This window comes from Bombyx mandarina, chromosome 19, assembly GCF_030267445.1.
Source record: "Bombyx mandarina strain Sakado chromosome 19, ASM3026744v2".
Classification (NCBI taxonomy): Eukaryota; Metazoa; Arthropoda; class Insecta; order Lepidoptera; family Bombycidae; genus Bombyx; species Bombyx mandarina.
Genome location: NC_143225.1, coordinates 5531241 through 6075777, shown reverse-complemented (window position 1 = coordinate 6075777; position 544537 = coordinate 5531241). Strand labels below are relative to the sequence as shown.

General features: G+C 36.6%; 16 protein-coding genes across 38 annotated transcripts; 9 read left to right on the top strand and 7 right to left on the bottom strand.

The window, feature by feature from the left end:
* The first annotated feature begins 5805 nt into the window (after nt 1-5805).
* On the top strand, nt 5806-14384 carry Fps (farnesyl pyrophosphate syntase). Its single transcript, XM_028172611.2, has 6 exons — nt 5806-6614; nt 7308-7476; nt 8164-8304; nt 11712-11915; nt 13151-13390; nt 13564-14384. The coding sequence occupies exons 1-6, from the start codon at nt 6421-6423 to the stop codon at nt 13897-13899; spliced, it is 1284 nt and encodes a 427-aa protein (XP_028028412.2). The 5' UTR covers nt 5806-6420; the 3' UTR covers nt 13900-14384.
* Nucleotides 14385-17082: 2698 nt separating this feature from the next.
* On the top strand, nt 17083-22298 carry Fpps2 (farnesyl diphosphate synthase 2). 2 transcript variants are annotated; one of them, XM_089735162.1, is made up of 6 exons: nt 17083-17371; nt 18018-18177; nt 18486-18626; nt 19150-19356; nt 21229-21465; nt 21877-22298. In XM_089735162.1, the coding sequence occupies exons 1-6, from the start codon at nt 17304-17306 to the stop codon at nt 22210-22212; spliced, it is 1149 nt and encodes a 382-aa protein (XP_089591288.1). In that variant the 5' UTR covers nt 17083-17303; the 3' UTR covers nt 22213-22298. The 2 variants fall into 2 exon arrangements, with proteins under 2 accessions (XP_089591288.1, XP_089591289.1); XM_089735163.1 differs by lacking the exon at nt 17083-17371 and adding an exon at nt 17642-17743.
* Nucleotides 22299-25126: 2828 nt separating this feature from the next.
* Nucleotides 25127-36352, top strand: Fpps3 (farnesyl diphosphate synthase 3). Of its 2 annotated transcripts, XM_028175358.2 has the most exons (7): nt 25127-25196; nt 25336-25462; nt 28053-28218; nt 28414-28554; nt 29355-29558; nt 31761-32000; nt 34259-36352. In XM_028175358.2, exons 2-7 carry the CDS (start codon nt 25392-25394, stop codon nt 34592-34594), a joined length of 1158 nt encoding a protein of 385 aa, XP_028031159.2. In that variant the 5' UTR covers nt 25127-25196; nt 25336-25391; the 3' UTR covers nt 34595-36352. The 2 variants fall into 2 exon arrangements, with proteins under 2 accessions (XP_028031159.2, XP_028031166.2); XM_028175365.2 differs by having other exon boundaries at nt 25140-25462.
* Nucleotides 36353-37636: 1284 nt separating this feature from the next.
* LOC114244205 (uncharacterized) lies at nt 37637-49706 on the bottom strand. 2 transcript variants are annotated; one of them, XM_089735118.1, is made up of 8 exons: nt 48307-49706; nt 47484-47647; nt 46932-47084; nt 46636-46721; nt 44345-44502; nt 43726-44004; nt 42465-42697; nt 37637-42339 (listed from the first exon to the last, which is right to left on the bottom strand). In XM_089735118.1, the coding sequence occupies exons 1-7, from the start codon at nt 49484-49486 to the stop codon at nt 42501-42503; spliced, it is 2217 nt and encodes a 738-aa protein (XP_089591244.1). In that variant the 5' UTR covers nt 49487-49706; the 3' UTR covers nt 37637-42339; nt 42465-42500. The 2 variants fall into 2 exon arrangements, with proteins under 2 accessions (XP_089591244.1, XP_028031756.2); XM_028175955.2 differs by having other exon boundaries at nt 37637-42697.
* A 3399-nt stretch (nt 49707-53105) lies between these two features.
* On the top strand, nt 53106-61207 carry Rab2 (RAS oncogene family member Rab2). Its single transcript, XM_028174383.2, has 6 exons — nt 53106-53319; nt 56078-56237; nt 57431-57586; nt 58725-58905; nt 59363-59519; nt 60157-61207. Exons 1-5 carry the CDS (start codon nt 53274-53276, stop codon nt 59462-59464), a joined length of 645 nt encoding a protein of 214 aa, XP_028030184.1. The 5' UTR covers nt 53106-53273; the 3' UTR covers nt 59465-59519; nt 60157-61207.
* Nucleotides 61208-62179: 972 nt separating this feature from the next.
* On the bottom strand, nt 62180-65110 carry LOC114243402 (centromere protein L). The gene is made up of 5 exons (XM_028174886.2): nt 64777-65110; nt 64455-64663; nt 64101-64310; nt 63366-63520; nt 62180-62837 (listed from the first exon to the last, which is right to left on the bottom strand). Exons 1-5 carry the CDS (start codon nt 64859-64861, stop codon nt 62588-62590), a joined length of 909 nt encoding a protein of 302 aa, XP_028030687.2. The 5' UTR covers nt 64862-65110; the 3' UTR covers nt 62180-62587.
* Nucleotides 65111-65902: 792 nt separating this feature from the next.
* Nucleotides 65903-96696, top strand: LOC114242087 (peroxisomal multifunctional enzyme type 2). The gene is made up of 14 exons (XM_028173106.2): nt 65903-66336; nt 67505-67650; nt 68392-68543; nt 68654-68825; nt 70183-70289; nt 72660-72789; nt 74991-75087; nt 76922-77082; nt 86146-86272; nt 90951-91134; nt 95107-95229; nt 95377-95534; nt 95654-95860; nt 96214-96696. The coding sequence occupies exons 1-14, from the start codon at nt 66147-66149 to the stop codon at nt 96426-96428; spliced, it is 2169 nt and encodes a 722-aa protein (XP_028028907.2). The 5' UTR covers nt 65903-66146; the 3' UTR covers nt 96429-96696.
* On the bottom strand, nt 92161-94515 carry LOC149500826 (uncharacterized). The gene is made up of 2 exons (XM_089735125.1): nt 94038-94515; nt 92161-92416 (listed from the first exon to the last, which is right to left on the bottom strand). Exons 1-2 carry the CDS (start codon nt 94382-94384, stop codon nt 92302-92304), a joined length of 462 nt encoding a protein of 153 aa, XP_089591251.1. The 5' UTR covers nt 94385-94515; the 3' UTR covers nt 92161-92301.
* LOC114242095 (uncharacterized) lies at nt 96573-99160 on the bottom strand. The gene is made up of 2 exons (XM_028173118.2): nt 98832-99160; nt 96573-96939 (listed from the first exon to the last, which is right to left on the bottom strand). Exons 1-2 carry the CDS (start codon nt 99025-99027, stop codon nt 96752-96754), a joined length of 384 nt encoding a protein of 127 aa, XP_028028919.2. The 5' UTR covers nt 99028-99160; the 3' UTR covers nt 96573-96751.
* Nucleotides 99161-102676: 3516 nt separating this feature from the next.
* Nucleotides 102677-123895, top strand: LOC114242590 (growth arrest-specific protein 1). Its single transcript, XM_028173812.2, has 3 exons — nt 102677-103025; nt 118666-118905; nt 122479-123895. Exons 2-3 carry the CDS (start codon nt 118669-118671, stop codon nt 122956-122958), a joined length of 717 nt encoding a protein of 238 aa, XP_028029613.1. The 5' UTR covers nt 102677-103025; nt 118666-118668; the 3' UTR covers nt 122959-123895.
* A 27715-nt stretch (nt 123896-151610) lies between these two features.
* LOC114242599 (membralin) lies at nt 151611-257189 on the top strand. Of its 2 annotated transcripts, none has more exons than XM_028173824.2 (11): nt 151611-151768; nt 152131-152681; nt 154114-154393; nt 156448-156487; nt 157437-157671; nt 160548-160638; nt 169471-169528; nt 177514-177597; nt 207265-207397; nt 250406-250505; nt 256111-257189. In XM_028173824.2, exons 2-11 carry the CDS (start codon nt 152203-152205, stop codon nt 256780-256782), a joined length of 2172 nt encoding a protein of 723 aa, XP_028029625.2. In that variant the 5' UTR covers nt 151611-151768; nt 152131-152202; the 3' UTR covers nt 256783-257189. The 2 variants fall into 2 exon arrangements, with proteins under 2 accessions (XP_028029625.2, XP_028029632.2); XM_028173831.2 differs by having other exon boundaries at nt 151611-151840.
* A 465-nt stretch (nt 257190-257654) lies between these two features.
* On the bottom strand, nt 257655-329799 carry LOC114244377 (carboxypeptidase B1). The gene is made up of 7 exons (XM_089735507.1): nt 329255-329799; nt 328967-329062; nt 328213-328428; nt 326824-328116; nt 261742-261857; nt 261239-261407; nt 257655-257903 (listed from the first exon to the last, which is right to left on the bottom strand). The coding sequence occupies exons 1-4, from the start codon at nt 329408-329410 to the stop codon at nt 327505-327507; spliced, it is 1080 nt and encodes a 359-aa protein (XP_089591633.1). The 5' UTR covers nt 329411-329799; the 3' UTR covers nt 257655-257903; nt 261239-261407; nt 261742-261857; nt 326824-327504.
* A 138-nt stretch (nt 329800-329937) lies between these two features.
* Nucleotides 329938-338486, bottom strand: LOC114243092 (carboxypeptidase B). Its single transcript, XM_028174463.2, has 7 exons — nt 338306-338486; nt 333796-333847; nt 333097-333312; nt 332259-332340; nt 331953-332103; nt 330847-331007; nt 329938-330589 (listed from the first exon to the last, which is right to left on the bottom strand). Exons 1-7 carry the CDS (start codon nt 338328-338330, stop codon nt 329993-329995), a joined length of 1284 nt encoding a protein of 427 aa, XP_028030264.2. The 5' UTR covers nt 338331-338486; the 3' UTR covers nt 329938-329992.
* Nucleotides 338487-345465: 6979 nt separating this feature from the next.
* Nucleotides 345466-368636, bottom strand: LOC114241335 (uncharacterized). The gene is made up of 9 exons (XM_028172144.2): nt 368077-368636; nt 351375-351485; nt 350022-350237; nt 348801-348851; nt 347577-347634; nt 347133-347495; nt 346231-346470; nt 345900-346088; nt 345466-345636 (listed from the first exon to the last, which is right to left on the bottom strand). The coding sequence occupies exons 1-9, from the start codon at nt 368148-368150 to the stop codon at nt 345466-345468; spliced, it is 1473 nt and encodes a 490-aa protein (XP_028027945.2). The 5' UTR covers nt 368151-368636.
* Dg (Dystroglycan) lies at nt 365595-448303 on the top strand. Of its 17 annotated transcripts, none has more exons than XM_089735107.1 (22): nt 365595-365747; nt 383471-383518; nt 410368-410415; nt 424372-424531; nt 425807-425953; nt 427415-427582; nt 428756-428920; nt 429685-429798; nt 430605-430760; nt 433257-433397; nt 435194-435352; nt 435900-436046; nt 436824-437144; nt 437833-437972; nt 438465-438605; nt 438958-439309; nt 440384-440602; nt 441088-441258; nt 441628-441869; nt 442417-442790; nt 445505-445676; nt 446473-448303. In XM_089735107.1, the coding sequence occupies exons 4-22, from the start codon at nt 424427-424429 to the stop codon at nt 446585-446587; spliced, it is 3549 nt and encodes a 1182-aa protein (XP_089591233.1). In that variant the 5' UTR covers nt 365595-365747; nt 383471-383518; nt 410368-410415; nt 424372-424426; the 3' UTR covers nt 446588-448303. The 17 variants fall into 17 exon arrangements, with proteins under 17 accessions (XP_089591233.1, XP_089591229.1, XP_089591235.1 ...); XM_089735103.1 differs by having other exon boundaries at nt 435113-435352; XM_089735109.1 differs by having other exon boundaries at nt 435113-435352; nt 445505-445692.
* Nucleotides 448304-453300: 4997 nt separating this feature from the next.
* LOC114243700 (angiogenic factor with G patch and FHA domains 1) lies at nt 453301-504043 on the top strand. 3 transcript variants are annotated; one of them, XM_028175294.2, is made up of 11 exons: nt 453301-453678; nt 453752-454126; nt 455056-455208; nt 455495-455545; nt 455630-455939; nt 456507-456673; nt 457769-457897; nt 459239-459344; nt 460073-460280; nt 461984-462083; nt 503322-504043. In XM_028175294.2, exons 1-11 carry the CDS (start codon nt 453502-453504, stop codon nt 503511-503513), a joined length of 1968 nt encoding a protein of 655 aa, XP_028031095.2. In that variant the 5' UTR covers nt 453301-453501; the 3' UTR covers nt 503514-504043. The 3 variants fall into 3 exon arrangements, 2 of the variants coding, with proteins under 2 accessions (XP_028031095.2, XP_089591226.1); XR_016324652.1 differs by having other exon boundaries at nt 453309-453678; nt 460076-460280; XM_089735100.1 differs by lacking the exon at nt 455630-455939 and having other exon boundaries at nt 453309-453678; nt 455495-455573.
* Nucleotides 504044-544537: the final 40494 nt, after the last annotated feature.

Here is a 544537-nt window from a genome sequence, read left to right as displayed (position 1 = left end):
TTAGCTATGAAGGAGTGACTGAGCCATACTTTTGTGAAAAAGGTATCAAAACATCGGCACAAGTTTATCAAGATACCATTCTTGAGAAGGCAGTGAAGCCCCTTAACAACACCATGTTCAATAATCAAGAATGGTCCTTCCAGCAAGACTCGGCGCCAGGTCATAAAGCTCGGTCTACGCAGTCTTGGTTGGAAACGAATGTTTCGGACTTCATCAGAGCTGACGACTGGCCGATATTAATCCGCTGGATTATGATTTATGGTCAGTTTTAGAGAGTACGGCTTGCTCTAAACGCCATGGTAATTTGGAGTCCCTAAAATAATCCGTACAATTGGCAGTGAAAAATTTTCCCATGGAAAGAGTGCGTGCTTCTATTGATAACTTGCCTCAACGTTTAAAGGACTGTATTGCAGCCAATGGAGACCACTTCGAATAAGCTTTTTATACTTTAAATTGTTTTATATTTATGTATTAAACTAACACACTGTAAAAGTAATAAATGTTATTTGCATTAGATTTTTTTTTTTCCTGTGTCTCAGTATTTATGGCAAGACTAGGTATACATAAATACACTGATTCTTTTATTTTATGTTTTATTGACTTACTGGGTCAAATAACGATAACTTGAAAATGTAAATATTTAAATACATATAGAGTTATAGATTCACCTGGTTTTAAGTTGTCATCGGAGCTTAAAGACAGCATCTAGATTTCCGCTACTTTGTAACATCAGACCTCTACAATAAATTAGCCTCAAGTCGAACCCCGAAATTTGAGGCAAAGAACAATAAAAAATTCAAGGTTAATTACGTAAATTATCAATTTGAATTTATTCAGTCATCAAATTGTGAATACTTAACATCTAAAACATACAACATATAACAACATATACCATTCATAAAATTAACACCACAATGCTGATTCCGAAACAAATATACGTATTTTATCGCGTGTATCGCGTAATCAAATTTGACTACGTTAAACAAATAGCTATTTTAATTTAGTTTGTAATGGAAAATACTGCGATATGAAGGATACAGATTTCTTTTGTGGATAAAGTACAGAAGTGTGTGAAAAGGGTGTGAGACGTAGCCTGAGCTACGCGGCTTTTAATATTGGTATCTTAAGAAATATAACGTTCTAAATTTTAAAAAAAATTGCCATTGTAGGCAGACGAGCATACAGCCCACCTGATGGTGAGTGGTTACCGTCGCTCATGGACGTCAGCAATGTCAGGGACAGAGTCAAGCCGCTGCCTAAAGTTTAAAGAATTGAAATATCCCTAAATTACGATTTTTTTATTGCTTATATGGGTGGACGAGCTCACAGCCCATCTGGTGTTAAGTGGTTACTGGAGCCCATAGTCATCTACAACGTAAATGCGCCACCCCCCTTGAGATATAAGTTCTAAGGTCTAACTAGTGAAAGGTGAAACTAGAATTACTCGTAGTAATAAAATAGAAGAATATTTTTTGAACACAACGGTGCAAGAAGTAAATGCTATGGTAGTAAAACTATCGTTAATAGATAGACGTTGCAATGGGCGGGACCTTTGAATTTCGAATGGAAAATTTCTTTTCATAAAAAAACAAACAGCTATTTTTGAACAGACCAGCACTTTTGATGACGCTTCCTCAGTGCTGGACGTGATTGAAATACTTATTTTATTGGTTAGATTGATGGACAAATTCACACGGCCTATAGACATTAATAACGCAAATATCGGCACCCGCATGCCTTGATACATGAGTCCTAAGCCTCATTCGCGAAGCAGCTGCTCTTGAGTTGTGAGGTCTCCTTAGGAGGCGCTCGGGAAGCTGTTAGCAAACCCCACCCCGCTTGGCTGAGCTTTTGCTCGCCCACCTGTCCTGGTGAAACTGGAAATGCCTCCGGGCCACCAGTAATCCTTCAATACAAAAAAAAGCCGAAACGCATTACTGCTTCCCTTATCCGTGGTGGTACCTACCCGTGCGGACTCACAAGACGCCCTACCACCAGTGATTACGCAAAACACACATTTTGCGAGTTTGATTTTTATTACACGGTGTTATTCCTTCACCGCGGTAACCGTTCTTGATCATTTGTTAAGCACGTATTTTATTGGAAAAATTGGTACCTGCATGCAGGATTCTATCACGGACACAGTTGTATCTTTCGATACGTATGCACCAATTTTTATTAGTAGTAACTTTTTATTTCCGTCCGAACGTAGCTGGAATAACCCCTTAGGCTATCAGCAATTAGATAGGAAAAAAAATAATTACTATTATAAGGTAATTAACATATCATTCAATAAATCGAATTTTGTAGATACATAGCTTTTTCTATTATTTTTTTATTGCTTAGATGGGTGGACGAACTCACAGCCGACCTGGTGTTAAGTGGTTACTGGAGCCCATAGACATCCAAAACGTAAATGCGCCACCCACCTTGAGATATAAGTTCTAAGATCTCAAGTAAATGTAGTTACAACGGCTGCCACCCTTCAAACCGATACGCATTACTGCTTCACGGCAGAAATAGGCAGGGGGTGATACCCACCCGCGCGGACTCACAAGAGGTCCTACCACCAGTAATATTATAATTAATTATAATAGTATAGTATTATTATAATTAATTATAATAACTATTCTCAATTAACAGTTTCTTGTTACCAATTGCCGGTGATTATAACTATTATTTTTACCGAGCATATTCTAAAAAATCACAGTATTATTTTGATCATTTTTAATAGGTACTTTAACATTTGAGCTACTATAGTATTCTTGAAAGTAGGTATGTGCGTCTAGTTCGCTTAGTATTGTTTTTTTTCGAAAATAACTTTTTGTTGTTTCACATTCATTCAAGGTTACTTATTATTATCTATAATAAGACCTTTTAAGAGTTTTTGTGTTCCGAAATATACTAAAAACGAGTTGTCACGTGTCAAACTATATTTGTTAGTGCTTTTATTTATAGCTATTCAAAGTTGAATTAAAGATAAAAAACGACTACAAAAAACAACGTAGACTCGTTTAAAACAAGTTCATTTGCAATCATTTTGCATTCACAATACACGCCTTGAACTTGGCAGAACGATTTGCACGTTACATGCGCGTGATTCCATTGTGTATATCTTCACGAAGTTCAATATGCTCTTTCTAAGTTTCGTCCCCCACCTAATGTTCTGACGCGACAACGAAGTAAGCAGATACAAAAATGTCGTAAACACATGTTATATTTCAATAAAACGCCTTTTTTTTTGTTTATTGCTTAGATGAGTGGACGAGCTCACAGCCCACCTGGTGTTAAGTGGTTACTGGAGCCCATAGACATCTACGACGTAAATGCGCCACCCACCTTGAGATATAAGTTCTAAGGTCTCAATATAGTTACAACGGCTACCCCACCCTTTAAACCGAAACGCATTACAGCTTCACGGCAGAAATAGGCGGGGTGGTGGTACCTACCCGTGCGGACTCACAAGAGGTCCTACCACCAGTAATTACGCAAATTATAATTTTGCGGGTTTGATTTTTATTACACGATGTTATTCCTTCACCGTGGAAGTCAATCGTGAACACTTGTTAAGTGCGTATTTCATTAGAAAAATTGGTACCCGCCTGCGGGATTCGAACACCGTTGCATCGCTCGATACGAATGCACCGGACGTCTTAGCCTTTAGGCCACGACGACTTCAAAACGCCTTTTATGAGCTTTTCTTTTATAATTTCCAGTGTCCCTTAATTGTTTCTTTTTAAGGACCAGCAGTAATGTACCATCATGCGGCGATCCCACCAACCCCGATACCTTTCTTCCATCACTTTTAGATCCTGATGGAGCCGCTCTCCCTGTTCCTCACTATAATTTTGTAAAATTTTAATTTATTCAAATGATTGCGGAGATAGTGTAACTTGATACAACGTCCATTAAATAGTGGAGAAATCAATAATAAATTACAGTTTCCGAAGCGAAGCGAGGGCGGGTCGCTAGTAAATAATAAAATATGCAATAATCCTAAAAACAAAAGTAGATTCAATACTTTCATGAATTAAATTCGTATTCTGGGCATTAGAATACACAGGAAAACATCAAAATATGCTAAGATATCTACGGCCACTTTTTTTTTTTGTGTAGCTGTGTAATTTGTTTATTTAAATACACTCAAGTATGTCATTGAGTACATACGTGATGTTCAAGCTATCGCAGTTCACGATTACGAAATATGTAAAAACAAAGTAGTTCCTACCAAAACACACGATAATCTTACGTAATGTGCATCAAAACAAGGCTCTATTTTATTTCTAATGGTGCTTAAATATTTATCTTCTCGAGAAGCGATGCGATTCTATGAGACATTTTTCTTTTTTTTTTTTTCTTTCATGTTTGATTCGAATTTGAAAATCCCTTAAAATTATTAGTGTTGCGAAATGGGCTATCTCTGTTACATTTTTTAAAATTCTTGATTTCAAAATAATGAAATGAAATATTAATGATAACCGGCATTATAATACCAATAATAAATGTACTGATGCAATAATCAACATGATAGCTCAAACTGGGGATCAGTATTCTTGTGGTAGTATTTATAGTCTAGATTACTCGAGATCATTATTGCCTAACTATACTAATACTGTGATGACCGATAATGTGTAATAAATAAATAAAAAATAACGTAATAATATGCTGAGCAGCGCGAGTTATTTTTTTTTCTTAAGGCGGCATTTGTTAATAGATATTTAAACAAATAACAAACAATCTTTTGCGTTTGATGTTCACCAAGCAATTCGTACTGACTCGTTTGACTGAACCGCTTTCTCGAAGCCAATAAATATAATTTTTGCAGCAGTTTCACTGTCAGATACTTAGCCAGTTTTCCAATTATTGCACGATTACGAAAATGCATCGAGAACAAACTTTTTATAAATTATACTGCCGTTACAACACCAACATCTTTTTGTACACGACGGCACGCTGTCGAAACACTAGATTCCCCTCTTTTTAAATAAACTTTTGGGTCAAATCTTGAAAACAGATCAGCAGATAAAGAAACTAGGTCACGATTCAAAATTGTCTTATTGGTTTGTGACATTGATGACAGATTAGCAGTTCCAAAACAATGCGTTGTTTTTTTTTTTTATCTTATCTGGCCCGATATGATTGAAGTTCGGTTCATTGCTTTTCACATGGGGACCTCGTGTTTGATTTATGTACAGGTAGGTAGGTGAACCGGTTACAGTCTCAAAAATAGTTAAGTATGTTGCGATTTTGCATGAAGTTAAATTTTGTATCTTATCTTTCCGTGTATTGACAGTTGGTGAGATTCCGATCGACCCGGTAAACTAGCTAAAATCAGAGCATAAATTTCGAAGTATAACTAACTCCTGCCACCTACTTCGAGAGATAGCTGATAGAAATAACAGCTTTCCTATTCTTCCTTCTTTACTGTGGGATTATTCGCGATTGACGACAGCGATACTACTGACATGAGCACACATACAAAACTTCTTATTGTCAGCAAGCCGCAATATGTAACTATGTATGTACTTATTAATAGTTGCACTCAATTTTTATGCGCTTTACCTAATCTATGTGTGTTTTCCTGTATATCGACTACTTGATAAGAAAGCCGGCGGATACTTGTTCAATATTTTGAGACCATGACTGAGGGGCGATACGCCTGTTGCAGCTCTTTGCGAAGCAAAATATAATATTATAATACAATAGTCGCCGGGTGCGTACGTGACAACGGCCGCGTGGCAAGAAACCGAGGCGGGGGGAGTAGAGCCGGTTTATTTTGCTGCGTGCGCATTGACTAGTGTTGAAAAGTGTCGAAACCACAAATTTTTTTAATTCACTTTGTGAAAAATGTTTGATGCAAAATTATTGTCCATACGTTACGTTACACTATCAACTACCTTAATTCACGCTTTTGGCAGACATAATGAATGGACCGATTTCTAATTTTCAAGTCCGTTTTATGTTTTCATTTTCTTACATTCTCTTGTTGTATTTTAGTTCATTTAAGATATCAGGGGTTTTTTTAATTGTTTATGACAGAAATATATTTTTTCATAAGTAACTGGAATTCATAAATGAAATACTTTTGATCCACAAATGAATTGTTTTAAAACAATCGTTATATTCTTGGATTTATCAAATATGTAAGAAATTTAAAATTATTAGTAAAATAGTGTTTAAATCAGCTATCGATAACAAATGTAAACATTATAGACAGCACTATGCTGGAACTGGTAAGAAGGCGAAGCAAAACACAAACAAAGATCAGTCGGTCATAAATACTCACAGTAAACGGACGCTACGAAGTATAGTTGGATAAAAATAAAAGTTTATTGAATTAAATACCATCAAATATTTTTTTTTAAAGAAACTTTAAGAGAAGACAGATTCTAGTTTATAACGTATTGAAGTACTACAAAAATGTTCTCGACAAAGAAAAGCTTAGAAAAGTTTATGCACGCCTACAAAAATGAAGTACGCCGGCACATCAGCAAGACAACTAGCGTCACCAATTCTGATGCCATGGCCCCGAGGCTGGACCAGTCGGCGAGCAAGTCACCACAGGCTGAGGAAACCGGACCGAAGAGACTGCTGAAGCTGCAAAAATATCACAGGTCAGTGAACTCGAATGAACTCAACTAACACAGTTTGCGTAATGAACGAAGCCGTACACAACATAACAGTATACACTTCGTAACTTATCTCACCGTAATTACTTAAACCAATAATCTAAACAGATATCCTAAGAATGCACACATTTTTTATCCATTTAAAAATAGCTAATTTAGATAAATTATTTCTGGTAGAATTTTGAGTTTCAACATGCACCCGCATCGGGTGCAAGCGTTGACCGTGTTAAAAATAAACATACCTAGTTAGAGACAGTTTATTTACAAACAAGAGTGTTAAAGTAAGACAAAATACGCCAGCCATATAGTTACAATACTACTGAGAATGGACTAATTTGAATGAATTGAAATAAACGCACTTATTAGGACTAAAAAGCGAGTTCAAGGGTGACCTAATTTTATATAGTAAGTAAAGTATAAAAAATTATACAACCACACTTTTTTCTGTAAGAATAAGATAATTTTTGGACACACGAATACCGCTGTTTATAAATCACCGCCGTATGTATCAAACAAAGAAATTATAATTTTAATAAATTACATCTTGAAAACAATTCTGAAACGTATTTACCATCATTAATTTTTAGTATTTTCGCTTCAATAAAATAGTAATTGTTTGATGCATTCGACTGTAATTGGTAAAGTGCTTTGCCAAACGGTAACTTTTTTTATCCCTAGATTCCTGTCGACCCTGACTCCTCAGGAAATGCCGATGGCTACCCGAGGACTGGCCGTTTCCAAGGACCAGTCCCGGGAGTTCATGGCTGTCTTTCCGGACATCGTCAGGGATCTCACTGAGACTGGCAAGCACATTGATGTTCCGGAAGCCAGCAAATGGTTGGCTAAGGTACGTTGTGTTGCTAATGTCAGTCGTAAGTGAAGTGTTTATTTTTTGTAACGATGCAAAAACTAGATAACAAAAAGCACTATATAATACTCTGTTAATAAAAAATGAAATGACATTCATTGCCTGCCTGCTCTATACCTGGACTTTGGAACTTGCTTGCAGAAACACATTTTTTGCAACGTGCTATGAATGGTTAAAATGTTCTTTCTTTGTATTCAAATGATACGTTTTTTTTGCGTATTTATCGTGTACATGTGTAGGATATTGTAGGTTTACAAATGATTATCAAATTTAATTTAATTTGATGAAACTTGCAGGTGAAACTAATTACATAATTATCAATTATTTTCGTGGAATTTTCAATTATTTAAAAATTAGATTATAACGTGTATTTACATATTTTCAATAACATGAAATCAATTACAACTAATAATGAAGTAATGAATTGTTAATGCAATTTTAATTTAATATTATGTGCTGTGTTGTCTCAAAAATTGTTTTAACATATTATATCAATACAGAAACTGCGTCGCTTATATGAAGCCGACTCTGTTATTTGTTTTGACGGCTAACACACCCGATGATATCACTCCGATCCGTATAACGTTCTTATTAAGTCAAACATAAAAACCTCCTTAGCCTTGCTTTGTTCAAAGCAAGTTGATAATGTGAATAATTTTGTTGCAGCTGTTGCAATATAATGTACCAAACGGTAAGAAGAATAGGGGACTGGCCACGATCCTAGCTTACAAAATGCTTGAGAAGAAAGAAAATTTAACGCCAGAGAACATTCTGCTTGCAAACGTTATGGGATGGTGCGTCGAAATGGTAAGATTATAAATACAGCTAATTACCTTACTGTCGACGCCGCAACGTAGCCAAACTAATATCTATTTATGCAAAGAGCATAAAACTATCATTTTTTATTTATTGCTTAGATGGGTGTACGAGCTCACAGCTCACCTGGTGTTAAGTAGTTACTGGAGCCCATAGACATCTACAACGTAAATGCGCCACCCACCCTGAGATATAAGTTCTAAGGTCTCAGTATAGTTACAACGGCTGCTCTACCCTTCAGACCGAAACGCATTACTGCTTCACGACAGAAATAGGCAGGGCGGTGGTACCTACCCGCGCGGACTCACAAGAGGTCCTACCACCAGTATTCTTTTGTTTTTTAATTAAAATTAGTCTATTAGCTTGTCGTTCGGAATGATCAAAATTTTGTAATCTTGTTATATTTACTATATGAAACTCGGTCACCGGACTCGCTAAATGTATGGAGAATATAAATTCTTTGAAGCTACTCGTGTGCCATGCCTTGTCTTACCTTGAAAACAATTATGTAGGCACTTATTGTCATGTTATATAATACATTGTGATGTTTCATTAAAATACGTTTAGTACTGTTTGCGTGAAAGAGTAAACAAACATACATCCACACAAATATTTATAATATTAGTACGATTTTGTTTGTTTGTTGTTTAATATTTAGAACACGTGGATTATGAAAATTATAGAAAGAACCTGTTCAATAATAATGCGCTCAATAAAACAATGCTTCCATTGAATCCATTGAATAAATTAAGTTCCATGTCACGTGGAAGCCACATACGTCTGAGGCTGCTCCAAAATATAAAATCTCAAACAAGTTTACAGACCAACTCTCTATTTAGTTCCACGTTCTATGACAGCTTGTTCTGATATTAGCTTTACATATTACATAAACCCGTTTTTTTTTATCTATTATACATGTAAAATGTTGTAAAATTAACGTAAAAGTAAGACCGGATTAGGATATAAAAAATTAATATGGAAACAAAATTCTAAAACAAAACTCAGCTACGCAACGTGCATTTTTGTGATTAATGTTTATCCTTCTGTATAATTTAACATGCTTCACAAAACTTGTTCATGTATTATCGCTATTTTATAGTGTCCTAATAATAATTACAACACCGTGATATCTGGTATTAAACAAGCGTAACTTATGATATTATATTATTTAGAAAACTTACGATACGATACGTAAATTTTGATATTATAATATTCATAGGATATTCTAATGTTTATAGAAAAAAACCCTATATTTTTTCTCCATACATATTATAATATCATAAGGAACGAAGCGTAAAGAACATTATGAGCGTTCTTAAGGTACTTACAAATCAAACGAATTCTAAAATATGTTTGAAGAATTAAACAATGGTGGTAGGTGTTTTTGCATTTAACTCAAAAACACTGATAAGCAGTTACATTTAAATTCAAAGCTAGCTACAGTCACAGCAATATCAAGGAAATGCCGTGGCCTTGATTTCATCCATATTAAAGCTGATATGTAAATATGCGTAAAGCTTCAAAATACATATTTTTTATTTAGTTGGAATTTAAATTTGAAGTACACCATTGAAAAAACATTAATTTACTTGTATTTTAGTAGTTCATCGATTTTCTATTCAATAATAATAATAATATTCAACTAGCTGACCCGGCAGACTTCGTAGTGCCTCAATCGATAAATAAAAGACCTAAACTTTTATATAAAATAAACTTAAAACAAACAAAAGGAATCCGTCCGACGGGGGACACATCAAAGGAAAAACAAAATTGTTTATGTATATTGTATTGTTTATGTAAATTTATTTAATTCCGAGCATTTCCATATTTATCTACCTTTCAAACCTTCTCTGGACTTCCACAAATAATTCAAGACCAAAATTAGGCAAATCGGTCCAGCCGTTCTCGAGTTTTAGCGAGACTAACGAACAACAATTATTTTTTTATATATATATAGATTTATCAGTAGTCCATCACCACGAAAACTGTAAATCATTTGAAACGTCGGAAATAACGAGAATAAAAAAGGCGAGATTAAACCGTAAAAGTCTTTTTAATTATTAATTTAGCAATTTCAGAGCATGCCTTATATGCGGTTAGTTTTAAGTAGCGCGTTATAAAACTACAATCAGTATCTATAGTCTATTTCATAGATATAGTACACTCAACCCAAATACCCAGTGAAATACCAAAATAATCAGTCTTGATAAATATTTACGTCACTATTTAATTTTGTCGTTACGCGTTGTTGTCAAGCTCAATATTCGTGGTTTAATCAAATTGGTATCGTCGTAATTAGTTATTAAAAACCAATTCAGGATAAGAACGGACGCGATCGTTAGATACATGTACAATCAATTACATACTTGTTATTTCATTCATGATATTCATTAGAAAGTCCTTTTAAAGATTTATTTCCTTTTCATTTATACGCAATTGCTTTTTTTCATTAATAATTTCTGGAAAATGCAATTTAAAATAATTACTACACAATCTATTTAATTACTTCCGAAGGCAGCGAAGGATCGACCCACTTTATTGATCACCGTCACTCATGGACATTAGTTACACTTGGAGCATAGCCCTCTGCCTGTATCGCAGTGCTCCTTTGAAACCACATTGGAAAAAGGAAATGTCATAGTGTACAATTCAAACGGCACGGGAGCTATATATATTTTTTTATAGCTTTGATGGATGGACGAACTCACAGGCGACATGGTGTTAAGTGGTTACTGGAGTCCATAGACATCTACACGGTAAATGCGCCACCCACCTTGAGATATAAGTTCTAAGGTCTCAGTCCAGTTACAACGGCCACCTCACCCTTCAAACCGAAACGCATTACTGCTTCACGGCAGAAATAATTCATTACAAAGATAGATAGTGCGATGAAGAAATGATCTCTTAAAACGCACAGTGGGTGACAATAGTACCAGCTAGTATAGGTGCTTTCTGCTCCATGAGCTTTTATACCGGTCATCTTAACTATTACGGACACTTCGAGATCATAATTGCTATGCATACGTAATTTACAGTGATGGATTTAGGCTTGAAGCTGCTCTAGGCCAGGTTATCGCGCCGCTCTTAATGTTAGATTTTTATTTTTATTTTGAGGCAATATTTTTATTTTAAATTTAAAATAACTTTATATTTTTTTTATAAAAATTAATCTGAACTAATTTTCAAAGGAGTTTTTACTTTTTTTTCGTCTCTGAAATTCTGGCATTTCAAAAATTTTTGGCGCGCCTCATATCGTGCCGCCCTAGGCCCAGAGCTCACGGGCCTAAGCGTAAATCCATCACTGGTAATTTATAACATTAGAAAAAGGAGTAGTACGTGCTTAAAGGGCAAAATGAAGGCTTAAGGCATGACTAAATTAAGAGTGTATTTTCTTTCAGTTCCACACCCACCAACTTCTACTGAACGACATCATGGAAGGTACCACGATGCGTCGCGGCGTTCCGTGCTGGCACCGACGGCCCGACGTCGGTCTAAACGGCATCAACGACGCTGCCCTGATCCAATCCGCAATGTATACCAGTCTGAAGCGGCACTTCAACTCCAAGCCATATTACAATTACGTACTTGAAACCTTCAATGAGGTTAGACTGGAAATTATAATTGAATATATATGTTTTATTCTGCACAGTATTAAGTTATATAGATTAACTAACCGTACTCGCCCGCTTCGCTGGGCATTTAAAATTAACATTTTTATTTATTGTCATTATTATTAGGGAGTCCAACACTCATATAAATATAAGCCTATCCATTAAGTACATGCATTTTCTACATGGATACCAAGTTTCAAGTCAATCGGATGCATGGTTCACTAGTTATATCGGAACATCCTTAAAAACCACTGTAGATATATATATTAGTATAGATAGGTTAAAACAAGGTATTTTACTTTTTTGTTTATCTTTTGAAGACATCGTGTCGGAATCGTCAGAAGCAACCATCGGGAAGTGGTTAACGGAATTAGCAAAAATCTCCAAAATACATGTCGTTTTTTTTAACATATAGAAATGTGTATAAATATTTTAGCTTCCAGGGAACTGAATTCCGAACAGAATCTATTTTCAATTACCACTAATCGATTATATTATTAATTATAGGTACATTATGTCATGTACGCATTTATCTTTGAAATGTTTATCAAAACTTTCTGTTTTGTTTTTCATTTTAAAGATATCGCCTTGAATCGACCTCGATACGATAACATAAATATTTGTAGCCTAATTACACTGAGGCTTAACGAACTATTTGCCTGATCTCATTAATACGTGTAATAATATTACGCACATTTTGAAATACTTCAATTTAAAATACGATTTTCAGTTAACACTAGTTCGGTATTTAATATCCATTGATTGACTATTTATAAACTGACTTTAAAATTAACTATGTTGTTTATGGATGGAGGTCCGTACTGTGATTTCGATAGATAGGTCAACGGTGCTAATTTGGATCATCCGCTATACAAAACAAACGAGACTTCGGCTTCGTGTCTCGGATGGGCAATGGCAATAACTAGGTCATACCCACATTTATTTATTTTTGGTAAGGAGGAAATCGCCGGACTCCCTCTACTGGGGATGGCGGGCGGGGTATGTCGGAGTCAAACTGACTAAAACCTCCTTTTGCTCAACAATCAACGGTCGAACCTCGCATGAGACAGAACTCATGAAAAGGGGCAAAGGGGGCAAAGTGAAGCATTTAGTGCGGAGCACATTTCTCCCATCACCTTCCCCCTCAGGTCATACTCATAGAGTCCGTTACAGTCTTTATAAAATAAACTTAAGAAAAATCAATATATATTTCGTATTGCTCACAGATGCTGATGAAATGTTCAATGGGTCACTACGTTCAAAAATTAATGTTGAAAACCGATAAGCCAGACTTATCTCTGTTCACAATGGAGAAATACGAAGCGATCACTAAATACAAGACTTCTTATTACACATTCCAAATGCCCGTCTCGTTGGCATTGCTAATGACCGGCATCGACGATCCAGAGACCCACAGACAAGCTAAAACTATTCTGCTGAAGATGGGAGAGTTCTTCCAAATTCAAGTAAGATTCTATAATAAATTTACCTTATTTGACATCACGCATCACGTTTAAAATGTGATAAAATAATTTATTTAGAGTTCTAAAATATGAATTACGTACTACCATTTTAATTGTATTGCCGTCGGTGCACGATTCGTCATTAAAATGTGCTGTAACTTATTTTCATTTCATAGGATGATTTTCTGGACTGCTTCGGGGACCCCACGGTGACCGAAAAGTACGGTACCGACATTCAAGATGGAAAATGCACTTGGCTGGCAGTCGTTGCACTGCAGAGGGCAACTCCTGCCCAAAAACAAATCATGGAAGACAATTACGGAGTCAATAAACCTGAAGCTATCGCCAGGATTAAAGATCTCTATGAAGAACTTCAGCTACCTCATACGTACTCGGTCTTCGAAGAAACTACCTACGATCTCCTCAGAACGCAGATCCAGCAAGTCACAAGGGGACTACCTCACGAATTGTTCTTCAAAATCTTAGACAACATCTTCAGGCGAAGCGTTTAAATGTTGTGACTATATAACGCATATGTATATTAGAAATTAAAACTAGTCTATATCTAGATGTACCAATTATTGATAAGGATAAGTTTAATAAAAATGTAGATGACGATCTCAAACTCTTTGCAGATTATTGTATGTTTTGGCACCGGCGCTAGATTTGATGAAAGCGCAAGAAAAAAAATTGTAATCAAAATCAAGAAACGAGTGATTTATCGAAATTGTTCTCGAAATATTAGCTTAGACATTATATGATCGTTGGTAGTATTAGAAATGTAATGTATAAATCAATGCACCTGATTGTAGCGATTGATTGTAGTTAAAACTGTTATTTGCTAAAACAATAGTTTAACTGTTCGTTGTATTATAGTTTTCGTTATTTAAAATGTTCATCTTCAAAGCACACAATTCGAAAAACTGCAAATTAGTGTAAGCATTTATATTAACTAGATTAAGTACTATTGATAATAAAACAAACAATTACATTAAAATGTGACTATTTTTTAATTGAAAACCTGCAGAATCGTTGTGTTTCGAATTCGGCTGATACCAAAAAGCGACATAAAAAAGAAACAATTATCAATATGGTAAATGTATCATGCGAATGCGATGGCGATGATGTGAGGAATGAAATCGAAAGTTTTGGAGGTTTATCTTCTATCGAGTTTCAATTTCATATGTTCTTATGACATATCATCAAACTATTAAGGTTGTCTAAATTAGTCCTAGATGCTGCTCCTCTTTCCAGGATTACCTGATCACGCTCGACCTCCCTAAATTTTTTTCCGTCCACCTAAGTAGAGTCCAGATAATTATTAGGAACTATAACGAATTGAATTTCACAGCAAAATAGCTGTTATCGTACCTTCAATGAATGCCCAGAATATATTATATCATACAGTTTATGTATGTAATGTACAATTAATTACTCTCCTTACAGATTAATAGGGAAAAGTGAGATGCTGCGGCGACCCCGCATGACAAAGGAAATCAGGGTAAAATAAAAAAGAATACGTACCTAAATAAGTGAGCAAAAGTTAAAGAAAATTAACCATTAGCAATCTATTTATGCATTTAGCTGTCTATCTGAGGAAATAAAATTTATCGTCATTGCCAAAGACTTTTTTACGATATGCCGAACAAAAATTTTTATTGTTTCCTACATATGGCCTCAACTATTAATTGAATCCTTGCCACGAAACCTTACATAGAGAAACATCCTCGTCTTAATGAACTAATTGCATTATCGTCCACGGCCCACCTGATGTTAGGTAATTAATTATCTGAATTCATAAGCATGGGTATCCCGACATTTTGAGACATGAAGTCGATGTTTTAACTACAGCACCACCCTTATACTGAAATGCATGACTGCTACGCAACAGAAATACATTGAGTGGCGGTACCAACTGGCGTAGGCTTACAATACGCCTTACAACCAATAGATGGCCTTTTTCCCCTACGTTTGCTGATAGCCTTGAAGGCTATATCAGCGTTACCTTAGGGTACATGCTAGGTAAGCTCTTTGTAGGTGAACTCTCGGGGCTCAAACCGGAGGTGTTGCTAACACTGGCCCTAGCTAGAGCAGTGCTTCGCAGAATCTACCACCGGTTCGCAAACGCGATCCACTGAGAAGATCCGGCAAGAAACTCAGTGGGTTAATAGATGCCGGCTCACGAGCGTAGTACGGTGTAATGTGCGCGGTAATAACGGTACATTAAAATTTGTTGTACAAATTCAGGGCTGTCATCGAACACTTGAAAACTAATTGCGACTTAGATTTTTGTAATATTTTAAAGTAGTCTACAGTGATGATACTATAGTCATATTTCGGCTTTATATCCTTTGTGGGACCCCTGTATAATTGTAGTTGTCGTGTTGTAAAGGATAAGTTACGCGTTGCATTTGTATCGAGTAATGCGACTACCACTGTTCCAATACCGCAGGTACAAAATTTTCTAATGAAATGCGTACTTAACAAATGTTCACGATGAACTTCCATGGTCAAGGAATAGCATCCAGTAATAAACTCTCCCGGGTTCTTTTTCGGCGGGGTTCGGCCGAAAGAGCTGAGGAGTACTTTGGTGCACCGGCATTCTGGCAGTCCCATACCACATGCGCCCCCTACGCTCGGAGACTTAGTAAATATAAATAAAAAAGTGTAGGTGGTGAAATTTTGTTTCTTCTGAATATTAGCTACAGAAAGTGTTGGCATGAGTTCATGGATTGAAATGAACTCCACACTACAATGTTTCCCGTCCACAGTTACACGTAGGTACATATATTTCTTCTTCTTCATAATAATTGTAGAATAGGGATCGCAGTGCATAAAATAAAACTATCACTGATCCAAAATCGTCTGTTATAATAATAATAATAAATTAATTAACACTTTTATTTCGGCTTGCTAATTTTTTAGTCGTCGTCGCCATAATATATTAAGTGTATAATCTATGGTCGCCATCTTCCTTTTCTCCTTTTCTGTCATTCTCTTTTCCCTTTCTTATCGTTTTCTCTCTCACATCTTAACGTTCCGTTCCACACTCTTTCATACGTTCCGTTCTTTCCAAACCTACATAATGTTCAGCAGCAGATGCAATTGTAGTAGTAATACCTTACCATCGACTATCAACCAAACCTGCTTACATTACCGCTGTTACATTACATTTAGAGAGGTCGATAAATTTTGTAATTGAATTGAAAAAAATATTTTCCATTTCAAACAAAATTGCATCCTCATTTTTCGTGTTGCAATACATAAATGCTGATTTCATATACACCATTAAAACCCGGTCGTGCTTAGCAGTCACAAAAATACCTATGAAATACAACCAATTTTTTAAACTAAGTACGCGCCAACTACTGTTGGTCAATTGTGGTCTGCCCATAACCTTCGCAAGTGAAAACAATTAGTTCGCAATCGGTTCAACGACGTAGCAGCGGACAAAATACGAACAAACAAACATTAATTTTTATATCTTATCTAACTTGTAAATTATACATTATTCATACATCTTTGTGCGGCCATTATCACCGATCTGGGTCTGAGGATGACTTAACATATCAAAAGCGCACAACTTTTCTGTTTTAAATTTAAATAAAACAACAAAGGAACAAAACAACTCATAAATTTCAAATGGGATTTTCAACTTACTTATTTATCCCATATGTATGTTTTATGTAATAAGTACCTCATTTTGGTGTATTCCTTTCTGTAGTATAGACATCTTCCTCCTTGCGTCGATAATCCTCAATGCTGAGAATTGTGGTCTCCACTAATAACTTTCTCCTGGATTATCCTACGCCACTACTGCCTATCCTCGGCTGTGTGGATAGCAACGTGGATTGAAGTGTTGAAAGTGGAACGTATCTGGTTCTACTAGCGCATTAGACTTCATGACATAGTAGACATGAGTGTATTTAATTTTCTCAAAATTACCCGTAAAGTTACATACAAATATTGGCCACAACTGATCAGGGAAGTATCATCGACATATTAGTATGTATTTAAAATAAAAAATATTATTTTTTTTATCAATTATTATTTTATACATTTCTCTGTCTAACAGCGAAGACACTCATAAAACAATATAAACCAATATCTAAAGTAGGTCCTTTTGTGATGTTTTCACGATTTACAGGCGTGATTTCATTTGCGTGTTTTTTTTTAATTGCCTTTTTAAGCAGACGTTGGACTCCAGCATCAATGTCGCTATCCACTGCGCGAGGACAGGAAGGAATGTAGGAACATAGTCGAAGCAAAAGTGCTCCGTGAAGGTCACGACGACCTTCAGCACTGAGGAACTCACGATGCAAGGAGTAAGCAGAAAAACATACGGCCCACTTGATGGTAAGTAGTCACCGTCGCTCATAGACATATTCGCGCATATTCCTCAACGGAATGTCTTCATAATGAAGTACCAAAAAGTATAACTGTAGCCATACACAAAATACTATAAGTCCTTATACAATTTCCATCTAATGTTAACAGTTTTAAAACAAGAGTAGTCAAAAACAAGAGAGGCAACTCCACTTAACACTCATTCAGTGTTAAAGAGAAATCACAATAAACATGTCCCTATTCAATTTGAGGTTATTTTTAACATAAATTTCATCAAATACAGATATAACAATAATAGCGCAAATATGACGACAGCCTCAAAAAATCTAGAAATAATTAATGAAAAGAAAATGTTCGACGATCTCCTCCCTGAAGTAATTATGACACTACAAAACAAATCCAAGTTATCTGAAGTGCCTCAAATAGGGGATTGGTTGAAAAAGGTGAACCGATTTTTTTTGCTATTTTAGAATAGATAGAAAACATTCTTTTATTTTTAACAACAACGTTAATTGTCGATTTCCACATTTGAATACCGCTTACCCAAGTAAAAGGTTTGGTCTTTACTCCGTTTTTATCATGAATCCTATATTTGTTATGAAACTGAAAACTTACACACCCTAACTAGAACCTAATTACCGTTACTACCCATCATATCGAAGTTTAAAAGTCTAAGTCAGCCCAAAGTAAATCAGACAATAACTAATGAAATATTGGGAAAAAATCAATATTTCCATTTACTCTTGAACAGATGCTTCATTACAATTTGGTTGGCGGTAAACATACAAGAGGAATAACTACTGTGATTTCATACAAAACAATTGAAAAACCGGAAAAAGTCACCGAACATACTTTGAAAATGGCTTGTAAACTGGGATGGTGCGTCGAAATGGTAATATTGTAATTTTTTTTATATTTAAGGTGATTGATGATACTCAAATCATTTAGGTATGTAAATGAACGTGATTTATCACCGATTTTGCGGCGAATTATTTTATACATACTAGCAATAACTAATAGCATCGATTAATATTGCAAAAGGGACTGATAAAATCGCACTGCAGCTATCTATAGCTCATATCTATTGTACTATCCTTGACATCATTTTCTACCTTAACCCCTCCCCTCTGATTCTCGACTTAAATTACCACACTAAGGCAAATATTTTCTAAGTGTTCATGTCACACATAGCTTGTAAATAAACGTGAGGACATTTAATTGACTCTCAGTAACTAATTATTATTATAACTACGAACACTATAATTATGTTACGCTGCTGACCTTCCACGGTCATTAAAAACTATCAAGTTTGTCGTAGTATCGTAAATTAAAAGATAAAACAAATCAGAGAATGCATAAAACCAAAAACAGTAATAAGGTTTTATTGAAATCATATTTAAAATTAAAAATAATAGTTTCAGGCATATTGCATTGTGCTGGATGACATTATGGATGGTTCAAGCGTCCGACGCGGCATGCCCTGTTGGTATCGGCGTCCGGAAGTGGGCATCACATGCGCCTTTAACGACTCTCTTTTGATACACAGTTCTTTATTTGAATTTCTAAAAACTAATTTCAGGACCAATCCTAATTATATGAAAATGTTTGAGCTCTTTAATGAAGTGAGTGCCTTTTTTATTATATTATTTTTAGTATTACGTTTTTAAACCACTTCTTATCTGAAGATTAATCTGTTACCCGCCCTCGCTTCGCTTCGGAAACTGTTATTTATTATTAATTTCTCCACTATTTAATGGATGTTATTATACATATAAACCTTCCTCTTGAATCACTCTATCTATTAAAAAAAACCGCATCAAAATCCGTTGCGTAGTTTTAAAGATTTAAGCATACATAGGGACAGACAGATATAGGGACAGAGAAAGCGACTTTGTTTTATACTATGTAGTGATTTCGTTAGAGAGACGGGTTCAAGGCCTGACGAGATTAGTATGAAGCGGTTGGCGAGAAAACTTGAAGCGAAAATCTTAATTCCATTTGGATAACGTAGAAACGAATTGAGGGCAGTCACCAATATTGAACTGTATAATCAAGATTTTTAAATCAGAATGCAAGTTTGCTGTGCGGCAAAAAAATAATTTTTTTCCCCGACCTAATCGTTGGTAGCCTAAGGGGGTAATCCAACTTCACGCGGACTGGTAGGTGAGCTCACGGGCTCAACCTGACAGAATTGCTGACACTGACCCTAGAAAGAACAGTGCTTCGCTGAATCTACTACCGGATCGAAATCGCGACGCACTGAGAAAATCCGGCGAGAAAATCAGTAGGTTGTGTCTATGGCCTAGTTCGCACGTCGAATTCTTCGAGTTCTCGATCACATTCGCCTTCCTAGTAGAACTCGTAGTCGACAGTAAAAAAGTATTTTTATTACACTAGCTTGTATTGAGCATTTATGAGACGCCCAAATATATATAAAAAAACAAGTCTAGATAACCAGATTAGCCTATACCAGGTCTAGTTTGAGGTAGGCTTACAATAACCATTCCAGCATAATAGGCAGTCGATAAAATGGCCAGCGCTATACAAGTCTAGGGCCTATATGATGATGATGATGATTCATCCGACCGATTTCGGCCATGGCGACCACTTTGACTCCTATCCGTCGATTTGGCGCTCGTGTGCTCGAAGATGGCTTATATAGCCTATCTTTGCGGCAAAACTCCTTGCGCATTGAGGGCACATAAGCACGCCGTTCTCATAATTATAGGTTATGGCAGCAGGTAGGCGGGCCTTCAACTGGTCGCGTTTGTAATCAAGGTCAGCTTTACGCTGATCCTCGAACTCGCGTAATTTGCTGTTCACCATCCTGCGCCATTCTAGCCGCTGTGTTGCCAAGCGCTCCCATTGAGAGGGCTCTATATCACATCTCTTCATGTGTCGTTTCACGACATCCTTGTACCGCAGGAGTTGTCCGCCATGCTTTCGCTTGCCATCCTGCAATTCAGAGAAGAAGATGCGCTTCGCCACTCTTTCCTCCGTCATGCGTGATACATGACCGCACCATCGAAGCTGCCGACGCATTAAATAGGTCTCAATGCCACCAACATTGGCACGTCGCAAGACTTCGGTATTTGGCACTCTATCAGACCATCTGATTTTCATGATGGCACGAAGGCATTTAAGGTGGAAGCGATCCAGAGTGCGAATGTGGCGGCGGTACACACACCACGACTCGGAGGAGTATAGGAGGCTTGGCAGCACAATTGCCATGTAAACTGAGATTTTAGTGGCCAACTTAAGTTCGTGTGAGCAGAAGACCTTGGAATATAGCAATATATATAATTACCTTTAGCACCAAGCTGACAATAACGACGCTCGCTTTAGAAAATTAAAATTGTATCACTCAATCTCACAAATCCACACAATCTCCATATTCAAAAGACTTGTAGAAATAAATGTTTGCCCTTTCGATTTTTAAAATCTTAAACCAAATGATCGTCATTAGACTGAAAAAAAATAATATTTTTTTACAGACTTTATGGCGCACTTCAATGGGTCAACATTTAGATCATGTAACAGGAAATCGAAAAACAGACTATTCTTCATTTACTCTGGATCGTTACTACACTATTATAAAATACAAGGCCGCATATTACACCTACAATTTACCCGTTTCCCTTGGTTTACTACTAGCTGAAAATGTGGATGAAAAAATTTATAAATCTGCTCAAGACATTTGCTTGGAAATAGGAACGATGTTCCAAATTCAGGTTAGTTTGTATATAACAAACGATCACTCACTTTTGCTTAGAAATAACTTTCTGAAAAAAACTGGTGGTAGTACCTCTTGTGAGTCCGCACGAGTAGGTATCACCACCCTGCCTGTTTCTGCCGTGAAGCAGTAATACGTTTGGGTTTGAAGGCTGGGGCAGCCGTTATAACTATACTAAGGCCTTAGAACTCATATCTCAAGGTAGGTGGCGGCATTTACGTTGTAGATGTCTATGGGCTCTAAATATGAATTAATTAAACGTTTTATTAAATATAATGTATAATGACCGAAATAATTCTTCTAACCAATCATTATATTCGAAAGAAATGTATAACATTAGTCAAATAAGCAAACTTTATTTGGTAGTTGCTTATTTAAAATTCGCATTAATAATACAATGTGATTTTAGGACGATTTCATAGACTGCTTCGGTGATGAAATAAAAACTGGTAAAGTTGGTACAGATATACAAGAGCGCAAATGTACTTGGTTGGCAGTTCAAGCGCTGCAGCGCTGTACTGAAGCACAACGTACAGTATTCAAAGCCTGTTATGGTAGCAGTGAACCAGCACATGTGGAACGCATAAAACGACTTTACGAAGACCTTCACCTCCCGCAGATATACAAGCATCAAGAAAAAGCGATGTACGACAATATTCTAAGACAAATTGAAAATATACCAATAGAGGCCGCCCGCGTTCTCTTTAAAAAGTTGTTGGATATTACGTACAATAGGCAACATTAAGCAATAATATAATATATTCTACACAATGCCTTTATTTACCACTGTTTGTCTGAGCATGTTAAACAATAAATAACTAAATAAAATAATTTCGAGTTTCAATGTTCAAGATTTCCTTTTGACGTTCTGCCATGCTTAATATTCTCTCTGATTTTTTAAAATTAAGAGTAGAAGAGTGTTTTGTAATAACGGTAGGGGAGCGACATAATAAATCACTGGGCTGAAAGTGTTCAGCAGCTGTTTAGGAAAGCGTAAGGAAAAGAAGGAAAGTCTTTTTTTTAAAATCAAGCATCAGTCTGTGGTCTATGGAGTCTAATGCAAAATACGACCACAAAAATAAATTGACTGTGTAGCTTGATGTAAAACTCCCTGTAAAACTTTTAAAACTATATTTCAATATTTATTAATGGTGGTTTACTAGCTGCTTAGCATCTGTAAAAATGCAAAAATAAAACAAAGCTGCTAGACGTAACTTCTCGGGTTCCTCTAAAAAGTTCACAGAAAATGATTACTAAATAATCACCACTTTACTGAGACTTTATTTCATCTCATCTCGTTTCATTTAATTTCATCACAATGAATTAATCAACATCATCTTATTTCCTTTCATACTACTTCTCTATGACAGCATGTCAGAAGATAATATAAGACTTAAAGGCTTAGTGATCTCGTTACTAGGCTATAAAATCTTTTAAAAAAAACTTTAGTCAATGTGAAATGTGTCAAATAAGGTCAAATGCATAGACCTCATAGACCTATATAGTAGGGACACGACATATTGTTCTATACGTACAATTGCTTATATAAATAGCACCCATTTTGAAGGCACATACATAAACATATATCTATCTCGCTCTTACTCAGCACTTTAACTCGCAGGAAAACAATATAACAGTATTTCAGTGCGTACATAAAATGAAACATGAATATACGTAAATGTCTCCGTCTCCGTCTAATGAGGCCGAAAATCCGCCATGTTTAGCGCGCCAAATGTCATTGTCACGTCAGTTCGACCGTCTGTTTTGGGTTGTACATTATTTATTGACTTTGATATCGATTTAATATGATTGCTTATATAAAATTTCTTATTTTATCATGCTTAAAACATACAAAAATAATAATTAAAACATATTTTATAGGATCTCAAGAAATTCGTCGGAACTATTTAAATAAAATAGTTTTATAACACTATTGTCAACTCGTTAAATATTTATTAATTAAGTGATTTTAGAGAGGAAGTCACAAGGAATGACGTTTGTAATTTTATTAACGAATAAATGTTCTGTAGGTGTTTTTTTTTATCAGGCGGTCCCTTGATAAGTTTAAAATTTGAATCACTCTCAAGTGAGAGTGATTCAAATGGTGCGGCGTACCTTCCTTGAGGTGCGCTGCGGTAATGTGTTACGGACTTTAGAGTCAGCAAAACAATTAAAATAGATTGTAATAGTCTAAGAAAAACACGTACTCAAAATACGATAACATTCAGCATGCTAGAAATGGGCAGATGGCACTGTACTACGCCATATCTTTATGTTTTGCGGCAAACGACAACTTTATAAAATCAGTGTAGCAAATTTTAAAAATCGTCATATCGTTTACTTGGCAAATTTGAAGCACGAACTCGTCTTAGATTTCACATAATATCTAAATCACATCATCTTTGCACATAACAATATACTTACTTCCTATTAAGTATAAATTCTACAAATACATTCACTCAACAATATTTAAAATAAAATGAGCCAAGAACGTTTATCGATAAAACCTACTAACATTATAATCTTCTGGGCAGCACTAAAACCGCCATGTTTTGTGGCCAGATGACGTCACAGTGTCACGAATTTTTTGTTGACGTTTCATTTCCATAGGTTTCCTACTTCAGTGATAGACCTTTAATCAAATGCCATACAGTGACATAAATGCCAGTTAAAATATTTAGGGGTACCAGATCTCACTATAGACCACGTAGAGTGAATAAATTGTTGATTTTTGTACCAATTTTAATTGTAAGATAAGTTTTCCCTACCTAATCACTGGTAGTATATGGGACTATTCCAGCTCCTCACGGACTGATAGGTAAATCCTGGGACTCAACCTGAGAGAATTTGCTAATTCTCACCGGATCGGAATACAACCTACTGAGTAGATCAATTGATCAATCAGAAGATTAATTGGATATAAGAATCTAACTTATGTGAACCAATATTTTTTATGCATATATAAATAAACAAACTCACAATTCACCGAGTATTAACTGACCAAAGGAGCTCTTAACATTAGTATGGTAGTGTTTGTTAATTTAACTATCAAAATGATGCTGCCTGTAGACAGGTGCTTGTACCTGTATTTTTGTCATTTTACATACAATTTACAATTCAAAGTTTGTCTTATGACAATTCTTATTTAGTAATATTGATTTTCCCAAGCGACTTAAAGTGTATTTTTAGTGACCAAGTGGTACAACACAAGTTCAATCTACTGGCAGCCCTGTAAAAATTTTAAGTATCAAACAGGACTTTTTGGCGGGAACGCGAGGAGTGAGGAGAATTTGTTTTATTTGGTCTATTTAGTGTTTCGTCAGGTTTAAATGTATAATAATGGTGGTTTATTAACTTTATTAACGTCTGTGAAAGTGAACAAATGTGGGAAAATGAAACAAAGCCGCTGACCATAACTTCTCAGGATTCTCCGAAAATTCCACTGAGAAAATCTTAGTAAATAACCACCATTTTATTGAGATTATATTTCATCCTATATCATCTCATCTCATTTCATTTCATTTGATGCCATGTTTCTTAATAATCAACTTCATTTCGTTTCATATTATCATCTTTCATAATAATATTATATTAAAATAAGACATGACTTAAAGGTCTTAGTTATCAGGTCATAATATCCCATAAGTATCAAACTTGGCCTAAAGGTCTACTATACTATACCAAAAGTAAAAAGTATAGAATCAAACTCGAAAAAAAATTGTTTCGGAGGTAAACACGAAATAATTTAGTACGTTGCAGATTTCTAGTTAAATTTTAAAGAATTTTTTTCCTTATAATTCTAACAAACGATACCTAATCTTCTTCCGTTTATAAATAATTTAGGTTATAGAATTTGTTTAATTCATAGAAATTCTCACTTTATTGGATGTGGAATTCGGTCAGTGAAAGTGAAGAAGTCTCAACATGAACACCACATCGATGTTTCTACGATTAATTAACAGAACAAGAAAAATATATCCAATAAACAGCATAAGGTTAGTTTCTTTCATTCAAAAATCTTAATTACTTTCGATAAAGCCGTAGATTAAATTACATTGACCTGTACGTGCATTCTTTTAAGTCATTAAAAAAACAGGAACTTATTTCTATTGCCTTAGAAGCAAACAAGCTTACGGTACAATCACTCATGGGCATCAGAAATCCCATAGACACAGTGAAACTATAACAACTACTTTTTTTGCCTACCTATTTTCAGTAACCTGAAGGGCTCTTTACCAACAACCCTCAAACTATACACATATCTCGCATGAGGCCCCAAATTGGATTTTCTTGATTATTCTTTTCAAATTGAATATTTTTAATTGTGAAAATATGATTTTTGTTTTTATTGCTTAGATGTGTGGACGAGCTCACAGCCCACCTGGTGTTTAGTGGTTACTGGAGCCCATAGACATCTACAAAGTAAGTGCGCGACCCACCTTGAGATATAAGTTCTAAGCTCTCAGTACAGTACAGTACTCATAGTTACAACGGCTACCCCACCCTTCAAACTGAAGCGCATTACTGTTTCACGGCAGAAGTAGGTGGGGTGGTGGTACCTACCCGTGTGGACTCACAAGAGGTCCTACCACCAGTAAAGTGGTAGGACCAAGTGGTAGGGTGTTGTTGATAGGAGTATAGGACAATGTGGGCCCGCAAATGTAGCTCTGACTATTTTTGCCGCAAATAGTAACCATACAATACCAGGTGGCCCAAGAGCTGGTTTGCCTCTGAAAGCAGTAAAAAATTAATAAAAGTAATGAAATATGAAGAGTAAGTAAAATTAAAATACGTCTACAAATTGCATATTGTACTATCATATGCTATCGTGCAAAGAAATTCACCACAATTCGCTCATAATGAAAATATAAGAGTACCAAAATGTGCTTTATATATTATTAGAGAATAGTTTTTTCCCTTAATGTTATCACATTGTAAGGTTATCACATTGTAATGTTATCACTATATGAGTCGACTATTATCAAAGCCGGCAATGTGACTTTTGGACAATTATTGGTAAATCAGAAAAACGAATTATTGACTTTGTATTCCATTGGCAGTCACAAAACTCTTCTGAACGACATCTTAGATAAATAACAGGTTAAGTATTAACCTTTATTTAATGCAGGTTTTGAACCGTATTCTTTAAAGGAGACGATTATATTCAAATCAATCTGTATTGACATATCAATAAAATTTTTTTGTCCAAATGCACAGATTGCCACCTTTGATAATAGACGACTCATATATCCATTGCTAACAGGAAAACCTTTAAACCCCACATTTAAAACTGCTTTTAAAAAAGAATATTATTGAGCAGAAATTTTGTTACCTAGCTGAAATTACAATTGTTATTATATTAGACAAAATATAATATATAGTGCAGTGTAAAAATTAAACCTTGTATTAATGGTTGATTCTTCAACTACATAAACATAATTTTGACATGCATGTTTAAGATGAAACAACTGTTTAACATATATTATTATATAACTATATATTATCAATATACTACTCTAATCTAAAAAATATAGAAAATATACTTTATGTGTAATTTCATCCCTAAAGGATAAGTTAAGCCTGATTTTGTTTTCGATTCTGGCAGGGCATTCTGATCCTTTACCGCTAAGTAACACGCTCTGCATATTGTTACCACAACGCGTCATGTGTTCTGATTTGCAGAGTAGAAGATGTAATAAATAAAAATATTGCTTATATCGGTGAATGAGCTCACCGCCCACTTGGTGTTAAGCGGTTACCTTAGCCTGTAGACATCACGTCAATGCCGTCACTCACCTTGAGGTATGGCCGTTGCAGTGTAAAACTGAGACTCTAAGTTCGGCTCACGCTTGAAACTGGAATGCATTATTGCTTCGCTGCAGAAATATCCAGGGTGGTGGTATGGGTATACAGGCTCACAAGACGCCCCAACACCAGTAATTACGCAAATTATACGTTTTGTGGGTTTAATTTTTATTACGCGATATTATTTCGTCATAGTGGAAATTATTTGTGAATTTGCGTTAAGTATTTCATTAGAAAAATTGATACCTGCCTGCGGGATTCGATAGCCAATACAATTGCTTCGCTAGATACGAATGCACCGAACGAGTATTATCTTTTTAGTGACGATGACTTCAAAGCAATTGAGACCTTATTGTCTTTAGACGTGAGGTGACATGTGAAAACCGCCACCCGCTTTAAGATATAAATTCGAAGTCTGAATTGCATTACACAACAGCTATCCGGTCATCGAATCTGGTACACAACACTATTCCACACCTGTTTGCTTAGTGCGATTTTTTTAAGTTCTCGATATCGTAAAAGTTAACTCAAATTTGTATGCAGTTGGAACAGCACCTCTAGCGACAAACGTAGGCAAACGTTCCAACTCCATACAGATTTGAGTTAACTTTTACGCTATCGAGAACGTTAAAAAACTCCCACCAAGCACGCTGACCTATCGTTAGGAAGGCCCAGTCCAAGAACCCATCCAGTTTTATTGCCATAGCTATAACTAATATTGACATTTCTGTCTTTACTGTTTGCTGTGTTCTCAAAATATGAATTTTTTTTGGCGTGTAGTTTTCAATCAGCTGGATGCAGGTGTAGTTCAGCATATGCAGCTAGTGTTTCGCAAATAGCAAAAGAAAGGGAAACATTCCAAGATGCCTGGAAAGGTATTATCGACAATCTAACGACAAATAAGAAATTCACACAGCTACCAGAACTCGGAAGCTGGGTTAAAAAGGTGAATACACAACATATGTATTTAAAAATATGCAACACGAACAAAGATCACAGCTTTCTCAGGTTTTCAAGATCTAATCTCTGTTTAAAAATAACTATACGCTTATCTTTTGTTAATTTTTTTTTGTGCCATACAACTTTATGCTTAAGGACGTGTTATGTGAAGTCCTGTGCTTCAAAACAAATGTTTTTTTAGGTTTTAGAATACAATGTCAAAGGTGGTAAGAAAATCAGGGGCATAACAACGGTGCTCGCTTATGAATTATTCGAGAAACCGGAAAACGTTACCGAAGAGATTGTGAGGTTAGCACGTGTCGCCGGTTGGTGTACGGAAATGGTAAGCTTATACAATTAAGTACGTTGCAGTTTGATTATTAAAATTTGTGACCATCATGGCCTTTTCTGCCGCGAAGCAGTCATTATTTCTGATTTTAAATTGTCATAATAAAACTGTAAAAAGTGCAATTGCGGCTTCAACCTCATGTCAAGTTGGCGCCTCTAAAGTTGCGGCGCTTATGACTTCTAGAAGTCGTTTCTAAACTACGCAGCCAATTTTAACGATTAGCGATAAATAATTAAGGTATACTCAATATGATTTGTAAATGCTTTTATTTGTATAATCTAATTTCTAAGAACTTCTATATCATCAGAGAGGTGAGCGGCAAAATAGCTTAAAAAAAATGATGAAAAATTACTCAACAAAAACTCGAGATTAAATCGTAGTTTTTTTTTTATCTTGTTCACGACTCGTAAATACCGAAAATAGCACATTAACAAATAATACATTAACAAATTCAATTATAATTTATATTTAATTTGCTTCAAAAACTCCCAACTTTATATAAAAAAAAGCTGTCTTACGCAAAAAAATAAAACTGCTTTTTTTGTGTGCATCACACATCTGTACTAATATATAAATCTACACTGGTTTTTACGGATGTTGTTATAACTACTGAACCATGCATCCGATTGACTTGAAACTTGGTATCCATGTAGAAAATACGTGTACTTAATGGATAGGCTAATATTTATATGAGTGTTATAATAATGACAATAAATAATAATGTTAATTTTAAATGCCCAGCGAAGCGGGCGAGTACGGCTAGTAATATCATAAAATGTATCGTGTCCACTCAGCTGCAGGCGTACTTGATAATGAACGACGATATAATGGACGGGTCGTCGACCCGGCGCGGAGTCCCGTGCTGGTACCGCATGCCCGACGTGGGCCTCGGCGCCATCAACGACGCCATACTCGTCTACGGTTCTATATACGAAATACTCAAGATATATTTCGGGAAAGCTAAAGAATACGCAGACATCCTGGACATTTTCAACGAGGTACGTTCGTTTTTCGAATATTGAAGTATTTTTTTATTGCTTAGATAGGTGGAGGAGCTCACAGCCCACCTGGTGTTGAGTGGTTACCGGAGCCCACAGACATCTGCAACGTAAATGCGCCACGTAAAAGTTCTAAAGTCTCAAGTATAGTTACAATGGCTGCCCCACCCTTCAAACCGAAACGCATTACTGCTTCACGGCATAAATAGGCAGGGTGGTGGTACCTACCCGCGCAGACTCACAAGAGGTCCTACCACCAGTAAAAAGTAGTCAAGGGTAGCAGACTCGTGGTATTCCCGATGTCCATGGCGATAGTGATCGCTTTTATAATAATAAATGTAGTGAATAATAGAGAATTGCAGTGCACGCTAATGTTAAGTCAGAATGATTAAACACGACCGAACCGTCGTAGCCACGGTGCCGTGTTGCTTTTATTTTTCCTACCTATGCTGATAGCCTTGAGAGGCTATATCAGCATCACCCTAGCGTGTAGGTGAACTCTCGGGGCTCAAAGGGGCTATTTAAGATAAGGGACCGGCGGGCTATGTGGGTTTCAGTGAAGGGACTTAGCAAACGACTCCCCTGCACTAGTAATTCGTAAGATCTTCCAAGCCACGCCTGTTGTAGGTCGTGAAGTCGAGCGTAAGCTGTTTTGATACTAATGCCTCGACGTCGGTGCGGAGAGAAGATCTTATGCTCTCTTTCCCTCTCTCACGTACTATCAAGTATCATCTTCCAAGATTCTTAGCTACATTATAGCCCACTGAGTTTCTCACCGCATCTTGTCAGAGGGTCGCGTTTCCGATCCGGTCGTAGATTCTGTGAAGCACTGCTTTTGCTAGGGCTAGTGCTAGTAAATTCTCTCAGGTTGAGCCTGGGAGCTCACCTACCCGTCCGGGCGTAGCTGGAACAGTCTCTTAGATTACCAGCGAAGAAATATAATAAATATCCCAGAAAAATAGAAATTCACAGGTTGCCAATGTCATCGCAACGTGAATATCGTCCAGATATTTAGATGTGAGATCGAAGTTTCTATTGTATAGTAGAACGAACATCCAACCTTTTAAATTTGAACGCATGTTGGCTTTGTCGGTCGAAACAAACAGTTTTTTTTCCTACCTAAGTTGAGCCTTGAGAGACTATATCAGCGTAGCCTTAACTAGTAGGTGAGCTCACGATGCTTAAACCTGACGATGTTGCTAATACGAACACTAGCAAGAGCCGTGCTTCGCAGAATCTACCACCGGATCGGAAACGCGACCCACTGAGAAAATCCGGCGAGAAACTCAGTGAGCTGTGTCTGAGGGCACAAACAGTACGGTAGTATCTACCCGCGCGGATTTACTATAAACAAATGCCTGTGTGCGATCGCGCTACTTCGGGTTTCTGAGCTCACATTATACGTGAAGCAATTTGTATTAGATGTAAAAATACTCACGATATGACGTAATGGCTATGTTCAGTTTCCGAACGTAAAAATATCAGCGAGCGACGTCCGCCATGACACAAAACCTTTTTCAAATCCAGCCGCCAAGAGCAACGCATACGATATACGATAGTTTTCTTAAATGAAGTCGTTAATATGTCATTTATAGGTACAATAAATATATCAAACAATAAATACAGTCCACGCTCAATTACCACAACGCATTGGAATTTGACTTGTACTAGTGGTCACCCGATAGTCGAAATTCGACTATAATTAATTGAAATTATAAGTTTGTACACTATTATGATTCCGTTTTCAAAGACTATTAAACTTCTATAATCACAAATTTCGCCAAGACGACACTATAGAAAAATATTAATAAAGACAAACACTATTTAATCTATTCTCAATTTGACCCTTCAATGATTTGACCACAGACGTCAAGAACAAAAGTTTGACAATTAATAAAATATAGTATGCATGCGTGTGTGCGTTAAATACTTGGTAGTGTGTGTAATGTTTTCTTTATTGATTAAATGTATCTTTTATGCATTATTTTAAAAAAATATTAGCATTGTGCACTTCTTTTCTATATTCTCTATAAGTGTGGAAAATTTCATACTCCTCCGTCCGCGCAATTTTCGTAAAAAGGGATACAAAGTTTTTGCTTTACGTATTAATATATAGATAGGGTTTGATGTCGCTCGCTGACATTTTTAAGTTCAGAAACTGAATATGTATGTCAATAGAAATGTCCGATAACCGTTTGACAGGCTCTTCTCTATACGAGCATGGGACAGCATTTAGATTACGCCATGGCGCACCGCAACAAACAAGACTACAGTCTGTTCACGACGGAGCGATACTATTCCATCGTTAAATACAAGACCTCGTATTACTCAATCAAGTTGCCGGTTTTTCTCGGCTTGATCTTGACCCAGAACGGGCAGAATGCGCCTATCGAAGACATTGAAGGAATATGTTTTGAGATAGGCAAGCTGTTTCAAATTCAGGTACGTATTTTTTTTTTAACGAAACAGTAATATTTTGTATAAAGAAAACGAGAACGGTGCTTCACGATTTAGTTTCCCTTTGCGCACGACGATAAATACGTATACAGATAATGACGCGTTTAAAGAAAGTTGATATGAGAAAATGTATTAAGTTTAAATCTTGTGGTGTCTGTTGACTATAGTCTAATTTTAATCAGACTAGACTGATACGAATACGAGGGCTGCACTAAAAGTATCGGGAATGGAATATTTCCACTGTTCCTGTCATATTAAAATCTTTTTAATTGAAAACTCCTTGGTTTTAAAAATCGAATACCATTTATTTATTTTAAAAAAGATTCTCGGTCTTGTCAAACTTGTTTAGTCGTTGAGAAAATGGAATTGACTCGAGAAAATTCAAGAGCGATGATTTATTATGACTTTCGAAGTGGTTTAACACAAAAACAGTGTGTTGACCGGATGATTTCTGCATTTGGTGATGAAGCCCCATCCAAAACCACAGTTTATCGCTGGTTTGCTGAGTTTCAACGTGGACGTGTCAAGCTCAGTGATGATCCCCGTCAAGGTCGTCCAAAAACTGCAGTCACCCAAGAAAACGTTGATGCTGTGCGTAAGCTGATTGGGGAAGATCGACATGTGACATACCGCGAAATTCAGGCAACTTTAGACATTGGCATGAGTCAAATACAAATAATCTTGCATGAACAATTAGGTGTAAAAAAGTTGTTTTCCCGATGGATACCGCATTCGCTCTGTCAAGAGCAAAAAGCGGCTCGCGTTACTTGGTGCGTCAGAACTCTCGAAAGATTCCACGCAGGATCCACAAATGCTGTATACAACATTGTATCAGGTGACGAATCCTGGATCCTGGATACGAACCCGAATCAAAAAACCAGTCACGAGTTTGGGTGTTCGAAAATGAGTTAAAGCCAACAAAAAGTATTCGTTCACGGAGTGTTGCAAAACAAATGGTGGCCACGTTTGTCTCCAAAACCGGCCATGTTACGACTATTCCTCTTGAGGGACAAAGAACGGTTAATGCAGAATGGTATGCTAGCATTTGTTTGCCACAGGTCGTTTCTGAACTCCGTAAAGAGAACTGCAACCGCCGCATCATCCTCCATCACGACAATGCGAGTTCTCACACCGCGCACAGAACAAAAGAGTTTTTAGAGCAAGAAAACATAGAACTATTAGACCATCCGCCGTACAGCCCCGACCTAAGCCCTAATGATTTCTATACTTTCCCTAAAATAAAGAATAAATTGCGTGGACAGAGATTTTCATCACCTGAAGAAGCTGTGGACGCCTACAAAACGGCCATTTTGGAGACCCCAACTTCCGAATGGAATGGTTGCTTCAATGATTGGTTCCATCGTATGGAAAAATGTGTCAAATTTCGCGGAGAATACTTCGAAAAGCAATAAATACATTTTTAAATAGTAATGTTGTGTCACTTCGTTAATTCCCGAAATTTTCAGTGCCGCCTAGGTACAAACTAATAAAGGTTTTTCGAGAATATTCAATGGTAGGTAGCGACTTGACTGCGTCCTTAGCCTAGCTGACGTTCTATGAACGACGGTAGTCACTCAATAAACCGTGGGCTGTATGCTCGAACGCCTACTAAGGAAACAAAAGAAAAAAAAATTAAACATCAATTGAGGTGCCTTAGTGAATTCTGTCCGTCCTCTACTAAATCAAACAAAATTTAGAGGAAAAAAAAAACTTGTGTTTCATACTCTGTAGAAGTGGAAGTTTGAGAAGTATTCTTATTTCATTCTTTCTTAGGCTAAATCATATAGATGTGTATGTTTGTCTCTTTTTTTGTGTGTCGCCTACATACTAATAGTAGCCTCGAGAGGCTATTCTGGCTTGATCGGGTGTGTAGGCGCCCGCGCGGTTCAGCCAAAGAGACTTTGCTAACATTAACTCTAGCATGAGCAGTGCTTCGCTAAATCTACCACCGGATCGAAATCGCGACCCACAGAGAAGATCCGTCCAAACCCAATGGGTTGTGTTTCTCTTCAAAAAAAATATCGTTTTGATCTTACCTACATAGGTAGTAAGGTCACGAAAAACAATATTTTTATAAATAAGACACGATGTATGTACATCATAAACAAAATTGTATGTGATATACATATATACAGAATGTTTTATTTTCCAAATCTTGTCGTGTCTACTTCCACCTTTCTTTTTAGACGACGTTACGAGATCTATCGAATCGCTAGCACTACATAGCTTTCTCTCTCTTACAGGACGACTTCATGGACTGCTTCGGCAACGAATCAGTTACAGGGAAAAAAGGGACCGACATCCAAGAAGGCAAGTGCTCTTGGCTGGCGGTTAATGCACTGCAACGGTGTAACGACGCGCAACGAACGCTGTTCGCACAGAACTACGCGAGCAAAGACCCGGACGACGTCGCGTCGATAAAGCGACTTTACGAAGACTTGCAGTTGCCAAAGCTATACAAAGAACAAGAGGACGAAATACACAGCGGCATCTTAAAGAAGATTAACGCGCTACCCTCTAGTACGTCGCCTGCGATTTTCTTTAAACTCCTCGATATGATATTCAAGAGAAGTTATTAATTCGTGCTCGCGTGTTCCGGGACGAGGCTAGTCATAATATTGTTGAGTATGAATGTTCAACTATTTATTAAAATTCTTAACAGTTAGTGATTCCAATATGTAGTAGAGTAGGAGGAAATAGACGGGGATAAAAAAAAACACTGAAAATGTGAAAAGATATAAAATTTCCGATAAAAAAGAATAATATGTTCCTTTGTTCAGGGATGTATGAAAATGCGCTTATTTCAGAAATTAAGCGAGCCAGACATAATGGGAAAAACAACACGCTGTACTTTCATGGCATGGCAGCTATGGGTCTATTTAATTTCTGTGTAATTTAAAAAACAACCATCCGAAAAACCTTTATAAAATACGAATAACATTTTACAGTTGTTGCATTTAAACTAAAAAAATAACTTTGTTGTTATATTGATATAAATCTTCACTGTAGTATGAAATTTAACCAATGAATAAAGATCCCACGCAGAACTTTCATTCAGCATTCAAAAAAACTCCGTGCTTGTAGATTGTATAAAAAATCTAATCTTGATACATAATTGACATTCTGTCAGAGTAATTTTAAATAATTTTACTAATTGAACCTCATAACGTTTAGAAGGCTGAAAACACTCTTAAAGTATTCGGAGTTTGCGCGTTTATTGGAAACATCTCAAAAATTTGAAATCGGTTGTTCTTATTTATACAAACACATAAATATTTTTTTGACCTATAAATAGTTATATATTCCACCTTTTTAACAATATGTGAATTCAACGACACGCATCGGAAGTCTGTTTCTCGGAAATACAATAATAAAATGTGGTTTAAAAAAAACTCAATAAACCTGAGGGAATTTTAATTGGCGTACATACATATTGAAAAAACTACAAGTATTATTATTACTCGTCTCAAATTTGCGCATTCTATTTTATAAGACAATTGTTAAATTTAGTCTTACGATTTTAATATGTACGTAATATAAAATAAAAACCGGTCAAATAAAAGTAATTAAAGTTAATTCATCACGATATCTAATTCTAATCGCATTTAAAATGAACAATAAAACAGTTAAGCCTTTTTACGTGTGCAGTTTTAGATACGCCGTGCCTCGTAAGTCAATCAGTGAATGAACGAGTGAACGAATGAATGAACGAACATATAAGTACACTATTCACTATCCTTCATCTTTCGTAGTGTACGACGTATCGGGTCTTGCGTTCATACTATTTCAAAATGACTGCTCTGTTGCAATAGAGTGATCGCTTGAACCATGTATTACTCAGGAATAAACGAAAGAGCTTATACGAGTTTTTTATTACCCTTGTAGGCAAGCGATCATACGGCTATAATGATGGTGAGTGGTTACCGTCGCTCGTGAACTTCAGCAATACCAGGGACAAAGCCAATCTACCAGAAGCCGACTTATAGCGTATGTCGATTAGTCGGTAGACTAGTGCACGCGGAAAATAAATAAATAATATCTAAATTGTTAAATTTACGAATAATCGTTCACTTTCGTGAGGAACACGGGTAAATATATTTTAATTCTAGCTATGATATAATTCATTATATAGATTGTAAAATGTAAAATTAATAAAATAACGAAGATACATTTTATATTTTTATACACATTAGAACGATAAGTATGGATGGTGGTAAATGGTTATTGGAAAATCATATTTTTTTTGTTTTTTGTTGTACTAATAAATTATTTTATTGTGGTGAAAGTATTAAGCATGTTAATTGTGTGTAAATAATAAATGAATTATTGAGAATTAACATTGGTTATTTTATTTTATAGTGTGGAGACAATTAGAAAATTTGGGAACGCGATAAATATTGAATGAAAATAAAATTCATTTAAAATTTACTCGTGTCATGTCATCGAGCTAAACAGGCAAAACAGAAGCTTAAAGTAACTGCTTGGAAAATGAAACACATTTCAAAGTGTGTTTCAGTTCTCCTTAAACTATATTAGTAGGGTTTTGCATACCATAAAAATCTCGAAATATTTTGTCATCAAATGACTGCAATACCTACAAGAAGCCGGCCCGAACCCGAAACAGAAAAAAAATGCTCCTGTGGTTACGTAACTGAGCCGATTTGGTGTAATTGTTTTCTCTTTAATAAGATGAAAGCTTGTTAATACTGGTGAATACAATAACGGGAGTACAGCTGACTATCGCTCCCTTCATACCGATATCGCGTAACACATGTAATTTCTTACATTACGTGTTATGCAAAAAAAACCATTGCTAAATTATATTTCGGTGGTCGTCATCTCATTAGTACCGGAGCAGAGTTCATCCACACCACCCAGAACCACTTCCTTCACCCACGGTGAGTTTCCAGGGTTCCGATTTGCTTTGTACTATCTGGCTTTGGAATTAACTAGGTACCCTCTTCGCTGTTTCTGTTTCCCGAGCGCCACGACGTGACGATCTTCAGACAAGGAGTGTAGTCAGCGGTAGGCATTAGTTTGGCATTGCTGACGTCATGAGCGACCAATAACCATCAAATAGGTCGTATGCTCGTTGCCTGCCTTCTTAGGCAAAGCAATTACAAAAAAGTTGATTAGTTTCGAAACATTCACTAGCTCTCCTGTTTGATTTATTTTGTGGATCAGTTCCAATACAGCCTATATGTGGTTTTGTTCCAGAGCCCTTGAATTGGATTATTATTTTGTAATAAAAAAAAAACGAACTGAAGTGACGACTGATATTAATATGATAAAACTAAACAAATGTGTGATTAAATTGTTTCGATTTTTTTTTAATTTCTTTATATAATATCATGTTTAGATAAATATTTTATTTTAAAATATATAAAATTAAACAAGCAAATTTTTAAACATCGAACTACCGCCGTCTCTTGAGATTACGGTTATTAATCGGCGACTTTTAAAAAATTTTAAACTTTTGATTACTTTTAATTATTGAACAACCAAAAGTAATGCATTCATTATAATGAAATGGGTTTAGTATTTATTATAATGGTATTAGTGTATTTAAGTAATTGGAGCAAAAACAACACAAATATTAAAGGTTATGAAATAAAATAAGATTCATGTCTATCATAGTATAATCCAAAAATATAATGTTATACATAACATTGCTTTCGTGTAGTGAAGATATTATACATACAATAGCTTAACAATCCCAATTTATACAGCCATTCACAGTTTAACGTTAAATCTATAGTATGGAAAAAAATATTGGTACATACATCAACAAATTACACCTAAAAGGGTTATAAAAAATTACATAGGCGACCTTAATATATAAAAACTGAATTGAAAATTTTAACTGAGTCTCGCTTTATAATTTACTAAAAGATTGGTGATCAATTTTTTTTTTTACTTTATTACAGAGCACAATGTTTTTCCGCACGGACAGCCACTAACATAATGCCTATTTTGACAGTGAAACAATTTTGTGTCCAGTTTAAGGGGGGACATCTGTTAGAATACCTCGTGTCATTCAACTTGCTAACTCTATGGGCTCCGTAATTATTTATGGCAATAAAATCATTCTAATGTAACTGAAACGACCGAATAGAATATCTCAAGGGGAATGCACGTTATGGTGTCTTCGGGGTACTTCAAGTAACTGCTTATCATCATATGGGCGGTAAGCAGCTCGTCTACTTAATTACGCAGAAAAAAAGCTGAAATATACAAAAATGTATACATACCTACTTAAATAGATAATAAACTATGTTGAATAATGTGAACACCACCTACAATGTATTTATTAAAACTACAAATTACATTAATATCATATTTTGCTTTCCAGAGACGCCGCTTTGTTTACAAAAATTATAGTCGTGTGTCTACATATATGTGCTAATATAATTTTGACTAGTAAGCACCAATTTACTAATATTTATCAATATATTATTATATTTCACACAAGTATTCTTAAATTAAATATTTACACTGTTCGATTCACAAAATTTAAACGAGCAAATCTTAAAACAAGTCTTCCATAACTATAATTAAACTTAAAACATTTTGAGCGTCAATACAAGCAATAAAAAATAACGTGTGGGACTTAAAAAGCCCAGTGTGTATTATTTTGGGGATAATCTAAAACATCGAACGTTGAAGGTATATGTATGTAAATGACATTCAAATTAAACTTTTTTTTCTCAATCTAATCGTGTCATTCGGTTGTAAATCGATGCTTTTCTAATATCGATCATCCATAGCATCAATTGTATTTTTTTTTCACTGTAAAGAAACCAAATTCCGTTCACATAGCCCTAAACTTTATTAACACTAAGCATACCATAACCGGTCCTTAAATTTTTGTACAAAAAATGCGCATATCATATTATCTCTTTAGCACCTTTGACTTTATGACATTTTTTATTAATTATTATAATATATAAAATTAGTATTCTATTATTAATTTTTTTAACACTTGTAGTTTACCTATAGGCACAACCGGTCAAATGAACTGGATCACAATTTATTGCCTTTTAGGGTTATCATATAAAAAAATATGATGCAAATTAATATTCGACAAATATTGCATTCAATTTGTTGCTATTTCGGCAAATATTTCCTTAGTTATTTGAATGAAAATAGTTGGGATTAAAATTTCAAGAAAGTAACAAAAGCTTCCGACAGAAAGAAAAATTTTAGTGTAAGAAAAGGTTAATACAGTATATATACTGTATAAATCTGATAAAATCTTGATAAGATATTATAATATCTTATCAAGATTTTATCAGATTTCTTTTTACCCAGAAGAATATCCCAGGAAAATATGTCTTGTGGGTTACAAGTACTTTTCAATCTCTTTAATTACGTTGGTGTAAAGGCCTGGATTTGTTCAAGCAAACGACCTGAGAAAATTTATCGAGAAAAAACTTTTTCCTTACTCCGGTTAGGAATTGAACTTGCCGCCAACCTTCCAGAAAATAATGAACAACCAGAAACAACAACTAATACGAAAGGATCATCGCTAAGTCCACTAAAGATTGGTATTAACGACAGTCGGGAAAAAAATTTTTTAGGTTATTTTTTTGTTTAGGTTATTGACACGAAAATAAATGTGTTCTAAATGTGAAAAATATGTTTACTTACGGAAAAAGTTTATTGAAGAAACGTATTAAATTAAAATTCTTATACTTTATCCAATGATGTTATAGTAAAAAGAGGTAGATAAGTTACTTGAGTTCGTAAAGTGGCGCCGTAAAACTGAGCTAATTAGCGCACTCAAGCTTAGTCTCGTGAAAGCATTGGTAACGTTGACTGTGTTTTTTGTTCCGCGAAATTTCTTTAAAATGCCGTCCTGTGTTATGCGACACTGTAGAAACTATACAAGAAAGACTCCCAAAAGTCTAGGGATGACATGTCATGCGAAAGTATTAATTTTAAATTGATTTGCTTTTATATTGTTTAAGAAATCCAAAATATTAGCTTAAATTTATTAAAAAAGGCTCGAGTGCGACGGCATATACTCCGGTCACCGAGTGTAAGAGAGATGTCTGTCAAGATTAAAAAGAGTAATGTAACAGAAAGGACATTTCCATGATATTGCCTACACATTAGCTCACAACAACCGAGAAATGAATTAACAAATTTGATATTATTTTTAAAGGTTTCCGGCAAATGTATTAAGATGTAACCAATGGATAAATATTGTACGTAGACAAAGACATGAAGAGGATTGGCCAAATAATAATGAACTAAATGAAAATAAAAAAATAAAATTATTTGTCCTTTGCTGTTTTATTTCTTAAAAGAATAGTCAGGAGTTCATTTTAAATATATCAATTCTGCTTACTAAACCGTAGGCATCAAATAATTTTATGTTAGTTCTGTGACATTTTAATTGTTAATCTATGAAGTAAGTCGTGACATCGCAACGACACTGCGTAATATATATTCGTCTTGTTTACGGTCTTGCTAGTTAGCATGCTATCTTTTTCACACATTACAACCTTGTCAAGTTAACTCTGCTCACGCGGCTATATGATATTATCATCAACTAATTGTCGATTTAATTCGTCCGCATAATATCGTATAGTTTAGTGTGTTTATAAATATATATAGGTACATACGCCGCGGACAAGCTTGACTTCGTATTAGTACTAATATAACGTATCTACCTCTTTTTACTATAACATCATTGACTTTATCTTATACTTTTAAACGAACAATTCTTGTATATTAATATATATGTATATAATCTGAATCTCGAAAACGGCTTCAACGATTTTCATAAAATTTAGTATACAGGGGATTTCAGGGGCGATAAATCGATCTAGCTACGATTTATTTTCAGAAAATGTTGTTTTATTCGTGTTTTCAATAATCAACTCTTCCCGACATCTATTGGCGAATAATAATACTATTTTTCTTAATTAAGGACAACTAACCGCTTTAAAGATACAGCATGGCGTTATCAAAAAAAAAAACATCGGTCATCATCTAGTTTTTATAATAGACATTGACAATATACATTTTCGTTTAATTAAATAATAATGATTCATATTTCATACATTCAATCGGGAAAGATAAGGACCGGTCATCTCACTTGCTGTGGTACGAATCGGTATGCATTAAGTGTAGGCATATAAAGTGTTGAATCAAAGGGCTAATGCTTTCGTTTTTTAACAGAAACAAAAAACTCGGTGGTAAGATAATGAAATTGTTACGTGGGCAAATAAAAAATCACGGGGTGTTAAGAAAATTCAAAATACATGTAATAATGATAATAATATGAATATATTATAATCTATTTCGACTTAAATGAAGTTTAGAGGATGAATAAATGTCTTTTCTTCTCAGTCGTGTTCTATGATAAATTTGATGCTTTTATCAAATTTATCATAGACATATTACAGTTTAGACAGATTCACAATCTTCTTCACAAGGCATCAGTATTATTCCTCAAAAAATTATAGTAACTCGGGGAAGGAGAACATTCCTTCCCCGAGTTACTTTAGCAAAGGTAATACTATATATACTCTTATAACAATATGTTAATTATATAACATAAGGCTTAAATATGGTGCTTGCTTTACGATGCGACAATTAGCCTCCATTTTAATTCAATGTTGCTAATTTACAAATAATATAAGATGCCAATCAAGATGTAATCAACTGTCATAGTTTTCTTTAATGTATAAAATTATTTTATAATATTCGCGTTTTGACCAAAAATAGCTGACTACAAAAAACCAGCCTCCATTCACATACCTCGTCTTACTATTTAAAGTACAGTTTAGAAAGATGTTGCTGGAAGGAAAACATGGAAAATTCTAAATATTTCTATTGTTACATAATTAATACATTTCTAAAATCGTTTGCCTCTGCCTTGCTATACGAATCTATATTCCCATGAAGCAAGCCGGCAAAAGCTCTAAACATAGCATCTCGTATTTTATTGATTTAAGACATCAAACCACAAAATGATATCTTTTGTGTACCTTTATATGTATCTTTATTATATTGTTTTCCTTCCAAAAAACCTTATTACCGCTTAAATCTTTAAATATCATATCAATAGATACAATAATCTAAGGAGTCTAATTTACACGATATTTTACTCTTTACAGTGTACTAGTTTATCTGCCGTCTGGTGTAGTGGTAAGTGACATGGTCACTACACAAGGAGGTCGCGGGTTCGAATCCCGCCAAGGTAGGATATTTGTATGATAAATATAAAATGTCTTTTCCAGGGTTATGGATGTATACTAAATATATGTATTTGTATAATAAAAATCTTACATTTATTTCCGTTACCTGGTACCTGTAACACAAGTTCTTTATGAACTTAGCACGGGCAGTTGACGTGGCGTGATCGTTAGTAAATATTTATTATTTAGTGCAGTTTCCTTGATGCTATAAACACGATGGAACTTTTAAAAAACGTACCGTAGGTCTTTTTGCGTTGTGCTTCTGTAGTCCCAATCATTCCTGACCGTTCTGCGGCGTTATGACGGGCAGCTGTCGCGCCGCGTTCAGTCGCCGGTGAGCCTCGGAGCCGGTGAGGGCGGCCACCGTGACGCCGGCCTGGTACGAGGCCGGGACGCGCACGTGACGAGTCCTCGTCGAACGTTCCACCCAGCCGGCGGCTCGCCATTCCCGTATTAAGTTCACGACTTGACCTGTCAAATGCGACGTAGGTACGATGCATTCCGGTAATCGACCGGTACGAGAGCCGTTTTACCTCTTGTGGGTCTGCACGTGAAGCATTTCTGCCGATGCGTTTCGGTTTGAAGAGCGGGGTAGTCGTTGTAACTATATTGAGACCTTAGAACTTATATCTCGAGGTGGGTGACGCATTTACGTTGTAGATGTCTATGGGCTCCGGTAAGCACTTAACACCGGGTGGACTGTGAAATCGTCCACACATCTAAGCAATAAAAAATAATAAAAAATTACTGTTGGTAGGGCGTGTTGTGAGTCGGCACGGCTAGGTACCACCACCTTGCCTATTTCTGCCGTGAATCAGTAATGCGTTACGATTTGAAGAGTGGGACAGTCGTACTATACAACTGAGACTTCTAACTCATGTCTCATTGTGGATAGCGCAATGACATTGTTGATGTCTATGGGCTCCGGCGACCACTTACCACCAGGTGTGCCTTGAACTCGTCCAACCATCTAAGGAACAAAAAATATCAAAGTAGAAAAAACATGGAACTTGCAGAACACACGAGAGAACAGAAGTCCATTTTTAGACCGAGAGGTATAATAGGTTGGGGAAAAGTTTCTTCCTATTTTGTGGTAAGTGGTTGACATCAAAATTTCCGGATTGAAAATGTTTAAACCAAATTTATGCTTCTCTCACAGACACTTCACTAGGTCTAAAACATCGCTAATTTTTTTCGCGGCTTGCGTTGCATTTTTACCTTTTTTGTAGTAAAATTTTAAAATGTATTGAATTTCTTCATTAGATTCACTCATCTTGACAGTACGAAAAAAAAAAAAATTACACATTTTCCTAATTTGAATTTGGAATTATCTTTAAAATTTAAACTTTTAATGATACTAAAACCAGCCAGATACAAGTAGTATAGCCAAAGAGATTTTATTACTACTTCATACATACTATATAATGCGAAAAGACTTTTTCCCCAACCTATTAGATTATGTTTGTTTCAAAAAAATTAAATATTACAATAAAACTCACCAAAGACATTGTACGTGTGAAACCGCCGATCTGGCACAAACATGAGCGGCGTGAGGTCCGTGTCAGGTGTGTATCTGCTAAGGATATCGCGGCTGCGGACTAACAGCACTGACGGCGACACCAATCGGGCCCACAGGACGTGCTCGCGGACACACTCCACGGGATTACACAAGTAAACCCCTCGCGGTGACACCCCAAACACCATCTGATGGTGCCACGCATCTGGCAAGTCTCCTTGACAGCCCATTTGAAGATTTAGCGTTAGGATCGGTATAGCTCCTGGAAAGAAGAAAAAAAACATTTGCAATGTTATGAACTTCCTAAGTAATGAAATCATTATGGGACTGACATAAATGATATGTTAATCTAAAGACATATAGTTAAAAAAATCTTAAGCTCAAAATAAACAGTACATTTTTTTTATTACTTCGTTCTTGTTAATATTGTTTGGTAGTCGCGATTTCGAATACAAATAACCAGAGTAAGTCGTATTTTTTAAAAGCCAATTAAACGTCTATTGGCCATTCCACACAAATCTGTATTTATGGCTTGAGTGTGGCCAGACTTCGAACGCCTTATTCCCAATTATTCATTTACTGAGATATAAGTAAATTATTACCTAAACTTATCCAATCAGCTAACCAGTGCGAGAGCGAGACGGCACGTTCAGGATAGGTTGGGAAAAACCTCGCCGTGACCAGGCCGTCAGAAGCTCTCTGTATGCCGGTGATCAAATCAGCTGCAGTGCAACCGGCGACCGCGCGGCTTAAAATGTACCTAGAATTAATTACTTACATATTATTCTAGTATAGTAACCGGCAAACTTCGTGAGCAAATGACCTTGACTGCGCAGAACCGAATTTTAGATCACTTTGGTGGTGAGGGTGAGGCGCGACGGCAGGGGAAATCGTATCGAGCGCGTTATTGGTAGATCAGTTGAACCTTGCGTCCCGCACCGCGCCCTTCCACCGCGCCGTTCCGCTTGCTCCCAAAAGTACGCTTGCGTACAGTGAAAAGTTTATCGTTATTAATCGTTAAGTTATTTGTTATAATTGCTTGTTGACTTTGTTGCCATTGCTATATGTTGAGTGTTTGTTGATTTTTTATAAAAAATACACTATGCCGCGACAAACTGGTGTAGTATTCAAAAGAAAGGGTAGAAAAATTGTGTACGACGTATATTGCTTCATTATAAAACAGGGGAAGAATTATATGGAAAAAGTAAAACAGACTTCGGAAGCAAGAAAAACATCAGTAAGTACTGTTAGGTGCATTATTAACGAAGCTAAAGGCTCTGGCTTGCTCGCCGTGTTTCGAACTCCGGGTAAGAAAAGATCAGGGAAGAAGAAAGTTACCGGAATGGATAGTTTCGTTCAATCTGTAATAAAAAGATGTAATCATAATAACTACATAACAAGCAGCGAAACTCCGTACCGTAGAAAGGCTTAGAAAAATTTAAAGAAGGTATAAATTTGAATGGCTCGGAATGAAGCTTACGACGAATTATAAAAGAGCTAGGCTTCAGATGGAAAAAAAACAGAAAGTAATCGGAAGCTGGTAATTGAAAAAAGTAACATTCGATTACTACGAATCGAATATCTTCAAAAAATAATTAATTATAGACAAAAAAGAAGACCGAACCGACCGAGTTGTAAACTACACCGATGAGCCCTATGTCGACTTATCACGATGATAGCGACTCGGGTGATGAAAACAGTGATGATGATGATGGTCAAGATTATGATAACGAAAAAAAAATTACAAATACCAGCTTTGCTTCAACTGAACGAAGACCTGGCAACAGCTCTAGTTTTGACTTAATAGAAGGAATATCTATTTTACCAAAAGATTAAATTATTACACTTATTAACCTATATTTTTTGTTGATGTTCTAATAAATATATAAATAAATACATAATATGTTGATTTTAATAATTTAATAGCATTATGACGCAGAGTAAATAATGTTTTTGCACGTGAGTGTACCATGCGCGAACTTACCCCCACTACGTCGACAAATGCTCAAGAAGTTTGCCGGCTATTATACCTCAATCCTCAAAATTATTTTCTAAGGCAATTTCAATGGTTTATTTATCGCAAAATTAGACTGAAAACAGTAACCTTGGATATAGTAAAATGTTCATTTCGCGCCTTATTAATTTCACATAGTACATCAATAATCAATAATATACAATTATAAAGTATTTAAATTAATATTGAATTAATAATAAAATGAATAAGACAGTGAGGGAATGGTGGCCAAGATTAGGTCGTAGAGGTACCGGAAGTCTCAGTGCACGATGGACTAATGGACAGTTATGATGGGTGGACGTGGATAAAAATGGGGAGCGATCAAACATTACGACATTAAAAAGGGTAGGCCTATACCCAGCAATGGGTATCATAAATAAACGTAAATAAAACTGCGAAAGAAATTTCATTCTAAAAATGATTTTAAATGCCTAAATGTCTAAGATAATTGTAGGTCTACTACTGTCGGATGAATGTGTTGTATGAGATATACTTATGATAGTTAAAATTACACTCCTGATGTGTATTCAACGATAATGAAATAATGAGTTATCTGGCTTCATGAACATTTTGTATAAATTATTAACTTCTATCTGACTTCTGGAAATACAAAGTTCATTTACTTTTTGGAATTGCTTTAGATGAGTAGATACGTTTTTTTTGGTCTTGACTTTTAATATAATATATTTAGGTATCAAAAAAACAATAAATATCATCACACAGATGGATACATACATTAGATATAATTAAAATTTTAAAAGTTTAACTCATGCATATTGTATTATATAATTACAATGGGTACCAGTGGTAGAACCTTATGCCTTATAACTATAACATTAAGATTAAGGTTGTTCAATAGTTATCTTTTGTACACGTTACCTTGGTATTGGTGCATTGTTAGCTCTTAGTCTTGTACCAACAGCTGAAGTGATTTTTTCTATATTCACTGGCACACCCAGAGCAATCTGAAAATTTCATTAGTTTTTGTTGATGTAGGTGGTAGATCACAGATAACTAGTGTGATACACCTGGCCACTTGAGACATTATGTCCATTCCTATCTACCTTTTAAATATTTTTCACCTTCAAACTAGGTTAAACATTCTCAATTGTGAATACAGCATATCCAAATTTGATCATTGTTCATTTAAGCTAATTATTGTTTAATCCACTCACAAAAACATTAATAACTGCTGTCGCGCCACAAGCTGAGGTGCCGATTTGTGTGACCTGTCGCTCACAGGCTTCTCGCTCTGACCAGACCATGCAACGTGGTAGCTCCGCACATACATTACTTGAAGTTGTGGCCTGTTCTGTTGTGTCATTCTCCTAAGAATTCAAAATTAAATTAAAAAATTTCAAAATTATAGTAAAACCTTTTCAATATTATTATAATAACATATTATGTATTTATACTTCTATATTCTTCGTTTGTAAATAGTAGTCATAAAACATCATTAAGATTATATTTCATACATACTCATCAACTAAATTGCTCAAGCATACATTTTTTTTTGGAAATCTGTTAATTTAAGTTTGCAGATGAGAAACCTTATGTCTCCATACAAAGACCCTTTATCATAGGCATGTTTTGCAAAGCAAAAAAACTATCGAGACCATAAATTAGTAATCTATATTCATCATATAGTATAGCTGTGGAACATAATCTTACACAAGTGTCTAGCAAAGAGAAAAACAAAATTTATTTAATCAAGTTACATATTTTACCTTTGTTGGAATGTGACTATCACTGTCTGGTTTCGTCTTTTCTTCTGTAGAATTTTTAGCTATTTTGAGATGGTATACAGAAGATAAATTATTGGGATCAACTCTTCGTGAGTGTCCTTTGTGGTACTCATATAAAATACCATCTGGATATTCTTCTTCATCACCTAGAACATGAACTTTTATCTTTATCTATTCTTAAACATTAAGCAGGCCGAATGCAGGCAACATTGGAGGAAGCTGGTGCAAAAACTGGACCAAGGTGGTCTCGACCCTCAGTAATGAGGAAACGACAAAGAAGAAGAAGAAGAAGAATTCTTAAACATTTTAACTCTGTCAGACATTATGACATTATTTTTACCAGAAACCACATCTGCAATTGTAGAGGCAAATTGTAAAATTGGTTCAATATTAAAACAACCATATTAAATAATTTCGGATTTCATCTGCATGGTATTCAGTTGGAAATGCACTTTCCTACTAATTAATGTAACATAACCAAAAATCGATTCATAAAACTAATATTATCCATATAATATAACTACTGTATATAGCCTTTGTAAATATGTACATATAACCTTTAATATTTATGTTCCATGGTAATATCATGAAAATATGTTTTTTATATAAAGTAAAAATTGTTGGTAAAAGTTGCTTTATTAACAATTAAATTAAAAAAAAACGTAATAATTAAATATTATTAAGTATTTTTTAATCTTATCTATCTAAATAATTATTTAGTTGCATGATGAGCACACAATAGCAGACCTGTCTCATTGTATGCTATATGCTCTACTGATTAAAAAAAATTTATAAAAAATCTTACTGTTTAACATTTCACTCAGGCAAACCAAGTCTCCAGTTGTTGCATGATGACAGGCAAGTCCACTGGTTGGCCAAAGTGACATAGTCCTGCGGACTAATAATTCCTCTCCTCTTGCATTAGATTGCATTATATAAGGACCATATAAACTAGTTGACTCAACCACATCCCCTTGCCCAGTGTTATCGTTACTTGTAGAGGGTATGTCATGTGAATAAGCTTCAAGATCATTGTGCGAAGAAGCACTTGGCAAATTTACTGAGTTAGCTCTGGGAGCTGAAACATTCTCTGGTGAAGGTGACATCATTACTGGTTCATTCTCCTCTGGCATGTTACTAGCTGCTTCTATTTCAGCATCGGGTATGGATTCATCACCAGTATCCATTTCGCAAGAAGGCCCCGGGTCAAAATCCATTTCAAGGAAATCCATATCTGGACTAGAGGCACGTGAACCTTGCTCTCTTTGGCCTTGCTGTGGAACAGGGTAATTTGGCGGCAAGGGTAGATGATTATCCAGTGGCAGCCCCATATCCAAGCTGAAGAATGAACTTGGTAGATCAGCCAAATGCTCACCACCTCTATATGTATATATACAGCCATCTTCAGAGCCTAAAGAATAATCATCATTACCTGTATCACTAGAACTATCATCAGCATCAAAATTAGGCCTGTTGAGTTTTAAACTGGAAGGTCTTTTTCTGCTTTCTCTGCAATTACTGTCAGGTTCATTAACTCTGTTAATACCACTTGTTGAGGGAACGTTAGGGCTGTTGGCAGCCAGATCTTGACAAATCTTGTGTTTTTGACATGACAACACATCTTGGTTGAGCTCAACTCCGTTATCGTACACCTTTTTCGAAGAAATTACGTCTTTGTCGTTACACGAATTCATCTTCACATTTGACTGATTTGTACATACAATTTTTGAACTCTCTGCGTTACTTTCAGCTAAGCTATTCGATGAAACAACTTCATTATATGATAAACAATTGGTTTGTTTTGATCTAGGTCCGTTTAGCGACAAAAGACTTGAACTTTGATTGGGAGTCGATGTAAACATATTTTCCAAGTTCGTATTGTCACTTCCTTGTACGGGACTCCCTTTTCCTTTTATATCCTTTGCGCCATTACATTCTAAAGTATTTGAGCTTATCAATGACGACGATTCTTGATGAGGTTCCATGATCACAATTCACAAGTATAACGTAACCGTTGTTCCACACTTTAAACTTTATTTAAGGTTGGTTATGCAAATTAGGGATCAAATGAGTCGATATTCTAAACAAACCCATAACGTTTATAAGTTAAATGCGCCCGGCAAACTACACTAAAATAATTCTAAAATAATAACAAACAAATCCGTAATTTTTATCAAAGAATATTTGACAACTGCTTGACATTTCAGGAAAACATAAATTTTTTTAAGGGATTTTATGACCTGGTAACTAAGATCTTTAAGTCAAATCTTATTTAGAAAATGTTCATTACAACTCGACCGAGCTAAGTTTGCACCTCGCTTGAATGCGGCGCTCTGCCCACTTCCCCGCTCACCTTCCCGCGATCGCCCTGTCGCGTCAGTACAGTTAGCATCTTTGTCACCGACACGCGTCAGACGAGCTTTCGTCTCCCTATCCGTTGAATTTTTAATTTTTTTATTGTTCTTATTAGATTTTTTGTTAAAGTTTAGTTTTAATCCCTGTTTTCCAATTACAGCACTAGAGCGCATTATACGGCATAATGCTCAACGTTGAATGTTCCAACTACAGCAACGCTTCGCACAATCGAGTAGTCTCAAGCACAATTCGGCATTGTGCGCCACTGAGTCGCATTATGTCGCATTATGCTCTGTAATTGGAAAACAGGGATTATTGGACTATTTTTGTTAAGTTTTTGTTGAACTGTTGTTACTGAACGCTTAACGTTCATTTTTTTTACTTTGAGAGTATTATTGTGGGCAACAAAATGAAAGGAAAGGTGATACACAGTGAAGGGAGAAACATAATCCTGAAAAAGAAACATAATGGAAAATTATTACTGAGCAATTGGGATACAAATTTAAAAAGTGCAAGAACGTCCGGGTGGTCTTAATACAAAAACCCGATATCGCTATATTCTAATGTACCTATGTATAATATATTGTTAAAAACAACAAAAGAAAAGTAAAATCTAACAAACATTTGTTTACATTTTTAAAGTCATAGCGAATCCCTTTTTCAGACCATACCTAAGTGGAAGTGTGAGGTAATCGATGCGAGGTGCAAACTTAGCTTGGTCGAGCTGTACTTTGGGGGTCCAGGAAAACATTACCTAACGAAACACAGATTATTAATTTCTTCTTCTTTTTTTAATTATGGCATGTAGCTTCTTGGGATGCCTTTGTTTCCAGGGTTGAGTTTAAGAAATCTTCAATTAATAAAAACAGACATGTATAACTAATTTTATTGAAAAATGACTTAAAGCGAAAAGCGGTAAAGTTGATTAATTGGTGACTAATCAATTGTGATGAAATTAAAATGATCGAGATGAAGTGGGTTGGAATAAAGTTTAAAAAATATAATGGTTATTTACTGATATTTCCGCGGTCTTTTTGAAAAACTCGAGAAATTACGTCCAATAGCTTTGCTTTTTCTACACTTGTCCATTTTCACAGATGCTGAATTGTTAATAAAAACCATTGTTACATATTTAAGCCCGAAGAAACACTATATTAAAAATATATTATAAAATGATTCACACAATTTTGATCTTCACATTCCCGCCAAAAATCCAGATTAATTAAGTGTTAAAGTATGAAATTGCTGTTCTATTGTAATAGGTACTTCGAATTGACATAGAACCTTCATGATTTGAGATTTTAGGTGAAACTTTTTGAAACTCAGACGGTGCCTATGAGGTTCTTCTTTTAAAAAATGTGCAACATTCGATTAGGTATCGATTTTCATTTTTTTTATTATTCAGCTTATACAAGAAAGATGTTATTACGAAAATTCGAGTGATTTTTGAATACGAGTTCCGGCGTGGAACTAACGCTGCTGAAACAGCTCGTAATATGTGCGTAGCACATGTGATTGACAATGAATTGAAAGAGAAGGTGGAAGCCGATCTAAGCCAAACCACCCAGTAATTAGCGGCATGATTTAACGTTACTTTACCAACAATATTGATTCATTTGCGTCAAATCAATAAAATAAAAAAATATGAAAAATGGGTGAACTGTGAAAATATGAATGATAGCAAAAATTGCAGTGGAACAGCCCCGACTCATGAATCGATCTTCACCATTATTGCTCCATCATAACGCGAGACCTCATACAGCTCGAGAAATAATTTTAACTCTACAGAAACTGAAATTAGAAACCATTTGTCACCCTCCATATTTGTTAGACCTTGCACCAACGGACTACCATTTTTTCGAGATTTAGACAATTTTCTACTGTATAAAAAGTTTTCTTCCCAGGAGGCAGTACAAAATGCTTTCATACAGTTTGTAGAATCTAGATCATCAGAGTTCTATCGCAAAGGTATAATTAATGACCTTCCTATGAGATGGCAACAATGTATAGATAATAATGGTAGATATTTTTATTAAATAAAAATGTTAAATGACCAAACAAAATGAATTTCAATTCAGTACAAATTGGCAATCTCATACTTTAACCCCTAATATTTAGAAGCTCTAGTTATTTAACTATGATACTGTAACGTGGTCGCTGAACTTTGAATGAGACAACCAATAGCCGGATACAAAATATTGTCACTCTCCAATCCAATATTGTCCCCAATCACAAATTAGGGTTACGCTACTCTGGGCATTAGTGGATAAACTGCAATAAACACCACCAGTCCACCCTGTGACGATGGTTCAATTCAGCTTCTGAATTTTTTACAGCAACATAAAGGGATTTGGATATTTTATTATTTGACTAATAAAGGCAGATGAGTTTACAATCTACCCAATGATGGCTGTTCACACTAGTGATTACTGGCAATTCCAGATCCACAGCCAAAGGTGGACCACTACCCACTGCTACAAGCCTTGTATAAATGAGTTCATTTCATAGCAGCGGGGAAACTTTGCGGAAAGAAATTCATTTCAGAACTGAATGGCATCTGACAAAAATAATTTAAAAATGCAAGTTTAGTTTCTTTTTGCATAAATGGGTGTACGAGCTATCCCCGGATCCCATATCTACAACGTAAATACCTGGCGGTACCCACCTTAACACGTGAGTTCTAAATCTTAGTTAAATAGTACAAAGGCTGCCCCACTCTTGTAACCAGAATGCATTCCTGCTTCGCTGCAGAAATATACAGGGTAGCAGTATCCCTTGATTGTACCCATACAAAGTCATAAAACGCCTTACTGCCAGGAATTATGCAAATTATAATATTTGCAAGTTTGATTTTTTTGCAGCCCACGCACTTCCACTGCTTCGGAATTTTATTATCCAATGTTATTCCTGCACCGTTGGGGCTATTCGTGAACGTTGTCAAGTATGCGTTTCACCAGCAAAATTGGTATCTGCATACCGCGACAGGTATCCGCATCGTTCGATACGAATACACATCTTTAGACCACGATGACTTCGTTAAAAACTAGGATATCAATACCTACTTCATTAGGTAATAAACATATTCCACTAATACTCATAATCAAACTTGTCGTATTCACGTGCCATGTCATTTCAGATCGAAAATATAATTTTATTACAACAAACTTGGGCGGTTTTTTGGCAATGAAAATTAAATTCGAAATAACATTGCGGAAATTTTCATAGATTATAGACTTCTGGCAACCCTCTTTCGTAATGACAATTGATGACAAATTGATTCAAGTTTCAATCAACCAGCTGTAGAAGTTCTAAAATTGCGTATAATTTTGTTAGAAATAATTGAAAATTCGTTTTGTATTGCTACTTATTGAAGAAACTAAATTACTTTTGTAATCCGTTTACTAACATTGTGTTAAAATGGCATACGCCTATCTTTTTAAATACATCATCATTGGGGACACAGGTATTGATTATATTTCCTGAAATTTGTTTGACGTATTTTTGTGTATACCTTTGTTTATTTGCAGCTTTGACACACAGCAATAAAAAAACGTTGACATTGAGACACCTCAATAACAAAAAATATAAATCATGTTTTCTTTAGTATTGCTATTAGTAAATAGGCTAGAACTAGGGTAATTGCTATCAGATAATTCCGCCTACGCTTTTACGCATCTTCAAAGAAACATTTTAAATGCGTATTAATACAAACCACTAATATTCAAAGGTACAGTTCTTAGATGATAGTAAACAACAAACAATGTCTGATTGCTATTTCAAGGACATCCTTTGTTTGTTTTCAGCAAATCTTAATTCTGAAAGAAATCTTATTTTGCTGTTTTAGCTGATATCTTTGCTATAATATAATAATAATGAACATTAATTTGTAATATGAAGAAAATATATATTTGTAACTACTTGGAAGCTCCCTTTCAATTAATAAATGGTTAATAAATTAAATTCAGCTTAGGTAACATATTTTTTATCAGATTAAGCTTGTGATCATATAAATAATCCAAAAACATAGTCTATGTAATAACATATCATAGTCTATAAAAAGCACTGCCTTCTAAGATATATGCAAAATAGTTTTAAATTAGGGGGCGTAGATATGTACAAAATTTCACATTTATACTTTGTATAATTTTACATCATCATATATTATTATATTGTCTCTGACTGCATGATAAATTAGGATATGAGTGTAAATTCGACTTACTACTTCACTCTGACAGATGTGAGACTACCTAATTTTGAACTTAATTTTGGTTTTTATACAAGAATCCAAAAAACATAAATGTTACACCTTCAACAGGTCCAAGTTAACATTTTCTCATATGTTATGGGTATTGGAGATACACATACAAGATAATAAAGAGTAGACTTAGACCAATGCCAAATGTCTTTAATAAAGACTGACTGAGAACCAAACATGGTCACCTCAATATAGTAGTTACTAACTTACCTAACAGTTAGTGACCCTAACTAACTAATTATCTAATGAATAACAAGCTAATTATATAGATTTAACAATAAAATGCCTACTCTATTGAAGAATTATCTTCTATCTGATTATACATAAAACAGTAAGTCAACTATCAATAGCACCTAAATATATAATCTGATGTTGACACTAACTCAGATACCTTCTCAATTGTCTGGACAAATGACTCGCTAAAGATACATAAAAAATAAATAAATAAAACCATTCATTTTGTCCTTTGGTGTTTATTTCTCAAAGTTCATTTACATACATAAAAAGGCAGGGATAAAAAAGATAAGCACGAAACTTTGTATTGTTTTGTTACATGTATCAATGAGTTCAATAAACAGTCATCATAAATATTAAAACAGAATGAGTTTGTAACATTTTAAAAATGAATATGCAAGCATGTAATAAGTAGTCATGTCATGAACAATGAAATAGTGAAAACATTGAAAGTGGAGCATATTTACTTTCATATTTTGCATTTCATTAGAGATTTAATTGAAGAAAATTGTAATTTCAAAAAATGTTATAGTTGAGCAAACATGTACCCAGCACAGCCCACCTGAGGTTCAGTGCTTACAGAGCTACTCAGTTTTATGTTTTTTTTTTCTTTTAAAGGCTGAATTAATTTTTTAGGTACAAATAAATAATTTAGTTAAAAAATATGTAATTTAAATATAATCTAAAATTTATCTACAATGTTTGTTAAGAAGTTGAGGTACTGTAATTTCTGTGGGTACTGACCTATGTTAAACACAAATTGTATATTAAAGACAGTGTAAATTTTTCTCTAATAACACTTAATCTCTGCCAAAGATCAGTTTTATATTTGATGCAATATTTTATTTATTTATTTATGAGTTGATTTTCTTTCGTATGGACATGTGTATAGTAGTACTCAGGTCACACTTGGCCCAGATTATCATCCAGCATAAGGTGGGGTGATTCAATAAATAATTTTATTTTTTTATTGCACAGATGAGTGGACGAGCTCACATCCCACCTGGTGTTAAATGGTTACCGGAGCCCATATACATCTACAACGTAAATGCCACCACCCACCTTGAAACATAAGTTCTAAGGTCTCAGTATAGTTATATTTTGGTAGGACCTCTTGTGAGTCCGCGTGAGTGGGTACCACCGCCCTGCTTATTTCTGCCGTGAAGCAGTAATGCGTTTCGGTTTGAAGGGTGGGGCAGCCGTTGTAACTATACTTGAGACCTTAGAACCTATATCTCAAGGTGGGTGGCGCATTTACGTTGTGGATGTCTATGGGCTCCAGTAACCACTTGACACCAGGTGGGCCGTGAGCTCGTCCACCCAGCTAATCAATAAAAAAAAATTTGGAATACATTCCCTTGTTTGTAATAATAATAGCACTTGTGGTTACTATCAACATACAATGCTCTTATCAAATAATTATGAATAATTTTGACATTCTTCTTATAACAGACTTATATAGCTCTGATAATTTATTATGAAGAGAACAAAGACCATCAATCACCCTAAAAATACATTTGTACAAATAATATATTTCTTTAAAAATATGTAATAATATTTTAACACAAAAAATAAGGACCCTCATTTTTGTTAATTGAATGATTGATGATACAAATTAATATACTGTCAAAATATAAGATATACTTTACTACAAAATAAATAACTATAGCCATAACATAAAAAGATTATTTATTTTAATTTTTTTACCACAGCTGTTTATTTTCCTTCCCAGGTGTGGGTAAATCATGTTTACTCCTTCAATTCACGGACAAAAGATTCCAACCGGTGCATGATCTCACTATTGGTGTTGAATTTGGTGCTCGGATGATCACAATTGATGGCAAGCAGATCAAGTTGCAGATTTGGGACACAGCTGGTCAAGAAGCTTTTAGGTAAAAAAGAAACCAGTGCAGTTCAAGCGGACCAATAGTTTTGTTTAGTTTTATATTGGGGGTGGAGTAATGTAGGGGAAAATACTAGCGCCTTTCGTTTTTAATCTCGAAGCCCTAATTTTCCAGTATTGAGAATAAGAGCTCATGTCTTGATGTTCACTTTAAGATGTCTATAGGCTTTTTTATCCAATTAACAACTAGTGGCCCGTGAGCTCGATCACGTATCTTTGCAATAAATATTACAAAACATAAAAAAAATTTATAAGAAATAATCTTTAGATCACATTAGGTGAACGACATTGCACTCATCGATTCAAGTGTTATTACAGAAAAATAATGCTTATGGATAAGTTTTCTAATGTGTCCATGTATATGGGACATGTTTATTAAATGCAAATATAATCTATCGTATAAAGAGCAACGACTCGATCCGATATTGCCGAGATTCAACTAATTATGTAGTAACAACTATTTATATTGAATTTTTGTTGTGTAAACTAAAAGTGCAGTTAAGGAATTAAAATTACTTTTATAGTTTAAATTAAGTGTTTTTATAATTTTATCACGTAAGTATGACTCTTTAATAGTCCGTGACCACGAAAGATGTAATAAAAATACATACGTCCGGAACGTCTAACGACTGCGACCACGGCAGCTTAAAACTGAATTAACGGCTGTCTATTTTAATATTTATAGCAAAAATATAATTAGGTACTATTTTTATATTATGAATGATCAAGTGATGCTATACCCATGTATCATGGAAAGATAAGTGTGAGGCAAGTACGAAGTATCGCAATGTTCCAAAGCCATTACAGTCTAGACTGTAGACATGTCGAAAGTCTTGATTTCTAACTAAACTATCGACATCCATCAAGGTTGAATGAAACATCTCAGGTTTGTAATGGTTTTAAATAATGAATTATATTTTAATGTTAATTAAACTAAGATAAAAATGAACATGTGAGTGTCTTTGAAAGTAAACGACCACACAACTTCGTCGATCATAGACATGAAAACTGCTAAGGCATAGCTGCTTCCTGCATTTGCGTTGTAGATGACTATGGGCTCCAGTAACCACTTAACACCAGGTGGGCTGTGAGCTCGTCCACCCAACTAAGCAACAAAAAAAAAGCATTTCTACTTTTTTTTAAGTTTTTGAATTGAAAGAACCGATCTTCGTATTGTTTTAGGTCCATCACCCGATCGTACTACCGGGGCGCGGCTGGCGCTCTGTTAGTTTACGACATCACCAGACGGGAGACTTTCAATCATCTCACAACGTGGCTCGAGGACGCGCGACAACATTCCAACTCGAATATGGTCATTATGCTTATTGGTAACAAGAGGTACGTAACATTGGTATGATAAAGGTGAACGTAAATAAATATATATTTATAGCTTAAAAATTGCTAGCAAATTCAAATTGTCTAAAGAAAAAAAAATTTAGGCAATTTCTGGTGTGCATTTATGGTAGTAGTCGGTATGTTTAGATTATTTTAAACTGTTCTCCTAATTCTTTAAAGTTGTTATAGTCTGTTCATGATGAATTTCGATTACTATGAAGAGTTCCACGTGCAACCTAACTCATACACACAACCCACCGAGCTTCTCATCAAATTTATTCACTGGGTCGTGATTCAACGAAGCACTGCTCTGGCTAGGGCTAGTGTTAGCAATTCTCTCAGGATGAGCCCGTGGGCTGACCTGCCCGTCCGAGCGTACTTACAGTAGGCGCGCGAGTTCACGTCTATCCTAAGGAATGCGGTAGTGCTGTGACCTAGTTAATTATGGTAATGTCGATAATAACTACCGATTTAGTCAACAGCTGTCAATTTGCTTTAATATAACTTAAGGTAATTTTGCCAATTATTAAATAAAACAAATGTGATAAGTCCTAATTACTTGTTTATTTCTAATAGAGAAAAATATTTTTTAAATTCCGATTCAATCACTATCAAATGAAAGGACAACCGACAGATTACAGTCGGAATCAGTATGTATATTTTTTTAGTAGTTTTTTTTTTTTCTATCTGAACTCGTTGGAAGCGGAGTAGTAATGGTTAAATAACACAATAGCGTTAGCGTAAATTATCGATATCGTCACGGGCAACACTCGACGTCAGACAAATGCGGGGAGGCGGGCAAAGGTGGGGCGAGCTGTCCCCCGCGCGTCGCCCCGTGCCCCGATGGACATGAACTCGCGCGCATACAGTAGAATAGGCCCTCTAGTTTTGGCGCTATCGCATTTCTAATTCACATTTTTAACTAATTTCAACAGCAAAGCAAACACGCAGTTAGGCTTGAAGGGATTGAGATTCGGATCTCGTACCGATTTCAGCAATTAAAATATACAATTACCCTATTTAGTTATATTACCTACTCGTTTGAATAATTTAATATTTATAACTTTCTTGAGATAGTACGATTTTAAACATATTTAACTACACAACTAGGTACTAAACTAAACGACGGATTGTTTTTCAGCGATCTCGAATCCCGACGTGAAGTGAAGAAGGAAGAAGGCGAAGCGTTCGCTCGCGAGCACGGCCTCGTCTTCATGGAGACGTCTGCTAAGACTGCCGCCAACGTCGAGGAGGCTTTCATCAACACCGCCAAAGAGATCTATGAGAAGATACAGGAAGGAGTGTTTGATATCAATAATGAGGTATGGGTCGAACCTATTTACTCAGTAATCAGTTTTTTTTTTTAAATTGCATTTATTTCTTTCATAAGTTGGCTGGTTGGTTCGGTGAATTCGTTGATGTGGTACTCGAACCAATATTTAGTGTCAACGTTATTTCCAATTAGAGAATAAATCACGGCATCGACTCTCATTAACCTAAATGTCATGATTGCTACAAAGTCTGAAAGCCGTTTGCGTTTACTCTGTTTTATTCTATTATTTATCTATTTTATTGGGACTTTTTGGTGGGAACGCGAGGTGTGAAGTTGTGCAATTTGTTTTATTTTGTCTATTTAGTAAACGACCGCCATTTTACTGAGATTATATTTCATCCTATATCATCTCATCATCATAAAAGATTAGGCTGTATGGTTTGATAGCTTTGCTTTTCCATTTGGAAAAATAAAACTACTGCTACTCTATTTTATTGTTGCTTCAGGCGAACGGCATCAAGATAGGTCCTCAGCACTCGACGGGCGCCGGGGCGGGCGGCGCGGGGGGCGCGGGCGCGGGCGGCGCGTCCTCCGGTGGCTGCTGTTAGGTGTTGCGCTGCACACACTGACCGGACACTGCTCTACCAAACGTACACTCCGCAGGTAACTATTCATGAGGCCGTCAGCGCAAAAGGGGCCTAAGCTTACCATAGTAATCATTTGTATGAAGATAATAATTATGTTAGAATTTTTTTATTTTTTTTATTGCTTAGATGGGTGGACGAGCTTACAGCCCACCTGGTGTTAAGTGGTTACTGGAGCCCATAGACATCTACAACGTAAATGAACCTCCCACCTTGAGATATAAGTTCTAAGGTCTCAGTATAGTTACAACGGCTGCCCTACCCTTCAAACCGAAACACATTACTGCTTCACAGAAATAGGCAAGGTGGTGGTACCTACCCGCGCAGACTCACAAGATGTCCTACCACCAGTAATTACGCAAATTATAATTTTTATTACACGACGCCTTCAGAATTTACGACGAATTTACTTTTACACTGCTTCGTATCGTAGGCAAAAGCAATACCCGCAAAAATAATGTCTACTAAGCCATCTGTTATCTATGGGTGAAACTAGGGATAGGCCGGTTTTGCATCAAAATTTATTATGTTTTAAATAAATTGAAATATATATAGCGCGAATATGAAAAATCGTGGGTTAGGCCACTTTTACGCTGACGGCTTCATATAATATGTTTCAACACTGGAAACGTCATTAACTAACTAATATGTTACAGACGGGGCGCAGCTGTGTGCAACGACAGATTAGTACGAATATTCAAAATGCCGGACTACAAAACATTATAAATGCTAAAAAATAGCTTGCGTTTGAACCTAAATATACAAAATTAAACAATTTAAGATTTAATACTTAGAATCAAAAAATGATTAAATTCAATAGTTATTAGAAACATAGATTACTTCTGTGATTTAAATATTTGCTTCCTATAATAAAATTAGATCATTTGTACCAACCGGTAAATTAATATTTCTAATCATTTTTCTTGATGAAAAAAAAGCACTGTCCACACAATTTATATTCAGTAGTATCATTCATCTCATAAAATTATATAGTAATTAGTGCTTATATATTTCGGTGTATATGTATTATTATATTTTTAATTTGCGGATATCTTTAGTATCACTAATCGAGCATTTACTTGTAAAACATATAATCCTAAGTAGTGCCGATTTTATATTATCTAATACAGAGAATTGTGATTAATGTATTGTATCAGTTCAGATGTTTCAATTTATTTATATATTTTAGTTTATCATGTTAAATGTTCAGTCCAAATAAAGTTTATTTATTTAATGTCATCTCAAATTAGGTGAATATTTAAAAAATATTATGTACTAGATATTTGTTTTTGAAACAATTGTGATTTATTTGCTAGTTACAGTATTTACCTTGCACTGTATTTGTGATGACCTTTAAAATGGCGACGTAACCAAGAACTGTATCTCGTTTATATGTCTCGACAATTTTTATTCGAGTCGGCAGGACAATGTTCAAACAATTACGAGACTAAAATATGCCAGTTAAGAAAATTAGGTGGTGGTCTAGAATAATTGCACAAGTATGGAACTGAAATGTTTCAATATGAAATGGAATCGCAACCTAAAGATGACTGCTTGCAAGGTACTGAAAGACATGATTACAAAATAGGTTTATGTTTAAGTTTAGCCCATTGTAATGATACGATAAAAATATTTTGTAAGGTTACATAATATATGCAGACACATTTGTAAGGTGTAATTCATGAGAATAAAAGTTGAAAAATGTTATTGTATTTTTTTTTTTTTTAAATAACGTATCAAACATTTCCTCTCTTTTTGTAGAGGGAGACTGACATCTCTCTTTTTTACTTTACAAGATCCATATTACACAATAATTAAATACTATTTTAAATTTATTTTATTAAGTCCAAGTCTGGTTATATGTATGATGATATGATAATATGATACCTAATGACAAAAAGAACAGATAATTTAATATTTTAAAAAACTATACTACTAATTACTAATAATAATACTAATTTATTTATTTTCGGGTGGAATAAATTAAAACGAATTTCTATTGAAAAAGATCACATCAATTAGATTAAGCTAAAATACATCTCGGTAACAATAAAGATAAATGTAATGCCTGAGCACATCTGAAGTAGTTATATACATCTGAAGCCAGTGTATCGATTGTATTTGTATTGTATGTATATATGTCTGTATGTTATACACATATATACATGTATTGTTTCATATTTTCATACTGATGAAAGAGGATAATTTGTTATAAAATTGTTAGTGTTGCATCATTTGTCAATATATGATAATGTTCTAGAATATTCAAAGAAGAATAGTTAAAAGTCAAAACAGCATGTACCTAGGCGTCAGTAATTTCATTAATGTGCGATTATAGGTAAGGATAATTATCTGTGGGTATAACTATTTATTCTTAAAAATGTCACAGGAGAAGAGAAATTTTGGCCGCTGATCGGAGCGAGATGCAAGTTGCAGTTGTCCCTGTCGAGCTCTTTTCCTTTAGAACTTTTAAAACTTGGATCATTTATATTATTATCACAACAAAATATTACATTGGACATAACATACATATATAAAAAACTGTTTGTTTTTAGTGAGTCATAGGCATAATGTATTCATTGTGAATAATTAAACTAGACTTGTTATGAACTTATGGAGATTGTAGTAGCAATTGCAATAGAAACCTATACAGATGTGTCAGATTAAATGAACTCCAAATTATAAATAATTATATCTTTATTTTTCGCAATAATGAAATAACACATTTTTTTAAACATATTATTATACGCAACACCCTTCGTCAGATTATAGAAAGAGAGTTATCAGCAACATGCTTCGTCAAAAAGTACAATATTTACTTTGAGCTAGAAGCGTCGTCATTATTGTGTCGTATCTTACTTTTCTAATTTTGATTAAGTATTGTTAAGTGACACTTTATTGATACAATAATTTGAAATTGATCACAGGTCAATTAACAGTGTGTTATCTTGATGCCCCAAGCATTACAGTCATCTACTGCTAGCGACTCTGGGGCTAGATTTGTTGGAACTGTCATTTTGTATATTAAAACTTACAAGATGAATTACCATCTTACTTTTTAAGCACAATAGTATGATAATGTTATGGTCACTCTGTAATGTTCAAATCCTGCCATAAATCACAGCAAATTTCATTTAAAACAGTGAATACGCAGTTCACAATTTCTGGCGTTTTCATTTTCACACCTCCATTGCATTTTATTTCTGCTTTTGTTAAATTGATTTCACTCAAATCGAATACAGTAACATCCAGGTAACCCAAACTGAATATTTGATTTTGTAATATCTGGTATGCCAGGATTATTAAGTCTGCTTTCTTTGTTGTTTCATCTTTTATTCTGCAATAATAGAAAATTATTATAAGCTCGTACAATAACAGTAATCTTCAGTTATTTGGAATCAAAATTCTATAAAACAGTTATTATTACATGTATTTTTGAATTTTATTATCTTATCATGAAATACTTTTTTTTAAATTGACTTTTATGTTACATTAATTTCTTAAAAGTCAACTCGGTTAATTCAAGTCATCTAAAATGTAACTTATTTAATCATATAAAATAGTATTAATTTCATATATCTTGATGAGTATATTTGAGTTGATTGGGTGCTTGTGAAAAACAAATGACATGTTTGACAATGGTTGATTTTGTGTATATTGTACAAATGGGTGATTTAGCTCACAGCCCAACTGTAAGTAGTTAGCTGAGTCCATGAGTCAAAGGACAGGATGTCAGTTCCAACAATTTTAAAAAAGCCAGTATTTGAATATTTCTGCAAATTAGTCTGGTAATTCATATCCAGTATATATATTTTATTTGTATAACCAACTATGCCCAAAAAAGAAAATAATAAATAGCATTTACCCATTCCAAATCAGTCTCACATCTCCTATGTCAAATGATAGACTTAATTTACTTTTGACTTCAGTCTGTGGGCTTCTATACACAAGTGTAAATTGATCATTTGACCGGGATGTATCACTGTCTATAAAACTGTAACCAAAGTTCAAAAGTTGGTGCTGAAAGAAAAAAAAAATTATTTACTATATGCTACTATGATGTTTGCTTCTACAATATATTTTAATGCACTATAAAGTGTCACTAATTAATACTAGTCATGGAAAATTAAATTGTTCTTTTTTAACACACTATGTTTACTATGCATAAACTGAAATAACAAATGTTATTAGTTGCACTTATTATGCTTGTTAATAGCCAAGAGGCCAAATCAGAAACTAAGACTTAAGTATAACTTAACTTATGAATAGCTTTTAAATCAATCACAAATGATTTTTAACTATTATTTTATCTAGCATATTTATTCATTGATGTTAGAAATAAACTGAAATAGTACTTTTTTTTAGTCAATAATGATAAGATGATAAGTTCTTGTCCACTATTTGAGCAATTTTTTTTCCTACCTAAGCTGATAGCCTTGAGAGGCTATATCAGCGTCGCCTTAACTAGTAGGTGAGCTCACTGGGCTCAAACCTGATGACGTTGTTAACGTGAACCATAGCAAGAGTCGTGCTTCGCAGAATCTAATAATTTTCCATCAGTGATATCTAAAATATGCAAATGATCGATGATTGTACTTACTTGAGTAAAACTAAACTGTTTAATGTTGCAATCAAAAGCAGTCTGCAAAATTGTTTTTACAACTGTTCCAACTCTCTGTTCACCTCGTTCTAGCATATAAGGTAGATGTATTGCATTTTCCATACTAATGCTTATACCCCAAGACAATAATATAGCAACATATGCAACTTTTTTAGTATTGCTGTCCTCTTGTGATGATCTAACTGTTATCTGTGAAAATGATAAAATTCCAAGATATAAAATTATTGGCTGGTTTGGTTTCTAAAGTCTGTACCATGTTTTAATTCTTTTTTTAATGATTGAAGGAGTTTTCCTTAATTATGTTGCAACTAATTTAATTGAAAATGTACTCACTAGTATTCCACTAGAATCTTCTTCGGAGTATTTCAGTAGTGGTAGTTCTTCAAGTACTACAGTGTATTTTGCTGTATTACTCATTTGCAATGAGCTGACGAGTGCCTGAAGGATTTTAGAGCCATACTGCTTCAACTTAATACCATTGTATTGAAAATTGTACAAGGGAGATACTTTGTTTATTTTCCAAAGGCCTTCATTATATATTACTGAAAAACAATTTAAACATATTTAGTTAAATATTTTATTATTTTTGACCCACAAGATACCGTTTTATGCATGTACCACGACGTAAGGATTTTGTTTACAATTTTTTACGTACAGGCTATTGGATCGCCAGTTACATGACGACTTGTGTTACCGTCTTCCTCTTGTTCCCAGCACGAATCTAAACGTAAGCTAGACATTATATTCAACTTTATATGTACGAACAACAACTTTAAAATATAATCAGTTATAATTTGTATATTCAGGTGTAGTTCCCTTTTCTATTTCGGTATTTTATAGAGCATACACGATATTATCCATTTGGATAAAGTCAAGTTATTAGATATCAAATTTGCCTAATATTTACAATAAATTAATCACTAAATTAAAATTTTATGTGGTCTAAGTACGGTACTCAATTTTAAAAATATTTCATAACGTCGAATAGTGTCATATGTTTATTAGAATAGTTATATTTTCCAATTGGAAAGGCAAAGATAATCACACAATACAGCCTAATCTTTTTTATATTCAGATTTATGAAAGATGATATTGAGACATTAATCAACTGAATTCATTATAGGAATTGAATTAAAAGAGACCAGATGATATGAGATGAAATATAGTCATAGTAAATTTGTGGTTATTAACTGAGACTTTTAAAGCGGCCTTTTTTAAAAATCACGAGAAGCTACGTCCAGCGGCTTGTAATTCCTAATATTCAAAATTTCAGATTGTTTAATTTTATTGATTCGTCCATTGGATAGACAAAGGTAATAAGAATTTACATCTACTACTTGTTGTAAATGTGTAACACTACACTGTTATACATTTACAACATTTTATATTTATAGTCCTAGGACGTTTCACTATCCTTGTCTAGATGAGAAGTATGTTGTTATAACAAAAGACAATCATCTGTTTTAACATTTAAACATTTAATTATACATTCCGATATTCGAAAATTGTCACTTCACATATGACAAGTGCTGCCTCCATTACTTACACATTCAAACTCCAATAAAATATAATAAGTAATTAATTTAATTTCATTTAACCCAATATCTACTGTGTTGTCTTATTTTACCTCATGTAGTTACTTTCTATTTCATTTTATACCATCCTAGTCCCTTTTCCTTTTTGCTCAACAGACATGGCTTCCGTCTTTGTAATAAAATATTTAACAACAAAAGAAAATGTCATTGTGGTTTTACGTGCTGCATTTCCTTTGCGCAATTAACAGACTGATCAGACCAGAAAATCTATGAAAGCAAGTCATTGAACTTATGCGCACTGAGCAAGTAATCACTACGTTTTACTTATGCGCATAGATAATATAAATTATCCAAACAAGTAAATTATCATTTATCATTCTTTAACTTGTTTTGTTCCGCAATCACTCAGCTGGACTTTGATACCGGTTTTCTCTAAGTGCGTCAATTGTGAATTATAAACTTATCATTTCGTTTCTGTACATCGCCGAGGATGGATCAATTGCGTTTCGACGGACGTGTAGCAGTAGTAACTGGTGCTGGAGGAGGTTTAGGGAAAGCCTACGCTCTGCTCTTAGCATCCCGTGGTGCTAAAGTTGTCGTCAATGACCTAGGCAGTGCCAGAGACGGTGCCGGAAAGTCCAATGCAGCGGATGCTGTTGTTAAAGAAATCAAAGATAAAGGTATGTTTTAAAACAATTTTCAAATTTTATCATATTTTTACAAAAAGATAGGTAGTTTTTTGATAGAAAAATGGAGTGTACGTGTCGAGGTGGTCGAGGTCTTTGTGATGTTAATGAGCACCGCCAAACCCAGCCATAGTAATGAAAAATTATACTACTTTATCTATTAATTTCTAAATAAAAATACAACTATATCTTTTAATACTAAATGGAAATTGATACTTTCATGAAGATTGACATGAAAATTATTTCAGGAACTTTAATAAAGATCAAAGTCACTACAACTAATTATCTTTCGGGTGGGGTGGGTATTAAAAACAGGACCAAACAAAGAATGCCTAAATATATCTCTAAATGTACTCTAACTGTTAATTTTGACACCATTTCTAACAAATTTCTAAAGCAGATAGGGAACTCTACTGCACCTAAGTGCTTTATTTACTAGCAAGTTAATTTAAAAAGAAATGTTTCAATAAAAAATTCAAAAAAAATTCAAAAAAAAATCTTATTCCCGTTTAATTAAAGGTCTCCAAAGATTTTAGTCTTGTGTACTGCTAGTCATATTTTTTTATTGTTGGTAGACTTTTTGGCTGTTTAGTTGTGTTTCAAGAACACTCAATTTAAAATTACAAGTTGAAATTTTAGCAATAAAAAGATTTTTAAATTGATGCACTAACTCTATTTATTAACTTAAAAATGTTGAATGAAAGTTAAAAAATGTTTAGAATGAAATATGCAATTTCGAAAAGGGCACACCTCTGAAAATGTAAAATGTTCAGGAAATGAAAAAAAATTGATTATTTTCTAAAGCAGTGTAAAATTTAAAATAGTAACTTTTGAGATATGTTTTAGTGTTAATTAGCAATTGAAAATTACTGGAATTATTATAAAATGGGTGTAGGTAAGCCTTAAAACTACATGTATATGAAAAAATGTATTTGACAAAATATGCGACATGTGCCGTTTTCGAAATTGCATATTTAATTAGATTGTGCAAACGAAAAAGATAGTGTTGGAGTGTTTTTCAAAAGGAACAAATATTTATTGTTCTATAAATTTTAACAGTCTTGATAAATTAAATTTGAATGTCTTAAATGTAATCTAACTTGCAACATGAAGTTAGACAAAATGTAATTGGAATTATTTTAATGTGATAAAATAATTTAAGGTGGAGTAGCTGTAGCTGATTACAACTCTGTCGTCGAAGGGGAGAAACTAATAAAAACGGCAATTGATAATTTTGGGAGGATTGATATTCTTATCAACAATGCTGGCATTCTCCGTGATAAGAGCTTCACTAAAATGACTGAGCAGGTAGATTTATCTATGTATCTAGGAAATATTTTGATAGAGTTTATGAAGGTACAAAGTTCAATGTGCAATAAATGCAGAGAGGTCAATATAACAAGAGCCCAAATGGGTTTTTGTAAAATTTCCAAGAAGCTTGAGACTTCATAGATTAAACTTTGGTAATTGAAAATTACATTTGATTTGATGCCAAAACTTGCATGTAATAACATAATATTATATCAAATATGTATTTCATTACAAAATTCAATAAATGCCTGTGGGATTTGAATACTGGCACTCACATTACTCAATATGACTGCGCCGGGCGTCTTATCCTGTAGGCAATGACGACTTTAGAACTTCTATGAGTAATAAATGACATTTTGTAGTAAAAACATCTCAAAAAATTATAAGGATGTAATTACCGATGATATATATGAACAGTATTGTGTAACCTAGCACGGGGAGATACCACCATCCTACCTACTTTTACTGGGAATCACTTGTTCACTATGTTGTCAGTGATCTCCGGTAACCCCTTAATATGAGGAGGTCATGAGCTGTATATATACTATGTTAATTATTATGTTTTATTATTGAATAATGAACTTAAGCACATGTGTTCGGTAACAAATCAGTTCATTGTGTGTCTGTGTTTATGAAACCCGCACTTAGCAATCCTTTTATTAAAAGGAGAACAAGTACCCTCACTAATACACTACATTAAAGGTATAAAAACTAAAAATAACCAAGTAAAATTTTTAGGACTGGGACTTAATCCAAGCTGTCCATTTAAAAGGTGCTTTTAAGACAACTCATGCAGCATGGGAAACATTCAGAAAACAAAAATATGGTCGCATTGTAATGACCTCAAGCAATGCGGGCTTGTTTGGGAACTTTGGTCAGGCTAATTACAGGTAATTAATCAAGAAATAATCAAGTTTAAATTCAAATTAAATTAATTTATAAATAATTATCATTTTGTAACATTGAATTTTATTACTATTATTTCATTATTTTATTTTAGTGCTGCTAAACTTGGTTTAGTTGGTTTAGCTAACACATTGGCCATTGAAGGCGCAAAATACAATATCAAGGTGAACACAATTGTCCCCACGGCGGCGTCTCGTCTCACTGAAGATATCCTCCCGCCAGAGATGTATGAGGCCATGAAGCCGGAATTAATTGCTCCAGTTGTTGTGAGTATAGCTTTGAATTTTATTTTTTTTAAAAGAATTACTTAATTCTGTTGTGGAATAGCACTTTTGAGACCAAGTTTTCTTTGTAGGCATGACATTCTATGTCTGTCATTCATAGAGTCTAAAGCTATTTTAATATGATCATAAAAATAGTGATATATAGATTTTTTATTATAAAAAAACAGTAATATGATCTCAGATAATTATGAAAATGTCTGTATTATTACATACTGACGCATTTGACGTTCGATGACGTAATTAGTAATAAAATAAATAGTGACTTATAATACGAGACTAACTTGTTGTTAAAAATGTAACTTACAATCAATGCTAGTAAAGATTTTCAAAGTTGAAGGTTCAAAGTTCAAAGTTCAAAGTTGATTGCTTATTTATCAATATATCTTGTTTTGTAAACATTTTGTAAACAAGTAGTAGCGTTAAGGATAAGAAAAAGGCTCGGTGGATTGGTATCGATTGATGCGAGTGTCCTGGTGTTCGAATCTCGCAGACAGGTACCAATTTTTCTAATGAAATATGCACCTGACATATGGTCACGAATTACTTCCACAATGAAGGAACAACATTGTGTAATAAAAATGAACCTGGCACAGATTATTATTTATGTAATTATGATTAGGTAGTAGGACCTCGTGGAGGTCGTGCGTCAAGCCTCAGTTCGCAAACTAAGGAGAACATCTATCAAGGCCTTAATAAACAAGAATTCCACATGGCCATGACTGCTCTGCCAAGACTTACTTATGATGAGTAGGACTCTTGTGAGTGGGTGCAACACAGACGTGCAGGACCCTGCGCCCATTAACAGTACTAGAGATCAGTATTGCCACCTACCATTGGCCACGGCAATGAAATTGTTTCCTCAGTATTTAATGTTTAATTTCCTGAATTGGATTTTTTACGCGCGGACGAATAGGAGATGGACTCCACCTGAGAGGCAGGCCGCGGCTTGGCTCTGCCCCTGTCATTGCTGAAGTCCATGGGCGACGGTAACCACTCACCATCAGGTGGGCCGTATGCTCGTCTGCCTATAAGAGCGATAAAAAAAGAATTTGCTAACACTAGTCCCCAAGAGCAGTGCCTTGCAGAGTCTACCACCGTATTGGGATCGCGACCCACTGAGAAGATCGCGCGAGAAACTCAGTGGGCTGTGTCTAGGGTTAGTTCGCTCGTCGCACTCTTCGTCGAAGATCTGGGTGATCCGAAAAGACATGTTTCAGGTGGCGGCAGCTTTGCGTTGCCCCGTCGCCCAGGTCGGATGTGAGAATTGGACAAAACTCTCTCTCTTACATAAAAATACTTCCAAGATTCCTGTTGTTATATTAACAATTATTATTCACAGGCGTACATGGCACACGAGTCCTTCAACGATACCGGTGCTATCATCGATTCCACATTGGGTTTCGCAACCAAAGCACAATTATTTAGGAGCAATGGAGCCCCACTCAAGTGAGTATTGATTCGTTAGTGAGCTTAGATTCGGTAGTTAAAACGATTTCATACATCCAAACTCGCAAGCGGGTAGGAGAACAATATGTTTATGGTTTAATTTCACCCTTTTTTTTATTATCTTTATATTATTTCTGATGTTTCGAATGCTATACAGTTTTGTCTCTCTAAAACTCTAGCAAGATCTGTCGTGTGTAGGTGGTAGGCGGTTTTCCTATTCAGATTTAGATAGTATATTTTCAGAATGCGGGCCAAGCTTATAAGGTCTGAGAACCGTTGGCCGTAAATAATTTAATTTTTTTTACAAAAAGACAAAATTAACATTTAAATAAAATACTCCACTTTTATTTGCACTTAAAAAAACAATTAATCATTATTTTTAATCGTTGGCCGTAATTTTTTTTAAAAAATGTTACAAAAAGACAAAATTAGCACTTAAATAAAATACTTCAGTTTTATTTGCACTTAAAAAACAATTAATCAATATTTTTATATTTGTAAATAATAACACGTAAAGTAAAATAATTCAGCTTTCTTACAGTTTTTTGGCTGGTAGAAAAAAAAAAACAGTTTCAGTAAATAGAATTGTGTATGGTAAATAAATGTTGGTGTTATAACATACAAGTTGAATTGAAGCATAGGAGTCATCGAAATCTATTAATGTGTTTATGAAGAGAATAAATCATAATATAATTAGACTTCAAAATCATAAAAAAATAAGTACCTATATCTCCATTCGGCTACATATTAACATGACCATATCTATTATATCATAGTATCACTATCTACACCATTCCTTTTTATCTTATTATTTTTTTATATCTAAGTTTATTCTGCGATTGTTTTATGAGCATGTATTTGATCAAAATGGATTTCGTTTTGAATGTTATAAAGATTTAAAAAAAAAAAAATTATTACAATACCGAATTGTGAATAAAAATTCATCAAAATCAGTCTAGCTGTTTAGAAGGAATTCACTAACATACACACGGACAGAATTAGAAATTAGATCAATTAATAAATCAGTTAATAAGAATTATGAATATTAAGATTATATTTACATGTTCGTGTAATTTTTAACAATGTTATGTTAATGTTACATAACTTTTTTACATATCGGGCATTATAGTACGTCGAAACTTGGAAAGATTGATTCGTCCGAAAAAAAATTTTTTATTGCTTAGATGGGTGGACGAGCTCACAGCCCACCTGGTGTTAAGTGGTTACTGGAGCCCATAGACATCTACAACGTAAATGCGCCACCCACCTTGAGATACAAGTTCTAAGGTCTCAAGTATAGTTTCAACGGCTGCCCCATCCTTCAAACCGAAACGCATTACTGCTTCAAGGCAGAAATGAGTGGGGTGGTGGTACCTACCCGCGAGGACTCTCAAGAGGTCCTACCACCAGTTAAACAAGTTTTCAACCATTACTAAAACTATATCTGACCAAACGTCTACTACAAGTTATATGATTATAAAATTATATAATAATATAATACAGCACAATACAAATTATATAATTATAAAATTACAAATAAATGGTAAATACATATCGAAACTTGAAAGGCAAACGTGACTAAGCGACAATGCGTGAACTTTACAGTAGACTAATTTACAGTTGAAATAACTGAAAAAAAGAAATATTTTAACGAATCTAGCTGTAGTAGAATCTAGCTAGTAGCTGTAGGATTGAAGTGATTTTAATAGATCTAGAAATAAAATTTTTTTGCGCATCGAATATGGTTATTGCCTATCATTTATGTACAAAGCAGTTATTGTCGCTTAGTCACGTTTGCCTTTCAGGCGTCGATATAATTAATTACCAGGAGGCCGGGCTGGGCTGAGCTCGTCTGTGTGCTTAGTGCGAGTTTCATAAATCGAATCGAATGACTCGAACCGAGTGTACGTTCTTCACGGTGAAAAGTGCAAATCTCTGAGTGCTAGTAGACACAAGTTACTCGACTTGCAGGACGTTTATTCATCTTGGGCAGCGATAGTTTTTTCTCTTATATTGGTAGCACGCAGCGTTTTTTCTTTAAGGCGTTCAAATTAAATACAAAGCTGTCTAACGATATTTATAATTAATCGGGAAATGGGAAATGTCACTGTGCTTAGTGTGAGTTTTTTTAATTACTCAGTCGATTTGAAATTAGTCATTTTACGATGTCATTTTGATTTCAAATATATGGACCTACGTTCGCAAGGACAAATATCAAATAAAAAAAAAATTTGAAAGGAAAAACCGTTATTTACCTTCAAGCGATTTCGAGAACTGTCCCTTTATACGTACCATATTTACTGGTTTTTGTTACACGAAATTAGTCTTATCATCATTGGAACCCCATTTTATAGTCGTTTTTCTCTATAGGAAGAGACCTTCAGACCCAGTCACGATCGAATCGGTCAAAGAGAATTGGTCCAAAGTCGTGGACATGAGAGGCGCCAAACATTTGGAGAAGATCGCAGATGTCACGCTAGAACTTGTCGACAAACTTCAGGTGAGAGATAAAGACTATTTAATGTTCTGTTCGAAGAATGCAATATATGAACTTAGAGTTAGTTAAATATAGCTTGATACAAATGGCACAAAGGACAGGTGGCACGTCAAAAAAAATAAAAATAAAACATGCGATTTTTATATAAAAAAATCCAAATTAAAAAAAAAACACTCGACTTTGGTATTTTGTTGTAAATTTAAAACTATATCGACGCTTGAAAGACAAACGTGACTAAGCGACAATAACTGCTTTATACATAAATGATAGGCACTAAGGTAAGGATAGGCATACATAAATGATAGGCAATAAGGTAAGGATAGGCAGTTCTATTAAAATCATTTCAATTCTACAGCTAGATTCGTTAAAATATAATTTTTTTCAGGTATTTCATCTTTAAATTAGTCTACTGTAAAGATCACGCATTGTCGCTTAGTCACGTTTGCCCTTCAAGCGTCGATATGTACATATTTCTTAGAATATCAGTATACCAGTCGAAGAGTGAAAAGCTATTTGGTTTAAGCGACATTTTTGCAACATTACAAAAGAGCCATTTAAAGTTTAAAATTTGGAAAATATATATTATTATGTAATAACAAAAAAGCTTCTTCAGCTATTTGAATGGAGTAAAGTTAATTAAAGTTCAATAATAATTAAAAACGTATTAAATGTCGTTTAAACCAAAAAACCTTTCACCCCTCGTTATGTCTAAATTATTGACACGCTAGGTAGGCAGCGGCATGGCTCTGCCCCTGGCATTGCTGAAGTCCATGGGCTACGTTAACCACTCACCATCAGCTGGGCCGTATGCTCGTCTGCCTACAAGGGCAATAAAAAAAAGCTGTTTTATTGTAGTTTATATTAGTCAAATTCACATTTGTCATTTCAAAACTCAAAAGTAGAAAATTTATTTATCTTTTTTTATCATGCCACAACGGAGTCATCATTATCTTATCTGTTTCTTAATGATATGCGTGGCGTGAGTACCGCGCATATCAAAAGATATTCATATTACATAAGTAATATATCGGCTTTACGTACATAAGAGACTTTAGAGAAGATTTTATTAAGAGGATAAGAATGTTCTACCACAGTAATTCTCTACCTATTTATTACTACTACCTATTCATTTATGGGTTTAATTTTGAAAATATTACGACCCAGTAAAATCATTTGTAAACGTGAAAATTATATTAAAATTACGAGGTAGTTCAACTAATGAGAAAGTACTGTGCCTATATTATATCGATTTATTTAATATTACATTATGTAATGTCAGAGAAAGATTTTGATCTTTTATGTTAAGTATAATGCGCGATTCTAAATCAAAATTCTGATGTTCAAAAACTGTAATATAAAGTTTGAGAATTAAAACGTGCAAATAAAAATGTGCACGTAGCTAAAAGGTTTTTTTTCTTTGTTTCTAAATTATAATATCTATATAAACTTAATTGCTATTTTTGTATTGTCGTGGGAATTTTTAAAGTATGAACATTGTTACAATTAAAATTTGTTTTGTTTCTTTTGTAATAAAAAGTAACCTTTTGTCGCTTAGCAGACAACGCAAGTTAATTGTGTATTTTTTTTTAATACAAAAACACCAGGGAAGAATAACTCGATATCACCTAAAGATTTATCGGATTTATGTGTTGATTTAATTTCATTATTTATATGTATTTGGAGGCTAGGGTACGGATTAAAACTGGCTACTAGACCTCTCCCATACACAAACCTATCTAGAGGATCTGGTGTGGCTTGCTAATGCACTAGCATTATTACTAACAAGCATTCTCGTCGAACCTGTCCTTTGCGACGAAGGGTTCGGCGAGTAAACTAACCCATAGACACAGCCCACTGAATTTCTCGCCGGACCTTCTCTGTGGGTCGCGTTTCCGATCCGGTGGTAGATTCTGCGGAGCACTGCTTTAGCTAGGGTTAGTGTTAGCAACGCCTCTAGGTTTGAGCACCGTAAGCTCACCTACTTGTTAAGTTACGCTGATATAGCCTCTTAAGGCTATCAGCTTAGGTAGGGAAAAAATATATTAACAAACAAGTAGGCAGAAGCTTGGCTGTGTTCCTGGCATTGCTGACTCCAGAAGTAACTACTTATTTTCCATCAGATTGGCCGCATCCTCGTCTACCTTTGTAATCAATGAAAAGAAAGATATTTAAGCTTGATTTAAAAACATGTTGTATTTGTAAAGGAATTTGAAGAACGTTCCAAACTGGACGGCGACAGGGACTCGTACTGGACAACGTACGACTACAACGCAAAGGATTTAGTCATCTACGCCCTGGGAGGTGAGTTGTGTGACGTGTCAAATGTATATAATAGTACTATAATCAGAGGCGGATTATCCGTAAGGCAAACTAGACACGTGCCTAGGGGCGTGCGAGCTCAGATTTTTTAAATAAATAAAGAAAATAATATATCGACAATTAAGAACTAAATGCTGATCTATAATCTAAATCTTCTGTCGTCCCCCTTGATTTCTTCACAGTTATAACGTCATATTTCATTCGCGCATTAGCGTAAGTACAAGGGTCTTGGTCTACTTAAAGTCTAGGGTTTGATGATACAACGTCATCGTAATTGCAAAAACAACTATAAGTTATATGACTATAGTTAAAATTTATAGTATTATGATGGCCATTTATGGCCGGTACAGGGCCGCCGCGGCGCCGATAAAGTGATTGCCTAGGGCGCTCTGGACCTTTAATCCGCCACTGACTATAATCATATTTGTATATAACTAATAAACTGAATAATGATAGTTTCATTCATTTGTGAAATAAAAATAATTCGATTGCCGTCAAAAATGTTATTAATCGTAAATAATATTATAATAATTGTGTTTTATCATCATCTGTAGTAATGAATACGATTCTAACACTAATATTTTTTTACGTTACCAGAAATAGATATCTAGAACATATACATACTTAAATTCTGTACAAAATCCAAAGCTGACCTTAACTAAAGTATAAATTTGGCATAATTTTTCCAATGGCTTTTATTTATCAGATCATATAATCATCTGATTTGGTAGAGCAGTGGTCAGAGCCCCTAACCGCTAGGCCCGAGGGTCGTAAGTTCGATTCCCACAACGGACAAACACTCATGTGATGTAAATGTTTTACTTTTATTGTCTAGATTGGTGAACGAGATCACGGCCCACCTGATGTTCAGTGGTTACCGGAGCCCATAGGCGTCTACAACGTAAATGCCGCCACCCACCTTGAGATATGAGTTCTAAGGTCTCAATATAGTTACAACGGTTGCCCCGCCCTTCAAACCGAAACGCATTACTGCTTCACGGCAGAAAATAGGCGGGGTGGTGGTACCTACCCGTGCGGACTCACATGCGGTCCTACCACCAGTTCACAAGAGGAGGTTGTTTGCGCTGTCTTGGTTGTTTAATATCTGTATATGTATCTATTTAAACGTATATAATAACTACGTACATAATATATCGGTCTCTGGTTTTATCATAGTACAGGGAATCCTAGTTTCGGGCTGGATAAAAATAATATCGAAATGTATCATATATTTTGACAGATATAGAGTCAGATTAATACATTATGAAAGATAGTTTAATAACCTAAAAGTACATATTATTATCTGCAACACGCTTCGTCAGATTATAGAAACAGAGTTATCAGCTTCGTAAAAAATTACAATATTTATTTATTTATTTACACACAAAAAAGAAGACATAGTACAGAGTAATAGGAAAATTATGTACAAAGGCGCTGCTTATTTCTTTGAGAAATGTCTTCTGGCAAACCTGCGAGAGGATTATAGAATAATAATTAAAAGTGATGATTGTGTGTAGAACAGCTAAAATAACAAATACAACATGAGAATTATAGTAATGCACATACACATAGCAAATATTGTTAAACTTGAATACAAAATATTATAAGTAACACAGTATATACGAAGAGTATAGAACAATTATCATTGTATATAGAGTAGGTATAGAACAATACTTATTTTCAGCTACAAGCGTCCTCTATAAGTGAATGTGTGTGACTTTTCTTCGGTTATTATTAACATCTATAGGTCAGATAATATCTAAGAGCCGCTATAGGAGAGAGTGCTGATCGAAATGAATGTGGTTGTACGTTTTAGTGGGAGCTTCGGTCGAGAACCCGACCGATTTGAAGTTCCTTTACGAGAGCCACGAGAATTTCTCTCCCTTACCCTCGTTCTTCATACTGGCTGGAATGTGCATGGAGGCTCCGATCGTAGCTAACGCCATGCCCCCGGGCAAATTCGCTGATTTCACTAATGTGAGTAAACACAATAACCTTTTGACGTGACAACGTCTTATAATTCGATGTAGCCGGCTGTACGCACGAAAAAACATGACTCATTGAGGCGTTCCATTTAAGGCTTGAAGTGCAAGCGAGAGCGCGCAACGAGCGACAAAGAGGCACAATCGGCCTCCGCGTTCGGCAGAGCTGGACATCTGTCTCTCTTCTACTTGAGTGAGCGATGCATCCGCGTGGACAGCTGCTATACAATAATACATTTACATGTTTTCGTCAAGTATGAAGTTCAGTGAAAAGTGAATGTAGTGTCAATTGTTTATAGCAACGATAATTGCGTTAATTGAAAAATGAAATCATTCCATCAGTATTTTCTTATGACGTTGTCACGTTAAACTATCGTCAGTAAACCGACTTTACAGACAACCGATTTTTTTTTATTGCGTACATGGGAGGACGAGCTCACAGCCCACCTGGTGTTAAGTGGTTGGTTACTGGAGCCCATAGACATCTAAGACGTAGATGTGCCACCCACCTTGAGATATAAGTTCTATGATCTCAAGTATAGTTACAACGGCTGCCCCGCCATTCGAACCGAAACGCATTACTGCTTCACGGCAGAAATAGGCGGGATGGTGGTACCTACCCGCGTGGACTCACTCACAAGAAACGCCAGCTATACATCTTGTTCATAATGTAATGCTTATCGAAGGTTTAAATCGTTTATATTTATCGAACGCTTAATGGGGTTTGATTTAACATTGAGTCATTCGAGTTCTGTCGAAATAATTCGAGTAACATTATCTAACGGTTCATATCGAGCTCTCATAAATCTCCCGATAACTAATGAGTATTATCCATAATGATGGATAACACTATATCAGTGATTCTCAACCTTTTATTTGTTGCGGCACATATTTAACGATTTTAAAATTTGGCGGCACACAAAGAAAAATATTTAAACTATTTACTTTCTAAAACACTGCATAAAACGTTTATAAAAAAACATTAAATATACGAAATAAACTAATATATGCTTTAATAATATTGAAACGTTTAAAAAGGGATTAATTACAAGCTAATAATAAAAAAAAAATTTTTTGATATAATTTGATAATATTAACATCATTATATTATATTGGCAAAATTTGGCGGCACACTTGAAATTTCGCGGCACACAAAAGTGCCGCGGAACAGTGGTTGAGAATCACTGCACTATATTATAAGGTTACTTACTAGCACTAGCTGCTACTACTAACGTATTAAATAAGAATTATGTTAAATTAAAAATCAGTTTGAATTGTTGCACTATCACAGACTACGCACTGCTAAATTTTGAGGTTTTGATTTTTATTACATGATGTTATTATTCCCTCATCGTGGTAGTAAGTGCTGGTTTACTTAACTGTTCCATAGACATATCATTCGACATGAATCCGTCGGACGTCTCAACCATTAGGCCAACGATCCTTTTAAATGCGTGATGGTAGTTTGTGCAAGATAACCGTTAATTTCTTTATTGTAAATAACTTTAATTTTATTTCAAATATTCCGCCGCTTCAAGTATTTGCAAAAAAATACGTAAATAGAAAACAGAATATTTATTGAGAAAAAAAAAATCGACTGCTGGCAACTTCCATATGATCCAGAAACGATCAATCAAAAGATTACAATCAATGTCAAATAGATAGATTCAAAATGTTATCTAGTTACGAAGTAAATCTTTATTGAAAACAATAGAGATTGGGACCTATGATATATGTCGGAGGAGAAACGCCGAAGGAATGTTTTTAAAAAGTGTGACGTCACCATTGCTGACGTCACGGTCATTAAGTTCTCGACGATGACTCATGTTTGGGCTTCCAAAACAAAACTTCACCAGAACTTCACAATAACTGCGTATATTTCACGAGAAGCGTGACAACGTTCAGAGAAATCCGTACTGTACTACGGCTCGGACACGAATGAATAAACGCTTTTTTTTTTTTTTTTTTTTTTTTTCCTACCTAAGCTGAGAGCCTTGAGAGGCTATGTCAGCGTAACCCTAACTTTTGTAGGTGAGCTCACGGGGCTCAAACCTGATGACGTTGCTAACACGAACCCTAGCAAGAGTCGTGCTTCGCAGAATCTACCACCGGATCGGAAACGCGACCCACTGAGAAGATCCGGCGAGAAACTCAGTGGGCTGTGTCTGAGAGTTAATTTACTCGTCGAGCCCTTCGTCGCAAGCGACGGGTTCGACGAGAACGGTGACCGGTGCTTGAAGTACCTAAAAGCACCGTTAGTGGATCGGGAGGATCCGAGATAACGTGTTTTGGGCGACGTCGACTGCTTTCCATTCTGTCCGCAGGATCGGGAATGTAGTTACCGGCGGCCACGATGAGAGGGTTCTCGTGTCGTGCCGCTTTATCGAAGTGGCGCATGGACGCCGACTGAAGATACTTACTGATGGACTCTAAGTCCAGGTCGTCATGGAGGTCGACGTTCCTGACGAACCACGGGGCTCCGACGGCTATCCTGCAAAAACGGGATTGAATAATTTGAAATGTTTTTAGGTGTATGCGGGCCGCGTGAGCGAACACTACACTTGCATAGGTCATGACGGGGCGTATGCAAGTTTTGTAGAGTGTCACCTTATTTCTAAGGGACATTTTACTTCGCCTACATATCATCGGGTAGAGACGTCCTAGAATGAAGGCGGCACGGTCGCGTACCGTCTTAATGTGGGGGCGGAATGTCATCCTACTGTCGAGGGTGACGCCTAAGTACTTGACCTTCGGGGCCCACGGTATGGGCTGGTCGAACATCGTGATTGGGCGAACGGCGGGGGCGGGGGTGTTGACGCGCCTAGTCGGGAGAGGGATGCTCAGCGTGGTGTTCGGAGGGCGACCCCTTTTGAAGAGCACCGCTGTGCTTTTCGTGGGGTTGATGTCGATGCGCCACTTCCGGAACCACTGTCCCATGGTGGTAGCTGCGGTCTGAAGTCGTCGATGAAGCAACGCCTTCTTCCTACACGAGTAGTAGATGGCGGTGTCATCGGCGAAGAGCGCCAGATGGGTCTCCGGAGACCGGGGTATATCATTGATATACAAACTGAATAGTAACGGGGAGAGGGCGGAGCCTTGCGGGACTCCGGCTGTGACGTGACGGGGCCGGGAACGCGTTCCCTCGACTCGATATCGGAACGAACGGTTCGACAAGTAGTCTCGTATGATGAGCACGAGTCTGTCTGGCACTCCCATGTTATACAGTTTGTATATCAAACCGTTGTGCCAGACTTTGTCGAACGCCTTCGCTATATCGAAGAAGAGGGCTCCTGTCGGAATGGGTTTCCGCCTGTTCAGCCCTAGTAAGATGTGCTCCGTGAGGCGGTGCACTTGATGGACGCACGAGTGTCTGGCGCGGAATCCAAACTGCTCGTCTATAAGAATTTTATTCGCGGATACGAAATCCCAGAGGCGTTTACGAAGGAGCCGTTCGTATAATTTGCCTATCGCCGGGAGGAGACTGATGGGGCGGTAACTCGCGGTTTCGTTATTCGGTTTGCCCGGCTTGTGTATGCCGATAACGTCCGCTTCTTTCCACGCCGCGGGAAAGATGCAGTTCGTCATAGCAGCATTTAATATCGTGGCCAACATCGTTATCAGTTGGGCTGGTAACAGTTTTAGCGCGCGGTTGCGGATGCCGTCGGAGCCGGGAGCTTTCCGTGGTTGTAGGCTATCGATCGCCTCCTTAACCTCGGAAGTGGTAATGGGGGGTAACGCGTCCGAGGGCGGCAGGGAAGCTCTGCGCTCGACCTCCCTGTCGACGAACTCGGTGTGTTCGGGGTCCGCGTGTTGAGTGCTGGTGGTGCACTGCTCTTGCAGTGCATCGGCCAGCAACTCTGCCTTGTCATCGTCATCGTAAGCCGGTGGTTGGCCTGAGGGGCGTACGAGAGGCGGCATAGTGACGATAGTTTCGGACTTGAGGGTCCTAGCTAGTCGCCAGTATGCTTGGTGAGTGGGCGCGAGTTCTTCTAAATAACTATCCCAGTTTTCGTTTCGGGCGTCGCTTAAGCGGGATTTGACCTCCCGCTGTAAGCGACGCATCCGAGTCCGGTTTGAATCCGTGGGATATCGATCGTAGGCCCGGATTGCCGCGTTCCTAACTCTTACGAGGTCCCTAAGATCGGGGGAAAGTCTGATGCGGTGGAAGCAGTCCTCCACATCGACTTGTTTCGAGGATCTTATGATCGCCGTCGAGACGTGATCAGTGAAGATGTTTATGGATTCGACGGTATCCTCGGGGGATGGAGTTGAATCCGGGCCGCAAGGGAGGATTGGTGGAGCGGTGTCAGCTAAGCACGTGCCCAGCTTCTTCCAATCCACCATGGTCCTCGTATCTGGTTCGCGGTTGAGTGGGCGACCGAGCTGCATGACTACAGGTCGGTGGTCTGAGTCGAGTTCTGACATTGCCTCGATGGAGCGTAAGCGCAGAGTTACGTTCCTCAGCAGTGCCAGATCTATTGTGCTCGGACGACGCGCGGCGTTGTACGGATAGCACGTGGGGGTCGGGGGGTTGAATATTTCGAATGTGAGGTCGTCTATGAACGCGTCGAGACGCCTACCGTTCACATTCGTGCGATGGCAGTTCCACCTAGTGTGGTGGCAATTTAAATCGCCTGCCAGGATGACCGCGTCCCCCATACCGAGCAGTGTCTCGAGGTCACTGCTCAGGAGGGGTTTGTCAGGGGGGAGATAGACGGATGCGATGACGATCGGCTGGTGTCCCGTCAGCGCGATGCGGCACACTGACGCCTCGATATGTAAGAGCGAGGGAGTATCGAGAGGGACGCAGTGCAGGGCCCTCCTATAGTAAATGACAGTCCCGCCCTTGCGGGTGGAGAGTCTGTCATTCCTAACCATGACGTAATTCGCGACTTTGGGGTCGCGACGCGAGGGCTTTAGGAAGGTCTCCTGCACCAGAAGGATGTCGATGAGATTGTCACGGAGAAACTCATATACTTGGTCGCGCTGACGCGCGAGTCCGTTAGCATTATAAAATGCTAACTTTAAGGAACGCGGTTTTACCCTACCGTTGTTGGCCATTGATTACCGGTAATCAAGCCAGCGTACGCTGGACGGACTCGATGACGTCCATATGGTCGAACGTCGCGTATAGGCGGTCATCGGCCGTGACCGCCCTGCGCATGGCGTCGGCGAACGAGCGCATGCGATCTATATTTATCGCGGCGATATAATCCCGCACGATTGAAAAATCGTTTACGGCAGGCCGCGCGGGGCCGGGGCGAGGCGCGGGACCGGGCGCGAGGGCGGGGCGCGGCGCGAGCAGGGGCTGGGGTGCCGGTGGTTTCCCTGCCAACGTGAGCGGCAGCGGTTTTGCCCACGCGGAGACGGTGGGCACCGGTGCCGGCACGAAGGCAGGTTTCGGCGCGCGGGGCGCCGAAGTCTTTGGGCCGACGGTTTTCAGTGGCGCGTTGGCCAGACGCTTCCGCGGGGCCTTGGGGCATCCGCGGTAGTTGGCCGTGTGACCCTGCTTTTGGCAGAGCACACAGCTCGGCGGTTCGGTCGCGGTCTCCTTGACCCGCGAGCAGTCGGCTGTCGCGTGGTCACCGAGGCACTTTACGCACCGCGGACGCGCGTGGCAATTGCGCGCGGAGTGGCCATAAAGTTGGCACCTATGGCACTGCCCGGGAGTGCCTTTTTTGTGTGGGGCCTCGACGGTGACCCCTGATAAACCGCAAACGGTGCGGAGACTTGAGGCGATCCGTTTGCCTTCCGGAGTAGGTTCTAGCGCGACGAGAACCATGTTATACGGGAACTTGTCCCGACCGCTGTGCATACGGTGCACACTTACTATCGGGTACGCCTGCCCGATTAGGTTTTCCTTAATTAGCTCGACGTCGAGCTCCTTTGGTACTCCGCGTATTACTACGCGGAGCTCGCGGTCCTCCTGGAGTGCATAGGTGTGGTAACCTATGCTCTCTTTTCGGAGGTAAGATGTGAGGGCCCTATGGTCGCCCGGCGTTGCGACCTTAATTTGAATCCCGTGCGCGAGATTACGCGCTTGGGAGTAATTTATTTTATTGGCCGTAAGGGCCTGGGATACCCGGTTCCACGCTGATTTTTCCCGTAGGATTACGGGCGGGGGCGCGGTAATTTTATTGACGGGCGCGGGTTTCGGCGACGGGGTTGCGCGGCGAGGGGAGTCGGGTGAGACCACGACTTTAGGTCGCGACGCGTTCGCGGCCTTGGGCTGTTTTGGCGCTGTGGACGGTTCCACGGCACGGGCGCGTTTTTTGCCGCGCGTGACGGTTTTGAACCCATCGGAGGTTCCGGGCTGCGGGCTCGTCGCGGACTCGAAGTCCATCTCCGATCCGGTATCGGAGTCTGAACCGGAGTTGGCGATTGACGACGCGACGGACGAGATCGGTGTAAACGTCGCGGGTGCGTTAGGCGCCTCGCTGGCGCTAGGCGCTTCATGAGTCGCTACGTGAATACGTGCGCTCGAAATGGATTTGGGGGCGGGGCATGTTTGTGCGGCTCTGAACGACGCGGCGAGGGACGCGGGCGGGGGGGAACTTGCGCGGGCGGCCCTGTAGGCCGCGAATTCGGCCGTGAGGTTAGATAGGACCGGGTACTTCTCGGCAAGTAACCCGAGAAACCCTAATAACTCTTCTTCCATGGTTTCTTTTGCCCGGGGGGGGCGTCCCCGGGACTTAAGGCACACTCGCCGAAAGGCGAGTCCCCTGAGTAGGAGTTCACCCCCTGAGCTTTACCAGCTCCAAGGGGGGGGAGTGCCTTTGCCGTGAAAACGGCAGTCGGCTGGGAATTGGGGTGGAAGTTGGGAAGGTAGGGCTCCACTGGGTTGTGAGAATGCCACAACAAGCGGTGATCTCAGTGGAGTTTTAGTCTCGAAAGAGACTGTTTTTCACGCCGAATAAATAATTAAATTTAATAAATGAGATGAGTGAAATGATAGTGTGAAGTTGTCGTTGCGAGTGCACAATCAACAAGCTCGAATCGCTTTTACGACACAAGGTCGCGACGCCAGCGATAGTGCGTCAAGAATTCGCAACAATGCCGCGATCGGTGCGACAACGACAATGCAACGAAACTCGAGACACAAGATCGCGACGGCAGCGACAATTTTTCGTAAAAACGCGTCCGGACTGTACGGCGATGCAATCGGAACTGAATAAACGCTTTTTTTTTTTTTTTTTTTTTTTTTTTCCTACCTAAGCTGATAGCCTTGAGAGGCTATGTCAGCGTAACCCTAACTTTAGTAGGTGAGCTCACGGGGCTCAAACCTGACGATGTTGCTAACACGAACCCTAGCAAGAGTCGTGCTTCGCAGAATCTACCACCGGATCGGAAACGCGACCCACTGAGAAGATCCGGCGAGAAACTCAGTGGGCTGTGTCTGAGAGTTAATTTACTCGTCGAGCCCTTCGTCGCAAGCGACGGGTTCGACGAGAACGGTGACCGGTGCTTGAAGTACCTAAAAGCACCGTTAGTGGATCGGGAGGATCCAAGATAACGTGTTTTGGGCGACGTCGACTGCTTTCCATTCTGTCCGCAGGATCGGGAATGTAGTTACCGGCGGCCACGATGAGAGGGTTCTCGTGTCGTGCCGCTTTATCGAAGTGGCGCATGGACGCCGACTGAAGATACTTACTGATGGACTCTAAGTCCAGGTCGTCATGGAGGTCGACGTTCCTGACGAACCACGGGGCTCCGACGGCTATCCTGCAAAAACGGGATTGAATAATTTGAAATGTTTTTAGGTGTATGCGGGCCGCGTGAGCGAACACTACACTTGCATAGGTCATGACGGGGCGTATGCAAGTTTTGTAGAGTGTCACCTTATTTCTAAGGGACATTTTACTTCGCCTACATATCATCGGGTAGAGACGTCCTAGAATGAAGGCGGCACGGTCGCGTACCGTCTTAATGTGGGGGCGGAATGTCATCCTACTGTCGAGGGTGACGCCTAAGTACTTGACCTTCGGGGCCCACGGTATGGGCTGGTCGAACATCGTGATTGGGCGAACGGCGGGGGCGGGGGTGTTGACGCGCCTAGTCGGGAGAGGGATGCTCAGCGTGGTGTTCGGAGGGCGACCCCTTTTGAAGAGCACCGCTGTGCTTTTCGTGGGGTTGATGTCGATGCGCCACTTCCGGAACCACTGTCCCATGGTGGTAGCTGCGGTCTGAAGTCGTCGATGAAGCAACGCCTTCTTCCTACACGAGTAGTAGATGGCGGTGTCATCGGCGAAGAGCGCCAGATGGGTCTCCGGAGACCGGGGTATATCATTGATATACAAACTGAATAGTAACGGGGAGAGGGCGGAGCCTTGCGGGACTCCGGCTGTGACGTGACGGGGCCGGGAACGCGTTCCCTCGACTCGATATCGGAACGAGAATAAACGCTAGACAGCACGGCCGTATTTATAGGACTTTACACGTCAGCGTGTTGACAAGTATTAAACACGTGAGCGTGTTTACAAGATTTTAAAGTATTGAAATTACAATAAAAGGGACTGTTTAACATCAATTTCTTATCACAGAGTAATTAGTTGATGATCAGTAGGTAAATAGTCATATTTGCGCCGACATATAAATATTAAGAAAAGGAATAATCGAAAATGTTCTTGATTTAGACATGGTATGAAAGTAAAAAAAAAATGTTTTTATTTATTTCTTAAAATAACCAGTATGCGATCTTCATAGAAACTCGAGCTACTTCGACGGCTTGCGCTTTATCAGTTTGCAGTAATAATTTCTTTAAATGTTTACTAACTAAACCGTGCCACTAATATCGTATTCAGATCTTCCAATACCAACAGCGATCGACTTAAAATTCGAATTATATTAATAATGTTACTCTAAAGCTATGAAGACAATAAAAAAAAAACTTGCAGTTCAATTTGACAGTAAATGTTTTGTGACGTCATTAACGTCAAATGATCACTTTAAGCGCGTTAGAGGGAAATCATAAAAATGGCCGTCCGCGCGTAGCTAGAATAACCCTTTAGGCTATTATTTGGGCGGAAAAAAAACCAAATCGATTTTTTTTTATTTTCAGGTGCTTCACGGAGAGCAATACATTGAATTCGTCGGCGACTTCCCTGGAACCGAAGGAGTGTTCACAACCCGTTGCTATGTCGTCGATGTCCTGGACAAGGGCTCCAGCGCCGTGGCCATTGTGAACAGTAAGCATTACGTAGTAGTTAAATATTTGGAATTTTTAATCTCAATTATGACTGAATAATTAAGTGTCATCTATACTAATATATACATCTACAGTAGTTTTACGGATGTTCCGTTATAACTACTGAACCATGCATCCGATTGACTTGAAACTTGGTATCCATGTAGAAAATACATGTACTTAACGCATAGGCTAATATTTATATGAGGATTGGACTACCTAATAATAATGACAATAAATAATGATGTTAATTTTAAATGCCTAGCGAAGAGGGCGAGTACGGCTAGTTGTTAACATGTGTGAGGTATTTTAATGACAGACAGATTCACCGTGTGTTAGTGTTACAATGCGGAGGTCTTAAGACTGGAAGCATGGTTTTCATGATTGGTCTGTAGTGAATGCACTGGCTGATATCGCTGCCTTGCTACTTTATAGCTCGAATAATTGAACATAGGGTCAGTGTTAGCAATTCTCCGGTTTGAGCCCCGTGAGCTCATCTACACAAGCTAGGGTAAGCTGAAATAGCCTCTCAAGGCTATCAGCATAGGTAGGAAAAAAAAAATTGAAAAAATGAGTGGATGAAGAGGATATTATGCAATTTGTTAATTTTGAGAATACAGGTAACAAACTTTTGTTACTTGTACTTTTTCTTCGTACACAACTCCTTCATCACATGCAATTTCTAAAAATAGCCTTTAAACCCGGAGTTTTAGATCTAATATGGTTTATAGGCACATAATACCTTCATTCGATGTTAAAACCCAAAAATATAAAAAATGATACCTAACCCCTTCATTCACTCGTGTCTTCAATTTATACTTTGTGGTCGATTAGTTGAAGTCTCATCGTTCGAATTTAGATCACCGTACGCGCCTCACTGTGGGATTTACGCTGCGAATCAAAAAATTTCTTTTTCACGTACCCTCGTTTTGTTGCTTCATTATGATAGTAGTTCTTAACTCTTGCAGACGGTACTTAAAAATAATGTCCTAGGACTGAATCTACGTAAAGTCGCAGGACACGTCTTATCTGTGTCAATACAAATGCTGTTTAAAAGAAATGGTAATATTTGCAGTGAGGTCGCCCACTGAGTTTCACGCCGGATCTTCTCAGTGGGTCGCGTTTCCGATCCGGTGGTAGATTCTGCGAAGCACTGCTCTTGCTAGGGCCAGTGTTAGCACCACTCCGGTTTGAGCCCTGTGAGCTCACCTACATGTTAGGGCGAAGCTGATATAGCATCTCAAGGCTATCAGCATTTATAAAAAAAAAAGCAGTGAGGTCACTCACTATTTGAGGTAGATCTGTGGTAGAGACACCTGCTGTTAAACGCTACGAATGTTGCAATAGAATACACACTTTCTGGTCGGAACTTGAAAGTGCACGAATATTTTTTTTTTCAGTTTTCTCCGAAATCATATGTAGTATTATATAACATATAGTATTATATAATTCCCATGATTTCAATGTCACATGCGTTCATTCTAAACAAATTCTATAAAATCTTATCTCGGGTTTGTTTTAATGTTCGCTGTTATACAAAAGAAGAATTTTATCTATGCAACATAAAAATTCGATAAGAAATTTTTATCTTTGTATGTTGTGTATGTATGCTGATCCCCAAAACATCTGAAACAACTAGGATATTATTTCAGATGAGTGATTCACAGAGTCATTTTTGGAATAACATTTTGTGTTTGTCCTAATTTTTCGTTCGTTTGAGGTGTAAAATAAATGTTAATATAAATGCCACTCCACATCGTACGAAATATTAATATTTCACGTATATGAATTATGATTATCATGTAGATACCATTATCGCCCACTACATAATACGCTTCGAGTGTGATAAAAAACGTTATTTATCTGCGGCCGATACTGTTCATGATAAAGCTCATCGTATTGATATTATTATTGTTTACGTCCATAACTGTAAATGGATCTCAATATATCCATATTATATATGAAGTATTTTATTATTCTTTAATCACCACATTTAGAATAGTCCATATCATTATAAAACATCATTTAAAGCATTTATTTTCTACAATTTATTTTACACAGTATTCTTGAATTAAATAAAACTGAACTCGTCTTTTTTCTGAATGACACGAAAGTGCAGTCAATCTATATAAGAAAAACTCTTTTTAAGAAAAACTAGAAAGGTTTTATATGAAAATTACATAACAAAGCTTTTTCTTTACATATATGTTAATATCGATATATTACATTCTCTCAACACTAATAAAAAAATATCTCACATATAACCGAGCCCTCACATATAAATTATTATTATTATATTGTTCGCACGCTTTGCTTCTTTATTACACCTAAGTGTAGCCCCTAAAAGATTTCATAAGAAAATTACGTTCCACATTTAATACAGACCTCTTAATATTTTTCACAAGAATGGTAGTCAAGGTTCCACTCGATTACAGTTTATCTTGTCATGGCGTCGCATCAAATTGTTAGAGATTAAACCAAATCAAATATAATAATGTTCGCACTTAAAATATTATAGATAGTGTCATGACGTCTATGCTTGAGTAAGTCGTCGTGGCCTAAAGGATAAGACGTCTGGTGCATTCGTATATATGCGATGCAACGGTGTTCGAATCCCGCGATTCGAACACCGTTGCCAGGAGGGCCAGGCGGGTACCAAATTTTTGTAATGAAATACGTACTTATCAATTGTTAACGATTGACTTCCACGGTGCAGGAATAACATCGTGTAATAAAAATCAAACCCGCAAAATTATAATGTGCGTAATTACTGGTGGTAGGACCTCTTGTGAGTCCGCACGGGTAGTTAGCAGAGCCCCGCCTATTTTTGCCGTGAAGCAGTAATGCGTTTCGGCTTGAAGGGTGGGGCAGCCGTTGTAACTATACTGAGACCTTAGAACTTATATCTCAAGGTGTGTGGCGCATTTACGTTGTAGATGTCTATGGGTTCCCGTAATCACTTAAAACCAGGTGGGCTGTGAGCTCGTCCACACATATAGGCAATAAAAAAAAAAAAAATTAAGTAAAATAAAATATGACAAAAAATGGTTGTGTAAATATTTGAAATAATTATACAAAATACTAGCCCGAGCCAAAGATCTTTCTATTCCATTTCTGTTACGCAATAAACCCTGAAATTTTTCGTGATATACCTACCCACCATTTAATATATTATTTGCATTGCAATTTAAACAATAAAATACACTATTAATTGTATTCAAATTCATCGTTAAATCAATATTCAGTCGCAAGACTTTGTATTGTCATTGCCGTCAAATGGATTTGGAATTAAATAAACGTCGAATATTTACATACTGAGTGACTATTATTAAGAATCTGTAGGTAACGACGACCTCATACAAAAATGACTATGTACTTTTTATTCGTATTTAATTCGGTCGCGCATTTATCAGACATTGTAAATATGGTCTTCATAGGGGTTCTGGTGTTCAAAGGAATATAAAGAGTTAGTATCGAAGGTAAAAAAAAAAAAAAAAAAACAATGAATTACTGTATCATTTTTACTCTACAAGGATCTCCTTGTATAAGAAAAGTCGAAAACAACTATCAAAAAATATTACGACATAGAATAGGAATTAAAACTTGTAACGCGAATTAAAAGAACACTGCGCAGATTATTAATATGTAAATATAAAAAAAAAACAACTTGGATATGATTTGAATTATAATAATACTAGCGACCCGTCGTCGCTTCGCTTCGGGGACTGTAATTTATTAATGATCTTATTGAAATTTCTCTCTTCTTCTTTCATAATATCGCACAGTCAGTTGGTAATAGTCATAATTCCAATATTTGTCCAAATGATGTAGCGTAAAAGAAAAGGTTTAACTACTTTAAACACCAGATGCGATAAAAGTATTTATTTTGATATAAAGACATGCTTGAGATACAGGTCTTTTCATACCGACACTTATCGTTATATTTTCGATGCCTCCAATGAACACTACGCTAACTCCAAATTCGTAGATTTGCAGGAAGAGCGTTTAAACGAAAAAAGTTGATAAAATCTTTATTATTGCAGATATATTTATGGTTTTTTTGTGTAACTAGCTGATTTACTCTTGCTTCGAACCCCATCAATTATGATTAATTGTAATACTTTTAACACAGTGAAGCAAGTTGCGTGGAAAACCAACATTTCAAATTTTTGAGTTAGAGTAGTGTTCACTGGAGGCATCGTTTTGATTAATTCACACAATATCTTTATAAATTATAGCCTATGTGTTATTTTGATGTATTGTAAAGTTTCATCATAATCCATCCAATAATTTCTTTTTATTTTTTATTGCATAGATAGGCGTACGAGCTTACAGCCCACCTGGTGTTAAGTAGTTGCCGGAGCCCATAGACATCTACAACCGAAATACTGCCACCCACCTTGAGATATGAGGTCTAAGGGCTCAGTATAGTTACAAACCGAAACGCATAACTGTTTCACGGCAGAAATAGACAGGGCGTTAGTACCTACCCGTGCGGACTCACAGGACGTCCTACCACCAGTATTTTTTTTTTTTTATTACACGATGTTATTTCTTCACCGTGGAAGTAAATCGTGAAAATTTGTTAAGTACATATTTGACGACGACTTCAATTTTTTGTGTGAAAGAGTAACAAATAAGTTAGTAGGATTATATTACATAATATGTTTTATTGACAGGTGAAATATTCCAAAATAAGCAATTGGTATGCCGAACCCAGCAGCACATTTTCGTGCTAGGCCAAGGAGGTTTCGGTGGACCCCGCAATAGCAAGAACGCTATCGGCGTCGCAAACGCACCGAAGAGAAATCCTGATGCCTTCGTGGAACAACGCACCGCCGAAGACCAGGCCGCTCTGTACAGGTAATAATTCTCTAGAAATTATGAATAAATTCCCTTTGATATTTTTTTGAAGTGAAACTTCTTTAGGCACGTTGAGAGTAAAATTTAACTCACGACAGATTCGTTACGGCTAGAGAAAACAGATGCAATTTAAGACGAACGAGAATGAGAAAATAGACAGCGTCTCGCGAACCACTCGCCCTTGGAGAGGGAGAAAGCGAGCTAGGTCGTTTCTCTTATATAGATTCTGTTTACAGGCGTCTGCCACTAGATGGCTTGTTATTAATTTCTCATTGCTCCTCTAGATAGCAGTAATATATTAACTATATTGGATTAAAAAAAAAAAAGTATTTTTTTCTATAATTTAAAATATATATAAATGGTGAAGAGGTCGCTTCCCATATACAAGATTATTTTTATTTATGGATGAAAAATGAAGAAAAACTTAATACTACACATCGCAAAAGATGTTGCATTTTCACGTGCACCATTTTTTAATTTAAATTTATTTAATATGTTTGTAATTTTTTTTTATGAACAATCGAGATTCTATTTTGGATGATAATATTTTTTATTTGTTAATTTGAATGTAAATAAGTGCTAGAATTACACTACCTAGATACAAATCAGGACTCGATCCACGAAAAGAAACACCTTAATAAACTATGTTTGAAAATAATCTTGGCATTGCTGCAGTCATGTAATCATCATGGGTTCCGATTTGAATATGACTGCCAGTAGTACATAAGTAGTATAAACGGATCCTCAGGGTGGCGGAGACAATTGAGACAATTTACATCCACACGAAATATTATATTCTCTTTAGTACACGTTACAGTGGGTAGAATACGAATGCAATCGAGATATGCTAACCGCCGGTATTTATACAATCATCTTGACCTATTTAAATACAAACTTAGTAGGTAATATTAAACATTGTTGATCTTAATTATTCTGCTGATTATTTACGTACAATTATTATTTAATAATATCGAATTATGTAACATAAATAGCATTAAGGCTTATTGCGCCGTAAGGTTTATTGCGCCGGAAGCTGTCAAGCGGAAGGCGCCAATAAAATATTATAAGTATAAAGAAATATGAATGAACTATTTACTTGATTATGAAATTACTAATTATATTATAAGACAATAATAAGTTCTATATATTTCCTAAGTTCGTAAATAATTAATTATGTGAGGCCGGAAGTGTTGCTCGATAACATTCGGCCATCCTGTGTATGCCGTGTCCCACGGCGATCAGCGCTGCTATTGGCGCCTGCTTTGTCGCTGGTGTTTGGCACCTGAAATTTACATGTTTAAGCAGTAATTATATCTTATATTATCTAATTCACACACCTTTTGTTTGTTGTACATCACACACCTTTTGTTTGTTGTACATCACACACCTTTTGTTTGTTGTACATCACACACCTTTTGTTTGTTGTACATCACACACCTTTTGTTTGTTGTACATCACACACCTTTTGTTTGTTGTACATCACACACCTTTTGTTTGTTGTACATCACACACCTTTTGTTTGTTGTACATCACACACCTTTTGTTTGTTGTACATCACACACCTTTTGTTTGTTGTACATCACACACCTTTTGTTTGTTGTACATCACACACCTTTTGTTTGTTGTACATCACACACCTTTTGTTTGTTGTACATCACACACCTTTTGTTTGTTGTACATCACACACCTTTTGTTTGTTGTACATCACACACCTTTTGTTTGTTGTACATCACACACCTTTTGTTTGTTGTACATCACACACCTTTTGTTTGTTGTACATCACACACCTTTTGTTTGTTGTACATCACACACCTTTTGTTTGTTGTACATCACACACCTTTTGTTTGTTGTACATCACACACCTTTTGTTTGTTGTAGATCACACAGATTTCATCAGTTGTAGATCACACAGATTTCATCAGTTGTAGATCACACAGATTTCATCAGTTGTAGATCACACAGATTTCATCAGTTGTAGATCACACAGATTTCATCAGTTGTAGATCACACAGATTTCATCAGTTGTAGATCACACAGATTTCATCAGTTGTAGATCACACAGATTTCATCAGTTGTAGATCACACAGATTTCATCAGTTGTAGATCACACAGATTTCATCAGTTGTACATCACACAGATTTTATCAGTTGTACATCACACAGATTTTATCAGTTGTACATCACACAGATTTTATTTATAACTTATGCAGCCTCTATCCTGAAGTAGTTTGATTTTGTGTTATAATTTCCACGCGTGCTTATTAATCAATTATATTTCCATTCAATGATTTTGTCTCAGATATTAATTATTTTTTAAAAAGCAATCTTTCGACCTTACAAGTCCACCCAAAATAGGATATACAGCCCAGCTCATAATATATAGAATTCACAAGAAATGTTTCATTAGTGTTAATATTGAGATAAACTTGTACCAAAGCAGCACTTTACTGTGGTATTATACAGCTGTGTCCTAAATACATTCGACAAGTCTGTCATGTAATGTTATCTCACTAAGAGTACTATTAAAAGTATCACTACTACCCACGAATTTAACAGAATTTTGTGATATTGATATTAGGTTGATTTATCATGATTCTTCGATTATTAAATCTATATCAGCGATGTCGTAATTCGTTATTTCCACAAAGCCACAATAATGTTGTCTATATGAACATTCACGGGGGACGTTCCTAAAGAGGTCGACGGGTATGCGCCTCCAAAACCTTTCATTGTAACCACGGAAGACTTAATCTTTAATTTTTTAACTTATCAGCATATGCCACACAGAATATTTAATTCGCTGCCAGTGTCTATGTATGCAATGAGACTAGAGCCATTAATTAACACTATCTTTTTGTGCAAATCTATGCATATGCTGTATGTTATAAATAAGATATTACTCACTTTTGGGTGTGAAGAGCTGGCCGCATACCATCAGCTGGCCGACGTAGTGTCCCGGGCGATGGCACACCTCGCAGCGCGACCTTCTCTTCGGCAGGCGTAACTTTTCTTCGGTTGAAAGTCGGTCCCTCTTGCAACTGGAGCAACAGCACCTTCTCTTCTCCATGTGGTAGCCAGTCGCAGATGTGTAGTGTAGTTGCGGTGTATCGCACATTCTCTAGCCGACCCACGAAGACATCTGTCTTTGTTGTCCCATCCATACACGTGTTCCAACTGGTCGATCTTGTGCAGCCATCCCTTGACGTTGCTAGATTTTTCATCCGGCCCGAACGTTGGAATAACCTCCGCATCGGTTTGGGTGACACGTCGCATTTTGTATCGCCTGTGTTTCTCAGCGGTCTCAAATCCGTCAATGTATGGGCCTGGCATAATCCCGCTTCTGAAGTATAAACGGATCCTCAGGGTGGCGGAGACAATTGAGACAATTTACATCCACACGAAATATTATATTCTCTTTAGTACACGTTACAGTGGGTAGAATACGAATGCAATCGAGATATGCTAACCGCCGGTATTTATACAATCATCTTGACCTATTTAAATACAAACTTAGTAGGTAATATTAAACATTGTTGATCTTAATTATTCTGCTGATTATTTACGTACAATTATTATTTAATAATATCGAATTATGTAACATAAATAGCATTAAGGCTTATTGCGCCGTAAGGTTTATTGCGCCGGAAGCTGTCAAGCGGAAGGCGCCAATAAAATATTATAAGTATAAAGAAATATGAATGAACTATTTACTTGATTATGAAATTACTAATTATATTATAAGACAATAATAAGTTCTATATATTTCCTAAGTTCGTAAATAATTAATTATGTGAGGCCGGAAGTGTTGCTCGATAACAGTAGTTTGAACTTCAGAATGTCAATATTTTCAAGGGGGCCAGGGGCAAGGTGTTTATGTGCTAAAGTTATTTAGCGTTAAAGTAATGAAAGTAATTAGCAGGCAGTCTTCATGATTCTATAATTATTTTTCAAATAAAATTTGTTTATTTTATAGAATGTCTGGTGACCTCAATCCTCTGCATATTGATCCCAACGTTGCGACCGCAAGTGGACACAAGAAGCCGATTCTCCATGGACTCGCATCCCTTGGTTTTTCAGCTAGACATGTTCTAGCTAAGTGAGTTCCTATACTTTTTTCACATCTTTTGACCAATCATTGTTATATTATATAGTTAATACCTAGTTTTTATAAATTGATCAAAGTTAATTCAAAATAAAGACAAAGTTATTCAATTCATTAAGAAAACTATATTCTTTTTACCAGATTTGGTGGAAACGACTCCAGCAATGTGAAAGCCTTAAAGGCCCGTTTTGTGAAACCAGTAATGCCTGGTGAAACCCTTGTTACCGAGATGTGGGTAGAAGGCAAGAGAGTTCATTTCCAGACCAAAACTAAAGAAACTGGCAACACAGTGATTGCTGGTAAGTTTTACATAAATAGGCATAAACATTGCCAATTTTAACAATGCATTTATGATGTCCGTATGTCTAATGTTTTGTATATTCGTTAAGAATCAACTCTAATAGTGATATTCTTTTAGGTGCATACATTGATTTCAAGAATGTGGTATCAGCTGGTGGGTCCCCATCTGCAGCAGCACCATCCACTGCGTCTGGCACTTTAAAGAGTGATGCACTCTTTGCAAAAATCCAAGACGAAGTAAAAAAGAATCCTGACAAAGCTAAGACAGTTGGTGGTGTTTTCTTATACAACATCACTGATAACGGAAAAACAGTGAAACAATGGAGTAAGTTTTGTGCTAAAGTTAGCTATCTATAATAATACATTTCCTAATAATTTTGAAATTACTTACTTTCCTCCAATTGCATCTTGATTGTTTATGTACACTTATCGAAATTATTCAAAGTACGTACTAGCAAACGTCAGGCTGTACCTTTAAGTGACGTTTAATATTTTTTACTAATGTAAAGAGGGGTGGCATTCTGCATTTTGAGCTTGCATTATAGTTTGAAATTCTATTCTACAGTGTTATATCATTAGTGAAACATTAGTTGAAATGTTGTTCAATTCGACCCATTGTGTTTCAAAGTTCAACACTTAATCAAGCGGTGCTTAAATTTAATTTTTTTTTGTTTTTAGCTCTAGACCTCAAGTCCCCAGTTGTTCACGACGGAGCACCGAAGAGTGGAAAGGCAGATACGACTATGACAATTGCAGATGCTGATTTAGTGCAAATTGCATCTGGAGCTCTCAATCCTCAAGTTGCATACATGAAAGGAAAACTTAAAATCGCAGGCAACATCATGCTCGCCCAAAAACTTGGACCTTTACTCAAATCAGATGCTAAATTGTGAAACTATCAATTTAACTATAAAGAACAATTTGGGTGTCAGGGTTTTTGCATTGGTTCATTTATTAATTTTGTTATAAGATAAAGTGGAAACTCCTATTTTCTGTTATCAAAATGTTGTTAAATAAAACAGATATGAAAAGATATGTAAACTGTGATAAATGTTATTTTTTTTATTGTACTGGCAAATTTCTATTTATATTCCATTAACTACTTATAAATGTAAACTGATTACTTGTGGTGGAGGAGTAATACACCAGTTTTCTATCAGATAGTGTTGTTTTTTTTTTTATTGAGGTCAATCATAAATCATCAATGGTCATATTGTTATAATTTATGACAATCCTCAATGTTAGGTATTAACTTCCCTTCTAAAAATAGATTAGCTTCATTCACTTCGATCTCCCATGAACTTTTCATCTCAGGTTGTGAACTCAAATCAATGAATTTATAAGCTTGAACTTCAGGTACACCTTTTGTTTTAACAGCTGTCCCAATTATACAGCAGTATGTTCCTGGAATGTGAGTAATATAAATTAAGGCCCATCAATTCCACTGATACAGCACGCAAAATGTTACTCATTGTCTGGTGCCAGTACTTTAGTATAGTTTGAATTATATTCCAAATGACGAATTCGGTGAAAGCCATGGCTGTTAACTGATTGATATGAATTTTTTTTATTTTTTTTATTGCTTAGATGGGTGGACGAGCTCACAGCCCACCTGGTGTTAAGTGGTTACTGGAGCCCATGGACATCTACAACGTAAATGCGCCACCCATCTTGAGATATAAGTTCTAAGATCTCAGTATAGTTACAACGGTGAATCAGACGAAGAGGCCGATGCACTATGATCAGACTGATTTGTGGAAGATCAATTAGGAATTTGGAAGATGAGAGTAGAAATCTACATATTTCTGAACAACACATGAGACATTGAAATAAGTAAAATTATTTATTGGGAACAATTTATCCATACATTTTAGAAGCAAAACAACAAGCACTGCAATCAAAAATTCCAAAAGGAAACTAGATAAAGAAGGGTCTTGTTTGATAGTCCCATGGTAGCCGAGCTCAGGAAATTGTTTAGGCTGAGAATTTAAAAAGGAAGAACAGATAATTATTGATCCACAAATCTGTTTATATAAGCTAATATTTCAGGAAATGTTTCATAACAGATTCAGGCAAATATTGTCATTTCTACAGTATAATATTACTATTTTACAGTATAATAAAATACAGTAAGAGTATATATCGAAGGAAGAAAGCGGAATTGTCGTAACTTGAAAAAAACTATTTTGTACTAGAACCATATATATTATATGATAAGGTACAAAGTAGTTTAGCCCAAAATGTAAGTAACGACATTTCCACTTTCTCCCGCCGATATATATCGAGGGGTTTTAGGCTATTTGGTTTTTTAAGTGAAATTTCAACATATGACATACTATGTAACATTTATCTTTGTCATTAAAGTAAGTACTTGAATGAACTTCAATTCTGTTTTTCCCAATAATGAAATAGCTGAAGTTTTTTCTATGATTTTTTCTTCCAAATTTAAAACTTTAAACTCTTTAAAGTTAGAAAAATGTCACTTAGAACAAATATCTTTTCACCTCTTGATATAATTAGTTACTACTTGTTATCGTTGCCAATCAAATTGTAATACTCAGCATTATCACTGCTACAAATATTAACTTCAAGAACCTCAATAATTCCATGAACTTTTTTTTTCCAATAACTATAAAGTTCACATGTAATAATTATTGAATTATAATATAATTTAATATATTATATGAGAATATATAATAATAATGTAGTAAAGCTGATTATAAAAGGATAACAATCCAAAACCACACCTTATTAGGTAAAATAGCTGTTAATAATATAAATAGAATCTGCATGAACTGAGTGCAGCCCATCAGTAGACACAATAATGATATGAAGTGCTATAATGCATTCTTTAAACAATGAGAAAATGCTCTAAATTAGTGAAACCTTGTCATGTTTTCCTGTGACTATAGTTAATTGTATGAAGAGGTTAGAGTTCTTGAAATTACTCCCGTTTCTTATGACAAAACCATTCTCTGGAGAGCCAACCGCAAGCAACTGCAGGAAGTTTTATCACTATCAGATGTATTACTTAAGAATGCATAACCTCTATATTATCTGGATATTATTACTGGAAAGATTAAAAGCAAATAATAGCTTCAGATGGCTGTGGTTGCACACCCATGGAAATAATCTGTAACTACTAATTGAGTTCATATATCAGAATGTATCTATTAACACACGAAATGAAACAATAAAAGGATTTCCATATCATTATTGCGGTTAATAACTTAATTTGCCTATGATAGTCGTAAATCTTGAGTATGAAATTGCATAATGTTGACATTAATATCTACCTGTTTTTATGGAATTTTTATCAATAACCCCGTCAGCCGTTTCACATTTGGTGATTTTTGCCCGTCCAAACGTATCGGAAATTATTAAAATATCGCGGCCTACAGTCTGTTCGATTGTTCCTTGCAACCATACATCGATGGGAGTTGGTTTGTTTATGAGGTCTTTAATAAAGTATTTCCTTGGACATATTGACATATTAATAGGTTTGTACTGCAGAGCAAATGGTAGATAAACAGCGTATTGAGTAAGTTTTAACTATTTTATTAAGTTAAGAAAAATGTACAATACTTTTCACGATCATGAAGGGATTATTTATAAATTTCATTTTCCTTCAACTTTTTTTTCTTTTTTTCTTTTTTAGCTTGCATGGTTTGTGCATTTAGCCACATACAAGAGTAAAGGTAGGGAAACAGGAGAAAAAGAAAAAAACGGATAATTAAAAAGAATGGATCAGGTAGGTATTTATATATATAATAATAATTTGATATTATGTTTCAGGATAAAATTTGAAATACATAAATAAATATCATAGTTCATAGTACACAGCAAAGTATTAATAGAAGTCGGGAGTGGAATACCAAGGGATGTTAATAAATCAATAAATGAGTAACAGTCATTTAAGGAGCACGCGAAAAAAATATGATTTAAATTGCCAACATCAGCGCCGCAATCCCTTCACCTTTTACAATTTATAAATTACATTTTACAGTTCTTTTAACATTCGTTCACTAAAGAGGCAAACGGAATACAGCCCATACATCAAAAAGAAATAGAACTGTGAATGAAATTGATCTTAGATTTTTTAATTTTATTGAGGTGAGAAACACAATGCCGTAAATGTTGAATGAGATTATCATGTTTTTGGCCACCTATGCTGGTAACCTCGAATAGGCTTCTTGCGAGGCCGTTGTTGCTAGTGTTGAGATTATAAATTCTTCAATTTTGCCTAACCAAAGTCCGCCCGGCACTATCAATCGGGCTCTTGGCCCGTCGACCGAGGGAACCGGCGGTCATGTTGCTGGCGGCCGCCGGTCCGGCGTCTGGGGGACTGCGGGATGGATGTAATGTGCTCTGCGTAAACCCTGTCCCGCCGTCTCAATAGCTCCGACCGGGTTCCCGCCCGGTCCGGGGTAGGGCGCCGGCTGTGAGCGGCAGGAGTTTTTAGTGAGGTTGGACTCCCACATACCCCACCAGCCGTGCGGGTGGGGATCCGGCGATTTTCTCCTGTGGTAAAAAAAAAAACCAAAGTCCGCCTACACTGCACCATCTAACTCCAAATTTACGTTTTAAGTTTCCGGTACCAGACCGGACAATAAATTTGGGCCAGATCGGACAGATACCTGATGGTTGTATGATATCTATTACATTCGTAGTTCTCGCTCCGGCGACCCGGGGGTCCCATTGAGCCAAACGAATGTCTAGTTTCGTAGTGGACATAAGTGAGATGTATTTCTCATATTTTTCTGTAGCGAAAAATTTCTGTTCGAAGTCGTCGTGGCCTAACGGATAAGACGTCCGGTGCATTCGTATCGAGCGATGCACCGGTGTTCGAATCTCGCTGGCGGGTAACAATTTTTCTAATGAAATACGTACTCAACAAATGTTCATGATTGACTTCCACGGTGAAGGAATAACATCGTGCAGTAAAAATGAAACCCGCAAAATTATAATTTGCGTAATTACTGGTGGTAGGACCTCTTGTGAGTCCGCACGGGTAGGTACCACCGCCCCGCCTATTTCTGCCGTGAAGCAGTAATGCGTTTCGGTTTGAAGGGTGGGGCAGCCGTTGTGACTATACTGAGACCTTAGAACTATATTTCAAGGTGTGTGGCGCATTTACGTTGTAGATGTCTATCTAAGCAATAAAAAAAAAAGCTATTACAATACCTACTAGCGTTCGCTGTTCGCTCAATGATCAAATTTGACCTAACTGACCGTCTTAAGATTTAGATTCATTATAAATACTTAGTGTATTTTTTAATGTCTTTTATGATTCCGACTAGTTAATATTTCCTAATATAAATCAACTATAAGCTTTTATATTTTAATGATAGCCCTATAACTTGTGTATCTGTAACCTGGTGTTCCGCAGGGTGGCGTTTTAGGTCCATGGCTGTTCGGGATAATAAATATTTAATAATAAATAATAATAAATAAATAATAATAAATCTAATAATAAACGATCTCGACATTTATATGCAAGCCCGACTGGAAACTTTGTCTGTTGCTTTACTACAATAAACAATGATTTCATTCAATAATTCAATTAAATTGTAGTAAATCCTATGGGTTGCAAGTAAATCCTACAAAAACTCAGGCTATTGTTGCTGTTACATCTAAAAGGTTCGTCGGAGTTTCTTTGATGGATCGAGTCAGAAATGAGGAAATACGTCAAAGAACCAAAGTAACCGACATAGCCCTAAAGATTAGCAAGCTGAAGTGGCAATGGGCCGGATATACGTGTCGCAGAAATGTTGGCCGATGGAGTAGACGCGTTCTGAACTGGAGACCACGTACCGGCCCAGCCTGGTGGACCGATGACTTGCGGTGATATGCTGGGAAAGATTGCATGCGAAAGGCGGAGGATCGCTCATTGTGGCGGACTATGGGAGAGGCCATCCAGCAGTGGAGAGATACAGGCTGATGATGATGATGAAATTCGTCAAATTTCACTTAATGGAGCTTCTATATACCTATAGGTACTGAATCTTTTTTCACCCATTTCCAGATTTGGAGCTTACCCAGTGTGTTATTGGGCTCTCTCAATTTTTAGTATTTAATTGAGAACATAACAAAGGAAATAAAACCAGTGACCATAAGTGTAGCATTTAAAACGTAATTATAACGTTAATTTAAAAAAAACAGTTGCTGTGAACATTCGTTTGATTTGTAATTTTAAGAAAATATATACACCTTGTAATTGTAAAAATCTTTCGTAACACCCACAGCGAATGGCTACCCATTAGTTGTATACTTGTATACAATATATTTAAAACATATACAGATTAATGTAGAGATTTATTCGTATATTTTTATGTTCATAAATTAATTGTTGGCGGGAGCTCGAAGTTACCTACTAAATAATTTTCGAAGCCGTATAAAACAACTCAATCAACGTAGCTTTCAGATTAACTTTTTATGATACACGACCACGGGGCACTCTCACAAAAAAAAAAGTTATCACGTGGTATAGCAAGTGAAGGTGGTGTAGGTCAATAATAACTGGTGGGTGATAGATAGATCCACTTACCTGTGTAACCATCGACATTTAAATGTTTTGTTTTAATTAAATCTGTAGTATCCGAAAGTTTGTACAATTGTTTATTGTATTCTTTTGAGGATTACAAAAAATCATATTATGATCTATTAGGTTAGATAAGCAAACAAGGAAGGTCAGCGGTTAGTGTAGCAGAATATGACCGTATGAAGTTTCAATCAAGTTCATGCAATGAAGCTTCAATCAAATCACGGTGGTACCAAATACCGTGGTATCAAATACCAATTCGAATAGTTTATCATTACCGTTTACCTATCCATGGTATTCTGAATTACGTTAACATTACCAGTAATTTTGCCCTTTTAAAATCTTATGTAAACATTTTTTCGTAACATTTTTCATCTACATAGTTTCAATTGCAGTAGGCGCATTTCTAAACTTTATCATTCGTCTTATAAAGCCAGCAGAGTCGAAGACAGTTTATTTGAACCGGTCGTTTGATAAATAAAAAATAAAATAAAAATGCAACAAGTCTATTTCGTGTACGCTTATCCCGGTGGGGTAAAAGGGGCCGGGGACTGAGGAGATGAAGCTGTCATCTGGCGGAGCGGACGGTGCACACGCACCATATACACATACACATACACAACGCAGCACAACTGAAACAACTCAATCCGACTCGATCCTCAATTTTGTATCTTTCGTCTTTCCTCAAACGGCGACGCGCGCGCGAACTTAACGGACGTCTCGTCGTTTTAACTTAAAAACAGCTGGTACTTTTATCGCAAATCTAAACCAAACCTAGCACTTGCGTGTCTTTTTGCTGTTACTCTAAGTGAATGAATTAGTGATGGTTTTATGTGATGTTCTCAGTGATTTGAACGTGAAATAGCCTGAAAGTGATTAAAAACAGGAGGGTTCCCGACTTTCCAATGAACGTGAGCCATGTGACCACGAGAACGGAGAACCAACATTTGTAAGGGCATTTATCTTATTTTAGCTCCTATATGCTTTATTGTAATATTTCTATTATTAGAGAAGTGGATGTTGTATTTATCAATTCCAGTACCTATTCGCTGTTCTATTTATAAAACAGATATTATTATGCATGCTGCTGTGAACTATTAAATCAGTTGCGATAGTTAACTTATGTCGAAATTTCATGACTTGAAAGTATTGTTCGTTGAAATCGAGGTTTCTTAATATTCGTCTAATTTTAAATGATGGTAAACAGAAAGCGGAGAATTGAAAATATCTTATCAATCAATCACTCATAAAAGAAATTATAATTATTTACGTTTTAAAAATTATAAATAAAAAATTTACGATACCATCGGCATGACATTGGTTAAAGTTAAAAATTAAATAAGGAACAAGACGTTATTTGGCGTACTTCAATCTATTCCACAGTTATAACATTAGCATAGTCGTGTTGTTGCATAGAAATGACTCAATTGGTCAAGTTAACAACGGAGGCAGTACATCATTGTCTTTCCCGTGTCCTTAGCTGTTGTGTGGACGTGAAGAGCACTAATGAGATGTCCTACTAACTGTCTGACGTAAATATATCACTCAATCACCGTCACAATCATTTGCAAGCCGCCTTTTGTTGTTTTTTCGAAAAACAAAAAAGCAATTTGAACTTGAGAATTCTTCTTTTACTTTCATGATCAGCAATGAATCTTTGCATCATTATTATTACAGCTTATTTTAGGCCACCGTCAAATATGGAGAGAGACCTATGGAATGGAGAGAGACCTATCTCCAGGCACCCCATGCGTCCCGCTCCTAGGCTTGTCGTCTCCATCTACTGCCCGCAATTTGCGTATATCATCGCTTCACCATACTACTGGGCGTTCTACACTTCGGTAACCGGTCCGCGGTCTCCAACGCGATTCCCACCTGATAGTAGATTCAGCGAAGCACTGCTCTTGCTAGGGCTAGTGTTAGCAATTCTCACAGATTGAGCCCGTCAGCTCACCTACCAGTCTGCGCGAAGTTGGAATAGCATCTTAGGCTACCAACGATTAGGTAGGAAAAAAAATCCACTCCAGAACTCGGCTAGACCAACGGTTATCGGTTCTCTGACAGACATTACCGGCCCATAGCCACTTCAGCTTGCTTAAATATTGAGCTATTTATAAAGCTATAAGAATATTTGCATGGAGAAGGTTAATCCAAAAGCTACACTAAATTAATTACATTACAAATGTGAATTATTCTCGGTATTTTTTCTGAATTACGTAAATTTTCTAACGGAATTTTATTGCACACAAATATAATTCCAACCGTGATATTGTTGATTTGTGGTTTTATGCCCTAACATCTTTTAATTCATAAAAAAAGGAGTTTTATTCTAAATTAATTACAAATTGAACGCAGGTGAAACCGCTTCGCAATTAGTGTATAAATTTAATTAAAATCTTCTTTGTAATTAAATGTGATTTATTGCAATATCTAAATAATTATCTTTAATCGTTTTATGTGTTCCTGAACGGATTATATTCTTCCTTTCGAGTATACATATTATGACAAACTAAATGCCACTAGAATATTTTTACTTTATTTCTCTAACTTGAGCGTCCTGCTAATAATAAACTAGATATAGTATGTCTTGAGAATAACCCGACCGGACCGGTACAGAACTAGACTTTCTATCCCGATTCTCGTTCATCGGTGAGTCATGCTAATTACTTCTAGGTGCAAATACAATGTACTCAACTGGAATTTAGTTGGTAATTACCGCACAATATTATCGTAATAAGGATATATGTTTATTTTTTATTTATTTATTGTTAATGCACAAGTAGAAACAACTATAATTTGCATCTGTGCTTGAACTAGGTGATAAAACATAAAACCTGTATCTAAAGCAGCAGTGCTCCTCGTACCAAGAATACAACAGCTTTACTTCAGATACACAGAAATAGAAAATTACTTGATAAAAGTGACAATAAGTGAGCTTAAAATATTACAATAAATAAAAATATTAAAATGTGTGATTGCTTTGCGGGATTTAATTTTCTAGAATCGTAACAAGACGATTAAATATCGGAATACAAACTTTAGTATAATAATCGTCCAGGTAATGAAGTCAGTAAAATTGTTTGTCAAATTATTAATGACGTAAACTCTGGTGTTTAGTTAGGTAAGCAATAAACTGCGTTCATGATACATATTTCCAAGGGCGGATCCAGCTTTGGCGCCAGGGGGGGGTCACATAGTCAAATTTAGATGCGTTCGTTCCCAAACGTTTGCCATTATACAAAGTTATTATATTATATTAAATGAATTAAATATTGAAGGTATGTAGTTACATAAAATCTGTATGGTGACAAAATATATAAATAAAATCATTATATTCGATTAGTGGTTCACCTAAGTTCTGGAACCAGCTCAGGGGGTGGTCATGACCCCCATGACCCGCCCCCCCCTGGATCCGCCATTGCATATTTCACAACTGTTATTGTGAAATTCCTTTCAAATAGTTTGATAGAGAAAAAACGATTAGTTAAAATAATTATCTACTAGTCAAAAACTTTATTTATTGAACGCCACATGCATTTCACGTCCAAAAAAGTTTATAAGTTAATTAAATTTCTTAACTGTGGTCTTCATTGCGTATATGCGCAGAAACCAGGTGAAATCCATCCTGCATATTTCTGCCGAGCAGTAGACATGCGTTCCACTTTGAAGGGTTTTACAGCTATTATGAAATGCAATTTAGACTTAGACCATGGTTTAAGTTTGTATTCTCATTATGATGTAAATTGGCTTCCATTCAGTCCATCTATATATTAAACTAGCGACCCGCCCTCGCTTCGCTTCGGAAACTGTAATTTATTATTGATTTCTCCACTATTTAATGGATGTTATTATACATATAAACCTTCCTCTCCAATCACTTTATCTATTAAAAAAAAACGCATCAAAATACGTTGCGTAGTTTTAAAGTTTTAAGCATACATAGGGATATAGGGACAGAGAAAGCGACTTTGTTTTATACTATGTAGTGATAATATGCTCACAGAGATACGTTTCATATTGTATATTTAAGAAAATCTCAAAATTTAACAACTGATGACGCAAGACCGCGCCTTATAATACACGTTCTGCCTATAAACTAAATCATCGTCGAGGAGTGATTTATTACCTCACGTTGCCCATAGTAATGTTGTTTGTCTAACTCTTTTTAATTTCTGGCGAGTACCGACTCCTAACTACGACTTCAGAGGAATGTCTTGGAATACATAATGAAACAATATGTATTGGATCGATAGACACAATATATTTTGATTGGACGTACATCTAAATTTGTATTTGCGAGGCAATACTACATTTTTAAAATCCTACGTGACAATGTAGAACACAATACAAACGATAATAACGTAGGAATATAGGAATCATGTTTTATTCGATTGCAATAATATTATAATTTCAACAATGCTTCCTGAAAAGCGTTAATTTATGATCTTAAAATAAGTCCTGATTCTTCATGCACACTTGTATGTTAATAGCAAGAATACTTCACTCCATTAGCAGCGTTTGTGAAAGAATTGTAGTTTATTATAATGCAAAACAAAAGATAGGCGGTGAAAATCACAGTTGAAAACGCTAGTCTAGTTGATTACTGAGACCGTTGGGTTCGGAGAATCGTGTCTAGTAGAAAATTATGATAACTGCAGATGTAAAGATGACGTTATCGGTTAAAGGAGAATTAATACACGAGTAAGAAAATGTCCGCCTCAATTTAACTTTGCAACTCAATTTGCAGGATTATTTTGTTTCGGTAAGCGTTTTTGAAATTATATTGAAGTTATACTTCTTTAGGCGCGTTATGAAAAATTGATGAGAGTGAAGTTTTACGATACGCGCGCACCGTGACACAAAATTAACAGAACAGAAGTTGCCCACAAGTGCTCCAATACAATTGAGGTTAACTATCCGTATGTATTATTTAGTAATATAAATGACAAAATTAGTATTTAATATTAATACATACTAAATATTATTTTTTTTCTTAACAGAACAAACACCTCCGAAATGTCACCTATCTATTTATAGTTCAGTAAATCTCATTAAACTGGTATTCTGTTCCTCAAGAATATAACGTTACAGAGTTCATTACGGTACACTTTATTCTTATTTTGCGATTGTTGTTTGCGTAAAGTGACTTCCAAACACGTGATTTTTCATTTCGTTCAAATGGAGGAGTGCAATTCAATTTACGCGAAACCAAAGTATGGTGTATTAACGAGGTGTCACAGTATGAAAACGTAATACGGCCTCAAGTTTTAACGACCTTTTTATCGAGTTAGCTACCAAAACTGATCGCGTTATATTCGTACATTGTTTTGATTTTGGTCACGCGCATTCGAAATAAGCGCTTTCCTGTTTTCGGAAATCGATTTTTATTTTTTGTTGTTGTTTTTTTTTTTACAAACTAGCAACATCTCGGTGCAGCTGCCAGCCACATGTCCACAATTTGTCTCTCAAACCAATATTTTCGGGTGATTTATGATCACGGCCCGCCTTCTACTCGATCCTTTTGCATCCGACTCCAAACGAACCGTTCCGATCATTTCTTGCGCCTTAAAGATATTCTGGATTTATTTATACTCAAAAGGTATTGAATCTCTTTGAAGAGTACATAATAGTATTCCTAGTTTAAAATAAAATAGTGAGATTATCATTGTTAGCAGTTTTAAGTAGTTGCTAATGTGTTTCCTGTGAATGCACATCTGAACAATTTTAATAAAGTGTTACAGCTACTACCTGCGCGGCCCTTTGGAAGTGTTTTTTTTTTTTTTTTGTTGCCTGCTACCGACTTTCTGGCAAAGATTCTGAAGATTTCTACTAAAAAATTTCTGGTTTGTGCCACTTCTTGATTTATGTCAAAAAAAAAAATCGATGCATATGCGTAAATTTGGAATCGTAACATTTGATAGTGTAGTAATAAAAATAATGTGTAATTAACTTTTCAATACTTTGCATGAGCTCGCAACCGGCCTGTTATTAAGCGGATACTGAAAACTATAGTCATCATGATGACCAATTTTATATATATTTTTTGCTCCGTATGTCTTGAATACGGCTGTGATGTGTATGTATGGATTGCTCGCCGGATCTTCTCAGCGGGTCGCGATTCCGGTCCGGTAGTAGATTCATTCGCGAACCAGTTGCTCTTGAGTTATTAGGTCTCCTTTAGAGAAGCTCGGGCAGTTGTTAGCAAATCCCACCCCTACTGCTTGTGTCTTTGCTCGCTCACATGTCCTGATGAAACTGGAAACGTCTCTGGGCCACCAGTAATCCCACATTCACACGAAAAGCATGACTGCTTCGCGACAGTAACAGATGCTGGTAAAACCCGTACAGACAATTCATCTCAACAACGGTAAATCAAAACAATACAACAGTTTGATTGTTTTTACAAAACGTGAATCGTTTTCTTTGGTATGTATATTCATATCCCCCGTAGGAGGCACATCGGGTACCTAGTACCTATCCATTTGGGGCACTGACGCTATAGTAGATTTTTTTTTATTGTGATTCATCCTGGAGCGGAGCTCGTTCCAAAGCCGGATGGTACGTGGCAGTACGCAGTGGCTCCAAATAGTATGAATTTAGGGAAATATCAGAATTCATCACCTTACTGCTTCAAAATTATTGTTTCGACTATCTACATGAACAATATTAAGTATCATATCTACGTAGGTACATGTTTATTACGATTTTTTTTTGTTTTTTCCCACCTATGCTGATAGCCTTGAGTGGCGATATCAGCATTACCCTAGCGTATAGGTGAGCTCTAGGGGCTTAAACCGGAGGTGTTGCTAACACTGGCCCTACCAAGAGCAGTGCTTCGCAGAATCTACCACCTGATCGGTAACGCGACCCATTGAAAAGATCCGGCGCGGCGAGAAACTCAGTCGGCTGTGTCTGTGGGTTAATTTACTCACCGAGCCATGCTTTGCAAGTGATGGGTTCGACGAGGAATACGACTAGTACGGCGTCTTCCAATGTGATTGCCGTAGCATAATTTCCATTAACACATTGACTGCCATGTAGGTCACCAGTGACCTATGTGTCGCACTGAAGTAATTATGTCGATTTCTCTCTTCGATCTTCTTACTAAAGTGCCAGAATTTCTAGTAGATTCTGGGAAAGGTGAATCTGAACATACTGAAAATAATTATATTTCTAAGTGACCTAAAAGACTATTCTAATACATATTAACATACAAAAGAAGTTACGTAATCCAGGCGCTTAGTAACAGAAATCGACACAATTACTTCAATGCGCCGCGTAGGGCACCGGTGACCTACGTGGCAGTCATTGTGTTAAATAACACGTCTAGCCAATTACCTGTTGGTTCTACGACATGTTTGTTTAACCCTAATAGGATCGGTCCACAATAATTAGTGAGATGAAATTTTTTGAGTGAATGTTGTCGCCGAAATTTATTTCCCTAAAATAAATGACGCATAAGTACGTTCTACGGTATTTGCGAGTCACGGACACACAGATTAAAATTACTTTTTAAAAGTACGTTGGATAGTCGTTATCAAAAAAAAAAACTGTAAAGTACATATTCGAAACCTTGGAAATATTAAAATGACAGTAAAAACGCGCAATTAAATCGTAAAAGTTTAGTAGTAGTTTTAGTTAAATGTCACATATGAAAGTTCTAGAATCTAGAAGAACACTTACTAGAATTTAAAAACATAATTTACCAATGACTGCACTGACGATATAAAGAGCTAACGCCTGCTATTCTCAGAGGCAGGCCAGGCAGGTACTATACGTTCAATGTTTATGATAATATGCATTCTTGGAAACTAAGGCGGGATATTATATTAATCCACCAGATATTATTACTAGCTGTAATCAATACTGGAATTGGATTGAGGTTTCGCTAAGCAGTATAATTTATGACGTTATTTGTTTCAAGAGCTATCTATACTCTATACTAATATTATAAAGAGGAAAGATTTGTTTGTTTGTTTGTTTCGAATAGGCTCCAAAACTACTGGACCGATTTGAAAAAATATTTTTCCATTAGAAGCCGACATTGTCCCTGATGAACATAGGCTACTTTTTTTTATTATTTTTTTATTATTTTTTTTGGTTTCATGTGTGTTTTAATGTTTCCGAAGCGAAGCGAGGGCGGGTCGCTAGTAAATAATATTTTAATCTCTGGTAGGAAACTGTAGATTTATTTCATTTCAAATCGAATAGTTAGTTATTTTGGTGATTCGTATTTACTATTTTCACTCCTTTTTAATATACGTTAGTAATAAGACGAGTACATTTATAATTCACACGAGGAAGATAGTTGTAGTGTGTAAAAATGTTTTATATTATATAATCTGGTCAAGTCAAAGGTATGCATTCGATCTAGTAGGTATCTCAATCGAACTCCCGCCGGGGTAAGAGATGCTATCAATGTTTTATGGTAGCCCTAAAATGCAAGGACTCGTTACAATGAAGGCAATCAGCCAAGACAAACAACACAAGCGATAACCTCATTCTGTGTGATACGACAAACGCCGACATTTTATTATAATGGCTGCTAATTTTGTGATAAGTCTAACATCAGCGCGTTCGCCAGCATAGCTTGACCCTGGAGTCTGATCAATGGTCGTATTAAAATGCTTTTGTTAGTACATATTTCATATTTGCACACGAAAATTGATCGCGACGGTAAAATTGCTAGTTTTATTAAGCCATTTTTCTTGATTCAACGCCGCGGAACTGATGGCAATGAACTCAAATTATGGTCCAATTCGAGTTTGCAGCAGTTGACGAAGCTCATAGATCTCATGGCGTGAACACCGTCGCACGGCTTGTGATGTGAGGTCAAAGAACCAGCTGGTTTGATGTAAGGGCTACATACCTCTAGGGAAAATATATAATCGATCTAGAATACGTTATAAATTTTTCTTTACGTCTCTAGATTCGCCAACTCTAATAGGAACTCTAAAGTGGTAAATGTACCAAATTGAGCTTCTCCTAATTTTACCAGTTAGAGTACCTAAAAATTTGATTGTGTAAGTAATAAAAGCTAGGAGATTCAAATGTCCATATCATATTTGTATATTTTTTGATCCGGTATTTTTTTGTACATAAAAATGGAGCCACACACATCTTCAATATGCATTAATGTGTTTTTATAAAAGAATTGATTAAACAAGAATCTATTTTGTTGAAAATGTCACGTAGCTATTATTACTCGAATAATAAAAAAATCACAATATAAGTCCTTCATTAATTTCATTCATGCTAACAGGTTAGACTGGTTAGAGATCTAATTAAATCGGTCAAATGTTATATAGTATGTTACAGACTGTCGCAAATGATGATAACGGCTATCTTAATCACTTGTATTCTAGTAATTATTGCACGTTTTCTTACGTAAATCATATTTGTGATAATGTTAGTGTCGTTTGTCGGTTGTCCATAAATTTAAAGTTGGAGATGTAATTTAGAATTTAAAAGACTTTTATGATAAATATAATAATTCCATGATCCGACTGCTTCGAGGTAATAGGTCCTCTATTCTTGGACACGTCCGTGTTCTTTGCTATTTTATATGTTACGTTTTGTATCCAGAAGTAGATTATAAGCAGCATAATTTTTTATTGTTCTAGAAAGTAGAATAGCGATGGTGAACGCTTATAGATATTGTCAATGTTAGGGGCACAGTCGAGCCACTACTTATAGTTCAGATTTTGTTTATAAAGTTGAAAAAAGACATATCATAGCGTTATGTTGATATGTTGTATGAATGAAGTACCGGATCATACGTGGCTTCAGTGATCTATGGAGACGCAGTGTAGATAAATTCCAGCGGTTTTAATAGTAAGAGTAAAGCGTTCGCTGAAAGTTTGTTATTTAAAAAAAAATGTGGTTTCAAACAAGTCCTCAGAGCATCTACAAAATACAGAGAGCAGAGAGCAACAAATCCTCTTTGTATTTTATTTGACTACTACCTTTATTAATTACATTAAGCTGTATTGTTACCCAAGCAAAATGTTAACACTTTTTAAGATATAGGAATATCCCAAGGCATATAAAGTCTGAATTTCAATGCTTTTTATTTTTCTATAATTATTTTGCGTACACTATACATGCTTGAGATGGCCAATTGTACTTTTTTGTATTTAATGTTTCGTATTGTTTATTTTATTTTTTCAAATTTTATTATTCGGACACGGCTATAATTACCGCTTAGGATTTTATTAAAAGCTTATTTTAAAAAATATTGTCATTCATTAAAAAATATGTTGCATTTTTAGAAGCATTACTAAATCTCGTTTGAATATCCTTCTACAACATGAGATATATAGGGAATTCCTTGGGCATACCTTTGAAAAGGTTGTTTGATGTGTCTGTTAGCGCCTAACGACACGCCATAATGAGCCGCGGGGAATACTGCGTGTTTGTGGTACTAGTTAAGAGTAATATGACTTATAGTATACACGTTTTAAAAATTCTTCAAAAATTTTACACTGCAGAATATTAAATAATTAGATTTCATAACTATATATAATTTTAAAATCATTTTATTAACATATGCAGCTTTTGTTGTATTTAAAAAAAAAACTAGTTCTAAGCGAATGCTATGTACCAAATTTTGTACTAGGTTTTTTTTTGTTCGTCCTCCTGTCATTGTCGTACCTCCATCGCCGGAATAAGTTTATTGACTGCCAGCAATTACTAAGGGCTTTTCACACTTCCACGCTAACCGCTTGCCGTTTGAATTACTAACGTAGAATGTCGCAGGGGTCCACCATTCCAAAAAAAAAAGAAGGTACTGCCAACATAAAATTGTATGAAGATTTCGTGTAAAAATCAAGCGTCACGCATGAACGTCACGACCTACTATTGACATTAGATTTTATCTAAAATGCGCACGAACAGTTACTTGTTGTCAACAAATCAGATGGTTGAGTAAGATTTCCGGGTATCGGCATCGAGTTCTGTATTAAAGTCGTGAGAGGAAGCGTATTGAGGCCAATAAAGAGGTTCTGAAGTATGCTAGCACTTAAACATAAAACAGATGAAGCGACAAAATGTATTTCGGTTCGAAATAAGGAACAAATGGTCAATAATAATCATTCCTTCTTCTCAGTCGTTCCTTGATTGATGAGGATTGTGACTCTTCTGTATTCTTCTCACTTTTTTTTTCCTACCTAGCTGAGAGCCTTGAGAGGCTATATCAGCGTAACCTTAACTAGTAGGTGAGCTCACGGGGCTCAAACCTGACGACGTTGCTAACACGAACCCTAGCAAGAGCCGTGCTTCGGAGAATCTACCACCGGATCGAAAACGCGACCTACAGAAGATCCGGCGTGAAACTCAGTGGGCTGTGTCTGTGGGTTAATTTACTCGTCGAGCCCTTCGTTGCAAGCGACGGGTTCGACGAGAACGATGACCGGTGCTTGAGGTACCTAAAAGCACCGTTAGTGGATCGGGAGGATCCGAAATGACGTGCTTGGGGCGACGTCGACTGCTTTCCATTCTGTCCGCAGGATCGGGAATGTCTTCTCACTCTTTCTCTGTATATTTATTCTTATCTTTTGTCCGGTGCAGAGCTTCGTTGATCGGCATTTTTAGCTGTTGCGTATTTCACATCCGATGACTCGAGTATCAATGGGCGCTAAGAGTCAGTCGGGTCGTTCAACGTTACCGTTTGTCAAGTATGGACGTTCATTTTAAAGAATATCCAGATCAAAAGATCTGAATTTTATCTTATTTTTATTTTTTATTTTTTTATCGCTTAGATGGGTGGACAAGCTCACAGCCCACCTGGTGTTAAGTGGTTACTGGAGCCCATAGACATCCACAACGTAAATGCGTCACCCACCTTGAGATATAAGTTCTAAGGTCTCAAGTATAGTTACAACGGCTGCTCCGCCCTTCAAACCGAAACGCATTACTGCTTCACGGCAGAAATAGGTAGAGTGGTGGTGCATGCAAATTGGGAAATACTGATATTTCAACAGAGATAATTGGTGTTTATCTAAAGTCTGGATTTTAAATCTTAAGGGCAAGCAGTTATGAAATTGTAAGTAGATCTTAGTTGTGAAAAGTATCAAGTGATTCGATTCAAATCATTCAAATGGATTTAAATTATGAACAGTATAATTTTAAAATAGCTTAACTTAATCGAAAAAAGTTTTTTCATTTTGTCTAAAACCTGCGCAAATCTGAGAGAACTACTTTGTTTCGTAACTCTTTTCTTCTTCGTCTTCCTGTAGGGTTTGTGGAGTATTTAAAAAGATTCATTTCTTACGACAGTTTCTTCCCTCTTAATGTATTGAGTAATCGAAGACGATATGACGTAGCAACATATCCTAAGAACGAAAGTCATGGATAGAGGTGGTTACGACCCTCAGGTATGAGGAACACGATTGGAGGCGGAGGAGGAATGTATCACCAAATACTACTAACAAACCAGTTCAGCCATCACAGAAATGTACAACATAAAAATACTTTTAGTCTACGTACACTAAACGTCTTTTTATAGCTGTACATTGGAAGAACCATTAAATTAAATTATCTATATACGTGAAGCAAAAACTTTGTATCCCTTTTTACGAAAATTGCGCGGACGGAGGAGTATGAAATTTTCCACACTTATAGATAATATAGAGAAGAAGTGCACAATGCTAATATTTTTTTAAAATAATGCATAAAAGATACGTTAAATCGTTAAAGAAAACATTACACACACTACATACCATGTATTTGACGCACACACGCATGCATACTATTTATTGTCAAACTTTTGTTCTTGACGTCTGTTGTCAAATTGAGATTATAAATATTGTTTGTCTTTGTTAATATTTTTTATAGTGTAGTCTTGGCGAAATTTGTGATTATAGAAGTATAAAATACAATCATAATAGTGTACAAACTTACAATTCCAATTAATTATAGTCGAATTTCGACTACTGCGGGACCTCTAGTTTTTACTAAAGTAGTAACACACCTGTGATAACTCACAGTAGCATTTATTAATTTAGGAGTTTCAAAAACAATTTACAAAGTAACTCTTAATAAAATTTAAGAGTGTTTGTAGTGTAATTATGATAACAAAATTGTCGAAATCTAATTTTATTAAGTAACCAAATAATATTGTCAAATATGAATTTCGATGCCAAACGAAATTCGTTCTTAAGCAACAAACCGTACAGAGTATTTCTGAATGTGTAATCAGTGTTATTGTAATATAACACTTGAGTAAGCAAGCGAGAGTGGCGGACATCTTAACTTGTCACTTTGTTTTCTTTTTGCATCACGGACGCTTCTTGGGACGATGACCCTACTACTATGATTCGATCTCTATGGCGCGGCGGCTTAGGGTTGACACGCAGTATTCGGTAGTGGGGTAGCCGAGTTACTATACTGAGACCTTAGAACTTATATCTCAAGGTGAGTGGCGCATTTACGTTGTAGGTATCTATGGGCTCCAGTAACCACTTAACACCAGGTGGGCTGTGAGCTCGTCCACCCATCTAAGCGATAAAAAAAAAGGGTTACAGTGTAGTATATTCTGGGGTTTCACGAGTTTCATATTTAGATTAATCAGGCTTATTGTTTTGTTCTAAGAGGCGGTGAACACGAACATTTTTAAGTCTTGGACATGTGGGAAACGTAAAAGTAGCGAGACAAAAGTAAATTCAGAACTTCTTTTCCTACCTATTCTAGTAGCCTCGAGAGGTTATTCTAAATTCACCGAATTAGTAGCCGAGTTCACGGGTCTCAAACCTGACGACGTTGTTAACACTAATCCTAGCAAGAATAGTGCTTCGCAGAAACTACCACCGGTTCGGAAACGCGACCCACTGAGAAGATCCGGCTAGAAACCTAGTGGGCTATGTCTGTGGGTTCATTTACTCGTCGAGCCCTTCGTCGCAAGCGACGGGTTCGACTATATATATAAAAACTGAAACGCTAATAATAGTCCGTCCGGCGATTTCTTGGACTATGCTCTTAATTCTTTCTCCTTTCAAAATTCATTTCACCCTCCGCCCTTAATTCAATTATTATAATATTTGACTTATTTTATTTATGGCAAGGCGTATGTGGTAAAGTCTAAACAGTTCACAATGTTATTGAGATTTTGATCTTATTTATTTGGATATACCCGGGAACCAGGTCAACTGTGAGATCATCTGCTCATCGCTACTGTAAAATAAAACAATCAACGAATTTCGTGTTCTAGATTTTTTAAAATTCGAATTATTACAAAACTAGATCATAACAACCTGGCAACCCTATATACCAATGTGTCTGTTACGGTAACGTGTAAGTTAGTAGCGAGCGAGAAGTGGACGCGAGGCGATTCTGTTTGTTTTCCGAAAGCCGTCGGAGCGCGGCCCGTTCTTGGAACAACTCTTCTTTGCCACAATGGGCCGTAACAACCTCCTTAATCTACATAACGAATAAACTTTTCTCTTTTTATGTACGAGTATAAGTAAGTACAGTTTTTTTTTTAAAGTCTCAATCGAAAAATTCTTTAGAATTGTATCGGGTTGGCGTCTGATCAATTTTATGGTACTATCGATAATAATGTGTTGATATCTTAGCAATAGAGATACACATAAACAGCTACCAGTTGTAATGGGGTTACGTGTAATGGGATTCGCTCGGTGACAATTAAATCGCGGCACTATATAATTCACTTTTGAAACTACTGATAATTATCAAAACAATCGCGAAACAGTGTCAAAAAAATATATACGTAAATTTTTCTTCTCCTCTATGTCAATCCAAGAGGTTATTAGTCCCTTAAAATAATATTATTTTAGTTTAGAAATGACACTTCTCTACTAGATAATACAGTTGTGATAATATTAAAACAATCTTCGTGAAATAACAAAAAAATATTGATATTTTGTTTTACTGTTAATTTAGCTCAAAGGAATTTCAAAGTACGACCATAGAACAAGGACTTTTTTCCTACCTATTCTAGTAACCTTGAGGGGCTATTCTAGATTTATCGAGCTAGTAGGTGAGCTCCCGGCCCAAAACGGGAGTGTTGCTAACACTGGCCCTAGCAAGAGCAGTGCTTCGCAGAATCTACTACCAGATAGGAAACGCGACCAACTGAGAAGATCGGGCGAGAAACTCAGTGGGCTGTGTCTATGGGCTAATTTACTCGTCGAGCCTTCTACGCAAGCGACTGGTTTGGCGAGGACGGTGACCGGAGAACCGCTAATAACGTTTAATAAGCTCTTCGTAGGCCAGCCGTACATTGGTAAATTCTATAATGCTTAGTTTGGTAAATATGTATATAGTATAGTGTGTTTAGTATACTATAGGGTAGAATAGTGAATATGTATCACGTACAGTATTGAATAGCTCACGTCACTATATGTATGGCAGTGGAAGCATTAACCATGATTCCAACTATTTAAATTGAAGACAGTAGAACCAGGATCGCTTATAATATGCAATCAGAGGTGGGCGTCTATATATACAGGGGTAGAGATAAACAAAAATTTTTGGAAATGAACGGCCTTTATAATATTTTATATTAGTGTACAATATAACTTGTAATACATTCGAGACTATCAAATTCATGAAATGTTATTATAGGCGATAATAGAATCTCTTATAGATGTCTCAGATATATTTTATAGAGTTTGTGTTTTTAAGCACCGATAAAAATGCAGAATAATTTAGATCTGATTTGCGTCATTATCATCATCATCATCTCAGCCTGTCGACTGTCGATTGCTGTACATAGGCCTTTCCAACTGATGTCCAGAAATTTTACTGTAATCAATTGAAATTAATGTTTTTATTATAATTTCTCGATTTAATTTTTATTAGCACTATTTTTTGGAACGAAGTTCTTTATGGGACGATGCGGAGGGGTACCCCCGTCCCATAACGTAACCGGGAATAAACGTCCGTAACGTAAGATTTTTATTATTTATGTATAGTCTTAGTATGATGGCTATACAATAGTCTACGTGATGACGGTTATTATTATTATTTATATAAATAGCTGTTTCTTTGTATATTATTATTATATATTTTTTATAAATCATTGTGAATAAAATAAAGTTGATAACTTTGTAAAGTAGTTTTTTTTATCAATAAAAAATCATAATAAAAAATGTATACCCGAATAATTATTTTATTACACCTCTAATAGAAATTAAAATTAATATTTTTCTAATAAGGAACTTCGTTCCTATCCGGTGTCCCACGACACCACACATCTTTTTTTTTATTGCCCGAGCAGGCAGACGAGCATACGGCCCACCTGATGGTAAGTGGTTACCGTCGCTCATGGACTTTAGCAATGCGAGGGGCAGAGCCAAGCCGCTGCCTACAAGTTATCTATACTAATATATAAATCTACAGTAGTTTTTACGGATGTTCCGTTATAACTACTGAACCATGCATCCGATTGACTTGAAACTTGGTATCAATGTGGAAAATACATGTTCTTAATAGATAGGCTAATATTTATATGAGTGTTGGACACCCTGCACCAGTTGAGGGGGCGTTAATGATGAGAATCTTTGTGCGGTCGGGTAAAGCTATTTATTTATATTATTATTATAGTTCTAACAGATCTTCTTTGTTTGCAGGTGATGTGGGTGGTGGCCGCGTTGCTGGCGGCATCGGCGGCGGCGGTGGCGTCCATGCCGTGCACGGAGGCCCGCAACCGCTGCATGTACCGGACCGGATGCGGCGCCGCGCTCTCCAACTACATGATGATGTGCGAACGAGTGCTCACAACCGACTTGCCCCCCACGGCATGCCCAAACGAATGCAGTAATGCTCTTATCGCGCTCACATCCACGGAAGAAGGAAAGGAGCTCATGAGTGTGAGTTCTTAATACGCTTTTATTAGCTTCCGACGTATGTATGTTAGAGTGTAACGGAATCTTTGATCATGATTTTCGATCTCCTTCAAAACGTGGGATTAATTTGAAATTTGGTATTAAGGACCGATGACAATTCAATATTTAAAAATTGAAAAAAAGTATTGAAGAAATTGAAATTCAACTAAAAAATGAAAAATAAATAATAGTTTAAAAAAACTAACAAAATACGCTTTATAGAAAATCCAACTAAAAAATAGAGAATAAATTTTAATAAATTCGAATTAAAAATAGTGTAAGAAAAAATGATTTTATTGTAACTATACTGAGACCTTAGAACTCATATCCCAAGGTGGGTGGCGGCATTTACGTTGTAGATGTCTATGGCTACACTAACTTAACACCAGGTGGGCTGTGAGCTCGTACACCCATGTCGGAAAAAAACCTAAATATTAGTAGAACTGCTGTGGCGGGTAGCCATCATACAACGCAAGATATTTGACAGATGCCTGAATCTCGCTTACGACATTTTCAAGACAAGCTTGCATATATACAAGTTCCGAACAACAACATTAGGACCGTCGGTCTACCGAGCAATATCACCCGCTCGGTGGAAGATCTTCCTTTCGTCGTCATATAAACCTCCAAACTGCGAATAAATATGTACAGAATTAAGTAAACTACTGCAGTCTGTGTTTTGTTTATACTTGATGCACAACCTGAAGCTCACATACAATGTGAATTGCAGATATGTATATGTAGAATAATGATACAGAATAGATGTAGAATAATGTCTGTATAATAATGATACTTAACCTCGCCATATGTCCAAATGCAACCCACTCAGTAAAATATAAATATTTTTCGTTTTACGCTTAATTAAACTATAGAAAATATTATTCGAGTTATTACGTTTACTATAGGTATGATACACGCATTACGATTGATAAATCAAATTGTGGGAATCGTGCCGTAGTCAATATATTTCTACAATGAACCTTATCGCAAATAATGTGTTGGTATAAACAAAATGTACTTACGTTGTTGTAAGCTAGTGAGCTGTATGGGTCAAAAGGATCGCCTCGTGCATTATCAGGTCATTGTTATCTCTTAGGAATAATACAAATACAATACAAATAATAACACGAATATACATATTTAACAAAAAAATAAAATCGATTTCAGCCAAATAATAAAATGAGATTATCATTAGCGTAGTCGAATTCAATATGCCTTATTGCATCCTCATTGACGTGAAAAGCACTAAGCTTTAAATAAATAAATAAATAATCAATATCGGAACAGACAAAAAATACAATCGAATTCAGAATCGCCTCCTTTTTGTTTCTAAGCCAATTAAAAAACAGTTCTTAATACCCCATTTAATGATGTGACTTTTTGATTGAGCATTGTTTATAAATTTAGTTTCTCAGAACAAATTGAGTAGTCAAGCAGAGCTGTCACAATTTCATTGCGGCTGTTTATGGGTTGGTTCTCAGTCAATTGAAGGTAAAATTCCAATGGCCGTTGAACCACGGCCAACTGTGTTTTAGTTTACTAAACGTGTCGTGTAAAATTGGTTATGTTCTGTGGATGTGTGCCGTACAGACGCCATGCAATAAAATCTAATTTAGACATTGTCGGGAAGATTTGTCCGTGGCGAGATGCATCGGGTGGGGTTTTGTGATTGTCAGCGACGAAGCTTTCTCGAAACTTTATCGCGGTTAAGACGTGTATAACTAGTTAGCTACAATTTAAATAAAATTTAAATCGTAATAGAATAACCTATAAAACATTAAACAATTTGTTATTATTATTTTCTTAGATGGGTGGGCGAATTGACTGTCCATATTTTATAGTGTTAAGGGGCTACCTGAGCCCATAGGCATCTATAACGTAAATACCCCCATCCGCCTTGTGACATGAGTTCAAGGTCTCAGTTTTTTCAGTACATGATATCGTTGTGAAGAAAATTTAATAAATAAATAAAAATTAAAAATATGAATGCGCATAATACACAATTCGTCTTCTCGCATTAAAATTGTATAATCTCAAAACTTACTAACTTTACAGGAGAGTGTTTTAAAGGTTTAACATGTAATATTTTTAATATTAATCATCTTTATAACATTAATTTTTAATATTTTACCAGTTACATTATCTGTCTTTTAAAGTAAGATAAAATTATGTATTAATTTTGTTAATAGTAATCAAAACATAGGTAAACTAAAAACTAAAACTAAAACTAAACTACGCTCTTTTGACAGTATTTATGAGAAAAATACTGGTGATACCAAATGTTTGCGCATATTCACTCAATTTCGAATATTTTTGGAAATTGTACACTTTTAATGCGAAAAGGCGAATTGTCTTAGTGAAATTACGAATGAATCGATACAACCTTTTCGTACGATCGAACGTTTAAGTATTTATTATATTTTCCAAGGAAACGAATCCAGTTGATTCAACAAAAACATTGACACTATGACATACGGACGGACCTCCCCGGTCGCGCAGCTGCTTTCATCGAACTCAATTACAGAAAATAACAGAATTTTGTTTCTACTTCTTCGATGCAAATGGCAATATAATAAATTTTGCATATAAAAAACGTTTTAAAATGGCTTAAAAGAGCTGAATGTCAACAGACTGTGGTATCGGCAAATACATTGTTAATAAAAATCGAAACTCTAATTAATTACAAGTTATTATCACGACAAATGATTGTCTGCGTAGTAGAGACATGAAAAATTATAAATCTTTTAAATTGATTTGAATTATTTGAAAGCAATGATTAAAATGTTGGGCACAGTGTTTCGAAAGAGCACAGCAAAGGAACGGCCCGCATTCAGCCTTGAGATTTGACGTCTTGATCGGGACCTACCGCAGCGTCGGTTTCTTGTGCAGGTGTTACAACCTCCTCATAAAAAAAAAAACAACAACAACGCGTAAGACGAGCGGCCGTGTCTTCATTAATCTAGAAAACGAATATCTGTTAAATTGACCTTTAAAATTGGAAAGCATAACGAATTCTAACAGATTACTTCGAGATACAAAATCATCGATGCCCTCGCATTTTATTATCTGTATGTAAAAGTTTATAGCTACTCGCTACTCGGCTTTATAATTGTGATTGATAAAATATATAAATAGAAAATGTATTCAAAAGCAAAATTAATTGTTGATTGTACAATATTTATGAACATTATTTCGTGATCGCGGCTATGTTTTGATAGTCGATGCAGGAATGTTTTGGCCTCGTAAAATATTTTACGGACGCGATACATTATTATGTGTTATGGTCCGTGGCGATTTATGAGTTTCCTTAAAATTTTACTGGTTCACTAGTTTTTATGGGACTGCTTCGGGATACGGGTCGGACGTTTTGTTAGTGAAAATGTCTTCTACATCGAAAATATTACGTTTTCGTAATTCGATATCGAAATATGAGACGAAGGTTTTACTTCAACGTAAACAAATATAAATAGTAAAAAGCATTCTAATAAATATGCATAGAATTTAATTGTCGTTTTGAATGAGAAAAATACATGTTTTCTTTTTTTTTTGTTGTTGCAGTGTGAATGCGAAGACGACTATTGCATAGAGGCAAAGGACAGGATTGACGTGTGTCGGTCACAAGTAATGAAGGGCGCTTCGGATGTCATACCATCCTGCAGTCTCTCCCAACTAATATGCTTGGCGGACGCCCAGTGTTCGACTGCTTTACAATACTACCATCATCTATGCCGTTCAATGTTCCGAGGAAGAAAATGCTCAAAAAAATGCATTAACTCCATTGAAATTCTAAGGAAACAGGAAAAGGCCGCAGCGTTGACAGTTTGCCAATGCGACGGCACCGAAGACTACGATTGCCCTACAATGCAGGAGAATCTGGCTAGGTTGTGCTTCCACAAACATAAGAATCACACGCGAAGTCATGACCGACACGGAGAGAAACATAAGAAAGTCAATGAAGTAGTTTATGCGAGTGCTTCCAGTCTCAGTGATATATCGCTGTTGTTATTCTTGACTTGTATTCTGAGTGCTTTCTCATGATAGTTCAAGAAACACTGCATCTACATAGTGTGTTTTTATAATATCTTTAATTCGTTTAGTGATGTAGAAATGTAAAAAAAAATTGTATTATACGACACGTTAGATAAGTCAAGTTAGAAGCACGTAATTTTGATATTTTCGTTCATTTAAAGTATTCAAAGAGGATTGAATCTATCGGAGACGTAGCTGCGCCGCCCACGGCTTGCGCGGGTGTTGCTATAAATACGGCGGCGCCGGTGGTCCGTTGACAAATGCTGGCTTGTTCCCGATGGCGCCACGCCGATTGATCTAGCTGTTCCGGTAACACGTCATACACGGCATGTTAAAGAATTCACCCTTTATCCATCCCTTTTAGTATACTTGAAATAGTAAGAGACGAAAGCTCTGCGGAATCAGGGAAGTGTTCTGAAGTATCGCTGGCTAATTTTGTAGTGACACTAATCGTTTTGTGCCGCGGCCCAGTAAACGCTCGCATATTACCGCCGCGCTTTGGTGTTCAGTCATATTTTCTTGTTTCACATCCGCTACGAATGATGAGTTTAGTAGCTAATGACTTCCGTGCTTCACTCGAGTTTCTATGTTTTTTTTTTTCAGTCAATGATCAAGGGATGTTAACGTGTGAAATTTTATCGAAATAAAAAAAATACTGGTGGTTTTCACTGGTGGTAGGGCCTCTTGGGAGTCCGCACGGGTAGGTACCACCACCCCGCTTATTTCCGACGTGAAGCAGTAATGCGTTTCGGTTTGAAGGGTGGGGTAGCCTTTGTAACTATACTGAGACCTTAGAACTTATATCTTGAAGTGGGTGGCGCATTTACGTTGTAGACGTCTATGGGCTCCAGTAACCACTTAACACCACGTGGGCTGTGAGCTCGTCCACCCATCTAAGCAATAAAATAAAAATAAACTTTTTTATTATATTATAATAACAAAAAAATTGATATGATTAAAAGAAGATGCAGAACTATTTGGCATGTTCGATTCAGAAATTAAAAAAAAAAAACATCGGTTCAATCCTGCCTGTGACACGGGGAAAACTACTTATTACCAAAATAACAGACGCGAAACGATCATAAGAAATCTTTTATTTTGTATTGCCTTCGATAATAAGATAACTTAAGATCCTATTGATGCTACGGTTGTCAGAAGCTGCCACGTGCCATTTTGTGTCCATATATAAATATATCTTATTTGGTATCGGAAAACCGTTCTCGATACACTGGTAATGAAGAGATTCGACGTACGGAACCGGTTTCGTTAGGGCCTCACGGATAGACACGATTGCGGCAAACGGTTTTAAATATTTATAACAAACTACCGAGTCTCGGCCGCGCCCCGTTGTCACTATCCATAAAAATGAGGCACGATCTTAAATTATCAAAAGTCTTAACTTGAAATATTTAAGTTATATAACTCATTAGTTTGTAGAGGAAAATAATAGGTTGTAATAATTGTCGATTTGTTTTTGGCTAAACTATAAAAGAGACAAATCAGTGTGAAAATTTAATCTAAGCTAAAAGAAAAAACAACCGGATAAATTTTAGTCAAATCCCAAAAAATATATTGGAAAATAGCTAGAGAGATTTGGTTGTAAAAGTATTTAGTGCCAGATTCATTATACATACATCATATACTTATGCTGCCATACGTAAAATTTTAAAGAATATAATATTATTAACCTATTTTAAGCCTACGTTTCTTACGAGCCATAATAGCCTCGAGTATGTTCAAGATAGGACCCTTTTTACAATCCATTGGATTCAATTTTGAAGTAATATCGTATCTATATCAAAACTTTTCTAAACCGACATTTTTCGGTAAAAGTCTAAAATATTGCTTAGAAGCTTAATTAATACTTAGAAGTATTAATTATTTATTTGTCTTGATTTAAAAGTACCGTTAAGGAGCTCGCGTTGCAAGCTTACGGTTCCCGCTGTACAAGATATTAATTAAACTCCCGCTGATTGAATGATTTTTTTAATTTTTATCACGATTCGTTTTATACTCTTTTAATGCTGATCAGTAAAAAGGTCATCCGTCATTTGAACATAAAATATTCCCAAAAAGGAATTATCGAAAAATAAACCAATCGGACAAGTTTTCGGAGCTGTCTTCTTAGAACGGACTTGACACTTGACAGTTGATTAAAATATTCTTAGAAACGTCAAAAGCTCGGACGTGACTAAAAGATTTTTTTGTTGTTTTTAGTACTAAAAATTTGATAAGACTTGTTTTACATTTGGGCAAACACGAGGTCACGGCCTATCAAATGTTAAATATCACTAAATACCATAGATACAAAAATGTAAATCTCGCTATGAGACATGTATTTTTTTTAAAGTAAACAGAAATTTTGAAGTGTGGGGTAGTCGTTGTAACTATACTGAGACCTTAGAACTCACATCTCATAGTAAGTGGTGGCATTGTAGATGTCTATGGGCTCCGGTGACCATTTAACATTAGGTGGGCCGTGAGATCGTCTACCCACACCTAAGCAATAAAAAAAGTAATATGTATCCGCTATCTCACTGGTGGCAGAAATTACAGGAAGGCGGTAATTAGTAGGCGGACTCGAGCTCTCTGTAACAAAAATACAGAAGTATTGAGAAAAATCTTTAATTGTTGCGATGTTATGCCAGGGGGTTGTGACAGCTATAGCGAGACCGCAACACGTTTACTCGTATGCTTTTCACATCATTACTTGTACACACACTTCTGAAGAATTTTGTTATTGCGTAGATTAGTGAACTAGCTGGTATACCACCTGGTTTTACATGGTTGTTGGCGCCCATAGACATCATAACTTTGTTCAAACGTCTATCTGCCAACTGTCAACAGCACTACCATCGAGAGAGGGACGTCAGCGACACAACTTCCGCTTCCGACTGGTGGATCAGCGTTCAGTTCAAAAAAGTGCCGTTTTAGAGCAAGTCCACTGACAACGCCCTAGGTTTTACTGTCTCTTTAAGTTTTATTTTAAACCAATTCGTTCTTTACAATTCTAACAGCGTTTATTATAACGATCGTATCAAAATTCAAGCCGGAACGCATGACTGCTTGGCAGAAACTAACTAAGCGGCAGAAACGCACTGGATATTGGTACCTCAAAAGGATGTTTCACGGATTATTACGCTACATAATTTCCGCCGATTTTTTCTTTATTCGGAACCAATAAAACTCATTACCTAGACTGGTGACAATTGACATTCAGTTGCAGACATCACGCAGCGAACAATGACAATATGCAGGAGTTTAGAGCCTTAATAAAAACTATAAATCACAAAGGAACTATAAGGTAGCCTCATATTATTCTACACATTTAGATTTGTATTCAGCTTGCGGAGTTCTTACTTATGTTTCGTCGCCAAATCATGTCGCTGTAATCCATTATGCAACGATTAGCGTAATGTGAAGAATAACATTTTTAATACGCTTTTATTAGCTTGCCATGTATGTAAACTTATTTGTCTGTCTTCGTGTTTAGTAAATTGAAATAGAAAAATCATAAATTTGCGTTTCGCTGACTTCAATACGTCTAATTGACTTGAAACTTTGCACACGCCTCAAGAATCGATGACAAAATAATAATTTTACAACGACGCTCTAATATTCTGACAAGTCTTTACAGGATAAAAAAAAAAGAAATTAATTGTTAGCGCGGTTTGATATTTTTTTGTTTTTAAACTATATACATATTTATTTTATATATGTTATTCGAAATATTTCAAAGCTAGACAATAGATTCGTAATAATAGATAACTAATTTAGGATTAAAATATTGAAAAGTCTTTGGTGCATTATTTTATGAATGCTTATATCATGAAAAATAATAAATATTTTTTACTATAGATGTTCATCGCTTGTGCGTATATACTTCTCATATTGATGGTATAGTTTAATGTTACCGAAACAAATTTGATTTTTTTTTTGTATTTGTAATGTTAATCATAAGATTGTAAATAAGTAAAACAAAGGTATCGTTAATTCTATGTAATTTTAAGTCGTTCAAATCGTAGAAAACCAATAAGCTAATTATATATAGGTTATTATTATTTATTTCTTAATAGATATACCTCAAATTGTATCGGTTTGTGTAATTGTGTGTTTGTTATTCTATGACTTTTTTAATTACCTTTAACAATCATGTTTTATGAAAACGCATTCATAAAATCAGAGCAAAAAAGGTTTTTTTTTAGATTACATGCCAATACATTCCGAGTTGAATTTGAAATCGTTTCCAAAAACGAATGCATTTGCGAGTGCAGAAGATTTAAAATTTATAAGTGAAATTGCGCTCAATGTAACGCAAATGAAATCAACTGGCGCGCTCGGTCAACGGTCTCATTTCAGGCGGGGAACGTGGTGTCCACGAGCTACCTAACTTCATTTTAGATTGCGCGTTCAGAAAATGTGAAATTTCAAAACGATAAGCAGGTAATGCATAAGTTAGCAATTATTTAATACTTAAGAATTATAAACATTTATTTTGGTTTTAAATCTGAAAATTAATCCTTCAAACATCGTAATTTTTCTTAATTTTGCATATTAAAATTCTCGATATCAGTGTGAAATGCTAAATATTAAGTTTTAATTTTTTCTGTCTTGGTGGTAAATTTAAATCCGATTTATTAAAAAAAATGGTTTTGGTAGACAATTGGCAATTATTGCAACTTTGTAGCTTATTAAAAGTAATATTTCTATACGTGTGTAGAAAATTTTAATAGAGCGTTCACAGTTTAAATATTACGTAATGAAAAAAAATCGCGATTATTACGGTCCGATATCGAAGCCTCGAAGGCACTGTCGGCCGGGCGTCCTTAGAGTGAGCCGCGTGCCCGGTTGCAGTGTTGACCGTGGTAACCCCCTTACCCTGCCCGGGTTCTGACTTCCGAGGACTCGGACGCTTGGCGAGAGTGCGAGGAAATCCGTTTAGTGGGTAGGGCCCTAAATACCATCCTTGAGCCCGCGATCCGCTCCCAACATCTGCGAATCGTCCAGTCCCACGTGCCCCGCGCGGGGACCACGTAGGAAATCGGAACTCCGGCCCAGAGAGAAAAAAAGGCTCCGATATCGAAAATTCAAAATTTCAAGGAACTAATAGATAATTTTAACCTTGCTGTAGCGTGCCGAAATTTACAGCTTACTTTTATAATCAATAGTGAATTTATACTTTTTTAATCAAATCCAATCGTATTTCTAGATGTTTCGTGGTATTCGAAGCACCTGGTTCATTGTCAGTACATTCATAGATATTAATTTAAATTATTTAAGTAAATCATGAAACTTGATAACCACAGTTTACCAAAGTGAGATTACTAGAACTACGAAATTAGTGTAAATATTAAGAAGTTTACTTTTAATTAACTGTGTATTTTCTTTCTTTCTTTCTTAATATCGTACAAACTATTGTAAGCTATTCTCATTTTCGATTATTTATTGAAACATATTTAGTGGAATTATGTATTATATTGTGAAATATTGTTGCATTTGCCTCGTTTTAGGTAAAATTATTTTAGGTATTTGTGGTAATTAGTTATATGTATTTATTTAACAAATTTTGAAATAAATGTTTGTTTTCTGAAAGGTGTTGAATTTTTAACGATGCTCCCTTTTCCGTACTCCCGTGTGATAAACAAGCAATCGTACATAGTAAGTAAGTATACGTCCATAGTACATAGTAAGTACGTATATATATATATATATATATAAGTATACATAGTAGATAAGGTACAGATCAATCGAACTAGAAATTATTGATTTTCTTGCGTTTGTATTCGTGTGGACGTAAGCAAAGAAGGTACGTTATGTAAAATGAAATCAGGTAATGAACATTCTACTCTAGCACGAGAGCTGATATTAATATGTTTTTTCCTAAGATACTTGAAATAAATTTTGATTTTCCAACACAAAGTAGTACATATGTGATAAAGATATTTCGGAACAAATCACACACGATCATAAGACCCCAAACTGGGATTCACTATAGTACAAAAACCATGGACTGATAAACGTGTTAAGATACACTAAAATGAATACGCTTATAGTTATTACATACTTAGACAAAGAGCAAACAAACTTGTCAATGAAAGGAATGTTTGCTCGATTTGGTAATAGTGGTGTACACGTATCGAGCGATGCGACTGAGGGGATTCAAATCCCGCAGACAGCTACAATTTTTTGTAATAAAATACGTCAGACTTCCACGTAGAAGGAATAACGTAGTGTAATAAAAATCAAACCTCAGTATTAAAAATTTTATTATAAGTATACAACGGAGGTGTATACTTCATCAAGTCTCACGTTTCTCGCTGGATGTTCTCAGTGGGTCCCGATTAAGATCCGGCGGTATATTCAGTAAAGCACTGCTTCTGTTAGGGCTAGTGATAGCAAAGTACTCCCATCCATTTCGAGAAAGCGGCACGACACGAAAACCCTCTCGTCGTGGCTGCCGGTAACTACATACCCGTTCTTGCGGACCGAATCGTAAACAGTCGACGTCGCCCTAAGCACGTCATTTCGGATCCTCCCGATCTACTAACGGTGCTTTTAGGTACCTCAAGCACGGGTCATCATTCTTGTCGAATCCGTCACTCGCGACGAAGGGCTCGCTGAGTAAATTAACCCACTAACTGAATTGCTTTATAATGAGTGAATATAAAGTGTTGAATTATGTGCAGAATATCGTAACTTACATAGTTGATTTGTGACACTATTTGTTTATTGTAATCGTGAAATGACTCTCAATCAATTTTAATTAGTAAATTTTGCTAAATTAGCTATTAAGGTTTTTGTTAGCGTATTGTGTCAATTCGAGATGCCAGATAAAAACCAACGCTTATGATTTTTCTCCGCCAGCGTACTGAGTCTAGATCAGATTAATACTAAAACACAACTTTTTTTTTTATTTTTTTTTTTATTGCTTACATGGCTGGACGATCTCAGAGCCCACCTGGTGTTAAGTGGTTACTGGAGCCCATAGACATCCACAACGTAAATGCGCCACCCACCTTGAGATATAAGTTCTAAGTCTCAGTATAGTTACAACGGCTGCCCCACCCTTCAAACCGAAACGCATTACTGCTTAACGGCAGTAATAGGCAGGGCGGTGGTACCCACCCGCGCGGACTTACAAGAGGTCCTACCACCAGTAATAACGCAAATTATAATTTTGCGGGTTTGATTTTTATTACACGATGTCATTCCTTCACCGTGGAAGTCAATCGTTGAACATTTCTTGAGTACGTATTTCATTACAAAAATTGGTACCCGCCTGAGATTCGAACATCGGTGCATCGCTCAACACGAATGCATCGGACGTTTTATCCGTTAGCCCACGACGACTTCAAAGTTAGTTAAAAAATCTTGATACATTCAATTTACGTATATGTCTAAACATTTTCCTGGTGGTTCTCCATATACATAATTATATAGATGGTGTAATTCAGGAGTGCTAACTATTTTTACCCCCAGGCATTCATGTGCCTTAGTCTGAAAAGTAATATAGCGGATTGATTAAAGCAGCGACACATTGGTTTTTCCAAGCTCATGTCAAGTGTGACGCGAGATTTACAAAAAACATATGTTTATTGCATATCTCTTTCTCTTCTCTTCTTCAACCCGTGTTCACCCAATGCTGAATGTATGTAGTTCTCTTTATGCGTACTCCATTCTTTTGATCTCTCGAATTTTCATAGTATCTATGATAGTTCGTCGCTGAGTAAAAAGTTTGGGAGCCGCTGTATTTTACTCTTGAGACTGGCGTATGGCTCAAGGTAGGCTGCGGAATTCTTATTATATGGGCTCCAGCAGTTAATATCTATGGCAAACAAAAAAAAAACTATAAGCAATGTACAGCTGCACAGATGGGAAAAATGTCGTTCAAATTACTAGTATTTTTTTATTTATTGCATAGAATAGTGGACAAGCTCACAGGCCACCCAGTGAAGTAGTTACAGGAGCCCATAGACATCTACAACGTAAATGCCGCCACCCACCTTGAGATATGAGTTCTAAGATTTCAGTATAGTTACAACGGCTGCCCCTCCCTTCAAACCGAAACGCATTACTGCTTCACGGCAGAAATAGGCATGATGATGGTACCTGCCTGTGCGGACTCACACGAGGTCCTAGCACCAGTAATTACGCAAATTATAATTTTTGCGGGTTTGATTTTTATTAGACGATGTTACTCCTTCACCGTGGAAGTCAAACGTGAATATTTGTTAAGTACGTATTGCATTAGAAAAATACCTGCCTGGGATTCGAACACCGATGCATCGCTCAACACGAATGCATCGGACGTCTTATCCGTTGGCCACGACCACTTCATAATAATAATATAAAAATAAAAAGTAGGTGTAGTAGTTGTATTCCCTGAAACAAATGGCTCCTCTTTTATTTATCAACAATTTATTCCATATTTGAAAATCGATCAAACGTAATGCCTTCGTTTATTTAAAACAAATCATATAACATAGAGTTTTATCGTCATTGCCAACTTCATCCACTTAGTATAGAGCTTTTTGCACTCAAAGTTTTTGTGCTATTCCTACAAAGTTCCATTAGTTGGCACATCCGTTCCCAGGCTATGCAGAGGCAAGCTCTTCAGTTAATAACACGTTTAACCAATCAAAGGCACCTCTTTAGTGTTTCATCCTCAATTGAACTCGAGGGCTCATACTTGGCACTTGGCTCGGCGAATAACTTACTTCCTGAAGTGCAGAGGGGTAGGCCGTGTGAAAATGTAAAGTAATCCATTTAGGTGCTTATTTTGAAATTTGTGGAATAAATTTACTGTGTTAACGTAGTGAAGCAAGGCTGGTTTTACAAAATCTATTGACGATGTCATAATAAAATATATTTTTAATACGCTTTTATTATCTTCACACGTATGTATGTTAGTATGTAACGGAATCTTTGAACGTGATTTTGATTCCCTTCAAAACGTCGGATTAACTCGAAATTTGGTATATTTATTAAGAACCGATGACAATTCAATATTTAAAAAAATATTGAAAAAATTTAAATTCAACTAATAAATGAAAAATAAATAATAGTTTAAAAAAACTAAAATGAGGTGGGGTGCTTTTCAGGATATTATCAAAATAATCCTTCTACTCATATGTGTTTATAAAATATTTAGGTATAACTATTGATACCATGCACCCTACGCTTTTATTTCAATAAAATAATTTTTTCTTACACTTATTTTTAATTCTAATTTTATTAAGATTTTTTTTATTTCTTTTGTGGGATTTTCTATAAAATTTCGTATTTTTTTTTAGTTTTTTTCAACTATTGTTTATTTTAAGTTACTTTAGTACTGTGTTACTTCTTTGGCAGCAGTTAAAAAAATGTGGTTAGTGAATGTGTCTTTCGCGCAGTAGGTTTTCGCAATTTAATAATTTCACTGGCCGAATTCGCATTAGTATTGTTCCGTTCGTGACCGCAGCTTAGGCTTCACGGGTGGTCTCGATTTTAAGTTGCTTTTCCACGTACATCTTACGTAATTATTACCGCTACAAATAAAGAAGGCTGTTGTTCCACGCGAACAAATATTATTAGATTATAATTCAACTGTGCAGTATAATTATGTTATCTAATGATGATAAAGAATTTCTAAATTGACTTCGTTATTTCAGTCACGCTACGCGCAGCGAAGTATGTACAGTCGCTTCAGTGGATAGCCCCATAATATGTAAATTGTGTTAGCTTATTTTTTTTAAATCAAATACACGAATAGCTCACTGTCATACAATTTAGAATTGAAAACTGTGGACAATCGTTATTAGATTGCATATTATTATGATTTTTTTGCTGGAAATGTACCTATGTGAAAAGATCCACGAAAGTAATTGTAGATTGTAATGTTATTTCTTGTTTTTTGTTATTAACCGGCTTTATCGAAATAGCATTCAAATCTGTTTACACGATAGGCTATGGTCAAAGAAATACAGTCAATAATTATAGATTTGCGTAATACGACGTGATTTGAACCGGTAAGGCTAGGTAAGTATTACACCGATCGGCGTATTTTTACTGCGAAGCACCCTTGCGTTCTGATTTGAAGGTTGGTACGTTATAAATATACAATTGACAGTACGACCTCGTGAGCTAAGATGGACGACGGTATTCCCGATCTGATGTCTATAGGCTCCAGTATCTGCTAAGCTCGAGGTAGTTCACACAGCAACGCAAAAATAATAATCGAATGAAAATTGCAATAAAACCGCCGGACCACCAAGTCAGCCTCCAAGACTATAGACATTGAAGCATGATGTTCCACGCCTATTCGATTCGTTTTTCCGTTGCACGAAACCTCATCAATGTTTTGTTACTCTAACATGTTTTAATCACAGTTAAGACATTCTCTGCACAATTGTGGTAAAAGGACAATAATTACGCTATTTTTTGATTATGTATATCAAATGAAAATTACAATTATATTTAATTAAATATACTATTTCAATTATGTAGAGGACATTAATACGTGAAGCAAAAACTTTGTATCTCTTTTTACGAAAATTGCGTGGACGGAGGAGTATGAAATTTTCCACACTTACACAGAATATAGAGAAGAAGTGCACAATGCTAATATTTTTTTTAAATAATGCATAAAAGATACATTAAATCAATAAAGAAAACATTACACACACTACAAACCATGTATTTGACGCACACACGCATGCATACTATTTATTGTCAAACTCTTGTTCTTGATGTCTGTTGTCAAATTGAGAATAGAATATGGTATGCCTTTGTTAATATTTTTTATAGTGTAGTCTTGGCGAAATTTGTGATTATAGAAGTATAAAATACAATCATAATAGTGTACAAACTTACAATTCCAATTAATTATAGTCGAATTTCGACTACTGCGGGACCTCTAGTAATTTTAATTGATTGCATTGCTAGCTTGTTAGATAGCGTACATATAATCTTGTCGATATTTGCAGGTGAAGAAAACGTCGACAACTGACAGCTATCACGACATCGTGATAGCTGTCAGTTGTCGGTCAAGACATGAAAGGAAACTCTGAAGATTGCATAAAAGTGAGAAGACTAATAGTTAAGCAACGACGAACAACGAGAACGAGAAGTCTTGAATAATAATAATAATATACGAATTTTTTTTCTTCAGTAAAATCAAATTAGACCAAATCAATTTAGGCAACGACCTGGCTTAGGCAGCGGCTTGGCTTTTAGGCAGCGGCTTGGCTCTGCCCCTGGCATTGCTGAAGTCCATGGGCGACGGTACCCACTCACTATTAGATGGACCGTGTGCTCGTCTGCCTACAAGGGCAATCAAAAAAACCGAAAATACCTCTTCACCTTAAAAAAAAAACCAATAAACTAATAATCCTGCCTAATATTTTTGCTGACAATGACAAAATGTACATATACAAACACATTGAAGTGATTTAGGACATATAAGATGATTTGGTATAGAATGGAAATTATCATAGTTGAATTTCATGCGTGTACTAACTTAATGTGTATAAGAAGTTAGATAAAAATGTGTGGTCAGTTTTCGTGGGTGGGCTCCCGTCACCAGACATTAGCCGTTCTCGTAATATCGTTACATACGTATGTACCTGTAATGACCGCTGATGATGCATCTCCTCACAAATAATTACACTCCGAAAGCGAATGGTTTCCTCATTGTTGCGCCATTGCTTTGCTTCGTGTGTGGTGCGCCCGGAAATGTTGGATATCCTTCGTACTGCATCTCGCGAGTTTGATTGACATTGGTGAGCTCTCGTGACGTTATCTTCGTTGACTGCAGCTAAAGAGCTTGTATCAATGAACTTGTAATATAACGTATACAGAGCACCTGGACACATATTGTGTGTTGAACTGGAATACATAGGTACGAATTCCAGAATTTTGTCGCCCTTTGGACAATTGTTTGTAAGAGACCAATTTATTTTACTTTAGTACGTTAATACGGGCTGTACACTGCCTAGTATATAACTATTATACATCCCCCATCATTATTCTGCCCTTCTCTCAGTTACCTGGGGTCGGCGCACCATGTTTTCTCCTTCCATACTCCTTTATCGGTCCGTGTAAGTCCGTGTCCGTTACGTATGTAAATACATACTCACCTACAAAACATGAAAGCTTGTTAAGAAAATCGATTACAGAACTTAAGTTAACGTTAGGCTGAAACTTTCATTCCGATAATATGATAGGTTCAAAGATTTAGCGACAACCAATTCAAAAATGAATAAAAAAAACAATTCTGGAACTGGTGATACATATATGTTTATCCCGATGTCGTAATTATACCCATGAAATAAACACGACACGATTTATTATGAAATTATAAATCGGCATAATCAATCACAACATATTCTATAATTTATCACTCGACCAAAACATGGCTTCTGATATTACAGTGACGAAAGTCGCGCACGATTCATCCAGACTCGACAATCGTGGTAATTACCTATTGTTCCGGACAAAATTGGAGCAAACCACAGATACAGAGTATTGTAATCGTGCCCAGTTGAGATTAAATTTTGAATAATAGGTTTTACCAATGTTCTAAAATAACTAAAGTACCAATCTATCTTCTGGCTTTATATTTTAAAGAAACAAAATGTGTTTTCTTTAACCAATTTAGTGAAATTGTGTGTCACTAAGGAATATTATGTGGATCAAAGTTATCGGATATTCTAAATTATTATCAAGTTTAAAGACCGATTCGATCTATTTTATTATCCAATATTTAATGGAAAACGTAATCGAATCTTATTTACATATTTTGTTCTCATGGTGAAACAATATTTTTTAACAAATTTATTGGCTTACTAATTACTAAAAAAAAAGATAAATTCAAGAAACGACTGGTAACCTTGTTGTATTTCTAACTTAAAGCTTTGTACGACTATAGTGTTGTTATTGGTTTTTTAATCGATTAAACTATTCGAAGTATTTCATTATTTTTGAACTGATACAGCATCGTTTCTACAAATTAAGTAAGAACATAAAGGATCTATTGTAAAATTTGCTATTAAATCTAAATCGAATTCAAAGGGAATTACAGTAAAACTTTATTTGGAGTGGCTTTGACAGCTAGTGATTTCTACTTGTCCAAGTAAGTATTTAGCGATGTTTTTGTAGTTGCGTTCATATCCTACAACCATTGTAAGCGTTTTGAATAAGAAGCTTCCTTCTAAATCTATTACTATTGGCTGTTACTAGAAATTTTACTTGAAAATGTCTGTGGCATCTTTGAGTCTTGTTTCATTTTTCACTTTCATATTTTTTTAAATATTGTAACGGAATTTTACAATACATATTATTATCTATATGCTATTATAATAGCTATATAAGGGCCCAGATGTAACCTTCACAATGTTTTAAACTAAAGTGTAGTCCAGTTTTATTAAGTAACAAAAAATAACAAAATTAAAATTAAATTTAAATTTTTAAAAATTTGAGGTAGATCGGCAGATATAGGCTATCATACAAATGTACATGTCTGTACATCCTAAGGAAGTCTATGAAGTGAAGTACATAGTTATTGTTTCTTTAAAATGTACAAAACCTGAATATTTAAGTGGGTTTCTTTCCAAATGTTCGAAAATATCTGAGAATTTAAATACTTAGTAACAGTGGTGTGAAATTCACAGATTGATTTGTGAAAACTATTATTTTTATGACAACAAGCGGTCGTTCTGTCTGTCATAAATCGTTGAGTGTCATAATTTGTGTGTTAGGGTCAAATGTGGTCAAATGGGTAATATCGGTTTTGATGGACTCATCAATGCTCAAAGCCGAAGTGTTGTGGAAATAAATTATCGGGTTTTATAAAGGCATCATCGTGTCTTGTATTGTCACCACATACGGTACAGAGGCGGTGACTTCAAAGCGAACGTATCTTTGTTGAGCCGACAGCGCGAGTGCGTCTTAGAAAGCTTCATTAAAATCTCTGAGCTCGCTCGGCCTATCCTGTGATGGTCATCGGTCACCGGTTCGATGGTATAGAAATAAAATACTTTATTTTATGTATGTGTCTGAATCGAAATGTGGTTAACTGGAAAATATGTGTTAAGAAATCTGTAACGTGTTATGTAATGCCTTTGTAAATTATGTATGAATGTGTTTCCATATCGTGGAAGGCTATTTTTTCATTTTTTTACTGCTTAGATAGGTAGACGAGCTGACAGCCCGCCTGGTGTTAAGTGGTTACTGGAGCCCATGGACATCTACGACGTAAATGCGCCACCCACCTTGAGATATAAGTTCTAAGGTCTCAAGTATAGTTATAACGGCTGCCCCACCCTTCAAACCGAAACGCATTGCTATGCTTCACGGCAGAAATAGGTTGGGTGGTGAAACCTACCCGTGCGGACTCACAAGAGGTCCTACCACCAATAATTATGTAATGCCTTTGTAAATTATGTATGAATGTGTTTCCATATCGAGGTGTAGAAGGCTATTTGGTTTAAGCGACACTTTGTCTAACACGCGACATTTATCTTTGTAATTAAAGGTGAGTTTTATTTGGTATTTTGATGCTATCAGCAGTTCGATCTTTTTAATTAAACTGTTTTTTTCACATTAACACAATTTTTTTCTAAACTTTAAAATGTAAATGGCTCTCTTGTAAAGTTTCGAGAATGTCGTTTAAGGCAAATAGTTTTTCACCCTTCGATATCATGCATTAATTTTCATCAAAAAGTTTATCAGAAATTTACAAAAGAATTAAAAAAAAAAAACCATAAAATCCATAGCAGCTCAGGATGAAAAACTCTTATTTTTAATCTTAACTTATTTTCAATAAATTCAGTTTTAATCTATACTAATTTCATTACGTAAGACAAAACAAATTAACTAAAATATTTCTATGTTTTTCTTCGTTATATTATAAATTTGTTGTCGCAAGTGAACGCGTTTGCATCGCTCAGAATGGAAATGTTTTAATTTTAAAGTTAGTTTGACTTGCACAGATTGAGGGCATGCATGTGGTTGTAGAAAAAGCGAAGGGAGGCGGACTAAGCGGGCTCTGGCCGCCTCACCGCCGCCGATAGAGTCATTATGCTCCATTATTTCTCAATGTTTCTCAAACTATTTACTTTTAAATATTCATTTTATACTTCAAAGCACTATTTTATTATTGGCCGTGGCTTCATGATTTTATGTATATTAACTTTTTTGCTTTGATTACATAAATAATTAACAAAGACTGGCCATGCCCGAACTACTTGTTTCTATTCATTAAATTTGATTGAGGATTTCTAAAAGAAGGCAACTACAACAATAACACTTGGTGATGTGCTGAGAACGCATGTGCGTGATGCTACAAAGCTGCTGTAGATGACGACCGAATATAACTAAAGAACAATAAGCAACGGTCGTCGTTCTCGCCGAACCCGTAGCTTGCGACGAAGGGCTTGACGAGTAAATTAACCCATAGGCACAGCCCACTGAGTTTCTCGCCGGATCTTCTCAGTGGGTTGCGATTCCGATTTGGTGGTAGATTCTGTGAAGCACTGCTCTTGTTTGGGCCAGTGTAAGCAACATTTCCGGTTTGAGCTCCGAGAGCTCACCTACACGCTAGGGTAAGCCTGAAATAGCCTCTCAATCAGCATTAAAAAAAAGGTGACGCACTGAATATAACTAAAGACCAATATGATATAAAACGACATTGGTTCTGAATTACTTTTGGTTGTTTCGTTCGGTGTTACTACTTTTCAAAAAAGAAAAAAAAATATATAATAACTGTTTCAAAGAAATGAAATTATAAACTTTGAGTGCCACCGGTTCCGGCTGATTAACTCGTCGAGATCAGCGCTTGCGGCCGTGCGGGTACGGCCCGCCACAGTACCTAAATAATAGCTCAATGGGTAGGTACGGTACCGAGCACGTTGCATTATATAGGTAATAGGTATATCATTTTCTTTCGTTTTTTTTCTGTTCTTTTAATGTTTCATTTCGGTATGCGGGTAGCTACCGACGATATTATCGAGAAATTTTGTTGTACATTTTTCTTTTTCCTAATCATCGATTTCCTACGGCATGTTTCTATAGAAATGGATCCAGTAAAACAATTTTTTTTTTATTTACTGTAACTTTACGAGTACTCTGTTTAACTCGCATATTAAATGGTTATAGGAGTCTATAGCATCTATCTATCCCTCTTCTTAAAATTGGAACGTAGCATTGCGAGAGAAACAGCCAGGATGATGATAATTACGCTTGCGGGCTCATTATACGTCCCATCATTAGTAAATACCGAATGGTAATCTGACTGTGTTGGTTTAATACTTAAGAGAAAGCTACTGTCCATTTTCCGGTTCATCCACCCATCACCGCTTATAACATTTACCGGTTGAAATAGGTTGCTTTTTTTCTAGGGCGACAACACACAAGTATTTAGAGATCAAGTAATAGCTTTAGCAACTGGCGAGACAAGAAAATGAATTATATTATTTTGATTGACAGCCAGATAGAGAAATACAGATCTGCCAGTATTGATCTTAATTAAAACAAAATCGTTGAACTTTTGACATTCTCTGTAAAAATACATTTGCATTACTCGCGCAGACTATTTGGTATGCTATAACAACAATTTTTTTTGCGGCATTATTAAAACGCATACAAAAATTAAATATATAAGTTAGATGTTATTTATTTAGATTTATTTACTGGTGGTAGAACCTCTTGTTAGTCCGCGCTGCTTATTTCTGCCGTAAAGCAGAAATGCGTTTCGGTTTGAATGGTGGGGCATCCGTTGTAGCTATACTTGAGATGTTAGAACTTATATCTGAAGGTGGGTAGCGCATTTATATCGTAGACGTCTATGGGCTCCAGTAACCACTTAACACCAGGTGGGCTGTAAGCTCGTCTACCCAACTAAGCAATAAAAAAAATTTGTACGTAATTAAAATTGAATGGCAGCATCAGAGATATGTACCTTCTAGATTCTTATCGCCTACCTAGAGCACACGAGACTCGGAGATTAAAATAGTGAGAGTGGGTGCTCGCCGTCCGACGCCTCAACCTACGCGACACACGTGTCCCGGATGTGGAATTACGGGATTTGAAGATAATAAAATAACAAGAGAAATAAAAAAGCATTTATTGCTTATTTTATTGCGTCTTGAGCCGACGAGATTATGTTATTAAGGTCCGTAAAATACACGTTATTTATGTGTACGTATCGAAGTGTCTGTATAAGGTAAGTTCTTTTTTTTAAATTTGCATTTCGACGGTTCGCCTCGCAAGCATTAAACGCCTTGTTGCTGGTAGCGTTTGATCCCTGAGCGACGATTGTTAAGGTATTACATTTGATTAGATAAAATAAAGTAAACAATTGGAAAACATATTAATACTTTAAAACACCAGATTGGTCCTCTAGGGCACTAAAACGGAATCCGGTAACTGTTATTATATTAAGTTTTAATTAAAAAATAAAATCTCGGTCAATATCGACCGGCGCGGCAGTTCAGCACAAAACGTCGTCGTAATATAACAAAAAAAGAGGTGTGAGGGTCCGCTTGTTACAACTTCATTGGCGCTAACGAGCAATCGACCAAACCTGTTCCACCGCGGTGCCATTATCGAGGCCTTCAATCTACAGGCTTACCTTAAAAACATCTTACACTTCTTGTAACTTTAATGGGATACTCTAAAAATATTTGGGAAAGAGAGAGAGAGTTTTTTTTCCTACCTAGCTGAGAGCCTTTAGAGGCTATTTCAGCGTAACCTTAACTAGTAGGTGAGCTCACGGGGCTCAAACCTGACGACGCTGCTAACACGAACCCTAGCAAGAGCCGTGCTTCACAGAATCTATCACCGGATCGGAAACGCGACCCACTGAGAAGATCCGGCGAGAAACTCAGTGGGCTGTGTCTGAGGGAGAATACACTTTATTGCATACCAAAATACAATTTTCATTCAAAAAACAGTCAAAAAGCAGATATATTTGTACAATAGGCGGTCTTATCACTAAAAGCGATTTCTTCCAGACAACTGTTTAATTTACAGAAATTCTGGAAAATATAACAATATAGCAGGTATGTTGCGGTGTACTAAACAATACATTATTATACAAAATATATACATACACACACTAAACAGATATATACCGTTTACATATAATATGAAATATGTAGCTAACTGATTTATATACCAATATACAGTCAAACCTGGATAAGCGAGAGTTCAGCTTTTATTTTAATATTATTATATTTTTAAACTTTTTTTATTTTAAGTTACAACTTAGAGCTATTTTAAATAATTTTTGACACTAACAATTATTCAATAAATCATTAATTCGCGTTGATGTCTTTTGTACGCACCAAAGGATTAATGAGGCTTGAAATAAAAACTAAAATTCGTAACATTTGATCTGTTAAATTAATAATTAAATAAAAATATACGTTATTTTTAGATATTTAATATACAAATACATTTTATATAGAACGTTAAAAAAAGTCTTTCTCAAGAAATGTGCATAATTGAGCAAGATGAATTATTATTTTTATTTATATTCCGAGCATTTTCATATTTATCTACCTTTTAAACCTTCTCTAAGCTTCTATAAATAATTCTAGACCAAAATTAGCCAAATCGGTCCAGCCGTTCTCGAGTTTTAGCGAGACTAACGAACAGCAATTCATTTTTATATATTTATAGATTTTAATTATTGTACTAAATACAAGCTGAAGAAAATTGATCTTTTTCTACAATAGCGATCATCGCACTTCTTAGCTTTTTGCTGGTAGAGTAGGCAGGCCCCATTGTGTCCGTGTTATAGTCATCCGAGTCTGTACAGGGGTAAGAACTATGTTCAAAGTATCTGACTGATTTCGGGGTGAATAATCGTTGGTTACATTTTAACATTTATTAATGCAAATTTTAGTATTTACTTCTGTTTTCGCGAGCCTATCTACTATAGATATAAGTAGACTACTTTTACGGCTTATTAATCTCGAGTTTATTATTTTCATTTTATTATTACCGACGTTTCAAATGCTTTTACAGTTGTCGTGGTCACGGAAGACTTCAGTGCTATTCCTAGACATTCGTATTAAGCGTTAGCTTTTATGGAAAATTAGACTGCTGTTAAAATTAATAAGCTCTAGATGAAACCGTAAAAGTAGTATTATATTTACAAGAATATATTACAAAAGAATGGTGGCTTACTTATTTTTTATAAATATATTAGACGAACTGAAGGCACTTCGCTTAAATAATATTATTTATTTATAAAAAATATCTATTTACTTACTTAAATATGAGTCAACGATTTCTAAGGGCTCTATGCAGCGAAAATAAAGTCACAAATGTATTAATGATACATACATCGCATTATGTACATATTGAGACTGCGGTTTTATTATGTGATTTCAAAACAAAAATATTTTTTTTTTTTTAAATATTTATTTAAGCCACGATGTTGTTAACTTCTGTTCTGTGTTCCTCTCGCATCCAGCTGCGATATCTTCATTTGGCGGCCGGCAGGTGTCACGTGGTGCTTCTTCCATCTCTTTCTAGCTCGCGTTAAATCCTTTGCTATCTCTATACGTTATTGTGTTAGCTTTATGAAAGTTTAGTAAAGATTTTTAAAGAAAAAGCTTTTGTTGTTTTGAGTTCTTGACGTAACGATTTCTAAACGTGCCTGAACCGCTTATTAACCCTAATATCTAATACACACTTGTCATATATTATAATTGGATTCATAATATTGAATTTCCTACATTTTAGTGCACAAATAATAAATTTGTGATAATAGGGAAAGGATTGAAACTGTTGTAAATTTACAATAGTCACTATTTTTTTATTTTTCTATATTAGCAGACCAGCTCAAGATTTATCCGATTTTAAGCGATTACCGAAGCTCAAAGATTAGGATAGTTCGAAGTTAGGTAGATCGAAGTTTCAGATGGTCGTTTCCAGGAAGAACTAGATAGCATTGTAGTGGAAGTTGTCTGCGAACAAGTGTAAAATATATTAAATAAAACGTTGCCTATCAGAGAATTTGAACGCTGGAGCGATGCAACTCACCCTCCATAAATTAATGTTTCACATTTGAATACGATAAGACAACATTAAATAAAGATTAGCGACACTCCGAGAAAATGAAAGACGAAACCCTTCATTTTGTCTTACGACATTTTTAAATGCAGTCTCTCAGAATGTTAAATCTAATCGCAACCTTATTGCGATAGCCGAAGAACTATATTGAATTTAAGTTTTGACCGAGAAACGTTGGGTTGTTCGAAACGTAGTTTATAAAGTGTTGTGTAAATATTTGTAGAGTGCAAGGCCAAACATTGAGATGTAATCTGAGCAATGTTGATACTTTGCAGATTATCTCATTCACAGGGATTCGTATTCCGGAAGCTTCTCACATTACGTGAAGTTATTTACTTAAGTACTTAAGTGTTTTGTTATACATGTCATTTAATCCATATAGGTAGGCGTGTTTCACGACCCGCTTAACATAAGATATCACAATGTTTTTTTTTGTGTAGGAAGGATTACTGGTAGCCCGGGGGCCTTTTCAGTTTCACCAGGACAGGTGAGCGATCACAGGCTCAGCCAGGAGGGACGGAATTTGCTAACAGCTGTCAGACCGCCTCCGGAGACCTAAAAACTCAAGGACAGCTGCTTTGCGAATGAATCTACTGCCGGATCGGAATTGCGACCCGCTGACAAGATCCAGCGAGAAACTCAGCGGGCTATACTTATCACGTGAATGGAACTGAGTATATTTACATTTCAGATTACTGCTTGAGTTATTGCATTGCATTATTATTGCACTATGTAATGACCTACTAGCAACCCGCACTCACTTCGCTTCGGGGATTATAATTTATTATTGATATTATTGAATTTTTTTTTATACAAATCTAAAACTGAGAAAATGGTGTAATATTTTTTTTATTGCTTACCCCACCCAGCCCACCTGGTGTTAAGTGGTTACTGTAGCCCATAGACATCTACAGCGTAAATGCGCCACACACCTTGAGATATAAGTTCTAAGGTCTCAGTATAGTTACAACGGCTGCCCCACCCTTCAAACCGAAACGCATTACTGCTTTACGGCAGAAATAGGCGGGGCGATGGTACCTACCCGTGCGGACTCACAAGAGGTCCTACCACCAGTTATTATGCAAATTATAATTTTGCGGGTTTGATTTTTATTACACGATGTTATTCCTTCACCGTGGAAGTCAATCGTGAGTATTTGTTAAGTACTTATTTCATTAGAAAAATTGGTACCCGCCTGCGGGCCGGTGCATCGCTAGATACGAATGCACCGGACGTCTTATCCTTTAGGCCACGACGAATTTAATATAGGATATTGTATAGCGAATTATTTGTAGTACTACCATGAGGCTCTACCAGGTGGCTCTCAAAATATTTTTTCAGTACTGCGATTCAACTTTTTTAAACACAGTCACTTCTGGCCCCTTCTGGCAATTCACAGAGCTATAAACGTACTTTACGCCCTTTCAGCTAAGTAAATTGTCCTTTCGTAATAAGGTGACCCTCTACAAAACTTGCGTACGCCCCGTCATAACTTATGCAAGCGTAATGTTCGCTCACGCGGCCCGCACCAACTTGAAACGCTTTCAAGTCATTCAATCCTGTTTTTGCAGGATAGCCGTCGGAGCACTATGGTTCCTAAGGAATGTGGATCTCCATGATGACCTGGAGCTTGACTCAGTCAGTAAGTATTTACAGTCGGCATCATTACGCCACTTTGAGAAGACGACACGACACGAAAATCCACTTGTGACCGCCGGAAATTACATGCCCGATCCTGTGGACCGAATGGTAAACAGTCTACCTCGCCCTAAACACGTGATTACGGATCCTCCGATCCATTAATGGTGCTTTTAGGTACCTCAAGTACCGGTCACCGTCCTCGCCGAACCCTTCGCTTGCGACGAAGGGCTTGACGAGTAAATTAACCCATAGACATAGCCCACTGAGTTTCTCGCCAGATCTTCTCAGTGGGTCGCGTTTCCGATCCGGTGGTAGATTCTGCGAAGGACTACTCTTGCTAGGACCAGTGTTAGCAACATAACCGGTTTGAGCCCCGTGAGCTCACGTCAAGGAGAAGCTGAAATAGCCTCCCCAGGCTATCAGCATAAGAAGGGGGAAAAAAACACATTTTAGTAAAATTGCATTGTTTTCTCTTATGTATAGTCGTATATATTATCAATATAACCGACCGAAGGATTTGTTTTAACGGTATTCAGTTTTTTTGCATCCTCTTTGAGATATCTGCAGCACGCATTCTGTCAATGTTATGTCAAACGCCATAAGGTTACATTAGAAAATTGAATATAGTGGTTAAATATTCTTAGATTTCAAATAGGTCAGGAGGAAATCGCCGCACTTCCGCCCTCCCCTGGGGATGGAGGTCATGTCAGAATCGAACTGACTAAAACCTCTGTCCCTCAATAACCCACGTCCGAGCCTCATATGAGACAAAACTCATGAAAAGGCAAAAGGGGGCAAGTGAAGTGTTCAATGCGAAGCGCATCTCTCCCGTCACCCTCTCCCTCGGGACGCCGGACCGGCGGTCGTCGGCGCCACGACCACCAGCCCTCGCGGTCGGCTGGCTATCCGGAGCGCACCTAGATGGCGCCGGTTAGAATGGGTTATCCTACGGAATATCCCGCTGGGTCAGAACGAGCGTAGGTCGAGATGGTGCACTCGCAGAAGTCGAGCATCACCTTCTATGAGTCATGGCTGCCGAGCATCAATGCTACAGCACTCGGCAACGACAAGTCGTTTCCTATTTTTGGGACGAGGTCACGGCGCCAACCCTCCTATGTGGGGCAGGTGACGAGCGTGTGATCCACCGTGTCCAAGTCGCAACCACAGTGGTGGCACTCTGCCGTCGGCTCGGCTCTCATCCGGTGCAGGAACTCACCGAAGCAACCATGCCCAGTGAGCACCTGCGTGAGCCGGAAATTGAGGCATCCTCTGTCGCGATTCACCCAGTCCACAAGTGCTGGCCGAATCGCCTCGACGGTCCTACGACCAGCCGAAGCACCGGCCAGCCGCCTGGACTATGACTCCAGCATTTTACACCCTTGAGGGTAAAACTTTTACAAATTACAAATGTCATATTTATGTGTATATCAAATCCACAGCCTAAAAATAAGTTTTAAGATTTTAGCTTTAAAAATGACGATAATTTCATGCAACCCTTTTTTCGCCTTATAAAGTAACCTATGTCCTCTCTCAGACTCTAGACTATCTGGATACCAAATTTCATTTACATCGGTTCCGTAGTTTTGGCATAAGAGCGCGAACGACAGAGTTACTTTCGCATTTATAATATTAGTATGGATTCGCCTTGAAGTGCTCCCCGAAGCCTACATATTTTTAATTAAAAGGGTATTCTAGATCCTTATCATTACTACCATATCTTAAGAATTCAAGTACCTACTCAGATACATACAAGACAAAATCCCTAATCATTCTTAAGCTGTTGAATAAAATAAACCACGATAGAGATCACTCCTGATAGAGCCGATAGACAATGAAAAAAAAACCCTTCACAATCTGGTTCATTTCTAAAATAAAGGTACAAATTGCTTTTTAAAAAAAACCCGACAACGGATTCGTGAGACGATTAATCATTCGGACGGACTTATCAACGGCGATGTATCAGCATAGTTCGACATAAGGCTCAAGGCAAAGGAAGCTCTTGTTCTACGCTCGTGTATTTGTTTTGTTTTCAAATGGCACGCACGTTGACTTCATAACCATTTTGATTTTTCAGTAAATTGTAATCTGTACTAGCACAGTATTGGTTCGGAGTATATTTATATCAAATCAACAAATTACATTTTTCAAGATTATTGATTTTAATACACATTTTTCTGATATTAGGAATCGACTTTTAAGCTGAATTTAGAAACTCCTTTAGTCTCTCACTTTTGGAGGCAAATGAAAAAAAAAGTTTTATTTTGAAATAAATACACATGAGTTTCCTTGAGTCTAAATAAAAACAGGTTTTAATTACCGCGTAGGCTTTTTGAGGGGGCGGCGAGAAGGGACCATTGTATGTAGAAATGGCTTTAGTAACAATGCAATGCTTTAATTGGAGAGGACACCTAATGAATACAGGTATGAGATACGTTATGAAAGGCAGGAAACTCTTAGAATTGCATTTATAATAACTTAAAGTACTTTGGGATTTGATTAGAATTAGAACTTGAAGCTTTAAAACTGAATATCACCTATTGTTTTTCACAAAATCATGTTACTAAGCGACACGGTATTTTGAAATCTCTATAAAATATTCATATAATTAGGTAAACTAGAGGTCCCGCAGCAGTCGAAATTCGACTATAATTAATTGGAATTGTAAGTTTGTACACTATTATGATTGTATTTTATACTTCTGTAATCACAAATTTCGCTAAGACTACACTATAAAAAATATTAACAAAGGCAAACAATATTTAATCTATTCTCAATTTGACAACAGACGCCAAGAACAAAACTTTTACAATAAATAGTATGCATGCGTGTGTGCGTCAAATACATGGTATGTACTGTGTGTAATGTTTTCTTTATTGATTTAATGTATCTATAATGCATTATTTTTAAAAAAAAATAGCATCTTGCACTTCTTCTCTATAATCCTTATAAGTGTGGAAAATTTCATACTCCTCTGTCCGCGCAATTTTCGTAAAAAAGGATACAAAGTTTTTGCTTAACGTATTAATATATAGATTTCATAAAACACGCCCAAAAATCCCCAAAAAAGCAGTTACGTCTCTGAGTATTCTATGACTTTGGCATTTTTATGAAAAGCATTGGATAAAGAATTTATTCTTGACATTTGCTCTCCGATTTATAGTTCTTTCGGATTCTAAACTAATGAAATATTCATAAGGTGATAAAATCTGTATTCTGGGAATGAAAAAAAATAATGCCGTGTCATATTGCGGTGCGTGGCGATATCTGTGACACTCTGTAAATCGTTATTTAGAAGTCTCAACCGGACTTTCTGAATCCGAGATGGGACACAAATAAATAAATGTATGCTGTTTTAAATTTAAATCGTGCTTCTTTTAAATCTCAACATACGACATGCATATCCTGAACTTCTTAAAAGATTTACAGATGTAAAAAAGCCGCGTATAGAATATAAATATTGCGCTTGTTTCGCTTAGGTGCTAAGAAATACAACCTCAGTATACATATATTATTTAATACAGAGTTTGAAGATTTAAAAAGCGAACAGGAAATAAAAAGCGTGAGAATAATATAAAATTAAGAGCGGTCGAATCCCGTCCCTAGTCAGTTCGATAATTGAGACGTCAATTTTTTTAAAGCTGCCTCGGCTCCGGACAAGTTTTTGAATATTTATAACACGAGCGAACCGTAATTTAAGTTTAGTTTTTGTTATCTCCGCTTTATCTAGTGCGTTCGTTTCGAGCCGTATACTTATTTACCGACAGCGGTGCACGTGGTTTAATGAGGCTGGATAGTATGGCTATTAGAATGTTGATTACGTTACTGATGCATTATTTATTTGCTGCGTTATTAATTTTATAGCCTTGATAATAAAACTAGCCATAAACTATGAAATTATTTACCTATATCTCAAAGTAAGCGAGTGATATTATGGCCTATAATAAGTGGAAAATTACGCCATAGCTCTCCATACATTATGAGTGTATTCTCTAAACCAGGAGGCCGCTGACACTATTTAACCACACATACAATGGTCGCAGGGTTTACATTGAGCCTGTACGATTTGGTACAACTATATTTTTGCCACGAAGCATGCGTTCCGTTCTAAAAGCCGTTATACTTTACAATTGAGATTTCGTGGTGTTAAGACAGTGGTGTTAAGATTTGGTAGCCCCTAAATACAAGGTGGCCTGTGAGTTCGCCTGCCCTATTGCAATAATCAAAGACAACGACCCATAGACACAGCCCACTGAGTTTCTCGCCGGATCTTCTCAGTGGATCGCGTTTCCGATCCGGTGGTAGATTCTCCGAAGCACTGCTCTGGCTAAGGCCACTATTAGCAACTCCTCCGGTTTGAGCCCCGAGAGCTCATTTACACGCTAGGGTAACGCTTAACTCTGAAGTAGCCTCTCAACGCTATAAGCATAGGTTTAAAAAAAAATTACAAAACTTTGAATAGTTATTGTTAAATCGTACCATAAAATACGAATAATATAAAACAAATAAATATAAAATAATAAAAGGACCGAAATCCGTATTTTATACACTAATCCTACCTATTTTAATTTAGGTATTAAAAAAGGCTCTACAGCTCCGATACCTTTTGATATGTCACGAACACAGGACGGTTCATAATGGTATTTTTTTTGGTTCACGTCCGCGTCATTCAGAATAAAGTCCTCACAAAATGCGCATTAAGTACTGAAAGGTTGACAAAAAATCTTTTAAACGTGCACCATATAAACGTCAATCACACTTCTTTTGTTAAACTACCATATCCGTGCAATCGCGACTCGATTTCTTTTCATAATAATAAGCGCTGCGTGCATATTATAGTCGAGGCCTTTGTAGAACAAATTAATGGCCCGTGAAATTATAGCTGCTTCTTCATGTGAATTATGAACTTCGAAGCTGTTTCTTTATACAAGCAAACGCACAGAAAGACAGATATCTAATGTCAATCATGAATATGTTTATGTAGCTTTCGTGTTTTTGATAAAGCTTACCAAGTTGCATAAGTTATCCCTGTTCATGGAGTAGACATCACTAGCTAATTTGCAACGTTTTTATGACGATTTATAGCTTGACACATATTTTTATTAAAAGGATCAAAATTGTAATGATAGAAATGATTTATTTCAAATTTGATGAAATTATAATATAATTATTTTTTATAACTGGTTGCTTGCCCAACCAAAATTCAAAAGCAGTTATTAATACATATAATCATGAGTTTCTGTTATTGTTTCTGATTGGTTCTGGTCGTTTTGAAGTCTTCTTCGTTTTCTCGACAAATTCAGGACGCATTACTGAAGGCTTGAAAGGCTCCAACCGACCGTCGACTCGTTTCATGAATAAAACGCGCGTCAACAGTTCTCACATTTTCGCCGTTAAAAACAAGTCATCAACGCCAGTCGTCCCACAGCAAGCCAGCATCGCAGCTTCAACAGGACCATCGCAACCCACGACCGGATCATCAACGCTCGGGATCACACATCTTCGGCGTTGCAGCTTTGCATCACATGGACTACTCACGGCACTCACGCAGCTTTCAAGCTCAGTCTCAAGCTCACCGCAGACAGACAGATCTGACAGATCCTGAATTTCGCTTACGACAGTTTTAAGATAGCTCTATAGCATTTATAAAAGTTCCGAACAACAACATACGGACCGTCGGTCTACCGGGCAATTTCATCCGTTCGGTGGAAGACCTTCTCTCCGCCGTAAAACCTCAAAATCTTCTCTATCTCTCTGTCGTTTGATTATTCGATGGATTATAGTTTTACAGGTATAAAGAGGTTATTATAGAATACAATTTACGCTTTGTTTTATTGGAATAGGATAGATGTTGCAAAAACCAGTCGTCATTGAAATATGAAGAATTTACTTTTATATCTTTAGAGCCCACAATCACATATAAAATAATAGGTATTACCCACTGTGAAAATAACTCAATTTGTCTGTTACGTTTCAAATTCAAACCACTGTACCCATTTGGACGAACTTCAGTATGGGCATAGTTCAGCACTTCATACATCAGTGCGAAGCTTGTATTATTTCTCAGATTGTTTTATTTGTTAAGGCTGTTAGTGTATTATATTTATCTGTGAGTCCTTAGTCAAATGAAATGCCTAAGAGACTTTTTGGCGGGAACGTGAGGAGTGAAACTGTGTGATTTGTTTTATTTTGTCTATTTAGTGTTCCTTCAGGTTTAAATGTGTATTTAGTAAAGATTCTATAAATATGTTGCTTGTTTATGTATGTAGGCACCCAGTGCACTCTTAAATCTTTATCTTACATAGATTCAAAACTAATCACACTAATTTGTATGGTTGCCCATCTGTAAGGAACCTAAGTACCTATCAGGCATTTGATTTTTTAAAGGATTTTAAGACTTGACCTGAAGGTCAAGTCTTATTTTAATTTAAATTCTTATTTTTATGAAAAATGATAATACGGAGTAAAATGAAATCAAGTTAATTAATTGGGAACATTAATCAGTTGGCATGAAATGAAATGAAATGATATGATATGAGATGAAATATGATCTCAGTAAAGGGAGTTTGTTTACTGAGTCTTTTTCAGTAGACTTTTTCGAAGATCCCCAGAAGGTACGTTCAGTGGCTTTGTTTCATTTTCCCACATTTGTGTACTTTCACAGATACTAAACAGTTAATAAACCACCGTTATTACATATTTAAACCTGAAGAAATACTAAATAGATAAACAAAACAATTCACACAACATAGCACCACGCGTTCCCGCCAAAAATGATTCCCTAAAAAGTACAATTCTGTAGCGGTTTTTTGTTCGCATTGTTCTTTCATTAGACAGGAAAAAGAAGCGTATCTCATACAGCCAAATCTCAAGCAAAAGATATTGTCTTACATGCCGCGGGTGTGACATCTGACACTTCTTGACACTCAAATAATTGACCGAATGACCGAATGAGTTTCTGCGACTAGCAATATTTTTTGTTGTTTGACAGTTTCGCGATTTATTTATCTCACAACAAATATAAAAGAAAGTGATCATTTTGTGAATTTTGATCCACTACTTTTTAAGTGTTCCAATAACAAATATACGGAAGCATTTATTACTAGCGGATTATTAACGAGTAAGGATAAATGATTTTGATATTTTCAGACATATGTTGCTTCGTAAAACAATTTTGCTGCAAGGTGTAATAGTGAGTTTTGAGAAATTATTTCGTAAATCATACATAATTAAACGTTTTGCTTCAAAAGCTCACTATTCAAATGTGTTATAACTTTGAATAAGCGCTAGTAAACACTAATAAGTAACAAAGGTCATTTAATTTTGAAAACGTACATAAGACTGTTTGAAGAAAAAAAATTACATGAATTACATGGAATGTAACTATCAAGGAACTAATTTTCAACCATCCCCTTTCATTTCATTGCCAAATTTTGATGGTCGAAAATTTAACATTATATTTTAATCTACTTTCACTTTCAGGTGAGAGTAATGTAAAAACCAAAATAACATAGATTGGAGTATCACAAAATAATCCAAACTAAGGCAGGAACAATGAGTACTGGAGGACCACAAGTTGCAAACAACTTGCCGCCTGGAGTAAATCCAGAAAACAATTTTTTACCAGGCGGGCCAGTTATCAATGCAGGAATGAATCGAAATCGTAACAATAATCAAAATCCACTGTTCAATGTCAGAGAGAGATTATTTCATGCATTATTCTTCAAGTTTGCCGTTGCCTATGCACGGACATTTCCAAGGCCAGTACGAAGATTCTTTGAATTTCTTGTACTCCTAAAAGCAATATTAGCCTTTTTTGTGCTAGCTTACATACATATAGCATTTTCAAGGACACCTACGACATGTTTGAACCATGTAAAAGATTCTTGGCCCAGAGATGGTATACTGAGAGTTGAAATACTAAGAAATCCTTCAGAAGATTATTCTATTGAACAAAGCTATGCAAAAGAACGTAAATTAAAGAAAGATAAAGAAGAGCTTAATTCTATGCTGGGGATGTTAGCTACTGAAGGGTAAGCACTTGCATTTTCTTGAATGTTAATACTAGAAAAAAAATGCCTATTAAAATTTAGTAGTTTTTAATGTGTGAGAGGTCCTTAATTCAAATTATATGCAACCTTGTCAACAGAAAATTACTGGCCTTGACTTAGTGTTCTTAAATTATAAGTGATTATAAAAAACATATTGGTGTATGATTTACATAATTTTAGAAATTTTAAATCAATGCTTGTCCTCTTAGTGACCTTTTTTTGTTGCACCTGCATTTTGTTAAAAAAAAGTCATTTTTGTTGTGGTGACTTCAAAGGTGACTCAATAATGAAATATAGATATATATTAATGAAGTATGATATTTTGAAATTGATGCTTACGTATTAATAACTTACACAATGTCTGTGAAACATAAAATTAATGTTATAAAAATAATGATGTTTTGCACCTATTAGCTAGTCCCATTTTAGTTTAAACTAATTAAATCATAACTAAGTAAGTTTTCAATGCTATAATGGGGAACTTTGGTGTTAAAATGTGTATATAAACTTTTTTAGTCAGTCAATATTTTTACGGAAGTTAAATTGGCCTACTTGAATCTGATAAGACCTGTTTTTGCTATTAATTAAAATTTTTATTAAATATGTAAAGCTTATGAATAAAAGTATGTTTTTGAAAGGTCATTATTGTCTAGGTGTTCTTTGGCTATCAGTCAATTTAGTCACCTTGACACTAAATTATCTAAAAGTAATAGCAATTAAATGAAGGTTTTATTTTAAGTTCACATTTGATGCAATGCTGTTTTTGTTTAAATATTATAAATATTCTGGTACCAAGCATTCTGCGCAAATATTCAGTTACTGTTGGAAAAAGAATTTTTCCATGTTGTGTGTTAACTGATATTTTTAATATTCCATAACAAAGCAAACCATAGGTACCCCTTTAAATGGAATGAAAATTGGAATTGAATAACTAAGGGTATTAAAATTAAGGTCTATATTAATTTTATGATATACATAGAATACTTTAATTAATGAGTTTGAGATGTAATTATGATTTTATAATATATTGCATTATTCAAAGTGCTAAAGTGTCTCCTTTCAAGTCACACAGCATATAACTCCATCTAGAGTCATTGTTGCTCATGGACATCATGCCAAGAGCAAAGCCATATCCAGGCCAATAACCAATAATATTTCAAAGTGGGCCACTATATGCATATTGTGATGTCCGATCCTATAACCCCTGAATACAAGTTGGGTTATAAGCAGTCTACTAATGATAAGAAATACCGTCATAATAGGCACTATATTGGTTGTGTCCCTAGCAGTGCTTTCATCCATGAGCGACGGTGATTACTTATCAACAGGTGGGCCGTAAGCCTACAAAACTATATCTGAAATAAAAAAAAATGATATCTTGTTACTTATTGTTTCGAAAAAATGTATATTTCAGTTTTGTCAATATTGAATCATCAACTAGCGATGACATAGAAGATGATGATTACATACGAGATGGAACGGATTATGGGAACATTACTAGAATTCACGAGGACGAGGACACTTCCCAAGGAGTTGTAGAAACTTCATATGTTGAAAAAACAGAGGATGTGATTGAAGAACTTGATCTTAACACAACTATAGTTTCTGGAGAAGATGTTGAGCCCTCTTCCTCCATATGGGAAGGGATTCTGGGTCTAGTGGAAGATATAGACAAGGATTCTAAACTAATTGATGTAAGGAAAATATTTTGATATAATAACTAAATGACATTATAAGTAAAAAAAGTTTTATAGTAAATACATTTAATATCCAGGCTGGAGCGATGGTATCACCTAAACTAAAAACATAGCTTTCCCTTGTAAATAATGTAAAATATTGAAATTCAGTATTGTACTATTTATATTTTTTACTATTTATTCTATACTAGCGACCTGCCCTCGCTTCGCTTCGGAAACATTAAAACACACATGAAACAAAAAAAAAAAAAAAAAAGTAGCCTATGTTCATCAGGGACAGTGTCGGCTTCTAATGGAAAAAGAATTTTTCAAATCGGTCCAGTAGTTTCGGAGCCTATTCGAAACAAACAAACAAACAAATCTTTCCTCTTTATAATATTAGTATAGATTGTTACTAACTTACCTACTACTAACATATTGTTAAAAAAGTCAATAAAAAATTTAACCAAGGTTGAACATAATTGAATGTGCATAAAAGATTAAACTTAATATGGTATTTGTAATGAAATTATACAGAATAGCAATGTTTATTAGTAATTTATGTAGTAAGATTAATAAAGTGGTACTGACATTGTTAAAGCTAGGTCTTAAATCTTGAAGTCAATATTTTTTTTTTTTTTATTTTTTTTTATTGCCTTTGTAAGCAGACGAGCATACGGCCCACATGATGGTGAGTGGTTACCGTCGCCCATGGACTTCAGCAATGCCAAGGGCAGAGCCAAGCCGCTGCCTACCGCTTAATACTCTCCACAAGCCACGTTTGAAGAAGGACATGTCATAGCGCTCGGGAAACACCGTGGAGGGGAGCTCATTCCATAGCCGGATGGTACGTGGCAAAAAAGATCTCTGGAAACGCAATATAATTACCATGTAATTTTCGGTAGGCAGCGGCTTGGCTCTGCCCCTGGCATTGCTGAAGTCCATGGGCGACGGTAACCACTCACCATCAGGTGGGCCGTATGCTCGTCTGCCTACAAGGGCAATAAAAAAAAAAAATGTAAAAAATATTTGAGTAAATTTGAATATCATATTTATTTGATGTATCATAGCATCGCACTATATTATATTTTTCGATTTAAGGAAAGTCCATCGTCCCTAACTTGTAAATTATATATTGAAGAGATAGATGAGTCGTCTATTATCAAAGGTGGCAATCTGTGCATTTGGACAAAAAAATTTTATTGATATGTCAATACAGATTGATTTGAATATAATCGTCTCCTTCAAAGAATACGGTTCAAAACCTGCATTAAATAAAGGTTAATAGTTAACCTGTTATTTATCTAAGATGTCGTTCCGAAGAGTTTTGTGACTGCCAATGGAATACAAAGTCAATAATTCGTTTTTCTGATTTACCAATCATTGTCCAAAAGTCAGATTGCCGCCTTTGATAATAGTCGACTCAGATAATGTAATTCCTATGGCTTATGACATTTCTTAAACCATTATGAAGATTCTTTGAATTTCCTGTACTCTTGAAAGATATATTAGCTTATTTTGCCTTTGCTTTTATAATATAGCATTACCCCATAGACACAACTCACTGATTTTTCGCCGGTTCTTCCCACTGGGTCGCGATTCCGATCCCTTGGTAGATTCTGCGAGGCACTGCGCTAGTGTTAGCAAATTCTCTCAAGTTGCGAAGAAAAAAAACTTGCACTACGACATCAACAAAATCTCGATGCCTCTAATGAACACTACTCTAACTCAAAATTTTGAAATTTTCGTTTTTCACGCAAATCGCTTCACTATTTTAAAAGTATTTTAATTAATCATTATTGATGGGGTTCGAAGCAAGAGTAAATCAACTAGTTACACAAAAAAAACCATAAATATATCTGCAATAATAAAGATTTTATATCAACTTTTTTCGTTTAAACGCTCCTCCTGTAAATCTACGAATTTGGAGTTAGCGTAGTGTTCATTGGAGGCATCGATCTGTGAACTGTATTAGAGTTCTGGAGATAATTGTATGTAATAAGGCTTATGTTGATTTTGAAACGTATATTATAGTTTTTATTTAATAAAATATTACCATTGATATGTTTCAGGAATCTCTAGACGAGTCAGCCGCCAATGAGTCTTCAAAAGGTAAGAAACGTTATATTGATAATATAATGTCCTTTGCGCTTTATGTTTCTGTTTCACAACGCTTTCTGTTTGTCCGTTTTAGCTATTTTTGGCTAAGGAGCATACGGTTTCCCTGATGGTAAGTGGTTACATTCGGTGAACATCAGCGATACCAAAGGCACAGCCAAGCTGCTACCTACCACCATTTGATTTTATTAAGTTCATAATTGCAGGAAACGTACTGGTGGTAGGACGTCTTGTGAGTACCACGCGTAGGTACCACCACCTTGCCCATTTCTGCCGTGAAGCAGTAATGCGTTTCGGCTTGAAGGATGGGGCAGCCGTTGTACAGTAAAAACTGAGACCTTATAACTCATGTCTCAACGTAGGTGGCGCAATTTACGTTGTAGATGTCTATGGCCTCCGGTAACCACTTAACACCAGGTGGGCCGTGAACCTACCTAACCAATAAAAAAATATCGATTTAATAGTTAAAAAATTACATTGAACTTGCCCCATATGTCTTCAAAATGTATATATATACATACTAGTCGTACTCACCCGCTTCGCTGGGCATTTAAAATGAACATTATTATTTATTGTCATTATTATTAGGGAGGCCAACACTCATATAAATATTAGCTATCCATTAAGTGTATGTATTTTCTACACGGATACCATGTTTCAAGTCAATCGGATGCATGGTTCAGTAGTTATAACGGAACATCCGTAAAAACCACTGTAGATTTATATATTAGATAATTTGTATAGATGTATTATTATTATTATTTTTATTGCTTTGATGGGTGGACAAGCTCACAGCCCACCTGGTGTTAAATGGTTACTGGAGCCCATAGACATCTATGATGTAAATGCGCCACCACCTTGATATATAAGTTCTAATGTCTCAAGTATAGTTACATTTCAGGTACGATTATTATTATAGATACATTACGGATTATATTTACAGATGACGACTACATACTCGAGTACTCCCTCGAGTACGGCTTCCTCCGCCTGTCGCCGAGCGCCCGACTCCGCCTCAAGATACCCGTGAAGATCGTAACGTTGGACCCCCAGCGCGATCAGTGCTTCGGAGATTCCTTCTCCCGCTTCGTCCTCGACGAGTTCCTCGGCTATGACGATCTGCTGATGGCCTCGATAAAGACCCTCGCTGAACAAGAAGATAACAAGGGGTATTTGAGGTATGTTTGACTCGAGCGAAATAGATTCTTTTAGAAGTGTCAAGAGAGAGAGAGAGAAAGTATTCTTTATTGTACACCAACAAAAGAAACAACGCGAAACATTAAATACAAAAAAAAGTACAATTGGCGGTCTTATCGGAAAGAGCGATCTCTTCCAGATAACCAACAGCTGGCAAAGAATCGTTTGGAAACTAATTACACGCGGTGTACCAATCAATTGAAATATATATATGTATACACATACACAAATTCTTTACATTATACATTTATAAAATGTACATATTAATACACAATGTAACGTAATAATAATTTCAAGTAAGTGTCAAATTTGAATTTCAAGTGTTATTTTATTTATGCAGAAAATTGTGTAGTATTTTTGATTTTGGTAGGGAAAAAAAGCAATCTAATTTTATTCTTCGAAAATTAACGTGAATGTACATTTAGTTTTGAAATATCATATCTTATCGCAAGATATCGTGAACGATGTGTAATAACATCAAACACTGACTGGCAAATCAATCAATAAACGATTTAAAAATCATTGATTTTGTCAATTATAGTACTAATCACAAATGAAGACGCAATGAACGATTGAAAATAAAAACTTTCATGGCTGACACTTTCTTGTGAAATTTATATATTTAATTGTAGATAGAAGAATTCGTTAAAAGAGCTAATAAAAAGTTTGAAACTTGTAGTCCGTATTTTACGTTTCTTTGTTTTTCACATAGTACCTACGTTCCTTGAGGTTTTTTCTGAATAAACTTATTATTTATTTATTTAGATATACTTCGTAATGGAGTAGGAGTTACATTGCATCTCATATTTTATGTTTGTTATGATCCTGTCTCGATTGCCTCACTGCATTGTTAGCTGCCTGAATATTCTTTTATTTATTTATTTTTATTGCCCTCGTTGGCAGACGGCCTACCTAATGGTGAGTGGTTACCGTCGCCTATGGACTTTAGCAATGCCAGGGACAGAGCCAAGCCGCTGCCTACTGCTTAACACTCCACAAGACTCGTTTGAAGAAGGACTTGTTATAGCGCTCGGAAAACACACACTCTAATCTAGTCTCTGGAACCACTGCCTTCATCCATAATGCGTTTCCAGAGAACGTTTTTAGCCTTTTCCAAGCCAATCTGGAACGTAATGCTCTCTGAAAGAAATTAGGCTTTGAATTAATTATTTTCAAGGTTCTGTAATTAGATACTTTTATCGTTTCTTTAAAGTACGAGTATTTATTTAAAACACAATTGCTTTTTTTTTTAATGTACTTCGCATGCGTAATACTTGACTTTCACGTTACGTCATTCCATCTCCGTATCCAAAAGAGAATATTAATATTCATATTGTATGTAGATGCGGGGTTATTGCATTACAGCTTAAAAACGATACAATGATAATTCGATTTGTGGAATCTAACAATTTTTTTGTTATCTTAGAATTCTTGCAGAAAACACGATCTTGAAAAGTGGGATGCATATTTTTATGATGTCTTACAGCCTCATAAATACTTAACATCGTGTAAGCCGAGCTCTATCCCCCGTCTGTGGTCAAAAGCAGGGCCGACCTCTGATTTAATTTATTAATTAATAAGTAATTAAATTAGCCATTTTTTTAATAAGAATATAATTAAATATCATATTACAAGTGTTAATGTAGGCTGGTTATTGAATGATCTCTTTGTAATAAAATTAAGAAAACAATAGTTATTTTAAATACAAATACAATGTACAAATATAACAAAATAATTTTGGAAAAACCCAACTTGTTTTGCATGAACCAATCTCCAAGGCTTCAACATTAACAAGGTTTACCTATACATATATACTAAATTTAAAGTGCTCGTAACCTCGAGGGGTTATGCTAGTTTCACCGAACGTGTCGGCGAGCTGACGGGGTTTGTCCTGAAAGACTGCTAAGATCTGCTCTAGTAAGGGTAGTGCTTCGCTGTATCCACCACTGAATCGGGATCGCGACCCGCTGCGATCTAGGGAGAGATCTGCCCTAGTAAGGGCAGTGCTTCGCTGTATCTACCACTGAATCGGGATCGCGACCCGCTGCGATCTAGGGAGAGATCTGCCCTAGTAAGGGCAGTGCTTCGCTGTATCTACCACTGAATCGGGATCGCGACCCGCTGCGATCTAGGGAGAGATCTGCCCTAGTAAGGGCAGTGCTTCGCTGTATCTACCACTGAATCGGGATCGCGACCCGCTGCGATCTAGGGAGAGATCTGCCCTAGTAAGGGCAGTGCTTCGCTGTATCTACCACTGAATCGGGATCGCGACCCGCTGCGATCTAGGGAGAAACTCAGTGTGCTTTGTCTGTGGGCTTGCACGACGAACTCTTCATCGCATTAGACGTGTTTGATGCGAACGATGACCAGTGCTTGAAATGCATAAAAGCACTGAAAATAGATTGGAAGGATCTTAAATGAATTGTTTATTGTTTATCGTCTGCATCGGGTACGTTGTTTACGGCGGCCGCGATAAGAGGATTATCGCATTGCGTGGCTTTTTCGAAGAACCTATTTCTTATCCAAAGCAGTGAAGCGTTCTGGTTTGTGAAGGTTGCGATAAGTGTTATACGGAGACTCCGACCTAATGTCTGTAGAGGTGGCTGGAAATCAGCTTGGGGTGTTTATGGGTTTCGATATTTAACATAAATTCAATGCCTCGTCACTCGTCTGCGCATATTTAGATCTTGTTCTTCTTTGTTTCCATCTTATCTGACTAGGTGAGGTCGGCATTTAGATCGTTAAACAAACTCTAGTTCAGCCAGTTAATATTTCAATTCGTTAACTAGACGTTGTTAAGTCAGCAATTGTCCCAATACCCAATCCTCAGATGTATGTATTGCATTGTTTGTTTCAGGAACGTGATCACCGGCGAGCATTACCGTTTCGTTTCGATGCTGACGGCCCGCAGCTCATACGTAGCGGCTTTCTTTATTATGCTCGTATTCGTAAGTATATTAGAAAAATATGATTAAAAAAAACACCACCTAAAGGCCACAGCTCATTAGAGCCATCCGGCGATGACTCCGTACCGCCTCGCCTCGTGAGGTTAGATTATGTTGTAAGACCCACGCGCGGATGGCGGGTCGGCCACTCGGCGACAACTGCATGCTTGCCTTACGGCGACTGCGCATTGCCAACGCTGCCTACGAATGATCCACGTGAGGAAGGCACATACCAATAGTTAACAGACTACTCGAAAATTCGTTGAACAAGCGACGTCCACTCGTTAACCACCTCGTGACCAGCCGATAACTTATGTGTGCGGGCCGCGTGTGTGAACACTATACTTGCCTAACTCATGATAATAGTAATACGAGTATTTGTTACAATTGGTAATTTAGCAAATGAACAAAATTGAATCTAACATTATATAGCGCCATCTAGAAACGAATAGTCACGTCACAAAGTACGAATTTACGAAACGAAATTATAACCTATCATACTGCCATCTAGTGCCAAGTAGCATACTTTAGGGTAACCTATCAAGATTGTGTTACTAGTTGGAATTCGAGAATTGTCCGATGTTGAAAGAAATCTCCAGATGGTGCTGTTTTTATACTTTAAAATGAAAAGATAGAAGTACTTTTAAATATTGACGATATAAAAAAGAATTAATGGTAGCTAAATAACTACTTACATTGTCGATTTAATTATGGTTATTGTCTTCTCCTTGTTTTTGTATTTTTCATTCGAGCATTATGCGAAAACTACGGGAGTATGGTTTTTTTAAATTTTGTTTTTATTACATTATTAAGTCAGCGAGTTCACGGCTTATGTGAAGTGGTTACCGGAAGTCGTAGACGTTACAATATGAAAGCAGCCACCCACGACGTAAGGTTGTTTTTGCCATGGCATTGTATAATGGCAGCCCCACTCTACAAAGCGGAGAATATGATTACTTTGCGGTAGAAATTGGCAGGTAGTACCTTTCCGTGCGGATTTACAAAAAGTGTAGTGATAGGGCCACTACTAAATACTGGTTGGCCATCACGCTGGTATACTACTCAAAGAACGATACCGCCCACGCGTTGGCCTCTTTAAATTTAGAAGCTTATGATAGAATTTGAAAATTGGTAAAATTTAGCTACAACTATGGAAGTCAGATATAAACTTTGTAGTCGTGGCCTAAAGGATAAGACTCCCAGTGCATTCGTATTCAACCGATGCAACGGTGTTCGAATCCCGCAGGCAGATACCAAATTTTCTAATGAAATACGTACTTAACAGATGTTCACGATTGACTTCCACGGTGAAGGAATAAGGTCTTGTAGTAAAAATCAAACCCGCTCCATTATAATTCGCGTAATTACTGGTGATAGGATGTCTTGTGGGTTCGCACGGGTAGCTATCACTACCCTGCTTATTTCTATAATACGTTGTAGCAGTAATGTGTTTGAAGGGTGGGATAGCCGTTGTACAGCTGAGAGAGAACCTTTGAACTTTTGTCTCAAGGTGGGTTACTTTGTAGATGGCTATGGGCTCTGATAACCTCTTAACACCAAGTGGGCCGTAAGCTCGTCCACACACCTAAGAAAAAAAAATTAAAAACAAAAACTTATTGTGCACGTTTTGTTTTGTTCAAATATCACTCAATCGATTCGACTCTTTGTGGATTAGTGGCACGGCTTACAAAGCACTTAGAGCAATTGGAATGATTAAAAACACTTTTAACGTTTAATATAGCGCTTATTTTATGCATTTCCGCCGTTTATTTTATAGTTTCCGTTGTAGATGTACTAAATTAGGCAGCGGCGTGGCTCTGCCCCTGGCATTGCTGAAGTCCATGGGCGACGGTAACCACTCACCATCAGGTGGGCCGTATGCTCGTCTGCCTACAAGGGCAATAAAAAAAAAATCAGTTAATTATAAATTGCGATCACGGATTCTATTCCATCATGAAGATCTTCCACTGAGCGAGTTATATTGCTCGGTAGACCGACGGTCCGAATGTTGTTGTTCAGAACTATAGGCATCTGTCAAATATATTTTGTTCTGTGATGGCTACTGCCACTCTTTTTTTGCTTAAGATTTTTTTGTTCTTTTGTTTTTGTTGTCGCGGTGATCGTCGCACTGAGAGTGGCGTCGAAATCTGTGAAAATATTATAGCTACCCATTTAACGACGTCTCTACATTCTTGTTTTAACACCCGAGCGACACAATCCGGGAGTAGTAGGAGGAGCGACCACGGTTAACTCTGTCATCAGAAACGCGACCGACACCAAAATAACGATGCACACGAGTCCCATGAAGCTCTTACAGGGGTTGGAACTGGATGTAAGACTGCCCCCGCCGCCTGCTATGAAGGAATCTCAGTTGAAATTCGATTTAACTCATATGTTTAAATGAATTTAATTAAATGAATGTTTAAATGAATTTAAACATATTCACCCACTAGCCATACAAACACACCAAATAGGGCTTAGTTTAGGTTTCGGCATTTTTATATATAACTAACTAGTGGTAGGTAGCTCAGTTGTCAAAATCCATGTATATAAAATTGAATTGCTGTTCGTTAGTCTCGCTAAAACTCGAGAACGGCTGGATCGATTTGGCTATTATAATTTTGGTTTTGTATTATTTGTGGAAGTCCAGAGTAGGTTTAAAAAGTAGATAAATATGAAAATCCTCGGAATTAAGTAAAAATAACAATTTGGTTTTCCTTTGATGTGTCGGACGGATTCCTTTTGTTTGTTTTATGTTTATTTTATACAAAAGTTTAGGTCTTTTGTTTATCGATTGAGGCACTTCGAAGTCTGCCGGGTCAGATAGTTCGATCATAATTATTAATTTAAATCATAAGTTGAAAATTATTATGGTTGTATTGTCAAAGACTTTTTATAATCTCAGATTTCGCTAAGAAATCGTTATAGACAAATAATAATAAAGGCAAACAAAATTTATCTATTCTCAATTTGACCATATACTTTAACAATAAACAAAAGAGTTCATATGCGTGTGTGTAATGTTTTTTCTATTGATTTAATGTATTTTTAAACATAATTTGAAAAAAAAAGCATTCTGCACTCCTTTCCTATATTCGCTAAAAGTGTGGGAAATTTCATACTCCTCCGTCCGCGCAATTTTCGTAAAAAGGGGTACAAAGCTTTTGCTTAACGTATTAATATATACATTATATGTTCTTGCAAATCGTTCGTGATGTTTAATGTTTATGAAAATCGGATCGGATTTATTGGGACCTCTCTTTCGGATCGGTTTTTTCAATGTTTACTCTGAAACTATATACTATCAATTTTGATAAGGAGAATCGATACATTCACTAAATCCAGTATCAAACAGATTAGCCCAAAATGTATTACAGGCTACTACTCATTTTAAAATTTTGTATCAAGGTACACTGATATGAAAATGGAGTAGTTTATGTGGTTTACCACATCCACTACTAAAACAAGTAACAAAATGAGTGATTTTTCTGTTTGTCTGTCTTAAGTACTTTTCGTTTTTTTCTCCTAAATTATGGCTGCAAGAAACATACTCACATAGAATAGATTAAACCTAGAACCTGAAGGCCAAAAATCTTGATCACACCAACTGGGAATTGTATATTAATTAGGGTCATTAACAACTAGCAGTCGCTTAGTGGATAGAGCCCTAAAAACATCCTTGGGCTCCCGATCTGTTACCAACGTCTGAAGACTGTCAAGATCTATATTCCCCGGGCGCCCCTAGGTGCGAACAGATCATAAGAGGTCCGGCCCCCAGTTCAAAAAAAAAAAAAACTGATCAACGACACGCCGATATCCAATCGTAATTTTAGGAGGTTCCTACATATCTACATAATTCACGAAATTAACATAGATGCAAAGCACCACTGTGCATAATAAATAACTTTGTAAAGATAAAATTGGAAATATTTACTGCAGTATACGAAACAGAGCCCGCGTTTCCTTTTAAGGCAGCGGAAATTTATTTACTGCCGAGTACAAACAATTCAAAACACGGATAGTAAAGCCAACACACATACATCATAATTTTCCCATATAGATTGGTCGAATGTTTTATATGACAAATCTATAAATACAAGATAATATTCGGTTTCTCAGGTTAAACTATAACAATTAATGTCATCGATTCTAGGAAATCACTATTTTGATACTTTATATTGTTGTTGTATTTTGTGTTTTATGATATTATTTTCTTATGATGAGAATGAGATATTAAATGACACTACCACAGTATCATCATTACAGAAAGCTAATGAACTAAAATTAATATAATTTCGTATACCAAATTTTTTTATTGTAATATTAGAGTAAGATGGCCCTGGGATCTTGGACTATATGTATTGTTGGTGTTGTAAATATATCAAAATACAGATACTACTAGTGACATCTCCTGATACTTATTTATAATAACTAATCTGTTTCATTACATTCGATTTATTAAAACTCGGTCATTCGCTTCCCGTCACAGTTTGAATCGCGTTGTTTTATTTTAGTTGGTAAATCACTGCTGGCCATATCATCACTATGAACCGTAAAAAATAATACATCAACGAAATTCGATCGATATTTCCGAGTAACCTACATTACGGATCAATTAATAGGGTATCACTCGAGGTGCGGTCCGCACGCTACTAAAATCGGGACTCTCTCCCCGACATACAGTTATTGCTCTTTTACAGCCCTTTCAAACTTTATTACGGCACCGAATTCCTGGGTCCGCGATGCACGCCCACGCTTCGTAACTCACCTTATGTTTGTTTTACAGAGCTCTTTGTAAATAGACCGACTCTTTTGAGTGGAATTTTCGAGTTTGTATTTTTCGAATGGTTCGCGGAAAAGAATTTTCGTTTAGTTTCGAATGGTGAAATCGTGTAAATGAAAATGATAATTTAATGTTTAATTATGTTATTTTATTGCTGAAAGAAAAACATTGTATTACAAAAGTACTTAAACACATAACTGTAACGCGTAATTTTTTATTTTATTTTTTTATTGCTTAGAGAGGTGGACGAGCTCACAGCCCACCTGGTGTTAAGTGGTTACTCGAGCCCATAGACATCTACAACGTAAATACGCCACCCAGCTTGAGATATAGGTTCTAAGGTCTCAAGTAAGTCACAACGGCTGCCCCACCCTTCAAACCGAAACGCATTACTGCTTCACGGCAGAAATAGGCAGGGTGGTGATACCCACCCGCGCGGACTCACAAGAGTTCTACCACCAGTAATTACGCAAATTATAATTTTTGCGGGTTTGATTTTTATTACACGATGTTATTCCTTCACCGTACTATAAAAGTTGTGTTTGAAAATAACAAGTTAATATTAAGATTTTTGTATTATCAGTCTAGTATCAAAAGACAAAGCAACGCGTTGCTTTATACTAGCCCATCGTTATAAATTATGTCGTCGCATTTCAATCGAAGTAGCTCACCTTTCGGAATGGTTGATTACCTTAACTCTTCCCCCGTGACGTGTATTCCTTACATGCTCTTATATCACGCTGTCAACGAGCCGAGAAATTGCATTAATTAAATTGTCGAACAACATGACGAAATATTTGCCAGGATACTAAAATTTAGTGAGGACAGAAGTAAGCACTGCAGTCTTAGTTTGTATAAAGCTACACAGCATTTACATTTAAATATTACAGTCTAAATTATACTTGAACATTAACGAGGCAACAAAGAGTGCTATTAAACCAATAGTTCTATTTTTAAATGTCAATTTTTAAAAAGTGTTATAAAATATCGTTACTTTGTCGACTGAATGAGATACTATAATAGAGTACTTTCAAGTAATTTTTCTATCTTTCTATTCCATTCCATTCGGTCCTCTAGGACTCAGTATGCTGAGCGATATTTGAAATAGAACAACTCATATTTTACTCTTGCTACTTTTATGTTGAACGTTATTTCTGTACTATATAGCTTGAAGAAACCAGACATGAACTAGTTTGTTGGGTAACTTCTTCAATCTATACATATTTAGTCCTCATACAATAAATATACAGGGTGTTCCGAATACCTATAGCAGCGCCATACCTCAATTATATTACCAAACTAGCAGCTACCATGTTTGATAACACTGTTTAATATTTTGTAAAAGTTGTTTACGTTATCATTATAAACAGAAAGACCATCAGATTGAGAAAATCTGTAGTCGGAAATAGACAGGACGTGGTTTGAAAATCATCACGCCTATTCTCTCCTAGGTATCTTTGTCGTTCAGTTTTGGGTACCTACATCCTGTACATAAATAAATATATGCATATTATAATATACTTCATGTGAAATAAATACAGGAAAACGGTGCGACGCCACGCGTATATGTCACCAGTCTTTATTTTACACAGCTGGCGATCTATGTAAATCTAATTCCGTAAAAATAGTCAACTTTAAGAGCGCTCAGTGGTTTATACAAGAGTACGTGTCCGATGTTTTTGCTTTATTTATGTGAATATTAGATCCTTATTTATCTCCGAAAATTAGTACTAGGCATAGTGGATACGAGTAAAATACTGTTGGTATAATTAGTCTGATAAAACGTAACGTCAAACAGACTACGAGTAGGTATATTGTTATGTAGATGATTGATCCGGCTTTTGCGGTTTATTTTTGTTACACAAACCTCGTTCCACAACAATGCTATTCTTAAGTTTCGCGGGTGTAATTTCTAACCAAGACCTTCAAACTCTTGGCTTTCAATGTTTACGAAAGGCATACGCTTATGTGGTTGTTATGTTGAGGGAAACTTCCCAATGTTAATGTGGCATATGCTTCGAACAAAATGTGTACGTACACGTTCTCCCGAACTGGAAGCTGAATTTCTAACTTGGTAGTGCTTCATCAAGGTAACTACGGTTCGCATAACAATTCTATATCGGAAGTTGCCGGCCAAACGGGAACAATGAAGTGTATAAACCTACTTGCGTTTGATCGATCACTATAAGTTATGTACCCAATAAACGCAGAAGCCGGCTTATTAACCGCTACGCCTTTTAATATTAACGATCGATGCCCGGCTCTTTAGTTTACGGCTACCGTAAAAACTAACAGCCGCCGGTGGCCGGATTACGCACGCTCCATTGACCGATGGACGTTGCTGCACACGGTCCGACGCGTCTTGTCGCATTTTGTGTCGCCGCGTCTATTCTAAAATCCTTTCAATACGTTGATGAATAAAAAAAGATATGCCGAGACTATAGAGAGCATAATCCTTAAATTGTAGTTTTTCTTAGTCGTCGGCAATCTGGACAGAGTGGTCGTGGTCATCAGTTCGGTTAGTGGTGCGCTTCACAAGATGTCGCCATTCCTCGCGTACCTCGCCACCTTTCTTGTGCACTCCTTGACGGGACCGGTCCATCGTAACGGCAATCTGCCGCGCGGTCTGGTACCCTCAATTGTACCTAAATTGTAATAGAAAATACTGATTCGTGATCGCCAAATGGGTGTGATTCTAAAAAGCTTTAAAGAATATCGTTACCTGGCCTAAATGTGTAGGTAATATCGTAGAATATTTTTGCACATTTCGACCCTTAACTATCAATCACTAAGAAGTCAGGAGTAAAACGTTTTTTTTTTCTCTCTAACTATGTTACTTTGGCGATTTGAGGAAAACATCTGTTAAGTTTTGTGTATCTAAAAGTGAGAGTAGCACGTCCCCGCGTGTGGCCGCTATCAATCTTTTCGCCACATCATTTGCTCCCCGCACCGCCTCGCCTCGATTGAATTTCATTAACGAAACGCTTAGTGCAGATTGAATCCATTTAAGTAACAGTGAGACGGGACTCTTCCGTTAGTTAATTGTTCATTAAATTGGTGAAAACTGAATGTTTTTAAAACTAGCTTATATTCTGCTTCAAATCTTTAATCAACAATGGTTTTGGACGTTTCGAATAACACTGTTAACTGATAAATTTACGTTCCATTAATGAGAGATTAAGATAATGGTTGAACATATTAATCAATAATTTGGATAAGGTTTTTTTTGACGCAACTGTACATGTTAAAAAAATCTGTAAAAGTACTGCGGTGTTAATTTGGTTGTGATCGAATAATGCATTTGAAGTCGTCGTGGCCTAAATGATAAGACGCCCTGAGCGTTCGTAACGAGCGATGCGACTGTGTCGGTGTTCGAATCCCACAGACGGGTATCAATTTTTCTAGTGAACTGTGTGCTTAGCCCGTGTTCACAAATGCCTTCCACGGTGAAGGAACAACATTATGTAAATCAAACCCGCAAAAATTAGTAATTGCGTAATTATTGGTGGTACGGCGTCTTGTGAGTTCGCCGGGTATGGTGGTAGGTACCACCTTCTTGCCTATTCGTGCCTTGAAGCAATAATGCGTTTCTGTTTGAAGGGTGGGGTAGCCTTGTACTATAAAACTGAGACTTAGAACTCATGTCTCAAGGAGGGTGGCGGTAATTACGTTGTTGATATCTCTGGATTCCGGTAACCACTTAACACCACGTGGGCCGTGAGCTCGTCCCAAAAGAGCAATATAAAAGAAAGTTACATACTTTAATACTGAATGTACAAGATTTGCATTTTAGTTGACTTGTTTTGAGGGGCAACCCAAAGCGATTTTAAATTTTAACCTCATATCTCAATTTCTCATTGGTATTTAAATTGCATTATCTACGGACCTATCTGTATATCGTGTGGGTCGTGAGTTAATCTGTACAAAGGACGGTGGCATTCAAATTTAATACCAAGTGTAGAGAATGCTCATTTACTAATTGATGTTTTTAAACAAGGAGATAATAAATTTTAAAGGAGATAATAAAAATAATTGAATTATTATTTCGGCAGACCGTCTCCATATCGATGTTGCTGCGTTACGCCCATCATCAAATCTTCGTGTTTATTGGTAAGTTTTATTTTCCAAATACATTATTTTCATCAAGCGAGTAATTTCTTTATTTCCAGAATCTCGACTTTGAATGTAACTCGGACCTACTAATATCACTTTGGTTATAATTAAAACTACATTTACTACGGTTTAATCTCGCCTTGTTTATTGTCGTTATTTTATTTCCGACTTTTCGAATATTTTCGTGGTCACGGACGGCTCATCTGGAATACTTTGTGTGTTCAAAAATTTGACGATGAATGCACATCGCTAATTTAAAACATTTCATCATAAAGTAAACACATATTGATACGAATGATATTTCGAATTTAAAAGCAGTCGACTCGAAAAGTTAATCGCATATAGAACTATTTTTCGGTGTAAAGCGCACCGTCTAAACTTAATAAGAGTTTTTCAATATAATCGCTCTTATTAATAGCATCTAGATATTACTTTACCCTCGCTATTATATTCTTCGCAGAACCTTTCGAACCTCTCATAGCGTTTCAAAATCGGAGCGTTACCTAGCAACCGAGGTAGTCAGTGAGATTCGATCCTACTTATTTATGAAGTATGAATTGTAGTGCAATTAGGAGATTCTAAAATAAATTCAGTGAAAAATTCTCGAGTCTTGAGCCGGCTCAGCTTCAATCTCTTTGTAATAACAATAATTGCAAAAAGAGCCCGCGGCCGCGACCCTCCATGAAAAATACAAAAAAAAAATTACAACCCGGATTTACGTACCTTGTGCTTCCCCCCACTTTGATCTCTCGACAATTAGCCAGATAGAGATAATTTGTTTCTTTCCGTATTTGGCGCGCCGCCACTTGCCTTAGTGCTTCAATACGATGATTGTTTCGGAATTTGCTTCGTTCATTTTTTATTCCAAGAAATGAAAAATCTCAATTTTCCCCGCCATTATTAACTTCCAACAGGATTGGAGTTGAGCTCAGATTATCTGATGTGTTTTTGTTTGCGAAATCAAACAAGTAATTGGCGTTTATGATGTCAATTTCTTTCACTAAGATTCACTCGATAATTAACTTTAATAATGTCCATTCTCTGCTCAAGCGTGACTATGGCATACAGGATTCACGTTACGCTTGTTTTTGTTATGATTCGACGTTTCCCGTCGCTCCGTGTTTATTGATAATATTTTTATTGATGATAAACAATATTATTTCTCATTGTAATCCACACTAATGAGCAAATAAAATCGGCACCATAATATCATGTTTCATTATTTCGAGAAAAAAACTTACCTTAGTAAAGTAAACGTTGCTTAGAAAATAATCCTCTTTCAGAATCGTGTTGTGTGTATTCGTTGTTCGTATTTTTTACGTAGTATACTTATCTTTTTGGTGGGCGTGGGTTTCACTATTCAGGTCATTTTTTCGGGATCAGTGACAGGATTTATAAAAGAGATTTAAACTTATACGGTGAGAAATATGAAACGTGTCGTAAATGTACAGGATAATGTTTGCCATTGTCCGCATAATCTAAAAATAAGATTTATCCAAAGATGCTGCAGGATCAAGCTTGTACGATAAAACTTTTCAATGTACAATACAAGGTGCTGGTAAATCTGTTCAATAGGATCCGCTCGGTATCTATGACGACTCATCCCTACTTACCCCGGTTTGTGAATAAACGCAGAGTTATACGTTATTTTTTTTTATCGAAAACCGTTTTTACAATATAAAAGGATTATTATTTTCAGCTCGAATACTTTTATAGTCTTTGCTTCTCGTACATATTTTTTTTTAGAATTTAAATGAATGTTTTTAAATAAGTAGGTAAATGTTAACAGTAAATTATCAGTTTTCAGTATTCAGTCAAAACATTTTGATGACTAATGAAAGTTGTGTCTAAAACTAGTTATCTTATTATTTAGTCTAATTTAATGAAAACAAGCCCAGATTTTAAAGATTAAAACCTACCAAAAAATGTATATTCAAAAAGATTATAGGTTTTTTGTAGTTTAACGTAAGAATAAAAGCAGTTTTAATATACATATTCTCAATTCCATATTCTTGGTTCTGGTAATGTTAATTCGTTTCGTTAATAAATAAAAAAAGTATTATTATTTAATTTTAGTCAAGTGAATATCGGACGCAAAGGACTACATAGTACTACATAGTGTAAGTTCAAGTACAAATTCTTAATACCTGGCCTCGATATCGGAATGTTTCAGTCGGACTTATAGGATAAACTCTAAGGATCAAACCGAGGCTCATTTTCATAAACGGGCTTCTGTTTGTTGTATTTAATACAATGCTGCCGAAATGAACACATTTGCAAAGTAATTAATCATAACCCCTGTACATTGAAATAGACTAAACGATTCTTTGTGAAGAAGGGAATTAAAAATGTAATTAAATCGCCTCTGTTATCTGTTTGTGCTCGATTTTACATTTCTTCTGTTCTATTGTAAATGAATACATTGAAATGTCTTATTAAAATTATTGTATTTCGGTTTTTTTTATTGCTTAGATGGGCGGACGAGCTCACAGTCTACTTGGTGTTAAGTGGTTACTGGAGCTCATAGACATCTACAACGTAAATGCGTCACCCATCTTGAGATATAAGTTCTAAGATCTCAATATAGTTACAACGGCTGCCCTACACTTCAAACCGAAACGCATAACTGCTTCACGGCAGAAATAGGTTAGGCGGTGGTACCTACCCGCGCGGACTCACAAGAGGTCCTACCACTAGTAAAGTGAAGAAGAAGAAGAAGTTTACTGGTGCTAACCATTGCTATTAATATCATCTTCTTAATATTATTATAAAACAAATACATAACATAAATAGGTAGGTACACAAGATGTCACCCATTAAAATATATATGTATTATATGATATAAAAACCTTTTTTCATGTAAGCCATCGAAATCGTCTGTACAAAGCTCAATGTTGACTTGATAAACCCTTGAAGTTAAAAAAAAAAAAATCTCTCCCCCTCCTCTGCAATAAGATCCGGGGCGAGGAAAAGTCGTCAGATTTTATTGACGTCGGCACATCATTATTATCTGCTTATTTTCGTTTTCGCTTCGATACCCTCTAAATACCTTATTGCCATGGAAAATTACGCTCGATTTGAAAGCTAAATAATTGGGAAAATTACGAAGAAAATCGCCTTATCGCAAAATTTGCAAATTAGATACTTATAAGATTAAGTCTAGTGGGATCGAAATGTATATTTTATATTTTCCAATTTCTACTTTAAGGCTTCTTGGAATATCTATCATAGAATCATTATCTTTTGACTTCACATTAATGAATTTATTTTGCTTCTTAAGTAACAGACACTTGAGAACTGTGTACATGAAATGAAAAAAAAAAAATATTGGTGGACTTATATGCACTTAACCAAATCTATGTGCATATAATGGGCAGCCAGCGGATAGAATATGTTAAATTAATGATTGTCTGTCACGTAACTTGAAATAAAATAAAATGGAAACGTTCTTTATTGTTGGTCTTCAATGTACTGTGAATGTATGTATGAATTAAAAGTAGTACTTAGAGAATTACCGACATTCAAAATTGTAGTAGTTTTGGTCAAGGACTTTACAAATAAAACCGATAACAGACGAAGCCGCTCTGAGAGCTGAGCGAAGCCATTTAAAGGGCCGTTTTAAAGTGAAGGTTATCGGAAATTAGTGTAGAACGAATTTTCTTGTAAATTCAATCAGTTCTTTGGTTATGTACCTTTAACTGTAGCTTTGTACCATGTCGCGCAAACCTTCGAGAATGCAAGTTATTTGTTGAAGATAAGAAATAGTTTACCCTTTTTTTTTCTTTTAAGATAGGCAAACGCTCTCACGGTAATTTTTCTCTCACTTTGTATTAAGTAGTCATGATAGGCCATTGACACGTAAAATTCACTATCCTCTTAAATATAAAGGTGAAGTCTTAATTGTGTGGTACAACTGATCTTCCATCATTCAAACAGTAAAATATGACAACTTTGCGGGAGAAATGGCAGGATGGATCCTTATTCGCTCACATTGCGCCATATCACCAGTAAATTTGATCGTATTATGCTTGTGTAACTCTGAAAACGCCGCTGCCCATTCTCCGTAGAGTCCTCCAGTCGCCTTTGACAACACCCACGCAAAGGTGGACTTGTGTTGTTCTAAGATACAGCCGTATTAGATTTCTCTTTTATTTAGTAAATAATTGTTTTTATACCTAAATGGGTATTGATATCAATACAAATCAACAAAACATTAATTTATTATATTGTTAAAATTGTACACCGCTTTAAAGATGGGATTTCAAATAATTGTATTAAAATAACTTTTAGATATTGAAGCTATAGATATATAGATACGACGACCTGTGAATTTGTATAGGTGCGTTTACAAATTTTCCTGAAATAATAATACGCATAGATCTAACACGTTTTCACGAATGATTTCCACTGTGGATGACTAATATAGTGCACAAAAGTGACACTACTAATTACTTAAATACTGATATTTACTAGAGATGTATTGTGTTCCGATATGGGTCAGTATCATAATTCTGCCTATTTCTGACGTCTACGTCAGACTAATAAAGTAAAACGCGAATCGACAATTATTTATAGGTACATTTTATCTTTTACCTAATTATAAAAGATTAGGTTTCCCATTACACAATATTCATTTTGAAACGTAACGCTTGAGTTCATTAAAAGCGAGCTAAACAACATTCCGTTGTGTAATATTTAAATACGGTTGTTTTCGTAACATCCATTAGGGTAACAAAGCCAAAAAAAAATGCTTTAAGCTTCGGAGAATTACAAACATTTTGAAAACCTGAGAATTTAAAGAAGAATATCGGTAAAAAATTACGTCGACCTCTTTTGTTGAACGTTTAATTATCTTGTCGAGATCGCAGAGTTAATTCCGATATTTAATTATGCAAATGTCTAAGCCGTTTTTTCCGGAGTAGGAATGAAAATTCCCTGTTATATTCATCAAAGAGGAAGTCGAAAAAATTATGTGTATCGTATTTAGTATTCTGTTTCGGTGCATCGATAGCTTGTTTTTTAGACATCTTGATTACGATTAGAATACCTTGGTACTATGGAGGAAAAACGCTTTTGCGAATTATTTTTTTCCACTTTCCCACTATTACCTACTACCGACGAACTAATCACCATTTCGAGCATAGTTCGATGACAATCGCGCGCCCTTTTTTTTTTCAAAGTAGAATTAACTAGTAAGTAAGAAAATAGTTTCAAAATCCTCACGATCTGCATGCATACTTTCTTAAGACGAAAATAACCTGGTAAGGTGATGAGAATCGATTTGAAATCCATTGTACACTCCATTATACAGTCAGACATGTGTTTTTATAAATCCCTTATTTTAAGTGAAGCTGTTTATCATTTTGCATTTGTATATTTCTATATTTTGATTTTATCTTTATCTTGAAGCTAGTGTGAGCAATAAGAACGAGTGAATGGATATACATTGAACAATGTTTTAATATTGGCACTCCTCTGGTGTGCATTCGATATTACGGTAAAATGATTCTAGGCAGTAAATCGTAGAAAGAACGAAACGAGAAGAGGAAAGCGGCGTCGAAATTAATTTCATATGATGAATGATGAAAGATGACGATGCAATTACAAATTTTTTCATTTCGAATTCCTAGGAAACCAATTTCATTAGATTCGATAGCCTTTTTATTTTAAAATTTTTATTCTAAAAAAGCTGAAATTTACAGAGTTTTTGATGCTTTTTGTTCATAAAATTTTACCTTTACTTTGATCCCGAACCTTTAAACTATTCAAAAAACACAGCGACAGTGATCCGAGACGCATACATTCGATAAAGCAACTGTATGGATTATCCTATCGTAAGCAAACAAACGTCCACAAAGCTGCTACAAACTAAAAGCCCACGTGAACTATAGTAACAGAAAAGCGATAAAACCTTTATCTTATTACTGATATTTTTCATCCAAAATTCGTGGCACAATGCGCAATAGAGTTCAATCCTTTTGGATGTATTTACATAATATCTTCAGTGATTCTATTTGGTACAGATAAATACACGCATTCTATATCTATATATTAATACGTGAAGCAAAAACTTTGTATCCCTTTTTACGAAAATTAAGTGGACGGAGGAGTATGAAATTTTCCACACTTATAGAGAGTATAGAGAAGAAGTGCACAATGCTAATATTTTTTTTTAAATAATGCATAAAATATACATTAAATCAATAAAGAAAACATTACACACACTATATACCATGTATTTGATGCACACACGCATGCATACTATTTATTGTCAGACTTTTGTTCTTGACGTCTGTGATCAAATTGAGAATAGATTAAATATTGTTTGTCTTTGTTAATATTTTTTTATAGTTTAGCCTTGGCGAAATTTGTGATTATAGAAGTATAAAATACAATCATAATAGTGTACCTACAAACTTAGAATTCCAATTAATTATAGTCGAATTTCGACTACTGCGGGACCTCTAGTGAGTTTAAATGTTGTATCAGGCTAATTTTCTAATTCTGAATAATTTCTAAGCTATATAAATCTTGTATCGAATTTTGGTCTGTAATTGAATCTTTGTGTTGTAACCAATTCTAAACAATTATTTATTATTATCCTCTGTAATTATTAGATTTAATTCAGATCTGATCTGAAATCATTACGTTAATAAAGCAGTTTGATTTATGGATAATTGCAGTCCTGCCCTGCCTATTTCTGCCGTGAAGCAGTAATGCGTTTCGGTTTGAATGGTAGGGCAGACGTTGTAACTATACTTGATACCTTAGAACTTATATCTCAAGGTGAGTGACGCATTTACGTTGTAGATGTCTATGGGCCCCAGTAACCATTTAACACCAGGTGGGCTGTGAGCTTGTCCACCCATATAAGCAATGAATAAATAAAATTGAAACTTTGTGAATTGAATCAAGAAATATCGGAATATTGCCAGCGGTCGTTCGGACATCGCAGTGGTATAATATCCTATATTTTAAAGGTTTCCGTTGTCGGCTCGTAAAGAATGATGCGTCGTCTCGGGCGACACCATTACTCCTCGTGCCGCATGAAAAATTCATACGGCAGCCGTTTGATCGCGTTAACGTGCGGCGTCGTCGTGCGCGCAAGCCCCCCGGGGCCGCTAAGCGCGGCTTATACCGCACCGTTGTCTTACACCACCTGTTTAACTATCAACTATAACACTCAATTCCAATTTCACTGAAGACCGTGATATGATTATGCAGCATTTATTGTTATCTATACTAATATTACTGGATGATGACAGAGCTTCGCTCGGTTTTTTTTTGATAGCGCCATCTTGTTGTGTCTTTAAAGCGGTTAGTTGCCCTCAATTAAGAAAAATAGTATTATTATTCGTCGATAGATGTCGGGAAGAGTTGATTATTGAAAACACGAATAAAACAACATTTTCTGAAAATAAATCGTGGCTAGATCGATTTATCGCCTCCGAAATCCTCTGTATACTCAATTTTATGAAAATCGTTGGAGCCGTTTCCGAGATTCAGATTATATATATATTAATATACAAGAATTGCTCGTTTAAAGGTATAAGATAAGATCAAGAGGAAATATTTGTTTGTATTGAATAGGCTCCGAAACTACCGAACAGATTTGAAAAATTCTTTCACTGTTTGGAAGCTAAACTATTTCCGAGTGACAGGCTATAATATTTTTTGAAAAAAATTAGGGATCCTTACTAAAATTCCAATAATGTAACCCAAGGTGTAAAAAAATAATTTGCCCTGCGAAAACTATTGATGATAGAATAAAATAATATACTACGACGCATTATTATTTACAAAAAGTGTCGCGACAGCATATGTCTAACTATTATAGTTATGCAGCAAAAAGAGTTTTTTTTTTTTTTTATAAAATAAAACAACGTCAAGTATTGTTGAAATTTTTGTTAAAGGCTCGAGCGTAGCCGGAGCGGGCCGCTAGTTATTATTGTATACATTTATTTACGTCGTTTTTGTTGCAGTCGATCTCCTGCAGATGTTGGAATTCAACGTGACGGTGTCGTTTCCGGCCGCGCCGCTTCTGACCGTCATTCTGGCTTTAGTTGGTAAGTTGTTTCATAATACGTACCTTAATATAGTTTTTAAATTACGAAATTAAATGACAAGGTTGAAAATAATTTAATCCGTACAAAAAATTTAAATGATGTTTTTTAATCTGGAAATTCCGGTCAGGTTGTTAAGCCAAAGTGACGACACAGTATTCTATTTACTTGATAAGTGTGCAAAATTTTGTAAGTTAACCTTACATATCATATATATTAATACGTGAAGCAAAAACTTTGTATCCCTATTTACGAAAATTGCGCAGACGGAGGAGTATGAAATTTTCCACACTTATCTATACTAATATTATAAAGAGGAAAGATTTGTTTGTTTGTTTGTTTGTCTCGAATAGGCTCCGAAACTACTGGACAGATTTGAAAAATTCTTTTTCCATTAGAAGCCGACATTGTCCCTGATGAACATAGGCTACTTTTTTTATTTTTATTTTTTATAATTTTTTTTGGTTTCATGTGTGTTTTAATGTTTCCGAAGCGAAGCGAGGGCGGGTCGCTAGTAGAGAATATAGAGAAGAAGTGCACAATGCTAATATTTTTTTTAAATAATGCATAAAAGATACATTAAATCACTAAAGAAAACATTACACACACTACATACCATGTATTTGACGCACACACGCATGCATACTATTTATTGTCAAACTTTTGTTTTTGGCATCTGTTGTCAAATTGAAAACAGATTAAATATTGTTTGCCTTTGTTAATATTTTTTATAGTGTAGTCTTGGCCAAATTCGTGATTATAGAAGTATAAAATACAATCATAATAGTGTACAAACTTACAATTCCAATTAATTATAGTCGAATTTCGAGTACTGCGGGACCTCTAGTATAAAAAGATATATGTACGTCATCTAGTAAAAGAGTGTTCAAAATGTCACATAGTTCAGTAAGTGTCATTTGTTACTTTAAATTTAGTATGTATGTATTTCACATGTATTTAGTATTTTTACTAAACATTGTTTGGTTTTGTTTTCCGTAATTGACTGGAAAATTGTTATGTACGCTATTCATTACGCGCGAAGAGCTCTTGCTAAGCTCTCCAGTATACTTCATTGTATTTCGTTCTCGGTACGCATTTAAGCCGCCATTTCTATCTGAGTTTGTGTAGTTTCGACTACATAATAATCGTCTCGAAATTGCTTCCACCTATTCGGTGCTGTTTCAATGTTCTTTTAAATGGAATTTCTTTATGTAATTGCATAGATATTTTAAAGTCAAGAAGTGGCTTAAGAGAGAATTTTTTTATTATACGATGCTATTCATTCATCGTGTAAATCATACGTGGACAAGGGTCAAGTGCGTATTTTAATACAAAAATTGGTAGCTGCTTATCAGATTTTAAAGCCGGCACAGTAGTATCGTTCGATACGAATACACCAGCCCGCTTATCTTTTAGACCACGACGACTTTAAAACGCTATTCTATCTATTGACACTGTAGTAAAGACTAGGCTCTAATTTGACGGAAGATATGTCATAACTGATTCTCACTAAAAAAAAACAGTTTTTTTCGTGATAATATTTTAAAATGGTACAAATAGATGAAGGGACATGCCATATTAGAGGTTATTGTCGAACTTGTTGTGTTACAAGATGCAGCGATTTTTGTAGTTTGTTTTGTTCAACAAGTTCAGTTTTCTGCGGCAACTGTTGCGTGCGGAAGGGGGGTTGGGGAGACGGGGCGCAACAGGCGCCCCACAAACGGCACCACCTCCCCCCTGTCTTGTGTCGCCCAAGGTTCTATCCACACAAAGGAAATACTTTTGACCTACTTCAAGAATTTTTCGTATGTTTCGCTTCGTTATACTTGTTGGTCTATCAGCTGATTCGGTATTACCCGTACTTTTTCCTTCCCTACCCAATCGTTGGTAGCCTAAGGGGCTATTTATTCCAACTTGACGCGGACCAGATTACCCATACACCTGGAAAGTCATTTGCGGATAATGCAATTACCCTTAACCTTCGATCCGTTTGATAAACTTTATTCAATTTATAAAAGTATATACAATGTATACAATGCGATTAATAGTTGTAAAACATGTATTGCGGTCGGTTAGAAAATCGGGAATGCGCGTGAGCATAGTCAAAATAATCGTTTCTCTTAACCTATGGTACTTGTAGTTGGGTTCAGTTGTATTTGGTGTGTGTGAAATGTACATATCGACGCTTGAAAGGCAAACGTGACTAAGCGACAATAACTGCTTTGTACATAAATGATAGGCAATAACCATATTCGATACGCAAAAAAAAAATATTTCTAGGTCTATTAAAATCATTTCAATCCTACAGCTAGATTCGTTAAATAAGATTTTTTTTCAGGAATTTCAACTTTAAATTAGTCTACTGTAAAGTTCACGCATTGTTGCTTAGTCACGTTTGCCTTTCAAGCGTCGATATGTATGTCATGTGTAATGGGTATTATGATCAGCATCCATTATTAACATGCACCACTAAGCCAGGACTTCGGTCTTCTTTACCAGTATTAGTTTGATATTTCGTCATTGTGGTTATCTACATACTATAAGTAATTTTAGATTTTAGCGATGAAGGTAAAGAAATAACATCGTGTAATAAAAAATCAAACCCGCAAAATTATAATTTGCGTAATTACTGGTGGTAAGACGTCTTGTGAGTCCGCACGGATAGGTAGCACCGCCCTGACTATTTCTGCCGTAAAGCAGTAATGCGTTTCGGTTTGAAGGGTAAGTTAGCCGATGTACTGTAAAAACTGAGACCTCAGACCTTATATCTCAATGTGGTGGCGGCATTTACGTTGTAGATGTCTATGGGCTCCAGTAAACACTCAACACCAGGTGGGCCTTAAGCTCATTCACCCATCAAAGTAATAAAAATAATATAATAATAATAATGCGTGAGACAATTTAAACTTTAACGGCGAGTTTAAATGGTTTTAACGGTGTTTCATTTTATTAGCTAAGTTATGATATGAAGATAAGGGCATTTTAAAGATATGGCTCTTCACAATTACGTCTCATTAGCGAAATTGTTTGTTCACAATTTGTGCTCCGATTATTTGGTTTCTTTTGACATGTGCGGGAGTGGTTCTTAACGAGACATTTGGTGTCGCGTGTTTACTTTCCTTTCGTCGCTAATGATTTGTACAATTTGTATTTCCTTATCGATAACGTTAGATCTGATGCCTCATTATGTGCACTTGATAATGGCGACAGCACGCCGAGGGAGTTTCTTTGCCAAAAAGACTCGTTTGTTATTAATTTTTATCGTGCGGTATCTTTTTTGAAATGTCTGAATTTATATTATTGTTGAAAGCTCCTTCGTGAGCTCTTGTCGTTTTGATGAATGAATATCTCGCTCTTGAAATCGTCGCGTACGTTTTTTTTTTTTTTACTTTTTTTATCCTGAAAAATATACAGCCATCGTGAAATATGTTTTCACCCACTTTCTGACACCGTTCTATTGTGTTTTGTATTTGGATTCACCTTTATTTTCGACAGCCAATGATACATATACTTCGGCCTCGTGTCAAGGTGGGTGACAGTATTGACGTAGTGAAGTTTGTGGGTTTCGGTAATACTCAGAGAACGTTTTTGGCCATTTTCCGGTGAACATTTTCTATTGGTGGTAGGACCTATTGTGAGTCTGCTCGGGCAGGCACCACCACCCTGCCTATTTCTGAAGTGAAGCAGTAATGCGTTTCGATTTGAAGGGTGGGGCAGCCGTTGTAACTATACCTACTGAGACCTTAGAACTTATATCTCAAGGTGGGTGGCGCATTTACGTTGTAGATGTCTATGGGCTCCAGTAACCACTTAGCACCAGGTGGGCTGTGGGCTCGTCCACCCATCTGGGCAATAAAAAAAAAATACATTAGTCGCTTTATACGGCACCCAAGGGAAGAGATGGAACATTACTATTAATATTATTTTCGTTGGCTCAGTAGTAGTCTTTAATTCTACCAATGCCGTCTTAAGGAACTAAAACTAAGATGTAGTTGTCAAATTGTAAAAGTAAACGATTTGTTTTCTTGCGAGTCTGGCCGGTGCTGGAAAGATTATATTACTATGGTTTTATGTTGAATGACTGGGACTGGTGCTGGATAATGACTTATTGCCTTAATTATTAGGCTGCCAAAAACTAACTATGAACAAGCACGCGAGGAATTGTAATAAATTGAATTAATATATTCGTTGATGGTGGAATTCGTACGTGAACTCACTAAATGTTCATATTCGTAATGACTTAAGAATCGAATTTCGTCAAAAATTTATGCACGGCGCGTGACTACAGGACTACCAGTCAGGCAACTCATACTACGTAACAGAAACTCAAAGACCTTTTTATATTTAGTATACAAAAGTGCCTTCACGATCCTAATTCATTTATTTAATAAAAGAGTTAACGAATTTATTTTTCGAATCATTTCCGATTTGAAACTGTTCCAAAAGTTGAACAATACAAAAACTCGGAATTACTTGTAGTAATTTTCTAATGGAATAACCAGAATCGTGCTTCAAAGGTTTGAAAAGAGAGAACTTTCGTGTTCATAATGAACATCAAAATTTGACAATCAATAACAATGAAAGTTCGGTTTTCTCCTGTCCCCCGTAACTCTGAGATGTAATTTCATTCAAGATAAACAAGCCAACTAAGCTTAGATATCGTACTCTGTAAACAATAACAAAAGCAAACGGTAATAGGGGTTGCTGGTCGGCTTGCTACAAACAGGTTTGATTTGTTGAATTATGTACCTAATTGAAGATTAAATTATACCTTCCGCTGAGGAGCCTTCGAGAGAAATGAGGATGGAGTGAAAATTGACAGACGTCTAATGTTTTTTTCGTTTCACCATTTGCCCAGTTACTTGAAGGCTTTCACGACCAATTTTACAGGAAAGTAATATTAGAAAATCATTTCGACAATAATCGTTAACTGTTACTCAGGGGAAAATGTATAACTCGCATCGATATCACTATCTTGTCTATTTCGGACGCGAGACAGTGATTCCGCGAGATCCATTCCTGATTCAAGGTTGAGGCAGCCGTTATAAGATCAGCGGGGTATCCCGGAACACCAGCGGCATCGCCTGGGCGGCCTGGTAGGGCCGCCGTACCGCGGAGATTGACGTCGTTGGTCGTCGACTATTGCCTCGACGACCCGTCGGTCGGGCGTCCTCGGGGTGGCGCCGCGTGTCTGGTTGTAGTGTTGACCGCGGGAACCCCCCTACTCTGACCGGGTTCTGACCCCGGACGGAGATCGGACGTCGGGTGTAAGAGTGCAGGGAGTCGTTTAGTGGGTGGGCCCTAAAATCCTTGGGCCCGCGATCTGCTCTCAACACCTGCAGATCGTCGAGTCTCACATACCCCATTGGCGCTGGGACCTCGTAGGAGGTTCGACCCCCGGCCCAGAAAAAAAAGCCGTTATAAGATACGACTGAACTTTGCGGTATTCACGCTATGATGTCTAAGGTCTCTATTGTCCATTTAAAAACAGGTGGATGATGATCTATTTCACCCGTTAAGCAGTTTCAACACTAATAATAGCATACCACAATATACAGAGTGTAAATAGATCGCGCCTATGTTTACTTTCAATTGTGTTATATAATATAAAATAAATAAATACATAGAACACAGATATATTTTTGATATTAATTATCAAAAACTCTACCACCAGTCTTCGTTTGAGGAAACGATTCCAATAGCCCTTGTAAACCTCCTTGGAAGAAAACTGACAAAAGCTATTGTATGATTTATACAGAAAATAGACCGTTATCTCGATTCCGTGAAACCCTATAAATTCCCACAGAGAAATATAGCAACATCAACGGAGAGCATTCCAGACTACCTAATCAAAATTGTATATACACGTAAAGTAATCTATATAAAAGAGCATGTAGTTTGTATCGTGCGACGTACAACAATATGTCGTTCGATTCCAAAGTTGTCTGAAGCCATATGAAGGCACTACTCCGGCGATATTAATCAGACGATATGCAGTGCGGGCGCACACGACTTCAACATCAAGATTAGAATTTCCGAGCTAGCTCGTGACAATAATTGAGCCAGACGAAGACTTATACGTTTTGTGTTCGTGATACGTAACAGCAATATATTATGAATGCGATAAAGTATCTATACTTAGTGGAGCAAATCGACGATCAACGTTTGTTATGAATAAGACGACCACCTTGATTAGGTTGAACTCAACTGTATTGTATATTTTCTTGATTTTGGCATTGATGTATGTTTCACCGCAGAAATAGGCAGAATAATGGTGCCTACCGATGCAAACTTACAGTTCGCCTTACCACCAAGTTGTATTGTTAATGAGAAGCCCTATTTGTTTAACATTGGGTGTAAATTTTTAAGTCTATTAAACCTTTTCTATTTATTATAGATAATTTTTTTCTTCAATAATAAATAAAACTGATTTGAAGAGCGGAATTGATCAATGAAACTTAACAATGGGTCCAAACAAAAAATAATTCTCAGATCACAAATGATTAAATTACATATAACTTAGTAAAAAAAAATACAGTCGAACACACAAAACTAGCTCTATGTTTTCGTAAATATGTTGCTTTGTGAGAAAGAATCACAAACAAATATTATTTAATTTCGCCAAAGATCCAAAGTAGTACAGCAACTGTCATCTCTATAATTCCTAATCCCTTAGACTTTTGATTCATCTTTTCGGAGAGGCTTACGCATTTTAAATATCAATTTGTCCCCGACGATGCTATCGTAGGTCGCCTGTCGGCACTTCATCTCGCCGACGTTGAAATTAATCAGAATTTTCGTCTATTTTTTTATTCTATTATAAGTATGGATATAGTTATTTTATGCATTCTCACTATTAGAGTGAAAAGTTGTATATCTTTTCGGTGTTATTTAAATTATACTGAGCCCACTGTGCTCTGCAAACTGTAGTTACACGCACACAACTCATATCTTTACTGCTTTTATTTTTATTTTATTACACGATTATAGCTCAATAAAACAAAGTCGCTTTCTCTGTCCCTATATCTGTCCCTATGTATGCTTAAATCTTTAAAACTACGCTTTTTTTAAATAGATAGAGTGATTGAAGATGAAAGTTTATGTGTAGAATAACATCCATTAAATAGTGGAGAAATTAATAATATATTACAGTTTCCGAAGCGAAGCGAGGGCGGGTCGCTAGTTAATGATAAAACAGGATTAACCATCAACAGATAACCAATGGCCCGTAATGCTTGTTATGTAAATTCTATTAAGCAACAAAATATGTCAATATCTAAAATTATTCACACTGAAAACAGACTGGCGCAACCTACTTCAGCCGCTCTCGTGTTTTGCTTGCTCGCACATTGCATCACGTTGCCCGCGGCCACGTACACGGAATCTTACTTCGAATACCAATTACATGACAGCGGGTGGGTGTCGTTCAAGCCACCGACCCGAAAATTAGATTCGCATTGCACATTCAATGTATATATGCTAAGCTGAGAACAATGGTCGGTTAATTTAAAAGTAGCTTACCGTTTAATATCTGTTAACATTTTCGTTATAAATTCATTTATAAATACGATATTTGGTGGGCATTATACCGGTATCCGTTGAGAATAACGTTGCCTGATTTTCCGATTCTATTGCATAATTATTAGGCTTGTCGATCGCACGTGATGAATTATAATCTGTTCACTGAGGGTAATCCCAAAGCGACGACACGAATCATGAATCGGTGTTGTTTGTCGATGCACCGCGCTCTACCGGATTCAGGTTAAGCTAGCAGTAACGTTTGTTTAACCAATGAAGTTCGTTATTTACTTTGTAAACACTCGCTCCCAATAGATAATAATTTTTCCGTTACGAAATTGAGCAATTTAATATTTTTGTTAACCCGTTTTGGTAGTAATTTAAGTGTTACATAATTCACATGTCAACGTAATTTAGAAAATGGTGGTAAATTTTGAGAATACACGACCAGTAAATTTATGATAGAGTTTCAAGTAAAGCCGACCGATCTCTTGGGCCGGCAACTAGGTGAGAATAGCTAACGAAAATTCGAAGTGGTACCCCTTGGAGTTAGTTGTTCTACTTGATACTTTTTGATCGACACAATCAGAAATACATTCTATTAAACTTTTCAATTTCCCTTAAATTTTCTGTAAATCATTTTTTTTTATTGCCCTTGTAGGCAGACGAGCACACGGCCCACCTGATGGTGAGTTGTTACCGTCGCCCATGGACTTCAGCAATGCAAGGGGCAAGAGGCAGAGTCAAACCGCAGCCAAAAGGGGATGGCCCATTTTCGGCCCAAAGCGGACAATAGATTATAGAAAAAATACTTAGTGCATTAATTTTGTCATAAATAAATATGCATTTACTTTCTTGCAAATAAGCGCCACTATAGTTTACAATAAGTAGTTTAAAAAAAGTAACTCTATTGAAAAAACAAGGATTTTTATTTTTGCGGGAAAAATATTGCCAGCTTTAAAACCTTTTACGTATGAAGTAAATATTTTGAGTATATAAATAAAACATATAAATAAATCATTTTAAGTATTATCATTAATCAAACGATTTTAATGGATTTTATGCACATAAAATAACATCGAAGACATACCCATTGGACTTTAACTTGTAACTATACTTGAGAACTTAGAACTTATATCTCAAGGTGGGTGGCGCATTTACGTTGTAGATGTATGTGGGCTCGAGTAACCACTTAGTAACACCAGGGTGGCTGTGAGCTCGCCCACCCATCTAAGCAATAAAAAAAACTTTACTAGTATTGTTATTTAAATATGTACAACTAAAACAAAAACATAAAAAATAATGTGTACTCGTAAAAAAAAGATTAAGATATAAATCAATTATCGGTTATTTAAAAAAAAAATCGATATATGAATTTCATGTAATTTTTTTCTTTATACTGACAACACTGAATTTAATCTGACTGACTGACACTTCGCTTGCTGCTTGTGGTGTTGTGCTTGCGTACAAAATGGATGTGTTTTGATTTTTCTTCGATATATTTTACTTTTATCAATAACGTTTCATACTACGACTAAAAAACATTGTGTGAATTGTGGTTTTACCCTGACCGAGATTTAAAACCGTGTATATGCTCTCTTTTGCTATTTTTAGATGATACTAATTGTGTATGAAGATGAAGAAAATATAGATATTTAAAGAATTAAGTGTGTTTTTATACCCTATTGGATAAAAATAAATTAGGAACATCTTAAACATTAAAAAAAGAAAAGTTCTTGAGGTATTTATATAGAAAATTAACCTCAAAACGAGTTTTTTATTTTTATTATATTTTTTATAATAGTGGCGTCAATTTCAATATATTTTTTAGATATCTAATACATTTAAGAATTTGAATCAGTCCATTTTTATAGTAATATTTGATGTCCATTTTGGGCCTAGCACACTATGGAGAGTGGGCAATCCCCTTTTCTTAAAATAAAAAAATGATAAAAAACCGTATTAAATAGGCGGAAATTTTAGTTTACGAATGTCGACAACTATATAGGACGGTATTCAAGAGAATTTATGACTAAGCTACCCCCACTTTCTACTATAACTACAAGTGGCTATTGTCGCACAACATATTCTGGCTCGGACACTCGAACGGAGCGGAGCTCTCTGTTTGTTATCGCAGTACAATTGAGATGTAATAAATAAAATTCATTGGAAAAGTGAGTCTTAATTACTGTCACTATGGAAGGTAATAATAATGATGAAGAGAATGCTCTGCAACGCTGACGTCATCATTTTAAAAACACCATGCCAGCCTATCCGTCATATATAATATAATAATGTAATGACAAAAAACGCGAGATAAACCTTACGGTTTATCTCTTATCGCGCGTTACAGACACGCGAGCGTGTCTGTAGAAAGAAAATACATCTATATAAACAATAATTTCTAAAAAATATACAAATTCGCCACAAAATGCGAGCCTTCTTCTTTTTACATTTGTAGTCGGTTAGTAAAAGGACGAACATTGTTAATTACAAGGCTAACCAAACGATTCGGTTTCGGTGTAACGTGTAAAACAATAGAGGCCAGGGTTCGGGTGGCATGACTGTGCGGTTGGTCACATGAGACACCGATGACGTCGCATTAAAATGAAATCCATACGGAGTGATTGATGAGCTGAGCAAACACCGCGCCGCGCCCCCCTCATTCAATTTGCCGTCAACCTTGATACACTGCACTTTTATAATAGAACATTCCAATACCATAATTTTATGGACATTGTATTATTTATGACTTCCCGGTGATACGAGGTATTAAGCCTGCACGAATAATATCAACTCTGTCAAAATTTGCCGCAAAACATGATTGCATACCGACGTCTGTTGGATAAGATGTCGGTTATCGTTATATACATATAAAACTTCAACATCGTGTATTTATGTGGATTTAATATAGATATGTAAACATTTTTAAAGCTTCCTTGGTTACGAATGCTTCTTTTGTATTGCATAGACCCCATAGAAGGTTGCAGTTAAATACTAGCTGAAGAAGACGTCACCGCGTGAATGTTGTCACCCATTTGAATATGGAATACCAGTCTTCAAACCGGAACACATTACTGCTTTGTGGCAGAAATGGTACGTACCCGACCACGCTTACAATGCGCCCTAAATAAGTCTTCTAGGTTTGACACTTGAAGTACAGGTCGCGATTATGGACTGCCATTCTAGTGTTCACTAGCTTAGAGCGGAACTAATCATTTAAAAATATTAGTCTTATTTAATTTGGTCTTGTGGCTGTCAAACGTATAAATAATGTCATATACAAAATATATAATTTCATTAAATAATTAAATCTATTTATACTTTTGTAGGAATTTGTGTCACATATGAACATAAATGTTATTATAACTATATTCTGATAAACAATACAAAAAGTTGCGAGAATAAATTGCTATATTGTCATTTTAAACACATTGTTTCTTGTCCAAAGCTCACTATATTTATGTTGCAAGAGTGTTGCGGCTGGTGATGTCCAGCCCGGAAGAATTACCCTGAGTGCTTTCTTATTGCATTTGTGCCAGCCACCGGCGTGCTGAAACTTAACTCGATTTGTTACTTCATCTGGTCTTATGAGGAGGACACTTCAAAATATACGCTACGTTAACGATAAAGGCGGTTATCTATATATATAAAAATGAATTGCTGTTCGTTAGTCTCGCTAAAACTCGAGAACGGCTGGACCGATTTGGCTAATTTTGGTCTTGAATTATTCGTGGAAGTCCAGAGAAGGTTTGAAAGGTGAATAAATGTGAAAATGCTCGGAATTAAATAAAAATCAATTTTTGTTTTTTCTTTGATTTTGTTTGTTTTAAGTTTATTTTATACAAAAGTTTAGGTTTTTTATGTATCGATTGAGGCACTACGAAGTCTGCCGGGTCAGGTAGTTTTTAATAATTACCTAACATTATGTTTTTCATTGCTTCATTTCCCATCACCAAAAATCCTTAGTTAGTCTAAGCAAGTTTGTATCATGTCAGGATGTAGATTGTTTTTAGTTGATTAAATCTAGGTGACTTGGTCTACGATGATTTGCCTTTGAACTTTCGATTCCCAGCATAGCCGTTAACGATAAACGCGGCTATTTTTAATAATTACCTAACATTATGTTTTTCATTGCTTCATTTCCCATCGCCAAACAACGTTAGTTAGCCTAAGCAAGTTTGTATCATGTCAGAATGTAGATTGTTTTTAGTTGATTAAAAGTAGGTGATTGGGTCTACGATGATTTTGTCTTTGAATTGGCTCATTTGTACAGTTCATCATGGGTGGGATTTCAGAAAACAATTAATACACTATAGCTTTGACAAGAGCATTAGCACGATTCTGCTGAGTTATCTGCATACTATCTTAACTTATATAATTCTTCTGGGGCTGTATTTGTCCCTGAACTCCTAAACGGTTGAACCTTCTAGACAGCGATAATACAAAAAACCATCCTTGCTAAAAGATTTATTCCTTGTGTGTTCGATTTTGAAGCGCATGTTTCAGAATTTATTGTAAAACTCTTAGTATAAAAATATACGTTGGTTGCAAAAATCATTAACCAAAACACTTAACAGAGTACCGTTTCGCGGAAATGTTTAATCTCATTATGCTTTACAAAATAATACGCAGCCTATAACCGAAGCTGCGGTTAATTTTAATGATGGCTCCGTAACAAAAGCTTTACGCTGCGCTCTCACGAAATAATAAAACAAAACTTTCGTCGAACATTAATATCCGATGTTTTCATATCTTTCGTAATTTGTAATACGATATCTTTCCGCTAGTTATAAGTTAGTAGTCTATTGGCTCGAAGCGGCTCAACTTTGTAATAAGAGTTATAGACTGAATGGGCAACAACTCAACAGCGAGAGTTTTAAGAACTTTCCCATGGTCTGTTTGATTCCTCTGTCGTGCTCCGTTGATATTTCGATCTCACTCAGCGGGACGATACTTTTATTATTTCCTTATGAACTTTCAATGTAGTTTCTAACTCCTTGTTAGTAATGCAATTTAGCGTATCTTTTTCCAACTTGTTGGTAGTCGATGGAAATTTTATTTGTCATTTTTCTTTTTCAGTAATCGACATAGTAATCTGTTTATACCCCCAAATTGTTTTGTGTTTTAAAAATAATACTAAGAATTGGAGATAGTAGTAAATTGTGGGCAAAAAAGGAAAGACGCTAGTCATACAAAGTACTGAAACAAGAAAAAACTGCTGCCACAGAATATATATTATATAAAATTGCACTGATCATTACTCAATAACCAAATTCAAAGTTTGATTTTCAAAAGACTCTTAAGTATTGACCGATTCCAATTTCCATTCTTATAATCCTCACTCGATAGAATCTGCGCCAGACAGTTCAGTTTTATCTTAGATGAAACCTGAAACTTTGCCCCTACGTTCCATTTCCACTTTTAATTGAGAAAATTTTAATTTTACTCGAACTATTTTCAAAAGATTAACATTTAGTTATGAGTGTGTTCCTCTGCTAACTAGCATTACTAGCAGAGATTTTTTTTGCCTTAGGGTTCCGTAGGCAAATCGGATTTTCTGTAATGTCATTCAGTCCCGACTGACGGTCGTGCGTCAAAGTTATTTTACTAGAAGTTTCATTACTACGTTGATGAATTTGGTAGATAGAGATATATTTTGTGAACTGTTATACGACGGTGTAACGAAATAATGAAAATAATTACAAACACTTGGAATTAAGGTATGATAAAAAAAATTGTGTAGATATAAGAGTGAGGTTATCCATTGTAGTCTAGTCAACAGTTTCAAAAACGTGAAAAATAGAGATAAAAGTCCTAAAAATATGAGCGATAGCTCATTGGATTCGGAATCACCTCTAGAAAAATGTTTTTGAAGGATTTTGGTGCAGGTAAAAAACTGCAATTATTATTAACAAAATAAGATGAAAAAAAAAAAATTTAGTTTTTCGTTAATAACTCGAAAAATATTAATTTCTAAGGAACTTTGAAAAAAGCTCGTTAAAGAGGAGAAAATTTCCAATACAAAAGTCCGTACGAAACTTTTTATTAAAAGCTTAAAAAAATATTGTATAATTCTAAATTTTAAATTGTTTTGCTACGAGCAACATCTAGTGTACGAGTGTACATCTACGCCGTAGCACCTCTGTAGCACTCTTGCAGATCTTAGCTGCCTGCGTTCAGAGATTGTGTATTTGTTATAAGTATGTACATATTAGATTACATTACGAACGATTGGATTGCAAAACGAACTCTTGCTGTAAAACCCATCATGACGTTATCAAATGTTCCGTGGACTCACGTTTCTAGGTGTAAACCGTCTGGAGCGTCCGAGTTAATCTTACTAAGTGAATTACACGACCGTCCGGCGACCGCCTCACTCCCAGACCGATATTGATGGAGCGAATTCTCGTTTCGTTCACGTACTTGCGAATATTATTGTTGATTGTTAATGCTACTGTTTTTCGTTAAAATATTTGTTTTTAAACTATTGCATAGCTTCTATCGCGGGCCTTGAGCGCGGCAACTGAATCAAGAAATTCCGTAACGAAAATAACCTGACACCCCCACTACGCCTACTATGTAGCTCGCGTTCAACACATTCACACGTTGCGCTTGTGTAGTGTTTATGAATAAGCGCGCGGCGTGACGTCGCACTGCCGCATACACATCATGAAAAGTCTGCCCATCTCTCCCTGGCGCGGTCTAGGTTATGAGTGTGAAGGGGACAGTTAATGTTTTGCTTTTGTTAATGTTTATAAATATAGCGTGGTCTTATTTTATTGTTTTTTTAATATTAAATTATTATTGTCGATTTATAATTGCATAAGTTGATAAAAAAATGCTATGCAATAGCTTTACCGCGGCAGTCTCCGAGTGCCACACGTGTTTTTTTAATAAGCATTACCACATTCTTAATACTAAAGTTTTTATATTTTATTGGAGACTTAAAGAACATGTTAAGTTATTAAGGAATGTCGAATTCGGCCCTTGGTGTAGAGTGCGAGTTTTTATTGATTGCTACTGTTCTGAGTTTTAGGTCGTACCTATTTTAGACTTTACTGTCTCCCGTTTTGAGGGATGGGAAGTCTAAGTCTAAGCTAAGTTACTCCTATTGTTTTTTTATTGAGTTATTTGCGAGATCCAATATTAATCAGCTTTCTCTCGAGCTATCTGGACGTCATCGTCTTTTAGTGTGATCGACGCTGTGAGTTATGCTTACACAAGATTTATGGCGATGGTTTTTATTTTTTTTTTTATTGCATGGATGGATGGACGAGCTCACAGCCCACCTGGTATAAAGTAGTTACCGAAGCCCATAGACATCTACAATGTAAATGCCGCCACCTACCTTGAGATTTGAAGTCTAAGGTCTCAGTATAGTTACAACGGCTGCCCCACCCTTCAAACCGAAACGCATTATTACTTCACGGTAGAAATAACCGGGATGGTGGTACCTACCCGTGCAGGCTCACAAGAGGTCCTACCACCAGTAAAATATAGACTAGGTATTTCTTGTTTGATGATTGTAGATGAATTCTTAAAACGTTTTTCAATCGTTATTCAATAACATGATTCCGTTTCATTTTAACGTGCGCGATCGAATCAAATAGAACGATAGATAGAACAATTGAATGTGGACGATCGTAACCTAGTCCTGATCCCGTAAAATGAACCGTAAGAACCTCATGCGGCACCAATCTGCCAAGTGAATTACACTCTACGAAATCCGATGCAATCTCGTGAAGACTGCTCTTCACTACATCCACGTTATCGAGCAAAGTTTTACGCTTCGTAAATTCAAATGTTTCTCAAGTCACTCTCAAACGAAAATACTTTATTAATTCACGGCTTATTAATAATTATAAGCACAAAATAATTATATTCTGTGTGCTTTGTTCTTAATGATATTTGGAAGTTAAACTTTAATAGCGCTTGTAAAAGAACGCGTAATCCGTAAACAATAATCTCACTTTATAATACTGAAGCGAGTTTCCGATTAAACCGTCCCACGGTCGACAAGGCAATAACCGGCGCTTTATGATAAAGTTAATTAGATAGAACATTCGTTCCCCCGAGCGAGTATACAGATGAGATGCTGCACCCGACTTTAGGAAAAAAAAGCCAAGAAAATTATAGACAGCTAATTCTAACGTACTTTCATTTTGTTGTTTCCCGCTTTTAGGTAAATTATAAAATAACTACGTAATTAACATTGCAGCGGTTAGTGAAAAGAGCTGTCTTATGCCATGATATTGTTTAAAGAGTTTGAGAACAATTTTTTATATATTATATTCATTTTTAAATAAATTCATGCTTTCCTTACTAACGCTCGTTTAATGCTATAAAGGAAAACGGTAGAAAGAAGTTTCTTATCATACCCCGGAACTAGCTCTAGTGAGTTTTTAACGAAAAGGATATTATGGCAATTAAAAACTACTGCAAATGATGAAATTTCAGTATAATATGCTGGACCACAAGAGCGAAGCACGCACGAGTTTAGAGATTCATTTCGCAAGTTTGCAAAGAACGGACGCGTCGTCGTGATGGCCTAGAGGTATAATTAGTTTCGTGATCGCCGACCGGACGGTCCGTATCGCACAAGTCAAACAGAACACCGCGATCGAAACATGTCATATGACTACAGCTGCCACGCTCATGACTTTTAGTTTTGTACTCAAACACTCGATGTGGAATATATTAAAACTAATGCTCATATAATTCGTCGTCAAAAGGTTAAGTTTTATATGAATACTAGCTGACCCGGCAAACGTTGTTTTGCCATATATAAGATTTCTAGTGTAGAAAAAAAAAACGAACTTATTGTAAGCGTGTAAGGATGTGGTAAAAGAGTGAAAGAGGCATGTAGCGCTGTGAACGATTAGGGAATGTAAAAATAACAAAACTTTATTCAACCACATACCTAATGCCTCAATTATAACAAAAAAACAAATTGTCCAAAAATAAAAAATAAATGTTAGGAGTGGACAACCCTTATCACTTAGGGGTATGAAAAATAGATAGTAGCCGATTCTCAGACCTACTGAACATGCATATAAAATTTCATAAAAATTGGTTAAACCCTTTCAAAGGTAAAACTAGCATTGTGTCACGAAAATTTTATATATAAAATGACGAATCGTATACCCAGCTCGGATACGTTCCACTATCGTTATGCATTTCGGTTTGAGGGGTAGGACGTAGTTACAATAGTGTAACATACGATGCAATCGACCCTTCCATCTCATCTCAAGATCGATGTGTCTACACAGCTCATTCATAGTTCATAACTACGCACCTTCATTTTTTAAATTAAGTAAATTTGATGAATGTATTCATAAAAATAGACCCAACAATTCCTAATTCTTCTTTCCTTTTGCGGGCCTACTGGAAGAGATTTCAACATGAAATAAGTAGTGCCCTTGTACTCTGTATCCTTATTGTCGTGTCTTTTCTAACAGCTTTGTGTACAAAATATATTAAATAAAATAAATAAATAAACAATTTTTTCCTAATTTACACTGAACTGAGTTTATTGCCTTAAGCAATTCAAAAGCTTACCTCTAGGTCACGTTACTCTTTATATTTATTGCATAGACGAGTGCACGAGATCACGGCTTATCTGGTTTAAAGTTACCTAATAAACATTATAACTGAACTGTCTCTACTCATCTTAATATTTACAAGGCTAGTTAATGTTAGCCCAATATTCCACTGACACTGCTAATCCTCAGCTTTTTTTTTTCTCCGAAAACTCAATAATTCATTCCTTTATAAAGTACAAAGCTATTTAAAACTACAGCATTTACAAAGCTATTCGCCTTTAAAAGCACTTAAATTGGGAGTATTGAGTTCTGCTATTTAGTTACGAACTGACGGGCTTCGTAATATTTACGGAGTGTAAGAGAGACTCGCAAATTGGGTGCAATAGCTACATCCGGTGTACGCCGGAAGGCCCTCAGTGAAGCTTTGATCGTGCAAAATTTCAAATATTTTTGATTATTTCACCCACAAACAAGACAATTACAATTTTTTTAGCTATTCTCTTCGAAGATGTATCCGCTAATTTATTTTCAACTTGTTTATTAAAACAAATACAAGTAATATTCGCAGAAAGAGAAAATAGCAAAAACGTAGTTCAAAAATTGCTGATTGTGGGACATTATCTTGTACAAACACACAGATAAACAAACATAAAATATAATTTCGAATTTATTGTAAATAATGTTCGTAAGACGTATCTTTACTTTAACTTCGATATCAGTTTTTAAGTGCGATGAAGAAAATATTGTAGTGCACTTTAAATTATCGACTCAGATATAACTTGGTACCGTTGTAAATATTTTAATTATAATGATTCGTATATATGACCTGATGACGTATCACGAGGACGGTGGATCCCTTGTTTGTATTTCTCTTGTATGTCTTATTTCCTTTTCAAAAAATATTGTCTATATAATAAGATGTTAATAAATATCTTAAAGATAATAATAAACATTTATTACAACCATAAATAGCTTTGCAAAGGTGATTCCGGCCCAGCAATGTCCTAACGAGTTTTAGTGATATATTTTTTACGGTAGGCAGCGGCTTGGCTCTGCCCCTGGCATTGCTGAAGTCCATGGGCGACGGTAACCACTCACCATCAGGTGGGTCGTATGTTCGTCTGCCTAAAACGGCAATAAATAAATATACTTTTTTTTGTATGACTATAACCATTTTTTTTAATATTCGGAGCGTATTTTTCGAATCGAGTGCCGCAATATTGCTTCTGCTTCCCAAGTGGATTAACTTGTCATTTTTCATCTCTCCAAGCGTATAACAAACTAGTTTGAGTTTTTTTGTAAAATGTACGCACCTTTAGCATCGAATGATTTGTTGTAGAATAATATAATAAAAGAACACGACTATAAAGTGTTTTTTATTTTGATCTGGGTAATGTTCGCCGTGATGATATCCGTATGTATGGAAAGTACATTTATTTCTTGAAACGATCCGCCTTTAGCACAACTTATATTGATCGTACTAAAAACCTTCCCTGAAGTGCCAACAACGATTGTAATATATTTTAATTAAATCTGCATAATAGTTGTAATCAAACAAACAAGTCTATAAATACACTCTTTAATACAGGGTGGATATTTTACTTATCGTCTGAAGTCTGTTGCAGTGTTATGTCTAAAATAAAACAAATGTTTAAACCATTAAATACTGTATATATTAGATTTCATTATTTTACACACGCTATAGATTTCAATGAGGTCAATGACCTCTTACAAAGAAAGTACTGATAAACATTTTGTCGTTCCGTACAATTTGTTTAAAAATAACATAATTGGCGATAACTTCTTTTCACATTTATGGCATATTATACCCACATAATAAAATATAATGCCATTAAATCATCTCATAAAATCTATTAGGCAAATATCTTATTTCCAAAAAGCTTGGATTTTGTTAGAAACACCGGCCATGTTCATCCAACTTTTGCTATTAACGCTGAACGCTATTGTTATTCGCAAATTTGAATCAAGCGATTTTACTATTTCAAAACTGAAAATCATTATCTTTTTTTTTTGCTTAGATGGATGGACGAGGTCACGGCCCAACTGGTGTTAAATGCTTGTCGGAGCCCGTGAGTTCTAAGTCTCAGTTTTACCGTACAAAGGTTATCCCTCGCTTTAAACCGGAATGAATTACTTCTTTGCAGCAAAAATAGGCAGTGTGGTGGTGCTTCTTAATTACCTGGTGGCTCATAAGATACCGTACCATCAGTAATTACGCAGATTATAATTTTAGCCGTATTCATTTTTATTAATTACATGATCTTATATTATTATATCTTCACCGTGGAAGTCATTTGTGAACTTTTGAAAAATATACATGTATATATAAGAAGCCCGATACGAATGCATCGGGCTCTTAATCTTTCGTCTCTTCTTACTTTTCTCCTTACTTTCTACTTTTTACTCCCTCTTCTTACTATTTAAGAAATAATAATAATAAAATAAGTAGGCATAGTAAAGGTAGTGTTTCTAAATAATTTCTAATAAAAGCCGTGTTTTTATTGGAGATGATAACAATATTCAACCTCATCGGTTATTTTGGAAATATTCAATTGTTATGATGTTTTTTATACACTGATTAAACATTGCCTAAATATAATTTAGTATTAAATTAAAGTGATAAGTACTAATTAAAGTGATTTCACTAGGAAAAACATTCAATAAAGGAGAAACCCCATTTTGGGCCTAAGCGTTACACGAATGGGATATGTACCAAAAAATTCGTCTATTTTGCTTGATTAACCTATTAAAATCTTAGCTTCATTGACAATGGCCAAGTGTAGAGAATAAGTTGAATTCAATTTTTTGTTTTAAACAATCTTTGTAAACATCTGCAACAGTTATTTCAATATACGTAACTAGCTCCACAAACGTGCGGATTAGAATTAGAACATCCATAAAATAGGATCGATTTAGTGGAAATCAAGCGTAAAAAATAATTAATACTCTTTTGCTTTAGGATAAATGACTGTTTTTATAGGTATTTTAATCAATGTAAATAGAGTATGGCCATCGAATCGTGACACAACTACTTACAATGGCGGCAATTCAAAATATCTACAACTGACAACATTAATTATAGCATGAAAGGGTAGTTTTGCATTTTTATATTAATGTGACTATGCCATAGAAAAACACAAATGTATCAAATCGTGTTATGTTATCTTTAATGTTGCCAACTGAAGATATTTTGGATTTTGCCGTAAAGCAGTAATGCGTTTCAGTTTGAAGGGCGGGGCAGCCGTTGTAACTATACTGAGACCTTAGAACTTATATCTCAAGGTGGGTGGCGCATTTACGTCGTAGATGTCTATGAGCTTCAGTAACCACTTAACATCAGAACTAAAATGAAATGAAATGTGATGAGATAATATGGGAGCACGTAATGATTTATATTTTATATAAAAAAGCTATCATATAAATATAGTATTTCATATAAAAAAGTTTTCATTAAAATTAAAATAAGACTGACCTAAAGGTCTTAGTTACCAGGTCATAAAATCCCTTAAAAAAATCATTTCGTGCGCAGCGCGTTTCGCATTACGTTGTTTTTAATTTTTGGCTTTCATTCGTTTTCGTAAACAACCTAACGCGCGATTTCTCGTAACAGGTTCCATTTTTATTTTAAAGCAACCTGTTGCTGCAACAGGTTTCGTAAAAAATTACTCATCTTTAGTAGGAAACAGCCTCAAAAATATCGTTTTTATTAAAATATCGCGAACAATAAACATAACCTAAAATGTAAACATTGTCTGATTTTACCAATTTGGCCATTGCTGGGAGACCTGAAAATTGGGCTCATGAAACCTTCTTAGGTATTGTAACTTATGCCCAAATTCTAGCACTGTAACGCCAGGCCCAAGTTTGTATGGATTTCGGGTTTGTCCTTTACGTCTCTTGTGAATTCTTACGTCCAAGTTACATAAGATTATCGTTCAAAATGTTGCTCTGTAGAAATAATATATCTTTCTAGTTTTATATTTTCTGTGGTCGTATCCTCGACTCGAGTTTCGAGCGCTCCTGCATTTGTTTTGCAGTATTTCCAGATCGTATAGTGTTCAATTGCACGTGATCTCATTGCATTCGTTTTGCCGATATCGGTATGCAGTGTTCGCTTATTGTCAGCAGTAGTACTTTAGTTAGACGCGAACGCCATGTTTTAATCAAATAATGTGGTATGTAAGTAATAGTTTAGCAGACTTATATACAATGTAAACTTTAATTTTATTTCATACAAGTCCACGGTTTCAGCTTATTAGAATATAGAATAAAATGTCGTTCTTTCATCCTGGAAGTCATTCGTGAACAAGAGTCATGAGTAAGTACTGACTCGGTGGTGCAATATTTAGAGCCCCTGACTGTTACGCCAAGAGTCGTGGTTTCGATTCTCACATCGGGCAAACAGGTTTATATGCTGTTTGTCTGGGTGCTCTATATATTTATATATTTAAATGTATATAAACATGTGTCAGCCTCTGGTGTCCACAGCACTGGAAATCCTAATTTGAGACCGAATGACCGTGCGGGATTTGTGCCCAATTATTTATTATTTTTGTGGGATTTTATATGCAGGATGGGCCAGTGAAATGGTTGATGAATTGAGACAAACTTGATTTTTTATTTTATCTTTGTTCAGAGTTATATCGCGTCTGTCTGCCGTCGCGTCCGGCAACTACCCTCTTCTCGCTTAAAAAATTAAACTAAGTGTTCCGCATTCATTTGCCGTCTTTCTTACTTCCTAACACGATATCTCCTATCTCTCTCACTTAGTCGTGCTCCATATCTGTCATCCGTCCATACTGCTCCGTTCCGTTCCTACATTATTATATCTGGCTCTACCGGATAACTGTGAAATGTATCGATATAAGTAGACCGCGTAAATTGAAGTGCTTATTTCGCAGGCAAAGACTCAACTGGGCTACTGAACTTAAAGTTTTTTTAAATAAAACTAAAATGCTCGTTATTTATATGTATACCGAAATGTGGTTGCAGCCTATTCGCTAGCTGGGCCCGATCAAATTAAAAACGTTACCTAATGAAGGATTGTGATTTTTTGCCCGGATTTGAAAAAAAAAGGCGCGTCGCCCTATAGACTGAATCAATTATTGCGTTACGTTGACTCGGTGGCGGCGCTCTGTAATTCGATCCGTCGGTAAATGTTGATCTGACCACGGCACGTCCAGCGCTATTGGTGCCCTCTCACGCCCAACTCACTGATCCACTTTTCCACATTAACTCTGTACCCGGTTATCAGATTACGCCTCATGTGGACTGTGAAAATTTCATTGCGGGGCACGAGAGGCACGCCTTAATGCGATGTCGATACCGTCGCGCGCTATAATCAACTTGTCTTTTACGATCGAATTTCGAGAGTATAACAAAACAAACAATATATATTAAAATTATGTATAAGCCGATAACGAGGTGAGTTTCTTGTCGAGAACGAAGCAAATTTTAGAAGTACGGAGCCCAAAGCAGATTGTGCTAATTAACCTCTTGAACGTCTCTTAACGATCGACTTCCACTCGGAGGGGGTTATTCTGGAAAATGCGGCCTATTGCCTGAATTTATAATCCGTGATAATAAAGTTAATCCTTCAATTATAAGTTATTAAGATATTTGAAAATAAGTGTAAGTGTTAAGAACTGTCTGACAATGTATATTTTGTAACAAAACATTGTTAGTATCAGACACGCTTACTTTTTTTCAGATGCATAATATAGATTTTATAGTAAAAAAGATCCTTTTACTTAAAATGGTCTTTTTTTACTGGAGATTTTCTCAGTCAGAAACTGTAATCAATTAAAGGATGGTTAAGAAAAGATTAGTAGGGGAATGCTGTTCAATTTTTCTATAATCGCGTTTGATGCACTAACATATCCCTCATCCTTTCTCGTCGAATTTCCTATAGCGAATAGTCTAGGATAATTTCTAAAGACTACAATTCGCTAGATCTCGATTGAACTCTATTGAGAAAATGAATTGATATTGATAATACTCTATTGATATTCGATATGAAACATTTGCGGAGATGAGACGATGTGAACGTACCATGTCAAAGAAATAATTTTCTGTTTAGCGGAACGTTAAGTTAGAATAGTTTTCTTCATAAATTAACGTGAAATTCATTTAGTTTCCCGCATAACGTGCACTAACATCATAATGAAAATTGAAGTAACTGGAAAGTGTTTGCTCTTTTAATCTGATTAAAAAGCGCTAGCGGCCCATCGTAATTATTACATTCAGTGTACTGAAATTAAATGGAGCGGTAACACTGAGTGCTTAAGAAGAAACATGAGCGACCGGTAACAGCTATTAATTATACTGTACAGGTCACGCTAAGGTTTAATTTTATGGGTCCAAGTCATTGAATCACTCCCTTAGGATCTGGATCATTAAGTGGGTAAATGGTTAATGAAAATAGAATGAGCACTAAACATCGAAGCGGAATTTCGCCAGTCACCTAGCCGTCGTTAAACGTTGTTATCGTCGCGATTAAGTAACAAAACAACTTGGCTCGGAGGCGTTGCGGGGGGCTGCAGTGCGGGGCGCGGGCCACGTCGCGAATAATAATCTCACTTTACGACAGCACCCGAGTGAATCAATAAAAACACTAATAATGCACAGGCGTAATCCGGATCCTGCAACGTGGCGATTACCGGCACTAACGAGATCGTAAAGACGGATCTTCGATGCAAGGCGAGGATTACGCAAAATGTAACTCGCTGAATGCCGAATGGACTTAGGGCTGTTGTGAGCTGCTTTGTTGAACACGACTGATGTACACGTGCAGAGATTAACAAAACTGATTTGCTTCAAAATGTAGAGTAAATGTAGACAGTCGAAACGTTTACCTTTGTACGGCTATCATAAAATAAAAACTCAACAAATATTACAAAAACACCTTGAGTAAACCTAAAATGCCGCACTGGATCCATTATTCTCAATTTGCACCAAGTCGTAGGAAGGGTACAGTTGCGCCGCCAAGCTCTGCGGGTGTCCCCCTTGATTAAACTGAGGAAGTAAGAACTAACAATTTGTGTGCATTTCTTCCACTGATTACAAGTTTGACTAGCACGGAACGCATGCATCAGAAATCGCATTTATTACTGTCATATATACCATACATGTAATAGGAAAAAGTTTCATCGCATTTTTTAAGAAAATTCACAACATTTTTTAATATAGTTTATTTACATTTAACTAAAGAATGTAGGTACCATTTTGTTCGATAACTTTTTGCCATCTTGTAGGTAGGGACATGATCCCATTGCTATCGCAAGTTTGAGACTTCTGATCAAAATACTGCGACAATTGGTTTTGGCAGTCCTCTCGTGATGTTAACCTGACACTGCTTAAAGAATTCTGAAGAGACCGAAACAGGTGGAAATCTGAAGGTGCAAGGTCAGGACTATAGGGCGGATGCATTAACACCTCCCAGCCAAGCTCTCTTAATTTTTGCTGAGTGGCTAAATATGTGTTTAGCGTTATGATGAAAAACCAAACCCCTTCTGTTGATTAATTCCGGCCGCTTTCTCTCAACTTCTTGCTTTTTAATCTCATCAGTTTTTCGCAGTAGAGTTCAGAATCGATGGTCCTGCCTGGTGGTAACAGCTCATAATGAATAATGCCTCTCCAATCCCACCACACGCACAGCATCACCTTGTTGCGAGTTAACCCGGGTTTCGCCACAGTCTGTGAAGCCTGACCGACCTTTTTCGCACCTTCTTGTCGTACGTGATCCACTTTTCATCACCAGTTATCAGCTTCTTTAAAAATGGTTCGGTTTCATTACGTTGTAATAAGAATCACAAATGAGTACACGGTTCATTAGGTTTCTTTCAGTGAGTTGGTGAGGTATCCAAATATCAAGCTTTTTTGTGTACCCAGTTTTTTCAAATGCGCCAAAACTGTTTTGTGGTCAATTCCCAGTTCTTCAGCCACGTCGTAACTACTGATATGCCGATCTTACTCCACTTTTTCAAAAATGGCATCCATTTTATCGTAATAGGGCGACCAGAGTGACGTGCATCTTTGACATAAAAATTTCCGGATTGAAAACGCTTAAACCAAATTAATGCTACTCTCATAGACACTGCACTAGGTCCATAAACATCAATCATCGCAAATTTTGTTTTGGTAAAATTTTAAAATGTATCGAATTTCTTCATTAGATTCACTCATTTTGACAGTACGAAAAATAAATAAAAATCACGCATTTTCCTAATTTGAATTTGGAATTATCTTCTTTAAAATTTAAACTTTTAATTATACCAAAACCAGCCAGATACAAATAGTATAGCCAAAGAGATTTTATTACAAGTTCAAACATACTATAATGCGAAAAGACTTTTTCCCCAACCTATTATTATATAATTTGGCAATAAATCCAAATGGTCAACACAGCCCTCAAAATTTTAATGTCGCCTAAAACGTCACTGCTTGCAAAAATGACAAATCTAGTTTCATAACTCATATAAATATTCGTTTCATTGCCATTAAAAAAAAAAAATTCGTTTCTTATTGTTAGTAAAAATCTGTAACCTATTTATAATAAAGATTTCATTGACCTTGGTCAAAAAAAACTGAAAAAAGTCCAATCAGTAGAGTGCGTAGACAATCAATGTTTGTATAAGGCTAACAGTAATTATTTTTCTCTTATAGACTAAGCTTGCAGTCATTCTTGTATTTTTAATTTTGCCGTGTTGAGATCTCGAAAATGATTATTAACTTGAAAACCACCAACCATCCTGCCTAACGAACCAGCTTAAATTAGTCTAATCTAGTGTATGTAAAAATACAGTCAAAATTCTTAAATTAATAATTTCGTGAAACAACTCACACCTATCATTGCTTGGACGTACTTTAAAATAAACTTATTTTATGTGTATAAAATATTAAATTATAAAAATCTATTTACCAAGTTTTTCGTGAAAAAGTAACAAACATTATTTGCCACATTTACTTTATTTATTCACATTTATCCATCGAAATTATTTATCCTTCCATTCTACAAACTTTTGCATTTATAATATTAGCATATTTTGATTAAGAAGATTTACCTACGATACATCAATTACTTTATTAGTATTCGCTTGTAACAACAGAGAAGCGATTCATGTTATTACGAAATCATAATACAAATTTTTATTGCTTTTTGAAACCACTTCCATATCAACCGTTCTTCTGTACAATTTATATTGCAGAATATTGACTGAAATTGTGAATAATACTAAAATTTCTTTTGTTCATAATTTGTTGATTTCCGTAGAAAGTTTTTTTTTTATTTTACACTGCTGATACATCCGCGGACCACCTCTAGTTTGTATTTTCGGTTCGCGAATTGGTATTGACACTTGCTAACTTATCGCAGAGCGCTTCTTTATGTATGTGAATGTATTTAAATTTATATCTACTTTTTGTAATAATAGTTTTGTCAAGTAAAGAAAAAAACTAATCCGTAAATTTATCGTAGAACTAGCTGACCCAGCCGACTTCGTAGTGGCTCAATCGATAAATAAAATACCTAAACTTTTGTATAAAATAAACTTAAAACAAACAAAACGAATCCGTCCGACGGGGGACACATCAAAGGGAAAACAAAATGCATTTTCATATTTATCTACCTTTTAAACCTTCTCTGGACTTCCACAAATATGTAATTCAAGACCAAAATTAACCAAATCGGTTCAGCCGTTCTCGAGTTTTAGCGAGACTAACGAACAGCAATTCATTTTTATATATATAAGATATACATTTATTCCGTACAATAAATCGAATTCTGCAGCAAACAACGACAAGTGAGAAGAGCAAAAACAATATTTCATTATGCCGTCTTATGTACGTAAATACTGCACTGTTTCAATAATTTCTCACTGATTCCGTTTCCGATGGAGGCAGCGCGTGCCTGTCGCCCATCTTCGGTGATCTTCGCGTAGTGCCGGAATTAAAATTAATAGAGGACCGTCGGCGTCACGTCCACGGTCCGACCCGGCCCGGGTAATTTGTTTACTCGTCTTGCTCGGGATTACGTCGCATGCTCCGTTGAATAGGTAACTGCCGGTGACTTTTTGCAAGTGCCAGTGAACACTCCACTGTGCTTCTAAACCTAGTGCTTATTAGTTTAGAACCATCGAAAAAAAAGGTCACAATAAAATTGAAACAAGTACTCGTTATGTTTTTTTTGCTAATAATCATAAACACATTGGATATTAATGGCGATTATGAAACTTTATTAGTACCACAAAATTAATACTAGATGATGACCGCCATCTTGTTGTGTCTTTAAAGCGGTTAGTTGCCCTCAATTAAGAAAAATAGTATTATTATTCGCCAATAGATGTGGGGAAGAGTTGATTATTGAAAACACGAATAAAACAACATTTTCTGAAAATAAATCGTAGCTAGATCGATTTATCGCCCCCGAAATCCCTTGTATACCATAATTTTATGAAAATCGTTGGAGCCGTTTCCGAGATTCAGATTATATACATATACAAGAATAGCTCGTTTAAAGGTATAAGATTAATCTTACGTTTCCAGGTCGTCGTGGCCTAAACTATAAGACGTCCAGTGCATTTGTATCTAGCGATGCAACGGTGTTCAAATCCTGAAGGCGGGTATCAATTTTTGAATCGACGGGTATCAAATGAAATACGTACTTGACAAATGTTCACGATTGACTTCCACAGTGAAGGAATAACATCGTGTAATAAAAATCAAACCCGCAAAATTATAATTTGCGTAATTACTGGTGGTAGGACCTCTTGTGAGTCCGTACGGTTAGGTACCACCGCCCTGCCTATTTCTGCCGTGAAGCAGTAATGCGTTTCGGTTTGAAGGGTGGGGTAGCCGTTGTAACTATACTGAGACCTTAGAACTTATATCTCAAGGTAGGTGGCGCATTTACGTTGTAGTTGTCTATGGGCTCCAGTAACCATTTAACACCAGATGGGCTGTGAGCTCCTCCACCCATCTAAGCAATAATAAAAAAAAGAAGTCTTATAAGATCAATTAAGTTAAGTCGAGACGAAGTATAGACGTCACCATGTTATAACTCGGAGCAAGAGTTAATTGAGCGACACGGTTATGAATAGATTCGGTTAAACGTTGCCGGGTCGAGTGGCGGGCGGTTGCCGGACTTCCGATAGTCCCCTAACGTGTTTATTGTATCAGTGTCGGGCCTCATCAAAATGCAAATAAGACACGCCCTGCCCGCGACGCCGGACAGTTGTCCGCCTTCTATTGAGTTATATTCCTACGTCTGATGGCCTATTGTTTCGTATTATTCGTGTCTACCATATCGAAATGTTTGCTAATATTACCCGAAATTTAATCCTCAACTTAGAAATTTCTACATCCAAGCACGTACTTGAGCTTTCAAATGTCTCGAGACGAACTTCCCAATCTCCTTACGTTTTCAAGTTGAAGACACTTGGTCCTGATAAAGCTGCTTAAATGAATTGCCTCGTCGTAGTGCTGCGAGACCGATGCATGTGTGCGGTTAATAAGCTCGTGGCGGGTGCGCTCAGGTTTCGGTCGTTAACGTGTAATTGTTGGCACCTAATTAGTTCGACACCCGACGACTCGTCTCTGGTGTCGCTGTCACATATGACCCGCGATACTTAATGTGACAACGAATTTCGTGTTAACCTCGACCGTGGGCTAGCCGTGCGGCGTGTGCTGTGCGGTGTACTTGATTAGTATGTGGTTATAACGACGGAGGGAAAATCTTCCACCGAGCGGGTGATATTGCTGGGTAGACCGACGGTCCGAATCTCGTTCTGCGAAACTTGTATATATTCACGCTTATGTGAAAAATTTCGTAAGCGTGATTCAGGCGTCTGTTAATTGTCTTGTATTGTATGATGGCTACCCGGCACAATTATTTAAACCGTAACTAAAGGCTCAAAATAGTTTACTCGATCAGTAAGCTCTTTTGAGCCTCGAAAGACTTTATGAGTGCATGTTGCAGCGAGCTTGCAGTAAGCTCAGTCGCGGTGGTCTCGCGTCTTACCCATTTCTGTCGCAAAAACGTTACGCGTCCTATTTGAAAAGGGTCCGATAGCAGTTTTTCTAATATTATTTCGATTTGAACCTCTTATTGCGAAATGGGCATCGCGAAGCGTCTTTCGATTCCCATGAGTTCCGTATATAGACCGTAAGCTAGTCTGCCTATCTACTCCATTAAAAAGCAAGTTCCTAAAGATTGTTAATACCTAAAAATCTTTTGTATCCGCAGATTTGATTTTAACTTTTTAAGATTTTATTTAAAAAAGAATGGAACGATCAAAACACTAAAGCAACATTATTATATGATATTTTTGCAAACGGAGAATACAGCCGGATTATGCATCCATCTTGAGATGGAAGTGTATAATAATTCTATCGTTTCAATGAATCTCGGGCTCAGACATCGTTAAGAGCTCTCGTATTTGTAAAATAGTTGAAGAAGTACTGATTTGAAAATATATTAATAATTTATTTTTAGTTTATTTTTAGATTATACGAGTAGTATTATTATGCGATTATGAAGGAATCGTAGATAGAGAAAGCAAACTGAATATATATTTTTTTCTTTCTACAGGAATGGAAGCCATAATGTCAGAGTTTTTCAACGATACCACAACAGCATTTTACATCATCTTGATCGTTTGGATTGCTGATCAGTACGACGCGATCTGCTGTCACACCGCCATAGCGAAACGGCATTGGCTAAGGTAAGTCATTTAAGGTTTCATTCAAGTCTCTCAGGCGGATAGCAAAAGATTCAAGTGATAAATTAGATTTTTTTCCTACCTATTCGCTGGTTGCTTAAGGTTCTATTCCAGCTACGCCCGGACCGAGAGGTGAGCTCACGTGCTCAACCTGAGAGAATTTGCTAACATTGACCCTAGCAAGAGCAGTGCTTTGCAGAATCTATCACCGGATTCCAAAATCTATCATCGGAAAAATTTCGACGTTCAGTTCGTTAGTCACATGACAGCCATTTTACTCCGAAACTACTGGTATTAGAAAAATGAAATTCGGAAAGTAGATGTTGTTATTGGATAGAGTAGTGAAATTGTGATAAAATGTATCGTTGATACGACACTGAGATTGGGCCTCAGGCTTACAGGTGAAAGGCGGCAATCATGTTGCTTTGTCTAAGTAGCTCCTGTATTTGGTCATAGAGCATCTATGCATCTACAATGGAAACGAAATTATAGTTAACAAATGGCACAAACGTGCTTAAGTGTTGTTAAAATTAGGGTATTATCTTCATGGAATTTATTTGTAGATTACCCAACTCTTGTCTTACCACATGCTGTAGTTCTGTAGAATAAAAGTATAGGTATTAAATATTATCGTGATGTACGGGTAAGGTCGTAATTTATGCCAAATACGAGTATATGTGAGAAGCCAACTCGGTTAAATGAGGTCCTTTTACACGTCAACTGCTCAGTTGATCGATAATTGAGTGACTATAATTATCATTCCGTTGATATAATATTTTTATTACACGACAGTTTATGTTTTTAATTTTCTTACGTCATATTTATCGAGTTGGGAAAAGACCAATTCATTACTAGTTTTGCTCGTGGTCCGATCTCACGTTACATTCTTAATCAAAAGGCGACTGAGTACGAAGCAATTTGGCTGGTCGTCCGCGAGGGCAATAAGGAGGAACGCTATTAAAACAAGCGCAAATAAAGCAAATTGAAAACGGCACCGCTGCCCCCTCGCAACGAGAGGGCTAGTTCCACCCCTCTTGTCCTCTTGGCGTCCTGTAAAAACAACGCCCCTAACGTCTCGAAATACCTCTTGATACCAACGAATTCTAGATTTAAATCCGGTGTAAAATTCTAGCATTTTTTTTGAAAACTACACAGTCACTTTTCCAATGACTTGTACATAAATAATATTAATTTTAAATAACGTAGGTGAGCAGACGAGTTCACGACCTGATGTTCGTGTCCATAAGAATGAAACTGTCAATGCCGCGGCCCACCTTGAAACGTAAAGTCGATGACCTTATTGCATTACAATAACGGCTATTTTGTCTTTCAAAGCGAAATGCACGCTTGTTTAACGGCAGGAATAAAAAGGAATATTTAATCAAACCGGCATTAAATTTTTAAATTATTTCAAAGTATATAAAATATGTTAGTTTACTGAATATTTTTCGAATAGATAATTTTGAGTTGAATCTACTCTTTTGTGTCCACGAACACTTTGAACTAACTCCCTTTGAATACTTTGAATACCAAACGTGATTTTAAATTTTCTTTTTAAAATAATATGTCGAACCAACGTCGACGTCGCCGCTTTCTTTGTCAATTTAATTTCATCTGCGTTATCTTTTATAACTCTAGCGTACTCTACGATCCTTTGTACGGCGTTCGCTTGAGTAATCGTGTAATAAGAATATAAAAAAATATGCAATTTTCCGCTTACTTGAAGACGCTGGTTTACTGCAAAAAGGAGATCACGTATTTCATAATGTTGTTCAAATCGTAACGTTGTGATGTATTAATAACAGTAGAGTTCGTTGGAAACTTTAAAAGAAATATGTGGCCACTGTAATAATTTTATACTAATAATTCCTGACGGGTCGTGATCGAGCTTAAAAGCGTAGCTTCCCGAGTAAGCGACTGATAAGAAATCTTGTTTATTTGCCATACTAATGAATGATAATCATCGAGAGATTAATAATTGTGTCAACTTCTGCTAAATCTTATGATGCGTTAATTTTTTTGTTGGTTCGATCGGATTCTATCGGATGCCGGACATTAAAAGCAATATACTTACGTATTTAGTTGTGAAATAATTCTTTTATATGGCACATATGACAAATTAACTAATTTATAAATTCAAACAGCTGATACCGCTGGTGACATGTTGTGTACCAGAACGTGCCACTACCACCTGCTTGCTTATTTTTGCCTTCAAACAACTATGCATTGTGTATTAAATAGTAGGATATCAATAAATTAAAATATAAATACAGATACATACATACAAATAATGATCATGCCAATCTATATATTAATACGTAAACTTTGTACCACTTTTTACGAAAATACCACGGACGGAGGAGTATGAAATTTGCCACATTTATAGAAAATGTAGAGAAGGAGTGCAGATTGTTAATTTTTTTTAAATTATACATAAAAAATGCATTAAATCAATAAAAAAAATAATTACACACACTACCGTGTATTTGACACACACACGCATGCATACTATTTGTTTATGGTCAAACTTTTCTTATTGCTTATAGTCTGTGGTTAAATTGAGAATAGATTAAATATTGTTTGTCTTTATTCATATTTGTCTAAAGTGTAGTCTTGGCAGATTCGGTGATTAAAGAAGTATAATAATAGTCTTTGAAAATAGAATCATAATTGTGTACAAACTTATAATTTCACTTAATTATAGTCGAATTTCGGCTACCGGGGGACCACTAGTAATACTAATTCCATGATTTCCAAAATCGTTTTAGTTGATCATAAAATTATGTTACCGCAAATAATTAGGTTTTACACAAAATCGACCCACGAAAGCTATATCGTAACACTTCGCTAATGTGTTAATAAGTTTTGGGCGATGTTTGGTAAGGGTTGACCGTCGGAGTGGTGCGGTGGGTCGGCGGCGATGCGGTCGCGGCGTAGTGACGAGCTCCCCGCATAAATCTCGGCGACCGCCAATTAAGGTTCGACCCGACAGTTTGTCTGCGATGCCGCCCTGATTGCTATTACCCCGCTACATGTGTATACACTGTTCGACAGATTGTAACTTCGGTGGCTGGATTAGTACTATAATATATTTAGACGAGTCACAAATATAAATACGTAGACAAAAGTAATTACGTGATTTGAATACTTTTGAACTTATTGAAAATTAATTTTGTAGCCAGCGATATGTTTTTGATACGATGGAATTCAATTTAAAGCTACTTTTTTTATTGCTTAGACGGGTGGACGAGCTCACAGCCCACCTGGTGTTAAGTGCTTACTGGAGCCCATAGACATCCACAACGCAAATGCACCACCCACCTTGAGATATAAGTTCTAAGGTCTCAAGTATAGTTACAACGGCTGCCCCACCCTTCAAACCGAAACACTTTACTGCTTCACGGCAGAAATAGGCAGGGTGGTGGTACCCACCCACCCGCGCGGACTCACAAGAGGTCCTACCACCAGCAATTACGTAAATTATAGTTTTGCTGGTTTCATTTTTATTACACGATGTTATTCCTTCACCGTGGAAATCAATCGTGAACATTTGTTGAGTACGTATTTCATTAGAAAAATTGGTACCCGCCTGAGATTCGAACACCGGTGCATCGCTCAACACGAATGCACCGGACGTTTTATCCCTTAGGCCACGACGACTTCGAATTTCGAATTCGAATTCGAATTTAAAGCTACTTAACATTAATAATGATATGGTTCCTATTTTTATTTATTATTTATAAGCCGTGCGAGAGTTGACGCGGTCGTGTCGTTAGGGGCGCGCGTCTCGTGTGTCATTTTAAGGATGTGCCAAATTGAAGGCTCCGGCGGCGGGCGTCATCGCGAGGGGAGCCTGATTTATGCTCTGGGCCCCGGCGCGCCCTCGTCTTCGATTAGAGGTTTGTTCACTCGGCCGAGGTCAGTTTTCTTATGAGTACGTCGACGCGATAATATCGGTTGCTTTTATTACGGGTCTCGCAGAAATAGCGCGTTAATATTATGTCATGTGTGTATGTTCCCTTAAAAACTTGTTCCTCTATAGTACTGTTACTTTTATAATGATATTGATTTTTGACGTGACAACGTCTTATAATTCGATGGAGCCGGCTGCACGCACGAAAAAACATGACTCATGCGGCGTTACCTCGTTCTGAGGCGTATTTTCTTATGACGTTGTCACGTTCAACTATCGTCAGTAAACCGACTTTGCAGACATCCGATTTTTTTTATTGACTATACAGACAAGCAGCAAACTTCATAGTAAACAGTAATAATAACACAAAATAAAGTATCGGACTCTTTGCATTAGTCATAAGTCTGAATGTATTATTATTTTATTTGTCTTTGGTCAGCAGTTAAATTAAATAAATTTAATTAATATTACGTTTCGTTTCTATGAATTGCTATTGAGTATTCATTGTCAAATAGATACGTTGGTATTATTGTATTAGCCCTGCCATTATGCGCACAAACGGTTTCAGGTATTGATTATAATTTAAGAGTTCTGTACCTTACAATTCGCGATCGACTACCACTACGAAGAAAGAGGTTGTAAATTGACGTTTATTCATATGTACGTAATTAGTAATATGATATAAGTAGCGTGTAATACCGCATGTGTCAGTACCTTTACAGGTCCGGCCCATCTACCTAGGCTGCACTAAAAGTTTCGGGAATGGAATAGTTCCACTGTTCCTGTCATATTAAAATCTTTTTAATTGAAAACTCCTTGGTTTTAAAAATCGAATACCATTTATTTATTTAAAAAAATATTCTCGGTCTTGTCACGAGGTTTTGTCAAACTTGTTTAGTCGTTGAGAAAATGGAATTGACTCGAGAAAATTCAAGAGCGATGATTTATTATGACTTTCGAAGTGGTTTAACATAAAAACAGTGTGTTGACCGGATGATTTCTGCATTTGGTGATGAAGCCCCATCCAAAACCACAATTTATCGCTGGTTTGCTGAGTTTCAACGTGGACGTGTCAAGCTCAGTGATGATCCCCGTCAAGGTCGTCCAAAAACTGCAGTCACCCAAGAAAACGTTGATGCTGTGCGTAAGCTGATTGAGGAAGATCGACATGTGACATACCGCGAAATTCAGGCAACATTAGACATTGGCATGAGTCAAATACAAATAATCTTGCATGAACAATTAGGTGTAAAAAAGTTGTTTTCCCGATGGATACCGCATTCGCTCTGTGAAGAGCAAAAAGCGGCTCGCGTTACTTGGTGCGTCAGAACTCTCGAAAGATTCCACGCAGGATCCTCAAATGCTGTATACAACATTGTATCAGGTGACGAATTCTGGATATACGCGTACGAACCCGAAACAAAAAACCAGTCACGAGTTTGGGTATTCGAAAATGAGTTAAAGCCAACAAAATTTGTTCGTTCACGGAGTGTTGCAAAAAAAATGGTGGCCACGTTTGTCTCCAAAACCGGCCATGTTACGACTATTCCTCTTGAGGGACAAAGAACGGTTAATGCAGAATGAAATGCTAGCATTTGTTTGCCACAGGTCGTTTCTGAACTCCGTAAAGAGAACCGCAACCGCCGCATCATCCTCCATCACGACAATGCGAGTTCTCACACCGCGCACAGAACAAAAGAGTTTTTAGAGCAAGAAAACATAGAATTATTAGACCATCCGCCGTACAGCCCCAACCTAAGCCCTAATGATTTCTATACTTTCCCTAAAATAAAGAATAAATTGCGTGGACAGAGATTTTCATCACCTGAAGAAGCTGTGGACGCCTACAAAACGGCCATTTTGGAGACCCCAACTTCCGAATGGAATGGTTGCTTCAATGATTGGTTCCATCGTATGGAAAAATGTGTCAAATTTCGAGGAGAATACTTCGAAAAGCAATAAATACATTTTTAAATAGTAATGTTGTGTCACTTCGTTAATTCCCGAAATTTTCAGTGCCGCCCTCGTATTCCTATCACGAAGCAATAATGCGGTTTGACGATATAATGACAACAGCCAACTGAATTTCTCGTCGGATCTTCTCAGTGGATCGGGATTCCGATCCAGTGACTGATTCTGTGAAGCACTGTTCTTGTTAGGGCTGGTGTTAGCAAATTTTCTCACGTTGAGCCCGTGAGCTCACCTACCCGTCCCGGCGAGCTGGAATAACCCCATAGACTACCAGTGAATAGGTAGGAAAAAACAGAAAAAAAACGACGGCTGCCGTTATTTCATCCGTCATCTGCTTCATTTCAACTGTGTTAAACGTGCCACGTATAACGGCCCTGAGCTAAGATTTTCCTGATATTCAGATATTGAATAATAAATCTTTTTTTGCGCTTCGACTGAAAATCGATTAACTGTTTACCTGTTGGAATTACGCGTTCTAGGAATACGCGCAAATGGGCCGTGAATTCGTGTGCCCATGGAAACTAAGAAGTTTTTCTAGGAACTGTTTTTTTTTGTGTGTGCCTCATATTGTTGTCATCAAAAGTCATTTTTCATTTTTTGTCATTTTTTACTAGTGTAGGACCTCTTGTGAGTCCGCACGGGTAGGTACCACCGCCCCGCCTATTTCTGCCGTGAAGCAGTAATGCGTTTCGGTTTGAAGGGTGAGGCAGCCTTTGTAACTATACTGATACCTTACAACTTATATCTCAAGGTGTATGGCGCATTTACGTTGTAGATGTTTATGGGTTACAGTAACCACTTAACACCAGGTGGGCTGTGAGCTCGTCCACACATCTAGGCAATAAAAAAAAAGTTTCATCGATAAACTAACAGCTCTGTAAATTTTATCGTTAAATTTTATCTAACTTGTTAGTCATAAGCGTACAGTTCTGCCGCGATAATAAAAACATTTCCACCAATCAAACGCATCGCACGAACATCTCGTCTCGTTACAGTTATTGTTGTTTTATGTTCTTGGCATTTCCGAGTTGTATTCCACAATTGATATAAATGGCTGTGTCCTTTTAAATTAATGCGGTGTAGTAAATTCAAAGAGTGTGTTTCTTTTTCAATCTCATCGTAATACGTGTAAATTGAAAAGTTTCGCACGTTCTGTGAAAACTTATGTGAAATTTGAATCACTTAAATCTTTGAAATGTTTCAACAGTGAGAGCTTTAAAAACTTCTCGAAAATAGTTCGAAAAACTTATCCTAACGTATAAAATATCATTTACAAACATAATCAGCGTATTATGATTCTATGTATATAACAAATAGAATATTTATCATGTTAGCCTTAGTACGAATAAAAAAAATTTTCTTCACGAACGTAGTAATAACATCAATAACAGTCAGTTCGGCATAAAAAAACGGCACCCAAAGATTTAAACTTGTTTTCGTATGTCACATATGGTGATTGTCTGCACGGGGATTGCGCGTGTACCCTCTTCAGTTAGTACCATCAGGCTTAGTGATGGTTTCTTTTAATGGGTTGTCGTCATCGTATCGCAGTCGTGATCTGTCGACCGTATATCGTATACACGCTGACAGCTACTCATTACGCTTGACCGACTTAGACGTTATGTAGTGAAGTGGCGATACCAATTTTTCCATTAAAATCAAACAACTCGTGTTTTGTTCAATAAAATTTACTGTCAAAGGATAATTAACGAACTAGGTATTAGATTATTGAAATTGAAAATGAAATTTTCTGAAGACATAATTAACTATGCTAAAATCGGAATACTTGAGTTTCTTGAGCGCAAGAAAATAAACTTGATCTTAAGCGTTATGTTATGGAATGGTGATACCATTTTTCCATGAAAAGAAAAAAACTCTGGTTTGTTCAATAAAGTTTAACTTTAACTAAACTTAAACAAAAGGTAAAAAGAATTTCAAAGGTATAATTAACGAACTGACATAACTAGGTATCCATACTAAGTTGTATGAAGACATAATTAACTATATCAAACTCGGAATAATGAGAAATAAATCACAAAAATACGTTATTTTTAGAGTTCTGTAGTCATGCCAATGAACAGGCTCAGATATGGCACGGAAATGGGCACGTTACCCTTTTAAATGGGACTTCCTTTTGCGGGAGCATTCCAACACCGTTTCTGGAGGCCTATGGAAGCTTCTCAACAAAAGAACCAGGCTCTATCGTTGTAAAAGCTAAGCAATTAATTTTGTGGGCGATTTAATAACACTTTAATAAAATGTTATTATTATATTAGTATGATAATGTTATTAAGATGATGCATCTCTTTGCGACTACTACCACCGTCGGTTCTTCCAACCGACAGCTTTTTAACAAAACTAAATTTGGAAGACGGTGCTATGTAAGAACCTCTACACAGTTTTTTTTTTTTTTTGCTTAGATGGGTGGACTAGCTCACCTCTACACAGTTTTTTTTTTTTTGCTTAGATGGGTGGACTAGCTCACAGCCCACCTGGTGTTAAATGGTTACTGGAGCCCATAGACATCTACAACGTAAATGCGCCACCCACCATGAGATATAAGTTCTAAGGTCTCAGTATAGTCACAACGGCTGCCCCACCCTTCAAACCGAAACGCATTACTGCTTCACGGCAGAATTAGGAAGAGTGTTGGTACCTACCCGTACGGGTTCAGTAGACGCCCTATTACTAAGTCGTCTTGTTTTTTTTTCATTCTCTATTAGAGCCAGTCGTCGTGGCCTAAAGTATAAGACGTCCGGTGTATTCATGTTGAGTGATGCTCCGGTGTTCGAATCTCGCAGGCGGGTACCAATTTTTCTAATAAAATATGTACTTAACAAATGTTCACGATTGACTTCCACGGTGAAGGAATAACATCGTGTAATAAAAATCAAACCCGCAAAAATTATAATTTGCGTCATCACTGGTGTTAGGACCTCTTGTGAGTCCGCGCGGGTAGGTACCACCGCCCTGCTTGTTTCTGCCGTGAAGCAGTAATGCGTTTCGGTTTGAAGGGTGGGGCAGCCGTTGTAACTATACTTGAGACCTTAGAACTTATATCTCAAGGTGGGTGGCGCATTTACGTTGTAGATGTCTATGGGCTCCAGTAACCACTTAACACCAGGAGGGTTGTGAGCTCGTCCACCCATCTAAGCAGTAAAAAAAAAACCATACACCTATGTCATCTTGTTTTATAGAATGATTTTTTTGGTAGTACACGTTTCGAACTTTTCCATTACTTTCACACTGTACGTTAAAAATTTAAATGTGACCGTTTATCTTTATACGATACCATTTCGTATCGACAAGTATTTGGCCGGTTTTTAGACATGAGTAATGAGTCGCACACTCAATAGATTGTGACCAGATTTGGGTGTAAGAGATTCGTGAAACACCTAAAATTTAAAGTTTTTAGACTGTTTATTGCTTGTATCGTCCCTAACATGGTCGTCTGCTAGTCACTAAAGCATCCAAGCAACTTTAAATGCAAATTTTTAAATGATTTGAAGCGGCATCTCGTAATGTCGTGTCGACGATTAGTTGACGCGAGATCGCCTCTACGGCGCCGCGCGTGCTGGCGCCTGCCTTGACGCCACCGTCACCCTCATTTGCATCGACGTCAAGCCACCATTGGCACGTTCCATTCTGAAAATTGTCAACCATGTATATTAATTAACGTGTTGTACTGTAATAGTTGCGAAACAGTAAAAAAAAATCTAAATTCATATGTTATGTAATGTGACGCAAAATTTTATTAAAATGACTAGCTGACCGCGCAAGATTTCGTACTGCCTCAATCGATAAATAAAAGGCTTAAACTTTTGTCCAGAATAGACTTAAACAAAAAGAATCCGTCCGACGGGAGACACATCAAAGGAAAAACAAAATTGTTATGTTTATTTGATTCCGAGCATTTTCAATTTATCTATCTTTTAAACCTTCTCTGGACTTCCACAAATAATTCAAGACCAAAATTAACCAAATCGGTCCAGCCGTTCTCGAGTTTTAGCGAGACTAACGAACCGCAATTCATTTTTTAGATTACCCTTGATAAAGAACACAAATGAATATAAATTGGAACAAAGTATTGAAAGGTGAATAATGTGTATAGGATTTAAAATTGTTTAAGGAAGTAATTGTTACTTTAAGTAATTTAACAGTTTTTCTGCCTAATGTATCTGAGGATAGCGACGTCGAATCAACTCGACCACGTCCTCAATTAAATACTCATCATGTCGGATACCCCATAGAGATCAGTGAGCTCCTTTAGAATTAGTCAATTTCTATCCTAATTCTACATAATTGTAATATATACATTGAAAACGTGGCAACAACGTGGTTTTATGAAAATTCTGTACCCAGTTAGTAAGTCAGATTAAATGTAGGCAGACTAAATATCAAAATAGAAAAAGAGCCGTTATCTACTTTCCTAAAACGAATTGACGTATTCCGATCGTAATTCTTTAAAAAAAATACCATTTTCGCCTGTCATAATTTTTTATGGAAATTATGAGCACACTATTCCCATTTACTAACTCGAGAAAGGAGACAACAACAAACACAGATTCGCATTCCCAATATTGTTATAGTGTTATAATTTGATGGAACTCCCGCAAATGTAGCGAAAAGCTGGTTTTTTTTTTCTATTTGCAAGACGTGTATTCAGTGCGGTTCGGCTTTGCTTCATTTGTATATCATTAGCATCGTACGACCGCGCGCATCGTCTGAGAGCACATTGACATGTTATTTTCATAATCGACTGCCGACGCTATATGTAAAATAACGTTTATAAATGTTGACATTTCCCTTCAGTCACGGCTTAATAGAATGGAAAATAATCGCCACCATATTTTCCAGGGTTAAAGCCTAGGAGAAGATAATTAGTATAAAAACTCTTCAATGGCTCAGCTTCAGGGGAGCTCAAAACGGGGTCTTTAAATGGTAAACCGCATACGTTCTGTCTTTTATGGTTGTGATAAGGCATTCTTAATTAACTTAAACAACAGTTAATTATTCTTCTTATTAGTCAGTTTTTGTTTTATTTCGTACTAATACTAAAAATTTTATTCGTAGTAATGTTGTTATTTTCTAGTATTATTTGGAACGATATAAACTTAGACTACATTTTATCAGATTACACAACTAAAAAATAATTTAAACTTAACTCAGAAAATCTATTAACCTGTATTCAAATCAGCAGCTCATTTAGTTGTAGGCTCTGTGACGTTACAATAAAAAAAAGAGGAAAAGGCAAAGAGATAAAAATCCCTTTTATTAAGAGTTTTATTTGATGTTACATAGATATTGACCGATTGCTGCAATAGTAAGTAGTACATGTTCCGAATTGAGATTATTCGACTCATTTTTTATTTGAATTTAGTTGAAAAAAAAAAGCATTCCATATTTGTTTATGCTCAATGTCACATGTCATCATTCATGTTTGCGTTCCCCGTCGAAAATATTGATATGACAATCGACAATTTCGATAGCTCTTTTGCGGTTATTAGGGGAACTCAATAGGGAATGTTTCGGTCGCAATTATTTACGGATATCCGTTATTTGTAATATCCGAAGCGTAGCTTTGCGATGTATTTCGTTTGGGGCACGAAAATTGAATGTGAATTGTGTACGGCTTCGTAGAATTTCGCGAGATTTTGTTCGTTAATACTTAATTTATAATCCTGAACCCTTCATTAAGCTCACATAATAGTGTGCCTTATTTACTCTAGCCGTGATCAACTCGAGATCAGTAGGGATGTTTTTTTTGTATGGCTTTGATGTGTGGACGAGCTCACAGTCCACCTGGTGTTAGAGGTTACTGGAGCTCATAGACATAGCTCATAGATATAAGTTCTAAGGTCTCAGTATAGTTACAACGGCTGCCCCACCCTTCAAACCGAAACGCATTACTGCTACCCGCGCGGACTCACAAGAGGTCCTACCACCAGTAAAATGTGACTTCATTACATAATATAAATGAGGTATATGTATGTATATAGTTGTATGTAGGTGAGGGATGATCGGTCAAGTATTGTTTGTCGTGGACGCGGGCGCGGCTCGACGCTCCTCTGTTTGCGATCGGTGTTTGATCGGCTTCTTTATGGTGACGGGCCCTACGCCAACAGTACCTACCGCAGTCTAGAACTTTAAATCCTCATTGTTCATCGTATTAAGACTTTCTAGTATATATTCTATTTATATGATAGTCTTTTATTCCAAAGGACCGGTAATATTTTTAGAGTTAGGGTCCGGATCTCTTTTTTTATTCGATTTGATGTTTAGGTTTAACGCGTTGTAACACAATATTACCATAGTTTGTCAGTTTTGTTGTAGTTGATTTTCAGTGACTTATTGGCGTATGTTGTTTTTATGTGGTATCTGTAAACTTAACAGAGAACGAATATTTTTTACTAATGAAATTTTTAAATACAATATATTATATTCGATCCGCCTATTCCAGAAATGTATAAATGATAAAAAAAAATTGAGAATATTTGGACAAAAACTACATACAATTCGTTTGATAGACCTGGTTTTTCACAGAATTGCCCAAAAGTGTCCGCTACCAAGTAATCGTAGTTTTAATGCAATTCTCATTTGGAAAAAATCTGTTTATTTTTTTGTCAAAAAACACGTGGGTTACATTTAATTAAATGTCTAAGCAACGTTAATTTGCTTAATCTAAGTCTGGTTGTTTTTCAAATTACTATGCACATTATAGATAGTAACGTATCATTTCCACACCAGTATCTAAATATAAAAAAATAAATCAACTATTTTTGACTTTTTTCATTTAAATTAAATATAAAATTATATATAAATTACTAAAATAAATAAAATTACTGAATAAAATATATAGCTCTAGCTTAGTTTTAATGTAGCTCGATTCCGTGTTCTCAAATATAACTTTTCATTTTAATATTACATCATAGTCAACGTAACTCGCAGTTTCATAATTAAAATTTCCCTTCGTTCCGAGTTCGTAGCATTGTCATCGATATTTTTATTCACCGCGCGAATTTTGTTTGTTTTTCCATATTGTTTGCTATGGAGTTCAAAGCTTTAAGTGCCGTTTTTTTTTTAAAAATGAAACAAATCGTCTAAGTGATATGAAACAGTACCTTTTATACAATATCGATCAATGTCAGTGCCACATTGACGCAGTATCGTGAAAGCGTGCGAGTGTTGGCATGTGGTACGCGGACTTATAATTATATTGTTTGCAAATAAATTCCATAGTATTATTAGTTGTGCTATGGTTATTTTAGCCTATCAATGAAAACGTTTGTACGTCTTGACTATTACAGGAATTTTTTGTCGTACTGTTGAGATGAAAACTTCAGAATCGCTTGGATACAAATAAATAATAGTTTAATAATAAAATCGAACTAAAAAATAGATTTTTTTTAATAAATTTCAATTAAAAATATTGTAAGAAAAAATAAATTTATTGTAAAAAAAAAAATTCTATTTTTTAGTTGAACTTTCTATAAAAACGTATTTTGTGAGTTTTCTAAACTATTATTTAATTTTAATTTTTTAGTTGAATTTCAATTTTTCAATATATATTTTTTTAATATTGAATTGTCATCGGTCTTTAAAAAGTATACCAAATTTCGAGTTAATGCGACGATTTGAAGGAGGTCAAAATCATGTTCAAAGATTCCGTTACATACTAACATACATACGTCTGAAGCTAATAAAAGCGTATTAAAAAGGGGATACTGCCAATAGCAACTCAGACAGGTTACATTACATCTTTTCGTTCTTGGGAAGATATTTACCAAAAATCTTTGACATAATTTTACCCGAAACATAGTGTAGGCTTAGTTCCGACGGGAAATTTTCGAGGCCATGTTTTCTGTGTGACAGTTGTAAAAAAAATTAACAGTGTCAGTCAGCAGTTTCATCGCTAGTACATATATTTATAATGGTATGGAATATTCTAAAAGTGGTTAAACAATAATAAAAGACTTAATTGCGTTTTCTGTACAATGTTAAGAAAAAAACTTTTAGTCTTTTTTCCACAAATTATTTTGCACAGTATCCTTGAATTAAAGAAAACTGCACTCGTATTTTTTCTCTATGACAGAGAGTTCAGTCAACCTATATAAGAAAAATCCTTTTTTTTTTTTAACTAAAAAGGTTTTATAAAAAATTACTTAAAAAGGTTTTTCTTTACATATTTATTTGGAAAATGCTTTTGACTGTGTTCCTTGTGGGTTTCTTATTAAGGCTGCCATACGCATTTACTACACGTACACTACTACACGAGACTAGTATACACAATGGCCTAAATTTTTGTTTCAATCTATTTTTCCTAATATGACTACCGTTACAGATGGTATGAAGAACTGTGGGGGTGATTCTCTACTGTTGTGTGGAAGTTTTGAAAAATTATCGAAACGGTATTCAAGGCAAATTCTTATACATTATCATGTTCAAAATTTGCACCAAGTGTTCGTTCGAATCTTAAAAATGTATACACTGATTTTTTTCTCCTAACTCTTCGCTGATAGCCCAAGGGACTATTCGAGCTACGCCCGAACGGGTTGATGACATCACGGGCTCAACCTGTAAGAATTTGCCAACACTAGTCCTAACAAGAGCAGTGCTTCGTAAAATCTAGCACCGGATCGGAATCGCGACCTACTGAGGAAGTCAGTGAACTGTCTGTATGAGTTAGTTCGGTCGTCTTAACTATTCGTCGATATCGATGCGTTTGCAGCAAGCGATGCAACTATGCCGATATAGAAAAAATGATGTAGGCAGATTTGATTTTTTTTAAATGAAATACGTACTATATGAGTTCCAGTACTATTTGAGTACCAATGAGATCTATGATATGGGAATAATGTAGCGTAATAAAAGTCAGACCGGCAAATATAATAATTTGCGTAATTTCCATACAATTTATACACAGTTCGACACCTAAGGCTGTTGGTGGCGGTCACGTTGTGATTTCTATGGGCTTAAATGATCATTTAGTGTCACGAAATGGGCCGTCAACTCACTCACCCCTCAACGCAATAAATGAATTTAAAAGATAATTAATTGTGAGTCATCATATGTATGATTCTTTTACATTTCGTTGCCGAATGTTTTCCGCTCATTACTTGTTTTTAATAAATAAAAACATATTCCTTGAAAAAAAAAAACAAAAACTGGATGATAAAGGAATTATATTTTTAATATACTAAAAACAAGACAATATCTTCGGAAGAGCAAAAAGAAAAACATGAGAAATATATAGCAGCAAGCAACGGTGATTTTAGCTTATTAGAGCGGAGGATGTTCGCCTCGCTGGACCGTAGGCGCTAGTTTCCGATAACTTCCAATTACAAGACCAGCCAGCGCATGAACTCGCAGCGGATACACAGTTCGGCTGATTCGTTTCTGACTTGCTTCATATTTCATCTCCGTATTTATTTATATTTCGTATTTGTTATGTTCACGTTGTTTCAGTTCAGCATATTTTCGTTATAAAACCATTGAGTGAATCTTGCTTAAACATATAATTTGTTCCACTAAACCAGCGGTCGGGGAACTTTTTTAATTCTTACCTTGATATTACCCTATGGCGAAGAACAAAAAAAAAACGAAATCCCTTTTAGCATCTTTCATGTTATAAAAGCCCCCATGATAATTTTCAAAAGAAAACAATAACTAAAAATTTAATTTAAACATCATTTATTCAATTTATCAATGTAATACCTAGTATTACATAATGGTAATATATTATGTAATATACAGTTGAGGAAAAAAATCCCCCCACAGAAAATATAAGTATTATAATTTCTTGTTATTTTATAATTCATATGATATTTTTATGAGTTTGAAATCACAACAATTCCAAAGAAGCTTCACTTCAATATATACTCTTTACTCACAAAAGTTTCATTTTTACCCCCCAAAATTTCATTTTACCCCATTTGGGGTAATTTACCCCGGCTCCCCGACCGCTGCACCAAACAAATCACATGAAGGTTAAAAGAGCCGTTACCATTCAATTTAGAGTTTGACCTCATGTGTCAAACCGGTAATCGGTGTAGTAGGAAGAAACCGGGTAAAACTTGAATCGCGCTAACAACAGACATCGGTCGAAGTTTCGATTGTATTTACCAACGGCTTTCAAACTGGAGACAGAACGACTGTTTAACTTTAAAAATAGGTAGAGTAATGGTGTCTACCCGCGCAGGCTTACAATGACACAATACAATTCAAGACTGCTACCTTCTTCGAGCATCGCTAAAATGTTGCTGGCCGTAATAGTCTCATTAACCATTCTAGGCATTTCAAGTTTTGAAACTAAGAAAATTAGAAATTTTTATCAACATTGAATTTTTACGACTGTTCTTGTATTGTTCGTTTTGAAGAATAGAAAAAAAATAAAAGAGCCTTTACATTTTTCTCTCAACGAGTTAATTTTTACGTAAACATTGTTGAAAAGAGAACAATTAATGTGAACTTTATATTATGTACCCGGTCAAGAACTCGAGAAGAATAAGGGGAAATGTTTGTAATTGTGTAAACGAGTCGCTTGCGAGTTAAAAGGTGAATCCTTACTAAAGCGCAATTGGAAAGAATCCTTGCAACGTTTTTTTCACGGCTTTCAAACGTGAAGCGGTAGCCATTTTGGAAACTTTTCTTAAAAAGAAAATTTTTGTTTTGGGAACAAATTTTTTTTTTGTTAAAAGAGAAACCTTTTATATGCTGCGAAATTATGTTGTTTTGGGAAATGTTTAATATTTTGAAATAAGGCTTGTTTCGACAGCTACGTTACTGGACTTGTCATGACGTCGCACAATACGATTAGTAAGAAGAAGAAAAAACATTATTCACTTTTTTTTTTATTGCTTAGATGGGTGGACGAGCTCACAGCCCACCTGGTGTTAAGTGGTTACTGGAGCCCATAGACATCTACAACGCAAATGCGCCACCCACCTTAAGATATAAGTTCTAAGGTCTCAAGTATAGTTACAACGGCTGCCCCACCCTTCAAACCGAAACGCATTACTGCTTCACGGCAGAAATAAGCAGGGCGGTGGTACCTACCCGCGCGTACTCACAAGAGGTCCTACCACCAGTAACAAAGCACTCTAATAACATATTCATCTCAAAAGGTTCTTTTTTTAAATTTAATACGTACATAAATATTCATTTGGTTAAAGTTTTCTCATAACAATCGAGGGGCGGCAGTTTGGCGTTAAACGGTAATAGAGTTATGCATAAAACGATTCGGTTTTCCGACGCGAGCCGAGCGGGTACGGCGGTTCCATTAACTTCGACGTACTACGATTGTTGCCGTCTTAAGATCGGAACTCGATCGTGATATCGATATTATCGTTTAGTGTAATGCCGGGTGACAAGGAAAAGCTCTCGACAACGAAGCGAATACCCCCTGCTCACCTACTGAGACCGAAATTACATTTAAGTTAGAATTATCCAGTTTGTTGCACTTTTCTGTACCTGGTTTTGTATTTATTAATACATTTTCTTAAGATTTTACTGGTGGTAGGACCTCTTGTGAGGCCGCACGCGAAGGTACCACCGCCCTGCCTATTTCTGCCGTGAAGCATTAATGCGTTTCGGTTTGAAGGGTAGGGCAGCCGGATCTTAGAACTTATATCTCAAGGTGGGTGGCGCATTTACGTTGTAGATGTCTATGGGCTCCAGTAACCACTTAACACCAGGTGGGCTGTGAGCTCATCCACCCATCTAAGCAATAAATAAATAAAAAATTAAGGTAAATAATTATCCCGTTTGTTGCACTCTTCTGTACCTGGTTTTTATTAATTAATACATTTTCTTAAGACGGTTGTGTTAATTTGGGCCTAAGAGGAACGAAAAAAATTATTACCTTTTTTAAACAGAACTATGAAGCTTGCTGTATCTGCGTTGTGTTTGCAACACACTTGAAGTATACATAAACGATCCGGTTTCTTTAAAAGTTTCCCGTACGTTACCGTACATGGACGTTCTGTGGGTTTAGTTTCGGTGTGCAAACAATAATAGTGCGGCGCCCGCGGGCTCGCCTCCGCCCGTTGTTTGTGTTTTCCATTTAGAAGCCATCGCGGTTTCATTCTTGTACTTAAACCGCCTCTCCCTCGAGCACCCCGCTGCGGTTAGATGGGAAACTATTAGAACTATGCCTTATCTTGAACACAATCAATTCATTTGGTCCTGTAGAGAGCCGAGAAAGAAATGTTCAAATAATCGTCACTTATAATAACATTTATCAAACAGAGAGTCTAAATCAAACGTGACTTTTTAGTAGATCGGGTATACGGAAAAAGAAAACTCCAAAGTGTGAAAGTTATGTCAAAATAAATTATTGGAGAACATTAATGTAAATAATATCGAATACAATATGAGTTCTTGTTATTTGAAATAATGTAATTGATTGTTTTAGGATGCATAAAAAATAACGGTAGGCAGCCGCTTGGCTCTGCCCCTGGCAGTGCTGACGTCCATGAGCGACGGTAACCACTCACCATCAGGTGGGCCGTATGCTCGTCTCATACATGGGCAGTATAAAATTTAAAAAACGTAGTTATTATTGTTACTTGGGTATTATAAAACGAACAATGAATAGAACGAACGACTTAATTAAAGCTTAAAGTGACAGCCGTCATCCACCTTGCAACAGTAAGTCGAATGCTCAATTATATTATTTTTTACATAGAGGGGTGAAAGAGCTCACGGCCCAGCTGGCGTTAAGTGGTTGCCGAAGCTGATAAATGCGAATTTCGCCAAACACTTTTGATTTGTGGCCTAAATCTCAATTGTAAAGTATAACGGCTATCCCACCATTAGTAGCACCTGTCCGAGAGCGCTCTCGAACACTATAATTGAACAACTAAAGAATACTGTGAGAAAAACTTTACATATCGTCTTTTCGCATTAAAAGTGTACAATTTACAAAAATATTCGAAATTGAGTTAATATGTGGAATCATTTGGCATCACCAGTATTTTTCTCATAAATACTGTCAAAAGAGCGTAGTTTAGTTTTAGTTTTTTTTTCGTTTACGTATGTTTTGATTACTATTAACAAAATTAATACATAATTTTATCTCACTTTAAAATACAGATAATGTAACTGGTAAAAAAAAATACACATTTTAAACCTTTAACATTCTTCTGTAAAATTAGTAAGTTTCGAGATTATACAGTTTTATTGCGAAAAGACGATATATTATTGTATTAGGATTGTCATTCAATTTTAAACCATAACGGCTTTCTAGCAGAACATTATATCTCATCACTAGTGTCTACCTTTATTGGATCTTGTCTTGGTCGTCAACTAATCCAATGTATATATATCTACCTGATGGTGTGGTCTCCGTAGCTTTTCTCATGCTGTACATCAGCAACACTATGAAGTGCTTTCTAATCAAGTACACAAGTTCATTTTTGTGCGAGCTTAATTCAACGATGTTGATGTAATGGTATGTATTCGGGAACGCTGGATCAGTTAATTCTAAAGCTGATAGCAGAATCAAACTACATTGTAATCACAATACCATACTGTAGATTGGGGGGAATCGGGACGCTTTCCAACTCCCAACACAAATTTTCAGTGGTTTTTCTTAGGGTAATACCAATGAAATTGAGATTAAAACAGCTCCGGAGGTTAACATTTTCATATACAATGCATTATTATCCATAGTTCATTGAAAAGTATACACAAAAACTTAAAAAATTAGAGTGACCTGATCCACCTTGGCTTTTGGGCTAAACCGGGTCACGCATGGGGACAATAGAGTTTTTCCATAGGGTGGCACTGTTTAGTTGTTAGGTAGGTAGTACCTTTAGGTAATTAACTTTTCAATATCTTTAATCAGTTACAAAACTCTAATGACTAAATTAAATTATTTAATATTCATAAACATTATCTAAAAGTCCTTTTGAATTCAACAAATTGAAAGGCATTGTAACAACCCAGATTCGTCCCTATTCTATGCCCTAGAGTTAGTCCCTATTCCCCCTAATCTATGGTACTGAATAGTGCAATAGTAATAGTAATACAACTAGCTGTACCCGTCCGCTTCGCTGGGCATTTAAAATTAACATCATTATTTCTCACCTCCACAAAGATTCTCATCATTAACGCCCCCGCAACTGGTGTAAGGAGTCCAACACTCATATAAATATTAGCCTATCCATTAAGTACATGTATTTTTTACACGGATACCAAGTTTCAAGTCAATCGGATGCATGGTTCAGTAGTTATAACGGAACATCCGTAAAAACCATTGGAGATTTATATATTAGTATAGATAGATAATCATAGTATTAAATTCGATGCCTCCAATGAACACTACTCTAACTCAAAACTTTGAAATTTTCTTTTTTCACGAAAATCGCTTCACTATTTTAAAAGTATTACAAATTCATTATTAATGGGGTTCGAAGCAAGAGTAAATCAACTAGTTACACAAGAAAAAACCATAAAATCTTTATTATTGCAGTTATATTTATCAACCTTTTTCGTTTAAACTCTCCTCCTGTAAACCTACGAATTTGGAGTTAGATTAGTGTTCATTGGAGGCATCGAAATGATACTTATCAGAAACGAGGTAGAGCATCAACTAAATAATATTTTTAATCATTGATACGCGCGACGTAAATTGAGTTATGTTCATGACTTCTTGATCAAAATAATGAGGTACGTGAGCCAACGAGTCTCGAGTCTAGGCTAGTGGTATGGCGTCGATGCGTCACGAGGACGTCCAACGGAGCGCCGCCGCGGCGCCGCCCCCTGCCGACGATCATTGCTCGCCATTATCCCTCCCGTATTAAGCCACTTAGCTCAATCATGATTAATGTTTTACCGAACGCGACCCGACCCGAGGCAAATAGGAAAGTTATTTACTCAACGTCGTAATTAGGCATTCACGACGAGTCGGAGTCGCGCTGCGGGCTGTCTGTGTGGCTTTGTCGCCGACTAGACCGGCTGTCTGCAAGCATCTCAGGATGCGTTTCGTTCGTTTGGACCACGTCCTGTCGTTGGTCTTTTATTTCTCGCATTTATGTATCTGCCGATTATGACATTGCGATTACCGGTTTTCTAATTAAAGTTTAGTTCTCGTTTAATTCAATATTTTTGTCAATTGAATGGCAGGAAATTTGTATTATTAGTTTGTTAAGAAGGTATGTGGTTTGTTCTTCTTCTTCTTCTTCTTAATCGCATATATAATTGCTGAAGGTCGTGTCTCTGAAGGCCCTTTGTGGCTCTTTGTACCATCAGCTTCCATTTCCTTCGGTTTTTGGCTTCGCTCAGGGCGGTCGCAACAGAGAGTCCAGTGAGCGCAGTTATCTGATCTGACCAACGGTTTGAAAATAGTCGAATTTTAACTAAATGACGATCACGACCACTCTGTCAAGAGTGACGACACGATTAAGAAGAAGGATGTAGTAAATATCTTCTTTGTGCTGATTCTTAACTATGAGCAATATTATTACGCAATACTATTTTTGAGATAGAGCGACACTAAAATATCAAATAGTATTCTTTGCACATTTCTCTTACAGCTTTATAAAAATTAACGAATACTATTTGCACAGATTTCATGTATCCAATGTCTATTAGTAGGAATACAATTGAGATCTGTGTGAAGCGTCGACAATAGTTTCGCAATTAATTAATTAATTAAAACTTAGTGTAGGTAATGGTGCTGTAAACAATTTGTAGATCCGCTCGTCCCGCCGCGACGACGTAGGCCGGGACGTCCGCATCTGGTCTCGGTGCACGTACATAGGTCTCGCTCAATTCACGTCACGAACACGGCCGTTTTGTTTGCGCTTCCGCTCGCTTTAATACGTAATTTGTTGTGAATGCCACGAAATTGGCACACTGACAGGCCCGTCTGCAATTGAAAACGTATCAACAACGGCATACAATTGTCGTTCCGGATCTGGAATATCCCGGTTTGCCGGTTTTGTGTGATACGTCTGTCGCGGAACGTTAGCTTGGAATAGACGTCGCGTACGTGTATGCGACTTCGTTAGTGTTGTAATTGTTATCAAAGAAATTACTTAGTCGCATCATATTTGCTAAATATTATTACGTTTATTAAGATTTGCTGTAAGATGTACATAATACTTAAGTCTTTTTTGTGTCTTATTATTCGACGTAAGAAATTATTAACATACTGTTTTGTTTTATGTCTTTACAAGGAATGTTATACATTTTTCCGGTGCGTTTATGTGACTTATAAAAGTTTCTCAATTAAAATTACTCTGAATTAAGTTAAATAAAAAATGTCGTGTATCGCTTAAACGAAATAACGCTTTAGTCGAAAATATAGAAATTAATATGGTTTAAAAGAAAAACGAAAGGCATACAGACAATATTAGACGGGAAAAGAAACAAAATCTAATCGGATAAAAATGCATGTGAAACGCAAGAAGAATTTAAAAAAACGCAGGTAAATAATGTTTTGGCTGTGTGCTGGTGTGTCTTGGATAACACCATCCCATATCTTCCCGTAGGTGTTATAAAAGACGACTTTGCCTAAGAGAATGACCAGAGAACGGGCAGTAGTGCTCTCTGACTATGATAGTCAAAACACCTTGTGCCTTAGCATATGACACCTTGATACATAAAGTGTAAGTCTTAATTGTATAGCATAACGGCTGTTTTTTTAAACCGCAACGCATCATTATTTCGCCGCAAAAATAGGCGGTCTGGTGTTACTTACCCCTGTGACCTCACAGGACGCTTTACCATCAGTCCCTACTATATAAATTATATTTGTGGATTTTATTTCTTTCACACGTTATTAATTCTTCAGTGGGAATGTCTGTCGTGAAAATGTACTAAGTTGTGTTATTAATTTAAAAAAAAAATGGTACGCGTCTGCGGCATTAGAACATCGGCATAGGTGACGACTTAAATCGTCTTTATATCGTTCAAAGAATTTGTTTCTTGAATCCCGTCATAGACGATCGAATAAAAGCAAAGTCTGTACCAAAATGAGTATCGTACGAATCATTGAAAGGTATTAACGAACATCAAACTTCAGACTTTGTATTTTAAAAAGTTCAAATAAATATAAGACCAAGCCAAGCGGTCGAGGTCTTGAACGTACCTAGTTATAAACAGATTCCATTTATCCTTTAAAAAATACACTCTAATAACAGATTGATTTGTGTCCTTCATCTTTCTATTTGGAGCAGAAACGCGGACCCTATTACATATTATAAATGATCATCTAATTAGTGGATCTTATGAAACATTTTACGCATGTTACCAAATTTTATGTCACCTCAATAGATGAACATTCAGATAATGTTCGTTAGGTTCAACACTGAAATAAAGTAAAATTCCACAGGTAACGTTGACATGCGACAGCTTGTTATTTTAGAAGTGGCACTAAATCTAAAAACGTCAATTTTTACTTATAGTATACGGTACAATAAACTAAGACTTATAGCGTGTTTAAGAGTTTATAGCTTGGCTAGAGTGGAGGTCTGTACACTTCATAATAAAGGCAGACGGGCCTTATTGTGCGGCCCCGGTTCGGAAGTAGCAATTTTTCCATGACATCCGGAACCCCGCTGCGCTGTCCCCGCCACTCAGCCCCGCCGCCCGAAACCGACGTTGCATAAAATATTGTTCAGTTAATGCTATTCAACGAAGTGCTTCATCGCGGCCCGACTGATCCAACAACGTTTATTTGAAGCTAGATGACGTTAGATTATCGCTCTCTTAATTGCTGTGAAAAATGCGTGTGGAATATGATTACAAACAGAAATACGTACATACAAGTAGGCAGCGGCTTGGCTCTGCCCCTGGCATTGCTGACGTCGATGAGCGACGGTGACCACTTACCATCAGGTGGGCCGTTGCTCGTCTACCTACAAAGGCTATAAAAAAAATGTAACAGAATCATTACAAGATTCGTTGTTAATGGCACAATCAATCAGACATTTCAATGTTGACTGCTTGGGTTTAAGTCTCAGTAAAACTCGAACTATATTCGGGCAGCCTATTAATTAATAAACTACAAGTGCCTATGAAGATTCCGTTTAAATCCGAAAAGAATATTATCAATTAATTTCGCTTGTTCGGCAGAGCGTTTTGATAAATTACAATAAAAAGTTCGAGTTCGCCTCAAGTATTTGTCAGTTGATTTTGATTTTCAACTCTCCATAAACGCAGCCAAGGTACACATTCGAACGTTGTTCCGAAACTTTAGTTCAGGAAAACAAAATTAATACATGGGCTGCGGCGATAGAAATAACCTATGTTACATTAAATTTCTTTCAAACAAACTGCTTGTGACTCTTATTTTATTTTGGTAATTTTCAGTATTTACTAGCTGACCCGGCAGTATTCGTAGTGCCTCAATCGATACATAAAATACCTAAACTTTTGTATAAAATAGACTCAAAACAAACAAAAGGAATCCGTCCGACGGGGGACTCATCAAAGGAAAAACAAAATTGTTATTTTTATTTAATTCCGAACATTTTAATTTATTTATCTACCTTTTAAACCTTCTCTGGACTTCCACAAATAATTCAAGACCAAAATTAGCCAAATTGGTCCAGCCGTTCTCGAGTCTTAGCGAGACTAACGAACAGCAATTCATTTTTATATATATAGATTTGTTGCATGAAATGTAATATGTACATACGTCTTAAACTGTTGTAACACTTGTTATTAATTATGAACTACTTCTAAAACCTGAAAATGAAAAATATCTATATATAACCTCTATGTGATCTATGACATAAATCTTAAAAGAGGTTATAATATGTTATAAAGGTGACATAAATGGAATTTTTAATATTGAAACATGAGAAGAAGAAACATCAGAAATACTAAACATTTTTGAATATTGAAGTATAAAAAAAATAAAAACTTCTGAAGCAATAGCTTTAAATGTTGTGTCTCTTTATAGAGCAACTCAGTTTGTGCTATAGTTGGGCTAAACTTTATTTTAATGTGAATAAAATAACACATTATATAGATATATATCAAGCCACTGACTAGATTCATCTTAAATTTTCATAATATACCTACATGTCTGTATATATGTATAATATACCTAGTCAGGTCATAAATTCTGTCACATGTTTAATGTAAAATAATTCAAACAAGTTTATTTATTATGTAACCATTCATATACCAAAATGAACTTAACAAAACATAGATTCTTATGACACTAAAGTTTATTCAAAATGACCTCCGTGATTTTGAATACAGGCCTTCAATCTGCGCGGCCAGTCGTCTATCGCAGCACGAACGAGGTCCATGTCAATATCGGCGGCTGCCTTAATCAAGGATGTCTTGAGTGACTCCAAATTGGGATGAGGCTTTGAGCACGCCTTTTCCTCCAAGTGTTGCCATATCTTGTAATCTAACGGATTCAAATCTGGACTGGAGGAGGGCCAGTCTTCGTGCCGGATGAAGTCGATTTCACGCGCCACCAGCCAGTCTTGTGTGCTCTTCGCTCGATGAGCTGGCGCCGAATCTTGTTGGAATACCCAGTGCCTGTTATTGAACATGGTATGAGAAACAGGTTCCACAAGGTTCGTCAGGACTGTATTTTGATACACAACTGCATTCGTTTTTACACCTTTCTCACAAAAATGTACCTCTGTTAAGCCTCAATAAGTCAATAAGAAACTCCCAACCATACCATGAGCGAGGATGGAAAATGACCTCGTTGGCACGCGGAATACGGTTGCTTGCTTCTTCACTACTGTGTGCGTACACCTTATCATTTTGTTTGTTGTAGCTCTCTTCTACGGTAAAAATTTTTTCATCCGAAAAAAGAATTTCCCGATATTTTTTTCCCGCGTACCGCTTCAACAAAGCGCGGCATCTCTTCGGTCTCAGGTCCATTAGACGAGCATTCAAACGATTTCCTGTTTTTCTTCGATATGCCCGAAGCCCTAAGTCTTCATTTAACACCCTTTTCGCCGTGATTCTGCTTAACCCCATCTGAAGGCCCAACAGTTTCTGCTTACGTTTGGGATTTCTTTGAATTCGCGCCTTCACAGCTTTTATCACTGCTGGAGTCCTAACAGACCGAGGGCGACCACTTCTTGACCTGTCATCTACAGTAGAGTCTTCATTGTATCGTTTGATGGTACGATAAACGAATCTTTTGGTTATATTCAAATTTTTCAGTATGTTAAAAATTTGAATTGGCGCGTAACCGCAACGATGCAACGCAATAACTGCAACACGGTCTTCTTTAAGCGTCCACTCCATATTTAAAAATGAGTAAAATTCTAAAAGTATACATTTTTATTTTCATGAACAATTCGAAATTCGAATTCAATAAACTTTTTTGTGGCCAGCATTCTAAAAGAAAAGTTGTTACTGTGTGACAATACTTATGACCTGACTAGTTATATGTATGTATACATAAAACTAATGAATAATAACTTAACGTATAGTTATGAATATTATAAAACAACACGAGTATCAAACTAAACAGCAAGTACAAATAATAAAAAGAAGTAAAAATACCGAAAGAGAGTTAAGAAATACAAAGATAAAAAGGCTATATGAGAAGACTGATTGGTCTATCCCGTAACAAACGAAACAAAATACAAATCGGCACAAACATTTTAAAAGCGCATTCAAAAAATGCTGTTTTTTTATTTGTTGCACTAAATGGGTATAAAAATAAGAAACCAGTGAGTTGGGGCCACGCTAATCTGCGTGTATCGATAACTATATTAAAACTGTTGTGTGTTGATGGACCCATAGAGCGTCCCCTGTGCTATCAACAAGAGCAGTGCCCAGCCAGGGCTCTTACTTGTTCACAATCGTAAAATGATTATGCACGAACACAATGTAAGAATAATAACGTCAATACTACAGTGCACTTACTTTTATATTTATTACTAGCGACCCGCCCTCGCTTCGCTTCGGAAACATTAAAACACACATGAAACCAAAAAAATAAAATAAAATAAAAATTAAAAAAAGTAGCCTATGTTCATCAGGGACAATGTCGGCTTCTAATGGAAAAAGAATTTTTCAAATCGGTCCAGTAGTTTCGGAGCCTATTCGAAACAAACAAACAAACAAATCTTTCCTCTTTATAATATTAGTATAGACTAGCGACCCGCCCTCGCTTCGCTTCGGAAACATTAAAACACATATGAAACAAAAAAAAAATTAAAAAGAAAATAAAAAAAAGTAGCCTATGTTCATCAGGGACAATGTCGGCTTCTAATGGAAAAATAATTTTTCAAATCGGTCCAGTAGTTTCGGAGCCTATTCGAAACAAACAAACAAACAAATCTTTCCTCTTTATAATATTATTATATTTATTATATAAATACATTCAAGTAGCTGGGGGTTGTAGTAAGGCTATGATTAGCGCATAGTGGGGCGGGCGGATCAGGGGTAGTCATGACGATGGCTCACGAGCTTTCGCCTCTGTTATTAAGCTCCTCTCAAACAATATTCCGCAAATTGAGTTAACTCACTAATAATGGTATCGCGACTACGGCGAGCCCGACTCTCATTGAGGACGTCCGGAATCTTTACTCTCCCTCACTTGCGAGACTCTATTAACCTTTTATTCGATTTGCCGAGATTAATAGCCACAACGTGTGTTTGTTACCGCATATCACGTTATTTTTGTGTATGACAATTTGATTACTGGTATTTTTCATCTGTGGCTACTAAGCACGCTGTGACGTCGTGACTGGCTGATCCGAATTACGTCTATTGTGTATGTCCGTATGCGGCATGCAATTTTATCATGATATAATACTCCGCTCCCCAAACGGTGGTGCGTCGCTACGATTTCAATTATTGTACTTTGATGTCGTTATTTCTCTTGTGTTTATTCGGGGCGCGTTTCTCCATTTTTTTTTACGGCGCCCTTACTCCCTTATGTTTGTTCGCGCAAATACTCTGGTGCCGCTACGGTAGGTGTGCTTCTTGAGTAGGTAACTGATATGTTTGGCGCGTCGGTGCCTTTGAGACGTTTGTGAAAATCGTAGCTTATAGTCAATTCGAATTCGTACTATGCAAAGTATTCATAAATCTATCAAACTTGTCCTATTTTTTGATCTGAAGAGAAAATTGCATACGGATTAACATATTTTTTTATCACATAATCTATATATATATAAAAATTTATTGCCGTTCGTTAGTCTCGCTAAAACTCGAGAACGGTTGGACCGATTTGGCTAATTTTGGTCTTGAATTATTTGCGGAAGTCCAGAGAATTTTTAAGCGGGTAGATAAATATGAAAATCCTCGGAATTAAATAAAAATAACAATTTTGTTTTCCCTTTCATGTGTCCACCGTCGGACGGATTCCTTTTATTTGTTTTAAGTTTATTTTATAAAAAAGATTAGGTCTTTTATTTATCGATTGAGGCACAACGAAGTCTGCCGGGTCAGCTGAATGTATAATAATTATATTGTTGTGACAAAGTGTATAAGATACAGATGTCATGAAATCATCTTCTATAATATGAGGGCATAAGCTATAATTTATGAGTACAATGTAAGTTGAGACGCTGGTGTCAAGCTGTCTGACACACCTATTGTGTCCATTGTGTGTGACATTGAGACCTTAATGGACTGTAGCGATATGTATTCGAGTCCGTATGCTCGCTACGTTACCGGTTTGTAAATATGATTATGTATATTTTATTCGTACTAGAGGTCCCGCAGTAGTCGAAATTCGACTATAATTAATTGGAATTGTAAGTTTGTACATTATTATAATTGTATTTTATACTTCTATAATCACAAATTTCGCCAAGGCTACAACTATAAAAAAATCTGAATAAAGACAAACAATATTTAATCTATTCTCAATTTGACAACAAACGTCAAGAACAAAAGTTCGACATTAAATAGTATGCATGCGTGTGTGCGTCAAATACATGGTATGTAGTGTGTGTAATGTTTTCTTTAGTGATTTAATGTATCTTTTATGCATTATTTTAAAAAAATATTAGCATTGTGCACTTCTTCTCTATATTCTCTATAAGTGTGGGAAATTTTATACTCCTCCGTCCGCGCAATTTTCGTAAAAAGGGATACAAAGTTTTTGCTTCACGTATTGATATATAGATTCATTATGTATTGCCTAATCATTTCTTTAACGACCGGAGTGCCACTCGTACTTAACTGCTTCAGGGACGAATTTTTTAAAGTACAAAAAATATGAATGTAATTTATTATTAATAGTGATTAGTTTTCAAAATGCTTGCGCATTCAATGAGTAAAAAAATACAAAAAAGAGACTTCTTTAAAAAAAAATGTCCACATATGATTGTGGCCATTTAGCGTAGAATTAAATATATTAATTATTATTTTAAAAAAATACACGTTTGTATGTGTTTATGTCTCTGAAGAGGTTAAATGTACTTTAAGGTAAGATCCAATTCAACTGTACAATGTTTCAATTCAATTAAATGAAACGATACGTTCGAGTTCATATGAAAAAGATTTATTGATAAACAAAGATATGCTTAAATAATAATGATCTAAATGTATTGTCTGTTTGCCTGTACAACAAAATCCCACAAGATGTTCAGAACCTACATATACATAGGTTTAAGAAAACTATTAAAGAACATCTGTGCAATAAAGCTTACTATAAAGTCAATGATTATCTAGAAGATTGCACAAAGTGGGAATGAGTTGCTCGCTCCGGGCATGCCAATTCTTCTCAGGACGGAGGCTAGTTCTTGTGAATTGGCGGTAGTTCTTTTGACGTTCAACAAGTATGTACTTTCATTTATGTTGAATATTTTTTTTTTGATTTGATTTGATTACTGAAAGAGTTATTCTAGGAAATAAAAGTACATACCATTTACTCTCAGCATTTTATATATCGCCAAAGAAAATAGTTATATCAATAAAGTTTTTTTACATGTATTAAAAATGTTTCGTTGTTATAAATGGAAAACCGTCCAATATGAACTACGACAAGTTGAGCATGTGAAGATATACGGTGCGGTGCAACAGGCATGATTCACACCACAGCTACGAGATTGTCGGCACCTGGTCCGCCTTGCATAGTTTTAGCCAAAATATATCGCACTGCTATTTTTTTAAAGTTCATTTTACAAAGTACTACATGGGCGACGAAAATAAACCTAGAATTTCTTAAGTCTTAAGCCTGTAGCAGTAAAGTCCATTCTTGTTTATGAACCTACGATAGCATATTTTCAAGTCTTCACTGAGAAATAATAATGCATGAGTTTGATCAATGAAAGCACTACTTCAGTAAACTAAAACAAACTCTAGACATACTTCATAATCAAAATACCTTGTAGTCTCAAAATTGATTTTTGAGAAAATTGGAAATGTTCATGTGCTTGGCTACATCTAAAAAAAATGTAGAAATTTAAAATTTACTAAATCTTCGACATAAAATTGAATATACAAACAATGGTATTCTATTTAAGCGGCTTATCAGAAAATATGTTTCGAAAACACCACATTGTTACGCAGAAGAAGAAATGTATACAATTTTCTCATACGAAAATCAAACAATCGCATTAATTCTTGTTTAAGTATTCGAAAATACATTTTCATAAAAGTATTAGATACTTATTATGTTAAAAACAAGTTAGTGTTTCAACAATAAAAGATGGTGGACTGAAGTGGAAATTATCGAACAATGACGAGGGCCGAGGCGTATAAGCCTTCGCAGGTGACGACCACCACACAATGCTGACGCCCACGGACAAACATTACGGACGTGAGAAACTCTAAACGTGCTCGTGGAAACTTCAATACTTCGGTGTTTCTAAAAGAACCTTTGGAGTTTGTGTTACCATTGTTTAGTTTTGTTCATAAAGCAGCTTTGTGGGTTGCGTTTATATTCAGAGATTTTCAATAGGAAAACGTGTAAAATAAATATGCTTTACATAAAATTCTTGATAAGCGGATCACGAAATATGTTTTGTAGTTATAAATTATTACTAAGAATTTGTTTTCAGGACAAGCCCGGTCGTCCCTATTTAACGATTTGTTCTCTAATTAACATTACAATCTTAGTTTTTAATATCCATAATAATAGTACATCTATGTTTTAAGTTTTAAATAATATTTGTTGCAAGAAAATTTAATGACAAAAATAAAAACAGCTAGTTTTTATGACCCATGCCCACATACATATTAAATACACCAAACCACCAACCACCAAAGATTGCGAGGTTGTATTTCAATCTATACTTATACTTATTAATATTATAAAGAGGAAAGATTTGTTTGTTTGTTTGTTTCGAATAGGCTCCGAAACTACTGGACCGATTTGAAAAATTCTTTTTCCATTAGAAGCCGACATTGTCCCTGATGAACATAGGCTACTTTTTTTATTTTATTTTTTTATTTTTTTTTTGTTTCATGTGTTCCGAAGCGAAGCGAGGGCGGGTCGCTAGTATATTAATAAAAATGGGGGGCAGCTGGAATATCTGAAGTAAACAATAATTGCTTTTTTATTTCAGTTATGGCTCACTTACCGTGTTTCGGTTCATTACCGATACCTTTAATGAGATTTCTCAACATAACAATTTGGATTGATGTGTGTACTTCGTCTTCATCGTCTTCGAATTCGTCACGGAATTCATTTAGGAAAAATAAGTGTCTGCTCCAAACAGTTTTATAACATAACAATTAATTTCGTAATTGTTATGTCCCTTAATAAGAATATACCGGACGTTTTCAGTCGTTCATTTCATGTCGTGTCAAAATGTTTCATAGATATTGCATAGACGTTCCACGGGACTTCATAGTAGTAAAAACAAACAAAAAATCTGTACGTCTGTCTCTTTCTGATGTGTTAATGTAAGCGCGCAGTATCCGCTGTCCGCTCCGGGTTGCCCCGGGCCGGAAAATAATGCTATTTCCGATCAGGACCCGCGGGGCGCGTCACAACGTGATTACGAAAAAAGACGGGACAGGGATCACGCCGACACACTCGTCACATGGCGAACAAATACGACCCATGTTTATATTCATTTAGTTTTTACAGATCGCGGCGGTGGTGTCGCTTTGATATGTTTCGATTATCTCATAAGTCCGCCGTATGAGAGTATGCTGTTACAGGAAAGCTAAACTTTAAAACGCTGACTGCTTTTATTTATTTGGAAATTCAATATGGCAATTGATCGTTCGCTGTATTGGATATCGCGCTATTTCCAAAGGCTACGTTCGTCTGCGTGTTAGCGAGGATACCGGTATAGATTTGGAAGCGAAGGTGCTTGCCGCTTATCATCAGTAGTGAAATGGCTTCTGAGTTCGGTTAGGCGTCTTTATTGCCACCGTAGAGCGGAGACCGGCATTGTTCGTTGACGTCGGTCGGGCGTCCTCGGGGTGGCACCGTGAAACCGGTTGTAGTGTTGACCGCGGGAACCTCCCTACTCTGACCGAGTTCTAATCCCGGGTGGATATCGGACGTCGGATGAGAGAGTGCAAGTGGAGTCGCTTGATGGGTAAGGCCCTAAAAGGTCCTGGGGTCACGATCGACTCCCAACATCTGCGAACTACCAAGATCCACATACCCCGCATGCCCCCTATGCGCTGATGAAACCTCAGGTATAAGATTCAGCCCCTGTCCAAAAAAAAGAATCGACTGGCCTGTTTGGCCGCGGACCCGTGGAGAACTATGGCTAATCGCGCAGTTTCTGGGGCTGGCTGAACTGACTGCCTCTATGATACTCGTCCAGTAAAATCGCAAGAATTCGTTAACTAATCTGTGTACCAAATTAAAACGTGAAATTACAAGAAGCAAAATTAAAAAGTTCGAATTTCAAAGGTATTATTCGCACGTGAGCTGTTCATAAAACGGAAACGCTGTAAAAACGTTTCGTGATCGCCGGGCACGTGACCCGTTGCCGCAAGAATCTCGAGAGGCTAGGAAAGCTCGCTACGAGGAGTGCTACGACTTAGAATGTTGTAGCATTTCACAGATTGATATATTGTACTATATAAGTTGCTATCTAAACGAATGAGGTTTTAGGGTTTGTAGAAATTAGACAATAAATATTTAATAACTTATGTTATTTTTAAAAGTGCTTAAATTGTATTTTAACCTATATTTTTATAATTTTTATATTATATGCTATACTAAACTTCTACGGTAAATTCTCGTTTATCTTACAATGTATTATGTAACTATCAAATTAAATTAAGCCCGATAATTTATGAACTGAACGATGTTAGAGTTCCTAATCCTACATGTTTTTTTCCGCGAAGGATTCATACTTTATAATATTGCAGTAATAGTAAAACTATAGCATAGTATGAAGCATAATAATTTAATTAAGAATTCGATCTCATGTATCAAATTCGGTAATGCCTAGGTCGCTGTGGTTACCGGTTCAGCAAATAATAAAATATTAAAACCACTACATAATACAATATCCGATTGATTAGAATTATTAGTCCATCTTCACACGCAATTTACGTTATCTTTAACACTTTGGTACCAATATCGAAATGTATTGCTATTTTCGTGTTCTTTATATGAGAATCGCTGCGAGTTACGAGGTGGCAACCAGAATTTACTGGCGGTAGGACCTCTTGTGTACCACCACCCTGTCTATTTCAGCCGTGAAGCAGTAATGCGTTTCGGTGTGAAGAGTGGGGCAGCCGTTGTAATTATACTGGGACCTTAGACCTCATATCTCAAGGTGGATGGCGGCATTTACGTTATAGATGTCTATGGGCTCCAATAACCACTTAACACCCAGTGGGCTTGAGCTCGGCTTCCAAACTGTGTAATAAAAAATAAAAAATAAACTGTAATCACAAAAATAATATTTTGGTTGATTTTAAATCTTAGTTCGTAATCGTACATAATCATACTTTTATAAACTGGAAATAAAATTTTCTAGTCAAAGCTTTATACAGTTTCGACATTTACCGAAACCTGTCCCTTCAAAGATCGCTGGGACGCGTTCGGTAAGACCTCGGTCACCAAGTTTGTAGCACAAGTCCCCTCACTTTCGGAATGGTTGTGAAACTTCATGTTAGTTGCCTTTTGTACGTAACGTTTGCTCTGCTTCAATAAATTATTTATGGTTGACGTACATACATATATGAAGTAATTAAGAGTTTAAAGAAAAAAAAAAACACGTGGCGCTCGAGGAATACCACGGCATTTTTTATCAACTTATGCAATTATAATTAGACAATAATAATTTAATATTAAAACAATAACAAATAAGACCACGCTATATTTATAAACATTAACAAAAGCAAAACATTAGCTGTCCCCTTCACACTCATAAGCTAGACCACGCGAGAGAGAGATGAGCAGACTTTTCATGACGCGCATGCAGTGCGACGTCACGCCGTGCGCTTATTCACAAACACTACACAAGCGCAAAGTGGTGAACGCGAGCTACATGGTAGGCGGAGTGGGGGGTGTTAGGTTATATTTTCGTTACGAAATTTCTTGATTCGATCGCCGCGCTCAAAGCCCGCGATAAAAGTTATGCAATAGCTTAAGAAGATTGAATTACTAATTCGATTAATTATTTAAACTAACATATTTACATGCGAACAAATATTTTTTATTGCATTACGATAGAGATTTTTAGCACTAGAATTATTCACTAACCTATCTGTACTTGTTGTAGGTAAATACAGGTAAAGAAGACTACTTTACCTCACACTCTTGAGGAAGTCATTTCGATCGGCTTACAGTCCCACTACCCCTTATGAAGAACAGCAATAACAAACTAGTAAATACCACTAACATAGTGATATAAATGAGTCATCAATGTGTGTCAGGGAATTTGTTAAACACATTCACATACATTTACTTTATAGTTACGTAGACAATACTCCGGAGAGTGAACTTAGTATATTTGCGATTTCCAAACTCTTAGTATCGAACTAAACTCTAGCCGAAGACCAAGTTTGTGCATTCAACCGCATTTGTCGAACTCTATTTTAACTTTTAACCTCAATTAGCTTTGTAGTAAATTGCTCTATTTACAACAATCAAACTCTATGTGTTTATGAAGATATTAATTACTCTATAAATATTTTTCATTTTAGTTTCGCCTTTAAAACGATCATCATCATCAAACATATCAATTAAAGTTTTTTTTTTAAGAAAACTCACTAATTGATCAGTTTACTAACTATGTAGCTCTTAGATAATTATCAATTTTATATTAATTTGTAAAACATTAGTGACAGGTGCTTAATTGACAAAATCCCAAAATGCCAAAGAAATACCAAAACTAGTTTAAAATATTACTACGATATTGAATATGACAGGATTGTGTTAGGATCGAATTGATCTTTAGACATTACACCGTGAATGCCGTTTCATAATATGCTGTAACAACGTATCGATCAGGCTATTCTAATAGCAACGCCATATTCCCTATTTATAAACCAATGCTCAAACTAGGTCGACTAATTAGAATTAGATATTGTTTAGCGTCCCCGCAACGTTGAATCGTGCTTATGAGTGAAAATATAGCCTGTTTGTTGCCAAGCGATTTATTGAAAGCAATGCAAAGCAAAAGCAAACCTTTTTTTTTTTTCGTATGGAATTCGAATCTGAATTATTGAATAGTTTTGTATTGTCCCCGAAGTCATTGGTGATGGTAGCGGACGCAGACACCACGCGGAATGTCAGTGGAATTTCATTTCGTTAGTGGCGCGCCCCAGCCGGGGTTGCGGATTCCTGTGGTCGGACGAGGCCGCCCTTCGCTCGCGCCCTACTACATTTGCTCGCATTGTTTTATGTGTCCATCGACCTTGCGACACAGACCGCACACTCATTACGTGACAGTTACATGTTCTTATAGCGCTGCGTTTCAGCTCGGTACTCACTCAAATACTGGTACTCTAATACAATTTACTGGTGGTAGGACATTTTGGGAGTCCGCACGGGTAGGTACCACCACCCTGCCTATTTCTGCCGTGAAGCAGTAATGCGTTTCGGTTCGAAGGGTGGGGTAGCCGTTGTAACTTATATCTCGAGGTGGGTGGCGCATTTATGTTGTAGATGTCTATGGGCTCCAGTAACCACTTAACACCAGGTGGGCTGTGAGCTTGTCCATCCATCTAAGCAATAAAAAAGAAGAAGAAAAAAACATAGTTTGAACATTTTACATCTAAACATGATACGTTCCATGAATAGTCTATGAAATATTAAACATTATAATACTAAGAGCTGAGCAATTTAAAGGAGATCCGAATAAAACAATTTTCGGTAAAAGCAACGCCGAATAACGTAATTGAGCTCATCCTTTATGTTTCAGAGAAGCGCTTTTTTTTTCTAAGTTAATATTGATGAAATACTTACAGGACTGAAAAGAAGAAGAAAAAAAACGTGTAAAATATTAAAATAAATGAATACGCTTCCTTTTTCATTTATCCGAATTTAATAAAGTAGAAGCTGGCATAATGCGATCGCTCATTTTTTGTGATAAATATGAAATTCAAATGAATACTAAATGTAATCATTATTTAAATTTCACTGAAAGGTCACTTTAAATGTTTTAGAATTCAAATATCAATTCAATTATATAAATATATTATCATTTATAATCATTTTCTGTACAAGCAGTTAAACTCTGGAATTCCCTCCCTCCATACGAGCGTGCAAAACCATAGCAGCGTTCAAGAAATCTGTTAAAGAACACTATTTATCCTTACCATATTAAATAAAAGTATATATATTTTTATAATGTATTATAATATAAAGTAAGTACATGTATGCGTATATATGTGTGTGTATTTGTATGTATATATATTGTTTTGTATCTTGTAATATGTGTATATTATTATATGTAATGTTTACTGTATGCACTAGGTTTGTGTTCCTAATTCTTCTTTCCTTTTGCGGGCCTACTGGAAGAGATTTCAACATGAAATAAGTAGTGCCCTTATACTCTGTATCCTTATTGTCGCGTTTCTTCTAACAGCTATGTGTACAAAATATCTATATATACATATAAATGAATTGCTGTTCGTTAGTCTCGCTAAAACTCGAGAACGGCTGGACCGATTTGGCTAATTTTGATCTTGAATTATTTGTGGAAGTCCAGAGAAGGTTTAAAAGGTAGATAAATAAATGAAAATGTTTGGAAATAAATAAAAATAAAAATTTTCGTTTTTTTTTTGTTTAAGTTTATTTTATACAAAATTTTAGGTCTTTTATTTATCGATTGAGTCACTACGAAGTCTGCCGGGTCAGCTAGTATTAAATAAATAAATATATTGAATTATTTATCAATTAATTTCATAGACGCATGTAGTTTTATAAATGTACTTCGATATTGAATCATAATCGAATATTCTGATAAAATAAACAATATTCAAAGCATTACCCGATCTCCGGCGTTGTAAAGAGGCTGTCGCGCCGGCAGTCGCTCTCCATAATATTGTGTTATACCTTATCGAATTTGCATGTTTTTACTGAACAACATTCCTTTGGCACGACGGAGATCAAAGGACGATGCGAAAGTGATTTCGCACTGAGTAAGTTCAGCAAGATTCAGTTTCGCAGGCGCCCCGGCTTCTGTATAATTTTGAACCAATCAAAATTTTTAGACAGTCCTTTCGGGTTGATGATGTTTCGCTATAATATTACTTGTATGATTTAAAATTTTTGTTGCTTTCTCGGGTGAAAATGCTAAGAAATTTTTTTTTTTTTTTTTCTATTGTTGGTGATTATTACGAAAAATACGAATTAAACTTCGAACTTAACTTTTAACAGATACTACATACAATTTACATACCCATGAATTTATAACTACAGAAGTGATAGTCACAATCAATTTTTAGTTTTTGATAGAATGTTTTATTTTACAAGTGGTGTGTCATTTCAATTTTTACCTTTATTCATTGCTATATGGATCACAAATAGAGTAAGATAAATTACAGATGAAGTACTATTAAAATTGTAAGTAGTAAAAGGCATTATAGGCAGTATAGGCTTGTAGCAGTGAAAAGTCAGAAATTTACCTAAAAAAATTGTTATAACATTTTAATTAAAATTGTTATACCTTTTTATTTATTGCTTAGATAGGTGGACGAGCTCACCGCCCACCTGATGTTAAGTGGTTACCGGAGCCCATAGATATCTACAACGTAAATGCCGCCACCCTCCTTGAGACATGAGTTCTAAGGTCTCATTTTAACCACGGCTGCCCCGCCCTTCAAACCGAAACGCATTACTGCTTCACGGCAGAAATAGGAAGGTTGGTGGTACCTACCCGTGCGGAATCGCGAGACGTCCTACCACCAGTAAACCTAATTTACAGTACGAAATGTATATTTAAATTACACAAATATTACTTCGTAAGTAAGTTTACATTTTCGAAAGACATTATCTAGCAAAAAAAAATACTTCAAAAGGAAATAAAAATATTCAAAAGCTAAACCTAGCTTTTCATCGACGGTCCGCAGCCGTAGTACACCCGTGACGTCATTTACATTTTCCATTAAGGAGGCGATAAAATATTTATAGACGAAATCACATTAAGAAAACGGCGCTTGTTTCTTCTAACATGTATGTTTAATGCGTTGGTAATCTCGCGTCGTTTGATGTCGTTCAAAGGGCCAACGCCTGTGAAGCCTCTCATTGCCGGACAGACTTCTGCCCCTTCGCCTTAAATTATTCCGGAGCCGATCTCGCCGTGAAATTGTTGCTTAAGAACTTAATCGACGCATCGCTCTTTGTCTCCGAGACCAATTGCTTTACAAAGAGCCGTTTTATTATTCCACAATTCATTGTGTTTTGGGATTCTCGTTACGGATAAACAGTTCCATGAATTGAAGGAAAACAAACGTGCTATTCATAAAAAAATAGCAACTATAGTTTCTTTTTTCTTTTTATTTTATTGCATTGATGAGTGGACGAGCTCACAGCCCACCTGGTGTTAAGTGGTTATCGGAGTCCATAGCCATCTATAACTCTACAACTCATCTATAATTCTTATGTGTTAATCGTGTAACCAACTATCTTTACACTATCATCAACATATCACGTACCAAAATAAGACCTGGGCATTTGAAATAAATGAAGAATTTACAGAAGGCATTCGACCAACTTTTATAACTGAATTCTTAGGTCGGGTTACTCTTGTTGTAAACGTAATTATAAATGCTACGATATAATTTATAAATTAACTATTTTTATTATTATATATTTTTGTCTTCAAATTGACTTCAAACGTTTGAAGATCTGCTTATACAATATAACAACCAGTTTGAAATGTCACAATAATTTTCAAAAGTTGAAATAACATACATACACATATGCGCTCTCGCTCGTCTGGTGCCAGGTATTGTTAACGGGGCCAGTAACTACGTTATCATAAGGAATTGAAACCAGATACGAGATTAACACACCGCACCGACACGAGGTATTAATCTAGAGACACGTTCAGTACGGTCGGGATTAATTTCGAGCTACTAATTAGGGAGCGTTGTGCTCATATTAACATGTTAATCGCGTCCCCTGCGCGTTTATGCCGAGTGTTTCGACGTGTGTGAGGCTTCATCGCATTGTAAATAACAAATTTAGCGGCAGTATATATGCTTGTTTGAAAAGCGTATGAATTTTATGACTGTCAATGTGACTGAGTATTTTTTTTATAGCTTAGGTGGGTGGACGATCTCACGGCACACCTAGTGTTAAGTGGTTACTGGAGCCCATAGACAGTTACTACGTAAATGCGTCACCCACCTTAAGATATAAGTTCTAAGGTCTCAGTATAGTTACAGCGACTGCCCCACCCTTCAAGTCGAAACGAATTACTGCTTCACGGCAGAAATAGGCGGGGTGGTGGTACCTACCCGTGCGGGCTCACAAGAGGTCCTACCACCAGTAAAAATCTACCGTAATATCATTTTTATAATGATGTATTTTGGTTTAAGATCGTTCTGGAACCAGCGATTTGTTTAGACCACAAAAGTTTTTTTTTTTTGTAAAATTACTGCTGAGATGACTGTCCATCTGATTTGATGTGCTTAGTAAAGGCATCAATGTGATGAAACACAATGAATGACCACCTCGGAGGATCGCGACAATTCTAACGACTCGTATTATTTATTGCATTTTATTGCCCATAAATCTTACTTTCGACCGAATTGACCGTGTATATAGGGTTCATAATTTTTTGTATTCATAATTAATTAAAGAGTTCAAAAGTTGTAAATGGAAACAACGGGCCGAGTCCTCTGAGTTCTTTGTCGCAAATAATAATTTTGATTCTCTATTAAAAAAAAAATACCGTGTACTGTTTGTTATTATTTTAAACGAACACCGCCAAACATTGTCGTACACATCGTTTTTATTTATTTATATATTATAAATAGGCGTAATAATAAGTGTCGTTGCGTTCGTATATCTACAGTCGCCCGATATTTTATTGAAAAAAAAAAATCATATTCCACAAACAGAGCGATCGTTCTTCGGTTGCACCGTCTAATAAGTCACGATGCATCATGAACGAACACAGAAACACGAAACGTCATCCTGTTACAGCGCCGGCAACGTATCCTCTCATTGAATATCGATTTCAAATAAAATTGCAACCTTTTCAGATAACGAGGTGACATTTCGCCTTTCCCGGTCCCCGTTTGTGCCCTCCTCGCACATTGGGAATTTATCCACCGAAATAAGCAGATAACGAACCTAATGATATCTACAAGTGTACATGTGAAATATACGATTGGCTCGGCGCAGTAACATTGTAAAGGGATTTGTGGACGAGAGAGACGCTCTTAACAGAATGTACCGAAGGCAAGGAACATTTTTAACATGTTCCCTTGTTTTTTTTCTTTTCCTTTTATTTTTGACGACGTGTTTTCTTTGAAATTATTCACTGAACAAATTTTTGATGTCAAAAATAAAAATTATATTATATAAGTACATTGAAATATTTTAAAATTCAAACACAATTGAGACTTCGATATCATTCGGCCCATGTCCAGGCGGGCGGCATTCAACCTAAAATATCTGTAGGTACTAATAACCACTGAATATATCGATTAGGTCGTCGACCGTCCACTGGTTAATTACTTTATTACTGGTGGTAGGACCTCTTGTCCGCACGGGTAGGTACCACCGCCCCGCCTACTTCTGCCGTGAAGCAGTAATGCGTTTCGGTTTGAAGGGTGGGGCAGCCGTTGTGACTATACTGAGACCTTAGAACTTATATCTCAAGGTGCGTGGCGCATTTACCTTGTCTATGGGCTCCAGTAACCACTTAACATCAGGTGGGCTGTGAGCTCGTCCACACACCTAAGCAATAAATAAAAAAAAAACCTGTCGTCATCCTCTCCTGCCCCCTTCTCCTAGTCACCTGGGGTCGGCGCAACATGTTTTCTTTACACATCATCTTTCACGCAATCTATCAATTTCTTCTTAGGTCTACCTCTTCCTCTATATCCTTTCACATTCAACTCTCTTATCAACCTCATTTTCGTTTCGTCTCATCACATGTCCATACCATCCCAAACGCCGACCTCTCAGCTTCTCTGTCACAGGTGCCACTTTCAGACTTCCTCTAACATATTCATTGCGTATTCTATCCATTCTCATTACTCTAGACATCTATCGCAACATTCGCATATCTGCTGCATACAATCGACCGTTCACCTGTCTAGGTAATAAATAACAAACTAAATAGAAAAAATCTTACGTTACGGACGTTTTTTCCCGGTTAGGGTACCCCTCCGCATCGTCCCATAAGGAACTTCGTTCCAAAAAAATCCACCAATGGACAAGAAATAGGAGACAAAAACCGGTTAAACGTGTATGGAATAGATTACATATTAGTGTATACACGTGGTGTTTTCAATAGACGTAAAATAATGTCCGCCCACAGCGTCGCGTCAGGTATGGCGCCACCGCAGCCTCGACGTTATTTGTTGCTCTATCGATGTCATATTATTGTGTACACTTAACGAGACAGCTAGCACAATGTATGTGACGACTTTTCTTCTTCCATTATAGTTATAACAAAGTCTATTGTTGTTGATAATACACTAATGGATTAACTGATAAGCTTAAGAGGATATCGTGTTTCATGTGACGAAGAAGTAGGTGTTTGATAGCATTATTTACTAAGTCAACTCACATATTATGTAATTTTTATGCTATTGCTTAGATTGGTGAACGAGCTCATGCCCTACCTTCTGTTAAGTGGATACCGGTGCCCATCAACAGCGTAGATGCCGCCATTCACTTTGAAACGTGTGGTCTAAGTCTCAGTTTTTTAATACAATGGCTGCTCCATCCTTCGAATCGAAACGCATTACAACTTCGCGGAAAAAATAGGCAGACTGGTACGGGCTCACAACACGCACTACCACGAATAATTACGCAAATTAAAACTTTTGCGGGTTGATTTAAATTATACGATGTCCAATAATCCTAATCCTTCATCGTGTAAGACGGATTTCAATAGAAAGTTTGGCGCCTGCATGCGGGATTCGAACACCGGCAGTCGCATCGCTGGATAAGAATGCACTAGGCGTTTTGTGCTATAGGCCACGACTTGTATTATGTTGTATTTATATGCTTTTATCGGTTGTTCTTTTTATATCACAGGTTTTTGTATGAATATTAATTTAATGGAAGTAAATACGGTTAATAGCTTGTGATTTAAGATCGGGATAGCTGCATTCCTCTCTTGAATATACATATCGCACATACGGTGCGATAACGTCACTTAAGCAAACTATTTAATTTTTCAGGAGAAACGGAATGGAAAATTCAACATCTTATTATATAACTCTTCTAGATTAAAGAAATAAAAACGATAATATTTGAACGACAACATTAAACTTCATCAGTAAAAGCAAATATCTCGCTGATATCTATTAAAAAATGTATTTTCTCATACTCAGTTCATTGTTAATAAAAATTACTTAAGTGACTTTATAGCACCGTATGTGCGATATATTTTTCGGAATCATCACTATCGAATGGTGTAAAGAGTGATTTAATTATATTGTATATTTTCGCTACTTAGACCGTATCATACAAAATCTTAGACTAATACGATAAAATGCTCCATAAAGTAATATATTAAGTGTGTATATAAAATAAAATCTCATATTCTCGAGGTAAATGATAACGGTTATATTAATTACGTCTTTTTAATGATTGTATTTTCCTTTGTCCGCAGATTTTTCTATCTATATCACTTCTCCTTCTACGCATACCACTACCGGTTCAACGGGCAATACAGCAGTCTGGCTCTTGTTACGTCGTGGCTTTTTATACAGGTATTTTTTTTTTATTCATATTATAAATAGATCGTAAAAGAAATAGGTTACATAAATTACTTTAAAAAAACCATTGTGACGGGATCGCATGATTTGGTTCGCGGCAGATCGTGCCGAATCGACTCGTATCCTCAATATATGTGTATGTCCCTTAGTTATATTTATGTTATGCCTATGCGGGCAGCGTTCGCCTTGAACGGGAACCACTCCGTCGTCGATTTCCGGTATTGACGGTGCACGGAAGTTAATAACACGACGGACGGACCTCAACCTACCGTCGATACCAGTCACTGCACGTCTAATTTGACATTGGATAATGCTTAATCTTCTCTAATCTCTAAAAATCTCTCTTTCTAAAAAAAAATACTGGCAGGCATAGCTCAGATACATATTTGTAATATTAGTAAAGAAAAAATCTTCGGTTCTCTTTTGTTATTTTCTGAATTTAGTCATTTATTTGCTTCATTGGAACGTGTTCTCGAAAGTTAATGACGTTAATGAAGATATTCATTGCGATTTGGAGGCAACATTAGGAGAATCTGCTCCGCCCTATTCCACTGTCGCAAGGTGGGCTTCTCAATTTAGAGTAGGGAGAACGAACATGGAAGACACCCAAGAATATGTTGCGAAAGTCGAGAAAATTTGTATTGAACATCCGAAGAGTTTACCATCTGATACTTAATACAAGAAACGGGCATTTTCATATGGAAGTATTCAGTCCATATTGAAACCATCTTTGAATATGAGAAAAGTCTCCGCAAGATGGTTGTCGAGAATGTTAACCGACAATCAGAAATAAAATCGACTTGACGTTTCGAAGATATTGTTGGACAAGTTTCAAGAAGATTCTGAAAACTTTTTGTCTCGTTTCGTAACAGTGGATGAAATATGGGTCCATTATTTTGATCCCGAGACAAAACAGCAATCTTCGCAATGGAAACGGCCATCATCACCGACCCCGAAGAAGTTTCGTGTCATGGCATCGGCTGGCAAGGTTATGGCCTCAATATTTTGGGACTGTTGATGGAATACTGTTGATTGATTACCTGGAGCGTGGAACCATTATTACAGGCCAATATTATGCAGCTTTAATTTCCATGTTGAGGAATACCATCAAAGAGAAAAGAGAGGGAAACTTCGGAGGGGCGTGCTTCATAACGACAATGCATCCGCGCACATGTTGGCAGTTGCAATGGCTGCTATTCAGCAAGCTGGCTTCGCATTGGTTGACTACCCCCCTTATCCACCAGAACTGGCGCCTAGCGATTTTTATCTGTTCCCCAAATTGAAAGAATACTTAAGGGGAAACAGGTACGAAGACGATAACGAGGTGATAAATGCCGTGGAGAGGTTTTTGCAGGAACAAGACAAAACTTTTTTTGAAAGGGTTTGAAGCCTTGGAAAAGCACTAGACTCGGTGTGTAGAGAGACTCGGAGACTATCTAGAAAAATAAATTATTAAGTTATCAATAGTCTATATATTCTATCTCATTCTCACTACTTGTTGATCCTCCTGTTGAGTACGTCAGAAATATTTTGATTGATAATGAATAAGGAACTTTTGCGCTTTTCTTTATATAATTATAAATTATTAGATGAAAATAGGAGAGTAGACTGAGATGGTATGGTCACATAAAAAGAAGGGCACCTGATTACGTCGAAAATTAGACCCAGGACAGACCCAGGTGGAAGGACTTAGTGCTGAAGGACAAAAGGGAATGCAATGTTGCTGACGAGGATGTCGAAGACAGGGCGAAGTGTAGGAGTAGAATAAGGAAAGCTGACCCCACCACCATGTGGGATAAATAGGCAGGAAGAGGGAGAAATTATTAGATTAAAAAAGGAGTGAATGCAAAACGCTTGTAAGCAAAGAATAGGAAATGTTCGCGATTACCTAAAAGTATCATCAGATATGTAGGTCTTAAAATTGACACTGAAAGCTTTCGTAGCTTAGTTAGTGATAAAACGCCCGTTTCGATGCGACTAAGTTAGGGTTAACATAATGGAGCTATCGATTTTCCTCATACAAATCCAACATGTTGAACGATATAGAAAAATCATCATGCAATACAAAGAAAATATTGTAGGTCCTTGTTTTTTGAAAGGTAGCACATTTTGTATCCTGTGGTAATGTATAAAATATATTTGTTCAGAATGCAGTCATGCGTTTTGATTTGATTTTCTATTATAACTGGTATACAACTTGAGACTATCGATTTCATGTCTCAAGAGCTTCTCGTTGTGATTTATATGGAAACGTAACCATTCAATTTGACATGGTCCGTGTTATCTACAGCAACAAAAAGATGGAGGTTTCATAATGATTTCTCATTAAAGTCAATAGTTATTAAGAGTCGTACAACATTGTGCTGTCTAAATGTTAGAAGACAATTTCTGTAGACGGACGTTAGACCTTCCGCGCTCACTCCGAGAAGTTGGCACCCCCGGGTGATGGCGACGGTCGGTCCGTTGAGTGGGCTCTTGTCAAACGTCGGAGAGCCCGATACGGTGGCGTGCCGCTTTTATGTGGGGGTGGTGCGGTCCATAGAACTGTACGGGGCCTCTGTATGTTACCACGCCCTGACGCGCAGGAACATCGCGGCGCTGCGACGCCAGCAACGTGCAGAAGCGCATCGTTCCTTCGAGACAGCGTGCGTTCTCGCCGGGACACCTCCCTAGGATCTGGAGTCGGAGGAACTCGCCGTCGATTTATGTGTGGCGATGCGAACTCCCCGTCAGAGTGAGCCACGTCCCGATGAAGGAGCAATTAGAGCGCAAAGGCTCTAATCTCGGCGGTCCGTGCTGGAAGCGTAGTCACGACGTTTAGTGAACATGTCGGTCGGTCTTCGGACCGTCGAGGCGGTGCATCTGGTCCTCGCAGACTGGGTGAATCGCGACCGAGGGCGTCTCACCTTTGGGCTTACGCAAGTGCTCACCGGCCATGGGTAGTTTGGCCGATACCTACACCTCGTTGCCAGAAGGAAATCGACGATGGAGAGCCACCACTGTCACGGCGACGAGAACTCGGCCAGGCACACGTTCGCAAACTCGGCTTTGACCCTTGTAGGAAGCGGCCTCCCCCCCGGTAAAGGTTACGGGGCGACTTAAGGGGATGAGGTAGCGCGGCCCGCTACCTGCACTCTAGAGCGCTGAACATAGAAGCAATTCTACGGAATTGCTGTGTATGAACAACCGGCTGGTTGCGGATCGCGTCCCGACCTGGCAGAATGGTGTGGTTCAAGTGGTATTGCCTAGACGGCTCGTCTGCTGGCGCTGCGAGTCTGGTTGTAGTGCTGACCGCGGGAAACCCCTACTCTGCCTCGGTTCGGACCCCGGGTGTCGACCATCGGACGTCGAGTGAGAGAGAGTGCAGACCGTCAAGTCCCCCATAACCCGCGCACCCCCTAGGCGGACACGAAATATGAGGTTTGGACCTCTGCCCGAGAAAAAAAGGTATTCTTGGCCTTTGAGGCCTACGGCATGAACTGGCTAGAGCTTTTGATGGCGGGAAAGAAGTTGCTATGCCTAATTCGTGATGAGGTACTGGCACTTATGTCCTGAGGGCGACCCCTTTTAAAGAGCGAGGCTATAGTATCAATTATAGTACCAGTTATCCTATTTTTTTTAACAATGGCTGTTAAGCTTACTAAGAGCATGCACGGATATGTCTATTATCCTCTTAGTAAGCCCTAACACCAGTAAACATATGAATTATGGTTCAACTTTATTAAATTTTGGTATTTTCGTACAAACATCGAAAATCGAAATCCAAAGAATCTACGATGGATCAGAAAGATAAAGTAATAAAATTTCACACGTTAGGCTTTGACGAAGCCGTCTAAAATTGGATCTCAGTTATAAATAAAAACATAGATCAAATCGCGTGCCCCTCGAGCGAATTTAACTGGAGCGAGGAAAGGCTCCGTTGGATTACAGGCCCGCTCCGTGGGGCGACGGGAAACAAGGAGCTCCCTCGGAATGCAAAGTGAGGGCTTATCTTATAATAATCGAGCGTGTCAACTTATTAATAAAAATCATATTTCACGAGGTCGCTCCCGGCCGGCGGTGATGCGCCGCGCATAATATCAAACTGGCCTTCCTTTCGGCGTCACATTAATTTCAACTTGTCCACAACAAGCTTACTCTAAGCCGTTACTTTCAATTAACAATTACTTAGCCAGACTTCCCTCTGTAATATTTATAATTCCTTATGACACCTATCGTACAGTGACTATAAGAAGGACTAACTTGAGATCCCTCTTGTTTCGAAGATTTAATAGCCGCACTTGTGTTAATATCTGCTGAGTCCTAAACCAACAGAAAATGTCTACCATCATACAAAGTAAAGTGTTATAATCTTCCAGATCTCTTGCAAATTATAGTTAAACTTAAGTCAAACAATGTCGGTTACTTTGTGATACAGACAATTTGGTTTTGTATGTCTTAGAGAATTTCGTATGGAGACGGTTTGAGGCCTTCAGTATTTAAAATATACTTTTTTACTATCTCGTACTTTTATTTTACAATTCAGGTCCAATTTAATACTGTGGATAAATATACAGAACTTTTTAATTTTTGTTTAAAAATCGTTGCTTCAATCTGTTAAAAAGCATCTGAAAATTGATAAAGCCGACCTCGTTTTTATTCACGTGTCTATTCTAACAGAGCGGGCGCTAAATCTCAAAGCGACCGATTTTAATGGACGTATAAAAGGGCATCATCTCTGTCCATTAAATACCTTTAAAACCTTTAAAAGGTTAAATGTTTGATCCTTTTTTTTATATTTGCCGTAGCGATGATCTGCGAACAGATTAGGACAGAATTGGGACATGTTAATTAGCACTGTTCTTTTGTACCGATATATTTATTCTGTTGACCCATACAACTTGATAAATCTCGATTTTTGATAATGTGAATTTTGCTTTTTAAATAAGCTACACAACATTTCTCTCACGACAAAAATTTAAAATTTTCTTAATGTTCAACCCCAAATTCAGAGGTGTAACGTATGGAAAGGATTACACCGAAATTCTTTCAATTTATCTTTGAAGTTTTTGGTACACCGTAAAAACACATCATTTCTTTTACGACAAAAATTTAAAATTTTCTTAATGATCAACCCCAAATTCAAAGGTGTAACGTATGGAAAGGATTACACCGAAATCATTTCAATTTATCTTTGAAGTTCTTGGTACACCGGGAATAATAAATCATGAAGGTATCTCAAGTTGCCGCTAACCCGTTATACTACCACTCCGAAAAAATCAAAACGGAGAGATCAGAAAATATAATTTCAAATAAAAGTTGAGCCAGGAGCGGTCACAAGTTTCTTAATTAAAACTTACGTCGGACGTCGCGAGGGGAGAGAACTTTGACCCAGAAATAAATAAATAAGACTGGGAGGAGTGACGCTTCTGTCACGAGTCGCTCATTTATTTGTCTAAAGGACTTTGCTCAGTTCAACGGACGTGTCTCATAATCTGTCCGTGTACTGTCTACCAACATCCTATATTAGCCAACGCCGTTGCCCTATTTATTTTCTTATTTATTCAGCGAATATTGCTTCAATAATGTCAATCTTAAAATATGTTATTTTTTGTTACAGCATTCTATGTTGTATTTCTTCCACCACTACGAGTTGCCTGTAATACTACAGCAAGCACAACTGCAGCAGTTACTCTGGCGTACGCATGCTCGTGGTATGGCTGGAATGATGGGCTTAGCTGGGATTGCTGCGATGGCCAGTGGTGCCGCTTACCACGATGCTCCCAGTACAGCAATACAAGCAACGCCTCCTACCACACAGTCGACTACACAAACTGTACAAAACACAGCTCAGTCTACGACACAGACAACACCGTCTGTTTCCACAGTACAGACAAACACCACTCAAACTGGGGATATGCCAAATAATTCAACAGAAAATGGTGCTTCAGAAATAGGCAACACAAACAGAGCTTTAGATAACAGTAATACAGATACAACATCCGTTGGGGTTATATATAATACTCCAAACGGAGACAGAACCCTCAAGATAGAAGAAATTGCCAGAAAAAACGGCGATACGGACAAAGCAATTAGTAATTCTAATCCTGGGAATGCCATACCAAGCGGAACTACAAATAGAGAAAACGTAGCGAATAATGTTGAAACTACGATTCTTGATCTAAGACGAAAAGATAATACGAATAACACTGAACCGCCTCCGCTTATGACGGACCCACAGGTATTCCGGGAGAGAGTAGCTCCATTTCGTGAGGCTGACGATTTAGACTAGTATTAATTTATTTTAACATGCATTAAACACATTGTCAAGTCCATATTACCGCTTTTGTAAGTAATTATTACGTCGCTGATTAAATACTTAATAAATTTTAGATGTAATATATAACATTTAAGAACCTCAATTTCTCTGTCCTATAATTTAAAAATATTATTTTAGTGAAAACAGAAACAAACTCCCAACAATGTTGTTCTTTATGTTTTAGTTGGAAACTGTGCAAGGTGATTGTAGATTTTAAGATAATATTCAGCCAGACTTATAATATTGTAAATAGCAATCTTTTTAAATTGGTGTTACTTTCTTGTGTTACGGAATTCAGATTTTTATTTTGCTTAGCGAGTGATGTCGCATGCTGGATATTATAAGTGATAGTTTATAGAAATAAACTATTGTGAGTAAAATGTGTATTATTTCAGATCAACACTTAAAATGTAATAGTTATTTTTTAGTTATATTTAGTCCAATTCGAGACAAAAAAAAATCAGGTAGCTGTATACAGGCGTTTGCAAATCGTGTTAACTTTACCACCGATTCGAAACAACACTAAGATGAATCTACAAGATACTCAAGACTTTTTATTTTTCCATATAAGTATAATCTTCATTGCACACAAAATTTACCATTAGGAAATTATATTTATATTTAGGAAATTACTATTTAAATAATCATGACTAAAACATTCATCATTTGCCCTTACCAATTGGGATTTTCGCCTCACGTCTTAAATTGGGCAACGGTATTCTTGGGCTGGAATATTAGTAATATGATATTTAATTCCAATATAACAAGATTTTCATCAGAAGAACATAACAACTGAAATACCTTTTATATAATGAAATAAGGAAAGTAAGAATGAAACGAATCAGATTATTTAATACATTTATTGTAATATTCAACCATAACATTATTAAATTTAAAAAGTTGTAAGAGAAATCAGTGGTATAACAAATGTTACAACTTTCAAAAAATCCTTTATGACTTGGTTTGAAAGAATGCTTGGTAAGTATTGGTCTCTTCACAGGAACATTCATGTTGGCAGCTTCGTTGGACCGATACTGCGACCGAAGTGGCACTAGCTGGCGCTTGCTTGAAAGTCCATAGTTCTCCAATATTTTCTGGAAACAAATGACTGCTGTTATCTGTTTTATCTAATACTCGTATTGAAGTTACTAGGGACTACTAATTATGCAATTTTTTGGTTAATTTATTGGAAACAGCTAAACCATATTTTGATTGTCTTGAGAGACAGATAACCATACCCACTGGACAGTGATTGTTCATCGTCGGTGCAATATAAGGCCATTGTCTAACGTAAATGACAGGACCATCTCAAAAAATTCCTCGTAAGTATCCCTTATGATACATTTAATGCCCTAGAGTCAATATCTCTTCGTAGAACCAGATAACTTGTTCTGCACTGGTGCATAACATATTGTTTTACTAGGCGTCTATGAATTATCTTAACGGATCAACCAAACGGATTTTTTTTTAACATTGAATGTCTATCGTTGTTCATCGCTTCGGTTCGTATTCCTGAAAACTATCTTCTAAGCAGCCCGCGGTTGATGCATTACTCCTTGTCAGCTACGTGTATTCTCAAGCAATAACATCTCACATATGTGTTAATTCCCCAAGAATACGCGTGACCTCCAAGCGTGTTATTTAGCCTTCAGACTTCAGTCTTCTTTTTTTTTTTTTTTTGGAGCGGTAAAGGAATCCAGCCTCGGTCACTAATGTGACAAATTCCTCCTTTCGGTGTACTTATCTCGGTCTAAGTATTTTGCCTTGACATGCAGTCTATTCTCTTTATTGTCTTGCAGATGAGTGTTTTTGAGCAGCTACGTGATACTCATCAGCAGGACTAATAGAGAAGACAAAATACGAAGACAAACTCGCATCTGATCTGTTCAGTAAACTAGGAAATGTTAAACTATGTGCTCAAATAACATAGTACTAACGTTTCTTGAGCTTACATTTGCTCTTTTTAATTAATTTTGAAAATTCAACGTCAGTTCGTTCACAAAATGTGCGTTCGTGGTAGAAGTATGGCGAGCAAGTGGTGTATCCGAGTGAGTCCACGAGCTCGCCAGTTCACCACAAACAATTGTGAACGATAAACGTAGTCAACACAATAGCACACAGAAAGGAGAAATTCTTGTGAAATGTGTCTAGTTGCCGAGGTTAGTGGGGAAAGGAAGGTCTGAAAAAAAATTGTTCTGTTAATTGCCTAAAACTATTATTATAGGTAAAGGCTATACATAATACTTACCGAATATTACAATTAAAAGAAGAATGTTAAAGACAACACTGAACTTGCAGTTAGAGAATGTAAAGCTAAATTGCAGCCAGAATTAAATATGTCGTCGTGGCCTAAAGGATAAAACGTCTGAGCGATGCAACGGTGTTCGAATCCCAGGCGGCTACCAATTTTTCTAACGAAATACGTACTCAAAAAACGTTCACGATTGACTTCCACAGTGCAGGAAAAACATCGTGTAATAAAAATCAAACCCGCAAAATTATAATTTGCGTAATTACTGGTGGTAGGACCTCTTGTGAGTCCGCACGGGTAGGGACCACCGCCCTGCCTACTTCTGCCGTGAAGCAGCAATAATGCGTTTCTGTTTGAAGGGTGGGGCAGATTATTAGATTTTTTTTCCTACATAAGCTGATAGCCTTGAGAGGCTATATCAGCGTAAGCTTAACTAGTAGGTGAGCTCACGGGGCTCAAACCTGACGACGATGCTAACACGAACCCTAGCAAAAGCCGTGCTTCGCAGAATCTACCACCGGATCGGAAACGCGACCCACTGAGAAGATCCGGCGAGAAACTCAGTGGGCTGTGTCTGAGGGTTAATTTACTCGTCGCAAGCGACGGGCTCGACGAGAACGATGTCCGGTGCTTGAGGTACCTAAAAGCACCGTTAGTGGATCGGGAGGATCCGAAATGACGTGTTTTGGCCGTCGTCGACTGCTTTCCATTCTGTCCGCAGGATCGGGAATGTAGTTACCGGCGGCCACGATGAGAGAGAGGGTTCTCGTGTCGTGCCGCAGACCTTAGAACTTATATCTCAAGGTGGGTAGCGCATTTACGTTGTAGATGTTGTAGATGTCTATGGGCTCCAGTAACCACTTAACACCGGGTGGGCTGTGAGCTCGTCCACAAATCTAAGCAATAAAAAAAAGTAGTTCTATAATCTTATTTTGATTTTAGTGGCTACCAGAGCTTATTATCACAACGTGAATACCATCACCCACGTTGACCTATGATCGAAGGTTTTAATGTATTCCACTAAAGCTGTAAACGGGCATTAATCACTGGTTTGCGGCAGAAATGGTGATTTTGTTTTTTGTTTTTGCTTGAGTGGGTGGACGCTCACGGTCCGCCTGATATTAAGTGGTTACCGAAGCCTATAGACATCTACAATGTAAATGCCGCTACCCACCTTGAGACATGAGTTGTAAATCTCACTTTTAACAGTACAATGGCCGCCCCGCCCTTCGAACTGAAACGCATTACTGCTTCACGGCAGAAATAGGCAAGGTGGTGGTACCTACCCGCGCGGACTCACAAGACGTACTACCACCAGTAAAATCCTTCATCGTGGAAACGGTACCCATTTCCTTAGAAAATTTGGTTGTTGCCTGTGGGATTTCAACACGATGGCCTGATATGATCATGTCTGATCCTTTTAATCACAATAACTTCATTAGTAAGTTCAATGATGAATTGAAACATTTTCTTCTTTTTGTTAATATTCGGCTTGTATTTCCATAATATTTATAACTACAACTAGAAACTAAACAACATCAAAAAAACAAAATCTTACAGTGGCCATTGCATACGAATACAATAAATAACAACAAACCGAAACACACACGTTTCCATATGCAAATTACGCCTTTTCATTAATATTAAAAAGCAGTTTACATCGCGTGGAATGTGCATGAAATGTCAGAAAAAAATACAACTATACGCGAATGACTGACTGACGAATGATAAAGACTATGTTTGTAACATACCTTGTTAGTTTTTGAGGTTAGGTCGATAAAAACATAAAAATAGAATATGCTAACAAACCAATGGTCAATATACTGTATTTTTATGTTTTAAAAATTTAAAACTCGAAATTTAGTTATATAATTTCCAAAATTTTACTTTATAATTTTAATTCAGTAAAAAGCTATTATTGCATTAAACTCATTCACATTCCGTTGGCGTTTTAATCAACATTTAAAAATGACATGCAAATACAACTAACATTGAATTTCAAAACAAATATTCACAGTAGCGGCGTCGATATATAAAAAAGAAAACTCAATTAGGTAGATAGTATTATAAGAATTAAATGGCGTTTCAAGAGTCAGTGTCCTATTCAACAATAACGTACGTCATTCAAAACCATCTAAAAGGAACGGAAATAAATAGACAAACTACGTTTATTTATACTTATCTATTTCGAAATATCCGGGCATGACCCCAAACGAATATCCCAACAAGAAGGGCAGTGGGCCTAATCGCTGGGGCGAGTGCGACGGCACGAACGCACATCCGGTCATAGCCGGGTAATCCGGGCACCCGGACACACTTGGACACGTTGCACCGGCCGGATTTAGCTCTGAAACGAAACAGACACACCGTTGATTGTTGAGATTAAACGCTGGATGCACTGTTTCAGAGATTTACGCTCTTTGATATATATTTCTACCTGTACTTTTCATTTAGATTAGTGCTGTCTGTGGTATGTTTGTTGAAATAATTGATAATGAACCAACTCTTGCTTCAAAGGGAAATTTCGTTCCAATAATTTAACACGGGTTAAAATGACGGGTATCTTTTGTATATGTGTGTGTGTAAGTTATGTGAGCGTCTTTTATTTTGACTCATCTCCTCAGTTACAAACTTGATTGTGGTAGTCTAAAACCGACAATCAGATATGAAACGATATTCACCCGATAAAGGTTTGATCCGACCTGTATTATCTATGAACCGGTTCTTTGATCCTCCTAACAGGCTTTGAAGTCGCAAGCGCCTTTTGTCGGCGCCGCCCCTCCTCAAGCGATGAAACCTGCACAAACGGCTGTGATACACAACTTACAATTGATATTTAAAAAAATTTATTAAACCAGCAATAAACGAAGGCATAGAATTATGTATAGAACGATACCAAACATAGTTAAAATATGTTAACACATTTATAATATCTGGCTGTTGGATATTTCGGAATAAAAGAAAGATATTTTATATAACTAGCTCAAAAGTAAATTGATAATCTTGATTCTTTCATTGTGTGGATACATTTTTTCTCTTCGAAAGAATATACTCACTCTACAGTAAACTAAAGGACAGTCTAGAGAAATCAGATAAAGTTTTCGTAGAATTTTTTGGTTTCGAACCAAAACCAACAGATAAAAATGAAGATTAACCATCTAGTGTTGAAAGGGAAACTGTCTGAATGTAGACAGCCTGAGCAAAAAGTTCGAGTCTCGTAAATCTGAGCGCAAATTAAGGAGAACGTAAAACGTCTGCTGGACACCTGTTGAAAGAATTTCATTGGGGAAGATATTTCTTACTTCGAAGCGTAACTTATGTGTTTCGAATATAACTGCGTTACCCCGGAGGGGTTCCTTCCTTCCGTGTTTATTCTTAAGGCAACATTCATGATCCGGTTAAATTAATGATCCAAATAATTTACATAAAATTTTAATTCGAACTAAACATGTATGATCACAACTTTTATTTCTCTTTGAATCTAAAAAATAATAATCGGTTGTCTGTAAAGCTGGTTTACTGACGATAGTTGAACGTGAAAACGTCATAAGAAAATACTGATGGAATGGTTTCATTTTTCAATTATCGCAATTATCGTTGCTATAAACAATTGACACCACATTCACTTTTCACTGAACTTCATACTTGACGAAAACATGTAAATGTATTATTGTATAGCAGCTGTCCACGCGGATGCATCGCTCACTCAAGTAGGAGAGAGACAGATGTCGAACGCTGCCGAACGCGGAGGTCGATTGTGCCTCTTTGTCGCTCGTTGCGCGCTCTCGCTTGCACTTTAAGCCTTAAATGGAACGCCTCATGAGTCATGTTTTTTCGTGCGTGCAGCCGGCTCCATCCAATTATAAGACGTTGTCACGTCAAAAAAATCCACTATACCTAAACATCTCAATGTAAAAAGTAATTCAATGCCCGTATATGTAGCTACTATATTGAATATTCTAAAATTTATACATTTTATACATTTGCATAATACACTCAACACAGTGTGTACCGTAGCGCTTAACAACACATTGCCAGTAGCTTCTATATTTTCAGCTGCAAAGTACAGTAGCGGGCGAAGCACAATATTATTTCTTCATGATTCCTAAGCTATAGATTCTTCAAATTTCACAGTAGTAATAAGAACCCTCTTTGACAAATTGGAAACCCCGAATGCTTTAGAATTCTATGGAATGGGACACTATAACAGATTTTTTATTGACAATATATATTACAAAGGGAGTCTATAGTCTATTTCAATATAGCGCACTTATACCAAGTCATCTTGCAGTGTTTTTTCCGTTAGAAATCAATCGTGATTGATTATTGATTGGTAATCTGATAGCAGCTAGGGAGCACCAACTCAGAGCAGACACCACACCAGACAAGATTACCTAATTTGGCGACAATTTTCATTGTAGCTAAAAGAAATGGATATGTCGTAATATATTTTGATTTGTTTTCTGCTCTATAATGATTGAATCAACGAAAAAATATTTTTTTTTATTGCTTAGATGGATGGACGAGCTCACAGCCCACCTGGTGTTAAGTGGTTACTGGAGCCCATAGACATCTACAACGTAAATGCGCCACCCACCTCGAGATATAAATTCTAAGGTCTCAGTATAGTTATAACAGCTATCCCACCCTTCGAACCGAAACGCGTTGCTGCTTCACGACGGAAATAGGCGGGGTGGTGGTACCTACCCGTGCGGACTCCCAAGAGGTCCTACCACCAGTGATTACGCAAATTATAATTTTGCCATATATGGTCACGTGCCTGGTAATTAAGTCTTCGGAGAGGAATGTGCTTAAGGCTAAAACGGAGACGGTAATATATAAACGGACGGTAATAAAAATAATCAAAATTAAAAAAAATTGGTATTATTATGAACTTAATTATAATGAAACAAATTTAAAGTCTGTTTTCAATATGTAAAACCCTGTTCTAATAATAAATACGATTGTGTAAATCGAAATAAAGGTATCTATTTGCGAACAGTTAACATTTTATCGTATCGATATCGTAATATCGCATCGATTAATGTCTGAGCATTTATCGATTTATTCATTCGGTTGAAATACTGCGACAACCTCGAACATGTTTGTACATAAAACTAGATAACATATAGAATTCCATAAAAACTGAAATGTCATTAAAACGAACGCTACAGGTGCAGCAAACGACACGAGCGAATTGTTTTTAAATAGTTTACAATTTTCCCCGTTCGGCTGTCGAAAAGTTACGACTGAAAGCTTTTGCCGTTCGGTGCTCACAGTTTTATTCGTCCTGAGGCGTGCGGGTCGCCACAAAAGCAAAATTAATTTTAAAATACACCAAAAGAAATTAACTTTCAGCGAATGTCTGGGGGAAAGGTGAAAGTTTGGAACGAGGGAACACCCGGGAGGACTTAAAAATAATAAAGCAACCGTAAACGTCTTTCTCGGCGGGACAATCCCATGTTTATAATGCGGCTTTGTCGTACTCGAACCTTTCTGATGAAAAACCTAATTTTCGAACTGCTTTAGTCGAATGTAATTTTCCGATTTACCACATCGACACGGACAAACGTTTTTATTATGTTTTTTGAATGGGATTTTCTCGAATCCAATTAAGAGCAAGCATAGGTCGTTCCAGTGCACATATAAAAAAACGAATTGAATGTAGTAGCGTATTACAGAATAAAAATTAATTAGTCTTACGTCTGTAACGGGATACGCTCTCAAGCACAATATAAGAGGCGATCATTTTTCCTGAGGCGCTAAGAAGGTTTTATTTCAGACATTTTAATTTAGTTGAGCGTAGTTCTGCCTCCCCTTGGAGCGCTTAACCAGTCTGAGACATTGCAGACTAATTTTTATATGCCTTTTTACAAGAGTTGAGGATAATCGAACTGACAATCTCGTCTCTGAACAAAGAGCTCAGGTTCGTTCATAGAACCAGAACGTTACCTAATACTATTCTAATTTCGTGTCAAATAGTTTTTTTGGTAAATTTCAGTGTCCATAGCGTCAGTCATGCGTTTTGGTTTGAAAGGTGAGATGACTATTTTATCAGATTTAGATTATATGTGTCAAGGTCAGTGGCCGTGTTCACATTGTACTTTTTATGAATTACGGTAACCACTTAAAACCAGGTGGGTCGCAAGTTCATTCACCCGTCTACGATATATAATAATAGGGAAATTATTCTACTAAAATAGTTCTAAGTTGCATACAACGCCCCTAACTAGAATTTCCCTTGTGTTATGGGTGTCGGTAACAAACACGCGAAACAAGATCTAGTAATCCGATAATCTTTCATTACCATTATTCTTATATGAAAATACTCGACTTCTACCGAAAAACCTTAATGTAAAGTACTCGATGTCACATACAATAAATAGGTGTCAAGGTGGGTGGCGTATTTACGTGGTAGATGTCTATGAGCTCCAGTAACCACTTCACACCAGGTGGGCTGTGAGCTCGAACACCCATCGAAGTAATAAAAAAAAAATAGATCACCGAGACTACAATTTCATAATATCATTTCAGTATTTCGCGATTCAAGTTTCACTTATCAATGAGTTTGATAAGTGAAACACAATTAATGAAGTCTAGTTGACAAATACCAAGTTCGTGTCTCCAAATATAAAAATACATAAAGAAAAATATACGTAACTGTCATACAAAAGTGAACGCGCAAAAGGCTGCCAGGCTGCGTCTGGCGGGCAGGTAATTAAAATGCTAATGAAGCGAGAGATAACCCTGCCGGACGAGTTGGTGCACACTGGGAACGCTGACCCGAACTCAACTGTGTACCAATACTGTATGTACAATAATGAGACCATTAATTTTGCTACACAGTACAAACTGTGATACAGGTAGCTTCTGTCATTTCTTTCGCACCTAGCCACAGATAATATATATGTAATATAATCTGTGCAACAAAACTGCAAGTGCTATTTTAATGAGTTTATAATCTGTAACACCTGTTTTACTTACAAGTAAATCGTTTGTGAAATAAAGTTGATATAATATATGTACATAAGTTGCGACATGTGTCGGAACTGAAGCCGGCGGTGCGAGAAGCCCAACCAGACGCGAACTCACATCAAAGAGCCAACATGTACGGGATACACCAAAATGACTACAACTTTAAATGAATTCCGTAATTACACTAGTGTTGATTCCCCAAGAAATACACCCGGGGGAGCTTCACACAAATTACCTATCAACGAAATTAAACTGAGCAGTCTATCGGCTTACGCGCTTTTAGTAATATCGCGTGAAAATTATTTATGTGTTAGCAAACCCGGTACGTGATTAAGGCGGTCCCCGAGAGCCAGTATACAGCCCAATTCCGTAATTCGTATGTTTCGTTTATTAATTAATGAACTCATAGAGCGTCTGGGTTCATAAGACCAGTGTAATCAGGGAGAGAATTTTTGTTTATTTTAAACGCATAATATTCGAATATTACAAGCTAATAATAAAAGCGAATAATATTAAAAGCGCATTTTTTTATGTTATTCTATGTATGCTGTATCTTATGTGTGTTTAATGATTTTAAAATATATCTATTTACATACAAATAGGCATAGAAAAAATTTACCAGCGCCATTTCTCCTCTTCTGTCAATTGATTTTTTTTTTGTTTTACGATCGACGAGTTCCGTCAATAAAAAATAATTCGTAAATCATAAATAAAGGTAATTTATTACCACCTTTACCAGATCTTTTTAAATTTTAAAACAAATGAGAAAATGTCGAACATAAAATTAATACTACTTTTTTATTTTTTTCTTATTGCTTCGATGGGTGGACGAGCTCACAGCCCATCTGGTGTTAAGTGGTTACTGGAGCCTATAGACATTCACAACATAAATGCGCCACCATCATGAGATATAAGGTCTCAAGTATAGTTACAACGGCTACCCCACCCTTCAAACCGAAACGCATTACTGCTTCACGGTAGAAATAGGCAGGGTGGTGGTACCCATCCGCGCGGACTCATAAGAGGTCCTACCACCTATTAATTATTGTTTGTGTAAAATATTGTGTAATTATTTCTTTTGATATTAAATGAATATTTGCTTATTTGTTGCTACATATGACTGAGGCAGACTTTTTTTCGAATAAATCTTAAGCTTTGTTTTGGCATTAAGTCAGAAACACACGCCAATAACTGATGCACCAGTCTTTATTATACGGGTATTTTTCACATATTTTGCGAAAATAAATAAAATGCAGTTAAAACCTGACTAGATACCACACGTTTTGAATCAAAACATAAGATTAGACGTAGGCAGCACATTGGCTGCGCCCATAAGTTTACTGGTCTCCATGAGCGACAGTAATCACCATCAGGTGGTTCAAAGGCTTTTAAATATTACAAAGGCCGTTTCCCAATTTCATATAAGCCATCTATAAATCTAGATTTAGCTTGAGTTTGATCCCGTCAATTTTAATATAATAAGCATAGCTCGTGTGTCGTCCGGGTAATCTCTCGCATGTTGACTCTACTCAATAACTAACTTCAAACATAATTATCTTCGTCGATTTCCCCTAAAATTGGCGATTCCCTCGGAGGGTGCCCTCTCCATATTGGTCCGACAAATTTCTTGTGCCAACACGACCGGCGATATCGCAATATTATAGACGATCATTGTTTGATTATCTCATTACGTGAAGATTGATTCTATCAGGAATTCATTAAGATCAATAAAGTCGGGATTTCGGGAAGTTATATTTGTTACGCATCAGGTTGTTTTTCTGATGCATTCGTTAATAATATTATGATACGGTTCTGAAAAAACGTTGTATTATTTAGTGAATTTGAATCATGTTCCCAGTGGGAAAGACGTTAGAGATTATTACTTGAAACTTCAGCACTAATGTTTGGTTAATTACTACCGTGCACGCTTCTGCCCCGAAGTAATCAGGCGTTTAGGTGGGCTTGAGTCGGCTTGGGTTCTTTAGAGCACAACTTCTCATCGGCACTAAGAAAAAATCCATTCCAACACAAACTTATGTATTATATGAACCGGACATTGAACCAAGTGTAGGAAAATCTGTGATCTATGGAGAGACCTATTTGACTATAAATACAAAATACTCAAATTTTAATATAGGTTTTATTTTAAATATAGTAAATATTAGTAATATAGGTTAAATTGCTTACATATCTGGGCTGCAATTTTAATCGGGCCATAGTATCTATTTCGTATTCACCTAAAACGTGTATTAAGTTAAGCTGGCTCAATGCATGACTATTTCCAATTTACAGTATGGTTCATATCTAAAAAAATGTATTAAACGGATTTCAATTTACAAGTTAAATAATAAGAGTCATTTATAAAGAATCTTCGTAACTGGATAAAATTTATAAAAGGTCTTCAACGTATAATTAAAACTACTTTTACGATTTAATAACCTGTGTTAAATCGTCACTATATTTTTTTTATGTTTCGAATAACTTAAGGTTTCCTTGGTTATCACGAGTAACTAAGATGTTATTCATCGATTTGCGAAAACCGAAGAATAATCCTGGAACATAGTTAATTTATAATTAAGGATGGATTGTTTAAAATTAGAATATTATACTCTCAAAATCAAACGCTCTTTGACATTAATTAGACATTAATTCTCACGTATCTGCAATAAAATTTCGATGCTTAAACGTAAACAATATTAACTTCGTACACGTCAAAACTTGAACAATAAAAGACTAAACATCAAGCTGCTGACACCTATAAGGGAACTTCACGAAGCCGTTGAAATTAAACAAGAAAATATCCGAGTTGGTAATCCATCAGTAAACGTCACTTGGGCGAGATCAGCCGGCAAATTTTAATTCTGAATGAAGCTCTTAAGGGCGCGGTTTATTATGGGGCGAACATAATGTTTGGCGTGACTCGAATGCTGAGCTATCGTTTTAATTTTAGCAACCCCTCCGCCGTGCTATCTCGGCCTCCGTGCGCACGCGGAACGTTATATTTTTTCGAAAATAAATCTCGTTTGGATAAAAAACGAATTTCGCTGTAAACAGAGCACGGTTAATGGAAATTTGTTTTTAGTATTCGTATAGAGCGTTAAATTAAGGGGCCGATGAAGGGTGGTCGTATATGGCTTTTCACTCGCGGACTGATAGTGGCTTTCATATCATAAATTTAATAAATTCTTCTTCTTCTTTGTCGTTTCCTCATTACTGAGGGTTGTGACCACCTTGGTCCAGTTTCTGCACTAGCTTCCTCCAATGTTGCCTGCATTCGGCCTGCTTAATGGCGCCCGGGACGCTGGTGTTTGTGGCCTCCTTGGCAATGTCCGTCCACCTGGTTGGCAATCTTCCTCGACTTCTCTTTCCTTCCACGTGACCTACAACTATTATTTTTTCCAAGTTCTCAGGATTTTGTCGGGCCACGTGTCCGAAGTACTTGAGGAGACGATGCATACAGATCGTCTTCAATATCGATAAATTCTTAGCAGAGGAAAAACTACATTGATTTATATTTAATACTTGAAATTTTTTAGATATATCTTTTATAAAAATATTCTAGATCAACAGGAAAGTGGAAGAATTTGCAAGTTTTTTGATCTTTTAGTGTTTGCTGTCAATCCGGATTCAAGAATTTTTCATATTACGTAAATACGACCGTTCCTTTTACCAAATGCGACGAATCAAAGGAATCCGTGCCGAAATTCGCAACAATTTTATTATTCAATTATGGCTCAGTGGCGGGCAATATGCCAGCGTGAAAATGACACCCCAACGCCCCCTCGCTTGTCCCTACACCCCGATAAACCTCCAGATTAGAATTGACTCGATACTGTATCTTAGTCGGATTATAAACATGATGCTTAAGAAAGAATTACTTTAAAATACAAGTTCATTTAAATATTCAGTTACATAAACATAAGCATGTAACTTGGAATGTACAGCCGACTAAATTAAATTTGATTCGTCATTAAAATTTGATTCACGCGAGTTAAATATGTAGGCACTTTTATATTGCGATACAGTTTTTCACTTCTCAGCTTGTTTGTTGTTAAAAGTTTACACCAATGAGTCTTTCTATCAGAAGAATTCGTAGATTTTTGTCCAAATTCCAGCCCGGACTGTCCGTGGAATCTCGAATTAACTGCAGAACGCAGTAGATAGCGGCCACCTCGTGCCTCGACGAGTGCTAAGTGGATTGAAGTGGGACCTCATCTGTTCGCCGTCAGCGACACGGGGTGGTTCGCCGCCTCCCGCCTGTGAATTGCGTTAAATAAAGTCAAATTGAGCAATAAAGGCTGGCTCCCCGCAATAATGCAATGGAATCCCGGTCCGACTTGGAGCTCAAACTTAGCCACTAGTTTGTAATTTACACGGATTGCAACCAAGTTTTTTGTGAGCTTTAGACTGATATAGAAAACTAGTCTAAGAACTGAATGATTATCGATACATTTTACGATTTATCTTTCGACAAATTTTTAATTAGGCCACGTGATGACCCATAAATAATTTCACGTTTTTATTTTATTAAAATATGAGTTTTAAAATAAACTTAACATTCGAGACTATTAAGTATAATGAGCTAAATTGTAATAAATTTGTATAAGGCTATGAGTGAAATAAAGTTAGCTCGGCGTGACGAGGGTAGATGGTACTTTGTTGTTATGAAACGTTCGCTTAGAGCCATGAAATCATCGCTCCCATTACAACAACCCTTAAATGTAACAAGGTTGGCACGGATTTTCATTTTGCATTTAATTCACCTGAATTTTAATAGATTTAAAGTCTCAAATCTGCATTCAAACATTCTGCAATCAACGTTTTTTGGCTAGTTTGTCTTAAAAGTTTTTAAAACTAGTAAAGCTATTTAAAGAAGTTATGATCGAAAGGTGTCCGAAATTTAGGCAATAGTACGTTCTCCGTTTCTGTACAGTAAATAGTTAGATTTAAATAGAACATACTGCGGAATATCAGCAATAAGTAGAAAGTTAATTTTTGTATCCAATCCGTCCGTGTAAAATACCTCAGTTAATAATAAATAATGTAAAAAATAATAAAATCATTTATTGCCCTTCACACAGACTTAGACTATTATTACAAGTAGATAAATAAAAGAAAAGAAAAATGTTACTTATTTCCATAATGCGTTATTTGAAATTATATCTTGTTCTTTGTATTCGTAGAATTAAAAAAATAATGATTAAATATATAATTACCAATGAGAGTTATATAAAATGTGAAAAGCATTTACAACTATTTGTTTTAAATATAGAATTACATAATGTTTACTTGAGCCAATATCCAAGAGTTTTATTTCTTGTCTACGATTCTAAACAATTACATTGACTACTATATTGAAATAATGCCTTCTAATTCTTATTTTTTAGGTAAATCAAAGATAAGACCGAGCCTTTGTTGTTGTTTCATTGTTGTTTAATTCGAAAATACAAAACGTTTACGAATATTAACTGCGATTTGTAATATTCGAACTATTTTAACCCAGTAGTTTACTAAATTTTTAAAAACTACAAAAATATTACAGATCTGTCACCCCTCACAAATAGCCCTGAGTTACAAATAACCCTTCTGCAACCTGCGGTGCCGGCGTCTTGTATAGCGTATACAGGGACGTACTGACCTATCTAAAACATGGCGGTTTACATGAAATTCTATAAATAACGATAAATAAATTAAGATAATTTAGTTGCTGTTTACCAAGTAAATACATGAAGTATTTACACCTGAAATTGAGTATGTCTTATGGGGTAATTGCCCCTCAGTAGAAATAGACCCTGGTCATCTATACCAGCATGGAAAGTATCACTTCTTCATACCACTCAGATTGTAGAAAATAACTACCGTTGCCGTCATAAACTATTGAAGATTAGGATGACGTAGCTCCCTGCAAGTACCGTAGAGGATATATGACGTAGATATGACCAGTGGTTTTTAATTGTCTAATATCCAGTTTCTACCACCGGAGCGAGCTAAAAAAGAATCTTCTCCTGAGTCGGTCTCTTCATTGTTGAAGGTCGTGTCTAATTTGAAATGACCACTCGATGCACAATGCTTCCCCACGTCTTCCTGTCCTCGGCGGTCTTTATAGACTAGGTTATTGGCAGGCCCGTGAGCGTCTTTGTTAGATCAAATCAGCGTGTAGGTGAACGTCCGCGTGATCTTCTCCCGTCAACCATCAGCTTCTCTAAGCTATCGGGGCCTCTACGAGCGATGTGACCGAAGTACGTGAGAATACGTTGGAAACAGATAGCGGACAGCCTTGTGGCAGTACCGATCTCGAGAATGGAAATTAAAAAAGCATCAACCTTGTCTAAACAAAATGATTAGACTGAAAATAGTTCAATGAAAATCTATTCCTTTTTTGTTTGATATCAAACGACAAAAAGACCAGAACTATACTGTAAGTATGTTTTTTTCTTTTTTTTTATTGCTTAGAAGGGTGGATGAGTTCATAGCCCACCTGGTTTTAAGTGGTTACCGCAGCTCATAGACATCTACAACGTAAATGCGCCACCCACCTTGAGATATCAGTCTAAGGTCTCAGTATAGTTATAACGGCTGCCCCATCCTTCAAACCGAAACACATTACTACTTCACAGTAGAAATAGGCGAGGTGGTGGTACCTACCCGTGTGGACTCACAAAACAAGATGTACAAGATATACCGATATTAAAGAATACGAACATTACGCCAAAAATCCTTGTCCATTACTGCTAAAGGCTCTACGTTCGTCAAGTAAGACTAACCGAAGTCACGAACGGACTGAACCCGTAGATTTAAAAATAAACCGCATAATTAAACCAATATGTTACCGGTGGCTTCCTTCGAAGTCCACAGGCAGGGCTGTCATGCCGTGAGAGTGACTCCGAACAAATACGTTTTAGGCGCGAGTAAATCTCGTCTCATTTATGAATTGTGCATTTAATAGAAATATGCAAGATATGGTCTTATTATTTTTAATAGATAAAAATGCGTTATGCCAGAAGTCGTGGTCAATACAAAACGAGTGTCGACGTTGGCCTTGAGAAATGAAAGCACAAAATATAAATTACTTATTTTCCATTAAACTATTTAAAATATTTAAAAAAAAAATTTTCAAATATGGCATGATTTGCTAAAGTAAAAGTATTTTAAAAGTGTTTTAATCTACAAAACCCTTCTTCTAAAACAATTGTGTTTATTAACAATTTTTTTAATAATAAACAATATAAAACTCGGAAATATGCGCCTACGGCCCTGTACGTTTAGAATCGGGCAAGACGGCTAGGTTTAAAATTCAATTTATATCAATTTGTGTGTAATCAGCGGAAGGGGGCTTAACACAAAAATACGCGGAGCCCGTTCAGCACTGCGTTACGCGAACGCTTATCATGTTAGATATGGAAATGAGACAATATTGCGTTACAACGTAACAGATTGTCCCTCACAGTGAAAATTTTCATGGCTCCCGCAATATTCTTATAAACTTAAATTTGCATACCACGACCATCTTCTCGTAGTACTTCAAATTTATCAACAATTGTATTTGAGAATCAAAGAATGGCATAATCTATCTTCTATCTCTATATATAAAAATGAATTGCTGTTCGTTAATCTCGCTAAAACTCGAGAACGGCTGGACCGATTTGGCTAATTTTGGTCTTGAATTATTTGTGGAAGTCCAGATACGGCTAGTAATAATATAATAACGAATGTAAAAAAAAAAAATGTATAGTATAGGAAAAGTTACTGTGGCCTTTGTCTCTTGCGATGATGTTTGGAGTGACTTTGAGAGTAAAAATAAATGTAGTATTTTTGGGCAGATTAGCAAATAGTTCACTCGATGGTACATAGTAACCGTGCTCATTGACTGCAGTAATGTTCCTTACCGCCAAGTAAGCGGTTTCAATGTCAGAAAATATCACGGAAGAGAATTCATTCTCCAGATAAAGGATAGTACGTAAAAAAATTATCTCTGGAAATTTACTAATTAATGAGCGAAACAGTTTTAATTTCAGTGATAGGCGGTGCAATGGTGAAAACGTGATGATGATATTAGGTCGCGACGATGAAACAATTCCACAGTGTAATCCCCATATTAAATATTTATCGTCTTTAACTTTTTTTTTATTGCTTATATGGGTGGACGAACTCACAGCCCACCTGGTGTTAAGTGGTTACTGGAGCCCATAGACATCTACAACTTTAATGCGCCACCCACCTTGAGATATGAGTTCTAAGGTCTCAGTATAGTTACAACGGCTGCCCCACCTTTCAAACCGAAACGCATTACTGCTTCACGGCAGAAATCGGCAGGATGGTACCTACCCGTGCGGACACACAAGAGGTCCTACCACCAGTGAAAACTAACTCTCAATTAATAATCCTCACGAAATTTAATCAGCGAATTCAGATAAAACTCCTTAACGGGATTACCGTAATACAATGTTTTCGGCTGTTGCCGGGTGTTAATTGGAATTCCGAGACAATTAATCGAACGCGAGTCCGCGCAAGCTCTCGCCTTATTTGTCACAATAAAAGATGTGCTCTCGTCTCTGTTTTAAAACTGTTTTTAATATTCCCGTTTCGTCTTTGGCTCGCCGTGTGGCTATTTCCTTTTTGTTTTGAAGCGGACGAATTGAGTGTTTTTGTTTGTACAAGTTCAGAGCAGTTGGAGTGAAGGTAATCTCTTTTACGTTTGTTGGATTTGAGACTGATTTTTCTTTTTTTCATCAGGGTCCGCACTTTCTCGTGTTTATGCGGCCTTCGTACCAGCACAGAGGGACTTACGGACGGACAGATACTCGTTACGCGTGAAATTTTAAAAACTGAACAAGCTAATGTTTTGTCTTTATAGAATTCCCGTTTTTACGGTTTGTACATACCTTACTCAATACGTTGACGTGCAGTGCGTCGTCATTGTGGTGGTGTCAAATTATTTTATTATATTCTTGTATAGCAGTGCACTTAGCAACACGTACTCGATAACACGCTACCATTTGTACTTAACTAACATAATAAAGGTGCTCAAACAACATACTCTTTTGGATCTCTACAAACTTCCCCTTGGACCCCCACACCGTTGTTCTTTTAAAGAGACAGCATGTGCTTACGTATGTACCTACTTAAGATTCTGTTATTTAAACTATGTCAATGGATAATTTCTCGGCCACGTGCTCAGGAACGATAGATACATACTGCTGCAGTTGATAATGATGGGCAACGTGGATGGAAAGAGACGTGCTGGGCGAAGAAAGAAGTCATGGCTCCGGAATATCCGGAAGTGGACCGCTATTGCCTCCGTCGAACAGCTGTTCCGGCTGGCTGCTGATAGAGATGAATACAGGAAGCTAACGGCCAACCTTCAGGATTGAAGAGGCACTGGAAGAAGAAGAAGAAGAAGAAGAAGAATAGTCAAGATCACAGGTAAACAAATAATATTTATGCGCCGGAGGTCTATTCTGAAACTACTTTGAAACTTTGGGCAGGTTTAGTGAATAATCTCCGGCCCTACAATAATAGCGTACAATTTCAAAATTACATGTCATGATTAATATGGCGTCGTTGTAGAAATGAAATATCAGATTACAGACCATGTAATACCATAATTGCATGCTATCAGAATAATTATGTCATAATTGATTCACTACGAACTTCGGTGTTACAATTATCTTCTATAATTGAACTCTATTTGCAAATTATTATGACATACATATATCAAGCCAATATCAAGTCACAAACAACTAACGTATGATATATTGTATCAATATTTCTCGACACAGGCCGACAAAGACCTATTTGCACGTGTGTATCATTTACGGCTTAACTCAGACATTAATGTAACAAGTCCGTACACGTGTATAATATTTTTGCCTTTTTTGATATTATACTATTATTTAATAATAGACAGGCTTTACTTTTGAGAAGTCTTGAAGAATTGATGAAAATCTGTATTAAAATAATTGGTTTATTCACTCAATATATTGTTCAGCTTATTAGTAATGGACATATCAAATAATTAACATTTTGGTTGTTATTTAAATTAAAAAAACTTCACTGAAAACATTTATTTTCTCAATATTATTTTTGTTGTTTTTTCGTCAAAATTTTTACGCAAGGAGCAACGCTGAACTTTTTAAGAATTTTTAGGGGCACTTCTGAAAATTGCAAACACCGCAGTGTATATAGACTCGCCCCTGGCTTCCAACTGATTTTACCGGTGATAAAAACAGCTGAAAATAATTCATAAAAGTTCGCAATAGCAAAGACAAACGTTGGCCCCGGGCGGCGGACGGACTGGCCGAATTATCTTTTTTCTTTTTCACAGCGTCTTTGCTCTTTAAGAATTCTCTTTTAAATTGTGTTTTGGTTTTAGTCTTGTTGTGGAAAACGCTGTCTTTTGACCGGTCACAGTTTTCTAAATTATAAATGCGAATAGTGTTTGGACTGCACCGCGGAAAGTAACAAAAATACATTTCTGTTTTTCAACTTGTTTGTCGCTTTAAGGTATACTTACGGATAAATTTAAAAAGTTGTTTTCAAAATCTCAAAGAATAATGACGGAAAAATGTTTTTTGAAAATATTTCAACAACACTATACAATTTTTGGCAAAAATTGCTGAGAATCAAAAGCCAAAAAACGAAAAGGCTTTTTGACGTCGAATCTAAACAACAAAGTAAACGACTACTGGCGTAAAAATGATCGTAAACGTCTCAAATATCACATTTATAAAAGCGTCTTAAAACAAGAGGAACATTCCAGAACGCTTCGGAACCCTTCCACGGTCGGGGTTAGTATCGCCTTATCAAATGCAAACACTCGCGCCGCGTTCCGCTCATTGCCTCCGATACGGATCCTATTATTTTTATTTTCACGCGTCTTCGCGCTAAAACAACCAGATACAACGTTACGGATTTAATCCGAGTACTTATTTGCTTATACTTGGTTGGTTTTTAATGTCGATGGTGAAATGTTCTTATTAAGAAAAGAAAAAGCGGAAAGGTCGTGAACCATGATGAATGCTAAAAAATATATACTAATGTATTAAGGTTTTTAGTTTTTATGCATGTGTGTTTGTTATTATAACATTCGGCGCAAATAAATTGTTTTATATAATTATCAAAATTTATATGTCCAATGGTCGCGGAGTATTTCATGTAAATTGATTAATTTTATTACAGATAAGTGGTCAATCAAAACGAAACTACTCAACGAACTAAGCATTCTACTATTTGATGTTATGAAAGTCTTAGTAGTAAATGATTTCAATTCCAAGAAAGTTACACAAATTTAAATTTTGCTACTCATGTTATCCAAAACAGCTGCTGCAAGCTGAGGAACTTTAGTACTTTTCTTAAGCTTTTGGATTGTACTTTAAATAAATCTGTCCCATATCAATATAAATTTGCTACTATATTCTATTGAAAAACATGATCTAGAAATACGAGTAATCATAAGTTAGTAAAGAAATCCTTCTCCGCCATTCATGCTCCTCATATCTCAGGGTCGTGACTACCTCCATCCAAGAGCTTAGTCCTCACGACATTATGCCATCTCGCCCTGTCCATTGGCTATTCTGAGAGAATTGAAGATGGCGGAATAGAAGGTGGCGAGGACCTGGTCAAACCAACCTATTAGACTGCGTCCGCGCGATCTTCTTCCTTATACATATATTGTCTTTCAAGTATTTTAAAATTATCTCCGCCTATCCTGGCAATGTTTCCGAGGTACTATATTTTTCGCTTGAGTAAATAATCAAGTAAAAATAAAGCATTTTTATTACATAAGTGGTTTCATTCTGTAACAAAATAACCATAACATTGGGCTGTAACACAACATGCTGTTAGCGGGCCCACACGGGGTCCTTCTTGCGGCCCGTAAAAAAGTAATAAAAACCAAATAATTCCGCAACTCAGGATACGCCATGTCGCTTCTATTATCATCATATAATGAACATGACAATATTACGTTGGTGGCACTTCATAGTTCTACGTGTGTGCGTACATAGGTGTTCCCTTTTAAAAGAAAATACCAAAATTGTATTACGCTTATTACAACGTTTTCATTGAATTTGGCACATTTGGCATAAAGTTGAAAGAGCATATTAGTTTTTAAATATTTTTAATAAAGAATAAAGTTATATGAGACAGTTTAAAAAATAGATCGTTTCCATAGAACTATAATCTATCAAAATTATTGAAAAAAAAAAGTATATAAAGTAGTTTATAATTCCAAAGTTATGTTAATTAGTTATAGGCAACCTTCTGTGTGCTGCAGTGTCCTAAATGGAAATAGCTCTTTAATAGTTGTCGTCCTCTGATATAAGAGGCTACTATAAAAAATAGTATTTTCCAATTTTTCGTAAACAATGAATATTATGTAATATCAGATGCATAAAGGCAAATATAACATATCTACCCATACTTTCAATTTTAGAAGTTGAAATTTTCACAGTAATTTGTTTCATTTACCATGGATATTTGCCGCAATTTTTTATTGAGATTCCTTTGAATAAATGCTATAAAATTTAAAGAACGAGACCTCAGAGAAACACAAAAAAAGAATCTATGTACTTTGCGTAAAGTAGCGATCTAACTTTAGGCTTCTGATGTCTGGGATTGACTTTATCTACACACTCATACGAGTTCGAAGAGTCTATACGGGTAGTCGCAGCAGTCGATTTAAATTTCATAAATAGACAATAAGGAGCGGCGTAGTTTCGCTGTGGTTTATTAAACTCCTTTATTCGATAAACATTGCGGGCGGCGCTAAACAAGTTTTCAGTCTGTCAAACAAAAGTTATTGAGCAGTATTTTCGTTTCAAAATTGAACTTTTTAAATTATTTTGCGAGTTTCGCGAAGTATTTTATCGGTTTTCTTGAAAATCAATGAAGATTCGTATGAATTTTTAGGTTTCATAAAGATTTTATAAGGTTTGCGAGGTGGAAATGGTCGTGACCAGAACATATAACCAGTCCAGAACAACATTTTATAAGTCGTCGTGGCCTAAAGGATAAGACGTCCGGTGCATTCGTGTTGAGCGATACACCGATGTCCGAATCTCAGGCGGGTACCAATTTTTCTAATGAAATACGTACTCAACAAATGTTCACGATTGCCTTCCACGGTGAAGGAATAACATCGTGTAAGGTAGGACCTCTTGTGAGTCCGCGCGGGTAGGTACCACTAACCTGCCTATTTCTGCTGTGAAGCAGTAATGCGTTTCAGTTTGAAGGGTGGGGCAGCCGTTGTAACTATACTTGAGACCCTAGAATTTATATCTCAAGGTGGGTGGTGCATTTACGTTGTAGATGTCTATGGGCTTCGGTAACCACTTAACACCAGGTGGGCTGTGAGCTCGTGCACCCATCTAAGCAATAAAAAAAACTGGGTATTAGAACATTATTAAAAACAAAAGAAGTACGATTTCTAAGCTTTTTAAAAAAGTTCCTATTTAAATTGTCATCCGTGTTGGCGTTATCAAATGCGTAAAATGAAAAATATAAATGAATATTATTTAATATTATCAATAAATGAGTGATTGACTTGATTGTGATGAAGCATTTTTTATTGTGAACACTCCTAAATACAAAAAAAATGGAAATTTAGAGAAAGTTAAAATTCATGAAATCGTTACTTTTTTGGCCGCAAAATTGAAAACGACCCTCATACGGTAGTCTAACAACCTGTAGAATGTCAAAGAAATCTTTTGGAAATTGATAGTCTGTGACCGATCATTATGGCGAACTTTGGACCTTGAAGACCAGTCCAGTAGTGGATGTCTCCAGGCTGATGATGATGAAGAAGGTTCTAGATGTTTTCTTTTTTATTTATACACTAGTCTGTTATAAATAGGGTCAGATAAAATGACTACATTTTAAAGCTAGAGAATTTTAAGAGAAACTAGTCTGTCAGATATTTTTTTATTGCTTAGATGGGTGGACGAGCTCACGGCCCACCTACTGTTAGGTGGTTACCGGAGCACATAGACATCTACGATGTAAATGCTGCCACCGCGCTTGAGACATGAGTTGTAAGAACTCACTTTTAACAGTACAACGGTTGTCCCGTCCTTCAAACCGAAACGCATTACTGCTTCACGGCAGAAATAGGCAGGGTGATACTTTCCCGTGCGGACCCACAAGACGTCCTACCACCAGTTTTATTTGTACGGTATCATACAAACAGTATTATTAATATATTATATATAAACAAATAAACGAAACAAATACTTGAAAATCACGTGCAAAGTAATAAAATAGTCCTAAACAATGTGAGGTTTAATTTGTTTAAGTGCTAGGGAACTATCGGAGGAATGGTTTAGTATTTGTGATGAATTCTACCCGCCGCAGTATTATGTTACGAGCCTTGTACGAAGACAATTTTATTTTCCGCTTTTTGGGTAATCAATAGGGGAAACCCGACGCCCCAAAACAACCGGACAGGGAACAGAGCGAAACGTGGAGCTGACTTCAATCAACTTTAAACTGAAATAATATTTTAAAATTTTATGTAAAATGAGAATTCGAAGTTGTTTGAGATTTTAATTATTGATTTTTATTTATGTATTTTTTTAGGCACACAATACACATTGCAAGCTAAAAAGATACATAAAAAATTACGGTTTATATTTATCATTAAAACACCTGTAAAATGTAGTACGGCATTTATGTATTTCTCTTAGCATTTCCTTGTTTTTTTAGTTACGGATTACTGTAATGTTTACGCATTCACGTCTTCTCATTATTCCACAACGTCTTACATTTCAATTGAACACAATGTACTTACTATACAAATACAAATTTAAAAACAATATAATCGTAAAAATAAAAATTTAGTACATTTTTTTTTATAAACCCAAAGTCACCTTACAATTTTTTATTTTATTTAAATTAATTTTAAAATGATTTTAAGGTATCTCTATGGCGTTCACTGTTTGAATAGTGAAATCTAATATTCATTCCAATGATAGGTAGGTATTTATATTGTGTACGATCTCTCCAACGGAGCTTACTTGAAAATCGGAGCAGCGGCATTTCTCATTATTTATTTTTCAGCATCCGCCTGGCAATCGTAAATCTTATAAATTCATTTTATTAGCTGAGAAAATTTTAAATCGATATATTGTGATTTTTCGAGTAGATATTGCCTATGGCATTGGCATGAAATCCGCCTTTATACTGTCTAGTATATAAAGTTATAGATAAATAAATAAATAAATATTATATAGTATCAAACACACAAAAATTCTAATAGGTAGAATAAAACACAAATAACAGTATTTTCTTTTTTTGGCATAATATACAAATTCACGATTTTTTAGATCGTCCGTGGAAAATAAATACTAAATACCGGATCTAATGTTTGTTAATGTTAATGTATTTGTGACGTGAATGTTAAAGGTAAGGATGCAAGTTACTCGTTTTTCTCTAAATGAATGGGGGGAATATAATAATGCGTTTAGGATGCTGTTGTCACTGCCGCGCTTTCCTAGTGCATCCATAATGTTTGCGACATCTCACACCGATGACTTCTTTGCAATAATGCGGCAGAGAAGTGCATCGTTATTGTGTCGAGTCCGTGACAGTGGCAACAGACTTTTGAAAGTAATATCGAGCAAGATCGAGGGACTGCTGATTAATAGCCTTTGCAGCAGGCACTACCAGTTACTGGTGGTAGGACCTCTTGTGAGTCCGCACGGGTAGGTACCACCGCCCCGCCTATTTCTGCCGTGAAGCAGTAATGCGTTTCGGTTTGAAGGGTGGGGGAGCCGTTGTAACTATAATTGAGACCTTAGAACTTATATCTCAAGATGGGTGGCGCATTTACGTTGTAGATGTCTAGGGGCTCCAGTAACCACTTAACACCAGGTGGGCTGTGAGCTCGTCCATTCATCTAAGCAATAAAAACAAGGTAAAAAAAAAGGCACTTGAAAGGAGAAAAAAAAAAGTAATAATATAAAATGTATATTATAATGATAATTATGTATTAGATTTTTTAAGCTACTAACATAGATTATAAGTAATTCTTACTAACAAAATGTTATGGTTTAAAAAAAAAAGAAAACTGAAACAAAATATTAATAATAATAATAATAAAAAGGGAATTGTGAAAGATCAAATTTTCACGCTTTGTAAGTTAGTTTGTTGATATTTCAATATTATGAATTTATTGGTGGTAAAGGTTATTATGAGCCCATGGATAGGTACAGTAGTAATTATGTTTTCAGTGAGTCAGTTAATACAACGTAAATGAGACTTCAACCTCGTGTCTCAAGGCGGATTATCCACATTGCGATGTTCTTTAGTGTTTGTCTGGCTCTAGTAACTAATAATGAGGTACTACAATTTCGTTCGCCTATACATGCAAAAAATTTAAAATACCCTTTATTTATTTACAAGTAGTCTGTAGAAATTAATACTTGTTTTAATTCTACTCCCAAAAATGACTCATCGAGTCGACTGCGTTTTAAAGGAGATTTAAAAAAAAGATATATGAAAACAATCTCCTCTCGAGAATCGAATGTTGAAAGCAATCGTGCGGTCACAGACAACGGAAACGTCTCGAGTGGATGATTGAGCAGGAAAATAGGGTCCACTCGTTAGACGTACTGCGCCGTTGTGAACTTATGTGCCAAACCTAAGCTCCGAAGTGGTATATGACTGGTTCATTTTCAATCTAGTTTCAATTTTGTTTGATCGTTTTTTTTTTTGTGGAGATGAAAATTATATAAGCTATTCATGTCATTTTTAGAAAATTCCATGTGCGAAAACACCTAATTGCTCTTATTGCTAATGTAATTTTTTCAATACCTCGAAACCTCAAAATTGTAATTTTAGCTAATAATTAGTTTACTTTTTAATTACTTCCATGTATAAATATTGTTTTGTATCTTGTAATATGTGTATATTATTATATGTAATGTTTACTGTATGCACTAGGTTTATGTTCCTAATTCTTCTTACCTTCTGCGGGCCTACTGGAAGAGATTTCAAAATGAAATAAGTAGTGCCCTTGTACTCTATGTCCTTATTGTCGCGTTTCTTCTAACAGCTGTGTGTACAAAATATATTAAATAAATAAATAAAAAAATAAAATACTAAGATTCAACGTACCGTTAGTTTACTGTGTACAACGCCTGGAAGAATATAGATTTTAACAGATAAGTATAATATATTGTTCTTCCTATGCCATTTAAAAAAAATCAATTCAATTATTTGAAAGAAAATTGATATGTCATCTGTAAATCCGTTGTCCATGTATAAGGATAATCCAAAGGTCTGTCTTATACATAATTCGTTATTGTTGTAAACTAATTTGGACGTTGTTAAAGCAATTCATGTTTATTGTGAAACGTATAAGGTGCAAATTGTGGTTGATGACATAGCCGGGTGCTAATGAATGGAGTGGTCAATGACGGTATGATAAATGTAGGGGCGCGCCCGCGAACAGAATATTAGTAAGTGGATTAGCCCGAGTAACGGTTCACGAATAAATTAGAGCTTTCTGTTACGCTGTCATCACGTTCTTTAGTGTCACGCTGTATTTCATCACAGTACAGCAAATTTATTAATCTTTTTTTTTTAAATCCTTTTTTTTTATTGCTTAGATGGGTGGACGATCTCGCAGCCCACCTGGTATTAAGTGGTTACTCGAGCCCATAGACATCTACAATGTAAATGCGCCACCTACCTTGAGATATAAGTTCTAATGTCTCAGTATAGTTCCACCATTCAAACCTAAACGCATTACTGCTTCACGGCAGAAATAGGCAGGGTGGCGGTACCTACCCGTGCGGACTCACAAGAGGTACCTACCACCATTAAGTTAACATTCTTCTCTCTCATTTCTAAGTTAAATTCTAAAACTTAAGCTATTTCATAAATAAGTGGACAGTAAGTAAAATGTTTCAAAAAGTGCAGTTTTTAAGAAAAACGAAAAGTTCAAAAATGCTTTGTGTTGAAGTGAATGTATGCGGGGCGACGCGCCCCCGTCTTTTTGTGAGCGCACATTAAAGTGCTAATTCAATTAATCGTTCCATTTCCCTATATACGACCAAAACACGCAACGACTTGCTCGATACTTCTGAACTGCCTTTTTTCCGGAAACAAACAGCTAAAATTTTAAAAATGCGATATAGTATCTATAATAATATTATTCTGGATCTGGGCTCCTAAATACCAACTACTTTCGTTTGACTGCATACAGAAACGGGCTGTTCGGATGGTCAATAGTCCCATTCTCGCGGATCGATTGGAACCTCTGGTTCTACGGAGGGACTTCGGTTCTCTCTGTGTTTTATACCATATGTTCCACGGGGAGTGCTCTGAGGAGTTGTTCGAGATGACCCCCTCATCTCCTTTTTATCATCGCGCCTCCCGCCATCGGAGCAGAGTTCATCCATATTACCTGGAACCGCTGCGTTCATCGACATTGCGTTTCCAAAGATTTTTTTTGCCACATACCATACGGCTTTGGAATGATCTCTACTGCACGGTGTTTCCCGAGCGCTATGACATGTCCTTCTTCAAACGAGGCTTGCGAAGAGTACCTACTTAATGGTAGGCAGCGGCTTTTCTCTGCCCCTGACGTTGCTGAAGTCCATGGGCGACGGTGACCACTTACCATCAGGAGGGCCGTACGCTCGACTGGCTGCAAACGCGATAAAACTTTTTTTTAAATATAAAATTTAAAAAAATAACTCTTATGCTTGAGAGCTATTTTTCTTCTTATCTCCTTATAAAAAGTATTCAAAACAGTGTGACGTCATTGTGACACATTTTAAGTATGTAAGCCCCGCCAGCCAGTGGATCAAACCAATTTATACTCTACAAGAATATTTTGAAGAATCGTAATGGATGTCACCTGTATCCCCTCTTCTCGGTCCACAACTTTGCCAATTTAACTTTATTTGTATCACACCAATATTCGGGATAAGTTTCGGGAGATACTTTATCGTTCTTAAATGTTGTGTAGGAAACGAAAAAAAAAAAACAGCATAACAGATTACGTAAGAATGGTATCGGAACCGGCGGAGGGGAGGACAAGGGCCCAGAGGCATCGTGAAAAGAGATCCGCTCGAGTCCGGATTATTGAATTATCAACAAAACATCGTACGCCTGAGAGGCTGCGCGCCTCTAATTACTTTCTACTCTCTCCGCCGTATCATCTCGAAATCTGATGAGATTTGATGAGTAATCGATCGGTTCTCGATTGCGGGTAAGTGATTTTATTTGTACGCGAAACAAAACCGTCACACGAAATTTACACGGCCTATAAAAAATTGGCGCATTAAAAACAGACAAGTGCCTTTAAATAGAGAGCTTTCAGACGAGAGGCAGGATTTTCCGGGGAGTGTTTTTAGCGATCCCAGGCGGAGCGCGATCCGATATATACGTTGGGCAAATTAAAAGGAGGCCATGCGTGCGGGCTTTGTGGAGGAGGACCACGTTTTATTGTTACCGATTTGTCTGGACGGGAAAACACAAATGGTGCGGTACAGGGTTAAGCTTTCTGTTAATCGAACAAGTCCGTATGAGCGATAAACTCTGCGGTGCTTCTTTGGTTCTGTAAAGCACCTTACTGGCTGGTTTTCGTACGCTGACCTACTTTAACGAACTTCGTCGTAAAATCATGAAAAGTAAAGGAAAACGTCAGATCGTGAATAAATAAAAATAATCAAAGATTCCCGGCTCAGGATTACGTAACAAGGTAACACGAATACACTTTTACACGTTGAAATATTTAAAGGGAAAAGTTAGCGCGAACGTCGTCGCCTCTCATGGAATAGCTACAAATATCTCGCGACTATCCGAGGGATCCCTGGCCCTATTTCCACGGGATCGCACCAAAATGACAACAGATTTAGGGAAAGCGCCAAGCGACGTGTGAAATGTATCCAAGCGCGTCACGCCTTATATGACATTCTTCAAATGTACCATAAATGTAAGCGAGGAGCCGATTCCCTAATCTTCCTTTTATTAAAAAGTTGTCGAGTTGAGATTACGTGTCGAGCCCGGCTCTCGTTGTGATGTGGAACGTGCTACGGAACACCTCCGTCTAACGTTTATATGTTTTTCAATAAAATGTTAGTCGTAACATTTGTGAAAACTATTTCATTAGAAAACTTAACGATATCTTGAACGGTTTCATATAATTGTTAGACTTATTAAGACGTTTTTAACAGTGTGTATTTAGTACATATAATATATTATTAATACGATACTTTAAAAGAAATCGTATTTTTACTTCATAAATTATCTCCGAAAAAATGTGAGGACAAAAATTGAGTACGCCTTTTTGCTTAAATTGTGAAACCTAAAGCACACTCTGCGTGAAACGAGACGCAAAACCGCGTAAGATTTGCATTCATTCATTCTTCCACTTGTCGAATACGTCTTGACGGCTGTTTGAAAATGTGATTTCGCCTATGTAAGTAGAGATTTGTGTACGTAAAACGGAACATCGTTTTTCGCTTTTATTAACTTGTTATGGTCTTTTGTTTTCTTTCGCGCTAAGTTCTCAGTGAAAACGTTCGAAAATAACAAAATAATTAGGTACATTATATTAAAATAATGAAAATTGAAAAGTTTTCTTAAACGAAGTAAACGAGAAATCTAATATATAGTTTTAAAGACTCAGATAAATATAAATACATAGAGGTAACGTATAAGGTTGGGGAAAAAGTTTCTTCGCATTTTTGAAGAAAATTCACAACATTTTTAATGTAGTTTATTTACTCTCTTACAGACACTGCACTAGGTCCATAAAAGTCGCAAATTTTTTTCGCGACTTGCTTTGCATTTTTACCGTTTTTGTAGTAAAATTTTAAAATGTATCGAATTTTTTCATTAGATTCACTAAGTCTTGACAGTGCGAAAAATAAATAAAAATCACACATTTACCTAATTTGAATCTGGAATTATCTTCTTTAAAATTTAAAATTTTAATGATACCAAAACCAGCCAGATACAAATAGTATAGCCAAAGAGATTTTATTACAAGTTCATACATACTATAAGAATTTTTCCCCAACCTATTATTACTGGAACGTTATTCAAGTGAATTCAAAACAAAACGAACTACTGTTTAAAACAGCAAAGTGTTGCTCAAAGACCTGCGCCAAGAAATCCATGAAAAGGGATCTTGTAACAAGTCACCGAACCTCGTAATTATCCTTGTAATTCGAACCCCCAGTCGATTCGACACCGAACCTTAATTAAAAATTAGCAAACCTTTACCGCGGGAACTTTGTTATAAAACAGACTGTTAATTAAACGATAATAATAAACGGTATGAGAATTTTTACTTACTTCGTCGCCAATTAACCGGTATTACCAATTTAGGTAAATTTTTATTTGTAAGATTCATTCATATCGTATTGCTAAGCTGAATAAAAGTTTTAGTTTTCTTGGAACACGGGTCCACCATATATGAATAGGATACATACAATAAGTAACATAGAATATAATAATCTGTTAAATTCTAATCTGTTCAATCAATCTGTTAAAAAAAACACCTGTCGACGAATATTAGAGTTCAATCCATCAAAACAAAAAGATCCTACGTTTACATGAAACAACCTAACGAAAACGAAATTTTGAATGCACAAAATGAATACAAATTCTGAGGTGTCAGTGATTAAGGTCGATTTTCGGTCACTGAACGAACACCAGTACCTAATGCAATTATGAATTTTAATTGACGCGCGACAGTGACCATATTTCCGCGCGGCACTTCTGACGCATATGCACTCCTCAACTGGATTAGCTTTACTTAAGTGATTCACGAAATATAAACTCCCTAAAACGACATCTAAGTCACTACATAGTATAAAACAAAGTCGCTTTCTCTGTCCTTATATCCCTATGTATACTTAAATCTTTAAAACTACGCAACGGATTTTGATGCGTTTTTTTTAATAGTAAGAGTGATTAAAGAGGAAGGTTTATATGTATAATTACATCCATTAAATAGTGGAGAAATCAATAATAAATTACAGTTTCCGAAGCGAAGCGAGGGCGGGTCGCTAGTTTACAGATAAGCAAGAAAATTAATAATGGAATTATTAGTTTCGCTTTGTTCAAGATTAAGAAAGTCATACGATCTTCAATCGTAGAATTTGTATGAGACGATACACCTAGTCTGGACCCTAGCGATTTCAATGGCCACAATCAGACCTTTACCCTCATTTGAATATCAAAACAGGCGCTTTACGCCTGGTTTGACCCGCTCTATCTCCACCGGCGGCCGCAACATAACACAAACAAATTAATTCTAATAATGAACCTTAATAAATAGGGATCTGTTTGCCCCATAAAGAATAAATGTTATAATAATTGGGGCAGCGGGATACGAAATTTAAAGTTTTGGAGTTTATAATTTCGGAAAGGTGAATTGAATTTTGTTCAAGAGCGGTGTTAATGTTCAGTGTAAAAGTTTTGTGTATACGCAGAGAAAACTTTTTTCGGTATGATAAAATCGATTTAAATTTATTATTTAGCTGTAAGATACTGTTAGATAGATTTTATTTAATATTGAGAATATACATGTTTTCTCTATAATCCCTCCATTAAGCTGAGCTTCTATTGCACATGTAAGTACACATATAGGTTACATGCAATTATTTGATATTTACGTTGAAAATTCTATACGTATTTAATTTGGGATTAAAAAAAAAATATAGAATTTATATAGAAATTTAATATAGAATAGGATTGAACTAAATACTTAAAACAGGCAGCACTTACATATGATGTATTGTCGTATTTTAAATCACGTATATATATTATTAGATTGATTGTGTGGCTGGAATGTCAAAGTGTAACACAATTTAACTGATTTGGCAAGAACGTCCGTAGGAATAAAGCCTGCAATTATGTCTAATGTGGAGAAATAATATTAATATAAACATATACACAAGGCAGAATCAAACTGCGATGCTGGCGAGGTAACGCAACTCTGAAAACAGCCTCTTAAAACACTGCTAAAATTCTTCACGGACTATAAAACTGCACAAAGGCTTTTCAATTAAAACTTTCAATGGAGCACTGGCGCTAATTATGGCGCGGCCCAGGGACATCTATTTGTATAAAATAAAGCGTAAACCGCGGAGCGTCGCGTCGCGTCCCCCGCCTAAGTGAATTCCGTTAATTAAACCATAAAAACTTCGATAAATTAAGATCCAAGCAATTCCCCTCTCTAATATAGTCCCGCCTCGAAAGATTTCAGATGCAAACGACATCGATACAGCTGGCCGGTGGGAAATGGCGACATAAATTGTTTCTGGCTTCCCGGGCCCTCTACATTTGTTTGCGGCTTCGTTTAATTTTAGTTATTGTATTGCCGGGGCAATAACAACGATCACCTTGTTAATGGTCCCTCGTAAAGATTCCTTTAGTGATATTGTAATAAGTCCCGACCATTTGATACAGCGATAAAGGAACGCGGAATGTTTCGTAAATAATTACGTGTTCGAATTCGATATTTGGCTTTTGTATGTAACAATATGCGGGACAGAATTTAGACATGAATAGGAATAATTATTATGTAACATGGTATTCAAGATAGCCATCGCATTTTTCAAAAAGTCCGCCAAACGTTTAGTCCGTATGGGTCTCATCATTGCCCTTTATCATGCTTGTTCCGCGAAACAATGTTAGGCTGCGGTTTTAATGGATATCTGTCATTCCATGGAAATTCAGACTCTGATCCGCTGTTCCAAAGTAGACCAGTACAGTTCAACCAAAGGTAGGCCGTAAACCCGTCGCCCATGTACTCTTATTAAAACCTGTTACCTATTTTAGTGATTAAACCTTGAAGCAGAGTTTGGGTAGAGCCTAAACGTGAATGAAAAACCAACACGTTAATTACGTACAAAAACCAATCCTCAGATATACGATAAGGCTCGCCCCGCGCTCACGACTTGTACGGAAAATTTCATTAGTGAAATTTGAGGTAAAGTGCTTGTGTGCCCTGGTTAATTGGTCCGTGAGCGCGACCAAGCCCGTTCGGCTTACCGAACTCCACTTTGTGTGTGTGTTACGTCCTCGTATCAGTTTCAGAGAGTCATTTTCATTATTTCTTTTTTTGTTTATTTAATAAAAAAAGCACGGTTGGATATTAAGCGGATAGCCGGCTGGTATCGTAAATTCACACCTTCTCGTCCCAACGATTTAAGATAAAAGTTTCTGCACGTATGTTTGTTTGTTTGTTGCTTGTTAATCAAGCAAAATAAAAGACTTGATCTTGAAGAGTTAAAAGCCTGCAACAATATCCTCACATTAGAATCTACAATAAATTTAAGGTGAGATTCCAAGCTGGCGCACACTCGACACCAAAGCTAACCCACAACCCAAACCTAAACAACAATTGTCTGCATCCTTATGTGTGGAATTAAGTCAATGTTGCGGAATTCGATGTCTGTTTCTCATTGCATAGAGGGTGAACGAGCTCACGGTCCACCTGTTGTTAAGTGGCTAGAGGCCGTGAACATCTTAGCAATAAAAAGATGCGCCGCATGCCCGTCAATTTTTTTTTTTTTTTCATTTTGGACCCAACACCAAGTGTTATTTGCCACTTTCAAAATACCTGTATATTTATAATGACATTAAAGAGAAGAAAAAAAACCACACACACACACAAACAATTCGGACGAAAATTTAATCACACAGCCACTCACACAATCCTAACCACATACTTAATCTAAAAAATATTGCTTGAGAATACACGTACATAAGTCACTAATAATATACTAATAGCGAAATGCAAGAAGAATACCGTGTTGTAAAACCAAAACATTTTGAAGAAAAGTTCTGACTTTGTATCATATTAATATTATTTATCTTTAAAATCTCTAAGAGCGATTTGAAAATTTCTAGTTTATTGTATTGACAGTACAAGATTACAAAGCGTAGACTTTATATCATTTTAGAACGATCTTCTATTTATTTATTTAAATAGACGTCACTCGCTATCAGTATTTTATTAGTAAAGAGTTCACAAACATCTAACTCAAACTTCTTTCCACGTCTTATCATCTCTGTATAAACATCAGCTTTAAATCTGCAAAGAGATAAGGTACATACATACAAAAAGGTTAAGAGCTGAGAAACATTCACAAATTCAAAATATCCACCGAAGTTACTGTGGGTTTAAAGCTAATCTAAAAGAACATCTGTCGTCGGTTTTACCGTTTTCGGCTAATAAAATCTTTTCCTTCTCTTTTCAAGTCAACAGGTTGCTCCTTTATTTCAATCCGAAAGTAACTGCTGTATCTTTGATCTCATCTTTTCGTGTTAAAAGACAGTTTGAAGATTACCAGGAATTATAATTCATATTGATGAGCTAATGAGGTAGGTACATATGTATGACGATAGCGTAGTCTAGTAAGGTATTGTAACCGACGCAATGTTATAAAAGTTAACAAAGATTTTATAATTTTAACAGCTTTTATAAGGATATATAAAAATACTTTTTTGGTCTAATTACGCGCTTATAGAGTTTTCCTTTTTATAAGTACATTCGTTTCGTAGTCACCACGGACGACTTAAGTCCCCGATTAAATATTGTGCGTAGCATTGTATAAGGTTTACAAGAAATAATATCTCTAGAAATTCTATTCAATCTGCTTGTAATCGAGTGAAATTGTTATTGACACGATTATAAATCATAAGAGTACATATTTATAATTACCTATGGGGGTTACAAAACTTGGAGAAAATATTAAATTGTAATAAGTATCAAAATCCTTTTAAATAGGCGGACATATAATATATACAGTATCGCAAACAGTTGTTATTTGTGCAAAGTTAACGAAAAACGGAATTTCCTGATCCATTTTATTGAGTGTGAACCTTTTCAAGTCAAGTTACCGAGACGCTCAAAAGCTAGACGATGCAGAGTCATTCCTTCGAAAGGCCCCAAGTACATAGGCTAGTAATCCCGCTGATATGCCACAAACGGCAGGATATCTCAGGAAACTACCATTATGGACCTTAACGTGCTTAAAATAGAACACTTTTACCATGGAAAGTTTTGTTAGTGCTGGGAAACGGTCTAGTTATTTGCCGCCCGCAGCGGAGAACGAAACGAGCTAAGGCGCGTCAAGATTTAAGTAGTTTACTCCAGGAAGTCCGCCCGATGCCTTCTTGTTTGGTCTGTGCAAGTCGCTAACTCGATATTGCACGCTCGCTTTATGCTCAAGTTTAATGTCACGCTCTGCCACCGTCTCTAATCTTACACTCACCGCGCGAAACATTTATTAGTTTTCACTTGAGAGAAGCACTTCACAAGTTTTGTTTCGGTTTCTAACTTTTTCCAAACTTATATTTTATTTATAGTTAATATTTGTAGCCAAACTTCATCTATCGATAATCGCGACTTGGTTTCTCCATTGAATTTATTGTAAAACTTTCGCTTATAAACTTTATTTTCCTCTAAAAAATAATTAACATAATCGGTTGTAAATAAAATTCAAACTGATTTCTTAATTTAATTTGTAATTCAAACGGAAGATAAATCATGAATTCCCCAACGTCAATAAAGAAATCAAGACGAACATTTAAAAATAATTTACCTACCGTATTTTACAGGGTCATTAGGTATAAAAGCATACTGGTCTATTAAATCGTAACTGAGGAGTGTAAAGTGATCCGGTTTAAATGCGGTCCAGGCGGACTCAATCTGAGAACACGGCGTAAAACACGCATTAAAACGGAATGTCTGCGGTGAGACGTCTGAGCGTGGCTCACAAGGCCCGAAAGATGCGAAAGTTTGTTCACAAGGCCAATTAATAACCTTCATGTAATCACAAAATATATTATTCTATAATAATAATTAACATAATATGTATAGCCAGTGAGCTTATTTCCATTGTAATATCACACTACACGATACTGGAAATATTAAGAACACAACAATACAAGAAAATATACACTCTCATACATCTGCAGTGTTTTTTTAAATAAAATAGGTAATTTAATATTATGTTTTAAAAGTACCGATGGTTAAGAACTTGTACAAACATAAATTAAATTAAAAATTATTTTAGAAATAAACATTTAGTCAAAGCATGTTTAATCAATATACGTTTATTACATGCTTAATTGATATTAACAGCTTGTTCACTCTTGGTAAAATCACAAAGAACTTTGTACCAGACAATTTTATTGGTGTGATTACACTAAACAGGGATATGATCTGGTTCAGTTTGCATAATGGAGTCATAAGGACTAGTCGTGGAGCAGAAGCTTTGATTATATTTGAAAAGTTACCAATTGGACGGACTTTAAGCATAACGTATTATGCATATTCATGTTAAGATGCATGTTGGATAAGATTTTTGCTTTTCTTCTTCTCACTCAAATTATCCTAGTGAGTCCGACCGACAAAAACCTAAGCCCGATCTATACTTTAATTTGGCTCCCAGTTTTACTATTGGCCGCCAATCTTACAACCACTTAGGCCTGGGGATCATATGTCATAAGAAATAGAAAAGTAAGGAAGTAGAATTGAAAAAAAATATCTAGTAATTGGGAAAAGGATATAGCCATTTTAGTATCTGACTCAATAATCCGAACGACCTATGATAAATAGTATGCTAGTATGTACATGTTTTCAAATATGTTTTTTTTTACTTAGATAGATGGATGATCTCAAGGCCCACCGGATGTGAAGTGGTTACCGGAGCCCATAGACATCTACACCATAAATGCCACCATCCATCTTGAGACATGAGTTGTATGAACTCACTTTTAACAGTACAACGGTTGCCCCGCCCTTCAAACGGAAACGCATTACTGCTTCACGGCAGAAAGTTAAGAGGTAAGGTGGTGGTACCTACCCGTGCGGACTCACCAGACGTCCTACCATCAGTAAAAATATGCAGAATGGGAATGACGGTAAAAGCTCTGATAATCCGATTTCACTAATCCTGATAAATATTTAAAGAAAAACCAAAATTACCAAAACCAAACATAGAAAGTGAAACATATTTGTGAACGAATTCTGCGGAACGACAAACTTTAGAGGTATTTTCATAAATTATCTCAATCTCAAATATAATTATTCTGTCTATGAAACTGTTGAGTATATTTGATGAATGACATTATAGGTGTGATTTTTAAAGATATTTTAAACAATATTGGGGCGCTGTTGAATAGTGCAAAAGTCCCTGGCCCGTTAAAAAGTCTGTAAGTGCATATTGTAACTACGCATAGTGAAGTAGTAGTTACAAAAGTTGAAGAAACGTATGATTGTCAAAATTACTAGTTACAGGCGAGTATCAAAAGTGTAATCAAGTCAAGTAAAAAGTAAATTCATTTTTTTTTGTACAATTGTCGCTTATCTCAAAACAGTGGGTAATATAAAATTCGCCTTAATTTCCGTGTCTCAAAATGATTCGGTTCCGGTAGGGGATTAATTCTCGAATCAGCTGCCCTCGAGCTGTTAGATTTCTTTCAGAGGCGATCCGGAAGCAGTTACCAAATCCCACCTCTCCTGGATGAGCCCGTGCTTGCCCACTTCTGGTGAAACTGGAAAAGCCTCTGGGCTCAAAGTAGTCCTTCCTTACTAAAAAGTCCTCAAAATGTATAAACAAACTACATTTGGCTATTTTATGTGCTTATGATATACTTTAAAAAATATTTCGTTGAGATTCAATTTAATGGAAATGTCAAACAAAAATATTACAGTTACCGAGCTATTCCAGTTCATGGTACTTGAAATTGCAACTGTCGGAAACAAAACAAGTGTAGCACTAACATGAACGCCCTTAATCCTCTGTTTGGGGTGGCTCCGTGTGGAAATGGAAAAATATTTGTCTGGCAACACTCGGCAGGGTATCCAGTAAATGCCGATATCACGTACGATTTTATTTTGCACCGGTCAAGACAAGTGCAGGTATTACTCGTCGTTTTCCGTTATTACTTTGTTTCACGCAAGCCGGCAACTTTAATCTATATGATTAGAATACTGGAACAGACCTGTGTCTGTGTTCCTTTGGCATTAAAATCTACTGGACCGATTTTTATATTATAGTATTTTTGAGAATACTTGCAAACATGTTTACTATGCTGCCGAGAGCCAAAGATATAACTCTTTTTTTGACAACCAATGGTGACTAATATAAAAATGTTAATTGTGTTCTACATATACCCAATTTTGCCGATTTTTGCCGTGATGTACTCAAGTAAGACTGCACTAAACAGTCGATATTTGGAGTTATTTCGATGTAGGCGGGGGTATTTAGCTTATGAGGTAAATTACGGTATGCGTCGATGAGGTTTTTTTTTTCTATTGCTTAGATGGGTGGACGAGCTCACAGCCCATCTGGTGTTAAGTGGTTACTGGAGCCTATAGACATTCACAACGTAAATGCGCCATCCACCTTGAGATAGAAGTTCTAAGGTCTCAAGTATAGTTACAACGGCTGCCCCACCCTTCAAACCGAAACGCATTACTGCTTCACGGCAGAAATAGGCAGGGTGGTGGTACCCACCCGCGCGGACTCACAAGAGGTCCTACCACCAGTAATTACACAAATTATAATTTTGCGAGTTTGATTAGCGGTAAGCGCTGCACAACACTTGCTCGGTAGAGAAATAAAAAAATATATTGCTGTCAGTTTTATTTCTTTTGTATCGAAAAAAGGTCTACACTCTGTTGTGGAATAACTTGAACGATTTCTGGTTTAGAATTTTCTAATGAAAAATCGATTGTGTATAGTTTTATTGAGTGCGAGTCGCTTATTCCACGTGCAACCGCACCAGCTGTATTCTATTTAATTTTATTATAAATACAGAAAATTTATATATAAAATTTTATTGCTTTTCATATTTGCACAATATTTACAGTCGAGCAAAACTTGAAACTCCTTCAAACGAGGCTTGTAGAGAGTAATAAGCGGTAGGCAACGGCTTGGCTCTGCCCCTGCCATTGCTGAAGTCCTTGGGCGACCGTAAAAAATCACTATCAGGTGGACCATGTGCTCGTCTGCCTACAGGGGCAATAACAAATAAAAAAAATCAATGTCACCAGGTGTGATACGTAGCGTTGTATATTCAGTACATTATCGTTCACAGACTCCTCGGCTAGCTTCGAAGGTCTTCGAGTGGTTACATAGTGACAAAATATTCGTTCCGAGTGCATTAGCGGGTAGTGGTCTGACAAAGCGGACACGTATCGATCAGTAAACAGGGCTGCGGGCCGCGGAGTATCCAGGTGTCCTCCCTGGGCCGTAAACAGTACACCCTCGCGCACTCCCGCGCCGCCCCGGGCCCTACATCAAAATGACGACGGAAATCCCATATTGCCCCAACATCGGGGACGGAAGTACGATTTTATAAGTTAAGGGATTTGTGTCAATATTTTACTAGGATAGCGGATGGCCACCCCGAAAGGTTACTAGGCAGACGATACATTATGTCGAGTCACAATAGCCCACTCGTAGTCGGCATTCGGGCGCGGTAACTTTATTAATTTGAGACGGTTCCGTGATCTTACGAACTTAGCCGCGCGTTTGTTAATCACTGTTGAGCTCCCTCTCGAATTTAAGTCAGTATTTTTGTTGGTGGTCTCTCGTTAGAAATTCATAAGTAGAGCGTGATTTATGGCATACATTAAAACCGTTTTCTAGAACACGAGTGATGAAGATTCATAAAAAACTCGGGAAAGTTCTGGGGAATGAATATGTGAAAATATAATATTAAACTTAGCGAAATATGGGTATTGTTTATTATATTAGGCTGTTTTCTTTGTTTTTATGAAAACACCGAATTATTTTCTTAAATTTCTGATCTACGAATTGTAATCGTTGGAATCTTGCTATATTGCTAAATTAACAATAAATCCGTCTAGAATATTCAAATAAAAAAAAAAAAACACTAAACAAAAATGCTAAAATTGGATGTGCAGAGTAAACGGGCTTTTAGGAAGCGTACAAACAATATTCTAAACACAAATTACCCCTTAATTTCTTAAGATGAGTTAATCCGTACTCGGAAATGTGTACCAACTCTTGCTCGGCTAATAATTAATATGTTAAAGGTGCGGAAAACAAAGAAAGCGTGCAAGGTCGCCGCCGGCACACATGTACATGTGCGCCTTTTGAATTTTCCACCAGTCTACATATACAGGCTGTTGCAAAATTTTAACATATTTTTTTTTATAATTCCGTATTTCATTTTTTTACATAACACATACCCAATAGCTAGATAGTTGGAAATGTATTGGAAAAATGTTAAATTTTTAGAATTATGAAATATAACACCCGAATCATACAACATAATATGTTTATGTATTATGATCATGCAAACCCTGAGAAAAATTACATTTTACATTGCATTCACTATATTATAAAGCTATTTGATTTTCGTTTTAAGATTGCTTAGTTACAAAACCGTTAATATTGAATTCAAATGAAATAAACTCAGATGCTGTAATCGCATCGCCCTGTAGAGCAACACCCGCGGAGACGAAACAAAGTTAACTCGGAAACCGCACCAAGCTTACTTCTTAAATTATTCCCCAAAAGATTTTCTAATTTGTTCGCTCGTCTCGCCTCCCTTTACGAAGCCGCAAGCAAGCACACGTTTGCCGAGCCCTCTTGAAACAAGGACCTATTATGAACCTAACGACACCTCCGGAAAGTCTCTAATGGCACATCTGCCGCTTTTCCCTCTCCTGGCTCCACGATTCGTCGTAAAATAAACGTTAACACTCATTAATATGGTTCGAAATGGCTGATTCGCGTCGCTTGTTTGAGTTGCCGTATGTTTGAGGCAGTTGTATTCACGCCGCGTACGTCTTTTGGGTGATGTTACGTAATAGGGTAGAGAGCTGCCGTGATTCAGTCAAAGGTAAGAAAATTGGTTATGTTAGTGGGTAATTTTGTCGGCTGTAAACAAGGATGTATGATATCTAGCTGATACTACGTTTTGCACACAGTAATTATGCAAAAAAAAAGTGAAAAAAATTTTGTTTTATTGATTAACCAATCTCATAATTTTAGATTTACGAGTGGTCCTATGGAATTTTAAATTTGAAATGATGATAGGGTAGGTGGGTTTTGCTTGTGATATTTAATTTTTCATAATTAAAATACCATTTTTATTGGACGGATAAATTAACCACCCGTCCTAAAGCCAGTATATGTGATTTCAGTATGCTGGTAAATATTATACTTGGAGAACGTTGTTGTCTATTCTTCGGTGAATTCCTTAGTCGCTTTTTACAACACACACATAAACACATATATACGCACACACGCTCGCACACACGCACATAAACAAACACACACACACACACACACACATATATACATACATACATACATAGATTGGGTGTTGCTATTCCAGACCGACACGAGATGGCCAAATATAAATTATTTTCATCTGATAATCATTATTACCATTATTGTTATATGATAATGTAAAGCAATTTATAAAAAAAATAATTAATCGATATTTAAAAACTAGTGTTCGTACAGACAGAAGGGCTAAATGTTTTTCAAAACAACTTTTGGTTATGACATCAAAATCGAAATAGAGATGAAAGGTATGCTTTTTTTCTTTAAATTCCTTTTAGCTTGTTAATGAAAGATATTCAGATGTCCCGATTTTTTTTTGCATATCTTGTATCGCGACATCAAAGTAGCACGTATGACGGTGTGTTTCCTTCATAAAAACGATACATCTCATTATCGACTTTTGCGCTTTGAGATTTCCTCATTCAAAAACATTAGATATATTTTTTTAATTAAAAATTTTCATTAGCAAACTTCACATCGACAAATACTAATAAAAAAAATTCATTTCAATATGTTGAAATTTGAAAGTGGAGCCCTATTTTACAGTTTATAGACTCATGGTGTGATGAGTATATCTCTAGTTTATACTTTAATATAATCTATGTAAGTGTGTGATTATTTTTCTTAGTCTATGATAGTACTCTCGCAAATAAAACTACGTTTTGTAAAACCGCTAAACTTTCATTTAATTCAACACAATATTTTTCAAATTTCAAAAGTTGTGATCGTGTGAAATTGAAAAGACCGCACAAAGGTAAAGTTTCGCGGCACTAAAAACCTTAAAAACCCACATTTTTCTTCATAACAGAATTAAGTACAAAAGAAAGCTTTCCGCAAACGAAAGCCGACCGCTGAAAAATTTAAAATTTAATTACATTAACCTAGCCGCCTCGTACCTTCGCAGGGACTCTCGTCTCACTCAGCGTGACCTCGTTTGAGAGCAACTTATTTTGCTCACTTAATTTGTTTCATCCGTGTTTGCTATCCGGATGAGCAACGTTCGTTGGTGAATTTTTATTCTCGCTCGCCGCGAACTTAATTGAGCGGGGGAAATGCCGGCAGCCCGCGCCGCGATCAGACGACCGAGCAACCTCAGCGCTATCTTCCTGCCTCTATAAACATTTATTGTCGCTCTACATCTTACTAACTTTACTTTTACAGAGTTTTATGTCCGAAAAATTTACGCGCGGAACGTTACTGTGAGTCCTTTATTGCGCCGGAGGAATGCCGCGGGCGCACTGCTGTAATTGAATGTAATTACGTTAGCTTCTTTCGTTTACCGCTGTAAAATAAAATTTTACGTCTTATTTATTATCGCGAGCAACAATCTCTGTGCTCCCGGGTCTTTCCTCTCCACGTACGACGAAATAAAACATTTCTAATAAAGAGCCGAACAATCACTAGACATTTAGTGCAGTCTCGTAAAATTTACGAAGTATTTCAACGGTTTTTAGTATAGTAAAATTATTGCCATCGAAACTGAATGAAGCCGCTCCGTGTCGTGGCGGTATATACGAGTTTAATTAATTTGAACGCGACCTGTGTAAGCACGAAGCCAATTCAATTAGTAGTTAAAAAAGCTAATAGCATATTGATTCGTCTACGACGGAAATTTATCGCGGCCTCTGTTTGATATAGAAGATATTTTTTTTTGTAATCACCGTTTTTTTTTTGAACGGCTGTTGCAATTTTTTTTTTTTTTAAATAGCTTGTTGACGATATATATTTCCCGAGCGCTTAGATTTCTTTAATCAAACGTGTTAGTTACGAAAATAAAATACCATCTACATACATAGGTACTATATACCTATAAGTACATATTTACATACTACCAATTCGTAACGTAGTTTATATATATATGTATTTATGTTATATCTCCTTTCGATAGATACAAAAACTAAGTTTTCCAAGTTGTATTTCGTTAATATAGCGTAAACAAAGTACAATTTACTACAATTTACAACCATGAAAAATATTGAATAGATTTTTTATGACGCGTATCGAGTTGTTAATTAACAATGATAATTTATCAACAAAACAGGTATTTAAGTCACAAAAACCAACACAAGCACGATGCGATAATGTATTAATAAAATACATATTTCATTTAAAAATGTCGTTGTTCTATGATAACATGCTCGTAATCCGATCGAGCCGGCAGACTCATACGTCATATGTGATGACATCCAATAATAAGGCTTTTAAAATTCACTCGTTGCGAATATAATATATGTACGTATATTCGAATGCACATAATATGGTCGAGTGAAAATGATGATACTCGATTTTAATCGTAGATTAACTCGTATTGTTTTTATTTTAAGGTTTCAGGGGTGCGAAAATACATACGAGACAACATACAAGAGGCTGTTCCAGCGCACTGATATTCCTATAATATATCTTAACAAACTATTTGTAATGTTTAATAATACAAAATTTTGCAAGTTAAAATGTTATTGGGAATTACATACCCGATCGTGTAGACCGAATGGTAAATAGTCGACGTCGCCCAAAACACGTCATTACGGATCCTCCCGATCCATTAACGATGCTTTTAGGCATCACAAGCACCGGTCACCGTCCTCGTCGAACTCGTCGCTTGCGGCGAAGTGCTCGACGAGCGAATTAATCTATACACTGAGTTTCTCGCCGGATCTTCTCAGTGGGTCGCGTTTCCGATCCGGTGGTAGATTCTGTGAAGCACTGCTCTTGCTAGGGCCAGTATTAGTAACACTTCCGGTTTGAGCCGCGTAAGCTCACCTACATGTTAAGGTGAAGCTGAAATTTAGGTGAGCTCACGGGGCTCAAACCAGAACTATTGCTAAGGGTGAAGCTGAAATAGTTTCTCAAGGCTATCGGCATAGGTAGGGATAAAAACATATAGTGAGAAAGAAAAAAAACATTTTTATTAGTTAATATGAGCAGACTATGTAAAGTGGTTATCAGAGCTCTTCTTACACATTACATAAATAGCAATGTGTAACCTATAACAGTTGGAATGCGAGACGTCTCAGCAATGCATGTACATATGAAGTGATGTGTTTAGATCTAATAACTACGCCCTGAATTTAATTAAATATAACAAAACTAAGTGTATTTTATAATCTCTGAACATATGTGTGAAAATAAAGATTGTTAATTTACTAATACTGGAGAACTAATATAGCTTCTACCACCAGTAAGAAAAGTATTTTCTCCAATCAGATTCATTCCTGAAAACTGTGTTTTTGGAATAAAGAAGAAACCAAGGGAGTGTGTGTTAAAGAAAAATGCCCTGCTCGTGACTGATAGAATTTTCTCATCGTTCAGTCAGCTACCATATTTTGTCGTCATTACTTCACTTTGACTCCTCTACGGGTTTTAGTTCGAGGGCCGGTCGCTATGGTAACGCCAAGCTCACGGATTTCCCGAAAATGCGCCTCGCATCATACAGATTATCTTGTATTTTAATGTTCGGAATACGCTCGAAGCATCCGGTCGGCGTTTGAAACTTGTTCACTAGGTAAATAGTTTGAGTTCAGAGCCACGTTGTTGTTCAACAATATTGTGTTATAAACTCATTTTCGTGTAATGTCACAGGGGAGTTTGGAACTTGATTTAGTTGCGGCTCGACGCCTAGTCATATTAGACGGGTTATTAGCTAAGTGCTTCTGTAATATTGCTTAGAAGTTTCAATACTGACAATGTTCGTAACTTGAAGATTGATCTATAAGAGTTGAAATAGCAACGTAAGGAAAACAATGCTTTTTTTTGGGTGATAAATTTTAGTAAAGCCTTTAAGTTTTAATAGCATAGTTAATGGCATAGTTATGGTAGGCATCGGCTTGGTTCTGCCCCTGGCATTGCTGAAGTCCATGGGTGATGGTAACCAATCACCATCAGGTGGGCCTTACGCTCTTCTGCCTAGAACAGCAATAAAAAAAAACATTAATGATAAGGTTAGGTAAGTGAACGAGATGAACTCAATGGAGACGAGGAACTAAAGGAATTATAAACCGATTTTGTTGTTAGAACGTATTGTAAATTCGCAAAGACACGAACCATATTCCTGCAGTTTATATCTCTAATTAGGATTCTTAAAGGTCACAGGTAATAAAATCATGCATGATTTCATTTAAACGAACCATAATGTTGGATAATGAAACCGGCAATTCTTTAGTAATTGCTATAAATAAACAGCCGCTAATAAAACATTTAAGCTGACCTCAAGAAAAAACAACGAAAAAAGAAGCAATTAATTCAGGTGGATCCGCAACAAATGCAATATGTGGAGCCATTAATTTAATTCAGTGTACGTGCGCGCCCCGAGACACGGTTTCAACCTTAATTGAGATTTAAGAACGGCCTGAGGGTGGGATGTTTTTGTGTTCGAATGCAGGAGCTTCAGGCCGATACTTGCTCTGAGGAAGTAATAAGATATGAATGCGGAAATCTCTTGATTGCAATACACTGAAGAGAGCATTGTTATTTAAATACTACATTGTTTCACTCCGTAGAACTAATGATTTATTTAGCTGTAAATATTTCGAACACTGATAGACTAACAGTTCATTTGATATTCAGGGATCAATGGATCCTCATGTTTCGTCCTCCTCTAAGACATTACCCTAATAGTCCGCGGTCTCTGTTAGTAACGTGAGATAGGTTTTCCTTCAAGGTCGGGGGTAGTCTATTTTTTTATTTTTTTTATTGCTTATATGGATGGACGAGCTCACAGCACACCTGGTGTTACGTGGTTACTGGAACTCATAGACATTTACAACGTAAATGCGCCACCCACCTTGAGATATAAGCTCTCAGGTCTCAAGTATAGTTACAACGGCTGCCCCACCCTTCAAACCGAAACGCATTACTGCTTCACGGCAGAAATAGGCAGGGTGATGGTACCTACCCGTGCGGACTGACAAGAGGTCCTAGCACCAGTAAAATATCGAAAAATTGCATTAAAAAAAGTAACATTTTTAACTGGGAAGGTCTCCAGATCACATTCACCTCTAGTCATTATAGGACAATAGATGTTTCTAAGTTGCTGTTGTTTGGACCGTATTTGCACCGGGTCAATGTCAGAGAATTTAAATAATACGGTCCGCTTATTTGTACATAGTTGAGTAACCACATCAGCCAAGACACGCCAAGTCTATCGCTAAAGACTTTTATCTAAATTCCCATATTTAATGACGTCCAAGCTCATGTCAAAATTTTTAAATCAGTTCAAAGCTAAATAAATATACTAATGGAAATTACGTAAAATTTACCTTTCTTCATGTGGTTTAGTCTATTCGAATATTTTTTCAAGTTCTATTATAGATTCAAAATTTTATTAAGGTTTGTTGTTTGAAAAAAAATGTCTTTTCAATACGTATTGTATGTGTTCAAGCAAGTATTGTATGCATTAAAATAAAAATATCAAAATTTCAGTTACGTAAAACGTTTACATCTTATAATACAATAACATACATATATTTAAGGGGATTTCGTGAACAAATCTAATATTTTATTCTCAAAGCATCTCTAAAACATGATGCCTTCATAAGTTCATACAAAATTCGTTGTATCTAATTCGAGGCTTATGTTGCCGTTTGTAATCTCGCCTGCCTTGCTTACTTGCACGGAGATACCTGAAATACCCCTCCCTTGTTCCCCACCTTCTTCTGGTACTCGCCTTAAGCTGTGATCGAAAAAATGACTACTGACTACTCTATTTATTGTATCCATTTACACAACACATTCAATTTTTTTATTTTATTGCATAGATGTGTGTACCAGCTCACAGCCCACCTTGTGTTGAGTGGTTACCGGAGCCCATAGACATTTACAACATAAATACCGCCACCCACCTTAAGATATAAGTTCTAAGGTCTCAGTATAGTTACAAAGGCTGCCCCACCCTTCAAACCGGAACGCATTACTGCTTCACGGCAGAAATAGGCAGGGTGGTGGTACCTACCCGTGCGGACTCACAAGAGGTCCTACCACCAGTAGAATGCTTCAGATCCTAAATGCATCTTAATTTGAGTTAAATTTAGATAGTAAATACTTAAGTAATACTATTGTGAGACTTTAGAAATAACATTTTGTCTATTTGGCTCCGGCTTAATTAAGTGACAAGGGTATTCCCAAGTTCCAGGCTAGAAATCTCAAATAACATTTGTATAAGTAGGTATGTAATATTACCTCTCAAGGGATCTCGGCTCCAAGTTCACTGGAGCGAGTAATAAATCTGTTGACAATCTTTAATTCACCCGCTACGGTGGATAGCGACCATTTCTTAATAAAAATGAAATCTCCTCCGACAAACGGGACCCTCACTTTGTGATTTTCGGCGTTGATTTTATTACAATCGCTATATTTTATTATCGAAAAAGTTTTTTTTTTTTCTAAAGAATATGCAGTCAGCAAAACACGTCTTATCTTTTAGAGAAATATTATGATTAGAGCCTATTTAATATTATTATTATGGCCGTCTCCGAATCGTCTGACTAGTATTGTGCATCTGATTATAGAGTTAAATGTATGCCCTGAGACATTTCATTTGTTATAATCGCTTATCATGGATATGTAGTAATAATAATAATATATTTATTAACCTTAAAAACATTTACACATAACAGTTTGCTTAAAACTAGTTAAGCTTGCATTTGTCTCCATAAGTAAAGGTTTCTCTTTTTTATTGCCTGAATGGGTGTGATTGAAATTATCCAGTCTGGTCTACTGCTACTAAATCTCCTGATAAATGTTATTCCAATGTAACAATTATTCAGTTTCTAAATAATTTAATCTACTTAGGTAGAAGGGAAAAGACCCGCCGGCCGCCCGCCAAACCATTGGTCAGATCAGATAACTGCACTCACTGGACTCTCTGTTGCGACCGCCCTTAGAGAAGCCGAAAAGTGAAGGAAATGGAAGCTGATGGTACAAAGAGCCACGAAGGGCTTTCAGGAACACGACCTTCAGCAATGAAGTATGCGACTAAGAAGAAGAAATAACAATCGAACCTTTTTCACTTTTTATTATGTGACAACTTTAAGAGTGTTACATCGAAAAATATTTTTTATTGGTCCGAATGATAAAAACAAATTGAGAATCATCTCTGTACGTAATAGCTCATGAAAAAGACATTCGCAGTACAACTCTGACAATTGCAGCCCGGCTATTTACGAGAACGCCAACTATTACCGGACAGTGCCGTCGTATAAAACGCAGCCTGCAGTTAAATACACGTGCTACCGAGACGAGTGCTCTTTGTCGACTGACCGCGTTCAATGTAAAGTAAATTGTAGCCTGTTGAGGGTAGACGCACAAAACCCAAATTACGGTCGAATCGGAGCGTGTAATTTGCACATTGCTCGCTCGCAGTGTTCACATTTACTACACGAATTCTAATTTAGTTAAAGCGTTGAGACGTTCAATGATTTTATTGGCCTAAAATCAGATCACCACCATCAGAGACGACCAGTATTTCAAGATGGGTGGCGCATTTACGTTGTAGATGTCTATGGTCTCCAGTAACCACTTTGGGCCATGACCTTGTCTCATGTTGTACGTATTCCGAAGAAATTGGAGTTGTCATGGCCTAAAGGATAAGATGTCCTGGTGCATTCGTGTTGAGCGATGCAACGGTGTTCGAATCCCGCAGGCGGGTACCAATTTTTCGAATGAAATACGTACTTAACAAATGTTCACGATTGACTTCCACGGTGAAGGAATAACATCGTGTAATAAAAATCAAACCCGCAAAATTATAATTTGCGTAATCACTGGTGGCAGGAACTATTGTGAGTCCGCACGGGTAGGTACCACCGCCCTGCCTATTTCTGCCGTGAAGCAGTAATGCGTTTCGGTTTGAAGGGTGGGGTAGCCATTGTAACTATACTGAGACCTTAGAACTTATATCTCAAGGTGGGTGGCGCATTTACGTTGTAGATGTCTATGGGCTCCAGTAACCACTTAACACCAGGTGGGCTGTGAGTTCGTCCATCCATCTAAGCAATAAAAAATAATAATAAAAAAATAAAAAAAAACCTGCGTGCATGAACTGTGTTTGTGAATTACTTCCAAAATTAAGCGACAGGAATAGCTTCGGAGAATTTACAAAATTGCCTAACGATATTACAGTATAGGTAGTTAAGCCACAATGTGAGCCCGCACGAGTACTGCAAGCTATTTCAGCTGTGAAGCATTCACGCAATTCACTTTGAAGGATTTAATTTGTTTTACTTTTCTTGCTCTACATGGGTTAACAAGGCCACGACTATTTATATGTTAAGTAGTTGGCGGAACCTAGAGACATCCGTGTCGTAAATTGTATTCTATTATTATTCAGTCTTCAAACTATAATGCGCCTTTGCTTGATGAAGATAATAAACTACAGGTCGGTACAGTTAGGGCTTACAATATTTCCTAGTAGCAAATATGCGAATTTATAAATGTTACGGGCTTGATTTTAAATCAGCATTATTATTTCTTATACTGTTGGTCTTGGCACTTGGAAAAATTGTTAGATGCCTGCGTGATTCGAACTCTGATATAATGGGATCGCTGGAGACAAATATAGCGTCTTATCTCTCAGGCCACATGATCCCGTACAAGCATTAAAGACTTCCACTTCGAAATGCGTTGGCGACATTCACGCTTTGTTCCACCAAGGTAGACTTGATAGTTTTAAAAAGCCATGTACTCCAGATGAAATCGTAAATATGTACCATTCGTCTTTAGAATGAGCTCCCCCTACGGTGTTTCCCGAGCGCTATTTCATGTCCTACTTCAAACGAAGCTTGTAGACAGTATTAAACGGTAGGCAGCGGCTTGGCTCTGCCCCTGGCATTGCTGACGTCCATTTACTGGTGGTAGGACCTCTTGTAAGTCCGCACGGGTAGGTCCCACCACCCCGCCTATTTCTGCCGTGAAACAGTAATGCATTTCTGTTTGAAGGGTGGAGCAGCCGTTGTAAGTCTACTGAGACCTTAGAACTCATATCTCAAGGTGGGGGGCGGCATTTTCGTTGTAGAGCTGTGAGCTTGTCGAACCATCTATGCAATAAAAAAAAGACGTTAAGCGGAAATGCATTATAAAACTGTTTCCCGAAAACTAATATTGGTAAGTCATCTCTCCGCGTATTAAAGTTGAAAACAAATATCGGGTTTGGTAGTGCTCTGCGGAGAGCGTGTCTGGCCTCATACGAGTTGACGTATTTATTATTTATTTGGGAATTCTCTGGGTGCGCGCCGTCAGTCCGTCGCCCGCGCTAGAATTATGGAAAAATAACTCATCTCCAACGGCATATTGACTTCGTACACAGACAGGGAAATGGGAACACGCATCCTTTTGGGGATTGCATCGGTGCTTTCAGTTTGTTTTTGTTTAGTCTCACCCGCTCAGGTAATACGCTCGTCTGTATGGTTATTCCAATGAATAAATTATGTTTCGTCTTAAGCAGCGATTTGATTCGCGATGTTCTTAGCCATATTAACTCATATACGAAATACGAGTTGTCTATTATGTTAGGGATGTTTGCAGACGCGCACATAGATTGTTTTTACGTTACCATGCGTAAGAGGTGTGCATCTCTGGTAAGCAGAGTGAGGGCCAGCTCCAACAGTATCCTGAGCATGATCGCAAGCAGGCTGGACTGTGTATACATGGGTCGCTGTGGTGCCATCTCCCATGGGATGTTACGACAGTAATTCATTGTGATGTAAATATAACTACTAACATAGGTTTAAGTCTTAATAACAATTTATATGAGTCATGGTTACTTGCAATAAAAACATTATTATTATTATTATTATACTTCTACACTTACACTAATATTATAAGGAGAAAAGATTTGTTTGCTTGTTTTTATTGAATAGGCTCCGAAACTACTGAAGCGATTTGAAAAATTCTTTCACTGTTTGAAAGCTACACTATTCCCGAATGACATAGGATATAATCTTTTTTGAAAAAAAATAGGGATCCTTACTAAAACTCCAATAATGTAACCCAAGGTGTAAAAAAATTACCTAAAATATTCTTTACATCGCGTGCCTTGCGAAAACTATTCATGATAGTATAAAATAATGTACCATGACTTTGTAGAACACATTATTATTTACAAAAAGTGTCGTGACAGCATATGTCTGACTATTATAGTTATGTCGCAATAAGTGTTCTTTTATTTAAAAAAATAAAACAACGTCAAATATCGTTGAAATTTTTGTTAAAGACCCGAGCGGAGCCGGAGCGGGCCGCTAGTATATAATACAGAAGCTTCCATACGAAGTTTCAATTTTAAAATTTGCTTATTATTATTACGTAGGTGGCTGAACAGCTCACGCCCTACCTAGTTTTAAGCAGTCACTGGAGCCTGTAGACATATGAGTGGACGTGAAAATTTGTTACATGCCTACGGGAATTGAAGATCGACATAGTTGCAATAGATGCGACACCGGACGTCATATCTTTTAGGCTGCGACGCCATAAAATTCCTGTAATATTACTTGATGTCTCAGAGAATAAAGCCGTTTATACTTCACTTTAAAGTCCTTAAATTATTTATAAAATCTCTTCTTAAAGACAATTGCGCAGGTCTTGTAATATATTAGAATCATTTAAGTATTTTTTCAACGGAACCAAAATATTTCGTGCCAAAAAAATGCTTAAACAAGTTAGAATTTGTATTACGAATGAGAGTTTTGGGGTAGTTTTTAATGTATAGCTTCTAATTTAACAGTTTTTACGAATCTTATACCTTTAAACGAGCAATTCTTATATATTAATATATATGTATAATCTTAATCTCGGAAACGGCTCCAACGATTTTCATAAAATTTAGTATACAGGGGATTTCGGAGGCGATAAATCGCCTAGCCAGGTAACTAGCTACGATTTATTTTCAGAAAATGTTGTTTTGTTCGTGTTTTCAATAATCAACTTTATCGATAATAAACATTATGACTCTTCCCGACATCTGTTGGCGAATAATAATACTATTTTTATTAATTGAGAGCAACTTTAAAGACACAACAATATGGCGATATCTAAAACAAAAAAAAAACGAGCAAAGCTTGGTCATCGTCTAGTATATAGCTATAGGACCACGTGCCTATTGTCATACAACAAATTTATTGTACTTACAATTACGGTAACATTAAGGTTATGAGAATTAAATCAACTAGTTAACTCGCTTTTGGCCCCAAATTTGAAAACGACCCGAAAACACTGGAGCTCGATGCAACGTTTTAGGAAACGTGTATCGTTCGTAAAAGCGATCCCCTATCGTGCAAAAGCTACAGACAAAACCATCGTTTATTATTATTACCGGTTTTCATAAGCAACGCTACTATAACCGAAACGCAGATTTCAATAACAGTACAGTTCATTGAATACAGTTACCTCGTAACGTTTTTTATTGTACAATAAGAGTTTTGCAAGGGCAGAGTAATCCCCCCTTTACTCTGATATTGCGTTGATCGCGCGTTTATTTCGTTCTGCGCTCTTTAACGTGTATTTATTTATCTGGGAGCTATAGTTTTGATCGTAAGAATTTAATATGTACACCCAATATCTAATTCTAATGATATATTGATTCTAAATGAACCACAATATATTGTGTTTTTTCTAATATTATCCATTTTATTATACCTTACTTGATTGAGACAAATAAACGTGGTGTTAACAAATACGTTATCTGGCTTCTTAAAAAGAGGGTCATGAAAAATTTGTAGTAAAAAAATTTTAGTTACATTTTTGAAGTTAATTTTCAATCTTATCAGAAACGATCTACATTGTTTTACAGTTAACCTTAACAATTATAAACTACTATTTTATATATCCACTACGAATTTTATCAAATCTTACCAGCACATAAAACCTCAGTTTAGTCGAATAGCTAACAACGGTGCTCAGACCAAAAGTCACTAAAGGATATCTAACAGACACTAAGAGTACCTCCAATGATACTCGTTCAAGCTTAGTGAATTAGAAACTGAGATTATTGGGGAATCGAATGAACTCAAATGCACTTTCACGTAATGACGGTATACCGTTGAATTTAGTTTGTTTAAACAATTGACTAAGCTTTGCTTAACTTTTGCTTATAACTATATATAGTTATTATTAGCATTCCTAATGTAATAATTCTAGAACGTTAACTTATTATAGCTGTTCCGAAAAAAAGTAGACGTATTTCAAATTCACGTCTTAACGATTTGGAATTTCTATAAAATAAATAATAACGTATGAATCTCTTTCGAGTTTTATCAAAAGTTTCGGCGAAGCATTTCACAGTCTGAAACTAGCCAATTAAAATAGCGTATCCAACGAACGCAACCCGAAAACAACTTAAAAACTTTTTAATCGCGACGTTCACAAACAACTCATTAAGCATTTAAGGTTTAATTCCGTCTACAAAGTGTTAACCATAAAAACCGTCCCTAAAAATGGCGTAGAACGTTTTATCCTCGAGATTAGAAGAGACGGGCTCTATCTTGCAGTAAAGTGAAGATAAACAGAGCCTGTAACGCATCAAGATAGACTGTAAACTATTTTCCATGTCAGCGAAAGTACGCGTTTATGAAGACAAGGTTTATGAGGCCTTATGTACCCCAGACCTGCAATAAACCGGCTGAGTTGAGGTGATAAAGCGCCGTCGTCGGTAAGTAAATTCTAGCTGCATTTTAACGAGTACTCTTTTGAATTATTTCACGGTTTTCAAGCGCGAAGTATAAAGAGTCGCGTGTCTAATGCTTAATACTTTCAACTAGTTAGATAAACATAATTAAAATGACTTTTACGAAGGCATAACCGTCGTCCTCTACCACAAAAGCTGTAAAGTATTAAAAACTTCGTAAGTGACATTAAAAAAACGCGACGTTGAAACGTAAAAACAGTTTTAATCACTATTATTATTTAGTTTATTCCTATTATTATTATTATTAAATTGACGATAATACTATATCTGCATAAAATTTATGATATAAATTCTCTATCGGTATTATTTCAGTGCGTAGTTGAATTGTAATTAGCAGCAAAGGAAGCTGTAACATTGCAAATTAAAACTATTAATCACATTCTATTTGCAGCAGTAATGTACTTCAATTTACCTGTGTTCTGTGTACAATAATTAGAATAGGTCGCGTAACCGCTAATATCCTTATACTCCATCTATTTCCGGCTACACCAAACACAAATTTGCCCAGTTAGCGTATTAATGGTTTGCTATCGAATTCTCCGTAACGTTAATTTGATAACAATGCGTTTAATAAGCTCCATTGCATTGGAAATTATATTCTTTATCAAAATATAAAAGTTGATTTTACAATATGTTCGTAAAGGAAATCTCAAGTCAATCTAATAACTGTAAGAATGCAAAAGTAAAATTTTATCCCCAGCCTGTATTACACAAATCACAATTAAATTACTACACTGATGGGTAAGGGTCTTGCAAACCCTGGAATTGCACAAAAAGACACGATACTATCATGCTTGTTGACTTTGTTTTCGAGTAGTCCATATTGTGGACGTAAGAGGCCGTGGGTCACAGGCTTGACCTTTCTTCCTTTTCTACCAAAATATGAATTGTTCTGCAATAAGTCTACGAGATTTTATTAAGAGCTTCACTTCCGTGTACAAGTAGTCTATTGTGATCAGTAATTGGGTCGCTAAAAGTTAATTTATTTGCAATTGATCACGAATAATACATGTTTTATTTAAAGTTTTTGAACTGTCCCAAATAATAAAAATTTTAACTGTGTTGGGTTGTAATAATTTCAGTAATGTAACCTGTATACATCTAACATAGATTCTAATGTTGCGTTCAAGTGAGGTAAAGGTCATTCAATGATCCTCAAAACATCACCTTGTATAACTGTTGCTCGTCACATAAAAGAAAGGTTCGCGATATGATCAACGAGTCCTTGTTAACTATGATGGATGGGCTTTAGTTTAACGAAAAGGAATTCATCAATCTGCAATTACTAGTTGAGGAAAGTGGGAGCACGATACCACCTCCTTGTCTGTTCCTGCAGCTAAACAGCCGGGCTCATTTTTATCTCGGCGCAAAATGGGTCACTTTTGCAACAATACGATGCGATACGAGCTGTATGTACTGCAAGGCAAAAAAAAAGGGCACTAATTAACCTGTGAAGTGGTTGTCGCTTCGTTGTTATCCCTCACAAGCGTGGACAAGTTGATGGCTCATCTGGTTTTAAATGGCTATCGGAGCTTATAGACATCAACAACGTGTTTACGTTCAAACCGGAACACATTAGTTAATCACGGCAGAAATAGCTAGGGGGTTAGTATCTACCCGTGCGGACTCGAAAGACACCACGTATTACGGAAATTTAGTTTTTAATTACACGATGCTATTTTCTTCATGTTATTCCTTCCCAATAACAAGGTGGAGTGACGATGTACGTAGATTAGAATAGGGGGCAGTGAATGGAGACGAGAAACTCAAGATCGCGTCACGTGGCGTGTCTTTGGAATGGCCCATGTCCAACAATGATCTAAAATAGGCTGTTAATGATGACGATGAGTCCTTCATCGCGGAAGTAATTTGTGAACATGTGTTGAGTACGTATTTTATTAGAAAGATTGGTAACTGCGTGCGAGATTTAAACACCGGTACAGTTGCATCGCTTGATACAAATGCACCGGGTGTCTTATCGTTTAGGCCAAGACGACTTCAAAACTTCCATTTGCGCTGAGCCTTTAAGTAGAGCAGCAGCTGATAAATGATACTTCGACCTCATGTCTTGATTAGAATGGATATATGTTGTGATAGGATCCGCGCAGTTACAATGCTGTGACGTCATCTGTCCACCATTTACTGCAAAAAATTCCAGTAGTCACGGATGGCTAAGCACAGACCAGTCGTTATCTACAACGGTCATTCTTTTAGACCTTGGTTTAGTCGTGACCAAAATGACAACTCATAAATAACGAAGTGGTCACAGTTAAATAAACTCTGCTCCAATAGCGGGTAGTGCGATTTCAAAAAGTCAGGATGAAGTTATAAATCAGGCCTATTTATAGATATAGAATGGTAGGCAGCGTCTTGGTTCTGCCCCTGGCATTGCTGACGTCTATGAGTGACGGTGACCACTTACCATCAGGTGGGCCCTATGCTCGTCTGCCTACAAAGGTAATAAAATATATGTAATAATTCCATTAAATGTAAATTCACACACGAAAAGTAGTTTTTGCAGAATTAACCGAACTACAAGGCGTTTATCAGTTAATCAATAATTTTATCAGATAAACTTATCGGATACAACTTATGCATAGCAGGATATCAGCAGAATTATGAAAAAATATATATGTTTTAATAGGAACTTTTTAAAGCGTTTCTGGTCATTTTCGTCACATCAAAATTACATACATAATGCATGTAGCTCATTACAAATGTTTATACTGATAAAGTATTCAATTAAACTTCGTATTGGATGTCATCAAGTGTCTTTACCGATCTCTCTAATTTATATCCCCCTAATTTCTATCCCCCCTTACAACTACAAAAAATTATTAGGGCTTTCCGTGGATAGCTAAATACTTTTATTTTGCCTATTAATATCATTATCATACCACATGTTCCAGTTTGAAGACGAGTGAGAAAATTGTGATACAATGAAACTGAGATTTCCATCATGTCTCTCAAACTATTAATTAATTTAACACTATTGAAAGCGATGGATTGTCGTCTACTGCTGGAGAGGCCTCACGTGTAGTTTGAAAAAGAGCATATTGTGCATGTGCAACTTGTTTTTAGGTAGTATGGATGACTCTGCATCGGTCGCGGTAAAAAACACAGATAGAGCCGAAGTCCCGCCATATACTTAAAAGGGTCCCAACGACCCGCGATGTATATTTAACCCTGCGAAAACGTCCGAATGTCAAAACGATCCCACAATCACCGAACAGCGTGATATTTAATTTTTTGGATCAACCCTCTGAAATAACATAGAGCCAAGTTGGAAAACTTCATTCGAAATTCACGTTCCTACCTGCTTTGTTTATGTTGGCGCCCTAAAGCGACGTAGCAATGTGCTTTCCGTCGATTCATGTTACTGCCCTAATATTTTCTTTGGCCCTACGGAAATATTAAACAACGTAGACTTGTTTCGTGTTTTGTAGGAAAGGTTTAATAAGTAGAATATATTATTTGTTCAATGTAATGATCGCTCTCTCAAATTTTGAGAGCAGTGATCCTAACTTCATAATAGCTTGTTTGATTATTAATTAGAATCGGACATGTTTTTTTTTTTATTGCTTAGATGGGTGGACGAGCTCACAGCCCACCTGATGTTAACTGGTTACTGGAGCCCATAGACGTCCACAACGTAAATGCGCCACCCACCTTGAGATATAAGTTCTAAGTCTCAAGTTTAGTTACAACGGCTGCCCCACCCTTCAAACCGAAGCGCATTACTGCTTCACGGCAGAAATAGGCAGGGTGGTGGTACTTACCCGTGTAGACTCACAAGACGTACTACTACCAGTAAAAAGTATAGTACTGGTCGCACCTTTGTTTCGGACATACCCCTAACTATCAAGATTAGTCAATTCTAGGCCTCCAATTATAGTATTATGATTGAGAAGTTTGTTTCCTTACCCGTAGGGCTGGCTAAGTGACTATCGCTATGATTTTTCAGATCTGGCACAAATAAGTCTTCGATTGCCTTACATTTAACGCATTTTAGTGCTCAATTAAGGTGTATAATGTTGATTTATATTTATTCAAAGAACCCTTTTACTAAGCAAACAACTGCAAAAGGCTCGATGCCTAATATTCAGAGTAGCATGCTTAGAATTTTTTTTAGTCAAGCTTGCTATTAACACATGCTTGCTACTAAAACTATTTTAAACTGCATATATATTTATTTGATATCCAATATAATTTTAAAAAAATTACACAATATTTTTTTTGATCCCGTGAGAAAGATTATTGAAATATTACATAAAATTTGATACAAACATGATAGATAAATAACTTGTGGCGTTATGGTAGAAAAGTGAGCTCCTTCGGATTCATACGAAATGTCGAAGTATCATACACTCCCCTTCAGTATTATGAGACCGGACTATGAGGGTAAGGCAGGGTTGTCTCTTTTATAATGGAACAATTAAATATATTTAAAGTCATGAATAACTAAATGATTGTAAGAAGAAAATTGTTAGTGCTACAAATTGCTATATAGACAGGCTGATGAGTTCGCGACTTACCTGATAATAAATACATAGTTTTTGGCTCTCTCACTTCTCAAATTAGAAAACATAACTGCTTCGCGGCAGAAATAGGATGCCCGTACTTAATATTCTACCAGTCAAGGGTAGGTAGGACAATGAGCTAGCAATATTGAAAGGACTATTCAATATGAAGTCGTCGTGGCCTAAGCGATAAGACGTCCGGTGCATCCGTGTTGAGCGATGCACCTATGTTCGAATCTTAGGCGGGTACCATATTTTTAATGAAATACGTACTCAACAAATGTTCACGATTTACTTCCACGGTGAAGGAATAACATCGTGTAATAAAATTGAAACCCGCAAAATTATAATTTGCGTAATTACTGGTGGTAAGACCTCTTGTGAGTCCGCGCGGGTAGGTACCACCGCCCTGCCTATTTCTGCCGTGAAGCAGTAATGCGTTTCGGTTTGAAGGGTGGGGCAGCCGTTGTAATTATACTTGAGACCTTAGAACTTATATCTCAAGGTGGGTGGCGCATTTACGTCTTAGATGTCTATGGGCTCCAGTAACCACTTAACACCAGGTAGGCTGTGAGCTCGTCCACCCATCTAGCAATAAAATATATATATATCACACGCTTCTAAGGTTTAGGCGGTTATCTATTACAACTAGCGACCCGCCCTCGCTTCGCTTCGGAAACATTAAAACACACATGAAACCAAAAAAATTAAATAAAAAAAAATGAAAAAAAAGTAGCCTATGTTCATCAGGGACAATGTCGGCTTCTAATGGAAAAAGAATTTTTCAAATCGGTCCAGTAGTTTCGGAGCCTATTCGAAGCAAACAAACAAACAAATCTTTCCTCTTTATAATATTAGTATAGATAAATGCTATCAGTGGAACGTCGTCAAATTATTGTTTATTACCTCATGCAACTATTGGAAGTATAGTATGAAGAGCCTGTAAGTATAACATTTGGGGTAATGATAAGATTACAAGTAGCGATCAGGACTGTTCGAGCTTCTACAATATGTAGGTTGCCAGAAACAAAAACAGATCGATGCCTCTTGTTAGCAACTAACATTAAACTACAGTTCAGATAGCGATCTTAGTGTTAGACTTTCACGTAGCTACAGGCTATTCTTTCATAGACTCTGCTATACACTGATAGCACATTAGCTATGCTTATCTTCAATGTCCTATGAAAACGAGGCACAAAGAAATGGGCCACGTGCAACTTGACACAGTGATCGAAAAGCGTGCTTGGTACCGCCGCGTCCTGAATACAATCAATAAAATTCAAACCACTAAACTCTTAAATCTTATTAAAACAAAGCTTTTAGAGAAAAAAAAAACATAACAGAGAATCGTTTGTGAGCTTTCTCATAGAATTAATGTTGGATTCAGGCTTAACTGGATCTGAAATGCGCTGCCTTAATCCACTTAGAATAACAACGGGGCTAATGCCTAGAGTTACGGAACCTCCTTGTTTCTTACTGTGTCTAAGGGATTATGTATCAAATTATATGAACACCAAACACGGCTTTAAGTACTGTATGGAAGAATTTAGTGGAAGTTATATTGCAATTATTGCACGACTATTTTGAATTTAATCACAATATAAAGATTTTTTTAATTGTGTGTCTCGATCATAACACAGTGTGGATTATACAATCGTGGTCCGCCTTATATCAATCGGCGGTCATAGACATGGGAGGTCACCGTTTGAATGATATTGAATCAATCCAGACCTTGCGATTAGTTCGCAACATGTAGAGACAAGACGGTAGTAGGATGCGGGCTGACAATTCATTCAGTGCTTAAGACAAAAGAAATTGGAGGGACTTAGACAAGAAAATAAGATTAGAATTTCTAGGCACGATATATGAAACGGTTAATAATAGCTCTCGGAAGCATGAGTCGTATATCACTAATTCTAAATAATAGGACGATGAAGTAATGATTTCTGAGAACTCTAATTTTAATTTGCAGATTTACGCGTAATGTGATTTGCGGAAATTTGATCTAGGCTTTCTTAATTAGGCATAGCTGTTAGCAGCGCCAAGATACTTGAAGATGTCAGTGGTATTTAAGCCATACTTTAATTGATGCCGCTATGATTGGCGTTCTGCTTTAATAACGAAGAACATAAGAGTTATCTTTTGAATGTAATTGGTAAGCTACAGTCAACGAAAGTCAAACGAGGAAACAGTTCTAAACATGATACTAGGATTTAGGTATTAATTAATGTATTTACCCTATGACGATTTTGTTTATTTTAAAGCATTAGAATCGATTTGGGTTTTCTGTTTTATGATGTTGTGACATTATCAAAGTGTCACATATCACATCCGATTGCCACAAAACTAAAAAGAACAAACTTTTTACTCTATGGTTGTCGGCAACTTCGAGTCTTTTTCACCGCACACCGTCCCACGAGGGACGAACGATTTTAATATAACTTATTCTTTATCTTTGACTTATGCAACTCAAACGAGAGCCGTCTTGCAAATCCGAAAGGAAATTAGTTAAGAGTGTTCCAGAATTCGTAAGTTTTCGGCGTTCCTTGTGTGCAAGGAAAGTGAGCACACACAGCACACATCCAAGACTTAAAAAGCTGAAAAAGCTGTGACCTTTGCAACAAATATTTTAAATTGACGTATAAATATCCTAGTGATTATAGTATATATTTCATAGTATTTCGAATGGCAGGAAATTAATATTTGAAGTATATAGTAAGTAGTGTTAAATAAAGTAACAGAAATCCTATTAGAATACTAGCAGACCCGGCCACACGTAGCTGTGGCTAAGGTTTTTGTTTCTAAATAACAAGTGGCCGGCTATGCGAATACCAAAAATTAACAAAGAACAATTGGATTTCACTGTATTGCGTTTACTACGAAATAAATTTCACTTATACTTTAGCCCCAGCAACACGTGGTGTTTATGCCATTAAATTGTTGCTTATGTGAAACGTTGGTATTTTTAACACAGCGCCATCTATTATTAGATATTAACAGTAGACAGTATTACAATTGTCTGTAAAAACTGATTTAAGGCGCCATCTGCTTTAGACTTATGAAACTTACAATTTATAACAATAATCAACATAAGAAATTATTTTATCGATAATTAATAAATATAGCGACCATTAATCGCAATAAAAACCATCCTGTGGCCTAAATTGGAACAAAACACATATTTAAAAAAAAAGAAAGAAAATCGGTTCAGCAGTTTAGGTGTCCATCGCGGACAAACAACGTGACACGTAATTTATATATATTAAGATATATAAACTAAAATTACTATATAGAATAAAATATTATATTAGATTTGAATATATTAATAGAAAAACTTTTCGTTTGGATCGAAAGAAACGAAGTCTAGATTGTTAATTAATTTAGAGTTCCCTGCCGCGACCCGCTTATATCGAAATAAACGAGTGTAGCTACTTAATTAATTTAGAGTTCCTTAATTTTCGGATTTCCTAGCAATTTTACTGGTGGTAGGACCTCTTGTGAGTCCGCGCGGGTGGGTACCACCACCCTCCCTATTTCTGCCGCGAAGCAGTAATGCGTTTCGGTTTGAAGGGTGGGGCAGCCGTTGTAACTATACTTGAGACCTTAGAACTTAATCTCAAGGTGGGTGGCGCATTTACGTTGTGGATGTCTATGGGCTCCAGTAACCACTTAACACCAGGTGGGCTGTGCGCTCGTCCAGCAATATGCAATAAAAAAAAAAAAAAGAAAAAAAAGAAATCGAAGACCCCTTTCGAATTCTCTAAGTATTCTCGGCATTTCGAGTTCTAGTCACGGTTCCCGAGAGTTCGATGTGCAACTTGACCCATAGACAGAACCTACTGAGTTTCTCAGCGGATATTCTCAGTGGGTCGAGATTCCGATCCGGTGTTAGATTCAGCAGTATTTCAATCAGATGATAGCAAATTCTTTCAGGCTGTGTCCCGTGAACTCGCTTACTAGTCAGGCAAAACAAGGATAGCCCCTCGAGACTGTGGGCAAATAGGGAAGCAAACAAAAATAATGATTAGTAGCTTTAAGTAAATTATTATTATACACCATGTGAATGTATGATAATAATTATTTCGTGCGTTATAATGTTATGTTTTAATAAAACATATCGTTTAGTAAAAACATAAGCAGGTTTATCATAGTTAACTAGGTTGTTCACGTGAAATACAGAATAATTGAAAACGGCCAATTTATGTAGTACTCGTGTAACATAATAATTTCAGGTGAATTCTAAATTATCACGTAACTCAACAGTTGTAGTACACTTACTTACATGAAATGAGCAAAGTAGGTACCGTAATTCTGCTTATATCTGCCGAAAAGAAGCGTGAACAAATCGAAACAATCGTCCTAGCTAATGTATGCGGCGACGCCGGCGACATACACGTGCATGAACTTTATAGCCACCTAAAACTATGCGGGCCATCAGCTCTTCCACCTAATACTGCTATAGATATAACTTAAAAAAAATTGTGTGTGTGCACTGTGTGCAAGTCAGTCAAGTCACACACGGTAGGAGTGAAACTTATAAAATATGAAAATAATCGCAAAGGTCAACCTCTCCGCAATGCAATGGAACAGCCGCACTCCGGGGGAACCGCCAACATGATCACGGTATCCCGACGCCAGGTAGGTGTGATTTAGGAAGAGAAATACGAGAACGTCTATCAACTGTGTAAAATCTCGTCACCGCGATTCAGGAATTGTTGAATTTACGTCCAGCGACATCTGTTGATAACAAACTAAATAGAAATAAAATAAACATGGCGCGTAACGGAAGAAATTAAGATGGCGCGTAACCGAAAAACGTTACACTTTTTTTTTCTTCCCTACGTCGATAAAGAAGTTTCACTTCAAAAACTGATTTGTTTTAAATTATGTAAATGAAATTATTAATTAAAACCTTAATCTTTTTACCGAAATTTAACTATTTTAGTCAAGTGAAAATCACAAATAACACGTAAACCGAAGAAATCTAATCAATGCATATTTAGCGCGCGCTCTGTGCTTATTTTAATTAGATTACAGAGCAGACAAGCAATTTTGCGGTATTCATCGTCACAAAAAGCCGTGTGTGCGGGCTATGAGCGATCGCTACATCCCGAACTTCGCCGACCGGTGTTCATTAGAACTTAGACTTGTATGAATTTTCGCCAACTTTCCGACGTAATGAACATTAAAGGAAGCGAGTTTGAACGCTTCAAAATTTTAATACTCCGACGTCGGGCTCGCGGGCACCGCTTTAATACTAAAATGACCGTATGGAATTCATGGGCAGCCACCGAGCTTGAAACCCAATATCCTATCTAACTTCCGTATAGACTAAGACCGGTGTTTGTTTGGCTTTTGAACTTTATTCGAATACGGACGGCTCGTGCTATTGTGAGAACGTCATTTGTTCGTACGTCGATCTGCAACGATGTTTGAATCCCAGCCAATATTGTATAATATAAAAAATATAAAAAAAAAAACTAGTACTTTAAGGACGACGGACCCGAACCGTGACAAAGATAGTGCTGTGAAGCATTTTTTTCCTACCTAGTCGCTGGTAGCCGAAGAGGCTATTCCAGCTACGCCCGAACGAGTGGATGAGCTCACGGGCTCAACCTCAGAGAATTTTCTAACACTAGCCCTAGCAAAAGCAGTGTTTCGCAGAATCTACCACCGGATCGGAATCGCGACCCACTGAGAAGATCTGGCGAGAAACTAAGTGGGCTGTATCTATGGGCTAGTTCGCTTGTCGAATTCTTCATCGTAATCGACGAGTTCGACGAGGACGGTGACATGTTTCGGGCGACGGCGGCTTTGCGTTCCCCGTCGCGTTCGGATAAGTGATTTGCGGCGGCCACGATAGCAGGGTTTTCGTGTCGCGCCATTCTGCCGAAGTGACGTTCTGACGCTTCCTTAAAATACTTACGTATCGGTACTAAATTTAGGTCGTCATGAAGATCTACATTCCTCACATACCACGGTGCTCCGACGGCTATCCTGCGGAAACGTGATGAGAGTTACTCGTAAGTCGTAATGTGTGTACCGGCCGCATGAGCGAACACTACTTGCATAGGTCATGACAGATGTGAAGAATTCGAAATATATGCAATAATGTAGATTTGGCGATCATATAGCTTAATTTAATAGCGATGTTTATAGTTGTGCCTTACATTCGTCACAATCATTGTCTTGTAAATTCGACATAAATTACAATTCCATTTATGGATGTAATTGACGTGGAAAATTGTGTTTATTTTGAAAATAACTTTTCTCGTTTCTGTTTTCAACTCTCTAAATATTAAACATCAGAAAGGCACCCTTTGAAGTACGCCAGTAGAGTAGTTAAGGGTTGACTATCGAATTAAATTCCTTGCTCGACCCGTGTGACGCTTGTGAAATAATTATATACAATTTAATTTTGACATCGGTTTTTTACTATACGTGATAAATAAATTCTAATGTTTGCATGTAATTTCGAAATTAAAACGATTTTTACTCTTTCGGTATTTCTCGAACAATAATAAGAAATACCTACATGAAAAATAGCCTACGGTCTTAGAAGGAAATTTCTACATCCATTAAAATTTAATTAGGAATTCAATTTCTTGATTTTTGAGTGTATCACAGTGGGTTAAAAGTGGTTTTTTCTTTGAATAAACTAAGTCTTAGAATTTTTTTTGCTATTTTTTTTTTTTAATAAATATTTACTAACAATCATGCCACGTTAACTGGTCCCGTGATAAGTTCGTAAAGAACTTGTGTTAAAGACATTTATATTTATCATACAAATATCTTCCCTTGGCGGGATTCGAACCCGCGTCCCCCTTATGTGGTGACCATGTCACTTACCACTACACCAGACGGCCGTTAATTTAGGCCGTTAGAATTGATTTCTCAATGCGGACATTTACGTTGTTGATGTCTATGGGCTCTAGGACTTATCACCAGGTTGGTCATGAGTTCATTCATCTCTGTGTTCGAATCCCAATACCAATTTTTCTAATGAAATACGTACTTGACAAATGTTCACGATTGACTTCTACGGTGAACGAATAACATCGTGTAGTAAAAATCCAACCCGCAAAATTATAATTTGTGTAATTACTGGTGGTAGGACATCTTGTGAGTTCGCACGGGTAGGTACCACCACCCTGCCTATTTCTACCGTGAAGCAGTAATGCGTTTCGGTTTGAAGGGTGGGGCAGCCGTGGTACCTATACTGAGACCTTAGAACTTATATCTCAAGGTGGGTGGCACATTTACGTTGTGGATGTCTATGGGCTCCACTTAACACCAGATGGGTTGTGAGCTCGTCCACCCATCTAAGCAATAAAAAATAAATAAAAAACTGGCCAATCTTGCCGTAAAGCTTGACTGTATTTAGCGTATTACAATAGCTGTTCCGTATTCACTTTGTTGTCTATGAAATCTAATAGTTACTCAGCACCAAGTCGGGCGTAAGGATCATAGAAAAGTTCGTAGTCTAATAGGTACGATCAGCAGTAAAATTGTACAAAATGCAACTCTGAGTTCTATTTTTATTTATTCCGGTTGTGCGTAGACGAAGCACACGACCCACCTGACGATGAGTGATCACCGTTGCTCATGGACCTCAGCAATACTAGCGGCACAAAATATAATTTAAAAGTAGACACAAAATTTTTAATTAGGTTTTACAGAAATCTTGGAACATGGGCGGTCTTATCACTAGTTTACCTACTTTCTCCTCGAAATATCGGTAATATGGATAAAATCCAAAGAGACATAATGTTAGATTGCGGCGTATAAATTTAAAATATCTATTTCATTGAGTCATTTAGATTTTACTAACAAATAATTTTAAACACGGACATACTTAATAAATACCCAAGTACACTTAAACTCACTTGTGTATATATTCTCAGAAAAATATTGCTCTTATAATATTTCAGGCGCTAATGTCCTGAACCTACAGGACAAATGTCTGTCGAAAGCCGAAATCTCTCGAAGTAGTTTTAATGATCGGGGCTTTATATGTGTGATTGATCAGGGTTCTATTATCATAAGTAGAGACTGGTGGTACGCTATGAATCTATACGGCTTGATACCATCGTTTTGCCTAATTCTGGCGAAATACAATTGCGCGTTTTAGTCTGAGAAGCGATTTTGCCGTTCAGTAGGTATCTCAGTCCAATTGCGACTTTCTAATATGTCTAGAGGCGGATGCAGCTTTTATGTCGTGTTATGTTCATAAAAGCTGTGCTTATGTTAATCGATTATGTTCCGATAATCGATTAACATAAGGACAGTCGTCAGACCGTCTACCTTCTACTACAGATATTTATGCGAAAAGAAAGTTTACCTCATTATTATTACCATTAGTATTACCTCATTCATATAGGTATTTTTTTTGTGTTTAGTACATTACAGAGATATACAGTGAATACCGCAAGACACCACTAGCTGAAAATAGAATAATCGTGGTTGCAATCCAGAAACTTCATTTCCTAAAAGCTCAGGTTTGTAATGAGAAAATTTATATTGCAAAAGACACACATTAAAAAAAATTGATTTTTTTTTATACCGAATTAAAACGGCACTTATTTTAATTAATCTCGTTATTTTTTTTTTGCGACTTTACATTTATCTTGTAATTATTTCCGAAATTTTAAATACTTTGCGGTTTTTGTGGTCACATCACACAGGAGTAAAGAATGCGAAACTAAATTGTGCAAGTAGTTTAACAGCTCGCGAATACCGAAGGAAATACTCAATAAATACAAAATTATTTAAGGCTTTAAAAAAACAAAACAACAATCTTAGAAACATTAATAGTTTATTTATCATTAATAATAAAAAAATAGGTAATCGCTTCACAGTAAATTTACATATCGGAGCAGCATCGAAAGTATTAAGCTCGTGGAAAATTATCCAAATGAACGTTTTCTAAAGGAAATTCGTGAAATTTATTATTTCGGTAGATATAAAGGAGAAAAAATCCCACAAACACACTAAACACACATTAGGACAAAAAACGATCACCCGACGGAAAGATTCGCGACGGAAAACCGCGAAACTTTTATCAAACCAGGCAGCTCATGCGAACAGTCTCCTGTATAAAGAATGCAGTATCATACTATACAAAATGGTGCCACTTTTCAAGCTCAACCGTTCCAAGTCGTTGACAATAGGAGTGGCAGAGCGTACGATACATTATTTTCGAAATACCGTTTCATTTTTATCTCGATAATTTGATTGGTCTTAACTCCGTAGATAAACGTAGGTTTTGTCAAAAAAGAAGCTGGGTCCTTATAATGAATTAAAATACAAAATGTTTTTCTTCATACTCCGCATTTTCGCGCATTTTCATCCGATTAGGAACCCTGTGTTAAAATATTTTAGCCTATAAGAAAGTTAGATTGAATGCAATAAAAATATCTATCTGGACAGAAAATGAAATACCTTTTTCTTTTTACCCATTCGCTTTATTACGGACATTTTTTTTTAATCGTGAATCCAGGTCAATGCAGAAGGGCTTTTGTCCGACTTCGGCCCCTGTAAGAGGCGAACTCCCCCCGGTGAAGGTCAAGGGGCGACCTGAGGGGGTGAGGCCGCGCGGCGCGCTACCAGCACTCTAGCGCGCTGCCATGGAGTAAATAGAGCGACCGGTCGACGGTGTATCGCGTCCCGACCCGGCAGGCTGGTTCTGGTCCAGCGGGGTATTCCGGGACACCAGCGGCACCGTCTGGGCGGCCCGACGGGCTGCCGTACCGAGACGGCCGACGTTTCAGAGCCTTCGATTCGCCTCGAAGGCTCCGTCGGCTGGGCGTCCTTGGGGTGAGCCGCGCCGTCTGGTTGTAGTGTTGACCGCGGTAACCCCCCTACCTCATCCGGGTTCTGACCTCGGAGGGGATCGGACGTCGGGTGTAAGAGTGCAGGGGAGTCGTTTAGTGGGTGGGCCCTAAAATCCTTGGTCCCGCGGTCTGCTCATAACACCATGCAGATCGTAGAGTCTCACATACCCCGCGCGCCCCTTTTGCGCGGGGACCTCGTAGGAGGTTCGGCCCTCTACCCGAAAAAAAAAAAAAAAAAAAAAAAAAAAAAAAAAAAAAAAAAAAAAAAAGGTCAATAGCTAAATTTTTAGTTTTATAGTCATTTGGCGATATAAGAGAAAGAAAAAAAACGAGTCAATAACATGAACGAATTTCGTATTTCATATAAGAAGTTAGTAAAAGTTGGAACCTGTGACATGTGGGCTATAAGCACCCGCATAGCTGTTATCGTAGTGCGATACGCGACCGGACTGCTAATGAGAACGATCGATACACAGTTCTTATCGGCACTCCAAACTTGTCGAAGTGCTTATCCCGTTTACCGCAGGTTAGGGACACATCCCGCTATGGGGACATAACAATTTGAGAGACGCCTTAAAACCCTTAAAAGCCTAGAAGTATTAATTCGATGCCCGAGATTAAATTAACCAATGTGATTGAAATAACTTAAAACTTTATCTTTATTAATTCAACTCCATTTCTTCAATTCATACCGTTTAATTTGGGGCGTTGATTTCAGTGTTATAGCCCTATATTTTTTGCTTTAATGTAAAAATTTATGGATAAACTATAGAGATAGAAAATAGCGATAGATTATTAATTGCAATTTTAAATAAATTAAGCATTAATTCATTAATATCTAAAGACAAGATTTTATTCTTACAATCTTTTTTGCCTATAATACATAGTATTATTTGTCTAATTGCATTTTTATCCATATTTTATTATTCTGTTCCATTTACATCTTGAATTTCATGGGAATATTAATGTACAATCGTTTATTGAATAAATCATCTGTAGTCTTTTAAAACAGGATTTTTACAAACAACGCTGCAATCATCTAAATATGAATTTTACGCTTTTATATGTAATAAAGTGATTTTTATCTAACATTATAAAATTAAACGTCTACAGTTTGCAATTTTTTTTTATGACGGTTAATATTGTAGAAATGAATTTCCCTGAACGAAAATTACGGGAGTCAGCGAGAAACTTAATACGGTAAATCCCTCGTTACTAATTAGTGCAAAAGGCTGCTATCTGAGGTGTTTATTAGCTGTTAATAGAATTGCAGAGCTCGGCAGGCGGGTGATGGTTCCATTTCCGACTTCGCCGCCCGACGTTCGCCTCCAACCTGTTGCCGACGGGACCGCCTTCCGCCCATCGACACTTAGCTATTTCTTACACAAATTCTACTAAATATTTTTTCTACAAAAAAGGATCTAACTATTTCCCTATAAATTATTTTAGATAGTGTACGTACCTTTGATGGCGCAGCTTCAATAGTGGATGAAGTAGCAGCAGCAGCAGATTTTGTTTAAATACACAAAATTAAGTAAGAAAACGAAATAGAAATTATTTTGAAGATGAAAAAAAAAACATCGCTTTCAAAAATAAGTACAAAAATTCGTACTCACTACAAAATAAAAGAATAACCATAAATAACTGTAAACGAAACATGAAACTAAGAAACGAATATATTTTATCGCGAGCAGCGGCAGAGTCCAAGTTACATCAGACATCGGAAGTGGAGGGTTCGGAAGAGGCGCTGGATGAAGGCGCCCTTCTGCCGCCGCGGCCGAGTACAGAATGATAGCGGGCTGTACAGCCTCGGGCCCCACCCCTAGCGCAGGCGCGTTTCAGGAGGACTATCGCGCATGACCGACATCCTACCGAAAAGTGGAAAAGTGACTCCTCCAATGTAGATACACCATTATGTACTAAATAAATATTGTATCTTAATAGATGCGGAACCCGGTGGAAACCTCTCTTGACCTAATTGAAAATTTCATGTCCATTATCAGAGAGCTTATCGTTCGCTGTAAGTACCAGACAACATCTGTAGGAAAAATTGAATTTGTCAAAATATTTTACTCGGCAACCGTCCAAAGCCGTAATTATAAATTACATTGAAAATGTATTTTTATTTCATTAGTAATTTAGTTTAATCGAACATTTTCGGATATTTTTTCTGATTTACAATGACGTTGTACAATTCCCTTATTCCACTGAAATATCCATTTCGGAGTGAAGCTTCAAAACCCCGCGGCATTTTGTGAAACTTGGAAATAATTTTGTTATTGTTCTCCAGAAACACACGCATTTCGAAACATAAGGGTATTCCGAGGTCGTTAGCGTAGTCCACACTATGACCACAATACTGTTTTCCCTCAAGTTCATAAATACTTGTATTCACAAATAAATATAGTCCATTAGTTTTTTGATTTACTCTTGTAGCGATTTCACTCGCCACTCGCTTAAGCTTAGCTTCGTTTGATGGTGCAGTTTTTGAGTAGCCATAGGGATATGCTATAGAATGGCCATCTCTTCTTATGGACAAATATATTTTTGCATTTTTTTGATATTTTTTCAGAGTATTTTGTATGAATATCGTTTCATTTTCGGAAGCTGCCGCTGCACCGGGGTATATTTGAGAAAATTTGTTCTCCACTTCGGGACATGAACTCCATTCCTTATCGAAATTCCGGCTTATATCCACGCCCAATCTAGGACCGTCGTCTAACGGCTTCAGATTCTTTTTCCAATAAGGCATCAACTGCAAAATCAATAAAATACTGTGAAATTTAAGTAAATTGAATTTTTGGATTCCGTATAAGTATTTCATTACTTTTTATTTTATATGTGAACTAACATATCTCGCAAATTCCATTCCATCAGGGTTGGTACTCGGAAGTACAACCCATTTGACTTTCTCGATCATTTCACTGTTATCATTACAAGCGACTAGCTGTTCAATAACATACACAGCCAACATCACAGATTCTTTGCCTCCCTGCTGGCCAGCATCTATGATTATGACTGGCTTTAAATCTTCTTTTGCTTTATCGACTTCTTTGTTTACTACAACCTGAAATATTATTCTGAGAAAGTGAATGACGTTTTATTAGTATTTATGTCGAGTGAATGCGAACAACATGTAAATGTTATCATCAATATCTTGAGTTGAGATTTCTGAATGGGGATTGAATGTTGACTAGTAAAACGGAATTGTTAATGGATATAAATTCAACTTCTTCCGCAACATTTAGGTAATGTCATACATTAGTCAAACAGAATCGAGCTATCAATTTAATTTAATTAAATACATAAATAATAGAATAGAATAAATAATTTTAGTGCAGATAGATGAATAGTAATGTAGCGACAAATTACTCGTATAGGTAACGTCAGATTATTGCATCTAGTTGCATAAAATAAAATAAAATAAAAATAAAATCAAATTTACAAACATTTAATTATTCCCTCCGATATAATGATTCTCGTATTACAAGTAATAAAATTAAGACATTTAAGAAAAACCTCCTCTTAATATTTGATATCTAAAATCTTATTGAACACCAAATACAATAAAATATGTATTTTTATAATTAATTTTTAACACTTACCTCGTATAAATTTCTAACTTCAAAGGTTGTGTGATCGCTAGTTACATTTATAACTTCACCGCAAAAATTGTTGAGAGCTTTAAGAAATACTGTAACCTGTAAGATGCGTCAAGAATCAATGAAGATAATGAAAGGATATTTTATAATTTGATTTCAGATCTAACTTGGCTGTCGAAAAGTCAATATCGTTTGAAAAACACAGCTAACAAAGAAATGCTTAAGTTTTTCTCTTTGCCTGATTTGACCGTAAATGTACCTCTTGCTCAGGTCGAATTAACATTCACTTACCGCGCTAGAACCTATCGAAGCATCTTCAATACACGAAGCTTCATCGCCGTCCAATAATTGATCTAACATTTTCTTGTAACAGCTCCGCATTGTTTTACATCTAAAACATACGTACGTTTTAAGTGAATACAATCTGTTTAGCCAACACTTGTTCATGAAGAGTGGATTCTTACCCACAATCACCAGCCAGGGTTGTCGGTATAAAATAACCTTGAAAGAAATAGTTTTTATTTACGATACGATACTAAAAATAGCTTTTAGTTTTTTGTATTAACAATATATAATAACTCAAACATTTGGACAATTATTTCAACTATACAACATAAATATTATTGATTAATATGCTACTGTCCGTGAAGTCTTAGATGATTAAATGCAGTAATTGTGTAACTGGTTATTTGTGTAATGACCATTACCTCGTATGACCAATTAAAATCACAACGGTTTATTCTCGTGTTTAAATTTTTGTTTTGTATAGATTTTCAACTTCTATTTTACTATTATTATCAACTATCTATTATACTAGAAAAACAAATTTGACTTACTTGCAACTCGTAAATACACAGCGAATTGTATCGTATTCAATAACTGCATATTGAAAAAAATATACATATAACTACACAATCATAGAAAACAATTTATAATTCCAGTATAGGCCTTAAATCAAATCAAATAAAATGACATTTTATATTCAGTGTTTTATTTATTTCGCGAGCCACATACTTGTAGATTCAGTCTTCAAAAACGGTACACCGCGAATCTTCTATTCCTGATGTTACTAAACTCTTTCCTGATTTGATTTCCCATTACTCTAAAACCTTCATAAAATTGAGGCAGAACCTTTCTGAGCAGCGGTTCAGGGTATACGAATTCATAGCCGTCGGTCAATTCCATTGTGTAGGAGTAAGGAACTCCAACAGCTCCAAATGCAAAGTCGTCGCTTCCTCCTGCAGCCGGGTACCATTTACCAGCGCTCATTACTTTGAAGGGTTGCCCTCCGACCCGCTGAATAGCGTCTGAGACGGCTCTGGCTAAGCTGTCAAGCTTCTTCCACTCTTTCGGCAAGAAATCTCCTGTATAACCCCAGGGGTAAACCAGGTACTGACCATAAGAGTGAATGGAGACGTAGAGCTTCATCCGTTTAGCGTTCTCCATCATAACGTTTCTGACTATTTGCGTTTCAGGTTCTGAGAAGGGTTCGGGGCCGGCGTAAGTTTCCTTGTTGCATGGGTTGTAGGAGACCCCACTGACCGCCCATTTGAAGCCGTAGTTGCGGTTACCGTCCACGCCATAGCAGTTGGCATGTTTCGATCTTGTTTTTCGCCACAAACGATTCTGAGATTGAATTAAATATGCTTTATTTCAATATTGTTCCACGAAATTCAAAATTATGTGATGCATTAAGGTACTTAGACGTACTAGATTTTGCGTCACACTAACTTCCTTGTAATAAATTTCTAGTAATTTAATTTAAGTAAAATGAAAAAGGTTTACGGAGCCGATTTTAAGTTGTAAGATTAATGATATTTAACCATTTTAACTGTTTCAAATAATAAGAATTTTTAAATATAATAATTTGATTCGGAACTTACGTTTCTACTGTTTCTTGTGTATTCATATCCATCAGGATTTACGACTGGCAGGATGTACCAATCAACACCATTCAAGTCGTTTTTTGCTTCAGGATCATTGATCAGTCGATGAATGACGTACAATGCCATAGCGGGTGCAACCCATTCTCTGGCATGAATACCTGTTTTAGTCAATTATTTTTTTACATTAAGATCATCAATTAATAAGACTTCAAGATTTTAAAATATATAAATCTACTACTGTTACACTATTTTGAAGTCCTCCGAGTACTTTCGTATCAAACGATGCGAATGTGCCGATTTTTCTAGTGAAATACGCACTTAACAAATGTTCCACGGTGAAGGAACAGCATCTTGTAACAAAAATCAAACCCGTAGAAGAAATAATTTCCTAGTTACTGGTGGTAGGGTTTCTTGTGAGTCTGCATTAGTGATTACCACAACCCCATAAAAGAAAAGTCGTTCCTAAATGAACCACGGTTAAAAACGGACGAAAGTATGTTTCGTGAACATGCTTAAAGGCACACATAAATATCATCTGGCTATTCTATATTTATACTGCATAAATATGACTTGATTTGATTTTAATCTTAGACAGGGAACTTAGCTTACACACGTGGAGATAACTGATTAAGTGACTCTTTCATCTCTCAAATTGCAGGCAAAAACTTTAATTACCGATCGACCTTGTCCTTCAGACTATGGACCAGACTTTACTAGATCAACTCAGTCATTAATTCATCTCTTAACTCCTGGTGATAAGTTGTGATAGCGCCGGTGTTTTCTAACGCGAAGCGAGTCTTCCCGACTTGAGATATAGGTCTGCTATTATTTAAATACAATTGAGATCTTGCTTCTCAAAGCAAGCGGTAGCATTCAAGTGGTATTTCTGAAATTCTGTAATTGCCTCATATCAGGTGGAGATGAAGTTAGATTACCTATTCAAAGTAAGCTATCTGTCTAATTGATCTATATAAAAAAAAACTTCATCGCCTTAAGACTAGCCCATACAATGAGTAATTGCTGATTTTGATTATTTTTATTTCTGATTCAAATTCAAATTCACTAACAGTTTTAGTGACAAATGGAAATATAAAATTGCTTACCAGCATCAATAAATATAATAGGATTTCCGGCACTTGGATTGGAGGATATTTTCACGAGCCTCATCACTCTGCCTTGGTAGCTGGTACCCAGGACTTGGAGACGAACGAGATCCGGGTATCTTTTTGCCACTGTGTCCAAATAGTCTTGGATCTATTCGAGTTGTTTTATAAAAACTTTAATATATTAATTTAATTTTATAACAATTTAAGTTACTTGCATGTATCTTAAAAGTAACAGTAAACAGCTGTGTTTTTGGCTAGAAATTCTAATTAAACTATTTAAACCATTAAAGTATTCTAACTTACAGCGGCATGTGAATTATATTCGAAAACGTTGAGTCCACGAAGTAGGCGCCTTCTTGGAACTCGTTCTGGTGACTCAAAAGATCTAAAAGAAAAACGACAAACATCTATTGAAAACACTTTTTTTTTATTGCCCTTGTAGGCAGATGAGCATACGGCCCGCCTGATGGTGAGTGGTTACCGTCGCCCATGGACTTCAGCAATGCCAGGGGCAGAGCCAAGCCGCTGCCTACCGCATAATTTTAATCTATATGTTCTACAACTCATATGTACGTTTTTCAATCATTGCGTACGTACATTTCATAACGTTATCGTATAAGTAAATAGTCAATGGTTTTCTATTTGCTATGACGGGTAAAACGAGCTCACGGCCCACTATAATATTAAGTGGCAACCGGAGCTTATAATCAGATTCATTTAAAAAAAAATATATTTACTTAAATCATTTTACAACTGTCACGCTTCGGACTCCCAAAACATTTCATAGTTATATTTCTTTTTTTATTGCCTTAGTTTGCATACGGCCCACCTGATAGTGAGTGGTTACCGTCGCTCATGGACGTCAGCAATGCCAGGAGCAGAGCAAAGCCGCTGCCTACCATTAAGTCTTCGTCGAAGCATTAAGTACTCTCCGCAAGTCTCGTCTAAAGAAGGCCATGTCATAGCGCTCGGGAAACAAATTGTATTCAACTGAAATGTCATTTACTCCCATCTATATCATTTTAGAAAATCACCTTTAAATTCTATGAAATACGAATTGAAATGCTTTGAAATTTTTGAAATGCTTAAATAGATTAATCATAAATACAAATGTATACAAACACTTCATATTAATTCTTACCTTCCATAATTTCTTCGCTTAATTTCATAAGTCAAATTCGTGTTTTGGGCATAGCTTTGAACGTAGCCGAGCTTATTTGGCGGGACTATAAGATCTAAGCTGTCATTAATTCCTCTGCTTTGCTTTAATATTTCTACTTGATTATCAACATCTTCAAAGCGTGTGATGTTCTCCAATTGACTCGTAGTCTCGGGGAACAGACGTATAAGTGTGTAACTGCACAGATGTATTATTTCAGTTAGATCTTTTAATAGCAACCTTGTTCCAAAAGCATGGATTGTTTTTGAAGTGAAAACTTCTTTAGAATCGTTGTGATTTCAAACCGGATGCAACGGAAAAAACGACAGGTAAGAGACACAAATACAAAAATGTGTAGGATGAAGCCAGCAAAGAATGAGACAGAAATATACATACTATTTAATACAGCGCCATCTGTGAGATTTTTTAATACTAACGTGTGTATGAAAGCTCTTGTAGTGAATTTTAATTTAGGATTATACGTGAAATTAAAATATCAATTCACAGAGGGCGCTACCTTACAATTATTTACTAATGACAAAATTTTACATATACTTAAGACGTTTAGGATAATTGTATTTTAATTTTGGAAGGTTTCACTTCTACCACGTGTGAATTGCACACATTTTTTTTTTTTTTTTTACTAGTTCGTAAAAGTAATTTCGGTGTTTTTATACATACTTTTCGTATTTGTTGACATCACAGCGCACGTTACTCCATAGTCCAAGGATACCTAAGAGAAATTATTATGTTTATAGCCACCAATGAATTTCATAGTTAAAATACAAAAAAAAAATCGTAATACCGTCCGCTAGACTTTAAATAGAATATTCATTTAAAAAAGCGTTAATAGATAACAAGATAGATGCCCGATGTATTCTTGTTGATTTATGTGTTTACGCAGAGTGAATTTAAATCTAAGGTATTTTCCCGAACGCTATGAAATGTCCTTCTTCAAACGTGGCTTGTGGATAGTATTAAGCGGTAGGCAGCGGCTTGGCTCTGCCCCTGGCATTGCCGAAGTCCATGGGCGACGGTAACCACTCACCATCAGGTAGGCCGTATGCTCGTCTGCCTACAAGAGCAATAAAAATAAAGGCAGGTGTGTATATTATTAAATCAACAAAAATACTTTTTTTGTCATTTATATATGTTTGTAGGTGTGTATATTATTAAATCAACAAAAATACTTTTTTTGTCATTTATATATGTTTGTAGGTAAAATTAAGAATTCAGGACATGAATCCCTGACTAACAGAAACGGGATTTCGCGACGTGAACATACGTAAATGGGCTCACTTTCTCCTCATTAGGTTTGTGGAGCATTGGCAAAGATATTGGTGTCACCGCCGTCCGAGGATCAACTTGCATCGAATCGAATACTTAATTTAAGAAGACATCCACTCATCGGGCTTCAAATAATTGGGCTCTTTATATCGAGGCTTCGACCAATTTATCAACTGATTTTATACCAGTCTTTGATCGACAAGAATCACGATTTTATTTAAGCTATTAATTTAATAGCCATCTTTATGAATGGACGCGGCACTTTGAATTGCGTTATATGGTATCATAATATTAATTTTGTAATATTCATGGTTATTACGTATCCGCAAAAATATTCCTTCCGATCTGTTTTTAAATTTCGAGTGAAAGTGAATGAGTAATACAGAAAGTGAAATTACTTCTCGTTAGATCCTTTATGGGATTAAAAAGGATGTTTGAATATGATTTCGTCGATTATAATGAGGCCTGATTTAATCAAATAAAACAGGCTGCTTTCAATATTATGTGCCTGTGTTAACGTTACAGTAATATTATATATTTATGTTATGGCATATACTTGGGGGGATTCCGTTAATTCAAATGATAATTAAGGATTAAGAGAAGCAAGAATAATGGTTGTTTTAATGCAATTGAAACTTCAACTTCATGTTGTTCATCGGTAGTCGCTTAACGTCATTGACGGGTAAGTCACCGTCCTTGTCGAACCCGAGCGAATTAACCCCATAGACACAGCCCACTGAGTTTCTCACCGGATCTTCTCAGTGGGTCGCGTTTCCGACCCGGTGGTAGATTCTGCGAAGCACTGCTCTTGCTAAGGTCAGTGTTAGCAACTCTCCGGTTGAGCCCCGTGAGCTCACCTACAAACTTTAGGGTGAAGCTGAAATAGCCTCTCAAGGCTATCAGCATAGGTAGGGAAAAAAAAGAAAAAAAGACTGGCAAATGAGCTCATACTTCACCTGGTATTATAGACATAGGCTATAGGCTCATAGACAACACTACGCAAATAACGCCCCACAACCCACCTTGAGACAAGAGGTACAATTCTCGGTTGTATGTATACTAAAATGAAATGGTCAGATATAAATCCGTGGGGATTCACAAGAAGTCCTACGACCACAAATTACGAAAAATTATAATTTTTGCGGATTTCTTTTTAGTAATACGGTACTGTTCCTTTATATTATTCCTTCCCATTAACAAGTTGGAGCGATGATATACGCAGAATAGCAGGCAGTGTATAGAGATGAGAAGACCACGATCGCGTCGTGTGACGTGCCTTGGGAGAGGCCTATGTCCAACAGTGGACTAAAATAAGCTGTCAATGATGATGATTATTTCTTCATCGTGGAAGTAATTTATGAACATGTGTTTAGTACGTATTTTATTAGAAAAAGGGTAGCTGCGGGATTGGAACACCGGCACAGTCGCATCACTTAATACGAATTCGTCCTGGCGTCCATATCGTTTAGGCCACAAACAACTGTTGCTACTTCCTATAGAAATATTGACGCAAATTTTCTTTCGACGAATTTCTAGCATCTTCTGATACAAAGAAAATTACATAAAAATTAAATTCCGAAATAGCCTGAAAGGAAACTGCTGCTTCATTTCATTTACCGTAGGTGTCGTAAAAGGCAACCAAAGAATTTATTGGAAAATGGAAGGTTTTTGTTTTTTCCTACTTAACTGGCTAGTGGAAGAGCTCACCGGACTCAAACTGGGAGAACTTAGCTAACATTTACGCTAACGAGAACAGTGCTCCGCTCAATTTTATTTTTGGCGGCATTTATGTTGTCTATGTAGTTCCGGTAAGCACTCCACCTACTTGATCGTCCACCCACCTAAGCAATTAAAAAAAAACCTGCTTATAATGAATCATGACGTCATCGCCATCCAGTCGTGGGGGTGCGAGAGGAATAACAAGAAGCTCTCACTAGCGCTCCACACACCCACAGGCCACAATTTCTTATAATCGCTGTTTTCGTAAATATAATATCTATTTTTGATGGATGCGTATAAAATGTTACACAAACAAAAACGAAACGAGTCTAAAGCAAAAAAATATATATCTCACGTTGCGTCTTTAAATAAAAAGTAAAACTTCACTTATACGTGTTAGGAAGATTTATCATATTCTACAAAAAGAGTCCCAAAGCTAGGATATTCTTCGATTTATTTGGGCATCTATAAAAAAGGAATTTATAACGATAACAACAAATACTTAGACAACGTTATATACTGTAACATGAACTTTCTTGTTAATTGTCTTAAAACTAGTTTTGTTGTATTCGATAGTTTTCAATTCTGTGTTACTATCTACCAATCTAAACATATTTGATGTTACCGTAGGTACGTGATTTCTTTAGACGACAGTAAAATAAAAATAAAAGTAAGTTTCTTGTAAATAAACATGAGCGTCGATGTGCATGAGCATATAATGTTAGGCAGTGTAGTTAACCCTCATTAAATTGCTACTTGTGTTTTTTCTGAAACAACGAAGTCCTTATCAGATACTTTGCTTTTTTTCTTCTTAATAGGCATTTTAAAAACTAACAATCGTATCGTGATCCCATTAGGCGTGGTCACGGTAATTTGCTGTAATTTAAATCTCTAATTGGTATTACGCAGCAGTACCTATAATTAGTTCGATTTTATTGATTTAATTAAAAACGTTTTATGTTCACGTTAATTATGAGGTTGAAGAAGCGTGAAAACGATTTGTTTTTTTTTTTTATGGGCTGGAAATCTCACGGCGCATAGATGTCACGAATATTTCCGCTAGTCTTCCGCCTTCCAACATAAAATCGATGTTTCGATTGCATTAGTACTATCGAACAGAGCACAGACTTGTTACTGCTTTTACCTTTACCTTGAAACATTAACAGTTCAATACCTTATTCTCTTCTCCTATCTTTGTTGACCGATTTTCTTTTTTCTTTGTTTAGTTGCTCTAATTACCAATATGCTTAAATTTTCACCTATTACTAATTTGGTCGAATTTAGACACACAATTGGACGAACGTAAAAAGTTTGTCATGTTATAACGGATATTTTATTCTGTAAATCACAAACCATGATGGTTTTTCAGTAGAATTTATACCAGGAATTTATACCAGGTGATACCAGCCCGAACAATACGATATCAACATCGTATTGATAAGTACAAAAGTGTGATAACACGCCGTTAGATTTAGGGCCGCGGTTTCGATATTAAAACCTCTACCTATACTCTAAATAAGCCGTTTCAAAATCTCTGAAACTGAAATCATAACTTATTTTAACCTCGGTATTTTTAAATAATACCGATTCTGCTACTACTTCATGTCATTTGGCGTTTTAATTCCTGCGATTAAAAATTTACGACGACTTAAAACAGATTTTGAAAGTTCAAACGAAAAAAATCATCATTAAAACAGGTGCGAAACTTTTAATTGTGTAATTTATTTTTTTAAACATTATTTACCATATTTCTGTTTTATTTATCTTTATAAAAAATTAGCAAATTGTGTACATTTATTTTTCCAAAGATTAATAAAATAAATAATTAATGCCTCTCATCTGTCTCTGCTCTAAGGTAGACAGATAGACATTAAATTCCTCCACGTAGAGTATATTTTGTTGGTGCAATAATCTATTTTCCGTTTATAGTTTAATAATGAAAAATGACTACTTTGTCACAGTATGAATTTATTTTAATTATCCTGTAGCGCGTGTTACGGCTTACAATTACAGGATTAAATTTCCTAATTTTGTTAGAAATATAAACAAATCGTTTGTCATATCCATATTTTTTTTCCATATTTAAATTAAGTTTTTCCTAATTTAGACATAATAATATGTTACTTAAAAACAAAAAAAATAATATAAGTATTGAGTTTTAAAAAAAAAAAGAATGTGTACTCACTAAGCACCAACGAAATCCACGACATTATTTTTCAAATAATTACCACAAATACAACACAATCAGAAAATACAATTTCAAGCAATTAAAATGGTTATTATACGTAAAAGGTATGTTTGGTTGTAGAGCGATCGTGCGCTCACCGCTGATGGCGCCTGCGCACTGTCAGACGACAGCCTAGCACCGTGGATCCAGGCCACGGGTGGAAATAACGGTACCAAGGCACCCTAAAAACAAGCCCGGCCTACCTCGAATCTTTATAATGAAACTTGTTTGTGTACTCTACCGATCTTTTACATCGTACAATTAAAATTATTATGACATTATCAAAACGCGAACCGGTGTCTTCTGATTTCACATAACAAAGCAACGGATTGAATTTATTTTTCAAAGATGATTGCAATAGATCTGCAATAAATCTGCAATAAATGATCATTAACAATATTGCATTTCGATTTGGAGAATGAGGCAACAATTATGCAATATAGGTAAAAATTCATCGCACCGACTCCAAATCTTAGGTTGCTTAGTGACATACGCGTTATGATTTCTATAAGTTCCCGTAACACAAGATGGGCTATAAGTTCGTCTGCTCTCGTACCGATAAACATATTTAGATGGTGAGTAACAATTATATATATATATTGTTCACTAAGAAATATGCTCTCTTGAATATTTGTAAGTAGTCGTGATAGAAAGCCTCAGAGTGGCTCATAATTTAAAGTCGTTCTTAAAGTTTGTAATTATTATCCTTTTCGTTAGTAATTAGATATATATACTCGTAATAAAAATATAATATTACACTGCTTATTATTTATGGAATACTATAGACAAAAACAGGCGCAGTGTCAGATAAAATGAATTACATGCAAGTTTATGATCAATAATTTTCATTGAGGTAGAAGAAACACAAAGGTTAAGTTAAAGTGAAAACTTGAAACGGTCTGATGGATGCGCCGAGTCGGGTTCCACGCCGACGCATTCGACTTTATTAAATTCTTATAAGTATCAATAAACTATATTGAAAATCTTCCAATACTAGATCAAATTCTTTACGCAGCTTGAAAACCTAATGCAGCTTCTAAGTAAAGTACACTCTCTTGCTTATTCTTATTTATGTGTAAAGAAGCAAAATTTTTAATAATTATTATTATATTAAATTGTGTATTTGTATGTGTATTTACATGATATATGTATGTATGTTTATGTGTGTGTATATGTCTACATTTCACTGGATTGGTAAACCGTGCGTAATTCGTTTCCAAATTATTCTTGTCCACCTGATGATTGTTCCAGACAATTGCGAGATCCAGAGATCGCTCTTAGCGATAATACCGTCAATAGTACTTTTTTGTATTTAATGTATCGCATTGTTTATTTATTTTTTGGTGTACAATAAAGAATACTCTCTCTCTCTCTTTTCATGTTTGAGGGTTTTTTAAATGAACATATGGGAAAAATGGAATAATTCAAATGAACAGCAGAGCTCATGCAATAAACCAAATGGCAATATCAACACATGTGAGCTTACGATAATGTGATATTAGGGAAAACAGGGACAGTCTCTTTAGTGTACCATGATTTAGTCCATCAATTTATTTTAATTTGACTTTATCATTTTAAATATACATATATTTAAAATGATAAATATATGTATTTTACATATATTTATCATTTTAAAACACAGTCTGCTGGTAGGCATATACATATATGCCTACCAGCAGACTGTGTTTTTTTAGTTCATAATACACACCGATAGAATGAATTAGATGGATAGACCTATGACCATTATGTATAAAAGTTTCCGACCTTCTTCACCATTTCCTTCCAGTGGAACTATGGGATATCAAGATTGACAATACTCATGTCACTTCGTTACAGTCTACCCACAAATAACCAGTAACATTTTTTTTTATTGCCTTTGTAGGCAGACGAGCATACGGCACACCTGATGGTAAGTGGTCACCGTCGCTCATGGACGTCAGCAATACCAGGGGCAGAACTAAGCCGCTGCCTACCATTAAGTACTCTCCGCAAGCCTCGTTTGAAGAAAGACATGTCATAGCACTCGGAAAACACATTCTTAGTGATTTCCCTTTTTTCCTAATTCATCCAACACTTGCCAACTAAGTTCGAAGTCCCACTCTTTTCTAAGCACATATGTATCTTAAACCCTTGTATCAAAGCAACTCTACACACAACCTAGGCAATTGTTTATTTTTCCCCTTATTAATTATTCCCATAAGTAGTTCAATTACTTTTATAATTATAGGTTATTGAATTCTCTTTTTTTTGTAGTCGCTAAATTTTTTTGAAGGATTGCATTCGGTAATTGAATATTGCTACTGATATGGCCGTGATGAAGAATATCGAACTCGATACTGCCTACTCGATACGATTTTGAGAATAGGTATCCCAGTCGTACGTATTCCCATAATTAAGTGTCGTACAAAATTGTAGCGTCGAACCAGTATTGACTTCTCTGTGGCAATGAACTTATTTAAAGCATTAAGCTATTAAGGTTTATTGAACTGCAATCATTGTAAGGAACGAGTTTACCACGCATCACCGGTAACGGACTTCAGCTTATTATTGCAGGGACAAACTTACGTGCACTTTAGCAGAAGTGTCTTTGTATTTAGACGATTTCTATTGCTTCTCTGTTTTTTATTTATTTATTGCTTACATGAGTTCACAGCCCACCTGATGTTAAGTGGTTACTGGAGCCCATAGACATCTACAACGTAAATGCCGCCACCCACCTTGAGATATAAGTTCTAAGGTCTCAGTATAGTTACAACGGCTGCCCCACCCTTCAAACCGAAACGCATTACTGCTTCACGGCAGAAATAGGCAGGGTGGTGGTACCTATCAATGCGGACTCACAAGAGGTCATACCATAAGTAAAAATGTTACTCATGTATCAAGTTGAAGCGCCGTAATCGGGGGCTCGAATATTTGTTTTCTTTGCAAAAACGAGCTGGTCTTAATTGATGACCAAGGGTCATTTACACGCAAAGGGACGGACCTTAAAATATAAGGTATAAATCGTATTGTATTATTATTGTTTTAAGCTTCTCAGCGGTACGCATTACTGCTTCTGTAGGGATAGGTACAATAGTCGTAAATACCATTTGGCTCCTTAAGCGCCCTAACACCAGGAATTATGTAAATTTTAGGGATTTTAGATAACAGGCGCTATTATTCTTTCATCGTGATGATCGATAATGAATAAATGTTGATACATACACATAAGCTTACGTTTTTACTTGTGGTAGGACTTCTTGTGAGTCCGCGCGGGTAGGTACCACCACCCTACCTATTTCTGTCATGAAGCAGTAATGCGTTTTGGTTTGAAGGGTGGGGCAGCCGTTGTAACTATACTGAGACCTCAGACATCATATCTCAAGGTGGTTGGCGGCATTTACGTTGTAAATGTCTATGGGCTCCAGTAACCACTTAACACCAAGTGGGCTGTGAGCTCGTCCACCCATCAAATCAATAAAAAGAAATAAAAAACATAAAAAAATTAACTATGTATTTATATTAATATTTATTTAGCCAACTATTTCACAACATAGCGCTATCAATATTATGTCAAATCTTCTTTGAAGAACAATTATAGTTCTATTCTAAATTTAAATCGGATACATCTCCTAGTTAGACCATCGAATTTATTAAATTAGTTGTAATGTAATTCTTCCAAAAACACAAAAGAAAGAAATTTAAAAAATAATATTGAAAGTTTTTCTTTTCAAATGAAAAAGAAAAACCATACATAGTCGTTTTGATACTTAATGAGAAAATCACGATAATAATTAGACAAAACGCGAAACGAATTCTTCAATTGAATGAATACGTTTACAGGGATCAATGACTGAGGAGTCTTTTCACGGTGAGGTCTTTTAAAAGAAATACGGTTTTGTTTTGATGCTTCAGACAAAGAAGTCCTGTTACGAGCCTACACTCTGACGAAAGCGTGTGTCATTTGATAAATGGGGATATCGACTATAAGAATCCTAAGTTGGATACTTAAGGCTTCGTCAAACAGAACGCGTAATTAGCACGCGTCAGAGCGCTAAACTGATGCCGCGCTATGACGCCGAGATGTGTTGTACTACTATGGTAACATACCGTCAAACAGAGCCCCAGCGCTATAAGTACGCAGCGCTCTGTCGCGGCGTTAGGAAGCTTTGACGTCAGGCGTTGTAATTTTTTACAAATTTTATTTTAGCGTCCGAGTGAATGTGTATTAAAATACTAGATAATGCCCGAAAAAATGATATAAATAGTTAGCAAATACCCATGCCTATACAATGCCACATCTGAATCACTCAATTTCTTAATACTTTTAAATTTTCACACTGCTATCGAAAGGCACTATGATTTAGCGAATGCGTTGCGTCAAGGAGCGTTGGACTCATCTAGTCAATTTGTGTGACATGAAAAGAGCGCGACGTTAAGTACGCGGCGCTAAGTACGCGTTCTGTTTGACGAAGGCTTTAGTTTAATTGTGTAATGAAAATTAACAAAGCGGTAGGCAGCGGCTTGGCTCTGCCGCTGGCATTGCTGAAGTCCATGGGCGACGGTAACCACTCACCATCAAGTGGGCCGTATGCTCGGCTGCCTACAAGGGCAATAAAAAATAAAAGTAGTAGTACAGTGACTGTTTCATTACCAGAGAAATGTGAATGAGCTTGAAACTTGAACAAACATGTGCTACTTAAAAACAATAAAACGTTGCAGTACTGAATGAAATAATTATGTGAACGCTAACTCTCTTCTTATGATAAACAATGTTCTCGACAAACGGCCATTCCTTACGGTCAAATTCATACCGAGTTACAAATCGCTTTTCAATTTGTCGCAGTAAAATATTTCGTATCCGTTATCTATATATTATTATTCAAAACAAACCATAAAAAATATCGATGAAAGCGAACATATGTTTGAGATGAGTAGCATAAGGAATCGAGATTTCTCGTCAATTGAGTAATCGAAAAAGGCTTCACCGTTTTCGTCTCGGAATCAAATGAAATCGAATACACACATGAGCCCGCGCCGTCGACAGCTGCTCAATCGTCAACTAACAGCCACGCTTATAGGTAATATTTTATTATTAAATATTTTTAAAACTTACATTATGATAGCATTATATTTTATAATCTACTAGCTGACCCGTAGCAGACTTCGTAGTGCCTCAATCGATAAATAAAAGACAAAAGGAATCCGTCCGATGGGGGACACATCAAAGGACAAACAAAATTGTTATTTTTATATAATTCCGAGCATTTTCATATTTATTTACCTTTTAAACGTTGCCTAGACTTCCACAAATCATTCAAGACCAAAATTAGCCAAATCGGTCCAACCGTTCTCGAGTTTTAGCGAGACTAACGAACAGCAATTCATTTTTATATATATAGATTTAAATTACTCATGAGGACATTGCTCATGCAAGCAATTCATACTTAACTAAAACAATATTTAAGACACGCATATCTTATCAACGAAGGTGCAGGTGGTATTTTAAATGCCTAATGGCCTTCGATCAACACAGCTAATAATATCAGTATGGCTTAGCTAAAATATAGTGAAACAGAATTACAGTGTTATTTCAGAAATATTTTTGTTTTGCACCTAGTCATTCCAAGCTTAAACCGGAATAGAATTTAGAAAATCTAGTTGAAATCATCATCTAGCATGCACAATACTTTGGCTGACTGCTTTGTATGTGACAGCACCCTATTTGAATCTAAAGACGTGACTACCTCGAATTCCGCAGTGAAAACAGGACGGATTTAAACAAAAGCGACGATAAATATAACCAAAAAACTATATAAACGTTCGCTTTCCTCTCGAACGACTCCTTCTTTATTCATAACAAGTTTGACCCGGTCGACACACATTGAGACTACCGAATTAATATGGTTAAGATACATGGAAGTTTTTGAGGTTAATGAAACACACAGTTCGAAATGAACTGGCATTTTACAATGAACAAAGCATCCTTTTTGACGGTGCAGTCGCGATGACGAACACCAGAGAAAGTATTACTCATATTCGGCAAATATGTATAATATATAATTGTACCGGTTTCGCATTGGTTTTTATGGCGCTCGTGTGTATACATTTTCTAATGAATAATTGTTTAAACAAATGATACTAGTTATTGGTTTTATGTTATATGGTGTGTTCCGAAACGCTATTGAAACCAGGAATGTTATTACGAGCAGCAAATTCAATGTCTAATGATGTATTCATAGTGCTAATGGTATTTGAGAACGCGCGAACGTGATCTTTGGAATCTGGAACTAATTCGTTTAGCATTACACAAATTGAATGTTTATAGAACAAGATAGGTATTTCCAGTAAAAATAGAAAGCGAATACACGTTATATTTTGTTTAAATCAATTTTATGATTTGTTTTAATTTTAATTAAAGTTACGTAAAAATAACGATATAATTAAATATTGATAACACAATTAGTACATCTTGTAATGTTTAATAAACAATTTCTAATTAAACATATGCATCCTTGAATTCCTTGAGATTCTTTGCTACTTTTCTTCCATATCAAAGTAAAGTCAAGGCCAACAATGCTTATAGACATTCTTTAACACTAGCGTCTTCGGTCTTGGAAACTTAGACAGTTTTTGCAATACAATATAAGAACAATACATTTAAAATGAAATTGCCTGGTAAAGATGAGATCTTAATCAATTTGTGCATATGAATTGCTATTTTATATTTTAAATACTTTGATAATATTGATACATATATTGATACCCTTATTTCTCTTCGTTTCTTCTTCTCAATCGTCTCACTCTTGACAGATTGGTCGTGATCGTCATGTAGTGTTGGAAGGGGCAGACTGACAAACTATTATATCCATAATAAAGGAATAGAAAACAGATTTTGGATTTGTCTGTTCTTAAAAGCACACTGGCAGCATTCAATCTGTCCATGAACATATCACTTGGAATAATGTTGAAATATTAGGAATCCTACAAATGTGAAATATACGGGTCTGATACGGATCCTTCTGTGATAAGTATCTTGATAAAAGCCCTCAAATTTATTTTATATATGTAGTTAAAAAATGAAAACAAGATTGATTACATCATTGTTGGGTCAAAATTAGCTAATTACAACATGTGCATTATTCCATTTCAGTGTTGTTTGTTCTTCTCGAAATAAAATTAAACGTTGTGTCTATAACTCTTTTCCATATTTCGCTCAATGCAAGTGCTTGCGTGCTGGGTTTCCCTTTAGGCTGTCCATTTGCATACGTTTGCATTACTAGTTCCATTGCAAATGGGATGCCGTATATCTGCAATAAAATGCGAAGGTTAGAATTACAACATAAAATCAGAAGAGTTATAGACCTAAAACATAAGGGGTATTGGGAAAGATTTAATGTAAGTGGAACGGTGACAGGTAAACTGATAATGTAGCCGACTTAATAGATTATGTAATTTAGAATTTACAACAATAATTTCAGTAGTAGCGGCCTGTGTGTTTTATAGTAAGTTAGAATTTGGTTATTATATCATCTGTTATTCTTATTCTGATAAAGCAAAAAAAAACAATTACCGTGGAAGCATAATCGACACTGGTACCCGAAATCTTTCCATACCAATTCTGCAAAGTTTCAACTTGGACAGCAGCATTTTGAAAACTTGAATTCTTCATTGCTTCTTCTATTTCTGCTTTCAAATCGAAGTATTTGTCATCGTCTATTTGAACGTCGGTATAACCGTTTGGATACAACACTGCATCCCCCTAATAGATTACAGGTTTTCATAATTATATTATTAAAGGATTAGGAGGGCTTTTTTTAATTCTTAATACTAACAAAAAAAAAATTGAGTCCTTAATCAGAAAAGAACATAAATCTGTCAATGAGCATTTTTAGATTTTATACCTTAATCACTCTGTGGTTAATTGATCCGACATGTACATTAAAATAAGCTATAATCTTGTGGCTATAACGATGTAAGATACCACGAATAGCCCTGGTTTCCACCTCTGAAAACGGTTGTTCTCCAGGATAAAGCTGACTGCAAGAGTTTATGCTAGAAACATTCCAGGCTACGTCGAAGTTTCGGTCCAGAAATACACCAGGGCAGTCATTTTGTGGTGCTATGTTTTTATTCCAAATGTGCTGCAAACATATTCAAGATATATTATGGCTACTTTCAACACTTTAAATGTTGGAAATTATCTACAGTTTCGAGAAAAAAAATATGAGATTTCACAAAGCAGGTTTTAGCATTTTATTAAAATCAATAGCACAGGTCTGTTTAATCATTACATGAACTCTTTGACATATAGTAATAATACAAATAAATTTATTCTATAGATTTTTAAAGAGAATGATTAATCTAGGATATTTTTTTATGGTATGGATGCTAGAAACTTAAACATAGAAGACGATAACGAATACAGTCAAATCCCGAATAGCGTAAATACTTCAAATAGACTAAAACCACTAAATCCGAGATCAGCCTTCATATAGTAACAGGTGGCGATAAGCACTATCACAGATCCTGATTTGTCAAATTTTCAAATTCGTAAAATTCTCATAAATCGACAAACTTTACTTTTATCTACGTATATTCTGGTTATTTATTCTGGAAAGCAATGATGCATTTAAGGATACTCGATATTGCAGTGCAATTTGGAATTAAAATTTAAGAACTGTATCCTAGTTGCGGTATCCAAGGGATTTTGTAGCCGTTGTCTTGTAACCTACACCAAAAGAGCCAATAAATCGTTTAATTCATAAAACATCATCATATGAAAATTAATAAAAAAGATACACACCTGGGAATTACCTAAAAATGTATATCCATCCGGATTGCCCAGGGGAATGAAAAATATATCGAACTTATCCAAGTGCTCAAAGTAATACGATAGCAAAATAGCCAAAGCTTTAGTATTAATTAAACACCGCACACTATTAATTCCTAGAATGTTTAATCCGTGTACAATGAATAACACTTTCTTCTCGGGTATTTCATCAACATACTTGTTTTTATTTGCTCTAAAATATCTTGTTATGTCTCTTTTTAGTTCGGTTACTTTCAGCAACAGAATATCATTGTACGAGGCTGTACGTCCAATCACTTCATAAGTTACATTTGCATTTGGAAAAGCCGACATAATTTCTAAGATTTGTTGCTTTATCTAGAAAATACCAACAATACAATAACAAAGCTTTATTTAAAAAAAAGTAAGTGCTTAAGTGGTTTTAATCATTCAACTTACTGTGTAAGGACTGAGCTTTTGTGATGTTATTCCTTTGGTTAAATTCGTGTCCGTTGAACTGAAACGTAAAAAAAATACAATTTGAATCGTAATTAGCTTAACACGTTGCACAGGCGCCCAGTGTTGAGTGATATAGTGTATAGTGTATATTGAATGCTAGAACTGTATTTTCTCTCGATAATGAAGAAACAATATCTTATGTGATAGATCAAATTTTCAAAATATACAGCACGTTAATACTTTATTACGTGTTCTGATGACAACACTCGTTATACATTAAAATTGAGACTTCGCATGTCTCAAGGTTAGTGGCGGTAATCAGTAGATAGTAATGAAGTAGGTATCAACAAAAATTATTCCTTGTCATATGCATTTTTAGGAAAAATTTAAACACATTCTTAATGTATGTCATACAATCATGCGGAATAGTTTTCGAATAACTCGCTGAATGATGTATTCCGTGATTAATACTAATCAATATTTTCTTTGTGTTTCGCGAGTCGTAGACTAAATTGAAACTACTTTTTACAGTTTTTTAATTTTTTTTTATTGTCTATAATTTTTTTCTGTTGTTTCTAATACAAACGACTAAGGTATGACAAATAATATTTGTGGACATTTGAATATCGTATTAGCACGATATTGTCTATTTCTTAACACAATATACAATTGAAGTTATCGTGGCTTTTGAAGTCGTTGTGGCCTAAACGATAAGACGTCCGGTGCATTCGTATCTAGCGATGCACCGGTGTTCGAATCCCACAGGCGGGTACCAATTTTTCTAATGAAATACGTACTTAACAAATGTTCACGATTGACTTCCACGGTGAAGGAATAACATCGTGTAATACAAATCAAACCCGCAAAATTATAATTTGCGTAATTACTGGTGGTAGGACCTCTTGTGAGTCCGCACGGGTAGGTACCACCGCCCTGCCTATTTCTGCCGTGGAGCAGTAATGCGTTTCGGTTTGAAGGGTAGGGCAGCCGTTGTAACTATACTGAGATCTTAGAACTTATATCTCAAGGTGGGTGGCGCATTTACGTTGTAAATGTCTATGGGCTCCAGTAACCACTTAACACCACGTGAGCTGTGAGCTCGTCCAACCATCTAAGCAATAAAAAATAAAAATAAAATGACATAATATAAAAACAATAAAGAACGCAAGATTAAGCCGCATAAGTAGGTTTGATAACGTTATCTAAATCAAGCCATCAACTCACTCTTCAAAAGAAGCATGTTGCAGCAGCTGGACCGGTGTCATTTGGGTTGAACTGTAAATTTAATGAAAAAAGTATTAATTCATATTTGTTTACTGAAAATATCAAAGAAAAAGATCCACAAGCAAAAAAGAAACTTATTGTAAATGTTGCAGCATTTACAGACGCGAAGGAAATTCACAAAGCAGATAGATACTCGGACCGTGTGATGAACAATTAGATATTAAAACTAAATTTAAACAGAATCAGGATCCCCAATATCGATGCTTTAGTTAATTAATTAAATAAAAACTTCAAATAAATACCTACCTACATGTAGTAACCGCATAAATTAATTTTGTGGTTTGGTTAGAACAGGAAAAATATTGGAATCGGTAGGTATGTAAAAACAGATCAATTACAGTCATTCAGATAATAAAATAACATGAATGTATTTTTATTATACAAAGTTTTAGGATCTTGTAAAAACGTGTGTTGCTGCTTGCTTAGAATTGCTTTCGACATTTCTTTCTTATTTTCTGGTTTCAAAATTTTGCGAAGATTTCGGTTTACCTATTTTTTTTTTTTTAAATTAGCTTTGACTCGCATAATCTCTCCAAAACTCATCTGATTTCATGTTACCGGAGCCCTTAAATACGATTTAGAGATCTTGCCCGACGATTACTTGTGTACAGTAAATACCAGACTATACGATAGACATTTTAGAATCAATTGAGAAGCTAATTGAGGAAACATGAGACTGAGAACTGAGGATACAGGGGTACCTAGATGCAGCGCGGCGGTTACAAATCCATTTAATTCAATTTATAAGAAGAGAGACTATTATTAATAAGGTCACCTGAGCTTAGGCCTTTTGTATCCAGTACCATTATTATTATTATTATTGTCTATTTAACTGTTTGCCCCAACGTTATATATTAGTTATTCATCTTCTTCCACTTATCGGTCATAGTAGGCGCATCATAAGTTTTTAGGATGCATTAATTAATCTAAATAAATCATATCGAATCTTCAGTTCATGTTGTATTATCTATGCATTGCTAAGCCGATCGGATAAAATAAAGACATTGTATGGTTGTTGTTGTTCTTGTCCAGGAAAGGTTTTTGTCATGGTATCATCAACGATACGATGTACGCCACATGTATGTAATTCCAACAAATAGGTGATTTCACTAGAGCGTAGCAATAATAAATTCTGCACTACAACAATTCTAGAATACTCACCGTGCGACATTTCGACGACTTTTTAATCCATTAAAGTTTTTTTTCAATTTCGGCCAACCGGCTCTTCCCCGATCATTTGCTTTCATAAACATCTTATTATGGTTTTGAATACGTTTAGCGTTTCTATCAAGATTAACATGCAAATGATCTCGGTCACTACTTGATATGTCATTTTGAATCTTGGTAGTTCTTGCATGATGGCTTTCCAACGTTGATCTGGGAACACAAAAATATAATATATTTTTATTGCCTAAACAAATGAACAAAGTGATGGCACAACGTTAATGCCACCACACACTTGGAGACTTGAGATCTACATATGTGTCAATTTTGTATTCACGAAAATTATATTTAAGGATTTGATTCTTATTGCATGATATTGTCCTTCTTCATTGTCGAAGTCATTCGTAAACATAACTTAAGCACGTAGTTTTTCTTAGTAAAATAGGTACCTGCCTGCGGCAATTAAGCGCTGGCATGGCAGCATCGTTCGATACGTTTTCACCGAGCGTCTTATCTTTTAAACCACGACGACTTTACATTTTAAATACAACATTAGTAGCCTCAATTTGAATGCTTATTTACTGAAGGCGTTCTTGTAAATTTACTGTAAAGCAATCGTGCCTTCAAACTTGACGCCTAGAGAATGGACCGATTTAATGTCAACGATCTTTCTATGTCATATTTCAATATACTATCATCTTTGAGCTGCGGTAATAATTTATCACCGTGTACTCAGTATATATAGTAGCGAAGTAGATAGTAACTTTATGTAATATCGGTCGCCTGATCATACACCACTAAAAGCATATACAAAAATACTTCGCGGCCATTAAATTAAATTACTAGTGATAGGACCTCTTGTGAGTCCGCGCGGGTAGGTACCACCGCCCTGCCTATTTTCTGCTGTGAAGCAGTAATGCGTTTCGGTTTGAAGGGTGGGGCAGCCGTTGTAACTATACAGAGACCTTAGAGCTTATATCTCAAGGTGGGTGGCGCATTTATGTTGTTGATGTTTATGGGCTGCAGTAAACCACTTAACTCCAGGTGGGGCTGTGAGCTCGTTCACCCATCTACGCAATAAAAAAAAGTATAATTATTGTCTACATTATTAAATGTGATCGTTTGAGTCAATTTTGATGCTCACATGAGCCAAGAACGGCCCATACCGATTAGATAAAGAGATTATACATTAGTGCTTCTTGTCAGTCGTGTCACTCTTAACAGAATGTTCGTGGTCAGCATGTAGCCTAGGAGGGGGTACACTTGAGTCCCTCCGAGTCACTCCTACTCAAGGCCATTCTGCTGCACTCACTAACAGACCTTCCACTGTAGTAGATTAGTACAACTTACTTCATAACATTCCTCGCTCTGTTATGCTTCTGTCTTTGTTGTCTCTCATTATGGATGGCATCTTTAGGTTTTAATCTTAAGCTTGCTCTTCTGTGCTCCAAATCTGGTTCCCTAATGAAGGGAAATTTTGTGTAATATCAAAAATAATTACGCATTGATTTCATTTCTGCTTATGAAGAAACAACAGCTTGTGAGTTAGGGTACGAGTCTAATGGTATTAAGACTTTGAGATGATGCTTCCGGCATCTCATTTTTATTGCAGTGGAGTTGATGCAGTGAACTGTTTAGCATCAGTTAGGCGGAGAATTCGTTTGTCCAATTGAGGCAATCATATTCTTAAAATAAAAAGTTAACGATAACCTATTTTTTATTTTTTAACTAGCGACCCGCCCTTGCTTCGCTTCGGAAACATTAAACTTTATTATTGATAGGCGAAGCCTGCCATGTTGCGCGCGGTACGACAATAACTGCAGGTGACACCGCGGGGCGAAGCTAGTCTAAGAAAAGTAGCCTAAGTTACTCCATAAATCATCAGCTACCTATTAGTGAAAGTCTCATCAAAATCTGTTCAGCCGTTCCAGAGATTAACCGGAACAAACAGACAGACAGACAAAAAATGTAAAAAATGTTATTTTGGTGTATGTACCGTATATATTATATTCATATGCATGTAGTAAAAAGCGGTTATTTCAATACTACAAACAGACACTCTAATTTTATTTACATGTATAGATATAGCACCAAGTATCAAGTAAATTCAATAAACTTAAATTTTGGGTAACATATATAAATTTAGGTGGTTACCGGTGGTAGGGAAAATTTTAAGACAATACAGGTATGTTGCACCATTCTACATAGGTATTTTTATTATGAAGCAGTCATGGATGTCAATGTGAAGAATTGGATAGCCATTATAGAATACAAGTGACAGGTCTAGTTTGTGTCCTAAGATGTATGACGGGACATTCTAATATTTACGAGCTGCCGCCGCAACTATTTATAACTAGCCCATAAACTGGTAAAGTCTACATGTAAAAATACGAAAGAACAAGTAGTCATTTTTTATTACTTTTGCATTGTAATTGAATTAATCGATTACTCTATATAGTATTTGTGTTACATACCAATATTTTAATACTTCATCGTTGGCTGCAGAAAAGTAATGATTTTAATTTTTTGTTTGATTAGCTCACCTAAGTTTTATAAAATTTCAGTACAGTAGATGTGTGCGTTTTCAAAGATCTTTTCTAAGTTTTCGGTGTTTCCTAAGCGTGATGATATATCTTCCTTCTAAGGGGTTTGCAGAGCGTAGTCAACAATAGCTAGTGACTTTGTTATTTTTCTTTACTGTTTTACGCTATTCCCTGTTAGCCTAAGGGGCTGTTTCAGCCATACTGGTAGGTGAGTTCATGGGGCTCAATCTTAGAGAATGTGCTAACACTAGCCCTAACAAGAGCAGTGGTTTGCAGAATCTACCACCGGATCGGAATCACGATCCACTGAGCAGATCCGGCGAGAAACTGGTTATGTCTATAGGTAGATCTCTTCGATCGACGATTTCAACGAGGACGGTGACCGGTGCTTGAAGAGTCTTAAACTACAAAGTGTGGATCCGGGAGATCCGACAAGTCATGTATCGGATATGGCTTGGCTATGCCCTAGCAGTGTTGTCGTCCAAGAGCATCGGTAATGACCATCAGATGAAATATATGCTTGCCTATAATGGCAAGTTAAAAAAAAGATGTCAATCTTTAAACTGAAAGAATCATTATAATTATTGTATTTATAATTAGAAAATATTTTCGGTCTCAAGTTACAATTAGATATAGAAGTTTCCTGTCAATAATATTTTTCTGTTTGACGGATAGATAAGTCGTTATTCCGTGCATCATTATGGACGGCAAATTTCACGTCACAGCTCCGATAAAAACAAAATTACACTTTTAGTTGTTCATTCCTCATTGACATAAAAAAATGTAAGTATAAATATGCGGTGTGTCCTAAATTTCTCCAATAACTAATTCTAGTTTCATAATATTAATCAATCTCAATTATTAATTAAGTCACGAAAATGTGCATAAACAGGATATTACATAACGTCGTTTTATATTTAAAATCTCGATCTGAGAGTTTGGGCCAAAATTCAAAAATGAAAACATTTCATATATTATGAAAGTTATTTTACCTATACGCAGCAAAAACTCCCATGTGCATATCTCAATATTTCATTGTATTACGCATCAATCTTAAAAAATCCTAAGTCTGGGTTTGCATTTTATTGTAGATCAAAGTATCCTATGTGCTAAAAAAATATTTGCATATATTTTTCAGGAAGTAGTATTATTAGATTTTCTCGAAAACAACATTTATACACATAGGAGATTACAATTTTGCAACGACGATAGGTAAGTTGAATAAAAATTAGATTTTGTAAAAAGCAAAATATAAAAAAGAGTCGCGAAATTCCTTTTCAAAAATGAGTTTTTAGCCAGAAAAAAATATAAGGTTACGTATATTTAATTTTGAAACTTACATTGAATTTGCTTAGTACAGTGCAAGCAGATTAATAGTATAAATATTTTATTCATTGTTTCAATATTGAAAAGTGAATTTCAAATAAAAATAACTTATATCCATTTAAAAATGCTTTTCTATATTTTTTTTCTAGATTTCTTTGTATTTTATTGCTTATCGAAATATTACTTTATAAATCATTCTACCCGCGTAACAATTTAGATATTTTAATCTAAAAGAAAATATTTTTATGAAAATATTAGTATGTTGTTTGTTTTTTTCTATTACTACGTACATATAATGTTATCAAAGCATACAAACTTACTCCATAAACAAATCAATGTAAACCTAATTAACTGTAACAGGAAGAATAAAAATGGAATGAAGACAAACGTTGTATAAAGCACCATTACTATGACCGCACCTCTAAATCTTGACCGCGGTGGCATTAAAATTTCACGATGCCCTTAAAAGTGTTGTTTTACTGTTCATCGCTGTTATGGCAAAGGTCTAGTGTTTGGTGTATGGTTTAAGGGAGAAGACATCGAGAGTTTTCCTTTTTTTTCTACCTAATCGCCTTACAGGGTGTTCCAGCCACTTGTGGGCCGATTGTGAATTGGCGGTAGTTCTTTTGACGTTCAACAAGTATGTACTTTCATTTATGTTGAATAATTTTTTTTGATTTGATTTGATTGATGAGCTAGCGGGCTCAAGCTAAGAGAGTTTTTAAGCACTGACCCTAACAAGAGCGGTGCTTCGCTGTATCTACCACCGTATCGGAAACGCGACCCACTGAGAAGAGCCGGCAAGAAGCTTAATGGATTGTCTTTATGGAAGCAGTTATATTAATGTGACTATTTGTGTCTTAGAGTGATGTCTATTGTAATAGACCTAAGATAGTTAATAGATAAAGACTAAAGATCAGATATAATTAAAACCAAAAAAGAACATTATGCAGTCTTATCAGGTGAAAACCATTAGGCGTGAATATGAACTGAATAAGAGAGGTAAATAGACTGCAGCTGCTGTGTGCTTGAAATTGCTTGATAATACATAACATTAAAATACATCCATATCAAATAAAAACGAACTAGTAAAATACTGATAAGAGCTTCTGAATGCAAATGCATTCACTAATGTAAATATGTATGTAATACATGCACATATAACTTTGTGTTCGTAATATTTCCTATTACCATGGACCTTTGAATGAAAGATGAAACCGCTTGTACCCTGAAGGCTAATTCTAGGTTCACATGATCTGAATTTATTTCTATTACGTTTTAATTTTATTGCTTAGGTGGGTGGACGAGCTCACAGCCCACCTGATGTTAAGTGGTTACTGGAGCCCATAGATATCTACAACGTAAATGCGCCACCCACCTTGAGATATAAGTTCTAAGATATCAGTATAGTTACAACGGCTGCGCCACCCTTCAAACCGAAACGCATTACTGCTTCACGGCAGAAATAGGCAGGGTGGTGGCACCTACCCGTGCGGACTCACAAGAGGTCCTCAAGAGGTCCTACCACCAGTAAACATTCGATTGAATTATATTTAAGGTAGTAGTTTTGTTTGGGTTAAAATTGAAAAAAGACGATCGGGTCCCTTTTCCTTTTTCGCATTATAACTCGATTTTCCTACGAAATTTTATTTGAATAAGAACATATTATGACCTTAATTTGTTACACTACTAAACTTTCACCGCACGCAGCCTTGACGGGCCCTTTCTAAAGAACTTTCACTTGAGGACAAGGAAATCCTACTTAAGAAATGCACCACTGTTATCGTTCTCTATATAGTACATGTACATACATATACCTATATTTACCTAACTTTAAAGGTTTTTAATTAGATTAAATTAACGTAAAATTACAAAGCCAAATAAAATTGATCACTGAAATTCTTTCCAAGCTGAAGAAGTAATATCAAATGTGAAAATGATATGGGTTTAATTGTAACAAGAATAAAAATAGTTCCGCTGATCGCAAATACTTGTTGAACCCGATCAGTTTTCAAAATAATTTAGATGATTTATGAATTGTAAAATTTCTGTGATAATGAAATATTGGAGGTCAATCTTGACATATTATTGTATAGATAATAGTATGTCTAATCCGTATTATAATAATACATGTTGGAGCGTCCTTAGAGTGGTCTGACTTTTAAAGAAGTACTCATTCTCGAATCAGTAAGAGAAAATGCTTTATTGATTCCAATCCCATTATTGAACCTGCTAAGAAAACTTACACATGACATTATCTCTATTACCCATGATCTCTATTAGCCGACTTGAATATCTGGCAAAACAATTCGAATTTCCTACGCCAAATATATAAGTATATACCTTATCTTGCCATAAATATTGAGACAAAGGAAAAAAAATCTACTGCAAATAACATTTATTACTTTTACAGTGTGTTAGTTTAATACATAAATATAAAACAATTTAAAGTATAAAAAGCTTATTCGAAGTGGTCTCCATTGGCTGCAATACAGTCCTTTAAACGTTGAGGCCAGTTATCAATAGAAGCACGCACTCTTTCCATGGGAAAATTTTTCACTGCCAATCGTACGGATTGCTTTAGGGACTCCAAATTATCATGGCGTTTAGAGCAAGCCGTACTCTCTAAAACTGACCATAAATCATAATCCAGCGGATTAAGTTCGGGACTAGACGACGGCCAGTCTTCAGCTCTGATGAAGTCCGAAACGCTCGTTTCCAACCAAGACTGCGTAGACCGAGCTTTATGACCTGGCGCCGAGTCTTGCCGGAAGGACTATTCTTGATTATTCAACATGGTGTTGTTAAGGGGCTTCACTACCTTCTCAAGAATGGTATCTTGATACACTTGTGCCGATGTTTTGATACCTTTTTCACAAAAGTATGGCTCAGTCACTCCTTCATAGCTAATACCCCACCAAACCATCACAGAAGTCGGATAGTGCCCACGTTGCACTCTGTCCACTTATTGGGAAGCTCCCTTAGAGCTTTGAGCATAAATACGGTCATTTTGTTTGTTAAAATGTTGCTCAATTGTAAAAATTTTCTCATCCGTAAACAAAATTTTTCTATGACCTCCCTTTGCGTACCGCTTCAGTAGTTGTTTCGATTTTACCACCCTATTCTCTTTTAAATTATCAGTTAAGAATTGACCAGTACGTCTCTTATAGGCTGCGAGTCCTAAGTCATCTTTGAAAATGAGAAATCTCAATGAGCAATCATATAAAAATGACAGATTCCAAATTCAAATGTAATATTTTGTTTATTTTTAATTGTAACAGTATTTATGGCCAGACTAAGTATATATGCCAAAACGCTTTCACTTTTCAACGTGGACCACAGGACGAAACGTCGTAAACGCGCTTTAAGATTTACACCTACACAAAAAAACTGTTAAGGTTCCGAACTCAATCTTCATCCGAGAGCGTGCTGTAAACCTCTGCGAACTGCTTTAAATAGTTTAAAAAACCCCTAATATCTTGAGTTTTTCATCAAAAACTAAGCATGTTCCAAATTTATTGCATATAGCGACCCGCCCTCGCTTCGCTTCGGAAACATTAAAACACACATGAAACCAAAAAAAAATTAAAAAGAGTAGCCTATGTTCATCAGGGACAATGTCGGCTTCTAATGGAAAAATAATTTTTCAAATCGGTCCAGTAGTTTCGGAGCCTATTCGAAACAAACAAACAAACAAATCTTTCCTCTTTATAATATTAGTATAGAAGTATAGACTAGCTGACCTGGCAGACTTCGTAGTGCCTCAATTGATAAATAAAAGACTTAAACAGCTCAGCTTTAGAGAAGTAATTAATAAAATACAACATAAATAGGCTCTATGGTGATGACACCTAGAGCTGAACAGCGTACCTTACTAAGTAATATTCAAGATACGAATTAAGGGGAGATTTAAAGGAGGCCTACTTCACTTATCCACATCTCCTGATATGCTGCACATACTAGGTATCATTAGACATATTAGGTATCTAGTAACATGATTATATTCCCACGCTCAGCAGTCTGAATTTACTGGTTGTATGGCATATTGGTTGTACGATCATGCCATCCGGGTTGTAGTGTTTTTAGACGTAGATTGGTCGCCAACTTACAACCGACCCGATATTAGTTGCGATAGCAGTTGCCTATTATTTTTTAGTTTATAAATTTAACCCTAAAATAGGTATTGTTTGTGATAGCGTTGTAAAATTCAACGTTTATTGATTTTCTTGTAAATGAAAAAAAAAAGAGAATGTAGCGCGGTATAATAGAAACAACATTGTATATTTTATGTTCAGATTTACAAGGTCCTAAAGTTCTAAGCCATACGAACTGAACGCGATCACGAATCAAGTAAACCAACGTATTTTTTAATAGTTGGTTGCTTTAAAATGTAACAACACACATTTCCTATGATTAGATTGAGTCTTGCTTCATTTGTTAACTCTGATACAGTGACTAACCTAATTTTGTTTTCTTATTATAAGCGCTGTCTTCATATAAATGAAGTGAAACTGAATGTACTTCTTTTGTTTTGGAATGTGCTAAAAGGTACAAGCTTTCATCGTCTCTCCACTCTCGATCATTTTGTTTATTTATTTGCATTTATATATTTGATTTTGGAGCGTTGAGTTGAGTTTTAAGGGCAGGGCAGTTGTTGTACTGTAAAATTGAGACCTTAGAACTCATGTCTCGATGTGGGTGGCGGCATTTAGATGGTTTATATCTATGGGTTTCTATAAGCAAAAAAAAATTACGTCTTATTTTAAATAATTACGATATGTTACTTTTTATCGTGAGATTCGTTCGGGACCATATGACCACTCAATCACTCAGAAATTACTCAGTAATCGGTACTCGCCCTACGGCACAGCATAGTCAAATTACCTGGAATACACGAGGCATTTTACTTGTGAAGTAACGGACGTTCATTTTGTACTCATACTTCGTTATAATTAAAACTTTTAATAACGTCTTACTCATAAACTTTTCAACGGACATACTTCAAAACGTGCTAATGACGAGAGATCCTTCCGGGAAGTATAATACTTCTCAATTCACCACCCTGTTATTACAATAATGACGCAGGACATTAACATCAAATTCCGCCGAACAATAAAACAAATCATTAAGCGCAGAATTGCCAAATAACATAAAACAAGAAACGGGGATCATTGACATTGACGTTACTTCAACAAATCGGCACAGGCCGAAATCTGTACGCTTTTAGCACTTTTATTAGTTTGACCTGAATCTGTCTGCCTATCTGTCTATGTAACCTAACAGAATTTCACATAGTTAAATCAGATGACAATTAAACTAATATTTTAAAACTGTATTCTCATTTATGCAATGTCTTAAATCACTGCCATATGTCATCATTATCCTGCCCTTCTCCCAGTCACCTGGGGTCGGCGCAACATGTTTTCTCCTTCCATACTCTTCTATCATATATCATTCCTTCGCTCACTCCCTCCTTACTCATATCGTCTTTCACGCAATCTATCCATTTCTTCTTAGGTCTACTTCTTCCTCTATATCCTTCCACATTCATAGTTAACATTCTCTTACCAACCTCATTTTCATTTCGTCTCATCACAAGTCCATACCAAAATCACTGCCATATGTATAGCAAAATAAAATTTTTCACAGTAAACTAAAATGACCCTAGATGAGGGGCGTGCTAATTGAATTCAATAAATCATGATGTTTAAGTGGAAGATGATTAAGTCTATTAATAGTACCTAAATGAGAATGAAAACATATAACATATTTTTTCAACGCTCGATTTAAATCCCTACCTAATTATCGTACTGAGTGCTTCAAATAAAATCGATTCTAAAGAAGTAAGCTCCAAAATATTCCTTTGGTAGATTCAGCGAAATATTAATCATGTTTTTTTATTTTTATTTTTTATCATAGATGGGTGGATGAGGATGAGCTCACATCCAAACGAGTGTTAGTAGATGGTTACCGGAGCCCATAGACACCTACAACGTAAATGCTGCCACCCACCTTGAGACATGAGTTCTAAGGTCTCAGTATAGTTACAACGGCTACCCCACCCTTAAAACCAAAACGCATTACTGCTTCACGGCAGAAATAGGCAGGGTGGTGGTACCTACCCGTGCGGGCTCACAAGACGACCTACCACCAGTAAAGACAAATGTTAGAACAAATTCTTTCAGGCTGAGTCCCGTAAGTTCGTCCACCAGTCAGGGTGAAGCCAGAATAGGCCTCGAGGCTACTATCAGATAGGTAAGAAAGAAAAAAACAGAAATACTTGTTAACGGATAATTTGTTCGCCTTGAAAAAGTCACAGGCGCCTACTAGTCATCATAATAAAATGCAACAAACCGGCCGGGCGGCCCTAACTCCAAAATGTATTACACAATTAAGGCCTAAACACGTTTTGTTCGTGGTCGACTGGCTTTAATTCATTTTTTTTCCCTTTTATTTCACGAGGAGAGAATTTATTTTCATAACTGATAATAAATGTCGAGTCATTGTCGTAATAAAGTAAGTGAGGGCAGCTCACCCTTCCGCAGTCACATTCAAATTAGAAGTCATAGCTGTCTCACTACAAACAAGACTAATGTGATCATTTAAAAAACAAAATGTTTTAAATATTTCAGAACAGTTCTTTGTTATTTATTTTGTAGGGAATGTGAAAGGTAACTTCATATACAATACGAACGAATTGTAAAGTGCTTCGTACAGATTACTAATTAATTTACCCCACGTCATTTACGAAAACTAGTCTATAGAGCATAATATAGGGGTTTATAAGTAATAGCTTTTCAGTACCGCAACGGGCGGAGTCCAGTGTTTCTCCAGAGGGTTTGCGACACTCTACCTTAGCAGATTTGATGTCCGATGTTCACTATAAAATCGGCACCGTGAAATGTAAGGGATTTGACTTCATCGAATATCATTCAGGACTTTTGTATATACATATAAATAACGGCAGCATTCATAATAAAAAAAAAATGGTATGTCATATCGTAATATTGTTTCGTGTGCTCATCTCGCTAACGTGATCAAAAACTTTAATTTTAACATTACTTACAAAAATTAATCAGAGATACGTGCTCAGTCTTAAACCAAGTACCTCTCGTGTTACGTAGTTTAGAGAAACATATGATTCTAAGTAAAATACTCGATTATATCCGTATAATTTAAATTCTAACAAGTGTGGAATACACAGCTTAGAAAACGCTCCAAACCATCTCATTGGTATCAATTCCATTAGAATCTTAGCCGATGGGAGCAACCACATTTACATATATGCACTTGGGCTGATTGCCTCTGATGGAAGGAAAGGATCGAGATGGTTCCCTCAGTGAATTGAACGCGTTCACTTGAAGTGCACATCGTTTGTTGCAGCAATTTAAGATGGGTTACGAAAACGTTTTTGTATACGAGTATTCTGCTTGTGTTATAGATACTCGGACCACTCTGTCTTTCTAACTACAATATATCTGCATATTTTTATTGGAAACTAGCTGACCCGGCAGACTTCGTAGTGCCTCAATCGATAAATAAAAAACCTAAACTTTTGTATAAAATAAACTTAAAACAAAGAATAGGAACCCGTCCGACGGGCGACACATCAAAGGAAAAATAAAATTGTTATTTTATTTAATTCCGAGCATTTTCATATTTATCTACCTTTTAAACCTTCTCTGGACTTCCACAAATAATTCAAGACCAAAATTAGCCAAATCGGTCCAGCCGTTCTCGAGTTTTAGCGACACTAACGAACAGCAATTCATTTCTATATATAGGTATATATAGAAGATTGAAATTTAGAAAGTACAACGAAAATGATAAACTTATTTTTAATAACTTAAGACAGAAAGAAGACTTGCATTTACGATCTTTTTATTAAGTACAACGATATCAAACGATAACGATATAATTAGATCAGAATTAACTACTAGCGTTTACCGAAAGTTTACGATTTATTTCCGCACTAAAATGCTTCCAGCCACTGAATTTTAAACGCAACAATACCTATAAGGATCTGTATCATTTGCATCGTTCGTGTTCATTGCCCGGGATAGTGATGAGTTTTCATTTTCTTAAGGCTTACTTCTGTATAGATACGTGCCGATTTAAATTTTAACTCAAGACGTTTAGGTGCTAAACTTGCAAATCTGATTTGAAGCACTTGCGCCTTTTAAATTTTCGTTTCGAATAATAGCCATGTCAAAAGCATTGCTCGAGTGACGCGGATACTTTCCGACTGCTTGGTTTTATTTTATTGCGCATGTTTTAATATAAATTGTAAGTTTTCCGAGTCGATGAGCTGCCGACGGCTTCATGCAAATGTGATCCTGTCAAAACGTTTAGCGCACAGGAATCCGTTGATGTTTATTTATCCGTGAAATCTTGTCTTGTTTTGAAATTATTATGTGAATAGTGGTTAAGTTTCTGAATATATTAATCATTAATTCAGAAGCTCGAATGAAGTTCTATAAATCGGAGCCTAAGTGGAGTTATCGAATGGTGAAATTTGACGACTGAACGATAGACCCGCCTCTAAATAGTAACAGTGGTCTTCGCAAACTACTACTACGTCATCAGTCAGTAGTTGAAGTGTAGAGCCCGTACGGGTTGGCAATTTTTTCCCTACCCAATCGTAGGTAGCATTTGTGGCTTCTTTTTCTTTTTTGGGCCTGGGTTTTTAACCTCCTACGAGGGTATGTGGCACTCGATGATTTATAAATGTTGGGGGCAGACCGAGTGCCCAAGGATATTTTTAGGGCCCTACTACACTAAACGACTCTGCACTCTCTGACCCGACATCCGATCTCCGTCCGGGGTCAGGACCCAGTCAGAGTAGGGAGGTTCCCGTGGTCAACACTACAATCAGTCTCACGGCGCCACCCCGAGGACACCCGACCGACGGGTCGTCGAGGCGATCGTCGACGACCAATGACGTCGGTCTCTGCAGTACGGCGGCCCGATAGCCCGCTGGGTCAGAACCAGCTTGCCGGGTCGAAACGCGATACACCGCCAACCTGCTCTTCCACAATCTGTTCGGTGACGATAATGACGACGGCAATGCGGATCGCATTGCGAACCGCAGCTGACGTCACCCCATTTTCCTGGTGACAGCGCACTAGAGTGACGGTAACGTGCGGCGTAGCTTTGACCCCCTTCGATCACCGGGAGGAGACTCCCTCCTCACAAGCCTAGTGAGCTATTTTAACTACACGCGGACCGACAAATAAACTCACGGGCTCAACTTGAGAGAGCTGCTACCACTGGCCCTAGCAAAAGCAGTGTTTCGCTGAATCTACAGCTCGATTGGAATCGCAACACACTGAGAAAACGATCCGGTAAGAAACTCAGTGTGCTAGTTGCCAGTACCAACAAACCTCTTTCTCCTGCGAAGCAGTCCCGCGTTCCGGTTTGAAGGGTGAGATATAAGGTAGCATTCACTTTGTTTTGTATATGGGTTCCTGTAATCATTTAATGTATTATAATAAAACCAATTGATTAAATTTGGAATATCGTAAATAATCACAAAAAAAAACGCGCGATTAAACCGTAATAGTATTTTTATTAATGGTAGACATTATTAACAATACTGCGAAAACCGAAGAAAATAAAATACCTATCATTGTCTCCAAAGCTATGACGTATATAACTTTTTGCAGGTTTTGATATTTTTTATTACATACACAATGTTACTCCATCACCATGGAACTCATTCAATAAAGATTTACGTGCGTATTTCATTAAAAATATTTGTAGCTGCCTGACGGATTTGAACATTAAAATAGTCGCCTCGTTCAATATGAGTATAGCGGGCCACTTATCTCTTGGGCCAGGACGACGTTAAAGAAAAAAGAATATTATTATTCTTTTTTTTTTAAACTTAGCACTGATGTACGAATAGAGATATCGACTATAATACAAGCCGGTCATATTATTGTATGACATTATTTTAAGCGACAGTTCTTGGTATGATTATCGCCCTCAACCGTGATACGTGATAAAAGTCGTATCAATCAGGTGATAATCAAAAGACAATAGAACTCGGCGACTACTTAAAATTAGTCTATAATCTGTAGAATGATGGACAATATATTTTGTATTTTGTCTAGATATTAATGGAACAACAAAAACGTCAAACATTACTAGAATATTTTTCCTGTGACAATTAATGTATTTTTTTACCTTCGAAGGAACAGTGGATGTTGATGGAAATTAGCGACGCGAAGGCCCAACCAAGCTGCTATCTACAACTGAGGACTGGATATATCTATCCCTCTTGAAACACCGTGGAGGGGAGTTCATGTCACAGCCGAGTCATGCGTTGCCAAAACGATGCGAAAGGTTTCTGGTATCTAAGGATGAATTCTACTCCGATGGCGGGTAGTGCGATGCTAAAAAAGAGATGTTGACATCATCTCGCACTTCTACTTCCTTAGAATCCTCACATCTAGTTCCTTTGAATCCTTATTTTTAGCAACCATAATCTACAAAAAATCCATCTTTTTAACAGAATCGCCTGAAGAAGCTAGAGATAATGAACGTGAAATACCTACATTTCCTTAAAATTTAATGCAATGTCATCAAATAATCCTTTAGCTTTTCCACACCGTCTTTTGTCTATTTCGGTCTAGTTAATATACAAAACGTAACGCCATATCTATATTTGGTTTAAAGGAAAGTTATCAAAAAAATCTTGGTGTTTTAAAGTTATTCCGGAAAACAGAAAATGACATTCACAATTAAAATCGCAGTGTGTGTATACTGCTGCCATCTATTAGTCAATTTAGCAAAATTTCAAACGAAATTTAGTCGTTAGGCAGTATAATATTTTCATCTGATAACAGATGGCAGGTGATACAAAACCTCTTCAAATTGAAATTATTCGACAATAGATGGCAGTTTCTTCATCTTGGCTTATTCTAACTTTACCGTATTCCCAAATTTCCTCAAAAAATAGATTTCAATTTATTTAAAGCAAAATTTATTCGGTTCCTGGAGTGTAAAAGATATTTCCTTCTACTAGAGAGAGATATTTACTAGAATTTAAAGTATGTATGACTGCAGTCGATTATTAAATCTTATCTGTGCATTATACTGCCAATGATAAAAATTCCATCGTAATCTTGTTAAATTCAAATTTTCTACTGAAAGAAAGGTTTAGTTTTTAAAACTGTATTTCATACAAAAACTATTACACATATGTACATTCAATTATAGTGAGATTATTAAAAAACTGCTACATATGCGTTTTCTTAGTATTTTTGATTAAAAAAGTATTTATTATCTTAGATGAGTAGATGAGGTCACGGCCCACCTGATGCTGTAAAGTGCCTACTGGAGCCCATAGACATCAATATCGTAAAAAACACCTACCTTGAGACATGAGTGCTAAGTCTCAATTTCATAGAACGTCTGCCATACCCTTCAAGCCGAAACGTATTATTGCTTCACGGCAGAAATTGGTAGGGTGGCAGTATCACTCACAAGATACTCTACTATCAATACTGTTCTGGTACTCGATGGCGCAATAGTAACTGAAAGTATTACATGTTATAATGAATGGTTTGAAACGATCTCCAAGAAACTGATTTTTCTGGAGATATTGTAAATAAAAATGGTCACACTTTAATTATTTTGGCTATCTCTTTCTTAGATGAGTAATAAAACGAGATAGAGCATTTTTTGACACTTACTCCATTTTTTCTGTTCTGATTTCATCCATCCAGTGCCTCGGAAAGGAAGGAACGGTGTAATGAACTGTTATGTGTTTACCGAAATGTGTAGTGTTTTGTTTATGAATTAAATATTGTTTAGCTTACATTAAATTTAACAAAAGCGAAGCAACAAGGTGAGTAAACTATGAAATATGGGTGTTTAACACACCGTAGAGAATAGGTCATGTGAAATTTAATTTTGCTTCAATTTCGGCATGATTCTCTGAAAGTAGAGATACGGCGCTTCGCTACATTTAGTTTTGTGGTGAAGATTGTAAATTACATTCTTTTAACTTTATTTGATACTTTTTATCACAAAAATATCGGTGATGACTTATATCATTAAGGATTGTTTTAACGTAATGTAAATTAAATGCAATGATTATTCACACTATATATTTCCGAATTACCTTTAAGCACCTTCATTGAAAATTACGTGATGCAATTGAACAACATTTGCGTTTTGAAAATTACTTTAAGTCTATTCCTTATTGCCAAAATCTCAGTTGATTGCTCATAGTAAATATGACTTTTAATTTATATTACTCATTCTCCTTAAAGATAACCCGCTTCCTAGTTTAAAGTCGGTTTACTTAACAACAATACTGATAATATTATTGAATTGAATTAATTCCATACCAGATGTTATAATATTTTAAAATGTTTCTGGAAACCATTTAGGTACCCAATCATCAATTATCTATAAATAAATGCAGGGTAAAAGTAAATATTTTGGTATGTATTTATTGTATTCAGGAGATAAACTTGCCTGTATATAATGATTAATTAATTTTACACTTAAATTAACTTTACTGGTGGTAGGACCTCTTGTGAGTCCGTGCGGGTCGGTACCACCACCCTGCCTACTTCTGCCGTGAAGCAGTGATGCGTTTCGTTTTGAGGAGTGGGGCAGCCGTTGTAACTATACTGAGACCTTAGAACCTGTATCTCAAGGTGGGTGGCGCATTTTCGTTGTAGATGTCTATGGGCTCCAGTAACCACTTAACACCAGGTGGGCTGTGAGCTCGTCCACCAATCTAAGCAATAAAAAAAAACTTAATAGAATTATTACAATACTTTCATTAATGAAATTAGAATGAAAACAAATTAGCATTTTATCTAAGGTAAATGCAATTTTTTCTTTACATTTAAAATTCACTTTGTACATATGCAAAATCTCTTTTTCTAACCTACTCTTAACTGATAACAAATTTTACAATCATAGCCTATAAAAAGCTACTAAATCACCTATCTTTATCAATTGTGAGTAAACAATTATGACTAATTTGTTTGTCATGCTTCTACGATGCTGATAATAGAAAAAAATATATAATCTAGTTTACTTTAACAAATTTTTATGTAAAGACAAAAAGCCTCACGACCCATCTAGTACACAGGTAAGTCATTACTTTGGGCAAAAAATTGGCTTACCGTCTTTATTATCTTATCTCTTATAGAGGTTACTACAATGAAAGGTGGATGCTGATGAAGTATTAATGAATGACGAAAATAAACAATGGAATAAATAATTGTGTAAAATAATTAAAAAGACAAATCCTATAAATAAAAAAGATTCCCAGTTTTACTTTGGGTTATATATACATAGAGCAAACACAATACTTTCATCAGTTTTTGCAGGTCATATAGACATCTAAAACTACTTCACAATTTATTATTTATGACATTTCAAATAATAAATTAAAGATATTTTGAGATTAAATCTTAAATATATTGATACTTAGGCAGACTTCTAATATTGATCTAGAAATGGTTTTTATAAGAATTCGGCACACATTTACAATATACAACCAAGCAAATTCATCGAAGATTTGCCTATAACTACAATATTTTCATTAACTTTAATGACAAAGTAAGAAAAATATATTACATATTTTTAAAGAACGATATCTGTAAATTTATAAAGCTATCAGGCTAACTTTATTTTCGGTCACAAACAATGCTAAAGATCAGGCACTGGAGTAAAAAAATGATAAAATTTGTTACTATACAACAAAGACCTAATAATTTATTTTCATCTACTATAAATCTGGGCGTGAAGTGTTCTATAAATATTGTTTATATGTTTGTTACCTTATCATACAAAAATAGCTGAACAGACTTGGATGAAATTTCACAAAAACATTACCTTAATTAATGCTTCCTTTTTTCATGGCATGGGTATATGAGCTATAATAAATTCGAGAGTGTGACACAAGCTACTATTTATCGTGGTAAAATGCAACTTTTTCATTACATATCAAATGCAAATTTGTCATTGGTGAGATTGAGAAGAATTTATATGTATTTTTATATATTTGCTTTAAGGCTACAAATTATAATTTACAAACAGTTAATTTGCTATTTAAACACAACGCTTAGTGTATTCAACTTTGTTATGAGTAAAATATGAAGTATGAACTCATCATTTTACAAGAATAGGTGGTGAAAGTTCAATGATCTCACCTGTAGTAATGTGAATACATATTGGTTGCCATGTGTTGTTCAGACGTCGGCACTTGGATTCGGGTCGCATGCATAAATATTTTATAACCAACTATAAATATAGAGATTTGTTTTGAACTTTTTCTTGTTTAAACTAACCAAAAACGAGGTATATTTTTTTAGATAATCCGATGCATAACCTAACTCTTAACGGTTGTCCCACCCTTCAAACCAAAACTCTAGTCTACTTTAATAACTACCAGTATGACCTCACGGTACGACTCTGTCGCAATACCGTAAATATTTTGATTTTCATTTATTTTCAGAGTTCGGTAATCCGCTTTAGCATTTCTCAAATTTAGAATAATCACGTAAATAGCTCTAATGACACAGAAAATTGTGGCCACATAATACCTGGTGTTTTTTGTCTGAATAGCGTAAATTATAGTGACCTTATACATATAATTCAATGTTTAAACTTATAATTATAACGAAATATAGAAAATAATCCTATTAATGAGATGTGAAACTAAATTTACAAGAATTCAACAAACAAAATTTTAGATTTTATCTTGCGTTATAACTGCGGCCACCCAGCTTTAATCTTGGTGTAAACTTGTGGATCGACTGGCGACATTAAGTCCCGGATATGATGGCCGTATCAACATGTGATTGCATAATGAAGAAACACAACGGTTTATTTAGCTGTAGATAGGAAAGCGAGATCACGACCCACTTAATGTTAAAAGGTTACTTATTTACTTATTTATTTAGTACAGTCCTTTTACAAATCAATCGACGCCCATAACACAACGTGAATGCCGTCACCTACCTTGAAACATGAGGTCCAAATCTTAGTTATATTGTTTAACAATTCTGGAACGTATGACCGCGGCAAAGGTATGCATGACGGTAGTATCGAGTGGGTGGATGATAGGGACCCACGTTATGCCCTACCGGTGAACGGTGCTGCCCATTTTCCGATGAATTCCTTAGTAGCCTTTTGTGACACCTACGAGAAGAGAGAGTGATTCTACTCTAGGCCGACTTCGCACAGCAATATTATAGATATACAGAGATTAATCGGAATATAGCTTTCATTTCTCGTTTACGTGATTCAAAATGCGTTTCTTCACCAACTATTCTTATTAACTTCGCCAACGTTTTTATCATCGCAACGCCCGCCACCGGAGTAGAGCTCATCCAAACTACCTGGAGTTACTGCGATCATCCACAGTGCGTTTCCAGATATCTTTTTTGCCACGTACCCTTCGGCTTTGGAATGAGCTCCCTTGAGAGTATAGAAATGTATAAAAAAAAACAATTGTAACATAAGATATGGTATATAAATTGCTTATAAAACTATCGTAACAGACCTTTCTTCCTATTCGTACACTCTTGACAGAGTGGTCGTGGTCATGCATCAGTCGGATCCTGCGATACCGATGCTCTCGCGATGCGACGCCATGTGGCACGATGTTTCGCAGAGTGAGAGCAAACATTTATGTTGGAGTGAGTAACAGATTTTATGAGGTCGGTCCATCATGTTGGAGATCGTCCGCGAGATCTTTTGCCCTCGACTTTCCCTTGCACCACCAACCGCTCAATGGAGTCCTCATTACGAGTGATGTGCCCGAAGAACTTGAGGATTCGTAATTGGACTGTTGACGATAGTCTCTCTTTGATGTTGAGCTCTTTCAGGATCGAAATGTTGGTACGGTGCGGGGTCCACGGAATTCTGAGGAGACGTCTCCAACACCACATTTCTAGTGCGTCGATCTTACGACGGTCTTGCATCCTCAGCGTCCACGTCTCAGCCCCATACAGAAAGATTGGAAAGACCAGGCATCTCATTAACCGAACTTTTGTATTTTTGGTTATTCTGCGGTCTCTCCAAATCTTTGTTAGCCTCTCAACTGAGGATCTTGTCCGGCGCAACGTCTTCGGATCTCATCTTCGCAGCCTCCAGCGTTGGTGATAGTGGAGCCTAGATATACATAGCTATTAACTACCTCGCATCCCGCTATATGTTGGACCTTTAGTTAAGTTTTACTGTTCTAACTATTTAGTGTGTTCACTTATATGTGTAAAAACTTTTTTTTAAAGACATTTATTCGATTAATTGTGTTTTTATATTATTTGATGTGTAGGTACTATCCGTCCTGTTTTAAACTAGAACGCGGCGCCAATTCGAATACGTTTAATGTGTAATTCAGAGCGATAACGACGATGATAAATTTTTGTAAAAACAAAAGCATGTACCTGCCAAAAAAACGCTAAAGCAGGCCAACGTTTTTGTTTACTACTTTTTGTCTTTCAAAGTAGGCACATGCCCGTAGGTCGATATGAGCTTGACATTGTCTTAAAGGGTCCATCGGCTAAACTTGTCGACGACGCGACATTCTGAGTCACCATCCTAGAACAATGCTGTGCAGTTTTTTACATACTTTCTAAATAATGTCTTTTTAATTTTTTGTAAATCACAAGCCAATTTTTTTTTCGTCAAATCGTTTTTCGGTGATAAAATTTTCTTAAAATAATATGTGCATAGTGCCGGCTAAGATTAGCATAAAATTGTACGATCATTAAAGCAATTCGTAGAAATAACAGAATTGTTCAGAATATAGGTCACACATATTCTATTTCGAATTAAATCGTGCGACAGCCATTTCGTTGACTGCGTACACTTGTTCGCATTGTGATCGAGACCGTAATTGTGGCCAATAAAGTGATTAATTCAACCAACAAATACACTGACGATCCAGTATGAATTAAGGTCAGAGTACCTTAGGCGGCTGTTACAGTTCCAATGGTCAATTTATTAAACGAGATAGTTTATAGCTATTTCATTATTATAGCAATAAGTATATCTTATATAGCATTGATTGTTCTGTTTCGTGTTCGGGTAATTTGACTATGACCGCGGCAAAGGTATGCATGACGGTAGTATCGGGTGGGTGGATGAAAGGGACCCACGTTATGCCCTACCACCAATAAATATAAGCGAGTGATCGTGATACCTTATTGATACCCGTGATATACCGAGAACGGTGCTACCCATTCTCTGAGAGAATTACCCATGCTACCCATTCTTCCTTAGAGGCCTTTTGTGACACCTACGAGAAGAGATGGGGTGATTCTACTCTAGGCTGACTTCGCACAGCCATATTATAGATATACAGAGATTTATTGAAATATAGCTTTCGTTTCTCGTTTACGTGATTCAAAATGCGTTTCACTATAGTAGTGTAGATGATAAAAAATATACTATTTCAAAAATATCCGTGGCATTCTTTAAACGTACTTCTATGAATATTATTCATTAGGGAACCCGTGCTAGTGTTATCATAACTGTCATAAGGAGTATGTGTGTTTTCTCGTATTAACTTATCTTGTACGAAGCTAAGAGCAATGAACTTTCCGAGGGATCTGGATAAATAAGTACTGGTTGAGTTGTGTGCGTGCCCTGATCCACTAAATACAGCTCAATGCTAATGTTGCTACAAAAGGGTTGCGTCATCGATCTGTTTTCCAGATTTTCACGTGAGCTTATCTCATAAAAAAAAAGCAACCAATAAGTAATATATTAATTTTATTCAACTGCGAATGATTCATTCTATATCTTTTTAATAGCTTTGCAATTTAAACGCAATGTGGAAAATATATTTCATTCATTAAAACGTATATATTTCGTTTCAAAAATGAATATTAGTTTACTTTTCATACGTATGTAAAGATATTCTAATAATTTCCACACTTATCCCCGTGACCAGTGCAACCAGATCTTCGCCTACGCATACAAGATTTCCAACTAACAGGTTCTTGTGGACATAGTAAAGTTATTCTAAAGCCCATAATATTCCATTCACCACAGGAAACTTCAGATGACAGATAAAAATATTCATTTATAATTTAAATATTGACGCCCAACCGTGAAAGTTCTGACAGTGAAATAATTATGCATAAACCACAGGAATCAAATATTTAAAGTCATGAAACTGATTTTGCGCAAATGTCGTATATTCAATTCAAAGACTGATACAAAATCTATAGTTCTTCTAAAAAGTAGGAGAAGGCACCCTAAAAAGACTGATGAATTGTGTGAAAGAGAATAGAACAAGAGAAGATGTGAGTGCAGATAATAATATGACGTATGATAAGCCCGAATGGACAAAAAAGACATCCTAAGCCAACCCCGCATAATGTGGGATAAAGGTTAAAAGAAGACCATATTTTCTAATACCTATTAGAAGTAAAATAATATGCAATGACTGCAATATATATTGTATTTTGTTATATGGTTCAAGCAAACTCAACGCTGCTAATTCCGTGACTCGTTTCTAATAGTACAATTTTCCATTAATCACTGTTTTTTTAGCTTCATTTGAAACTTTTATTTGCATAACAAATGAATTCATCTAATTATATTGAAGACTTGAATGCTTCAAACCAAAAAGGCCATTAAAAACTTCTTTCGACAATAACAATATAATGAATCGTAAAAATGTGGCTTCAAAAAAAAATTGCAATAAGATAATGATTTATAAATATGGGATACGTTACGTTTCATTATTTCCCTTTTTAATTTGATTCCAAGATTGTTTTCCGGTTACAATAAAGCTGTCATCGCTGAATAATACTCACGTGTTTTGTAAAGAATCTAATTTGTCATGCTGTGTTTCAACATCTGTGGAGGACTTGTCGTATTTATTAAAGTTTTTAAATGCGGCAACCGCTCGTTGTTAAATCGGGCCGAAACGTATGTAAAAGTTCGAATTAATCCAACCAAACTCTCAGAACTCGGCAATTCTTTATTTTCTTTGGAAAACTAATTAAAATTTCTGATCCGCCAACGCAAGACAATCCGTTCGTGATTAATGTTTCGCCTTATCTATAAAACCCACCGTATAGTGTAATAAGAACTGCATAATTTTATGGCTATGCATTTTATAGATGTTGAGAAATAAGGTTAATATGCGTGGTAAATCAAATTCTAAGATAAAAGCTTACTACACAGGTTTTTTTTTTCATTGACGCTCCATTTTTTTTTGTTATACATCCGATTTTATTATCGGACTTCTTACCTTTGTTACAGTTTTCGGTATTTCTGTCGCCACTCGATTTCTTTGTATGCTTTTTAATTTCCTCGGCTATTGTTGTTCGAAATGATATATCCTATAAAAGCGTGATCACGTTTCAAGGAAGCACATGTCTGGGAGTACTAAGAATTTCGGAAATGAAGTAAAATAGAAATGGCATTATGAATCACTCGGCAACAAGAAATATTGATATAGCAATTTAGCGAAGACCAGAATGCCAAGATAACTGCTCTATGGCAAACCAGAGGGCCTCAGAAGTCGTGGCAGACCAAAACTCCGATGGTTAGATGGCGTAGAGCACGACCTCAAAGTTATCGGTGTCAGGAACTGGAAGGAGAAAGCCTTGAACAGAGCAGTCTGGAGAGACATACTAAACCAGGCTAAGGCCCACCCTGGGCTGTAAGGCCTAATATGATGATGAATTTAGCGAATGGGAGCTGTATTTTTATTATTATATATTAAGTAATACATAAAGAAAGTGGCACCTGTGACAGAGAAGCTGAGGAGTGCACGTTTGGGATGGTATGGACATGTGATGAGACGAAATGAAAATGAGGTTGTTAAGAGAGTGTTAACTATGAATGTGGAAGGATTTAGAGGAAGAGGTAGACCTAAGAAGAAATGGATGGATTGTGTGAAAGACGATATAGAAGAGTATGGAAGGAGAAAACATGTTGCGCCGACCCCAGGTGACTGGGAGAAGGGCAGGATAATGATGATATTAAGTAATACATAATCTGTGGCCAATACTATACAGCATACGTAATAAATGATTTATCCTTCATTAAATTATATAACTACATAATAACATTAGTTAACGTTTTTATTATTGATCAATGCATTGGTCTTTGCTTCTGTTGGCAGGGGAACATACGGTTGACCTAATGTTGTGTGGTCTCTGGCACTCATGGGGGTCAGCAAAGCCAAACAGCTGCCTTCCATAGATATGATAAATGACGACAGCTAGAATCTTTGTTTTTACGATAACGTGATACTGTGCTGTAATATGATTGTTAGTTAACATTCGTAGTTACAAAAGTAATACAGTACATGTGATTTACGACAACTTTTATTCTAATATCGCCCCGACATAACAGTCTACATTAGACACACACATTTACATTATAACAAAGCAGGGATTATTTTTAACGTCTGGACAATATTAGCTTCTTGCCCTTTTGTGGGTTTTTTTTGTTCATGTTTTTTTTGCATTTCGTGTTCATTTTGGGTTTTTGTTTTGCAGGTCATGCAAATACAATAATATGTAGTTAGTGTTAGTAATTAGTATATTTATAAGTATTAATTTATTTATCACTGAAGGGTCGTTTAGTTTTTTTTGTTACTTTTTCGGTATTTTTTTTTCCTTCTAATCGGATAAGTATAAGCTAATTGTTACTAATTGTTTATTTTTTATTAATGCCTAACGCCTGCTATACCATGACCCACTTGTTCGTAGCAAATCCAAATCCCAATAATTATTCAGTATGTTTGAGAATAACAAGTGAATGCAGTAAAAGTTATATTCTATTAGCGTTTATTTCTAATATAAAAAAATTCTCATTTGGGCGATGTAAAACGCATTTTTTATGGCTTAATTGGGTGCAAAAGCTCAAGGCCCATTTGGTGTCAAGTTGTTATTGGAGCCCAAAAATATCCAAAATGTAAATGCTGCCAACCACCTAAAGACATGGGCTCTAAGTCTCAGTTATGTAGTAGGCACAGTTGCTGCCCCACCCTTCAAACCGTAACGTGTTATTGCTTCAAGGTAGATTTTTTTTATTTTTGATTACTGTGGCCCGGACGCCTTTCCACTTTCACCAGGACAGGTGGGAGAGCAAAGATTTAGCCAGTAATCGGCAGAAATACGCGGGGTGATGGTACCTACACATGCGCGTCCATAAGACGCTCTATCACCAGTATTTTCTAGTAAAACAATAATTTTTCAAGTAATAGTTCATCCATTGCTTATGGGTACGCAACAACCTATAACAAAAAATTTTTTTTGTTGAAAAATCAAAATTACCTAATACTTTACTGCCTAACGTAATCGTGGCCTTTACGTTTTACCATCAAACCCCACAGCACATCGATAGTCGTCTGCAATCCGTCGAAAGGTAATGATTAAACAATAAATATTTATAAATCACCGTTAAATTCTGTGTTGTTCTGAAAAGAAGTTTAAATATCATAACAAACACTTGCCGTTGGCAGTCGGACCACACGCGCGGCTACTGCGCGTGAGTCACCGCCACCATTTCTGTACCATCCATAATGTGGTGCAACATAAAACCATATTCATCAGCAACGCACCAAAATATAATATAAACACTCCTTTCAGTGAAGTGTAAAACATCTTTCGAGATGGTATTAATAAAGTTTCAGATTTGTTGTAAATCTTTTAAAGTCAAGAGAAACAAAAATTGCTTGTCCGAAGGACTTATTCATTCAGTATCCTTTTGTTATTTCTTCCAACATGTGGTTCTTATTTCATTTAAGTAAACAGATTTTGTGTCATGTGTCACACATGAAACTAAAAAGTTAGAAAAATAAATTCATGTTGAAGACAAAATTAAATAAATAGTATAAGTGATACTTAATTTTTTTAAAGTTTAAATTTGTATGACCCCGTTGTTATGAAACTTTATAGTATGAAATTTTCATCCTCTGATTGTCTTATGTATTTAGTTTAAAAGAAGGGTATACAAAAGCAATTAAGACATCGATCTCATGTCCCAAAGTGAGTGGCGGCATTTACGTTGCGATGTCTATAAACTCCTATTCACTTAACCCATCGATTCAATAAAAAATCATTCATTGCAATGACATATGTTATAAGCACGATAGCATTATATTAACACAAAGCTGGTATGATGATGAAACTAGGACGTAGCCTTTGAAGTACTGAACTAGTTGAGTTTGGTTTTATTGAATATACGCAAGGCATACGCGGAAGCTTTGATTTCCTCGACGTGCTCTATATTGTACCTTTTTCTAGTAAAGTTCCAAGAAACTACAACAGATAATAGTATCACACTAAGTGGTATTTTATTTAAAATTAATCAAAACTTTTTGGATCCAATCAAGTATTTTGTTTATAAAATAACGTTATTAAACTATCATTTTATGAAACGCACGATAGCTCGCAACAAACCAAGTGTTCGTTACGAAACACAATAAAAACATAAATTGTTATGTTTATGTTTAGCGCATATGGAACGCAAACAATACGGCGACCTACATAAAAGCAGATACTTACTCCAGATAGTCATAATTAAAAAAAAAATGTTGGGTAAAAAAGAACGGAGGTATTGCTTCATTTAAATTTAAATAATGTAGTCAAAAAACTCTCTTCTATATTTTTCAACATTAAGTCTCGTTTTTTTTTATTGCCTTTGTATGCAGACGAGCGTACGGCCCACCTGATTATAAGTGGTCACCGTCGCTCATAGACGTCAGCAATGCCAGAAGCAGAGCCAAGCCGCTGCCTATCATAAAGTACTCTCCGCAAGCCTCGTTTGAAGAAAGACATGTCAAGCGCTCGGAAAACACCGTGGAGGGAAGTTCATTCCAAAGTCGGATTCCATTCCATTTCCAAAATTCCATCGTTTCAGTTATTATACTAGTAATATATTTTTTATTCATTGTTTATAAAGCGGTTTCGCGGTCCACTTGTAATATGACTTTTAGCGAAACGCATATACATCACAACATGATTAAAGACCTGAGATATGTGGGCGAACTCTCAATTATGTATAAAACGGATATCTCTCGCTTCGAATGGGAACGCGAGATTGCTTTGCACCAGTAATATGACAGAGTAGCGGCACTTACCTCTGCGAGCGTACTATCTATATATCAGTAGCTCTGATAACAATAAATACCGATCGCAAAACGCTGGTATGATACTTGAGAATGTTATTGTCCATTCTTCAGTGAATCCGTCAGTCGCTTTTTACGACCCTTACGGGAAGAGATGGGTTCGTGCTATTCTAGACATCACAGCCGAAAGCATTTTACATAGTATATTGTATTTCAGCAAATTCATTATCTATTTCTTTTGTATGAGGAATCCAATAGATTGCTCTGGGCGATTAGTTTAACCATTATGGTACTTTCAATTTACCTGCTGTTGTTTTGAATGTTATATGTCTGTCTTTCCATCATATAAATATGCTATATTTATTTGCGTCCACAACTGGCACAACAACAATTATTGCTGGTATCATTGATCTAAAATAATACACTAAGTAAATAAAAATAATTGGATTCATTATTTTTTTCCAAAACTTCTCTGTGCTAGAGACTAGAAGTTACAAAATATATTTTTTAAATCTCGATACTTACGATTATTTTTCATTGCGATAGATACAAAATGATCGCCACAAGTACAGAAACATTTCTGATTCCATAATTTATTATTTCCGTGTGTATTCATTCTATGTGATGATTACCATGAGGTTTAACTGCAGGGTATAAAATTAAATTAATGTTTAGTTACGCAATGATGGTTGTTTAATTAGGTACCGATGAAATCAAACTCGTCTCATAAATATGACGATTGTCAAACTCAAAGGATATGAAAACGTGAATTATGTAATATTTGGACAAGGTCGTGGCTTTGATGTTTCAGATCAAATATTCAGCGGGTGTCTTGTCGTATGTAAGATTCAACGGAGGTACTTCGAGACAACGATCGTCTTCATTTTAATTCACTAGGGATATGAGACCGTCCGTATCCTTTAAAGCCTCTGCATTACCTGAGTATACATAACTGTGCTTTATATTATAAGTTCTCATCACTTTAAGCACTATTTAATGAAAAAATTGTTTCCGTAAATTATAATCTTATATATGAAATTCTCGTGTCACAATGTTTTTTTTTTTTATATTGCCTAGATGAGTGGACGAGCTCACAGCCCACCTGGTGTTAAGTGGTTACTGGAGCCCATAGACATTCACAACGTAAATGCGCCACCCACCTTGAGATACAAGTTCTAAGCTCTCAAGTATAGTTACAACGGCTGCCCCACCCTTCAAACCGAAACGCATTACTGCTTCACGGCAGAAATAGGCAGGGTGGTGGTACCCACCCGTGCGGACTCACAAGAGGTCCTCCCACCAGTAATTACGCAAATTATAATTTTGCGGGTTTGATTTTTATTACACGATGTTATCCCTTCATCGTGGAAGTCAATCGTGAACATTTGTTGAGTACGTATTTCATTAGAAAAATTGGTACCCGCCTGAGATTCGAACACCGGTGCATCGCTCAACACGAATGCATCGGACGTCTTATCCGTTAGGCCACGACGACTTAATTACCATACTCCTCTGAAACGGTTTGATCGATTTTTATGAAATTTTATATGTACCTTCAGTAGGTTTGAGAATCGGCTACTATCTATTTTTCATACCCCTAAGTGATAAGGGTTGTCCGCCCCTAACATTAATTTTTTATTTATATTTTTTGGACATTTATTTTTTATAATGAGATATTATGTGATTGAATGAGGTTTTTTTTTGAACACTAAAAATTCCCTAGAAATCTTATATATGGCAAAACAATGTTTTCCGGGTCAGCTAGTAATACATAAAATTATAAATTTACAAAGAATTGATCTAAATACTTTAATGTTGCTAAATATATAATTAAAAAACAAAATTGTAGTTCCGAATACTGGTGGTGGTAGGGTATTTTGTGAGCCCTCACGGGTAGTTGCCACCACTCTGCCTATTTCTGCCTTGATACAGTAATGCGTATCGGTTTAAAGGGTGGAGAAGCTGTTGGTTGTACTGTAAAAATTTAGACTTAGAATTCGTATCTCAAAGTGGGTAACGACATTTATGTTGTAGATGTCTATGGGCTCCAGTCACCATTGGGTCGTCAGCTCGTCCACCCATATAAGCAATAAAAAAAAATAGAATCTATATTTTGCACTATGGTGACAAAATTATTATGATTTTTAACTTTCGTAAATATTGTCCGACACTCCATTAATAGTAAGTGATTTATTGTTGTATAGAGATGAACTTTGTCAATAAAAAAAGTTATCGTCATGTATATATGGACCAATTTTATTTTTTTTGTACCACAATACGATTTCATTGTGTGGACACTAGGCAAATAATGATACCTTTGGAACTGCGGTAGTTTAAGTTTAATACTAAGAGAGGACGGTAAAAAACTGCTTATCGCAGCTTTATCGTGGGTCCCGAAATTTCCACAGCAATGGGACTATGTCACTAACTACAAAATGGCAACAAATTATCAGAAAAGTTGGCACACATACTACAATCATAAATATGTTTAGCTACACTTTATTGAAACCATTGTAAAAAAGATTCAAAAAATACGAAACAACTTTATTCCGACATTTAAGACTATGAATATATATACGAGTATAAGATACTAAATGTAACTAAAATACTGAAAAAAACCCATTACAAATCTAATTCTTAAGCCTTATCCAGGGAAATTTTAATACGGCTAAATTTTAAATTCTATATCTAACTTTCATTTTCAATAAAAATATAAATAAGCTTAGGCCTAAAATTATATGAATCGGGTTTCGGGACTCGGGTCAACCGTGAATACCAAAGGTCCGATCTGGGATCAAATAATATTTAGTAAATTCAGTGGCTTTCGTTTTGACCTTGAATAAAATTAAAGCAAATTTTGTTAACTGTTTCACAATTTATAATTTCCTAACAGTATAAAAAATAAACTTTGTGCTTAGCGAATTCAATACATACAATATCAGCTACTGATCACGAATTTCTTGTTTTGACAACTTCGTCCAATAGTTTTTTAAAGCTTTTTAAAAGTCAACATATAACGAGTAAGTGAAAGTTGCATTTTCCCTCTCTCAGGTTTCTGCTTCATGATATACTCGCATGTGTGTATTTTCTAAATAAAGCCATTCGATTCATAAAGTCAAAAAGCCGAAACTTCATAATAAACTTCCACAATGCGAGGTACACAACGATAATGCTGACTGCCGTTTACTTGTATGATGATATAATACTATGATGAGAGGCAGCATATTAGTTCTCGGGGAATACTCGTCTATATCTATACTTATACTTGATATTATAAAGAGGAGGTAAAGGAGAGGTTTGTTTGTATTGAATAGGCTCCGAAACTACTGAAGCGATTTGAAAAATCTTTCACTGTTTGGAAGCTACACTATTCTCGAGTGACATAGGCTATAATCTTTTTTGAAAAAAATGTAACCCAAGGTGTAAAAAGATTACCTAAAATATTCTTTCCATCGCGTACCCTGAGAAACTATTGATGATAGAATAAAATAATGTACTACGACTTTGTAGAACATATTATTATTTACAAAAAGTGTCGCGACAGCATGTCTAACTATTATAGTTATGCCGCAATAAGTGTTCTTTTATTTAAAAAATAAAACCAGGTCGTTGAAATTTTTGTTAAAGACCCGAGCAGAGCCGGAGCGGGCCGCTAGTTTTAAATATTCGTTTAAGAAGAATCAATTTCTGAAAATTCGCCCAGCACAATTTGGAAGTAACTTTTGCTAGTCGACGTAATAGTATAATTTAAGATTAGCTTTTTGTATAATATTATGTTTTTGCGTTTTGTCTACGAGGGCTGCACTAAAAGTATCGGGAATGGAATATTTCCACTGTTCCTGTCATATTAAAATCTTTTTAATTGAAAACTTCTTGGTTTTAAAAATGGAATACCATTTATTTATTTAAAAAAAGATTCTCGGTCTTGTCACGAGGTTTTGTCAAACTTGTTTAGTCGTTGAGAAAATGGAATTGACTCGAGAAAATTCAAGAGCGATGATTTATTATGACTTTCGAAGTGGTTTAACACAAAAACAGTGTGTTGACCGGATGATTTCTGCATTTGGTGATGAAGCCCCATCCAAAACCACAATTTATCGCTGGTTTGCTAAGTTTCAACGTGGACGTGTCAAGCTCAGTGATGATCCCCGTCAAGTTCGTCCAAAAACTGCAGTCACCCAAGAAAACGTTGATGCTGTGCGTAAGCTGATTGAGAAAGATCGACATGTGACATACCGCGAAATTCAGGCAACTTTAGACATTGGCATGAGTCAAATATAAATAATCTTGCATGAACAATTAGGTGTAAAAAAGTTGTTTTCCCGATGGATACCGCATTCGCTCTGTGAAGAGCAAAAGGCGGCTCTCCTTACTTGGTGCGTCAGAACTCTCGAAAGATTCCACGCAGGATCCTCAAATGCTGTATACAACATTGTATCAGGTGACGAATCCTGGATATACGCGTACGAACCCGAAACAAAAAACCAGTCACGAGTTTGGGTGTTCGAAAATGAGTTAAAGCCAACAAAAATTGATCGTTCACGGAGTGTTGCAAAAAAAATGGTGGCCACGTTTGTCTCCAAAACCGGCCATGTTACGACTATTCCTCTTGAGGGACAAAGAACGGTTAATGCAGAATGGTATGCTAGCATTTGTTTGCCACAGGTCGTTTCTGAACTCCGTAAAGAGAACTGCAACCGCCGCATCATCCTCCATCACGACAATGCGAGTTCTCACACCGCGCACAGAACAAAAGAGTTTTTAGAGCAAGAAAACATAGAATTATTAGACCATCCGCCGTACAGCCCCTAAGCCCTAATGATTTCTATACTTTCCCTAAAATAAAGAATAAATTGCGTGGACAGAGATTTTCATCACCTGAAGAAGCTGTGGACTCCCACAAAACGGTCATTTTGGAGACCCCAACTTGCTTCAATGATTGGTTCCATCGTATGGAAAAATGTGTCAAATTTCGCGGAGAATACTTCGAAAAGCAATAAATACATTTTTAAATAGTAATGTTGTGTCACTTCGTTAATTCCCGAAATTTTCAGTGCCACCTAGGTATTCCCATAGAAATCGCACAAAAGCCCGTCTAAATACCTTAACGTAACTTTGAGGTGTCGCCTGTAAATCTCACCGCATGAAATCGCCCGATACGATATCCTCTACTAAAAGCAAATGTTCTCTATTACTTACGAGGCCTGTAATGAAATTCCCAGGCAACGTTTGATTAAAACGGGTCTAGAGACTTGCGCTGGATGCCAATAAGGAATTTGTGTGGATACGGCATTTCCATATTGCTTTGCGTTCTTAGAACGGAAGAACGAGTAATAGGTCTATTGTATCTTCTGCTTATATTGAACTTTGGGCTGAAATTGGCTTTGTAACGAATTATTTGAAAATGGAAAGCCAACAAACGTTTTCGAGGCAGCGTAATATTGTTTTCAAATCGAACGAAATGAAATGCTTAGAGAGAGACTTTTCTTTGTTAGGATTTTTAAAAACCCTATATTAATTTCTACTAAAACAGCAAATGTCCGTTCTTCTTGTGAACCCCAACAATGGCAGATCAACTAACCGGTTCTTCTTCTTCTTTGTCGTTTCCTCATTACTGAGGGTCGTGACCACCTTGGTCCATTTTTTGCACCAGCTTCCTCCAATGCTGCCTGCATTCGGCCTGCTTAATGGCGCCCGGGACGCTGGAGTTTGTGGCCTCCTTGACAATGTCCGTCCATCTGGTTGGCAATCTTCCTCGCCTTCTCTTTCCTTCCACGTGACCTACAACTATTAATTTTTCCAAGTAACCGGTTATTTGAGTGAAAAAATGACTACGTCAGACTATTATCATATTATATTTGCTGCGTTTCTTTTACCCTTCGAATCGAAACGCATGTGACTGCTTCGCCACCGAAACATTCAGGCACGCCGATGATCATTATAATATGTGGGTCGATTGTTGGAAAATACTCTCAAAAAATAATTAGAAGTATTATTTTAATTTTATTATATAGAAATAATGGTGGTAGGACCTCTTGTGAGTCCGCGCGGGTAGATACCACCAGCTTGCCTATTTCTGCCGTGAAGCAGTAATGCGTTTCGGCTTGAACGGTGGGGCAGCCGTTGTAGCTATACTTAAGACCTTAGAACTTATATCTATCTTTATCTTAGAATTAAAAAAAAGGACTCGTTTTATTTCAATATTATCAACACATAAAGAATTTAAAGCGAGCGGAATCGTCAGCGAACGTTCCCTGGTAAGCGCATCCCTAGAGAACAGCTGAATCGATTTGCTTTGTTTTAATACTATTTTGAATAAAGTTATAAAAATATTGGAAAGCTTTTATTAGAAAATTGAAATCATTAAGCAATCGACAACCTTATCATATTATACTGTTCAAATTTCGACAACTTCAAGACGGGTCAACTAATCGTATAAGTACGCATCGGCATGGAACTCTGAATTCCGACTGACTGTCTCCTTTCGTTATATTCAGATACTGTACAATTGTTTCCGATGTATGTTTCCAATAACGAATTCTAAGGTATGTATTAAATTAAGAGACTTCGAAGAGTTTTTTTTATTATTGCCCTTGTAGGCAGACGAGCACACGCCCTGGTGAGTGGTTACCGTCGCCCATGGACTTCAGCAATGCCAGGGGCAGAGCCAAGCCGCTGCCTACCGCTTAATACTCTCCACAAGCCTCGTTTGAAGAAGGATATGTCATAGCGCTCAGGAAACACCGTGGAGGGGAGCTCATTCCATAGCGGGATGGTAGGTACGTGGCAAAAAAGACCTCTGGAAACGCACTGTGGATGACCGCAGTGGCTTCAGGTAGTGTGGATGAACTCTACCCCGGTGGCGGGCGGTGCGATGGTAAAAACGAGATGACGGTATCATCTCGAACAGTTCCTCAGAGCACCAATGTTTAACAAAAAAAAAAATATTCGAGTTTAGTCATATACTGTATACTAACATAGCTTGCTCAATAATACCATAAAGTAACCTCACAAATCGTTACATGATGTATTTAAACAAGTATTTATTTACTGAGAGTAAATAAAATAAGTAAGAGAGAAAATAACCCCACGCATGATTTATCAGTTCTTGTCGAACCGTTTGACATTTTGTTTTGAAGATATGACATGAATATATACGAGCTAAAGTCAGCAATTTAAATTAGCATAATAATACATTTTATTACTACTCGTAGTTATTATAAAAGCCTTTAATTTTATTTTAAATTTTAATTTTTTTATTATTAAAGAATTTGACAAATAGTTTAAAAGTATGCAAATAAGGTGATATCCATGGAATGTAACATTTGAACTGTTTCTTTATTTTCGATTCCGAGAGCATATTTTATGAAAGCATATATTTTGAACATTAACTGAATTAGGTGTACTTAATAAGCGTGGGTCTCATACTTTTGACAGACGGCAAGAAAGGCCGGCGCATTAATCTTCAAAATACTGCATGGCATGGCTTGTTTATTGTAATATAAATATTTGATGTGCATATATATCATTGTTGTAATATGAATACAATACTATAGGTAATACAAATTCGAATTGTATACGAAATTGTATTATATTAAAATTGAATTGCATTCACACGGATTGATTGTTTTAGGGCATCCGAACTATACACATTTTTTTGTTTCACATTCATTAACGAGAATTTATTTAGCATGCATCGTTTAAAAGTTGCTAATTTTCAATAGGCTTACGTAATTCTTAAACAGGACTTTCAGATTCGGAATGACCGTAACAATGGATATATCAACTTCAAAAAAATTATATGTAGATCATCATCATCATCATCAACAGCCCACAGTAAAATATGTACATAATTTATTTAAACATAACATTTTTATTAGCCATCGGGCAAACAAACGGCTTAAACGAAAACTTACATAAAAACATATTGGTAGCAAGAGCAGTGGTTCGCTGAATCAACCACTGAATGGGAATCGTGACCCACCAAAAAGATCAGGCGAGAAAGAAGGGTGCCTCTTGTCAAAGCCCAGAAACACACCCCGCAATCATCGGTGTTGGAGAGCTTAAAAGGATCGATAGTGGACCGGGAGGATCCGATAGGACGTGTTTAAGGCGATGGCCACTTTGCATTGCCCCGTGGCTTGGACCGGAAATTTAGTTCGAGGCAGCTACGATAAGAGGGGTTATCGGGCCGCATGCCGAAGAAACGTTCTGTCGCTGTCTTGATGTGATGTGTACGTAACGGATTTAAATCTAAATTGTCGTGAAGATTTACGTTCCTCACGTACCAAGGTGCTCCGACGGCTATACTACAAAAACGGAATTGGATGACCTATAGAGAGAGGTTTTTTTTATTTATTGCTGTTAACCCTGGTGTTAAGTGGTTATTGGAGCTCATAGACATCTACCACGTAATGCGCCACCCACCTTGAGATATAAGTTCTAAGGTCTCAGTATAGTTACAACGGCTGCCCCACCCTTCAAACCGAAACGTATTACTGCTTCGCGGCAGAAATAGGCAGGGTGGTGGTACCTACCCGCGCGGACTCCGAAGAGGTCCTACCACCAGTAATTACGCAAATTATAATTTTGCGGGTTTGATTTTTATTACACGATGTTATATTCCTTCACCGTGGAAGTCAATCATGAACATTTGTTAATTACGCATTTCATTAGAAAAATTGGTACCCGCCTGGGATTCGAACACCGATGCATCGCTCAACACGTATGCACCGGACGTCTTGTCCTTTAGGCCACGACCACACGGTCTCTGGAATAGCCCCTTAGGCTATCTGTGATTAGGAAGGGAAATAATTATGAGCAAGAGCAAGATAAAGCGGAGAAACGGTCATTTATCTGTACTCCACATCAAATTATAACAAATTAGGCATGGTGTACCTACCCATCCAAATGGGATTAGGACAAGAAGAAGGTAATCCCTAATTATTAATTGAATTAATGTTTAAAGTAACCATTGGGACCTGATAAGTTAATATGTTAGGTACCAATTTAACTAATTGGATAAAATATATGCACCGCATTATTATGTCGAAACGATGATATTATAATAGCACATTTTATTTCTACTGGTATACTTGGTGAAGTCGTTACAATATTATACAAAACAAAACAATTACTCTATGTTTTTGTTGTAGGAACAAAAGCACAAAACCGCTTTTGTATGCGTACACTGAATAACCATGTAATATTCATATTCAGTTCATAAATATAAGTCGTAATTCGTAGTGAGTAGTTTGTCGTCGTAAAAAATTGTTCATTACTATAAGTATATATTTCTTGACAATTTTCGAACTATTTAAAAAAGGAATTGAAAAAGAAATATGTGTAGAATAAGCGGGGTAATCCAAATACAAAAAGAGTAAACCGTATAAAACAAAAAAAAAACTTTCTTTGTTTATCATCGCTAAATATTTTGAAAACAATAGAAACTGTAGGTGTACAAAATAATAGTGTATTCAAAAATCATTCATTTACTTTAAAAGGGTTATGGGAAAAATTTCCATGTATTATTTTAAAGATAACCTTGTGCTTATTTCGCCTTAATCTTTGGTTACTTTGTAAAACAAATGTTTTATGAGCGTATTATTTTGCGGCATCCGGCATCCACAAAAGCGGCGGATGTGATCGCCGAGTCGTTAAATCTACATACGTCAATCTATCAATGCCATAACCTATAGAATAATATAATGTAAATAAATAACAAATTAGGTCTTAGGCATCTCTTATCACTAAATGATTACAAATCTATAAATACATCATATTATGTGTATATGGTTATATTCAGTACTGCTTTTAAATGAAAAAGTTATAAAATCAGAACGCATGACAACTGCGAAATAAGAGACCGACATATTGGCGATGTCAACCTGCCAGACAAAAAATGCTACATCTATATATATTATACTAATGTATAAATCTATAGTGGTTTTTACGGATGATCCGTTTTATATACTGAACCATGCATCCGATTGACTTGAAACTTGGTATCCACGTAGAAAATACATGTACTTAATGGATAGGCTAATATTTATATGAGTGTTGGACTCCCTAATAGTAATGTTAATTTTAAATGCCCAGCGAAGTGAACGAGTAGGTCTAGTAACTTATAAAATTATGATTTTGCTACACGATGTTTTCATTGATTGCGCAAGTATTTCGGGGTTAGTAAAATTGCAAAAAAAAATCGTAGATACCGTCAGGATCGAAGCATTGTAAAGAGTACACCGGCGGTCGCTAGGCCATATACACCGATCAGATTTCCCATTTGTTTTTCAGGGTTTCTGTCTAATCCTGTCACTTAATGCTTAAAAAAAGGGTTATAGGAAAAAATCCAGAGGTATTGAAAATTAGTAATATTCACTTACCCTCTTATTTTTGCCACTTGCGCTGCTAGATTGGAAATATGACCCTAAAACATTGTTCTAACGAAACTTCTTTTAATTTGAATCCATTTTACAGTGACAATAATTATGTAATAAATTGAAATAGCTAAGTTCACGTTTGGACATACGAAATTTAGACATTGAGGCGATGAAACGTTCGCAAACCTTTTTTGTTGTTGTGCAAACGACACCAGGACGTTGAGATAAGGACATCACGGCCACATGGCTGTAAATAAAAACCAACATGTTTAGTGCATTTCAATCTAATCAAAATTAGGAGACTTTTATGTCCATTTAAAATAATTGGAATTTGTTGTAAATCAGAATCTCTTTTCAACCGCCTTTAATACAGGGTCCAGCCTTAACGCGACCCTCCACCGATCGCCCTCTTCAGCCAATTTATACTCTGGCTCGGGAAGATCAAGTATCTGGTAGTTATCATGGATACACCGCCCACACATAAAGTCCGTCCGCGACCGCGCCGCGTTTTTTAAAGTTCGGCGAGTAAAATGTCCATGCGTAATAAGGTGATACTATGAATACGGCCCTATAATGCGAGTGTGGTGTTGGCTCAGGTGGCCCCCCACATAGACACTTTTCAGTCCCTTCAATCCCTTTTTTGTAAGGTAGGTCGATGCATTCGCGAAGTATCTGCCCTCCAGCAGGTAGACCTCCTTCGGAGGTGCTCGGGCAGCTGTTAACAAATCCTACTCCTCCCGATTGAGCTCGAGCGCACCTACCCGTCATGATGAAACTGGAAAAGTCTTCCAGCCAGCAGTAATCCTTAAACCCTAAAAAATTATTAACGCAACCTTTTGTTTAATAATCCTATCGTCTTATTCCTGCCTTGACATTAGCTTCGTTAACATTCTTTCGATCCTCATTCCTGTGGAATGCTGTATTGCCACATGCTCTAACCCAAGTTCAGACCAATTTTATATTAGTATTTGACTGGTTTAGATCGTCAAACTAATTGCTATACATCTCAATATAATGCAACGGTGAATCTTAAGATTAGATAGCGAAGTCACAATTGGTATTCCATTATTAAAGCCCTTTTCATCAAAGCCAAACGTATGATCAATTATGTCCTATACTAGAACTTAATACGCATATACTTCCAAGTAGCATACTCAAGTTGCATTCTCACTTTGTACTTAGTTCCTAGCTCGTTAAAAGCTCTGGTCTAGTCTGCTTTAGGAATTGACGGCGACGGCTTGTCATCCTATTATGGCAACTAGAACATTTTCTATATTTAGCTTTTGCAATTACACCTTCACATTTAAGTTTTTATGCTGGTGTGTCTTCCTGATCAAAATCATACGAACTGAAGATAACTACTAAGTTAAAAATCTTTACGACCTAACTAAATCTAACACTTGTGTAAGTTAAGCAGCTGTCTAATAAAAAAATACACACCACTTAATTTTTGGAAATGCCTAGATCTACGAGATGAAATTTTAACAAAGTAGGTACAAATAAAACATGGAGTATAGTATAATATTAAACTGAATACAGTTTCAGAGGTATACTGTTCTTGATTTTAAAATAAAAGTTCCTTTGCATTTTAACTATTTACCGATTTAAAAAAAATGCTGTGTAACATCACAACAAACTGAAAGAGTTAGTTATTTTCACGATAAAAATTGTCAGAATAATTCAATGATGATAAAAATTGACAGACTTTAATTCAATGAAAATCAATTTCGTTCGAGGCGTACGATCAAACGTGATATATGATTAAGCTTTAGGTTAAGACATGTGAGCACATGCAAAGCTCATTTGAAATCGTGTCCAGATGCAGCGCCTTAATGCATTTATGTTATTCAATATTTTTTTATGAACTGTCGCGAGCTGATGATAGCTTTTCCATCAAAACCGCTACGCCTTCCATTAAAAATATCAAATTCATTACGTTTTTCTGATGTTCCATCAAAACCTCTACGCCTGCCATTAAAAATACCAAATTCATTACATTGTTCTGAAGGCAGAGGGTCATCAAGTTTACCATGTTTCAAATTTCGTTCGAAAATGGACACAGAGCTCAGGAAAAACTGGGGAGCGGAGTTTATTGGCTAGTCGGTGGTATGTGGCAAAAATAATGTCTGAAAAACGATGTAACGACGCAGCCCTCCATAGTAGGGGTGAACTCTGTCGATAACGTGTGATGAAATGGTAAAAAGGTGACGGGATCACCTCAAACGATTCCTTAGAACCTTCCAGATAACATACTGTAGATGCCAAAAAGAAAACCGAATTCCCTCCGTAGACTCAGTGGTTCAGAGAGACCAATATATTTTTAATCAAATAGGCGTTATTAAATAGTTATGGTCTCAACGCCGTTTCGGAACGCAGTTTCACAACTGTTTCACACTAACACAAACAAACTCAGCTGTTTCAAATGCTTATATTGTGTACGTGGTAGGTACATAAAAAATACCAATACATTTTTTTGTTAGTTCCCGAGATCCCTGAGATCAGTATTGTCAACAGATCGAGCAGCTCTCTTTTGTATGAAAGCAATTGAAAGAAGCTTGTATGTGGAAATCTCGATCCAGAAACTAGTTTAGTTCTCCACGAAATCTCTAAATAAGGACTTCCAGTATTTTCATTAATGTCAACTGCGATCACTCGATTGCGCAAATGATGGTTAAATCTGTACCATAGTAGTCATATTCAGTGACTCCAATTATAATCAGAACCGTATTACGATCGTGACACGAAAACTACATTATACAAATAAACGAAATCGTAGTTATTTTAGCCGGTGATCCTTTAGTCAGCAGACTGAGTCACAGCAGCTATTCAGAGAAGTTGGATGCGTTTGTGTTGTTGCGAAACGACCTACGCAATAACGCATAGAATTATCACTCTTGCTTTTTAATATTAAGCATCTTTATATCTAAACTAGCGGCCCGCTCCGGCTTCGCTCGGGTCTTTAACAAAAATTTCAACGATATTTGACGTTTCATTTTTTTAAACAAAACAATACTTATTGCGGCATAACTATAATAGTTAGACATATGCTGCCGCGAGACTTTTTGTAAATAATAAAGTGTTCTACAAAGTCGTAGTACATTATTTTATTCTATCATCAATAGTTTCCGCAGGGCACGCTATATAAATAATATTTTGGGTATTTTTTTACACCTTGGTTTACATTATTGGAGTTTTAGTAAGGATCCCTAATTTTTCTCAAAAGATTATATCACTAGCCTATGTCACTCGGGAATAGTGTAGCTTCCAAACAGTGAAAGAATTTTTCAAATCGGTTCAGTAGTTTCGGAGCTTATTCAATACAAACAAACAAAAAAATCTTTCCTCTTTATAATATTAGTATAGATAATAAGTCATAATGCTGATATGAGGTCAATACTCAATATCCAAGAAGCACACACGCGACGACGGCGTTCAAGTGTAACATCATAAAATTTCAAACAAACTTGCCAGTGATGAAAAGCGTGTATTTATATCCATTGCATTCCAATGTGAATTCAACTAACTAATAAGCTGATGCACAGCGCGTGCCGTTCGCTTCTGTGTAGGATGGTTAGTAATTAAGCCAATTAAAGAGCATCGACACAACCGACGCGCGTGAAGCCTTGTACTATAATATCGCTTAATCAATTTGATCGCGAGCACTTCGACGTAGGTCAATGACATTCAATACAAGTTATTGTTACTTGTTACGTAAAATCGCTAATACGCACGCTATTGACCATTACAATTAGTTCAGAATTGATCGTTGCGTTGTTAATATTGCTTATCCTTTAGCTAAATGTAACAGCTAACAGCTAGTCGGTAAATGCGGCAGAAGGTATAAACTGGCCCATTGATATGGTATTTGGGTCACGGTGTTCGGTTGCTCGAACGCCCAGATTGCGAGTAACAAAGCCGCGTACTATTTATCGGTAAACCTTTGTCTAGAAGCCCGTTCCAACCCATTCGCACAAGTTTAATTCAAGTTATGTTTTGCTGTTGGAGTTGTCGGATTTGTAACAAAACAATGATCAATGTCTTAAGCTTACATAATATACGTTGTTAATGCTTCTCTTGATTAACTTACTTTATTTGTTAAAGTTTCATATTTGCAATTTAACTATGTTTCTGTAACCAAATGTAAAAAGTAAAGCAATTAAATTTTGTCTGGAACGTTGATCTATACCATACTGTCATTATTAAATATTATTTTCTATTAACTCCGCGGCAGAAACTTAAAAATCAGTACTCGAAGGTGGCGCAAAGGTGATGTGTGTCAGGCATTTAGGGCTAAAATAATTCGAGTGCAGACGTAAATTACCCCGAGGGTATGTTTTAGAATGATAAGGATATTTCTAAATTACTTACGTCGTTACGCGCAAAATTAGCTTACAGAAATTTTTGAAATCTTTTAAAATGAAAATTTGTGAAAACTTTTGATATTACAAACATGAAAGCGATTTTTTACGAAATCTAAACTGTGAAAACTCATTCTAATTACTACTACCTAAATATACATATAACAAAATCTGAGCCTCGCTTTTGTTAAGAACCTTTTCTCGACTTGTTTGATACTGCACTAAAAGAAGACAAGTGGATGGACGTTTTTTTTTCTATTATATCCTGAAATAGCCTGAAAAAGGTCACGTTTGCGATTTACATACAATGCCCCGTTGTGAATGGACGATTGCTGGACGTGCCATGCTCTAACTAAACTGTTTATCTACATTCGGAAATCTGTTTAAAGTGAAAAAGGAATTTCCCATGTATGGGTCGTTGGTATAGTCATTGATATAGTACGTTTTGTGACACTTTCAATCTATATATACAAAAATGAATTGCTGTTCGTTAGTCTCGCTAAAACTCGAAAACGGCTGGACCGATTTGGCTTATTTTAGTCTTGAATTATTTGTAGAAGTCCATTGAAGGTTTAAAAGATAAAGATAAATATGAAAATGCTCAGAATTAAATAAAAATAACAATTTTAGTTTTCCTTTGATATGTCCCTCGTCGAACGAATTCCTTTTGTTTGTTTTAAGTTTATTTTATACAACAGTTTAGGTCTTTTATTTATCAATTGAGGCACTACGAAGTCTGCCGGGTCAGCTAGTATGCAATAAAATATTGGGATGCTGAAATTTAGACTAAAATCTCGCTTCTCTCGTTCTGTGGCGGTCGGAAATATTCAAATAAAAATATCTAGACAGACACATTTAGGCTTTAAAGTAGCCTGAAAACATTGCATAAACTATCTTTTATCTTATATTTTTTTATACGAGGTTCAAGCGCCTTAGTGGGCGCGCATGATATATGCAACTCGGTGGCCAAAGATAGATCTTTTATCTCACTGTTCAATTCGGATCTCCCACCCACGCAATATAAAGTGTAGAGCAAAAGGAAGCCGCTGGGGAAAAGGTAATATAATATAAATTAGGAATAGCTTGAGAGGTAATCTGTATTTTCAGATGTAACCCATTAAATATTGCATTTGTATGATGGCAAATTAAAAGCTGCAAGTACTCTCGTATACGGAACTTTACTTCTCCATTCAGAATTAAACGTTTGCTCAAGTCAATTTATATTATCCCATATGGCAGCATCACTCTGTATAATTATTTCCTATAGAATCAATTCAATTTCGCGAACATGGCAGACGTCCCCCGTTGCAGAACTCCGACATTGATGAATCGTTGCTATATAGACCAAATGTCTAGATAAGCCTAATTTATTACACTCTGTGTACATTACAACATAGTAATTAGACCGCTCTCGATTGCTTTAAAACTTGAAGGACGATATGATTAAGCTCAGATGAAAATATGTGTCATCATTTTAACTAACGTTTACATTTTTTTAGTTAAACCAATATTTAATGCTAAAGTGCTAAAAAAAAATTCTGAAGTCTGATGAAATGAAAAGACCCCTTCTTGTCTTAAAACACCAATTTGATAAAAACCGAAAGCATTACTTTACAGACGATTCGTTACAGAAAAATAAATTGAAGATAACAGCTTTCTCATTAAAAATATGAGATCATTAAATTTGCTGAAAGTTCTTTTCTTTAGGTGGAGCTCAGTAAGACGAGTAATGTTTCAATCGAAACTGCTAGGTTAAATCTAATCTAGCACTTGATCAAGTCATTCCGCTTATAGCGTCAATTGAATTCCTGTAGGAGAAACTGGAGTAGATTTGTTTATATGGAATGAAACGGGAAACAATAACTGTGCAAGTTGATTTCGATAATTTTTTCGACCGCAGACTGTTGGTCATTTGAAAGTGGGCTCTCATTTATTTATCATCATAATCTATCATTAACCTTAATAGTTTCCATCGGAAAAAAATAAGAATACTGCTAAAAACAAGAAAAATAATATGTTCTACAGAAACATAACAGACATGTGAACCCCATTTCGTATGAAAACAATGAGAACGAGATATTGTTAAAGGCAAATGAGTTGACGAGGCGATTGTTACTGCCTTTTAATTTGTAAAAATAGGTCGCACAGTTCGGTCGACGACCCACGCCTCCCATTATGAACCTCCTGGAACTGTCGTTAACCGTCCTCATTTATAAATTTCTCTATTATATCAAACGTAAACAGTAGTATAGTGGGAGACCGTAATATATGGTATTGATAACCCCGTTGACACATTAACGAGATGTAACAACGGATTGCTAAGTAAGGGCGATGAAAGGCATGGGCCAGGGGCGTTCCGAAGACAAAATTCTATTTCTATTTGAGAGACGTTGACCTATTCAATCTGAACTTTCTTAAAATACAACTAATACACACAATAACGAAGTACTTGCAATTATTATAATCTCGTCTGTTTGTACTGCTTTAATAAAGTTAACTAACCAAATTTGCCATTAATCCAATACATTTGCAGTTTTTTTTATTCTGATATTTATGCATTAAAAGAAATATGTGTCAAGATATATAAAAGGATAAATTGTATGTTATGTACAACGATAGTTACGAAATTTCAACTCGAACATATAATATAGAGTTATTATAATAATATGTTTGGAAGGCAGTGCCTTCTTTCAACTCTGTACCAGCTGAGGTCGTCGTATGACTTGGCGCATGAGTATTGATTTCTTTAAGGTATTTCTGACGTACAATAAGTTCTCGGGCTTATATTGATATCAAAAATATGTTTCTTTACAAGTATCTAAATCACGGGCTTGATAATGTTCAAATGAATCCCCATTCTACAAATAAAAAGATTATTTGTAATATTTTAAATTTAAAACATTATAACAAAGGAAATGAAACAGTGATTATTGACAATACATTTTCTACCTAATGAAATAACATTCCAGACACGCAAGCGAAGCAATTCTTTTCAATCGGGTTATAAAGAAAATTCATTGATTTTGTTGCCATAATTATATATGAAATAGCAAATATCGTAGATAAAGAACCTTTTTTACTACGACATTGAAATGAGTACTTAGTAATATTATTATGGGGGTGAGGGAGAGCGAGAGTCCTACCAAGTTCCGTTATCTCTCTCGCACGCCCGCACCTTCCCGTGGTGACGTCATATACTGATAAGTGTGTTCTTTTAACAGACTTCAAGAAGAGGTTCTCAATTCGAACCATAATATGTTTTTAAGCTATTTATAACAGTTAGTGCTTTAGTGTTTAGTGCTACTTAACCTGAATTTGAAAGCTTACTAACTGAAATATTACTAAGATCTAGTTAACATTAACAAGAATAAGTTGAGTTAACTACCCCATTGAAATGCTGTTTCACTAAGTCATCGCAATATCTTTACCTGAGAAATATTGCGCGATGTGTGTTTATAAAACTATTAAACGCCTCCTGTTTTTGATAAAACACAACAATCAAGAGAACAACGTACAAGCTTTTGAAGTTTGAGATCGCTCAAACACACATCGGTGAAACAAACTCTTTGATGTGTTCATTACGGTTTTCATAGCGGCATTTTAATTCAGGCGCACGATATAATTTCAAGGATAACTAAAAATAAATAATATTAAGCAAAATCATCATTTGAATCGCAATTATACGAACAAGCTAGTATGGTAAGTCACCTCGTGTCAAGGTAGACGAAAATAGTGCATTTAGCTCATCGGATGCAAAAACACTTATGTTTTTTATTAATTACCTTATATGGGCAAACGAAATCCACAAACCACCAAGTGTTTATTGGAACCCACATGCGTCACAACTCATAACGCAACAAGAATGTTTCGTGCTGTGTTCTTATGGATAGGACGTAATGTAAGCTCGCACGGATCATTATTACACCAGCATGCCTATTTCTGTTGCAGAGCAGACACGCGTTCCGGTTTCAAAGGTAAGACAGGTGTCATGTATACTGCAGATATTTCGATCTCATGTGTCATTCACGTTGTTTCTATGGGCCCGGTACCACGGTAAGTAGTCAAGTATATTGAAGCGGCCATAGATAATAAAATAAGAGCCAAAAAAAGTTTTTGAAACACAGTGATTTTATATAATTAAAAAGGTCATGGTGATAATTGATCGCTTTAACGTAGTAAGCATCCACTAAAGAAGAGGATAAACAAGAGATGAACGTAAGGAAATCCATTATTCAAAGCACAAAATTTATGCCCACTGCGTTTCTCGCCGAATCTTCTCAGTGGATCGCGTTTCCGATACGGTGGTAGATTCTGCGAAGCACTGCTCTTGCTAGGGGCAATGTTAGCAACGCCTCCTGGTTTGAACCCCGATAGCTCACCTTCAAGTTAGGGCTACGCTGACCTAGCCTCTCAAGCATAGGCAGGAAAAAAAAACAAATTTAATATATCTGAATCTGTATATTGATGTCTTTTTTTACCTCTAAGAGTACGATTTAGAGGTTAACATTTTGTGTGGGAGGCTCGTAACTCTTGGAAGAAGAAGCACAAAATTTAAAATTCAAGATTTTCGTATAAAAAACTTAATAAATAATACATATACAATATCTTCATTTACCCGTGCGTAATTTATCAAGTGCTAGGAAATTAATTGGTATAAAAAATATTATAAAAATAAATTTAAAAACTGCACATCAACATATACAATCATTAGGGTCATAATAAATAGCCTCTTCTTAGTTGCAATCTCACAATTGGGTTACGAAACGTCCACCAAATCCAGATTAAGTTACATATTAAGAAAACAAAACGATGTAATTTCAGCTGTGACCGCAACATTTACAGCCTGTTGCTCTCTTTTGGAACTGCCATAAATGTTAATTGTTAACAAAGCGGTGCTCGACTAGTGATTATTACGAAATTGACATTACTTAAAGGATCAAAAAAATTTAAATATGAAAAAAAAAAACCTTTTCATTCATTATTAAACCCCCAGTGATTTAATCATATCGAATAGTATTCATGCATAATATTACCATGTTCTTTTTTATTGCTTAGATGGGTGGACGAGCTCACAGCCCACCTGGTGTTAAGTGGTTACTGGAGCCCATAGACATCTACAACGTAAATGCTTGAGATATACGTTCTAAGATCTCGGTATAGTTACAACGGCAGCCCTACCTTTCAAACCGAAACGCATTACTGCTTCACGACAGAAATAGGCGAGGTGGTGGTACCTACCGGACAGACTCACAAAAGGTCCTACCACCAGTAAATATTATGTATATATAATGTTTAATAAAGACTTTATCGTAATAATATCTCGTCTTCATAAAAAACTGACGTTAGGTACATCATATACGCGCTTAATTTCCTGTCTTGTTTGTGACGTCGCCCTAAATTCTCCAAGTTGATAATGAAAAAGGCTTGTCGGCTTCGTTCGCTGTGTAATTTCAGTCCAAAGCTGCCTGCCGGGCGCGTTTGTTATTCTCTGTAATCACCAACGTTGGAATATATTACGGAGCTTCCCAGTTGACACGTACCGTCTATATTAAATTGACATGTTAATATTGCGACATCGTATTACACGTATTGTATTGCCAGTAAAATACACATTAATCTTTATAAATCAAAGCCAAGACGCTACACTTCTTAATTATTATTCATTAATTCAACAAATCTTTGGATTAGTTGAGATCATCACGCACATTGGCGTGCTTACGTTTTGCTTCCTTACGAGAAATTATTTTCGAAGCGCATTTTCTAAGTAGTTCAAAATTATTTTTAGTACAGAGTACCGAATTAAAGGAGAGAATATCTAAGTAGAAAAGTTCACGGGAGCACATCACGCTGGTTTCTTTGGGGAACGTGTCGAAAAGTTTTAATCTCGTACATTCCTCAGTGTGTTCCATTTTTAATGAATTAACATAGAACAAACGCTTTTTTTTTTAAGTAAAAAAAAACAGTTTTTCTGTTCAAAAACATCGCTTCCCATTTGCAAATTAGACGCAGCTTGTAATATTGTTAACGACTGACCGAACTGTCATCTATCATTAATCGATGTTTGCCCTGTCATATCGTAATAATCCTAAGATGAGATAGGAGGTAATATTGTATGAATGATTATAATTAGTCTCTCAGGTGGGGCGGGTTGCATCGACAGTGATTCGCCATCGCGTTCTCTCCAGGACTACGCCACATTTACGAGTTTCACCTCAGGTCAAGTTAACCCGTCGACCAAGTTAAATTTGTCGTGTCGCTGACCTAAAATAGAATTCACCAAAGTATGATCTCGTTATCGTAAAATTAAACCGCTATATCTTGACAAAGGTTACTATAGGTAAATAATCATTATTACTATATCAGGCAACGTCTTTTTCAAATGCATAAAATCCTTCGGGCTTCAAAAATATGTATCTATCTATTCTTATCACAGATATACTCGTGTCGAGCGTTTTTTGTTTTAATCCTATTGATGCAAATAAGGAAAAAAAAGTAACATTCCTAGTCACATTTACAAACTATTAAGTAATTGTTAATTTATAAATAAAAGATAAGTAAGTAGGCACTAATTGCCTTCAGTTATTTAGATAATTCGAATGCTTTGTAATTCAGTAATGACAGAGGTCTTATTATTTTAGTCACGTCGGATTTATTAGCCGGTTGGCAATAAAGTGGCCAGCTGGCATTTCATGTATAGTTTGAGTCATGGGATTAGCTACCGAAGTTGCTGATCGACACTCGTCGCGAGGGCGATCAAGATTCTAGAGACGGTTCGACGTGAATCGGCTGGGTAGGCCGGTGGCCGGATCGCTCGACTCGGGAGGCGACCGTCAGTTGCCGACAGTCGTCGCCCTCGTCAAGTCGTCAGTCAATAGTTCCGCGTCACTGACGACGACAGACGCTTACACTCCAACAAAAGATAATTTACATCGACCCTAAATATAAAAGGAAAGTGACTAACTAATTCAGTGAATAAATTTAATGTATTCCAGAATTTAGTGTTAGCAATTGATGTGTTAAGTGATCGAAAACACCAAAGTTTTGAAACAAAATCGTGTCGTTTTGGTTGCAATTATAGCAGATTTGTTAAGAAGTCTCAAGGTACGCATAGTTTTATGTTATATATTTTAGTTAACTTGTTTAACTTGATTAGAGTTAGTTTTGATAATTATAATTATAAATTATCGATTTTGAAGCAAATAAATGAAATACAGATTTGATTTCCTGTTTTATAGTAAAGATATTGTAAACAAAAAACTTAATAAAACTAAAACCCCCTTCAATCATGAAAACATTTAACAAATAGGTTTTATGACTGACGTTCATCAACATTTAAAAGATTGAAACGTGCGAAAAACCCTATTCATTCGTAACCCTAATAAAATTCGCCTATTGAAACGTGCCCTATTTTATACATACATAATAATACATATTGAGAGGGAAGCGCGCTGCGTTAGGCCCGGGGCGAACTCTGAGCAAAGATTAGTCTACAGAGGAGGGTTAGTTATGAAAAATCTTCCAAAATGAAATTTGGAGTTTCTATGTTAGATTTTGACGAAAATCTTTTAAGTCACCTTTATGGTTGGTCAAGCCTTGTCGAATATCTATATTTTTTACTTAAACGATAATCTATTGTTATTCCAATACAATGAACCCACGCAATAGCTTAGCGTCTAGAAAACGTTAGTTGCCATAACAACAGCGAGAATGCACGCATCTTGGTCATGCACTGTCGCTCCGCAGAGCTCTCTGTGCACAATTCCTGTTACGCACTGGACAAATGTCCCTATTAGTTTAAGACCATAAGTTTTAATCGATACTATAAATATGGTCCCGCGGTACGGTCAGCACCAACTAACGAATAAATTTTATTCTTGTGTGGTAGATTATGTATGTAATGTCCTTGAAGTTGAAGTTCAACTTACCTTATTCCTCATTCGTTCTATTTGGTTACAAAGCAAAATAGAATTTGTTTTACCTTAGGTTCAATTTTATGTTTACCTAATAAAGATTGATGCTTTTTTTGGCAATATCACAAATTTTTTGATTAACATATATTTCTTGAAAATCTCGTGTTGCCTGTTTTCCTTCTTTGAATTTACTGTAACCGAAACTTTTCCGACAAAAATTTTGTCCAAGTTTCATCACATAAGCATGAATGTCGTAGTAACGAATAGAGGACTATTTTTTTTTTTTTTTTATTGCTTATATGGGTGGACGAGCTCACAGCCCACCTGGTGTTAAGTGGTTACTGGAGCCCATAGACATCTACAACGTAAATGCTTGAGATATAAGTTCTAAGATCTCGGTATAGTTACAACGGCAGCCCTACATTTCAAACCGAAACGCATTACTACTTCACGGCAGAAATAGGCAGGTGGTGGTACCTACCGACCCGCGCGGACTCACAAGAGGTCCTACCACCAGTAAAAAACTAACTTGTAAAGATTCATTTATGATGATATGCACATAGAAAATAGATTAGATTCCATGGTAAAGGTATTATAATTATTATTGCGTACATCTAAATAAGTTTAATATTCTTTTTTTCACTATTATTTTTTATTTATGCAATATCCAAAACCTGTATCTAGTGTATTTAACTTTCTAGTTTTTACTGGATACTAATTCTGAGTAACTCCTAATGGTCGGAGTATGTACGCAATGTACCATCTTAGGAACTCTTGTTTCTTATTCACAATCCGAAGTAAAGAAAGTTACGCTTAAAATATATACATGTTAAAGATCCAACGCAAAAAACCTTCTCGTCGAACGAGACGAAAACTTGACATGTAACTTAACCAATTGAGTTTCTTGCTGGATCTTCTCTCTCAATTCCGATCCGATGGTAGATTCAGAGAAGCACTGCCCTTAGTAGGTGTTAGCAAACTCTCTCAGACAGAGCCCCTTGAACTCGCCTACCCGTCTCATAAAATCAGAATAGCCCTAATCGAACCTAGTAGTATTTAAGTAGGAAAAAGCAAAAAACAATCATTGACAATTGTCAAATAACAAGAAATGTACATTGCGGCTTATGACGTTACCGCTATCGCGGTCTAGAAGTACACGAGAGCGAGTGAGACAGACAGTACATCCACTCTCCCAACTAAGCTCCAGAGTTCGCCCATCCGTCCAGTTGTAGCTGTGAAGGCTTTTGGATCAACAGCAATTCTCTCCATTCAAGTATCACCACTTACATCTAATAATGAATTAATTTAAAAATGAACACAAAATTTTGTTTTGAACATTTAAAAAAAAAACATTCGTATTAACAATTAAACAATTCTGTTATTGGGAAGATTTTTTAAGAAATACATGTGGGACTGTGGTCGGTGTCATCGACCATTCTGCGGGTTTTGTTTTAAAAAATTAGATCGAAATGTAATATCAATTATTTCAATATCTCAATCATAATATTACGTTTGATACTAATTAAACTGTATCAAAAAATCTCGCTCTTCCATAGCATGCATTAAAATAATTACAGAATTATAGTAAGGTTTTTGTCGCAATATAATTTTCGATGTATGTGTGTGTTGTAAATTCAAGTAAACTAAAGTCGTAACTACGGCACGCCTTTGCTGTAATTATTGTTAAACATGACAATCGTTTGTTGAAGCAGTCAATCTCTGTTTTCACTTGTACGCAGTTACATTCCTCATATGCAGTTAAGTAACTAGCCCCAGTACATTCACAACTTAAAAGTAAAAACACGGGAGACAAATTGATTTTTCGTTTCTTTGTCGTAAATCAACAAAGCGTGTTATCCAATTTCGGCAAATCCTCTCACGGAGAGAGGGTGCGTTAGTGAATAAAGACGCTCTTAGAGCGAAAACTTCGATTACGCTACGCGCTCTCGCCAAAACACGCTTTCTGGATTTACTTCGTCACTTTGAATTTTTTAAGCTTTACTACAAATTGAAGTATCTTGAACAGCTTTTTAAATCTTTAGATTAACCAAACATATGTACGAGTATTTGATGTTTATTCATCGATTGTTATCCAAACGAAGTTTTTAATTTGCGTGTATTCGTATTGTTTTATTGTATTGGGTCTATTCCATTTATGCGCGGACTGGGGTAAGCCTCGCAATGCGTAATGTTCTATTCGTTAACAAAAATTCCTATTGACGTTAGACTGATCGTTATTGATATTGTAATAGTACCAGTATTTCATCCGGATAAGAACAGATTGATACATTACTTATAAAACAATTTATGTATAATGCCCTGATTTCAAATGTATATTACAAACGCGATCAACTCTGATAATCTATATCTATACTAATATACTAGCGACCCGCCCTCGCTTCGCTTCGGAAACATTAAAACACACATGAAAGCAAAAAAAAAATATTTAAATTTTTTTTTAAAAAGTAGCCTATGTTCATCAGGGACAATGTCGGCTTCTAATGGAAAAAGAATTTTTCAAATCGGTCCAGTAGTTTCGGAGCCTATTCGAAACAAACAAACAAACAAATCTTTCCTCTTTATAATATTAGTATAGATAAATCTACAGTGGTTTTTACGGATGTTCCGTTATAACTACTGAACCATGCATCCGATTGACTTGAAACTTGGTATCCATGTAGAAAATACATGCGCTTAATGGATAGGCTAATATTTATATTTGTGTTGGACTCTCTAATAATAATGACAATAAATAATAATGTTAATTTTAAATGCCCGGCGAAGCGGGCGAGTACGGCTAGTTCTATATAATTACTAATCCATTCTCTAACAATCTTTAATTTTATATATAATCATTGTAATGTTTAGCATTGAAACATTAGCTCGGATCGGTACAATAAATTATTATGAAACAGTGAAAACAAAGTTTAATCGAGCGTTAAATTATATAGGTTTTTTAGTATTCTGGCACCATTCCCATTTCCATGGTGACTACTAACCACTGTACAATTATTTGTTACAATTAAAATTTTTACGTGGAAACAAAACTTTAGTAAAGTTTATCAGAGAATGATATTGGCTTTAATTGGTACCGTTGTAAGAAGAACAAACGACAAATAATGTTGATTTCAAGTTTATATGAAAATATATAAACATTATTAATAAAAACAAAAAAACAAATGATGAAAAAATTTAATATTATATTAATTTACTATATAGCAAATTATAGACCAGGATTTGTTTCCGTGTATTTCATGCCAGTCATCGAAATTTCAAAAAAAAAAACAATATAAAATTACAGTGTAAAATTTAAAAAACAAATCGCATGAAGTGAGTGAAATCCGTTCAGAAGGTTGACAACCGGTTAGCAAAAATATGCGTTACGCACTTTCATTGCTAATTTCTTGTCAGAGGACTACTCGAAAACCGCTTGTAAAGTGCTTGGTGAAGATATTCTCACTGAACCAGTAATTTCTCCGACTTTTCCTGACATATCACAAGCCATTAAATTAATATGTTTTATTTATGCACTGAGTGTTGATTAAATAACATCGTTGTTGCACTGCTATGCCTTATTATGTATGCTTTATGTAACCAAGATCTTCTAAAATCACAGTACAAACAAAATATACTTCATTGCTATTTTCTGACACCCCGGTGTAAGCTGAATCGTACTGACTGGCTCTTCACTATGCATCCCTGGATTTTTTCGATTATTTTTTTATTACTATCTCTTCGTTCTAATTAATTATTTAAGCTTGGGAATATGAAGCTTATTTTCGAATAATTAAATGACTACATTAATGTATGTAATGTATTATTTGTAAATCTGATCTATCCCAGCCTCACTGCGGCATACCTTACCTTGCATCTTTTGTAAGATAAAGCAACACGAGATAGCTTAGCATAGCTGAATGTAGCCCAACGTAGGATATCTTTATATTGATTACTCAGCCTAATCAAGCCAACAAGTCAACAAACTTTATTATTGATTAAGCGAATGGGGTGGAACACACACTGATCCTATTAACTTCACTGAACTAAACCCATTATCTTATAAACTTAAGCATTCGCTATGCACTTAGTAATTTCCCCAGCGATTACAGTTAATTGGATCCTCTGCAACTATACGTACGTAGTTGGTGGTTTAAAATTCGTAGATTTTAATGTTGTCGATACAAATATACATAATTATATTAATTATATTATTATCATTGTACTCTCTATTTACTAGTATTGATAAATTGACTGCGATGACTACATAAAATTATTTGCTAGTCAACAAATGAACAAATGAAGTATCATAGCGTATTAAAAATCAAAACGGCAAAAATTATAATTTGCGTAATTACTAGTAGAACGTCTAGTGAGTTCGCACGGATAGGTACCGACCGCCCTGCCTATTTCGGCCGTGAAGCAGTAATGCGTTTCGGTTTGAAGGATGAGGGATTCTACTGTAAAAACGGAGACTTTGAACTCGTTGCAAGTTGGGTGTCGGCATTTACGTTGTTGATGTCTATGGGCTCCGGTAACCGCCTGACATAAGGTGGGCCGTGAAATAGTCCACCCATCAAAACACTAGAAAAAAATACAATAGAATCTTTAGCCATCAATAAACTGTAACAGGTTTTTTTAATTTTTATTAGAGCAATAGTAGTCCGAACTTTTTACACAATTAATCAATCGAGATTTAGAACTTTACAAATTATTATATCATTTTTAAACCTAGAAAAATGCAACGCTGCTTTAGTGAATCCGTCAGCCACAATTTATAACGCAGTCAATCGAGTAACACTAAGCTCGAACATACGACGTAGATCTGTTCTATGTCTATTTTTACATTACGGAGAACCATTCATAACGCTACTGAGCCGGCGGCACCATACCAAATCATTTTAACACGTATCCCGTACGACAAAGGTCAAAGCACCAGTAAAGTACGGATCAAATGCATTAAATATGACGAATCGCGAAACATCACTTCCAATCGGTCACGGTAATGTACAGTGCTTTCGGTGACATGAGTTAATTTGCCCACTGTATCCGAGCATCGACGCGTGAAGCCTCGCCCATAATGCTCTCGGAAATTAGAACGTCTGAGAGTCATCCATTTACTAGAACTAGATGAACTTCATGTTTGTGCGTATCTATACAGAAGTCTCGAATCACCTTTTTAGTCAAGGGCGCTGAAATGTTTGAAACGGTTAGACATTAATGAGAAATTTAGTTATTTCTTTCGTAGAAAAGCGTTTAGTTTCTATTAAAGTCTTGAAATTAGATGTTTCTTCACCTTAGCTATTAAAAATTCGATATAAATTAAGAATAATCGTAATCGAAATAAAGCGATACAATTAATGGCTTCAGCCTCTTTTTGGGTGTGCTGATATAAATAAATTCTATGTACCAATGAAAAAATTGAACATATAAAGGCGTGAAAACTTCATTTTTAGATTTACGATGCTTGATACAATTTAATAGGTATTGTAAACAGCGTTCTAAAATAAGCTGCTAATTTCAGAAAGTCTGCTGATTGTACTGTTGTTGGCACGTTTACAGGTCGGTCAGTTAATGTTCTAATTTGAAGACATGATATATGTATTTTTTCTTGTGTGTATCATACTCTCAGATGTTAATAGATACGCTCTCAATGTGTCAATCAAATTGTTCTAAACGTCCTAAAGTCCAACATGTAGATATACTTAATGTTAGTAGCAGCAACTGATCGCATTACAACGTATTTACACGTTGACATTCTCGGTAATCTCAAATACCGAGCTTAGCGTAGTGAAGTTTGTGCTATTATGAAATAAACAAGGCGTAACTACTTGTGTTTATGCTGGATCAGATTCTACATTCTATCCTTCTTATAGAATTTCAAAATTTATATAGTATATTTAAATATAATATTCGAAGTGAAGATGAGATAAAAAGTGCTTAAGGTGGTGTTTTCAATGTCTTGTTGTAAACTGGCAATGAGAGCAAGACTTATGGCTATGCCATGGTCCAAATCTTCTGGCAAATGTCTCGCATACTGGTAAGTAAATACGTGCCTAACACGACATAACTGGTGGTAGGAATTTTGTTTATTAATTGGCAGGCTCAATCGATGTTAAATTGTTACTAAGGTTCATGGACATCATAACGTAAATACCGCGCCGCCAAATATCTTGAGTTATGAGATCGGCATCTCAATTGGATAGTATAACGGCTCTTCCACTATTCAAACCGAAACATAGGACTACTTTTTTTTTATATTGCCCTTCTAGGCGAGCATATGGCCCACCTGATGTTGAGTGGTTACCGACCGTTGCCCATGGACTTCAGTAATGCCAGGGGCAGAGCCAAGCCGCTGCCTACCATTAAATACTCTCCACAAGCCTCGTTTGAAGAAGGACATGTCATAGCGCTCGGGAAACACCGTGGAGGGGAGCACATTCCAAAGCCGGCAGGCACTTCGCGGCAGCTATAGGCAGAACGATTATGTGCGGGTTTACAGTACGTCCTACCTGCTTGCTTTATATACTAGCCAGACGTAGCGTCAACTATGTGCTTAGTGCGAGTTTTTTAACGTTCTCGATCGCGTAAAAGTTAGTTCATATTTGTATGGAATGGTATCGTTTGCGTACGTTTGCCGCTAGGGGCGCTGTTCCAACTGCATACAAAGTTGGGTTAACTTTACGCTATCGAGAACGTTTAAAAACTCGCACCAAGCACTCTGATCAGTCTGTTTCACATTGCCTACAATATTTTACAAAGATAAAAAAAAATGTTCTTAGGAAGCGGTGAAAACTGCTGCCTTGGTAGATTTTTAAAACTACCTTCATTTGACGAGTCTCTTTTTTTCTACAAATGAAGCGTTAGATAATGAGAATCACTGTAACAAAATACATATTGCGTAAGCTCAACTCATCGCAGCTCCACGACAATTGACCGCTGGCCCAGATGACATCATAGCCCTGTGTGGTGCTAGCTAAAATCGATGGTGTCGCAATATCCATTGATGTATTAATTTGTACCTTCAATACATATCGACGCTTGAAAGGCAAACGTGACTAAGCGACAATAACTGCTTTATACATAAATGATAGGCAATAATCATATTCGATACGCAAAAGATATATATTTCTAGGTCTATTAAAATCATTTCAATCCTACGGCTAGATTCGTTAAAATAGATTTTTTTTCAGGTATTTCAACTTTAAATTAGTCTACTGTAAAGTTCACGCATTGTCGCGTAGTTACGTTTGCCTTTCAAGAGTCGATATTATCTATGGTCCGTTGAAATTATAAACACGTCTAGTAATAGTATCATATTATATCGATTTCGGTGTGCTTAAAGTCAATAGAGTTTAATTAGTAATATCTGTAATGATAACTGCCTATTTATTAACTTTCAATATAAATTATGTTTTGATTTGTAATAAATTGTAGGGTAGTTATACCCTTGTAGTATTATAGTAAATTATTGACCTATTTTAGAACATGTCACGTTCTACATAATATAATTTATCATTGCCGTTCCTTTTATGTATATTAGTTTTGAAAGTAAACTAAACTTTAAGTCGTGTACTCGATTTAAGCTGTTTTGTTTATTAGTCTAGCCTCTTTGTGTCTCTCGTGATAGTTTTAACGCAAATCAATTTAACTTTCCGGTTTGAAATATAAGGTAGTCGTTAATCTATTGTAATCGAAATCTTAAAGGCATGTTTTTTTTTTATTGCTTAGATGAATGGAAGAGCTCACAGCCCACCAGGTGGTAAATGGTTACAGGAGCCCATAGACATCTACATCGTAAATGCGCCACCCACCTTGAGATATAAGCTCTAAGATCTCAGTATAGTTACAACGGTTGCCCTACCCTTCAGACCGAAACGCATTACTGCTTCATGGCAGAAATAGGCAGGGCGGTGGTACCTACCCGCGCGGACTCACAAGAGGTCCTACCACCAGTAAAGATGAGTAGTGTATGAAGATGAGTGACGATATTTGTGGCGGCTTCCATGAGCGTCGGGTCTTCGGTATGCTTTTAACATAAAATTGGCCATGAGCCCGAAATACAAGAAAATAAAGTACCTTATAATCGTTCTATTTGGTGTTAAACACTAGACCTAAAGTAGTGCAGGTGTCGATACCGCTCTCATTTCAATTTCTTTTAAATTGGCCCTTAGATTAATTTCGGTAACAGCTGTCGCGTCGATACCAAATTTACGAGCCAATTTAATAGCTACGAACAAAATAAATTCCTATTGGTTTGTATTGTTATATTGATATTGTGTTGACGATTGTACTTTATTTTTATTTGGAAAACGAATGTTTATTGACTTTGAACATAACTAAATAACTTCAGTTATATATACTTTGAACCCTTTTGTATGGGCGTGCGGGTCTTGTGTGTGTACGAAAATATAATTAGCATAAGTAGTCTTTTTGTATGTACATACTTACATACTTATGTATAGATGCAAATTGTGTCTGAATGACTGGCTAACCAAACAATGACTCACAAGATAACATTGCATGAGCTTCTTGGATCTAATAACCTTGAATAAAATGCTAGAAAATTACGTCAATAATCTACGAACGAGATAATGTCAAACTTGTCTTAGTATTCGTGGCGATAAAAAGATGTTAAACGCATCAAAACAATGAGTGCCTGAAGTTTTTGCTTAATTCTTTACATTATAACTTTATACTTTACTAGCAACCCGCCCTCGCTTCGCTTCGGAAACTGTAATTTATTATTGATTTCTCCACTATTTAATGGATGTTATTATACATATAAACCTTCCTCTTTAATCACTCTATCTATTGAAAAAAACCGCATGAAAATCCGTTATGTAGTTTTAAAGATTTAAGCATACATAGGGATATAGGAACAGAGAAAGCGACTTTGTTTTATACTACGTAGTGATATAAATTAATTTTGTATAAACGATAGCATTCATAAACAAAATTCAACAGCATGTCGGCAGCAGGGCCATAGTCTTCTTATTATAACTATATATATATCAAAAACAAACGAAAATTTAATTATAAAATAGGACTTCCGATAGAGTTCAAAATGAGGTGAAGCCATAAAATGAACGAAGCTCGTGTTAACGGTAAACGCAAAAAGCCGAGGAAGCTTTTCCTTTCAGGCTTCTGAATACCAAATGGAATTGCGAAAGTTTCGAAATGAATATGCGAATGTTTTAAAACGTTACGAGTGTGCGATAAGCGGAGTTCTGAGGCTTTTCGGTTCGTTTAAACCGTCCGTATAGGTCGCGGCCTAGTTGGACGATGTTAATTTACTCGCAACCATTTTGAATCTGAACGTTCATCGCTGCTGTAAACTTATTTCATCCCATATATGTACGTACGTCGCCGCACCGTACTTATGTGCTTCGGTTTATGAACACGTGCTTACTTTTTATGAGGCAATATTTCACGAATGTTTGTCTGCAATATGGTATCGATTAAGATTTTATTACGTTGATTGTTTTATACGTGCCCATGAAGAATACAACTTCAATAAATTATTTGCTATTAGTTATTAAGTACTTTAATAAAATTTATTGCCCACGAAGAACATAGATACAGCTTTAAAAATAAGTTTAGTATGTTCATTCCATCAGAATTAGGTTAATGTTGAGTCATTTTAAAACTAAATGATAAAAGTGCATGCAATGCGGTTATTCCTCTTATTATTTGTCACTAATGATTACTTATAAAAGCGCTTTGTTCTTATAACAAACTAGTCATTAAGTCTCGTCAATAAATTTGGTCATGAATTATTTCGGTACATGAAGTTTTTTTTTTTTCTTATCATGTTAGCTCTGTGTTAATTGAAGGTAATTTTGAATGAAAACTTTTAACGTTCCAAGTGTTAGTATCAGACATTCGGCGTTCGACGTGGAATCTCAGCTATGCGTCAGCCCGATAAGTTTCTCGCCGAATCTGCTCAGAGGGTCGCAATTTCGATCCGGTAGTAGATTCATTCGCGAAGCAGCTGCTGTTGAGTTGTTAGGTCTCCTTAGGAGGCGCTCGGGTAGCTGTTAGCAAATCCCACCCATCCTAACTGAGCCCGTGCTCGCCCTCACCGCACTAGAAACTCACCGTCCAGCAAAGTTATATTGGTATTCTGACTTAACCGTGGACGCGTAAAAAGACACACACTACCATTCAATCTATTCGCCACTTCTATTTTGAGCTCTTGACTGTGAGTGGACACCGTAAGTCATTAATTAGTATTGATTATTTACAAACCTCATTCCACGCAGATGGAATAATTTGGATGGGATAATTTTTCTACAACGGGATAACTTCAAAATACCCAATACATTGTTTCGAATATTCCAAGCGTATGTCGTTACAGAATTATAAAACAACAGGGGCTTAAATTGAATAGTAGGGCTCATCATCGACAGATAAATTACTGAGGACACAATTAACTACTACTATAATCGCTAGTATTTACGAGTTATGTAATAGTTTCACTAAGATGGGGCGTCGTCTAATTATTTTCTGCAAACCAAAGGTTTATTATGTAACGAATATTCACTAGAAAAAAATCTTGAAATTTAACATGAGAATACGACTAGTTCGTGCAAAGCAACCAGCGGACGATCACGCGAACGCGTCACGAAACTATAAAAAAATACAAGAGCAATTTCAAAGTTGGAACCGAAATGCGAAGAATCTACCAGTTTCAACATAACATGGGTAGTTAATTTTACGATAACATTGTTTTTTGTTTTTGTTACAGGTTAAATAGTTCCTGAAACGCCGTCCGTTTCGGCTTCAATATAAACAAGTAAGTAGAAAATAACATTGAGCTTTACATTCCTTGTAAATAAACAAAGTAATTCGGCGCAGCGTAAGCGGCACGTCGCGTCGGCTAACAAATAAAATTACTTGATGTACAAATTGATTTTTGCAAATAACGTTAGTTTTGTCTGAGTCAATGACGTTCATCGTCTTTTCGCAGTAAAAGTGTACGATTTTCAAAAATATTCGAAATTGAGTTAATATGCGGAATCATTTGGTATCACCAGTATTTTTCTCAAAAAAACTGTCAAAAGAGCGTAGTTTAGTTTTTTTTTAGTTTACTTATATTTTGACTAGTATTAACAAAATTAATACAAACAAATTTTATCTTACTTTAAAATACAGATAATGTATCTGGTAAAAAAATTAATGTTGCAAAGATGATTAATATTAAAAATGTTAAACATGTTAAACCTTTAAAACACTCTCCTGTAAAATTAGTAAGTTTTTAAATTATAATATAATTTTAATGCGAGAAGACGTCATCTTTAAGCATCAACTGTAAATGGCCTCTCATTTTTGTTTTTATCGAAACCGCTTTCGGTAATACGGTAATTAAAGTCTGATAACGCGCCCGCATTCTGCATAATTAAGAATGAAACATTTATGCCCTACCAACTTTTGAGGAAAGAGTGATTCCCAGAAGCGAATAATATTAATTTAGAGTGAACGTGCGACCAATATGTAAACATGACCGCTTGTTTCTTTAGTTTGCATTTAGCTTACATCCGTCAGTCGAATCTCGGACGTATTTCGGATGAAATCATCTAACAAAGCGTGGTTTTCTTGGTGATTTTGCTATGTGGAAATTACTTGGTAGTACATGACAGTATATGAACGCGCCAACGTATTTATAAATATTTAAAAAGCCTGCAATTTACTGGTGCTAGGATCTCTTGTGAGTTCGCACGTGTAGGTAGCACCACCCTGCCTATTTCTGCCGAGAAGCAGTAATACGTTTCGGTTTGAAGGGTGGGGCAGCCGTTGTAACTATACTTGAGACTTTAGAACTTATATCTCAAGGTGGGTGGCGCATTCACGTTGTAGATGTATATGGGCTCCAATAACCATTTAACACCAGATGGGCTGTGAGCTCGTCCACCCATCTAAGCAATAAAAAAAACTTAAATATTATAAACGTAACTAGTGCTCAACAAAAACAAAATTTAAATCTGTTTATCAATAAGGTAGTTATAGATGTATAGAACGCAGGAATGACGTCAAAGCTCGCGTGTGCCGTTGAAATTCTAAACTAACAAAGAGCATTTCCCCTGTGTCTCCAATAATTTCAAATGCTTGGTTCTCGGGACTTCGTCAACTGAAGTAATTTATTTCTTCAATAAACATGTTAAATTTCCGACTATTTATTAAAGCCGCAGAAAAAGCGTGTTTAGTATAATATGTGATCACTATCGTTCACGGGCAGCTGCAAAGTCTATATACTGCATGGGTTTACGACCGTATCTTTATGCGAATGCACAGCTGCAAATAAATAGTATAATGCTAAAGACCAGCGATTAATATGACTGTTTACCTTTGTGTTTTATCGTTCTCTTTTTAGCTGAAGCAAAATGTATACCGCATATTTTATTTTTTTAGTACCATTATATACTCTAAATTACTACGTATAACTGCCAGTAACTGAGAACCTTTGCCTACTAAAAATTTCAATATAACTAAGGAAACTCGTATGTCCCATTCTTTACTCGTTGACCGTTTTTTACCCTTCTAATCTCCTAAACGTGATCAGATTTTTAAACAGAAATTCGAAATGTTCGCCTTCGCATCGAATGAGGTAGATTACATTGTTAACAACGCTTGTCCAATACTCTATCTTATTTAATACAAGCTGACCCGGCAGACTTTGTAGTGCCTCAATCGATAAATAAAAGACCTAAACTTTATTTAATTCCGAGCATTTTCATATTTATCTACCTTTTAAACCTTCTCTGGACTTCCACAAATAATTCAAGACCAAAATTAGCCAAATCGGTCCAGCCGTTTTCGAGTTTTAGCGAGACTAACGAACAGCAATTCATTTTTATATATATAGAAGAAGAAGATGTATACATGTAGATAGAGCCAAGTATTGCTGATTGGATAATCGTATCACTGAATTTGTTCTTAAACTTTTAGTAATGCAATGAAATGCAAAGCAACAACTGGCATAATCTAACCTAGGGCAGGCTGTAACTTAAGTTGGCATAAAAGCAAAATCATAAAGATGAAAAAGCAGTCGGCAGAAACAAATCAGAATCACATTTATAAATTGTGAACTTTTTACATACATAGTTATATTATTGTAATGTACACGAGTGCTTCAATATTTACTCCCTTATTTTATTATCTAAGTTGAACATAAAAACTCACGGTGGACGTGATTTAAAATAGTTTCTGTATCTCATAGATATGAAAAAAGTACTATTTATATTAATTGGGGGAAGGCGATAGGAGAGAGAGATCTGCTCCGCACTAAACGACTCACTCTCCCCATGAGTTCTGTCTCATGCGAGGTTAGGACGTGGGTTGTTGAGCGAGGTTTTAGTCGGTTCAACTCCGACATACCCCGACCGCCATCCCCAGTGGAGGGTGGAAGTCCGGCGATTTCCTCCTGACAAAAAAAAGTGTATTCATTGACCTTCAAGCTTGGCCACTAAATTGACATACAGCGAAAGGCCGAATCGTGCGTACTCTTAACGTTCCCTTCCACTGGTACTTAAGATAAAATATAAGGCAGTTGGATAGGAGAACAGGCGAGCTATTACTACCGTGGACGAATAATAGCAATACATCGATGAGGGAGGAGTCGCTAATTCGTTTCTCCCGATTAATTGTCGACAAACCAATGTCACTAAAGCCAAATTAACATATTTTTTTTATTGCTAAGATGGGTGGACGAGCTCGCGGTCCACCTTGTGTTAGGTGGTTACCGGAGACATCAGTTCAAAGGTCTCACTTTTAACAGTACAACGTCTGCCTCGCCCTTCAAACCAAAACGCATTACTGCTTCACGGCAGAAAAAAGCAAGGTATACTTACTCGTGAGGACTCAAGACATCCTACCACCAGTAATTACACAAATACAACAACGATGATACAAATAATACTGAACTTAAATAACACAAAGTATATTATGTACTTCACAAATAGTTTGATAACACTTTTGCTGTCAAAAGACACCTGCACAAAATGGTGCGGGCAGGTGCAATTTGTAATGAAGGCAATGCTCTTTTAGATCAGCTTGCATTACGAATTATGAATGTTAATTTATTACCTGGATTACGGTATGTCTTATCTTAAGTAGTCATTGTCTCTCGTGGCAACATACGCGAAACCTTAAATATTTCAAACCTTACTTTTGTAAAAGGACATGTCATAGCTCTCGGGAAGCAATGAAAACGGAAATCCATGCTGGGGCGGATGATACGCGGCATAAATGATCTGTGGAAACTTGACGAACTAAATGAACTGCTAATTCGTAATCAAGAATATTTTCCTAAAATGTGGCAAATACATGGTAGTGTGTGTAATGTTTTTTTTTATTGATTTAATTAATTTAAAAAAATATTAGCATTCTTAACTCCTTCTCTATATTCTCAACAAGTGTGGGAAACATACTCCTCCCTCCGCGCAATTTTCGTAAAAAGGGTACAAAGTTTTTGTCTTCACGTATTAATATATGTAATGTGTCGCATGAACTGTGAAAATCGTTAAAAATTAAGACGAGCCATCTGGGTTTCACATTTATTCGCCTGGCACCTGTGTAATCAAAATGTAAATGGGGATGGGTGTATTGTCATAGGTTCAATGGCACGTCTAGACGAGTTGTATCGGAAACGTGCCTCCCTTGTCAAGATCATAACAATAGTCGAATTAAGTTCGTAGACGTGTAAAGAGTAAACTATTCAAATTGAACCTCATAAAATGAATATTCTGGAAGACGATATAGACAAGTAAATATTTGCTGTAGGTACTTAAGTCGATGTAGAACAGAAAACAGTCAACAGTGGAATTGAATTGTAACATGAGTTACAATTCAGTCTTTTTGTTACAAACAAAATCAAGTTAATCATGTTATGGATAAAAAAAATCTCGATTGAAAATGTATATAAAATATAAGTTATATTTTTTACTAGTGACCCGCCCTCGCTTCGTCTCGGAAACATTAAATTTTATTATTGGGAAACCCGCGGTTTTAGTTGTACCGCGGGTGACGCCGCGGGGCGAAGCTAAAAAGTAGCCTAAGTTACTCCTTATATCATGAGCTACCTAACAGTGAAAGTCTCGTCAAAAACAGTTCAGCCGTTCCACAGATTAGCCGGAACAAACAAACGACAGACAGAGACAAAAATTGTAAAAAATGTTATTTTGGTGTATGTACCGTATATATGTTCATAGGCATGTAGTAAAAAGCGGTTATTTCAATATTACAAACAGACGCTCTAATTTTATTTATATGTATAGATAAACGCCCATCAGCCAAAGATAAGTAATACATTTACAATTTTACATACAAAGGCCGAAACGAATTGATAAACACAAAACTGAGATTACAATCTGCACGCAGTCAGACAAATAAATTGCAGTTCTCCGAAATTGCCCATAAAGAGAGGTGTATTTGGGACTAACGTCGCGTAAATCACAGTCGTGTCGGCTCCACCGCTGTACCCCACTGTATGTATAGGTCCAAATGGAACATCATTTAAAGTATTATTACGCACTCCCCCGTTGATTGTCGTTCACAGTTGTATACCGTTATAATCATGTGCTAAACAAAAAAAGGTTTTAAAATATATTTATCCTATACTGTAATCTATGGCAGTGTTACAGAGACTATGTAGAGAATTAATTGTAAAAAAACACGGTCAGTATCGTTCGTGATTACGAAAACTAGGTTTGCGTCAGAATATGCATATTAAGGCAAATAAACGAAAGGTTAAATCGTATTATGTAGTAGAAAAATCAAATAAAATTAAGGTCCGTAATGTTGAAAAATGTTTATAAAGATATATGGTGTTTTGTAAGTTTTACTTCAGTCCTGAATGGTGCGTGCATGTCCAGACCGTGGATCGCGAGGTTACGTCAGTACTGTCTCAACAAAAATTTAATTATGTATTTAACAAGAAACGAGCGTCTCTCCCAGAGTCGCCGTAAATCACAGACGGGTACAGACGCTACGAACGATCGTGCCAGCCCTACTTATGTACCTATGTGAATTCGACTTTGGTCCAGAATGTACAAGACCGAAATGTATGTACGCAAGTGCATATTTTAACTGAGTTTGTGAGTTGTGGTAGATTTATTTCTAATTTCCCGGTAAGTAATAAAATTCTTCGACTAAGCGATAGAAAATGGCACGCCCAACGCATTGTAATGTGATATAATTTTCTATTTTACAATTCTGTTGGTCGCCGATGGCGCTTGACGAAAAACTGAATCGCGCTATCGTTGTGTTACCCCCGAAAAATATATCAGATATTTTGATAGTACATAAATCGATTTTAAGACTTCTTACTTTAAACACTACACAAGTGCAACGTGTGAATGTGTTGAACGCGAGCTACATAGTAGGCGTAGTGGGTGTGTCAAATTATTTTCGTTACGGAATTTTTTGATTCAGTCGCCGTGCTCAAGGTCCGCGATAGAAGCTATGCAATTGGTTAATAAATACATATATCGTTCTGTTTATCGTTTATCGGTTTCCTCATCACTCGGAATCTAAACTTGGAGGCTAAATCACCTCTTGCTGACAATTAGAATAAGTCATCATTATCACAATTAATTGCAAATACAAGTTTGTATATCTGTGCCACCAACTAATTGAGAAGATTTGTCTGGACTAAATACTGAATCAATAACGATGTCATTGTAAAACATAAACAAACTATCATAATAAATGCATACGAAAAAATCGCTTGTGTATGCTGTTAAAGTTGACCCATGTCGATTTGGGTCATGTTTGCTATTGCAAAACGCATTGTCGTCGAAGTGAAATAAAAGCTAGATTTTTTTTCCAACTTTGCAAACTAATAAACGAGCATTTGCCAAGCGAAAATCATCATCGAAATGTATATCTAAAACATTCAATGTACTCGTTTTATGTCAAATGGAAATGCGTTCCATTATAATCACGGCTTTTATAATACGACAAAAGGAATGCTCTTAAGGCCCTGCCTGCGTTCAAGGAACACTGATCTCCATAACACTTTACAGGAAACGTTCTCAGCATATTCGACATATTATAACTATTGCATCAACCTGTTCTGAAAAAATAAAGGTCTGTTCTTTCGTGTACGCGTATCGCTGATTCGAACGCGTTCAAGCTTTGTATAGTTGTACCATTGAGGTATGATGATATGCGATTTCAAGGTGGGTGGCGCATTTACGTGTATGGGCTCCAGTAACCACTTAAAACCAGGTGGGCTGTGAGCTCGTTCACCCATCTAAGCAATAAAAAATAAATAAAAAATCAAGTATAAAGTTACAACGGCTGCCCCACCCTTCAAACCGAAACGCATTACTGCTTCACGGCGGAAACAGGCAGCGCGGTGGTACCTACCCGCGCGGACTCACAAGAGGTCTTACCACCAGTAATTACGCAAATTATAATTTTGCGGGTTTCAATTTTATTACACGATGTTATTCCTTCATCGTGGAAGTCATAGTAAACATTTGTTGAGTACGTATTTCATTAGAAAAATTGGTACCCGCCTGAGATTCGAACACCGATGCATCGCTCAACACGAATGCACCGGACGTCTTTAGGCCACGACGACTTACAAAAAAGTCTTGTCTTAAAGTAAGCAGCGATATTAAGTAGGTACGGTAACTATGATGTGGTATTTTCTTGATGTAGTAGCTGCTAAACGTCATATGATGCTTGATGGATAGAAAGGTGTGCTCTGTCGAGTAGCTATTCTGTAATACAACTACCAGGACACAGATCCTAAAGATACTTAGAAATTTGTCTAACTAACTACATAGCTAGACTTCTACTCTGTGTTCATGAACAACTTCCGCATTGTTAAAGAATGAAATATTATTATAATAAAAATCTACACGGGTAATAATGTACATATATTTACGAATATTACGCAGATTTCGGTATTTTATTCCTAACGGTAAATTTTGCTTTATTGTAAACAGAAAGAAAATTGTGCAAACAAAGTCGAGATTAACTCAGACGTGAGTTTTCATATTAAACCATAGAGGGAAGTAAAATTTAAAAGGCTCTAAGGTATAGGCATATAAAATTAAAAGGAAAAAATTGAAATTAATTGTCATTAAAGCAATGTTAATGCGAAACGTTATCAATCAATAATCTTCGCTGCCGAAGATACTAAACGAGCTACCATAAAGTTGAGGTACGCGCCCAACGATTATAATTTACGATCGAACCATAAAGTAACATCGCTGTGGAAATAGGTGAATCATTTTAGCATTGTCATAAAAAGAGATCCTATATTTTCTGTACCTACTATTATAAAACTAACAGAAGTACATACGACTTCAGTATTTAATTCCGATATAGTATTTTATTGTATTACCTTTTTGTCGGTATGTTTGTTTTACTATTGGACCGTTTTCGATGGTATATTTTGCGAATTACATCTCGTGAATTATGCGAATACACGATGAATTCCCAGTTCAAATTCTAAATGTAACTGTAATTCTAAATGGATTCCGAATGCCAGAAACAAGCTCGCGAAAGGTTCGATTTTTAATATTCTCGACTGAATTTTATTGTTTTTCCATTCTTATGATTTTTTCTAAATTAAATTTATAATAGTTTATATTCCGTTTCTCTTGTAAGTCCTACTCAATATTACTCTTCATTAGTCAAGATCCTCAGTAATGAGGGAGCGATGGAGAAAGAAGAAGTGAAGGTGGGCAGTCAGCTCTTTTAACTTCTGCCCCCATTTGTTTTGTTATATCCAAGTGCATCTATGTTTCGGTCGTATCAAAGGAGACGCAAAGTTTTTGCTGCAGTATAATAATGACATGTGCATCAAAATACTGCGCGGCTCACGCAAGCTGAAAACAATAGCCACTTTGACTCTTACGCTCGGCCGTGCTGGGTGGGCCATCAATAGTTTTTGAAAGAATCTTAAACAAGCGTACAAGTCGACTGCATATTTATAGCATCTAAATACTGAGAACTATGTCATTATGATGCACACAGGCTCCGGAGAAGCACGTGACTTCCGTTTTGAAAATAGATTGACGAGCGTCGTTGCGATTCAGCATCATATTTTTAAGGCCATTCTCTGGAATGCAGCGATGAAATAAATTATTCGGAAAATATAATGTTGAAAATTAAAGAACTTTTAAATACACTTCACATTTATCGCTTCTAAGATTAACACTGGGACGTGTACCGGTCGGATTTTTTTATATAATTACTTTTTATGAATAGAGTTCAGTAGGTCTCACGTAAATAGTCCGTTATCGACATGTTTCCCGCTAGTGTAATCAGTAAGCGCATATTGGTAAGAAGTATAATGTGCTTTAAAAAGATGTTAATTAATAAAAACATTGGACGTAGAACGGAAGAAACAATGAAAACTAGATGTGATTTGAACCGTTTTCATTAAACACAATACAACAAACTAAACTGGGCTGCTTACTTCTTTATCTTTGTATAATTTAATGTATCTTACTTTGGCAGTCGCTGGGGAAATCTTAGTTTGGAAGCTAAACTCTACGTTTTGTTTCAAGCACAATCCCTTAAAACTAGTGAGTATCATAGAGAAGTAATTTCGTTCGATTTAAAATACCAAAAAGTGATCGTCGGTTTTTAGTCTAGAAAAACTGGTAGTACGTAATGTGACCCTGTATGAAGTATCTATATGCGTTCGAAGGGAGGGGCAGCTGCTATACAATACAATTGAGACCTTATGTCTTAAGGTTAGTGGCGCCATTCACGTTTTGAGGTCTATGGGCACCGGTAACCACTTCACAGCAGGTCGGCGGTGAGCTTGTTCATGTCAATGCGATAAATAAATTCATGTCAATTACCTGTTTTTTTTTGCAAATTAAAAGTGTTCGTATTAATTACTGAAGCTTAGTATAAAATCTGACACGCCAACTATCGAATACATTGTATTATTGAAGTTTATGGGGAGTCTGATTACTGGCTGACCTAAATACGCGGTGTATACCACAACTGCCTATTTCCTGTCGCCCGCCCTTCCGTTGGCATGGTACGGGAAAATTTCACTAGGAAAACATGAAGCTATAATCCGAGGAAAATTTTACCGTTGTAACGTTCCGATGTATAATACGACCTCCCAATAAAATAATACAACACGAGCAATAATAAATAGTATGTATATGTATTGGTAGACGTCTGGCAGTAAAAAATCTTGCCAGCAAATTTAAGATCACTGATATCGTTATAGAGGCTATAATGTCAAACTAATTGTAGTAATTATACACAAAAGAAGCGCTTCAGTATCGAATTACAGAGACCTGACAAATTTAAGTAAATATATGTGCTGCCCTATATTAGCAATATTATGGCAGATGGCCACAAAATCGTCCACCCGGTTTTGTTACAAATCAGAAGCTATCGATATCCTCCTAGGTCTATGAGTTACTATCACTACTTCGTCATAATTCGTCGGTGGTATTTTCTAAACTAAACTCTGTTAATGGGTTCGGGCATTTCGGTCGCAAAGCGTTCATGTACAATTTTAACGCAGTTAAGATCTTTTCCATGTCTCTAAAGTACCTACCTGTAATCATATCGTGGTGCTCCAGTGACTGGTTTATCTCAGGTGCATCGAATACGTTCTTAGGTAGTCAAGGTGTGTGGCGCATTTACGCTGTAGATGTATATGGGCTCCAGTAACCACTTAACACCAGGTGGGCTGTGAGCTCGTCCACACAACTAAGCAATAAAAAATAAAAAAAATAAAAAAGGTAAAGTATGGAATGTAATGCTGTTATGCCTTCGGACAAGTACTGTTCTCAATCAACCATTACTGACATGTCTTTGGAAATGCTATCCATAACGGTAGGTAGCAACCCGGCACCGTCCTTTGCGCGGTCGATCTCCATGTACAACGGTAACCAGTTAAGACGAACTTGGCCGTAAAGTGGTCTGTAGTACTGCAATGGCAAAAATACCGTTTAGTACAACACTAAGTCACTTCTTTGTTCAATTTTAATTCAACGCTTCAGCAATTTTTTTTATCATTGCTCTATACTCGTAATATAAAGTAAGATTCTTTACTGTCTTAATGCAAATCGACCCTAACACACATAACAAAAATTAGAAATTTTAATTCATAAAAATGCTATGTCTGTTATTTTACAAATCTATTACACTTACTTTCAAGTGTTTCGCCTGAAGGAACGGGTTTTAATCAAAATATGATCGTCGTGTTTAATTTTGGAAGCTATGAGAGTAATATTTATACAGAATCGTGTAGAGACTTCGTCGGGGGAAAAGATCCATTGTGGTAACCCTCTTATTCGACCCCTCGCGACGTAAGGGTAAGCCCTCGAAGTGCCTGGCAGCATCCAAAGCTCTTGCAAACTTAAAATAGAATGCTTTACGAAACTTAAATTGATTTTTTTGAGCATTGTATGAATTTATAAACAGGGGAAATTTAAATGTGTATATGAAATTTTCAAATAAATTGCGCCTTCAATTTGATTTCCTTATTTTTGCGTATTATATAAATATATTATTTAAACTATAAAACTATTAAACTATTAAATTTTGCTGTAGATACAAGAAGTAATTAAATGAGTTTAATGATGTTTAATTTTCATTAGATAATGTGCTATATCACAAATAATTTGTGCGATGACATGAGAAGTGATAAGAAAATACTTGACTACTTAGTAAACGTATTCATAAGATTGGAATGGGTAAGCTATTTTGTAATTTTAAGCGACGTTTACAAAATCTCATTTGTATCAGTGTAGGGACGCAATCTATGGTTTCGCAGCGCGCTATTTATACGTCCTTGTTCTATATTTACAAAATAGAAATAATCCTACAAGTAATACAGGTTTCGGACAACCTTCAGTCTAGCAAGCAAAGACCTGACCTACAATAGCATCATTCTTTCCACGGTTCTAAAATACGTTAAACGGATACGCCGAAGAATGGGTAACATCGTTATCTGAGAATCATTCCAGCGGACTACGATTGCCAACTTGTATTTGCTGATAGGATGGTTTCTATGGCGTATTGCAAGCCCATACGAATTGGTACCACCATCGAAGCGAAGCAGCCGTGCGGTTTGGTTTGAAGTGTAGGACAGCCGTTATACGGAACAATTTAGACTTCGATTTCTGATCTCAAGATGCGTGGCGGTATTCACGTTGAGAGCTCTATGGGCTGCAGTAATCACTTTAAAACCGGACAGGCTTGGAGTTCGTTTACACGTAAAATAAATTGAAGGAGGATTTAATTTTGCAGGAGTCCCTCACTATAATTCTAATATAGTTCAGGTTTTATTACTGCCATTCCTAGTCCTGTTTACGCTACATCGTCAGTCATTTCATTTCCCTTGGCACCCAAATTTCCAAGTAGACAAAACTATATTATTACGTCCACTTAGTTTATTAAGGATTTCAATTAACTCCAGGTTGAGCCCGTGAGCTGACCTCCGAGAGTCCGGGAGTAAGTAGAATAGTCTCTTAGGCTACCAGCGAATAGATAGGAAAAAATCCATTCCAGTCTCTGTGAGGAATCTATTGTATAAATCATCAGCACTTTAAGGATAGCCTGGCTACAGCTGAGAATGTGTATTTTTTTTGTTTACTTACAATTATAATTTGAGGGTAGTTAGCACATTTTTTTTTAGCTTACTTGGTTGGACGAGCTTACAGCCCACCTGGTGTTAAGTGTTTACTGGAACTCATAGACATCTACGACGCCACCCACCACCCACCTTGAGATATCAGTTCTAAGATCTCAGTATAGTTACAACGGCTGCCCCACCCTTCAAACCGAAACGCATTACTGCCTCACGGCAGAAATAGGCAGGGTGGTGGTACTTACCCGCGCGGACTCACAAGAGGTCCTACCACCAGTAATTACGCAAATTATAATTTTGCGGGTTTGATTTTTATTACACGATTTTATTCCTTCGCCGTGGAAGTCAGTCGTGAACATTTGTCGAGTACGTATATCATTAGAAAAATTGTTACCCGCCTGGGATTCGAACACTGGCGCATCGCTCACACGAATGCACCGGACGTCTTTATCCTTTAGGCCACGACAACTTCTAACAATATTCAAATGCCGACGGATAACGCTTTAGTCGTCAGTAGTGACCACGAAAACTGTAAAATACCCGAAACGTCGGAAGTGACCAAATCAAAAAAGTAGCGCGTGATTAAATCGCAAAATTAATTTTAATTATGTCGAACCTTAATTTTGAGACTCCCAAGTTCTTGAATTATTGCTAATGATATTTAATGATTTAAAGTCCGTTTTGGTGAATTAATGCTTATTACAAATTTAACCAAGAAATATCACATAAGTCGTAAAATATAGGGAGTGTTCCTCGACCTCTTAAACGAAGTTGGTGCCGTGCCATTCTTGACAGAAATAATGATTTACGTCCTGCGAACATTTACAGCAGTTGAAGCTTTTAAGCGCTAATGGCTCGCAGTTCATAAGAACTTGACCCTTTATCACAGAGGAGTGCTTTTAATTTGGAAAGACCCAATTACCTTATACGTGACCATTATTTTAAATATTTAAGTGGAGTGTTATAGTTAGTCGATTCAAATTTTAACTATAGTGAATTAGTGTTCACCGTTATAACTAGTAATCAACTTACTAAAATTTTATTTATTGTGCTTTAAATCTTTATTTTCAAATACGCTAACTAATTCAAGATAATTACGCTCTAAAAATCACATTTTCTAATAACCGCAACATTACCATCAGTTTTCTTAAGCCCCTTTTCCCCAGAGATAACGAGGGTTCCAATTGTTTGCTCCTTGGGCCGACGTCATATCTCGTAAGTACCAATCTGTTTGTTCAAACAAGCTGATATTTCACTATTCGATTCATTCGTACTTTAGGGACAAACCTTATTTCTTACAAATAAATGTTAATGCAAAGATACTCGAGCATTTTCTTTGCCGGTACGAGCGCTATTAATTCTAAAAGGAATATAAAAGTATTCCCTGAAGTGGGTTTCGCGACAGCATGCTAAGGAAGGCGGGGAGTGTTCAAAAGCTCATTCTATTTGTGTCCAATCATTATGCGCCGCCACGCGCCTTTAACTGTGTAACAGTACCGGTCTCATTTCCGTTTGCCGTCCCTACTCCTTTTTCTATATTACCATGTCATTTGTATTTGGATATTTAACAGAAATCTGACTACGACACGCAATGAGTACATCAAAGAAATCTGTGTCAAAATCTTTCGCATTATTCCTTTATGTTTCGTGGGGTTTTATAAATGGCTTTCTAACTTCCTAATGAATAATGGTGTCGAATATATCAAACGTTTTTTTTTTCAAAGATGCACCGACCGATAGACACGACATTCAAGCAAAAAATAATTTATGAAACGAACTATTATGTGCAACTATTAAAGCACAATTTCCTGCTAGAGAACGAACGGGGCAATGGCGGTATAACCATACACACCCGTCAGGACAACCTGTACGGAAGAGGCGTCAGAAACCTTGGGGATCAAATACCCTCTAAAATGCTGGTGCAGAAGGCAACGGGAAACCACTGCACTAATTTCCCACGAGAGTCATGAGCAGGTCGTATCTGACTGATGCATGACCACGCCCACTCTGTCAAGAGTGTACGAATAGGAAGAAGAAGAAGAATTAAAGCACATATTATCCGGATATAGTATTCTGATACAAAACAAATCGAACAATATAAACATTCAAACAATATGCGATCATGTTTACAAACGATGTCATTGTGTATACGGTCTATTGTTTCAGATCATCAAGATGAGTTTATGAGAGTTGTTGGAAGCATTGTGCGTGAGTGTTGAAGATGGGGTGCGCAAGGTACATCGCGTGCGCGCTACTCTTGCTGTGTCCTCTTGCTCTCAGTCGGCACGACGACGACTTCGCTTTCGACAATAGCGAAGAATTCCAGGTCAGTGGATCGCTCACTTGACGAAATTTGCGTACCGAGCTAAATCATTTCAGCCGAATAACTAGTGCGGAAACATTTGTTTAGTCGTTCTAAATTTGTAGAGGTTTTGCAACGTACTTGATCAGTGGAGGCGTATTTTAATGCCATTTGCGAAATGTCCAATAGAAACTTTACTAGTAATATAACAAAAGCCAACAGGTCAAAGATTTTATATTAATGCCGTTTTGTTTAAAAATAATTATAATCAAATAAGTTGTAAAAAATGTTTCTTAGTCGCTCGAAGAAAGTGCCACCCCAGATCCCAGGGCACTCTAGCTGCTAAAGGTGTGATATAGCTGTAAAAACTGAAGATCACGCTTAACTAGAAAGTCGAACTAAACATTTTTACTCCCTTGCTTCTTCTTTAAGATATAAAACCAAATTAAAACATACATGTTGCCGTTGTATATAAAAAGGCGTAAAAAAACTTAAGAATTTTACATAAGACACACGTTTATAACAGTATTAATATCAGCGATTGCCTATTCATAAAGTTATAAAACCTAAACAAGAAAACAAAGAACAATAAAGTAATTATACGTAATGAAGGAGCAATAACGTATCCTCTTCCGTCAAAATAAGCTATGGTTTTAGATTATGGAACGTATTAGTCATAGCCACCATGTGGGTGTTGCATGCACTTCCCACTGCAATAAATCATAGCCAGAATAGCTTTGTTAACTGTCTTAGAATACTGATCGCCTTGGTTGCGTATTGCGTAGCCACATCCGCAGGTGCCAAAATTCGCGACGTATGAATTACCGTTAGTTTCATATACAAGTATCTATGCATTCTCAATCGTTGGTATGTAAAAGAGTCATTATATAATTGAACGTTTGTGAATTTTTAAAACTAGAAAGAGTCCCATACGAATTTTTTTTTTGTTTCTGCATTTTGTTGTCATGAAACTGTTTCTGTTTTGTTGTTCAGGCTTATTCGAATACATGTAAACATTTTGAAAAAAAAAATTGATTTCTTTGTAATGGTAACACCTGGTGTTAAGTGGTTATCGTAGCCCATAGAAATTAACGATGTAAAGACCGCCATTCACCTAGAGATATGAGTTCTAAAATTCAGTTCTTTAGCACAACGACTGTGAATCTCTTCGTAACTCTAATACCTGCTTGTCAACAAAAAAAGACATAGCGGTGGTACCTACCCGTGCAGGCTCACAACACGGTTTCTACTGTTTTGTAGTGTATTAGCGAGTATGCGACTTATTAATAACATTTTCAGGTTGAATTAACGGCAAACCACTCAGAGATAGCTAAGAATGGCCTAAGGAGATTATGGGGTGTACCCGACACGTTGGCCTATGTAGGACACCTGTTCCGCATGGAAATCCCCAAGGAAGCGTTCTCCGGAAAAGTTGTTGCTTATAAAGTAAGTTTCAATCAGTAAAAGAAATTATTTAAAAATCGATTTTACCAAGTCGCTTGATAAAATCTTTTTTTTGTTTTTTTTTTTAATGATATAAGTAAAAAAATCAATGACTGTAAAACAAAAATTATTTCGAGTTTACGTAAACGGTAATAGTATTGTGGAAATTACAAATTACATTACAGTACATTTTAATTTCCCAAGTTATTAACACTGTGTGTAAAGGAAACAGCTGTTTAAACTTGTTTGTACAAAGTTTTGCTGCAGAATACAAAGAAATCTTATACATTGTATATTTATGTTGTATTAAGAACACAAAATTTCATTACTTCACAACAAATTTCATTAAGCTTACGTAGCAACAGTGGAAACGTAGAGAATGTTTATTGTGTTTCAACAAAAACACAGGTCAAATTACATTACATCTAATTCCAATACAAGTATACAAAATTGCCATGTCTTCATGAGGTCATTCTACATATAAAATATTGCAGATTTAAGACAAAATTTACGTCAATAAATTAACGCTATTGTTACGTAAACAATTTCATCTTTTAATCTAACTTAACTCTTATTTAATATTATCGAGTGAATTTCATAGCTCCAGAAATTGTCTAGTAGTGATTTTCAAATATAGAAAGTGTTTGGACACTACATAGTTTCGCGCTACTGCTACTGAAAATTGTTCACTGAAGATTACATCTATATATTAATACGTGAAGCAAAAACTTTGTATCCCTTTTTACGAAAATTGCGCGGACGGAGTACTATGAAATTTTCCACACTTATAGAGAATATAGAGAAGAAGTGCACAATGCTAATATTTTTTTAAAGTAATGCATAAAAGATACATTAAATCAATAAAGAAAACATTACACACACTACATACCATGTATTTGACGCACACACGCATGCATACTATTTATTGTCAAACTTTTGTTCTTGACGTCTGTTGTCAAATTGAGAATAGATTAAATATTGTTTGCCTTTGTTAATATTTTTTATAGTGTAGTCTTGGCGAAATTTGTGATTATAGAAGTATAAAATAAAATCATAATAGTGTACAAACTTACAATTTCAATTAATTATAGTCGAATTTCGACTACTGCGGGACCTCTAGTTTTAATTAATTACTGAAAAATTCAATGATGGGACAAAATTTCGAGCTCTCGTTCTTCAAGTACTTACATCAAATCAGCAAAGGATCGCAGCTCGGAAATACGGAGCGGATCGACTCGATTTTCCACAGACAATCAATAGTTAGCTAATCTCGTTTGAGCTCTGCAGAATGAGCAATCTTAAATAAGACCAGATAAAGTCCTTTGCGCTTTCGCAACTCGGACGCTAGCTTCTAGATCGGAGCTCATTAAGCCATAGACGAACAGCCATAAGCTCAGATGGAATACCTTTGCACCGTCTCTTTTATAGAAAACATTACACTGACATGTTTTTTTTTTTATTAAGGTTCGCAGCGACCACGGGAGGCGTACACCGAACTGGCTGGCGGTGGATTCGAGGCACGGTCTTATTAGCGGTATCCCACAGTACCAGGACATTGGAACTCACACATTCACCGTCACCGCTCAAGGAACTACCAAAGGACTCACTGCAACCGATTCATTCACTATCGAGGTTTGAAAATAAAAAGCGTGCAATTCATAATTTGGATAAACTTTAAAAAAAAAGAATGAGTTTGAACTTAAAACTATATGTAATGTTAGTTCGTGATGTATTTAGGAGTAGTAAAATAAATGGGAGCGATTCACGTCTTCTCAGTGAAATATTTTTTTATTTTGGAATCCTTCTTTTTATTATTTTTATTGTTAAGTGGTTATCGGAGCCCATACAACTTCAAACCGAAACGCATTACTGCTTCACGGTAGAAATAGGCAGGGTGGTAGTAGGTACTACCCGCGCGGACTCATGAGGTCTACCACCAGTAATTACACAAATTATTATTTTCCTTCACCATGGAAGTCAATCGTGAACATTTGTTAAGTACGTATTTCATTAGAACAATTGGTACCCGCCTATGGGATTGGAGCACCGGTGCATCGTTAGATACGAATGCACCGGAAGTGTTATACTATAAGACACGACGACTAAAAAAAAAAACTAAAAAAAGTATTCAAAATTAAAAGTCAAATAATTAAACCCACGGACAGAGAAAATATCTAAAAACTACCTACCTAATGTCTAGTATAATAAAATCTACAGTCGTATCTTTTTACACAATATACTGTATGATAAAATGATACAACAGATAAATGTATGTGCATGGATGCATTTCTGTGTGACACGGAACCTTGCAATCAAATTTTCACCAACTCACTCACTTACTATTAATTGTTGTATCATAATTAAATTTGTCAATTGTGTCCCATTTCTCATGACAATGAAGTAAATACAGTAGTATGAAGCCGGTCTAATAAATACTACTACTAATTTTAAAAAAAAACTCATGAGTATGAGCAAACCGTATTCCTTTAGTTCACATGTATTCGTAAACATGATTGATGTGCAAATATTTTATGATACGGATTGTTTGTTTTTTATCGATACGTGATAACTGTTTATTGTGTGATATCGAACGATAAATTTTATAATATTTTTTGTTTACAAATGAAAAATACCAACAACTCGATCAAACCTTTACCATATTATATTATTTATATCAAATATATCAGATAGTTTTTAATGTATTTAAAATGCATATTTTTTCATATTTACTAGAATAAATTAAATATTGCTAAATACAATTACTACGCTATTTTTCATTAAAGATATTCGTAAATAAAATTTCAGGTGAAAAAGGGTGAAGACAAACCTCATTCGAAATACGGGACGTGCATCGGAGATGAGAACAGGCTGGTTCTCCTTATTCTGGTTGACGGAGCGTTCCACAAGATCGTGCCTCGGCAGAGGATAAGAGCCCTGATGCAACTCGCCAACTTTATGGCTCTTGATGGGGTAAGTAGAAAATTTAATGGAAAAAATATAACTTTTATTGTTTATATGAGTGGACGAGCTCACGGTTCAACTGGTATCAAGTGGTTACCGGAGTCCATAGCCGTCTACTACGTAAATGCCGCGCCACCCACCTAAAGATATCAGTTCTAATGTCTCAGATCTTACAGTACAACGGGCTTTTACAGTCGAACCGAAATGCATTATTACTTCACTACAGAAATAGGCAGGTTGGTGGTACCTACCCGTGAGGACTCACAAGACTTCCTAGTCAAAATATTGATCGTACTTTTTTTGCTACAGTATATTTTCATTATGCTTGCTATGAATGTTGTGTTTCGTTTATATCAATGTCGTACATAATTTATTTTTATTTAATTTTTATTTATTTACTAGCTGTACCCGTCCGCTTCGCTGGGCATTTAAAACGGTCATATAAATATTAGCCTATAGCTATCCATTAAGTACATGTATTTTCTACATGGATACCAAGTTCAAGTCAATCGGATGCATGGTTCAGTAGTTATAACGGAACATCCGTAAAAACCACTGTAGATTTATATATTAGTATAGATTTATTTATTGTTAACATAGAAGTAGAAACACTATCATAATTTGCATCTGTGCTATATGCTGTGCTATGCATAATATGCTAAGGCTTTGAGAACTGCCATGACGTAAACGACAGAGAGCTCTTCCAACGCACGTTCGATGTTCTGGAATGTTCTTCGACGGCGTATATGTATTCATCCTTTTTTTTTGAACAGGACGAATTTTGGATGGAACCTTACAAGACTGAAACGCATCCGGACACGATATTAAGCGGAATCGGTTCTTCATTGAGGAAACGAGGCGATGCCACAACCGCCATATATTTGAACGTATGTATTTATTCTTCTATCTGACTTAAACCGAAACGGGAATCTGCTTTGCGGCAGAAATAGATATTAGCTTCCCCTGTAGGTTTACAACGTTTGTTTCTTTTAGAACGAGTCAAATTTTTCACTTACAAGTTTTATAATTATTGTTCGTTTAGTGATTGAAATTGGAACTTAAACATTGAGGCTTGAGATTAATTTTATGCGTTTGATTTTTTCTTTTATTTTGCTGTTCATGTTTGGAAGCGGCAAAAATAGATATTAGCTTCCCCTGTAGGTTTACAACTTTTGTTTCTTTTAGAACGAGTCAAATTTTTCACTTACAAGTTTTATAATTAGTGTTCGTTTAGTAATCGAAATTGGAACTTAAACATTGAGGCTTGAGATTAATTTTATGCGTTCGATTTTTTCTTTTGTCGTGCTGTTCAAGTTTGGAAGGGGAATATTTTTTATTTTATTTTGAAAACAGTAAACTTAAATACTAGGCAATAGCTATTGCAATAATAGTTATCATACTAAAAATACCGATTGATTAACAAAACAAAAATGGTAGTTAATTCTTTTTTTATTTATTTATAACATCATAACAGATCTGGACATGAATTGTAGAAAGAAATGCAACGACATGTGAGTTTAGAAATGAGAAATAAATTAAAAAAAGTGTAGGTAGTTCTGATTAGCTAGCTAGTTTAGAAGCGAAACCGTCAGGAGTATTCTGCATACTCAGCTTCATCGAGTTTCAAATCTCAGCGGCGCTAAAGTAGTAGTAGTCCTCTTTAAAAAGGCATTTTAATTGTAATATTCGTCAGGTCGGCTGCGGGAACAAGCTGTGGGATCGGCACAAGGTGCTGGTGGCGGGGCTGCGGGAGCAGTCGCGCGACGGAACGCTCGAGCAGCTGCTGCGGCTGCCCGTCATCGGCTGGAGACTCCTGGCCGTCAAGCCCACGTTCAGAGTCAAACGACAGGTAAGCAACGGGCCGGCTGACTTCGGTGAGACCTTTCAAGTTTTCGAACGTCCTCAATCTGGTTTTAACCGGACACCGGAGTCCATAGACATCGCCGTCCACCTTCGGCCCCGAGGTGGCTGTATGCCATTGAAAAATATGCTTCGCGTCATAAATAGACAGGACACTTTAACAACCAAGGCGATTGTCGCGATATAACTACATATTTACGGATGAGTCAAGCGCGTATAGTAACGAATTAAGGTACGCCCGTCATCGGCTGGAGACTCCTGGCCGTCAACCCCTCGTTCAGAATCAAAGGACAGGTAAGCAATGGGCCGGTTGACTTCGGTGAGACCTTTCAAGTTTACTGACGTCCAGGTGGGCTGTGAGCTCGTCCACACATCTAAGCAATAAAAAAAAAAAAAAACTGGTTTTAACCGGATACGGCATCCCGGTCCACCTTCGGCCCCGAGGTAAGTATGCCATTGAAACGCATAAATGCTTCGCGTCATAAATAGATAACAGTTAGACGATTGCCGAGATATTACTACATATTTACGGATGAGTCAACCCGTATAGTAACGAATTAAGGCACAAACTACAATATTAATTATACACTATTAATTGAATTATCTAAGCGTGGGTTCTAGGCTAATGATAAATTAATGATGAAAAAAAAAGCTTCCGGTCAGTCCATGCTTTTTGGTCACATAAAGATTACCAAGTTTCGATGAATAAAAACAACTTTTTTACTGGTGGTAGGACCTCTTGTGAGTCCGCGCGGGTAGGTACCACCACCCTGCCTATTTCTGCCGTGAAGCAGTAATGCGTTTCGGTTTGAAGGGTGGAGCAGCCGTTGTAACTATACTTGACTCCTTAGAACTTATATCTCAAGGTGGGGGCGCATTTACGTTGTAGATGTCTATGGGCTCCATTAACCACTTAACTAGGTGGGCTGTGAGCTCGTCTAAGCAATAAAAAAAAAAAAAAAAAAAAGCTTTTCGTTTAACATTAGCCCACTTACTCACTTTTTACATATCAATTTATTTATTTCCAAACAAGATACATTTTACGATAGACTTTGAAATTTTTAATTAAGAGGTTTATTATTGAACTAAGAAAGCGTGCCAAATTTTGATATTTGTCAGCAAAACTTTTCTTTCTTGAGGTTGATTGTGAAGTGGTAGGTGAGTGACCTATATGTTTTATAGGTCCGCAAAGTTTTTTATATTCATACTCAAAGAAAGGTAAGTTTGTACTTTTTATAATAACTAAATGTTACAGATGTAGCTTTAACAAAAATCAATATGATCTATATTGTCGTTACGTCTTTGTTTTGATTTTAATTCGTTTGATGAAGATTTGTGCTAATATAGGTAACTTTGACCCGGGTAAAAGTTAAAATTAAGCCCAAGAATGTGTCAAGAATCTGCTCAAAAAGTCCTTCAAGAACTGTTAGAAACTTCCACGGTGACTAAGTTTCCTATTACTCGTTCTTTATCACCTGTTCCTGGTCGTTCGAATATAAAATCGACATACTCAGTCGACCTACCTACCAATCATCTGCCATCATCCACAGCTGGATCCTCATTTAATCTTGAAGCTTGAAGTCTTTCGTACTGGACCACTTACTAACGATATCTCATCACTCATGGATCGTGTTGCATCATTATCTGGGCTATTAGATTTGGATACTGGATCATGGAATGGGGTGATTAACCACAGTAATTATTTTAATACTACCGAAGGATTATAACTTTGTTATAATTATAACATGTCGTTTTTCTAATTATAATGAATAAAGATTGATTTGTAATAATAAATAGAAGATAAATAAGTTCCCATAAATAAAGGTCCTTTTGAAACACACGGATATTGAATTTTACTGACAACCCTAAACAGCTGTTATAAGATGGCGACCTAATTTATTTATTTATACAAGAAGATCCAATGTTATCATAAGGCTTTAAATGTAAAAAGACATCAAAATTGTATTGCCAGTTCTTATACTGGCAAAGTTATCCCGCTCTCAATATAACATTGGTCAACAATTTTTTGTCAATTTTGTGAGATTTGCACTCTATGCTCATGCAAAATCATTTAAATTTCAATTGTAAACGTTTAAAACCCACGGAAAATCCATATTTTTTATTAACATCCAGTAAAACTAAGACAATACATACAAAATTGTTCGCATGGCGGAATAAAGTTACCCACCAGATTGACGGTAATTATACACTATTAATTAAATTATCTAAGCCTGGATTTTAGATTAATTATAATTATTGGTGAAAAAAATATACTTGCGGCCAGTCCATGCTTTTTGGTCACATAAATATTACCAAGCTTCGAGGAATAAAAACTAATATCGGATTTTTCGTTACGTTTATAAACTTTATTTTAATGAAAACTCGTATACGAAATTAAGTTTTGCGGGCCATTGACCAGAAGACCCCCCCAACCCCCCTCCTCCGTGCCGATAACATACTACTGTATTATGTTAACGTCGGGCAGTCCCCGATGGAGGGGTCGGGCGACATGTACGACGCGGAGTACGACGGCGACGACGACGCGGACTACAGCGGCTACGACGACGACAACGACGACCTGAACTTCGAGGACGCGCGCCGGAACGATGTCGGCGTACCGGAGCTGGTGAGGGGCCTTGAAATACTGTACTATACATATAGTTTGTGACCCCTGGACGGAATAGACAATCCAATCATGTTCCGAGTCACAGTCGTCGTTGTCGCGGGTCACTTTATATTGGTGAGATTTCGAATCCGCACGGGTAGGTGCCATCACCTATTTCTGTCGTAAAGCAAGTAATGCATTACGGTTTAAAGGGTGAATCAGTCGTGGTACTATACAAAAGATGATGTCTTTAGGATGTCTATAGATTCCGGTGACTACTTAACACCAAGTGGGCCGTGAGCTCGTCTACCCGTCTAAGCAATAAATAAAAAAAGAATGGAAGCCCGTCTGTCTACGAACGAAATTAAAAAAGTTACTACATTTTTATATAAATGTCTTATAAATAGTCAATTGCATTTATTGATTAATGTTTGAATTGTGAAATGTTTATAATTTCAAATTTGATCTTATATAAAATGATACTTATAGACATATAATGAAAGTGTGAATATCTATTGTCAGCTCACTCAATAATCATTTTATCGATGAATGAGATTATATTCATGATTTCATTTACCGTAGCCTCATACATTCAATGGACAATATAGAACACCTACTTAAATAATAATTGAGATTATTTAAATTTAGTTTTTGATTCCGATATTCGCGAGTCGTAAACACATCTCACCTTTTTATTAAAATTAAATCGTGTTTATAATAAAATAAAATATATTCATATATTTTTATTAAAATATTAGATAAATGATATAAAAGCGCTAGATTAATCCGTGAAAATAGTTTTGCTTAAATTAAAATTTATTTATTGAAAAAACCTCCGCCGCAAACTATGAGACATGATCAATGTTTCTCGTTACATTACAAATACTTAGTATTCGTAATTACTGTTAATCTCAAACAGAAAAAACATAACTATGTGATATTTTCCATTGAATAAATTGATACATCAATGCGTAGTCATCCCACGTATATTATGAATGCATCTTGCACTTACACGTCGTCACCTCACTATCGTCATCCATAGAACGTTAATAATATCACCAGCATGCCGAATGTTTATTCTATGTTGTGTCTCGAGCAGAAAACCAAACTCCTATAATATAGGACCACTCAGTTCTACACGTCCAAATAAATATTATTATACATAATATTTTTTTCGATACCCTCCACTGGTAAACTGCCTTTAAGTCTAAGATCTCAGTTTTTCATCACACGCTCTTATATCATTCACGAGCAGTCACATATCACGTATCCATGTCATTGGGAGGATCAACGAAGCCCCTTTTGTTGGTTTATGAATAATCACTTACACGCACATTCATATCCTCGCATAGCCCCGTGCCCTGAAAATGAATCTGTGGGTCCGGCGAAAAGGTGTGAATCCGTGCTACGTGATAAAACAAAATCGGACTTAAACGCCTTACAATTAAAGTTCAGGTTGGAAAAATCAGGTCACTCTTGTTCATTAGCAATAAAAGCATCACAGCAATAAAAGAGCTAGATGGGTATGTGAAAAAATGAAACGATTAGTTTTTAAAGTTAAATTTTGTGCCGGGAATTAAAATCTAAATTACTTATTCCAAACACATTTGTTCCCGGGCCCTTTCTCGCTAGACCCACATTGAATGAGAGGGTTAGGTGGCTAGGTGTTGAGCATATCGTTCAGTTATAGGGTGTGAGTACTAACAGTGTGTGTGTGTCGGTGCGCGCGCCGGCAGGTGGAGTCCCCCCTCCCGTCCCCCGCACACCCCCACCGGCACCACCACGGCGAGCCACACACCGTCACCGACACGTTTCAGACCGAGCCCGCCACGACCACGACCACGAACTCTCCCCCTCCCCCCTCCACCACCGCTACCTCCCTCTCTCCGGTTCCCCCGACCACCGAAGACCACACTTCCACGCGCGCCGAAGAAACCACTCCCGAGACCGCGTCTACTAATACATATACCACGGAGGTTTGTCGTAACCTGCTGACCAGCTTTTGTGTGTTGCATGCAGTCTCTGTATTGGCATGGTTGTTACCTGCGCTACGTATCGTGCACCCGGCCCAGTAGGAAACCCTATTGAATAACAATAGTGTCGGTAGCTAGAAAGAAAGCAGGTATTACGAGTAGATTTGTTCGTCTTTAAACATTTTCAGTTGATTTAACTATTTTTTTACAGTACCCACGTGATGCGTAATTTCTTAGTGTAGCTAGTTGAATTGCTGTTGTTTCTTGTAAATTTAGCTTGAAATTATACAAATTAAGATACAAATTATTACTTATTAATTTTGTTGAAATGCATATGTATTTATAACCTGGCTATATTTCCTATTTTATACCAACATAAAAAGCGGATACCGGTAGCATGATTGTAATTACACTTTTTTCTTCTTTTCGTTATTTTGGAGAATCGATAAATGAAAGTGAAATTTTTATCACAAGAAAGACACATTTCTTTTGTCATAATACTCCAAATTTGGTGCTATAAAAAGAAACTACATTCGATACGCACCAACAGGACGAAGACCACGACGTGAAGATAACGCCTTACTCCGAATCTGCTTCGGAAACAAACAACATAACGTTTGTGCCGGTGTCATCGAGACATCTAGAGGACGTTGCCATAGTGCCAGATTACATTCCAACCACGACGGAACCGGAAATGGTATTTAAATATATATTGTATAATTATTATTTTTTGTATACCTTCAGTACTCGCCTTAACTGTGTAGTTGAACTAATGTGTGGAGGTTTTGATGATTTAACACGGGTAGAACTAGTTTGCGTTCACAATACATTCTCTGGTTAACTAACTGACGGACGAGTAGGCAACGTAATTTATTATGTCGTAAAAAATGTATTTATACATTGTAAATAGATAATTATTAAACATACTAAATTTGGACAGTACTTACTTGACTAAAAAAAAACGGTGCACGTGCAACTTGGTGCACGTGAATGAAGTGAAACTTCTTTTTGAATTTCCGTATTGTGGCTTTCTTCATTTTTCATCCTTAAATCAGATTACTCTTATAATAGGGAATGTTGTGTATAAGAGTCGCGACATCTCCAACATTTATATTATATATTTTTTAAATTATAGATAGAAAAAAATGAATATGTATTTTTTTTTAAATACTTCATTAAAATATTGGACACTACTCGTTGCTAACGCTCGCGCTGGCCTGTAACAGGTATACTACGCGCATGCGTTCGAGTGCCACGCATTCACTCTCGCTCTGTCTCTTTCTATTTCTTCTCCGCAGGAGCGTTAAATGCTTAACGCAACCTTGTTGGAAGTCGAATTAGAAGTTTCACTTCAAAAAAATATAATTGTAGTAGATAAGCTTCGTAACGAATCGAACACAACACCGCAGTCCACCCGTTGTCTTACCGTCCACACTCGCGACACATCGTGTGAGCGTCCGCATGGCACTTTCAGCAAACCGTTATGATACGCGCGTCAAACGAACTGCCGCCTTTGTCGTCGGAGCCGCCCCCAACCGTGACGTCACAGTCCCCCGAGCCACCCACGCAGCCGATTACCACATCCTCTACGACGACGTCTACGACCACCCAAGCTCCGGCCACGACGCCGGTCACTGTTCCGGTTACGACGCCTGTGACTACGCCGGTGACTACGCCAGTCGCTACGCCGCCGCCCACTACGACGACCAGCACTACGCCGATGACCACTGTACCGACAACGGTACCGACTACAACCAATCCACCAGAAACCACTATACAGGAGGTCACCAAACAGGTCCGTAGCACAGTTTGTAAATAGCGTACCAAGGAGACTTATGTTGTGAGTATTTTTGAAGACACGATGTAAATATTGAGTCGGTCATTTGAGAAAGAATTGCGATGAAGTTTTGGTTTTGTTTTGGTATTTATTTGGTTTTAACACTAACCTCCAAAATTTAATTAAAATTCTAAATTAAACTTCACTGGGCATCGTTTGCATAAAGTGCACGTTAATTATGCAGCCATCACGAAAAGATTCATAGAGTGTACATGATTAATTGAGATTTCGGGACGACGTTCAGTGGTCTAGAAGATCACCACCTGTCTAAAATCTGACTAAGGAATACTTGAGAGAACTGACAGCATCGTTGTCCGAGTATCGGACTGGCTAACTGCGATCGCCTACCTTAGTTGGTTGGGTCCCCCACCCTGGCTATTTCGACAGCCGGTCACTGACCTGAGCACACGTAACAGCTGATTTTTTAATTGCGTACAGTAAAAAGTTATGATGTCCAACATCATAAGAATAAGTACGTTATAAGAAGATTCTCAAAAAGTGTTAATCATGTTACCGTTTCAGGAAACTCGTTTTATCTCGAGTACCTTTCAAAAACATTATTTTTAATACAAACTATGTTGAATATTAGTTTCAAAATGATTTTTATTAAGTCGTTTATGTTAATATTTTGATTTGTATAATTCAGGAGTCCACTGTGACGGAGGGTAAGAGCACAATAATCGGTCAAACCACGGAGACGGTGACCTTCGCGATGCCTGTCAACCAACCACCGGTCCTCAAACATCACATGAAGAAACTCGCTATAACTGCTGGAAAAGCCTTTAGGTACGTTCGTTTAAAAAATTTGACAAGTACAATCAAAGATCCACTATTTTTGAAAATCAATCCAATGTTCTTTGAATGTAAAAGCAAAAAATTTTTTTTAATACGACCGACAGTACATGTCATATATATATATATCTGTCGCTATGATATTTTAGCGATATAAGACACTCGACTGGTTTTCATAGTACGAAGGAGCGCCGTGGCGTATTGACAAGTCACTTGACGGTTATATTTGGTATCGTAACGAACTCGAGCGACTCCTCTTTCTCTCATACACTCACTCTCTTTTCAAGGATACACGAAGCGTCTCGGACCCCCAAGCAGGACTGCTAGTTAATTTACCTTCAATTGTAATTAAAGACTCAATTGTAAAGTGATTTTGAATCTACGTCATGAACTCTCCACCAGAATACTGTACTGATTATGGCTGTGCTGCTAAACTATCGTCTTATATATATCTGTAGTACATTTTTTTTTTTATTTCTTTTTCAGATACATAATCCCCACCGATCTGTTCATGGATCAGGAGGACGGGAGCAACTTGACTTTCACGATGTACGAAGCCGAAAACGTCCCCTTAAGCAAAAACTCATGGATACAATTCATACCGTCCGACCTTGAAGTTTACGGACTGTAAGTTTAAATTCCCTATATAATATATCAGAATAAGTAAAATTAACAACGCATGTAAAACTAAGCTATTGTTTATTACATAACAGTAACTGACTCCACAAATAAAAAATGACTGGTGGTAGGACCTCTTGTGAGTCCGCGCAGGGTAGGTACCACCACCCTGCCTATTTCTGCCGTGAAGCAGTAATGCGTTTCGGTTTGAAGGGTGGGGCAGCCGTTGTAACTATACTGAGACCTTATAACTTAAATCTCAAGGTGGGTGGCGCATTTACGTCGTAGATGTCTCTGGGCTCCAGTAACCACTAATCCAACCATCTAAGCAATAAATAAAAATATATATAAACTCTTTCAGACCGCTGGAAGCCCACGTCTCACGTTGGAACTTCATAGTGGAAGCTCAGAACAGCGCCGGCCTGAAGGCCCGGGGCCCGCTAGACATCACCGTGCAGCAACACAAGAGCGGACGCACCATCAACCACCGCTTCATCATGCAGTTCACGCTGCTCAAGCAGTACAATAACGCCATCGACTGGCAGATAAGGGCCTTGGAGGGAATAGTGAATCTGTTCCGGGACACCGACATGGACCATCTGACCGTGTTGAACGCGACCCAAACGGGAGATCTCTGCGAGTTCGTTTGGACGAACGATACCCTGCCGAAAGACGCGGCCTGTCCTATGGATGACATCAATAGGCTTATGAAGGTTAGCGCTGTTAAAAAATTTGAACTTTTTTTTTTTATAAGCTGGTGTTCCCGGACATGATTTTAGACCAAAGCATAAGAAAGTAAGCTGAAGTGGCAGTGGGCTGGTCACATATGTCGCAGAGCCGATAACCGGTGGAGTAGACGTGTTCTGGAGTGGAGACCGCGAACCGGCAAACGTAGTGTAGGACGCCCTCCTGCTAAATGGAGCGACGACCTGCGCAGGGCAGCTGGCAGTAACTGCATGCGTAGAACCGAAGATCGGGTTCAGTGGCGAGCTTTGGGGGAGGCCTATGTCCGGCAGTGGACTGCCGCAGGCTGATGATGATGATAAAAAGAATATATTATCATCTGTTTTTGAGACGTGTGCAAGTTTTCAAGGTAACCAGATATCTTGAAGTTGGTAAAAATTGTATCAAAAGACTCCGGGATTCACACTATGGGAATGTTAAATTAATAAAATTACATTAACAATTTACGATTCATCCAACGAATTTTCGTTCAAATTAATTAAGCGTCATACATAAGCGATTAGAATTAATTATCGCACTAAGGTGATATAAAAAAAAAAGTTTATTTTCGAAGTAAAGCCAGTTAGCAAACATACGTATACATATTATGTCATTTTTGTAAGTTCATTTTCTCGTGCACTCGCAATGTTTGGTAATAGCAGCCGAATTTAAATTTGAATGCATTGCGTGCAATAGAAACATATAAGTTCTTTTGTTTTCGAACGTTTACATCTATCTTCTATATATGTATATATATAAAAATGAATTGCTGTTCGTTAGTCTCGCTAAAACTCGAGAACGGCTGGGCCGATTTGGCTAATTTTGGTTTTGAATTATTTCTGAAAGTTCAGAGAAGGTTTAAAAGGTAGACAAATGAATGAAAATGTTCGGAATTAAATAAAAATAACAATTTTGTTTTTCCTTTGATGTGTCCCTCGTCGAACGGATTCATTTTGTTTGTTTTAACTTTATTTCATACAAAATCTTAAGTCTTTTATTTATCGATTGAGGCACTACGAAGTCTGCCGGGTCAGCTAGTTTATAATAATAATATTTATTGACAGATAATGGAGTCTGAGTCGGAGCCGGGTCGCGGGTCCCGCTTGTTGTCGCGCGCCATGTCCCCGGAGCTGGGCGTGCGCGGCGTGCGGTGGGAGGGGGCGGGGGTGTGCGCCGCGCCGCCCGCCACCCGCGCGCCCGACACCTACCCGCCCGTCACTCGCAACCAAGTCGACCACATCACTGCCTCCGCCGGACACCTGCTCGTCTACAAGGTGCCCGAGGTAAGAGCGACGTGCCAGCTATAGAAGACTGGGAGTAGTTTTTTTTGAAGTGAAACTTCTAATGCGACTTTCAACAAGGTTGCGTTAAACGTTTAACGCTACCATCGAATAGAAAGAGACAGAGCGAGGGTGAATGCGTGGGACTCGAACAAATGCGCGTAGTATACCTGTTACAGGCCAGCGCGAGCGTTAGCAACGAGTAGCGTCCCATATTTTAATGAAGTATTTAAAAAAAATATATTTATTATTCTATCTTTAATTTAAAATGTATATAATATAAATGTTGAAGAGTTCGCATCTCTCATACACAGCATTCCTTATTACAAGAGCAATCTGATTTAAGGATTAAAAATGAAGAAAACCACAATAGAAGAAGTTTCACTTCATTCACGTGCACCAAGCTGCACGCGCACCGTTTTTTAATGGAGAAGCCTTGTTTTGTTTGTCCCAATGTTTGTTTATTATTTTTGTTTCACTTCGCCCAGGACACATTCTTCGACCCAGAAGACGGAGGCACCCGTAACCTCATACTGTCGCTGCGGTACAGCGACCGCACCGAGATCCCGGCCGGGCACTGGCTACAGTTTGACGCCAATAACCAGGAGTTCTACGGCTTGCCCACCACTACGGACGAGGGCAGCGTTTCTTATCAACTGGTAAACAGTCAATATAATCAATCAACAGTAGACCTTCGAACTTATATGTCAAGATAGGTGGCGGCATTTACGTTGTAGATGTCTATGGGCTCCAGTACCACTTAAAATCAGGTGGGCTGTGAGCTCGTCCACACATCTATGCACTAAACAAAAAAAAAATTAAAAACAAACATTCAACTTAGTATCTCAATTCAAGTAGTCTACAAATAGAGGTTGTTTTTATTACTTTGACATCTTGGGTTAAAAATTAATTTACAATTCATAATCGATTTTAATCATTAAGTACTCTTTTTTTTTTTTTTGAAATATCTTAAATAATTTTCAATGTTTCGATATTCTTTTTATTAATTAGATCTTTTGTTTTAATAGATTGCTGAAGACTCCAGCAAGAAAACTGCGTATGACAGTCTAATAGTGGAGGTCGTGAAGGCGCCTCCCATCCGACCCACGGTCGAGTTCCAGATGACCTTGGAGTATCCGTTCTTGAAGCTCGCCTTCAACGCTAAAAACAAGCGTAAAGTTGTCGAGAAGCTCGCCAACCTGTTCGGACAAAAGGAGACTGATAATATTAGGATACAAAGCATCACCAATAATCCTACCTCCATTATATGGTAAGTACCAAGCCAGCCAAGTACACAGTTATTTTTTTGTAAATTATTAATACCAAACAATGGATATTTTTGTGTAAGCATCCGTCCAATAGTAAGGATCATTTAGTTAAATAATTTTGCAATACCAATTTTCTAGCGATTGTCATTTATATTTTGGCCACGTATCACATCACCGGCTGATATTTGCTAAAAAAATATATTACAGTTTTTTTTTTGTGCTTAGATGGGTAGACGAGCTCACAACCCACCTGGTGTTAAGTGGTTACTGGAGCCCATAGACATCTACGACGTAAATGCGCCACCCACTTTGAGATATAAGTTCTAAGGTCTCGAGTATAGTTACAACGGCTGCCCCACCCTTCAAACCGAAACGCATTACTGCTTCATGACAGAAATAGGCAGGGTGGTGGTACCTACCCGTGCGGACTCACAAGAGGTGCTACCACCAGTAAAAAGTACCCATAATAACTTATGACTCTTCAATAGAATGGATTTCAATTATGACAGATTTGAGATTAACTAACTATTATTTACATATCGATTACAGGTACAACACCAGCTTGCCAATGGACAGATGCCCGAAGGCCGAAATCGAGCAGCTCCGCAAGATGATCATCGTAGACGATCGCGGCTCTAGAGGCGGCGCTCTCCGCGAAAACGTCGATCAAGTCTTCGATAAGGACTTCAAAGTGATGTCGATAACGCTGAACCCGCTCGGCCTGTGCGCGGAGCAGAACACAAAAGTATCCAAGGTTCCGCCGGCGCTGTACCCCGGCGCGCCCAACTCGCAGAACAGCAAGACGGGCAGCGCCGCGGAGCAGAGCTACCTCGTGACGTTCATCATCCCGGCCGTGGTCATCGTGTGCATGATACTGCTGGCCGGCGTCATCGCCTGCGTGCTGTACCGGAGGCGGCGGACAGGTAACACGTTCCGTTTGATCTCTTAACCCTTGGACTGTCGTGTAGGTCACCGGTGTCCTACGCGGCGCATTGAAGTACATAATTATACCGATTTCTGTTATAGTGCGCACGGAAGTGCTAGTCACCTCCCGAGGTATGTGGCGGGGTAAGACGGGGGAGGGCGTGATTGACAAGGGGCACACGATATTATATTTAAGTGCAGATAAATCTCAGAATAACATGTTAGAATTAATGTAATGGGTAACTAATTGTAATATTGTATTTTTCTATTTCTTGGTTAAACAAAAAATGCATATTCAAAAGTGTTTATTATATTTTATTATTTACGATACAAAGCAATTTTATAAGCAAATTAACATTTCTTAATAAGAAAATTAAAAAAACGCTATCACCGTTATAGTACATTATAAAAATATATATTTATTTATCTATTTTGATTTTTTATCAACAAAAACTGTGGATGTGGATTATCTTTTTTATTTCTTTAAGTTTTGGTGGAGAAGTAACACACAATTCTCATTACGGTCTGAGAAAAAAAACTGTGCACATTGTAAATTACATTTTACACTGGTCGTATAATTGGGATGTTTTATCTCGTGTATGTTTGGAACAAACTGGCAAGAACAACTGTATCGTACAACCGCCGCGGTGGTCGACGGCAGACTGAGTTAGCTTGACGTTTGTCTACCTCCCCCGCCCTGCCGCTCATACCTCAGGCGGTGACTAGCGCTTCCACGCACACTATACTAAAACGCCGGAATATCTAGTAGACTCTGGGAAAGAAGAATCCAAAGATACTGAAATCGAATGTATTTCTGAGAGACCTAAAAGACTAAAACAAAAATTATCCTTAGGCGCCTTAGTAACAGAAATCGGCAATATTACTTCAATGCGCCGCGTAGGGCACCGGTGACCCACACGGCAGTCAAAGGGTTAAACGAGAGAGACCGTATGTCATCTTACTTTAAAAATTTCTTTATATACCGACCTTCATGAGACTAAATAAAAAAAATCGATAAATCAAATTAATGTTTTCTAAATTCTGTAGGAGGTGACAATTCCTGACAATGGCCAGGTGATTGTAACACCACTTGTCGTAACACGTAACGTCGTCGACCGCTTGTATTTAGCGATCATTTCATTATTTAGGCTCGCTTGTTTCACTAAATTGGAATTCACTAAGTACTATGAACTCACGCGTGTGTGCCGAAAGCTGCTAAGTAACCGAGTCAGTGGAACATCAGGGTGAGATCTATAAAGAGGAGCTACTTTTTACAATTAGCTGATGCTGTTCTGATGAAACTGACGAAAGCATCGGGGCTTATTAAAACCAACACGGACTCTCTTAAACAATGAAATGCGCAATGAAATTAAAAACTATTTACTTGACTAAGCAATTTGCTGATCGAAATTGTCACGAGGCGCTAGTTATCGTTCCTTGTGTTTTGTAACGTTTAAAATAAATTAATATCAGTCGCTGATGGTAGGACGTATTGTAGGCGCTTGCGGGTAGGTTCTCCTCTCTGCTACGTATTTCCGCGAACCATTCAAAGTGTATCTGAAGTCATTCGAGAGCTTTTGTTAAGTACGTATTTTTTTTAGAAAAATTTGGTACGTGCCTGCAGGATTCGAACACCGACACAGTCGCACCGCCCGATACTAGTGCACCGGGCGTCTTAACCTCTAGACCACAACGACTTTGGACGCGTTCTTATCTATAGCTCAGCTAATGCGTAGCGCGATATAAATGTCAAAGTTAACTGAGTTCGCTTTATAAATCTCATCCTTTACATAAACATTAAGATGGAAGTAAAAAACACTAAATAAAAAATCTAGGAAACAAGTTCCAATATCCATTTACACGGTTCATAGTCGGTGCTACTTTAAGATTAGGTCATCTAATAGGTATATTGTATATATGTATGTACCTTGCTTTTTTTTTAGTTGTTTGTAATGTTTTTTTTTTTGTAAGCCCACTCCACTCGCCAATGCTAGTCAGTAACGATGTTAATGCTATAAATAGGTTTTAGATTAGTTTGTAATAAAATAGAAAAAAGATTTGTTTTAGATATAATAATATGTGTTCACAAAAATGTAATCTTGTCAAAAATCTTGTCTTTGTTGTCTTTAAACTTTTTTAAAGTAATAAAGTGCGTGATTAAAACACTTAAGGTTTGATCTCGTGTTTATTTTACTAAATTCTTGATTGATTCTTTCCTTATTGTAAGTTCGTTGAAAATTAAATAAAATTATTTTTTTCGTGCTATTTATTAGATTCGTATGCTGCCAGTGTATAAATAAAAATGGCTCCCTTATACATTGGCAACATTATAAATTAATCCTAAACGCAACATTAAGGGACTCTGTGAATACCTAAAAAAAAAAAAAACTTGTATTTAAGAATCTAAAACATTTCTAAATCGTTAATACAGAGGCGAGGAAAATTTTATATTCGAACTAGCGACCCGTCCTCGCTTCGCTTCGGAAAGTGTTATTTATTATTGATTTCTCCACTATTTAATGGACGTTATTATACATATAAACCTTCCTCTTCAATCACTCTTATCTATTATAAAAAAACAGCATCAAAATCCGTTGCGTAGTTTTAAAGATTTAAGCATACATAGGGATATAGGGACCGAGAAAGCGACTTTGTTTTATACTATGTAGTGATACTAAAGAAATGTGGTTGTAAAGTTTATAAACGCGAACAGGTAAAATGAGTGTCGGCGACGAGGAGGAGCGACAAGCGTTCCGTTCGAAGGGCATACCCGTTATATTTCAAGACGAATTAGAAGAACGTACAGACACCGAACCTATACACAAAAGTCCTGTTATAATGCGCGAAGAGAAGCCGCCATTGTTGCCGCCCGCACCGGACTACAGGTACTTGTAATAGTCTGTAAGTAGTTCATCATATCATGTCATAATATTCTAAATAATTCTCTACAGTTAAGAGACATTGAAAATAAATATAATGAATTTGTTAAACTGAAAATAAGAAATAATGTTTTTTTGGCCAAAACACCCAATAATCCCTTGGCAGTAGGTGTTTTTTATTCGTAATTATAAACAACAGCTCACATAACTTTGTTCAAATAACTATTATTGGAACTTTCCCTTGTAGTAGTAACTGCATTTTGTCTTATTGTGTTTTTTATGTGTAGCAACACTATATAGTGTCCGTTACGATCACTGTTATCTTTTACATCTGAAACATGGCTATGGAATCACGACCATTCTAAACTAAGTCCCTTAAATTTTGAAGTCTTTAAAATTGTTTTCATTTGAATTTTATATAAACGCCTTTCTCATAATTTTTGTTACATTTGTTAAATATTAAAATTATTTAGTAGCACGATATGGTGCAGGAAAGTGATGTGATTTATATGAAACTATTGTTATCGCATTAAGCATCGTTTTGAAGGAGTCTTTATTCATTAAAAAAAAAGGGATTTTTGGGATGGTTTTCTTTTTCATATCAACCTACATTACGTTCAACCCATACATTTGTGTACTTATTAAATACAAGCATTTAGGCTGTTAAAACATAAAATTGTCCGAGAGTCCACCAAGGGAAGTAGTGTTGCCCATATTTACTCCCTATATCTGTAATTTACATATTTCTTCGAATATATTATATAGTATACGCGGCTCCTGAATGATTTAATCGAACTTGCAGATCGGGCGAGGATGCCCCGTACCGTCCGCCGCCGCCATTCGCCGCGTCCCGCACTCCGCCGCGACCCAAAGCCACACCTACCTACAGAAAACCTCCGCCATACGTGCCCCCATAAAATCACTCCACCGCCATCTCTTAGCTCGTAGTGTAGCCGCGTTCCAATTATTATTATTAAGGGTCGCCGCACACGGGCCATCGGCCACAACCACAAAAGCCGCCCCGGCATCTTTCCTGTATTTTTTATACATTTCATATGTAGCGTGTGGCGAGTCCGTATAAAATGTATGAAAACAACAGGAAACAGGTCGGTAGCTGCTTTTTGTGGTTGTGGCTGGTGGCCCGTGTGCGGCGACACTAATGACTCTTCCATATCTGCGCGACGAAGCTTCGATTTATTTGCGAATTCAACTAAACTCTGCAAACTGTTAATTCAGTGATCGTTTGTTACGTGACGCTAATGCCCTCTCCCTGTCTCGCTCGCTCCGTCGCTTCGAACGCAGATGTGGCTGAGACAACATCCTGAATCAAATGCGTCGTTAAAATCCTATGAGAGCTTATCGAATCACATTGGAACCGGTGCGGTAATCATCATTGAAATTGTTTAAGACCCGCTAGTCGAAGCAATTGAAGTCATTCAATACATTAATAATTTGAATCGATTAAAATTCTGTAATTAGCGTTAATCTTTTGAAATTGCATTTATATTAAATTAGTAAGGGAACTCATATCGTTAAAACAAGGAATTGTGAGCAGTTTTTTTTTTTTTTTCATATATTACGAATTTCTTATACAAAAGTTATATTCACGAATTAGATCGACAGTAGTTGTAACGTTGTGATGTTTCAGTGTTTTCACGCTGAGTATTTCGATATATATATAAATAAACGGTAGTGGTATTTGTTGGAGTAGACAATGTTACGTTAGCTCCTAGAATAAGGCACGGTTCCGACAAATCGACTATTTAATACGTACTCGTAATGCGAATATGGATTGTGGTACCAAATATTTTAAACTTGCACTGCCTAGAGTACATGCGTGACTGTGTCAATTACAATAAGCGAAACGACTTATTTATTTACTATTCGATTGGAATGACAATGAATTAGTGTATTTGGCTGATCGAGTGCCATTGTTTCGAGAGTTGTTTTTTTTTAATTAAAATTAAAAAACATATCGGAATGTAACGTTTTAGCCTTTAGCGTAGATCTTCCATAAACTATGTTGATATATCAGTAGAGTTTGCATTAATACGGGACTACGTTATCGAATTTTACATTGTGATAACGAGTCCTTATGAAATGATTTGTCGTGAATACGCTATATACAATGCATGGGTTGTTCAATATTAGATGGTTTGTACACTATGGAATACAATTAACTTAATATTATAATAAAATATACAACTGACTTTAGTTTTAGGTTACTAGTAGATATTTTTAAGGATGAAATATCATTTTGTACTTGTCTAATTATTACCATAGATGTAAGGTTAACAAATTGTATAAACTATAGGCAACTATCGAACGAAATGAGCTGATTTTTCTCTTATTTTTTCTTTGGATGTATTTTTATTTGTACTCTGTACTCGTTTAGAGTTTGGCATTTATAGATCTTTTTAGTGTTTACATTATGTATACAATTATATGGATCGGCTTAAATCGATTTTTTTTTCTTATGTAGATGTACTTAATATTGTCCACTAAAACCGTACCATTTTCATTATTTTATAGCTATGTACCCTCGATATATTTTTGTTTCATGCTATTTTCCATTATACGCACATGATTTATATAATTAATGAGCTTTTAATTTAAATAAAAATTAATAACTTTGTACTTCTTTTAATCCACATTAACCTGTGTTTCTCTAAATTCTCCTTCATAGACTTCCCAGTTCACGGGTCATCTGATGTCCAACAAATACCCAGAATGCATACCTAGATATGTTATTAAATATTTACATGGTATTTGAATAGGTCGTGTAGGATACTATAGGTCGTATCCTACTTTTTAAACTGAAACGCAAACTGCTTTGAGGCTGTGTTGTTAAAAAATGTGCAATATGAAGTTAAAGATGTTAATTGGGAAATTAAGAACCTTAGTCTCAGCAAAGAAGTAGAGGAAATTTACATTATAGGAATTAACTTGCCCGAGAATAGACACTGTTCAAGAATACACAACTCTCATAGCAACATTCAAAATGGATTTTCATTGATAGGTATCCTTTTTTAACATCTAGTTTTAATTATTTCATTTTAGTTAGTAACTAAAGTAATTCACCCTGAATTTGACTCTTCAATTTTGTTTATTAACCTAAAATAGTTTCCAGCTTTAGAGGCTATCTATATTTCAAATACTTAACCTTACGTAGCATTCTTATTCTATATAAAAGAACGTAAGGTATGGAGCTACGTTCGTAACTTGCCAAGGAGTATACCTGCAACTTTTCACGAGTATTGGGATACCTGAGGTCGACGTTTCGAGCGATGTCCAATTTCCGAGTCATTTAGAGGGCATAGCCAAGTTGGCGTCCAAAATGCTGGGAGTCATAATCTTTGGCTTTATAAAACACAAGTCCGGCCTCGCGTAGAGTACTGCTCCCACCTCAGGGGCCGGGGTTCCGAAATACCAGCTACTTCCATTTGACTACATCATAGAGTTACTATTCTAACTGGAGTGCTTACTTCGTTTGACATAAAAACTAAAAATATACTTTATCTGTATGGCTTAAAGTTTATTTTTAAATAGCAAAAGATGTAAGGAAAAACGGTCTGAAAAGAGAATGATTATTAAGTGGTGGTGTCCCTCTCGCACATTTTACAAACAAAAAGCAGTGTTGCTAGCTTAGAAGATTTTCCATAAATTCTCGTAATTTGGACCCCTGTCTTAGTTATCAAAAATGGCTTTTAGTGGTTAGTGGATTTTTTAGTAGCTTGGGCGTTGTTGAAAATTATCGAAAAGGTTAAAATCAATCCATTTTACAGGATTTTAAACATTTTATGACAATAATATATCTAAATACATATTATTTAAACGATGTGACTTAAACTTAACTAGAAAATGTTGCGACAATTTAGAATTTCCATCAACGTTAAAAATTAAATTGTTTCAAAAGAAACGTACAAAGTCATGGTGAAATTAGTTTCTGATTATGACCATTTATTAAAATAAATTTATAAGAAGTATTAATTATATGATATATATTGATTTTTAATAGAACATCATATATTAATAAAGCTCATTAACAAAAAAATTATTGTTCTATATTAATAAGACTCTGTTTAATGGAAAATTTAAGTAGTTTTGGTAGGTACGTAGATTTCTGATGGTTTTCATGTTGAATTTGATGGGAAGCCAGATTAATTGCTGGCATCACCGAAAATGAGCTATGAATGGATTAAAAGAAAAATGGCGTCTATTTACGTTTGTAGTTCGAAGTTAAAAGGGCACTGATACAGCTTGTGGCTTGTTTTTTTTCGAAAATCGTGAAAGTTTCCGTGTAATCATGGTGAACACTTGTATTGTAAGTGGTTTTAAGCGAGAATCCTCTCCAGTTTGTGGAATATCCTTCCATATGTCAGATTCATTGATAAATTTTTACTAGTGTGAGCATATATTTTTAAAATGTGAGATATTTTTTCTCATAATAATATTTAACACCATTAAAATTTGTCTTGTAAATTGTACTTAGTCTATGTCATATATTAAATTTGAAAAAACAATCTTGAAAAACTATAATTTTGCAATGTATTTTTCATATTATAAGAGCCATCACGTGGTATTGTTTGAACTTTTTTTATTGTATTGAATAGCGTCGCACGCAAGCATGTCTATCATTTGACTGACGTCAAGCGAACGAGGAGGATCTTCTAGTAAATATCACGTTGGAATTTCTGGAAAATGTCTTATATAAAGGTTAAACAAGAGGAATCAAGTACCATGACATGGGGTAAATTGGGATTCTGGGGTAAATTGGGACAAACCCGCGGAAGATTCTCAAAGTACTTGTAGCACGGAATCTACCTAATTTTCTTTAAGATAATATTTATCAATGTATAGAAGAAAAACCAAGTTAACTATGGAAGTACTAAGCATGAGTTTAGTTGGTCCCAAAAATTCGTCAAATTAAATTTAAAATAGTGGTTGAAAAGTGCGTTTTAAAACAGCTTAAAGAACTTTTAAAAAAAGTAATATTATCGTTGTTTTTTCAATAAGATCACAGTTTATATAAGTTTTTAATACACCTGGAAATGTTACAACAATCGGTAAGTTGCAATATTCTTATTTTAAATACAATATTTCGACAAAATAAAAAATGTATATTTTTTCCTTTCTTTTTGGGGAAAATTGGGACGTATGTAGGGTAATTTGGAACGAGACTGGAAAAATTAGGGTCGAGAAAACACAAAATTGGAACGCCAAAAGACAAAATAGGGATGGCTTGTTAGGGTTGTCACTGATATCTTATAATAGATTTTTTAGCCTATACTATCACTTAATTGCGTGATGTAAAGAAGGTTAATGTGTTTATCAGTTAGTTTATGTAAGTATTATAGGTAAAAGAAAAGTATATATATAATTACTTTTTTTCGCGACATTTACCTTGTAAGATCTGCCCGGTCGTATGTTCTTTATAGCAATAAAAAAATTAAAAGTTAAAAGAACTCAAACGAATCAAAACTTTTGTTATTTCAGAATCTATTCACGCGTCGAATCATGATTTTGTTAACATTCACAACGAACACACACAAATAAAAATAGGCCTCAGATTTTAAATGTAACATTAATTAAAAATCCGAGATATCCAATTATGAGTGAGTGAATTAATTGAGTTTAGTTATTTAGCTTAGAAAGAATTTCTTTTATTTTTGTTATTATTGGCAGTAATCAGATAAAGCTGTTTTTTTATCTTATTCACTTATTATTATTTATCTTACTCTTGCTCAAAGATCATTTTGAAAATGTTGATTAAATAAAATTGTATTAATGCATTTCCAGTACTTTTGTTTTCTATTTTTTATTCTATTTTATGATTTTGTTTCAGAGTTGTGATTTTCAAGGAAATTAAATAATAATTTTCTAAAATATAACATGCACATACTTTTTTTGATCATTGTATTGTTGATTATCATACACGTCACATCGCTTAGGAATAGAAACCAGCTTTTTAAAGAAAAATGGCGATTTTTAATTGAATTGAAATTTTAATGATTCTCATGGTCCACTTAGATATCGATTAAAATAAATTATGTATTTCGTTGAAAAAAAAGAATTTACATAAAATAGGGGAAATGTTATATTATAAGACTACAGAAAATTAACTGAACTTAATAATAATAATATAACCAATATTTTGTAAATAGAGATCAAGTACTATGTGTATTGTGTTATGTGTATTGACTTGTCATTTAAGAGTTATTTAATTGTCTACATATATCAAATAAATGAATTTCAGTTCATTTCATTTTATTACCCATTGTGTTTTATTTCTTAAAATGTAACTAGTAGACTTAATATACACGTGTCATGAAAATAGCACAGAAGTAAAAATACAAGCAATTTTAAATCAATTGAAGATGTGAATGTAGGAAAAGAGCACCCGATACGCGCAGACCATGTGTGTTGCAGTGTCTCACTCAGTGTGTCAAATATTAATTTGCACGGCCCACTTAGCCAGTACATTAAAGTAGGAATTGCGTAATTAAGTTCAACATAATATTTAAGTCGCGGTTGAGTATTCGGACGTTAAACATGAGTTTGAGGAAGTTTAAGTAATAGAATTGAGGTAATGATGTTTGTAACAAAACTCAGTGCTAGATTTTCGACGTAGTCGCAGCAATTTCCAAAAAAAAAACCGTCGAAAAAAAGTCACCATGACGACGAAGCAATGTTTAGAACTGAATTTACATAAATAAACTGTTGCAAGCACGTGTTTTGTATTTACATAGGACTACACAGAATTACTTAAGGTAAATTCAAAACTGATGCATGTGTATAATTTTGTCCTATAAATAAATTTTATATGGTCACCACATTAGACAAGGACACCGCGACCAAAAAGTATTCTCTTTCGAGACCGATTTCTCGGCATTAGACAGCACTCCAGTTGTAGGTACTTATTAACTCCATGGACTACATACAGAAGAGGGCCGTTCGGATTGTTGATAATCCCATTCTCACGGATCGTTTGGGACCTCTGGGTTTGCGGAGAGGCTTCGCTTCTCTCTGTCTTTTGCACCGTATGCTCCATGGGGAGTGCTCTGAGAAATTGTTCGAGATGAGCCCATCATCTCGTTTTTGCCATCGCTCTGCCCGCCACCGGAGTAGACTTCATCCATACTGGAGCCACTGCATTCATCCACAGTGCGTTTCCAGGGATCTTTTTTACTGCGTGCCATTTGGAACGAGCAACCCTCCACGGTGCTTCCCAAGTACTTCACGATAGGCAGCGACTTGGCGCTGCCCCTGGCATTACTGAAATCGATGGGTGACGTTAACCACTCACCATCAGGTCTGGTGGGCCGTATGCCCGTTTGTCTACAAGGCCAATAAAATAAGAAACTTTTTTTAATGGAAATATCAGTGAATCAACCCATTTAGTGTTAAATGGTATGACAAAAATAATAATCTCAATGCCGCTATTCACCTTAAAACACGGAGTTTACATAGCCCTACCCTTTAAAACCGAAACAAATGACACTTCGTAGCAGAAATAGACATAATTAGCTAGACAATAAATCTTATTGGTATTCGTTTTTACTTTTCATGCATATTCATATATTCGACCTTTTGCGCCAACAGATGTGGCTTTATGCGTAATATTCCTTTTGCCAATTCAATGGACAATTAGAGAAGCTGTCAGACTTGTCAAAAATTAATAATATTGGTCCTTGTTTTCGGTAAAATAAAATTTTGATTATTAATATTTTCATTACCGCATACCTTGGGTATGTGTTTAATACCTATTCAATTATCTGTGTAAAATATAATTCTAAAATTTGCAACAACCAATTTTGGACAAGAGGGAAATATGGAAGAACAGTCTTCAAGTTCTAATTTACAGTCATCGAAAATGCAATTATTGGAAAGCTTACGAATTTCTCTGAAACGACGACCACAAATGATTGAACTGATCATGAGTATGAGAAAATGTATTAAAAAGAAGAACGTTGTCATAAAAAAATTAAAACAATGTTTGCAAGAAAAGGTGAGATAAAAAAATCTAACTTTTTTTGAATGATACGAAATTCCCATGGTTATGTTTCAATATTTATCTCCAGAACGTCAGAACAACATCCATAAATACATCTTCTCAAAAAAACAACGTGCTCGAATTGAATATTCTACACAGCAGTGAAAATGAGACTCCAACCTCAGACAATGACAACCAATCTTTAAAAAATACCAAATCTAAGTCCACGCAAACACCTAAGGTAAAAACAAGTGATACTGCAACGCAAATGGAGACAATGAAAACAAAAAAATGTGAGGAAAGCCTAGAAGCAGGATGGAATTTGCATGATGGTTCAGGAGAGATGTCTCTTGCCGAGCAAGTGAAAGAGGTGGCCCAGACTGCCTTGCAGCAGACAGGGATGGTGTATGTTGAGTCAGCAGGCATGTACTACGATTACAAGACTGGTTATTATTATAATTCTGTAAGTTTCCACTATCTTCTTTAGTAATATAATTTATTTTGCAAAATGCTAGTGTCAGTATTTGTAGTACAATTTGGTTTTCAGAGTCAGTAGGATTAAATTTGGTCAGAGTATATATTATAACATGATTGACTAATTCAAATATATTTCAATATTATTATAAAAGAATAGGATAATCTTAGAGTATCATTATAGTTCAAGAGTACTAACTTTTTACTTTCAAGTGGGTCATGAGTTTTTCTGCCCAACCTAGCTCACCAAAAAACCAATCATATAATTCATCACCTTTTATAAAAATGTTCCCCTAGGGATATAAGCATTCAGCTTCACGGCTTACAAATAAAATGGCCTTTGTACAACAAAAAAAACCAAGAGATTCTATCTCAGCCATCTTGTTAGGTATTGGATGGTGGACGTCGCCCAAAGCATGTCATTTCGGATCCTCCCGATCCACTAATGGTGCTTTTAGGTTCCTCAAGCACCGGTCATCGTTCTCGTCGAACCCGTCCCTTTGCGACGAAGGGCTCGATGAGTAAATTAACCCACAGACACAGCCCACTGAGTTTCTCGCCGGATCTTCTCAATGGGTCGCGTTTCCGATCCGGTGGTAGATTCTGCAAAGCACTGCTCTTGCTAGGACCAGTGTTAGCAACACACGCAGTTCACCTACACGTCAAGGAGAAGATGATATAACCTCTCAAGGCTATCAGCATAAGTAGGAAAAAAAAAGTATGGGATGACTAGTGTGATTTCTAATAATAATTTGTAAAAAGACTGAAACATAAACATCTATTTCAAAACCTGTACCTTTTATATAAGGTAGCTTACTTTAAAGTAATACTTCTTTATAAATAAATTAATCAATTTCATGTAGCATTTTTTTTTTCAATTAATTTAAAATCAGTTTCCTTTCATTTTCATTTTTCCAGGAATTGGGTCTCTACTATCATACCGATACCAATTGCTATTACTACTATTCAGACGAGAAGCAGAGCTTTGTGTTTCATTCTTATCCTGATAGTAGCATCGAGAATCCTGGTTTAGTTGCTCATAATAAAAAGAAAGCTAGAAAGCACAAAGCTGTAAGTATAAACTTCGTACTTAACTGAAAATATCAAAACATTTAAGAGTGCAGACTCAGGGAGCACAAGATTTATGTAAATGTATATGGAAATATGATTATAATCTATTACTCATATGTGCATATTGTTTTATTGGTTATCTTATTAAATATATCAAACATTTTCGTGATTTACATATTTTTTAAAATTATCCTATGTAAGAAGAGATGGATCGTAACAGTTTTTTTCTGAGACTGAATTCAGTCACTTAAAAAATATTAAAACTACTGAAATAATTATTTTTCAGGTACAACTAAAAGAAGATGTCATGGAAAACCTGACGAAAAACTTATCTCAGGTTTCACTTCGAGGCAGAACCGCCTTAGGTAATTAAGTATAACCTAGTTGCTACCCAATACCAAAGTTGACCATGTTATTACAGGAAAATGAAGACAGCCACCTTAGGCTGAAGCAGAGGAAGATTTCAAAAATTACATCCAAGAATAAAAAACCTAAAGCTAAAATTGATGAAAATGGTGATCAATCTATAGAAAATAATGGTGATAAGTGTAATATTATGGAGTTAGAAGACAAAGATCAAAATAGTGAAGACACACAGGACACCAGCAAGAAGGACAACAAGGCATCCAGGGATCTCGAAGATGGAGAATGCAGTGATTCAGCCGATGAAGACTCTGAATCAGACAATGAAAGTTCATCTAATGCCAGCACATCCACATTAACTGATGATGGTAAATGTAAATAACCAATTAACGACGAACTCATAAAATTTTGAAGCACTAGATCTTTATAGAAACTTTATAGATTCTTTATAGAAACTAACTATGTCACTAAAGTTTTTACTATTATATAAATCTCAAATGTGATTTAATACAATCTGCATACTTTTTTTATTGAGACAAGACTCATCATGACACATTAGTCGAAGTTTCAATGGTTTTATATAACAGATCCCCTTTTATTCTTCAAATTTAAACACATGATTTGCAGCTTTTTAATTACATTTTATAGAAAACTTTATTAAAGGAAAAGTTTGGGATTTTTTTAATCATGGCTCTTTGAAAGTAACAACTAGTAATAATTTTGGCACACTTTGATATAGTTGTAATTTTTATTTACATTTAAACAACTTTAACATCTGGAAATTAAGAAATCAAAATAAGGACCAATTTTACATCCTCATATCAGTTTATATTTTCGTGCCCTATATAGAAATTCGTGCCTCATACATTTTATAATTAATGGATAGTGGGTATTCTACTTATTTTATGCTTTATAACCTTGGACTTTATTTCCAGAAAATGTTGCAAAACACCATCCACCGTGTATGCGCGTGATCGTCAGGGAAACTAGTCTACCCAAACTGAAAATTGGAAATCTTTTCCTGATAACGAAAGATGGCGGCACGATCGGAAGAGAAGGGGAGCAACACGCTATTGTTTTAAAAGACCACAACGTGTCTAGGGTGAGGTATTTAATAAATAGAACTTCTGAAATGCTGTTGCCAACTTATAGAATCTTTAATGCAAGTGTTGTATGTTATTTACTTTTTATGGGCATATAATTAATTGCTAGTCCCGGTATTAACTGGTACATAAAGACAGAGTACTTTAGCATTTACCCACCTTGAGATATGAGCCGGAAACATAAATAGTGTTTTGAAACTGCTATTACCTTTAGACAAGCATACGGCTCACCTTATGGTGCATGGTCACTACCCCTCGAGGATATCAGCAATGCCAAAGCTAAACCGCTACCTATCATCAAATAGGCAGGACGCTAGTACATTCTCGGAGCAAGCTCAAAGTGCACCCCTGTGTATGTGATATTCTTTTTTATTATTATTATTGCATAGATGAGTGGACGAACTTACAGCCCACCTGGCGCTAAGTGGTTACCGGAGCCCATAGACATCTACAACGTAAGTACCGCCACCCACCTTGATATATAAGTTCTAAGGTCTCAGTATAGTTACAATTGCCCCACTCTTCGAATCGAAACGCATTACTGCTTCACGGCAGAAATAGGCAGGGTGGCGGTACCTCCCCGTGCGGACTCACAAGAGGTTAGCTACAACCAGTAATTAATCTCGGTGATCGCTGCCTTCCATTATCTTATTACGGCACAGTTTATTTAACTGTATTGTACGATTTTGTCTATATTCGTATAAAGTCATCTTCTGTCTGTCCAAGTGCCAATTTCTATTTGGGAAACGTGGCTCTTGATTAGCAAACATTATAAGAATTAGTATTAAGGCTAAGTTATTTATACTGAAGCCGAGAAATGATTCCGGTTCCTACCTCTCCTTCCTAGGAGACTACTGACCATCTGTCGCTATGGAAATTCTACACAAAGAAATGACAAATGACTACACCTATATGGTATCTACTGATGATGATCTGTTATCTAATACTAATGTACCGAAAGTAGCCTAATCTTCTAATATATAGTATGGACAGATTATTATATAAGAAGCAACTGATATGGTGAAGCTAAACAACTAATTATATATTTTACAGATTAAGCTACCTTTTGATTTAATAAATAAAATATTTTACAGAATCATTTGGACATTCAATACGACCTCGCACGACAGACGTACACCGCTGTGGATCTAGGATCTAAGAACGGAACGATACTGAACGGCATCAGAATGTCTGAGAGTCAAGTCGTCAGCAAACGCGTCGATGTAAATATTTTTGATACAGTTTTAACCACCTTTTAATAGGGACTGCCGTAGTCCATCCGTTGTAAGTTTGGCGCGTAAGTGAACCGCATCTGAAGCCGTAACAATATGATATGTTGGTATTCATGAGTGCGCAATGTAAAGCTTATGACACATGGGGGCAACAAAGCTAACCTTTAACTTTTTTAAATTGAAGACATCAATATTGTAGTTAAGTATACGGTAGGCCAAAAAAAATTTTAAGTTTTTTATTCTTTAGGTACTACGAAAATATTGTCCAAGATGACGAAAAAAATATTCTGGTAAAGTTTGAGCTCTTAATATTAATGTTTAGAGGTGCCGCATCGTGATTTTTGATTTCCCATCTAAATAACACAGGATTTTCTTGGACGATATTTTCGTAGTGCCTAAAGAAAAAAAATAGTTTTTTTGGCCCACTATAGTACATATACGATTTAAAATCCGCTTATACTCGTGATTTGCAATCTCGAATCAACGTTGGAGCGGTCTTCATGACTACTTTGCGTTACATTGAAGTTTTACCGAACATGGACTATCTATCATAATTATGCTTAGCTTAGTTTTCAGTTGATACTAATTTATTATCATATCGATTTAAAATTTGCATATACGTAATTAAAACTGTTTTACGAATATTTTACAGTTTTAGGGTTCACGGGCTTTAGTATAAAGTATTCGACACGTTAGAAATAATAACATTTTCTCATTAGAGAAAATAGCTATTACTATAGCAAATCTAAATGTAAAAATTGATTAAACATAATATTTTCCCGGAATGTATGTGACTAAATACAGCAAATAAATTAATCGGCTTAAAATAAATTGCTTATTCTTATTTATGTGTAAAGAAGCAATTTTTTTTTTTTTTTAATAAATTTTATTATATTATAATACTTTGTTTTATAATATATGTTTATATGTATAATGTATATTTACGGAGATATGTATGTGTGTATATATGTGTATATGTATGTGTACATATATGTATATGTATTTCACTGGAATGGTACACCGCGCGTAGTTCGTTTCCAAATGATTCTTGTCCACCTGATTGTTGTCTGGAAGAGATCGCTCTTAGCGATAAGACCGCCAATTGTACTTTTTTGTGTTTAATGTATCGCACTGTTTATTTGTTTTTTGGTGTACAATAAAGAATACTCTCTCTCTCTCTCTCTCACAGCCCGCCTGGTGTTAAGTGATTACTGAAGCCCACAGACATCTACAACGTAAATGCGCCACCCACCTTGAGATATAAGTTCTAAGGTCTCAGTATAGTTACAGGTTTCAAAGTCTTCGGAAATTTAATATGTTTGTCTTTCACAGGTCGTTCATGGCAGCACGATACACATAGGCGAGACTAAACTCCTGTGTCACGTGCATCCGGGGAACGATACCTGTGGCCACTGCGAGCCGGGCCTCGTGATGACATGTAACTATCTCCTTTCTTTTTTTATTGCCCTTATAGGCAGACGAGCATACGGCCCACCTGATGGTGAGTGGTTACCGTCGCCCATGGACTTCAGCAATGCCAGGGGCAGAGCCAAGCCGCTGCCTACCGCGTAGGGCCGCTGCCTACCGTCCTCCGCCTGTGGGTCGTGCTCCAACTATGTACCGCTGGTAGAGACCGACATTCGAAAGGCGGGACAATCGTTATGTAGTACCAGCTGTACCCGTTCCCTTCGCTGGGCATTTAAAATTAACATTATTATTTCTCACCCCCACAAAGGTTCTCATCATTAACACCCCCGCAACTGATGTAGGGAGTTCAACGCTCATATAAATATTAGCCTATCCATTAAGTACATGTATTTTCAACATGGATACCAAGTTTCAAGTCAATCGGATGCATGGTTCAGTAGTTATAACGGAACATCCGTAAAAACCACTGTAGATTTATATATTAGTATAGTATATACTAGTGTATAGTATATATATACTATTTTGTTAGTTTTTTTAAACTATTATTTATTTTTAATTTTTAGCTGAATTTCAATTTTTTAAAATATTGAATTGTCATCGGTCCTTAATAAGAAATACTCGCTTCACCGCTCCGATTTTTTATGACCCAAACTGCACGGACAAAATAATTCTACTATAGTTATTATAAGTGACCGTAATCTCTAGTGCCTACCAGTAAATGTCAAATGTGTTGTTTAGTAGAGGAGCGAGAGAAGAAAGTCGCGTACACGCGCACGTGCAGCGTGCAGCGGCAGCACCAGCTCGAGCTGGCGCGGCTGAAGAACAAGTACGCGCCGAAGGTGCTGAGCATCGAGGAGACGGCGTACAACGACCGCGCGCAGGCCCGCCGCGACGCCGTCGGCTCCTCGCACGAAGCCGAGAAGACGCAGACGACAGACCTCGACACGTGCGTAACACTATACGCTTTGTGATTTGCTTTTTAGTCATATAGTACACGCAATATTTAATCTCAGTGGTAAATAAGTGTACTGTAATACCTTGACCTAAAGGTCTTAGTTACCAGGTCCTAAAATTCTTTTAAAAAAAAATTGTTTAATCTATACTAATATATAAATCTACAGTGGTTTTTTTTTTATTGCTTTGATGGGTGGACGAGCTCGCAGCCCACTTGGTGCTAAGTGGTTACTGGAGCCCGTAGACATCTATAACGTAAATTCGCCACGCACCTTGAGATATAAGTTCTAAGATCTCAGTATAGTCACAACCGCTGCCCCACCCTTCAAACCTAAACGCATTACTGCTTCACGGCAGAAATAGGCAGGGTGGTGGTACATACCCGCGTGGACTCACAAGAGGTCCTACCACCAGTAAATTATTTGCTTTATGATCATATAGTACACGCAATATTTAGTCTCAGTGGTAATTAAGTGTACTGTAGTTTAATACCTTGACCTAAAGGTCTTAGGTACCAGGTCCAAAAATTTCATTTAAAAAAAAAATTGTTTATTACTATACAATAATATGCACTCCGCATTCGATTCTGAAAATAAAGTTACCAAGATCAACATTAGAAATAGAAAGTCCAATGTGCGCTTTGTGTAGAAGTGTACCTATTTGTGTGTTGCTAATTCTAAAAATCAAGTAAATAATTTATCGAAAAATAGTCATACTGCTCAAGAAATCTGAATATCTGCCTATTTCTGAAGCGAACTGGCTTAGCAACACGCGAACCAATTACATCTCTGTTTAATTATATTTTAGTTTCTGCTAAAAAAATCCATGCTGCATATATAGTCTATGCAACGTCACGCCTTGTAAACACAACAGCATAAATACAAGTGATTTAAAAAATTAAACTAAAAACGACTTCCTGCCTCACTTTGATTCAGTAGCCACGCTCTATTACTGAACTTCATCAGACCACACGGTAGTCAAGCTCTCATAACAAAAGAAAATCAAAATCTACTTCTAAAATAACACTTCTGTTTACTAACATAGGTATGGCGTACCTATGAGCTGGCAATGTAAGTTCGGGAACAGGCGAGTGTGCAGACCGTTAAAAAAAAACGAACACGCCATAACATTTAACGACAATTTATTTATAAAAATCAATGCGAAAATACTTTACATTTCTTGAGATTATCAACATTTTTAAAGATTAGAAAATTCACACTCAACGAGCCACGAAACCACGGCGAAAGAAGTGACAGATAGTTTTGACAGCCAGTGACAGCTATTCTCAATAAACTTGACATGTAAAACATGTAAGGCTTATGCCTTTTAGCTTATACAGCCAATTTATACTTATAATGGAATGAATAGAATAAATAATATTTCAATTGATACTGACTGACTGATACGTTCAATATCTACACTAAAGTCGTATTTGAAATTTCAATAGCCAGTGAAAAACGGATAAACTCCGAGCTGACAAATTGTATGAAAACATTTTTTTAGGCATTATAACAGAAACCTTTCCGCGCTAACAACAAACTGTATTAAGTTGCATCACAAACTGATGAATGACTTAGGAACGCATAGAGAGCAAATATACATACATACTTTTAATTTTCCTTATACAAATAGATAGTAGATATATTTCGCCGTTCGCCCTGAAGTATAAGCTTTAATTTGCCCGAATATTAACAGGTTTATCGCGCCCGAGAATAAAGGTTTCCGGCTACTAGAGAAGATGGGCTGGTCCAAAGGCGAAGGGCTCGGGAAGGACAGCCAGGGAGAAATAGAACCGGTAAGTACATAAACAGAGAATTCTCGCTTTTTGTGTTCAAATTACCAAAACAGAACCCTCCCAATATCCCCAAAATTGTTTTTTCAGCAAAATAAAAATTTTGCACAAGTAGTGTTCATTTTTAGTATAACGTTTTCTCCTTTGATATTGAGATCATTGTCAAATGCGAGAAAACCAAAAACAAAATGAATGTTTTGACAAAAAGTTGAGTTTTTTTCGGTTAACTTATTACTTTTCACTATAAAAATCTACCAATAATAAATGACAATGATGGAAACAGCTAGAAGTAAGTAAGTAAATTAAAACTAACATATGAAAATTATATTTACTAGCCGTTCAAATGAGGGAAGAGGCTCCTGACAAAGGCTAATTAGTTGAATTTTAGTTGTAGTAAATACATCAAGCATAACTCAAAAAACCCTAAACAAGCAGTCATAGCCTAGTGGAATACATAACATGAATATACCAATGCTTTAGAAAATACAGTATTAAAGCTACAAAAAGGCTTTGAAAGCCTTTTTATCATGGTCAGGATTTCGGGCGACGATAGTAAAATTACTACATCTTCATCAGTTCATCAATGCATCACATTAGCAAATTTCCGAGTCAACCGCACCTGTTGAAGCTAGTGGAAATAACATTAAATTATTCAGTAACATATTTAAATAGATGCAGATCGAGTCAATAAGACCGTGTTAAAAATGAACGTTTGTAACGTGTTAAAAGCTTATAGGTTAGTTCTATAGACACAACTAAATGAGTTTCTCGCCGGACCTTCTCACTGGGTCGCGACTCAGATCCAGTCCTAAATTCTGCGAAGCACTGCTAGACTAGGGCAGATGTCAGAAAACTCTCAGGCTGAGCGCGTGAGGTGGTCCCCTACCGGCAATAGCGTAGCTGGAATAGACCCTTAGGCTATCAGCGTATATTTAAGAAAGAAAAAGAAGAAAACTGCCGTTGGTAGATGAGGCGGTTTCTGGAATGCTTAACGATGGAGGAGAAGATCTTCCACCGAGCGGATGATATTACTCGATAGACCGACGGTCCAGATGTTGTTGTTCGGAACTTGTATACATGCAAGCTTATCTTGAAATTGTCGTAAGCGAGATTCAGGCATTTGTCAAATATTTTGTGTTCTATGATGGCTACCGCCACAGGTTGATACATCGCTCCACAGATGGCGCGCGAGTCGTCTCAAGATAATAAGGTGTATTGCATAATATGTTTAACGATGGTCAAATCACGGACAAATGTCACTAGTAAGTGATAAATTCGATTTTAAGAATTAGACCCGTACCGTGATTCCTAACATCGATATTTCAACATCGTCCATACTAAATACGATCGTCAATCAAACGGTCCGTAATGAATTGTATCTGCAATTCATTTTTGACGTGACTAATTAGTTCAGACCGGAGTGATGTATTTAACCTTGATAAGGAAACGTAAAAACTTTTTTTATTGAGTGGCGCGATCTTTTAGTGGTTCTGTCTTGTTACGTTCGTAAATTTGATACAATATGTACATATTTAAAATGAGCAACTGTACAGTGAACGTTCGCAACATGATCAACCACGAGGGCTTAAAGAACTAATGAAGGAGGAATTGAGCCGATAAATAAGAAAATTAAGGCAAGATAAATCGTGTACTTGTATCCTGGGATTGATATTTTCATACCTCGTGACCTCGTGAAGAACTCTATGTCTTAGATTTGTGAACTGACTGTGACTGAACAGAGTAAGAATTAATGTGGCAGTTAATTTAGGGGCGCAACGGTCGGTGTATAAAGAATTAATATCACAATTTTTATTTATTGCTTTGATGCTGCTAGTGCTAGAGAGAGTATATCTTCTCTTGAATATCATAATAGGCGACTCATGGATTATTTATTATACTAGCGTATTGCGATCGAAAGCTAGTATTTTTTATTACTGTTGTGACCAGGCTGATAAGAATACGGCCTGGATCCGGATGGTGAGTATTTATCGTCACTCATGGACGTCAGCTATGCCAGCGGCACAGCCAAATCGCTGCCTACCGCTAAGTGCTCACTAAGTACCTACTTACTACTGATACAATGTATTGTAAGGCCACACGGGTCTGTAACCATTATCATGCCTATTCCTGCCCTCCTCCGTTTGAACAGTCATTCTTGATTCGGATATTCAGGATTCGGTAACCTCTTTCCACTACGTGAACCGTTACCTAATTAATCTATCAGTTCAATAAAACAAAAAATGGGGACCGCATGTCTTGTAACCAACAGTCGGAAAGTCAGTGGTTCCTATATTTAGAATAATTAAAAAATGTGACGGATCTCCGAAAATTTGCATCGTAAGTGTGTATTTTTTTTTCGTTTTCTGCCATAAAGACCGTCTGTAGGTCAGTCGGGGCGTGGGCCCTGCCGCCCATTTAAAACAATTTACCCAGTTGTCTTTTTTACGTGCGCGTCTTCCATTAGGGTTCGTCGAGCGATGATGACTTGCCTTTAAAATTGCCACATAATAAAATGTTTTACTTTACTTCATTAGCATGTGAAGAGAACTTGCGCTAATCTTTTTGTGATCCGGCCTGATTAATATGAATGCATACGTTGATAGTGATATCATCACGCCTTCGAGATTACGATTAACATGAATTCTTTTGTAAATTGTGATTGATACCGGTTATGTTACATGTTTCGCTTTAGATTTTATTCTGATATGATAGATAACATACAAAGTTAATCACTGGGTCAAAATTAGCGCATTCGTACGATTTCCCGGTCTATCGTATCAAATTATAAGTGTTATGGACTTCAGTAGCGTCAAGGCGCTTTTCAGAACTAGTTCAAAAGAGGACATGAATATAGTATTCTCTTCCAGTTTCAACGAGTCAGTAGTCGTAATTTAATACAATGTTACGGTTTAAAACTACTTTTATATCCGCGACCAAGAAAACTGTAAAGTTTTCTATACGTCAGAAAAAATATTATGACAATAAAGAAATACACGACATTACACCGTAAAATTAGTTTTATTTAGGACGTAAATAAGCGTTCAGACCTTAAGAATATAATTAAGAGTATCAATTAAACTTAATTATGGGATTTGGAACAGTCAGCAAGGTTAAGCAAGGTCCTTGGACCAACCCTATTCCACAATAAGCATACCTTTCAAACATAACATACACAAAAAGAAAGCAACATTCAATATTTTTTTAAAGTAAAAATATAGTAAAAAAATCACATTTTGCACCACGTCAAAATACTAATTTAAAATTATCAAACACACTTCAGTTGAGTCTAAACACTCAACAACACAGACTAGAAAACGAATTCTAATTGTCAAACTACTTTAAAAAAAACCTGATAAATTAGAAAATGTACATTCTCAATCTCTTGTTTTTAACTTTATTAATGGTTTTACAAACTAAAAGAATATCTGTTTATTTTTGTAAATTCGATGCCAGTATCTCAATTCTTAAGTGTCCAGGCAGCACTCATTAATCTTTAGTAAGGACATCGCGTAATAAGTCTCTTTAAATTCAAGTTTAACATGAACATTGTACATTACCTCAACAGAATAATATAGTGAAAGGAAAACTTTATCTTACGATTGTTATTGCAACAAAAACTTTATTATGACCGCACAAATCACTTAGCTCTTAATTTATGAATACTTAAACTTGATGTAGTACAAAATGTTAATGCAAAAAGTGAATTCAGTGAGCCATTTGTTTAAGCGTTTTTACTGATGCGTAAAATGTTTTTTCTAGATTTATATAGTCAGTTTAAATTTACATCTTTAAATTTATATGTAACACAATGATTACTAAAGTTAATTTGGAACTAGAAATTGTTTTCATCTGTTTTATCCGTTAAGCAGATGTAAATAATGTTAGTTTTTTTAATGCATTTTCTTAATTCGTTTTATTAGAACACACTCATTGAGTTTTTCAAACCTGTTTGACTTCGTTGGTGCTCTTATCTCTTTACTTTAAATGCCAAGCTATTCAGACTGTCCAAGTGTATGTCGGCGATAGTCCTGATCTCTTGGACCGTTTGAAATCATTAAGTAGGTTTGCGTTGAGATATTAATTATAGAATTTTTGCTCCATCGCACCTCATGGCTGTTTCCTCCAATTTCCTTATCTGCACTGCGCTCGAAGAGATCACCTTTGCTCTTTACGATTTCCGGATACCGTTCCTCGACAATATTGTGACATGAAGTCATCGTGGCCTAAAGGATAAGACGATGCATTCGTATCTAGCGATGCAACGGTGTTCGAAACCCGCAGGCGGGTACCAATTTTTCTAATGAAATACGTACTTGACAAAATTTTCTCGATTGACTTACACGGTGAAGGAATAACATCGTGTAATAAAAATCAAACCCGAAAAATTATAATTTGTGTCATTACTTGTAGTAGGACGTGTTGTGAGTCCGCACCACACGTCCGATAGGTACCACCACCCTGCCTGTTTCAGTTTGAAGGGTGGGGCAGCCGTTGTAACTATACTGAGACCTTCGAACTCATATCTCAAAGGTGGGTGGCGGCATTTACGTTGTAGATGTCTATGGGCTTCGGTAACCACTGAACACCAGGTGGGCTGTGAGCTCATCCACCTATCTATGCATAAATAAATGTCTTGACCGAGGTTTGAGAATACATTTTGAATACTATAGCTTTTTAATGCCCTCGGATATATTCTCTAGGAATCTTAATCAATTGCGATCGTGTGAATTATTATAGGCTATTAGTACATTTTTAAACTTCTTCCTTTAATTCTACAGAACTCTAAACATATTTTGAAACTAGACTTCACAGGGCTGCACTTTTATTTAAAATAGAGCATCAATATTTTTAAAATTACATCTTATTTAATTAGTATTTTCAAACGATATTGATCATCAAAAACAAACATACATATTTGTTCAAATATCTTGATATGCAATGTTAATTATTTTTGCAATACAATGCAATGTTACTGATTATTATTATAACTAGTCTGGCCCTAAATACTGTTACATAAACTTTTATTTTTTAACCTTGTTAATTTCAAAAACTTCTTTGGATTTTACACAATTACGCATATTTTTTCGTGTTCATTATCAAATTACAATATAGAATGGGGTGTTAAAGAAAATAGGATTACAGTCGTCGCCTTGCACAAAGTATGGGTATGGAGCCGTCGGTCATACTCCAGACACTTTAAAAGCTTGGTATCAGCCGTATGCTCGTATATCGTACTATCAACAGATACAGTAACACTTCGTCTATCGAAGATAAGAAAATATCGGAGCGGCCGCGTGCTGTTAGAACTACAAATGCTGTTAAAGCCAGAATTCGTCGAAACCCCATTAGGAAGCAAAAAATAATATCGCCAGAAATGAATATTCTCGCTAGGATTCTGTCGCGTATTATAAAACAAGACCTGAAGCTCGGTGCTTATCGTCGATATACAGGATATGCCCCCAAATCAATCTTTACAATTAAACAAAGTGGATCGATCAAAACGCCTTTTGTCGCGATACGCAGGTGAAAGGCACAGAAATATCCTCTATACCGATGAAAAAATTTTCACGATTGAAGAACACTACAATAAGCTAAATGATAACGTGCACGCTCACAGGAAGGTACAATGTGGTCATCATCCTACGTCAGTAACGGTTTGGTGGGGCGTGTCTTATCAAGGACTCACAAAACTACAACTTTGTGAAAAAGGAGTGAACACTTCAGCCAAAGTGTATGAAGATGCAGTCTTAGATCATGTTATGAAATCTCTCAGCAATATACTTTTTTAAAACATATCGTGGGCTTTCCAACAGGACTCTACACCTGGTCACAAGGCACGAACTACCCAAGTCTGGGTTGAAACGTTCCGGACTTTATAAGACTTAAAGACTGGCCTTCATCTAGCCCAGACCTCAACCCTTTAGACTTCAAATTATGTTCAGTTTTAGAGGACAGGGTCTGCTCTAAACGACACGGCGACATTGAGTCTCTTAAAAAATCTTTGTAGCAAGCAGTGGCGAAATTTGCCTTGGAAACAGTGCGTAAATCCATAGATTCGTGGCCAAACAGATTAAAGGCGTGTATAAAAGTCAAAGGTGGCCATTTCAAATATAATTTTTAAGCTATTGCATAGATTTTATCGCGAGCTTTGAGCGCGGCTTGAGAGCGGAATCGTGAAATTCCGTAACGAAAAAAACCTTCCACCCCTCACTACGCCTACTATGTAGCTCGCGTTCAACACATTCACACGTTGCGCTTGTGTAGTGTTTAAAGTAAGAAGTCTAAGCACCGATTTATGCACTATCAAAATATGTGATATAATTTCGTGGGCAACACAACGATAGCGCGATTCAGCTTTTGCGTCAAGCGCTATCTATCGGCGACAAACGGAATTGTAAAATAGAAAATTATATCACATTACAATGCGTTGGGCGTGCCATTTTCTATCGCTTAGTCGAAGAATTTTATTACTACTTCTACTACTCATTCAGTGATTGGAGTGGCATTAAAAATAAACTAGCTAAACCGTTGATTCTGGGCGAATGAGAGTTAGAACTAGCATCCAAAGGCGTATCTCTATCCCATGTAGCGCCCTCTAGTGAGAGCGCGGTCAAAATGGAATACTCACAATGTAGCAGATTCATTGAAATTTAGCCCACTGAGTTCCTCGCCGGATCTTATTTTATTGTTGTTTTAATATTAAATTATTATTGTCGATTTATAATTGCATAAGTTGATAAAAAATGCTATGCAATAGCTTTACCGCGGCAGTCTCCGAGTGCCACACATCTTTTTTTTGTATTTTTTGCTAAGCCTTTAATAAATAAGTAGGCATAATATTTTAATAATATGACATTTCTTCATTAACAAAAATGCATTTTCATTTGTAACAGGACTTATGGTTGGACTAGATAAAATCGTATTCACATGTTGTACGGGCTTAATCGTACTTTCTGTAATATATTAAAATTATTCGAAAATAATACATCGAGACGTATAATTAATGCGCATCGTTGTACCTAACACGTCAGACGAATCAAGGTAATTATAAATAGAGGTGTCTGCCAACAACGGTGAAGTGTTTGATGTTGTAACGTTTATCGCAGTTCGCCATAATTCTTCATGTAACAGGATAAAAATATTTTAGCAGGTTTGTTGCTAACTCGCTGCCGCTTAAATAAATAAGTAAAAAAAAATACACGTGTGGCACTCGGGGACTGCCACGATAAAGCTATTACATAATATTTTTTATCAACTTATGCAATTATAATTAGACAATAATAATTTAATATTAAAATAATAATAAAATAGGACCACGCTATATTTATAAACATTAACAAAAGCAAAACATTAACTGCCCCCTTCACACTCATAAGCTAGACCGCGCGAGAGAGAGACGGGCTGAATTTCATAATGCTCATGCAGTGGGACGTCACGGCGCGCGTTTATTCACAAACACTGCACAAACGCAACGTGTGAATAATTGAACGCGAGTTACATGGTAGACGGGGTAAGGGGTGTTAGGTTTTATTTTCGTTACGGAATTTCTTGATTCAGTCGCCGCGCTCAAAGCCCGCTATAAAAGTTATGCAATAGCTTAAAAAAATTATTTTGTTTAATTAAGTTTATTCAAATATATTTTAAGTCTCATTTCGATTACTTGTATTCAGTTCCACGTCATGATGAAATACTCGAAACTATTTCTACTTACGAAATCAGCATAACGATCACGTATATGTAACAATACAAAATATCATCAACGATCGTATTTCCTATTTTGCACTAGTTTACTAAAACTAATCTTTGGTAGGTTAATTTCTGTCTCTAAGTCTCTAAATACTTTTTAAATCGTGCTTTGTGTAAAGAGATCCAATGTTGAACATTCAACACGTCCACCCTACATATGAGACTATCTCACATAAAGGATCTTACCGTTATTGGTTCCGAGGCAATTTAGTCATTTGTTGAGTGTCTACAGTGGGCAGGCCGCCTCTGTCTCGCACGCAACCTTCTGCAACATTGTTGCTAAAGCCGTGGTTTACACGTCATATATTAACCGCCAATAAGCCACAACAAGTATTAGAGGCGGCCGTATTATGTATCATTACAATGCACGTTTAAATTGGCGGACTATGTCGGGATAAGTATTGGACAGCTCGTGCAGTCGGCTCTTGATTGACATTTGATTGGCTTCGGTGGACGCGGGAAACAGGATGATGGGAGGAATCATTTGAAAGCGATTGTTCAACAAATTGTTCGTAATGGGTTGTAATTGTAGCGACCAGTAGCTAAAATTCAAAAAAGAACTCTAATAATAAATTTCTACAAAAAACATCCTCTTCTTTCTTGTCAAAATCGAATTAAAATATCCGTTTATTATTTTAGCTGTTATGATGAAACAAGAAATACTGATTATTGTTACAGTGGTTCAGTGTATTTTTCTTGATGAACCTGTTTAGAACCTTTGAACTTTGTTTCTATTAGTAATTCAAGGACAAATGCATAATCGACGAGTGTAGTTCCCAAATACAGACTACTGAGAACTGAATGAAAGTCCTGCAGGAAGGAACAGGCTCTTAAAAGCATTAATATATTAAAAAAATGTTAATTAATTAAACCTACAACAAAGACGTAAGTCGTTATAAAACTTTTGGAAAACAAATCGTCCAAAACCAATATCGCGGAAGTCCAGAAACATGAAAGTAAAATTCGATAAACGTCTCCTGAGGCGTCCATGGTCTAATAGACACGAAGTTCGACCAGTACACTCGTTTCGAGTAATTCGATGATGCCAATGGTCAAAAGTTGTGGCCAATACCATATCTTCTAAATTGTATACCTGCGATATCACATCTTCACGAATGACTTCCACAATGAAGGAATGAAATTTCAAATACTGGTAGTATTTTGTACCCGCGCCGATAAGTATCACAATCTGTCTATTGTCTATTGTCACTGAGAGATATTCAAGCATACCGTTTTATACCGTAGCGGTACGTTAGCGGTAGGCAGCGGCTTGGCTCTGCCCTTGGCATTGCTGAAGTCCATGGGCGACGGTAACCACTCATCATCAGGTGGGCCGTATGCTCGTCTGCCTACAAAGGCAATAAAAAAAAATAAAAAAAAAAACAAAACCCAGCAATAGCAGTATTAGTACAAGCAGTAAGTATACTGTACCAACAATCTCATGTTTTTTAAGTCCATAGACAACAAGCCTGCACTCCGCATCAGATAAGATCTACGTATGTCCCATCTACATCAATAAATAAATAAATTCTCTTAAGTTCCAATAACATTTATTAAGACTACTCCAATAACTTCAAAGTTCTACGCCAGCTCAGCGGGCACGTCTACTCATTTATTTTAGTCGTGTTGTTTGCATGAAGTTGACATGGAAATAATGTGCTCTCTGAACGTCTCCTGTTGATTCTTGTATTGAAATTAACTCTGGGCAGTTATTGTATGTCAGTTGTAATACAAGTCTCAAGAATACCACTTAAAGTGAATGATGTTTAAAGTTGTTTTGAGTGAATCATAGTATTAAATTAGCGTGTACATATTTATTATCTATAATAGATAGTTTTTGTTCATGATACATATTCTCCTGTTACCTACTTTAAATTTCTTTGCATCATTGGTCTTGGTCAAATCTTACATTCGATGTTTTGGGTGCGTCCTTGGGCGGTATATCTCTGTATAATATTTGAATTTATTTGCATCTGTCATAGAAGTATACTTCATGCTTACAAAGCACTCTCTCTATCTTTATAGTTGTCGATTGTCGAAAACCGAACCAAGTGGAAGCAGTTCAAAAGAACACAACAACTCTAGTTCTTTCTAGATTCATAAATGGAAAATACAAAGATGTACCGTAGGCATAGATAGATCTCGTATTTTCTATCGAACGGAACTGTTAGATAAAATACTTTCTGGCTTTAGTTTAATGTAATTTACATAATATATTTATACTCACTGCCTTTGACTGCTCCTTTAACTTTAGTTAGCTTCTTGTAGCCCATGAGCAGCCGACCAACTTAAGACTAACAAAGTTTTTAGAATGAAGCAAAAATGAGATTAAGTCGCATGTTATATCGTGTTTTAAAATTTTCTTATTCTCTGTGCCTCACAATGACGTGCATAAAACATAACAAATATCAGACGTGCAGAGTATTGCAAAATGTGAAGCATGAAACCTCTGATGGGCTTGCCGATATCCTTGCTCCGTTGCCGAGCGCACGTAGCACAAACATAAGGCGGAGTGTTGTGTCAACATTTGGCCGCAACGCGATGTACTTGCATTCAACTGTCTTTCGAATAGTTTAACATGGTAAAGTCGCTTTGTATGTGAAGTAAAATTCAATTGGTCATTTCGAAAACTTTTTTATGTTATTAATTTACTTTGTATTCCCAAATTATAATATTAATCAAATACCGACTATAATCAGCTTAAAATCAGTCTGAATTTTTCGAAGTGAAACTTCTTTAGTCGCCTTACGAGTAAAATTTAACACGCGACAGATTCGTTACGGCTAGAGAAAAAAGATACAACTTAGGAAGAGCGAGAATGAGAAAATAGACAGTGTCTCGCGAACCACTCGACCATGGAGAGAGGAGAGGAGAAAAGACAAAGCGAGCTAGGTCGTTATTTAGTTTAGCGACATTTATTTGATTTGATATAAACCACTACATTGTAAGGCTAACGCTGTGAACAGCTTAGTTTTTAAAATATTTAAAAACAGCGATATTTTAAATAAAAGAAATGTTTTAAAATATCATTAAAAAATATGAAAAAAAATCACATTACTACACACCGCAAAAGAAGTTTAACTAAGTAACTTAACTTAACTTAAGAAGTTTAACTAAATTTAACTAAAGTTTAACTTTCACGTGACTTCAACCAAATTGCACGCGCACCAGTTTATGAAAACATGGCTTTTACTGATCCGTATAAAATATAAAATAATGTAATTCAGAGTAAAAAACCAATAGTAAAAAGTACTAAGGTGTAATCACGTACGTGCATAAAAAAATATAAATGTTTAATATTCATTTGAAATAGTCGACGTTTCTTAATGTCTCTCTAGTGCGCGTAAATTCCTGAAATTCATATGATTTTTTGTGCGCGGTCTTGAAACTATATCCGAAATTTGAGATGATACCTTCAACATTACTCTATGATAGCAGTGCAAAGCGATAATGTAGTTTTTTTTTTATCAAATAGTCCCACCATTTAGTGCGACCTTGGTTTTTAGCTTTATGCAGTTCAAGAAGATTAGTTGGTCGGACGTTTAATTTATTTTGTTATGTATATTTTAACGTTAATTTGTGTTAAAACGGATGTACTTGGGACAACCAAATAGTCTACGGCCGTTCTGGCGTTGGAAAGATAGAAGATTGCACAAAGTGGGAATGAGTTGCTCGCTCCGGGCATTTCAATATTGTAAAATTGTTATGTTATAATTACTTATTGTAAAAATGAATATTTAAAAACTCTAATATTAATTTTTTTTATCTAATATAAAAAAAAAAAAAAAGACATGCCCGCTGAGTTTCTTGCCAATTCTTCTCAGGACGGAGGCTAATTCTTGTGAGCCAATTCACAAGAATTAGGTAGTTCTTTTGACGTTCAACAAGTATGTACTTTCATTTATGTTGAATAAAACTTTTTTGATTTGATTTGATTTGATTTGAAAGAACCAGGTGGTATAGGACTTGCTGAAACTCCCAAGTTACCTAGTTTAAGGAAACAGCACAGGTCCGCAAGGAATGGCGTCTCTTGGTATCCGAGGCTAAGATACACATTGGGTCGTTGCACCAAGACAGTTTATCGTTATACGGTTTTCATAATGTTTCAAGCTTAATAATAAAAAAATAAAAAATGTCCGACTAAATTTAAAAGCATAATAAATATTAGCATTAAAATTGATAGGGCTCGTGTAATAATAACAAATGCTTCGTAATTACCTAAATCACTTGTAATTTATCAAGACTTCTAAGACCATACAATGTTGCAAACCGATGAAGCTACCGTTCGACCGTGCGTGCATGAAAATTCGAACTCGCCGATCAAAAAAATGGTGTTTAGTTTTTTATTATCATTTTGCCAAACATTCGTAAAGGTTGCATCCGCCCACGCAACTTGACAATTAACTTTATTTTAGGACTGAAGAATGCAAAAAAAGTACTTTTACTGAAACCTCTTAACCTGTCGGATGGTCATAATCAAAGAGGAACAAACATTTGCGTACATCTTCCTGTGGGCTTTAAACTGTAAAATTAAGACGTTAAGAACGTTTATCTGCTATTTCCGAAATTGGTACTTACGTCATTATTGTACAACTTTTAACTGTCACGGTATATCGCAGTGTAAGAACGCATCCACTTGAATGCAACAATGTTGCAATAATTTATATGAGAGGTTATTCTTAGTGCTGCGTTTAGCTTCGATTTTAGCGAGACGTCGATGTAACCAAACGACTTTTCAACGTTTATTATTCTCATTAAATATAGTTTCGGAAGTTTCGATTATTTTGCAAATTTTCTATGACGACATTAAACCGTAAAATAAAAGCCAGAAAACTTATTTAGCCCTTTTAAAACACGATGAAACTAAAAAGCAACACTAACAGGAAACTAAACTTATTAATATATTATTATAGCTGACGAGAGGACGAGATAGAAATAATTCTGAACGTTTTCACTTCTAAATTGCCCAAATGAATTTCTGTAATTACATTCTATACCATCAGATATCATTAGATGCAATTGGCATAATAACGACTTAAAAAAAGTACTTTATTATTCTTCCAAAACAAATTAATTGAAAAATCAGCTGCTAACTTTCATATGTTCTCTTTAGGATAGCTACTCTAATTATGTATCATAGTTTCATTTCATAACTTACTAAGCTTTAGTTTACTGGTGGTAGGACCTCTTGTGAGTCAGCGCGGGTAGGTACCACCACCCTGCCTATTTCTGCCGTGAAGCAGTAATGCGTTTCGGTTTGAAGGGTAGGGCAGCCGTTGTAACTATACTTGAGACCTTAGAACTTATATCTCAAGGTGGGTGGAGCATTTACGTGTAGATGTCTATGGGCTCCAGTAACCACTTAACACCAGGTACTACGTTGGGACTTAGATTCGAATTCGTAGTTGAGAATAGCACCCCCGGATTTAGTCGTCAGCGACCTGTCGATCTGCAATGTGATATGTTACAGTAAAAACGTGCCCGAAGGTATAAGACGAACCGCAATCTGAGATGCACAAAAACGGACTACAGAGTAATTTTATTATTAAATTTAAACAGTGCTATAATTACACTAGATGAGCCCTGCGGCTTTAACGGCGTTAAATTGGTATTTCCAGAAAGTGAAACATGTTTGCATTTTCTTGGGATAGAGTTGCACGTGTCACTCACTCTCTGGTTCGTAAAGTACTAGTTGATTGTAGATAAGTTGGTATCAACTAGAAATAACTTGTCAGTTCGTTAAAATCTTTGTATTTAAAACGCAATCTGTACTATCCAGTTTGATAGTTCATATTCAATTCCAAAATTTCTCTAAAAATATAAATGCTTAACTTAACATAGGTCAACGTGTAAATAGCTGAAGCATTTCGAGTACAGTAAATACAAAATATTATATCAATCACGATGAGAAATTTCATTTAAATTGTAAATTTAATTGAGCTTCACTCGACAAAGGTAAAAATACAGTAAAATTAATTAAAATACAAGTTACATTTACTTTGACGTGGTCGGACCAGACCGCCGCCGGACTTGCAGCTGTGTTGTCGGACCGCAAAAATAAAACATTCTGAAATAAATTTTACTGGAAAACGTACGACGTTTCATTATGTAATCGTCGTGCGGAGTTATTGAAAACGTATTCACTCGTCATAATTATAATTGATCTAATAGATTCTTATTCTATTAGTATAAATTTCGAAATTTTTATTTAAATTGGAGTGGATTTTCGAGCTATCCAATATGATAATGGATTTTCGATTTGATAATTTATCCTTTTAGATAACATTACGACATACCACCAATCTCCTGAATTTTTTCTAGAGCCATAGTTTTCTATACACGGGCGACGACATGTCTGTAAGCAAACATGCGCTAGAAAAAAAACCGTACCGGTTATAAGGGAATCATTCTTAGAACCAAAAACCATCTTTTATGCTGAAAGAAAGTAGTGAAAATTACTGATAATACATATTATGATAACGAAAAACTACACTAAATATTTTGAATTTACCATAATGCACTGCACGCAATGTACTCGTATTCCTAACATAATAATCCGCTAGCGCGCGCCGTTCAAGGTTCTTCGATGACCTTAATAAATTATTAGTTTCGAATATTTTACAGTCTATGATTTATGAGTTGATGATGTCATCTAGACTGTCTGTTCGTAGCGCCAACGACAGGGGTAGGATGATAGGAAGAGATGCCTTTGCACGTCCCTCTCATCTTGTTCCCTATCTACATTTGTTGAACTCACTCGAAGCGGGGTTTTTCGAACGACAGAGCTTTTAGTCGGTTTCAGTCCGAAATGGCCCCGTCTACTAGCCCTATCTCGTAGGGCGAAGTTCAATATGCTTCCTGACCTAGCATTGTAGCGTGGTTATAGCCCAGGTGATTCTGAGAACCACCGGTTGGTGGTAAGTCATTTTCCAACCCGGCAGGCTGCTTCTTGTCCAAGGAGTATCCCGGAAAACTAGCGACACGGCTGGGGCGGCGGGCATTATCGCCAATAAAGATTACCGACGTAGATCGTTGATCGCCGACTCTACTGGCCAGGAGTGTTAACGGCGGTCCCTACCCTTCCGAGGTTCTACCAGGCATAATACGTGGCTGCAGTAGTCCCAGAAATACAGAGCGTCCCTAACGGAGCGAGGTTCTCGTGCTGTGATTCAGACCCCGGACTAAAAAGAGGAAAAAATCATATTTTTAGGCCGATGAAGGTAAAGGTATGGTGTACACTAGCAACGTTAGCATCATGCATAGTAACCATAAATTAATGAGTTACACTTATAACAATATACAGTGGTGGTCATATAATTATAAACACTTCTTATGAATAAAGAAAGTATAACTAACTTCAACGTACAAATGTTCGTAAAAATTATACACATTCAATAATTAATAATCATGCAATAATATAGCCACTCAAAAAACTCATTAAATGCATAAAATATAAAACTGTCTGACTTTTAATTACAAAATGGGTCTTACACATGTAGGAGTTTATTTTATGTTACTGGCCGCTTGGACGCCTAATTAGAAACATTTTAAAGAAGCATCCATAGCTCTTTATTTTTTTTTATTTGGAGAATAAAATTTCTTTCTTGGCTTTTTCTATTATTTTGGCGGCAATTCAAAATTTAATTTGAATTTTATTTTGTTTAAAAGAGGGCTCAAATAAAAGTTGTGTCGCGTCAACTAGGCAAATAATTGTTAATTCACATATAGATCATTAGTGGGCGTACAGAAGAATAGCTGAGCATTTAAATTGTTCTGTTAAGAAAGTTTTTAATGCAATTGATCATTATAAAACACATGGAACTGTTGAAAATGTTCTTAGAAAGTCTCGGCCAAGAAAAACCTCTCTCAGAGAAGATAAGCTAATCGCCTGTGTCCCTAAAAAAGACCCAATTAAAGGCTCCAACCAGATTAAAAATGAAGTTTTTTCGCCTTATGACCCGAGATTTTTTTTTTTTTTTTCCTACCTAAGCTGATAGCCCTAGCGGCTATGTCAGCGTAACCCTAACTTTAGTAGGTGAGCTCACGGGGCTCAAACCTGACGATGTTGCTAACACGAACCCTAGCAAGAGTCGTGCTTCGCAGAATCTACCACCGGATCGGAAACGCGACCCACTGAGAAGATCCGGCGAGAAACTCAGTGGGCTGTGTCTGAGAGTTAATTTACTCGTCGAGCCCTTCGTCGCAAGCGACGGGTTCGACGAGAACGGTGACCGGTGCTTGAAGTACCTAAAAGCACCGTTAGTGGATCGGGAGGATCCGAGATAACGTGTTTTGGGCGACGTCGACTGCTTTCCATTCTGTCCGCAGGATCGGGAATGTAGTTACCGGCGGCCACGATGAGAGGGTTCTCGTGTCGTGCCGCTTTATCGAAGTGGCGCATGGACGCCGACTGAAGATACTTACTGATGGACTCTAAGTCCAGGTCGTCATGGAGGTCGACGTTCCTGACGAACCACGGGGCTCCGACGGCTATCCTGCAAAAACGGGATTGAATAATTTGAAATGTTTTTAGGTGTATGCGGGCCGCGTGAGCGAACACTACACTTGCATAGGTCATGACGGGGCGTATGCAAGTTTTGTAGAGTGTCACCTTATTTCTAAGGGACATTTTACTTCGCCTACATATCATCGGGTAGAGACGTCCTAGAATGAAGGCGGCACGGTCGCGTACCGTCTTAATGTGGGGGCGGAATGTCATCCTACTGTCGAGGGTGACGCCTAAATATTTGACCTTCGGGGCCCACGGTATGGGCTGGTCGAACATCGTGATTGGGCGAACGGCGGGGGCGGGGGTGTTGACGCGCCTAGTCGGGAGAGGGATGCTCAGCGTGGTGTTCGGAGGGCGACCCCTTTTGAAGAGCACCGCTGTGCTTTTCGTGGGGTTGATGTCGATGCGCCACTTCCGGAACCACTGTCCCATGGTGGTAGCTGCGGTCTGAAGTCGTCGATGAAGCAACGCCTTCTTCCTACACGAGTAGTAGATGGCGGTGTCATCGGCGAAGAGCGCCAGATGGGTCTCCGGAGACCGGGGTATATCATTGATATACAAACTGAATAGTAACGGGGAGAGGGCGGAGCCTTGCGGGACTCCGGCTGTGACGTGACGGGGCCGGGAACGCGTTCCCTCGACTCGATATCGGAACGAACGGTTCGACAAGTAGTCTCGTATGATGAGCACGAGTCTGTCTGGCACTCCCATGTTATACAGTTTGTATATCAAACCGTTGTGCCAGACTTTGTCGAACGCCTTCGCTATATCGAAGAAGAGGGCTCCTGTCGGAATGGGTTTCCGCCTGTTCAGCCCTAGTAAGATGTGCTCCGTGAGGCGGTGCACTTGATGGACGCACGAGTGTCTGGCGCGGAATCCAAACTGCTCGTCTATAAGAATTTTATTCGCGGATACGAAATCCCAGAGGCGTTTACGAAGGAGCCGTTCGTATAATTTGCCTATCGCCGGGAGGAGACTGATGGGGCGGTAACTCGCGGTTTCGTTATTCGGTTTGCCCGGCTTGTGTATGCCGATAACGTCCGCTTCTTTCCACGCCGCGGGAAAGATGCAGTTCGTCATAGCAGCATTTAATATCGTGGCCAACATCGTTATCAGTTGGGCTGGTAACAGTTTTAGCGCGCGGTTGCGGATGCCGTCGGAGCCGGGAGCTTTCCGTGGTTGTAGGCTATCGATCGCCTCCTTGACCTCGGAAGTGGTAATGGGGGGTAACGCGTCCGAGGGCGGCAGGGAAGCTCTGCGCTCGACCTCCCTGTCGACGAACTCGGTGTGTTCGGGGTCCGCGTGTTGAGTGCTGGTGGTGCACTGTTCTTGCAGTGCATCGGCCAGCAACTCTGCCTTGTCATCGTCATCGTAAGCCGGTGATTGGCCTGAGGGGCGTACGAGAGGCGGCATAGTGGCTATAGTTTCGGACTTGAGGGTCCTAGCTAGTCGCCAGTATGCTTGGTGGGTGGGCGCGAGTTCTTCTAAATAACTATCCCAGTTTTCGTTTCGGGCGTCGCTTAAGCGGGATTTGACCTTCCGCTGTAAGCGACGCATCCGAGTCCGGTTTGAATCCGTGGGATATCGATCGTAGGCCCGGATTGCCGCGTTCCTAACTCTTACGAGGTCCCTAAGATCGGGGGAAAGTCTGATGCGGTGGAAGCAGTCCTCCACATCGACTTGCTTAGAAGATCTTATGATCGCCGTCGAGACGTGATCAGTGAAGATGTTTATGGATTCGACGGTATCCTCGGGGGATGGAGTTGAATCCGGGCCGCAAGGGAGGATTGGTGGAGCGGTGTCAGCTAAGCACGTGCCCAGCTTCTTCCAATCCACCATGGTCCTCATATCTGGTTCTCGGTTGACTGGGCGACCGAGCTGCATTACGACAGGTCGGTGGTCTGAGTCGAGTTCTGACATTGCCTCGATGGAGCGTAAGCGCAGAGTTACGTTCCTCAGCAGTGCCAGATCTATTGTGCTCGGACGACGCGCGGCGTTGTACGGATAGCACGTGGGGGTCGGGGGGTTGAATATTTCGAATGTGAGGTCGTCTATGAACGCGTCGAGACGCCTACCGTTCACATTCGTGCGATGGCAGTTCCACCTAGTGTGGTGGCAATTTAAATCGCCTGCCAGGATGACCGCGTCCCCCATACCGAGCAGTGTCTCGAGGTCACTGCTCAGGAGGGGTTTGTCAGGGGGGAGATAGACGGATGCGATGACGATCGGCTGGTGTCCCGTCAGCGCGATGCGGCACACTGACGCCTCGATATGTAAGAGCGAGGGAGTATCGAGAGGGACGCAGTGCAGGGCCCTCCTATAGTAAATGACAGTCCCGCCCTTACGGGTGGAGAGTCTGTCATTCCTAACCATGACGTAATTCGCGACTTTGGGGTCGCGACGCGAGGGCTTTAGGAAGGTCTCCTGCACCAGAAGGATGTCGATGAGATTGTCGCGAAGAAACTCATAAACTTGATCGCGCTGACGCGCGAGTCCGTTAGCATTATAAAATGCTAACTTTAAGGAACGCGGTTTTACCCTACCGTTGTTGGCCATTGATTACCGGTAATCAAGCCAGCGTACGCTGGACGGACTCGATGACGTCCATATGGTCGAACGTCGCGTATAGGCGGTCATCGGCCGTGACTGCCCTGCGCATGGCGTCGGCGAACGAGCGCATGCGATCTATATTTATCGCGGCGATATAATCACGCACGATTGAAAAGTCGTTTACGGCAGGCCGCGCGGGGCCGGGGCGAGGCGCGGGACCGGGCGCGAGGGCGGGGCGCGGCGCGAGCAGGGGCTGGGGTGCCGGTGGTTTCCCTGCCAACGTGAGCGGCAGCGGTTTTGCCCACGCGGAGACGGTGGGCACCGGTGCCGGCACGAAGGCAGGTTTCGGCGCGCGGGGCGCCGAAGTCTTTGGGCCGACGGTTTTTGATGGCGCGTTGGCCAGACGCTTCCGCGGGGCCTTGGGGCATCCGCGGTAGTTGGCTGTGTGGCCCTGCTTCTGGCAGAGCACACAGCTCGGCGGTTCGGTCGCGGTCTCTTTGACCCGCGAACAGTCGGCTGTCGCGTGGTCACCGAGGCACTTTACGCACCGCGGACGCGCGTGGCAGTTGCGCGCGGAGTGGCCATACAGTTGGCACCTATGGCACTGACCGGGAGTGCCTTTTTTGTGTGGGGCCTCGACGGTGACCCCTGTTAACCCGCAAACGGTGCGGAGGCTTGAGGCAATTCGTTTGCCTTCGGCGGTTGGTTCCAACGCGACGAGAACCATGTTATACGCGAATTTATCGCGCCCGCTGTGCATACGGTGCACACTTACTATCGGGTACGCTTGTCTGATTAAATCATCTTTGATTAGCTCGACGTCGAGCTCTTTTGGTACTCCGCGTATTACTACGCGGAGCTCGCGGTCCTCCTGGAGTGCATAGGTGTGGTATCCTATGCTCTCCTTTCGGAGGTAAGAAGTGAGGGCCCTATGGTCGCCCGGCGTTGCGACCTTTATTTGAATCCCGTGCGCGAGATTACGCGCTTGGGAGTAGTTGATTTTGTTGGCCGTAAGGGCCTGGGATACCCGGTTCCACGCGGATTTTTCGCGTAGGATTACGGGCGGGGGCGCGACGATTTTATTGACGGGCGCGGGTTTCGGCGACGGAGTTGCGCGGCGAGGGGAGTCGGGTGAGACCACGACTTTAGGACGCGATGCGTTCGCGGCCTTGGGCTGTTTTGGCGCCGTGGACGGTTCCACGGCACGGGCGCGTTTTTTGCCGCGCGTGACGGTTTGGAACCCATCCGAGGGTCCGGGTTCGGGGCTGGCGGCCGACTCGAACTCCATTTCCGACTCGGAGTCGGAGCCGGAGCTCGATGCCGCGCATGACGCGATCGACGCGGGCGCGGGGGTGGGGGGCGACATCGGCGAGTCGCGAGGTACCGGCGCGGGGGGCGACAACGGAGAGTCGCGGAGTGCCGGCGCGTCAAGGCCGGCCTTGTAAACTTCGAACCTTGCGACTATGTCCGGACAGAAGTCGCGGACGAACTTGATGAATAGCGCAGCGTTGGTGTCACTCATGGTGACGTGTGCCCGGGGGGGGCGTCCCCGGGACTTAAAGCAAACTCGCCGAAAGGCGAGTCCCCTGAGTAGGAGTTCACCCCCTGCGCTTTACCAGCAACAAGGGGGGGGAGTGCCTTTGCCGTGAAAACGGCAGTCGGCTGGGGATTGGGGTGGGAGTTGGGAAGGTGGGGACCCCACTGGGTTGTGAGTGCCACAACAAGCGGTGATCGCAGCGGGGTTTTAGTCTTTAAAAAGACTGTTTTGCACGCCGAATAAGATAATTAAATTTAATAAATGAATGGATGAGTGATAATGATAATGAGTTGGCGTTTCGAGTGCACAACAACAAGCTCAAACTGTTTTTGAGATTCAAGGTCGCGACGCCAGCGACAGCGCGTCGAGAATGCACAACAATGTCGCGATCTATGCGACAACGACAATGTCGGGCAACTCACAACTCACGTTCGCGACGGCAGCGACAATTTTTCTCAAAAACGCGTCCGGACCAAATGGTGTTGCAATCGGAACTGTTGATGACCCGAGAAGCATCTCGTCAAGACTTAATACGCTGAAGATTAGCGGAAGCTAAATTGTTTGGAAGAACCTCTCGAAAGGTACCGCTTCTTACCAAACAACACCGAGAGAAGTGATTATTATTCGCTAAAAAATATGTTAATTGGAACGAGAATGGAAAAAAATGTTATTTTCAGATGAAACAAAAATAAATATGGTAAATTCGCTTCGTAAAAGCGCTATGTTAGACGTCCTGTAAACATTGTAGCCCACTGAGTTTCTCGCCGGATCTTCTCAGTGGGTCGCGTTTCCGATCCGGTGGTAGATTCTGCGAAGCACTGCTCTTGCTAGGGTCAGTGTTAGCAACACTCCGGTTGAGCCCCGCGAGCTCACCTACAAACGTTACGGCGAAGCTGAAATAGCCTCTCAAGGCTATCAGCATAGGTAGGAAAAAAAAAAAAAAAGTAAACGTTGATTTCAATTATAAATACACAAGGAGTATAAATCAAGCACGGTGGCGGTAACATTAAAGTTTGGGGGGGTTTTTTCGGATGTGGAGTTGGACTTTTTCGGATGATTGAAGGTACAAGGGATCAATGGTAATACAAAAATATCTTAGAACACACAATGATTCCCTACTCCGACGATCATTTGCCTGTAACTGGATCTTTCAGCACGACAATGACCCTAAGCACAGGGCCAATAGAGTGAAATGTTTTCTTAGCGAATGGCGTATATCCGTTTTAGACTGGCCAGCAAATAGTCCGGACTTAAACCCGATAGAAAATCTCTGGTATATTGTTAAAAAGAAAGTCTCAAACAAACGTAACACCAGTCAAAACGGACTACATAAATGAAGCATTTGTTGAAGCATGGAATTCAATCCCCCTAGAAAAAGGTATGAAATTGTTTGAATCAATCCCACGTCGTTGCAGTGCTGTTATTGAAAATAAGGGATACGTCACTAAATATTATAACTATTGGTAGGCTGTGTATAGTAGCTATTTCGTAAATAACAACACTAACTACTAATACTAAAAAAAATTATTGTTTTTTATACTTTTTTGTGTTTGTTTCTAATTAGTTCACCGTTATTGTTCATACCTTAAAACTGATTTAAATGTTTTTCCGTAATGTAATATTGAAACTGCACTTTTTATTGTGTTTGGGTTTTATATTGTTTAACGTTTAACGGCCGTCTGGTGTAGTGGTAAGTGACATGGTCACTACACAAGGGGGTCGCGGGTTCGAATCCCGCCAAGGGAAGATATTTGTATGATAAATATAAATGTCTTTTCCAGGGTTATGGATGTATATTAAATATATGTATGTGTATAATAAAAATCTTACATTTATTTCCGTTATCTGGTACCTGTAACACAAGTTCTTTACGAACTTAGCACGGGACCAGTTAACGTGGCGTGATTGTTAGTAAATATTTATTATTTATTGTTTTTCTCATAAATGATAAATCGTTCCGGTGAAGTATCTTACATAAAGTCAAGGACCGTTGGTAGTGTTTCTAATTATACGACCACTGTATGTAGCTAAAATTCCCAGAACAGTATCCGTAAGAGAGATTTTGATGTTTCACCTTAATTTTAAAGGAGCAAAATGAAAGTTGTGGTTTTGTACCGTTAAATACTCACGGTACTCACTTTTTTATTGCTTAGGCGATTGGACGCGCTTACGGCCCACCTGGTACTAAGTGGTTACCGGAGCCCATATTCATCAATATGGTAAATGCCGCCGATTTCATATCTCAAGGTGGGTCCTTGAGATTTTTTTTATTTTTTTTTATTGCTAGATGGATAGACGAGCTCACAGCCCACCTGGTGTTAAGTGGTTACTGGAGCCCATAGACATCTACGACGTAAATGCGCCACCCACCTTGAGATATAAGTTTTAAGGTTTAAGTATAAGTTTTAAGTTTTAAGGTAAGTATAGTTACAACGGCTGCCCCACCCTTCAAACCGAAACGCATTACTGCTTCACGGCAGAAATAGGCAGGGCAGTGGTACCTACCCGCGCGGACTCACAAAAGGTCCTACCACCAGTAAAAAATGAGAGATATGAAATCCTTGAGATCCTTGAGATATGAAATCTGAGTATCAGTTCTATAGTATAACGATGGCGTCACCCTTCAAACCGAAACTCATTCGCGACAGAAACAGGCAGGACGTTGGTACCTATCAATGACAAATAAATTTAATAGAGAATATGCAGAAGCGTTCTCTGAGCATCATACAATAGCAACATAGTGTAATCGTCTACCCACACTAATACATGATAACAAACGACTTCTTCAAGTATTAACATTTGTATTTCATGAAATTACCAATATCATACCCTGATAATAGCGGACACAGCTTCTCTGACGATACAATTTTATCTAAAAGTAACATGTGTTGTATACGTACGTACACATTTAAAGTAAATGCAAGTAAGTATTTGGATCCTTTATATGCGTGAAGCCCTTTATGTCGACTTTATACCTGTCGTACGCGTTAAACGTTAACATTATCATATCAAGAGCTCATTACCGTTTTAGTGCATTCACATTTTGTATATTTTAAATGCGGATCCGCTCGACTGAGGTCCATTTGTGAGGTCTTTTAGCACGTTCCATGCTGTTTAAGCGAGCGAAGGCCGCAATTTTCGTCGCCTCAAATAATTCGAACCTAGGTCGTCACATATTAAATCGATTATTTACTGTTCTCTTTATCGATACAATACCACGTTTTAAATGAGAAAACAACGATATTAAAGCGTAAACGGACGCGGATCGATGCGAACTTATCTAGCTTTTTATTGATTTGACTTTTCGAAAGCTTTGTATCCTGCAAATTAAACGTGAGTATTGTCGTAATAAACAACAAATAGTATATGTTTTTTTGTTAAATGGCCTCGAAATGCAATGCGCAATGTCGAGTGCAATCTGAATTGCATGTGGTGCGGCCATTGTCAACGGACGTCCGATAAAAGCGTTCGTTTATTTGTACCGTCTCGAACGTAATGAAATTGTCTTCAGTGTGCTTAGTGCGAGTTTTTTAACGTTCTCGATAGCGTAAAAGTTAAGCCAATTTTGTATGCGATTGGAACAGCGCCCCTAGCGGCAAGCGTACGCAAACGATCCCATTCCATACACAAATATGAACTAACTTTTACGCTATCGAGAACGTTAACAAAACTCGCATTAAGCACACAGAACGTTTGCGTGTCCGTCACCGGGTGCACGCTCGGTTCATTTGCGTGCGAACCGGAGCTCGTAAACCTATTGCTCGGCGGAGCCAATTCGTATGCAGATGTGAAAGCGCCACGCAAACCGCGCCAAACCCCATTATTCTCCTTCGACGTCGGAACTCGTTAAATGTTTACATCAATGCATGCGACGCGTGAAGTAATACCGATGTTGATCTTATAGTTTGTACGTCAAGCAACGCTTAATCTCATCACGTAAAGCTTACTTTATACCCACTAAATCTATACTAATATATAAATCTAAAGTGGTTTTTACGGATGTTCCGTTATAACTACTGAACCATGCATCCGATTGACTTGAAACTTGGTATCCATGTAGAAAATACATGTACTTAATGGATAGGCTAATATTTATATGAGCGTTGGACTCCCTACACCAGTTGCGGGGGCGTTAATGATGAGAATCTTTGTGGTGGTGAGAAATGATAATGTTAATTTTAAATGCCCAACGAATCGAACGGGTACAGCTAGTTATTAATAATAGTATATTAACTATATATACTATATTCATGCTAGGCGTAAAAGACCTCGTGAACGAAGGACGCTCCATACGCTGGACTGGTCAAGTGAAAAATATTACCAAAACCCCAATTAACGAGTGCATGCCTCAGTTCGCGAATTATGGAGAACAGCTGTCAAGGCTATAATAAACAACGATTCCACATGACCACGACTGCCCTGCCCAGAGTAACCTATGCCAAGATACTTTTTTTACACGCTTTATATTAGCTTCACTTGTATGTATGTCTGTATGTTTGTAACTGGCTCCTTTAGACGCGATTTTGACCCACTTTAAACGGCCAAATTTCATTCAAACTTTGTAGAATTTTCGAGGACCTATGACAATACACTAATTTGATAAGTTTATTCCAATATTCAATTTGCAAAATAAGATTTTTGCCAATTTATATAATTTTTATCTATAGTCGCTAAGGCAGGAATTGATGTTAAAGTACTTAACAGTTTTAAAAATAAGCTTTTATAGAAAATTTAACTAAAAAATGAAAAATAAATAATATTTAAAAAAAACTAAATAACACGCTTTATATAAAACTCAATTAAAAAATAGAAAATAAATTTTAATAAATTTATATTGAACATAGTGTAAAAAAAGATATTTTATTTTAAAAAAAGCGTGGGATGCTTTTTAAGATATTATTGAAATAATAATTCTTCTACTCATATCTGTCAGAAAAATATTTATAACTAATAATACCATGCAGCCCACGCTTGTTTTACAATAAAAAAAATATTATAGTTAGTTTAGTTGAGATTAGTTTTTTTTACTTGTTTTGTCGCATTATGTATGTAGTACTACCACAATAGCATTGGACGTAAAGCATCGTTGTTTTCTTTTTCTTAAAATCAAACGAATAGTATATTAAAATTATCATATCGAGGGGTGAAATGCTACTTGGCTTTAGCGACATTTTTGCAACTTTGTAGGAGTGCAATTTAAAGTTTAAAATTTGGAAGGAATATCAAAACAAACAATCTTCTTGAGTTATTTGAATGGAGTAAACTTAATTGAAATTCAATTAAAAACATCGAACTATTGATGATGATACCAACTAAAACGCGCCTTTAATTATAAATATAAATGTCGCGTATTAAACTAAATATCGCTTAAACAAAAAATAGCCTTTTACCCCTCCGATATGATGATAATATTACTATTCGTTTGATTTTAAGTAAAAAACGACCATGCCTGACGTTCAATGATATTTGTGGCAGTACTACATACATAATGCGATAAAAGAATTAAAAAAAACTACGCTGGTGTTCGATTAAAAATGTTCAGTGTCCAATTATTGAAGTACGACTACAGATACAATTACTTCAATTAACGAATGTATGTATAACATTTAAAAGGTATTTAAAAACGTCTCGCGACACCGTTCCTTAAGTTCATCATTCCAATTCCAATTGCGTATTATCGACGATGAAATGTGATCGTTTTGAACTTTTCAGCACGTACTCGTAAAAGGTAGCAGCAGTAGTAGTAAATAAAAGCGACTCGTCGCAATGCAATCACTGGTGGTAGGACCTCTTGGGAGTCCGCACGGGTAGGTACCACCACCCCGCCTATTTCCGCCGTGAAGCAGTAATGCGTTTCGGTTCGAAGGGTGGGGTAGCCGTTGTAACTATACTGAGACCTTAGAACTTATATCTCGAGGTGAGTGGCGCATTTACGTTGTAGATGTCTATGGGCTCAAGTAACCACTTAACACCAGGTGGCCTGTGAGCTCGTCCATCCATCTAAAATAAAATAATAATAAGCAATAAAAAAAAATCTATACTTCTATACTAATATTATAAAGAGGAAAGATTTTTCTGTTTGTTTGTATTGAATAGGCTCCGAAACTACTGAACCGATTTGAAAAATTATTTCACTGTTTGTTTGGAAGCTACACTATTCCCGAGTGACATAGGCTTATCTTAGGCATATCTTTATTGAAAAAAATTAGGGATCCTTACTAAAACTCCAATAATGTAACCCAAAGTATAAAAAAATACCTAAAATATTCTTTAAATCGCGTGCCCTGCGAGAACTATTCATGATAGAATAAAATAATATACTACAACTTTGTAGAACACATTATTATTTACAAAAAGTGTCGCGACAGCATATGTCTAATTATTATAGTTATGCCGCAATACGTATTATTTTATTTAAAAAAAATAAAACAACGTCAAATATCGTTGAAATTTTTGTTAAAGATCCGAGCGGAGCCGGAGCGAGCCGCTAGTCTAAAAATAAAGGTAGCCAGATGCGGTTACGGCCCTGTTGATATTAAGTTATTGAAGATTTCTTAGAACGACAACGAATCAAGGTTCATATAAATCTCGATTTATCGATATCCGTTTTCTGTCTGAACTAGAAATTTAGTAGACTTAAACTCTAATCGGATAATAAAGGTTTCTAAACACTATGTAAACAATTACTGTCAGCAGTAACATCGACGGTGGCTCCGGTACGATTTTTTCTACCTTCAGCCTGCTGTAAACAAAGATCCGTATTCGTTGTGGCACTATGGAAGCCCGTAACTGCAAAACTTTGAACCCTAGAAATCCATAGTATAGCTCCATCGAAAAATATGTATCGGATCTGGGATCGCAGAGCGAAAACGGAAAGTGTAGAATATATGTATGTACTAGCAGACCCGGCCACACGTTGCTGTGGCTAAGGTTTTTGTTTCTAAATAACACATGGCCGGCTATGCTAATACCAAAAATTAACAAAGTAAGAACTTTTGAATTTCATTGTTTCAACACAAGACATCGATTTATTGTTAAATAATAAATATTGCGACCGTTAATCGAAACAAGAACTATCCTATGGCCTAAGTTGGAACAAAACACATATTTAAAAAAAAAGTTAAAATCGGTTCAGTAGCTTGCTTAGGTGTCCATCGCGGACAAACAACGTGACACGTAATTTATTATTATATACGAGGTTCAGAAGTCCAATTGTCAAGTTTTACCATAGTTGCAGCGCTCAAGGCTGGGCCCTGACTAGGAAGAAAAATCCTCAAGGCTTAGCGTAACAAACAATGTGTATATGGATTCAATTATGATTACACATACTGTCTTCATTAAAAGTTTCCTTAAAAATTTTTTTTCTGTCTCTTTAAGATACCTTCAATACTGTTTTGTCAGACCTCAAAAAACTATACACGAATTCTATTTAAGCGATCATTGCAAAAATGAAATCGGACCCTATGCCTCTGAACATATGTATGTTATTACTAAACAATTGAATAAGTATCTGGCCATGAAAGCTCCTTTAAATTACATGGATATAATAAATATTATATTGTAGTGTTTAATCAATTAAAAAAAAAACTTGGTAACTGATTTAAGTACTGGACCAAATTGTAAGATTCATTTAGAACGCAGCCGTAAGTAACGTAGAACCGAACTAATTTTGATTTAAAGTATAAATGTTTTATATCCTTTCGACTAACCTGATGCTTTACCGTCACTCGTGGACTTCAGCAGTGCCAGGAGCGTAGCCAAGCTGGAACTTACCGTGTTCCTCAACTATCGTTCATTAATTACCGAATTATATTTCAATTTCAACCCGCAAACCGCAAAATTATAATTTGCGTAATCACTGGTGGTAGAACCTCTTGGGAGTCCGCACGGGTAGGTACCACCCCCCGCCTATTTCCGCCGTCAAGCAGTAATGCGTTTCGGTTCGAAGGGTGGGGTAGCCGTTGTAACTATACTGAGACCTTAGAACTTATATTTCGAGGTGGGTGGTGCATTTAGGTTGTAGATGTCTATGGGCTGCAGTAACCACTTAACACCAGGTGGGCTGTGAGCTCGTCTACCCTTCTAAGTAATAAAAAAAAAATGAAATTTAAAAATTGTGTTTTTTTTAATAATAATAAGGACAAACCCGGTCGACGCTTAGATTACTTCTTTGATAATCCAGTCTTAAAATAAATTGCATTTGAAGAGACCGCATCGAGTTATGTCGCAGCAGGGAATAAATACGGCATACCGTAAAAAGGCTAATTGTTTTCTACGGACCACGCACATATATGTCTCCTGACATAAAAACTGGATGTAACCGATATATTATTACTTCTGTTTGTTGTTGCTAAAGAACAAAAAAAATGTAATTAAATATGTCATCGACAGGATTGTAACTTGCGTTCGTCTTGTTAGTAGATGCTCAAGTTATTATGCAATTTTGGAATATATTTATCCACAAAAAGTCATGATACGATAAGTCAAAGTGCTTTATAGTTAGTTAGTAGTTTAAGTCATATTATTCTAGTTTACAAAGTAACTATCAAACTAATGTATGGCGCAGTGGCAAAGGTCGAATAAAAAAGGCTATTTGAGTTACATACTTGCGCATTCGAAAATATGCATATTGTCAAATTGCAAGCTTTTTTATGTTTGATAAGTTACCGGTGGCCCGGAGGCCTTTCCAGTTTTACCAGGGCAGGTGGGCGAGCAAAGGCTCAGCCAGGAGGGGAAATTGCAAGCTTTCGTCGCCTGACAATAAGAGTATTGAAAATATAAAACTCCAGAAAAAACATACAGTGTGAGCTGCTAATATTGATTTCATAATTAATATTAAATTTTTAGTAATGTGTAATTTTTAGGACAACATATCGAAAACTAATAAATAGAAAATAATAATTTGAAAGTATTTTTAATCAATATTGTAATGGAGGCTACAAAACGTTGATGAAATACTTAATTTTCCATACCGTCTTTTTGGTCTAAGGCTAGTCAAATTTGGGAACACGAAAAATGAAAAAACGAAACGAATTCACTGTCACAATCTCTAGATGAGCACATGCCTCACCTGGTGTAAAATACTTACTTATTACTATAGCGCCACCCAACGAATCGGAATCTCAATTATATTATAAATATGTTCTATGATAAATTAGTGTACCAATTCAAATGCTACCCAGTAGGCAGCAAGTTTATCCGTTTACTTATTGAATGCAACATGTCGGCTTTGTGATGCGTCAGAATATTGAAGGGGAGCTATCTAAATGCATCAGTTGAACCGTTACGCCCGCGCGCTCGTGCATTTAACGTCGCCTGCAACAAGCCTACTGCTACGGCAGTGGAAATAGTAACTACAACTTCACGTAAACGGTTATTTCGAATCAGTAATGTAACATGTAACCAAACCATCACATTGTGTAATCAAAATCAAACCCGCATAATTATAATTTGCGTAATTACTGGTGGTAGAACCTCTTGTGAGTCCGCACGGGTAGGTACCACCACCCTGCCTATTTCTGCCATGAAGCAGTAATGCGTTTCGGTTTGAAGGGTGGGGCCGTTGTAACTATACTGAGACCTTAGAACTTATATCTCAAAGTGGGTGGCGCATTTACGTTGTAGATGTCTATGGACTCCAGTAACCACTTAACACCAGGTGGGGTGTGAGCTCGTCCACCCACCTAAGCAAGAAATAAAAAAAAACGTTTGTTAAATAATTAAACAGTCAACGAATATAATATACAGGGACCGATTTAAAATTGATCTAATTGCTTAAATTTAATGTAAGTCGGCAAAACATGATCAATGGGTCGATAAATCGGGACATGTATCAGCCCCAAATAGAAATTGATAGTAATCTTCTAGGAAACGCACTCCTATGTACTCTATGTATTGAATTCTAAACTGGGATCTCCGAATGATTAAAAGGAAAATCATCTACGACGTTCTTTGTTGGAACATCAAAAATGTAATTGTCCTTAATGCCCATATTAAGTTTGTTGTTTTAAAATATGAGTATATCTCTATTCAACGGAGTCAGAACTGACTCTTCGGACCAAACTGAATCATATAAAAGATATGTGTCAAAATATTTTTACAATATTAAATAGAATTGTTGACTTCGTATGATTTCACATTTCTCAGAAACAGTAGACTCTTCGAATGATTCTCATGACGGTTCAAAAAATATCAGGTCTTGAATAATTCTTTAAAAATATCGGTAGTGATGATTTGATGTGACGTCAACCTCGAAAACATTTGAGTATTTATAGTTAGTAATATTTTAAAATATTTAGTTTGTTTGCTAAATAATTTTTTTTGTTGTCTAAATTTAAAATCTGTAATGAAAAATGTTTATACCAAGGCACCATACGAACGACTGAGCTATTTATCTTAATTTGAACATTATAGTCCCGGAATTTAAAAATTAATCAATTTCCTACAGTTTTCATTGGATTTCGGGAAAGTTGACATAAAACTAGTTTTATTTCGAATTTATTATATTCTACGATTCAAATACTTTACAGTTGTCGTTGTTACTGTAGACTGATGAATTTCATAGAATTAGAGGTCAGGCAGTAGTCGAAATTCGACTATATTTAATTGGAATTGTAAGTTTGTACACTATTATGATTGTATTTTATACTTCTATAATCACAAATTTCGCCAAGACTACACTATAAAAAATATTAACAAAGACGAACAATATTTAATCTATTCTCAATTTGACAACAGACGTCAAGAACAAAAGTTTGACAATAAATAGTATGCATGCGTGTGTGCGTCAAATACACGGTATGTAGTGTGTGTAATGTTTTCTTTATTGATTTAATGTATCTTTTGTGCATTATTTTAAAAAAATATTAGCATTGTGCACTTCTTCTCTATATTCTCTATAAGTGTGGAAATTTCATACTCCTCCGTCCGCGCAATTTTCGTAAAAAGGGATAAAAGTTTTTGCTTCACGTATTAATATATAGATTACAGATCGGGCTAATAAGACTCAGCAGGTTAGCTTGTAATTTCGTTTTTATAAATGCTAATGAAATATGTCTGTACAAGTACAAACTCTAAGTTTATAAGGTGATCTAACTGGTCCATATAAACACTGCAACACCTTTTACTTGCATCCTGTATTTTGTAATAATCTATGCGCATTCACTGAGCATAATGTCCAGTTAATTTTGAAAGGAAGTAGGTTGTAGCTATCCGAGTTTCTTAGCCGCGTGCAACATTGTCAAGCGTGGGATTAACTCGGATGAATGCACATGAGTCGCGCCCCCAGGCACGGGCCTCGGATTACACTGATCACCTTTCAAATTCTAGCTTCAATTTCCAAAATAAATTTATTACTGGTCAATGATAAAATTCGAAAAGCATGTGCAGGAGGAAGGAGTCTATTTACTATTGAAGTTTTCCTATTGAACTCTCTCTCTCTCTCTTCCCAGCTATTTATCCCACATGGTGGTGGGGTCAGCTTTCCTGACTTTACTCCTCCACTTCGCTCTGTCTTCGACATCCTCGTCAGCAACATTGCATTCTCTCTTGTCCTTCAGCACTACGTCCCTCCACCTTGTCTTGGGTCTACCGGGGAGGTCGAGCAGTAGCGCCAAATTTTCGACGTAGTCAGGCGGCTTCCTTTTCCTATTGAACAAAGTTAATAAAAAAAATTAATTACAAGGCAGGCAATAAAGCATTTTTTTGTTCATTTAAATGTAACGTTACATTAAAGTACCTAAGTAAGTAGTTTTTGTGATACTTATGACCATTTATGGCATGCTATGCAACATTGTAGCGCGTGGGATCAACACGGATGAGTAGGCACGGGACGACTTCGATCCAGACAAGTTATCATGTTACATTGAGCAAAATTCAAATTCAAAATTCAAAAGTGACGTTTTAAAGGTAATCTTACCAAGTATCCGGATAGGGCTTGTGTGTAGGTAGGCTTTATTTTAAAATAAAAATTCATCAAATGTAATTTATGCAATAATCGTTAGAAGCGACCTCGTTCAGGCAATCATTGAGAAGAAAATAAATATATATATCTATCAATTAATTAATTGTTTGTCCAGTTTTTTTATTTTTTTCTTAGATGGATGGACGAGCTCACAGCCCACCTGATGTTAAGTGGTTACTGGAGCCCATAGACATCTACAACGTAAATGCGCCACCCATTTCGAGATATAAGTTCTAAGGTCTCAGTATAGTTACAACGGCTACCCCACCCTTTGAACCGAAACGCATTACTGCTTCACGGCGGAAATAGGCGGGGTGGTGGTACCTACCCGTGCGGACTCCCAAAAGGTCCTACCACCAGTAATTACGCAAATTATAATTTTGCGGGTTTGATTTTTATTACACGATGTTATTCCTTCCCGTGGAAGTCAATCGTGAACAATTTGTTGAGTACGTATTTCATTAGAAAAATTGGTACCCGCCTGGGGGATTCGAACACCGGTGCATCGCTACATACGAATGCACCGGACGTCTTATCCTTTAGGCCACGATGGCTATCAAAATTAAATTCGTTTCAACTTAAATTAAATTCAAATTCATTCTTATGTTTCGTGGACAAATGACATAATGTCTTCATGCCCATATATCGCATATATTTTACTCTTAGACTATTGGGATACAAAAAACAGTTGATTACAAGTATAATTTATTAAATACTACAAATTCGATTTGCTTTGCGAGTGCTTTCGATGTAGTTTCAGCCGTGAAACAGTAATGCGTTTCGGTTTGAAGGGTGGGGCAGCCGTTGTAACTATACTGAGAACTTAGAAGTTATATCTCAAGGTGGGTGGCGCATTTACGGTGTAGATGTTCATGGGCTCCAGTAACCACTTAACACCAGGTGGGTTGTGAGCTCGTCCACCCATCTAAGCAATAAAAAAATAAAAAAAAGTTTCTGTTTAGAATACGTAGCACTAAAAATATTTAAAATTTAATGTTATTGAAATGTTAGTGAGATATGCGCTTCCAAAATTCAATAAAACACTCTCCACACCCCCACCTCAGCAAATTATAATGAGGAAATTCGTAAAAAAATTAAAGTTATTAAAAAGAAATTAATGTGATCTGAACTTTCTCTGGTTTTGCGAGTCATAAACATAATTAATACTACGTAAAATTATTTACGGTTTTCGTTCACGGACAACTGACTTGTATAATGACAATGAAAACACGAGATAAAAACGTAAAAGTAATCTTAATTCATATCTGAACATAATTTCATAAGTCAATTATTATATTTAACACTTCAAGATAAATAGGTGGGTAGTATATAGATAAGTAGGTATTGTTATAATTTTGTTATTTGTTAATACCACAAAACCGCTTTCGAAAACAGTGTTGTGTTGCAATGGAATGATAGAAAAAAGTTCGTCTTGAATTCGAATAGACGTATAGATAAGAACGTGACTTAAATTCATTACAGCGTATTCTGGGTGGCATTGATAAAACCAAACAAGGAGTTGTTTTGATCCAAGCCGTTAGCCCCTCGCAACACCATGGTTGTAAAAAACAGTTACGAACTTAGAGCTACGTATAGACTTCGGCAATCAAGGCAAGACAATCCATTTATTTCTATACATTACACATAGTCTTTTGGTAATTGAAATTGCGGATTTAGATGAATTCCTGTGTGCTTAGTGCGAGTTTTTTAACTTCTTTCATTAAAAATTGTATGGAGTTGGAACAGCTTACCTTCGTCTGTCGCTAGGGGCGCTGTTCCAACTCCATTCAAATTTGAGTTAACTTTTACGCAATCGAGAAGTTAAAAAACTCGCACTAAGCACATTGGTGGAAAGCTTACATTGACTTGAAGGCTAGATGGCAGCTTTCACAGCTCTGGCAGCCAGTCAAGGTCAAGTTAAACTAAACGTTACCGAAACTAAGGAAATAATAAATTAAAAAAATACGTGACGTAATTTTAATTTTCTGCGTCTACCATCCCACTGAACTGAATCCGAATTCCACTCCTGTCATAGTCTAACGCGTATGGCACAGGAAATCTGGACTTCCGTCGGTCTAGGATATTCACCCGTGCGACTAGACAATGAATCGCTAATAACACATTGTCTGTGCCTCTGTCTGGTTGCGTAGTTAACCGTCATTTATGGTCTACTGGTTCACTGAGCTCTTTTTTTTTCTGTCGTCGTCTGCCATATTGAATTACAATCCAATTTTTGTTCTATGATTGTACGTGGATCATGAATTCATTTATGTCGTTTTTGTAACGAGGTGCTTTATCGCGTCTTGCGATACGAGTTGACGAGTAAAAATTGTCGCATAGGGACGAGGCACAATGTGATTTTTCTCTTTCTCACACTGTCTTTTTCTAATATATACGTGTCTGGATGTGTCTCAATAGGGACATTCGAACAAGTAAGCACAGTACGCCGACAGTTCTGTTTTATAATCTAAATAAAAAATAACTATATATAAAAATGAATTGCTGTTCGTTAGTCTCGTTAAAACTCGAGAACGGCTGAACCGATTTGGCTAATTTTGGTCTTGAATTATTTGTGGAAGTCCAGAGAAGGTTTAAAAGGTAGATTAATATGAAAATGCTCGGAATTAAATAAAAATAACAATTTTGTTTTTCCTTTGTAGTGTACCCCGTCGGACCTATTCCTTTGTTTGTTTTATGTTTATTTTATACAAAAGTTTAGGTCTTTTATTTATCGATTGATGCACTACGAAGTCTGCCGGGTCAACTAGTAAACAATAATTGCTGAACAATCGCTCGGACCACCTAATATTAAGTAGTCACCGGAACTCAGAGATATCAACGACTTAAATGCCGCCACCCACCTGAAGATATAAGTTCTAAGTTATAGTTTGTACAACAGCTGCCCCACTCTTCAGACCGAAACTCTTCAGACGGTACTGCTTCACGTCAGAAGTAGGTATGGTGGTGGAACCTACCCTTGCGGGTTAACAAGACGCCCTGACACTAGTAATGTTACCAGTTACAATATATATGTTTCTATTATAATTTTTATTTATTTATTAAAAATATCTTAAAGATAATAATTATTTTCGTTCCCAAACTTCAAATAAGACTGCACATGGTTTTTTTTTTAAATTAATTGTAATTTCTTGATTGCTGATATTCGAATACATAGTACATTTAATAATAGGTACAATATTTAACGTGTACAGGTAGTTAATTATAAATAAGCCTCGGGGCTAAGTTTTAGAGAAAGTGTTTTTATCAGTTTTATGTTTCATTGAAATAAAATTAAAGAAAATACCTTCAATGAAATGGATTATAGTACATTATACTTTTACTTTTCATCTATCTATTCCTATCTGTATCGTCTCATGTGATGTGATCATATAAACTGTTATATTTTTAATATCATAAAGGATGAAAATAATAAATGCGAAATTTAAAGGTAGGTTTTTTAAAAATTGTCGTGAAAATCTTATAAAATAATATCACAAAATAAATTTATATAGGAAAGAATGTAGCATCAGTGATGGATTATTCTGGTGACCTCTCCAAATTAAAAATAGTTTAAAAAGCGCTCGCGGGTCAACCGTTTTACTTCGGAAGCCAGGTTAATGTTAAAATTAGAAACGCATCAATTGTACAAAATAAATTGAGTTTTTTCGCACGAGTTGTGTGTTTACACTCGTGTGAGCTCAAGGCCCACCTACTTAAAGTGATTAAGTGGTTACCAGCGCCTGTAGACATCACGCCGTAAATACCGCCTCCCGCCGTGAGAAATTATTTCATTGTCTGCCGATTTATCTATAATGTCAAATTGGTGTTCTGTCTCAATGCAGTTCAATCATTCATATTTTACTAAAGGATCGATAATCCTAGTGTTCAGGATCCTAGTGTTCAGATCGATAATCCTAGTGTTCAGGATCCTAGTGTTCAGGATTATCGATCCTTTAGTAAAATATGAATGATTAAACTGCATGGAGACAGTGATAACAGTCGCATTTAAGATTACTGTTCTAACGTATATAAATTTTATACTGGGCCTATTATACAATAACTACTATTTCGCTAAAATTATTGAATACAACAATAACAAAGTTTTTATTCTATAAAATTCAAATGCGCTGTAATCTTGAAAAATAAGAACTCTCCGGCTTACTTATCATAGTTCGATCAGCGAACTCATCACTGTACAAAGCGTAATTTAATACGGGGCTCCACCACGGCCATACATACACACATTTATCTTCTTCAACGAATGATAAAATAGAATACAATATGTGTGAGAATTTTGTGAATCCATCGCTTTGTTGTGTGCCTGTGCGTCATACATCGAGTTAAGTTGGACATCACGAACAAGCGATTCACACAATTCGAGTCGAGCAAACAATACTTCAAGTCGTAACTGTCTGTCACTGCCGAGTGGTTTCTAACATATTTAAAGAGAAGCCAATTAAACAACGTTAATTGTATTAGTATCGAATTTTTTTAAAAAGAACAATGTAATCGTAGAATCGTCCGTGACCACGAAAATCGCAGTGTGCTCGAAACGTCGAGAAAAAGGCGAGATTAACCCGTAAAAGCAGTTTTAATTATGTCTATGATTCGCGAAAACGAAAGAAAATCTCTATATATATAAAAATGAATTGCTGTTCGTTAGTCTCGCTAAAACTCGAGAACGGCTGAACCGATTTGGCTAACTTTGGTCTTGAATTATTTGTGAAAGTCCAGAGAAGGTTTAAAAGGTAGATAAATATGAAAATGCTCGGAATTAAATAAAAATGACAATTTTGTTTTTCCTTTGATGTCCCCCCCGTCGGACCTATTTCTTTTGTTTGTTTTAAGTTTATTTGATACAATTTATTTATCGATTGAGGAAGTCCGCTGGGTCAGATAGTACTTAAATATAATGTTGCTTTTAGCAAGTATAGCTACACACGACAAGTCTTATAATTATCGCCTTAATTCACCTTAGAATTTTACGATATAAATTCGTTTAAGATACACAGATTTAAAAAAATATCTTGGTTGCTCTCTGCATTTTTTTGAAGCATTTAAAAAAATCAACCTACTGAATATGAAACGGTGACAGTTAAAGCAAGATTATCGCGCATATTTTGCTACCAATCTGGTTCTGTTTTTGCCTTTATTCAAATTGCTAACGACACTTCAACCTCTTGTCTAAAGGTGAACGATGGCGTCCACATCTTATCTCCACGGCCCTCGTTATCCGGTAAACACCAAGTTGACCTTAAACTTGTCTGCCCTTGGTCCGAACAGAAAAATAAACAAGAAGATACTTTTACGATATACACATCTGGTGGGACTTTTAATAAAACTTTTCAGTTTAACGATATTCAAAAATTGTATAAAACAAAATAGAAACTATTTAGCAATCACTAAAAATACTAAAGTTAATATGAAGCTACCTAACAATAAACGAGTGTGTTCTAATGATCGATAGTATCGGCTAAAGTGACATATTTCAGACAACGTTCAGAAATTATGAATATTTTGCCATTTAGATATATATTAATATAGATGTGCTCAATTTTTTTAACTATGTTTCAAAAACGCTAAACAATATATTATCAGTGTTGACGTTTATATGACACTTTATATTTATTTAATGGCCGTCATACCGTCGGGAGTAGGTACATTATAATTCTGTGTACACGAACGTAGTTAAAAAGACGACATTAACATCTATCGCGCCGCTATCTCCGCTTGTTTACTCGGTACCAAAGTCACATTTACAATCACGATAACGAATCTCGAATGCACTTAACTCGCCAGTTTTACAAGTTGCAAAATTATGTGGCAGTAGGTGAATTTTTATTACATGCATAGAATATATGGCATGCATATATGGCATAGATCGAATGAATTTCATGATCGATTTTATTTATTAGTACAGATGAACAGACGTTCTCAAAGTCCGCCAGTCATTTAGACACGGTTGATCAATTAGATCAGACTACCCGTCACACCGTTCTCTTGTGTCCCGCAGTCTATGTAATGGTAAGCCTATGATACTAAGCAGCGCGAGCGCCTAACATGCCACTTCTGCCACTATTAAAAATAGATTTAGAACGAAAAGTGAAAGCTAGGTAGGAAAACTAATCGAGAATACTATAAATAAGGAAGGTTGATGGGTAGTACTGATAGTTGAAGGTAGGGGACTTTCACATTTCATTAATAAATAGCCCGAGAGAATACCATGCTAGATGGACCCCTCAGGGCTAGCGGAAAGTAGACCGTCCCAAGCAGACCCAGGGCAACTGGTCCGAATGAAAGCGTGAAGCTCCAGACCTATCGCGATGGCGAAATACTGTTGAAGCCTTCTGCCCAACCTGGGGGCCTTAGAACCTTAAACATAAACATAAAACTATTATAGATATAACGACGAAAGGAAGATCTTCCCTCGAGCGGGTGATATTCCTGGGTAGACCGACGGTTCAGATGTTATTGTTAGGAACTTTTATATATGCAAGCTTATCTTGAAAACATCGTAAGCGAGATTCAGGCATCTGTCAAGTATCTTGTATTGTATGATGGCTACACTACGCCATACTATCAAGAAACTGTAATGGATTACTTGACAGCAAAGTAATTGTTCGCTACAGACAGTTTCATTTAGCGGCGGTAGTTATGTTAGAATGCCTATGTACTCCAGTACTACTTAATACCACCTTACCTCTAAACTCATTTGCAATTCCACACCACAAGAGAAAACGTTTAAAACTGCAAGAGCGGACTGGAATATCATCGAGTAAATATCACTAAAAATCACAATTCTTTTGACTTCTTTCACACCCGAGTTATTTGACTTAAACGATGTACTTAAATATTGTTTAAAAATAAAATGTCATTCGCAGTATATCGAAAGCTGTATATATTTATATTGTAAGCTGTTTCACCTACAGATTTCTAAAGGGTCCGGTAGTAAACTTATTGCATTGTTATAGCACAGACATTCGCCAAGTCGGTTCTCCATCTCTATGATGGTGCAAATTTCTGTTAGTCGGGCATATTGTAAGTTTACACGCGTACGTACCATGATCCAGCTTATAGTACAGAAATAGGCCGTTCCTCATTCGAGGGTGGGACAGCCGTCCTACGATACAATGAAGTCTTCGACATGTGCTTTCGCATTAACGTTATAAAGTCTATGAGCTTATTACTATACGCCAGGTGAGTCGTCAGCTAGTTCAACCATCAGTTAAATAAATAAAAATTCTTTAGGGATAGGATATTGTGTGATGACTTGGCTAGTGCTTGAAAATATCAGTATTAAATATGTTAGCGACACAGCTGCACCGATATATGAAAGTGTTTCCAAAACAAAAATCAAAATCCAAATCAATCCAAATCCAATCCAAAAATATTCGTGTAGTTGGGGAATTGAAATAAGTTTAATTTGAAAGAAGATAGAACTTAATTTATGCAATCCACCGTATTGTGTGGATGCACAATAACGCCCGATTCCCACAATAATGTGTTCATTACAAAAAATACCTATCCATTTTAATAAACATATACATCTTCTAATCGTACAGGTACAATGGCAAATTGTTTTTTTTTTCACACGTAATGTCAATTCAGGTAGCAACCCAACGACAACGAAATCGGATTTTATTTCATTCGAATTTTAACTTAACCTAATCTTATCGATTATTTTATCTAATAAAATATTATCAAACAGATTTTAGATTTAAATAATTCTAAGCAAATATTTCTCTTGGCGTTTCATTGAAACCCCACTACCAGCTAAAGCTTTTCAACTTTTTACAAGATTTATCAAATCAAATGAAACGTTTTCAACTAAATACGAAGACAGACAAACTTTTGTTATTAGCCGCAAACATATATTATGTATATGTGTCCCAAAAAGAAAAAAAAGGGATTAATATGAAATCTCCATAATCGCCAAATGATTATAAAGTAACAGCGAACATCAAAACTTAAGTTAGCATTAAGTAAATTATCCCACAGAATAAACGAGTATTAAATTAACTATAATTATTTACATTTTAACGCAGAATAGTGGTTATGTTAATTTGACATATGAATTAAGGATCTAAATTAGACCAGTTACGTTGTTTTTATGTTTCAACGTTCAATTACTTATCTTCATCTAATTACGCAGAAGGCGTACGAGTATTGTCTTAATGCTACGATTTTCATTGTTGAAAATTAACTATAATAAAAATTTATCAAATATGTACTTTTCTTTGGAATATTAATAAGGTTCAATTGATATATGAGTACTGGCAATGGTTTATTTAAATTTAAGACTTTTTTATGGAAAAATGTTTTAAATATTTTGTATTATACACTAGCTGACCCGGCAGACTTCGTAGTGCCTCAATCGATAAATAAAAGACCTAAACTTTTGTATAAAATAATAAACTTAAAACAAACAAAAGGAATCCGTCCGACGGAGGACACATCAGAATAATAAATAAATATAAATAAATAAATATTTACTAACAATCACGCCACGTTAACTGGTCCTGTGAAAAGTTCGTAAAGAACTTGTGTTACAGGTACCAGATAACGGAAATAAATGTAAGATTTTTATTATACACATACATATATTTAATATACAGACATAACCTTGGAAAAGACATTTATATTTATCATACAAATATCTTCCCTTGGCGGGATTCGAACCCGCAACCCCCTTGTGTAGTGACCGTGTCACTTACCACTACACCAGACGGTCGTCAAAATCAGAGGGAAAACAAAATTTTATTTTTATTTTATTGCGAGCATTTTCATATTTATTTACCTTTTAAACCTTCTCTGGACTTCCACAAATAATTCAAGACCAAAATTAGCCAAATCGGTCGAGCCGTTCTCGAGTTTTAACGAGACTAACGAACAGCATAGATTGTACATTAATGATATTTCCGAAAACCTTTGTTCCAGGTACCTCTGATTAGTAACGAAGGTAAGACAGGGCTTGGTACACCCGGAGCTTCAAACGTACCGCCCCTTGTACCCACCAGAACTACCAAAAATACCCTCGGTCCTGCCACTTTGAGGCTGGCTACACGAACGAAAATGCTACAACCGCCCGCCAAAGCTTTCAGTCAAGACAATGGCGAGGAATCAGAATGAATTATAGCAATTCATCATCAATAAAGAAATGTTGTATATTAATTAATATGCTTACTGGTGGTAGGACTTCATGTGAGTCCGCACGGGTAGGTACCACCACCCCGCCTATTTCTGCCGTGAAGCAGTAATGCGTTTCGCCTTGACGGGTGGGGCAGCCGTTGTAACTATACTGAGACCTTAGAACTTATATCTCAAGGTGGGAAGCGCATTTGCGTTATAAATGTCTATGGGCTCCAGTAACCACTTAGCACCAGGTGGGCTGTGAGCTCGTCCACTCTTCTAACCAATAAAAAAATATATGTATTATTTGTAGCAAAGTCTCGAAGATGATCGAATCTTCTCTTAATGAAAATACATATAATTATCATTATTATTGTTGTGGTCTTCGCGGAAGAAAAACAATGTGTTAATTAATTAGGATTACCTTATTATTTTCCTTTAAATGTAAATAATTATTTGTCTCTTAATGTGATGTGTACAGTAATTGTATTAAAATAAAAACTGAGAACTGAAATGTTCTTTAATAATTATTTCGTGTGTAATTACTTTTTTTCCAAGTTTCCTACTATATTATTAACTGTATCAGATGGTTTCACTATTTAATAGCTCGTTTTGTTTTATCTAAGAGATTTGCATAAATTGCCTTAAGCGTATAGGAGTCCCTATGGGTTATCGTGTAACAATCCATCTTTGAAGTTAATGCGAACTATGATGATGATGATGATTCATCCGACCGATTTCGGCCATGGCGACCACTTTGACTCCTATCCGTCGATTTGGCGCTCGTGTGCTCGAAGATGGCTTATATAGCCTATCTTTGCGGCAAAACTCCTTGCGTGAGCGCAAACGTTTGCGCACCTAAATATATCCTGCGTATCTGACCGCTTCCGTTAATGCGAACTATATAACAAATGCAAATGCGAATAAAAATGGATTGATTCGTAAAATAAATTCAAGTTAATGTGGAATTATGGAATGAGAGGAATTTTAATTCTTATTATAATACATTTTATTTTTATTACAATACATTTTATTATCTCCGTCTCTTTTTATGTCGTTACCGGAGTCCACAGCCAGAAGATATTCAATGCCGTCGTTTACCTTGAGACATAATATGTAGAAGTTTGAAAGGTAATGTGGTCATACTATGCTTCAGACTGGAATCCACGAATCTACAGAAATTAGTAAGATGGTGGTAACCCTGCAATACTTGTACTTAGGGGCAAAGAGGAGCAGAGATTGGTAAAGTAGAAATAAACATGCATCCATTGATGGATATCATTGTAGAAGGCTTAAACGACGAAAGGAAGATCTTCCACCGAGCTGGTGATATTGCTCGGTAGACCGACGGTCCAAATGTTGTTGTTCGGAACTTGTATATATGCAAGCTTATCTTGAAAATGTCGTAAGCGACATTTGCAAATGTCTTGCGTTGTATGATGGCTATCGCCACATCATGTTTCATAAAATATATTTCTAAACAAGTCAGTCAGTTCTGTACAATATTATTGCTTATTCCAAGTCGACTCCGAGGAAACAATTTGCCCAAGAAATGATTTGCATAATTTTCCCACTCAAGAAAACGAGACATCAACTCAAACGCTGCCTATTTTGCGACTAGACTCTATTATTAAAACTCGAGCACACCCCAGAAGAACAAGTCGACAATCAGACCTGTCAATTGAGGAAACACAGCATTAAGCGGACTGCATAAGGCAACAATTAATCTAATCTCTCGTGGGATCAACTAAATGACACGCATTGCGTTTTTCTCTTGCGTTCCTTGGTAGCGGAAAATGCTGGGTCGTGCCGCCTCGGACGATTGCGACTCGTCTATGCGCCACTCTATAATTTAACTTTTTATTTATTTTTTTATTGCTTAGATGGGTGGACGAACTCATAGCCCACCTGGTGTTAAGTGGTTACTGGAGCCCATAGACATCTACAACGTAAATGCGCCACCCACCTTGAGATATAAGTTCTAAGGGTCTCAGTATAGTTACAACGGCTGCCCCACCCTTCAAACCGAAACGCATTACTGCTTCACGGCAGAAATAGGCAGGGGTGGTGGTACCTACCCGCGCGGACTCACAAGTGGTCCTACCACCAGTAATTAAGCAAATTATAACTAAAACAAAACTCACAGTAAATGTTTTACGTTCGATTGTGGTTCGATGGAACGATTCATGGTAATGAAACGTTTGGAATTATAAATTTCACATCAGTACTGAGTTAACGGTTCATAGGTAAGAACGCTCAGTATAAGCCGTTAAATATGAAGGAAGATATGGCGATAAGTAAAATAAAATATCCTTGCCGATTACAGTAAATAAACAGGATAAAAGATATCATCATAAGCAGAATCGCTGATAGTTTATTGTTGTTACTTTATTATTCTTTACTAGCTGACCCGGCAGACTTCGTAGTGCCTCAGTCGATAAATAAAAGACCTAAACTTTTGTATAAAATAAACTTAAAACAAACAAAAGGAATCCGTCCGACGGGGGACACATCAAAGGAACAACATTGTAATTTTTATTTAAATCCGAGCATTTTCATATTTATGTACCTTTTAAACCTTCTCTGGACTTCCACAAATAATTCAAGACCAAAATTAGCCAAATCGGTCCAGCCGTTCTCGAGTTTTAGCGAGACTAACGAACCATGAGATTTCATTTCTAGTTAAGATGATCAAAAGAGCGCGTAACCCAGAATCTATAGACACTAAAATATAAGTGCCTATGACATAAGATTGGAACCTCAAATGCCTTTTGCAACACGTCCTGCCACCATTAAAACTATTTACTCAACTTCTTAGTTCATAAAACTTTAAAGGGTACTTTAAAAATGGAAACATATTGAATTCAATGGTACGTCGTCATCTGCGGTTAATACGTGAGTAAATAATTACTTGACCCGCAGTCACTACTCGGAAAGGAATTTCAAATCGTGTTTTACAACTGGCAGAAATTGTGTAAACATATAATTGACATCTTACTACTACAGAGTAACATTGAGATCGCTACGAAGACAGATGATAATGTTGACATTTTGTAATACCATGAGCCTAAGCAAAGTTCGAAAAATAGTATTTTACTAATACTAGAGGTCCCGCAGTAGTCGAAATTCGACTATAATTAATTGGAATTGTAAGTTTGTACACTATTATGATTGTATTTTATAATCACAAATTTCGCCAAGACTACACTATAAAAAATATGAACAAAGACAAACAATATTAATCTCAATTTGACGTCAAGAACAAAAGTTTGACAATAAATAGTATGCATGAGTGTGTGCGTCAAATACATGGTATGTAGTGTGTGTAATGTTTTCTTTATTGATTTAATGTATCTTTTATGCATTATTTAAAAAAAATATTAGCATTGTGCACTTCTTCTCTATATTCTCTATAAGTGTGTTAAATTTTATACTCCTCCGTCCGCGCAATTTTCGTAAAAAGGGATACAAAGTTTTTGCTTCACGTATTAATATATAGATACACACCTTGCAATGCACGCTATATGTCATAATTTTTGCTTCGAATTGCAAAAAAAGCTTTAAATTGCGGACTAAAGATATCTAATCAGTAAAACGACATATATTTACTTTATTACACGAACATTATCTTCCATCTATGTAATGGTAGGCCTTACGACTTCGGAAACGGCCTACTTCTATAGAGTTTAAGCAATTGTATTTTATTGATGCAGATTGAATAACTACAATCTACTAAGAACGCTTAAAGCATTTATTGGATAACGTTGGAGTTCTGATTATGTGCAATACTGTGTAAACATAGCCTCAACTAATAAATATTCGGCATTTTTTTTATTGCATAGATGAGTGGACGAGCTCACAGCCCACCTGGTGTTAAGTGGTTACTGGAGCCCATAGATATTTACGACGTAAATGCGTCACCCACCGTGAAATATAAGTTCTAAGGTCTCAAGTATAATTACAACGGCTGCCTCACCCTTCAAACCGAAACGCATTACTGCTTCACGGTAGAAATCATACTTTGAGATATAATGTCTAAGGTCTCAGTATAGTTACAACGGCTGCCTCACCCTTGAAACCGAAACGCATTACTGCTTCACGGTAGAAATCATACTTTGAGATATAAGGTCTAAGGTCTCAGTATAGTTACAACGGCTGCCTCACCCTTCAAACCAAAACGCATTACTGCTTCACGGTAGAAATCATACTTTGAGATATAAGGTCTAAGGTCTCAGTATAGTTACAACGGCTGCCTCACCCTTCAAACCGAAACGCATTACTGCTTCACGGTAGAAATCATACTTTGAGATATAATGTCTAAGGTCTCAGTATAGTTACAACGGCTGCCTCACCCTTGAAACCGAAACGCATTACTGCTTCACGGTAGAAATCATACTTTGAGATATAAGGTCTAAGGTCTCAGTATAGTTACAACGGCTGCCTCACCCTTCAAACCAAAACGCATTACTGCTTCACGGTAGAAATCATACTTTGAGATATAAGGTCTAAGGTCTCAGTATAGTTACAACGGCTGCCTCACCCTTCAAACCGAAACGCATTACTGCTTCACGGTAGAAATCATACTTTGAGATATAAGGTCTAAGGTCTCAGTATAGTTACAACGGCTGCCTCACCCTTCAAACCGAAACGCATTACTGCTTCACGGTAGAAATCATACTTTGAGATATAAGGTCTAAGGTCTCAGTATAGTTACAACGGCTGCCTCACCCTTCAAACCGAAACGCATTACTGCTTCACGGTAGAAATCATACTTTGAGATATAAGGTCTAAGGTCTCAGTATAGTTACAACGGCTGCCTCACCCTTCAAACCGAAACGCATTACTGCTTCACGGTAGAAATCATACTTTGAGATATAAGGTCTAAGGTCTCAGTATAGTTACAACGGCTGCCTCACCCTTCAAACCAAAACGCATTACTGCTTCACGGTAGAAATCATACTTTGAGATATAAGGTCTAAGGTCTCAGTATAGTTACAACGGCTGCCTCACCCTTCAAACCGAAACGCATTACTGCTTCACGGTAGAAATCATACTTTGAGATATAAGGTCTAAGGTCTCAGTATAGTTACAACGGCTGCCTCACCCTTCAAACCGAAACGCATTACTGCTTCACGGTAGAAATCATACTTTGAGATATAAGGTCTAAGGTCTCAGTATAGTTACAACGGCTGCCTCACCCTTCAAACCGAAACGCATTACTGCTTCACGGTAGAAATCATACTTTGAGATATAAGGTCTAAGGTCTCAGTATAGTTACAACGGCTGCCTCACCCTTCAAACCAAAACGCATTACTGCTTCACGGTAGAAATCATACTTTGAGATATAAGGTCTAAGGTCTCAGTATAGTTACAACGGCTGCCTCACCCTTCAAACCGAAACGCATTACTGCTTCACGGTAGAAATCATACTTTGAGATATAAGGTCTAAGGTCTCAGTATAGTTACAACGGCTGCCTCACCCTTCAAACCGAAACGCATTACTGCTTCACGGTAGAAATCATACTTTGAGATATAAGGTCTAAGGTCTCAGTATAGTTACAACGGCTGCCTCACCCTTCAAACCGAAACGCATTACTGCTTCACGGTAGAAATCATACTTTGAGATATAAGGTCTAAGGTCTCAGTATAGTTACAACGGCTGCCTCACCCTTCAAACCGAAACGCATTACTGCTTCACGATAGAAAATGGATGAACGCAAGTATAAAAATACCTACATATTTAATCACAATTTAATGTGTGCCAATCTCGTTAACAATCTCAAGAAATTTCAGATATGTTTTCAACTGGAATTAATTCTTATAATTAGACTACTTTTATGGCTTAATTACTCGATAATTCTTTTCATTTTATTATTTCTGACATTTCGAATACTTATCAGTTTTCGTGGTCACGGACGACTTTAGTGGACCCCAACGTGATTGTAGTCACCCTTTTTTTTTATCTGTTTCTATTGTAGACCGATGGGCATACGGCCTGATGATTAATTGTTATAGTCGCTCATGGAAGCCATAATATCATGCAGACGTCTAAAATGTTGTCCGTCAGCTATTGAATATTTTGCTAACTACCGTCTAATTTTCGTAAAAAACATTTATTAACATTTACATTTCTTTACACACAAAACGTACCGACCGTATCTTGAGGTATGGCCGTTTGTTTGAGTTGGGAGTTTTACATAGAGAATTCCATATAACCACGAACCGCTCTCTTAAATTTAGTTACATTTTTTCAATGGCCTAGTTTAGTAGTGCGACAATTTTAAATAAATTTTATTGAAAAACATACTACACCAATGCTTCAAAGCTACCTCGACTCGGTGAAAGAACTTTCCTGTTTTCTTCAACAATAAATTAAGTAATAAATTTCATTTTTGACTTAGAATTTCATAGGTTTAATTTCCCCGTATAGAGCCTGTTATTATGCATTTTACTGTAATGTACCACATAAATGCTATGCATTTATACACAAGTCGTTCTGTGTTTATTATCAGTCACCGACAATTCCTTACAGCAATAACTTACTCGAATAGGCTTAATTAACTTGAGGTTGGAAATCAAATGACGGGCTACCGTTTAAACGCGTGTTTGTCGCCTTGCCTCTAGCCGGACCAGTGGCTTTCAAAGTTTCTCCAATTTTCTCCACTAACTAGTTTTAATTATGTTTAAGGATGAACGGGTAATTTGCTTCAACCACGTAGATCTTAATGAATAAAATGTATATTTTATATGTAGGTACTTAAATTTTACATCTAACATCTTCGCTTTGCCGATGATATCGTCATGATGGCGCACAGTGGGTCGATACTATGATTTTAGTGACTTAGGCACCAACTTTGTTTTTTTACATTTTTCTTTATGTAGATAGATAGAGCTCGTTAATCTAAATAATAATTGTTTTAGGCAAAAATGAAAAAAACTTTATAGTTTGGTCAGAAAAATGTGTTTTGTGATTTTTTTGTATGGAGCGGGTCACATTAAATTAAATTCCTGCTAAGTACCGCGAGGTCCCGCTTTGAAACTTTATTTTCCTTACACCTTGTCTAGTCTACTATCATTTGATGCTATGAACATGTGCATAAAGTTGCAACTCTGCCAAATAAATGGATCGAAAAAAATGAAAAAATACATAGAATAAAAACCTTTATATTTTTTTTCGTAAGTGCTTTTAAGTTAAATTTGATATGGATTAGTAAGTAAAAGCACGTAATGATACCCATAATTACATAATACCTAACAACAATACATTTAGTAGGTCTCTAATTAAGCAATCTCTCTAAGTTTTATATATTTTGTTTCACCATTCGATCTTTAGGCCAGAAGACAAAAGAAGATTGTGTAAAATATCCTCATTAGTCGACGTTCTACTTATTTTTCTAAAATAACAACTCTCTGTATATTTCCGAAAATCTTTATTGAGAGCTTCCGCTGCCTCTTCCGAGAGCTTACCTATTCGAATGGCACCAAAGTTCTTCATTATTGTATATCACCGCCATGAGCCAACAATGTATGGATACTGAAAGGCATATAATACCAGGGATATAAATTAACATACAATTCTGCAGTATATATACAAAATTCGGAAAAATTGGAAAGGTCCACACGCTCTCCAGATGCAACAGTCTGAAGAATCACGTGAAACCTCTCTATTCAATCTTTACGTATTCCTGTTATGCGGGCTGTTCCTTCTGCATCCCTGAAAAATCTTCTGGCAGTATTGTCATCATTGGTTGTTCCTACTTCTTGCTTGAAAACATCTATAAATAAACCGCATTCCTTTTTAAACGCTTACTGTATAGCGCTCTTTCTGATTGATATTTTTTCTTTGTCATCTCCCCCTGTAACCCCATTTCTTGAAGTCCAAACGATAAGACGAAAACAAAAAAGTGTCATAAAAAATAATCTCACAGGAAACCACGTACGATGAAAAAATTGTGAAGTAATAAAATTATATTTACCGATATGAAGTAAGCACTCCATGCATCTTATCCAGGCATGTAAAGATGGCATTCCATACTGGAATATTTCTTCATTATTTTCTCTTTGACAAGCAAGTGACTCCAAAAAAACTCTGACGGTTTTGCTTTGCAAATATCACAGATAGCAGAAAATGTTTCTAACAAATATGAGGTTATTTTGCCGTCTATCATCGTCATGTGCAATTGATGCTTCACTTCAACTTGTTTGATTTTTGATGGCTGAAGTCATTCTATTTCTTCTGTTATGCTAGCTTTTATAATTGCCACTGTTGACTGCGTTTCTTTTGTAAAGTTAAAACATTATTGGACGGCAATAAAAAGTTGATTAGGGTAGATCGTTTTCCCAAGCAACTGTTCCATCAAATGTCTGAAGCCTTATAAGAACTAGACTGACCATGAAAATAGATGAATCATCAAACTCTGTTTCAGTTTTCTGTTTATAATTACTTTGACCTGGGGCTCTATCAAAGCCTATTTGCTTATAAGCAGTAGCTCTCTTGCTGAGTCCAAATCCGAAGTAATCACATCTAAGAGCCTATATAGCGCCAAGTTTAGTAATGCTTGCATTTTAATAGCAGCTCCTTCTTCAGTAATAATTACCTCGTCTTTCCCTGGATAACATTTGGTTTTTCCTTGCTTAATTTTATATTAAGAAGGGTATAAATCAGACCCATTTTCACTTGCTGCTTCTCTTAGGTTTATATACTGCCACTTACTTAATTTAAGTGAAACTAATAGTGCCTTATCGGGAGAATATGTACTACTTTTCACTTTACTTGTACTTAAACACTCCTTAACTTTTTCTAGATCTTCGGGGTGATTTGACAAGTGGTTTATTATTTCTCCTACATCTTCATTTCCAGTGTTTCTCAAACTAGCAATTGTAGTAGCTTTCATTTCATCCGGGGATAACGAAAGCGATTGGTAAATTTGTTCAATGCGTCTTCGTTTTTGCCTGAATCCCAATTCTTCAAAAGGTTTCGAGGTGTAAAAGTAGATGCCGAGGCTTCTGTAGTACATTTGAGGGTGGTACATTTTCAACATCTTCAGTAGTAGAAATCTCGAGTCTTTCCTGTACAGTGTTGATAGCTTCAGGTATCATTCCTACGGGCCAGTTTATTGCACCTTCTAACCAATCACATTTTTTCTTATAAACTGTGCTAACATGCGACTACTTCGTTTTTATATTGCACTTATATTTGAACAAAAGTGCGTATAGATTTTTTGGAGCTCAATACTTCGGTCACGTTTATTTGATTTTGTAGGAATTGAAAGAGTTTTTTATTATCAGACAGCGACTGTAGTTGCTCTCTTAAAATCATAAATAATTCTAAATTGTTAACAAAATTATTCATTATAACGGAAAAAGGAAGATCACAACGACAATCACGAGATGTTAGTAGTAGTACGAATAAACGAACACTAGTTAGTATATAATAAACATGGTCACTTTATACTTCCAGAGACAAACAAATATTTACTATATTTTCTACTACCCAGTAATGGTTGCTTAACTAGTTATCCTCATTAAATAATGTTAACTATCCTAATAATTAGAGAGATTGCTTAATTAGAGACCTACTAAATGTATTGTTGTTAGGTATTGTGTAATTATGGGTATCATTACGTGCTTTTACTTACTAATCCATATCAAATTTAACTTAAAAGCAATTACGAAAAAAAATATAAAGGTTTTTATTCTATGTATTTATTAATTTTTTTCGATCCATTTATTTGGCAGAGTTGCAACTTTATGCACATGTTCATAGCATCAAATGATAGTAGACTAGACAAGGTGTAAGGAAAATAAAGTTTCAAAGCGGGACCTCGCGGTACTTAGCAGGAATTTAATTTAATGTGACCCGCTCCATACAAAAAAATCACAAAACACATTTTTCTGACCAAACTATAAAGTTTTTGTCATTTTTGCCTAAAACAATTATTATTTAGATTAACGAGCTCTATCTATCTACATAAAGAAAAATGTAAAAAAACAAAGTTGGTGCCTAAGTCACTAAAATCATAGTATCGACCCACTGTGTGGCGGGATTGCTGCAGGACCTACAAGAAATGGTACACAGCCATCGGAATAACATCGTGTAATAAAAATCAAACCCGCAAAATTATAATTTGCGTAATTACTGGTGGTAGGACCTCTTTTGAGTCCGCGCGGGTAGTTACCACCACCAGGCGGGGTAGATTTCTGCCGTGAAGCAGTAATGCGTTTCGGTTTGAAGGGTGGGGCAGCCGTTGTAACTATACTGAGACCTTAGAACTTATATCTCAGGGTGGGTAGCGCATTTACGTTGTAGATGACTATGGGCTCCAGTAACCACTTAACAACAGGTGGGTTGTGAGCTCGTCTACCCATCTAAGCAATAAAAAAAAGTTGGGCTGGGCAGCGTTCGGGAAACTTCGTCAGGTCTTTTCGTCGCCCATACCACAATGTCTGAAGACAAAGGTTTATAATCAGTGCGTCCTGCCCGTGCTTACTTACGGAGCCGAAACGTGGACGCTGACCATGCGACTAGTCCACCAACTAAAAGTTACTCAGCGAGTAATGGAGCGAGCTATGCTTGGTTTGTCATTGCGAGATCGAATACATAATGAAGTCATTCGGGCAAAAACCAAGGTGATCGATATAACTCGCAGAGTAAGTAAGCTGAAGTGGCAGTGGGCTGGTCACATATGTCGCAGAACCGATAACCGTTGGGGTAGACGTGTTCTGGAGTGGAGACCGCGAAACGGCAAACGTTGCGTAGGACGCCCTCCTCCAAGGCGGCTGGCAGTAACTGAAAGCGTAGAACCGCAGATCGGGTTCAGCTTTGGGGAGGTCCTATGTCGAGCAGTGGACTGCCGCAGGCTGATGATGATGACTTAAATTTACTGAATACGCTGCCTCCTATGACCAAGTTAAAGTGAAATACAAAATCGTTTATTACAGAAATATGTATGTGATTATGACTGTGTGTTACAATACTGTGCACTTTTTCAAAGAAACATAAAACCTTATATGTGCTTGAACGAAAATTTTAATAATTCCTTTTTTCTTATTATCTTCTTCAGTTTTTTTTGTGTTTGAATATTTGACAGCCACTAGTTTTGAATACTCTGCACTTTCATAGCGCAACCTTGTCATTATGGGCACCGGAAACTTTGGCTGGCTTTCGATGGTGGCATGCGATCACGCCAACTGCAACATTCAACAAAAAAACACACACCAACTACTTTAACTGATTTTAATCCCAGACATACTATATTTTTTCCATAGAATGAGCGAAATAAAATTTTAAAAGCACTACACACTAAATAATTATTTACTTGAAACTTATTCCAACAAATGTAAGTAATCGATATTCTTTGCGTCAAATAAAAAACAATACAGCTAATAAATAGTTGATCAATTAAAAGTATGTAATAATAAATCAAAGGTAATCAAATAAAATAAACTACAATGAAAAACAGCTCAGCTTTTGACTAAAACTTCACTTTATATTGACAAAAATAATTCACGAATACTCCAGGAATGTTGTGACATTGGCCGATTGAACGTACTACCGTTCATGCGATGTTTTTTCGACACCCAAATAAAAAGCGAATTGATTAGGTCGATAGCCGCAGAATGCAGTCTGGATGATGTTCAATATCGGATACGTATCCCAAATTGAATCCAATGCCGTCGTCGATCGTAAACAATGATTTTTATATCATTTCGGTTCGAATACGACACACGAGCGTTTATTTAATTATCAGACCTTTATAAAAGGGAACAACTCGACTTTTTTACAAGACAAATTATTTCGAGGAATGAATTTAGTCACCGTATTGTAACTGTGTTTTTGTTTTTCAGAGACGTAATCATCGATTTAATTGAAAATTATGATCTAATCGTGAATCTCGTGTGTGGAGCACATTGTCTCTTTATAGCATGACTAATACAATGGTTTTAAAATTCGGAGATCAAGCTTGAAGAACAAGTGCAGTTGATGAATACATTTTCTAGGAAAAGTACACAATTAATGATTTCAAATTCCACAATTTTAGTACAATATGAATTTCAATTAGATAAATCGCATCTGTAATCTTTAGTGAATATCTTCACATCGCACCAAGCATTGCTGAACCAATACACAGATAAACAAGCACGCCTATTTAAATACCATACTGCCACTGCAATCTTAAGTATGACCAGTTTTAACTACGGTAAGTACTGTGGATGTGTAGGCATAGCAAATAAGAGATAACAAAATAATTTTGAAACGACTCGAAAAACTACATGCTTTGAGATTTAGCTTAATGTAAATTAAAATACTGAAAGTTATGTTAAAACGGAGAGAGGCTTCGGTAAATTTTAATTAGACCGCGTTGGAAGGTGCACAGAGACGCACCGGAAGCCGAGCAGACGGCGCACCCGTCGGCGCATAACCAATGCGACCCTGGTCCCACCTGCGGAGGTCACTCTGACCTTTCACTCGCCAGGAAAGCCTGGAAAGTGTAATTTACAATGTACAGTGTAAATGATGTCCGAGACTTTTTATTGTGGTTGAAGTAGGTAGCGGTCAAAAAATTTTAATGTATAGTATAATATTGAAAAAGATACCCAAACTTTGTAGGGTTTCGAGTATCTTGTGTATATTTTTTTGGCCTGGACGGTAAATCAGCTCACGACCGGTTTGAAGCATGAGGTCGAATTCTGATTTATAAAGTAAATATATAAGGGCCGTCTCATCCTTCAACTTCGAATGCATGATGGCTTCATTTTTTATTTTTTATTGCTTAGGTAGGTGAACGAGCTCACAGCCCTGGTATTAAGTGGTTACTGGTAAGCCCATAGACATCTACAAGGTAAATGCGCCACCCACCTTGAGATATAAGTTCTAAGGTCTCAGTATAGTTACTTACAACGGCTGCCCCACCCTTCAAACCGAAACGCATTACTGCTTCACGGTTGAAATAGGCAGGGTGGTGGTATCTACCCACGCGGACTCACAAGAGGTCCTACCACCAGTAACAATAATAAGTAAGTATTTTAACATTAACTACTAAGATAGACTAAATAATATTTGTGGAATTCACTTCGCAGACCAATCATGATATCGATACAAGATCTAAAATTACTTTCGACTAAACAATGCTAAATTTAGTGTTTAACATTAAACAGTGCTCGGGGCGACCTCAACGTGTTTGTTTTCGTCTCGAAACGTTTTCTTCGCCGACAGACGAGTAAATATACAAGAGAATCGGCATACAGTGCAAAGGGAGTGAGAGCTTTAGAAACATTTACATTGAAGCCGTTAACGACCGATACAAAATGCAGATTTTTACAGAAGCGTAATAGGTAAAAGATTATAAGCATTTCATCATGTATCATTTATTTTTCTAACATGTAATTTTGAAAGCTTTTCTATTTTTTATTACTTACATGTGTGGACGAGCTCACAGCCCACCTGGTGTTAAGTGGTTACCGGAGCCCGTAGACAACGTAAAATCGCCACCCACCTTGAGATATAAGTTCTAAGGTCTCAAGTATAGTTACAACGACTGCCCCACCCTTCAAACCGAAACACATTACTGCTTCACGGCACAAGGGTGGAATTCAGCAGGGCGGTGGTACATACTCGTGCGGACTCACAAGAGGTAAAACTTAATATCTTCATAAATAAAAATAAAGATAACATTGAATCTACTGAACTTTGGCTATTATTGACAAAATATAGTTATGACGAATTAAATTTCCATTTTCATAAAATAACAAAATTAATTTCTAGATTCCTAAATTGACTCAATTTTATCCTCTGATCGCTACGAGTGCCATAATGTAATCTGATGTGAGAATGACCAGTGTTTACTTACGTAACACGTAGGTGATGCGAATACTGCCTGAGTGTATATGATTAAAATATAGTTTAACGTAAACCAAGTGAGTATGCGGCTAAATATAATTATGTTACAATTTGTGAATTTAACAGCTAAACGGAAGGATCAAGCATTGATTTAAAAACAACAATAAGTTCTTATGTTATATTTATTCGTACTGATATTTTTTTTATTGCTTTGATGGGTGGACGAGCTCACAGCCCACCTGGTGTTAAGTGGTTACTGGAGCCCATAGACATCTACGACGTAAATGCGCCACCCACCTTGAGATATAAGTTCTAAGGTCTCAGTATAGTTACAACGGCTGCCCCGCCCTTCAAACCGAAACGCATTACTGCTTCACGGCAGAAATAGGCAGGGTGGTGGTACCTACCCATGCGGACTCACAAGAGGTCCTACCACCAGCCAAGAGGACTTGCCTTCTATGTTTTTGTACATTATTTATGCCTTTAAGTTAAAATCCTGTGACATTGTTGCAGGTCTAACGCGAAAGTAATTGTTGAACGGAAATTTCCATGAATTCAACCTAGCAATAACCACTACGAAAGCAATCAGGGCCTAACATAAAAATATCCGAGTCACCCTTATTAATTAATCATATTTTTCGCAGGCAGCTAAGTTAGTTTTGGCTTTTGCACTGCAATAATCAAGATACGTTAATGAAGCATGTCTACTGTTCTAATATTCGTAGGGATTTACTTTGAAAGCTTTGAAATTTTTATTTCATTATATAACAAATTACTTTTGTTACGAAATAAATTCCATATGTCGTATGTAATGTAATATTAGGTTTCATTTAATTCAAAATGATAGTTATATTTTCTAAGCATATTGTGTTCGCTTGCCCAAAACTTTCAAAGGTGATTCCTAATCTGATTCATACACATCACAAACAAAACGGATGCTTGATTTTGGAGTCGTAGTTACCAGACTGCATATAAAAAAGATCAAGATCATTATGAAAAGAAACACACTACATATTTTTATTTCACATCAAATCTTTATCTCAAATTATTATACGAATGGTGCAAGCGGTAAATACGGGCAATAAAAAGCGGTAAATGTGAAATATCATTGTCATCGCAGACAATTCCAGTTACAAAACGATTATAAAGTCTGCAGCAGTCTAGACGGTCCGCAGAACGCGTTACGTTTATTTCGTTTTAATTAACAATGAAAAAACAAGAAAAGTTATTTTAACAGTCATTTTACGCTCTGTTCGCACGATCGCTTTGCACGTGCGTCTAAAACGCTGTACCTCTCTTCTTATCTCATTACTTCGTGTAGTCTTTTTTAAAGAAAAACGTGTTTTTATACCAAGTTTTTTAAATGAGCGTGGTCTTTGTGGCTGTCAACGAGAATGTCCAATCTCAGCCTCCCAAAACTAGTATTAGTAATTATTTTATAGTATCAGTAATCGTATCCAACTTATCTCATAGCACAGAGAGCAGACCACTTATTTCAGACCATCCATGGCCTATGGGTCTTAACAGAAACTCACTGAAAATCAGGCAATATTCAATACTAACAGAAAGTTAGTTATATTGCGATTTGAGCTATGTCCACTACACTCTATCTGCCATGAAAGCTCTTCTTAACCTGAAAAAGTTAAAGCGGCAGTGCCACGAGAGGGACTGAAGTAAGCCTTTTCTGTGCAATAAACTGGGAGTCCTAATGAAAACCCACAAGGGACACATTATGTTCCGAAAGCACGAATACAAGACCCTTGCGGTTAATGCTGTCATCCGGTATTATAAGGCTGAGGAAGAAATCTCCCTGCGCACACGTAAGCAGCAAAAGGCACACAGGCCTCGAAGAACACATTCCGAACATAAAAGAACATATTCCCTTCCTAAGGAAGTGAAGAATATATGTCCAAACAAAGTAGTGAGTCAAAGATATCTTACACTCTGAGGATGTCACAACAACCTTATGTGGGTCTCAATGCGTTTATTGTCGCATCACAGCTGAAGAACAATGAGAATAATAATTTATTCTTAAACCTAACAATCCCATTAATTCTTCCCAATAAACTGTTTTTGCGCCGGTCCCGAAACTTCTTCGAGACGCTCGTGCCAAGGGGTCACGTGGCGTATGTGAAACTGTCGAAGCAGCCCACTTAACGATTCTCATGCACTCTCTCCCGAATATCTAAAATCCACCAGAATAGAATTCAAGTTTGTATGAGGGCGATTACAACTCAGTTTCGGCGATCACAATCGAAGGCCCTTCAGCAGCCCAGACTGCTATTGGTGTGTTCGTGAAAACCCCGCTGCACCGGAACGAGCCTATCAGTTTGCAACGTGATATATTGTCAACAAGTTGCTGTTTAATTTTAAACAAAGTGATGCTGGAGATTATAGTGTGCTGTGTGCCCTCGACATCGTCGGTCGACCCAAATTACATCTCCAAGGTTAGACCACCTCCTACAGGAATATTCAGAACCATGACTTGGGATTACCAAAGAGGGTTGATTTCCGAAATACATCGCCCCAATACATACAAAAAATTCAGTCGGTTTCCGTTGACCTCCCAAAAAAAAGGTATTCGGATGCGGCTATCTTCATATCTCGTGCGATTAAACACTATTTACGTTGTCAAAGGACTTTTGATTACTATTAACATTCGGGTTCGACCGTCGGATATTTAAAAACATCGACCGCTCTACGACAAATCTATGCCAATAGCGCCGGATGTCCGAATCCTATAGACACAGTCCACTGAGTTTCTCGCCGGATCTTATCAGTGGGTCGCGATTCTGATCCGGTGATAGGTTCTGCGAAGCACTACTCTTACTAGGGATAGCGTTAGCAAATGCTCTCAGGTTGAGGCCGTGAGCTCACTTAGCCCTCTGGCCGTAGGTGCAATAGCTCCTTATGCTACCAGCGAATAGGTAGTCAAAAAAAGTCCGAATGTTTTGGAGTCATGCTCGTCATGTCTCGGAGACATTCTACTGAGGATAGTATTAAAATATTCGAAAAAATTTGATGCTTTCCTCAAATTATATCGGTAAAATTTTAGCGGCTTATAATTGTGATATCAAAACAAATGCAACTACTGAAATCTTACTTCAAATTTAGAGTCTACTAACTATAGTGCAAATAGATGCGGGAATTGGTCGAGTCTGGTCGCGTCTGAAAGTCGATTAGGCGCTGGTTCGTGGAGTGAATGCCGCGCTTATGAAACAGTGAGATACGTGAATGGATGTGTGCGTACAACAGGTGCGTGGCAAGGTCGTTGGGCAGACGGCGTAACGAGCCCCACCGGGCCCGACTGTGACCTTCGGATTTGATGCTACCCTGTATTTATTATAAACATCTTCCAAGCCGAATTAAACACTACCCAGTTCAAATTTAATACTTCATTGTTTTTTTTTACAAATACTCATAAATGTATCTAGTATAAATAAATGATTCTTGTCCACCTGATGGTTGTCTGGAAGAGATCGCTCTTAGCGATAAGACCGCGAATTGTACTTTTTTTTATTTAATGTATCGCACTGTTTATTTGTTTTTTGGTGTACCATAAAGAATACTCTCTCTCTCTCTCTCTCTCTCTCTCTCTCTCTCTCTCTCTCTAGTAAATAACTATTATAAAAGTGTACTACATACATTCAAGAAATGCACCAAAAATACGATATAGCTAATAGGTATGCGTAATTATTTAATAAATAGTAAACACTAGTGGCAGGGCATATAAATGTTAGGGTGTGTCTTTGAGCCCACGCGGGTAGGTACCCTGCTTATTTCTGCCATGAAGCAGTAATGCGTTTGGGCTTTAAGGCTGGGGCAGCACTTATACTGTAAAAACGGAGACTTAGGACTCATATCTCAAAGTGAGCATTAACATTGTTGAGATCTCTCTGATCTCTGTATTTTCGGAAATTTTCGTAAGCCCAACAATAATTAAAAATAAATTGATGGCTTAACAAAATTATAGTTTACTAGCGACCCGCCTTCGCTTCGCTTCGGAAACATTAAAACACACATGAAACCAAAAAAATAAAATGAAAAAAAATTAAAAAAAAGTAGCCTATGTTCATCAGGGACAATGTCGGCTTCTAATGGAAAAATAATTTTTCAAATCGGTCCAGTAGTTTCGGAGCCTATTCGAAACAAACAAACAAACAAATCTTTCCTCTTTATAATATTAAAGTATAGATTTTATAAATGAAAATATTTTTATATTTCAAGCTTTACAATTTACTTAATCACTTTATACAAAATTATACTGTAACAAAAACGTTGTTTCATCAGGAACAAATTCAATAAATACAAGGAATATTTTGTGGGTCAATGTAAAGAATATTGAATTTTTGAAGCCTTGCTGTTATCGAAGATCGGAATAATTTTAGCTAGAAAGGATAAAGCATAAATGGTGTTAAAGTTGAGATCTCTGACCATGGGTCTATAAATAATTAAGCAGGCAATAATTAATTAATAGACATGAGAAGAGCCAAAACTAATTAAAAGACATGAACGTCAGTTGCAGGCCAAATTTGACGAGTCTTGTCAAAAGCATTATTACTCTTCTTGTAATGCTTTGTTTTCAAGTTAGTCATTACTTTCAGATTTTAAATTGTATACTCACACAGGTGTACATTGCACATAGAGACTGTTTACAAAATAAAAGGTCACATATAAACATAGTCTTGTGGTGCTTAGATGCTCCTGAATGCGAATTAAATTATTTTAAAATGTTTCCTTGTTTGATCTCCGTTCCAATAAAAGCATTTAACTGAAGAAATACATTTTTTGTCCATCGCTATGATGGGGAGAGAAAATTTGATTAACCAAGTGAAACTTTTGTAAGATAAACTCCCTCACATTTGCGCATATGAAGACAACAGATAATTGTCTGAATTTAAAAAAATACTCCACGGGGAAAGTTTGCTTGTGTTAATGTCAACGTTCCGAATAACACACAAATTACGCCAAATTTGTGTACAATTTGACCAAATTTTCCACAGTTGGTACAGACGGATAATTCATATGTATTAGGAACTACTTAGATGACCGTGATTTGAACAATAATGAATGGCTTTGCAAAACAAAATATAGGGCGAGTATATAATACTTATAAACTTATTGGGTTTATATTTATTTGCACTCATAAAATACAAATCCAAGAATAGAAATGCTGTTTATAAGTGTAGTCTTTATTATAAATGCATCTATTACATTTAAAGGTGGATCTCACTAAAAACGTATTTAATTAAGAATTATCAAAATTAAAATCACAAACAAATATAGGATTCATGGAAAGGCAACATGTGAAAGAAATTTTCACCGTTTTTGGCACAGTTAAATCGCAATGAGCACTGTTATTGCATTTTTAATAACAATAGTGCAGTACATTCTATAGTTTACAAATAGGTGTAGAAACAGATTTTTACTCAGACGTAATTAATTTGTACATAGATTAACCGTCACGGTGGTAATTTGTGGTGACATCCTGTGTATTGGGACGTCTAGTAATCAACGTCTGTACCCAGGCCTAGCCGTCCGTGTATTTACATATTCATTTGAGAGTCCAACTGCCATTGATATACGAGAATTCACACGGCTATAACTAGATACGATAAGAAAAATATTAAGAATGGTGAGCTAATTAATTTTCGTATAAAATTAGATTCAATCCAATCCTATATGAATTAAACATTACAAAAAACACAGTAATAATCAAACTAAAACAAGTATTTAAAAGCCATGTATAGTCAATGTACAATCTAATAAGTAGATTTTTGCACTCCAAGTATATTCTTAACATCACCGGAATGAAATGTGTCTGCTTGGTCTTTAATGAAAATTTTGAATCACTACCTATATCCCTATGTATGCTTAAATCTTTAAAACTACGCAACGGATTTTGATGCGGTTTTTTTTAATAGATAGAGTGATTGAAGAAGAAGGTTTATATGTATAATAACATCCATTAAATAGTGGAGAAATCAATAATATATTACAGTTTCCGAAGCGAAACGAGAGCGGGTCGCTAGTACTAAAATAAATTAGATGTTTTGATGTGACAACGTCTTATAACTCGATAGAGCCGGCTGCATGCACGAAAAAACATGACTCATGCGGCGTTACCTCGCTCTGAGGCGTTCCATTTAAGGCTTGAAGTGCAAGCGAGAGCGCGCAACGAGCGACAAAGAGGCACAATCGGCCTCCGCGTTCGGCAGCGTTCGACATCTGTCTCTCTCCTACTTGAGTGGGCGATGCATCCGCATGGACAGCTGCTATACGATAATACATTTACATGTTTTCGTCAAGTATGAACTGTAGTCAAAAGTGAATGTGGTGTCAATTGTTTATAGCAACGATAATTGCGATAGTTGAAAAATGAAACCATTCCATCAGTATTTTCTTATGACGTTGTCACGTTCAACTATCGTCAGTAAACCGACTTTACAGACAACCGAATTTTTTTTGATCACATCCAGTGATGTTTTACGTCCATGGTTCTCATGTACGCGGCCAGACGTGCACTTAGCATGTTCTGCCGGCCGAAACGTGATCTCACACATCGCAATACCCTGTCTAGACGAATGTCTGGCCTAGCTGTTCCGATGGCCCATACAAAGCCGCAATTACCAATCCACTGTGGAACGCACCAATACCTACGACGCTATTATTCATATTTCTATGCATCTAGCTGCATGCGGGCCTATTATTTGAACACATGGCGTTTTCTCTTTGATACGCATAATTTTTTTAAATTGGGTTTTACATGCATTTTAATTTTCCATGTGATTTAATATTAAATTACTTTTTTATTGTCTTTGTGGGTACATGAGCATACAGTCCAACTGATGGTAAATACCCATGCATCAGCCCGCTCAGTTTCTCGCCGGATCTTCTCAGCGGGTCGCGATTCCGATCCAGTAGTAGGTTCATTCGCGAAGCTGCTGCTCTTGAGCTGTTAGGTCTCCTTCGGAGGCGCTCGGGCAGCTATTAGCAAATTCCACCCCTCCTGACTGAGCCTTTGCTCCCCCACCTGTCCTAGAGAAACTGGAAAGGCCTCCGGGCCACCAGTAAAACTTCAATCACAAAAAAAGATGGTAAATATTCACCGTCAGTCATGAACATCAGCAATGCTAGGGGAGCAGCCAAGCTACTGCCTACTGCTGAGCCTTAAAGCTCGTTTGAAAAAGCACATATCATACAAGAGTTAGACTTAGACATGCTATTTAACCCACTGAGTTTCTCGCCGGATGCTCCAAGTGCGGCGCGTTTTCGATCCGGTAATAGATCCAGCGAAGCACGACTTTTGATCAGGAACAAATTAGCAAATCCTTTCAAACGGAGCCCCGTGAGTTCGCCCACCAAGGTGACGACAGAAGTCTCTCGAAGCTACTGGCACTCTTCGGTGGGCAACACCATGGAGGGAGTAATTCCAGAGCCAGATAGATTCCAGGTGGCACGTGGCAAAAAAGTCCCTGAAACAAACACACTGTGGATGATTGCAGCTATTCTAGATAGTATGGCAGAACTCTGCACCGATGACAGGAGGTGTGAAGGTAAAAAGAATATGAAGGGATAATTTCGAACAATTCCGTAGTGAACTCAATAACTCTAAATTTCTCTATTAAAATGATATATTTTTCCTATTACTGGTGGTAGGACCTCTTGTGAGTCCGCACGGGTAGATACCACCGCCCCGCCTATTTCTACCGTGAAACAGTAATGCGTTTCGGTTTGAAGGGTGGGGCAGCCGTTGTAACTATACTGAGACCTTAGACCTTATATCTCAAGGTGTGTGACGCATTTACGCTGTAGATATCTATGGGCTCCAGTAACCACTTAACACCAGGTAGGCTGTGAGTTCGTCCACACATATAAGCAATAAAAAAAAGTGTGTGTGTCCGCTCCGACGCACGACTGGAGTTTACTGGATATAAAAAATTAAACGAAACAATACGAGAAATAGTTCTATATTACGACAACACGATACACTACAGATTATTAACAAATTAACGAGACACAAAACAAACGACTAACAAATATATGAAAATACAATAATGAGAGAAACGCGCGATCAGTACGAGGCTTTGTGGCGGACTGCCGGCGCAGCAGCCCGGCGTCACCTGCGATAACGCGGCCGCGCGTTGGCTCCTGATTGGCGCGCGCACGCATCACGCAATCAGGAGCCAATCAGGCGCATAACGCATTTCGTGTGACATGCTAGTACGATTTTGATTGGCGCGCGCACGCATCACGCAATCAGGAGCCAATCAGGCGCATAACGCATTTCGTGTGACATGCTAGTACGATTTTGATTGGCGCGCGCACGCATCACGCAATCAGGAGCCAATCAGGCGCATAACGCATTTCGTGTGACATGCTAGTACGATTTTGGTCCCCATAATTTTCATACCCCGGGCCTATATATGTAAATCGATTCTAAAGGAGTAAACTCCAAAAAAAACTCAATATATTTCAATTTAAATATAGAATAATCCTATCCGCAAAAGGTCTCACACTTTTTGTAACGTAATACTTAACGCATTAACTCATACTAGTTTTTTTTTCTTCTCTAATATAACGAACGCAACTTGAATAAAAAAGCAATTACGTCAATTGGACAATCATTCGTAAAAAGAAGCCGTCGGTTCGTTTCGAGGCTTGCCACCGCGTTACGCGCAATAATAGCTCGTGATAAGATTGATGACGTGTAAACACAAATGTATACCGTCCATTGTGTAGACAAGGGGAAGTGGTAAAATAATAAAAACTGGTGCAGACGCGGATGTGATGCGATCATAAAAACTGGATGCGGTCGTACCTGCGCGCTACGACAGTGCAGGTGCAAACTGCCACGGCGTCAGCGGTATTTACATCAACCACAATTGGATCAAACTCCGATTATTTTTACCACGGTTACCTCAAAAGCATTGTATTGGAATGTTCAAAAGTTGTTTTGATTCACGATGTTCTTCAAGACGACAAATGAATGTTAAATGATAAAATTAGTCCTTAAATATTTTTTTTATTGATACATGGGTGGACGAGCTCACAGCCCACTTGGTGTTAAGTGGTTACTGGAGCCCATAGACATCTACAACGTAAATGCGCCACGCACCTTGAGATATCAGTTCTAAGGTCTCAGTATAGTTACAACGGCTGTCTCGCCCTTCAAACCGAAACGCATTACTGCTTCACGGCAGAAATAGGCAGGGTGGTGGTACCTTCCCGTGCAGGCTCACGAGAGGTCCTACCACCAGTAATTACGCAAATTATAATTTTGGGGGCTTGTATTTTATTACACTATGTTATTCATTCACCATGGAAGTCAATCGTGATCGTTTGTTGAGTACGTATTTCATTAGAAAAATTGGTACCCACCTGCGGGATTCGAACACCGTTGCATCGCTAGATACGATTGCACCGGACGTTTTATCCTTTAGGCCACGACGACTTCGATTTTTAATTTACAAATTCAATAGCTTGAATGATATCTTTTTTTTTTATTGCCCTTGTATGCAAACGAGCATACGGCCCACCTGATGGTGAGTGGTTACCGTCGCCCATGGACTTCAGCAATGCCAGGGGCAGAGCCAAGCCGCTGCCTACCGCTTAATACTCCCCACAGGCCTCTTTTAAAGAAGGACATGTCATAACGCTCAGGAAACTAATTCCTATTTTGAATTGAAGTAAGAATCGCTTAAAAAGGTCAATTCACTTCATTAGGTAACAACATTTCACGCACGAAATATACACACTTCGAAAGCATTTTATCTTTATCACCTAAAATAATGAACACTAAAGATATCCTAATGTGTAGATCTACAAGGTGGGGATATTAAGTCTATGCGATGCAGATAGCTAAGGAAACACGAACGCTAGTCTTATCAGTTTTAAGTTCCATTATGCAATATACTACTACTACATTGAATACGTACTTCTAACTGGTTGACTTTTTCTAACAGTATTTTAGTTTTTGTATCCTTTATAAGAACTAAATCTCCATCATCAATATTTCATCTCAGTTCCGTAAGGTCACATGTATTCGAGTTCTATGATAAATCAATACGTATCAATATCTATATTAATACGTGAAGCAAAAACTTTGTATCCCTTTTTACGAAAATTGCGCGGACGGAGGAGTATGAAATTTTCCACACTTATAGAGAATATAGAGAAGAAGTGCACAATGCTAATATTTTTTGAAAATAATGCGTAAAAAATACATTAAATCAATAAATAAAACATTACACACACTACGTACCATGTATTTGACACACACACGCATGCATACTATTTATTGTCAAACTTTTGTTCTTGACGTCTGTTGTCAAATTGAGATTAAATATTGTTTGTCTTTGTTAATATTTTTTATAGTGTAGTCTTGGCGAAATTTGTGATTATAGAAGTATAAAATACAATCATAATAGTGTACAAACATACAATTCCAATTAATTATAGTCGAGTTTCGACTACTGCGGGACCTCTAGTACCATCTAATAGCTTAATTTAAAATTGACAGAGATCGTCTTTAAAAAAACAACATAAATAATTAAATAACCAGTCCACCTAATCGAAGTAAACGCTCAACAAAGTGGCAACTATTTATATTATCAGCCTAGAAACTGTCTGTTATCATAAGCCATTACCGTTTATGGTAAAGATCCGAAGTATTTCCCGCAGTTTAATTGTAAATTTTGTTATGCATTGATAACCGAAACGGCGCAGGGAAGCATAAATAACGTTCTCGTAACCGGAGACCTACTTAAAAGATAACTAAATTTCAATTAAGGATCAGCCTCTTTCACACAACTAAGCAAACATTGCTGCAGAAATTATATTTATAATCCCTTTTATCTGTATCTCGCGTTGGGTTTATTTGCATTTAAAACAGTATATATATTTGATAAATGTGTCAGTAAATTATTCAATATATACGCTTGATATTCATGTTGTTGATTACAATTTCCGATTTTACCTTAAATGAAAATTAAAAAGCAGCAATTCCAAAGATACAGTCACATTAATTTTTAAAGTAATAACAAATTCCTCTAACAGTATTCTTACCAGATGAGCCATGTTTGATTCGTAAAAATATCTCCAATAATCACTTAATACCCGACGTGTCGTCTTCTACACAGAAAATAAAAATTAACTTACTTCATATTAACTGACAAATAGCTTTCAACAAGCTACGATAAATACTGTGTTTCTGTCATCAAACTTTTTGTCACTTCAGATAAGTTATACCTTAGTCCTTGTTTTTTCAATACGAGATGTGAAAAATCTCAACAAAAAACGTCAAATGATTATTCTACTTCATACACGCTGCCGTCACACCTACATAATTTGCGTTGACTTTGTAAAAACCGTCAAAGTTTTTATTAGTTAATCAAAAATGACATTTTAATCGATTTTTTGTTGGCTTCATCATTCGCAGCCAACGTGATATTATTATCAGGCATTCGTAATGTGTGCCGAAGCGGTCATCTAGTCTGTATAGAAACATTGTAATCAAACTGAAATTAATATTTTCGCTTTCGATTGCTTTAGAACTACTTTCGCTTTGTTGTCAATGTTTCTTTTTCAACTTTTGTATATCTATACTAATATTATAAAGAGGAAATATTTATTTGTTTGTATTGAATAGGCTCCGAAACTACTGAACCGATTTGAAAAATAATGTAACCCAAGGTGTAAATAAATTACCTAAAATATTCTTTACATCGCGTGCCCTGCGAAAACAGCATAAGCCGCAATAAGTGTTCTTTTACATATTTCAAAAAATTAAACAACGTCAAATATCGTTGAAATTTTTGTTAAAGACCCGAGCGGAGCCGGAGCGCGCCGCTTGTTATTTATAAATATATAAAATTTTAGTTACTGTCAATTAAATGTTCTAATCACCGAATACGATATTATGGAAGAAAGTAATTCGGAATTTAATCAGAATTAGCACCGATCAGTCGCGTTGCGTCGTTGGCAACATCAGTCATCGTTCTGCGCCCGGTGTGCAAGGTCGATCAGGACGTCAGTACAGTCGCTCACAAACACGGTAGGTCGCAAAGCCATACTGCAATCGACATGTCGAACTCTAATGCCAGGGCTGCCAACAATTACAAAAAAAAACCAAAAAGAGTTTTTTTTTCTTTTTCAAATAACCCTTTAACATACCCTCCCAAATAGACATCAATTAATACTCGAAATTAGTATCTAAATCATATATATATTGTAATCACAATAGTTGGAATAGATGGAAAATCAAGTATAAATAACTTTTGATCGTTGGGTCAAAGGGCTTTGATTTTGAAAGCGCTCGGGCAGCTGTTAACAAATCCCACCCCTTTTGGCTGAGCCTTTGCTCGCCCACGTGTCCTGGTGAAACTGTAAAGGCCTCCGGGCTACCAGTAATCCTTCAATCATATAAGTCGTCGTGGCCTAAAAGATAAGACGTCCGGTGCATTCGTGTTGAAGCGATGCACCGGTGTTCGAATCTCGCAGGCGGGTACCAATTTTTCTAATGAAATACGTACTCAACAAATATTCACGATTGACTTCCACGGAGAAGGAATAACATCGTGTAATAAAAATCCAACCCGCAAAATTAATAATTTGCGTAATTACTAGTGGTAGGACCTCTTGTGAGTCCGCGCGGGTAGGTACCACCACTCTGCCTATTTCTGCCGTGAAGCAGTAATGCGTTTCGGTTTGAAGGGTAGGACAGCCGTTGTAACTATACTTGAGACCTTAGAACTTATATCTCAAGGTGGGTAGCGCATTTACGTTGTAGATGTCTATGGGCTCCAGTAACCACTTAACACCAGGTGGGCTGTGAGCTTGTCCACCTATCTAAGCAATAAAAAAAGCATAAAAAAGGGCTTTGACAGCGCAAAGTGCAATGTTCTAATACTGCTCTTCTCCACCCATTTGCAGTACATATTCAACCAGCAACGTCTACAGTATACATTAAGTATACTGATGATTTTTTTCTCAGTAAGAACTCAGTTTCATTACAATCGTTTTGCATATAACAAGGAAATGCAACGTGGCCTAATATAACTAATTTATCTTAAAACTTAAATCATTAAAGTAGTTTGCTATTTGATATCAATAAATCGATAGTTTTTACATTACATTGTTACAGCTAGACGCACCAGACGATCTACTAGTACTATAGAGAACAAAAAGTTTACTATCGAAGGCCGGACAAAAACATCATGTCTTCATAACAAAAAAGTCAAGGCTGTATAGAATTTCTGCTTGTTCATTTATGCACCGAGCTATATAATTTTTGACTCATCTAAAATTGTAAGATTTGGTGATTCTTATTCATTTTTCGCCAAAACATTATTTAAATTTGTAATTTAAATCTGTACGCCCTCTATGTTTTCAACGTAATTGACAAAAGTTATTGCCTATTGAAGCAATTATGCTTGCAGACAATCTAATGGAGTGACGAGTACACACTGAATATTTTAAAATATTATCTTTATAAAATTTGTTTTTAGAGAGACATAGCATCGTAGTGATATTAAATGGGATGCCGAAAATATCCAGGAGACAATTTCATTGTGATACCATCGTGAGATAATCAGTAATAAATTGTCTAATTCGCCATAACTTTGCTTACATATACATATGATATTTCACTCGACATTTAAAGCAGCGTCATGCTTAAAATTAAAGTTATTTCTAATATCTAATTGGAAATTATGAATCCAAAAATTAATACGAAGGATCACAAAGCGAAAGATAAACTGAAGAATCATCAGTCTCTGAAGAATCATCAGTCTCTGAATCATTCGGTAGCTCTTCCTAATTGTAAATATAATAAAACTAGGTGCAATACGAAACAAGAGGTGGAATTTTTTTTTTAAATATTTGGTTCGTTCGTCTACTGATAAATCATTTCCTCATTTCATCACATTTATACAACTGTTTGCATGCACATTGATATGTGAATTCTGGTAACCTTTGCTATAAACCATGCAAAAGAGCCAGGAATTGATCAGTATATCAAAACTAAAAAAAAAACTTTTTAGTGTCAACCCTAATGTTACATTAAAAATAATCACAGTCGTATCTTTGAGATTATTTGACAAATATCGAACTTAGAAGAACGAGTCGGTGTCCTAAATGATGATTATGTAATGTTCTGTTTCGGAGAATAATTACATTTTATTTTTTATATGCTCTTTGTTAGCTTGACCTGCACTTATTTATATCTTCGCAACGAAATCTTTGAACGTAGTCTACAGCAACTTTAAGACGATAAAATTAACAGTGTAAATTTAAAATTTAAAAGACCAATAAGAATGCACTAATTTTATTACTTTGGTATGTAATAAATATACTGAGTAGTATCACCAGATTAATCTATATATTAATACGTGAAGCAAAAACTTTGTATCCCTTTTTACGAAATTTGCGCGTACGGAGGAGTAGGAAATTTTCCACACTTATAGAGAATATAGAGAAGAAGTGCACAATGCTAATATTTTTTGAAAATAATGCATAAAAAATACATTAAATCAATAAATAAAACATTACACACACACTATATACCATATATTTGAGGCACACACGCATGCATACTATTTATTGCCAAACTTTTGTTCTTGACGTCTGTTGTCAAATTGAGATTAAATATGGTTTGTCTTTGTTAATATTTTTTATAGTGTAGTCTTGGCGAAATTTGTGATTATAGAAGTATTAAATACAATCATAAAAGTGTACAAACTTACAATTCCAATTAATTATAGTCGAATTTCGACTACTGCGGGACCTCTAGTATATATAATTACGGCTTATCATACATACCGTCTTTTACCAATTTAAAACTAAATTGATTTATCATATATGACGGAAAAGGGACGTCCGTAATGTTTGTAAAAAGTGTGACGTCAGCACCGCTGACGTCGCGGTCATCACTTTCTTGACGAATGACTCATGTTTGGGTTTCCGAAACAAAACTTCACGAGAACTTCACGAAAACTTCGTATATTGCACGAGAAGCATAACAACGTTACAGAGATATCCGTACAGTACAACGGCTCGGACACCAATCAATCAGTGCTAGACAGCACGGCCGTATTTATGGGGCTTCGTACCCGTGAGCGTGTTGACACGTTTTAAACACGTGAGCGTGTTTACACGTTTTTCAAACACGTGAGCGGGTTTACACGTTTTTCAAACACGTTTTAAAGTATTGAAATTACAATAAAAGGAACTGTTTAACATCAATTTCTTATCACAGAGTAATTAGTTGATGATCAGTAGGTAAATAGTCATATTTGCGCCGACACGGCCATACTGACATGCGGTGCGCGCTCTGCACCAGCCGCCCATGTATGGTGTATCACCAGAGAGTTCTTGGAGTCCATCTGAAACAATGGAATGTCTGTTTCTGAGATTGGTATCTGTGTACCTTTTTATGTTACTTTGAAAGTAACTTATTTTGTGTAGTTTTATATTGTGACGTACACTGTGGTACTTATGTAGTGGACGTACACTGTGGTACTTATGTAGTGGACGTACACTGTGTACTTATGTAGTGCACGCACACTGTGTACTTATGTAGTGCACGCACACTGTGGTACTTATGTAGTGGACGTACATTGTGGTACTTATGTAGTGGACGTACACTGTGGTACTTATGTAGTGGACGTACACTGTGGTACTTATGCAGTGGGCGTACACTGTGGTACCTTATGTAGTGGGCGTACACTGTGGTACCTTATGTAGTGGGCGTACACTGTGGTACTTATGTAGTGGGCGTACACTGTGGTACTCATGTGGTGGCGTACACTGTGGTACTCATGTGGTGGCGTACACTGTGGTACTCATGTGGTGGCGTACACTGTGGTACTCATGTGGTGGCGTACACTGTGGTACTCATGTGGTGGCGTACACTGTGGTACTCATGTGGTGGCGTACACTGTGGTACTCATGTGGTGGCGTACACTGTGGTACTCATGTGGTGGCGTACACTGTGGTACTCATGTGGTGGCGTACACTGTGGTACTCATGTGGTGGCGTACACTGTGGTACTCATGTGGTGGCGTACACTGTGGTACTCATGTGGTGGCGTACACTGTGGTACTCATGTGGTGGCGTAATTTTATTAATCAAAAATAAAAACTTATCCTTATGCCGATTGTTGATTTTGTTGTTCGACCATCTTGGTTTGTGAAGTAGATGGTAGAGGTTCATCGGCTGATGCTGGTGGGTAGTCTTCTTCCGCCGATACGGTTATCTGGTCTCCAGGTTGTTGCTCAGCGGAGGCGGCATGTGATCCCACTTGGGCGGTGCGCGCTCTGCACCAGCCTCGTTGATTCTCGTAGGTTTTCTTTGATTCCCATTGATCTGCAGGAATAAAAAGTTTCTCTGAGTAGCGCATCTGTTATACTTGCGTTACTTGTAACTATGTAAGTTTGAGACTATTAATGCGATTTTATTGTAGGGTTCTCGGAGGTTTTCGTAGATTTCTCGGAGGTTCTCGTAGATTTCTCGGAGGTTTCGTAGATTTATTGAAGGTGGGATAAGAATGTGTAAGGTGTTGTTCGTTGTGTAAGGATATCATGGTCTTCAGATGAATTTTGTGGTGAAATTTTAGTAATCAAAAATAAAAACTTATCTTTTGTATTCATTGATCAGTTGATTGTTGATTCCGTCGCTCGACCATGCTGGTTTGTGAAGCAGACGGTACAGGCTTATCGGCTGATGCTGGAGGGTAGTCATTATCCGCCGATACGGTTATCTGGTCACCAGGTTGTTGCTGAGCGGAGGCGGCGTGTGATCCCGCTTCTGATGACGGAGTAGGGACGTCCGTAATGTTTGTAAGAAGTGTGACGTCAGCCTTGCGACGTCACGGTCATTAATTTGTTGACGAATGACTCATGTTTGGGTTTCCGAAACAAAACTTCACGAGAACTTCACGAAAACTTCGTATATTGCACGAGAAGCATAACAACGTTACAGAGATATCCGTACAGTACAACGGCTCGGACACGAATCAATCAGTGCTAGACAGCACGGCCGTATTTATGGGGCTTCGTACCCGTGAGCGTGTTGACACGTTTTAAACACGTGAGCGTGTTTACACGTTTTTCAAACACGTGAGCGGGTTTACACGTTTTTCAAACACGTTTTAAAGTATTGAAATTACAGTAAAAGGAACTGTTTAACATCAATTTCTTATCACAGAGTAATTAGTTGATGATCAGTAGGTAAATAGTCATATTTGCGCCGACATATAAAAACTTACGGAAAATATCAAATATAAATTTATTATTACGTAAAGCTTTGTAAGTTTTATCAACAAGCTAAATGCTTTTTGAGTATACACAAAAAAAAACAAAGTTGCCAGTGGCCCAAATTAGATCCATACTACGTAAAAAGTTTGGTTTGTCATGATAAGCCAATGTATCACCCTCAACGCGTCAAGTTGATAAAAACCAACTCAAATCAATTAAAACCCAGTACTTAATAATATATATCGAGGGGTGAATGGTTATTTGGTTTAAGCTTGGAGAGGAATAAAAGGGCAACAAAAAAAAAGCGACATTTTTGCAAAATTACAGGAGAGGCATTTAAAGTTTAAAATTTGGCAAAAGTATCCTAACAAAAAACTTCTTCAGCTTTATGAATGGGGTAAACTTAATTGAAGTTTAATTAAACTTTAATAATAGTTTAAAAAAACTAACAAAATACGCTTTTACAGAAAATCCAACTAAAAAATAGAAAATATATTTTTTTTAATTTTTAATTGAATTTCAATTTCTCCATTTTTTTAAATTTTTTCATATTAAATTGTCATCGGTCCTTAATAAGTATACCAAATTTGGAGCTAGTCCGACGTTTTGAAGGGGGTCAAAATCATGTTCAAAGATTCCGTTACAACCATCCATACGTCTTTAGCTAATAAATGCGTATTAAAAACATCGAATTACTTTATCAATAAGAAGCAGTAATGGTAGATAATGATAAGATTTTTAATAAGCATTTTTTTTATTGCCCATGTAGGCAGACGGCCCACCTGATGGTGAGTGGTTACCGTCGCCCATGGACCCCAGCAATGCCAGGGGCAGAGCCAAGCCGCTGCCTGCAGAGCCAAGCCACTCCTTACCGCTGTTACCAAGCATTTTTGAAACTAATTAAAGACTTCTGATATGGATTGGCTGATGCGTGTGTGAGACGTTAAACAATTTTACAGTTTGACAACACGTACAGTGAAAACTGATGCCGGTGGAGCCAAGAAGACTATCATTATTGTTTTTTTTTATAAAGTGTTCAGTAAAATTTTTTTTTTACATTTTGTGTGTGTTTTTTTTATTTTATAATTTTTTTATTACTTTGATCGGTGGATGAACTCATAGCCCACATGGTATTAAGGTGGCGATACCTACCCGCGCGGACTCACAAGAGGTCCTGCAACCAGTACCTAATTACGCAAATTATAATTTTGCAGGTTTGATTTTTATTACACAATATTATTCCTTCACCGTGGAAGTCAATTGTGAACATTTGATGAGTACGTATTTCATTAGAAAAATTGGTACCCGCCTGGGATTCGAACACCGGTGCATTGCTAGATACGAATGCACCGGACGTCTTATCCTTTAGTTCACGACGACTTTAAACTTCATTTCGGTTTGAAAGGTATTGCATCGTTTTACTCAATAAAATCTAGGAAATTTTTTAAAACAATCTAGGAACTGACACGTCGAGTCCCGTGTCCAAAAACATATTAATTACGGAAAAAGACGGTGTAAATAGGACGTTAGTGAACAAATCATAAAACTATAATTTGTCAGCAAAAAAATGTGATTAATGTGATTTTGATTTTGAACTAAGAGTGTGATTGATTGTGAACTAAGGTATAATATTTTAGCTATCGGTAGGGACAGGATAATTTAAGTAGCCTATTGGCGGCAGATACGTGGATACGACATTGTTCTTTCCTTAAAAATAGTTATAATTAAATAGAATGATTTTAATTCATTCATGTACGCCCAATGAACATAAAACTAATGAGCACGTCTCTGAGCACGAGAATAAGCATTAGATCTGGTCTTCCTTGGATAGCACTAAAAAGTCATAAGCGAATGCTATAATAAAAAATATGTTACTTTATATTTTACCTATTAGATCTTTAGCTTTTCGTACTTGCTTTGAATTCCTACAATGGCTGTGTGGCTTAGACTACTACCATTCTATCTCTTCCCGTGGATGTCATAAAAGGCGACGAAAGTATTCATCAGAAAATAAATAGCTCTGATAAAATATATAGACATGCTTACAGTATGTTTACAAGACAACAACCGTCGGCACTTTTTTTTAAAAATATCGATATTCAGCTATCATTCGAAAATACGAACCAGTCATTAGATTTGCTGTTATATTGAAATAGCTGACGTCCGAATCCAGTATCGATAATATACATATCTCTTTAGAGAAAAAATAATTAATGGTTTGACACAAGGAAAAATGCGGTGAGATACCATTTGGAATGTGGCGGGAGATTTATTTCGAACGCAAACGCTTTGTCAACTTATCATCTACATACATATCAATCTATACTAATATTATAAAGAGGAAAGTTTTGTTTGTTTGTTTGTTTGTTTGTTTCGAATAGGCTCCGAAACTACTGGACCGATTTGAAAAATTCTTTTTCCATTAGAAGCCGACATTGTCCCTGATGAACATAGGCTACTTTTTTTTCATTTTTTTTTATTATTTTTTTTGGTTTCATGTGTGTTTTAATGTTTCCGAAGCGAAGCGAGGGCGGGTCGCTAGTTATAAATAATTTAGTTGTGAATTGAGATTGATAAACTCGGAAACCGATTTTTCTCATTAAGATCAAAATTATCGTTGAAACTTCATAGTGAGTTTTATTATAACAACATCATTCATCATTTTAACGAATAAATCCAGTATTTCAAATATTTAGCGATAGACACGGCAAAGCAGTGTTTCACGCCTCACCAATATTTTACAAATCTTACCACATCTAACGCTAGTTGAAGAGTAAGCTACGCTCAATAATGGACCATAACTAAAATATAAACTCAATGGAATAAACATTACTCGAACACATATTATATTGGTCACAAGCGTACTAAAAATAATCAGCAGTATTTTACAATTTTGATTTCGTTCTGTTATTACTTTACTATTAAGAACATAATCAACCACGCGGTTTAATTTGCCATCATCTGATCGAACTTGCGACAAACATTCGTACACGTGTAGTAATTTATTAAAATCTATTCATATTCTATTCAGAACGAGTATATTTCTGTGTAATAATGAGCAGAATATAGTTAGTAATAATATATTTATTACAAGCGTCGTAGGATCTTCAGATGAATTTAATACTGAAATCAAGAGGGCACTGGCAACCTTAATTATACCTTCCCGGTGCAATAGTTTACTAAAAGATAATTTAAACCATGGTTAATTACTGGTGGTAGGACCTCTTGTGAGTCCGCGCGGGTAGGTACCCGCCCTGCCTATTTCTGCCGTGAAGCAGTAATGCGTTTCGGTTTGAAGGGTAGGGCAGCCGTTGTAACTATACTTGAGACCTTCGATCAATAATAGCTTGAGACCTTAGAACTTATATCTGAAGTTGGGTGGCGCATTTACGTCGTAGATGTCTATGGGCTCCAGTAACCACTTAACACCAGGTGGGCTGTGAGCTCGTCCACCCATCTAGCAATAAAAAAAACTTCGTTTCATAAAAACAATTTGTGAACAACGATAAAGATTTATTAAATAATTCGCCGCTCTGATTTTATTTATTGTTCTGTAATAAATAAATAATTTCATGCACATATTGTGTGTTTTTACGGACGTCCCTAGACCCGCATTCCGCTCACGAGCCAAATCGAACGCCACAAAAAGTTCATTAAAATACGTACGTCGCGTATCGTGAGCGTTTGCGTATTAATTTTCAAATAACTGTCGATGACTTGGATCGTCTGCGTCTAGGTCTTGATTAGTCACGTTGCTTCACTTCACGATTTCAAAATTTATTCATTTCAGTCAACTTTTAGCTCACGCGTACTGTAAAAAGTTTTGATGGAATTCTTTTACGATTGTCACTTAAGATTCATTAGAGCATATATTATACGGGCTAACTTAAACTGTTTTCAAAGTATTAATCCTTTTTCAAATTAGAAATTATATTAGACATTTTTTTTTTTTCTACCTATGCTGATAGCCTTGAGAGGCTATGTCAGCGCGTCCTGGCGTCTAGGTGAGCTCTTGGGGCTCAAACCGGAATGTTGCTAACACTGAGCCTAGCAAGAGCAGTGCTTCGCAGAATCTACCACCGGATCGGAAACGCGACCTACTGAGAAGATCCGACTAGAAACTCAGTGGGCTAGGCAGTGTACATTCGGACATCTGGCGTTATTTCTGGCTTCCATGCATGCATTTCTTCTTAAAAACCGTGCATTAATATCAAATATTTCCTTAGAAAAAATGTGCTAGTAGGTAGTAATCCTAGTAATCCTAGTAGTAGAGCCTCTGGGTCTGCGGAGGGACTTCGGTTCCCTCTGTATTTTGTACCGCATGTTCCATGGGGAGTGCTCTGAGGAATCGTTCGAGATGATACCAACGTCTCGTTTTTACCATCGCACCGCCCGCCACCGGAGTAGAGTTCATCCATACTACCTGGAGCCACTGCGGTCATCCACAGTGCGTTTCCAGAGATCTTTTTTGCCACGTACCATCCGGCTATGGAATGAGCTCCCCTCCACAGTGTTTCCCGAGCGCTATGACATGTCCTTATTCAAACGAGGCTTGTGAAGAGTATTAAGCGGTAGGTAGCGGCTTGGCTCTGCCCCTGGCATTGCTGAAGTCCATGGGCGACGGTAACCACTCACCATCAGGTGGGCCGTATGCTCGTCTGCCTTTGTCAATAAAAAAAAAATTGTAGTGAGGAGTTATCAGCTTAATCTCCTTTTTTTTTTCGCACCGGGGTCCGAACCTCCTACGAGGTCCCCGCGCATAAGGGGCACGCGGGGTATGTGGGGCTTGACGATCTGCAAGGTGTTGGGAGCAGACCGCGGGCCCAAGGAATTTTCGGGCCCTACCGCACTAAACGACTCCCCTACACCCTTACACCCGACGTCCGATCTCTGTCCGGGGTGAAAACCCGGTCAGAGTAGGGGGGTTCCCGCGGTCAACACTACAACCAGACACGCGGTGCCACCCCGAAGACGCCCGACCGACGGGTCGTCGAGGCGATAGTCGACGGCCAACGACGCCAGTCTCCGCGGTACGGCGGCCCTGCCAGGCTGACTGGGCGATGCCGCTGGTGTTCCGGGATACCCCGCTGGGCCAAAACCAGCCTGCCGGGTTGGAATGCGATACACCGCCGCCCGAGTTGCTCTTCCACAGTATGTTCGGCGACGACAGCGACGACGACAATGCGGACCGCATCGCAGGCCGCAGCCGCCAACGCATCGTCCCGTCCTCCTGGTGCCAGCGCACTAGAGTGACGGTAACGTGCGGCGCAGCCTCAACCCCCTTAGGTCACCCCATAACCATCACCGGGAGGAGACTGCCTCCTCATAGGGGCCGGAGCTGGACAAACGCCCTCCTCCGACCCCCAGCTAAATCTCCCTACAATAACCGTAACTTGTTTACTAGAAGACGCATTCAAATTTGCGATGAGAATGTACCGTATCTAGATAACGCTTAAATATTTATATACAAGATATATTTCTTTTGGAATCGTAAACGAACACAGCGCTTGTGGTCCTTAACAGAATAGCACTAAGGAAATCACGCGAGCAAAATTGTTTATAATATTAATTCACATGGGCACAATGTATTGCAAAATAAAACATGATCTATGCTCACGCGGCCCGCACATACATTAACTCTCTCCAGGTCATCCAAAACTATTTCTGCAGGATAGCCGTCAGAGTACCATGGTACGTAAGGAATTTAGATCTTCACGACGACCTACAAATATTAACATTAGAACCGACATGCAAGTATCCGAAAACAGCGTTAGAACGCTTCTTTGAAAAAGCGGTGCGTCACAATAACCCTCTTGACGGGGTCGCCTGTAACTACGTACCAGACCCAGCCGCCGTCTTCCAAATCATGTCTTATCGGATCCTTCTGATCCACTCTCAGTACTTTTACTAGGTACTAGAAGAGTTCGACGTACAACCTAACCCTTAGACGCAGCCCACTGAGCTCCTCGCGGGATCTTTTTACTAGGTCGCGTTTCCGATCCGGTGGTAGATTCTGGGAAGCACTGCTCTTGCTACAGCCGATGTTAGCAATTTTTTTCAGGTTGAGCCCGCGTACTCACCTACCAGTCCGAGCATAACTGGAATAGGCCATTAGGCTACCAGGGATTAGGTAGAAAAAAATCAATAAAAAAATACCGCTTGAAGGCAGCGGCCTTGAGGGAGTACGCGGGGAATTTGTGATCAACGTAAATGCCACCACATTTGTTAAGTACGTATTTCATTAGAAAAGTTGGTACCTGCCTGCGGGATTCGAACACCGGTGCATCGTTACATGCGAATGCACCGGACGTCTTATCCTTTAGGCCACGATGACTTCATGCGTCTTTAAATAATAATACCCGTATATAATATTACGCAACCATAGTAAATCTGAATAATAACCAAAAAAACCTTTGAAACAACTTCCTCAAAGATAATTTTTAGTCTTGACTCCTCTATATTCTATATTCAACGTGAGATGCTCCGTGAACTCGTTTGGCCATTGCCTAAATAAACTTATACATATATTTGCCTTAGTTAGTAATCAAAAAAGAGTTTAGTACAGTAAATACGACTGTAGTGCGACCACTTATTAATTAACACTTTTAAAATGTTATTATTAATAATAAAACTTCGCTATGATGGACTCGTTGGTATAGTGATTAGCGACCCATACTACCGTGCCATTGAACATTCTCGTTCAGAGTCTATATTTGTTAGAGAATTATTTGGTATTCTACACATAGATGTACTTGGAAATAAGTGTTTTCGATACTCATGCGAAGACTTACAGCCATTGTGATTCGATATTTGATAAACCGAAAAAGCCAAACAAAAAAGAGACAAACATATAACGTACATCTATATAATTTTGTGTGTGAGAGAACGAGAGAGAATACTCTTGAAGGTTTCACACTATTAGCGTGTACACGCACGTACATGATTTTTTGATTATTTATTAGGTTTTTTTTAATTTTTTTTATTGCCCTTGTAGGCAGACGAGCATACGGCCCACCTGATGGTGAGTGGTTACCGTCGCGCATGGACTTCAGCAATGCCAGGGGCAGAGCCAAGCCGCTGCCTACCGCTTAATACTCTCCACAAGCCTCGTTTGAAGAAGGACATGTCATAGCGCTCGGGAAACACCGTGGAGGGGAGCTCATTCCATAGCCGGATGGTACGTGGCAAAAAAGACCTCTGGAAACGCACTGTGGATGACCGCAGTGGCTCCAGGTAGTATGGATGAACTCTACTCCGGTGGCGGGAGGTGCGATGGTAAAAACGAGATGCCGGTATCATCTCGAACAATTCCTCAGAGCACTCCCCATGGAACATACGGTACAAAATACAGAGGGAACCGAAGTCCCTCCGCAGACCCAGAGGTTCCAAACGATCCGTGAGACCGGGATTATCGACAATCCGAACGGCCCTCAGGATGGAGTCAAATGGAAGAAGCTGGTATTTGGGAGCCCCGGCCCAGAGATGGGAGCAGTACTCCACGCGAGGCCGGACTTGTGCTTTATAAAGCAAAAGCCTTTGTCCAGGCGTGAAGTACCGCTTCGCTCTGTTGAGGACTCCCAGCATTTTGGACGCCAACTTGGCTTTGCCTTCCAAATGACTCCGAAACTGGACATCGCTCGAAATGTCGACCCCAAGTATCCCGATACTCTTGGAAGGTTGCAGGGATACTCCTTGGAATTGCGGCGCCATGACAAAGGGGTCCTTCTTCGCAGTGAACGCGCAAACTTGTGTCTTTAACGGGTTGAATTGAACCAAGTTCAATTCACCCCATTTGGAGACTCGCCCCAGAGAGTTCTCCACTTCAGACACAAGTTTTGATCGTCTCTCTTGCACCACGCTCCGAGAGAGACTCTGATGGCCGATATATCGCGCATCCCCCGTGCTGTCATCCGCATAGCAATGCATGCCATCAATAGACAGCATGTCATTGATATACAGGATGAAAAGCGTGGGGGAGAGCACCGAACCTTGTGGAACGCCAGCGTTAATGGTCATGGTATCAGAACAGTCACCATCTACAACGACCGTGATGCTCCGCCCATCCAAAAAGCTAGCGATCCACTTGCAGAGACCCTCGGGGATTCCGTAAGATGGTAGCTTCGACAGAAGTGCCCTATGCCAGACCCTGTCGAAGGCCTTCGCGATATCAAGGCTCACAGCAAGAGCCTCGCCCTTGCTCTCCAAGGCTTCAGCCCACCTGTGAGTAAGGTATACAAGAAGATCGCCAGCTGAGCGACCGTGACGGAAACCGTACTGTCGGTCACTGATCAGCTGGCGATCCTCCAGATACTTCAGGAGTTGTATATTAATTATTCGCTCCATCACCTTGGAAAGCAAGGAAGTTATCGAGAAAGCAAGGAAGTTATCGGGAAAGCAAGGAAGTTATCGGGAAAGCAAGGAAGTTATCGGGAAAGCAAGGAAGTTATCGTAGGTACTGTTGCTCGAATTCAAAGTTCCATTTAAAACCATTTAATAATTTGGTCACCGCTAATCCATAGCTTACAAGCTTTTTTTTATCTTTAGATGTTTTTTGTTTGGTTGCTAAGCGAGTTTTTTTAAGCAGAAAAAACTTGAACACACCGGTGAGTTAGTTTTTTGATGAACTTAGAAATTATTCGATGCTTAAGATGTTTTCCTGTACGAATTATCATGATTTTGTACTTTCATACGATTCTAAGATCTACAAGGACGCCACGATAAAGATGTGTTAATTTTGAGCTAGGTATCTAGTTACCCCAACACAATTGTAGGATTCGATCACATGCTTTGGGTTTCATGGTGAGCTTGTCCACTCTAGTTGAGCAACAACCCTGAACTCCGACTTAATTTCCCATCATCATTCGACTGTATTGTCAAAACAAAAGAAAAATGTAATCTTGAAAATTGTAGTTTACATTCAACAAGGAAACAAACTTTTAGCCCACGCGGTAACGACATGAGTCTTTTGTTCTGACAATATGACTACGTTAACTGAGTGGGCTGCGTGTATATAAATTCTCTTCAGCTTATCCAATCCCGTTTCTGCAGGATAGCCGTTGGAGCACCGCGGTAAGTGAGAAATGTCATGAAGGTCACGACGATTTAAATTTCAAACCGAAACGAAATCTTAAGATAGCGTCAGAACGCTACTTCGATAAAGAGGCGCGTCACAATAACACTCTTATTACATTTCCGACCCAGGCGACGGAGCAACGCAAAACCGCCGTCGCCCGAAACATGTCTTATTGAATCCCCCAGATCCCCTCTCGGTGCTTTTAAGCTCATCAAGCACCGGTCGCCGTCTTCGTCGAACTTGTCGAACAAAGAGTTCAAACAATTACCTGTAATAAAAATTATCTATATATATAAAAGAAAGTCGTGTTAGTTACTTCACTTATAACTCAAGAACGGCTGAACCGATTTAGCTGAAAATTGGCAGGGAGGTAGTTTAGAGCCAGGAGAAGGACATAGGATACTTTTTATCCCGTTCGACATCATTCCCGTGTGACTTGACATTTAACGTCAGTCACTATAAAACGTGGTATAACAAAAAAGAATCAGACTTGGAATAACAAAATTGACGTATAATGACAGCTATGTAATGACGTATGGATGACAATTTGATATTTGTATATAAATTTTATATTGCAATGATTTTACTTTCTGGCGATTTCCGCCAAATACTGCCAGTAATTCCAAGATCTACGGCTGCCGACGAAATAAACGCTTGCCTCAAATCGTCAAATCTATGGCGCCATGTGAAGAAACTGCAACTGACAACAAACATGAGAGTTACATTGCTTAATGATACATCTGCTGAAGATTTCTCGGAGCAATTGCTGACTATCGGTAATGGTCAAGTACCTGTCGATGAATCGAGCGGATTAATATCATTTCCAAATAATTTCTGTAATTTTGTCTCATCAAAA

What these genes read in the sequence shown, in the direction of transcription:
- LOC114243700 (XM_028175294.2), top strand. Translation starts at nt 453,502, where the DNA reads ATGGAAGAACAGTCTTCAAGTTCTAATTTACAGTCATCGAAAATGCAA. An exon ending in AAGCTAGAAAGCACAAAGCT is followed by an intron (nt 455,209 to 455,494) that starts GTAAGTATAAAC and finishes ATTATTTTTCAG; the next exon opens with GTACAACTAAAAGAAGATGT. An exon ending in CAGACGACAGACCTCGACAC is followed by an intron (nt 460,281 to 461,983) that starts GTGCGTAACACT and finishes GAATATTAACAG; the next exon opens with GTTTATCGCGCCCGAGAATA.
- LOC114242590 (XM_028173812.2), top strand. Translation starts at nt 118,669, where the DNA reads ATGTGGGTGGTGGCCGCGTTGCTGGCGGCATCGGCGGCGGCGGTGGCG. An exon ending in AAGGAAAGGAGCTCATGAGT is followed by an intron (nt 118,906 to 122,478) that starts GTGAGTTCTTAA and finishes TTGTTGTTGCAG; the next exon opens with TGTGAATGCGAAGACGACTA.
- LOC114243402 (XM_028174886.2), bottom strand. Translation starts at nt 64,861, where the DNA reads ATGTCTAGCTTACGTTTAGATTCGTGCTGGGAACAAGAGGAAGACGGT. An exon ending in AACTGGCGATCCAATAGCCT is followed by an intron (nt 64,664 to 64,776) that starts GTACGTAAAAAA and finishes ATTGTTTTTCAG; the next exon opens with TAATATATAATGAAGGCCTT. An exon ending in AACAGTTTAGTTTTACTCAA is followed by an intron (nt 63,521 to 64,100) that starts GTAAGTACAATC and finishes TTTTTCTTTCAG; the next exon opens with CACCAACTTTTGAACTTTGG.
- Fpps3 (XM_028175358.2), top strand. Translation starts at nt 25,392, where the DNA reads ATGAACACCACATCGATGTTTCTACGATTAATTAACAGAACAAGAAAA. An exon ending in TCGGAAGCTGGGTTAAAAAG is followed by an intron (nt 28,219 to 28,413) that starts GTGAATACACAA and finishes ATGTTTTTTTAG; the next exon opens with GTTTTAGAATACAATGTCAA. An exon ending in TCCTGGACATTTTCAACGAG is followed by an intron (nt 29,559 to 31,760) that starts GTACGTTCGTTT and finishes ACCGTTTGACAG; the next exon opens with GCTCTTCTCTATACGAGCAT.
- Dg (XM_089735103.1), top strand. Translation starts at nt 424,427, where the DNA reads ATGGGGTGCGCAAGGTACATCGCGTGCGCGCTACTCTTGCTGTGTCCT. An exon ending in CGTTCAGAGTCAAACGACAG is followed by an intron (nt 430,761 to 433,256) that starts GTAAGCAACGGG and finishes AACGTCGGGCAG; the next exon opens with TCCCCGATGGAGGGGTCGGG. An exon ending in CTAATACATATACCACGGAG is followed by an intron (nt 435,353 to 435,899) that starts GTTTGTCGTAAC and finishes ACGCACCAACAG; the next exon opens with GACGAAGACCACGACGTGAA.
- LOC114244377 (XM_089735507.1), bottom strand. Translation starts at nt 329,410, where the DNA reads ATGAACAAGTGTTGGCTAAACAGATTGTATTCACTTAAAACGTACGTA. An exon ending in AAGTTAGAAATTTATACGAG is followed by an intron (nt 328,429 to 328,966) that starts GTAAGTGTTAAA and finishes ATAATATTTCAG; the next exon opens with GTTGTAGTAAACAAAGAAGT. An exon ending in GAATGGAATTTGCGAGATAT is followed by an intron (nt 328,117 to 328,212) that starts GTTAGTTCACAT and finishes TTGATTTTGCAG; the next exon opens with TTGATGCCTTATTGGAAAAA.
- LOC114241335 (XM_028172144.2), bottom strand. Translation starts at nt 368,150, where the DNA reads ATGCATGCGACCCGAATCCAAGTGCCGACGTCTGAACAACACATGGCA. An exon ending in AGAGCGAGGAATGTTATGAA is followed by an intron (nt 350,238 to 351,374) that starts GTAAGTTGTACT and finishes TTGTGTTCCCAG; the next exon opens with ATCAACGTTGGAAAGCCATC. An exon ending in TTAACCACAGAGTGATTAAG is followed by an intron (nt 346,089 to 346,230) that starts GTATAAAATCTA and finishes GTAATCTATTAG; the next exon opens with GGGGATGCAGTGTTGTATCC.
- LOC114242599 (XM_028173824.2), top strand. Translation starts at nt 152,203, where the DNA reads ATGAGTACTGGAGGACCACAAGTTGCAAACAACTTGCCGCCTGGAGTA. An exon ending in GGGATGTTAGCTACTGAAGG is followed by an intron (nt 152,682 to 154,113) that starts GTAAGCACTTGC and finishes TGTATATTTCAG; the next exon opens with TTTTGTCAATATTGAATCAT. An exon ending in CGTCGTGGCTTTTTATACAG is followed by an intron (nt 250,506 to 256,110) that starts GTATTTTTTTTT and finishes TTTTTGTTACAG; the next exon opens with CATTCTATGTTGTATTTCTT.
- Rab2 (XM_028174383.2), top strand. Translation starts at nt 53,274, where the DNA reads ATGGCATACGCCTATCTTTTTAAATACATCATCATTGGGGACACAG. An exon ending in CATCATCATTGGGGACACAG is followed by an intron (nt 53,320 to 56,077) that starts GTATTGATTATA and finishes TTTCCTTCCCAG; the next exon opens with GTGTGGGTAAATCATGTTTA. An exon ending in GCTGGTCAAGAAGCTTTTAG is followed by an intron (nt 56,238 to 57,430) that starts GTAAAAAAGAAA and finishes GTATTGTTTTAG; the next exon opens with GTCCATCACCCGATCGTACT.
- Fps (XM_028172611.2), top strand. Translation starts at nt 6,421, where the DNA reads ATGTTCTCGACAAAGAAAAGCTTAGAAAAGTTTATGCACGCCTACAAA. An exon ending in TGGGATGGTGCGTCGAAATG is followed by an intron (nt 8,305 to 11,711) that starts GTAAGATTATAA and finishes ATTTTCTTTCAG; the next exon opens with TTCCACACCCACCAACTTCT. An exon ending in TACTTGAAACCTTCAATGAG is followed by an intron (nt 11,916 to 13,150) that starts GTTAGACTGGAA and finishes TATTGCTCACAG; the next exon opens with ATGCTGATGAAATGTTCAAT.
- LOC114244205 (XM_028175955.2), bottom strand. Translation starts at nt 49,486, where the DNA reads ATGGAACCTCATCAAGAATCGTCGTCATTGATAAGCTCAAATACTTTA. An exon ending in AACAATGCACCAATACCAAG is followed by an intron (nt 44,503 to 46,635) that starts GTAACGTGTACA and finishes AATTAATTCTAG; the next exon opens with GTACATTTTAAGCCGCGCGG. An exon ending in AGCTGATTGGATAAGTTTAG is followed by an intron (nt 44,005 to 44,344) that starts GTAATAATTTAC and finishes TCTTCTTTCCAG; the next exon opens with GAGCTATACCGATCCTAACG.
- LOC149500826 (XM_089735125.1), bottom strand. Translation starts at nt 94,384, where the DNA reads ATGCGGAGGTTATTCCAACGTTCGGGCCGGATGAAAAATCTAGCAACG. An exon ending in CCAGCTCTTCACACCCAAAA is followed by an intron (nt 92,417 to 94,037) that starts GTGAGTAATATC and finishes TGTAAATTTCAG; the next exon opens with GTGCCAAACACCAGCGACAA.
- LOC114242087 (XM_028173106.2), top strand. Translation starts at nt 66,147, where the DNA reads ATGGATCAATTGCGTTTCGACGGACGTGTAGCAGTAGTAACTGGTGCT. An exon ending in AATTAATTGCTCCAGTTGTT is followed by an intron (nt 68,826 to 70,182) that starts GTGAGTATAGCT and finishes TATTATTCACAG; the next exon opens with GCGTACATGGCACACGAGTC. An exon ending in AGCAATGGAGCCCCACTCAA is followed by an intron (nt 70,290 to 72,659) that starts GTGAGTATTGAT and finishes TTTTCTCTATAG; the next exon opens with GAAGAGACCTTCAGACCCAG.
- LOC114242095 (XM_028173118.2), bottom strand. Translation starts at nt 99,027, where the DNA reads ATGTCAATATGTCCAAGGAAATACTTTATTAAAGACCTCATAAACAAA. An exon ending in TAAAAATTCCATAAAAACAG is followed by an intron (nt 96,940 to 98,831) that starts GTAGATATTAAT and finishes CTCACATTCCAG; the next exon opens with GAACATACTGCTGTATAATT.
- Fpps2 (XM_089735162.1), top strand. Translation starts at nt 17,304, where the DNA reads ATGAGTGTATTTAATTTTCTCAAAATTACCCGTAAAGTTACATACAAA. An exon ending in TATTGGCCACAACTGATCAG is followed by an intron (nt 17,372 to 18,017) that starts GGAAGTATCATC and finishes CATCAAATACAG; the next exon opens with ATATAACAATAATAGCGCAA. An exon ending in TGGGATGGTGCGTCGAAATG is followed by an intron (nt 18,627 to 19,149) that starts GTAATATTGTAA and finishes TAAAAATAATAG; the next exon opens with TTTCAGGCATATTGCATTGT.
- LOC114243092 (XM_028174463.2), bottom strand. Translation starts at nt 338,330, where the DNA reads ATGTCGTGGATTTCGTTGGTGCTTA. An exon ending in GTGGATTTCGTTGGTGCTTA is followed by an intron (nt 333,848 to 338,305) that starts GTGAGTACACAT and finishes AATTTCTCTTAG; the next exon opens with GTATCCTTGGACTATGGAGT. An exon ending in ACACAAGAAACAGTAGAAAC is followed by an intron (nt 330,590 to 330,846) that starts GTAAGTTCCGAA and finishes ATTCAATCTCAG; the next exon opens with AATCGTTTGTGGCGAAAAAC.